This window comes from Pongo abelii, chromosome 5 (genome assembly GCF_028885655.2).
Source record: "Pongo abelii isolate AG06213 chromosome 5, NHGRI_mPonAbe1-v2.0_pri, whole genome shotgun sequence".
NCBI classification, from domain to species: Eukaryota; Metazoa; Chordata; class Mammalia; order Primates; family Hominidae; genus Pongo; species Pongo abelii.
This window is the reverse complement of record NC_071990.2, coordinates 78,255,198-78,831,913: the sequence shown is the minus strand read 5'-3', so window position 1 is coordinate 78,831,913 and position 576,716 is coordinate 78,255,198. Positions and strand designations below refer to the sequence as shown.

The window sequence follows — 576,716 nt, the reverse complement described above, 5'->3', positions numbered from 1 at the left end:
TTTTTAATTCCAGTTGATTTTAATGTATAGCCAGTGTTGAAAACTACTGTCCTAAAGCCCCCGACTGCTTTTTTTAAAAAAAAAAAAAAAAAACCCACAGTCTGTCATAAAATCCTGCATGCACATACCCATCTATTTCTTTGAAAGTTTGTTTCTTCCTGCTCTAACAGAAAACAGGCTGCTTCCCAAGAACATTTCTTACTCTTCAGCTTTCTATTCCCTCCACAAACCTGCAATACCTATCTCCTGTATCACACTCAGCTGATGACCTTGTTTATCTTATTTCTCTGCTTCAAGAAAAAGAGCAAACATAAAAAAACCCTTGTTTTTCCATCAACCAAACTTCTAATCTCCCTATGCTCGTGCCCTTCACACTGTTTTGTCTGCTAATGAAGTGCTGACCTGATCATTCTATTACAAAAGGCCAATCCTTCAATTTCTGTACTAGCTTCTCACATATTCTGGAACCGTGATGCTGCAATTAACTCCTTGATCTCTTTTAGCACTAAACTTTCTCTCTCTGTTAGATTATTCACAGTAGCAGGGGTGATACTCAAATAATATCAATGGAAGGAATAATACAAATAATACAATGGAAGTAACTGGAACAACCAGTCTTCCAGGGGAATGTTTGTCTTGCCCCTCATGAAATTAGCATGCTTTAATGTCATTCATCTTCATAAATACTTCCTCTTGATTTCACAGACCTCCTCCAATTACCATCTTCTAGCTCTACATTTTTTATTGTAAAACTCACAGTGTTGCCTCTACTGTCTAACTCTTCATCCAGCTCACTTTTGTACTACATCTGATCAGGCTTTCTCCTCACCACTTCAGTGAAGCTCCTTTTATCAGTGTTAGCAGTGTTACCAGTGTTCCCAGCTAAGCCTCAGTTCCCAGCCTTCATCTACCTTAATACCTCAGCAACATTTGAAATCACTTTCTGTTCCTTGAAGAACTTGAATAATGAAATTTTAACTAAATTGACATTTTTGCACTTACGTGAACATTTTAGTTGATATGCCATACTCACTCTTTTGTAATGATGATTGACAGTATCAGTCAAGTTTAAGATAAAGTATAAATCAAGTTTAAGAGAAAATATTGAAAATATTCATTCAAAGTTTAAAAGAAAACATTGGAAGGCTCTTGCATAAATATTAACTCATTAAATAATTTTTAAATAAAATTATGTTGAGGGAGGCACAGATATGAGATTTCCATTACTGAAACAAATAAAATACATAAAGATATATGACTATAGAGCTGAGAGTGTGTATATTACTATAAAAATTGCATCTTTATGTTTAGAGAATCATAAAATATCTGATTGTCTAGACTGGTGGAAATAAAAGTTTAAGTATTTCTCAAGTAGAACAAAATATGGACTGAAACTTCTATAATTGAACTTAAGATATATTAGACATTTTTCATGAAATTGAACTATTTTAACATTCTAAATATAGCTAAAATACATGAAATAATGGGTTTTCTGAAAGAATATATCATAGAGAACCTGAGTTGTGAAAAGCCTAAATGAATTCAAGAAATGAAAATTATTAGTAATAGATAAACACGAAAGTTATTTTTGTAAAGGTACCTCTAATTAGTTCCTATTATTGCAAATCTAGCCAGGTAGACTGCAAAGTAATAATGTTTCAAGTTTCTATTATGTCTGAAATGAAAAACCTAGTCTTCAATAACAAGGACATGAACTAGACTCTATAAGACTTACGTAACCAGTATGTGACTGGTAGGCAGCTTCTTTTCTTTCTCTACTCCACCCTTCGAAGGTAAGCTTTGCTCTTCAAAGCAGCTTCAAAACCAGATGGAATTCAATGTGTTAGAGACAGTTATTTTTCCTAGAGATTCCATAAGGATATGAGGAAAACGATTCTCATTACGTATCCCACAGTAGAAACTATAAAGTTTCTTTTTAAATATCTCTGTCATTTCCCAGAAAATGCCTCTCTCTGGTTAGACAGCTCAGTTTTTATTGCGTCTCACCCATAACCAAAGCTTTTCAAAATTGTTTCCTGATTCTGCTCTACCACTCAACTTTGTGAACAAAAACCCAGTGACAACCACACAATGGCCCCTGTGATGGTTAATATTGAGTGTCAATTTGATTGGATTGAAGGATGCAAAGTATGGTTCCCGGGTGTGTCAGTGAGGGTGTTGCCAAAGGAGATTAACATTTGAGTCAGTGGACTGGGAGAGGCAGACCCACCCTCAATCTGGGTGAGCACCATCTAATCAGCTGCCAGCATGGCTAGGATAAAAGTAGGCAGAGGAACCTGGAAGGACTAGACTGGCTGAGTCTTCTGGCCTCCATCTTTCTCCCATGCTGGATGCTTCCTGCCCTTGAATATATGACTATAAGTTCTTCAGCTTTTGGATTCTTAGACTTACACCAGTGGTTTGCCAGGGGCTCTCAGGCCTTTGGCCACAGACTAAAGGCTACACTCTTGGCTTCCCTATTCCTCAAGCTCATAATTTCAAAGCCTAATTTTCCTACCCATGTGGCTCTTCAAGTTACAAAAATGACAATCCACTGCTAAGAAAATAAAATTAATCTGTAACATTACACTGCCTTAATAGTTTGTATTGAATTGCTAACATTTTAAACACTTAATAAGAAATTGGGCTTTACTTCTACTAAAAGTCCAAATAATTTTTAAATTTAAGATTCAGAAGGCCCATGTGCAGATTTGTCATATGAGTATATTGCGTGATGCTGAGGTTTGGGCTTCTAATTATCCCATCATCCAAGTAATGAACATAATACCCAATGGTGGTTTTTCAGCCCATGCCTCTCACTCCCTCTTTTTTACTTTTAATAGAATCTCCATTGTTTATTGTTCCAGTTTTTATGTTCATGATTACCCAATATTTAGCTCCCATTTACAGTGGGAGATATCCCATTTACAGTGAGAATATTTGGTATATAGTTTTGTTTCTGCATTAATTTGCTTAAAATAAAATAGCCTCCAGCTGCATTCATATTTCTGCAAAGAACATAATTTTATTATTTTCTATGGCTGTGTAGTAATCTATTGTATATATGTACTACATTTTCTTTATCCAGTCCACTGTTGACAGAGACCTCAGTTGATTCCATGTTTTTGCTATTGTAAATAGTGTTGCAATGAACATACAAGTGCATGTGTCTTTTTAGTAGAATGATTTATTTTCTTTTGGATATATACCTTTGGATATATACCCAGTAATTGGATTATTGAGTCAAATGATATTTCTATTTTTAGGTCTTTGAGAAGTCTTTAATCTGGTTCCAAAGGGGCTGAACTAATTGCATTTCCACCAACAGTGTATAAGCATTCCCTTTTCTCTGCAACCTCACTGATAACTGTTGCTTTTGACTTTTTAATAATAATCATCTGACATGTGTGAGATGGTATCTCACTGTGGTTTTAATTTGCCTTTCTCTGAGGATTGGTGATGTTCAGCATTTTTTCATGTTTGTTGGCCCCTTGTATGTCTTCTTCTGAAAAGTGTCTGTTCAGGTCCTTTACCTTCTTTTAAATGGGCTTGTATTTTTCTTGTTGATTTAAGTTCCTTATAAATGCTGGATATTAGACCTTTGTTGGATGCATAGTTTGCTAATACTTTTTCCCATTCTGTAGGTTGTCTGTTAACTCTGTTGATAGTTTCTTTGGCTGTGCATAAACTCTTTAATTTAATTAGGTCCCAATTGTCAACTTTTGTTTTTAGTACAATTGCCTTTGATAACTTGGTCATAAATTTTTTGCCTAGGGCAATATCTAGAAGGGCATTTCCTAGTTTTTCTTGTAGGGTTTTTATATTTTGAGGTCTTATATTTAAGTCTTTTTTTTTTTTTTTTTCCTTTTATTATTATTATTATTATACTTTAGGTTTTATGGTACATGTGCACAATGTGCAGGTAAGTTACATATGTATACATGTGCCATGCTGGTGCGCTGCACCCACCAACTCGTCATCTAGCATTAGGTATATCTCCCAATGCTATCCCTCCCCCCTCCCCCCAACCCACAACAGTCCCCAGAGTGTGATGTTCCCCTTCCTGTGTCCATGTGTTCTCATTGTTCAATTCCCACCTATGAGTGAGAATATGTGGTGTTTGGTTTTTTGTTCTTGCGATAGTTTACTGAGAATGATGATTTCCAATTTCATCCATGTCCCTACAAAGGACGTGAACTCATCATTTTTTATGGCTGCATAGTATTCCATGGTGTATATGTGCCACATTTTCTTAATCCAGTCTATCATTGTTGGACATTTGGGTTGGTTCCAAGTCTTTGCTATTGTGAATAATGCGGCAATAAACATACGTGTGCATGTGTCTTTATAGCAGCATGATTTATAGTCCTTTGGGTATATACCCAGTAATGGGATGGCTGGGTCGAATGGAATTTCTAGTTCTAGATCCCTGAGGAATCGCCACACTGACTTCCACAAGGGTTGAACTAGTTTACAGTCCCACCAACAGTGTAAAAGTGTTCCTATTTCTCCACATCCTCTCCAGCACCTGTTGTTTCCTGACTTTTTAATGATTGCCATTCTAACTGGTGTGAGATGGTATCTCATTGTGGTTTTGATTTGCATTTCTCTGATAGCCAGTGATGGTGAGCATTTTTTCATGTGTCTTTTGGCTGCATCAATGTCTTCTTTTGAGAAGTGTCTGTTCATGTCCTTTGCCCACTTGTTGATGGGGTTGTTTGTTTTTTTCTTGTAAATTTGTTGGAGTTCATTGTAGATTCTGGATATTAGCCCTTTGTCAGATGAGTAGGTTGTGAAAATTTTCTCCCATTTTGTAGGTTGCCTGTTCACTCTGATGGTAGTTTCTTTTGCTGTGCAGAAGCTCTTGAGTTTAATTAGATCCCATTTGTCAATTTTGGCTTTTGTTGCCATTGCTTTTGGTGTTTTAGACATGAAGTCCTTGCCCATGCCTATGTCCTGAATGGTAATGCCTAGGTTTTCTTCTAGGGTTTTTATGGTTTTAGGTCTAACATGTAAGTCTTTAATCCATCTTGAATTGATTTTTGTATAAGGTTTAAGGAAGGGATCCAGTTTCAGCTTTCTACATATGGCTAGCCAGTTTTCCCAGCACCATTTATTAAATAGGGAATCCTTTCCCCATTTCTTGTTTTTGTCAGGTTTGTCAAAGATCAGATACTTGTAGATATGTGGCATTATTTCTGACGGCTCTGTTCTGTTCCATTGATCTATATCTCTGTTTTGGTACCAGTACCATGCTGTTTTGGTTACTGTAGCCTTGTAGTATAGTTTGAAGTCAGGTAGTGTGATGCCTCCAGCTTTGTTCTTTTGGCTTAGGATTGACTTGGCGATGCGGGCTCTTTTTTGGTTCGAATTCTACCAGAGGTACAAGGAGGAGCTGGTACCATTCCTTCTGAAACTATTCCAATCAATAGAAAAAGAGGGAATCCTCCCTAACTCATTTTATGAGGCCAGCATCATCCTGATACCAAAGCCTGGCAGAGACACAACAAAAAAAGAGAATTTTAGACCAATATCCTTGATGAACATTGATGCAAAAATCCTCAATAAAATACTGGCAAATCGAATCCAGCAGCACATCAAAAAGCTTATCCACCATGATCAAGTGGGCTTCATCCCTGGGATGCAAGGCTGGTTCAATATACGCAAATCAATAAATGTAATCCAGCATATAAACAGAACCAAAGACAAAAACCACATGATTATCTCAATAGATGCAGAAAAGGCCTTTGACAAAATTCAACAACCCTTCATGCTAAAAACTCTCAATAAATTAGGAATTGATGGGACGTATCTCAAAATAATAAGAGCTATTTATGACAAACCCACAGCCAATATCATACTGAATGGGCAAAAACTGGAAGCATTCCCTTTGAAAACTGGCACAAGACAGGGATGCCCTCTCTCACCACTTCTATTCAACATAGTGTTGGAAGTTCTGGCCAGGGCAATTAGGCAGGAGAAGGAAATCAAGGGTATTCAATTAGGAAAAGAGGAAGTCAAATTGTCCCTGTTTGCAGATGACATGATAGTATATCTAGAAAACCCCATTGTCTCAGCCCAAAATCTCCTTAAGCTGATAAGCAACTTCAGCAAAGTCTCAGGATACAAAATCAATGTGCAAAAATCACAAGTGTTCTTATACATCAATAACAGACAAACAGAGAGCCAAATCATGAGTGAACTCCCATTCACAATTGCTTCAAAGAGAATAAAATACCTAGGAATCCAACTTACAAGGGATGTGAAAGACCTCTTCAAGGAGAACTACAAACCACTGCTCAAGGAAATAAAAGAGGATACAAACAAATGGAAGAACATTCCATGCTCATGGGTAGGAAGAATCAATATCATGAAAATGGCCATCCTTCCCAAGGTAATTTACAGATTCAATGCCATCCCCATCAAACTACCAATGACTTTCTTCACAGAATTGGAAAAAACTACTTTAAAGTTTATATTTAAGTCTTTAATCCATCTTGATGTAATATTTGTATAATGTGAAAGGAAGAAGTCCAGTTTTTATTCTTCTGCATGCAGCTATGCAGTTTTCTGAGCACTATTTATTGAAGAGTGTCTCATTTCCCCGTTGTTTTCTTTTTTTTTTTTTTGTCAACTTTGTTAAAGATCAGTCAGTTGTCCATGTGAATCTTTATTTCTGGAGTCTTCATTTGTTTCCATTAAGTCTATGTGTCTATTTTTATACCATTGCCATGGTGTTTTGGCTATTGTAGCCTTGTAGTATAGTTTGAATTCCTATAATGTGATATCCCTGGCATTATTATTTTTACTTAGGATTGCCTTTGGATATTCAGGATATTTTTGGGTTCCACATGAATTTTAAAATAGCTTTTTCTAATTACATGAAAAATGATGTTAGTTATTTGATAGAAATAGCATTGAATCTGTGGATTGCTTTGGGCCATATGGACATTTTAAAGATATTGACTCATCTAATCCATAAGCATGGAATGCTTTTTCATTTGCTTGTGTCAAATATGATTTCTTTTAGCAGTGTTTTATAGTTTTCCTTGTAAAGATTTTTCACCTCCTTAATTAGATTTATTCTTAGGTATTTAATTATTTATGTGTGGCTATTTAAATGAGATTGCATTCCTGATTTTGTTCTCAGCTTAAATGTTATTGGTATTTAGAAATGCTATATATTTTTTATGTTGTTTTGTATCCTGAAATTTTGCCAAAGTTGTTTATCAGTTCCAGGAGTCTTTTGGTGGAATCTTTAGCATTTTCTAGGTATAGAATCTTATCATCCACAATGACAGATCATTTGGCTTCCTCTTTCCCTATTTTGATGCTTTTTATTTTTATCTCTTGCCTGATTACTCTGGCTAGGATTTCCAGTACTAGGTTGAATAGGAGTAGTGAAAGTAGACATCCTTGTCTTGTTTCAGTTCAGAGGGATTGTTTCTAGTTTTCGCCCATTCAGAATGATGTTGGCTGTGGGTTTGTCATAGATGGCTCTTATTATTTTGAGTTATGTTCCTTTGATGCCTAGTTTGTTGAGGGTTTTATGCTTTCTCTGCGTCTATTGAGAGGCTCATATGGTTTTTGTTTTTAATTATTTTTATGTGGTGAATTACATTTATTAATTTGCATATGTTGAACCATCCTCACATCTGAGGAATAAAATCTATTTGATTGTTGTAATTAACTTTTGATAAACTGTTGGATTTGGTTTGCTAGTATTTTGTTGAGGATTTTTATGTCTATGTTTATCAGGGATATTGGCCTGTAATTTTCTTTTTTGTTGTGTCTTTATAAGATTTTGGTATCAGGATAATTCTGATTTCATGGAATGAGTTATGGAGAAGTTCCTCTTCCTTAATTTTTTGGAAAATTTTAGTAGAATTGGTACCAGCTCTTATTTGTATGTCTGGTAGAATTCGGCTGTGAATCCATCTGGTCTGTCTGAGGCTCTTTTGTTGTTGTTGTTGGTAGGTTATTTTTTATTCCTGATTCAATTTCAGAACTCATTACTGGTCTTCTTAGGAGTTTTGTCTCTTCCTGGTTCAATATTGGGAGATTGTGTGTTTCCAGGAATTTATCAATTTCTTCTAGATTTTCTAATTCGTGGGCATAGAGATGTTGTTTGTATAGTAGTCTCTGAGTACCTTTTGTATTTCTGTGGGATCAATTATAATGTCAACTTTGTTATTTCTGATTGTGCCATTTGTATCTTCTTTCTTTTTTTCTTTGTTAATGTAGCTAGTGGTCTATGAAACTTGTTTATCCTTCCAGAAAACCAACTTTTTGTTTCATTGATCATTTGTCTGACTGGATTGATTCAAGGAACTGGTCTTCGAGCTCTGAAATACTTTCTTCTTCTTGGTCTAGTTCAAGCTTGTCCAACCCATGGCCTGTGGGCCACATGCAACCCAGGACAGCTTATAATGCAGCCCACCACAAATTCATAAACTTTCTTAACACATTATGAGTTTTTTGTAATTTTTTTTTTTTTTAGTTCATCAGCTATCGTTGGTGTTAGTGTACTTTATGTGTGGTCCAAGACAATTCATCTTCTTCCAATGTGGCCCAGGGAAGATAAAAGATTGGAGACCTCTGGTCTAGTCTGTTGTGAAGACTTTCAACTGTCTTTTTAAATTTCTGTAGTGAATTGCTCAATTCCAGAAACTCTGTTTGGTTGTTTCTTAATATAGCTATGTTGTCTTTCATGTTTTAGATCTTTTTTTGTGTGTGTGTTCTTAGTGCTGGATTTCAACTTTATCTTGGATCTCACTGAATTTCTTTGCCATCCATATTCTCAATTCTACAGCTATCATTTCAGACATTTCATTCTGGTCAGGATCTATTGTTTGGAAGTTAGTGGGATCCTCTGGAGGTGACAAAACACTCTGACTTTTCTATTGCTGGAGTTCTTGCATTGGTTTCTTCTCATTTGAGAGTCTGCTAGGGCTGACACTTTTTTAAAAAATTTACTCTGATTTGAATGGGGCTTCTTGATTTTATTCCCTTGGGGGTGTGACTATGGTACATATTGTTTGATTAGCTTCGTTTCTGGGTGTTTTCAGGTTGCCACGTCTCTGTACGGGTTTCTTGGTTGAAGGCAGGTTTGTGAAATGGCTTTCTCAGGCATTGCTTTTGTAGCAATGTAATTTTTCTTGGTGGTATAATTCAGGCTGTACTCTAGTAGGTGTTGCTTAAGAGTAGGAGCCAGCAGGTAGGGGCATGGGAAGTGGCAATGGAGAAGTATGTAAAGCACCCTTCTCCAGTGTGTGTTTGCCTTCGTTGGGGGGTGGAGCTGCTGGAGAAGCCCAAGAAGCAGTCTCTTTCTGCCCATGCTCCCTGGGCCCTTAAGGGAGTAGCTGCTGCTGAGTCCACAACAGTGCATTGAGGACACATGGCAAGGGATAAGAGATAACCTTGTCTCTACATCCATTCCTGGGCTTCAGTGGAGCTGCCATCAGTGGCTGGTGCCATGCTTTCATTTTTATTGTGCTAACAGGAGCTTTAGTGGGCTGCACTTCTCCCTCCCTTAGGGGCAAACCAAACCAAGAGTTAGATTAGAGGAGTGGGTTCCACCTTTCTCTTGCTCCTCAGAGCTGGTGGGACACTGTTCCCTAACTGACCAAGGGAACAGACTGGAGCACCCAGAAATGGTACGTGCAGACCGGGTTTCAGGTCACAAAGCTGTCTCTGGCTATAAGTCTCACCACCCAGGAGAAATTTGGCTTCAGCTACTCTCCTCCTCCAGTCCTGCAATGGTGGGGGGCATATAATTCCAATACCTACTGCTGGGGCAATCTCCACACTTTCCACTTGATTCTGGCTATTACAGCCCTTCCCCACTACAGAGCAACAGACCCAATATCTGTTTCAAGACTAAAATGCCTACTGTGACTGCTGCTACTAGATCACCAAAAAATGTCTATAAGCTCTCAAAATGATGCCATCTATGGAAATGTGACTGGAGTGGTTTGGGCCTGTGTCAGGTGGGCAGCAGGGGCAAGAAGCTGTGAGGAGTATGGTCTGCTTGATTCTTGGTCTCACAGCAGCCTGTAGAAGGGCACTGGGTATTGTCATAGGTTGTTGTAAGACAGCCTCACTTCCCTCTTGGCTGGGCAGTGGCTGCAGCCATAAGCCCAAACTCAGGGTTAGGGTGGGAAACAGCTTGGCATAAAACTCTTGAAATGGTACCTTGGGCCTGGGACCAGAGAGAATGGGCACCACCTAGGCAAGCAGTGTGAACAAGAAGCTGTGTGGAATGCAGTTCACTTGTATCTCAGTCTCAAAGGCAGCTCACAGCAAAGTATCTTCCCAGGGGTATGTGAACACCACCAGTTTCCCCTCTCCCTCTTTGGAACAGAACAGCAACTGCAGCTGTGTCTGTAAATCCTTGGTTATTGGGGCTCTCAAAATGGCTTGCATCTGAGGCTGCACTAGGCTTATATGCCTGTGGGATTCTGTGTGCGTTTCCTTTCTGGAGCAACGTCTTGTGAAGTCTATAGGCATCTCTGAATTTCAGGCATCAGGCCCTAGAGGGTCGAGTATTTCTCCCATACCCAAGATCATTAAAGCCCATTTCAGATTTCTGAGGATTTCTCTCTTACTATTTTTCAATGTCTCGTAGCCTCTCCCAGCTTTCAGTTGGTTCCCAGCTGGGCAAGCTACTGCAAACTTTCTCCTTACTTCTGGTGCTCCCCATCTCTTTTCTGATGAATCAAAGCATTCTGTTCTAGACAATCTGTTCTCAATGTATCCACTTACTATTCTGAGTCTTCTCCGTGGAGGAGACACATAGGACCTGAATGTAGTCTGCCATCTTGATTCCTTCCCAACTACAAATAAATTAATACAAACTTTTCTACTATTCAGGGTTTCCGTGAAGGAGTTCTCCACCCAAGGTGTGGAATGAGTTAGTGCAGGACCTTGTTTGTGAAGAATAATCTAGATTTAACTACCATCCTATAATTACAACAGACAAATTTTAAATTGAGAATTTTATCCATTTTCTCTCTTAGATAGTGGGGACACTTCTGAAATATATTATATGCTCACTTTCATGAGGATGACTTCACTTTAAAAATCTTATTTTTGTGTTTTACTATGAATAGATAAACATCGCTCAAGGGGACACATGATTATTTTTAAAAGAAAGAAAGATAAAATAAAATCTTTATTCAAAATGACAATGATTATATACTTAGATGTCTTTTGTCTGTTTGTTGGGCATTTCCTAATTTTAATTTTTAAACTTTGATTCTCTTTTATTTCTATTGATCTTTCTATTTTCTCCTTGGTTTCAAATAAGGAAGAAAAGGGTTCTGGAATTAAGGACTTACACCCTTTTGACAGAAACATACTGGTGAGTAATGGAAGAAGAAAATTAGAAAGTTAATCTTTAAATTTTTGTCATATGTTTTTAACTTGAAATTTTTTATTTTGTGTCTTTTATTTTTTTGTTTTCTCTTTCATTTTCCATATTTCTGACTATTTTATTATTCACCTCTGAACCTTTTAATAAAACTCCTGTTTGAAGTCTGACAATGCTATTCAGTTTCCTGTGGAACTAACATTTAAACCTGGTATCTACATAGTCTAGACTTTGCTTCCTAGACCACATCCCAAATATAGTAGTATACAGACCATGAGTTTTTTAAATAAATTTTGACTCAGAAATTTGACTTTTAATAATCTATTCTAAGGAAATTAGCATATAAATATTTATGAAAACACTATAGGCTATAGTTTTAAAGAACCTAGTGCCTGGTATGTAACCTCCTGGACTTACATCTCAAAGCTTACTAATTCTGTGATTTTGTAAAAATTACTTAAAATTCATGTGCTTCCTTTTTTTTCATTTACAAAGTGGGAATACTTTGAGACTTACCTCAAAGAATTATGGTATGGATTAAATAAAGTAATACATGCAAAGTCCTTTGCATACCAGCTGGCACATAAGATCTCTATATATGTGAGCTGTTTTGTTAGCTAGGATTACTGGTATTATTATACAATAAATATCTGTAATACATATGTATGTGTGAATATGTATGAGAGAATTCTCTCGCATTATTGATTTTAATTTAAAAATAAAAAATATCCATCAGTATAAGCTTAATCAAATGTATTATAGCACATCTATTCTAATATGCAGCCATTAATAATTGTGATCTTGAAAAACTTTTTTTCATTATTTTGATAAACATTTACTAACATGAGAAAATGTTCTTAAATATAAAATAAAAAGAACAAGATAAAAAGATATATGTTTCCCTTATAAAAGAAAAAATATGCACATAACACCAACACATAGCAAAGTGTAGCAGTTCTGTATAGGTGATTTTTATTTACTTCTTTATATTTCTATGCATTTAAAATAATGTATATTGTATAATATAAATATAATTATAGAAATATCAGACTTGTGTTTGAGAATGAAATGAGAACTCAAAAGGTAAGAAAGTGTGTGGTCTTTCCCTATCATTTACTACATGAATAACCTAAGACAAAGAGCTTCGAGTCTTGTCAAGAGTCACAGGTATTGAGCAACGGTGTAGTTGGAATAGGATTGGTAATTATCATGCTTTCGAATTCTTGGCTATTTAAGTCTTTGAGAATAAATATCCAACTATATATTGTTATAATTATAATAGATATGTTGAATTCAAGTCAATTTCAAATAATATCTAATTAACTGAGGGGATGCCACAGCCATTAAAAATATTTATTGACGATGAATGTGTACCACACACTGACAGGCAACACAGAAGAACAGCAACGCTCTGCTGTATTTTTCCTCTGCCTTTGGCAGACATGGCAGTGTGTGACCCAAGCCTAAAGGTAAGATATGTCCACAACAAATTCAGACACATGGGGATTTCTGGAACACTTATGAGAGGGCTACAGAGGGAGGATGTGTGAGAAGAGGAAGTAGGCATAAAACTCTGTCCTAAAACAAAGTCTTCCTAATCCAAATGAAGAGGCAATTTCAAACAAGGAGCCACTGCCTGTCATTTACGTTGGTTCTTACATCTAGTGCTACCCTTAGTGGCAGAACACATACATGTATGCATGCACAGATATACACATAAATATACATTCTCTCTTTTCCAAAGAATTCAGATCTGAGTTGTAGGAGGGACTGTGTTATAAGAGCTGAAAGAGTTATTTTCTCCTAAAAGACGTTCAGAGTGCAAAATGTAATTTAAAAGGGGTTGAGAGGTATTTCGTTCACTTCTGCGAGGAAAGCAGAATTAATTGCTTAGGACCTGGAGAACACCTGAGAACAAAGCATCAGTTTGGCACTTTGAAGACCTCAGCAATAGATTTCTCTAGGGTGGCGGAAAAACGCCAGGTGATATGCAAACAACAGCAAGCACAGCAATAGTTGGAAAAGTGGATCATATGCAGTGGTGCTATTAGAAGCAGCATTCTTCTCTAGCCCTGGAAATCTAGCAAAGCATTCATGTATCTTGGTTGTGTGTTAGATGCCAGGATACATCGTAAGAGCAACATTATCTCATCCCCTAGCCCTCACAGAGATCCAATGGTGTGAAGAGATTGAAATACATAATCACACAAATAATTCCTTAATTCTAATTGCAATCATGTTCAAAGGAGAAATACAGAGGTTAAATGGACATGTGTATGTGTATTATATATATTTTATATAAATGGCAGATATATATGTACATATATACATATATACATACATATATACATATATACACATATATATATACATATATATATATGGCAGAAAAAATTAATTCAGTTTGGAGGATTCGCTGTAGAGGTTTTAATAGGAGACACGTACAAGGAGACCAAAGCTAGAAGACAGAACAAAACCAGCAATCACTATATTGGTAGGTTAGTGAATTTGAATATGAATACACGTAATATCCCCACTATGAATTGAGGGTTGAGTCTTACAATAACAGGAGAGGAAAAAGGCAGTGAAGTATGATTGTCACTGCATTACTGTTCTTAAATTTAACCTCAAGTTTAGATAGCCTGACACTGTTACTTATGTGTCCTCAATTGTAAAGCATAGACGGATATTTGGGACACACAAATGGGAGATGCTTAACTAGTGTAAAATACTGATCCTGACAAGTAAAAGGTTTCTTAAAATCACTTTGGTACATCACATAACAATAAATGTGTTTTTATTTTTTCATATATTTATGTTGAGATACTCAGTTTTCCGAAATTACTATTAGTGAATGTAAATCAGCCATAGTAAGGCACTATAGTCATTTTAATTTATATCTGGACTGTTTTCTCTCAAATATGAAACCTTAAAAATAGAAGTGAACTTTGAAACTGAGTCCAACCTTGCATTCTGTTGAAAATAGACTACCAAAATTAAGTGATGTGACAGTGTCTACGGTGCAGAGTTGGGACCGCACAAGTCTTACCTGCTAGGCCTTCACCCTGCCTGGCTCTTTGCGTCCCTGTTTCTTCTTTATTTCATTCATGAGTGTCTTGGCAAGCCATTTTTAAATTTTCTGGTTTCAGTTCCCTCTTTTTCTTCGTTCTTTTCTAATTCTTTCTTTTCTTTTCTTTTTTTAGAATTCTCCTGCATCTCTTTTTCCACCTCCCAATTTCTTTCTGATTTTATCCAATTTACATTTCCCTATCATTACATTTTATCATTATATAAATGAGACATAATACAAATAAAAATGAATGGTTAGGAATGAATTCTTTAGTCAGTATAAACAGTGACACATGGTATAATAAGAGAACTTAAGGAAAATAAGAAAACTCAGGAACTGAAGAGTCCCGATAGCTAACCACATGAAGATGTTAGAGCAAAAAGGTAAATCTTTATTCCTTATGTTGTAATCAATATGTTTAAATCTTGTGATACATTGAAAGTATTAAATGAAATTGTATTCATTGTGTAAAAATGTACATTTTAATTAATAATACATTAAAGTACATGTAAAATTTCAAAAGTTAAAACTATTTTACATATGGTTTCAGAAAGTTACTTTTCTTATAATATTAAAAATTATTAACCTTAAATTGGCAAAATCAAATGTTAATAATAAACATTGTTAATAAATTGGCATTTAAAACAACAAATAATATTAAGTAAAATTAAATTAAAATATAAATTTTAATTTAGACAATTTTATTAAATATTGTTAAATATTTTTATAAAATAAAATCTGTTCTATTTTTCAGTGTTTGTTTAGTTGTCAATTACAAAAATCAGTGTCAAGATAATCGTTATGTCTAGACATATACAAATTTAAGAGAATTTAAATTGTTTAGGAGAGAGGAATATTCCCCAGGTACCACAGGTGATATTTCAAATACCATATTAATCTGTAAGTAACTCCAGAACTTCACATTGGAACAAAAAAAAAAAAAAAAAACCAAGAAAATAACTCTTAGCAAAACTAGGAAATGAAATGTTTTTGAGAGAAGCTGTCAAATTCATGCTATCAGAGTTAAATATCTTCTTCCCTTGGATCTAAACGTCCTGCTGCACAGATTATTTTGGTACTCTGAAACAGCACTACCCACAAACATTCATGAAATCTGAGACCAGTTACTTAGTGTTTTGAGGGCATAGTTCAAGAGATGCGGAGAACTGTTTTCTTGGGGTCTGAAGGGTGTTAATCAGGACAGTGAATGTTTAGGATTCCCAGGGAGAGTCTGCCATACTGAATGTAGAAAGCTGTGTATCAAAACTGTGTATATTCCTCTTTTTTTTTGAGACAGGGTCTTACTATGTTGTCCAGGTTGGCCTCAAATTCCTGGGTTCCAGCCATCCTCCTGCCTCAACCTCCCAAGCAGCTGGGACTACAGGTGCATGCCAACATGCCTGGCTATATTATTTAATGCTGCGTGTATGTGTGTGCACATGTGTATGTGCATGTGTGTGTATATTTGTGTGTGACAGAAAGTCTTGTTGAAGCCTGGAAATCCAAGAGACGGTGGTTGTTTTGTTACTATAATCTCACAATAAAGAAGGAAAGAATGAGAGATTTTCCTCATCTCTTCTTAGGAGGGCACTAGTCCAGTCATTAGGGCTCTTCGCCCTTGACCCAATCACATCCCAAAGGCCCTACCTCCTAATATCATCACATTGGGGTTTGGGATTTCAACAAATACCTTTTGGAAGAAACATGAGCATTCAGTTCACTGCAACTGGCATGTACCTGTAGGTAGAAAGATATACAAAGTAGGATAAGCATGATACAGCAAAAATAGAAAATGCATGGGACTAAGATTTCAGATATTCTTTGCAAAGAGTTTTATTGATATCCTAGAGAAGAGGAATAATGCACACTGAAATTATTTTATTATATATTATGTGTTGTTGATATGGGATGGGGGCAGGGAAATGCTAGGTAGAGAAGGCCAGGGTCCCTGACGAGGGCTCCACCCTGAAGCCCATGCCCACAGGACCTAAATGAGGACAGGCATTTCTATTTTCATGCCCAAAAAGTTGCCTTTTCGCCTGCCATGCCCCCATCCTCTGCCCATAAAAACTCGAGACCCTAGTGGGCCAGACACAAGAGGCTGAATGTTGAGAAAGCAGAAGAACAAACCAACAGACACCACCAGAAATGGGCATGCCAGCCAGCAACAGTGGAACAATGCAGACACGGAGGGGAATTCGGCCAGGGGCAGTCAGAGGAGAGAGTCTGGCTGGTGGGTGGCCCAACTCCAGAGCAAGATCACCTTCCCACTCCATCCCCCTTCTGTTTCCCCATCCATCTTGCTGAGATCTACCACCACCAGTCAATAAAATCTTCTCTTGTTTCAATATCAATTATATATATTTTTTCTTCATTCTTTTCTAATTATTTCTTTCCTCTTTTTTTTTGTTTTTTACAATTCTCCTGCATCTCTTTTTCCACCTCCCAATTTCTTTCTGATTTTAGCCAGTAGCACTGCATAGTTAGTCCATTTTGTCAAAAAGAATATTGACCACAAATGTTGATTGGATTTGCCTAGCCGAAGTATGTTTATTAATTATTATTTGCAGCATTCTTCTAACATTTAAAGTTTGACAAAAAGGTGTATTGATATGGTTTGAATTTGTGTCCCCACCCAAATTTCATATTCAATTGTAATCCTCAGTGTTGGAGATAGGGCCTGGAGGAAGGTGATTGGATCATCAGGGCAGTTTCTCATACCTTAATACCATCTTCCTGGGTGCTGTTCCCGTGATAGTGAGCAACCGAGTTATCATGAGATCTGGTTATTTAAAAGTATGTAGACCTCTCCCGCTTCTCCACCTCCTGCTCCAGTCACGTGAAGACAACTCCTCCTGCTTTGCCTTCCGCCATGTGTAAAAGCTCCCTGAGGCCTCCCCAGCCACATTTCTTGTACAGCCTGTAGAACTGTGAGCCAATTAAACCTCTTTTCATTATAAATTACCCAATCTCAGGTATTTCTTTATAGCAGCAAGAGAACAGACTCATATATTGAAAAGTAATTCACTATAGAAAGATCTATGTATACAAGTATAAATCTGTGTATAGATTCATGAATACATTTAATTAATTAGGATTATGTTTGCCTGAAAGTGAGAGAAAAGCAAAAATAATAGTGATTTAAATAAATATCAATAAATTTATCTGTCATATAAACAAAATCCAGAGGCAAGAAACGGTCCCAGGATAATTTGGTAGTTATGCTCTATGAAGCCTCCAAAAACCTGGGATCTTTCCAGCTCACCACCTTGCCATCCCTAACATATAATCCTTCACCCTATGGTCCACAAAGGTGGTATCTGTACTCCAGGGAACAGGATGAAGAAAACTCTGAAAAGGGGACAAATGGAGAGGTGCCAACTGAATCTTAAGAAATTTACCTGGCAGCTGCCATGTGACACTTCTATTTAAACCTCATTGGCCAGAATTAGTCACATGGCTAAACCTAGATATAAGTAAAACTTTTTTCTGGATGGCAAGAAACTCCACTAGCATATGAGAAATGAAAAACAACTACTGACAGATAACATCACTTTGCCATGCTTATTTTATATAGATAGCTTATTGATGGCATGTAATATATGATACTACAAAAGAATTTCAGTGTGCATAATTCTTCCTCTCTAGGATATTGATGCAACCCTTTACTAAGAATATCTGAAAGCTTAGTCTCAATGTGTTTCTCTTTGTTCTTTATCTTGTTCACCCTACTTTGTGCATTTATCTATCTCCATATCCATGCTAGTTGCAGTGGACTGAATGTTTATCCCCAACCCCAAAATGAGTATGTCGAAATCCTAAACCCCAATGTGATGATATTAGGAGGTAGGGCCTTTGTGAGGTGATCGGGTCACCTTTGTGAGGTGATTGGGTCATGAACGAAGAACCCTCATGACTGGATTAGTGCTCCCATAAGAAGAGAAAAATTCCTTATCCCTTCTTTCATGTGAGATTGCAGGGAGAAGACAGCTGGCTATGAGGCAAGCCTCACCAGACAATTTTCTGATGACTTGATCTTGGATTTCCAAGGTTTCAGAACTGTGAGAAATAAATTTCTGGCATTTTTATAAGCTACCTAATCTATGGTGTTTTGTTATAGCAGCCCAAATTTACTAAGACACAAGTTCAGCCAGTTTTGTTATTCAGTATTGACCGATATACTAATTGCAAACCATTTCTATATTTGCAATTGTGCTAGATTTGCTCTTTATATATCCCAAGTGCATTGTGTTCTGTTCCATTTCATAAAAAATAATGAAATTTTGGAGATATTACACTGTTGATAGCTTTTGCAAATAACACGCCTACAAATACTTTCTGTTGCTGTGGTGGCAGAGGTTTTAGAGGGTGTCTCGCCTTTAGGGTGCAAAACATAATGTCTGGTTTGATTATTGCCTTCCCATCACCAGAAATCCTTTACTCTGAGATTAGTTTCCATAATTCATTAATAAATACTGCTATTCCCCAAAAGCGCAGCTATAATTAGGGCTAAAAATACTACTGTTAAATTTGTTTTTGAACTTTATTACTTTTATTAACACATCACATTTATTTCACTATGTTTAATGATTATTGATGAATTTTATCTCTTCTTTCTAGATTCTAATTCCATTTGTAAGAAATGTGTGTGTATAACACAGTCCTTGACATATAGGAACTAAAATGTATAAATAACATATATAAATAACATTGATTATTGATTTACACTGCATGTACATTAGTGACAAAATAGTTATGTATGATGCCAGTTGAAAGAAGAAAAATTTTCAAAAGTCTTTGTCAGTTTTTGTCAAATCAGAGAGAATCAAGTAGAGGAATGGGAGTAAATTGGTATAGCTATTAACTATCCTTGGAAACAATAATAGAATGTCTCTTTATTCCACCCTGGGCTGAAAATGGTAAAAGAATTTAACAAAAGGGGGAAAGCATAGTTTTTGACATATATTTTGGGTGTATCACTGGAATTTAAAATAAATAGTGAACAAATAATTATAATCCCCCAAAATCTTTAATATAAATCAATCATTTTTAAGAAGCCAGTTCTGCTTTGGAGTATCTTGAGAAGTTAGAAGTCTCTTCTACTTCTATGTTTCTACTGAATGTACTCAGGAGCGTAGCTTCCTATCGAGTCCACATCAGGACTGTTGTGGTAAGTGGAAACACCACAAGTCCCAGGGCTGCGATTGGGCAGGTAATAACTCATATCAGTTACCAAGATAACACTTTATTGAGAGAGTGACATAAACATTTCCACTTAGAAATTCTATTGTCCGTTGTCTTTCTTATTCTCTCTGTTGCAGTCAAATTCCTCATTCACATTTCCTGTGAGTAAAGTTTGGCAAGAAGGAGAGGGAATAATTCCATATGCCTCCAAACCTTGAGCTTGCCATATAGTTGCCATGTTAAAGTGCATCTACACTCATGGATACATTCTGAGGTAGATCTATATTTTTGTCTCATTTACTCAGTTTGTGAAACCTGGATTTTCTACTGTTTAGGTACAAGGATTTTATGGTTATATAAATAGGTATGTATAAAATAATGCATATGTTGAATTTGGACTGTGAAATATAAAGATGACTCAAGGAATTATGACATTATCAGCTCCTGCATATACTTTTACCATGTAGAGTTAAGGAACAAATAGAATAAAGCATGGAGGTAATTCAGTTTCCTAACAGCTATAAAATTTTTCCAAAGATAAACATTAATTATTATTTTTCATTTCCTTGAGAATTTAAGATTCAGTTGATCAGATTTTCTTCCCGAATTTATCTGGAATCAGCATCTCCACCAATTTACTACTTATTCATAATTATGATATTAAAAATAAATCTTAAAGGTTTATGTTAAACATTGGTTCTATCAAAAATATCAGATTTTTCAGACATTCTGTTGTACATATTCTGTTTTATAAGTAGAAATTTGCTTTGTTTGAAATAATGAGAAAGGAGTTGTTGTTTCTTGCTTATAAAAGTCCCCCGGAAAAAAATGTTAATATTCAGCAAATGACAGAAGTAGCAGTTGCCATGAAATTAGTTTTTGACTTTAACAAGGATAATGCATAGAACTGCACAGTCTTCAAATGGTTTTCAAGACATTCGTTGATTAATATTAGTTTTTGAGGACAGCACTTATTAAAGGTAGGTGCTGATAGAGAATCTATCAGGTGCTATAGAGAATTATAGAGAATCTATAATTTATTTGTGTATATTTTTGTACTTATTAAAGGTACACACTTTTTTAAATTTTGATTTTTTAATATGGTATATATTATACAAGTATTTAAGTGCTTATCTTGACTTAAAGTCTGTCCATTGAGTGAATTTTAATGTTTTAGTTTGGAGAGGTTTTTACTTGAAGGATCTTAAAATTATGATTAATAGTCTTTCTGGGATATCTGGTATTCGATGAATAAACTAGAACAAAAGTGGGCCCAATCATCCTTAAAGTCATATGAGTATTGCTATAAAAGCAAAAGTCAATTACAAGCGTGATTGATTGATAGCAATGTAACATAAAGCAAGTTAGCTGAAAAGATTAGCATTCCACTTTTCAAGAGACTTAGAAAAGAAAGTCCCAGGCTCACAACTTATAATCAATGTCAAGATTTATTCAAATCTGTCAATTGATTTTTCTGTTATGCTCTCAGAACAGTTGAGAAATGTAATTAATTAAAAAAATGACAGAAGAGTACCACTCTCTTGCTAATTGGCAGTAACTTTGAGCAAAGGCTGCGCATGTGCAGAAGACAGGAATGTTGTTAATCACCCCCATTTGGTGACTTAGTCCCACACAATTACATTACCATCCTCACCTGCACTGAGGAGGGCCTCACAATCTTGCGTTTTATAAGTAAATGACACTGAGAAAAGGAACCATAATGAATATAAATAAACAGAAGCAGGATGTCTGGAATATGTTTAAAGAAAAGAAGTGATTTCAAAAGCCCCAGTATAGTTTTGCAAAGATGTTATTGGATTCATAGTTTCATTTAGTAAAGCTTGCTCTCTGATTAGAGGAGAGTTTATTAGATTGGTTTATCAAATATTTATTTACTCAATGTAATGGAGTTTGAATGGAGTAAAAAATGCATTATATTTTAAGATGTTATTTTATTTATTTATTTATTTTTTGAGACGGAGTCTCGCTCTGTCACCCAGGCTGGAGTGCAGTGGTACAATCTGGGCTCACTGCAAGCTCCACCTTCCGGGTTCACGCCATTCTCTTGCCTCAGCCTCCTGAGTAGCTGGGACTACCTGTGCCCACCACCACACCGGCTAACTTTTCGTATTTTTAGTACAGGCAGGGTTTCACCGTGCTAGCCAGGATGGTTTCAATCTCCTGATCTCGTGATCCGCGTGCCTCGGCATCCCAAAGTGCTGGGATTACAGGTGTGAGCCAACATGCCCAGTCAAGATGTTATTTTTAAAGAGAAAACTTTAACGAAGAAAGTAAGGTGTATAAATGTGATCAAAGCATTGTTAGAATGACATAAACCAAGCATCAAGACATACTGTCTGTAGATGTGGCTGTAAAGTAACTCTGAAATTTTAACACAAGTCAACAGTGGGGCAAACCAGGGAGAATTTCCAACTGGGAATCTACTTGAAGGTAGATTAACTCTTTTCTCTCTTCTCCGTCTTTCATATTACTCTCCCCTCTCCCTCCTTTTCTATTCCTGTTTCTATCATTTCCCTCCCACAGAAATTCTCAACTTCTGGTCAAGTAGCTACTCACTAGCTAGTCTTCAAATCAGCCACTAAATTGTCAAGTATTTACCAGGCTTATGAAAACTAGTCAGGTTCTGAGCAGGAATGGAAGACTATATGGCAATTCTCCGAAATAATATGTTTTTAAAATTTTGTTGCAACATCTAAAGTAAATATTTAATGTGCCTAACTAAATGGATTTTGAAAAAAAAAAGCTGCCCATGTGCAGAAGAGACAGGAATGTTTTAATCATCCCCATTTGATGTGGTTCCACACAATTACATTACCATCCTCACTTGCATATTTTGCTGGTTGCATAATTTTAACAATTATGATAACTGATTTAACCTCTTAGTTACTTTCAGCACACACACGTAACAAAAATGGTTTTACAGAGTATCATCTAATAAAACAGATACTCCCAAATATTTCATAGCAAAATTTAAATGTCTAGTGACAGAGGACTATTTTAACAATTATCGTATATTCATTACATGAAATGTTGTAAGAACCCTACTAAAATAATTCTGTGAAATTTGTATAGAAACTGCTTATGTTACACTGTTAAGAGAAAAAAAGAATGCAAAGTTAAACATTTACTAAAATCATTCTGTCTATAAGATTAGTGAGCTGGTATTAAATAGCTGGGTCATAAAATGCCTGGTATACTGTGACCAGAGTGTGCTTACTGTTATCACACAAAGTATATCTTATTACTCAGGTTGACAAACAGTGCCAGAATTCAGTTTTTCTTGGGATGCAGTTTGGAAGTTAGCCTTTTCATCCATGGAAAAGCAAAGTGAACTCCCTCCTGCCTCACAGTTGGAAAAGAACAGAAACAAGATAGATACTCAGGCAATGAATATCTCTAGGGCTGGACCAAGAAAGAGAAACCATTTCTGGTAATAAGCAACTAGGCGCAGGGATTTTCCAATGTAAATAAGACCTCTTTAGAAACATACCTGATGAACGAATACCTGTTCTTTAAAAGAACTTTGTGTAATTGCAGAACGAGACCGTCCTGGCTAACACAGTGAAATCCCGTCTCTACTAAAATCACAAAAAAATTAGCCGGGCGTGGTTGCAGGCGCCTGTAGTCCCAGCTACTCGGGAGGCTGAGGCAGGAGAATAGCCTGAACCCGGGAGGCGGAGCTTGCAGTGAGCCAAGATCGCGCCACTGCACTCCAGCCTGGGTAACAGAGCGAGACTCTGTCTCAATAATAATAATAATAACAATAACAATAATAATAAAGATTTTTGAAAGAAGGAAACAGTGCACACTGGAAGGGCAAAAGTGGCACACAGAAGAGGAAATTAGGCTGAAAGAAATATTTCCCTGCCACATTTGACCAAATGTTTTCACCAGCACCTTAGTGGGGAGAGGTTGAAAATTAATATAAGAAACACGCCATTATTTATTAAAAGATGTAAATTTTTATGTTTAGGTTAATTATATACTGTTGTCATTCCATCTTGGGTATTTATAATTGTAACTAATTTATTTTGATTTCTTCATAAAGAGCCAAGTTAAAGGATCTCGGAAAGTGGGGTTTTAGATAGGTATTTAGCTCAGATTCTATTTTACCTAATATGAAGTGTATAGGTTTTAATTGGTAAAACCATATACTCAATTATATTTTTACCATGTTGACTTGAACCTGTCTGGTTGTACAGCTAAGAGAATTAAAATATATAAAGTTATATATAAATATGGACATAGGCTTCTAAGAAGCAAGATCAAATCTAAAAATAATTCAATTTGTGGGATAAGGTTTGGGACTGATTTACTGTCGCTTTTATAAGATTTCAATTATTATTTTACTAATATTTATTGATATATTACTGTGTCTCAGGAAAAATAAGGAGAATTTATAACAATATTATTTGCACAATATTTATCAACTTTAGTTATGATAATATCTTACTAATAGATGTTATTAATCTATTATCAACTGACATCATTAATTTTAGCAAATCCTTTCTGTTCTTTGGTGTCAATGCCCTCTAGCCAAAGATGCCTGGAAATACACTTGTAATTGAACAAGTTTGAGTTTGTTGCTCTGTAGTGGGATTGATAAGGAATCAGAGAAATCGATGGGGTTCAGGAGGATATTTATTATTTAGGTGCACCAGCACAGTCAGATTAACATCCGAAGGACTGAGCCCTGAACAAAGAGTTAAGTTACCTTTTAAGCATTTTGTGGGGCGGGGTGGGGCGGGGGAGATCTGTACAGGGGGAAGCATATTACAGAAGCAAGAAATAAAGACAGTTATTCAATTAATTGAAACATGCATTACATCATTTCTTACTTTTTAAGGAAAAACATGTTTTATGACTTAAGTTTATCTGTCTAGTGACCTTGCAGCTGCACCGCTAGAGAAACAGGGTCTTCACAATGTCTGGAAAAGGAGGAGAGATAAGGCTCACTAGCCACAGAAAAACAGGCAGTTAATTTTTAAAGGACTCCAGCTCTTTCTTTTTCTCAGGGGGAATTGGCTTTTCTCACATACAACTGAATTTCTGCTTACACATTCTTTAATTTTTTTAAATATCCTGTTCTAGCTCACTGCAATGAGAAAGAACAGACACCGGGGGAAATCATGAAGTATATCAGTAAATGGTTAGAAAGTACCTATTACAAGATTTGGGCTTTCAATGTTGAGTAATTTTGAGGAGAATCTAAAGAAGTGCGCCTTCGTTCTGGATTGGATACTGTCAGGAAGGTAGAATAATTCTCCGATTAGGCATTGAAAGAAATATTATCAATGGGAAGAAGTGGATAACGGTATAAAGAGAAACCAACAGTCACTCACATTAATTGGAAGGGGGAACTATTTGATATTTTGCTGATTGTGCCAACAGAAATAGATCTTGTTTTTGTCCCACATTATTACCATCTCAGATCGTTTAACTTCAACCTGACAACATGGACTACCTATGAGCATCAGACCAGTTCTCAGATGTCAGGTGTTGCCTTTTTTTTGCTTTGTCCTTGGCAATGCCATATTCTAAAGCATCACCAGAATGTCTATTTTCACAAGTGTCAATGCCTGAGAGCTGTGGCTGAATCTGGCCAGAGACTAAGATCCCTGGAAAATAAGCTCTACAAAATAAATAAGCAAAGTGCATATTTTTTAGCCAGTTGTATTCCTAAAGAGCTTCTATTTGCTACTCCTGGTAATTTCTGGGAATGGTTTTCTTTCTTATTTAAGTGCTGGAGATATCCTTTGTCTGAGTATCTGTCCTGACTCATTTGCCTTCTAAGGGACACAGCCTTGTTCAGCCTGGGAGGAGTTAGTTTCTCTGGATTAGGAATATACGAAATGTTTCAGCTGACTGTACAAAGGAGAAGGAAAACACCAGTGAAATAAACTAGATAGGTGCAGGGGAAGCATCATCACTGCAAAAATGCAAAGTCAATCATGTCAAAGGCCAGTACCACAAGAAATTGAAGACAAGACCCTGTGAGGCCACACAGCCAAGAAATTGGGTGAAAGAAGGAATAAGAATGAGGTACATGGGAGTGAGGTTCAAGAAGAGACCCTCCCATGCTGAGCATGCTGCCTCTGGGGATCTGTTTGCTCCTTTCTGTCTGTTTTGCAGGTGAGCCCCATCTGCTAAAAGTGGCCATATCTTCAGCTCCCTTAACCCAAAATAAGCAAATAGAGGATCTAAAAATACACACACACACACACACACACACACACACACACACGTGTATACATCTCTATATGTACACATCTCTGTATGGACATGTGTATATATACATATGTGTGTGTGTGTAATTTTAACAGAAATCATGTGTACTTCATTAAAGGTGTTCACATAAAACTGATATGGTTGACACGTGCTGTTTTCATGGGAACATTTTCCAAAGCCTGAAAAAAAAAGAGAGGGAAAAAATACTTAACAACAAAACAGAATATTGAGAATGGAAACAATGTATGAAGTGTAGGAAATGTTTCAATGGTGATGTCTGACAAGGAGAAACAATAGCCTTGGCTCTTGACATTAAGAGTTGACCATAAGGCTTGATCTTTTCCTACTTCGATTACTCTCAAGGATCCTCTTTGCCTCATACTATCCCATCTCTACTTCTGAACGAAGATGATGTTTTTGCTAAATAAAAATTGGTTCATGTTTTGTCCCGACTCTTCAAGACTTTCTTGACTCCCTATGTCTGTGGGAGAGCACTTCCTTAATTGTTTTCCATGAACATTTCTAAGAGACATTAAAAGGTATTTTTGATATTCTTTCAGCAAATAATAGAGAAGACACTGATTCAGCAAGGTTACAGAGGCTTCTGTACCACAGAATTTTTCACAGCTGTGACTCATAGAGCTATATTTATTATACGACCTCTTTCCATACTAGATGTATTAAGAACATGGAGGACCTGGTGTACCAGAAACCACTGTAACAAGTATCTATCAGGGGCATCCAAAGGAGAGAATACAGTCATGGGTTCTTAGTTTCTGTTTCTGGTTGGGCCAGTAAAGCCTATTCCTCATCCCTCTTTTCCACTTATCACTAGAGACAGAAACTAAAGTCCATGGCTTCAGACTGCTAAAAGCCTGAAACAAAACAGAACGACAACAACAAAATAAGGTGGTTGGACAAGCTTGTGTGATGTTAGCATCTTTTTTTTTTTTTGGATTTGAGGACATTCATGATCTAGCCCCTGCCAAGCACAAAAATCACATTGTCTTCAAACATGTTCATTACAGGCATAGTTTTCTGTAACTTCTTCCTGAGATCTTGTTCACTTTGGCCATTCCCTTCATACCTCCTATATGCATTTCTAGTTTAGTACCATTAACTTAATTTGACAGCTGTTTCATTATATCCATGCTCACCTCACCCCTACCCTCCACCCCAGATGAGTGTGTTAAAGGAAGCTTTCTGTCATGTAATCCTGCATTCCTACCACAGGGCCTGCCACATAGTAGGTACCCATTTAATATTTGCTGAGTGAATTCAGTGGCAGTTTTTCTCCAAAGGCTTATAGTTAGTTTGTTAAAAATGGCCTCATGGGTACTTATGGGGCATGATAAGAGTTTTGCAACAGAACAAATACAATGCTGCCAAGAAATATAGCCACAGGAACCAAGTACTCTTTGATGTCGTGGTTATTGTTGTTTCAAGGTTAAACACTAGACTGATGAAAAACGTATAGAATTATGGAATTTCAAGAAGATTTGAAGCGACTTTAGAGGTCATTTGGCTCATCTCGTTTTTTTGAAATTCCAATATCTTTGCTGCCAAGTGGTTGGTCTACATCTTTTTTAGACACCAAAGTTCCTTTGGTAAGGCCTTTGGTAGGGCCTTAAGCTTAATCTCTCTTATCATAAACCTGCCTGGCATGTGAGGAATTTCTATTGATCTGAAAAAAGAAAAAAATATATGGGCTCTACTTATAATCCTAGGGTTGCCCTAAAGGGCTACAGCAAAAAAACAAAAAACAAAAAAAACCTGATTTCTTTGTCACATAGCAACTCTTCAAATAGTTAGCTACACTGCTCCCCCATGCATAGTCTCTTCTCTAAAATAGTGTAGTAATAAGCGCCCAAATCTTCAACACTTCTATATAAGTCCCCCTTGATTTCTTTCTTATGTGAACCATTACATTATTTTGTAACTTTCAAAGAAATAAATCCTATAGTCCATGTGTGATGTAATCAGAGTTCAAAAATAATATATTCCAATTAATATTGTTTTTGGACAATGATATTACGCTAATGACACTTTTAATTAAGACTGTACTGTCATCTAAAACCTTTCCAGCCTTTAATGTATGCAATGTGCCAGGCCATGTACTCCATTGCATAGTCATGAGTTTGGACTTTTGGAACCATATGTGGAATCGCAATTTATTTGACTAAAATCTATTTTTGCAACATTCCTTCCCCAGACTATTGTTATTTTCCATCATGACTTTGTTTTCTATTAAACATTTACTGAGCATCTGAGATGTATAAGATCCCATGATATGCAGTAAGAATGCAAAATCTGATAAAATACATTTCATCTCTTCCAGATATTAAAAGCTATGTGAGAAGACACACAATAATTTCAGGATATCATGGAGACAACTTTATCCAAATTATTGGGAAAATATATGAAACAGGTGAAAGGGATCTTGGGAGCATGCCAGTAGTAATTTTCCTCTAGTATCACCTCCACCAATATTCTTTATACACATGTTTGCAAATGTATTTTGAAGTATACTTTACTTTCTGGAATAAGTATTGAATGGCCCAAGGCTAATGGTTAACTTTGGTTGGATAATAAGGGAATGTTAACTACACCAAGGATCTAGCCTGGATAACATAGTACATGAAATTGTATGTGTAGCCACCTGGTCCAATCCCTTTTAATTAATTTGAATTCTTCTTGCCTTACAATTATTTTCCTGTCAACTAGAAACAAGTGACCCAAATCACTTTGAAAATGGCCCTCTAGGTATCATTAAATATCATGTTTTATTATTATCTTTCCAACAGACTGAACATGTCCATTTCCATGAAACTTTCCTTAAACATTTTATTTAATGAACCTTATCATTTTATTTATGACACTAAAATTGGTTTTCTATTGTAATGACAAAATGTAATCTGAATATAATACTTTTAATGAGATCTATTGAATGCCAAATGGAGTGGAATGATTATTTTGGGAGGAAAATATAGGATATTTTTCTTTTTCAACAAGTACATTCACTATATTATTTTCCAGAACTTTATCCCTGGGGTGTACACAGTTTTACAATCCCTTTTTTAAATGCTCCCATCCACTTGCCCACACCACCCTGGGAATACTGGGTAGAGATTAGGAAACAGCTTACCATTCACCTTTCATTATCTCAATTTACCAATTTTAGACCATTTCTTCAACCTATAAAGCTATTCACATTTCCATAATTTTATCTTCTTTACTGGTGATTAAATGAAAGATTTTGCTAAGTTGCATATCAACAAAAACATGGAGCATATAATTGAAATGAATTCTATTGGTTCAAAATCAAAGAATGGGGAGAGCTTGGGCTGATTTTATTCATAGTACTACACTTATCATAGTGCAATTTGGGAGGTTCTGAGACTACCCTCAGATTCAATAATTCACTAAAAGGAATCATAGAACTCAGAAAAGCTATTATATACATGGTTATGGCTTGTTGGGATGAAAAGATACAGATTATAATCAAGAAAAGGAATCAGCGAAGGGATCCAGAAAGCAGGATCCAAGACAGAACAGATGTGAAAATTCTAGTTGTTCTCTTCCAGTGGAGTAATTGAGACAATGCTTATTTCTCTCACTAATTATATTTAAAAATATGTATAAAATATTGCCAACCAGAGAAACTCACCCAAGCCTCAGTTCAAGGGCTTTTATTGGGGTTGGTCACATAGATATGTCTGACTGCCTGAATATCTGATCTTAGTCTCCAGTTCTTCTAGAAATCAAGCTCATACTATGTGGCCCAAGGCCTCTATCAGGAATTACATTGTTAGCCTAGGCTATCTGGTGTGACTCAAGACCCCCAAGAAAACAAATATAGTCTTATCAGACAAGATATTCCAAGGACTTAGAAATCCTGGGTACAAGGAACCGGTTAAGTGCCAAACCATTCTTTTGACAGGGTTGATTGTAAAAACAGATGGTGAATTTAGTTTGTAGAGCATTTTAGAGACAATAAGTTTACTTTGTTTAATAAGCAAACCTTAGAGACTATCATGGCATACTTAAACATAGCAGAAATTTATAATATCAGACATCCTTTGGAAGATATTCAAAACCTTAGGAAGATAGAACTGATAGAATAGATTTATAATGTGAGACCCAGTCATGTACTCTCTTAACAATGTTTATTGAGAGGGCTCAGAGACCTTCTCATTACTAAGAAATTGAGGTATATATTCATTCTATTCTTTCACTCATTAATTCATAGCTACTGAATGCAATCATGAGCCAGAAAATATTCCAATATGGGATTTGTCAGTAAGAAGAACAGATAAAGGTCCTTACCACTGTGAAACTTACTTATATGCCAGTGGTGGTAAGGGAACAGAGAAGAGATATACTATAAAAAATAAACAAACATAATGAATTAGTAAAGTATAATATGCCACATAATGATAAGTTCTATCTAAAAAGAGAGAAGTAGGCCAAGGTAAGTAGGATAACCAGTGCCAAGTGGATGTGGTACATTACAGTAGTATTAAATATTAAATGTACATTTTGAGATAGGCACCATAATCCTTGAAAGGAATTGTTACCAGAAAGGGGTCCTGATCCAGACTCCAAGAGAGGGTCCTTAGACCTTGCACGAGAAATAATTTCAGGGTGAGTTCATAAAGTGAAAGCAAGTTAATTAAGAAAGTAAAGGAATAAAGAATGGCTACTCCATAGGCACAGCAGCAGCTTGGGCTGCTGGACTAAGGATATGTATAGCTATTTCTTGATTATATGCTAAACAGGAGATGCGTTATTCATGAGTTTTCCAAGAAAGGGGTGGGCAATTTCTGGAACTGAGGGTTCCTCCCCTTTTAGACCATATAGGGTAACTTCCTGAGTTACCTTGGCATCTGTAAACTGTCATGGGCTGGTGAGAGTGTCTTTAAGCATGCGAATGTAATATAATTAGCATATAATGAGCAGTGAGGACAACAAGAAGTCAATTGCATTACCATCTTGGATTTGGTGGGTTTTGCCTGACTTCTTTACCACAATCTGCTTTATCAGCAAAGCCTTTGTGACCTGTATCTTTTGCTGACCTCCTATCATCCTGTGACTTAGAATGCCTAACCTCCTGGGAATGCAGCCCACTAGGTCACAGCCTCATTTTACCCAGTCCCCATTCAAAATGGAATCTCTCTTGTTCAAACACCTCTGACAGAATGACAATATGAAATGCTACCATTGAAATGGGCTCTTTGGTTTTCTAAAAAGAATGAGATACCAGAGTGGAAGGTAACAAATGGGAATAATTAACCACAAGACAGGCAATGTAAAAGGCATCAGAGCCAAAGAGATAAAAGGTTCTGACTAGGAATTATCACTAGCAGAGGGTAGTTATTCACAGGGACACCAGAACTAAAATAGACACCCTTCTGAAATGCTGCCTTATCTCTATAAGTAAAAATCTTCTAGTTCCTGCCCATAGAGCTTGATTGAGTTACATAGTCATGCCACTTTACTCATTTCCAACCCTCAGTCAATAAAAGACTCACTACCTCTTTCATAAAAGAAGAGGTGGAAAGAAGAAAGAACTTTATGACAATCTTCCTTTAAATCCTGTCCAAATATTCTTGTGCTCATCTTCCAGGGTAGCAATATAATGAAGAAAGGGAAATTCCTAGAACTCTAGGCATTTACTGAACTCCGAATCTAAAGTAAAACTAATTTCTGAAATCCAGAAACCACTGATGTTCACCTGTCCAAGTGTCTAGTTTAGAATCAGCACATCATTTTTTGTGAAGAAGCTTTACTGACATTATAGGACATTGTATATACTTTGAACAATAGTTTGGAAAGAATTACAACTCCACAATGTTGAGTTTTCTCATCCATAAATATGGTATATGTCCACATTTTTGGGGACATCTTTTTCATTACATGTTTTGATAGTTGTCAGAAAAGGTTTTCCTCATTATCCTACTATTTTAATGTCACGTAGTTAAGGCTGATACACCTGCATACTTTCAGTTAAAGTGAGCGAGCATCAGGCCGTGTCTTGAAATGAATTCTCAGATATTAGTGACCTGCTTCCCAATTCTCTCTAGTCCTGGGAGTTGCTGGCACTGCTTTTGAAGTGGCATCATTGTCTGGGTTAATAGCCGAGGTTTGTTGCCTCATGCCAAGAAAATTAAGGACACAGAAACACACAAGGCATGAGTTTAAGAGTGGAGGTTTAATAGGCAAAAGAAAGAGAATGGATATCAACTCTCTTTCCTGTGAGAGAGGGGGGCACCCCAGTGGGTCTTTGTTCACTGGATTTTATAGACAGGCTTGAGGAGGCGGTCTCTGATTTACGTAGGACCTACAGATTGGTTGGACCAGGTATGACATTTATATAGTGTGTGGGGAAGCTGGCCACCCCGTCCTAATCTTATTATGCAAATAGGCTTTTCACCTGGCCAGTGCCATGTTGTCTGCTCCCTACTGCACACGTAGTTGGAAAGGAAAAGGAAAGACCAAGCCACTATTTTGAATACGCCTAGTCCCAGGTAGCCTTTTCCTGTTGGCACAAATGTGGGCATTCACCTGTGCAAGCTTCCAACATGCTTGGCTATGAGGTGGCTCGATTTTACAGGCTGCTCTTTGTTAGAAAAGAAAATGATTTGGGGGCTGCTTTTCATTATAAGGAAAACCTTACTAAAGACTTCCTTACCCTCATTATCTGCCTAAATAATTTCTTCTTAACTCATATATCATTTTGTCTCTGTAATCCAAGCTCCCATGCTCCTGCCTCTACTTGGAGGTAGAACCCCTTTTGCTTCTACCTAACCCAAGATTGGAGCTAGATGTAAGAGTTGACTTGCTAGTGCCTGCAAAGGCGTCTCAGCTAATTATCTTTTGTGTTGTTCTTACGAGAAATAACCTACTCCCAGCATATTTTCTGCAGGTGTGTAACATTTCCTTGTGCAAAGTACTTCATCCTTTGTTAGTACTTTCTTGTTGTTTTGTGTTTTGATTATCCTTTCTTATTGAATGTTACTTAATTTTCTTCCCAAAGGGGTTTCCTGTCTCCTTTGGTTATCAAGGGGTTCCATTTTTGTTTTCCCGCATTGTTGTGGAGTTATAAAGTTAATATTATTTAAATTTTTTAAAATTTTATTTTTTATAAATTCAAGGAAGTAGAGAGAGGCCTGTACTTAGTATGCACCTTTGAAACAGAAGTCAATATCTCTTTTTCTGTGTACACTCAAAGGTTGCAACTTTCTGCAACTTAAATATTATAAAGTAAGGAAATAATGTAATTCACCTTTATGTTTTAAAATTGCAATTACTTCTCTTTAAGAAGTAATATGTGATTAATTCAAAAGATCTTGAAAGATAATGTGAAAAATCAGCAACAATCTTGACACTTAAATATGATTATTGCTGTATTAATCTATTTTCTTCATATACATATAAATATATACATATAAAACATACATGTATGTAAAAACATATATTTATGTATATATGTTAAATATTTTCACATACATGTATTTGAAAGCACATTTCAAATAAATGTGACATGAACATGTTTATGACAATATTATTTATGAGATTAGTTTAAATTATTATATAGTTGTTCTATTATACAAATACAATATATAGTTGACCTTTGAACAACATGAGGGTTAGGGGTGTCAACACCCTGCCCAGTAAAGAATCTGCATATAAATTTTGACTCCTGAAAAACTTAACTACTATTAAATAGTCTGCTATTGACCTTAGTGATAATATAAAATCAATTAACATGTATTTTGTATGTTATACGTATTATATACTGTATTCTTACAAGAAAGAAAGAAAGCCAGAGAAAGAAAATGTTATGAAGAAAATACTAAGGAAGGTAAAATATATTTACCATTTATTAAGTGAAGGTGAATAATCATAAAGGTCTTCATCCTCTTCATGTTGAGTAGACAGGAAGAGGAAGAAGAAGGGCTGTTCTTGCTGTCATAGAGGTAGCAGAGGCAGAACAAAATCCTTGTATACATAGACCCACACAGTTCAAATCAAGTACTTCCAGTTTTGTGCAATTGTAAATAATGTCACTCTGAGCTGCTTTATTCTTGCATCTTCACACAGAATTTTTGTGAATTTTCTAAGAAAGCATTATAAGTAATGGTATTACTAGGTTCAAAATAATTCACATATTCAAAGGTTTAATACATGTTGTCAATATTGTTCTCAATTGACTCTTCTGCATTGTAGACAATTAGTAGTTTCTAAATATTTCACCAACACAATATTTTATTATTCTTTATATTCATTGAAAATATTAAAGGAAAAATATGCTTTCTCATTATTGTTTAATTTGTGACTACTAGGGGGTTGGGTTGAAAACATATTTTCATCTGCTTTTGTAGTACCTTGAAAAATTGCTTGTTCATCATTTTTCTGTTTTGTAATTTTTTTGGTTGACTTTTAAAACTTTGTCATCTTTTAAGGATATCAATCATATTTTGATATGCATTATATACATTTTCCCATGATTCCATAATTTGGCTATTGCAAGGAATGTTGCAGGGAATATAGAAGTGCAGATATCTCTTCAATTTACTGATTTCTTTTTTTTTCTTTTGGATATATACCCAGAAATGCAATTGCTGGATCACATAGTAATCCTATTGTTAGTTTTTCTTTTTTTTTTTTTTTTTCTTTTATTATTATTATTATTATTATTATTATACTTTAGGTTTTATGGTACATGTGCGCAATGTGCAGGTAAGTTACATATGTATACATGTGCCATGCTGGTGCGCTGCACCCACCAACTCGTCATCTAGCATTAGGTATATCTCCCAATGCTATCCCTCCCCCCTCCCCCCACCCCACAACAGTCCCCAGAGTGTGATGTTCCCCTTCCTGTGTCCATGTGTTCTCATTGTTCAATTCCCACCTATGAGTGAGAATATGCGGTGTTTGGTTTTTTGTTCTTGCGATAGTTTACTGAGAATGATGATCTCCAATTTCATCCATGTCCCTACAAAGGACGTGAACTCATCATTTTTTATGGCTGCATAGTATTCCATGGTGTATATGTGCCACATTTTCTTAATCCAGTCTATCATTGTTGGACATTTGGGTTGGTTCCAAGTCTTTGCTATTGTGAATAATGCCGCAATAAACATACGTGTGCATGTGTCTTTATAGCAGCATGATTTATAGTCCTTTGGGTATATACCCAGTAATGGGATGGCTGGGTCGAATGGAATTTCTAGTTCTAGATCCCTGAGGAATCGCCACACTGACTTCCACAAGGGTTGAACTAGTTTACAGTCCCACCAACAGTGTAAAAGTGTTCCTATTTCTCCACATCCTCTCCAGCACCTGTTGTTTCCTGACTTTTTAATGATTGCCATTCTAACTGGTGTGAGATGGTATCTCATTGTGGTTTTGATTTGCATTTCTCTGATGGCCAGTGATGGTGAGCATTTTTTCATGTGTTTTTTGGCTGCATAAATGTCTTCTTTTGAGAAGTGTCTGTTCATGTCCTTCGCCCACTTTTTGATGGGGTTGTTTGTTTTTTTCTTGTAAATTTGTTGGAGTTCATTGTAGATTCTGGATATTAGCCCTTTGTCAGATGAGTAGGTTGCGAAAATTTTCTCCCATTTTGTAGGTTGCCTGTTCACTCTGATGGTGGTTTCTTTTGCTGTGCAGAAGCTCTTGAGTTTAATTAGATCCCAGGAACCTCCATACAGTTTTCCATAATGGCTCTACTAACTTACCTTCTCACCAACAGAGTTTCCAAGACTTGCTGTCTTCTGTTTCTTTGTTTGTTTTGTTTTGTTTTGTTTTTTTATGAAAGCTATTCTACAAATATGCGGTGATATCTCACTGTGGTTTAGGTTTGCATTTCCCTGATGATTAGTGATGAGCATATTTTTCATATACATATTGGAGATTTGTATGTCTTTTTTTGGGAAATGGCTATCAGATCCTTTTGCCCATTTTTAAATCAGGTTATTTGTTTTTTGTGTTCTTTATGTATTTTGTATATGAACCTCTTATCAGATGTATTGCTTGTAAATATTTCTCCCAAATTGTTCACTGTCTCTTCATTCTATTTTCTTTCTTTCTTGTGCAGAAGCTTTTTAGTTTGATGTTACCTCATTTGTCTACTTGTGCTTTTGTTACCTGAGCTTTTGCAATCAAATTTTAAAAATCAATGTTGGTTTCAGATTTTTCACATAAGTCTTTATTCCATTTAAAGATGATTTTTGTACATGGTATGAGGATAAGGGTCCAATGTGATTCTTCTGTATGTGGATACCAATTTTTCCCATCACTCTTTATTAAAAAGAGTATTCATTTTCCATTGTGTATTCTTGGCATCTTCAATGAAAATCAATGGACTGTAAACACATGGATTCATTTTTGGGCTTTCTATTCTATTCCATTGCTTGTATTGTTATGCCAGTATCATGCTGTTTCAATTACTATAGCTTTGTAATATAATTTGAAGTCAGGTAATGTGATGCCTACACTGTTGATTTTGCTCAAGATTGCCTTGAATATTCAGAGTGTTTTGTGGTTCCATATGAACTTTAGAGGTTTTTTTTCTATTTCTATGAAAAATGACATTGGGATTTTGATTGAGAGTGCATTGAATCTGTAGATCACTTTGGGTAGTATAGATATCTTAAAAATATTAATTCTTCTAATACATAAACATAAAATATATTTTCAATTATTTGTGTCTTCTTCAATTTCTTTGATCAGTGTTTTGTAAGTTTCAGTGTACATGTCTTTCACCTTTTTGGTTAAATTTATTTCTAAGTATTTTTTGGGAAGCTATTGTAAATGGGATTGTTGTCTTGATTTGTTGTTAGTGTATAGGAATGCTGCTAATTTTGTATGTTGATTTCATTTGTATTCTGCTCCTTTACTGTATTCATTGTTTTCTGGTGTAATTTTAGGGTTTCCATATGAACATGTCATCAGTAAACTTTGATAATTGTACATATTCCTTTCCTATGTAGATGCCTTTTATTTATTTCTCTTGTGAAATAACTCAGGCATGAACATTCAGTGCTATATTAAATAGAAATTGTGAGAGTGCACATCCTTGTCTTGTTGCTGATTGTAATGGAAAAGTTTTCACCTTTCCACTGTTGAGTACAATGTTCATTGCATGCTTGTCATATATGGCCTGCATTGTGTGGAGGTACATTCCTTCTACACCTAATTTATTGAGAGTTTTTAACATCAAAAAAATGTTGAATTTTTTAAATTTATTTTTATTTTTTTATTATTATACTTCAAGTTTTAGGGTACATGTGCACAATGTGCAGGTTAGTTACATATGTATACATGTGCCATGCTGGTGTACTGCACTCATTAACTCATCATTTAGCATTAGGTATATCTCCTAATGCTATCCCTCCCCCCTCCCCCCACCCCACAACAGTCCCCGGTGTGTGATGTTCCCCTTCCTGTGTCCATGTGTTCTCAGTGTTCAATTCCCATCTATGAGTGAGAACATGCGGTGTTTGGTTTTTTGTCCTTGCAATAGTTTACTGAGAATGATGATTTCCAGTTCCATCCATGTCCCTACAAAGGACATGAACTCATCATTTTTGATGGCTGCATAGTATTCCATGGTGTATATGTGCCACATTTTCTTAATCCAGTCTATCATTGTTGGACATTTGGGTTGGTTCCAAGTCTTTGCTATTGTGAATAGTGCCGCAATAAACATACGTGTGCATGTGTCTTTACAGCAGCATGATTTATATTCTTTTGGGTATATACCCAGCAATGGGATGGCTGGGTCAGATGGTATTTCTAGTTCTAGATCCCTGAGGAATCACCACACTGACTTCCACAATGGTTGAACTAGTTTACAGTCCCACCAACAGTGTAAAAGTGTTCCCATTTCTCCACATCCTCTCCAGCACCTGTTGTTTCCTGACATTTTAATCATCGCCATTCTAACTGGTGTGAGATGGTATCTCATTGTGGTTTTGATTTGCATTTCTCTGATGGCCAGTGATGATTCCCTATTTAATAAATGGTGCTGGGAAAACTGGCTAGCCATATGGAGAAAGCTGAAACTGGATCCCTTCCTTACACCTTATACAAAAATCAATTCAAGATGGATTAAAGACTTAAATGTTAGACCTAAAACCACAAAAACCCTAGAAGAAAACCTAGGCATTACCATTCAGGACATAGGCATGGGCAAGGACTTCATGTCTAAAACACCAAAAGCAATGGCAACAAAAGCCAAAATTGACAAATGGGATCTAATTAAACTAAAGAGCTTCTGCACAGCAAAAGAAACTGCCATCAGAGTGAACAGGCAACCTACAAAATTGGAGAAAATTTTCGAAACCTACTCATCTGACAAAGGGCTAATATCCAGAATCTACAATGAACTCCAACAAATTTACAAGAAAAAAGCAAACAACCCCATCAAAAAGTGGGCAAAGGATATGAACAGGCACTTCTCAAAAGAAGACATTTATGCAGCCAAAAGACACATGAAAAAATGCTCAGCATCACTGGCCATCAGAGAAAAATGTTGAATTTTGTCAAATGCTTTTCATGCATCTACTTATTTGATCATATAATTTTTGTTCTTCTGAATGTGATATATTGAATTTATAGATTTGCATATGCTGAAGCATTCTTGTATCTCTGGAATAAATCCCACTTGATCATGGTAAATTATTCATTTTCATGATTTACTTGATCATGATAAATGATCACTCTCCTTTAAACATGCTGTTGAATTTGATTTGCTAGTGCTTTTGTTGAGGATTTTTGCATCTATGCTAGTCAGGGATATTGGCCTGTATTTTTCTTTTATTATAATGTCCTTATCTGGCCTTGGTATCAAGGTAATGTTGGCCTCATAAAAGGGTTTGGAAATATTCCCTCCTTTTTGATGTTTTAAAGGCATTTGAGAAGGATTGGTATTAGTTTTTCTTTATTTTGTGTGTGTGTTTTTTGTTTTGTTTTGGTTTTATTTGAGACAGAGTCTCACTGTGTCGCCCAGGCTGAAGTGTAGTGGCACCATCTCAGCTCACTGAAACCTTGGCCTTCTGGGTTCAAGCGATGATCCTGCCTCAGCCTCCCGAGTAGCTGGGACTACAGGCATGCGCCACCATGCCTGGCTAATTTTTCTGTTTTCATAGAGATGGGGTTTTGCCATGTTGGCCAGGCTGATCTCGAACTCTTGACCTCAGGTGATCTGCCTGCCTTGGCCTCCCAAACTGCTGGGATTACAGGCGTCAGCCACCACACCCGGCAAGTTTTTCTTTAAATGTTTCATAGAATTCAGTGGTAAAATCTTCAAGTCTTGAGCTTTTCTTTGATGGCAGATTATTTTATTACTGCTTCAAACTCCTTACTCATTATTTATCTATTTAGACTGCATATATTTTTGAATCAGGGTTGGTAGATTTTATGTGTTTGGGAGTTTATTTATTTCCCCTAGGTTATTTAATTTTTGGCATATAAATGTTCATGATAGTGTCTTGTGATCCCTTGTATTTTGGTATATCATTTGTAATTTTCTTTTCTTTCATTTCTCATTTTATTTATTTCCATTTTTTTCTTTACTAAAATTTGTTGATTTGTTTATCTTTTCAAAAAAACAATTCTTGGTTTTGTTGATTTTTCCTATTGCTTTTCTGGTCCCTATTTCATTTATTTATGCTCTGAATTTGTTATTTCCTTCTGTGTGCTAACGTTGGGTTTAGTTTGTTCTTTTTATTTCCCAGTTACTTGAGATGTAATCTTAGATAATTTGATATCTTTTTGCTTTTTGATGTAGGCATTCACTGCTATAAAATTTCCTCTTAGAATTGTTTTTGCTGTATTCCATTCATTGTGGTATGTTTTGCTTTTATTTTTGTTTGTCTCAAGATATATATTTTTAATTTTATTTTTAAATTTCTTCTTTGACCCATTTGTTGTTTACTAGCATGTTGTTTAATTTCCTCATACTTGTGAAGTTTCCAACATTTCTCCTGTTATTGATTTCTGGTTTTATATAATCATAATTAGTAAATTTACTTGATAAGATTTTAATCTTCTTAAATATGTTCAAACTTGTTTTGTGAACTAACATACAATCTATGCTGTAGAAGGTTTCATGTGCACAAAAGAAGAATATGTCTTCATTTGCTGTTGTAATGAATGTTCTGTAGATGCTTATTAGGTTCATTTGGGTCTAAAGTTTTGTTCAAGTCTGCTGTTTCCCTACTGCATTTTTGTCTGAATGATCTATCCATTGTTAAAATTGGAGTATTAAAGTTCCCTACTCTAATTGCATTACAGTCTATATCTCTTCAGATCTACTTATCTCTGTTCAGATTATTTACTTTATAATGTAGTTGCTCTGATGTGTGCATATATATTTATAATTTTTATATCCTTTTGTTCAACCAATCCCTTTATATTTATATAATAACCTACTTTGCCTCTTTTTACAGTTTTTGACTTAAACTCTACTTTGTCTGATATACGTATAGCTATCTCTGTTCTCATTTAGTTTCCATTTGTATGAAATATCCTTTTCCATCCCTTTACTTTCAGACTATGTGTGTCATTAAAGGTGAGGGGAGTCTATCGTAGGCAGCATATAGCTGGGTCTGGTTTTCTATCTTTCAATCTATTTAGACACTTTATGTCTTCTTATTGAAGATTTAATCCATTCACATTCAAAGTAACTTTTTAAGGTTGGTGAATTTTATTTTTTAATTGTAATTTTTTAAAAATGTTTGAATTTTTGTGGGTATATAGTAGGTGTATATATTTATGGGGTACATGAGATGTTTTGATACTGACATTCAATATGAAATAAACACATCATGAGGAATGGGATACCCATTCTGTCAAACATTTGTCCTTCAAGTTACAAACAATCCAACTACACTCTTTAAGTTATTTTAAAGTGTAGGATTAAAATATGATTGACTATAGCAAAAATATGATGCTCAAATAGTAGGTCTTATTCATCCTTTCTATTTTTCTACCCATTAACCATCCCGATCTCCAACCGCCATGCCCCTGACTACCCTTTCCAACCTCTGGTAACCATTGTTCTACTGTCTGTCCATGAGTTCAATTGTTTTGATTTTTAGATTCCATAAATAAGTGTGACCATGCAGTGTTTGTCTTTCTGGGCCAGGCTTATTTCACACAACATTATTATCTCCAGTTCCATTCATGTTGTTGCAAATGACTGTATCTCATTCTTTTTTATGGCTAAATAGTACTCTATTGTGTATATGTAGTACATTTTCTTTATCCACTCATCTCTTAATGGACAGTTAGGTTGCTTCCAAACCTTAGCTATTGTAAACAGTGCTGCAACAAACATAGGAGTGCTTTGATATACTTCCTTTCTTTTGGGTATATACCCAGGAATAAGATTGTGGGATTATATAATAGCATAATTTTTAGTTATTTGAGAAACTCCAAACTCTTCTATATAGTACTTTCCAATGAAATTGGCAAGCTGGCCTTTCATTATTGATAGCTGGTATTGTAAATACAAATTTTTCTCTGTCCTGTTCTGCAAGGGGAATAGTATAAAAGCAGTCTTTTAAGTCAATAACAACTAAAGGCCAATCTTGCGGAATAACTGTGGGGGAATGGAGACCCTGTTGAAGGGGCACCATAGGTTGCAAATTAGCATTGATAGCCTGTAAGTCATGCAAAAATCTCCATTTGCCAGACCTTTTGGGAATGATGAAAATGGGCAAAGTCCAAGGGCTGCTTGATGGTTCTGTATGGCCAGCTTTTAATTTCTCCTCAACCAATTCATGCACTCATTGTAATTTCTTTCCCTTTAAAGGCCACTGTTCAACCCAAATTGGATCTTGAGAGAGCCAATCTCTCAAGATGTAGGGGAGGAATAACAACAGTGACCAAAATTAGAAAGGGGTCTGAAGAGTGACCCCACATTGGGCTAATGGGTCCTGTCCCCAAAGATTAACAAGGATGGGCATGATTAGAGGTTGTATAACTGCTTTTCTTCCTTCTGAATTGCAGCATGTTAGGGGGCGCATGCCCTGCTTGGCTCTATGCACTTCCCCGATGCCAACAATTTTTTGTTTCTGAGTGACCCAAGGCCAAGTTTCTGGCCAGTTTTGATCACTAATGATTGAAGTGTCTGCACCTGTGTCCAATAAGCCAGTAAAATTTTCATTTCCAATTTTTAAAGTAATCATGGGCCTTTGAACATTGATTAATTGGTTCCAATATACTCCTCTGGCTCCCATGCTTCCAAAGCTTCCCTTTTCCCTTTCCTTTCCCTGGTCACTGGGGACCTGGTATGGTAAGAGTAGCAACTGAGCTATCTTTGATCCAGAGGGAAGAATATGCAGACCTTTACATTCCATCATAACTAATATCTCACCTTGATAATCACTATCAATTTCCCTGATGAGCACACTGATTCCTTTACTGGATAGGCTTGATCACCCTAGGAGTAATCACACTGTTCCTGGAGGCAGTGGGCCCCAGATCCCTGTTGCAACCCTTTTAGGGTCTTCTCCTTCTTTTGGCACTAATTCATTGGGGCAGAGTAAGTCCAGTCCTGCATTCCCAGAGATGGCTGCTCTGAGAGAAAGGACCGTGGGCCTTCCATCTGACCGAGGAAAGCTGCTGGCATTGCCCCAGTTTGGAGCGGGGCTTGGGGCTGGCCCCCTCTGATTACTTAGGGGGTTGCCATTTTTATCAAATTTGAACTTGCACTGATTTGCCCAATTTTTCCTTTTTACATCGGGGTCATATAGAAGAGGGTTCTTTTCCTGAGTTACTTTGGTCTCTATTATTGGGACATTCCCTCTTCACATGACCTGGCTTTCTGCACAGAAAACAATTTGGGATTTTCTCCCTTTTCATTTTAGGAGGCCTTAATGCCATAGCCAATATTTTGGCTTTGTGTGTTTCAATCCCCACCAGTTGACGTGCTCGTACAAGTTCCCCAACTGTGGCTGCCTTTCCTCTGATTGCCTGCATTGCTTGCTGGCAGTTGACATTAGCATTTTCATAAGCTAATTACAACAAAAAGATATTAGCAGCCTGGGCGTGACTAGTTTGTCCCTTAATTTCCTGGGTTAACCAATTGATAAATTCAACAAATGGCTCCTGAGGCCCTTGTCGAACATTTATATAAGATCCCTGTTGAACTCTGCTTTCAGGAATTCAGTCCCAAGCCCTGAGAGTGCACAAAGACACTTGTGCATAGGCTTGGGGAACAAAACTTAGTTGTACATTGGCATGGGGATCCCTCACCTGGAGCATAGCAGCTTGCCCAGACAATTGATTCTGGTTGGCTTGTTCATACAACTCATCATATTCTGCCTTCCACAGGAGGTAATGACTGGGCTCTAAAGTTGTTTTAGCCAGCATTGACCAGTCCCATAGAATCATATGGACATTGTCTGCTATGGCTTCAATTACTCCTTTTGTAAATGGGCTATCGGCTCCATTTTCTGTAATACTTTTTCTTATCTCTTTATACACCTGATTGACTGGTCGATCATGCATTACCAGGCAGGCCAAGAGTTCCCCTTCTAATGCCATTGCCTAAGACATGGTCCCATAGCTGTACCATATCCCTTGTCTTTTTTCCAATTTATTGGAGGACGGGGCTCAGGGAAAGCCTCTGTTCCCTCTTTGGTATTTTTGCCCGGTAATGGCGGGGCTGAGGGAAAAGGAGGAGGCAGTAAGGTATGTGACGGTTCCTCCTCCCTTCCCTTTTTAGGCTCTTCTGTGTAGAGCGAGACCAAAGCAGCCCTAACTAAGGCCCATAACATTCAAGATATTCCTGGGACATTGGCCTTGTGCATGATGTTGTTTAAGACTTCTCCCCAATTGTTCCCAGAGCTCTCTGTCTAGTGTGCCTTCTTCTGGGAACCATGGGTTATGGGGAACAAGAGTTTGCATTAGGTCCCTTAATTGAGCCTGCAAAACTGAGGCTCCACTAGCTTTAAGCAGCTGTTTCAATAATTTTATATACTGTTGATGTTGAGCTGATAACTATTATCCCATGATGAAACCCTAGCCTCAACAATTCCCTTGAACTTGGAAATCCTGAGTGGGCACCAATTGTGTCCAGAGTTGGTTCCTTCCAATGGGTTTGTGGTCTTACTGACTTCAAGAATGAAGCCACGGACCTGTGTGGTGAGTGTTATAGCTCTTAAAGATGGCAGGGACCCAAAGAGTGAGCAGTAGCAAGGTTTATTGTGGAGAGCAAAAGAACAAAGCTTCCACAGCAACGAAGGGGACCCAAGCAGCTGGGGTGGCCAGCTTTTATTTCCTTATTTGTCCCCTCCCATGTTCCATTTCTGTCCTATCAGAATGCCCTTTCTTCAATCCTCCCTGCAATTGGCTACTTTTAGTATCCTGCTGATTGGTGGGTTTTACAGAGCGCTGACTGGTGCATTTTACAGAGCGCTGATTGGACCGTTTTACAGAGTGCTGATTGGTGCATTTTACAATCCTCTTGCTAGCTACAGAGTGCTGATTGGTGCATTTTACCATCCTCTTGTAAGACAGAAAAGTTCTCCAAGTCCCCACTCGACTCAGGAAGTCCAGCTGGCTTCACCTCTTACAATGACTTACTGACAGCACAGTCTCTTCACCTTTGTTTTCAAGAGTTCTGTCACGATCCGTTGCAGTGGTCCTCACATGGGGCACCACCTGCCAAGTCTGCACTGCAGACTCTGGCTGAGCGACGGATGAAAGAAGTACGCTGACACAGGTATTCTGCCTGACAGCACAGCTAGGAGACTGCACAGCTTAGCACTACCTAGAGTGCTGCCTCCATAAGCTGTCCCCACTTGCATTTATTTAGTACAGATTTAATGACAAAGGCTTGGAGCAAACACCATTTGTGGATAATAAACATTGTCAACCCCCTGAGTAGAGAGCAGTCCTGCACACGAATGATCAAAGGTTGGTTTCTGGAGACAGGAGTAAACAAATTTATCTAGATAAGTTCCTTTACATTCCCTTGTTATCTGCCCTTTGCTCTCAACCTCTGGATAAGAGAATTTGGCTGCCTTCAGCCATAATTCTCTCCCAAAGCTTTTGCAAATCCTCCAGGCCTTCCAAGAAGTTTTGTGTCTTTCCCTATAACTTTTTTTTTTATAACTTTTCCCACCACCCTGACCAATCTCCTACAGATGGTGGTGATGCTAGTAGATGTTCTTTGGTGTATGGGCATTGAAGAGTTAGGTATTTATTGTAGTCTTTACTGTCTGGGCTTACTTGTACCTGTTCTTCCCGGGAAGGCTTTTCAGATATTTGATAGAACTTGGAGGTTGTGATCTAAGCTGTATATGCACCCCAAGCTCAGTAATGCTGTGGTTCTTGCAGACCCATAGAGGTATCACCTTGATGGTCTTGGAAAAGATCCAGGAGAATTCTCTGGATTGCCAGGCAGAGACTTTTGATCTCTTTCTTTACTTTCTCTCAAACATACAGAGTTTTTGTCTCTCTCTTTGTCTCTCTCTGTTTTGAGACACCTAAAACTGAAGATGGAGTGACACAAACATCTCTGTGGCTTCCACTACTATGACTGTACTGGGTCAGACCTGAAGCCAGCACAACACTGACTCTTGTCCAATGCCTGCTGTAACCACTCCCTGATTACTGCCTATGTTCTCTCAAGGTCCTGGGGCTCTACAAATAGCCAGAAGTAAAGCAAGCCAGGCTTGTATCTTTCCCTTCAGGACAGTAAGGTCCCTTAGCCCCACCTAGGTCCAGAAGTGCCATCCAGTACTCAGAGATTAGAGTCAAAAACATTAGAAGTCTACCTGATGTTCTATTATATTGTGGCTGAGCTGGCGCTCAAACCACAAGACACAGTTCTTCTCACACTTCTCTCTCTTTTCCCAAGGCTGAGGAGCCTCATTCCACAGCCTCTGCCACCCCAGGCCACAAGGAGTACTGCCAGACTATCACTGATGTTCCTTAAGGTCCAAGGTCTCTTAAGTCAGTTTGTCATGAATCCTGCCTGGCCTGGGACTCACCCTTAAGGGCAGCAGACTCTTCTCTGGCCCAGCGAAGGTCCAGAAATGATGTCCAAGAGTCAAGTCTTCGAGTTAGGGACCCCCAAGTGCTCACTTGGTGCTCTAACACCTGTGGCTGTGCTGGTACCTAAGGTGCAAGACAGAGTCCTTTTTTATGTTTCCTTTTGTTTTTCTCAAGCATAAGGAGTTTTGCCTTGTAGCCACCACACCTGGTGATGTGCTAAATCTCGCCTGAAGCCAGCAAGTCACAGAGGCTCATCTAAAGCCCTTGACATAGTACCTGGGTAGCCCTGCTGGTTTTTCAGGGTCCAAGGTCTCTTCAGTTAGTAGGTGATGAATACCACCATGAGTGATCTTTCCTTCATGGCAGTGTGTTCCCATCTGTCCCAATGAATGTCTAAGAATGTCATCTGGGAGCTAGGGCCTGGCTTCCATGACTCTGACTGGTACCCTATTCTGCTGTGGCTGAGCTGGTATCCTCAATGCAAGAAAAAGTCCTCCTTACTCCTCTCTCCTCAAGCAGAATGAAGGGGTCTTTTGGAGCCTTGAGCTGTGCAGCCTGGGGTTAAGGGGATGAGAGGTGATGCCAGCATTTTCCTGGCTGCTCCAACTGGTGTCTCAGTATGTCAAGTGCCCCTCAGTCCACTGTCTCTGGACTGAACTCAGCACCAGGACTCACCTAAGACCTGAAGTCTTTATGGACTAGGCTGCCTTTCAAGATTACTTGGAGACACAGAGTGATTTAGCCCTCAGTGGCAAAGTTTGCAGGCACTCAAGTTCAACAGTTAGCATAGGCAATTCCCCTCTGGCCAGGGCTGATTTAAACACTCCATCCTTGGGCCAGTAACAGCTGAGCTGGTCCTGGTTTCCTTTCTCCTCCAACAGGACAGCACTTCACATCTGCTGTGTTTTCCCTCCCTCAGTGCCCAGAGATTCTGTATGCACCATGTTGCTGGCTGGGGTGGGAGAGGGGTGGTGTGGGTGATTTAAAACTGGTTGTTTTTGTTTTGTTTTGTTTTGTTTTGTTTGAGACATAGTCTCACTCTGTTACCCAGGCTGGAGTACAGTCGTGCAATCTCAGCTCACTTCAACCTCCACCTCCTGGGATTGAGTGATTCTCCTGCTTCAGCCTCCCGAGTAGCTAGGACTACAGGCACCTGCCACCATGCCGGGCTAATTTTTTGTATTTTTAGTAGAGGCAGGTTTTGCCATGTTGGCCAGGCTGGTCTCGAACTCCTGACCTCAGGTGATCTGCCCGCCTAAGCCTCCCAAAGTACTACGATTACAGGTGTGAGCCACCACGCCCAGCCTAAGAACTATTTTTTTGTATCTCTTCATTGCTTCTTTCAGGGATGAGAAGTTAAAACCAGGTATTCTGAGTGCTCACCTGGTTTTGGTTCTTATGAAAGTGGTTTTTTATTTTTGTTTGTTTTCCTGTGTACATAATTGTTAACTTGGTGTCCTTGCAGAAGGGGAAGTTCTGTGGAGCTTTCTATTCTGCCATTTTGTTTTGACTTCTCCCCAAGGTAACTATTGATAGCAAAAATTTACCACTGAAATTTTCTAATTCTTTCTCTTGTTGTTTTGGATATACTTTATTTCTTTTTTGCTGTCTTCCTTTGCAGTTTAATGGTTTTGTGTAGTGGTATGTTTTGGATCCTTTTTATTTACATTTTGTACATCAACTATAAATTTTTACTAATGGTTACCATGAGGGTTACATAATACATCTCATAACAGTCTGTTTTAAGCTAGTAACAACTTTGACTACATACAAGTGTATACTTTTACTCCTTCTCCACATGTTTTATGATTAGATGTGAAAGTGTACATTTTTAATACTTTGTCCTGACAATTTATTTTAGCTACAGTTTTTTAATAGTTTTGCCTTTTACTTATCAAACTAGAGTTCAAATTTTATATACACCACTATTACAGTCCTATTTTGTATACAACTCTGTGCTATTTATAGCATTGAGATTTCTATTTTTAGATGTTTTTGTGTTATTTACTAAGGCCCTTTTTTTTAAGCTTAAGGAACTCCCATTAGTATTTCCTTTAAGGTAAGACTAGTGATAATGAACTCTCTAGACTTTGTTTGTCTTGGAAATATTTTATTTTTCCTTCATTTCTGAAGAATTGTTTTGCATAGACACCAGCCTGAAAGTTACCTGAACTCATAGTCTAAGAATCTGGGTTATTTATACACCAAAGGAGCTTTCTTTACAGCCTTTAATTTAAGTGGCCCTTTTCCCCAACTTGTTATTGTCTATTGCAACATCCTATTCATTTTTTTCATAGAGATTTGCTTCACTTATATATGCTTTTTTTTTTTTTAAGTTCATTGACTGCCAGCAGTTCTCCTTCTCAGGAATATAGTCTCTGAGGGAAAAAAACTGAATCTATTTCACATATTATTGTGTAACCAGTATCTACCATAGCATCTGGCACATAACAAACCCTTAATAAAATGTGTTAAAAAAGAGAATGGAATAAAGAATGATGTCTCAGGAGAAAAATGATACTTATACAGTAATTTTCTAGAAATCCATAAAAAAATTTAATTAGCTTTTTATTCTCAATAGACAATGAATAAAAACCTTAAATAAGATTAGACTGAGGTGAAAAGATAAAATGTAATTCAAAGTTCAGCTGTTATACTTCATTTATATTTTGCAAATGATTACAATACATGCTTGTTGTAACAAATGATACAATTAACTACAAAGTCTTATAAAAGCAAAATTATTTTCTCTTCCAGACCATACCCATTCAATTAATTCCCAGCATCCCAAATAACCAATGTAATTAGCCAGTTATGTATTTTCCTACATCTTTTTTAAGTTAATACATATAACAACCACCTTTAAGAGATACAGGTGCATCTTTTTTTTAACCAAAATAGACCTATATTATACACATTATTCTTCAATTTTATTTTAAAAATTTGAAAATATATCATTCAAGTCATCAGACATGGGATATTTGTTTTTTTGTTTTCTTTTTTTTTTTTCCTTTTCTTTTTTGAGATAGAGTCTCGCTCTGTCACTCAGGCTGGAATGCAGTGGTGCGATCTCAGCTCACTGCTACCTCTGCCTCCTAGGTTCAAGTGATTCTTCTGCCTCAGCCTCCTGAGTAGCTGGGACTACAGGCACACGCCACCACACCTAGCTAATTTTTCCATTTTTAGTAGAGACGGGGTTTCACCATATTGGCCAGGCTGGTCTGGAACTCCTGACCTTGTGATCTGCCCCCCTCAGCCTCCCAAAGTGCTGGGATTACAGGCGTGAGCCACCGCACCCAGCTGGTTATTTCATTTTTCTCCTATGTGTGTGTGTTTGTGTGTGTGTGTAAAATATTTTCATAAGTGGAAGTACATCGTTTCATGACAGAATTGTTTTAGAAGCAGTATTTTCAACTTGCCTTACTCCACTTCTCCCTTTAAAAATCTCTTCTGGCCCTCACCCTTCTCTCCCAGTATAAGTAACCCACATAAACAACTTGCTCTACTTTTCACCTCACTTAATTACTAACATCAACATCAATGCACATACGCAGACACACACATATTTGCATTTACACACAAGAGTGTCATCATTATGTTACTTCTAAAAAATGCAATCATATTATATATCCTTTCATAAATTTTACTTTTGTCACTTTATAATACTGCCACGAATAACTGGCAAATGTCCAATTTATTGTATTAATAGCTATAGCCTTTCGTAAAGTAAAGACACCATAATGTATTGATCTCATTCTCTCCTTGATCTTCATTGACATCAGTGTAATGGAATCTCTCAATGTGACTTCAATTTACATTTATGTAACTACTGTAAATTTTAGTATCTCTATGTCTGTTGGTCAATTGGATTTGCTGTCCTAGAAATTGTTTATTTTGATATTTTATTCATATTTCTATTGGGTTTTTGGTTATTTTCTGATTAACTTGTGGCTAGTGTGGGCCTTCAATAAGTCATCTGCACTGAAAACATTTCAAATTTTTTTTTGCTTAACTATTTGGCTGTAATTATGTATTTTCCTATATAATTATTTTCCATTTCTATACTGTTTTAGGAAGTTCTGCCCTACTATTAGGATATACATTTTATCTTTAAAAATATTATTGTTTTATTTTTCCATTAATTCTTTAATGTAGTAGGTATATATTTGTTTATTTGCTGAGAGAAGTTTTCAACTTTATTTAATAGCTGGCACTTATTCATTAAGTTTTTTGCAATGATTTGAACTATTATTACATATTAAATTTTTACATCTATTGCAATCTCATGTTTTTCTATTCTGCTCTGCTGATCTATTTGATTATTTATTTCTAGTATATCAGTTTGAATGCATCATGTCATAGTGCTTTGTAATATAAGTATTCTTTCTCTTTTTGTTACATGTTTTACTATCTCTAAATATTCTTTTATATTAACTAATTAACTGATTAAAAATTAATAATGACTAGTTAGTCCAATTCTACCCCTTTTAAAATATTGGGAGTATTGTTATAATTTAATTCATATATTAGTTTTAGACAATTATAGATTTCTAAATTTTTAAGTAAACATTTTATATTAGTGCTTATACTAAATTAAAACATATTGTAAGATCTTCATTATTAAAATATTAAAACTCCTATTTATCAAATTGGTTTTTTATTTTCATAGCCTGAGAAACTAAGTTGTAAACTATGTAATCATGTGGGAAAAGAAGTTATCATTGAGGAAGTAGAGAAACTAGGAAATACTGGTTTGTTTCCCTTTCCAGGAAAACATTAAATAGTTGTTGCTATATGTTATCCCTTTTAACATCATCTTTCTAAAAGTGAAATAACTCTATATTGAATAAAAATTTATGAATTTACTCATAAATAGTGATAACAATTAGGAATCTACAAGTTGATTTTTTAGGTCAAAACAAGAACAACCATCCATAATGCTTTGAGGCTTTTTCTTGTATTTTGATTCAGTACAGTCACCCCTCAGTATCTGTGAGTTTTGCATTGGTGGATTGAGAATATTTCAAAAATATTTTAAAAATTTGCACCTTTGCTAAAGTACAGGCATTTCTTTTCTTGTCATTATTCCCCAACCAATACAGTATAATAACTATTTAGACAATGTTTGCATTGTATTATTATAACTAACCCAGAGATGATTTAAAGTATATTGGAGGATGTCCATAGGTTATATGTATTATGCCATTTTATATAAGAGACCTGAGCACCTGTGGATTTTGCTATCTGAGACTGGTCCTGGAACGAATATCCTACAGATACCAAGTGATGACTCTACTGTTTTGTCTTTGTCGTATTTGCTTTTTCATTTGGATTATCCTCGTAACAACAAAAAATGTGAAGAATATCCTTTGTATCTACTTTATTTTCTAACTGATAATACAGTTTATTTCTCTCAGGGATCCCACTTGCTTGTTTTATTTTCTCTTTTCACAGGAGAATTTTTTCACATAAAAGATGCACTGCATTAACTGATTTATCATATTCCCTAAGCTTGCCTCCACTAGTACCAATATAGTTAGCATATTCAGTTTCTATTTTGAAGTTTGGAGAAATATCCAATACCTTAGCAATTTTTATAACTAAAAGGAGAAAGTAAAATTAAAGTTATAACTCTTCTATGTTTGTTCATTTTCATTGTTTCATTTGTTACAACTTTAGTAATAAATTTGAAATTAGTTTTCCGTTTTCTGTTTCCAGCCCCTTTTTTTCAGATTACTTCATTCCCTATCAGCTCTCTTTCAAGTTATTTTTCCCCTTTTGTACTTTGAAGTGTTTTTCTTTTCAGGTTTCGGTCCTGGGCAAAGTTTTAATCTCATTCCAAGCCTCTTCTTTGACAATCTCATTCACTCTGTTATCTCTGGTTTGCTGAATTCTCAATTGACATCCCTGGTTCCAATTTCTGTGGTGAAATGCAGACTTCAACATCAGATTTCCTACCACACAAGTCTCTGCATGGACCAATCACCTAAGTCAGCATGTTTACAATGTGAGTAAAATCACCATATGCCTCACAAATATATCCGTTTTTTGTTGTTGTTGTTGTTGTTGTTGTTGTTTTGTAATGACACCACCATTTTCTTGGCTGTTCAAGCCGGAAACCTGAGTGTCATCTCCAACTATTTACTTTCCTTTTACTCCAATATCCAGGACACTATAAATCTTGCTTAATTGACCTTCTATTCTTTTATTATCAAACCTGGTCAGCTTTTTATTGTCACATTGACTACCATCATGTAAATCAATATTATCTCTTGCCTTGATTATTGCAATGGCATCCAAATTGATCTGGCTTCCCTCTAACCTATTGCCCATACTCTAATTATGTCATTCTGAAGCTTAAAATATGTGTGTGATTCTACGTTGCACTTACAGCAACCCCATTATCAAAACTCCAGATTCTTTTCTCTGGATGCATTTTTAGTTCTTGAACATCTTTCCTTTGATGTGCCTAGCCTTGCACGTCTTGACAAACTGGACTGAACTACTTAAAAATTTCCAGACACAAAAATTTCTAGACATGGCATGTTTTTTTCTTACCTCCAGGCTTATTTACATGCTTGTTCTTAGAATAGCCTTCTCCAGTTTGCGTTAAATGCTATACATTCTTCATTTTTTTATGTTAATTTTTTCCAAACTTACCATAAATTCCCCTGTTCAATTCAGCCTGTCTTGGTTCTATCCAAAATCTACTATTGAGTAGTCATAGCAAATTAATCTTTCAGTCCTCAGATTTCTCGTCTATAATATTTGAGATAGTGTCTCTTAAAATTGTTTCATGGATTAATTGATACAATGCATATAAAGAATGTAGTATACAACTAAGAAGTAAATGTTAATAGTTTTATTATTTTAATAAATATAATACTTACATTTTGTATATCTTGCATTAATCTTAGCAGAGACTTTATCTGATTTATTATCTGTAATTATATGCCTTCCATGTAAAAGTAGGAGTTCAAAAATAAATTTGTGTATATGAATGGAAGAGGGATGTGGGATGACAGAGGTTGGAAAATGTCTTATTTTGCTAATTTTACTTTTTACCATGAAAGCTCTTAGGTCATATAATTAACACAAATCAAAGATGAGTTTTATAACTTGAGCCAGATTTTGGATATGAAAATATTTTTAAGCATCTCTCCTTATGAATTTTGATAGTTGGAAACTTTGAGGAATAAAAATAAAACTCTAAGTCCCTCAACCAACTAAACAGGTCATCTCTTGGTCAATGAGACACCAGAGAAAACCTGGAAGCTGAGTTCTCTGCCATGACTGGATGGGAGGTCATACATGACTTGTTATACCCTTCCCCTGCTAACCACCATTAATCTTCATTCCCCAAGAGCTAAACAGAAGCCAGCCCTTTGAAAAGACTCCACCATTAGTATCAACCAACTCCTTGACATTGCCCCTCCCTTTTTGCCTCATAAAAAATTAGTGGTTCTAGCCAGTCTACAGAAAACTCACAGTAAGGGCTTTTGTGTCATCTGCTTCACCTTTTGACATGAGAGGGCTTAAAACTCCACCCAGAGATCATGCTAACACCCCCATTTTTTGAACATGGGTCTCATGGGGAGAAACAAAGCTCGATTGCACGTGTGTTTGTTTCTCCTTTCATAAATATTCATGGCCTTCTGTGGCTTATTAAATATGTATATTTGGCCACCTTGTTCAGCATAAATTCCTGTCTTATTCTTCCCAACCTCAAAGTATCTAGTTTCTTCTTCTGGCCAGAAGCTATGCTTCCTAGTTTCTCAGAATGGCCACCCTGCAGCCTGTAACCCTTTATGAGAAGTAAAGCTCTCCTTTCAAAATCGATGAACCTTCTCTTTCTTCAGCTGACACCTTTAAACTCTGCATATGGTTGTATGTCTTAGGAAATAAAGTATCTTCTGAAAATCAACCCCCTTTTTAGGGTATTGCAAAACATTTAACTCATAAATAGCTTAATTCCTTAGCAGCAAGCAATGTTCTCAACAGCAAATATTAAGGTACATGAGGCAGAATGCACTGGAGTTGAGTTTGATCCACAGTCATGAACTCTCTAGAAGTACCTAGAATCTCCTATTTTGTCTCTTTATCGAGTGTGTCTAGGTGAGAAGAAAAGAGTTATTGTCATCAGAGCATATTCAAAGGCTTTCAGAATGAAGATCCAGTACATTAAAGTCATTAGTGGCTTAGAATTCAGGGAATGACTGTCTCCTTCTGCTAGCTGTTTTCTTAATAGATACAGAGATTTGTTGCTGTTCTTCTTTTGAAGTTTTAATGATTGAAATATTTATGTCTACAGCTTTGGTAAACCCAAGTATGATCTGCAAAATTCTAGAGTTCAAAATAAAAATCATCTGATGGATTTTAAAACCAAAGAATGTAGCAACAGGAGAATTAATACTTCAAGACATGAGGTAATTTGGCTAGAGACAAAAGTGAGAACAGTGACCAAAAGATAAATAAGATAAAAACTACCAGTATTAGAAATGACAAGAAAATAAGTAAATACAACTGGAAATAAAAATCATTTTTAAAAAAATTTTAAATGCGGGGGGATACACGCACAGATTTGTTACATGGATATACTGTGTAATGCTGTGGTTTGGGCTTCTATTGAACTCATGACCCAAATAGTGAACACAGTACCTAATAGGGAGTTCTCAACCATGCCTCCTCTCTGTTCCTCCACTTTTGGAGCTTCCATTGTCCATTGTTCTAATCTTTATGTCTATGTGTACCCAGTGTTTAGCTTCAGCTTGTAAGTAAAATCATACAGTATTTGATTTTCTGTTTCTGTATTAAGTCACTGAGGATAATGGTGCATCCATGTTGCTATAAAGAATAAGATTTCATTCTTTTGCTGTCTGGATACTATTCCATGATGTATATGTACCATATTTCTTTATCCAATCCACTACTGATGGCCACCTAGGTTGATTCTATGTCTTTGCTCTTTTTTTTTTTTTTTTTTTTGAGACAGAGTCTCACCTTGTTGCATAGGCTGCAGTGTAGTGGTGCGATCTCAGCTTGCTGCAACCTCCACCTCCCAGATTCAAGCAATTCTCCTGCCTCAGCCTCCTGAGTAGCTAGGATTACAGGTGTGTGCCACCATGCCCAGCTAATTTTTGTATTTTTTAGTAGAGATAGTGTTTCATCATGTTGGCCAGGCTGGTTTCGAACTCCTGACCTCATGATTTGCCTGCCTCAGCCTCCCAAAGTGTTGGGATTACAGGCATGAGCCACCGCACCCAGCTCCATGTCTTTGCTCTTATGAATTGTGCTGTGATAAACATGCAAGTACACGTGTCTTTTTGGCAGAATGATTTATTTTCCTTTGGGTATATAGCCAGTAATGAGATTGCTGGATCAAATGGTAGTTCTACTTTTAGTTGTTTGAGAAATCTTCACACTGCTTTCAACAGGAGCTGAAATAATTTACATTTCTACCAACAGCATATAAGCTTCCCTTTTCTCTATAACTTCACCAACTTCTATTATTTTCTGACTTTTTAATAGTAGCCATTATGACTGGTATAAGAGGATAGCTTGTTGTGGTTTTAATTTGCATTTCTCTGATGATTATTAATATTGAGCATTTTTTTCATATGTTTGTTGGCAGACTACATGTCTTCTTTTGACAAGTGTCTGTTCATGTCCTTTGTCTACTTTTTGATTTTTTTTCCTATTAATTTGCTTAAGTTCTTTACAGATTCTGGATAGTAGTCATTTTAACATTACCTAGCTTCAAACTATACTACAAGGCTATAGTAATCAAAACAGAATGATACTGGTACAAAAATAGACCTATAGACCAATAGAACAAAATAAAGACCTCAAAAATAAAGCTTCACACCTACAATCAACTAATATTTGACAAAGCTGACCAAAAGAAAAACACAGGGAAAAACACCCCATTCAATAACTGATGCTAGGAAAATTGGCTAACCATATGCAGAAGAATGAAACTGGATCCTACCTCTCACCATATTAAAAAAATAACTAGAGATGGACTAAAGACTTAAATATAAGACCTCAAACTATAGAAATCCTAGAAGAAAGCCTAGAAAATACTCTTCTATACAGTAGCCTAGGTAGGGAATTCATGACTAATACCTCAAAAGCAAATCAAACAAAGACAAAAATTGACAATTGGCACCTCATTAAAATAAAGAGTTTCTAAACAGCTAAAGAAACTATAAACCGAGTAAACATGCAATCTACAGAACAAAAGAAAGTACTGTGAAAAACCAAAGTTCTTAAAATTAAAAACTCAATAGATGTTAAAGACTAAGTTAGTCTTAGATGAAAAGGTACTAATGAATTGGAATATATATCCGAGATTACTCAAAATGGAACACAGAGTGGAAAGGCAATATGAGAATTGGAAAAAAGGCACATAGATAACAGAATGAAAATGTTCAACTTAAAAAAAATAAATTAGAAGCAATGAGGAAAAGACAATGAGAATTTTCCAGAATTAATGAAAAAATTTTATATTCAAAATGAAAAAAACATATATAATTCAAACCATGTTGAATAAGAAGAAAAACCCAGCGATACATATTATGGTGAAAATGCAAAACACACACACACACACAGAAAATCTCAGAGAAGACAACTAAAAGCATTAGGTCCTCTCTCTGTATCAGATGTGTGTGTGTGTATGTGTGTGAGTGTGTGCATGTGCATTGTGGTGTATTTATGTTTGTCTATATGCTTTTGTTTGTGCCAGTCCCCTCACTGGCCATAAGCTCAAGATTGAAAAATTAACACAGCTTGAAAAACAAAAACTTTAGAAATGAACCATGGGGAGCACCCACATGTTACCACATGTATTTGTCTGTTCTCACACTGCTATAAAGATACTACCTGAGACTGAGTAATTTATAAAGGAAAGAGTTCGCAGTTCTGAATGGCTGGGGAGGCCTCTGGAAACTTATGATCATGGTGGAAGGTGAAAGGGAAGCAAGGACCTTCTTCCCATGGCAGCAGAAGAGAGGAGTGAGGAGCAAAGAGGAAAGAGCCCCTTATAAAGCCATCAGATCTCGTAAGAACTCACTCACTATCACAAGAACAGCATGGAGGAAACTGCTCCCATGATCTAATCAACCTCTCACCAGATCTCTCCATAGACGTGGGGATTATGGGATTACAATTCAAAATGAGATTTCGGTGGGGACAGAGTCAAACTATATCACCACAGTATGTTGCACACAGAAACTTTTATTGAAAGATCTCAGACATTGTGTATTTGCATATTTTAGAAAACGTGTTTAGTTTTCAGTAATTTGTATATCTGTGGACCTCTGTGAAATATATTGACTTAGATAACTTAGACATGTAACTGTTAAAAGGGAGTCTTGTTTTTCTATTTCCTTAGATCTAACCTGACAAAATATATAGACATTTTTTTGTTTTGTTTTGCTTCTCAAATGGCTCAACTCATGCTTAGTTATGAATGGCTTCTGACGTGCTGGTGCTGACTAGTTCCCATGTAAATTGGACAGATTAAATTTTATTTGTGATTGAATGTATTTTTGTTAGAGGCAAGTAAACAGTTGACATAAAGCATTACTCACTCATTCAATCCTTGAAGCTTTGTAAAACAAAAATAAATTATTTGGTACATTTTGTTTATGAGTTATTTAATTATAAATTAGTGAGCACATGAATTTAATCTCCTGAAACTCATCAAATCATTTTATCATTATAAAAGGGGGTTTATAGTCTATTAAACAGTAATTCTTTAATAGAAAAGGAATGTATGGCCCACTTTACCTATCATATAGATTAAAGGCTTCAATAATTTTGCAAACTATTCTTGAAAACAAAATTAAGAGTCCATTAGCACTTCACACCCCCAACAATAGAAACATTAACATATACAGCAATTCCAAACTGGCAGAGTAATGATCTCTATGAACACTCTCCCCAGAGAAACAGCCATTATCTGGTTAAATAACACACACACACACACACACACACACACACACACACACACACACACACACACACACACACACACCCCCACACCATACCACACAGAGTTGTCCCTTGGTATCCATGAATGACTGGTTCCAGGACCTCCTGCAGATGCCAAAATCTGAGAATGTTCAATTCCCTTATAGAAAATGGCATAATATTGGCAAATAAACTATGCCCATTCTCCTGTATACTTTTATTTATTTTTATTTTGAAACAGAGTCTTGCTCTCTGGAGAACAGTGGAGCTGTAAAAGCAGAAGGCTCTGAAACTCTCTTCAAGTGAATTGACTGTTTCAAACAAGGTGTGGGGAAGATCAAGCTAAGGGCACTCTTGATAACAATGAAATTTTTCTGATCCATTAAGAGGAGGCTGGTAACTCCATGAGAGCAACAAGCTAAACTACAGTCCAGCCACAAGTTTGCCAGAGAGAAAATCAGAGAAAGAAGCAAGTAACAGCCCTCCTGGATTGGAACAAACCTCAAAGACTGATCTTATGCAAAGGATCCTATGTTTAATTGGATCAAACTGAAATGGAATTTATGCACCAGAACATTGTTGAAAACAATGAAGAAATCATCCTGCAAATAGTGGAAGCTAACAGATGGATGTGATACTTACAGAAGCAGACGGTTTAATAGGAAAATCAGGGAAAGAGACAAAGAGTCCTCGTAGAACCACTGCCATGCCAGGGTGACTATGCAGATGAGGAAAAACATCAGAGGCTGCACACTGCAAGGGAAATACACTTCAGTAAAATATTTCAGCCTAGTCACCAACAAGCAAACAAGCAAACAAGTCCCAGAGAGGAGGTAGTGAAGGGGAAATCAGTACCCAGTTTTGCTACAAAATATTACCTGAAATGTTCAGTTTTTAGTAAAAGAAAACAAATAAGAGACATGCAAACCAGCAGAAAGTTGCCACCCATACACAGAAAAAAAAGCATAACATATTCCAGGCCCATTTATGTTGCCTCAAAGGACAGGGTTTTGTTCATTTTTAAGGCTGAATAGTATATATATCTATCTATATCTATCTATCTATCTATCTATCTATCTATATACATATATATATATCCAATTTTCTTTATCCATTCATCTGTTGATGGACACTTAGTGTAATTCCATCTTGGCTATTGTGAATAGTGCTACAACAAAAATAGATATGCAGATATCTTTCTGACATATTAATTTTATTTTCTTTGGATACAAACCCAGTAGTGAGATTGCTATATCATATGGTAGTTATATTTTTAGATTTTCAAAGAAGCTCCATACTGTTTTGCATAATGACTGGACCATGCTATTTTACAGTCCCATGAGCAATGTACAAGGGTTCTCTTTTCTCTGCATCCTTGCCAGCATCTCTTATTTTCTGTCAATTTGATAATAGCCACAGAATGGTTTTTACCTAATGTAAATATGCAGAATCTGATACAATAACATCTATTACTTTTATCATCTAATTTATGTAGTAGTCTTTGTCAGAGCAGCCTACATTTTTTAAAGCATTATATTTTCAAATATGTATTTAACATTCTAGAATGTATTGGGCAGTAAATTCTGCCTGTTTCTCCTATGAAGAACAGACACTGTGTGAAAAAATATGCAGTGATAAATATGATTATACTCACAGAATTTTTCTGCAAATGAAGAGCAGACTGAACAGGTCCTTGTCTCTTGGTCTCTGTAAGATCCTATATTTAAAGTGGAGACAGCAAAACTTTATCTTAATTATACTTTATATCCACTTCTTCCTTCACTTTTCAAAGAGCTTTTTTTCAGGTGATTATTCTAGTCAGTTTGGGGTGATTGGCATCTCTATTCTTTTAAAATCTAATAAATGATACATACTTAAAGATGTGTCACACTATGTGTAAATTTATTCAAAGCATTGACCCATTTTTATTGGTTCTTTTATTCATGCCCCAAAGAATATTGAAATGATTTTTCTTTAAAATTTTAGTAGTTAAGCACATGGACTGTGGCACTAGATTGCATGGTTTTAAATTCTGACTCTGTTCCCGATCCTCCATGCCTCAGTCTCTTTATATTTAAAATGGAGATAAGAATATTCCTTATCTCATAGATTGTGATGAGGCTTAGATGTGTTAATATTTAGAGTGTTTCAGACAATTACTTGTGCATTCCTTGCTATTTCTTTCTTAAAACAGTTTCATGTGTAATTGTCAAGTATAAAGTTTAATTTAGTATGTGCATAATTTAAATGACACATCTGACAGAATATTGAGCTCCACAAAATTGACACATGTATATCCACACATATATGTGATATTGACAAGGAAATTTGACAAGGAAATTACATCTTTTGATGTAAATGTTCTGTAATAATTTCTTATCCCATCATGGATGCAGGCTATGCTTACTGTATTACTCAGTTCTTGCATTTCTGCCAAGAAATACCCAAGATTGGATAATTTATAAAGCAGAGACGTTTAATTGGCTCATGGTTTAGCAGGCTTTATAGGAAGCATGCTGCTGGAATCTGCTTCTGCTGAGGCCTCAGGAAGCTTACAATCATGGTGGAAGGTGATGGAAAGCCGGCATATCACACAGCAAGAGAGGGGGCTACAGAGAGAGGGAGGAAGTGCAACATGCTTTCATTCAATGAGATCTTGAGAGAACTCACTCACCATTGTGAGGACAGCACGAAGACATCCATGAGGGATCTGCCCCCATGAACTAACACCTCCCCCCAGGACCCACCTCTAACATTGGGGACTGCATTTCAACATGACATTTGGAAGGGACAAACATCCAAATTATATCACTTACTAAATCACAACTTTTCATTTTTTTGAAGACTCTCTTCAAAATAATTTGGAAATGTTTAGGTTTGTTTTTATTATCTTAGTTTGTAAATCATGTAACATATTGAGTCATATAATTGAGAAGGTAGTAAAAAATATTTTGGGTTCACCCACAACATGTAGAAATATAGAGTGAAACCCAGCTGTTCACTGAACTAGCTCCCAAAGGATCACAAGGTAATCCTTTCCTAGCTTCTCCCAATGCACACACTCATACAAAGAAAGAAGGAGCATGATCCCCACACCATTTGAGAAGTGGAGCTAGGCCAGGATTGAAGTCACTCATCAGTCATACTGTAGTTGAATTTTTATTGTCATATTTTGTATTATAGTGAATTTATATTAATTACTGCTTTTAGAATTTATCTTCACTGTCCTATCAAAGTTCCGTTCCTCTTAAAAGCAGCTTATATGTCATTTTTTTGGTGATAACTATGATAGTTATGATCATGGTTATTTGTGCAATATACTGTTTATGGCTCATCCACAGGGCTGCCATACCTCAGATACTCCTGAATTCATGAAGTACTAGGATATAGGTTTGGCATTAACATCCCCAAGTCATCTTCTCTAGCTGAAAGGGAGAAAATTTCTAGGTCAAAAATCAGAGGGTCTTCTTTTTGAGTATGCCATTAAACCAAATTGAAATAATTCTCCCCCACAAAACCAAGGGGATACGATGAACACTCACTAGTATGCAAATTCAATGAAGTTATTAGGTTAAACTTGTTGCATTAGTTGGATAATCAAAGATCAATATCTTTGCAACCCAGTCTTAGTTTTAATGCTTCATATAGCCTTATCTCCAGGAAAACTGTGATCACTCATTCCTCATTCCATGAAGCTACAAAAAAATGAAATTAGATATCAACAGTTATATGTATAATCTTACAGTAAGACTATTGATAATCTTCAATGAATTATAGAAACTTCTAGATGTTATTCTTCTTAGTTTTACTTAGAAATTGACAACCCATAATCTAAATATCTCTATAGATTATATATTTAATATTTGTTCTCATATTTTAATATAAAATATTTTATACAGCAAAATTAAAATGGATGACTGTACTTAATTTTAGAAGTAAAGAGAGACCAGTCCAGGCAGTAGGAAGCTGGGGTGCAGGAGTAACTCTGAGGACCTGGCATGCCCCTTTTCCTTGAAGGGACTCTGCTTTGAGAGAGTGGCAGTCTATGTTTAAGACTTCTGGGCAGTGGCAAGGCTAAGCCTCAGGAGAAAACAGAGTTGTTACTCAGATTTTTTTCAGTGATGAGATGGGACTGGCAGAAGGGATGTAAAGAGAGAAACTCCAACCTCTGAAAGGGATATAGGGATTATTTCTCTAAGGACCTATGATGAAAATACCTGTGCACTGAAACCCTGAACTTAAATATACTAGAGAAGGGGATTGGTCCTCTTATCGAGAAAGAGGGATGGCATAAGTAGTGCCATGAAAAGGTAGCGGTTATTTGTGTGAGGAAAGATCTGTTATGTTCAGCCAGATTGGGCTCCACTGGTTTTCAATAGAAGAGCAAATTTCTTGTGGCTGGCTGGTGTGATTCACCAATTAAGCAGGAATGGACTTGGAGGGAAAGTCTCTGCCTCAGTGGCAATCTGATTCTGGAAAAAACTTCCCAAGAGATCCCCTATAAGATAATGATATTAAATATTCACTAGAAGGGAAGTTCCTTCACATATAAAAGAAGACACACTCCTCAAATGATGTATCTAGGTAGGCCAGGCCAGGATTGTACTTGGAACAAACACATTGAAAAGAACCTTGGTACCCAAAGAACCAGGAAGACTTAATTCTATAGTACAACAGAGAACACACAGCCTGCTGAAAAAAGTTCAAAAGGAAGAATCTATGAGGCTCAAATGTAGAAAAAAATTAGCTGCACATATTTTTAACTATTGTAAGCTTCAATTTTAAGATGTTATGGTTTTTAAAATTTTAGATATCAAAAACGAGCTACTCATTCAATTGCAGAGTTCTATTGTTTAAAGGTCTCAAGTGAGCATCTTTTTTTCCAGTTAATTTCATCACTGACTTGCTGACTTAATCAGTATCCACAGAAGTTTCTCAGTGCAACCTCAATAATTATATAAGACTTTTGTAATGATTATTTATCAAGCACTGTGATATTCTGTTTTAAATATTGTTTGCTAGCTTTGATAAAAATACAATATATAGCATTCCAAAAGATATGTGGCCGCAACACTGGTAACTGAAGTGTGTGTAGTAGAGATCTGGCCAAAATAACCTGAGACAAATGAATCCCCAGGCCTCACTAAATAATATGTCTTTGGTCATCTTTTGCAGATCCTATTTGAACTCTTTCTTTTGATATGCTCAGCAATGTTATGAGTCTAGTTTAATGGTTTTATTAAAATTGTAAAATTTTCCTTTAAAAAATGTATTGAATGTTTCAAAACAATACTGACTCTCATCAAAGGAAATCATGTTAGGTCAGAATCTATAGTAATTTGTTCAAATGAAAAAGCTGTCACATGTCAAACAGTGCTATGAAATTGATAACTGACATTTCAAAGCTGGAGCATAATTTTTATCATCAGCAATCTAGGGTCTATCTCTGGGAGTTATATGAAGGAAAGTTCAGTGAAAATTTGAGTTTTCCTCTTCTTGTGGAGAGTTTGTATGGATTCCATTTCTCAAAAATAGTTGGATTATGAGTAACAATCCCTCACTGCTATATACCTATAAAAACACTTGAAATGAATGGAGTAAATGCTGAATTTTTATAATTATAAAAGAACCCTCATTTTAGCAAAGTAATGCAAGAAATCGGCTGTTCATCTGTGCTAAGTCAGTTTTCAGAAAACTGGTGCTCCTCTCCTAGACTTCATTTGACAATGATAAAGATTACAGGGAAGTAATCAACAAACCAACAAATATTCATGGAACAAATACAATATTGAAGGCATTATATCAAGTGCCACAGAAAATGTAAGCACAAATAAACCTAGTTCCTTCCAAGGAATTTACCAACTGAATAAATAAGTTTAACTTTCATTGAATAACCTGAACTCCATAGAGCATAAATAAGAAAAACTTTTTCCTTCTCCTACCATGAGAAAACATGCTGCCAGATTTCCTTTGATCACATCTGATTACCCTTTAGGGTCACTTTGGAGTAACTGAAAAGTTTTATTAAAAATCTACCCAACTTGGGCCACAAAAACTCATGCATCTTTGCCCTGCAAAGCAGTGACAATATAGCTTCTTTTTTGTGTTTTTAATTTTATTTTAGGTTCTAGGATACATGTACAGAACATGCGTGTCTGATACATAGGTAAACATGTGCCATGGTGCTTTGCTGCACCATCACCTACGTATTAAGCCCAGCATGCATTAGTTATCTGTCCTGATGCTCTCCTTCCCCTTGTCCCCCCAACAGGCCCTGGTGTATATTGCTCCCCTTCCTGGTTCCATGTGTTCCCATTGTTCAGCTTCCACTTATGTGTGAGAATATGTGGTGTTTGATTTTCTGTTCCTGTGTTAATTTGCTGAGGATGATGGCTTCCAGCTTCATCCATGTCCCTGCAAAGGACATGATCTTATTCCTTTTTATGGCTGCACAGTATTCCATGGTGTATATGTACCACATTTTCCAGACTATCATTGATGGGCATTTGGGTGGATTTCCTGTCTTTGCTATTAAGAATAGTGCTGCATAAACATACATGTGCATGTATCTTTATAACAGAATGATTTATATTCCTTTAGGTATATATCCAGTAATGGAATTGCTGGGTCAAATGGTATTTCTGGTTCTAGATCTTTGAGGAATCACCACACTGTCTTCCACATGGTTGAACTAATTTACATTCTCACCAACCGTGTGAAAGCATTCCTATTTCTCCACAGCCTCACCAACATCTATTTTTTCTTGAGTTTTTAATAATTGCCATTCTGACTGGCATGAGATGGTATCTCATTGTGGTTTTGATTTGCATTTCTCTAATGATCAATGATGTTGAGCTTTTTTTCATATGGTTGTTGGCCACATACATGTCTTCTTTTGAGAAGTGTCTGTTCATGTCCTTTTGTGTCCGGAATTGGTGGGTTCTTGGTCTCACTGACTTCAAGAATGAAGCCGCGGACCCTCGCGGTGAGTGTTACAGCTCTTAAGGTGGCGCGTCTGGAGTTTGTTCCTTCTGATGTTCGGATGTGTTCGGAGTTTCTTCCTTCTGGTGGGTTTGTAGTCTCACTGGCTCAGGAGTGAAGCTGCAGACCTTCGCGGTGAGTGTTACAGCTCTTAAGGCAGTGCGTCTGGAGTTGTTTGATCCTCCCAGTGGGCTTGTGGTCTTGCTGGCTTCAGGAGTGAAGCTGCAGATCTTCACGGTGAGTGTTACAGCTCATAAAAGCAGCGTGGACTCAAAGAGTGAGCAGTAGCAAGATTTATTGCAAAGAGCGAAAGAACAAAGCTTCCACAGTGTGGAAGGGGACCTGAGCGGGTTGCCACTGCTGGCTCAGGCAGCCTGCTTTTATTCTCTTATCTGGCCCCACCCACATCCTGCTGATTGGTAGAGCCGAGTGGTCTGTTTTGACAGGGCGCTGATTGGTGCGTTTACAATCCCTGAGCTAGATACAAAGGTTCTCTATGTCCCCATCGGATTAGTTAGATACAGAGTTTCGACACACAGGTTCTCCAAGGCCCCACCAGAGCAGCTAGATACAGAGTGTTGATTCGTGCATTCACAAACCTTGAGCTAAACACAGGGTGCTGATTGGTGTGTTTACAAACCTTGAGCTAGATACAGAGTGCCAATTGGTGTGTTTACAATCCTTGAGCTAGATACAGAGTGCAGATTGGTGTGTTTACAATCCCTGAGCTAGACATAAAGGTTCTCCAAGGCCCCACCAGAGCAGCTAGATACAGAGTGTCGATTGGTGCACTCACAGACCTTGAGCTAAATACAGAGTGTGGATTGGTGTGTTTACAATCCCTGAGCTAGATATAAAGACTCTCCATGTCCTCACCAGACTCAGGAGCGCAGCTGGCTTCACCTAGTGGATCCCGCACCGGGGCTGCAGGTGGAGCTGCCTGCCAGTCCGGCGCCGGGCGCTCGCACTCCTCAGCTCTTGGGTGGTCAATGGGACTGGGCAATGTGGAGCAGGGGTCGGTGCTCGTTGGGAGGCTGGGGTTGCACAGGAACCCACAGAGGTGGGGGAAGGCTCAGGCATGGCGGGCTGCAGTCCCGAGGACTGCCCCGCGAGAAGGCAGCTAAGGCCCGACAAGAAATGGAGTGCAGCGCTGGTGGGCTGGCACTGCTAGGGGACCCACTACACCCTCCGCAGCCATTGGCCTGGGTGCAAAGTCCCTCACTGCCCAGCACCGGCAGGGCCGGCTGGCTGCTCCGAGTGTGGGGCCCACCAAGCTCACGCCCACCCGGAAATCCAGCTGGCCCGCAAGTGCCGCATGCAACCCTGGTTCCCACTGGCGCCTCTCCCTCCACACCTCCCTGCAAGCTGAGGGAGTGGGCTCCGGCCTTGGCCAACCCAGAAAGGGGCTCCCACAGTGCAGCGGTGGGCTGAAGGGCTCCTCAAGTGCCACCAAAATGGTAGCCCAGGCAGAGGAGGCGCCGAGAGTGAGCGAGGGCTGTGAGGAATGCCAGCACGCTGTCACCTCTCACTTTGACCACTTTTTGCTGGGATTGTTTTTTTTTTTTCTTGTAAATTTGTTTAAGTTTCTTGTGAATTCTGGATATTAGACCTTTGTCAGGTGTGTAAATTGCATAAATTTTCTCCCATTCTGTAGGATGCCTGTTCACTTTGGTGATAGTTTCTTTTGCTCTACAGAAGCTCTTTAATTAGATCCCATTTGTCAATTTTAGCTTTTGTTGCTGTTGCTTTTAGTGATTTCATTATAAATTCTTTGCCCATGCTTATTTCCTGAATGGTATTGCCAAGATTTTCTTCTAGGGTTTTTATGGTTTTGAGTTTTACATTTAAGTCTTTAATCCATCTTGATTTAATTTTTGTATAAGGGGATCCAGTTTCGGATTTCTGCATATGGCTAGCCAGTTTTCCCAGCGTGATTTATTGAGTAGGGAATCCTTTTCTGACATGGTTTGGTTGTGTCCACACCCAAATCTCAACTTGAATTGTATCTCCTAGAATTCCCACATGTTGTGTGAAGGATCCAGGTGGAGGTAAATTGAATCATGGGGGTCAGTCTTTCCTGTGCTATTCTTATGATGGGGAATTAACTCTCACAAAATCTAATGGGTTTATCAGGGGTTTCCACTTTTGCTTCTTTCTCATTTTTCTTTTGCTGCCCCCCATGTAAGAAGTGCCTTTCACCTCATGCCATGATTCAGAGGCCTCCCCAGCCATATGGAAATGTAAGTCTTATTAAACTTCTTTTTCTTCAGAGTCTCAGGTATGTCTTTATCAGCAGGATGAACACAGATTAATACATTTCCCCACTGCTTGTTTTTCTCAGGTTTGTGCAAGATCAGATGGTTGTAGATGTGTGGTGTTATTTCTGAGATCTCTATTCTGTTTCATTGCTCTATGCGTCTGTTTTTGTACCAGTAACATGATGTTTTGGTTACTGTAGCCTTGAAGTATAGTTTGAAGTCAGGTAGTGTGATGCCTCCAGCTTTGTTCTTTTGCTTAGGATTGTCTTGGTTATATGGGTTCTTTTTTGGTTCCAAATGAAATTTAAGTAGTTTTTCCTAGTTCTGGAAGAAAGTCAGTGGCAGCTTGATAAGAATAGCATTGAATCTATAAATTACTTTGGGCAGCAAGGCCATTTTTATGATATTGATTCTGCCTATTCGCAAGGATGGAATGTTTTTCCATTTGTTTGTGTCCTCTCTTATTTCCTTGGGCAGTAGTTTGTAGTTCTTCCTGAAGAGGTCTTTCACAAATTTTGTTAGCTCTATTCCTATGTAATTAATTCTCTTTGTAGCAACTGTGAATGGAAGTTCATTCATGATTTGTTGGTGTGTAGGAATGCTTGTGATTTTTTGCACATTGATTTTGTAACTTGAGGCTTTGCTGACGTTGCTTATCAGCTTAAGGAGCTTTGGGGCTGAGATAATGGGGTTTTCTAAACATAGAATCATGTCATCTGCAAACAGACACAGTTTGACTGCTTATCTTCCTATTTGAATACGCTTTATTTCTTTCTCTTGCCTGATTGCCCTGGCCAGAACTTCCAATACTATGTTGAATAGGAGTGGTGAGAGACGCCATCCTTGTCTTTTGCCAGTTTTCAAAGGGAATGCTTCCAGCTTTTGTTCATTCAGTATGATATTGGCTATGGGTTTGTCATAAATAGCTCTTCTTGTTTTGAGATAAGTTCCATCAATACCTAGTATATTGAGAGTTGTTAACATAAATGAATGTTGAATTTTATCAAATGTCTTTTCTGCCTCTATTGAGTTAATCATGTGGTTTTTGTCATTGATCATTTATGTGATGAATTTTGTTTATTGATTTGCTTATGTTAAACCAGCCTTGCATCCCAGAAATGAAGCTGACTTGATCGTGGTGGATAAGCTTTTTGATGTTCTCCTGGATTTGATTTGCCAGTATTTTATTAAGGATTCTCTCATCCATGTTCATCAGGGATATTGGTCTGAAGTTTTCTTTCTTTGTTTTGTCTTTGCCAGATTTTGGTATCAGGGTGACACTGCCCTCACAAAATGAGTTAGAGAGAAGTCCCTGCTTTTCAACCGTTTGGAATAGTTTCAGAAGGAATGGTACCAACTCCTCTTTGTACCTCTGGTAGAATCCATCTGGTCCTGGGCTTTCGTTGGTTGGTAGGCTATTAATTACTGCCTCAATTTCAGAACTAGTTATTGATCTATTCAAAGACTTCTTCCTGTTTTAGTCTTGGTAGAGTGTATATGTTCAAAAATTTATCCATTTCTTCTAGGTTTTCTAGTTCATTTGCATATAGGTGTTTATAGTATTTTCTGGTGGTAGTTTGTATTTCTGTGGGGTCAGTGGTAATATCCTATTTATCATTTTTTATTGTCTGTATTTGATTCTTCTCTCTTTTCATCTTTATTAGTCTAGCTAGTGGTCTATTTTATTAATTTTTTCAAAAAATTGTTGTAACTTTCTAACTTGCTAATATTGTACGCAACTTTAAGCAACTTTTGGATTCACTTTATGGCTCCAAATTATTGAGAGCACATGTGAGCTTCTCCTGAGAATTTTTTCATGCTCAATTCTTTAATAGTATAGGCCAGGCATTTGAATATCTACAGGTTAGCAAACATCCAGTCAGTATATGAAGTATCTACTCTTCTGCAGATAACCCTAATCACTCAAGCTCTCCTTTAACTTGATTTCGTTGGTGGGAAAAGCCACAGAACTGTTTAGCCCTATGAATTTCATTTAAAATTTTCTCCAGTACATCTTTATCTTTCTCTTACAGAAGAGAATAGTTGTAGAGTGTGATAGAAAGTGGTCAAAGGGTCAGTTGGACTACCTCTTAGTAAATCTATTCAAGAAATATACTCAGAATTTAGGATATTTATCATTCATTGCCCTCAGCTTTAAAGGTTTGGCTACAATTCTGGGAAAACATGGAATGTTCTCCTGCCTACTAAAATAATTTTAGGCAAATAAAGGAGTTAGCTATCTATAGATACATGACAGGGGCTGATTTACCTAAAAGTTAATAAAGCGTCAACCTAAGGACATCTCATTTGACTTCCAAGGCCCTGTACCTCATTTTGTATTTATAATTTTGTATTTTTTTCCTAAAGCTCTTCCCCAAATATATGTGCCTCAGATGTCACAAATCATAGATTTACTCCTATCAGTACATGATTAGTTGAAGACTATAAGTTCCCTAACTTAAGCAATGGTAAAGTCACCAGCTGGAGCTTTCTGGGAAGGTTTTATAGAGAAAGAATCTAAGGTTACACATTTTATCAACAGAGAGAATGAGCTGTCTTGAAAGCTTAAGAGAGACCTTATTAAAGCAGTTAATCTACTTTACAGGTCATATATTGGAGCTTGATTATTTGAGGACTCTCAGAAATAGCAGAATATCTAAATAAAAGCTTATCTTTACATTATCACCATTATAATCCTTATATGAGACTAATGCTTTGCTTTTAGAATAAAACATAATCTATTAGCATGTGTCTGGAGTAATGCAGTTCTATGTATACTATCTTTCACTGCAAATCATTCAGGCACTTTATTTGATCCTTAATCATAAATGTCATTTTAAAATCTTTTACATTATACAGATGCCAGGAGATCTTTTTTATGCTACATTTAATCTCATATGCACAAAACACTTCTGAATTTTTCTACATGTATTTTTTATAATATCTCAACTTATAATCACATTGAAACCATGGACTGTTTTTCTTTCTAATTCATTCCATTGTTTAATTTTTTTTTTGTATTTTTTTTATTATTATTATACTTTAAGTTTTAGGGTACATGTGCACAATGTGCAGGTTGGTTACATATGTATACACGTGCCATGTTGGTGTGCTGCACCCATTAACTCATCATTTAGCATAAGGTATATCTCCTAAAGCTATCCCTCCCCCCTCCCCCCACCCTACAACTGTCCCCAGAGTGTGATGTTCCCCTTCCTGTGTCCATGTGCTCTCATTGTTCAATTCCCACCTATGAGTGAGAATATGAGGTGTTTGGTTTTTTGTTCTTGCGATAGTTTACTGAGAATGATGATTTCCAATTTCATCCATGTCCCTACAAAGGACATGAACTCATCATTTTTGATGGCTGCATAGTATTCCATGGTGTATATGTGCCACATTTTCTTAATCCAGTCTATCATTGTTGGACATTTGGGTTGGTTCCAAGTCTTTGCTATTGTGAATAATGCTGCAATAAACATACGTGTGCATGTGTCTTTATAGCAGCATGATTTATAGACCTTTGGGTATATACCCAGTAATGGGATGGCTGGGTCAAATGGAATTTCTAGTTCCAGATCCCTGAGGAATTGCCACACTGACTTCCACAATGGTTGAACTAGTTTCCAGTCCCACCAACAGTGTAAAAGTGTTCCTATTTCTCCACATCCTCTCCAGCACCTGTTGTTTCCTGACTTTTTAATGATTGCCATTCTAATGGGTGTGAGATGGTATCTCATTGTGGTTTTGATTTGCATTTCTCTGATGGCCAGTGATGGTGAGCATTTTTTCATGTGCTTTTTGGCTGCATAAATGTCTTCTTTTGAGAAGTGTCTGTTCATGTACTTTGCCCACTTTTTGATGGGATTGTTTGTTTTTTTCTTGTAAATTTGTTGGAGTTCATTGTAGATTCTGGATATTAGCCCTTTGTCAGATGAGTAGGTTGTGAAAATTTTCTCCCATTTTGTAGGTTGCCTGTTCACTCTGATGGTAGTTTCTTTTGCTGTGCAGAAGCTCTTTAGTTTAATTAGATCCCATTTGTTAATTTTGGCTTTTGTTGCCATTGCTTTTGGTGTTTTCGACATGAAGTCCTTGCACATGCCTATGTCCTGAATGGTAATGCCTAGGTTTTCTTCTAGGGTTTTTATGGTTTTAGGTCTAACATTTAAGTCTTTAATCCATCTTGAATTGATTTTTGTATAAGGCGTAAGGAAGGGATCCAGTTTCAGCTTTCTACATACGGCTAGCCAGTTTTCCCAGCACCATTTATTAAACAGGGAATCCTTTCCCCATTTCTTGCTTTTATCAGGTTTGTCAAAGATCAGATAGTTGTAGATATGTGGCATTATTTCTGATGGCTCTGTTCTGTTCCATTGATCTATATCTCTGTTTTGGTACCAGTACCATGCTGTTTTGGTTACTGTAGCCTTGTAGTATAGTTTGAAGTCAGGTAGTGTGATGCCTCCAGCTTTGTTCTTTTGGCTTAGGATTGACTTGGTGATGCGGGCTCTTTTTTGGTTCCATATGAACTTTAAAGTAGTTTTTTCTAATTCTGTGAAGAAAGTCATTGGTAGCTTGATGGGGATGGCATTGAATCTGTAAATTACCTTGGGAAGGATGGCCATTTTCACGATATTGATTCTTCCTACCCATGAGCATGGAATGTTCTTCCATTTGTTTGTATCCTCTTTTATTTCCTTGAGCAGTGGTTTGTAGTTCTCCTTGAAGAGGTCCTTCACATCCCTTGTAAGTTGGATTCCTAGGTATTTTCTTCTCTTTGAAGCAATTGTGAATGGGAGTTCACTCATGATTTGGCTCTCTGTTTGTCTGTTATTGATGTATAAGAATGCTTGTGATTTTTGCACATTGATTTTGTATCCTGAGACTTTGCTGAAGTTGCTTATCAGCTTAAGATTTTGGGATGAGACAATGGGGTTTTCTAGATATACAATCATGTCATCTGCAAACAGGGACAATTTGACTTCCTCTTTTCCTAATTGAATACCCTTTATTTCCTTCTCCTGCCTAATTGCCCTGGCCAGAACTTCCAACACTATGTTGAATAGAAATGGTGAGCGAGGGCATTCCTGTCTTGTGCCAGTTTTCAAAGGGAAAACTTCCCTTTTTTTTCCATTTTTTGGAAAAGAAAAGCTTCCAGTTTTTGCCCATTCAGTATGATATTGGCTGTGGGTTTGTCATAGATAGCTCTTATTATTTTGAGATACGTCCCATCAATACCTAATTTATTGAGAGTTTTTAGCATGAAGGGTTGTTGAATTTTGTCAAAGGCCTTTTCTGCATCTATTGAGATAATCATGTGGTTTTTGTCTTTGGTTCAGTTTATATGCTGGATTAGATTTATTGATTTGCGTATATTGAACCAGCCTTGCATCCCAGGGATGAAGCCCACTTGATCATGGTGGATAAGCTTTTTGATGTGCTGCTGGATTCTGTTTGCCAGTATTTTATTGAGGATTTTTGCATCAATGTTCATCAAGGATATTGGTCTAAAATTCTCTTTTTTTGTTGTGTCTCTGCCAGGCTTTGGTATCAGGATGATGCCGGCCTCATAAAATTAGTTAGGGAGGATTCCCTCTTTTTCTATTGATTGGAATAGTTTCAGAAGGAATGGTACCAGTTCCTCCTTGTACCTCTGGTAGAATTTGGCTGTGAACCCATCTGTTCCTGGACTTTTTTTGGTTGGTAAGCTATTGATTATTGCCACAATTTCAGCTCCTGTTATTGGTCTATTCAGAGATTCAACTTCTTCCTGGTTTAGTCTTGGGAGGGTGTATGTGTTGAGGAATTTATCCATTTCTTCTAGATTTTCTAGTTTATTTGCATAGAGGTGTTTGTAATATTCTCTGATGGTAGTTTGTATTTTTGTGGGATCAATGGTGATATCCCCTTTATCATTTTTTATTGCATCTATTTGATTCTTCTCCCTTTTTTTCTTTACTAATCTTGCTAGTGGTCTATCAATTTTGTTGATCCTTTCAAAAAACCAGCTCCTGGATTCATTAATTTTTTGAAGGGTTTTTTGTGTCTCTATTTCCTTCAGTTCTGCTCTGATTTTAGTTATTTCTTGCCTTCTGCTAGCTTTTGAATGTGTTTGCTCTTGCTTTTCTAGTTCTTTTAATTGTGATGTTAGGGTGTCAATTTTGGATCTTTCCTGCTTTGTCTTGTGGGCATTTAGTGCTATAAATTTCCCTCTACACACTGCTTTGAATGCATCCCAGAGATTTTGGTATGTTGTGTCTTTGTTCTCATTGGTTTCAAAGAACATCTTTATTTCTGCCTTCATTTCGTTATGTACCCAGTAGTCATTCAGGAGCAGGTTGTTCAGTTTCCACGTAGTTGAGTGGTTTTGAGTGAGATTCTTAATCCTGAGTTCTAGCTTGATTGCACTGTGATCTGAGAGATAGTTTGTTATAATTTCTGTTCTTTTAAATTTATTGAGGAGAGCTTTACTTCCAAGTATGTGGTCAATTTTGGAATAGGTGTGGTGTGGTGCTGAAAAAAATGTATATTCTGTTGATTTGGGGTGGAGAGTTCTGTAGATGTCTATTAGGTCCGCTTGGTGCAGAGCTGAGTTCAATTCCTGGGTATCCTTGTTGACTTTCTGTCTCGTTGATCTGTCTAATGTTGACAGTGGGGTGTTAAAGTCTCCCATTATTAATGTGTGGGAGTCTAAGTCTCTTTGTAGGTCACTCAGGACTTGCTTTATGAATCTGGGTGCTCCTGTATTGGGTGCATATATATTTAGGATAGTTAGCTCTTCTTGTTGAATTAATCCCTTTACCATTATGTAATAGCCTTCTTTGTCTTTTTTGATCTTTGTTGGTTGAAAGTCTGTTTTATCAGAGACTAGGATTGCAACCCCTGCCTTTTTTTGTTTTCCATTTGCTTGGTAGATCTTCCTCCATCCTTTTATTTTGAGCCTATGTGTGTCTCTGCACGTGAGATTGGTTTCCTGAATACAGCACACTGATGGGTCTTGAGTCTTTATCCAATTTGCCAGTCTGTGTCTTTTAATTGGAGCATTTAGTCCATTTACATTTAAAGTTAATATTGTTATGTGTGAATTTGATCCTGTCATTATGATGTTAGCTGGTTATTTTGCTCATTAATTGATGCAGTCTCTTCCTAGTCTCGATGGTCTTTACATTTTGGCATGATTTTGCAGTGGCTGGTACCGGTTGTGCCTTTCCATGTTTAGTGCTTCCTTCAGGAGCTCTTTTAGGGCAGGCCTGGTGGTGACAAAATCTCTCAGCATTTGCTTGTCTGTAAAGTATTTTATTTCTCCTTCACTTATGAAGCTTAGTTTGGCTGGATATGAAATTTTGGGTTGAAAATTCTTTCTTAAAAATGTTGAATATTGGCCCCCACTCTCTTCTGGCTTGTAGGGTTTCTGCCGAGAGATCCGCTGTTGTTCTGATGGGCTTCCCTTTGATGGTAACCCAACCTTTCTCTCTGGCTGCCCTTAACGTTTTTTCCTTCATTTCAACTTTGGTGAATCTGACAATTATTTGTCTTGGAGTTGCTCTTCTCGAGGAGTATCTTTGTGGCGTTCTCTGTATTTCCTGAATCTGGATGTTGGCCTGCCTTGCTAGATTGGGGAAGTTCTCCTGGATAATATCCTGCAGAGTGTTTTCCAACTTGTTTCCATTCTCCCCATCACTTTCAGGTACACCAATCAGACATAGATTTCGTCTTTTCACATAGTCCCACATTTCTTGGAGGCTTTGCTCATTTCTTTTTATTCTTTTTTCTCTAAACTTCCCTTCTCGCTTCATTTCATTCATTTCATCTTCCAGGGCTGACACCCTTTCTTCCATTTGATCGCATCGGCTCCTGAGGCTTCTGCATTCTTCACGTAGTTCTCGAGCCTTGGTTTTCAGCTCCATCAGCTCCTTTAAGCACTTCTCTGTATTGGTTATTCTAGTTATACATTCTTCTAAATTTTTTTCAAAGTTTTCAACTTCTTTGCCTTTGGTTTGAATATCCTCCCGTAGCTCGGAGTAATTTGATCGTCTGAAGCCTTCTTCTCTCAGCTCGTCATTCTCCGTCCAGCTTTGTTCCGTTGCTGGTGAGGAACTGCGTTCCTTTGGAGGAGGAGAGGTACTCTGCTTTTTAGAGTTTCCAGTTTTTCTGCTCTGTTTTTTCCCCATCTTTGTGGTTTTATCTACTTTTGGTCTTTGATGATGGTGATGTACAGATGGGTTTTTGGTGTGGATGTCCTTTCTGTTAGTTTTCCTTCTAACAGACAGGACCTTCAGCTGCAGGTCTGTTGGAGTACCTGGCCAGCCATGTGAGGTGTCAGTCTGCCCCTGCTGGGGGGTGCCTCCCAGTTAGGCTGCTCGGGGGTCAGGGGTCAGGGACCCACTTGAGGAGGCAGTCTGCCCGTTCTCAGATCTCCAGCTGCATGCTGGGAGAACCACTGCTCTCCTCAAAACTGTCAGACAGGGACATTTAAGTCTGCAGTGGTTACTGCTGTCTTTTTGTTTGTCTGTGCCCTGCCCCCAGAGGTGGAGCCTACAGAGGCAGGCAGGCCTCCTTGAGCTGTGGTGGGCTCCACCCAGTTCAAGCTTCCCTGCTGCTTTGTTTACCTAAGCGAGCCTTGGCAATGGCGGGCGCCCCTCCCCCAGCCTCACTGCCGACTTGCTGTTTGATCTCAGACTGCTGTGCTAGCAATCAGCGAGACTCTGTGAACATAGGACCCTCTGAGCCAGGTGTGGGCTATAATCTCCTGGGGCACCGTTTCCCAAGCCCGTTGGAAAAGCACAGTATTCGGGTGGGAGTGGCCTGATTTTCCAGGTGCCGTCTGTCACCCTTGGAAAGGGAACTCCCTGACCCCTTGTGTTTCCCGCTTCCGGAGTGAGGCAATGCCTCGCCCCTGCTTCAGCTGGCACACAGTGCACTCACCCACTGACCTGCGCCCACTGTCTGGCACTCCCTAATGAGATGAACACGGTACCTCAGATGGAAATGCAGAAATCACCCGTCTTCTGCGTCGCTCACGCTGGGAGCTGTAGACCGGAGCTGTTCCTATTCGGCCATCTTGGCTCCCATTGTTTAATTTTTATTTCACTGTTCCAGCCCTCTTTCTGTAGCAGTTCAGAAACATACTACGAACTTCAAAAGCCATTTCAATTTTCATTTTACTTTTGCATTTCTTCCTTTTTGGGTTTATTTTTGTTCTACTAATATTTTTTAGGCAACTTTCAATTTGTTTTGAAATGCTTTCCTTTCATGTCACTTTTTTTTCTATTTAAAAAAAGCTGCTGTCTTTGTTTGATTCTTCTGTATTTATGCATTACTGTTGCCTTGTAGTAAAATTGGAGCCAAATGAGGCTTTTTTGTGTGTATTTTGTATTTACAAGGGATACAGGAAGCCATGCAATCATGAAATGACCCATGCTGCACTGCCAGGTTCTTAATGTGTTGTGCTCACCCTAGCACCTTACTGGAAATATGACAGGCTTGTTCATAAACACACGAACCTTGAGCTATGCAGGTTTTCACTGTCTCTTAAGAACACTAATCTCTCAATGCATCAAGGAGATTCTACTTCTGTCTGTTTTCCCTCTCCCGTTATTTTCAAAATATATTTTGGCCATTTATATCCTGAACATATGATAAACCAAGAATTTGGAGTCTGGAGAGAGCCAGGCCTATAAAAAAAAAAAAGACTGTCCTAATTATTACTAACACAGAGTATCATTCTAATTCTAATGGCATATATGGAAAACCTGAGAGACTCATGTCAATAGTTCTGTGATGGGAAGGTGGCTGTTCATTTATTAATGTGCATTGAAATGTTGAAACATATATTTTATATATATAGTAGGTATACATTTATTCATGAATATGTAATTATATGTGGTGATAGCAATTCAATAGGTAGTTATGCATAAAATGAGATTTATGTTTTCATAGATTAAAAAATACAAACAAAACTAAGTGAAAGTCCTTTTTTCTACCTTCAAGGAACAGACTCATTCAGAAGCGTTTTATTTAGTTATCTAAGAATCTGCTTTCATTATTCTCTTATGAAGATCAGAGGATATAAAATATATGCTTTATTATTCTAAAAATACATTCAGTTTTTCTAGACCCTATTTTATTGTCTAACATCTAAAATGTATGTTCAGTATTTGAAGGCTGATGCTAAATCCATATCAAAGCAAAGATAATGAAAATGATATTGTGTTCTAAAAGCACATAAGCAATAGCAAACACCTTGTGGTGAACCAGTTCTCAAACCTAGTGCAGCATTTTAATTTGTCTCTGCTCCTTCTCCAACTCATACAGTCACACTACATTTTGAAATTCTTAGAATTTTTTCATAGAAAAATAACTAAAAACTTGTCTCTTTAGAGAGCATAATAAAGTGTTTTCTAATCACAGATTTGTGGTGTATTCTCAAAATGTTGCTCCTCTAATTGAATGTCTTAAAATAGCAATTGCAGTGCTCTAAAACTAATTTGTTAAAATGACAATAATGGTATTAGAGGATGAATGCTCAGATAAAAATCTTTTCTCTAAATGAAGAATAATTATTCATGCTGGAAAATTATCAGAAACCATTTTGGGCTTCTCTAATAACATGCTAAGTAATTTGTTATTTCCAATGTAGTTGGAAATATTTACCACTTGCTAATTCCTGCAAAATTTAATACAACCTATAGATAAGATTAGTGATGGAATACAAATATTATATTACAAAATTATATTAGAGTTTACTTTAGAGTTAAAATAATGATTTTCTAAAATTTTCATTTTATTTATCAGTAAACCAAGCCCCGGAAAGGTTGAAAAAATAAGTAAAAGACTACATCAATGGTCTATGACACTGGTAAAATGAGAAGGCAGCTCACCTTACTCCATGCCCAGAGTTGCTTCCATGACTTCACTAAGGACTTATTATACAAGGAAAAATAAGAAATGTTGATCTGTTAACAAATAAAGTGCTGGTCATAACAATAGGCAACTGTCACTTGATTTTTCTCTGATCCTAGGGTGAGCTCTTTATTTCAGAAAAAAACATGTTGTTTATCATAATATATAAACTACTATAATTTGATTAACCCTCTTTTTAACATTGTCTAAATTTGTGTAAATTATGTAATTTCTGTTTAATTTAACCTTCCATTCCCCCACCAAAAAAAAAATTGAAAACAACAAAAAAATTGAAAACAATCTAAATGTTTAGTTGTTGGTATTGGGTTGTGATTTATCCATATATTGTAGACACCATAACTGCTGGTATCTAGATGCCTAACAAAATCTAGTCATTTTCATTTGTAGGTACATACCCAACAATAATGCATATATGTGTGCATGAAAATCAATGTCCAGGAACATTCATAGACATTCATAGTTTATTCATAGTTTATTCATAGCAATCATTAAATCAAAGCAATCGTAATGTCCAGTAATTTTAATATGAATAAATTAATTCTGATTTATTCATGTCATGGAATACTACATAGCAATGAAAATGAACAAACTTTAGCTGTATGCAACATTGTTGTATCTCACAAACCCAGTGTTTAGTCAAAGAAACTTGACAGCAAAAGATAAATACTCTGCATTTAATATATAATCCTCCCAGAGGGTCAACTTCCCACTCTCCTATAGGGAGTTACAAGACTATGTGTAGGGATTTTTTAGATAGATATTTTTAGTGATAAAAATAAGAGTCATGATTAAATGGTAGGAGGACCTGGAGTTCAAAGATAAGTGGTTATAGAAATAAGAAAATGACACCAAAGGAGGAATTAAAGACAATTAATATATAATTTTCCCACCTCAATATGTTCTGTAGGTTTGCTCTGGTTATGTGGATTCTAACACAATTGTGCCAAAGAGTATTATTAAATTATTAGCAAAATAATCCTATTAGCAAAATGTTCTGCATTTATTTAAATTAAAAATGAGGCACAGGAGTGACTGTTTTCCATGAAATCTCAAAGATTCCTACACATCCCAAAAATCTCAAAACTCATTTATCATAGTGGAGCTAGAGGTGAGTAGGAAGGTGTAGACAAACAAGCAAAAAAATGAATAAGATAATTTCCAATAGCAATAAGTGCAATAAAGAAAATGTAGAGCATGAAATGGATATGAATGGCCAGGGTAGAAGAAAAAGGCATAATTTAGATAGAGGCATATTTGATGACTTTTATATAGGATGTGAATGATTAGAATGCAAAAGGCATTTGGAATCCCAAAGAAAGAGCATGCTAAGCAGAAGAAACAGCAACAGGCAAAATCCCTGAAGAAGAAATGGCCTTAGTGTGATCCAGAACAGAAGAAAGGTGTCTCAGTCCATTTGGGCCTGCTATAACAGAATACCACAGACTGAGTGATCCATAAAAAACAGAAATTTATTTCTCACACTTTTGGAGGCTGGGAAGTCTCAGCTGAAAACATACGCAGGTTTGGTGAGACCTTTCTCTTCTTCCAAGATGGTGCCCTGCACACTGTGTTTTCCAGACGGGAGGAAGGCTGGATTCTCATGTGACAGAAGGCCAAAGGGCTAAGAGAGACAAAATGGGGCCAAATTTGCCCTTTTATAATGGCATTAATTCCACCCATGAGGGCAGAGCCCCTATGTCTAATCACCTCACAAAAGTCCCGCTTCTTAAAATCAATATACTGGCAATTAAACACTACATGAATTTTGGAATGGACAGATGTTCAAACCATAGCAGAAGGTTAAATTACACAAGAGGGAAACTGGTGGAGACTTAGACAGTGGCCTAATTATGTATTCTTATAGTACACAGAAATAGATAATTGCCAGGTCATAGCCAGATAATGTAAAGTCACGTCTTACATCCCCATTATTTTTAGTTTCAAGGGAATATTACAGGAAGTACTACAGGAAATTTCAAATTTCTTTTAGGGTCAGAATCTGATTCACTCCCTGAGCATTTGGATTAGTCTAGATGGGCTACTGGGCATGAGATGAATGCTGTAAGATCCATTTTAAGGACTGTCTGAAGAGAAGAGGAACAAGTCCTTTATCCAGATCGTCAAAGGACAGCTTGGCATTGGAGTGTTGAATAATCATCAGTATTTCAGGGTGAACTGAAGGTATTATTGAAACAGGTCAGGAAAAAGATAAAGAGTTTGAGGCAATTACTATATCTTTATCTATCTTTATTGAATTGAGCACATGATTTGTTGATGTATACGGATGAGTTAAAGGAAGAGAAGCTGAGAAGACTATTACAAAGTGTGATGGTTAGTTATGTGTGAATTTGGCTATGGCGTCCAGTTGTTTGGTCAAACGTTTGTCTAGATGTTGCTTCTGAAGGCATTTTGTATATGTGATTAACATTTACACTCAGCAGACTTTAAGTTAAGGGCATTATCCTTAATAATGTAGGTGAGACTCATTTCATTGGTTGAAGGCCTTGGAAGAAAAAACTGAGGTTTTCCGGAGAAGAAAAAATTATATCTCAAGACTCTAACATAAAAATCTTGCCTGAGTTTTCAGATTGCTGGGCTGCTGTACAAATTTGAGACTGGCCAGCCCCTACATGAGCATGAACCAAGTCGTCAAAATGAATTTCTTACTCTCTCTGTCTGTCTGTCTCTCTCTGTCTCTCTGTCTCTCTCTCTCTCACTCTGTGTGTGTGTGTGTGTGTGAGTGTTACATTGATTCTATTGGCTTGGAGAACATTTAGTGAAACACCTAGTAAAGACTACAATGCAAATTCCTTTCTGGTTTTCTTAGCTGTTTGAAAGAGGCAGAAACCTCCAAACTACTTTTACTTTCCCCTGTTAAGGTTAAGAGCAGAGTGAGCGTTAGTCACTCACTCCATGAGTTCCTTCTTTTAAGATTCCCCATGGACCTGATTGACCACTGAAGGATAAAGGCTCACACCTCATCCTTCTAGGTGAACTAGAACTAGCCACCTGGCCCCTGCCCAACACTAGGGAGCCAGTTTTTTGTTTTTGTTTTTTATCTTAGGAGATAAATGACATATCTGAATCTATATTATAAAACTCTGCCTACTATGAAAATCTAAATGATTGGCACTGGGAAATTCTTCCCAGGTAAATAAAGTAGGAAGTTGAACATTTATCTAACAGATCTACTTTGGAATCTTAGCAATTCAACTGATAAGATGCCAGAAATTATTACAATTATTAATAAAATATATGAACATTTTTATCTTTTCCTATTGACTTTAGATTTTGATTAATAGCAGTATTTTCTAAGTCCTGTCAACATACACTATACATTCCTCAAAAGCCAGGTCCTGCATATTCAAAGCAAAATGGGAGAGGGAGTCTTAATTATTTAAATGTACTATCTGTAGTAATTCAAATCACTTTTCTATTCTAATTTAGCTGAGCATTTCTGGCCATGTATTGATGAGGAGCAAAATGTAAACATTCCGATCAGTTTGCTAGTAGTAACTAGACCTAAAATAATTTTGTTTTTTGCATATCTAATTTTGAGACAATATGCTTAGCAGTTAGGAGCATGGGCTCTGAAGCCCAATTCCCTAGATTCACATAATGGTGTCATATTAGCTGAATGAATTTAAGTATTTTATGCAACCACTTCCTGACTCAATGTGTTCATCAGTAAAATGGGGTAATATTACTTACCTCATAGAGTGGTTATGAGGGTAAACACATAGAATAGTATCTGGAACATAGTAAGTGCTTAAAATATTAGTTTTAATAGCTATAGATATTTTCTGATACTTATAAATGCCTTTAATCAAACAATTGCTACATTAGTTTTTGTGTACAGCATTTGTATTAACTATATGATGGGAATCAATCTTAACCTAAGTTTGAGTTCTCGATCTTCGAACTAGAGGTTATGTGACATTGGCAAGCCACTATCTATGAATCTTGAACTAGAAAGTGGATCTGATACCCCCCATATCTCCATATCTATATCATTACAAAAGCAAGTGTGATTATATTTACTGAATTCAAGTTATAAAATCTTATACAGATGTGAAGGCTTGCTATCTATTCATTTAATCAATTATCTTCAAAATAGTTAAAACTACAGTGATTCTGCAGCTGGTGTTCCACAACTATGTGCCAAAGAAACATGTTTTAAAAAGTCAATATCATAATATGCATAATTATTTTTAAGTATATGAGGGCTGATTTTCTTTACTTATTAATAACTAACTTAGTAGTAAAGCATAATTTTTTAAGTGTAGCTGAATTTGCTCATAGTTCTCCCTCTATCCTCTGACTTATACATTTCATTTTGGTTATTGATGCATACAAGCTCCAGGAGCAAATTGTTTCACGTCCCCTCTCTGCTTCCATGGCCTCATTAATATCTTCTCTCTTGCATCTACCTGAGTAGTTCTGCTGTTCTTCATGTTCTCTTCTGGCTTAGTCTTCATCAGAGTAAAAGTAATGGTAATCTAACACAGAGAACAATGAATATTGGTCTTCCAATTTAGCCCCAAAACACCAAAAGTGGTGGACTGACTTAGGGAAAATTCAGGTGTAAAATAAAATCTAATAGTCATACTAAAAACAGCAGCAAGTGCTGTGTTTGGTGGAGACTTGTATTCAGCTTTTTAATTGTCTTTTTTTTTCACAGACTTTTAAAGTACAATTATATCATGACTTGACTGCTTTTAGTTCCACAGTCTTCTGAAAATAACAATGTAAACATTTTAAAGGTATAAGGGACTTATACTAAAGCACAATGGAAAAATCTGTGCTGGCAAATTGGAGCACTTTGTTATTCTCACCCACTTCGATTCTATCAAATTCACATAGGAATTTGATAGTTAAAAGACAGTAATTTGAAATATACAGACAATTTCCTTTTGTTCCTTCACTTTACCTAGTGAATTTTTTAGAACATTACTGTTAGTATCCCATGGCCTATGTGTTAAAAGTCTTCTGTAGCCCTGATAGAGCCTCTGGTGTTTAAAAATGAAGGATAGTGGGATCTTCAGAAATAAAGAGCCAGACTTGATATCAAACCATATAAGGTAATTGGGCAGTATCAGAGACTCTGTTTGCCAAGAAGGTATGTCTTTCTGTTCCTCTGGTTGATTAGCCTTTCCTTCCCACACTTTCTCAGGCATCTGTGACCCCATGTATTAAGCTCTCTCATAGTTCCTCCAATGTTGACTGTACTTTCCTGCCCAGACTTTGAATCTTGATAAAGTATAGCTATCTTGAAGAGTTGACTGTGCTTTCCTGCCCAGACTTTGAATCTTGATAAAGTATAGCTATCTTGAAGAGTTGACTGTGCTTTCCTGCCCAGACTTTGAATCTTGATAAAGTATAGCTATCTTGAAGATGCAGATCTAATGTGAATTATTCCGTAAAGACTTTCTTTCCTGATTCATAGTAGGAAATAATCTTTTCCTCCATTTAGTTTTCCAATTATTTTTTAACAATTTTAACACCAACTGCCATATACATGCATGACTATTAAAGCAGATTACAAATTCTTTTAGGCCAGGGACTTTGTTTTTATTTATCTTGAGATCTTCTATATCTCATAATACAATATCTTACGTTGTATTAGTAAGAGTTGATAATTGATTGCTATTAAACATGGGTAGGAATAATTTTAATCAAATAAATTTATTGGGCAATCATGACAATTAGATAAAATAATTGTATCAAGAGTTATATTACAAGGAATATGATGATACCTTGTTTCCAATAATAAAAACTGATTAAAAGTTCCAATGCAGTATGACCTGTAGAGACAAAGAAAAACCTGCCAAAAAACATGAAAGCATCTAAAAAGACATGGTTATACAAAAGCCTGTCTATGTTGTTCTGTTCTTTTCTTTCTTTTTTTTTTTTTTTTGAGACGGAGTCTCACTCTGTCGCCCAGGCTGGAGTGCAGTGGCACGATCTTGGCTCACTGCTAGCTCCGCCTCCTGGGTTCGCGCCATTCTCCTACCTCAGCCTCCCGAGTAGCTGGGACTACAGGCGCCCGCCACCACGCCCGGCTAATTTTTTGTATTTTTAGTGGAGACGGGGTTTCACCCTGTTAGCCAGGGTGGTCTCGATCTCCTGACCTCATGATCTGCCAGCCTCGGCCTCCCAAAGTGCTGGGATTATACCGCGCCCGGCCTATGTTATTCCTTTCTTAATCAACCTACAACTTCACCTCTTTTTAGATTCCATTCAATTGTGGACAAAATAATTACCTAAATTTATTTGTTATCTTGACATGATACATCATAGCACAGACCAGTTGCGTGTCACTTAATTGTCTAACAAGTTCCAGCCTCAAGCCTTGGAACTTACTGCATTGAGACTCTATTCTTCTCTATTTACTTTTCTATAAAAAATTTAATGAACAATAAAATGTCTTTGCCATCTTTATTGTGGCTCCTTTGAAGTCTTGCTCTTGTCATTGGGTTTTTCTTACATTGTGCCTGACTCCAAGTCTGAAGATTCTGTACTATAGATTGGTCTCAAATAGAAAAGCATTGTATGTGCTTTCAAGAAAGTAGACATTTTGAAATACCGTTTATATGGGATGAACTTTTTACAAAGTTCTTTTTGACGCCTGTTTGTCTATGTATAGAATATCTTTGAGGAACACATAAAAAATTTGTAACAATGGTTGCCTTTGTGGAGGGGGACTGAGGGACAATGTGTGGAAAGGAGAATTACCTTTCATTTTACACCTATTTAGATTCTTTGCATTTTTGCCATATTAAAAACACAATTTAGATTAAAAACAAGACACAAAAGCAAATTAACTAACACTATATTATTTCCTGTGTCTTTTTTTTCCTAAACAAATTACAACAAACTTGGAGGTATGAAACAGCAGAAATATATTCTTTCACAGTTTTCAACTCCCGAAGTCTAAAATCAGTTTCACTGGAAATCAAGGTGCTGACAGGGCTTCATTCCTGTTGGAGGCTCTAGAGAAGTCATTTTTTGGCTCTTCCAGCTTCTAGTAATTGCTGACATTCCTCAGCTAGTGGCCCCATGACTCCATTGTCTGCTTCTGTTGGTCACATTGCTGTATCCTTTGTCGATTCAAACCTCCATCTGCCTTTTTCTTAAAAGGGCACTTGTGATTGCATTTATGTCCCACCCAGGATAATCTTCCCGTTTCAAGATTCTTAATGACATCTATAAATATCTTTTTTTCATGACAGTTTTCAGGAATTTGAACCTTATGTCTTTGGGGGTCATTATTCAGCCTGCTATAAGCACCAATTAGACATGTTCCTATGCATGGATTTACTGAATCCACACAGCTAGTCTGTGAAGTAATTGTTGTTCTAATTGTGCAAGTGAGACCACTGAAGTTCAAGAGGTTAAGTGACATATACCCAAAGGCACAAGTAGCAAGTCGTGAAGAGTTGATTCAAACCTAGACCTAGTCTGGCTCCAATTCGCTTTTGTTTTTCCATTTCATCCTAGCAGCTTCTCAAGTAATAGACACACAGTAGTGTCTTAATAAATGTTTGTTGTTACAAAATTAAAATAAATAATAAAATAAAACTATTGAGATATTGAAGTTTGCCACTTTATCATTTCATTACTATTTTTAAAAGTTCATTGATTTTTAAAACTTCTTTTTTTTTTTTTGGAGACAGAGTCTTGCTCTTTCACCCAGGCTGGAGTGCAGTGGTGCTATCTCGGCTCAGTGCAAGCTCTGCCTCCCAGGTTCACACCATTCTCCTGCCTCAGCCTCCTGAGTAGCTGGGACTACAGGCACCCGCCACCGCACCCGGCTAATTTTTTGTATTTTTAGTAGAGACGGGGTTTTACGGTGTTAGCCAGGATGGTCTCGATCTGACCTCGTGATCTGCCCGCCTCGGCCTCCCAAAGTGCTGGGATTACAGGCGTGAGCCACCGCACCTGGCCAATTTTTAAAACATTTTTAAAAATCAGATGTCTCTTCAGAAAGGGTTTCCTAATGTCAGTGCAGTGCTGTTTCCAAATGGATCGCCACTGTGGATTGGAGACAGTTTTATCAATGTAACACAAAATAACACAACACATAAAGAATGTGAAGAGGCTGAGCCAGGAATAAATCGAATCCCTGTACAGACAAATAATGAGCCCCAAAGTTGAATCAGTAATAAATAGCCTATTGTGATGGTTAATACTGAGTGTCAACCTGATTGGATTAAAGGATGCAAAATATTGATCCTGGGTGTGTCGGTGAGGGTATTGCCAAAGGAGGTTAACATTTGAGTCAGTTAATCTGGGTGGGCACAATCTAATCAGCTGCCAGTGTAGCTAGAATATAAGCAGGCAGGAAAATGTAGAAAGAGAGACTGACCTAGCCTCCCAGCCTACATCTTTCTCCCATGCTGGATGCTTCCTGCCCTCAAAAATTGAACTCCAAGTTCTTCAGTTTTGGAACTCAGACTGGCTCCTTTTGCTTCCCAGCCTGATGACGGCCTATTGTGGGACCTTGCGATTGTGTGAGTTAACACTTAATAAACTCATATATATATACTTTCCATTAGTTCTGTCCCTCAAGAGAACCCTGACTAATACAGATATTTTGGTACCAGGAGTGGTTCTAGAGGAACAGAATATTAAGGATGGAGTTCTTTCATTGCTTTGGGGGTTTCTGGAGTTGGCTGCTTAATATGATTAGACCTCAAATTGCTAAGGACTCTACTTCTAATACTATGGAGAACCCTGATAGTCCTTGGCATGAACTGTTTAGAGAGTTATGTAAAACAAATGCATTTGACACCCATGATTCATCACTCGTGAGAAGCAGAGTTTACTGACTCTATACATAATACCTTTGACCCTATGTGGAGAACCAAGGAACATAATGATGCTGGTTGGTTGCTCCTAAGTTCAGTAGACAAAGTGATGAAAGAAAATGAGGAACTCAGGGATCCTATCTCCCAGCTTCAGAAGCAAATACTGAGCCCCAAATCTGCTAAGATTGAGTTGAGTGAGAGTCTTATCTCCTGTAGAGAAAGAGCTGAAATTGTGGAAAAACAGACACAAGTTCTTATCATGTGAGTGGCCGACCTGCAATGAAAGGTGCATGCCCAACCTTGCCAGATGTCTACTGTTAAAGGAGGGCATTTGTTGGAAAAGAATGGGATCCTGCAACTTGGAATGGGGACGTGTGGGAGGACCCTGATGAAGCTGAGGACACTGAGTTTGTGAACTCTGATGAAACTTTTTTTTTTGCCAGAAGAAACAGCTTCCCTGTCCCCATAGTGGCAACATCCCCTCCCCTACCCATGCTGACATCAGCCCTTCCACCTTTGAGGAGATAAACCCTGTGCTGCCTGAGGCAATGGTGATGGCCTCCCTGAGGCAGTTTCCAGGCAAGATAATGTTGATTCTCCTCAGGAAGCCAACACCCCTGTTGACTTCCAGTCCTATAGCTAGACTAAAGTCCTGGTGGGCCCACAGAGGTGAGTTTGAGAGTATGACCCATGAGGAGGTGCACTACACTCAAAACTAACTGCTTGAGTTTTCTAATTTATGTAAACAGAAATCTGGAGAACAGGCATGGGAATGGATATTAAGGGTATGGGATAATGGTGGAAGGAACACAGAGTTGGATCAAGCTGAATTTATTAATTTGGGCCCACTAAGTAGCTACTCTACATTTGATGTTGCATCTGGGGAGTTAAAAAAGGTTCTAATAGTTTATTTGCTTGGTTAGCTGAAATATGGATTAAAACAGGAATACCCATCTTGAATGGTTAGGTGAGCTAGTAATATACTTCTAGTGTGCTTAGGCCTTTATACCTTTTGTGTCTATTTTTTTCCAGCAGCTGTTTGTACATGTACCAATGCATCCTGCATTCATCCTACTCAAGTTTATAGTATAAACTTCATGCTGCGAGTTCTCCAGGTTCTGGATATTTAATTACATAAATTCTTATCACTCTTAATTTTTTTCAGGGCTATTGTTTGTGTTGTAAACATTGAAGGCATATTTTGGAACTCAGAGCCAATAATTTGAAACAAACACTAAGATTATTTTCTGTATTATTTCCACTGGAGCAAAACATTTTAACCTGTTTGTTTCTAATGAAAGAGCTGCAAGGCAAAGAGGAAAATTTTATAGTAGCAAAAGAAAATACATGGATAAAAATGCTGAAATATTATTCTCTTGTACAAGGTTAACTCAATGGAACAGAATGCTCTTGGCATACAATTAAATTTGAGATGAAAAGGCAAACACAGGTCTTCTTTTAGGTAGAGAGGGTTTGCATTTAAAGATTTATTGTAATACAGAGTTTCAACATGGTCACACTTACAATATTGTCCTTCTGGAAAAGGACCTTTTTGGTGTCCCAGTGAATCAGATAAGTGAGGGTTAGTACCTGAGGTTCATAGGTCTATGTTGATTTTATGACTAATACAGCTAGGTAATTCTTTTTTACAAATTTTTCATTTGAACACAAAGTGTTGAGTAAAATATAGCAAGTAAAAGGAGATAATTTGCAGCTGATCCACATATGGCAGAGTTACTAAAAGTAAATGATAAAAATGGGCTGATGCTTGGAAAAGAGTTACAGAGTCAATGGGATCAATGATTATTATTATTAATAATATTGATATCTCCAGTACTTATCTTTTATGCTGATAATTTATACCTTACAAATTTTTAAATAATCTCTCAACAAGCATGAATGTAATTATTAGTATATATTGTAAAAGTCTGAGAAAACAAGCTTGGAGAGATTTGTAGCAAATGAACTAATGTCGTACAGCTGCTATGCTGAAGTTTCATGTGTCCAACTTGTTCTATCATTTAAAAAATGTCTGGATTAGGAGTTTCTGGTTCACTACAATAGCCATCAACAAACAATGATTACTGATAAACTGCTGTGTCCTGAATTTTAATATTCTTTTCATTGTGCTTATTTTCTCTAGCATTTTACTAATTTTTATGTCAATATCCTTGACCTCAAATAAAAAGGTAATACTACTTCTGATGTGCCTTACAGAAGAAAGAGTTAACTCCTCTGACAAATAAAAAATTCCTATTTTTTTTTAAATCAACCATTTGGACTCATACAGAATGACATTTAAGGATAAAAGTAAATAATCAATATTTTAAGCTTTTTCAATATTAAACAATGCCATTAATAAATGCAATGTCCAGATTAAATGTCTTTCCTGATATAAAGTATTTTTAAAGCCGGCTAATATCTGGTTGCTAAATGGCCTAAACAGCGAGGATTTTAAGAAAACCAAATATTTTACAAAGAAAACAGAAAATATTTATAACCATAGTAACAGCTTAATTTAAATTTGGTATTTTATATATTATTTATAATATATATATATAATATTATATATAATATTATATTACTTCAGATTCATGATCATTTACAGAATCACATTATTGATTACTTTTAGGAGGCAATAAACAGTTATGCAAATGAAGGCAAATTGTCTCATGTTCACAGAACATTGGGTTACAGCTAACTTTAGGGAGACGGATTAAGCTGGTGGAGAACTCAGATTCAATGCTTAATCAGAATGTTCATTAGGAAAATATATGGTCTTAAGAATTTGATTATTAAATCACTTTGTTGCTAATAGCACTTATTCCATTCATTCAACACTATATATATATATATATATATATATATATAAATTTTTTTTTTTTTAACCAGAAATAGGCAATATGTTGCAGGTATAGAAGGTATGTTAGAGAAACAAGATATACTAAGTCTCTGCTCTCATTGTGCCTACTTTCTAATAAGAAGGAAAAAGAAAGGAAGTAAGGAAAAGAAGATAAATAGTGAGTAAGAATTAACAAGTACTTGTATTGAGTTTATTGAGTCTGTGGAAGGCTGATTACCTCTCCACAGCTATATCCACTGTGAATTTTTAGCTGAGCATGCAATGGTAGGCCCAAGAGATTATGGTTTAGGTGGGTCAGTGGTTAGGAAGAAGAGCAGAATTCAGAAATGAGTGAGGATAAATTGGGACCCACAAGTATCTCCAATTTGTCTTTCACTGCCTGTGTGATAATCTTTAGGGACTGATTGCTCTGTTTCACTGGTCCAAATCTCATGCAAATTTCTCTTGTGGCCAGCTACACACTGGCGTCATATAGAGAATATGATTCAAGAAATGTTGGAGCATACAGAATTTCACTGTTATTTATTCTATGTAATATTTCCTATTTATAATATTTTACTTCAAAATAAAGATATAGGCAAAAATAATTACTTCAGGAAAGTCTTCTCTTGGTGATGTTCCATGTATCTCTGCTTATTTACCTAGTGCTTTGGACTTGGCAAACGTCATTTCAAGTTCTTATATAAAATCCCCACAGAGTAGTGGCAATTTGTCAGAGCATTTTTTTCCTCACCTTTTTAAAAAACAGTAAGTGAAATGAAGAGAATTACAATGGCATATGCCACAATCATGTTAGTGTGAGTCCCCACAAGATGTTAGCCAGAAGACTGCTCTACTCACTAGCCTATAGCAATGAAGACAATGTTCTCTGATGCAGGAAGTAGGAACACATATCAAAGGATATGATCAGTTGATCTGCAAATTTAATATTTATTCTCCTACTTAAATGTATCGAACAGATCCATGCAATTCATATTAGTTTTTAAGAACTGTCAACCACATCCTTAAACTCTGGCAATCTTCATAGCATAAAAAATAACTCATTGCAACCTTTAAACTAAAAGAGAAGGCTTGTGCATGATTTAATAAGTGTGATTTTGAACGTCTAAGCATGAATTAACTTTATTTTTGTAATTCTCTGAAGCTCAGCTATGCCATTGACATTATTTTATTCTCCAATAATCAATAGCTAGAGGCAACCAATTTGATTTTTTGATATGATTCATCTCTTGTATTTACACAGTGCTTATAGAAAACAAAGTAATTTGAATTGGAAAGGTATTTGATATTGAAGACAGGGCCTTAAAATTGATTTGTAGTTAAAGCACATTGACTTTTTTTTATATTTTCAAATCTAATATTACCAGAATCCTGTAAGAGAATATTCATACCAGTGAAACACTTTAAACTGGCCACTGCTATAAAATTGAAATGGAGAAATACAGTTTTTACTTCAAAGGAATTTCTACCTTAAGGTCAGTCTAAAAGCATTTTTTCTCTACATGTATTAAGTGGATTTAGAGTGCATCATTAAAATGAAAGTAACCTCAATATATCATCTTTAGCAGTGGATGGAAAAATGCTTTAAGAGGATCTAAATTGCATATTAAAGAAACCAACTTTATTAAATTATGGGGCTTCAAATTAAAAGATATTTCAGCAAACCTGCTAGTTAGATTCTTACTGAGAAACTGTTTAGTTCACAGCTGGAAATCACTATTCATTGTGCCTGTATTAAAAAAAATTCCCCTACAGGATGTTGGCAGTGTCCCTACCTGAAGTAAAAAGAACCTATCCAATAGCTGTTTTGACATAAAATTCTTATTAAGAAAATTTATATTTGAAAAAGTTTAATATGGAAGTGATTACATCAGAGAAAACAAACTTTTCAATAAGTTTAGTCCGCTATTTTTGTAAAACTCATTTTGCCTTACAATTACAGTTACATATGACATAGTGACAATAACAATAAAGAGGGCTTCATCAATACTGAAGTAGACTGAGCTGGATTATTATTTAGACAATTTTTTAAAAGCTGTGTCAGATTTACTTTCTTCATTCATAAAATATGGACTAATTCTAACTCAATTGTAACTGTTGTGAAGATTAATTAAAATAATCCTTGAGAAAATACATAGCATCTATCGATATACAGTGTATATACACTAGATGGTTATTACATTCCGTTATTTGTTGAGGTTTATTCATTATGGCACAATTTACAAAGTTAATTTATTTATAATACTTGCTTCTAATGAATCACTCAAATATAAAAAGTGTCAATAGTAACTCTGAAAACAAATGTCAGGTTGCTTTTTATGCAACTCAGTTTTGTTTGTAATATGCCAAAATTTTTTCCTTCCAGGAGAAGAAAAGCTTCCTTCTGCAGAATAGAGAAAATATTACTTTCTAAAACCTGTATTCCTGATTGACTCCCACCAATATGGCAATACCTAAAATTATTTGACCAAATAGGAACCTGTAACCCATTTCTTCTGTTACATTCATGTCTCTCACCATCACCTCTACTGGCTTCAGACCAAGTCTTAACTATCTCCTTGGCTTGACTAAACTTTAGACAAATTTCCTCCTAACCATAGGCCAGCAACCTTCCTTTCCTTAGAGTACTTACTTTAAAAAGCTTCTAATTGCAAATTATTTATCTGCCTCTTTAAAGTGTAGACACAGCTCCAAACCTCCTGCCCATTTTATAAACCAGTAATGTCTTTCTCAAGTACCTGGGAGTCATCCCTTTGAAATGTAATCATCAAGGAAGGTAGCTTTCTTCTCTTTCAGCCTCTGTGGAAGGGTAGCAGCCTAACTTGCTAAGTGCCAATTAGCAAACACAAATAGCCTAATCACAAAGAAAAACATTTGCAAATTCAGAAGTGACTCATTCAACGTGCTAGACACACCCAATTGACCAACCTCCCCAGTAATATCCTCCAGCTCACCCTGCACTTAAAAACACTTCCACCTTTTGTTTTGGTGGAGTTGATTTCCATCTCTCTCCCTGGTACAATTGTCTTGAATAAAGTTGTCCTTGGCTGTGTAACTCTCTCAACTGCAAGCTTTCTTTGACAGATTCCTCCTTACCAAGTCTAAGTTCTATGGTTCATCATTAAAATTACACTCTTGCCAATTCCTAAATTCATTTGTCTCTATTTTGCTCAAACTTCAAATCTGGATAATCCATTTCTCTAACTGCTCTGGTTGAAGAAAAACACACAGCTAGCTGACTCACTTCACTCTAGCTGCTGACTTCAAGTCTGGGAATACTGTTTCATCCCTTTGCTTGCCTTAAATGTCCTACACCATTTTGCCCACAAGCATTCCACAGAGAAAATAGAAGCAATCAGAGAAAATGTCCACCAGCTCTGACCTCCATATCAATCTACTAATCTGCATCTGAGACCTTAAACTTTGCCCTTCCTGATGCTATTGTTAATAAGTTAGCAATGCTTATACCTCAGGCAACCCTTCACTTGTGCCCCAAATCTATTTCTACCCCATCTACTCAAGAACCTAGCTCCGGAAACTCTCCCATCTGTATGCCATGTTACCAACTTTTTCTAATCTACTCAACCAGCCCAATCACCATGCAACATGTTGTACCTATTTCCATTTTAATCCCAAATCTTCTTCCAGATACTGCAACAAATTTCAGTTCCTTTTTTCAGCAAGTATTGAGAAGGTGTTTACAGTCCCTCTCCTCCCATTCTCTTTTAAAATTACCATACTCAGGTTTTAGCTCCCACCCACCAAAATTACTGTGTAGGCCACAAATAAACTTGTAAATCCAATTCTAAATTCTAGATTTATTTGACTAACCAGCAGCATTTGGCATAACTAATAATTTCCACACTTTTTTTTTTATTATTATTATACTTTAAGTTTTAGGGTACATGTGCACAATGTGCAGGTTAGTTACATATGTATACATGTGCCATGCTGGTGTGCTGCACTCATTAACTCGTCATTTAGCATTAGGTATATCTCCTAATGCTGTCCCTCCCCTCTCCCCCTACCCCACAACAGTCTCTAGAGTGTGATGTTCCCCTTCCTGTGTCCATGTGTTCTCATTGTTCAATTCCCACCTATGAGTGAGAACATGTGGTGTTTGATTTTTTGTCCTTGCGATAGTTTACTGAGAATGATGATTTCCAGTTTCATCCATGTCCCCACAAATGACATGAACTCATCATTTTTTATGGCTGCATAGTATTCCATGGTGTATATGTGCCACATTTTCTTAATCCAGTCTATCATTGTTGGACATTTGGGTTGGTTCCAAGTCTTTGCTATTGTGAATAGTGCCGCAATAAACATACGTGTGCATGTGTCTTTATAGCAGCATGATTTATAGTCCATTGGGTATATACCCAGTAATGGGATGGCTGGGTCAAATGGTATTTCTAGTTCTAGGTCCCTGAGGAATCGCCACACTGACTTCCACAATGGTTGAACTAGTTTCCAGTCCCACCAACAGTGTAAAAGTGTTCCTATTTCTCCACATCCTCTCCAGCACCTGTTGTTTCCTGACTTTTTAATGATTGCCATTCTAACTGGTGTGAGATGGTATCTCATTGTGGTTTTGATTTGCATTTCTTTGATGGCCAGTGATGGTGAGCATTTTTTCATGTGTTGTTTGGCTGCATAAATATCTTCTTTTGAGAAGTGTCTGTTCATGTCCTTCGCCCACTTTTTGATGGGGTTGTTTGTTTTTTTCTTGTAAATTTGTTTGTGTTCATTGTAGATTCTGGATATTAGCCCTTTGTCAGATGAGTAGGTTGCGAAAATTTTCTCCCATTTTGTAAGTTGCCTGTTCACTCTGATGGTAGTTTCTTTTGCTGTGCAGAAGCTCTTTAGTTTAATTAGATCCCATTTGTCAATTTTGGCTTTTGTTGCCATTGCTTTTGGTGTTTTAGACATGAAGTCCTTGCCCATGCCTATGTCCTGAATGGTATTGCCTATGTTTTCTTCTAGGGTTTTTATGGTTTTAGGTCTAACATTTAAGTCTTTAATCCATCTTGAATTATATGTCTTAAAGAACACCAAACTATTTCATTTTCCTCTTAAATAACTGGCCCATTTTTTCTTTACTGGTTCTTTCCATCTCTCCACTTCTTAACTAGCATGACTAGGTTCAATTTTCAGACTTCTTCTCTTCTTTAATTGAACTCATTCCCTAGGTGATCTCGTCCAGTTTCATGGCACTGAATATTATCTAGATGCAAACATTGAAGCAGTGTTTTTCTCCAGCTGAGACTTCTCCTCTAACTTCAAAATATTTGTCCAACTACCTCCTAGACATTTTCATTTGGCTATTCAATGGAAATCTCAAGCATAACATGCTAAACTCCAAACTCCAGATCTTTACCTCAAACACATAACTTCCCAGTCGTCACTGTCTCTGTCAATGTCATTGTTCCAGTTGTTGGTGGAAGAGAGGTGGGGGCATGACGTTAGACTTAATCTTGATTCCTGTCTTTCCCTACTTCATAGAGTGATTCTTTGAAAATATAAGATATTATAAATTTGCACATAATACATCAATAGCTTTCTTCCCCATTTGGAGTGGAGGTCAAAAACCTCATAATGACCTAAAGGCCCTACCTGGCCTGGTCTCTCAGTTGCCACTGTGATCTCATCTAATGCTCTGTAATCTAGCCACATGTGTCCCCTACCTGATTTTTCACATATGACAGGCATGCTCCTGCTTCATTACTTTTATACTCTCATTCACTATGCATACTCTTTTTGCAGATCATCATCGATCACTCTCTCATGTCACTACCATCAACCATTTTATTTAAAATTGCAACTCTAACCCTGAATCACTCTATCTCGTTTCCTGATTTTTCTTCAGAACCCTTCTTACAACCTGATATAACACATATGAATGTATGCATGTATTTATTATCTGTTTCTTGAAGCTTAACATAAGCCTGTATGAGAACAGAGACTTTTATTTTCTTGGTCCCTAGAAAAGTACCTGGCACATAAATATTTAAGGAAGGAAGGAAGGAGAGAAGAAGGAAAGAAGGACACCATTGTTAATTCTGTATCATTATCTGTAATCTAGATGGATATTATTAGGGTGCCTATTTTCTTAGCGTTTTGAAATTTTATTGCATATTTATTAACTCTTAGAATTTGGGTAGGAAATAAGATAAAGCCATAGCTGTGTTCCTAAGATGCTAGTTTTCATGTGCATCCATGTGAAGAGACCACTAAACAGGCTTTGTGTGAGCAATAAAGCTTTTTAATCACCTGGGTGCAGGCGAGCTGAGTCCGAAAAGAGTCAGTGAGAAGAGATAGGGGTGGGGCTGTTTTATAGGATTTGGGTAGGTAGTGGAAAATTACAGTCAAAGGGGGCTGTTCTCTTGCCAGCAGGGGGTCACAAGGTGCTCAGTGGGGAAGCTTCTGAGCCAGAAGAAGGAATTTCACAAGGTTGATTGCTCAGTTAAGGTAGGGCAGAAACAAATCACAATGGTGGAATGTCATCAGTTAAGGCAGGAACCAGCCATTTTCACTTCTTTTGTGATTCTTCACTTGCTTCAGGCCATCTGGATGTATACGTGCAGGTCACAGGGGATATGATGGCTTAGCTTGGGCTCAGAGGCTTGACACTAGTAACAGTTATAAAAGTGCTGCTTCCTCTTTCTCTACTAATGCTGCTCTCGCAACTTTGATTTGTCATCCCCTTTGATTTCCCATCCCCTCATACCCTGTAGGATGGTTAAAAGGTGTTAAATTTCTAGAGCTTATATGGATGAGGAGGTTTCATTCTCTCTCAAAACTCTTTAGTTATTAAGAGAATTATGCCAGCTGGTCAGGTTGAGTTTATTGGAAGATCCATTTCTTAGCAGTGTCCCAGTGGGTAAGAATCTGATTTTCAGGGTTGATTTCTGAAACTTGAAGTTATTTTGTTAAAATAATAAGCATCCTGAGCTTGAGTTGAATTGAGATATTGATTTTTACAGTACAATACCAATTTGTTAATTTATAATAAATATTATCTACTTATCAGGGAACATGTTTTGCTATATTTCTCCTCTAATATCTTCTCCATAAGAATATTCTAATAAGAAATATGATGTTACACTTTTGCACTTAAGCTCCTATAAGAGTCCTCTGTTACTTTTCAGATTAAATACAAAGTCATTATAGATATACAATGATGTTTAAATATCCAGTATCAAGCTCAAGTTATTTTTCTGTAACTCAAGTTAATTTCTGTCTCTATTTTATCATTCTGATTTCAGTCCCTTCTAGACATTCTCCACATCCACCTTCCAGGGATTTGTTAAAATACCAAGGTCTTGTCAATGCAAAATATCTGAGACAGGTCTCAGTCAATTTATAAAATTTATTTTGCCAAGGTTAAGGATGCACCTGTGACACAGCCTCAGGAAGTCCTGAGACATGTGCTTGACAGAGCAGGAGCATCACCTTTTGGACAAGCCCCTCCTTCTAAAGTTTACCTTAACAAAAAACTGCCTAAATCCAAAGGGCATCAGCCTAATGGCTAAGGTCAGCATGACCATAAAGCACAAATAACATTTCCAACCAGAAACATTCCAAACTCCTCCCCAACTAGAGACATGCTAGCCCCAAGATAAACCCCCCTCTGGCCGGGAAGATGCTAGCCCTGAGATAATCCCTCTCTGGGCTGGAAAGACGTCTGCCCCAAGATAATCTCCCATCCTCCCAGAGAGATTCCAGCCCCGCCATAAACTTCTCCACACACATAAACATTCCAAGCTTGTGATAAGCCCCCTCACCCTAAAACTAATATATACTCTTAGTATGTAAGAGAAAGCGCTCCTGACGGAAATGGGCCAGGACCACCTCTCAGGTTTGAGCTAAAGTAAACCTGTGTTTAACTGCCAGCTGCGTTTCGTGTTTCTTTCCTCTTTCTTTAACTCTCACAGTGCTCATGTGATTGGGGGTACAGTTTGCTTTTATACATTTTAGGGAGATATGAGTCATCAATCAATATGTGTAAGGTGTACATTGGTTCAGTTCGGTAAGGCAGGGCAACTGGAAGGGGGATCTTCCAAGTTAGAAGTAGATAAGAAACAAAAGATTGCACTCTTTTGAGTCCTTGATCAGCCTTCCACTGAATACACAATTTATTCTGGCTCAGTGAATCTGCATTTTTACATAAATGATAGGGCAGAGGAAGCAATCAGATAGGCGTATGTCTCGGGTGAGCCTCAGAGGAATAACTTCTAATGGAACAGAAGGCAGGTTTTCCCTAAGCAGTTCCCAGCTTGATTTTTCCCTTTAGCTTAGTGATTTTGGAGTCTCAAGATTTATTTTCTTTTCACAGTGTCATGTAGTGTTCAGGCAAAAATTTGAGGAAGGACGACAATGTGGATCTTGGCTTAGCTCCAACAGGTTTACAGTGAGATATATGTCAGCTCGGTTGGCTTGGATACTCCAAGTTCTGTGACTCAATTGTATTCTGTGCCACACAGAACTTAAATAACTTTGGAGAAATTACCCATGCCTTTATTTTCTTAGATGCACCACAAACTTCCCTCTGGTGACTTATTAGATTCCTTGTGAGCTTCCAGGAGCTGCCAACACCTCTCTCTCTCTCTCTCAATACCTCCCTCCCTCCCTCCCTTTCTCCCTCTCTCCCCCCCTTCTCCCTCTCTCCCCCCTCCCTCTCTCCCTCCCTCCCTCCCTGTTTCTCTCTCCATCTCTTCCCTTTTTCTCTCCTCTTTCTAGCTTTCTCATTATTCCCTCCCTCCCTGCCTCTCTCTCTATTTATCTATCTTCCCTTCTCTCCACAGTTCTCTTTTTAATCTTGGAGATTATAAACAGAAGTCTCATGTTCCCTTCTATTTCTCTCAATTCATATTATGTACACCAGGAATCCTTTTCCTAATTTGTGCATCTAGTTTCTGGAAATAAAAGCTGTAAGAGCATAGGGTCTTGTCCTATATTCCTCCCTGCCACAAACTTCTCCCAAAAGAACGAGCACAGAGCCCACTAGAAATATAGGTAAAGAAGATAATAAAGTGAGGAAAAAGAATGCCTTACTATCAATATTATGACATTTATAGTTAGGTTTCCATTTCATTTCCTTACTCATCCATATTTTCCCTACTTTCTCATAGCATCAGATGTGTTGTAGCTTCCTGAATACTTTTGCTCCTCTATATTTCCTAATACTTGAAGAATCCTACTTGTCTTTTGCCTGCTTTAAATGACTCTTCATGTGTAAACAACAGTATGTGCAACATGATGAAAGAGGAGAAAAGGATGCCACCACAAACACCTTTACATTGAAGTGTATCTGGGAGACAGCTCCCCCTACAGAATGGCAGCTAACCATGGGCCAACTAAGAAGCCAATTTGAGTCTTTCATTAAATGGTACTAAAGGTAAATAATTTCTTTTTCAGACAAAATAAAGCATACTATAGATATAGATAGATAGATAAGTAGATAGATGATAGATAAATATGCACATATATGCATGTGTACGTACACAAACCCATATGTACGCTTAGAAGTGGGAATATTTGTTTACCTTTCAGATAGACCTGTCGAGCATTTTGTGGCCCCTATATGATGCACACACCTTACTTTGAAGACTGAATTTAATGTACATTAACCTCTAACATTTTGTATATTGAAGCTGCCATTTTGGTATCATGGCACCAATTTTTCAATAGTGTTATAATGTATTACTTGCCCATTTACCATTAGTTATTTTATGAGATTTGCAAGACAGATTAGTCACCTGATAGCAATTGTGATCTGCATTTGTATTTTCAGCAGAGCCTCCATAAACCATTTCTTCTTAATATGGATAAATATACACATTTTTATGAAGATGATAAATATCTTCAACATCGTAGGAGGGCATTTTCTGACCTTGCTCCTGAATTCTGAGGATAGCTCTTTCTATGCACTGATTAGAGCTCATCTGCACACACCCTTCGGTAAACCCCTTGGAAAAAGAGTTTTTAATAGTAAGGATTTAGATTATTATCATTCAAAGATGTTTTATTAACCTCCATCCACAATGTGCATATTTATACAGCTTTTTTTTCATAATTATAATAGGGAGGCCCTCAATATAGACTATAGATTTTTCTAGGTTCATTGGTCAGTTCCATCTAACTTTCCTCGTAACATCTATTTTAAATCTTGCCAAGGCCACTAATGTTATAATGCTGCTAAATTATATGATCACATTTTGGTTCTTGTCTTGACCTATCAGCAGTTAATAGGCTTGTTTCCCTAGGAATAAGAAGCCCACTGTCTCTGGGGAGTAGCTCTCTCAATAAACAGACATGGAAAAGTCAACACTCAACTGTCAAGCATTCAATAACACTCCTTGAAACAAAATAATTTTTAAAAATCAGGCTTCTACCCATACAGCGTCAACTCTCATCATTCCTTCACTTCTTACCACTTGTTCCAAGCATGCTGGATTTTCTTAAGTTTCCAAGCTTTTGCAAATGCAACTCCTTCTCTCCAGAATGTGTGTCTCATATTTCTCAACAACATATGCAGCACAGATAACTGGAAAACCAACTTTATGCAAAAACAATAATCCTGTTTCCTTTGTCTGGGTCAGTATTCTTCTTTGTGCCCCTAAGTACTTCCTTTGTGATAGCAATTTTTAAATTGTTGTATTGTCTATTTATTTACTGGCTTTTCCACAAGACAATAAGTTCTTTTGCATCGTATAGGAACTTGCATGTAGTGGCTATTTAATACAGCTTTGCAGAATAAATTAAAGAATTAATCTCCATGCCTTTCTCCCTTTTTCATTTTTTTTGTAACCTTTTCACATATAAGTATGTTGAAACTTTGAAAGTGAGATTATTTAGAAAAATAAGAATCTCATACCCCATGGTTTGCCAATATTTATAAACAAATAACAATAGAAAACATGTTTTTGCATTTAATTTTAAAACTGATGACCTTGTTGACAATAAAATTATTTAACTAAATTAAAGCTAAAAAATGATAGAATGAATAAAATAGACATCAGATCTCTTTTGATTGTTTAATGTTTTTAAATTAAATATAAGATACACAACATCTTAATAAAAATAAGACACACAAACTTTTTATTTTTCTAAAATTCTCATGATTTAGCAAAAAAGATCTTCATGGTATACCACATTTACCACAGGCTGAAATATAGTTTGCAAGGCAGGAAGTTTTACATATTAAGCTTTGCTTATTAATTCCCTGAATTAGAATGGCTCTTAGAGGAAAAACAACTAATTTGCAGTCAGCTTGAAGAAATTGAATTGGGTGATGATAGCTATCTTTAAAGCTTGTGACCTTACATTATCCTGTTATATGCCTTCAGGGCACTAAAAGTACTCTAAATTAATTTTAGAGGCTACATAATAATGTTTCCATTAATCACAAAATCCAAGACCAGTATGCCCCTTGGTGCTCTGCTATGATTTTAATCTTCCTAACATGACTTTGTCATGTGTCTTATTTCTAGAAAAATTCTGTGATTTTTTTCAGACCTAACTTTCTTAAATCTTGGCAACAATATGCACCTCTTTCTAACTTTTCCCAACACTTCTGAAATTTAGAACTTATGTATTTTTTCTGCATCATACGTTCAGTCTTCTCCAGTGTTTAATGATACATTTATGGTTGCATATAACAGATAAGCAGTGATGTTCGCATGTCACGAAGATCCTGTGTGCTTTCGAAATAGCAAAAACTAGTAGTTTAACTTGTGCCAAGCACTACAATTTTTCATAGTAATACTTTGTGTTTCATCAGTCACTTTAGGGATAAGGTAACTGACACGTAGATAAGTTTAGTAATTTGCCCAACAGCAATCAGCTGGTAAGTAGCTCAAATCTAATTTTATTGAGCCTAAGTTGCCAGAAATGTGATTGAACATAGATGATCATTCCTCCCTTTACCTTCCTCTGACAAAATAAACCTGAATAACCAAAAATTATTAAAAAGAACAGAAAATCTGAAATAACCCTTGGACACTAGGTAGAGAATGACATATTATGCCACCCATGCCAAAGAATTCCTAGACATTATGCAGATAAAACTAAAAAGAAGTCATTGAGGGTAGAATTGATATGGACAGGAGGCAGGGAAAAACTGGGTAGAAAAGGGCGGGGTCATTGGCAAGGGCTCCACCCTCAAGCCTAGACCTGCAGCCCTAAATGAGAACATGCATTCCGGTTTTCCTGCCCAAATGCTGCCTTTTCCAAAACCACCCTGGCCTTCCATGCACCCCATTCTGTACCCATAAAAACCCAAAGCTCCACTAGCAGAGGGGCAGAGTGGCACAGCAGAGAAGGAGAGAAGAGAAGCAGCATCTGAATGTTGAGAGGAGAAGAGGCGGCTGGACATCGGAGACAATGGTCAGAGAGGAGTTCAGCTGAACCCCAGGGGAAGATTATCTTTCCATCTCATTTCCAGCTCCCCATACCACTGAGAGCCACTTCCCCCACTCAATAAAATCTTTGCATTCATCATCCTTCAAGTTCATGTGACCTCATTCCTCTTGGGCACAGAAAAGAACCTGGTTGCGGATGCAAGAGGCTGTCACGCTGACTCTCTACCAAGCTGTTTTAACACTTAGTCATCCTTGGAAGACAAATGCTAAAAGAGTACTGATCGTAACACATGCCCTCTGGGGCTCCAGAGGTCACAGGCAACCCCTACACACTGCTGCACAGGCTAGTATGGGGTTTGTTCCTGCTGGTGCCCAAAGGCACTTGTCCTGGCTCCTGCACCCGTTCACCTGTGTGCTCCCTCTCCTTCAAGAGGTTTGAGTGCAGCACCCAGTAAAGGAGCTACCCCTGTTGTAAATCCCATGAGGGACTCAGGGGAACTCTCCGGTCTCAAAATCACATTATTGTTTTAGAGAAATTCATACCCTATCTCTGCAAGCAAATAAAGGGAACACTAAGAGATTTGAAAATATTGGACTGTCTCCTAGGGCAGCAGGCTATAAGAAACGTAGGAACACAGTCCACCTGGAGAAGAAGCCAACCTCAGTGGAAGGCTAATTATGGAAAACAGCTTTTGAGGGAAGAATATTCTTTACGCAGAGAGAACAATACAAGTGAAGAAGATTCTCACTATCAACTCATTCACTACTTAATCAGGCCACTGGATCACCAAAAAGCAATTGACAGTAAAAAATTTGAAGTAGAAGAAAATGCTGTCATAAGAATTGTTTGTACTTGGTGTCTCCATTTCTACTTCTTCCATTCTATCTTGACCCTACACCAATACAACTTTGCCTTCATCTCTCCACTATAATGTCTCTTGTAAAGATCGCTAATGACTTCTGTGATGCTGAATCAAATGATACCATCTCGTCCTCATCTTACTGAACCTATGAGCAGCATTTGATCCTGTTGATCATTTTTTCTTCCTAAATTGTTATTCACTTGGATTGCAGGAAGCCACAGTTCCTAATATTCTTTCTACTCGCTTCACTCCTCCTCAGTCTGTTTCCTTTACAGCATGCTCCTCACTCTCCTGAATGATTAATATTGTCGACCCTGTGGCTCAAGGCTTGGTTCTCTGTCATATATGCTCTATCTTGGTAATCAAATCTAGTTCCATAGTTTTAAACAACTTTTAATTACTTATGACTCTCAAATGCATATCTCCAGCCCAACTTTCTATGATGAACTCTAGATACATATTTCTGACTGCCAACGCAACCTATCTTCTTGGATATCTTATAGGAATATGAAACATAAATAACCCAATGCAATTTATGAATGTTTTCTACAAATCTGCTCTACCTGAAGTCCTACTCATTTCTGTTAATGGAAACCCAACCTTTTAACTAGCCAAAGAGTTAAAGTTCAATCTGTAAGCAAATATTAGATGTTTTATGTTTAAATACTAATTATAGTGTTGCACTATATGAAGGTATTACCTGTATGAAAAGTAAAGGTAAAACTGTATAGACTGAATTAAATATGGCTATTTATATTACTCTTAAGGAAAATGATACATATGATACTAAAATGTTACCCATAGAAAACATGTTGCATATTCCCATTCTTTTACAGGGAAGTATTAGAATTTTATTATCTGCATAGTAATCCATTGCATTAAAAAACAATATCTTCCCTTTAATTTGCTTTTTAAAATTTTTTTAATTTGCTACCAATAAACAGTTTACATAGAGAAATTGATGATGAAAATTAATATTTATTAATCCATTTTTGTAAATACTTATTATATCTTGAGTCACCAATCAATAGTATTTATCTGCTAAGTAACCTGTAAGATTTACTTAAGTAATAAAACCTGAGATTTAAGGGCAGCCTCAGTTCTATTTTAATCCCCTATTTTAACTCTTACGTATTTAAATCTTAGAACGTGAGAAACCACATTTTAATATTTGTATTTTAACTACAATTTCTGCATTTTAAGAAGTACTTAAGTTATATTTTAAAATATGTAATTTTAAAATCCCCCAGGGCTATTGAAACAATTTTATCAATAATTCCATGGGGTAAGGTAGAAAGAGTTAAGGAAGGCCGGGCGCAGTGGCTCACGCCTGTAATCCCAACACTTTGGGAGGCCGAGGCGGGCAGATCACGAGGTCAGGAGATCAAGACTATGCTGGCTAACATGGTGATACCCTGTATCTACTAAAAAATACAAAAAAATTAGCTGGGCGTGGTGGCACGCACCTATAGTCCCAGCTACTAGGGAGGCTGAGGCAGGAGAATGGCGTGAACTCGGGAGGCGGAGCTTGCAGAAAGCCGAGATTGCACCACTGCACTCCAGCCTGGGTGACAGAGAGAGACTCTGTCTCAAAAAAAAAAAAAGAGTTAAGGAAAAAACATAAAGAAACTATGGATTTCCCCCTTAATTGCAATCCTAAAATGTCACTGGTAGAGAAGATGTAAAGTTCTGCTTTCTTTCTAACATATAAAGTGCTTGGAATCCATCGCTCCCATGAGAAAGGGAACATAAACCACTTTTCTTGGACCTGTTAGAGAAATAAGGTCACAAGGTAAATCGATACCCAGAATCTGTAGAGAAAAGTGGAACGCAGAGAATCACAATGAAGATCAGCTTACCTGGAGCAAAGACATAGTCATAAACTGATTGGACACAAAGTAGTTTTGGCTAATTACTGGAGGCTGAGCCTGGATGAACTAGCATGAGAGTGAGAAACTCTTGGGGGCAACAGTCATAGGGAGACTACACTTTTTATGAGTTCTCCTCCAGGAAACTGACTAGTTCTTATGATGAAGATTAAAGACATATCCCCTCATGTTTCTAGTAGGGGTAGAGGAAAAGTAATCATTCTGAAATATGTTTAGAGCATGACTAAGAACTGCTCTCCAAGGGAAACAACAACCAGAACCAAACCTAATCTATCTGGGGAAAAGGCAATCAGTCAAATTCTGCTCTAGTTTTCCTGTCTTCCTTATGAGGGGAAAGATAAAATCTAAGAAACACATATGAAGGCCATAGCTCAGAAATGCAGACCCACTAAAAGACTAAAATTTAATTTACAGGATTATAGAGCACTTTCCCTTCCCTCACGAAATGCCTTACCACCACATCAAAAGGGCTCTAGAGTAATAACAGTGCATTATAACTAACAGAGCTTGAAGATGCAGATTCAATAAAAGGAGGAATTATTAGAGACATCCAAAGACAAAAGAGGAGACAAAAATAAGAACATTGGAGGATAATAAAACCTATGGCCCCTACAGCTACTGCAAACATAAACACAGTCCAACTCCTAGACAGATTCACATTAAACCTCACAATAAAGGCTTATGAACCTCAGCTTCTATTACCCAATTTCCAGCTTTTAGTGAAAAATTACAATGCATATTGTGATAGTGAAAATTATGTGTCAACTTGACAGGGCCATAAGGTTTTCATATATTTGGTCAAACATTATTATTTGTTTTTACTTTTTAACTGGCACACCAAAAAATGTACATACTTATGGGGTACAGTATGATGTTTCACTATATGTATACAATGTGTAATGATCAAATTAGAATAAGAAGCATATCCATCACATCAGACATTTATTGTTTCTTTGTGGTGGGAACAATTAAAATCCTCTTTTCTATTTATTTTGAAATATAAAATATATTATTAACTACAGTCACTCTACTGTGCAATGCAACATGATAATTCATTCTTCCTATCTAACTGTAAGTTTGTACCCATTGACCAACCTCTCTTTATGCCCCTCTTCCCTCTACCCTTTCCTGCCTCTGGTAACCACTAATCTACTCTCTACTTCTTTGAGATCAATGTTTTTGCATTCTACATATGAATGAGATCATACAATATTTGTCTTTCTGTGCCTGGCTTATCTCAATTAACATAATGTCTCCCAGGTTCATTTATTTTGCTGAAAGTGACAGGTTTTATTCTTTTATGGCTGAATTGCACTCCATAGTGTAAATATATTACATATTCTTTATCCATCTGTTTGTTGATGGACACTTAGGTTAATTTCACATCTTGGCTATTGTGAATAGTGCTGCAATAAACATGAGTGTGCAGACATCTCTTGAACCAACCAATTTAATTTCCTCTGGATATATACCCAGTTGTGGGATTGTTGGATTATATGGTAGTTCTATTGTCAATTTTTGGAGAACTTCCATAGTGTCTTCTATGGGGGCTATACTAATTTGCATTCCAACCAACAGTGTAGAAGAGTTCCCTTTTCTCCACATCCTTGCCAACTCTTGTTATCTTTTGTCTTTTTGATAATAGCTATTCTAACAGGTGTGAGGCAATCATTGTGGCTTTAATATGGATTTCCCTGATGGTTAGTGATGTTGATAATTTTTTCATATACCTGTTGTCCCTTTGTATGTCTTTTTTGGAGAAATGTCTATTTGGATTTTTTGCCCATTTAAAAAATTTACTTATATCTTTTTGCTATCGAGTTGTTTGAGTTCCTAATATATTCTGGATACTAACCCCGCTTCAGATGTGTAATTTGCAAATATTTTATCCAATTCTGTAGGTTATCTCTTTACTCTGTTGATTGTTTTCTTAGCTGTGCAGAAGCTCTTCAGTTTGAAATAATGCGTTTGTCTACTTTTGCTTTTGTTGTCTGTGCTTTTGAGGTATTGAAAAAAAAAAACAAAGAACTCTTCCCCAGATCAATGTTAAATGTTTCTCCTATGTATTCTTCTAGTACTTTTACAGTTGCATGTCTTATATTTAAATCTTTCATCCATTTTGAGTTGATTTTTGTAGGCAGTGAGAGATGAGGTTCTAGTTTTCATTCTTCTGCATGTTGATATCCAGTTTACCCAATACCATTTGTTAAAGAGACTGTCCTTTCCTCAATGTGTGTTCTTGGAGCCTTTGTCATAGATTAGTTGACTGCAAATGCATGGATTTATTTCTGGGTCATATAGATACTCTATTCCATTGGTCTGTGCATCTTTTTTATGCCAATTCCATGCTCTTTTAGTTACTATTGCCTTGTTGTGTATTTTTAAGTCAGATAGTGCAATGTCTCCAGCTTTGCTCTTTTTGCTCAAGATTGCATTGGCTCTTCAGGGTCTTTTGTAGTTCCATGCAAATTTTATGATTTTTTTTCTATTTCTGTGAATAATGTCATTGGCATTTTGATAGGGATTAAATTATATCCGTAGACTGGGAAGTATGGGCATTTTAACAATGTTAATTCTTCCAATCCTTGAACATTGGACATCTTTCCATTTATTTGTGTTTTCTTCAATTTCATTAGTCAATATTTTATAGTTTTCATTGCAGAGATCTTTCACCTCTTTGATTGTGTCTGTGAGGATGTTTCAGGATAAGGTTAACCTTTGAATTGGTAGACTGAGTAAAGAAGATTACACCCCCTTATGTCAGTGAGCTTCACTCAATCAGTTGATGCTGCCAAGAGATCAAAAAGGACGAGTACGAGAGAATTCCTCCGCCAAACAGTCTTCAGACTGGAACATTATATTTTTCTTGCTTTTGGGCTGAAATGGAAACACTGAATTCTTGCTGGTTCTCTAGCCTACAGGCTTCAGTTTTGAACTAGACCTCCACCATGACTTTAAATATAAAGCGCAGATAGGTTAAAGTAAAAGGATAAAGAAAGATATACTATGTTAACACTGATCAAAGGGAAGCTGTTTTAACTCATAAAAATAGATATATTAATTTCAGACAAGGCAAACTTCTTATCAAGAAAAATTATTTGTGACAAACAGGGGTATTAAGTGATTTTTAAAATGGGTCAATTCTCCAAGAAGATATAAAAAATCTTATTCATTTACCTGTGAAGAGAATATTAAAATACATGAAGCAAAAAAAAAAATGATAGAACTCCAAGAAGCAATAGACGAATATGCTATTATATCTGGAGACTTCAGAACAACACCTCTCTATCAAAAATTAACATAGCCAATGAGCATAAAATCACTAAAGAAAGAGTTGTACTGAACAGCACAATCAATCAATTGGATCCACTTTATACATATATATAGAACATTTCATCCAACAACAGAATGCATGTTCTTCTCAGGCTCATAGAAAACAGTAAACAATATTGACTTCATTCTGTGCCATAAAACACACTTTAACAAATTTTTAAAAATAAAAATTATATAAAGTATATGCTTAAACAATGATGGAATTAAACTAGAAATTAATAACAGTAAAACACCTGGAAAATCCAAAATATTTGAGATTAAAGAACATACTTCTAAATAATGTGAGTTAAAGAAGAACTCTCAAAATAAATTTAAAAATATTTAGAACTAAGTAAATACAAATAAAAACACAGGTTATCAAAATTTGTGGAATGCAACCACAGCAGTGGTTGGAGGAAAATTTGTAGCATAAAATATATTAGAAAAAAAGAAATATTCATAATAAATAAACTGAGCTTCCACATTAGAAAAGTAGAAAAAGAAGAGTAAAGCCTAAATCAAGTAGAAAAGTAGGAGTAATAAAAATTAGAGCTTTAACAAATGAAATTGAAAAAGAAAATCCATAAGGAAGAAAAGTTCTTTAAGAAGCTGATTTTTAAAAAAAGATCAATAAAATTGATAAATGTCTAACCAGGTTAGCAAAGCAATAAGAGAGAAGACACAAATGAACCATATCAAAAATGAAAAAAGAAACATCAGTACCAATTCTATGAGCTTTAAAAGGATAATAAAAAAATATTATGGACAACTCCATATCCACAAATTTAAGTCTTAGATGAAATGGTCAATTTCTTGAAAGATACAAAGTACCAAAACTCACTGAAGAGAAACAGATAATCTGAATATAGGATATTAAATCAATAATTTAAAACCTTCTTAAATAGAAAGCATCAGGCCTATATGATTTAACTGATGAATTTTATTAAACATTTGTGAAGAAAATAATACCAGTTTTTCCATAAATTTTGCAGAAAACAATAGAACCAGGGAACACTTTCTAGTTCATTCTGTGAGGTACACATTCCCCTAACACTAAAAACCAGGTAAATACATTAGAAGGAATGAAAACTACAGAGCACCTGTTGTTTCAAAACAACAGGTGCTGGAATAGGAACACTTTTACACTGTTGGTGGGACTGTAAACTAGCTCAACCATTGTGGAAGTCGGTGTGGCGATTCCTCAGGGATCTGGAACTAGAAATACCATTTGACCCAGCCATCCCATTACTGGGTATATACCCAAAGGATTATAAATCATGCTGCTATAAAGACACATGCACACATATGTTTATTGCGGCACTATTCACAATAGCAAAGACTTGGAACCAACCCACATGTCCAACAATGATAGACTGGATTAAGAAAATGTGGCACATATACACCATGGAATACTATGCAGCCATAAAAAATGATGAGTTCATGTCCTTTGTAGGGACATGGATGAAGCTGGAAACTATCATTCTCAGCAAACTATCGCAAGGACAAAAAACCAAACACCACATGTTCTCACTCATAGGTGGGAATTGAACAATGAGAACACATGAACACAGGAAGGGGAACATCACACTCTGGGGACTGTTGTGGGGTGGGGGGAGAGGGGAGGAATAGCATTAGGAGATATACCTAATGCTAAATGACGAGTTAATGGGTGCAGCACACCAACATGGCACATGTATACGTATGTAACAAACCTGCACGTTGTGTACATGTACCCTAAAACTTAAAGTATAATAATAATAATAATAAAAACACATAAACATGGAGTCACCATTTGACCCAGCAATTCCACTCCATGGTATACACCCAAGAGAAATGAAAACATATGTCCACACAATAACCTGTACACGAATGTTCATAGCAGCACTATTCACAATAACACAAAAGTGGAAACAACCTGCGTGTTCATCAATGGATAAGTTAAAGGAAATGTGGCAGAGTCATACAATGGAATATTATTTAGCCTTCAGAAGAATGAAGTTAAACATGCTACAACATTGATGAAGCTGGAGAACATTATGCTACATAAAAAAGCCATTCACAAAGTACTACATATTGTATGATTCTATTGACACGAAAGGCTCAGAATAGGCAAAATTACAGAGACAGGAAGTGGACTAGTGATGGCATAGGCCTGGGGGTGTGAGGCTAGTGGAAGCATAAGAAAATGGAACGTGAATACTAATGGGTACTGGGTTTCTTATTGGGATGACAGAAATATTTTAAAATCGATTGTGGTGATGGTTGCACAATCCTGTGAACACAGTAAAAACAATTGTATATTAAAAAAAAAAAACCAAACTGCAGAGCAATAGCTCTCTCAAATGTAAATGCAAAAATTCTCAACAAAATATTAGAAAAATCAAAGAAAAATGTATAGAAAGAACTACAACCCACAACCAAGTGAGATTTATCTCAGATATGCAAGGCTGGTTCAGCATTCCACAATCAATGAATGTAATCCATCTCATCAAAGGCAAAATACATAAAGTCAATAACCATGTCAATTGGCACAACAAATATTTTAAAAATTCCAGCAATTATTTAATATAAAATCTCTCAGCACTCTAGGAATAGAGGAAAACTTGCTAAGTTTAACAAAGATCATCTATAAAATACCTACAGCTAGCATGATACTTGATAGTGAGAAACTGGATGCCTTCCACCCAAGATCAGGAATAAGGCTAGAAAGTAATGTCCTCTCTCCCCACTCCTATTCAATATCATACTGGGAGTCCTAGCTTGCACAAAAGGACAATAAAAGCCATACAAATTGAAAGGGAAGAAATAAAACTTTTTTTTTCACAGATGAAATGTTTGTCTATGTATGAAATCAGAAAGAATCAACAACAACAACAACAACAAAATCAATTGCAACTAACAAGCAATTACAGAGAGGTTGCAGGATAAAATGCTAATATGCAAAAGCCAATTTATTTTCTATATACTAGCAATAAACAATTGGAATTTTACATTAAAAACACAATATCATTTATATTAGCACCAAAATAAATAAAATTATTACGTATAATAATCCAACAAAATTCACCAAGGATCTATATGCAGAAAACTACCAAACTCTGAATAAACAAATCAGAGAAGATGATACTTAGTCCAATGTGACCACACACTGTTCCTTAGACGTGTTGCAATGGACTGTACCACCTTGGTGTCCTTATTGTAAATTCTTTGTAAAGAGAAGCATCATTTTACAAGGAAAATAAATTTTAAATTATCCCTTTGATACCTCAAAATTTTATGCTCTTTTTAACATGGTTCAAAATTATTAATGGTTCAGATATCATGAAAGGAAATGGCATATACTAACATTTTATAAGTGAGTCATGGATATGTCCTACTTAGGAGTTCAACTGATCATTTAGATCATTTTTTGAGTGATACCTTGGTTCAGTGACCATGACCTGATTTTATGCTTCATCTTTTCCATTCCTACCAAGCTGTTATACTGCTTGAAGCTCAATTTACAAATCTGTAAAGTGGAACTGGAGATATGTTCCTTGCAGGGCTTAGTGAGAATCACAGATCAATTACGTATGTTGCATTGCATTTAATGAATGCTTACTAAGGATAACTTGGATTCCCTCTGTAACAACAGGTTCTCATTTTTATACAGAAGAGTGGTCACGCTGAAGATTGTGGTGTTAGAGATAGAATGGGATCCATGTGGACACAGTAGATAAGACTGAAAAGTCTGACAGATCTTGGGTCTAATGATATCTGTATGTCCAGCTTACAAGGAGGTCAGGAAAGACAGCTGGGGAATGAAGCTCAAGCTTTTTTTTTTTTTTTTTTTTTTTTAAAGAGGCAAGGAATAATGACCACAAATAGTTTATGAGACTTCTTTTACTTTGTAATTTTTTATTTTTTCATTATCCCCATGGGGTCAAAAGACAGCAACTTCTAAGGGTATATGATGCTGAATAAATGTGTATGGGATATATACAGTGGAGCAGCTGCTGTTTGATGAGCTGAGCGAAGACATTAGGAATAGGGTAAAGGGAAGCCATTGATTCACTCTAGCAAGGCAGACGAGTGAACATAGCCCTCCCCCAGATGCTTATATAAGGGCTCTTTGCTGCGCAAAGGTTTTAGAAAGCGTGGACATTCGGGAACCAGCAGCTGGTTCAATGTCACCATTGACTGGGTCTTGCCAGTAACAAGTTCATGCAAACTAATGTTACTCAACTCTTAGTAAATCTTAACACTCTGCTATTCATCTTATATGAATTCTCTAACTAAATCTTCAGAATAACTCTGTGAGGAAACTGTTTTGTTGTCATTTTAAAGATGCAGAAACTGAGCCTTAAGAAAACTCAATAACTAGATCACACAACTAGTAAGAGATAGATAGGACTTGAAACAAAGGTTGTCTGACTTAGGCCCCAAACTCTTAACAATTCTACTATATTGTTGCCTAGGATACTAGCTCTCAACAGCATAGAATGAATTCATTTCAAGAATAATAATATCTACTATCTATTGAGCACTTACTGTAACTCAGGTATACTGCTCTACTCACATTATTTTGTTTAATTCTCATCAAATCCCTTTGAGTTAGGTTTTATTTTTCCTATTTTACAAACGAAGACACTGAGGCTTATATAAGTTAGGTTATTTGCCCAAGGGCATAGGATCACAATACAAGAGCAAGGATTGAATCCAGTTGTGTCTGACTCTTAAATCTGTTTTTTTAAGTACTGCAAAAATCAAGGGTATTAAAGTCAGAAAACAAGGACAAAATTGGTCTTATATAGAAGAGCTCTATTATACCAACTGTAAAATAACAAGCAAGCCATGGCCATAAAAGACCGTGGCAACCTGTGGAACCTGCCATATTACTTTATAGTCACACTTCAAATTTATTCGATACACAATTATTGAGATTCTACTATATGCCATGCTCAACATTTTGCACACAATAAATCAGATTAATCTTATGATAGCTTTAGTTCAAAGACTGGTTCAGTCCTTTATGGTACTTTTCCTTTATGTGGCTATGTTTTCGTAAAGGTTGTTTTCTCTTCCAACACAGCTTAACTCTGCCCTTGCACCTAAAAAAACAACATTCATCTTTATGATTTTCAGTATCAGAATGACAGCAGCCTCAACATTTTGTTTCCCAGGTGAGGAATGAGCATGCTCATTCACATCACTGCAGAGGAAGCAAAAATCTTCTTCATGGCCAAAAAACTCACATCCAGCTCCCTCTTCAGTTTTTGAATATTAGCAGCTTCTTTGAATTTAACTGAAGCAGAGAATATTGTTGGAATAAAAGCAGCATTAATTAAAATTGTCTATTGAGTCCCATGACAAATTTGCTATTATAAGTTAAAGCAAAGAGAACATGATGCTGTGTTGTTTATAAGATAGAGGTAATTTCCTGGGAGTATTTGTAAATCATTATCAGGGCTTGTCCATGGTTGTCAGGACCTTCACAGATAGAGTCTCACTTTTAAAATATAATTCTTAGGGCCAAGATAATGTGTAAGCAAGGGATATAATTTGATAGATAAAGCTATTTAAATAAAACTTATGTATTCACCTGATTATAAAAAACATTACTGGCTGACTGTAGAAAGCCTGAAAAACATAGAAAACTATAAAGATAAAATTCAAATCACCTGTAATCTCTGGTTTTAGCAGCAACCACTCAATATTTATAGGATTTTGATGTTGTTCTTAACCATATGTAATTTTACATATTGAGTTGTAAGTGAAAATAGTGTTTTTAATTTAGCATCCAATTATAAGAATTTTAACTCTTCGTAGCCATCATTTACCATGACTAGATTATGAACATACTATAATTTTTTTTTACAGTTCCTTTATTGTGAATCTTTTGAAAAATGGAACTCTAATGTATTTATCTAGACAAGAGTTAAAGTATAAAAAGTTTAATTTGCTCATTTATAATAAACTATATAATTATTTTCTTTTCATAAGTATTAATTAATTATTCCAATCAATCGTTAGTCTGTCTTCTCTGCAGGAGAACCAACCACTGTTCTGATTAAAATGACCAAAATTTCCCTTTCAAATGAATGCTCAGCCACCTCATTTACCATCATATCATCTCCCAAGGTCAGCTTTACTACATCAGCTCAGCCAGTGCAACCTTGACAGTTTTGTGCATGTGTAAAATATGTGGGATGTATGTGTGCGTACTTGTAAATTCAATGAGGCTCTTTAGGGAGAAGCCTATTTGTAACTTTATCCTTTTTTCAGTATTTTTAAAAATGGCTTTAAGTTCTGTGGCAGCAGTTCACTCTCTGAGGTTCTTACAGAAACAAAACAAAAAGTTTAATGCCTACTCATAGTCATTAGGGAAATTAGAGAACACTCCTAAGAAATACTTCTAATGTCTACCTATCACACCCTTACTTTCTGCCTGTTTCAGTTTTTATCTGCAGGTTCTTGAAAAAGATGATCCATGCTAATGTAGTTTAAAATTTTCAAATAGAGAAGCAAAATAAAAGTGTGCTTTAGATAAAGCGTTAAAGAAAATTGGTATTGTGTTATTTATCTAACTTTGTACTTGCTGAAAGTGACAAGAGAAACTTTTTTATTAATTGATAAATATGAGCATAACTTTGCATAAATGTCCACTTCTTTTAGAAAAATAGCAACTGGAGTTTACTTGTAGGCTAATGAACCCAGACAAAAGAGTCAAAGGCCTTAATGGCAATTACATGTCAACCACAAAGCCCTTTGTAGCATAATCTTGCCAGTTATAAACATGTTCTTATTATTTTTATAGCTGTTTTCCATGGTGCAGAAAGTAAACTACAGTACTAATAAAATATCAGAACTATAGACATTATGTAAGCTGAGCTTCTCTTCAAATTTCCTTCTGCCTCTTTCTGTATTAGAATCCATGTTCAAATTGTATACAACATTTCTAAAACATTTGCTATTGCCTCTTTTGTATGTGTGTATTAAAAATGAGATAGGCTGGGCATGGTGGCTCACGCCTGTAATCCCAGTACTTTGGGACACCAAGGTGGGCGGATCACTTGAGGTCAGGAGTCCAAGACCAGCCTGGCCAACATGTTGAAATGCTGTCTCTACTAAAAATACAAAAATTAGCCGGGTGTGGTGGCACACACTTGTAATCCCAACCACTCAGGAGGCTGAGCAGGAGAATTGCTTGAACTAGGAAGGTGGAGGTTGCAGTGAGCCAAGATTGTGCCACTGTACTCCAACCTGGCCAACAGAGCAAAACTCTGTCTCAAAAACAAAACAAAACAAAAAAATAAATAAAACGCAGTTTTATTCTTTCACACTGTGTCTCCTCCTTTGGGAGCATTTTGCATTTTTGGCCCTTGTTCCCTTTCATAGAAATGTTGAGCTAGTAATGTCAAGATTATTACTGATAAAAGGGCAGCTTCAGGTGAGTCAGTTCAGTTTTTATCTTATAATAAACTCAGATGATTTGGGGCTACTTTGACCTAGTTCCCACAAATTACACATTTAATATAGTATTTTATTATAAATTTGATATTATGAAAAATGTGACTTTAATATGCTAGTAGACTGTGCAGTACATTTATAATGGGAAGTAGAGGTAACAGTGCATTTCAATTCCCTTCAAACACCCTTTAGGTCATAATTATTAATTATGAGACCTAAAACAGCAACTGGGAAAAAAACTAAACTTATTATGGAATCAGACACATCTTAGGTGAAAAATAAATATTTATAAAATAAATTATCTTAAAGAAAATGTCTAAGACCAAAATGAAAGTATATTTATTTCATTTATTTTCTTACACTTTTGAAATATTTAAGTTCATCCAAAATATTTAATTTCATCTAGAAAATTATTCAACAAGTAAGATTGTTTTTGCTTTCACTAGATAATTGAGAATTCAAATAAAAAGGGATGTTATATCTGATCAAGTGTTCCTCCATTCATGGTGATGGGAGTAGAGACAATTGTGCTCCCTCAAATGGTTCTTGAACTTTACTTTTGTATATGAACACAAGTGCTTAAGTATTTAAAGAATAATTTTTAAAAACCTAAATTGAAATTACAGTAGTTGCTAGGAAATTTGAAAAAGGCATTTGAAAATTTTCTACTATGAAGTTTTAAAGCATCCAGAGAATGTCTTATTTTTGAAATGCCAATTAAAAGGAATAGGTAGATATAAGAAAATATATTTTCTATTTTTTTTTTATTATACTTTAAGTGTGAGGGTACATGTGCACAACGTGCAGGTTAGTTGCATATGTATACGTGTGCCATGTTTGTGTGCTGCACCCAGTACTTCCTCATTTAACATTAGGTATATCTCCTAATGCTATCCCTCCCCCCTCGCCCAACCCCACAACAGGCCCCGGTGTATGATGTTCCCCTTCCTGTGTCCATGTGTTCTCATTGTTCAATTCCCACCTATGAGTGAGAATATGTGGTGTTTGGTTTTTTGTCCTTGTGATAGTTTGCTGAGAATGTGGTTTCCAGCTTCATCCATGTCCCTACAAAGAACATGAACTCATCATTTTTTATGGCTGCATAGTATTCCATGGTGTATATATGCCACTTTTTTTAATTCAGTCTATCGTTGTTGGACATTTGGCTTGGTTCCAAGTCTTTGCCATTGTGAATAGTGCCACAATAAACATATGTGTGCATGTGTCTTTATAGCAGCATGATTTATATTCTTTTGGGTATATACCCAGTAATGGGATGGCTGGGTCAGATGGTATTTCTAGTTCTAGATCCCTGAGGAATCACCACACTGACTTCCACAATGGTTGAGCTAGTTTACAGTCCCACCAACAGTGTAAAAGTGTTCCTATTTCTCCACATCCTCTCCAGCACCTGTTGTTTCTTGACTTTTTAATGATCACCATTCTAACTGGTGTGAGATGGTATCTCATTGTGGTTTTGATTTGCATTTCTCTGATGGCCAGTGATGATGAGCATTTTTTCATGTGTCTTTTGGCTGCATAAATGTCTTCTTTTGAGAAGTGTCTGCTCATATCCTTTGCCCACTTTTTGATGGGGTTGTTTGTTTTTTTCTTGTAAATTTGTTGGAGTTCATTGTAGATTCTGGATATTAGCCCTTTGTCAGATGAGTAGATTACAAAAATTTTCTCCCATTTTGTAGGTTGCCTGTTCACTCTGATGGTAGCTTCTTTTGCTGTGCAGAAGCTCTTTAGTTTAATTAGATCCCATTTGTCAATTTTGGCTTTTGTTGCCATTGCTTTTGGTGTTTTAGACACGAAGTCCTTGCCCATGCCTATGTCCTGAATGACATTGCCTAGGTTTTCTTCTAGGGTTTTTATGGTTTTAGATCTAACATGTAAGTATTTAATCCATCTTGAATTAATTTTTGTATAAGGTGTAAAGAAGGGATGGAGTTTCAGCTTTCTACATATGGCTAGCCAGTTTTCCCAGCACCATTTATTAAATAGGGAATCCTTTCCCCATTGCTTGTTTTTGTCAGGTTTGTCAAGATCAGATACTTGTAGATATGCAGCATTATTTCTGAGGGCTCTGTTCTGTTCCATTGATCTATATGTCTGTTTTGGTACCAGTACCATGCTGTTTTGGTTGCTGTAGCCTTGTAGTATAGTTTGAAGTCACATAGTGTGATGCCTCCAGCTTTGTTCTTTTGGCTTAGGATTGACTTGGCAATGCAGGCTCTTTTTTGGTTCCACATGAACTTTAAAGTAGTTTTTTCCAATTCTGTGAAGAAAGTCATTGGTAGCTTGATGGGGATGGCATTGAATCTATAAATTACCTTGGGCAGTATGGCCATTTTCATGATATTGATTCTTCCTACCCGTGAGCATGGAATGTTCTTCCATTTGTTTGTATCCTCTTTTATTTCATTGAGCAGTGGTTTGTAGTTCTCCTTGAAGAGGTCCTTCACATCCCTTGTAAGTTGGATTCCTAGGTATTTTATTCTCTTTATTCACAATTCCTAAGCAATTGTGAATGGGAGTTCACTCATGATTCGGCTCTCTGTTTGTCTGTTATTGGTGTATAAGAATGCTTGTGAATTTTGTACATTGATTTTGTATCCTGAGACTTTGCTGAATTTGCTTATCAGCTTAAGGAGATTTTGGGCTGAGACAATGGGGTTTTCTAGATATACAATCATGTCATCTGCAAACAGGGACAATTTGACTTCCTCTTTTCCTAATTGAATACTCTTTATTTCCTTCTCCTGCCTGATTGCCCTGGCCAGAACTTCCAACACTATGTTGAATAGGAGTGGTGAGAGAGGGCATCCCTGTCTTGTGCCAGTTTTCAAAGGGAATGCTTCCAGTTTTTGCCCATTCAGTATGATTTTGGCAGTGGGTTTGTCATAGATAGTTCATATTATTTTGAGATACGTCCCATCAATACCTAATTTATTGAGAGTTTTTAGCATGAAGGGTTGTTGAATTTTGTCAAAGGCCTTTTCTGCATCTATTGAGATAATCATGTGGTTTTTGTCTTTGGTTCTGTTTACATGCTGGATTTCATTTATTGATTTGTGTATGTTGAACCAGCCTTGCATCCCAGGGATGAAGCCCACTTGATCATTGTGGATAGGCTTTTTGATGTGCTGCTGGATTCAGTTTGCCAGTATTTTATTGAGGATTTTTGCATCTCTGTTCATCAGGGATATTGGTCTAAAATTCTCTTTTTTTGTTGTGTCTCTGCCAGGCTTTGGTATCAGGATGATGCTGGCCTCATAAAATGAGGTAGGGAGGATTCCTTCTTTTTGTATTGATTGGAATAGTTTCAGAAGGAATGGTACCAGCTCCTCCTTGAACCTCTGGTACAATTCAGCTGTGAATCCATCTGGTCCTGGACTTTTGTTGGTTGGTAAGCTATTAATTATTGCCTCAATTTCAGAGCCTGTTACTGGTCTATTCAGAGATTCAACTTCTTCCTGGTTTAGTCTTGGGAGGGTGTATGTGTTGAGGAATTTATCCATTTCTTCCAGATTTTCTAGTTTATTTGCGTAGAGGGTTTATAGTATTCTCTGATGGTAATTTGTATTTCTGTGGGATCGGTGGTGATATTCCCTTTATCATTTTTTATTGTGTCTATTTGATTCTTCTCTCTTCTCTTCTCTATTAGTCTTGCTAGTGGTCTATCAATTTTGTTGATCTTTTCAAAAAACCAGCTCCTGGATTCATTGATTTTTTGGGGTATTTTTGTGTCTCTATTTCCTTCAGTTCTGCTCTGATCTTAGTTATTTCTTGCCCTCTGCTAGCTTTTGAATGTGTTTGCTCTTGCTTCTCTAGTTCTTTTAATTGTGATGTTAGGGTGTCAATTTTAGATCTTTCCTGCTTTCCCTTGTGGGCATTTAGTGCTATAAATTTCCCTCTACACACTGCTTTAAATGTGTCCCAGAGATTCTGGTGTGTTGTGTCTGTGTTCTTGTTGGTTTCAAAGAACATCTTTATTTCTGCCTTCATTTTGTTATGTACCCACTAGTCATTCAGGAGCACGTTGTTCAGTTTCCATGTAGTTGAGTGGTTTTGAGTGAGTTTCTTAATCCTGAGTTCTAGTTTGATTGCACTGTGGTCTGAGAGACAGTTTGTTATAATTTCTGTTCTTTTACATTTGCTGAGGAGTACTTTACTTCCAACTATGTGGTCAATTTTCGAATAAGTGTGATGTGGTGCTAAGAATAATGTATATTCTGTTGATTTGGGGTGGAGAGTTCTGTAGATGTCTATTAGGTCCACTTGGTGCAGAGCTGAGTTCAATTCCTGGATATCCTTGTTAACTTTCTGTCTCATTGATCTGTCTAATGTTGACAGTGGGGTGTTAAAGTCTTCCATTATTACTGTATGGGAGTCTAAGTCTCTTTGTAGGTTTCTAAGGACTTGCTTTATGAACCTGGCTGCTCCTGTATTGGGTGCATATATATTTCGGATAGTTAGCTCTTGTTGAATTGATCCCTTTACCATTATGTAATGGCCTTCTTTGTCTCTTTTGATCTTTGTTGGTTTAATGTCTGAAGATCTACCAAGCAAATGGAAAACAAAAAAAGGCAGGTGTTGCAGTCCTAGTCTCTGATAAGGAAAATATATTTCCATTTCCCTATACAGTATGTAGCATATATTTCAATATAAATGTTCAGTGTATAATCATACATAATTATATAATAATCACACTCAAAAGACAAATATTAACATGGGGAAATATTTGTAATTCATATACTAGAGAAATGATTGACATTCTTATTTGGCACTGTACCTAAATATTTCCCCTAGACATCAAATAAAATCTCCAGTTTAAAATACATAAAACTCTGTTTGCAAAAAAAGTCTTCTTCCCTAGGGCTTTTCAGTTCAAATTAATGCCATCTTCATTCTTACCATTGATTCAAATCAAAAGTTTAACACTAAGCTTTAACTCCTTTATTCTTTCCCTTAGCTCGCTACCCATACCGAATTTATTTTCAATTCCCATTAACTCCTCTAAAGTATGTCCTGAACTATGCATTTCTTTTCTTCTCCACTCCTATCACCACAAACATTGACACTCAAATAACACTTCAGTTGTTTCCGTCCTATCATTATTGCCTCCACTTGCTCCAGAACAATTCACTCTCTGTGCAGCAGGTTGAGGGTCATTTTTATCTTCATATAAATTATTTAAAGTTGGTCCACTAATTATAATATATAATAGTTTCCATTTGAAGCTAGAATATATTCCAACAATTTTCCAAAGCCTGCTGGTCATACGGTAAGTGTGTGTCTAATTTTATAGGAAATTGCCAAGCAGTTTTTCAGTGTCTGTAACAGCTTTATATTTTCAATAAAAGTGACAAAAGTTCTTGTTTCTCCATATCTGCAGTGACAGTTCCTATTGTCATTTAAATTTTTTTTGAAATTAGAGTGGTCTCTAAATATTAATTTATTTCCATTACCCTCTGTTGTTTAATACTGTAGAACATCTTTTTTACAGGCTTATTGGCCATTTATAGATCTTAATTTGTGAAATGCCTCCTCAACTATTTTGTCCATTTTTAGTGTCTTTTTTGTCTTCTGTTTGAGTTTTTAGATGCATTAAAGCACAATGCATGAAAGAAAAAAATAAACAAATTGTACTTAAATCAATCAAGACTTCTGTGAAACACACTGTTAAAAAAATAAAAGGATAAGCCACTGAAATAAGGTATTTGCAAAAGATACATCTGATCATAGACTTATATCCAAAATATACAAGGAACTTTGAAACTCCAATGACCAAAAAAAAAAAAAAAGAACCAATTGAAGATGGACAAAAGATCTGAATAGAGATCTCACTAAAGAAAATATGCTAATAGCAAATAAACATAGGAAAAAACCTCAATATCATTTGTCATAAGGAAATGTAAACTAAGCAACAGTAAGGTACTACTATAGGCCTATTAAAATTTATAAAATTAAAAAACTGACAATGCCAATTGCTAGTGATGATAAGGAACAATCAGAACTTGCATGTGTTGTTGGTAGGAAGGCAAAATAGTCCAGTCATTTTATAAGACATTTGACAGTTTCTCATAAAGGTAAACATTGTATTACCATATAGTCCAGCATTTACACTCATATGTATTTGCTCAAATGATTTGAAAGTGTACGTATATGAAAACACCTACAGCTTCATTTATAATTGCCCAAAAACTAGAAGCAACTGAAGTGTGTTTTAATAAGTACATGCATAAATACATTGTGGTACACACACTTGGAATATATTTTAGCAATAAAAAGAACTAAGCTATCAAGTCATGAAAAGGCATGGATGAATCTTAAACATGTATTTCCAAATGAAAGAAGTCTGTCTGTAATGGGTGCATAATGTATGACTCCATTTGTATGACATCTTGGAAAAGGCAAAACTTTAGAAATATAAATAGATCAGTGTTTGCCCAGGGTTTAGAGAGGGGAAGGATCAAATAGATGAGCCACAAAGGACTTCTTAGGGCAGTTGAACAATTCTGTATACTACGGTATTGATATTATGTGTGTATCAAACCCATAGAATTCTATAGCACAAAGAGTGAGCCTTAATGCATGCAAGTTAAAAAAAAAATATTTAGGAGATCCAGGAATCCTAGGGCAGAATGTAGGTTGTGATGAAAAAAATATAACTGTATTGCAAGTATAAGAAACAACCTCACTGAAGGGGTTAAAGAGATAAAGTTACTGAAATAAGTAATTTTGGAAACCAGTGGAGACTATAAAACTAAAGACTAAAGACTAAAGAACATGTACATAACACTTTACTTGAGAAATATTTTTTTTTCCACAGGTATACAGGTTAACAATTCTGAAACCCCTAGATATATCTATACTATATACATATACTGGAGTTGATCACTTGAGTCAAGAGACAGTAGATGGTAAGAGTCAAGTTTTTTACTGTTGGAATGAAAGATTGCAAATAAATAAGCAGAGAAGGCTAGAATAATTCATGAGGTAATGGATTAGAGTTGGAGACACTAGCATCAACTCATATATAGCTTAATGTATATAGTAGATACAGATAGATACATATAGAAATATTTATAGATATGTTTATACACAGATTCGTTTAATATATATATAAAACTATATATACACATACACACACAAACAGATATATGTTCTTGCTTGCCAGCTCAGAAGGCCTATGATGATAACCCAGTAGCAACAAGCATACCCAACTCTTGGTTTCTAATAGGAGAAATCAGCATTTACTGGAGAAATGGCAGATTCAGGACTTCAGTGGGGAATCTATAAGCTTGTAATGCTAGAAAGTAAGAAAGTGGTTAAAAAGTACAAACAAAAACAAAAACACCATTTTAATAGGAGTTTATCAAAGAAACAAAGGAGCTCATTGAAAGAGCTCCGAATAGCCGAAGCTAACATACCTTGATTAAAACAATGAATAACACAGTACTGCATCATAAGTCAAAAGTATAAAATAAATTTCCATGAAGCATAATTTTAAATAATTTATACAGATACTCTACCCTTAAGGACCTGGAGTGTGATTTCCTCACTCTTTAAATGTGCCCAGCATATAGTGACATTCTTCCATATAGTGGCATTCTTCCAGACAGTACAGCATGGAAAGTTGGAGGCAGGGGGCGTGTGACTACACTGGAGAAATCTGATAATTGCTACCTTAGCAAGTGACAAACGCTAACATTAACAGTGAAAGCCAGGTTCATAGCACATACCCTTTATATGAGGTGCTCCATAAAAGGGCCATATATGCAAAGCCACCCCCAAATGCCAAAGGAGTGTAGAAACCAAAGAAGGAGGCAGAGAAATCCAGGTTGTCAGTTTTAGGTGATTTATTAGGGGAACTTACAGACAGAACTTAAAGACCATCTTAGTTGACAAGAAAATTCCTTGCTCTCTGGTGAGAAATAACCTATCTAACCTTAAGAAAGTTACCAGTCCAATTCTCATTCTGTTGTCCCCTACCCTGGCTCAAGATCTTGGGAGAGTTGCAAATAACATTTGCTGTTGACCTTTGATCAACTCCAGTAGATGTTTGTCTGGTCAGACTTTCTTTACAACTCACAGTTAATGAACCCTTCTCTATGGTGATCCTGAGTCATTGGTATGTTGCCAGCCCTGTATTTTCTCAATGAATTCAAGTTTCTAATGACTTGAAGCAAAACCTTCACCCACCCATGCAAAGTATTGGAGTATGAGAGTGCTTGAAGTTTTGCCTTCGCAATACCATGTTTCCTTTCAATTAACCTTACTGCTTGGTGATCATATGGCTCAATCTTGGACATCATGTTCACTGAAATATCGTGTCTCAGTCATTAACAATGCATCAAGAGTATCCATACGTGACACTGTTTTACTTCAGGCCATTTAATGGTGACTATTTTGTTTGCCCTTTTGCAAGGGAAGGCCTGAAAAATTCCATGGCATATGTCAGTGCACATTTTGTTCCAAGCTTACTGGCAGCAGGGGTTTAATGTAGTCTATCTGCCAGTCTCTCACAGATGCAGCTGTTCTATGCATATGTCCAGATATATGTGGATGTGGCAAGGGCATAAGTGGGGGCAAACTAAGCAGTTTGTTATTGCTGCTGCTAAATTTGCATAGTGGAGGGGCAATCTTGCTTCCTTTGCTATTTTCCAGCCCACACATGCACTGTGATGTCCACTATGTTTATTACCCAATCAACCAGCTTGAAGATTGCAAGGGAGCCAATGTTCTCATTTTTGCTAGGATATCAGACTCCATGTTACCAGTGGGAAGTGAATCTAACAAGTGTGCTGAAACATGATACACAATTACACTTTCAGTGGGTTATTGTAGCCTTTTCCAAATGTCTTTCCACATGGCAGTTCCCCACAGGGATTTGTAAAGCACACACCAGTCATCCTAGGCCCACTGGGCAAGCCAAGTTGTAAGAGCCTCAGTAATGCCTGACTATCTGTACAGACAACTATAAGCCATGGCTCGTGGGTCCAAACCAACTATGTAGATCAGAGTTCTGCCCACTGACTGCTCTGCTGCATTCCTATCTCAAACCAGATAGTATCTGTCTATGGATAGACAGCTATGCTAATACTATCTGTACACAGAGGTTACCTTGGCTCAACCCGTCTTAATCCCAAGCATATTAAGGGATAAGAGCCATGCCTTTGTGTGTCATTGGAGGCATCACCTGTGGAAGCTCCATAGCAGGGGCAGCACTAGTCTCATAGTGTGCTGGCCCTGAGCATGCAGTTTATTTTTCAAGGGACTCGTGGAAGGAGCCCTACACTATTGCAGGCATGCATGCCACTTTTGTAAAGTGAAGGCCTGAGCAATGGTTGAGACAGACCTGGAAAACAATCCCTCTAGCCAGACCTTAGTAGGGAGACCTGCTCTCTCTGTTTCCAGCAAAGCAGCACTTACGGGTTCAACTTGCTGCAGCACTTTGTATATGCCCAGGACCTGGTCAATTGGGGAACACTGGGTTTCAACATACTTTCATAGCTGTGACCAGAATCCTAGGGGAACTTCTTTCTCATGCTGGACTTGCGAGATGTGACCCTTATGGTCACATCTAAAGACACTGATATCCTGGGAAATGGGGAATCTAATGCTTGTTTTTAAACTACTAGTATTTTAGCCTTAGCAAATGCTTCTTCTTGTTATTTATCCCAGCAGCAACTAGATTTCTTCATTTATTATTCTGTATAGGGGATGCAAATATTGAGCTAAATGTGGACTAAAGCCTGCCAATATCCCAAAAGGCCTGGACAATGTTGTAATTTATTTAACTGTTTTAGGCAAGTAAAAATATATTTTGTCAATGACTGCCTGAAATAAGGCATGTGTTACCCAACCAAGCAACCCTTAGGAACTTTACAGCTGATCCTGGGCCTTATATCTTTGGCAATTGATGGCCCATCCTCTGCATTGGAAAAGGGTGCACAATGCATCAAGGTGTTGCTGTAGCAATGACAAGTCTTCAGAAGTTAGCATAATATCATCAATATAATGCCTACAAGTCAGGGTGTAAAGGGATGCTGAAGAAGTCATTAAGTAATCTAACACAGCACGATACGTGCCTATATTATTTGTTCTATCACTTGAGTTATATTAGGCACAGCACCGTGTACCTTGGATATCACTTTATTTAGTTCCTGGTTGTCTATGTGTCATCAGATTTTCTTACTGGCCATACAAGACTGTTGAAAGAACTCTAAGCTAGCTGCATAATATTAAGTTTGGCCAGTTCCTGCATGGTGGCTGTAATTTCTTCTGTACCACCAAGAAAACAATATTGTTTCACTTTAACAATATGTTGTGGGGGAAGGAGTTGTAGGATTGAAATACCTTTTACCAGCCAGAGTCATAAGTGGAATTCCCCCACAGACATTTATAAAGCACATCCTAAAAGGACATTCATACCCAAGATATTTTCTGAAATATGTGAGATAAAGACAGTAGAGTAAGCAGCAGGGGAACAGTAGAGTAAGCACCAGGGGACTCCACTCAAAACCAAGGAGGGGAGGAGTTTGTTTCACTCAGATTATTTGCTCCCCCCCCCCGCCCCCAATGACCATTTATAGCTGCGCATTTACTCAGCTGTCTTTCTGGGTTTCATGAATTAAGATGCATTATGCACCCGTGTCCACTAAAGCTAAGGTTCTCTGCTTGTTTTTGAGCTCCAATAGATTATGAGCTCCACCTAGGGCTTCCGGTCACCCCTATAGCTTTTCCATGAAGGCAAGTTTGGCCCCACCTCTAGTCTCTAGGCTGGAAAGGAGTATCACTCCTGGAACACAGAGATTGGGATTCTTTTATATAGAGTTTCTTCTTTTCCTTCTCCTTCTTTTTGGGGCACTGGGAAGGGGTCTAAACTGTTGATCAGGAGTCAGGTCTTCTCAAAGGCTCACAATATAGAGTTAAGATGCTGGTCTATGTTTGTTTGTTTGTTGTCTACCCCAGCTAAGATCAGATCATGCCACATTTACTTCTAGAAATCCTAACTGGGCCTCTTTGACCTCCCTTTTTCAATCCAGCAAACTTTATTTATCTCATTTTCCCTTTTCCTTTAGTGAGCAGTTGGGCTTTATCTCTTCCCTATTTCCTTTTTCCAAAATCAGAAATGGCTTCTCTCACCTCACATACATCTTGTCCCACAAGGGAGACATGCCTCTTCTGGGGGCCACTTTGTCTCATTTTTTTCAGCTTTACTCCTTTCCAGGGATGTGCAGTCCTTATTGGTGTCCCATAGTGGCTAAGATTTATCTTGGCTGCTGTTTAAAAGGTTTTGCTGTGTCCAGTATTCCTGCTGAGTGCTGCATGTTTTGGGATTTTGCTTTCTTGCACCATGAGCAGTTTTGCTCTTAAGGGGAGTGAATAATTATCTTCCTCCTCGGAGTAAACCTCTATGCCATCATCTCACTCACAAATTGGTTTGCTGGAATTCCAGGTATATGCTTCCTAGCTTGGTTTGGCAAGGACAGTCTTCCCTTTCAGCCTGTGCAGCTTTCTTCCTCACAAACATACAGAGTGGCAAGCTAAGGTTTCCAACTGTGCCTCCTGAGTTTCAAGCATATTCACCAAACCAGAACTAACACAGATGTGGAAGTTCTCATATCCTTTCCTCACTGCAATTCTTTCTCCAGCTTTCCTGCACTCACCTCAGTAGTTACCTGTGGCCACTCGCACGGATCATAACAGCGGCAAACTCAGGGTCACAGCTCCAAGAATTTTCTTACCACAGTGAATCATATTGCTTTTTTACTAACAAGCTTTCTAGACCTTCTCATGTTCTGGGCATGTTCTCATACACTGTAGTCCACAAGCATCTAGCAAATGGGCAACACCACCCCACATAGAGGAGGAGGAACCCCTAGGATTTCCCCCATGGATGCTTCTTTCTCCTTTCCCATACTTTAGTTACCTGACTCCTGGCTAGCTGTCCATTTGTTCAGTGAAAAGGTCCTATATGCACAGTAGCCCCCAAAAGCTGAAGGAGCCAAGAAACCAAAGGAGCCAAATGAATCCAGTTTATCAGTTTTGGGTGATTGATTAGGGGAACTTACAGAAAGAAGCCTGGTCTGGATGGCTGCAAGACAGTTTGATCTCCACACTGTTATTCGTCAGATTCTTTCTGTATGATACAGGAAAGTTCTGTGCAAGACAATTAAAGGCAAGCCTCCAGAAAAGTCAAGAATTCTGTATGCATCGTAGCCTCTAGTTTGTGCAGTAACATTAAAATTGCTTTGTTCTTAGTCTAGGAACAGTAAATGTAGTAGAAACCAGGAGGCATTCAGGGGACTGGGGCTAATCAGAAGTCAACATGGCAGATTAGCATAAAGATGGAGTTACTTTTGCTTCCATATTGTGTGATGAAAATGGCACTTTACCTCTGTGGTTCTCCTCTCAAAGCCACTAAAAACAGTCTAATTATGAGGAAAAAACCTCAGACAAATTTCAGTTAAGAAAAATTCCACAAAATATCTGAGCAATACTCTTCAAATTTGTTAAGGTCATCAAAAACAAGGAAAATCTGAGAAAGTTAACACACCCAACAGTAGCCTAAGGAGACATGATAACTTAACAAGGATCCTGGAATAAATAAAAGGACATTAGGCAAAAAAATAAAGACATCTGCATAAAATTTTGACTTTAGTTAATAATGTTTCATTATTGGTTGATTAGGAGTGACAAACACACCATACTAATGTAAGGTTTTAACAATAGGGGAAGGTGGCTGTCGGGTATGTGAAAACTCTTTGCAGTATCTTTGCAACTTTTGTATAAATTTAAAATTATCCTAAAGTAAAAAGTTTACTTAAAAAATATTACATTTAGTAAAATAAATTAGATAACAGAAGAATATATACTGCATAGACTCATTTGCATGAAAGTGTTAGAAAGATCATTCTAATCTTTAGTGATAGAGAGTAAGTAGATCAGCAATTTCTAGGTCCAGGGATGAGGACTGGATTGGGGATTGGCTGGTAATTGATACAAAGAAGTATTTTCAGAGGTGACAAAACATTCTGTAACTTATTGTCACATTGATAAGTGTGACTATATGTGTGTGTGTATATATATGTATTTGTCAAAACTCTACACTTAAAATGTGTGCATTTTATTATATGTAAATTATACCCCAATAAAGTTTTAAAAATCCCATTATAAATAAGGGTACTGTAAGTGATTGGAGCTGGAAGATTAGGGAACACTCCAACCATGAACTTTCAATATCACTTTGACTGGAAGTCTCATCAATTTATTTTACAAATTCTGCTTACAACTTTTAAGATACATCCTCCAATTCCATTTTACTAAAAATAGTTTTCAATATCTTGGGCTTAAGTCTTAGATACATCATTTAAATAAGAACATCTATTTTTAGTTAATTCAATTTATCTGAATCTAGGAGGAAAAAATATATCTTATAAAATTGGGGAGATATTTATTTATTTATCCACATATCATATACATTGGTAGAGAATAGCTGATGACTGATTTGCTTCATCTTCCTTGGAAAAAACATGTTTGTTATGATTAGAGGCATTTTCTTTTGTGATTTTACATTTGACTTTTTTTCTATCTGGCTACTTTCTTTGTAGAAAATAACCCTCTCTAAGGGCCTGGTAATAATAATTTATATAATTCATTTTGTGCTATGCAAAATGAAGATAATAGAAATAATAGTTTATGTGAACATAATATATATTTCAAATAATATAAAGATATTCATACATGTTGTTTAATCTTGAGTCTGAAAGCCTTTCCAATTTAATAAGATTTCAAGAAAGCTATTAATAACCGAGAGCTGAGCACTACAGTAAAGCGTGAATGCTGACTTCTTTAACAGGAAAAGAACTGCTTTTTAATTGGACTGGATGCTGTATTGACAGAATAACAAGAAAAAAATTAAATCATTATTCTTTGGCAGCACAATGCTTCCTGTCCATACCAATGATGAGGAATAAAATAGAATATTGTCCTTTCTTCTTTTTTATAAAATATTGAAAATCACATGTAGATACTCAGTTGAATGTGTTTATTTATATACATGAGGTGCAGAGAAGTACACTACAAGCAGACACACTTCACTATTGTACATATCTCTACCACTTGGTGAAAACCAAGTTGATGACTTAGGCAAAAACCTTTTGTTATTTTCCATTTCCTTAGATAAGCGCAAAAAGATCTAGACTTCTCTGTGGATATGCAGTTTTACATAATGAGGCAATATTTGTATTGAGAAAAGGTCATATGCAGTTTTACTTCAACTATTAACAGATTTTTTTTATTATAAAAATATTCTAGCTGCCTAACCATCTTAACTAAAAAGGTATTTGCCTAAAACAGGTGTTTGAATGACCAAATGACCTGTGTAACATTTATTTGAATGATACTTAATATTATAAAATGCCCTCTTCTTTTCTATGTCCCATTTTCTCTATCAAAAATAAATTCATACTTAATTATATACATAAACATAAAGATAAAATATTGGCTGATCTGGCACCGTTGCCTCCATGCAAGACAGATTTGCTGTGCTAGTGCTAGAGCTTCTTCTGCCCAATTCTGCTTCCATCACTTCCACCACAAGCAAGAGCTTCTGCACAGCAAAAGAAACTTTCAACAGAGTGAACAGACAACCTACAAAATGAGAGAACATTTTTGCAAACTATGCATCTGACAAAAGTCTAATACTTATCATCTATAAGGAACATAAACAAATGTGCAAGAAAAAAAACCCGTTTAAAAGTGGGCAAAGAACATGAAGTCACTTTTCAAAAAAAGACATACCATGCAGCCAAAAATCATATGGAAAAAAAAAAAAGCCTGACATCACTGATCATTAGAGAAATGCAAATCAAAACCGCAATGAGATATCATCTCACACCAGTCAGAATGGCTACTACTAAACAGTCAAAATATAATAGATGATGGTGAGGTTGCAGAGAAAAAGGAATACTGTTGGTGGGAGTGTAAATTAGTTCAACCATTGCGGAAGACAGTGTGGTGATTCCTCAAAGACCTGAAGCCAGAAATAGCATTCGACCAGAAATTGCATTACTGGCTGTATGCCCAAAGGAAAATACAGTATTCAGCCAAGAAAACACTTGTACTTGCACATTTATCACAGCACTATTCACAATAGCAAAGACATGGAATCAATATAAATGTCCATCAATGGTAGACTAGATAAAGAAAATATAGTACATATATACCATGGAATACTACGCAGACATAAAAAATAATGAGATCACATCCTTTGCAGGAATATGGATGGATCTGGAGGCCATTATCCTTAGCAAACTAAGGCGGGAACAAAAAACCAAATACCGCATGTTCCCACTTATAATTGGGAGCTATCTGATGAGAACACATGGAAACATAGAGGGAAACAACACATACTGGAGCCTATTGGAGGGTGGAGGGTGAGAGGAGGAAGAGGATCAGAAAAATAACTAATGAGTACCAGGCTTAATACCTGGGTGACAAAATAATCTGTATAACAAACCCCCATAACACAAGTTTACCTATATAACAAACTTACACACGTACCCCTGAACTTAAAAGTTAAATTAAAAAAAAACAAAACAAAACACTAACTCAACAATATACTGCAAAAAACACACAAAGAGTACCTCTGAATAAACTTCTGGTATGCAAATCTCCATCTCAGAGTCTGCTTCTCAGGAAACCTGACCTGCAACAGCTGGTACCAGAAGTGGTTGAAGGAAGCAGATTCTAGAATGTGGTCTTGAAATTAGATTGATCACCAATGAGGACCTCTTTAGAGGTGGTTTGGTGGAGCACTGACCACCCCTGACATAATTATACAATTACTAAAACTTTCAGTGTAGTGGCAAAGTGAAAAGGAATACCAGTGAAAAAAAGTGGATTACTTAAAGGTAAAAGAGAAACAGTAACTATAAGAACTCCATATGGAATTGGATGGCTATTGCTGGGGCCAGTAGATGCTTTAGAGAAAGGGAATAAAAGGTGAGCGTGATTAATTACCAGTTAAAAGCTAAGTGTGAAAGGCAGAGAGCCAATCTGGCAGCATAGCACATCTTCTGCACCCAGAAGGGAAAAAGGGTGATCAGGCCTAGAGGTTATTCATAAAATTAAGGGAAATCTAAGTGATGTTACATTTTCAACTCCATCTCGTGTGGACTTCAAGGTAAAGGCCCTGAACTGGGAAACTGGAATTTTGCCATAGAATGGAGTCATCTGGATTGATACAGTAGAAATTCTTGGAATTTCCCTGGACCTTTTGGCCTACAAAATTGGCCTACTTTTTCCTGTTAAAAGCTAGCTAGTGCTTACACAATTCTTGAATATCATGGAGAGGCTCTGCCTTTCTAGAAAACAAATTATCCTCTCAGGATCTACCCATGCTTCCTTTCTAGGATACCAGTCTAATAGTAACAGTAAATCAATACAAAACTTGGCTGAGAAAGTACTGAGACTACTAAGAGGAAAACGGCCTCTACACCAAACATATGTGGGACCTAGCCAATATATGCAACAGGAGCCAGGGAAGTATATACAGAAAAATATATGTACTTTTTTTGAGGACTCTGAATCAATGAGGATGAGACATAAGAATGAGGAAGAGAAATGTTATCACTATAAAGCCCTCTTCCGTGATATTTTAATGCCTTGCCAAGGATCCTGGGTTATGATACTAACTTACTGCCACAAAGATCCTTGGGAGTTTTGAGAAAACAATGGCTTATATTAAGTAAAGTAGAAATACATAACTGCAGTAAGAGATGCTGGAAGAAGGAACCAAAGGGTCAGAGAATTGGGCATGCTAGAGTGCACTCACTACATCAAGCCCAAAAGCCTTCCAGATGATTATATTCCCTGGGAAAGCCTGCAAGAACACTCCATTTACCAAAGCAATAGATTGTTGAGAGGGACATCACTGAAATGATCAGTGCAGCCTGTCCTCTGGGGCCTTTGGAATTCTTCCATTGCAGCTCAGGCTACAAGTGACTAAGCCAGAAACTTCTAGCCACAGTTGGAGTAGAATTTACTTTCCCATAATCTGTTGGTCAAAACAGACTTAGGCCAGCCCCAATTCAAGAGAATAATAAATGAAATTCACCTCTTAATAGGAGTAGTGTCAAATAATTTGTGAACATCATTAACGTGCCATATCCCACAGATAGAATATTTATAGATTCTTGAACCACAGTTGAAAGCTTGACTGGTTAGTCAGAGATTTGGAAAGAAAAGCATTTGAAATTCCGGGATAAGGAAGCTTGGAAAGGGGAAAAATGGGAAACTCCGAAAGTCGGCACAAAGTATTTGTATCACATATGGTGGCATTAGCCCACCAGAGAGCTTCTACCCCAGAAAAGGCATTATACAACCAAGTAGAAGAAAGACTTGGTGGGTCAACACTACCTAGCCTCTGCAATTGGTCTTCCTAGTGTTGGACCAGTTAGGATATAAATAAAGTAGAGATGAAGGCAAAGATGGATGCTTAGCAAGGGCCAAACGGTGTGTGTTACCACCAAGACTAATATATTGCCTTTCATTGCTAAATGACCTGAGAGCCACAGAAATCAATGCTGAATTTCTGATAAGGAATTACCTATTCAGTAAATCTGCCACCCATTCAATGATAAGTTGATTACATTGGAGATCTTCCATACTGGAGGGGGCAGTGATTTATCATGACTGGATCTGATACATATTCCAAGCATGGGTTTGTTTGCCTTTTCTTTTTGAATGACTTTAACCAGTACAACATCAGAAAACTGACAAAGTGTTTGAACCAGCAATACAGTATCATGCGTAATAACTCTTTGGACTAGGCAATCCACTTTACAGCAAAAGAAGTGTGATAGAGGTTACATGACCATAGAATCAATTGGTCTTACCATAAATCTCATCAACCAGTAACTTCCATCCTGAACCAATGATAGAAGAGTCTCATACAGGTTAGCTGTGTTGCCAGTTTGGAGAATATTTCCTCCAAAGATAAGATGCCATATTTTAAATGCAGAATGCCCTCCATAACATTGACAATTATATAGTAATATGCTTCCAACAGGTAAATAGGTTTGAGAACCAAGGAATGGAAGTTCTCCTTATCATCATTCTCAGTGATTCACTTGGGCAATCTGTTTTTCCTGTGTGGATTTAGAGTCTCTGGTTTTGAGAGAGGTGACATATCCACAAGTAGAAAAAATAAAAGTTCTTTAAACTTTAAGCTATGGCTGATACTTGGTCATTTCATGCTCCTTCTAACAAGAGACCTTCAAGGAAGAAATTTTCATATTAGCGGGGATAATTGATCCTCATAACCAAGAGGATGTTAGACTTATTTTACTTGATAGGATTTTCAATAAAATTTTGAATGGAAATGGTAGGAACGTATATATGTGCCTTAGGACTGGTTATGAAAGCATGGAGAACTAGAGTTGACATTCAAGTGATCCGGTTGGGTATTTCTTCTCATTTCCTTACTCAATTTTGATGGTAAATGTGTCATCAAAGCAGCTACACTCTGAGAAGCACATGGTGATTAAGGGCTCAGACCTCTTAGCAAGCAAGGTGCAAGCTGGGAGTGAGAGTATTTAGATCAGGTAAGATGTAGCGGAAAATATGAAAAACTCTACATAAAATAAAATAATTGGATTTGTTTTCCAAAACTTAGTATAAAGGAAACTGTGGGCTAAATTAATTTTCTAGTCAATTATGTTAAATATTTAAATAAGAAATGGTAGAATGCTTCTGTAAATTCTTACAGAAAATAGAAGAGGAGGGAATACTTCTCAATTCATTTAATGAGGCCAGCATTTGTCTTATACGAAAGCTAGGCAAAATCCTGGTAAGAAAAGATATTATAGATCAATATCCTTCAGGAACATAGACACAAATCTTCTTAACAAAATTATAGCAAATAAATCCAACAAAACATTAAAATAGGCATTTTGACCAAGTGATGTTTATCTAATAAATACAAGGTTAATTTAATATTCAAAGATAAATCAATGTATTTTACCACTTTAATAGAATGATCGAAATAATTATTACTTCAATGAATGCAGAGAAAGCATTTAACAAAATTCAGCTTTCATTTATAATAAAACTAAAACTATAAATTAACTAGGAAGTGAAGAAAGGTCACTAGAACTGATAAATGGTATCTTAAAAATTATCTACAACTAAAATTATAATTATTGGTACAATACTGAATGATTCACTACAAAGTTTGGGGATAAGAGAAGTATGTGGGATCCTACCAGTTTTATTTAAAAAAGAGAAAAGACAAAAAAGAGCTTAAAGTGTGTAAATTAGGGAGCAAAATTGTTTTAAGTTTATATGATTATTAACACGGAAAATGTTAAGGAATCTACAAAAAGCCTACTAAAACTAATAAGAGATTTTGCAGGAAATCGGGATATAGGGTCAATACAAACTTAGTTGTATGTATTGGCAATAATTTAAAAGTAATCTTATAGAAAAAATAGGTAAAAATATTTGTTTCTTTAGCTTATGCAAAGGTTTTTTTAGACAGAACCCTAAAAGCACAAAATATAAAACAATGCCCAAATTAACTTAATTACAGATTCAAAACTCTATGTACAAACAAAGGTTTGTATCCTTTTTATAAAAAGAACTCTTGCAACTCAATAATAAGTAGAAAACATACCTAAAAAGTGGATGAAAGATTTGAGCACTTTACAAAAGGAATAATATATAAGAATAGGCAATAAGCACATAAAAAGATGACTAGACATCAAACAAATACAAATTAAAATCAAAATGAGATAGCATTAGACACTCACTAGATGAAAGTTAAGAGACCTATGAATATCAATTGTTAGTGATGATATAGGGCATCTGAAAATGTCATACACTGCTGATGGGAAGGCAAAATGGTACAGGATGTGAGGGAAAAGTTCAGCATTTGGAAAAATTATGGCTGTATATTAAAAGGTTAAAAATATATGACCAAGTAATTTCAATCCTAGGTATTTATACAAGAGAAGTGATTACACCTCTTAACACAAAGATATTTCTGCAAATATTCATAGGAGGATTATTCATACTAACTAAAACCTGGATTCAATACAAATATCCACCATTTGATGAATAGTATACTAGTATGACATATATCCATGACGTGAAACACTATTTAGACAGAAAAAGAAACACAATATACACCACAACATAGAGTAACTTTAAAAAGTATTATTGGTAAAATAATTCAAATAAAATAGGTAATTTATAATGATTATTTTAATTTGAAATTCCAGAAAATATGAAACTTGTTGTAACAGAACAATCAATGATTTCCTGTGGCCTGAGATAGAAGAAGAAGGTGGGCACAAGTTTGCAGGATCAACAGCAGAAAAGTTAGGAGAAAATATTTTAGGATGAAGGCACTGTTTTATATCTTTACTGTGGTGGTGGGTACACAGTTATATATAATTATTAAAATTCATTCAACTATGTTCTTTTTAAAATCTCATTTTATTGTGATAAAAACAAACATGAGATATACCTCTTAACATGTTGCTAAGTGTACATTATTGTTGACTATAATGCAATGTTATTCAGCAAATGTCTAGAGTTTATTCATCTTGATTAACTGAAACTTGATTATAACCACCTATTGATTATGGGAAATCTGCCCATTGATTATAACTACCTACTTCCCCCTTCCCACAGCCCCCAGGCTCTCCTCTTAAAATAGATTAATTTAATATATATGAATAATACTTCAATAAAAAACAATGCTTCATGTATCTTGAAGCACTGTTGCTGGATGTACACACATTTTGGATTGTTTTATCTTCTTGGTGTATTTGTTCTTCCATCATTATTAAATGCTCCTTATTATCTCTGCTAATTTCCTTGTCCTGAAATTTACTCTGATATTATTATGTCCACCAATCTTTTGATTGGTTTCCCTACGGTATAACTTCTTTATCCTTTTTTCTTTAAACTTATCTTTTTTAGCATATTTTAAATGGGTTTCTGGTAGACAATAGTTCGGTTTTGCTCTTTAAACCAATTTCCAATCTATATTTTATAGTTGGTGTGTTTAGATAGAATAAACAAGAAAGATATAAATAAAATATTATAATTAGAGACTTCAACACTCTCTTCTTTCAGCTGAGGACTTTCTTCTCTCTTCTTTGACAAAAGAAATAGAACATCTTAATGTAATAAACATTTATAGAATACTCCATCCACCATTATCAGAATAACTATTCTTTACTACTACACATGAAACATTTGTGAAAACAAACCATATCCTGGGTTACAACACAAACATTAATGAGCTAAAGAGAATTGAATGAACACAAAGTGTCTTCTTTGGTCATATGACCCTAATGAAATTAAACCTGATGTCAATAACAAGAAAATGTCCAGAAAATTCCCTGAATTATTAAAAATCAAATAATGCAATTCTAAATAGTGGTTGGGTCAAAGTGGGTTCAGAATATACATTGAATTGATTTTAAACTAAAATACAAGGCATTAATACATATGCAATGCAGATATAGCCATCCTTGTAGAGAAATTTATGCCATTAAAATGCACATATTAAGAAAAAAAATTTCAGATAGATTTAAACTTTCACCTTGATAAAATAAGAGAAAACTTATTCTTTTTTATTTTTCTAGACAAAATGAGAGCAAACTAAACCCATGGAAACCAAGATGATATAATAAAGAGAAGATAAAAATAAATAAAATTGAAATTAGAAAATAGAGAAAATAAATGAAACCAAACTTCGTTTTATTTTTAAGATCAATAAAGTTGATAAAGTGTTAGCTGGTCTAAGAAAAGATGGAGAGGAAACAAATTACTTGAATGAAAACTATCACTTCAGGGATACCACTATAAATACCACAATTATTAAATAGATGATAAGGGAGTACTATAAAGAACTCTAGTCATACAAATTCAAAAACATAGATAAATGGACCAATTCACTGAGACACAAAAATTACCAATTCTTTTGCAAGAAGAAACAGAATACTTAGTAGTGTTATATCTCTTTTAAAAACTGAATTACTAGTTTAAAACCTTAAAAAAAACCTCTTGTTTCAGATGGTTCCTATTGAAAATCATACTAATTTGTGTCATCTCTCCAGAAGTGAAAAGAAGTGTTCCCAACTTATTTTGTAAAGCAAACATTACCCTGAGACCTAAAACAAATAAAGACACTACAAAGAAAGAAACTATAAACCAGTATTCCAGATGGAAATAGACACAAAATTTCTCAATAAAATATTATTGGATTGAATGCAGCAATATATGAAAGAAGATAAAGCATTATGATCAAACATGGTTTATCTAGGCTGGTCAACAACAAAAAATTGATCACTATATCATCAGATACTATTACAGACAACTATATGCTCACAAACTGAAAAATCTAGAGGAGATGGAAAAATTCCTGGAAACATATAGCATCCTGAGATTAAATTGGGGAGAAATAGAACTACTGAACAGATCAATAATCAGTAGCAAGATTATTCAGTAATACAAAATCTCCCAATCAAAAGAAAGAGCCCAGGGCCGGGTGGATTTACAGCCAAACTCTAACAAACATGCAAAGAAAACTAATTCCAATTCTTCTGAGAGCATTCTGAAAATATCAAGGAGAAGGGAATACCTCCTAACTAATTTTACAAGGCCAATAGCACACTGATACCAAAACCAGACAAGGACACCACCAAAAAAGAAAACTACAGACCAATATCCCTGATGAAAATAGACACAAGAATCCTCAATAAAATACTAGAAAATCAACTCCAACAGCACATCAAAAAGATAATATATACCATTATCAGGTGGGATTTATCTTAGGGATGCAAGTATGGTTAAACATATGCATCAATAAATGTCATGCATCATATCAGTAGAATTAAGGACAAAAATCATATGATCATATAAGTAGATGCAAAAAAAGCATTCATGAAATTTAGCATTCCTTCACGATAAAAATTCTCAACAATCTAAGCATGGAAGAAACATACCTAAAAGTATTAAAGGCCATATATGACAAATCCACAGCCAACATCATTCTTAATAGGGAAAAACTGAAATAGTCCCTCTAAAAACTGGAAAACACAAGGATGCCTTCTCTCACCACTCTTACTCAACATAGTACTGAAAGTCCTCACTAGAGAAATCAGGCAAGAAAATGCATCCAAATTAATAAAGAGGAAGTCAAATTATCCCTTTGTGCTGATGATATGATTTCATATCTAGAAAACCCTAAAGACAACACCAAACAACTCATGGATTTCATAAATGAATTGAGTAAAGATTCAGGATACAAAATAAGCATACAGAAATCAGTAGTGTTTCTATATAAAAATAATGACTTACCCAATGATCAAATCAAGAAGGCAATCCCATTTACAATGGCTACAAAATATAGCTATGATATATTTAGCCAAGGAGGTGAAAGATCTCTACAAGGGGAACTACAAAGCACTGATGAAAGAAATGGAAAACAAACAAACAAATGGAAAAACATCCCATGCTCATGGATTGGAAGAATTAAGATCATTAAAATGACCATACTGCCAAAAGCAATCTACAGATTCAGTGCAATCCCCATCAAATTGCCAATGTCTTTTTTCTATAGAATTAGAAAAAACAATTTTGAAATTCATAGGGAATTAAAAAAAAAACCCAAGTAGCTGAAGCAATCCTAAGCAAAAAGAAGAAAGCTGCAGTCCATCACATTACCTGACTCCAAATTATACTACAAGGCTATATTAACCCAAACAGCATACTACTGTTACAAACATAAACACATAGACCAATGAAACAGAATAGAGAACCAATAAATAAAGCCAGATACCTACAACTAACTGAGTTTCAACAAAGTCAACAAAAGTGTTCACTAGGGAAAAGACACCCTTTTCAATAAATGGCACTAGAAAAATTGAATGGTTATATGGAGAATGAAACTAGACCCATACGTCTCACCATATATTAACAAAAGTTAACTCAGGATGGATTAAAGACTTAAATATAAGATCTGATACTATAAAAATCCTCAAAGAAAAGCTATGAAAATCTCTCTGGACATTGGCTTAAGCAAAGAATTTGTGACCAAGTCCTCAAAAGCAAGCAGAGCAAAGCCAAAAAGTAAACAAATGAGACTCAATTAAACTAAAAAAGCTCCTATACAGCAAAATAAGCAATCAACAGAGTCAACAGACAACCTAGAGAAGTGAAAACTATGCCTCTTACAAAGGGCTAATATCTAGAATCTAGAAGAAACTGAAGCAACTCAACAAGAACCAAACAAATAATAAAAAGTGAGCAAAGGACATGAACAGGCATTTTTCAAAAGAAGACATACAAATGGTCAATGTATGGAAAAGTTCTCAATATCACTAATCATCAAAGAAGTGCAAATGCAAATTATAACCACAGTGAGATACCATCTTACACTACTCAGAATGGCCATTATGTAAAAGTCAAAAAAAAAAAAAACCAGCAGATATTGGTAAGGAGAGTAAGAAAAGGGAACCCTTATAAACTGTTGATGGGAATCTAAATTAGTACCACCTTTATGGAAAACAGTAGAATTAGTTATAGAACTACCATTTGATCCAGCAATCTCACTACTGAATATATACACAAAGGAAAAGAAATTGTTATATCAAGAAGATACCTGCCGTTATATGTTTATTGCAGCACTATTCACAATAGCAAAGATACAAAGTCAACCTAAATGACCATCAACAGAGTCTTGGATAAAGAAAATTTATGTGTGTGTTTGTGTGTGTGTGTGTGTGTGTATGTGTGTGTGTATCTCAGGGAATACTATTCAGCCATTAAAAAAATGAAATCATGTATTTTACAGTGACATGAATGGAATTGCAGGCTATTATCCTAAGTGAAATAATTCAGAAATATGAAGTCAAAACCACATGTTCTCACTTATAATTAGGATCTAAACAATGAGTACACCAGGAAATACAGAGTGGAATAACAGATATTGAAGACTACAAAGATTGGAGGGTAGGAGGGTGCTGAGAGTTGACTAAATACCTATTGGGGACAAAGTTTACTATTCAAGTGATGGGTATATCAGAAGCCTGGACTTTATCACTATGTAATATATGCATGTTAGAAATCTGCACTTGTACCCCCTAAATTTATAAAAATAAAACACAATAAATTTATCAATGTAATCAACAAATGGACTACAGAAGAAAAACTGCATCATCTTAATAGATATAGAAAACGAATTTACATATATCAACATCCATTTATGATAATTGCTCTCAGCAAATTATAAATACAAGAAAAGATATTTAATCTAAGAGTGTCTCTAAATTATTTACAAGTAATATCATATTTAATGGGAAAAACCTAAAGACTTTCCTCTCAAAACCAAAACCAAGGTGATATGGTTTGTCTCTGTGCCCTCATCCAAATTTCATCTCGATTTCTAATACCCATGTGTTGGGTGACAGACCTGTAATCCCCACGTGTCAATGGAGGGAGTTAATTGGGTCATGGGGGCAGTTTCCTCCATGTTGTTCTCTTAATGGTGAATGAGTTATCATGAGATTTGATGATTTTATAAGGGACTTTTCCCCCTTAGTTTTATCTTCTTCTCCCTCCTGCTGCCTTGTGAAGAGGTGCTTGCTTCCCATTCCGCTATGATTGTAAGTTTCCTGAGGCTTCCCCAGCCATGTGGAACTGTTAGTAAATTAAACTTCTTTCCTTAATAAATTATCCAGTCTCAGGAAGTGTGAGAATGGACTAATACAGTAAAGTGGTACTGGTAGAGTGGGGTACTGCCACAAAGATAGCCAAAAACATGGAAGTGACTTTGGAACTGAGTAATAGGCAGAGGTTAGAATGGTTTGAAGGGCACAGAAGAAGAAAAGATGTGGGAAAGTTTGGAACTTTGTAAAGACTTGTTGAATGGTTTTGACCAAAATGCTGATAGTGATATAAACAATAAAGTCCAGGCTGAAGTGGTCTCAGATGGAGATGAGGAACTTATTGGGAACTGGAGCAAAGGTTACTCTTGCTATGCTTTAGCAAAGAGGCTGTTGGCATTTTGCCTCTGCCCTAGAGATCTGTGGAACTTTGAACTTGAGAGAGATGATTTGAAACTGGAGCTTATGTTTAAGAAGGAAGCAGAGCGTAAAAGATGAGATTTGGGACTGTGCATTTTTGAGTTAATGCTGAAATGCATTAAAATTTTAGATTTGGGAAGGCATGACTGGTTTTGCAATGTGACTTCTCACCCCTGGAGGGACGAGGGGTGGAATAATATGGTTTGGCTCCATGTCCCCACCCAAATCTCATTTTGAATTGTAATACCCACAGGTCAAGGGAGGGACCTGTAGTCCCCATGTGTCAAGGGAGGGAGGTAATTGGATTATGGGCCTAGTTTCTCCCATGATAGTGAGTTCTAATGAGATCTGATGGTTTTATAAAGGGCTTTTCCTTCTTCACATTCTCTTCTTCTCTCTCCTGCCACCTTGTGATGAAGGTACCTGCTTTCCCTTCTGCCATGATTGTAAGTTTCCTGATGCCTCCCCAGCCATGTAGAACAATGAGTCAATTAACCCTCTTTCCTTCACAAATTACCCAGTCTCAGGGAAATTCTTTATAGCAGTGTGAGAATGTACTATACACTAGGCAAACATTCTTGTCTCATTGCTTATATTTAATATTATGCTACAAATCCTGGCTAATGAAAAAGGTTAAAAAAAAAGAGAAAGAATGAAAGAAAGAAAAGACATACAGATGGGAAAGGAAGATATATTACCATTAAAAAAAAAAAAGCATTATTAACAGAATGCACAAAATCTCAAATCCATAGAAATACCTCATGGAACTAATAAATGAGTTTAATAAGTTCACAAAATACAAAGTCAGTATACAAAAATAATTATTTCTGCATACTAGTTTTAAACTATTAAAAACCAAAACCCAAAACTTTTTTAAAATGCACCATTTACAAAAATCAGAACCATAAAATAGCAAAAGTATAAATCTAACAAAATACAGGCAGAACTTGAAAGACAAAACTGCAAAATGTTAATAAAAGAAATCAAAGAAGTCCAAAATATAAATATGGATATTATTAAAATGTTAATTCTTCTCAAATTGATATAGATTTCACACAACCTCAATCAAAAGCCCAACAGGATTGTATGGAAATATTTACAAGTTCACTGTAAAGTAAAGTCAGAAAGCAAACAAATAAATGAACAACAAATATTAATAATTTTGAAAAAAGCTAATTTTAAAAAAGAAGAACAAAATTGAAGGACTCATATAAAGCAACAGTAACCAAGACAATATAGTACTGACAAAATAATAAGCATATAGATCCATGGAAAACAGCAGAGACTTCAGAAATAAACACACAGATATGGTCAACTGATTTTTTTTTTTTAAATGGAAGAAGGTACACAATAGTGAAAGAACAGTCTTGTCAACAAATAGTGCTGGAGCTACTAAATATTCACATGCAAAAAGGAACAACCTCAATTCATACCTCACCCAAAATACAAAATCAATTTAAAATGACACACAGAACTATTATTCATACCTAAAATTATAAAACTTGTAGAAAAAATGTAAAAGTCCTTTTTTCAATACACATGAATTACCTTTATTAAAAGACTATTATCAGGCTGGGTGCAGTGGCTCATGCCTGTAATCTCAGCACTTAGGAGGAAGAGAAGGGAGAATTGCTTGTGTACAGGAGTTCGAGAGCAGCCAAGACAACATAGCAAGACTCTATGTCTAAAAAAATAATAGCCGGCTGTGGTGGCATGTACCTGTAATACTAGGTATTATACCTGTAACATAGGTAGTTGGCAGTCTGAGGGTGGAGGATTGCTTGAGCCCAAGACTTTGAGGTTACAGTGAGCTATGATCCTGCCACTACTCTCTACTCTCCATCCTGGGTGAGAGAGTGAGATCTTGTCTCTTAAACAAAACAAAACAATTATCAATTAATACTTTCTATTATTCTTGTTTGTAAGGTAAACAGTAATGTTTTGATATATGCACACATTGTGGAATAATTAAATCTATCTAATTAACATATCTGTAACCTCACATATTTTTCTTGTGTGTAGTATAAAAATTTAAAATCCATTCTTTTAGAATTTTTGAATATATGATACATTATTGTTAACAATAGTCACCATGCTGTGCAATAGATTTCAAAACTTATTCCACTTGTCTAACTGAAACTTTTTACCTTTTAACCAAAAATCTCCCCACCCCTAACCTTTGGTAACCACTATTTTACTCTCTGCCTCTATGAATTTTACTTTTTTTAAATTTCTAATATATGCAGTATTTTTCTTTCTCTGCCTGATTTATTTCACTTGGCATAATGTCCTCCAACTTTCTCACGTTAGACAAAGATTTCTTAAATACAACACACTAAAAATCAGTAAATTTAAAACAACAAATAAGACTTCAGAAAAATGAAAAACTTGTGTTATGTGAAAGCTACTGTTAAGAGAATGAAAAGATAAGCTACTGACTGGGAAGAAAATGGTTTCAAATCATATATGTGATAGTAGACTTGCATGTAGAATGTGTTAAGAATTATCAAAAATCAAATATAAGAAATCAGTCTAATTGCTTAAAAATGTCCATGAGCTCTCAACACTTTATCAAACTGATGACAAAAGATACGCAATACTCTTAGTCATTATAGAGATGCAAATTAAAACTTCATGAGACACCAGTACATACTTATTATGATGTCTTTTAAAAAATGACAACACCTTAAGGAGATTTTGGGCTGAGACAATGGGGTTTTCTAGATATACAATCATGTCATCTGCAAACAGGGACAATTTGACTTCCTCTTTTCCTAACTGGATAGCCTTTATTTCCTTCTCCTGCCTGATTGCCCTGGCCAGAACTTCTAAGACTATGTTGAATAGGAGTGGTGAGAGAGGGCATCCCTGTCTTGTGCCAGTTTTCAAAGGGAATGCTTCCAGTTTTTGCCCATTCAGTATGATATTGGCTGTGGGTTTGTCATAGATAGCTCTTATTATTTTGAGATATGTCCCATCAATACCTAATTTATTGAGAGTTTTTAGCATGAAGGTTGTTGAATTTTGTCAAAGGTCTTTTCTGTATCTACTGGGATAATCATGTGGTTTTTGTCTTTGGTTCTGTTTATATGCTGGATGATATCAATTTGCATATATTGAACCAGCCTGGCATCCCAGGAATGAAGCCCACTTGATCATGGTGGATAAGCTTTTCGATGTGCTGCTGGATTCGATTTGCCAGTATTTTATTGAGGATTTTTGCATCAATGTTCATCAAGGATATTGGTCTAAAATTCTTTTTTTGTTGTGTCTCTGCCCGGCTTTGGTATCAGGATGATGCTGGCCTCATAAAATGAGTTAGGGAGGATTCCCTCTTTTTCTATTGATTGGAATAGTTTCAGAAGGAATGGTACCAGTTCCTCCTTGTACCTCTGGTAGAACTCGATTGTGAATCCATCTGGTCCTGGTCTCTTTTTGGTTGGTAAGCTATTGATTATTGCCACAATTTCAGAGCCTATTATTGGTCTATTCAGAGATTCAGCTTCTTCCTGGTTTAGTCTCGGGAGGGTATATGTTGAGGAATTTATACATTTCTTCTAGATTTTCTAGTTTATTTGCGTAGAGGTGTTTGTAGTATTCTCTGATGGTAGTTTGTATTTCTGTGGGATCACTGGTGATATCCCCTTTATCATTTTTTATTGCATCTATTTGATTCTTCTCTCTTTTCTTCTTTATTAGTCTTGCTAGTGGTCTATCAATTTCGTTGATCCTTTCAAAAAACCAGCTCCAGGATTCATTAATTGTCTCAGCCCAAAATCTCCTTAAGCTGATAAGCAAATTCAGCAAAGTCTCAGGATACAAAATCAATGTACAAAAATCAGAGGCATTCTTATACACGAATAACAGACAAACAGAGAGCCAAATCATGAGTGAACTCCCATTCACAATTGCTTCAAAGAGAATAAAATACCTAGGTATCCAACTTACAAGGGACATGAAGGAACTCTTCAAGGAGAACTACAAACCACTGCTTAATGAAATAAAAGAGGATACAAAGAAATGGAAGAACATTCCATGCTCATGGGTAGGAAGAATCAATATTGTGAAAATGGCCATACTGCCCAAGGTAATTTATAGATTCAATGCCATCCCCATAAAGCTGCCAATTACTTTCTTCACAGAATTGGAAAAAACTACTTTAAAGTTAATATAGAACCCAAAAAGTGCCCGCATCACCAAGTCAATCCTAAGCCAAAAGAACAAAGCTGGAGGCATCAAGCTACCTGACTTCAAGCTATACTATAAGGCTACAGTAACCAAAACAGCATGGTACTGGAACCAAAACAGAGATATAGATCAATGGAACAGAACAGAGCCCTCAGAAATAACGCCACATATCTACAACTATCTGATCTTTGAGAAACCTGAGAAAAACAAGCAATGGGGAAAGGATTCCCTATTTAATAAATGGTGCTGGGAAAACTGGCTAGCCATATGTAGAAAGCTGAAACTGGATCCCTTCCTTACACCTTATACAAAAATTAATTCAAGATGGATTAAAGACTTAAATGTTAGACCTAAAACCATAAAAACCATAGAAGAAAACCTAGGCATTACCATTCAGGACATAGGCATGGGCAAGAACTTCATGTCTAAAACACCAAAAGCAATGGCAACAAAAGCTAAAATTGACAAATGGGATCTAATGAAACTAAAGAGCTTCTGCACAGCAAAAGAAACTACCATCAGAGTGAACAGGCAACCTACAAAATTGGAGAAAATTTTCACAACCTACTCATCTGACAAAGGGCTAATATCCAGAATCTACAATGAACACAAACAAATTTACAAGAAAAAAACAAACAACCCCATCAAAAAGTGGGCGAAGGACATGAACAGACACTTCTCAAAAGAAGACATTTATGCAGCCAAAAAACACATGAAAAAATGCTCATCATCACTGGCCATCAGAGAAATGCAAATCAAAACCACAATGAGATACCATCTCCCACCAGTTAGAATGGCAATCATTAAAAAGTCAGGAAACAACAGGTGCTGGAGAGGATGTGGAGAAATAGGAACACTTTTACCCTGTTGGTGGGACTGTAAACTAGTTCAACCCTTGTGGAAGTCAGTGTGGCAATTCCTCAGGGATCTAGAACTAGAAATACCATTTGACCCAGCCATCCCATTATTGGGTATATACCCAAAGGATTATAAATCATGCTGCTATAAAGACACATGCACACGTATGTTTATTGCGGCATTATTCACAATAGCAAAGACTTGGAACCAACCCAAATGTCCAACAATGATAGACTGGATTAAGAAAATGTGGCATATATACACCATGGAATACTATGCAGCCATAAAAAATGATGAGTTCATGTCTTTGTAGGGACATGGATGAAATTGGAAATCATCATTCTCAGTAAATTATCACAAGAACACAAAACCAAACACCACATATTCTCACTCATAGGTGGGAATTGAACAATGAGAACACATGGACACAGGAAGGGGAACATCACACTCTGGGGACTGTTGTGGGGTGGGGGGAGAGGGGAGGGATAGCATTATGAGATATACCTAATGCTAAATGATGAGTTAATGGGTGCAGCATACCAGCATGGCACATGTATATATATGTAACTAACCTGCACATTGTGCACATGTACCCTAAAACTTAAAGTATAATGATAATAAAATTAAAGAAAAAATGACAACACCAAGCACTTAGATGATGATATGATTTGGATATTTATCTCCCAAATCTCATGTTGAAATGTAATCCTCAGTGCTCGAAGGGGAGCCTGGTGGAAATGTTTGGGTCATGGGAGTGGATTCCTCATGGCTTCATGCTGTACTCAAGATAGTGAATAAGTTTCTTTGATTTCTGGTTGTTTAAAAGCATGTGGCATCTTCCCTTAACCCCTATTCTCTCTCTTGCTCCCACTCTCATCATGTGATGTGCCTGTTGTTCTCCCTTTGCCTAGCATCATAATTGTAAGCTTCTGTGGCCTCACCAGAAGCAGACGCCAGTGCGAAGCTTCCTGTACAGCCTGCAGAACCACGACCCAATTAAACCTCTTTTCTTATAAATTAGATATCTAAAAATGTGGAAATGACTTTGGAACTGGGTAATGGGCAGCAGTTGGAAGAGTTTAGAGGGCTCAGAAGGCAGAAAGATAAGAGAAAGTTTGGTACATCTTAGAGTCTGTTTACAGGATTGTGACCAAAATGCTGATAATGTTACAAGTTTTTTTCTCAGATGGAAATAAGAAGCTTATTGGTAACTGCAGCAAAGGTCGCCTGTGTTACACCTTAGCAAAGAGCTTGGTTGTATTCTGTTCCTGCCCTAGGAATCAGTGGAATTTTGAACTTCAGAGGGATGATTTAAGGTATCTAGCAGAAGAAATTTCTAAGCAGCAAAGTGTTAAAGATATGACTTGGCTGTTTCTAACAGCCTAAAATGGGATGCAGGAGCAAAGAAATGACTTAAATTTGGAAGTTACATTTAAAAGGGGGATGTAGAGTGTAAAAGTTTAGGGAATTTGCAGACTGGCCATGTGGGGTCTTCCCCATTTTCAGGGGAATAATGCAGTTTTCCTGTTTTCAGGGGAAGAATACAAGCAAGTTGTGGAGCAACCCCTTGCTAGAGAGATTTGCAAAATGAAAAAGGAGCCAATTGATAATAGCCAAAACAATGAGAAAAAGGCCTCATAGACATTTCAGAAGTCTCTAAGGAGGCAGCCACTTCCATATCAGGCCCAGTGGCCTAAGAGGGAAGAATAGCTTTTGAGCCAGGGCCAGGGCTCTGCTGCCCTGTGCAGCCTCCAGGCGCTGCTTCCTGCATATCTGCTGCTATGGCTCCAGCCTTGGCTCAAAGGGCCCCAGGTACAGCTCAGCTCGGGCTGTTGTTCTGGAAGGTGCAAGCCATAAGCCTTGGTGGATTCCATGTGATGTTAAGCCTCTGGGAGCACAGAATGAAGGAGGCTTGGCAGATTCTGCCTAGATTTCACAGGAGGTATGAGGAAGCCAGGATGTTCAGGCAGAAACCTACCACAGAGGTGGAGCCCTCACAGAGAACCTCTACTAGGGTAGTGGTGAGAAAAAATGTGGGGTTGGAACCCCCACACAGAGTCCCCACTGGGGCACTGCCTAGTGGAGCTATGAGTAGGGGGCCACCATCCTCCAGACTCAAGAATGGTAGTTCCATTGGTAGCTTGCAACCTCAGCAGGAAAAGCCACAAAGGCAAAGCTTCACAAGGCCTTGTGAGCCCACTTCTTGTACTAATATGCCCTGGAAGTGGAACATGGAGTCAATGAGATTATTTTGGAGCTTTACAATTTAATGACTGCCCTGTTGGGTTTCAAACTTACATAGGGGCATATAACCCCTTCCTTTTGGCCAATTTCTCCCTTTTGGAACAAGAATATTTACTCCATGTCTGTAAGTACATAGAATCTTGGAAGTAAAATCTTTCTTTGATTTTACAGGCCCATAGGTGGAAAGAACTTATCTCCAGATGAGACTTTGAACTTGGGATTTGGAACTTCTAAATTAGTACTATAATGAGTTAAGACTCTGGGGGATTATTGGTAAGGCATCATTGTAACTTTTACAATATGAGGACATGAGATTTGACAGGGATAGGTGCAGAATGATATGGTTTACATATTTGTCTTTCCAAATGTCATGTTGAAATATAATTTCCAATGTTAGAGGTGAAGCCTTGTGGGTGGTGTTTGGGTCATGTGGGCAGATCCCTCATGGCTTGGTGCTGCACCTCCATATAGTAAGTGAGTTCTCTCAAAATCGGGTTGTTTAGAAGTGTGTGGCACCTCCCCGCTATCCCTGCACTATCTGTTTTACTCCCTCTGCTGCCGTTTGACATGCCTGCTCCCTCTTTGCTTTCCATCATGATTTTAAGCTTCCTGAGACCTCACCAGAAGTGGATGCTGGGACTATTCTTCCTGTACAGCCTGCAGAACCACAAGCCAATTAAACCTCTTTTCTTATAAATTACCCAGTCTCAGATATTTATTTATAGCAATGCAAGAATGACCTAACAAACAAGATTTAGAGCAACTGGACTCATACATCATCAACAGAAATGCAAAATGCTCCAATCCCTATGGAAAACAGTTTGGCAGCCTCTTATGAAGTTAAACCTTACCATTTGACTGAGCAATATTCCACTTAGGAGTTTAGCTTAAAGAAAGAAAAATTTATGTTTACTCAAAAATTCAAAAACCTGTACTTGAATGTTTATAATATCATTATTCTTAATCACTCCAAACTGGAAACAATTCATATGTCCTTTGATGGGTGAATGGATAAATAAACTGTGGTACATCATGCAATAAAATACTACTCAACAATTAAAAATACCAAACTTCAGATACAGATACAACATTGATGAATTTCAGATATATTAAGTCAAAGAAGCCAGGCACAATGATGTTCAATTTCATATATTTTCATTTATATAACATTCTGGCAAATGTAAAACTATAAGAATAAAGAATTTATGAGTGGTTTACTAAGGGTTAGAGATAGAAGTAGGTTTGACTACAAAGGGAGAGTATAGGGGTCTATTTTGAAGTAAAAGAATGGTTTTTCATCCTCAGGTAGCAGCGGTTATATGACTTCATGTGTTTGTCAAAAGTCATATAATTTTACTTCCAAAAAGGTAGATGAATTTTAATGTATTCAAATTATGCCTTATTATAACTGAGGTATAGAATATCTCAATAGATTAAAAACGTAAGATCTGTTCATGTCAGTAAATGTAAATTTACCTCAATAAAAATACTATGCAGCCAATTTTCAAAGTATCTTTATGAGACGTTACTAATATATTAAAACTCTTAAGTCAGTTCCCTTTAATCCATGGTTGGCCCTGGATACATAATTGTTGAATGGATGAATGAATGAATGAATGAATCATTGATTAATAATAAAAGAAAAAATTAGGAAAATTTGAATCTCAGAAAACTTGTCTCTCAAATCAAAGTGAGAATTAATTGTATGATAAATATTTCTTTCAGAAACGTAAGCATTTCTGGTTTTATGTCTGATAATTGAAGATTGTTCTGAAAGTGACAATCTTTTTAATATGCTTTAGTGCAGTCTTTAGTTTTCCTACATTTGATCTTTTATGCAAGCCCTACATTTTCACCTTAATATAAATTTTTCTTTGCTCATTATTTATCTCTTTCATTTAAATCTACTAAAATATTGTTTATGTCTTCAATTCTTTAATGTCTTGTTCATTAAAGAGGAAATAAGAGAAAAATTATTCTTATTTCCTTCTTTAAAGTTAATATCACATATGTAATTATATACTTCTCATTAGATATAGCTTACTTGATGCCACAATTGTCATCTCATTAATGATAGCTTCCAAAATTAACTCAGTTCTGCTAATAATGTATTGTAGTTTTAACTATCATGTCTTTCTGACTTTAATATGGAAATAAAAATTAAAGTACTTTTTAATATCTGAACCGTTCCTGGAGTTATTTTCAGGAACAGAAAACATTTTCACAAAACATATTGTTTGAATCTGTTAAAAGCGAATAAAGAGACATCCAGAAACCATCATCTCTAAACTTATTTCTGAAGGAGCTGACACTTTCATTCTGTTTGATTCTCTTTCCTTTAATTACCCTACTTCCTAGGCTAATATTTCTAATTTTAAAAATTCAGATTAGTTCCACATCTTCCATCTATGCCACATTTAGATTTAAGTAGCCTTCTATGCAAAAATGACAAAAAGAGAAAGTAGTTCTCTTTTCAATAGACAAGACTGTCTCATTGAATGAATGGCATCTCCCACGATAAAAAGAAAAAAAATAAAAACAATGCTTTTATAGTAAAAAGAAAGCCCTAATCAACTTTCATTACTCAGGAGACAACAACCTAGTTTGAATTAGGACTCTGCTGCTTACTGGCTACATCACCTTGGGCATGGTATTTGACTTATTTGTGCTTCATTGTCTTCTAAAATATGAGGATTCTATCAGTATCTATTTTATAGGATGACTGTCAGGTAAAAAGGACCAATATCTGTTATGCATAGAACAGTGAATGGCACACATTCAGTGTTACAAGTTAATAACATTTATTATTATTATAACCATTATTGATTCTCACTAAAACTGTGTAAGAAAGATAGGAGAGTAGCCATACCATTTTACAACAGCATAGTCCCTTCCCTACAAACAACTTGGAAAAATAGGCAATATTATTCTTCTCTGAGAATCCAACATGAAATCACAACGTAGCAAACGATGAAGGTATATACAAAGATACTTTAAATAAATCAAAAGTCTCACAGGCTAGCTGGACTTCTCTATAACCTAACTTAGCTTTTAAAATCTATTAAAAAAGAAGTAAATTAGAATGAGATTTCTTAGTCACAGTAGCTTTTGTAAAAAAGATCCAAAGATTCTGGTCAAAAATATGAATCTACCTTGTTCTTATATATATTCCTATTGTGTAAGTATCTTTGATGCAATCATATTTAGTAAAGAGGCTGGTCTATGATAAGTGCTCTATAAATAATAGCTGTTACTTATTATTTACTACTTATTTACATTATTGTTATCATTATAATTAATATTGTCCTTTTATATTTTATCCTCAGAAAGTACATTTCAGATTCTAATTTCAAGTACTATAATATACTGTGCCTTCACAGGAAGGATGCATAAAAAGAAGGTAGGAGGAGTAGCTAACATCTCCAAGAGTTCTACGTTTCAAACACTGGCATTCTAACATTGTACAGATATGTTTAGATGAGGTGCCTGAACTAAGAGTTGGGAAATCAGGTTTCTGAGATGGCAGGGCCCAGTGCCACAGTGCTGAACTTAACAGAATCACTAAACTAATCGGGGAGCTTTGACAAATAGATGGACAGCTATTCTCAAGTTAAACCCTAATTTCAACTCTGGCCTCATGTGGAATTTCCTTTACAAAACTTCTGTACTCTAAATTCTATAGTTTCTCTAAACTTTTGGTATAATGGAGTTTGTTAATGTTTCCTTTAATTGTTTAGTAAAATATCAATCACTCAAATTTTTGATGACTGATATTTCACACACTGTATAATACTAGTTATCAAAAATAAATATACACATAGTCAAATTTTACTGTGTACTTACGTACCTACCACATGTAAAGCACCCTGCTGAGTACAGGAACCATGAAGCTGGGTAGGACAAAGGCAATCAGAACAGATCGGTAACTAGTAATAACAACACACTGTGATACTAGCAGCAACTTCAGAGATACACAGAGAGAAAAGAAACTTGAAAATGTTAAATACTAAAATTAGAAATAAGCTGATGAGATCCTAAACCATACTTACATGATTGTTCATGCTTTAGTGAAAAGATAAGAATTATTTCTAATTGCTTGGTTTTAAATGTGTACTTTTAAACTACAAAAGTGTGCTTAAATGCATTCTTTCTCCATTAAATTAAGTACCTTTGCTAATAGTCTTTAAACTGTTAAATTCATTTTTATATAGCCTTTTTTTAAAACAGTAATGTAAAGGTAAAGAAGAAATGTGAATTAATGGAAAAGCACAGCTTTTTTCATATTAACCGCTTTCAGAAAACAGAGTGTCCTCAGTATAGGGAGTTCCATATGCCTCTGAACTGAAGGCCTGCATTTTCCCCTAAATATGCAACATCTGCATGTAACATTTTAGTCATTCCTAAAACTTTTCAATTAAACTTTTATAAAGCTATTCAATATTATTTTGTTTTATGTAAGAATTTCTGAGAAAAACTGGGATAATGATGTACATTTTAAGTACATCGTAATTGTTAGAACAATATATATATATAAAATAACAATTACAATATATATTTAGTAACTAAAAATTCTGTGTTTTTAAGCCCTGAGTTTCCATTATCATCAAAGAAGATAAAGTAGAAAACCACTTATTTCATTTTAACTTCTAAGTATAATCAATTTCCTTACTTGTTAAAATTTAGCAAAAATTACTACAGTGTTCCCATAAACACCAAGACTTTTCCTTTTCCTTTTTACATTTTGAAAAGATCATATAGGAAATTCTTGCTTCTGGTAATGGTGAATTAGCTTGGAAATACTAATCCTACTGCCAATAATAATAACAATGAACTGTGAACAAAATATTAAAGGAATTACTTGAAGCAATTTAGAAACTAGAGAACACATAACTTTTAAAATATCCATATTTATTTATTTTTTGGGGGGCATTCCTCAGTCTCCACAACAACACAAAGATAATACTCAGGCACAAAGTTGTAGTCTTACTGAGTTGAAGAGTCACAATTTGGATTTCAGGGCTCTCACAGAACCTGGAAAATGAGAGTGTCAGTATCTTAGAAAAGGAACATCACAGACAGGTAAGCCTAACAATTTTCATACATTCTTGGTGGACAAATGAGCTGTGAGAGTGCAAGGAGCTGAGAGGGAAAACAAAATCCAGAAGGCCGAACATGCTGAACAAAGATATTAACAGCTTCTTTCTAGTGAAGGGAAGACAAAGTTTGGAGTTTAATCCTTCCAAGTTAGAGAGGTCTGGTTAACACCTCAGAATTTTCATGACTGCTACAGAATGGTCACAACCTAGGACTAAGGAACATGTTTCAGACATGATGGCATATCTTAAATTGATCCACCTAACAAAGCCTAAAACCAAACTTCTTATACAAGACAGAGGCCATGAAACAAATGCCTGCTTGAACAAAATTCATCATTACTCGGAGGGAAATAACAGAATCCGGAGTCTCTAGCATACAGTCACATACCACATTATGACCTTTTGATCAATGACAAACTGCATATAAGACAATGGCCCCATAAGATTATAATGAAGCTGAAAAATTTCAATCACCTGCTGGTTTTGTAGCCATCCTAACATCATAATGCAATGCATTATTCACACGTGTGTGGTGGTGCTGGTGTAAACAAACCTACTGTTGCCAGTCATGAAAATATCGCACATACAATTATGTACACTGCATAATAGTTGATAATGATAATAAATGGCTATGTTACTGGTTTATGTATTTACTATAGTATATGTTTTAGTATTATTTTGGAGTGTACTTCTACTAATTAAGAAAAGGATAGCTGTAAAACAGCCTCAGGCAGGTGCTTCAGGAGATATTCCAGAAGACAGCATTCTTATAATAGGAAATGACAGCCCATGTGTGTTATTGCCTGGAGGACCTTCCAGTAGGATAAGATATAGAGGTGGAAGACAGTGATATTGATTATTCTAACCCTGTTTTGGCTTAGGATAATGCGTGTGTTTTTGTTTTAGTTTTTAACAAAAATGTCTAAAAAGTAAAAAATAAAAAATTTTAAAAATAGAAAAATGCTTATATAATAAGGATATGAAGAAAGAAAATATTTTTGTTCACCCGTGCAATGTGGTTGTGTTTTAGGTGTTATTTCAAAGTAGTCAAAAAGTTTTAAAAATTAAAAAGTTTACGAGGTAAAAGAATTATAATAAGCTAAGATTAATTTATTGCTGAAAAAAGAAATTTAAAAAATAAATTTAGTGTGGCCTAAGAATACAGTGTTTATAAAGTCTACAGTAGTGTACAGTAATGTCCTAGGCCTGAGTGTACCATTGTTTTTCTTTTATACTGTATTTTCACTGTAGATTTTATATGTTTAGATACACAAATACTCACTATTGTGTTACAATTGTCTAGAGTACTCAGTACAGTAATATGCTGTACAGGCTGGGTGTGGTGGCTCATGCCTGTAATCCCAGCACTTTGGGAGGCTGAGGGGGGCAGATCATGAGGTCAGAAGATCGAGACCATCCTGGGTAACATGGTGAAACCCTGTCTCTACTAAAAATATGAAAAATAAGCCGGGTATGGTGGTATGCGCCTGTAGACCTAGCTACTCGGGAGGCTGAGGCAGGAGAAATCGCTTGAACCTTAGAGGTGGAGGTTGCAGTGAGCTGAGATTGTGCCATTGCACTCCAGCGTGGGTGACAGAGCAAGACTCCATCTCAAAAAAAAAAAAAAAAAAAAAAAAAAAATCCTGCACAGGTTTCAAGCCTAGAACAGTAAGCTATACCATATAACTTAGATGTGTAGTAGCCAGTACTATCTAGGCTTGTGTAAGCATACTCTGTGATATTCACCCAATGATGAAATTGCTTAACAACACATTTCTCAGAAGGTATTCCAGTTGTTAGGCAAGGCTAGTATGAGAATGAGTATGAAGTCCCTAGCAGCAGACATAGGGATGCTAGGACTCTCTTGCAGTCTTTCTCTCCGGTTATCCCATGGGCTGCCCACAGGAAAGATCAGAAAGTATTGAGAGAAAGCTTCCTCTATACTTCTGACTGGATGAGGAGAACAGTGCCCACTGTTCTTAAAGTATTTAGAAATAAATTTAATAAAAAATATGTAAGATCTCTATACTGAAAAATACTGAGAGAAATTTTAAATGGCGTAAATAAATAAAGAGACATTTCATGTTCCTTATTTGGAAGATTCAGTGTTGTTTACATGGACATTCTCCGTAAATTGATCTACAGATTCCACGCAATCCAAATCAAAATCCCAGTGGCTATTTTCATGGAAACTGAAAAGTAAATTTCGAAATTAATGTGGCCATTCAAAGGACCTATAATAGTCAAACAATTTTGAAGAACAAACAAGCAACACTTGAAAGACCTGATTTGAAAACTTACTTTAAAATAAATTTAGTTTAGCCTAAGTATTCAGTGTTTATAAAGTCTACAGTAGTGTGCAATAATGCCCTAGGCCGGAGTGTGCCATTTTTTATCATGAGGTGTACCATTTTTATCTATTACACTACATTTTCACCATATATTTTATATCTAGATACACAAATACTTACCATTGTGTTACAATTGTTTCATTCAAGACAGTGGGAATATTGGAATAAGAATAGACAATTAGTTGATTCACTTGGAATACAGATTCCAATCCATACATACACAATTAGTTTTTTACTAAAACAAGGAAGTATTAATTCTTTTATAAATATTCCTTAAACAACTGTGTATCTCAGTGGAAAAATCTGTATGGCAATTCTTACTTTATGCCATATAAAAATAATTTTGAGATGGATTATATGAATAACATCTACATTTAAAAGCTAAATCTATAAAATATCTAAAAATCAACATGAAAGAAAACCTCACCATCTTGTGGGTATGCAAAGATTTCCTGGAGAGGGCATTAAAAACATTAATAGCTTTTTAAAAAAATATAAAAACATAAATTTAGCAGTAAAAATGCCATGTATACTATATTAAAATTAAAACTTTCTGCTTTTTAAAAGACCTCCCAAAAAAGTGAAACGCAAGTCACAAGACAGGAGATGTTTGACGTACATATAATTGATAAGAACTTATATCTAGAGTACAAATATGTTCCCTTACAATTCAAAAATAACCAAATAAGCTAATTTTAAAAATATCTGGCTAAAAGCCTTAAACAGACACTTCACATAAAAAGATAAACAAGTTACAAAAAAGTAGATAAAATGCTAACCATAATTAATAGTCATACAAATTAAAGCCACAATATGATATCCCTGAAATAGCTAAAAGGAAAAGGATTGACCATACCAAATATTTGGAAAGACATAGAGCAACCAGAAGAACCAGATCTCTCAAACATTTATGGTTGGCAAGAATATGATACAATCATATTTGAAAACTGATCATTTCTTATAAAGTTAAATATATACTTCATGACCCAGCAGTTCTACTCCTAGGTATTTATCTAGGAGAAGTAAAAACACGTATTCACACAAACATTTGAACATGAATATTTATGGCAGCTTTATATATGATACCCAAAGCCAGAAACAACCCAAATGTCCACCAAGAGCTGAATGGATAAATTTTGCAGCCTTGTCACACAACAGAATGCTATTCAAAGTCAAAGAGAATGAAATACCAACATGGATCAATATGGATGAAATGGACATATCTCAAAAACATTTACATTGTATCAAAGAAGCCAGATATGAAATAGTTCATAATGTATGATTCCAATTATATGAGGTTCTATAACAGGCCAAACTAATGTGATATAAATCAGAACAATGTTCCCTCTCATGGAGGGGTGACAGGATAAGGACAGTGTTTACTCTCATGGAAGGGTGATTGGATAGGGACACAAGAGAATTTTCTGGGGTGAGGGAAATGTTGCATATATTTATTGAAGTGACAGTAATACACACACACACACAAATGTATATACAGTCAAAATCCACTGAATTATATATTTAAAATGTATGCATTTATTTTATGTAGCATATACTTTAATGAAAATAACAATTAGGGAAAGTAAATTAAAGGTCAGTGCCAATGGAAGCATAACCAAGGTTAAATATTGTGATGGTTAATACAGTGTGTCAACTTGATTGGATTGAAGGATGCAAAGTATTGTTCCTGAGTGTATCTGTGAAAGTGTTGCCACAGGAGATTAGCATTTGAGTCAGTGGATTAGGTGAGGCCGACCCACCCTCAGTCTGGGTGGGCACCATCTAATCAGCTGCCAGTTCGGCTAGAATAAAGCAGGCAGAAGAGGCTGATGTGCTGAGTCTTCCAGCCTTCATCTTTCTCCCATGCTGGGTGCTTCCTGCCATTGAACATCAGACTCCAGGTTCTTCAGCTTTTGGACTCTTGGACTTATGCCAGTAGTTTGCCAGGGGCTCTCAGGCCTTTGGCCATAGACTGAAGGCTGCACTGTTGGCTTTTGGACTCATGCTGCCTTCCTTGCTCCTCAGCTTGCAGAGGGCCTATTGTTACACTTCACCCTGTGATTGTGTGAGTCAGTTCTCCTTAGTAAACTCCCTTTCATATATCCATATATCCTGTTAGTTCTGTCTCTTTAGAGAACCCTGACTAATACAAATATAAAAGAGAGGATGTAGATTTAAGAAAGGGAGAGACCAACGCTAAGATTTCTTGGTTTGCTGTAATTAAATGAAATGAAAAGATATTTGCTAAAATTTAAAAGACCACATAAGAGTGGGGCTTATTATGAAGTAGGGATCAATCCAGTATGTGGGAAAACAAGGTTAGCTGATTATAGACAAAAAAGGATAGTCAGCATATTTGTTTCCATAATCACCCTTAAGAACATTGAATTTGGGAGTTGAAAGAAAAGTGTATAGGAAGAGAAGAGAGAATGGAAATGGAAGCTGGGAAAGTGTAGTGTGTAGTTTTCCAATTTTTCTTAAAACATTTTAAGACGTTTCTATAAGCTGTGATTGATGTTTTTTATCTCAAATCAAGAAAAATATTCTAGAATGAACTACTTAATCTGTCATTAAATTGATGTCATACAGTACAGGGGAACATAGTCTATAATCCCACCAACCCTCACACAGTGTTATTGTAAATACAAATTTAAAATTTTATGACAAATTTGGCAATATCTAAAAAAATTCAGATAGGTGCCCATAAATTCCTCTTCTAGAATATGCTTCTACAGAAATAGTCTCCTAAGTTTTGCAAGATATTTGTACAAGGATGTTTACTAAAATATTTTTGGAAGAAGGGAAATCTTATAAATGATTTTAAAAATCATCAATAAGTATATTCATCAGAATTTTTGCCAGAAACAGATTGCCCACTTAAATTATGAAATTTTAGGAAGATTTAAGTGGAACAATTTGAAGATGTGTTGGCAATGTGTTAGGAAGGTATAGGGAAAGTGATGCCTCTAATAGAGGAACCAGCTTCTACCTCTGTACCTAAAGAGGAAAGGGGAGAGCCGTCACCAGAGCAGAAAAGGAAAGGGTTACCTTCACTGGAGCTAGGACCTGTGGTCAAATGATATAGCCAGCCCAAGACAATCCTCTAGAGTGGGAAGAACAACTCTCCTACCCTCTCCAATCTGTTGCTGGTGCTTTATTTTGGCTTAACCAAGTTGTAAGTCAAATGGTAAGGGAGCCTGTTGATGTACTCCATGCAAGCTGGCCTCCCAGGACACAAAAAAGGATGGAAAAGGGTGGCAAATAAATATGGAATGGCATAAGAAAATATCTACGCTTGATACAATGTTCAAAGTAATTTGCATTTATCCACTAAAACAAATTGGGGTATTTAAATTAAAAAGGCAAGTAGCTGAACAGGTTAAATACATTGGTGGCTATGTTAATAAATAGTAGACCTATGATAGAATGGTGGTATAAAATATCTATATTTCTACCTATATTCATACCCATAGGTACAGGATATAACTAGCTTTCTATCTGTACATTTGAATATCAATATAAAATAAAAATATATTTGAAAATATATATGCCAAAATACTGTGTTTACTTTTAAGGAATTATGGATGTCATTGGTGACAATGGAAGAATTACTTTTCATAGTTGTGTGACTTTTATTATGATGATGTATTACTTTTATGAATTTTTTAAATGTTAAAAAACTGGGGCATGAAGAGGGGGAAAAAAGGCCATGGATCATTAGGACCCTGCGTAACTTCAATAAGAACATTTTGTCACCCCGTTTAACTTTTATAGAGACTTTCTAATCATGTATTTTAGAGACATATGGAGAAGGATGATATTTGATATTTTATCAGGAAGTCACTGAGGACAAGTTGGATAAATTTATTTTAGTTGATCATATACATAGGAATCTTTGGATGCCAAATTTGCATACTGTCTATAGTGTCATGCTTTGTGCTCTGTTCTTTGCCCTGTTTTGATCATTTTTATATTAGTGACTTACATCAAGTAATTAAACGACATGAGGAAGACATACACATTGAGCAAAATGTATAATCTAGCAACCAAATGGACAGCTAAAAGAAATTCTGACAGTCAGAACAAATCAATAAAATAAGACATCATTAGATGTAAACATAAGGACCACAAGTTAGGAGAAAAACAAAATTATTTACATATCTCTGTGTACAGGATCAAGTAAATATGGCTTAACAAAATCGTGTGTTTAACTTGAACTGATTGAGTATTAACATTATCATATGGCTCAATACAAAACTCAATTGGTTTACACTACAGTAACGAAATATAATTTCAAGAAGGCTAATCAGATTATAGAAGGACTTACATTAAGTGGAGCATGCACAGAGAAGAGCATTCCTGTTGGTGACAGAGTTTTAAAACCATATATTTTGAGCACTGGTCAGAAGACAAGCTTTGGGGAGATGATTTGTAGATGAGATTCAAGCAGCTAATGCCCTTCACATGCTTTCACATCTGGGATTCTATGGTTCCTTGTATTTTCCATCTTTTTTGTAGAGACAAATATTACTTCCTCTGGTCTCCCAATCAGCACCTCAATGCTGAATTGATATGATTCTGTTTTTTTTTTATCCTATGTGATAAAGAGAACTGTTACTAATAGGGCCAGTTTACTGAGCTGCTGAATTCCTGCTAACCTGCAGTAACATCATTTCCCATTTTCAAAGTTCTTCATGGTCTCTTTTTTCTATACATACATAACATTTTATCTGTGCATATTCCCGCTTCTGCTTGCTTTTTGTGCTCCTCTTATCTTTTTCTCCTTAGATGACTTATTGCTGAAGCCTTATCTTTCTAGAACTATTTGCCTCCTATGATTGGCTACGTTTTACTTTCCAGCTTTTCTTTGACTAAGCTGTGATTGACACTTCACTCTGCTGAACTTTCATCTATTATTAGCAATGCCTTTTATTTTATTTTCATTATAAAACATCTGAAAGAATATGAAGTTCAGTCTTTTCAACTTTGTAACCTCTTATAATACTATATTTATAATTTAAAATTTATTCCCCCTTAAAAACATTTTAATGTATATATTTACCACCATTTTAGCTATAAAATGAGTGTTAAGTATATAAGCATTAATTTTATAAATGCACAGTATTTTATTATATCTGTGACATGTAGCTAATTTATTTCTTCAATCATGCAAGATAATTTTTCTGTATTTCTTTCTTTCCTGACAACCATTATTTCTCCTCATGGAAAAGAGATATTCAGATTATTGATATTTAGTAACTACTAGAAAAGATGCACTTCAAAATTCATTGTTTTTACTTCAGTTATTCACACATAATCATTCAAGGGAAGATGGTACAATCCATTAAAAACTAATCTTATTCTTCTTCAGTCAAGCATATGGATATTCCAAAAGAATTTACAATAAGACTCAATATTTGAGCAAGGTTTAAATATTTTAAAAACCATACAATGTTCATAGAATTGGGTTTTCATATGGTGATCTGAAGTAGCTTTTCAAGTTTATATAATTTACCCTGAGCTCCTAAATAGATATCAAGTTATTCTAGATTCAGGATACCTCATATATTCACTCTTCTTATGGTTGTAGGGAAAACTTTCTCTTTTGCAGGGATTACTTCCCCTACTCCAGGTCACTAAATGCTTGTGAACCCAGACTTTTATAGATATTAGCTTTAACAAGACTGTCAGTAGTGTCAACTAAAGATTAACTTCTTGATGTATTTTGTAACAGATACAGAAAAAAAGTCATCCTCTCAAAACCGAGTTGTGATATGAAATGAGTTAAGTATATTTAGTATGTGTTTGAGACCCAGACGGGCAGGAAGTGGGTTGAGAAAGGAAATAAAACAGGTTCTACACATCAGTAAGACATTGTGATTTTTATACATTCCTGAAATTGACTACTTGGAGAGCAGTTTGATATGTACATTTGATATTCCACTGAAATCAAACCTTGAATATATAATAAGACTACTTTTAAAAGTCGAGTTTGAAAGTTTTAAAAGATGAAATGCATCAGAATACAGCTGAATAGAACAAGGCTGGGAGACAGACTTGGCCGTGTTGACGGATAACTTGTGATGAGAAAAGGGGATTATGGCCAGGAAGGGGACCATTCCAGTGCTCAGAGGTTGGTGGGCTCGTAAGTATCCACAAAAGATGCTTCTACCCTTTCCTTTTTGCCTCATGACTCAGATTGCTTTGTCTAAAGTCTTTTCATTATTCTGTATCTACCAAAAAGGTAAATTTTAACTTACGGATTGCCTTACAAATTATTGAAAAGCTGAACATTTCTACTTCAGAAAAGTAACAAGTACTATAAACTGAAACTTTCCTGAGTTTATGTGTAGATTTTTGTACTAGTTTTGTTTGTGTTTAGGGTTGTTTGTGACAATTATACACCATAGGATTTTACAGCACATTAGTTTATAATAATCAGCTTGGCAAAACTTTTAATGGAAGTTTTGCTGACTAAGGGCCTTCAAACAAAATCCACTGAGGACTTAATAATAAAATGAATATTCATAACATCTTTATGTTCTCCAAAGACTTTCTCTCTGCATGCTTTTTAAGTAAGCAAGTATTAAAAGGAGATTTTTCCAAGAAATGTAACTAGAGACCATAATTTCAGTACTTAGAAACTGATAATTTAAAATATTTTAAAGTTAATTATATTAAAAGTGACAATTTTACTCAGAAATTATTATAAATGGGACCAAAATATAGGGAAGTGTCTCCAGCACATACTGAGACGCTAATATAAATCTGGAGGAAAGTCATGCTAAATTTGAAATTATATCTACATGTATTACTCCTCTGATCACAAGTATTTAGTAGTACCTCTAGATTGTGGACAATTTTAAAATCTTAATTTCCACCACTTCTCTTCAGTTCATTTTGCTCTTAACAGACTGTTTTTGTATTCATTATCTTCTCTCCTATGTGGATTTGCACATCCCTGCCCTGGATGTGCCTAATAGGCATTTTCTTGTCTAGATTGTCTTCACGTTCTGCCCCCACCATAAATGTATAACTTTCCTGCGCGTCCCAATTCAAGCCCGGTTTTTTGCTTGAAGCTTTCCTAGACCCCAGCTAAGCATAAGTGATATCCACTTTTTGGAATTAGCTTGTTTATTGCCTATATAACTGATTTGACACCTTTACACATATCATTTTCAACCTGACCACACTTTCTTTTTAATTTACTTTTCCATGTGCTGTGTCATATCTTCCAAGCCAGTCCATGGGTTTCTCGAGGACATATGTCTGGTTCTACATAAATTAATCTGCTTTTAAATTCTTGAGGAGAAATCATACTATTATTACATAGGAGATACTTAATAAATATCAGCATTAAGCCAATGAATGAATGGATTTCTCTGAGAAAAAATAAAGAGTACTGTCAAATTTTATAGAAGTAAATTTAAATATATACCAAAGTATAAAAATAAATGAAGACTACTCAAATAAGAACAAACAGAGGCAATTTATGCACAGCTTGCTCTAACAAAGGAGTCAGTCACCATCACTTGCATTTAGCAGAGACTCAGGGGCAGACAGAGGAGTTGAAAAGCTTTGTAGTAAATAAAACAGAAGGAGAGAGAACCCTTTAGGAATGCTCAGATTGAAGGTTGCTGGCATGGAGAAGTTGGAGGCAGGCTAACTAGAAGGGGGACAGCCTATGTGATTGGCTTAGGAGCCATATTTGGGTTTCTCCAGTTGGTTCTGCTTTTGATGTGGGTATGAAGCTTTGCAAAAATCAGGGAATCTGTCAGTTATTGACTAAATTGTGTTTGGGGGCCAATAGCTGAAGACGTTATAGTTTGGCTTCCTGGGCTGGTTGCTGCAGAGGTTGTGGGTCATAATGGTCTGGCCACATTTATCTGTTGGTATACCCGGTATCTCAGTATAATAATGGTATATATGTTTCTAGTAGCTTACAGGATGCCTAGCTCTATATAGACTCTATTTCACATGATCTTTATGACAATTCTGTGGCCCTGGTAAGTATTAATATTTAATGTAACCAAGGAGAGGACTAAGGCTTGAAGAAGCAAGCTGTCTTGCCCAATATATCAAACCTAGTAAAAGGTATTCATATTTGGACTTACAGCTTCTGGATTTAAGTTCAGACTTAAGATGAAATGATTGTGAATGTGTAGAATCAGGCTATAGCTGGTACATATGAGAATAAAAGCTTAGGAAAATTCCATACAATTGCTGAAAGTTAACAAAAGAGTATCTTGAGATTCCGAAGGGTATCTCGAGAAGTGGAACCCTCATTTAGAATATAGGTAAAAGATTCTGAGAGTATTTGAAAGTAAGAATGTAATTGTAGTTGAAGCTTAAATATTTCTAGAACGGATAAAGAAAAGGCAAGAAAGCATCAACCTTTCCAGTTGGAATTTCAGCATTTCTTTGGAAATGGCTGCACCATCTACTGTGGGCAATTCTGTGCCCTCTGGGTGTTTGCAGTCTAACAGAAGAGAAAGGCTTGAAAACAGTGGTGTTAGTTCATTTTCAGAAGCTTCCAACTGGATGTAAGAAGTTTATTAGAGGAAGTGTTTAAGGGATATGCAGAGTTGAAATGGAGAAGGGGTTTATTATTCATCAAAGCACTGCATACTAAAATACATTTAGAAGAAATATTAGTTGAGAAAATAGTGCTGAAAGTAGGAAGAGCTCCAAAGAGGTACCAATAATTTAATCATGAGATAATCCTGTTACTAGGAATTGCTGCCTTAAAGCTAGACAGAAAGTGAGAAGGATATAAAAGCATACGAAAAGGAAAATTCATGCTTTTACACAGGTCTGGATGAGAATATAAAGAACAATGGGCTAGAAAATTTATTTAAGGATCTGTCAAAAGCTTAGTGGTTTTGCTACCTTTAATCATGGGTCAATTTTCACCTCCTCTGTGAAATACTCCCTGACTTCTCCCTCCCTCTCCAACCCCACAAGATGTTATTCCTGTCTTTCCTTGAATTTGACCATGACTATTTACTACTACCAGCAAATATTATTATGATGAGGATGTCACTACCGTCGACACTGTGTTCATTCTTGCATTAATACATCCTATTCATCATCTTATCATGTAGCAAATCTGTCACACACCAAAATTCAGTCATTACTATAATTTATGGAAATAACAGAAGTCAGGAAGCTTCTTGTAAATGTTAATTCATTTCCCCTCCTTTTGAATTCTACTTTCTTAACTATAAGGAAATTATCTTACAGTCCCATTAGCACTTTCTGTATGCCACAGTGAATCACCTTTCCAACGAATCCCCAACCTGAAGCTCTAGATGACGTGTCCCTCCCGACACCATAAATTCAAGGAAGAGCCAACCTTTCTTGGTAGATGTCTGGATAATAATAACCTAAAAATGGCTGCTGTGAGATAGATATGCTGTATGTGGCCTGTGTCTGAACTGCAGTCTCTGTGTGGCACAGTGACTCTTCAGTGTTACCATATTGCCTTCTTTACAATTCCTATTGTATTCCTTGCCCAGAATACTATAAGTAATGTGGGTATTTGGGGAGTCTGTAGCTTCATTTCATCAATATGAAAGTAAAACTGAAGATATTTGACTAGTAGAATATATAATATCATGTAGAAATATTCCAGCTTAACTACCACTCACATTCCTACTCGATTTACACAGTCATCAGAGGGGATATTTTTTTAGCTACCCAGGTCAATATTTAAGAGTGGAAAGCCCAAGACATGAGTCAGCTGTTGGAAGTCTCTAACTGCTTTGTAAATGCACTCTTTGGTCATGTTCTTATTTAGTTAAGCAGCCAGAGTACAACAGGGAAGATCGTTCATTTCTGGTGATGAACTATCTGGATACATTGACACGTGGTTAGGTTTAGTCATGACCATCAGGATAAATGGAATGGCATGGCTTTAAGAAATTGAACTTTTTAGTGTCAACATGTGCCAATTCTGTTATATTTCCTTCACAGATGCCAGATTACTTACAGCTTTGTGAAACATGAGTTTTGTTTCCTAATGTGTTTCTGTACAATAACAGAATATTATCTGTCCTAACCACTAGTAGGTTCAATTTCCTATGATTAATGACATCTGCCACTTTGAACAGCAGAAATCTTTTGTTCTATTACTATTATTGCAACTACTATCACAAGATCAACTACCCTCTACATTATCTTATTTAATTCTTTTTTTTTATTTTTAGTTTCTATTTTACTTTAAGTTCTGTGATATATGTGCTGAACGTGCAGGTTTGTTACATAGGTATACATGTGACATGGTGGTTTCCTGCACCTATCAATCCATCATCTAGTTTTTAAGCCCTGCATGCATTAGGTATTTGTCCTAATGCTATCCCTCCCCTTGCCCCCCACCCCCTGACAGGCCCCAGTGTGTAATGTTCCCCTCCCTGTGTCCATCTGTTCTCACTGTTCAACTCCTACTTATGGGTGAGAACATGCGGTGTTTGGCTTTTAGTTCCTGTGTTAGTTTGCTGAGGATGACAGTGTCAGCTTCATCCAAGTCTCTGCAAAGTACATGGATTCATTCTTTTTTATGGCTGCATAGTATTCCATGGTATATATGTGCCACATTTTCTTTATCCAGTCTATCATTGATGGGCATTTGGGTTGGTTCCAGGTCTTTGCTATTGTAAATAGTGCTGCAATAAACATACGTGTGCATGTGTCTTCATAGCAGAATGATTTATAATCCTTTGGGTATATACCCAGTAATGGGATTGCTGGGTCAAATAGTATTTCTGGTTTTAGATCCTTGAGGAATCACAACACTGTCTTCCACAATGGTTGAACTAATTTACACTTTCACCAACAGTGTAAAAGCATTCCCATTTCTTTGCATCTTTGCCAGCATCTGTTTCCTGACTTTTTAATGATCGCCATTCTAACTGGCATAAGATGCTGTCTCATTGTGGTTTTGATTTGCATTTCTCTAATGACCAGTGATGATGAGCTTTTTACATATGTTTGTTGGCCGCATAAATGTCTTCTTTTGAGAAAGGTCTGTTTATATTCTTTGCCCACTTTTTTTTTTATTTCTTATCTGAATCTTGAAAGTGAAGAGTTATCATTCCCATTTTGCAGATAGGGAAGCTGAGGTAGCTTCACAGAGTTAAGTAAACTGCCCCAAGTTTCCCAATGTCTGTAGTAGAGTACAGACGCTCTCTGATAAGCCCTATGCTTATGCTCCTATGTCAGGCTGCCACCTATGAAAACTTAATTACACCAAAATACTCATATTTTACAAAGAAATATGGTTAACAATTAAGGTAAAGATGTGCTTTAAAAGGTTGTTCCTTGTTCTTCAGACTGATGCAGGCCAGGCAAAGCTCCAAACTGGAGCTTAGCCCAGGAGGGTTCTTGGCTTTACCTAGGAAAGAATTCAAGGGCAAGCCAGTGCTGTTAGACAGCAATCTTTTATTGAATGGTATTGCTCCTTGCAGAGCAGGACTAACTCATTGGTAGTGCATGCAGAGTCGGCAAAGTATGGGTTCTTGATTACTCTACTTATACCCACTTATTCTCACTTTCAATTACATGCAAATTAAGGGGCAGGTTAATATGAATTGAGGGGGCATTATCTGGAATTTCCTAGGAAAGCAGTGGTATCTTCCAGGTCATTGTCATGGAAAGCGGCTGTAACTTCCATGCCATTACCATAGCATCTGTAAACTGTCATGGTGCTGGTGGGAGTGTCTTATGCTAATAAGCAATGAGGGTAGGTGGGGATTACTTTCCTAGTTATCTGTTGGTTCCTGCCAGTTTATTTTATCATGTCTGGACCAGATCCTGTTTTGGTCAGCAGGGTTGTGACCAGAAAATAAGTCCTGCCAGCCTCTGACTTCAAAACTATAGAAGCATTAAATGCAGAATTCTTAGGAAAGAGAGAACCTTCTAATAATCCTAGTAATTCCTTTCCCCCAAGTTTGCTGTGGTATAACACACCTTATGGATTTCTTTAAGTTAAAGAGCTTTGTGTCACCAACTAGCTTCCTCAGGTGTATTTTATTAGGTTTGTGTCATAGAAAAAAATCAGTCAAATTATTGGCAATTATATTTTTATGGCATCATTGTGAACAAGGGTTTAAACCAAAATTCTGTAAAAAAGACTTTCATATGAAAATCTATGCAGCTTTTCATGTTAAACCGACAGTATTGGAAATGATATGTGTGGCTGAAAAATCATTCAAATATCTGGGAATTTCTTTTTTTTAAGGTATCATTATATACAAGTCTTTAAACAAAAAAAAAATTGGAATATAAAGATTAGTCTTGCATGAAAATATTAACAACTTTTAGTGTTAAAAACACGGGGGAGATTCTGCAGTTCAATTCATTAAGCTGATAGTTCATTAAACTGATTCCGTAGTTCATTAAACTGATTTATGGAAAATATTTGAAGAAAAATTTATATTTTAAAACTTTGGTATTTGCTCTGCATATCCATGAATCAGGATGGATCAAATTCTTTAGTTTTATCTTTTTAAAAATCAATATTTTAAAAATCTATTTGAATTAGCTTTTATCTTTATACCAATTTGCAGAATCATTAATATAAACTCACACAGAAATTTCTAAGACATCTGATGTTTCATTTCTCTATTCATAGCAGTTAAAATTGTAGGTATGTTACCTTGCAGAGACAGGACTTTTTAACATTCATAAAACACATTTACACATTGTAAACATGATTAAATTGAAAATAGAGTCTGAAAATGGACTGTTGAATTAGTGTAAAATAAGTTAAACAACTGAGAAAAAGGCTATTCCAGGTCAAAGAAACATGATTAAATCCACATCTTGGAAAGGGCAGTCATTCATTTTAAATAATTATACTACCTGGCAAAATATAAAGCCCCTCCCTCCCCAATATGAACTTGTTTCAAAATGAACAAAAGGATATCTCACACACAGTAAATGTTTCCTGTTAAGAGGTAATATTTGTGACATGCCTTGAATAATGAGCAGAAATTAAGACATAGGGATGATGTAAATGCTATATTAAATATTACACTAAAGTTCTAGGAGAAGGAAGCAGATTAGTATTATATCAGTGAATCATTTTTACCAAGAAATATAGTAATGAGGGTGGATCAATCTGGAAGCATGGCTAAGCCAGTCCAGTGAAAACAAAAGGTAGAAAAAACTGTTTCTTAGTAAAGGAATTGGCCGCTAGTTCAAGCAAGAAGAAATGAAGCCGAGAAAGATAATGGAGATAATCAAAACAAAATGGGAGAGGCTGTTACAAGTATATTGTAGGCGGTAGGAAGCATAACTGGTTTGGTCACCTCTACAGAGGCTACAGCTCAGAACCTAATTTAGTGCTTGGAACTTAATAGTAACTGAATATTTATTGAAGGAGTTCATAAATGAGTGATTGAATAAGATTTTACATCTTATTAAAGGACTGTAACTAAGTGAGAGTATGAATTTAAAATGAGCCAAGCTTAGCCTGAAACTAACAAAAGTATTAATTTAGGAGAAGGGTCCAATTTCAAGGGAAGGTATATATTCATTTTAAATTTATTGGTTTAAAAAACTCAACAGGATACCCAGGTGGAGATATCTCTAGCAGATAGTTGAAAATATGAGTGTGGCTCTCAGAAAGGAGGATGTTTGTTGAAATAAATAAATGAGCCCTATTCTTAGCAATGCTAAATTTTTATTATTTATTTAAATAATTTTATTAGATTCTATTTTTTCTTTCTCTTGGTTAATTATAAAATAAACTTCTTACTTTATTTTTTCTATTTGTTCCACTCCCCCTCTGTTCCAGTTATCTATTGTTGAATAGAAAACCACCCCAAAACTTAATGGCTTAAAACATGAATTTATTAATACTATCTCTCACAGTATTTTGGTGGGGGTAGCTGGATTCAGCTGGATGATTAGTGCTCAGAATCTCTCATGCAACTGTCGTCAGATCATTTCAGGGCTATAGTTACATGAAGTCCTTTTTATTCACATATCTAGATCTTTGTTTGGGATGATTGGAATAGTTGCAGCTGCTCCAGCAGCTACTCCACTTGACTAGTTTGTCCTCATGGCATGGAGGCCTCAGAGTAGTCAGACTACTTCCATGAGTTGGCTTTTCCCAGAGTCAGCATTCAAAGAGAAGAAATTAAAAGTCACATCGATGAGAAGTCAAGCAGTATCACTTTCACTATATTGTGTGGGTCAAAGGCAGTCTAGACTACCTTTGCAGAGGGGACTCCCTAAATTACCCAAGTGATTATTCTTTGGAAGGTCATCTTTGGAGGCCAGTTATCATATTTCTCTTTCAACCCCTATTACTTGTTATTTTTAATTGTGAGAAATTTAAATAATAACTATAAAGCAAATATCTACTCATGCAGTACCACTTAGATCAACAAATAGGCCAACACAGTAGAAACTCCCTCACCCCCAATCCCACCCTCTGTGCAACCCTCTTGAACACAATGACCTTCCTCCCCACTAGAGGTAACCACAGTCTTGACTTTTATGAGAATCATTTCTTTGCTTCTCCTTAGAGCTTTACCATCTTTGGACATATCCCAAGGAAATATAGTTTAGTTTTGTTTGCGAATTTTATATAAATGAAATTATACTGTATGCATTTTTGAGACTTGTTCAACTTTATGTTGTAACCGTGAATGTTATTGTATGCATACTTTTTTTTTCCTTTACATTTCTGTGCAAATTCCATTATATGAATACATTGGGTTTTACATATCCATTTTAGTTTAGATTGATGTTGGGTTGTTTCCATGTGTCTATTACACATGATATGGCTATAAACACTCTTGGACATGACTTCTTATGCAGATTTGTAATATTTTCTCTTTATACCTGGAAGTGGAATTAATAGGCATTAGAAATTAAAATATTTGACTTAATCAGATAAGTCAAACTGCTTTTTGAAGTGGCTAAACCCAACACTCCCACATGCAAGCTCTGTGAGTTCTCATAGCACCATATCCTACCAACACTTGGTATATTAAATATTTTAATGTTTACTAATCTGGCAGATGAGTAGTGATATTTTGAAATCATTTTAATTTTAATACATCTGATAATTAATGAGGTGTAATAACTTTTCTTGTGTTTACTGGCCATTAGTATATCATCCTTTTGAAGAGCCTGTTAAGATATTTTCCTGTTTTTCTAAAGAATTATCAATTTTCATCTTACCGATTTGTAGGAATTTTAATATTTCATGGATAGTAGTTCCACTTTGTGGTTTATCTTTTCATTTTCTTTTGTGGCATCATTTGATAAATGATGATAGTTCTTTGTTTAATGTATTCAAGTTTATCAATGTTGTCATTTATTTACTTATTAAAATGACATGATAATATGTTGTTCCTGTGAAATAGCTCACTCAAAATGGGAATGCTAATATATTAAAAAACAAAAAGGCATTAAATACATTGTTTTAGCTTTTAAAAACATTATATGAAAGCACCATAATGAATGATGCATTTGTAAGAGAGAAAGCAAGGTCAGAAAGAAAACAAGAGAATCAGGGGCTGAAAAGAAAATAGAAATAATGTACAGAAGGAGTAGTCCAAGAAGTTAGGACAACAGTTGAGGTTGTGCAGTGTCTCAAAAGAGAGAGGAGCATTGCAAGAATAAGGAATATTTTTAAGAGTATTAAATGCTACTGATATTTCAACGATCATGGAATTTCAACTGCCTATCCTTGTCTTTCCTTGTCTAATTCTTATTTTTCAGCAAGATGCTGCTTTCTAGTGTCAGGTGGTCAGTTCTTTCCTCCGATAGCCCCTTGGCTCCCTTTGCCTTTCTGCTTTTCTCACCAGTACAATTCTGTTTTGAGAGCCCAAGCTACATTGGGGATCCAGTACCAGGAAGGCTGTCACTCCTGTGCTAAAGAAAAATGAAAGTGAGTTGGACATGAGTGTGTATGGTGTGCCTTTCATGAGATACTTCTTTTAGCTGGAGGATGTTCTACTACCTGGTTTTGCAACCAGGGTCCCTCACACAGGGACCTTATTTACAGTGGACGATGACCTTGTGGCTCTTGTATGACCCATGACTACATTATGCCTACCTGACCATTTCTCTGGTGATGAAAGCCAAATGTTGTGTCCTCTCCAGGACACTGGGGAAAACCTGGGCTGGGACAGCCCATTGTTCTTCAGATGGAAGTTGAACATTCAATACAATACACTACCACAGGATGAAACAAGGCCAAAGATTTTTTTTATTTACTGTATTTTTTTTATTTTTAGATGGAATCTTGCTCTGTTGCCCAGACTAGAGTGCAGTGGTGTGATCTCGGCTCACTGCAACCTCCACCTCCTGGGTTCAAGCGATTCTCCTGCCTCAGCCTCCCGTGTAGCTGGGACTACAGGTGCGTGTCACCAAGCCTGGCTAATTTTTGTATTTTTTTTTTAGTAGAGACAGGGTTTCACCATGTTGGCCAGGACGGTCTTGGTCTTTTGACCTCGTGATCCACCTGCCGTGGCCTCCCAAAGTGCTGGGATTACAGGCGTGAGCCACCGTGCCTGGCCCAAAGATTTTTACTTACGTATTTTGGGCAAGGAGGGCATAATTAATGGAGAGGAAAGTATGGGTCACACGAGGCAGAAGTGGAGGGTCAGGCAGAGAGAGAGAGGCAGCAAGTAACCACCAGCAGTATATATATGGGAATAAGATGTGGGTCACTTCAAGTCCATGGGCAAATGTCTGAATGGTCCATTTGAAGAAAATAGCTGGAAAGCAGGGAGCATAGTCTGTTGGGCATGAGAGATGTTTCTCAATTCTTGTCTCTGGCCATCAGCTTGAGCCACTGGGGTGTGGTGTAGAACTGAAAGCTGTGTTAAGGGTGACTGAACCTTGCTTCTAGTATAAGAAACTTAAACTTGTATTCAAAATAGGTTCCGAGGCAATGTAAAACGATAAGAATTCACTAAACACCCATGTTGTGGTGAGAGTCTTAAGACCTTGCTATGAAGTGACCCTGTCACTATGTACAGATGGGGACACTGGGTCACATGCTACTTTCATTGTTGAAAACTACCTATATATACAGACAGCTGGGTATTAGGTAGATTTTACTGATTGTTTTAATGTGTCATACAAGCCTGCAATGTTCTTTCTCCAATCATAACCAGGACTCAGCTTCCAGCCTCTACCCTTCTGTCATTTATTCTCTGGGGAAATTAAAAAAAAAAAAGCCAAAGACAAACAGCCCCAATATTCCACTGAGAGATCCTTAAAGTGCCAGTATATTTTAGAGTGGAATGAAAATAGATTTTCAAATTTGACTTTATCAAATCTCTTGGTATCAGTTTCTTCATTTGGGGATAATTTTGTCCTACCACCAAACCCTTCGATTTTGCACATAGCTGAAACCCGATATGGACTTTACACTCCCCAAAAATAATGCTGATAGAATAGATGAATAATAAACATCATACATTACATCATACATTACAATGAATTTTCTGCACTACTGTGGGACAGATGTCTTACATAACTAATGGTACATGATTTGTCTTTCACTATAACTTTGAATAATTTTAATGGGATTTTTGGAGCTTTTAAAATAATATATGTATTAAAATAAGTGGTTTATATATATATTAACCATTATATATTACGTTAAATATAGCCATTTATTTGATCTAAGAAAGGATGAAAAGGTAACTTTATAATAAAATGTTTTGTAGGTAAGTTATTTTTTCTTTTGAAACTTTTAATGGAGTTAACTTCTGATGTTTTATTTTAAAATACTTTAAATGTTTTTTAAGCTATTAGCTAACAATACTATACTCTCTGTGTGAAAAATATGGGTTTATTATTGTACCGGGGAGTAATATAGTTCTTTATTGCTTTTTAGTTGTATCTTCTCGCAAATAGCAGGCTGTCAAGAACCTTTCTGATATAATTGTAGTTGTAAGTAATGGCACCTCCTACCACCTGTTAGTTTGCTGCTTCTTATATGCTATGTGTTCTGAAAACACATAAGAAAAGCTTCTTTGAAACTTCATGATAAACAAGAATCTAGAAAGTTCTGAGAGAGCTTGAATCTAATGGCTACAAATAAGAGCTAAGTATTTCAAGCTCTAATTTTGTGCCAGTACATGTCTCATGTTATTTTATTCCTTTCTTAATCCTATAAAATAGGATTTTTTATTCCTTTCTTAATCCTATAAAATAGGATTTTTTATTCCTTTCTTAATCCTATAAAATGGATACTATTATTACCCATATTTTACAGATGAGTTGAACAAGGAGACTCAGATAAACAAGAATTCTGAGTGGAGTTTTTTAATCTTTCTGACTTCTCCCCTTCCAAAATTGATAGAGCAACTATATAGGTAAACAAATAAGCAAGCAAACAAAAAGCCCAGAGAAAACATCTACTCTAAAACAAGATAATAAGAAATTCTCATGGACCCCAAAATATGATGGAGGGAGGACAAACTGGATCCATATGATATTAGTGACTATTAGAATGCAGAGAAAAAGCAAGATACAAAAAAAGTCAGTAAGACCCACTACCAGAAAGTTAGATTAGCAATCTAAGGACAGAAGTGGAAACTGGGACGGGCTTTTGCAGGCTCCAATTCTCAGAAGAGCGGAAAAGGACTGCAGGAAGATCTGCTGATATTGGCAAGTCTGGACCAAATGAACCTTCCACACTAACCAACTGGCACTCCTTCCAGTTCAAAGTCCTGTGCTGAAGAGAAACTAATGGGAGGAGAATTGAAATTAAGTTTACTAATATAAATATATATTCAAAATAGGTAAATATAAGGTCTGTGACCTCACATTTTGATTACTTTGGCCCTTGCAAATGTTACCGGTGGGCCTCATTCTGAAATTTGGGAGGTGGCTGCTCTCTCTCTACATTTGAGCCCTCGGGGCCACCACAGGGGTTTCAGGAAATTGCAGTGGAGCTACTCCTCCAAGCAATCGTGGTACAGGGAACATAGGCTGCACTGATAACCCATTCTACTTAGCTGATCTGAGTTTGGAAACATGGACTCTCAATTTTCTTAACCGTTTAAGTATGGGTTCTATTTTTGTTGTTGCCTTTTTTTTTCAAAAAGTGGGAAAGGAACTTGAAGTTCATAGCGTATCCCTTCTCATATTTTTAAAATATTTAAAAAATGTAATGATATTTCCAAAATGTGAAGAATTTTCTTGGGTTTTTTTTGTTTTGTTTCGTTTTTTTGAGACAGTTTCACTCTTGTCGCCCAGGCTGGAGTGCAATGGTGCAATCTCAGCTCACTGCAACCTCTGCCTCCCGGGTTCAAGTGATTCTCCCACCTCAGCCTCCCCAATAGCTAAGATTACAGGTGCACACAACCACGCCCAGCTAATTTTTGTATTTTTAGTAGAGACAGGGTTTTACCATGTTGGTCAGGCTGGTCTCGAACTCCTGACCTCAGCTGATCCTCCCACCTCAGCCTCCCAAAGTGCTGGGATTACAGGTGTGAGCCAACACGCCTGGTCAGAATTTTCTTGTTTAATTTCCCATCACATGCCATCATGTGGGCCTCAAATCATGAGGAAAGAGTGATTACTGGCAATACTCTGTTTTTTGTTTCTTGTTTTTTTTTTGGCACACATCCATGCCCAATGCTGGATTTTTGAATCTTCTCATTTATAAATTATAAATCTCATTCATTTTGGAACCACTGTTGAGAAAGAACCTTTTTTTAAAAAAAATTCATTTTCCCAAAGATAACTAACTCATCTGGTCAATAAAGAGGATGAAAGGATTCTTCTTTGAGATTTTTTTAAAAATATCATCACTTTTAATTAAAAAAATAAATGACAAAGACATTTAAATATCATCTAGCAGGTAAGCTAGGAGCTTGTGTTACTTAATTTCTACACTCTGAGCAAGACTCTCAAAATGTGTGATTCTAACACAGGACAGCTTTTCTTACACACCCAGCTTCAAAGATTTGTCCTGGAGTACAGAACTATTAAGATGCTCTATTACTTTCCTAGAATTGTCATAACAAATTACCATAAACTTCATGGATTAAAACAACAAAAATCTATTCTCTAATTTAGTACTGGAAGCCAGAAGTCGGAACTCAATGTGTTGGCAGGGCTCCACTGCCTCCAAAGACTCCAGAGGAGAACTTTACCTTGCTTCCTCTAACTTCTGGAGGCTTCAATCATTTCTTGTCTTGTGGCAGCAAAACCCAACTCCCTACAGAAAGGCTCTTTTCATGCCGTTTTCCTCTGTGCTAGTCTCCACACCCACTCTTCTTCTTATAAAGACACTTGCCATTGGATATAGGGACTACTCTAATCCAGGATGATCTCATCTAGAGAACTTTAATTACATCTTCAAAGACCTTTTCCTAAATAAGGTCACTTTCACATATTTCTGGTGAATTTACTTTTTGGGGCCCTATTCAATCTACTATAGAGACTGATCTATGGATAGTAGAAAAGAACTTTTCATATAGTACTTGAAAATCTATCAGGGGTATTATATACCCCTTCAATATCATAATTAAAGTACAAAAATTTATCAACCTATAATAGTTAATGAAAAAAAGACATTTATATCTTGAGTTGATTCCTAGTCACAGCAAAAGTAAATACAACTTTATTAGCATTAAACAGATTTTGTTTTAGAGAAAATTGCTACTTCACTATTAAGTCTCTCAGAATTATGGATTATACATCAAAATCAGGTTCATGTGCCAGGATATTAAAAGGATAATTTTGTACCCTAGAAATGAAAGCAAACAGAAAATGCCAGAGGTACTTTTACATAATAGTTTCATGCTTTCCTACTGGGCTGCAGCTATCTTATTATTATCATTATCATAAAATGTTGTTACATTTTTCTCATTTGGTTTCAAGCAGTTGTGTTTCTTGTGAGATCAGTGACCTGTGAATATAAAACACAGAGAAATCTAAAACAACTGGAATTTCTAATAATATAAAGTAAAAAATGTTCGCTTCAATTTGAGGGTTCTTTTTTTTTGTATTTCCCAAATAAGAGGCAGCAGCAAATTTTAAATCAAGAGCAATGGAATGAAAAAAAATCACTTCATGGGTTATTTTTAAGAGAAGACGGAGTCTTTAGTTGAGAAGATAGCAGGGAGAGTGGTGAGTCGGGGAGAGGGAGAGAAAGGAAGAAGAACAGGGAGTACAAAGGAATAAAGGAAGAGACAAAGGAGATAAAGATGAGAGAGGGAGAGAAAGAAGGAGAGAGGGAGAGAGGGGAAGAGGGAAAGAGGAGAGAGAGAGAGAGAGAGATTGCTACTTCTCTGGGGGTCTAGAAGGAAATGCTTGTGTTTTCTCTCACCCAGGAGGAAGAATTAGCTAATAAGGAGGAGGGCAGCAAGGACTAGAACACAACATTTGTGAGCCTAAATCAGTAAGTCTGATTAAGCTCTTTTGTTTCTATTTCTCCACCAAATTTAAAAAACCCATACAATGAAAATCTTATCCTACCTTACAGAAATTTTTGCATGTGAAATCTGGGAAATTTGGGAAAGAGAATATTAAAAACCTTAAACTCTTTATCAGAGCTAGTTTTAAAAAAATGTTTAATAATATGACTGATCAAAGACAGTGATGCTTACCATACATTTAATCCGTTCCCTGAGCCCCCATACTTTCCCATCTTTTTGCAGTGAGAAGGGAACATGTGGTATGTGACGTTCTGGCCAATAAAATGTGAGCTGAAGCAGTCAATATTACTTCACACTGGAGGCAGAGAAAATCCCCTCATGATTCTCCCGTTCAGCTCTTACCCCTAAGAATGAGAGTGAAGGTCACATGTTGTTATTGGAAACGCTAAAATTTGAAACTGCCTGAAATGCTGAGCCATCACACTGAGTTCAGCACCATGGAGAGCCCAACATCTACAGTAAACTTTATAAGTGGGAAAGCTTAAAAACTATTTTTTAAGCCACTGAGATTTTGCAAATGGAGTATTAATCATAGTTTATACCTACCCTAATATGTTTAATATATCTAGGTTGTTTGAGGTTAGCTGAGGTAATCTCTTAATAGATATGAAACAAAATTAAATACTATGAAGTGGGGAGGCATTACATTTGCTTTTTAAAAATTGTATTCTCTTTGATACTTTCTGATACTTTTGTTGCTGTTAAAAAAAAGCATAACTTTTTATTATCAGCTATATGAGTAATCATTATTTTCAACTTTACTAACAGAAAGATCTATGATTCCAAATTTCTCTTAAACATTTCTTAACCCCTGTTAACTTAGTTGATTTCTTTTCACACAGTTAAAGTTGTATTAGAAAGACTGGAAATCATTAATCTCTTGATACAGAATAATTTCTTTCAGATATTAGTAAATGACATACAGTAAATGCCATTTTCTTATATGTCTGGATTTTATACTTTTGCAAAAGGAAAATTCAAACTCAAATGAATTATTTTTATTTTTTGAACATATTTTTGCAAAATGGGATGAATTTGAAAAAATTACCAAAACCTTGCTGGGTCATATAAATCATCTCCTTTTTATATGATTATATGTGGCCTATAGAATATAACCATTTTCCTTAAGTCCTCTGGGCCACCTAAGTAACTGAGCCCCTTCTTAATAAACTTGCATATCTGCATTGAAACATCATTAGTTAGTGATCTTGATGAAAGGGACATGTGACCCAAACCTACCTACCTCTAATCAGTGGTAATTACTGATATTTATTAAAAGAACTGGCCATTTCATGACACTTTTGGGCATCAAATAACACATATGCATCAAGGCTATGATAACTACTTGCTGTAGTTTCTTTTAGTAAATATTGGTAACCACCACTGGTTAGAGAAAGGTAGTTGGGATCTGCATGTTCTTTTCTGTCAAGATCACTAACAGGTAATATGTTTCAACAAGTACATAACTCAGAATAAATTCTCTCGACCAGGAAAAAAAAAACAGCTTATTATATGAGTCAGGAATTTCCTTACGTCTATACACCAAAGTAACAGTGTTAAAATTAATTACCATACAGGCAACTTATCACTGCTTCAATTTATATTATGTATAGGAATATGCCTTTTTTTTTTTTTTTTTTTGAGGTGGAGTCTCGCTCTGTCGCCAGGCTGGAGTACAGTGGTGCTATCTCGGCTCACTGCAACCTCCACCTCCTGAGTTCAAGTGATTCTCCTGCCTCAGCCTCCCGATTAGCTGGGACTAAAGTCACACACCACTATGCCCAGGTAATTTTTGTATTTTTAGTAGAGATGGGGTTTTACCATGTTGGCCAGGATGGTCTGAATCTCTTGACCTCATGATCCACCACCCTCAGCCTCCCAAAGTGCTGGGATTACAGGCGTGAGCCACCACACCCAGCTGGGATATGCCATTTTTAAGATTATCTCCAGCTGCTTCATGTGGGCATTTTGAATAGGAATTGGTGGGGTGGGGGTGGGGAGACTCACTCTTTGCTTCCAGCATTCTTTTGGTACCCTCTAACAGTTTTTTTTTCTACTGATGACATATTACAAGGACTTAAATAATGTGGATGTGCATTATAATCCCAACAATTAACGTCTGTTACTGGATTTTCTTTTTCCTGTATCATGAAACAGTAATCATTTTCTTGAGCCATTTAGACTAAGCCATGAATTAAACATGGGAGTGAACAGTTAACAGTATTTTTTTGCATATTTCAGTGTGTTCAATTGTACAAATAAGTGTCATTCTACAAAAGGTTTTATATATTTAAATGATGAGTTAGTAGAACAATTGGGAGACATAGGACTTCATTCCAAGAAAAAACAATACTTCTGAAAGGTAATAGAAAAATACACTAGTAAATCTGTGGTGTGTACTCTAAAAGTCATTAAAAAGAATCCAGAAACAAACCCAAATATATATAATCAACTGATTTTTGACAAGCATACCAAGAAGACACAATGAGGAAAGAATAGTTTCTTCAATAGATGGTGTTAAGAAAGCTAGTTATCCACATGCAAACAAACAAATAAATACACTTATTTTACACCACACACAAATTCAACTCAAAATGGATTAAAAACCTAAATATAAAACCTAATACCACAAAACTCCAGGAAGAAAATATGGGAAAAGCTCCTGGAAATTGTACTTAGGAATTAGTTTTTGAATGTCACAACTAAATCTTGGCAACAAAAGCAAAATAAACAATTGAGACTACATCAAACTCAGGAGCTTCTGCACAGCAATGAAAACAGTTAACAAAATAAAAAAGCAGCCTATGGACTGGAAGAAAATATTTGTGAGCTGTATATCTGATAAGGGGTTAATATCCAAAATATATAAAAACCTCATACAGCTTAATAGCAATGAATAATAATAATTAACAATAACCTGATTAAAAATGGGCAAATGACATGAGTAGACATTTCACAAAGAAGGCATAAAAATGGCCAATAGGTATATGAAAATGCGCTAATCACTAATCATCAGAAAAATTCACATCAAAATCTCAAATTATCATCTCACACCTGTTAGAATGGCTACCATCAAAGAGACAAGACACAATACATGTTGCTGAAGGTGTGGCGAAAAGAGAACCATTTCACAATGTTTCAATGGTCTTTACATTTTGTTTTGTTTTGTTTTTGCAGTGGCTGGTACCAGTTTTTCCTTTTCATATTTAGTGCTTCCTTCAGGAGCTCTTCTAAGGCAGGCTTGGTGTTGACCAAATCTCTCAGCATTTGCTTGTCTGTAAAGGATCATATTTTTCCTTCAATTATGAAGCTTAGCTCAGCTGGATATGAAATTCTGGGTTGAAAATTCTTTTCTTTAAGAATGTTGAATATTCGTTCCTACCCTCTTCTGGTTTGTAGAGTTTCTGCCGAGAGATCTGCTGTTAGTCTGATGGGCTTCCCTTTGTGGGTAACCCCACCTTTGTCTCTGGCTGCCCTTAGCATTTTTTCCTTCATTTTAACCTTGGTGAATCTGATGATTATGTGTGTCTCAGGGTTGCTCTTCTTGAGGAGTACCCTTATGGTGTTCTCTGTATTTCCTGAATTTAAATGTTGGCCTGTCTTTCTAGTTTGGGGAAGTTCTCCTGCATAATATCCTGAAGTGTGTTTTCCAACTTCGTTCCATTCTCCCCGTGACTTTCAGGTACACCAATCAAATGTCGGTTTGGTCTTTTCACATAGTTTGATATTTCTTAGAGGCTTTGTTTGTTCCTTTTCATTATTTTTTCTCTAATCTTTTCTTCACGCTTTATTTCATTAAGTTGATCTTCAATTTCTGATATCCTTTCTTCTACTTCATGAGTTTGGCTATTGATACTTGCGTATGCTTCACGAAGTTCTTGTGCTGCATATTTCAGCTCCATTGGGTCATTTATGTTCTTCTCTAAAATGGTTATTCTAGTTAGCAATTCCTCTAACCTTTTTTCAAGGTTCTTAGCTTCCTTGCATTGGGTCTAGTTAGCAATTCCTCTAACCTTTTTTCAAAGTTCTTAGCTTCCTTGCATTGGGTTAGAACGTGCTCCTTTAGCTCAGAGAAGTTTATTATTACCCACCTTCTGAAGCCTACTTCTGTCAATCCATCAAACTCATTCTCTGTCTAGTTTTGTTCCCTTGCTGGTGAGGAGTTGTGATCCTTGAAAGGAGAAGAGGCATTCTGTTTTTTGGAATTTTCAGCATTTTTGCACTGGTTTTTCTTCATCTTCATGGATTTATTTACCTTTGGTCTCTGATGTTGGTGACTTTCGGATGGGGTTTCTCTGTGGACGTCCTTTTTGTTGATGTTGATGCTATTGCTTTTTGTTTTTTAGTTTTCCTTCCAACAGTCAGGCCCCTCTTCTTCAGGTCTGCTGGAGTTTGCTGGGGGTCCACTCCAGACCCTGTTTGCCTTGGTATTACCAGCAGAGGCTGCAGAACAACAAAGATTGCTGCCTGCTCCTTCCTCTGGAAACTTTGTCCTAGAGGGGCACCTGCCAGATGCCATCTGGAGCTCTCTTGTATGAGGTGTCTGTTGACCCCTCCTGGGAGGTGTCTCCCAGTCAGGAGGTATAGGGGTCAGGGACCCACTTGAGGAGGCAGTCTGTCCTTTAGCAGAGCTCAAGTGCTGTGCTGGGAGATCTGCTGCTCTCTTCAGAGCTGGCAGGCAGAAACGTTTTAAGTCTACTGAAGTTGCACCCACAGCTGCCCCTTCACCCAGGTGCTCTGTCCCAGGGAGATGGCTGTTTTATCTATAAGCCCCTGACTGGTGCTGCTGCCTTTCTTTCAAAGATGCCCTGCCCAGAGAGGAGGAATCTAGAGAGGCAGTCTGGCTACAGTGGCTTTGTGGTGTTGCAGTGAGCTCCACCCAGTCTGAACTTCCCGGCAGCTTTGTTTACACTGTGAGGGGAAAAATGCCTACTGAAGTCTCAGTAATGGCAGACATCTCTCCCCTCACCAAGCTCAAGCATCCCAGGTCAACTTCAGACTGCTGTACTGGTAGTGAGAATTTCAAGCCAGTGGATCTTAGCTTGTTGGGCTCCATGGGGGTGGGATCCACTGAACAAGACCACTTGGCTCCCTGGCTTTAGCCCCCTTTCCAGGGCAGTGAACAGTTCTATCTTGCTAGTGTTCCAGGTGTCACTGGGGTTCGAACAAAAACTCCTACAGCTAGCTCGGTGTCTGCCCAAATGGCTGCCCAGTTTTGTGCTTGAAACCCAGGGCCCTTGCAGTGTAGGTACCCAAGGGAATCTCCTGGTCTGTGGGTTGCAAAGGCCATGGGAAAAGTGTAGTATCTGGGCTGGATTGCACTGCCCCTTATGGCATGGTCCCTCATGGCTTCCCTTGGCTAGGGGAGGGAGTTCCCTGACCCCTTGTGCTTCTCAGGTGAGGTGAAGCCCCACCCTGCTTCTGCTTGCCCTCTGTGGGCTGCACCCACTGTCTAACCAGTCCCAGTGAGATGAACCAGGTACCTCAGTTGGAAATGAAGAAATCACCAGCCTTCTGCATTGGTCTTGCTGGGAGCTGCAGATAGGAGCTGTTCCTATTCGGCTGTCTTGCCCAGGAAAACCCATGTCAGTTTTTAAAGAAAGAATAAATTCTATAGGCTTTACTGTCCTGCTGTCTCCATGTGTAAATTACTCCCACCCACAACCCCAATCCTATACACAGAGTACTAATAGCGCCATTTCACTATTACCTGAGCTTCCCTTTACCACTAAGTTTTCATTCCTTGAGAAATGAAAAATGATCAAAGCCACTGAGAAACTGGCAAAATGCCACTTATAGCAGCATATGTTTGGCAGCAGGACTTAGTCCTCCTATTAGAAAGGAAATTCTTGGTAAATGCAAGTATATATAAAAAAGGATCCATCCTCTGATGTATTCTCTTGCAGGGAAATGGATTTTACTCCCTTTGAGCAGGCTCTACATGAATACTCTTTGAAGGAAAAATCATATTGCTTTTAATAAAAGTCCTTTCTTTTCATTTCTTTTCCATATCGTGCATCTGTTTCTTTTTTCATACCTTGGTGGATCTCAGTTTACTGAAAGTATTCTGTCAACAAAATAGGAGGGAATTATTATCCCATGCTAGTATGCTTCTTTTGTTTTAACTTGATTCCACACTTCAACTTTAGTTTACTTCAATTAATAGTAATAAAATAAACAGACCTTTCTGCATTCTGAAGAAGATCATTCTAGTTAAGTTCTTCAGAAGGTGAATTGAATGGTAGGTATAATATATTTGTAATGCAAAAAGTATTTTATATGTAACAAGGCAATTTATATGTATCTATCTAAGTAGACATGTGTGATAGTAATTATAAATGAACTATTAACAATTGTAAAATAAGTAGTTACATAATAAAATATAAACACTAGCATAATAATAGAATAATGTACTAACATGTTTTGGACTGACATGTAAACCAACTACAATTTGTTGTGCTTTACCTGCACTGTCTCATTTAAACTTCATAATAATTCAATTAGTGAATACTCTTATTGTCTTAGTATGAGAAGTGAGGGAACTAAGGCACAGTGAGACTATTTTTAATAGAAATTAATGAGTACTTACTTTTGTGTTGAATGAATTAGCTATTTACCAACCAAATATTTACCTTAAATATATATTTAATATAGAACATAAATACATAATAAATATAAAATAGAATATAAGCATATATTAATATATTAAATATAAATTATAAATATACCTAATATATTAGAATATAAATAGTTACATGTAAATATATACATGCACAATTGATAATATATAATAAAATATGCACATACAAACACATACACCAAAAGAAAGACAAAGAGAAACAATTTTCGCTCCCATGTGTCTTTTTGCATTTCTGCACATCTTGTGAGTGAGACCCTGTTTGTCCTCTTTTATTCTGAACTATTTTCATTTCAAGGATGTCTGTATGGTAAATAGCCTTGGAAGACAGAAATGGTGTCTTTGTCCAGAACCAACAGAGGCTTGCTTATAGCCTTGGGAGATAGAGACAGTGCTACCCTGCACAGCAAAAGGTTGTCATGCTAGCCATTCATCAGAAAAGATTCAGGTTCCCTAAGCTCAGGGTTCCTGTCCTGTTATGCAGTCCATTGTATGTGCCAGTGGTATCCTATCCTCTTCGTATCTCTGTGGAAATTAGGATTGAGAAAGAAGAATGATAAATGCTGATAATGTGGCTACTGTTAATGTCTAATAAGCTTCTTTGCTCCTGACCCAAGCATCTTGTGTTTTCTGCAGGCATTTATGAAACTGTGACAGGCTGGCTTGTTAGCTTACAAAGAAGATAAAAATCTCAGAGCCTTCATAGACTCTTTTTCTGCATTCTGATAAAAAAATTGTCTCTTTTCTGATGTTTCTCAATGTTTAAGAAGTAACAAAATGTACTTACTGACACACTTATCTTTTTTTTTTATTCCTGTCAAATAGTGGTATGGGAAAATGGTGGAGGGGCAAAACAAAGAGATCAAGAAAAGAAAATTTGGTCAAACTGTCACACAAGCATAAACCTTGTGTGACTGTGTATTTGCTGTTTTACTCTATATCACATGCTTTTTGAACATTTGGGGTTAACGAACCTGCTAATGAGACCCGTCTTCCTCTGAAGAGTCAATCTATCCCACATTCTTTCTGTGCTGGGGGATGAATATTTCTCCCATAAAACATAAGTTAACAGCATAAATATAATTTGGTGATAGAAAAATAATTCTTTATAAGAGCTATTGTATTGAAAGTTAGTAGTTCCTCTGAAACCAGGTAATAAATGTTGACTCCCTTTTAGTGAAAAGTGAAATAGTTATTTATCTTAAACTTTTCTTAGCATAATTCTAGATATGTTAGAAAATGATACTACCAACAGCCAGCGCATCTTTTAGGTTTATAGCTATAAGAACAAACGTGTTATATGATCATGTAAACATTATTTTACTGGTCAAGCATGGTGGCTCACACTTGTAATCCCAGCACATTGGGAGGCCGATGTGGACCAATTGCTTGAACCCAGGAGTTTGAGACCAGCCTGGGCAATACAGCAAGACTCTATATCTTTTTCTCTCTCTCTCTCTTCAGCAAAAAGAAAAAAAAGTATTATTTTGCTAGCAGCAAATTATCACTATGATTTTTAAGGGTAATACCAATATTTAAAGTTAATGCTTAATATACATCGATATATTTAGCTTTAGGAAATAAATATTTAGGGAAATTCCTTAGTAACTCTCATTTTTAAAAATTTATACCCAAGACAACTGGTTCATTTTGGATTTGGTTGTATGAGTTGATACATAATATTTTATTATTTATTTATTTACTTTTTAAGACAAGGTCTCCCTTTGCCACCCAGTCTGGAGGGCAGTGGCACAATCATGGCTCACTGCAGCCTTAAACTCCTGCACTCAAGTGATTCAACCTACCCAGTAGCTGGGATCACAGGCATGCACCAAAATATCAGGCTAAATTTTTCATTTTTCATAGAAACAGGGTCTCCCTATGTTGCCCAGGCTGGGTTTGAACTCCTGGGCCCAAGCAATCCTCCCACATCAGCCTTCCAAATGGTTGGAATTACAGGCATGATCCACTGTACCCAGCTTGATTTAACTGTTTTAAGGCCAAAGCTCAAGTTTCCCATATTCTTTACACACTTAGATTATTCTCTGATTTGTGAAATAGTCTCTTCCTTCTTTAGCTCCTTGAGTCAGATGTATCCTTCTATGTTAGGTACGGCAATGCTTGCTGTTTTAACAAACCAGCTCCCAAATAAGCTAAGGCAGTCATGTTCTTGTTCATGCTTATACAAGCTATGGGCAAATAAAAACTGAAACTCAGTACCCTAAGACAATGAATGTTTATTTTTTCATTGATGTATAGTCCTATGCAGATGCTCTTGGCTGTTGAAGTATAGGGTTCTACTTCATAGTCATTTAGGGAACCAGGATGATGAGGGTTGTGCCATTGCCAACACATATCTTCCTGGGTGATTATTCAGCTGGTGGAGACAGACAGCAAGTTGCCCTGGGTGGAGAGTCAGTGGGTAAAGAGAGAAAAAAAATATAAAAGTATTCCCACTTCAAGCCACCTTGGCAGAAAAGTGACCCACATAAATTTGTCCCATGTTTTACAGATACGAATTAGTCATGCGACCCCACTGAGATGCAAGAATGATGGGCAAGTGTAGTCCATTACTGGGCAGTCACTTCTTAAAAATAAACTCCCATCTACTGAAGGAAGTCATAACTTTTTGGTGGGCAGCTATTTTTCCCCACCTCATTCCCCACTCTTAGCAATTATTCTTCAAGTCCATGTAAAGGCCTATCTGTATGAATAATGCATTCATTTTATTATTACTAAATATTATAAATGAGCCTGAAAAACATTCTGTAGCCACATAGAAACACTGATTTGTTCTGCTATACGTACTGTAGAGTTACACGAACTTATACTAGATAAGATCAGTGTAGTCACTAGGGAGCCATCTGCACAAGATATTATAATATATAATACTACTTTTATGTAACCCTACCTGTTGTAAGTATGATGTGAGGCCTATAAAGTAAATATGTATCACCAAACTTGTTTACATAATGTACCCTTCTCTAAAAAATAACAATGCTAAAAAATATCCTTTCTAATTAGCAGGTTTTTCTCAGAACAATAAGATAATGTACACATTCAGAACCAAAAGGAAATGAATTGAGTATATATGGAGAAGAGAAACATAATTTAGTCCCCAAAACAGGTAGTTATTAATGCCAACATAGATCCATTACATTTTACACATGGATAAACCAAAAGTTATGGCAGTCAAGTTCTTACCCATGATTGTGCAAGCTATGGACAAATAAAAACTAAAACTCAGATCTTCCAGTCTTGTGCTATTTCTTAATCAAGCTGTGACACACTTTAGATATTTGCTTTCTCCAAATCTCATGTTGAAATTTTATTCGCAGTGTTGGAGGTGGGGCCTACTGGGAAGTGGATCCTTCACGAGTAGCTTGCTCCCTTCCTTGAGGTAATGAGTAAGTTCTCACTATATGAGTTTACAGGAGGGCTGGTTGTTTAAAAGAGCATAACACCCATCCTTTCTTGCTTACTGCCTCACCATGTGACACACCTGCTTCCCCTTTCCCTTCTGCCGTGACTTATAGCTTCCTGAGGCCCTTACCAGAAGCAGATGCTGGAGCCATGCTTCTTGTACACCCTGCAGAACCGTGAGCAAAATAATCCTCTTGTCTTTATAAGTTACTCAGCCTCAGATATTTCTTTATGGTTACGCAAACAGACTAACACAAGCTGACATTCTAGCAAGATGAAGGATGACTGGAACTGTGGTGGTGGAATACCATGGGTTTATTCTGTGGCTTCTTCTGAGTCTGTATTTTAGGCTGTGATGAATTAGAGTACCATTGGCTATAGGGACTAACAGTAGTAGTAATTTTTTTGAAAGTAATTTTGTTCACCTATCTTCTTGTTATTTAATAAAACCTATCAAAAACAGGAGGAGTGTCAAACTCACAAGAGAATTGAAAAAAAGATTTCAGGTAGCCATTGCCATATGTAATCTAGCACAATAGTAGTGGTTTCTGTCATTTGAAGTCAGCTACCAGAAGGTGCTTTATATAATGTTATCCCACTGGATCTTCAAATAATCCTTTGCAGCACTTATTATCAGCACGTATTTACCAATTTTACAGTGGAGAAAATAAGTAACTGAGTAAATAAGAGACAGAGTTGGTATTAATGTTGAAGAATGTCTTATCCTAGGCCATTCCCTTTCTCCATGTTTATACTTTATTTTAATGTGTTTCAGAACAAAAACATATGGTTAATCTAGTATACGATATTATTAGAGAGTGTATTAGTATTCTCCAGAGAGAGTCAATAGGAGATAGATAGAAAGATAGATAGATAGATGGGTAGATAGATAAGACAGATAGACAGGTGACGGAATTTATTAGGGTGATTGGCTCATGTCATTATGGAGACTGAGAAATCTTGAGATGGCCATCTGCAAGCTGAAGGCGCTGGGATGCTGGTAGCATGGCTCAGCCCAAGCTCCCAGGTCTAAGAATCAGGGAAGTGAATAATGTAAATCTCAGTCTGAGACCAAAGGCCTGAGAACTCAGGAGGCTGCTGCTTTAAGTCCTGGAGTCCAGAGGCTGTGAAACTGGAGTTTTCATCCAGGAACAGGAGAGAAAGAATGTTACACAGTTGCAGCAGATGGATGGACACATTAGCCTTTTCCTGTTTTTGTTTTCTCTGAACTCCCAGAAGATTGGATGGTGCCCACCCATTGCATTTGTAAGCTAGTACAATAGTAACAATTTCTGTCATTTGAAGTCAGATACCAGAAAGTGCTTTATATAATGTGATCCCACTGGATCTTCAAATAATCCTTTACAGTACATATTATGAGCACATATTACCAGTTCTGCAGCTGAGAAGATAAGTGACTAAATAAAGAAGTAAGAAGTAAGAGTAAGAAGCCACACTGAGGACAAATCTTCCTCACCTAGTCCTCTTAGACTCACATGCTAATCTTTGGAAACAACCTTAAAGACACACCCAAAACCAATACTTTCCCAAGCTTCTAGGTGTTCCTTAATTCTGTCAAGATGACACCTAAAATAAACCATCACAGTAAGCATTCTTAGGCACATTGTAACAATGGCTCCTTGCTGCATATACAATTAAATTTTTGGTGCTGAGACTCGAACTGACCATAAAAATGACTCAAACACTTAAGGGGTTGTGTCTTAGAAGGTGCCTTATTATTGCTCATATATGGTAATTCAGATTCAAGGTTATTCAAGGAAATTCAATTTTTAGGATAAACCAGTTTGAGAAGATAGAAATGAGGTTCAATAAATATGCTCATTATAGGTAAGTGAGCTTTCCTGTAAACACAGCAAAATTTCAAAAAATAATTTTAGAAAAGAATTTAGAGCAATGTATACAAGAAAATGACATAAGACACAATTCAATTTTTGAAAACTAAGATATGTCACCTTACTCTTGAGAATAACTCCCACTGGCCACACTTATATTTCCCATTTGTGCTAGCTATTGAACTTATAAACATGTGTCTAATGTCTGCTTGCCCAGATATGCTGTAAGCTGCATGAGATGGGGCTCAAGTCAGTGTCATTCACCATCACTTCTGCCTCCTGCACAGTTTCTTCTTCATAATGTTAGCTCTTAAAAATACTGATTAAATTAATTGATGGACAAGGTACTAGAGTTCATTAAAATTTCAAATAAATTAATGTACACTAATAGTAACGAGCGGTGACAGCGTGCTGGCAATCCTCACAGCCCTCGTTTGCTCTCGGCGCCTCCTCTGCCTGGGCTCCCACTTTGGCGGCACTTGAGGAGCCCTTCAGCCCACCACTGCACTCTGGGAGCCCCTTTCTGGGGCTGGCCAAGGCTGGAGCCGGCTCCCTCAGCTTGCAGGGAGGTGTGGAGGGAGAGGCGCGAGTGGGACCGGGGGCTGCGCGCTGCGCGCAGCGCTTGCGGGCCAGCTGGAGTTCCGGGTGGGCGTGGGCTTGGCGGGTCCACACTAGTAGCAGTCAGCTGGCCCTGCCGGCTGGCAACGAGGGGCTTAGCACCTGGGCCAGTGGCTGCTGAGGGTGTACTGGGTCCTCCAGCAGTGCCAGCCCAACGGCGCTGTGCTCAATTTCTCGCCAGGCCTTAGCTGCCTTCCCGCGGGGCAGGGCTCGGGACCTGCAGCCCACCATGCCTGAGCTTCCCACCCCCTCCGTGGGCTCCTGTGCAGCCCGACCCTTCCCGATGAGCGCTGTCCCTTGCTCCACAGCGCCCAGTCCCATCGACCACCCAAGGGCTGAGGAGTGTGGGCGCACAGTGCAGGACTGGCAGGCAGCTCCACCTGTAGCCCCAGTGTGGGATCCACTGGGTGAAGCCAGCTGGGCTCCTGAGTCTGGTGGGGACATGGAGAACCTTTATGTCTAGCTCAGGGATTGTAAATACACCAATCGCACTCTGTATCTAGCTCAAGGTTTGTAAACACACCAATCAGCACCCTGTGTCTAGCTCAGGGTTTGTGAATGCACCAATGGATGCTCTGTATCTAGCTACTCTGCTGGGGACGTGGAGAACCTTTATGTCTAGCTCAGGGATTGTAAGCTCACCCATCAGCGCCCTGCCAAAACAGACCACTGGGCTCTACCAATCAGCAGGATGTAGGTGGGGCCAGATAAGAGAATAAAAGCAGGCTGCCGGAGCCAGCAGTGGCAACCCGCTCAGGTCCCCTTCCACACTGTGGAAGCTTTGTTCTTTCACTCTTTGCAGTAAATCTTGCTACTGCTCACTCTTTGGGTCCACACTGCCTTTAAGAGCTGTAACACCACGAAGGTCTGCAGCTTCACTCCTGAAGCCAGCGAGACCATGAGCCCACTGGGAGGAACAAACAACTCCAGATGCTTGCCGCCTTAAGAGCTGTAACACTCACAGTGAAGGTCTGCAGCTTCACTCCTGAGCCAGCGAGACCACGAACTCACCAGAAGGAAGAAACTCCGAACACATCTGAACATCAGAAGGAACAAACTCCGGACACGCCGCCTTTAAGAACTGTAACACTCACCGCGAGGGTCCGCGGCTTCATTCTTGAAGTCAGTGAGACCAAGAACCCACTAATTCTGGACACAGTAAGATGCAAACAACACCCACAAAAACATAAATTCTTCCTACTAGCCCTCCACCACCCAGGTTCATTCTCCAGAGGAAGTAATTGTTCATTATTTCCTATAAGTTTTCTGAACATTAATGCTTCTTTAAGCATGTCTCCACTTTTTTATACATTCATTTCTCACATCAAAATATGTACTTGAAATGCAAATATGTTTATTTATATAGCATCAAATCAGTTTAATAATCCAGACAAAATATTAATTGAATTGGTTGAATTATCCCAGTCCCTAATAGGTCATATTCTACATATTCCTAAAAACAAATTCCTTACATTGACTCATTTACTTGTGATTTCTTTCTTATAAATGTAGTAAGCTGAATGTAGACCATAACAATTGCATTTCAACACTAGTTGAATTTTCAGGTAGTTTGAAATCAGAAAAAAATAACATGGACTTAAGATTTCACTTACAACATAGGTTTTTTCTGTTTTTTATTGCAGTTCTTTGACTGTTTTGACAATTACTGAAAAATTCATTGTATCTGATCATGTGCTTATCTACTTACTGGGTTCATTTGACTAGCAAGCAACCCGGGAGATGTAAATGTAGGCAAAATAGTCACAGGGTGCCTCTCTGACATCCATAGACCCAGACCTTGGCACCCCTTCTGCTTACTAATTCTCAGTCATTGGTAGTAAGCTATTTAAATTTTGTTGTGTACAAGAATACTTCCATGAACTTTGATTTAAAATAATAGGATAGTCAGTTGTGACCTAGAATTTTTTTTTCTGTATTTGTATACAGTGGTGTGGAATTATTTCAGCAGAAATTGAGCTATATAGTATACATATTATTGAATAATATGTAAAAATATATGTAAATGAAAGCTATATTTTTAAGATGAAAATATATTTGCAACCATAGAATTTATCATGTAGTTTAGCAGAGGGTATTTCATAATCTATTGTATTTATATAAATAACATAGTCGTCTGTGCAAACCCAGACTTAAATCATGCTATTCATTCTTTATGTAACTCTTTTTAAGATTTCCTTTGGTATATGTGGAATCATGAAGGGCTGCTTTGGTTCTAATTCAAAATTTAAATTTTTATCAAGTATATGTGTCTAAAATTATAATTATGAAATCCATCTAAACCTATTTGGATGGTTTAATTTCTATCTCTCTTCTGTTGCTTTTGGCTATCTTGTATCCTTTTACCAACTAGCCATGGTTTTCAAACTGTGCCTCCCAAACCAGCAGCATAAAATCACCTGAGAGTTTCTTGAAGTTTAGAATTTCTGGTCTCACACCTCATTTACTGAATATGCATTTGTTAAAAATGCATTTTTATATGCATATAAATGAAGCATATAAAAATGCATTTTTAGAGGAACAGCTCCAGTCTACAGCTTCCAGTGTGAACGACCCAGAAGACGGGTGATTTCTGCATTTCCAACTGAGGTACCGGGTTCATCTCACTAGGGAGTGTTGGAAAGTGGGTGCAGGACCGTGGGTGCAGTGCAACCAGCATGAGCCAAAGCAGGGTGAGGCATCGCCTCACCCAGGAAGTGCAAGGGGCCAGGGAATTCCCTTTCCTAGTCAAAGAAAGGGGTGACAGACGGCAACTGGAAAATCAGGTCATTCCCACCTTAATGGTCTTAGCAAACGGCACACCAGGAGATTATATTCCGCGCCTGGCTCAGAGGGTCCTACGCCCACGCAGCCTCACTCATTGCTAGCACAGCAGTCTGAGATCAAACTGCAAGGCAGCAGCGAGGCTGGGGGAGGGGCGCCTGCCATTGCTGAGGCTTGAGTAGGTAAATAAAGTGGCTGGGAAGCTCGAACTGGGTGGAGCCCACCGCAGCTCAAGGAGGCCTGCCTGCCTCTGTAGACTCCACTCTGGGGGCAGGGCATAGCCAAACAAAAGGCAGCAGAATCCTCTGCAGACTTAAATGTCCCCGTCTGACAGCTTTGAAGAGAGTAGTGGTTCTCCCAGCACACAGCTGGAGATCTGACAACAGACAGACTGCTTCCTCAAGTGAGTGACCCCCAAGTAGCCTAACTGGGAGGCACCCCCCATTAGGGGCAGACTGACACCTCACATGGCCAGGTACTCCTCTGAGACAAAACTTCCAGAGGAAAGCAGCAATATTTGCTGTTCACGAATATCTGCTGTTCTGCAGCCTCCAATGCTGATACCCCGGCAAACAGGGTCTGGAGTGGACCTCAAGCAAACTCCAACAGACCTGCAGCTGAGGGTCCTGACTGTTAGAAGGAAACTAACAAACAGAAAGGACATCCACACCAAAATCCCATCTGTACGTCACCATCATCAAAGACCAAAGGTGGATAAAACCACAAAGATGGGGAAAAAACAGAGCAGAAAAACTGGAAACTCTAAAAATCAGAGTGCCTCTCCTCCTCCAAAGGAACGCGGCTCCTCACCAGCAATGGAACAAAGCTGGATGGAGAATGACAAGTTGAGAGAAGAAGGCTTCAGATGATCAAATTATTCTGAGCTAAAGGAGGAAGTTCGAACCCATGGCAAAGAAGTTAAAAACCTTGAAAAAAAAATTAGATGAATGGCTAACTAGACTAACCAATGCAGAGAAGTCTTTAAAGGAGCTGATGGAGCGGAAAACCATGGCAGGAGAACTACGTGATGAATGCATAAGCCTCAGTAGTCAAATCGATCAACTGGAAGAAAGGGTATCAGTGATGGAAGATCAAATGAATGAAATGAAGTGAGAAGAGAAGTTTAGAGAAAAAAGAATAAAAAGAAATGAACAAAGCCTCCAAGGAATATGGGACTATGTGAAAAGACCAAATCTATGTCTGATTAGTGTACCTGAAAGTGACGGGGAGAATGGAACCAAGTTGGAAAACACTCTGCAGGATATTATCCAGGAGAACTTCCCCAACCTAGCAAGGCAGGCCAACATTCAAATGCAGGAAATACAGAGAATGCCACAAAGATACTCCTCAAGAAGAGCAACTCCAAGACACGTAATTGTCAGATTCACCAAAGTTGAAATGAAGGAAAAAATGTTAAGGGCAGCCAGAGAGAAAGGCCGGGTTACCCAAAAATGGAAGCCCATCAGCCTAACAGCTGATCTCTTGGCAGAAACTCTACAAGCCAGAAGAGAGTGGGGGCCAATATTCAACATTCTTAAAGAAAAGAATTTTCAACCCAGAATTTCATATCCAGCGAAACTAAGCTTCATAAGTGAAGGAGAAATAAAATCCTTTGCAGACAAGCAAATGCTGAGAGATTTTGTCATCACCAGGCCTGCCCTAAAAGAGCTCCCGAAGGAAGCACTAAACATGGAAAGGAACAACTGGTACCAGGCACGGCAAAAACATGCCAAATTGTAAAGACCATTGAGGCTAGGAAGAAACTGCCTCAACTAACAAGCAAAATAACCAGCTAACATCATAATGACAGGATCAAATTCACACATAACAATATTAACCTTAAATGTAAATGGGCTGAATGCTCCAACTAAAAGACACAGACTGGCAAATGGGATAAAGAGTCAAGACACATCAGTGTGCTGTATTCAGGAAACCCATCTCAAGTGCAGAGACACACATAGGCTCAAAATAAAGGGATGGAGGAAGACCTACCAAGCAAATGGAAAACAAAAAAAAGGCAGGGGTTGCAATCCTAGTCTCTGATAAAACAGACTTTAAACCAACAAAGATCAAAAGAGACAAAGAAGGCCATTACATAATGGAAAGGGAACAATTCAACAAGAAGAGCTAACTATCATAAATATATATGCACCCAATACAGGAGCACCCAGATTCGGGAAGCAAGTCCTTAGAGACCTATAAAGAGATTAGACTCCCACACAATAATAATGCATTTATGTAGCCGAAAGAGACATGAAAAAATGCTCATCATCACTGGCCATCAGAGAAATGCAAATCAAAACCACAATGAGATACGATCTCACACCTGTTAGAATGGCTATCATTAAAAAGTCAGGGAACAACAGGTGCTGGACAGGATGTGGAGAAATAGGAACTCTTTTATACTGTTGGTGGGACTGTAAACTAGTTCAAGCATTTTGGAAGTCAGTGTGGCAATTCCTCAGGGATCTGGAAGTAGAAATACTATTTGACCCAATCCCATTACTGGGTATATACCGAAAGGATTATAAATCATGCTGCTATAAAGACACATGCACATGTATGTTTATTGTGGCACTATTCACAATAGCAAAGACTTAGAACCAACTCAAAAGTCCAACAATGATAGACTGGATTAAGAAAATGTGGCACATATACACCATGGAATACTATGCAGCCATAAAAAATGATGAGTTCATGTCCTTTGTAGGGACATGGATGAAGCTGGAAACCATCATTCTCAGCAAACTATTGCAAGAACAAAAAACCAAACACTGCATATTCTCCCTCATAGGTGGGAATTGAACAATGAGAACACATGGACACAGGAAGGGGAACAGCACACACTGGGGCCTGTTGTGGGGTGGGGGGAGGGGGGAGGGATAGCATTAGGAGATATACCTAATGTTAAATGACAAGTTAATGGGTGCAGCACACCAACATGGCACATGTATACATATGTAACTAACCTGCACATTGTGCACATGTACCCTAAAACTTAAAGTATAATAAAAAAATGCATTTTTAACAAATGCATATTAATTTGAATCAATACACATAAAAGTTTCAGAAGCACTGCTATCATGTACCACTACTTACTTGTACCTAAACAGACCCAAAGTTTGAAATGAGTTGATTCTCTTTTCTCCTAGCATCATATGGGGTTATGCACCCTACCCTTGGCCAGTCAGAATACCACAAATTTAAGACTTCCTTGATTGGTTCGGAGATGATTAAGTGGCCCAGCCATGCAAGCCAGCATTTCCTATGAGACTTTTGCCAGGGCTATCGAAAGCAGTTCTCTTTCTTATTAAGATTGCTTAGCTTTTAGAATTAAGTTCTATATTCTTGATGGCCAACTTTTTCACTACATAGAGGGTGCTTGCCTAAGAATAAAGCAGACACAGAGGAATAAAATAAAGTTGAGATGGGAAGAGCAATGGACAGATTGAAAGAAGAGAGAGGAGAGGAGAGGGGAGGAGCGGAGAAGAGAGGAAAGCAGAGGAGGGGAGACAAGGGGAAGGGATGGGAGAGGAGGGGAGGGGAGGGACAGGAAGGGAGAACAGGGGAAGAGAGAGGAGAGGAGAGGAGAGCTGGAAAGGGGAGGGGAGGGGAGGAGGGGAAGAAGAAAAGAAAAAAGGAGGAAAGAGAGAGAAAGAAAGGGAAATAAAGGGAGAGGAAGGGGAAAAATATCTTTAAGTGCCTAATAACAGCTGTGCCTTAAACCACCATCACCTGTGGGATTTCTCAATTACATAAGTCATTAAATTCCATTTCTTAAGTTGGAGTTGGGTTTCTAACACTTGCAAATGAAAGTATCCTAATTGTACAGATGATGAGAGTGTTTCCATGAGGAATTTAATTACTAATATCAGACAACAGCCTCTTGGTGTGCCTTACATTTAGAAACATGCTTTAATTTTCAGCCTGAGCCAAATTTACTCTCTAATGTATTCAACAAAACAAGTTCATGTTTTACATTCCTGAATCTCAAAACATGTGCTTTCTCTTGAATAATTAAAAATGTGACTGCTAGTGATCTTGTTATAATGGCTGTCTTGGTATGAATTGATCAAAATACAGATTAGTAAAAACACTTGGTTTGAACTTCTTGTTACATTAGTGATTTTAAATCTGAACACTTTCTGAAAACCTGTTTCATGTTTTGGACACAACACAAGTAAACAGATTCAATGTAGATGGAATAAAAGCAAACTTTCCTTTCCTTCTCACCCTTCCTACTGCTCCCTGCCATCTTTCAAATTTCTTATCTCTTCTTTTTTTTTTTTTTTTGAGACAGAGTTTCACTCTTGTTCCCCAGGCTTGAGTGCAATGGCATGATCTCAGCTCACTGCAACCTCCGCCTCCTGGGTTCAAGTGATTCTCCTACCTCAGCCTTCTGAGTAGCTGGGATTACAGGCATGTGCCACCATGCCCAGCTAATTTTTTATTTTTTTATTTTTTTATTTTTAGTAGAGACAGGGATTCTCCGTGTTGGTCAGGCTGGTCTTGAATTCCTGACCTCAGGTGATTGCCTGCCTCGGCCCTGCAATGTTCTAGGATTACAGGCGTGAGCCACCGCGACCAGCACCTCCTCTTTCTTTTAACTGTTATTCTTGAACCAAATAGTGGACACCATTTAAACCAAAACCTGTTTTTTGAATCAACTTGGAATTCAGCAGTTTGTCATATTTTCTTCACACTGTGAAAATCCAGTTATCAAATTATCCAGTAGATATTACATGCCATCTTCATGGGAATTTTTAAACATATAAAACATTGCAAAGGAGATATCGGGGTTAAAATATATTGAATCATTGGGCTAATATAATAATTTAAAAATGATGGTATGTATTCTTAAACTGTTTTATTTCCTGATAACATTTTCATAAAATTTCAGGCAAGCCATCACAAAATTGAATGTTTCAATGTGCAGCATTATTTCTGTATCAATATCTTTACATATCTATATATTTTCTTATGATAAATAAGAGTATTCAGTGTTGAGTAAGGCTGATGGTGATAACAGTTCCTAAATCTAAAATGGTAAGCTCCACTTACCTACCTCATGCAAATCCATTTTTTCTTATTTTGATTTTTTTTAATTGTACAAAATTATAGGGTACATGTGAAGTTTTATTACACATATCTAGTGCATAGTAAACAAGTCAGTTATTTAGAGTTTCCATCGCCTGAGTACAATACATTTTTGTTAACTGTAGTCACCTTACTCAACTGTAAAACATTTAATTTGCTCCTTCTTTCTAACTGTATGCTCATACCCTTTAACACACTTCTCTTAAGCCTTCCCTATATCCCCCACTCACCCTTCCCAGTCTCTGTATTCCCACTCTTTATCTCTACATGATCAAATGTGTTCACTCCCACATATAAGTGAGAAAACACGTTATATTTGTCTTTTGGTGCCTAGCTTATTTCACTTAACATAATGATTTCCTCTATCCATGTTTCTGCAATCCATACACAATGCAATAGTACATGACCATAAAAAATAATGAAATATATATGTAAGTGATATATATATACACATATGTGTAATAATATATGTACATATTCATATTTATAAGTATATATTATACTTACATAAATATATAAATATATATTTATAAATGCATTTATACATAAATATATTTCATTATATAGAAGTCATATATATTTAATTTCACAATGGAATATATATATATTTTTTATCCACTCATCCATTGATGGACATGGGTTGAATTCACATATTTTCTACTGTCATTAAAGCTGCAATAAGCTTGTGAATGCAAATATCCCTTTGATACACTGATTTCTTTTCCTTTGGGTAGACACCTAGTACTGGGATTTCTAAATCAAATGGTAACTCAGTTTTTAGAGAAATCACAAGTTTTCAATAATGGCTGTGCTAATTTATATCCACACCAATAACATACTGTATATAAGAGTTTATTTTCCTCCACATGTTTGACAAAATCTGCAACTTTTTGTTGAAGTTATAATGAACCAGTTTTCATTTTGTTGGCCCTGTGCATTTTTTTAAAAATTCTGTTTCATTTAGTACTGCTCCGTACTTATTTCTTTTCATCTGCTATTTGGGGTTTGGTTTGTTCTTGATTTTCTAGTTCCTTCAAGATCATTGTTAGATTGTTATCTTTCTACTTTTTTGATGTAGGCATTTATTCCTACAAACTGTTTTTATGGTATCTCACAGGTTTTGGCATGTTGTGTTGCCACTTTCATTCATTTCAAGAAATTTTTAAAACTTCCATCTTAATTTCTTCATTAACACAATAGTGATTCAGGAGAATGTTGTTTAATTTGTATGTGTTTGTAGTTTCCAAAGTTCCTCTTTGTATTGATTTCTACTTTTATTTTGCACTCTACAAAGATAGTTGGTGTGATATTATGTGTGTGTGTGTGTTTTTTTTTTTTTAGATTTGTTGAGGCTTCTTCTAACATATAGTGTATCCTAAAGAATGTTCCATACACTGATTAGAAAAATGTGAATTCTGTAGCTGTTGAAAAAATGTTCTGTAAATGTTAGTTAGGTCCATTTGGTCTAAAGTCCAGTTGAAATCTCAAGTGTTTTTGTTTATTTTTTGCTTAGATGTTCTGTTTAATGCCGGGAGTGGGGTGTTGAAGCCCCCCACTATTATTGTATTGTAGTGCACCTCTCTTTTTAGATCTAGTAATATTTGTTTTATAATTCCGGTTCCTCTAGTGTTGGCTGCATATATATTTAGAATTGTTTTATCCTTTTCCTGGATTGATGCCTTTAGCATTATAATGAGACACATACAAGGCATCAATTCAGCAAAAGGATATGCTTTGTCTTTTTAAAAATGTTTTTGACTTAAAGTTTGTTTCATCTAATATAAATAAAGCTACTTCTTTTCACTTTTGGTTTCTTTTCATGGAACATCTTTCCATGCCTTTGCTAGCAGTCTATATAAGTTTTTCTGATAAGGTGAACTCCTTGTAAGCAGCAGATAGTTAGATCAATTTTTTAAATTCACTAAACTTTTGTATATCTTTTATATAGAGAATTTAATCCATTTTGTCTAAGGTTAACATTGATATATATAAGGCTTTGTTTCTGTCACATTGCTAATTGTTTTCTAGCTGCTTTACATATTTTCTGTTTCTTTCTTTTTATCTTAGTATTTGTCATTGTGGTTTGGTGGATTTCTGTAGTGATACCACTTGAGTCTTTTCTCTTCCTCCTTTGTGTGATTGCTTAACCAGGAGTTTTATACTTTTCTGTGTTTTCATAATGGTAAATATCATCCTTTGCTTCCAGGCATAGGACTCCTTTGAGCATTTCTTGCAGAATCAGTTTAGTGGTAACAAATTCCCTCAACATTTGCTTCTCTGGGAAATACTTTATCTCCTGTTTATTTATAAAGGATAATTTTGCTGAATAATATTCTTGTCTGTCATGATTTTCTTTCTGTTCTTTGAATGTAGTATCCAATTTTCTTCTGCCCTGTAAGGTTTCTGCTATGAAATCTGATGGGGATTCCTTTATAGGTGACTAAAAACTTTTCTCTTGCTGCTTTTAGGATTTGCTCTTTGAGTTTAGACATCTAGCTATAATGTGCCAGGAAGAAGACCTTTTGAATTGTATGTGCTTGAAGATCACTGAGTCTCCTGTCTCTGGATGTCTAAATCTCTTCGTAGGCCTAGCAAGCATTCATCTATTATTTTGTTAAATAGGTTTTCTAATTCTTTAATTCTCTATTTGCTCTCAGGGTTACAAAGAATTTAATATTTGGTGACTTTTTGTTGTCCCAAACATCATGGAGGCTTTGCTCATTCTTTTTTATTGTTTTTTCTTTATTTTTGTCTGACTGAATTATTTCAAAAGACCAGTCTTCATTTTCTATGATTCTTTCTTCTGCTTGGTCTGGTCTATTGTTGAAACTTTCTAATGCATTTTGTATTTCTTTCATTGAATTCCTCAGTTTCTGAGTTTCTATTTGTTTCTTTTTAAAAATATCTATCTCTTTGGAAAATTTCTCATTTATATACTGAATTGATTTCCTGATTTATGTGTATTATTTTTCAGAATTATCTTGTATCTCACTGAGTTTCTTTAAAATTAATATTTTGAATTCTTTATCTGAGATTTTGAGAATTTCTGTTTGATTAAAAATCTATTGCTGGAAAATCATTGTGTTCCTCTGCAGGTGTCAAATGTTCTTGCTTTTGCATTTTTCCTGTGTCCTTATGTTGATATCTGTGTATCTGGTGTAATAGCCATGTTTTCATATTCTTGAATGGACTTTTGTAGAGGATGACTTTTTCCCAAATATGTATCTGTGGTGTTGATTGGGTAGGGCACTTTGGATTTGATTCTGTATACATGCAATAGTGTAGTGTCTGTATGATTTATTTCACTGTAAACAGCATTAGAGATGCCAGTGATTTCCTTAGTGGGTTAGGGTGCAGTTATTAGTGGAGGTTGTAGTAAAGTCATACTGGGGATAGGGATGTCAGGTAGCCAGTCTTCAGGCCCTAGTGATGGCAGCAGTGGGCTGAGCATTCTGATCCTTATGCCTTAGGGTGGCATATACTGGCACCAGTGGTAGTGGTTACTGGAGGGCCAATTCTTGGGCCTCCACATGGCTAGCTTGAATGCTGATAGTTGCAGAGATGGACCAGGCAGGTTTTCAATTTACTGGGTGCCTGGACAGCTTGTTTGTATAGGCAATGCCAGTAGCATTAGCAGGATGATTCTTGAGTCCCAAATCATGTACACTGATGTTAATAGTGGCTGCAATGGGCTGGGTAGGCCAGTCTCGGGGCCCTCAGGTAGTGCTTGTAGGTAGGTGCCAGATAAGGTGGTAAGGGCCAGCAGTTTAAGCTGAACATTAGGCCCCCAAGAGGAGTGCTCAGGTGCCCAGGGTGGTGAATTGCTTTGGGCAATCTCTAGGACCTCGAACCATGTGCTCTGTCTTAGAGATGGGGGCAAAGCTGGGTTTGGCAGGCTTGTGCTCAAGCCTCCCAAATGTGAGAACAGCCACTAGCCAAGGTTGGTGGGTTGAGGGTGATCCTCAGCACCCAGGTGGAATGCTGCGTGAGCAGTGGTGTTAGCCCCACTGAGGAAGGTGAGGCCAGACTCAGTGGCCACAGTCTAAGCTAGCTGGTGGGGAACACATGTCCCTCTCATGCCCTAGTCACAGTGGGTCTCATCTCTGAACTCTGGTAGTGGTAGCCCACACCTAGCTCACGCCTCAGGCCCAGCTACAGGAGCCCCACCATAAGTCCCAGTGGTAACTCATGTCCCACTTGTGTCCCCTTCTCAGTCCTGGCAGCACTTGCTTCTCAACACCAGTAGCTGAAGCCCATGCCTCACTGGCTTCTCAGTCTTGGCTGCAGCAGCCTATTCCCAAGTCATGGCCCAGTCCCAACAGCAACTGCCCAAGTTTTCCTAGCACTTCAGTGTAAGGGCTGCTGAGCCCAAGGACAATATGCAGTCTAGTAAAGTCTGGGATTGAAGATGGTGTTTTGCTGTAGCCACCTATGACTCAGAAAGGGTGCGGGAACAAGTGCAAGTTCTCTCCCTAAAGCGGTTCCATCTCATTGTCTCCTGGCACCTCCTTATGTTAGTTTCAGGTCTTGAAAGGGTTGAGGGGCTCTGCTGTTGCCAGGATTTCATGATTCCATGCTGGGGATGTGAGATGCTGGGAATCTCTCATTTATTCTTTCCCTACATTGAGCAGTTCCTCCTGGCTTCCAGCTCATACCAGCCAAGCAGGCTCTTTTTTTTTTTCCCTTGCTTTTGTTGTTTCCTGTAATTTTTCAGTTGAATTCCAGTGTTATCTCCTGGATAATGTATTTGAAGTATGATTACACACTATTTTGGATCTTTTAAGTGGAGGAGCTGAGCATGAAATGCTTCTAGTCAACCAATTTGAAGTCCACAATAGACAACTTCCATTTTCTTTAAGTTAGAACTGTTTAACACAGAGAAGAACAAAAGCTATTTTTCATTTAGTCAGTCAACATACTTATAATGTGTTAGACTCTGTGGTAAGAGGTAAAAATTGGAAATTGATAAGTCATTGTGTGGTATTCTAATACAGTGAAATACATTGTATTCTAATATAATGAAATACATTAGTAGATTTGTAGGAAGTCTGGGAGAAGGAGGTCTTATATGTACTCCTGGGGATATTTATCAAAGCATCCAATGCCCCAATTTTTTCTTCCCCAATGCTCGTTTGCAGATCTATCAAAATTAGGAGTTATTCACATGAAAAAGCTTTCCAGGGCTTGATTTACTACAAATTTTCCAAACTCCTCACCAATTTATAACCACTATATGGTGTTTCCAACAAGGTGTTCCATGAGAGCAGTGATATACAAATAGTTTTGTGTAACGTAGAGTTGGAGAAGTAAGGGAAATTTCTAGTTGCTATTGTGATTATTGTTTCTGTATTTGAGGTGAGCCTTGAAGGACTAAGAGGGTAAAAACAGATGGGAAAGGGAGAAAAGAGCATTTCGGCTTATGGAAATATAAGCATAATAATTACTAACATTTATGAAGCTTTTACCATGTGCCGTACACATCTCTCAGGTCGTTGACATGGAGATAAAGGACAGTGGTTACATGAATTTCCTCTGGTTTCCTAGGTAATGAATGATGGAGCTTGGATGTGGCTTCCAGCTTTCTGAAAGGATACTCCAAAAAGAATATTCTAACCTCCAAAGTTGGTTTCCATAAGGGTAAGCACTTAGGGAATAATGATCAGTTTAAATGCACCAGTGTCACTACTCATTTTGGTTTATATGGTAAGATGCATAATGTATATAACATACATACATAAAATGTATATATGAAAATATGTATGTATAATATATCTCTCTCCATATATATGCATAGAATCTCCACAACCTGGGGACCATATATATATATATGCATATATATATATATATATATATATGCATAGAATCTCCACAACCTGGGGACCAAAATTTCTAGTTGCTTATCTTCATGGGCCAATGCATGCATGCACAGGTGCTTAGCAGTTGTGAATTAATGAACACCACTGATGAAATGATTCTTTAGGATGAAAATTTCTTCCAAAAATAAGATAGGTTTATTTTTTGACAGATTGTGATGTGCAATATCTACTTTATAAGGAGAATAAAAAATCTAGTTTCAAAATGTTGTTTTACATGTAAATGTGATGTCAAAAATATGCTTTTGCTCTGACTCTTCATAGGCCATTCTATTCAGTCCCAAAGTCATTATCAAAATCCTTTGACTTTTTGTTATGTACTCCTCAATGTTATTTCATGCATCTTGAAGACATTTCAAATATAAATAGAGAATGAAAGTCTAGTTGTTGCATATAGGCCAGGCACCTTATCTAGGTCTCTGTGTGAATTTCCACCTCACTGCTTGCTGAGACTCTGCAAGAGGCAGGCTTCATCGGTTTGAAAATACCACACTCTGCTTTGATAGCTCGTCCTCCTCTCTGTTTGTCACAGACGTTTCCAAGTGCAATGAGATGTGATTTAAAGAAAAGCGCTAATTTTTAAAAAGGTAAAAATTCCAAATTGAGTAATCTGTATATGCATTGCTGCCAAGTATTGGTTTGAGCTGATTCAAAAGAATTCAATCTGTGGAAATATATATCTTACTATATTTAAGGTCAATAAGGCACATAAAAAATTCTCAGTAAAAGTCATGTAAAGGGAAACTGTTACGTTTGCACAGAGTTCATATATTTGCAATTTGGTTCCCATGATAAAAACATGATAATATCATAAGTAAGTGTAACTTTTCCATTTTAATAAGGTTTTGCTTGAAAGTCAGGGTCATCTTGTATATTCACTTCCTGATTGGATATTCTGCTATCTTTACAGAGCTCACATGGGAGAAAGGATTAATTTTTCTAAATTGAATTTTAAAAGATATTTTATGCTTCTTTTCCATTCAAATATGGTTAAAAGCTAACCTAATTCAAGGGAAAAGGCAGGAAAGTGTACAGCCTCAAATCCCAATTGAAGGAAAGACACTTTTTCAGTGGAAGAAGTTCATCAGTATTCTTCATAAATACTATCTTCATAAATATTATCAAGTGAGATTAAAACTATTATGCATTTTAAAACTTCTTCAGGGGCTGCTTTTTCCATTTGGTTCCACATGATAGCTTTTCTTTGGAAGTAGATTTGTGGCCCAGTGAGTAGCATTTGTTTTTGTAGAATTTTATTTTCTCATTAAGTGGCTTGCCCATAAAAAACAAGGCAGCTCTACTACTACACAGTAGTGAAATATGAGAACATTTCTAGTAAGAAGACTAGCAAGAGGGCATGGTGGAAGTGTGGAGAGAGAGAGAGAGACAGATGTTCAATCAGTCATTGTAATTGTACCTAATCATCACAGCATCACATAAATGGAGAAGCTACTACAAAGGAAGAGAAGTCCTACTGCACTGTTGGGATAAGACATTCCATTTTTTGACAGAATTTTCAGAGTACAGAAATAGTGTTTATATTTGTTGGGAAGTCAGAGTTGACAAAGTATTGTTTGGGGCATATCTAGATTTGTCAAGTTGGTGCTCATAATTTTTCATTTATTCTTGATGTGATTATTTCTTAGCTTTGAGAACTGAGGAGTTACTAGTTAGTCAATCATTTCAGCTAGTATCCTCTTAGTAGACTAATAAAGTTCTATTTTTTTCCTTCAACTTTTAAGTTCTGGGGTACATGTGCAGGATGTGCAAGTTTGTTACATAGGTAACACCTAGGTATTAAGCTCATAATCCATTAGCTATTCTTCCTGATGCTCTCCCTCCCCCTGTCCCAAGACAGGCCCCAGTGTGTGTTGTTTCCCACCATGTGTCAATGTGTTCTCATCATTCAGCTCCCACTTATTAGTGAGAACATGAGGTGTTTGGTTTTCTGTTCCTGCATTAGTTTGCTGAGGGTAACGGCTTCCAACTCCATTCATGACCCTGCAAAGGACTTGATCTTGTTCCGTTTTATGGCTGCATAGAATTCCATAGTGTATATGCACCATCTTTTCTTTATCCAGTCTATCATTGGTGGGCATTTGGGTTGATTCTATGTCTTTGCTATTGTGAATAGCACTGCAATGAACATACATGAGCATATATCTTTATAATAGAATGATTTATATTCCTCTGGGTATATACCCAGTAATGGGGTTGCTGGCCAAATGGTATTTCTGCTTCTAGATCTTTGAGGAATTGCCTCACTGTCTTCCACAATGGTTGAACTAATTAACATTTCCAACAACCATGTAAAAGCATTCCTTTTTCCCCACAACCTCACCAGCATCTGTTGTTTCTTGACTTCTTAATAATTGCCATTCTTACTGGTTTTCGATTGTATCTCTTGTGGTTTTTATTTGCATTTCTCTAATGATCAGTGTTGTTGGGCTTTTTTTCATATGTTTGTTGGCCACATAAATGTCTTCTTTTGAGAAGGGTCTGTTCATGTCTTTGCCCACTTCTTAGTGGGGTTGTTTGTTTTTTTCTTGTAAATTTGTTTAAGTTTGTTGTAGACTCTGGATATTACACATTTGTCAAATGGATATATTGCAAAAATGTTAAGGGCAGCCAGAGTAAAAGGCCAGACCACCTACAAAATGAAGCCCATCAGGCTAACAGCAGATCTCTCAGTGGAAATGCTACAAGTTAAAAGAGATTGGGGTCCAAAATTCAACATTCTTAAAGAAAAGAATTTCCAACCCAAAATTTCATATCCAGCCAAACTAAGCTTCGTAAGTGAAGGAGAAATAAGATCCTTTTCAGACAAGCAAATGCTGAGGGAATTCACCACCACCAGGCCTGCCTTGCAGGAGATCCTGCAGGAAGCACTAAATATGGAAAGAAAAAACTGTTACCAGCCACTACAAAAACACACTGAAGTACCCAGACCAGTGACACGATGAAGCAGTTACATAAACAAGTCTGCAAAATAACCAGCTAGCATCATGACAGGATCAAGTTCACATATTAAAATATTAACTGTAAATGTAATTGGGCTAAATGCTCCAATTAAAAGACAGAGAATGGCAAGCTGAGTAAAGAGCCAAGACCCATCAGTATGTTGTATCCAAGAGACCCATCTGATGTGCAAAGACACACATAGGCTCAAAATAAAGGGATGGAGAAAAATTTATCAAGCAAATGGAAAACAGAAAAGAGCAAGGGTTGCAATCCTAGTTTTGGACAAAACAGACTTTAAACCAACAAAGATCAAAAAAGACAAAGAACGGCATTACATAATGCTAAAGGGCTCAATTCAACAAGAAGAGTTAACTATCCTAAATATGTATGCACCCAATACAGGAGCACCCAGATTTATAAAGCAATTTCTTAGAGACCTACAATGAGATTTAGACTCCCACACAATAAAGTTCTCTTTATACTGCTTTTCATGCAGCTGTCACTACGTTTCTGGCTATTTAACTATTCTCTTAATGTGTTGAGCATTTAAAAGGTGTAGAGATAAATTAAATGATTACACCCAGTCCATACATGTAATATTTATTACAATATTATGAATTATGCCATTTACCTTTTATTTGGCTGTAGAATGCCTGCCTTTTGCAAATTGAAGATTTGAGTGAAATCTCAATAAATAACATCAATATGGAAAGTTAAAATTTAAAATAGAAGCTATAGGCTTCATAATATGCTACCTCAGCTTTTTTATTTTTATTTTTTAGTTCACTGTTCAAGTTTAGAATAGTATTAGATTTACAGATAAGTTAGGAAGAGAGTACAGAGAATTCCTATATACCCTCCACACAGGTTTCCCTATTGCTAACATCCTACATTAATATAAGTTTTAATTTGTCACAATTAATGAATCAATATTGTTATATTATTATTACTTAAGTTCATACTTTATTTCTGTAGTTTTTACCAAATGTCCTTTTTCTATTCAAGGATCTCAATCAGTATATCACACTACATTTCACTGTGATGACTCCTCACATGCCATGCCAGTTTCTTTTTTTTTCATCTCATAATTAGACTGAAATTATATTTTTTGGGGGACAAAATCCACAGAAGTAAAACACCATTCTCATCACAACATATCAATAATCCTACAAGCTATGAACATGGCTTATCCCTGTCAATATTATCTTTGAACACCTGGCTATGGTAGTGTTGTCAGATTTCTTCATTGTAAAGTTACTCCCCATCTTCCATGCTGTACTTTGGAAGGTGGTCACTATGTACAGCCCATATATAAGGAATGAAGAAGTATGTTGCACCTTCTTGAGTAGAGATTAGCTATATGAATTATTTGGAATTCTTCTAGATGAGAGAATTATCTATTACTCTTATTTATTTATTCAATCATTTATTTATGTCTGTATGGACTTATACAATTTTATTTTATATTTTAGATAATTATTTAATACAAGTTTATCCATTTTGTTGTTCAAATTGTTTTAGCTTTGGTCATGGGTATCCTTTTGTTTAGCTACTTTATCCCTTTGACATAGTACCATCATCGAAGGTTTGTTTGTTTTGTTTTTAGCACTACAAAATGCTCTGAATACATCTTGTTTATCTTCTGACTCAATCCTAGAATCAAGTATTTCTCTATGGAGCCCACTGTCTTTTATTGGAGTGTGGTATTAGAATCCGAGATTTGTGTGCTAGTTATATTCATTATGACTGAAGTGTCAGTACTTCTAAGCCTTTTCAGCTGACAGGGGAAGTATATACTGATAAGCTAAACGTGAGTTTATACTGATGTTTTCAACTTAAATCTAATACCACATGAATCATTTTAGACTTATCCCCTTGCTGGTCCATAATCTTCCAATCCAACAGTGAGAAAGTCTGGCCCTTAACATCTGCCATCCTTTTAAATTCTCTTGATTAATGTGGCTTCATAATTAGCCTTAAAATTGGATACTGTGAGTCCTGCAGTTTTTTTTTTAGCATTTCGTTGGCTCACTTCCATTTTAATATTAGTTTGGAATTAGTTTGTTTATATAAAATAACTTGCTCAGATTGTGATTGTGATTATCAAATAAATAGATCAAATTGGGAGGAAATTGTGTTTTAAGAATATTGAGTCTTCCAATCTAAGAACATAAAATATCTCTCCATTTGTTTAGACACTTTTTTGATCAGTATTTTGTAATTTTCTGCATACAAATTCTGTATGTGATTTTATACTTAAGTACTCCATTAATTTGGTGGTATTGTAAATAGTATAGCTTTAATTTCAAACGTCAATGATTCATTGTTCTTATAAAGGAAAGTAATTGAGATTAATATTGATATTGTATCTTGTGACTTGGCTATACTTGCTTATTAGTTCCAGGAACTGAATTTTGTTGTTGCTGCTGCTGTTGTTATTTACATTCTTTGGGGAGTTTTGTTCTGGCAATTATGTCATTTGCAAATAAAAAAGTTTACTTCTTCCCTCCAATCTGTGCACATTTGTGCTCTTATCATTGAGCATGATATTAGATGTGGTTTACATGGGTGAATGTTCCATGTAGCCTTGAGAAAAATGTGTCTTCTGCTGTTGCTAAATGGGATACTCTCTACATGTCAATTAGAACAAATTGATGGATTGTGCTATTCTGGTCATCTATGACTTTACTGATTTTCCACCTGCTTGATCTAGCAAATACTAAAAGAGGTACTGATGTCCTCAAATAGGAATGGATTTGTCTATTTCTCCAATCAGTTGTATCAGCATTTTCTGCATGTATTTTCACATTCTTTTGTGAGTTACATATGCATTTATGATTATTATGCTTTCTTCAAGAATTGATTATTTATCATTATGGAATACTTTTGTTTACTTCTGAAGCTTTTCTTTGTTCTGAAGTCCTTTTTGTCTAAATGTACCTATTGCTACCCCAGCTTTTTGTTTGTTTGTTTGTTTGTTTGAGGGTGTCTTGCTCTGTCACTCAGGCTGGAGGGCAGTGGTGCAATCTCAGCTCACTGCAACCTCTGCCTCCCGGGTTCAAGCAATTCTCCCTGCCTCATCCTCCCAAGTAGCTGGGATTACAGGCCCTTGCCACCACGCCTGGCTAATTTTTGTATTTTTAGTAGAGATGGGGTTTTGCCATGTTGGCCAGGCTAGTCTCAAACTCCTGACTCAGGTGATCTGCCTGCCTCAGCCTCCCAAAGTGCTGGAATTACAGGCGGGAGCCAACACACCCATCCTACCCCAGCTTTTTAAAATTAGTGTTACTATGATGTATCTTTCTCCAACTCTTTGCTTTTAAATTATTAGTAAATTTATATATAAAGTAGGTTTTTGCAGACAATATATGGTTTGGAAACATTGTTTTTAATCTACACTGACCAAATTTTTCTTTCAATTAGTTTATTTAAACCATTTATACATTAAGTGATTATTAATGTGGACTAATATTTATGATATCTCAAAGTCTTTTTAAAATTTATTGGCTTATTTCTTTCCCTACCTTCTGATTTTTCTTTATTTAATTGAGCATTTTACATGATTTCACTTTATCTTCTATCTTAGCATACAAATTATATTTCTTTAAAAAATGTATTGGTTGTCCTAGAATTTACAATTTACATTTTTATCTGTTTTGTCCACCTTCAAATAACACTATAGTGATTAACATGTAGTGCAAGTACTTTATAAGAAATTATTCCCAGTTTCTCCCCGCTTTCCCCCGATATTGCTGTCACTCATTTTGCCCATTCATAATCACCCAATACATTGTTACAATTATTGCTTTAAAAACTATCTTTTACATCAATTAAAAATTAGAAAAAAAGATTGTAATTTACCTTCATATATTCCTTCTTCAATGCTTTCTTTTCTTTATGTAAAATCCAAATTTCTGACCTTTATCATTTTCATTTTCTTTCGTTCTGAAGAACTTTTTTTTTTTAACCATTTTTTGGCAAGTCTGCTGGTCGTATAGGTTTTTTTTTCTTTGTTTACCCTTCACTTTTGATGGATAATTTTGCTAGATAAATTCTAGGTTGATGTATTTATTTTACTTTGTTTTCAAAACTTCATTTCCACTCTCTTTTTGCTGTCATGGTCTCTGATGAGAAGTCTATGGTAATTCTTATTCCTCTATAAATTAGTGTTTTTCCCCTCTACATTCTTTTTAGATTTTTTTCTTTGTGTTTGGTTTCCTGCTGTTTAAATATGGCATGACAAAATCTATTTGTTTGGTATTTATTACGCTTCACTTTATCTGAACTTTCTGGACCTGTGATGTGTCTGTCACTAATTTTGGAAAGGTCTTAAGTATTTCAATTAAGTATATGTTACACTTTTATATATTGTCCCACAGTCCTTTGATGTTTGGTCCTCATTTGTTTGTTTGTTTTAACATTTTTTTTCTTTTTGCATTATAATTTGAAAAGTTTTTATTGACCTATCTTCAAATTTACTGATTCTTTCTTCAGTCATTTCAAGTCTACTGATAAGCTCACCGAATGTATTCTTCATTTCAGTTACTGTGGTTTTTAATTTTAAAGTTTCCCTTTGATTATTCCTTAGAGTTTTTATCTCTCTGCTTACATTACGTATCTGTTCTTCCATGCTGTTTACTCTTGCTATTAGGGTTCTTAACATGTTAATCATAGTTATTTTAAAATTCCTATCATATAATTCCAACATGTATGTGATATCATGAGTCTGGTTCTGATGATTGCCTTTTTCTCAGAGTGTTTTTTTTTTTTTCCTTGCATTTTGACATACCTGGCAATCTTTTTGTTTAAAGCCAGATACAATGAATTAGGTAATAGGAAGTGAGATAAATAGGTCTTTACTATGGGGATTTATGCTCATCTGGCTAGTAGTTGGACTGTGTTTAATATTTGTCATAGCTGCAGGCACCAGACAATTTAACTTCATTTCTTGTCCTTGTTTTTCTCCCCACACTTAACTTTGGGCTTTCCTATGTGCTCTTTGTCTGGGAGGACCTGTGTCTTGCATCTCTTTCAGCTGTGATTTACTCTTATGCTACCAGCTATTTTTGTGTGATGGTAAATTGTGGGCAAGGCGATATGTTCCACAATTGTCCAATTAAATTGCCTGCAAAGTTTTTCTCTCATCGTTTTAGTAATCCTAATTGCATCTGTAGAATATTTAAAAAATGGTTTAGATATTGCTGACTCATACTAACTAAACTGTCACTAGTTTTTCCACAAAAATAAATTGTCATATGAGTAAATAGTTCACACCAATTTACTTGCCTCTAAAGAATGGAAATAAGTTCTTAAAAAAACAAAAAATAAGTTGATCATTTTTGCAACATTTTAAAGCAAGAAGATATTATAAAATTCCTAAAAACAATCATTTGGAATTATTTATTTTTAATTTAAACTCATTTTAGATACAGAGGGTACATATGTAGGTGTATTACATGGAGATATTGCATCTGCTGATGTTTGGGGTATGGATCTCGTCAATCAGGTAGTGAGCATAGTACCTGATAGGTAGTTTTTCAACCCATGCCCCCACTACCTCTTTTTGCCCCAGTAGTCCATAATATCTATTTTTTCTCATAGTATCTATATTTATGCCAATGAATGCTCAATGTTTAGCTCCCACTGATAAGTGAGACATGTGGTATTTGGTTTTCTGTTGCTTCATTAATTCATTTAGGATTGCTCCACCACGTTGCTGCAAAGGACCTGATTTCACTATTGTTATGGCTACAATGTATTCCATGGTATATATGTACCATAATTTCTTTATCCAATACACTGTTGTTGGGCACCTGTTATTTCCATGTCTATTCTATTATGAATAGTGCAGCAATGAGCATACGAGTGCATGTGTCTTTTTGGTAGAATGATTTATTTTCCTTTGGGTATATACCTTGTAATGGGATTGCTGGTTTGAATGGTGGTTCTGTTTTAGGTTCTTTAAGAAATCTCCAAACTGCTTTCCACAGGGGCTGGACTAATTTACATTCTCACCAGCAGTGTATAAGCATTCCTTTTCTCTGCAGCCTTATGGGCATCTATTGTTTTTTGACTTTGTAACAATTGCCATTTTGACTGGTGTGAGATGGTATCTCATTATGGTTTTCATTTGCAATTCTCCGATGGTTAGTACAGTTGAACATTTTTTCATATGATTGTTGCCACTTTTATGTCTTCTTTTAAGACGTGTCTGTTTTGTCCATTTTCAATGAGGTTATTTGCTTTTTACTTGTTGATTTCTTTAAGTTCTCTATAGATTCTGGATAGTAAGCCTTTGTCAGATGCATGGATTGCAGATATCTTATTCCATTCTGCAGGTTGTCAGTTTACTCTGTTGATAAGTTCTTTTGCTATGCAGAAGATGTTTAGTAAAATAAGGCCCCATTTGTCTATTTTTGGTTTGGCTGCAATTGCTTTTGGGGACTTAGCCATAACTTATTTGCCAAGGCTGACGTTGAAAAGAGTATTGCCTAGGTTGTCTTCTAAGATTTTTATATTTTGAGGGCTTATATTTAAGCCTTTTATCCATTTTGAGTTAATTTTGTATATGGTGAAAGGCACGGGTCCAGCATCAATTCAGCACATGGCTAGTCAGTTATCCTAGCACCGTTTATTGAATAGGGAGTCCTTTCCCTGCTGCTTGTTTTTATCAGCATTGTCAAAGATTAAATGGATGTAGGTGTGTGGCTTTATTTCTGACTTTTCTATTCAGTTCCATTGGTCTATGTGTCTCTTTGTATCAGTACCACGCTGTTTTGGTTACTGTAGTCTCTTAATATAGTTTGTGTGATGCCTCCAGGTTTGTTCTTTTTGCTTAGGATTGTCTTGGATATTCAGGCTCTCTTTTTGGTTCTATATGAATTTTAAAATAGTTTCTTCTAATTCTGTAAAGAATGTCAATGGTAGTTTAATGGGAATAGCATTGAATCTATAAATTACTTTGGGTAGTATGGCCATTTTAATGATATTGATTCTTCCAATCCATGATCATGGAATCTTTTTTCATTTATTTGTGTTGTCTAATTTCTTTCAGCAGAGTTTTTTAGTTCTCCTTGAGGAGATCTTTTACCTTGTTGGTTAACTGTATTCTTAGGTATTTCATTTTCTTTGTAGCCATTGTGAATGGGATTGTGTTCTTGACTTCACTCTTGGCCTGGATGTTGTTTGTGTATGGAAATGCTATTCATTTTTGTATACTGATTTTGTATCCTGAAACTTTACCAAGGTCATTTATGAGTTCTAGGAGCCTTTTGGCAGGGTCTTTAGGATTTTCTAGGTATAGAATCATATTGTTCATAAAGGAAGATAGCTTGACTTTTCCTACTTGAATGCCTTTTATTTCTTTCCCTTGCCTGACCACTTCTATTCAACAGAGTACTGGAAGTCCTAGCCAGAGAAATCAAATAAGAGAAAGAAATAGAATTTTTTTAAATTAACTTATTTTTCTCCTTCTTGTCCCATGATCCCCTCCCCTTCCTGTCAAATCATGATAATTTACTTATCTTAAGGATATTTCCTCCTACTTTGTCTTTTATTCTCTAATTTCATAAAATTGCTTGATACTACTTGGATATTTGTAGATACTCAGACACATATAAAGTTTACAGTTTCAGTGTTGTCAATGACTAATGAAACCCAGAGTTTATGTAGTGAACTAGAAAATTGAAACACAAGTTTCCATGAGAAGAGTAATAGGCAGGATGAGAATTAATTCAAAGGGTAATATTAAAAGGTATTTTCTATTCAAAATATCCTGGAAGTACTCTACTTATAATATTTTATTTGTAGAATCCTAATACTGGGAAAAAATTACCTTATTTTAAAAAATATTTTAAGCCTTCCGGCAGGTTTCTTCAACCCTCTGAGAATAGTTTGTCCTCTAACTAAATATCCATTTTCAAAATTGGAAGGAAAGAATGGTCCAGTCTGGCTTTACCATATTAAACACAAAACCAACTGTTCAGTTTAAGTTATGCCTAAGAGAAATTATAATCTCAGCTGCCATTTCTCATATCCTGTTAAAATATATCAAAATATTTACTGTACTCTAGTATTTACTTGTCCACGTCTCTTACATTTCAAGTTTATTTCCAAGCCTGTCTCTTAAAACTTCAAGATAATTCTATCTTTACCTCTAATCATCTAGATCATTCCTTTCACAGTTAGGCAGATGACAAGTATGAGGAGACAGCTTTGGCTGACATATATAATTCTTATTGCACTAATGTTATTGTTATCTTGTTGAATTATAATTGTTGTTGTCTAGGTTTAAATTCCTGTTCCATAAATTGCCAGTTATGTGACCTTTAACAAGTTCTGTCTCAGTTTCCTCATCTGTAGAATGAACGCAGTTATATTACTTAACTGATAGAATGTTGTAAAGATCAAATTTGTTAATCCACAAAATATGTTTCAGAAAAGTGTCTAGCTCATAATAATTGCACAATGTATATTCGCTGCAATTACTGTTAGTATTATAACTATTACAACTGGTTTGGAGGGGATGTAGTGTCTCATCTGAATAGTAGACCATTTATACTAAATCCTTGAGGAGAGACAGGCCTATGAAAGCATTGCACAATTATGTCAGGTGTCGTTCACATGGACTACTTAAGATTGGGATACCTTGGACTTTGGGCAACTCTAGGCACATGTGACTCCTTTTTCCCAGAAATAGGACTTAGAAAGGAAAGAAAGTGGAAAGATGATGAATCTCAGCCTAGTTTTTATATCTGCACATCCCTAGTAGAGTTATTTTACCTCCCTGAGCTGTGGTTTCATCATTTGGAAAACAATACTCAAAAGTCATGGTGGTTGTGAAGATCAGTATATATAGACATGCTTTATATAAAGAACATAGCATTAATAAAAATTTTTTTAAATTATAAAGTATTCTTTATTTTTTTAACAAAATTTTATACTACATATAAAACACATAGTATTAATTATTTTAAAAATCAGATTTCCTTCTCCCTCTCCTATTATTTCTTTTTCTATTAACTAAAGGGCAGAATCTTCTTATCTAAAATTAACCCAGAGAGATATAAAGCAGAACAGGAAAAAATACCTGCGTGGCAAAACCATGCAGTTGTCACATGGGGATGGATCGAGTGAAAGCAAATGAAAAAAACTAGCCATGTGCTTGTACCTTGTTCCTGTATTGGAGGGCTAGAATATAGATGTCTCAAGGCAGAGAGTGAATTGGAACAGGTCTCACAAATAAGGTGACTAAGACATAAACAGAACTTTGAATTTTATCGACATGTATGAGCTTACATTCCTTTAACTATCTCTTACTATCCTGTTCTTACTTTTGAGAGTTCCAGTTCACTTTCAAAGAGAAAGGACACAGATTTGAGTCAAAGTGCTAGAGGTGGGGGTCAAGGCACTGTCCTCTGGTCCCAGCCAGAGGACCAGTGAAATGACTTGAAGGAACAGGGTAATGGCAAAGTCAGAGCCACTTAGAAACCTAAAGATTTTTATTTTTCTGTTAATTTTAGGAGGCTAGGTTTGGTTTTACAATTAATAACCCCTTATAGGAAGCAGGAAACACTACCTCAACTCCATGTTTACATTCTTGACACAAATAGCACTTTTATTCTTCTAAAATCACAAATATATAAAAAAAATGTGAGGGCTTCCCAAAGGGATAAGGACTTGGAAAGAAGCATCTTTCAACAAAAGCAGGCATATTTTCCATGTTCATAACTTTTTTACTCAAGCCTTAATATGCTCCAATGAAGTATATGTCATAGAATCTTCTTGCTTCACACCAGTGATTTTTCAGCCTTGGCTTGATACTAGCAGCACCATGAGAACATTTAAAATACAACAATGCTCAAGCTGATTTAATTGTTCTGGGAATTGGTATTTTTTAAAGTTCCCAGGTGAATCAATATAAACCTAGGTCTCTGAACTACTGCTTTATGCCCTTAGACCTGTGTTCTCAGGTTTTAACTGGAAATTTAGCCCATTGTCTCTAGGTCTGCCCTTTGTAACAATGAAGGAAGGAATGCCCTGGGTATTCTAGAACAGTTCTTTAAAAGTTTGAAAATAAATCAACCCTTCAGTCTCTTTTCTCAGATGACTCAAACTAGTGCCTCACACTTTGCATCTTAGAAGCCTTTCCATTCTTCTTATTATTTTTGTAATTCTTACGAGGAATTCTTATAATGTTAAATATGTTGAAAGGTGAAAGACAGAAGTTTGAATAAAAAGCTTTACATTAATTATAATGGCAACATTTATCAACAATTACCTATTATTCCTTTGTAAACACATTCTTACAGTGTATTAACATTTCACTGTTCTTTGAAGCAGTGATTGCCTATTGGTCTTGTTTACATTCTGTTATAATTCCACATTTCCCCAAAACTTATTCTGGAGATTTTCTTAGTTTTTTAAAGTCTTTTGTTGAGAAGAGCCTACTTAAACTTTTTATTAAACTTATTGTGATAAGAGAGGGCACTATTGAGGTATAAGTTTCATGGAAAGATTTTGTGGAAAACTCATATAGATCTTATTACTGTAACATTTAGGTATATTGGATTCCTGGTTTAAATTCTGCCTGAAGCTTGTCAAGTGGAAGTAAAGCAAGGGAAGAAAAGTATCTTAAATTTAAACCATCAAAGAAAGAGTAAATTTTTTCCCAAAAGCAATGAACCATTTGATTTCCACTAATGTTACCTGGGAAAAAATATCCGGTACTACCAATCAAAGAAACTTAGAAATGAGAATAAGCACTTAGTCTTCAGAGACTCCAAAAATTTTGGTTCAGGGGAATCAGAGTTGAAACATTCCTCTCAAAATAGCCTTGCATAATATTTTTGTTTTAACAAATTAAATTTAATTTGGCAGAAGATTGGAAAGAATGCTCTTTGGGAATTTAAGATTTGCTCCAAAGTCAACAAAGAACTATGTAAGCTGGGCAAGCTCAGTATTTATGAAGGGGTAAAGAAGCTGATCCTAAAATAAAGAGTAGATAATATTTTAAGATGTCAAATAAATGACATTTGCAACTTACTATATTTGCAGTTACAACCTACTTACACTTAGAGTTGCAACCTACTACACTTACGCTAAGTTTTAGGTAAGAAGGCACATAAGCATTCATACAGTGAGCATGCATATATACACACTTAGAAATAAATTTTAATTATTTTTTAAGCTAGCCCTACAATTAAACTTTTAGAATGATGAGGCAAAGGGGACTGAAGAATCACAATATTGGTCTCACAATTAATCTTAAGATAACTAGTCACAAAGAAATATTTTCACATAACAACTAAAAACACTAAAGTAAGTAAAAATCTATTTGTTATGTCTAGAAAATTTTATCCTGCTTGGTTCATGAGAAATTGATGAAGTTGAAAAGGATTCTGCTTAATGTAGGGTCCGGCTTGTATGTGGGAATACAGAAAGCATATAAACTTATTTTTATGATTTATAAAATTAGGTTGTAAAAGTTACTGTGATCATTATTGACTAGACAGATGGTTTTTTAAAGTTCATCTACAATTAATTATCATGTCAGTAGCAAATCTGCCACTTAAATTCAAGCAAAAATTATTGATCTCAATATTGATGGTTTAAAAGTTAGAAATGTATCATCTGACTGGAATGATCTCCATTGTAAAATATCAGAACTTGTCTTCAGGTAAAAATCCTGCGTTTTAGACACACTAGGATTTAGAATTTTCGCAGTCCCTTTAGAAAAGTCTTCCTTGGTCTCTTTCTCTGTAAATAGTCAGTCCATCTATAATGGTGGGTCCAAAAGAACCATAATTCTACCAAATTACCCTGGTTCTCTAGCAATATTGGAGGACTATGGTAAGCAGTTGACTTATACTTGGTCTAATATATTTTCCTTCAAGAATGTGAACTGAGGGATGCAGAGGATGGGACTTGCGTGCTGAGTCATTTTAATGGTGGACTCTAATGAAAGATCCACAAACTGCTGATACCAAGATCCTTACTCCCCATAGCATCCTTTCTCAAGAGTTGTAGTTTATTATTTTAAAAATGTTATAAAATATAAAATGTTATAAAATTTACTGTAGTAAATTTTCTTTTAATGTTGAAACTTCCTTATGTTGATTCTATTATTGTACACCAAAGACTTTACTACAGGATTCATGACAGTAGAAGTTAGAAAAAGATTTTAAAGAGACAACTAGTTCAACTCCTTCACTTTAAATGAAGAAATTGACACTCATAGAGCTTGAGTCAATTGTTTAATATCTAGAAGAACTAGACATGTGGTGTGGACATTAGTTCTTACTTTTGCTGAGTGTGCCATTCACATTCCTGACTTTCACATTCACCTGACTTTCACCTCAAGAGCTTATGAAGACAGGCCTCTTGGTTTAGTAATCTGTGTAGATATTATGTTTCTTTTTCCCAGTGCTAAATTTTTCACCTTTCATATTCTGATTATCTAACTATTTTCACTTTATAACTAAAGCAAAAGGGCCACCGATTTTTACAAATGCTCTATCTGGCCAAAGCCCCAAATTAAGCTGTTTCAGATTGCTACAAAGAAGAACTGATACCAATCCTACTGAAACTGTTCCAAGAAATCAAGGAGGAGGAGTTTCTCTCCAAATCATTCTACAAAGCCAGCATCATTGTAATACGAAAATCAGGCAGAGATATAATGAAAAAAGAAAACTTCATGCCAATATCCCTAATGAAGATTGATGCAAAAGTCTTCAACAAAATACCAGAAAAATGAGCCCAGCAGCTCCTCAAAAAGCTAATCTATCCCAATAAAGTAGGTTTTATTTCTAGGATGCAAGATTGGTTCAACATACACAAATCAGTAAATGTGATTCACCAAATAAAAAGAAAGAATCAAAAACAAAAAACATATGATCATCTCAACAGATGCAGAAAAAAGCCTTCAATAGACCAGGCATTGAGGGAATACACCTCAGAATAATAAAAGCCATCTACCACAAACCCATATTCAACATCATACTGAATGGGCAAAAGATGGAAGCATTTTCCCTTGAGAAGCTAAACAAGACACTCTCACCATTTTTATTCAACATAGCACTGGAAGTCCTAGCCAGAGCAATCAGGCAAGAGAAAGAAAAAAAGGCAAATAGAAAAAGAAGTTAACTATCTATCTTTGCTGACAATATAATTCTTCTATACAAAGAAAACCCCAAAGACTCCATGAAAAGGTTCCTGGAATTGACAAACACATTTAGTAAAGTTTCAGGATACAAAACCAATGGAAAAAATCAGGAGTATTTCTATATACCAAGAATGGTTTAGTTATGAACTAAATCAAGAACACAATCCCACCTATATTAGCCATAAAGAAAATAAAATACCTAGTGTATTAGTCCATTTTCATGCTGCTTATAAAGACAAACCTGAGACTGGAGAAAAAAAGACGTTTAATTGGACTTACAGTTTCGCATGGCTGAGGAGGCCTCAGAATCATGGTGGGAGGTGAAAGGCACTTCTTACATGGTGGTGGCAAGAGAGAATGAGGATGATTTAAAAGTGGAGACCTCTGATAAAACCATCAGATCTTGTGAGACCTTATTCACTACCACAAGAACAGTAAGGGGGAACCGATCCCATGATTCAAATTATCTCCCACTGTTTCCCTCTTAAAACGTGGGAAATATGGGAGAACAATTCAAGATGAGGTTTGGGTGAGGACACAGCCAAACCATATCATTCCACCCTGGCCCCTCCATATCTCATGTCCTCACATTTCAAAACCAATCATGCCTTCCCAACAGTCCCTAAACTCTTAACTCATTTCAGCATTAACCCAAAAGTCTACAGTCCAAAGACTCATCTAAGACAAGGCAAGTCCCTTCCACCTACGATCCTGTAAAATCAAAAGCAAGCTTGTTACATCCTAGATACAGTGGGGGTATAGGTATTGGGTAAATACAGCCATTCCAAGGGGGAGAAATTGGCCAAGACAAAGGGGTTACAGGGCCCGTGCAAGTCCCAAATCCAGTGGGGCAGTCAAATTTTAAAGTTCCAAAATGATCTCCATTGACTCCAGGTCTCACATCCTGGTCATGTGGATGCAAGAGGTGGGTTCCCATAGCCTTGGGCAGCTCCACTCCTGTGGCTTTTCCAGGGTACAGTTTCCCTCCCAACTGCTTTAATGGTCTGGCATTGAGTGTCTGTGGCTTTTCCAGGTGAACAGTGCAAGCTGTCGATGGATCTACTACTCTGGGGTCTGGAGGACGATGGTCCTCTTCTCATAGCTCCATTAGGCAGTGCCCCACTGGGGACTCTGTGTGGAGATCTGACCCCACATTTCCCCTCCACACTGCCCTGGCAGAGGCCTTCCATGAGCACCCCACCCCTGCAGCAAACTTCTGTCTGGACATCCAGGTATTTCCATACATCTTCTGAAACCTAAGCGGAGGTTCCCAACCCCAATTCTTGACTTCTGTGCACTCACAGGCTCAACACCACATGAAAGTTGCCAAGGCCTGGGGCTTGAAGCCTCTGAAACCATGGCCCTAGCTCTACACTGGCCCCTTTCAGCCACAGCTGGAGCAGCTGGGATGCAGGGCACCAAGTTCCTAGGCTGCACACAGCACAAGGACCCTGGGCCCAACCCATGAAACCATATTCTCCTAGGCCTCCAGGCCTGTGATGGGAGGGGCTGCCATGAAGACCTCTGACATGCCCTGGAGAAATTTTCCCCATTGCCTTGGGGAGTAACATTCGGCTTCTCATTACTTATGCAAATTTCTGCAGTCAGCTTGAATTTCTCCTCAGAAAATGGGTTTTTCTTTTCTATCACATTGTCAAGCTGCAAATTTTATGAACTTTTATACTCTGCTTCCTTTATAAAACTGAATGCCTTTAACAGCACCCAAGTCACCTCTTGAATGTTTTGCAGCTTAGAAATTTCTTCTGCCAGATACCCTAAATCATCTCTCTCAAGTTCAAAGTTCCAAAAACCTCTAGGGCAGGGGCAAAATGCCACCAGTCTCTTTGCCAAAACATAACAAGAGTCACTTTCCTTCCAGTTCCCAACAAGTTCCTTATCTCCATCTGAAACCAACTTAGTCTGGACCTTATTGTCCATATTGCTATCAGGCTTTTGGTCAAAGCCATTCAAAAATCTCTAGGAAGTTCCCAAATTTCCCACATTTTTCTGACTTTTTCTGAGCCCTCCAAACTGTTCCAACTTCTGCCTGTTACCTAGTTCCACAGTCGCTTCCACATTTTTGGGTATGTTTTTAGCAACACCCCACTCCTGGTACCAATTTACTGTATTAATCTGTTTGCATACTGCTGGTAAAGACAAACCTGAGACTGGAAAGAAAAAGAGGTTTAATTGGAGTTACAGTTCTGCATGGCTGGGGAGGCCTCATAATCATGACGGGAGGCAAAAGGCACTTCTTAAAAGGAGGCAGCAAGAGAAGATGACGAAGATGCAAAAGTGGAAACCACTGATAAAATCATCAGATCTCGTGAGACTTATTCACTATCATGGGAACAGTATGGGGGAAACCACCCCCATGATTCAAATTATCTGCCACTGGGTACTTCTCACAACACATGGATATAATGGGAGTAAAATTCAAGATGAGATTTGGGTGGGGACATAGCCAAACTATATCACCTAGCAATTCATCTAAGCAAAAAGGAGAAAGATCTAGACAAGGAAAACTATAAAATACTGCCGAAAGGTATTGGAGATAACACAAATAAAGAAAAAAAAATTCATAGTCATGAATTGGAAGAATCAATAGTGTTAAAAGGGCCATACTGCCAAAAGCAATGTACAGATTCAATGCTATCTTTATCAAAATACCAACATCATTTTTCACAAACTCAGAAAAATCTATTCTAAAATTCATATGGAATGAAAGGATAGCTTGAATAACCAAAGTAATTTTAATCAAAAAGAACAAAAATGGAAGCATCACATAGCCCAGCTTTATAATATAAGGCCACGGTAACAAAAACAGCATGATACTGGTAGAAAAATAGACATATCAACCAGTGGAACAGAATAGAGAAGCCACACACCTACAACTTCTGATCTTCGACAAAATTGACAAAAATAAGCAATAAGGAAAGGACTCCCTATTCAACAATGGTGCTGGGATAACTGGCTAGCCTTTGCAGGAGAAGAAAACTAGACCCCTGCCTTTCACCATATACAATAATTAATTCAAGTTGAATTAAAGATTTAGATGTAAGACCTCAAGCTATAAAAACCCTAGAAGAAAACCTAGGAAATACTCTTTTCCACATCAGCCTTGGCAAATTTATGGCTAAGAAACCAAAGCAATTCAAGATAAATGAAAATTGAGAAATAGGACCTAATTAAGCTAAAGAGCTTCTGCACAGCAAAAGAAATTACCAATAGAATAAACAGCCTAAAGAATGGAGGAGATATTTGCAAACTATGCATCTAATAAGGGTCTAATACCCAAAATATGCAAGGAACCTAAACAAATCAACAAACAAAAGACAAAACATTTAATTTAAAAAACTGGGTGAATGACATGAACAGACACTTCTCAAAAGAGAGCATACAAGTGGCAACAAACATATGAAAATACACAACATCTGTAATTATCAGAGAAATACAAATGGAAACCATAATGAGATTACCATCTCATAAAGATCTGAATGGAGATTGTTAAAAAGTCAAAAATTAACAGATGCTCGTAAAGCTGTGGGGAGAAAGGAACAGTTATACTCTGTTGGTAGAAATGTAAACTAGTTCAGCCACTGTGGAAAGCAGTTTGGAGATTTCTCAAAGATCTTAAGATGGAATTAGCATTCAATCCAGCAATCCCACTACTGTATATACCCAAAAGAAAATAATTCATTATATCAAAAAGACACATGCACTTATATGCTCATTGCTGCACTACTCACATTACAAAGATCTGGAATTAGCCTAGGTGCCAATCAACAGTGTGTTGGCTAAAGAAAATGTGGTACATATATACCATGGAACACTATAAATTCATTAAAAATAATATAATCATGCCATTTGCAGCAACATGCATGGAGCTGGAGGCTATAACCTTAAGTGAACTAATGAAAGAACAGATAAACAAATACTGCATGTTCTCACTTATAAGTGGGAACTAAACATTAGGTACACCTGATCGTAAATATGGGAACAATAGGTGCTGTGGATACTAGATGGGGGAGGCATGAAAGTGGACATGGGCTGCAGAAACACCTGTTAGGTACTATGCTTACTGCCTGGGTGAAGGGATCATTGGGAGCTCAAGCCTCAGTGTCATGCAATATACCCATGTAACAAACCTGCATTTCTTTAATCCATAAAATTTTAAATTATAAAATAAAATAAAATAAAATGTATGTAGGTAGGGAAAATTTAGAATGATAAATAGATTAACAAATATTTATTAGAATCTTACTGATTCTTTGGTATGTGCCAGAGACTGTTCTAGATGTGGGGGGATATAGCAGTGAACATAGATAAAATCATTAGGGGAAAAGACAATAAAGATATGTATGTAAAATATACAGTCTATTTTGTTGGAGTAAGTTTTAGGAAGAAAAATACAGGGAAAGGAAATAGATTTGTGTGGGTATGGTATTGTAATTTTAGAGAGGGTGGCTTCACTAAGAAGAGGGTTGCATTGCATTGCAATAAAATCCTGAAATAAATAATAAGTGAGCTGTGTAAATGCCTGGAGACAAGCACTCCAAAAAGAATAAACAGCAAGTGCAAAGGCCCTGAGGCAAGAGTATATCTGTGCTAGAGACAGCAAATAGGCCAGTATGCCTGGTGCAGAGTGAATAAAAGGGAAAATCATAGGAGATGAAGTCAGAAAGATAATTGGAGAGAGAGGACATAGATTACATAAGGCTTATATTCTGTTGACTTTGTCTTCATTTTCATGAAAAACCATTGTGGGAATTTGAGGAGAGGAGAGGTATAGTTGGACTTAATGTTTTAATATAAGATATCCCTGTGGCTGTGGAGTGGCCTTTAGGGTAGAAGCAGGAAGACAGGAAGTATTTGCAGTAATTCAGGAGCAAGATAATGAAGCAATAGTGGGTAAGAAGCAGGAAGACTTTGGATATATCTTTTCAAATGAAGCTGACAGGATGTATTGATAAATTGGATATGCAGTATGTGAAATAAATAGAAATCAAGGAGCAGCCCATTTTTTTTAAATCCGAACAACTTGAAAATTAAATTGCCACTTGCCAATGAATATCTTAAGATTAAGACAGATGCCACAGGCTCTGTAAAAATCAAACTGATATGGGATGACAAGAGGTAACGATAGTCCAAGCAGAAGTTTTCCTCATGTCCGTCACACATTCAGACAACTCTGAGTGTTCACTGTAAGCCCAGCCCCCAGCTGGATATTTTTCACCCCAACTTCTGAAAGACATTGCAGCCATCTGGAATTGCTCATCAGAAAATCTTTGCTATCTTTATAGGCAAGGTGCATGGTTCAACTGTTCTATAATTTTACAGTGTAGTCAAATGAATGACATATTGACATGACCATTTTTCCTTATTTTCCTACCAAAAGCATTGATTTGTGAATGAAATTCATCATTTAAATGTTAAATTTCTTGTAGTAGGGCCTGAATTGGGGTTAATTGAAGTTCCAAATACAATCTTGTTGCAAATGTTTCTTATATAATTAATACTTGTATTTAGGATTCAAGTTTATTATTTATTGTTATTTTGTCAATGACAGCAGAAGAGCATTAGATTATCACTTAATAGAAAATGTAAGGAATCAGAGCAATTGATTCAAATTCAACATGTTCTCATTTTTGTGCCAACTTTATCTGTGAAAGTGAAAATTTTATTTCCAAATAAAACTGATTTTAGATGAAAGATTTATTTTGTTTTACTCTACCCCAATAATAAACCATCTGCTCTATGACCTTGAGTTTCTGTAAGCCCAAGAGAACACAGTGCCACCCGCTAAGAAAGAAGGAAGGGAGAGAGAATGCAGGGATAATTACTTCTATCCTCTTTAAAGACATTGCCTACTTCTCATAAATATGAGCCACTCTTCCTTTCCTGTTTCCTATAAACCTTAAAAACAACTGGTCACTTTTTGCAGAAGTCTCCTCCATGATTGCACATTCATTTAGTGCTGGTACATGAGTGGATTCCAACATTTTCAGTTTTTAAATAGAAAAACATGTGTGTGCCTTCACCAGAAAAAATAATGAAGGCTTCTTTTTTAAAAAATTTAAAAAATTATATTGTTTGGGAAGAGATGCTTTCCCATGTGAGTTTCTTTCTACTAGATTCAAGAATATTAAAACTCATCCATTTATTCCTCCCTTCCCTCTATAAGTGTTTATCGAACAGACATTTGTTTATTGTGCAAGGCATTTCCTGCATATTGACAATAAAAGTGAATAAATCAAGGTCTGCCTTTAAACAACGTACAGTAAAAAAACACAAATGACTATATAGAAAAATAAATGCCACCACTATTGTTCAATAGAACTAATATAATACCCCTCTAACTCATCTTCCTGCTTCAGCTCTGGACCCCTACAGTCTATTTTCCACAGAACAGCCAAATTAATTGTGAATGTAGATTAACTCACATCATTCTTCCCTCCAAAACCCTCAAATGGCTTCCAATCCCCCTTGAAATAAATTTCAAGGTCCTTACCATAGAAAGGTCACAACCTACAATTTCCTATGTATTTTTCTTTTATTTTTTTGGAGATTGAGTCTCGCTCTCTTGCCTAGGCTGGAGTGCAGTTGCGTAGTATTGGCTCACTGCAGCCTCCATCTCCCAGGCTCAAGTGATTCTCATTCCTCAGCCTCCCAAGGAGTTTGGATTACAGGAATGTGCCACAAAACCCAGCTAATATTTGTATTTTTAATAGACAGAGTTTCACCATGTAGGCCAAGCCAGTCTTGAACTCCTGGCCTCAAGTGATCCGCCTGCCTCAGCCTCCCAAAGTGCTGGGATTGAGCCACTGTGCCCTGCCAAATCCTACATGATTTGACTCAGATGTCTCTAACTGCTTTCCCTACCATCACTGTGTTCGTGACACTTTGACCTTCTTGCTCTTCTTACAGTTCCCAAACATGTTCTTGCTTCAAGAACTATGCAACTGCCTTCATTCTGCCTGAAATGATTTTCCACCATATTTTCTTATGATCCACTCCCTTCAAGTCTCTTCTCAAATGTCATCACCTTAAAGTCCTTCCCTGACTGCCCCACTCCTTTCTAAAGTAATGAGGAATTAGTGAAGGATTCTATTACATTGCACTGCTTTATTTGTTATACAATTTTGCACTAATTGACAACATATTTTTTATTTATTTATTATACACAAACACTCCTCAGGTTGTAAATTTCATGAAGCAAGAAATTTTTTACTTTTGTTTTGTTTACTTTTTTAGAGTAGTAACAAAGTTTTTAAACATATATTTTAAATTTATGGGCACTTGGTGTATATATTTATGGGGTACATGAGATGTTTTGATACAGGCATGCAATGTGTAATAATCACATCATGTAAAATGAAGTATGCATCCCCTCAAGTATTTAACCTTCATGTTAAAAACAATCCAATTATATTATTTTAATTCTTTTTAAGTGTACAATTAAATTATTATTGACAATAGTCACCCTGTTGTGCTGTTAAACACTAGGTCTTACTCATTCTTTCTTACTACTGTTTTTGTACCCATCAACTATCCCCACCCCATAACAACTATCCCACTACCCTCCCTAGCCTCTGATAAGCATCCTTCTGCTCTCTATGTCCATGAGTTCAACTGTTTTGATTTTTAAATCCCACAAATAAGTGAGAATATGTGATATTTGTCTTTCTGTGCCTGGGTTATTTCCATTAACATAATGACCTCCAGTTTCATTCATGTTGTTGCAGATGACAGAATCTCATTCTTTTTTTATGGCTGAATTGTACTGTATTATGTATAAGTATCTCGTTTTCTCTATCCATTCATCTGTTTGATGAACATTTAGGTTGCTTCCAAATTGTGGCTATTGTGAACAGTGCTGCAACAGATATAGAAGTGCAGATATGTCTTTGATATACTGATTTCCTTTCTTTGGGGTATATACCCAGCACTGGAATTGCTCAATCATATGCCAGCTATATTTTTGGTTTTTTTTGAGGAACCTCCAAACAGTTCTCCATAGTAGTTGTACTAATTTACATTCCCATCAAAAGTGTACGAGGGTTCCCTTTTCTCTACATCCTTGCTAGAATTTGGTATTGCCTGTCTTTTGGATATATCATTTTAAGTGGGGTGAGATGATATCTAATTGTAGTATTGATCTGCATTTCTCTAATGATCAATGATGTTGAGCACCTTTTAATATTCATGTTTGCCATTTGTATGTCTTCTTTTGAGAAATGTCTATTCATATACTTTGCCCATTTTTAATTGAATTGTTAGATTTTTTCTTATAGAATTGTTTGAGCTACTTATATTCTGGCTAATAATCTCTTGTCAGATGGGTTATTTGCATATATATTCCATTCTGTGGGTTGTTTCTTCACTTTGTTGATTATTTCCTTTGCTGTGCAGAAGCTTTTTAACTTGATGGGATCCCGTTTGTCCATGTTTGCTTTGGTTGCCTGTGCTTGTGGGATATTACTCAAGAAACCTTTGCTGAAACCAATTTTGTGGAGAGTTTTCCTGATATTTTCTTGTAGTATTTTTATAGTTCGAAGGCTTAGATTTAAGTCTTTAATCTATTTGATTTGATCTTTGTTTATGGTAAGAGACAGGGGTCTAGTTTCATTCTTATGCATATAGATATCCAGTTTTTCCAGCAACATTTATTGAACTGACTGTCTTTTCCACAATATATGTTCCTGGCAACTTTGTCAAAATGAGTTCACTGTAGGTGTATGGACTTGTTTCTCGGTTTTCTATTCTGTTCCACTGGTCTATGTGTCTGTTTTTATGCCAGTACCATGCTGTTTTGGTTACTATAGCTCTGTAGGATACTTTGAAGTCAGGTAATGTCATTCTTCTCATTTTTTTCTTTTTGCTTAGGATAGTTGTGGCTTTTTGGGCTCTTTCTTAGTTCCTTATGCATTTTAGATTTTTTTTGTATTTTTGTGAAGAATGTCATTGGTATTTTAATAAGGATTGCATTAAATTGGTAGATTGCTTTGGGTAGTAAGAACATTTTAACAATATTGTTTCTTCTAATCCATGAACATGGAATGTCTTTCCATCTTTTGGTGTCCTCTTCAATTTCTTTCATTAGTGTTTTATCATTTTTATTGTAGTGATCTTTAACTTCTTTGGTTAATTCCTAGGTATTTAATTTTATTCATGGCAATTAAAAATGGGAATGCTTTTTAAATTTATTTATCAGATTGTTCACTATTAGCATACAGAACTGCTGCTAATTTTTGTATGTGATTTGGTACCCTGCAACTGTCCTGAATCTACTTATCAGTTCTAATAGTTTTTTTGTGGAGTCTTTAGGGTTTTCCACATATAAGATCATGTCATCTGCAAACAAGGTGTATTAGTCTATTCTCACATGGCTATGAAGAACTACCTGAGACTCGGTAATTTACAAATAAAGAAGTTTAATTGACTCACAGTTCCAAACGCTGTCCAGGAAGCATGGCTGGGAGGCCTCAGGAAACTTACAATCATGGTGGAAGGTGAAGGGGAAGCAAGCACATTTTATCATGGCAGAGCAGGAGAGAGAGTGAAAGGGGAAGTGCTACACAGTTTTAAACAATCAGATCTCTTGAGAATTCACTCCCCACCATGAGAACAGCAAGGAGGAAATCTGTCCCTATGATTCAATCACCTCCCACCAGGTCCCTCCCCAGCACTGGAAGTTACAATTTAACATGAGATTTGAATGGTGACACAGAGCCAAACCATATCATTCTGCCCCTGCACTCTCCCAAACATCAAGTCCTCACATTTCAAAACACAGTCATGCCTTCCCAACAGTCCCTCAATATCTTAACTCATTCCAACATTTACTCAAAAGTCCAAACCCAAAATGTCATCTGAAACAAGGCAAGTCCCTTCTACCTGTGAGCCAGTAAAATAAACAGTAAGTTAGTTACTTCCAAGATACAACTGGTAAATAGACCCATTCCAAGAGGGAGAAATTCATTAAAACAAAGGGGCTACAGGCCCCATGTAAGTCTGAAAACCAGGAGGGAAGTCGTTAAATCTTAATGTTCTCAAATAGTCTCCTTTGGCTTCATGTCTCACATCCAAGCACGCTGATGCAAGGAGTGGGCTCCCAAGGCCTTGGGCAGCTCCAACTCTGTGTCTCTGCAGGGTACAGACACTGTGGCTGCTTTCATGGGCTGGCATTGAGGCCTGTGGCTTTTCCAGGTGCATGGTGCAAGCTGTTGGTGGATCTATTATTCTGTCGTCTGGAGAGCAGTGACCCTCTTCTCATTAGGCAGTGCCCCATTGGGGACTCTGTGTGGGGGCTCCAAACACACATTTCTTGTCTGCTGTGCCCAAGCAGAGGTTCTCTGTGAGGGCTCTACCCCCGCAGCAGGCTTCTTCCTGAACATCCAGGCATTTTCATGCATTATATGAAATCTAGGCAAAAGCTACCAAACCTGAACTCTTGCCTTCTTTGCACCCATAGACCCAACACCTCGTGTAAGCCACCGAGGGTTGGGGCTTGCACCCTCTGAAACAAGAGCCTGAACTGTACCCTGGCCCCTTATAGCCATGGCTAGAGCTGGAGTGGCTGGGGAACAGGGAACTATGTCCCAAGGCTGCACAGAGCAATGGGGCCCTGGGCCTGGCCCACAAAACCATTTTTCCCTCCTGGACCTGCAGGCCTGTGATGGGCGGAGCTGCTGTGAAGGCCTCTGCAATGCTCTGGAGGCATTTTCCCCCATTGAATTGGCTATTAACATTTGGATGCTTTTTACATGTGTAAATTTCTGCAGCCCTGAATTCCTCCCCAGAAAATTCCTCCCTCCTCATGGTCAAGCTGCAATTATTTTTAACTTTTATATGCCGCTTCCTTTTTAAATATACATTCTAGTTTCAGGGAATTTCTTTCTTTATGCAAATGATTATAGGCACTTATACGCAGCCAGGCCACATCTTGAACAATGCTGCTTAGATGTTTCTTCTGCCAGACACTCTAAATCATCTCTCTCAAGTTCAAAGTTTCACAAGTCTCTAGAGCAGGGTCACAATGCCACCAGTCTCCTTGCTAAAGCATAGCAAGAGTGACCTTTACTCCAGTTGTGAATAAGTTCCTTATCTCCATTTGAGACCACTTCAGCTTGGACTTCATTGTCCACATCACTATCAGCATTTTAATCACAACAATTTAACAAGTTCCTAGGAAGTTACAAACTTTCCCTCATCTTGCTATCTTTTTCTTAGCCCTCCAAACTGTTCCAACATCTGCCCATTACCTAGTTCCAATGTCAATTCCACATTTTTAGGTATCTTTATAGCAATGCCCCACTTCTTATGTACCAATTTTCTGTATTAGTCCATTCTCTTACTACTCTAACGAACTACCTGAGACTGGGTAATTTATAAAGAAAAGAGGTTAAATTGAATCGCAGTTCCACAGGCTGTACAGGAATCATGGCTAGGAGGCCTCAGGAAACTTACAGTCATGGATGGAAGTGAAGGGGCAGCAAGCATGTCTTACCGTGGTGGAGCAGGAAAGAGAAAGAAGGGTAAAGGCTACACACTTTTAAACAACAAGATCTCATGAGAACTCCCTCACTATCATGAAACAGCAATGGAGAAATCTGTCCCCATGATCCAATCACCTCCCACCATGTTCCTGCCCCAACATGGAAATTACAATTCAACATGCTGTTTGGGTGGGGACACAGAGCCAAAACATATCACAAGGCTAATTTGACACATTTCTTTTCAATTTGGATACCCTTTATTTCTTTTATCTGATTGCTCTTACTGGGATTTCCAGTACTATGGAAAATGCTTTTTCAACATCAATTGAAACAAAATACTAGCAAATAGAATTCAATAATACTTTAAAAAGGTCATTTATTGTGACCAAGTGGTATGTATCGCAGGGATGCAGGCATGGTTCAACATATGCAAATCAATAGTGTGATACATCATTTGTTTAGATTTGCATTTCCAGTCTCTAGAAGTGGGCCTGGCACAGAGGATGTATTAGTCTGTTCCCACACTGATACAAGAGGTGGGCTACCATGGCCTTGAGCAGCTGCATCCCTGTGGCTTTGCAGGGTGTATCCCCCTTCATGGCTGCCTCCACAGCTGGCGTTATCTGTGGCTTTTCCAGGCACACAGTGCAAACTGTCATAGGATCTGCCATTCTGGGGTCTAGAGCACGGTAGCCCTCTTCTGACAGCTCCACAAGTGGGAGCAGTGCCCTAGTGGGGACTCTTTGTGAGGGCTCCAACCCTGTAGTTCGCTGCTGCACTGCCCTAGCAGAGGTTCTCCATGAGGGCTCTGCCCCAGCAGCAAAGTTCTGTCTGGACATCCAGAGTTTCCATACATCCTCTGAAATCTAGATAGAGGTTCCCAAACCTAAATTCTTGACTTCTGTGAACCTGCAGGCCCAATACCATGTGTAAGCCACCAAGGCTTGGGGCTTGCCCCCTCTGTACAGTCATGGGACTTGGTGCCCTGAATGACAGCTGTAAAGGGGCCTGAGTTGTATGTTGGCCCCTTTTAGCCACAGCTATCATGCAGGGCACCAACTCCCATGACTGTACAGAGCAGGGGGCACTGGGCCCAGCCCATGAAGCCATTTTTCCCTTCTAGACCTCCAGGGTGCCATGCAGGTCTCTGACATGCCCTGGAGGCATTTTCCCCATTGTCTTGGTGATTAACATTCAGGTCCTGGTTACTTATGCAAATTTCTGCAGTCTGTGGCTTGAATTTCTCCCAAGAAAATGGGTTTTTAGTTTCCGTCACAACAGCAGGATGCAAATTTTCTAAACTTTTATGTTCTGCTTCCTCTTGAATGCTTTGCCACTTAGAAATTTCTTCCACCAGATACCCTCAATCATCTCTCTCAAATTCAAAGTTCCACAGATCTGTAGGGCAGTGGCAAAATGCCACCAGTCTCTTTGTTAAAGCAAAGGAAGATCACCTTTGCTCCAGTTCCCAACAAGTTCCTCATGTCCATCTGAGACCATCTCAGTCTGAACTTCATTGTCCATATCCCTATCAGCATTTTGGTCAAAGCCATTCAACAAGTCTCCAGGAAGTTCCAAACTTTCCCACATCTTCCTGTCTTCTGAACCTTCCAGTCTCTAGGAAGTTCCACACTTTCTCACATCTTCCTGTCTTCTTTTAAGCCCTTCAAGCTATTCTAATCTGTCTGTTACCTAGTTCCAAACTTGCTTCCACATTTTCCATATCCTTATAGCAGGACTGCACCCCAGTACCAATTTACTGTATTAGTCTGTTCTCATGCTGCTATAAGGAAATATCTGAGAATATGTAATTTATAAAGAAAAGAGGCTTAATTGATTCACAGTTCCACATGTCTAGAGAAGCCTCAGGAAACTTGTAATTATGGTGGAAGGCACCTCTTCACAGGGCGACAGCAGAGAGAATAAGTGTCAAGCAAATGGGGAAAAGCCTCTTATAAAGCCATCAGATCATGTGAGAACTCACTCACTATCATGAGAATAGCACTGGGGTAACTGTCCCCACGATGTAATTACCTCCCACCGGGTCCCTCCCACAACATGTGCGGATTATGGGAACTACAATTCAAGATGAGATTTGAGTGGGGACACAGCCAAATCATATCAGAGGGTGTACTCAAAAAATACTAAATGATTTTACAAAGTGGGAAAGCACAAATGGGCAAGCCTATTTAAATTTTAAATCCAAACATTTTAAATGAATAGGGAGCAGTATTTAGAGAATCTCTTCAGAATTTTCATAAAATTAACCCTTTTAAGTTTATTCATCTGAATTTTTAATGGCTGTATTTAAAATGGCATGATAACTAACTGATCAGAATACCCATTTTCCATGTTGGTAACTCCTATACTTCTTTGCCATCCCTTCAGTGATGAGGAGAGAACTGTGCACACAGTTCTGGAAAATAGGAAATCCAAGGGATCAAGATGCCAATGGATTTGGTGTCTGGTGAGAGCCTTTTCTCATATATGGTGCCTTCTATACATCTTCACATGGCTGAAGGAATGAACAAGATCCCATGGGCCTCTTTTATGGGGGCATTAATTGTATTCATGAGAAACGAGTCCTCGTGACCTCATCATTTCCTAAAGGGCCCATCTCTTAATACTATCATATTGGATATTAGGTTTCAACCTATGAATTTGGAGAGTCATATATATTCATACCATGGCAGTGGGTTAGGTAGGACACAGAATATGAAGTGCTCATGGAAAACTGATCAAGGCAGGATATTTTCAAGAAAGATTTAAAAAAGGAGTACACATTAGATTAGTATTTGGTGTTGGCTCCTGAGTACCAGAGCTCACGAGTTTGGTTTTCTGGACACTATGTTTTCTGCTTCTTTCAAATCACCAGAGTGCTCAATCTATCTTGAGAACTTAATTTTTGCAAGTTTTACCTCATGTGGTTAACACATTTTGACTTTACCCCTTTTTTCTTTAAATGGTGACAAAGCACACTAGATTAGCAAAACAAAATGTACTAATTGTAAAATATTTCTTCTAATAAAAATAGACGGTTATGCTACTAAAAAGAACAATTTTAGAAAAATATCAAATTATGAATTAAGACATTCCTCACTCTTATGTGAATTAAGAAATTCTTCACTCTTACACAAGCTTTCATGTTACGACCCATTTTTCTCTACATCTTGCATTCAGCTAGGTATCTAAGAGTTTAGATGATTTTATGAGATGTGGCTAAGGGGAAGATCACTATATTAGTGATATCAAATAATGTCTTCCTTTAATCTAGTGAAAATGTCTGGTATAAATTTGAGGGGATAGGGCACAGGTATTTTTGATTTTTACAACCTGTTGATCTGTGAAGAGAGATAGTTCACAGATCTGGAAGAGAGAAGACTTCCTCTTTCTATTTATATACCTTTTATTTCTTTTTCTTGCCTGATTGCTCTGGCTAGGACTTCTAGTACTATGATGAATAGCAGTGGTGAGAGAGGATATCCTTGTCTTGTTCTAGTTCTGAAGATAAATAGGTTCAAGCTTTTGCCCATTTAGTGTGATGTTGGCTCTGGGTTTGTCACAGACGGCTATTATTTTGAGGTATATTCCTTCAAACTTATGTTACCTAGTCTGTTGAGAGTGTTTAACAAAAAACAATGTTATATTTTATCAAAATCCTTTTATGCATCTATTCAGATGACCATGTGGTTTTTGTTTTTAGTTATATTTGTGTGATGAATCACATTTATTGATTTGCATCTGTTGAACAAACCTACTTCTGTTGAAGTAGGCATCCCAGAAATAAAGCCTACTTCATCATGGTGGATTAGCTTTTTGATGTGCTGCTAGATTTGGTTTGCTAGTATTTTGTTGAAGATTTTTGCATCGTGTTCATCAGGAGTATTGGTTTATCGGTCTGAAGTTTTCTTTTTCATTGTGTCTCTGCCAAGTTTAGGTACTAGAATAATGCTGGCTTCATAGAGTGAATTAGGGAAGAGTCCCCTCTTCCTAGATTTTTTGGCATAATTTCAGTGGGATTGGTACCAGCTCTTCTTTGTATGTCTGGTGTAATTTGGCCATGAATTCATCTGGTACAGGGCTTTTTTCTGATTGATATTGGTAGGCTTTTTGTTCCTGATTCAATTTTGAAATTAATTATTGGTCTATTAAGGATTTCAATTTCTTCCTGGTTCACTCTTGGGAGGTTGAATGTTTCCAGGAATTTACCCAATTTTCTAGGTTTTTAGTTTGTGTGTATAGAGGTGTTCATAGTAGTCTCAGAGTTTTTTTGCATTTCTGTGAAGTCAATGGTAATGTCCCTTTTGTCATTTCTGATTGGGTTTACTTGGATTTTCTGTTTTGATTTTATACCTAGTAAACCCCATAATTTCTGTTCACAGGGTGCTAGAACTGATGAACCACTTCGGTAAAGCTTCAGGATACAAAATCAATGTAAAAAAATTAGTAGCATTTCTATACACAAATGGTATCCAAGAATGCAATCCCATTACAAGAGCCACAAAAGTAATAAAATACATAAAAATTCAGCTAGCCAGAGAGGTAAAAGATCCCTACAATGAGAATTACAAAACACTGCTGAAAGAAATCAGAGATGACAGAAACAAATAGAAAAAAATTTCATGGTCATGGATAGGAGAAATCAACATTGTTAAAATGGTCATACCACTCAAAGCAACTAACAGACTTAATGCAATTCCTATCAAATTACCAATGCCATTTTTCACAGAATTAGGAAAATATATTCAAAATTCACAAAGAATCAAACGAGAGCCCCCAAAACCAAAGAAATCCTAATCTAAAAGAACAAAGCTGGAGGTATCATCCTATCTGACTTCAAACTATACTTCAAGGCAACAGTAACCAAAACAGCATGGTACTGGTACAAAAACAGACACATAGATCAATGGAAAAGGTTAGCGAACCCAAAAATAAAGCAACACACCTACAATCATTTGATCTTCAACAAAGTTGACAATAATATATCATGGGAAAAGGACTCCCTATTCAATAAATGATGCTTGGATAACTGGCTAGCCATATGTAAAAGATTGAAGCTGAACCCTTTTATTATATTAAAAAATTAACTCAAAATAGACAAAGACTTAAATGTAAAACCTAAAACTATAAAATCTCTAGAAGAAAACCTAGGGAATACCTTTCTCTACATATGCTTTGGCAAATATTTCATGACCAAGTCTCCAAATGCAATTGCAACAAACACAAAAATAGATAAATGGGACCTAACTAAACTAAAGAATCTATCTACAGAGTAAACAGATAATCTACAGAATGGGAAAAAATATTCATAAACTATGCACCCAACGATAGACTACCATCCAAAATCTATAAGGAAGTTAAATCAACATGCAAAAATACACAATCCAATTAAAAAATGGGCAAAAGACATGAACAGACACTTCTTAAAGGAAGACATATCCCTGGCACCTCCACCAAAAACAAAACAAAACAACAACTAAAACACCAACAGCAAGAAAGAAGACATACACATGGCCAACAAGCATATGAAAAAATGCTCAATGTCACTAATAGAGAAATGCAAATAAAAGCCACAATGAGATACCATCCCATACCAGTCAGAAAGGCTATTATTAAAAAGTCAAAAAATAACAGATGTTGATGAGGTTGAAGAGAAAAAGAAACACTTATACACTCCTAGTGGAAATGTAAATTAGTTCAGCCACTGTGGAAAGGAGGATGGAGGTTTCTTAAAGAACTTAAAACAAAACTACCATTAGAATGAGCAATCCCATTATTGGGTATATACCCAAAGGAAATATATCATTATATTCATTTGTTATATAAAAAAGACACATGCACCCATATGTTAATCACAGCACTATTCACAATAGCAAAGACATGGAGTCAACCTGGCTGCCCATCAGTGGTAAACTGGATAAAGAACATGTGGTACTTATACATCATGGAATACTACACAGCCATAAAAAATAAAATCATGTCATCTGCAGCAACATGAATGGAGCTGGAGGCCATTATCCGAAGCAAATTAATGCAGGAACAGAAAACTTAATACCACATGTTCTCATTTATAAGTGGAAGCTCAACTTTGAGTTCTCATGGATGCAAAGATGAGAACAACAGACATTGGAACCTACTTGAAGGATAAGGCTAGGAGTAGGGTGGATTTTGAAAAACTACCTGTGGAGTACTAAGCTCACTACCTGGGTAAGAAAATAGTTTGTATATTAAACCCCAGCAACACACAATTTATCCATGTAACAAACATACATATATGTATCCCCCATACCTAAAATAAAAGTTGGAAAACACAAAGCAAAATAAAACTTGTTGGCATCTTTTAAATCACCTAGAAAGGAAATGACTACTCTGACGAAAAGAATAACCCGTAGTATTCCTCGAATATCGTCTCACTTTGGATATTGTTTTAAAAAGTAGGTATTAATGTTATTAAGGTATGGTGAGGCCAACACTTCAGGAGACAATTGCCAATCAAAAGGTGGCTGATTTAAGCTCACAGACCCCCCAGAAATGAGAGGGCATGACACACCATGAGGCAGGGAGTGGCACATATGGAAGCACCAGGGTCAGTGCGGAGGCAAAGGCAGCAGGGGAAAACATGGGCAATAGCCTTTATTGTGGTTTCTCCCAGAAGAAATGGGCAAGACAGGGTAATCAATATAATGATTGGCTAGTTTGTGTAATTTCAGGGGGCTCTGAGATATAGGATCTGTCTCTAGTTTTCTGGTATCTGGTCAGTGTAGGTGGATAGTGGTCCATAGTGTAAGCCCTGCGAAAGCTCTAGAAACGGGATGTTTGGGGTATGGCCTCTGGATTGATTGGTTTACGTGTGAAAGTTACGCTTGCAGCCCATCACTTACTACCTCTAGGAATTGGTAAACTCTAGGAGGGGCAGTCTCTTCAGAGTCAACAAGGCCACAGATGTCAAAACATCAGAGACAAATGGTTAATACAGATATTGAAGCTTATATCCATGTCTAGAGGAGCTTGTGTCTCCTTAGACATAGTAATATATACCTAATAACTCCCAAAAGAAATATAAAATGGATTTTCCTTGGGTATGAACTACAATAAGCAAAGCAGATGTACTGAGGAGATTTTACATTTCTTTCACTAGAAGAGAGAATTTAAAAGAGCTTTCAGATTATAGTTAGAATACCCTGGAGCCTACCAGATTGCAAATCTCTCTTCTTGGAGAAAATTGTTAAAAGGATCTTTAACCTAGGCATGATAGTAAACATATTGTGATGTCCTCAAAAAAGATCCAAGTAATTTCTGACTTATATATTTGCCCCTAAAAGTTATGTCTTTTCTCTTCATGTAGAAAAAAGTGTTCATTGCAGATCTTATTTTATTATACCAAAGTTGCTTCTTAAAAATATACCATAACACCACACTGCAACTGCTTTTTAAGTTACCTTTCTTGCTGTTTACCAAATATGTTTTTTTTTTCTCTGAATGATATGCAGGCAGCTTCAAGGGAAAATCTGCTAATGTCCCCCAAATTTTCATTTTTTACCAGTTTCCCCAATTCTTCAACATGGTATGGGAAAATATATTATGACAGCTCCCATGCACCCTTCAGAGAAACACCTTGATGAAGTTAGGAGAGATCTATGAAGAATGTGGATTCACTATTAAGAATTACCTGTGGGACCTGCCAAGTTGCTGCTTTCTATCCCACACATGGTGCTCATTAAAAATCCCCTCAGTGCATGATTTATTGATTAGAGGCCAAATATCCTGGAAAAGTCAAAAATTACTCTTTGGATGGGATTTTAAACATCCTCTCTTATATCCCACCAGTGTATTTTGCTTTAGACACATTTGAACCAAAAAAAATATAAAAAATTCTATTCTACTTCTAGTTCATTACTAGGGTTATTTTATTACAAGATTACATAGCTGGAAAAGATTTAAACAATGGAATTTTTGTTAATCATATATTATCAGTCATATTAAACACTAAAAACAATTTTCAAAGATGTTATTTAAAATCTAGTATTAAATTAAATACTCAAGTATTAAAATGCACTGAAATGCTTTCTAGATGTAAGAGTTAGAATGAATCAAGCCATATTTTTATTCCAAAACAGAATTTCTTTCAATTTAGAGGAAAAATATCAAAATATCAAAGTTTTTTCTTTTCTTCTCTACCTTCTCAGATTGTGGAGGATATTTCCTGAAAATACTTTAATCCAAAAAAATGTGTCATTATTCTGTGCCAGCATGGGGTATGAGAAATAAACTCTTGTTTTCCAAATAGTAAAGAATATTGACATTAAAATAATTTCATGCAAACAGTAGGCGTATATAAGTAGAACAAATGAAACAAAATGTAGAACAGATGGGCAGATAACATGGTGTATGCACTGAACAGGATACTTTTAAAATCTACCCTTTTAAAAGAAAACAGTCTGAACAAGGACCTAAGTTGAGCAGAGCAAAAAACTAGAAGTAAGATAAGTATGTGAAAGTATCTTCTAGGAGCCATTTTAGTCATTCATTCATTTTCTTTTTCTTTCTTTCTTTCTTTCTTTTTTTTTTTTTCCTTTTTTGCTTTTTTGAGAAGAAATCTTGCTGTGTTGCCAGGCTGGAGTGCAGTGGTGCAATCTCAGCTCACTGCAACCTCTGCTTCCTGAGTTCAAGCAATTCTCCTGTCTCAGCCTCCCAAGCAGCTGGGATTACAGGCGTGCACCACCACACCCGGCTAATTTTTGTATTTTTAGTAGAGTTGGGGTTCCACCATGTTGGACAAGATGGTCTTAATCTCTTGACCTTGTGTTCCACCCGCCTTGGCCTCCCAAAGTGCTAGAATTACGGGCGTGAGCCACTGTGATTGGCCCATTTATTTTCTTAATTTCAAACCTTCATTAAAAAAAGTACTGATGACCTATTATATGCTGGAATTGAAGAAACTATGGTAAAGAAGTCACTGTTTTTTCATCATAGAATTTAAAGATTGTCCTGGGACGATGGACCCCATACAAGTTATAACAAGAAGAGGACAAGAGTGACCATTAAGTATGAACTTCTTTAGGGGAATATAACAGCTTTGGAAGATCAAGGAATGAAGGTATGTTTCCTGGGGCAATAATATTAAGCAGAGATGTAAAAAACATGCCTGAGCAGTAGAAAGGAGAGGTGGTGGAAACTGGAAGAGAATCAGGAAAGATACCTAAGTTTTTAGATTAAATAGACACATGGCTGTTGGCTAATGCACTGAAGCAGAAAACACTGCAGGAAGAATAGTTTAGGAAAAGTTCATGAGTTCATTTTTGGACATGTTGAGTTTGGAGTGCTTGTGTGACAGCCCAGCATCCTGCCTTGCAAACTATTAGGTATATACAGTATAAAATGTATAGTGAGAAGACAGCTCTGGGTTTTGTCAGTCAGCATGAGCTAGATATGTCACAAAAACATTTCCATGAGTTAGAACAACAAGGTTTATGTCTTGCTTTTGCTGTATGTCCATTGCAGGTAAGGAAGGGAGCTTTTTCACTCGTTATTATTCAGGCACCTGGACTGACTGATGCCTTCCCATGTTGTGATGCTTTCGTCTCTATTTGAGGCTTCACTGTTTACCACAGCAGGCCAAGAGAATGTGTGCAAAGGCTTATAAGCTCAAAAATGTTTCTGTCCTGAAGTGACACTTCTCACTTCCATTTACATTCCATCAGCCAAGGTAAATTATATGACCTCTACTGATTTCTACAGGGAATGAGTAGTTTCTCATTATTATTTAGGTAGAAGAAAAGATGCAGAAATTTTGGTGAGTGCTAGTAATATCTATCACAGGATTGATGGTATTAATTGAGGTGTCTTTAAGATATGTCCTATGCAGTGGACATTCATCATTTAGTCAGTCTTCCCAAGGCAAAGGCCAGGATAGTAATATACCAGACTCCCTTAAAGTTTTAGGAGAAGGCATGTATCTTAGATTTCCATAGTCAGTTGAATCCACTTGAAATTCACATTAAAAAGTTAGCACTATGAATAGGTGACCACTTAAAGGCGAATACACATGTCCAATACATGTAATGACAGAGGTATTTTTTTTTCTGTGTAGGTTTGTGGGTGGGGGAGGTAGGGAGCAGAAGATCAGGCATCCAATCCCAAGAGCAATCTGTTCCAAGTGGCATGGCCATGGTATCTTTTCCAGAGTAGCCCATGTGGTGTATTGTATTGTCATTGATTTTGGGAGGGTAGCTTCAAAATCTTGCCCTCCAGTTCTTCCTTAAATGTGTATAAGTTATATAATACCGCTTTAAAATTCCATTTTCTCCTTAAATAAGCCAGAATGTTCTCCCATGTTTGCAACTAAGAACCCTGACCAATATAATATTTGGCCTCAAGAGAGGCAATAGGCTCTCAAATAAATAGAAATCACTGAATAGTTTATTTAAACAGGTTGTGATTGAAGGCATTGAAGATCTAGTTAGTACAGAACTGGAAACTCTGGTGGTTAATGACTTTGCATGTTAAACAGTTACTTAAATTATCCTGTAAAATAGAATGGCTATTGAAGTCAAGAGTTAAAAAAAAATAAACAAACCTTGTAGCTATTGATACAGAATGAGAGGAAGTACTAAGGATTACAAAGAGGAGGAAGGCTGGCTGCTTCCAGCTGTACCGGAGAGCTTAATGACAGAAAATGGTAAGGTTAGAATTTAAAGTCTTGGCTCAAGGTGTAGTAAGAGAATTGGGATCTTACTATGTCTGTGCGAAAAGTATATTTTGTTGCAACAACAGTATTAACATAACCAAGCATCCTATCTGATGCTCTGGGTTGCTGAATTTCAACTTAAGTTGAATTCATATCTTTGTCCGATTCTTAAATAACAGCCTGTTGAATGAAAAAGAATGAGACACCAGAATCAAAAGGGGGAAAATCTGACAGAACCCCAAACACTCATGGAGTGTCTTGCCAGCAAAACAGCACCTATTTTCCAGTCCGTTTAGGCTAGTAATGCCTTGCCTCGATATCCCTAAGATAAGTACTTTGCAAGAAAAGCAAATTTCTTGTATGTCCCTTCTCGTTACCTCTTATTGCCTATAATTTAATAGCCAGAATCAGTCAGATATTTTAATTGGTTGCTCAGTTAGTTGACTGAAACTTATGCACAAAGGTGACCTATGCTGAATGAATGAAAGGTGCCATAAAATCTTTTGAATTAAAGAAGATAAATTAATGAATTATTGCAAAGTTGGAGTGACTCTATTCCCTAAATGGTTCCCTGAAGTGACCCAGAAGATTAGAATGTAGATGTTAATAGATATAGCTATATTCAAGTGCAGTCAAGACTCCATCTGCCCTGGGCAACTTTCTGAGACTTGGGGATTGGCTTTCAATGAATCCTAGGCTTCTGTTGTCACTTTTTGCCTATCTGTAAGTAACATATCCACTTCATGTAACTTGCTGAGTATGAATATGTTCTGTTTCACCAGACTCAGACACGTTGGTGACCAGAAAATAATGAGATTGCTTCACACAGGGCCCTGCCATTTTGAAGTTTCAGAATATCCTGTAATATAGAACAATATAGAATATACTATTGAAAGTGAAAGGCCAAGTTGCTGTACTTTGCTCCATAAGTCACAAAGAAAGAGGTACAGTGGATTTCTTTGGATATTGGAGAAAATTATCACTACAGTTCAGTTGCATACTCTGATTGATTTGGCTAGTGATGCAAAAGCATGACTTTTTTTTTTTTTTTTTTGAATGGAGTCTCGCTCTGTCACCTAGGCTGGAGTGGAGTGGCACAATCTCAGCTTACTGCAACCTCTGCCTCTCAGGTTCCAGCGATTCTCCTGCCTCAGCTTCCCAAGTAGCTGGGACTACAGGCGCATGCCACCACGCCTGGCTAATTTTTCACATTTTTAGTAGAGACGGGGTTTCACCATGTTAGCCAGGCTGGTCTTGATCTCCTCACCTCATGATCCCCCTACCTCAGCCTCCCAAGGTGCTGGGATTACAGGTGTGAGCCACCGCGCCCGGCCAAAAGCATGACATTTTTAAATGTCTGCTTAGCAAGAGAAAATCTTTAGGCTGGACAACACTCCGTGAAAGCAACTCTGCAATGTGCTTTATAACAGTAAATCCAATCATTTCCAAAGTATCTGTCTCAGAAGACAATACTGTATAAAGTCCGTGTCGAGGCTTAATAGGAGAGTCATGCTTTAGGTACCTAATGTTTTAAGGCAAAGTTCATGGCAAGTAACTATTGTTTTGATTAAAAGTTGTTTTTTATTTTTTATTTTATTTTTATTTTATTTTATTTTTTTCGGCAGAAATGATGTGCCGGGAGTCACTAAACAACTGATGATAGAGCACCAAATGACCTGAGCTTATGCTCATGGACTTGGTGTTACCTAATACTCCAAGCTATACAATTGGTTGGGTCCAGAAATGATCCATCAATTAGAAATCTTATAAATACAGGTTTGACCTCAAGCAGGTCCTGAAGTACAAGTAAGTTGCATAAGCAGATATTTCTGTCAAGGATAACAAAACCAGACACTAAAGTGTTAAGGACAAATTTTAATTAGTGATAACTTATTGCAATAGGGAAGAGGGTCCAGCATGAACAGAATTCAATTTCAACTGTCATGAAATTCACTGGTCCTACCACAGATACTGCGATTGATGAAACTCCCCCTTTTTGAGAACATGAAGATATACTTGTTTATGGATAGTCACATTAGGATAGGTGTGAGCATTTTGCTATTTGGAGGATTAAATTTAGCAGAAGAATATACATTAATGTCAGGCAGCTAACATTAGCTGTAGAGGTGGACCTGTGCCATTTCTTGTCACCTAATATTTTGGAGAATTCTATTTTCTGTAATCTTTCAAACTATGAGTCCTGTTTTTCCTGACTAGAATTCAGAAAACTCACATTTGTGGGTTGCTTACAGTTTTAATAAGAACAGCTATATGACCTAAGTTCCAACAATCAGATATGACTTTAAGAGACATGAATGCATAAACAAGACAAGCAAGAAATCTGTTCTATATGGGGGGAAGAATAGTGGTAGAAGCCTCTCGTTCTTCAGAGGTGGCAGTAATATTTTCACTAGCACATTTTCCCAGCATAGGCACTGTTTCTGTAATTAGCCTTTAGCCTGGCTCTGAGTCTCCTTGAGATTTTGTAAGCTTTCTGATAGTCTGAATAACTTCATTTTCTGGGTAAGTTGGTCTGTATACAGTTGTTTGCACCTGGGTACTGTGACCCGTACGGTAAAATTATGGTCACCGAAACCACAAGAATAAATCATTTCACATTGGAATAGAGCATGTAAAGCTAAAGAAGGCCTGAGAACACACTCCTGAGAAACTTCACATTGAATCATGTGAAGTAGGTGAAGTTAACAAGAGATAAGGATAAAGAGATGTCAGAGAGGTAGGGAAACAATACAGGGTGCATGGATCATGGTATCCAAAATTCAGAGTGTTTCAAGAGGAGAGTGATCAAACTGTTGAATGCTCCCAAATGAGCAATAAGTGAGTAACAGTAATCTTTATGATATTTACCTGATTATCTAATTTCATCATCACAAGAACCCTATCAGAAAGCTAATAATTGTTGCCATGAATTAAGAAGAATTGGGATGGCAGGGAAATAATAGTAGACATTGTAGATAACTATTTAATTGTGATGAGAAAAAGAATGTTAGTTGGAGAAAGATAAGGGATTCAGGAAGGTTTGTTTGTGGTATGGAAAGTCAGGGAAATTTAAAGATAAAGAACAGAGGCATATCAGCCATGTTTCTTGTGAACATAAGAGAATACATGATCCAAAACACAGATACTTCAACGAGTCTTTTTTTATTGTAAACTTGGTAAAGAAGAGAAAATGATGGCAGATGGGAAGGTTTATGTTTGCTAGCAGGAAGTTAAGAGAATTCCTGTTTGTCCTAATTTCTATGTAAAGTACAGGACAAGGTTATCTACCAAGAGAGGAAATGAGAGGTTATAGGTCTGAGGAAATAAATGGTTTGAGAGAGATCTTATAGAAATGAGAGTACAGTAATTAGAAGAACAGAAGAGGTTCAGTGTTATGGCTAAATTAGGTCTTCCTATGTGATTTTCTCAAGGAAAGCTCATCAAATGTGTTTAGGGTACAAATGACACATCACTGCAATCACTACCCTTATCCTGAGTTGGGGAACTGGAAACATAAGATAAAAATACTTGCCATTGTCTTTGTCAGTGGAAGGTAGACATACAGACACTATGATAAAAACCAGAGAGAATAATGTGGTCAAGGAGAAGGGGGTGATTGACCTTAATGTGGGACTGTTTCATACAGATGGTGCCCCTTAATTGAGTAAATGGAAGACTTGGGGACTGGGTGTATGTGAGGTGCAGAAGTACTCAGGACAAAAGCAATGCCTTCTGAAAATGTCTTGGTTTTGATAATCTACTGTCTATGTATTCTAAAGAATGTAGGGATATGATTCTATATCTAGAAAACCCCATTGTCTCAGCCCAAAATCTCCTTAAGCTGATAAGCAACTTCAGCAAAGTCTCAGGATACAAAATCAATGTACAAAAATCACAAGCATTCTTATACACCAATAATAGACAAACAGAGAGCCAAATCATGAGTGAACTCCCATTCACAATTGCTTCAAAGAGAATAAAATACTTAGGATCCAACTTACAAGGGACGTGAAGGACTTCTTCAAGGAGAACTACAAACCACTGCTCAATAAAATAAAAGAGGATACAAACAAATGGATACAAAAAAAAGAGGATACAAAAAAAAGAGGATACAAACAAATGGAAGAACATTCCATGCTAATGGAATCAACATCGTGAAAATGGCCATACTGCCCAAGGTAATTTATAGATTCAATGCCATCCCCATCAAGCTACCAATGACTTTCTTCACAGAATTGGAAAAAACTACTTTAAAGTTCATATGGAAGCAAAAAAGAGCCCGCATCGCCAAGTCAATCCTAAGCCAAAAGAACAAAGCTGGAGGCATCACACTACCTGACTTCAAACTATACTACAAGCCTACAGTAACCAAAACAGCATGGTACTGGTACCAAAACAGAGATATAGATCAATGGAACAGAACAGAGCCCTCAGAAATAATGCCACATATCTACAACTATCTGATCTTTGACAAACCTGAGAAAAACAAGCAATGGGGAAAGGATTCCCTATTTAATAAATGGTGCTGGGAAAACTGGCTAGCCATATGTAGAAAGCTGAATCTGGATCCCTTCCTTACACCTTATACAAAAATTAATTCAAGATGGATTAAAGACTTAAATGTTAGACCTAAAACCATAAAAACCCTAGAAGAAAACCTAGGCATTACCATTCAGGACATAGGCATGGGCAAGGACTTCATGTCTAAAACACCAAGAGCAATGGCAACAAAAGCCAAAATTGACAAATGGGATCTAATTAAACTCAAGAGCTTCTGCACAGCAAAAGAAACTACCATCAGAGTGAACAGGCAACCTACAAAATGGGAGAAAATTTTCACAACCTACTCATCTGACAAAGGGCTAATATCCAGAATCTACAATGCATTCAAACAGATTTACAAGAAAAAAACAAACAACCCCATCAACAAGTGGGCGAAGGATATGAACAGACACTTCTCAAAAGAAGACATTTATGCAGCCAAAAGACACATGAAAAAATGGTCATCATCACTGGCCATCAGAGAAATGCAAATCAAAACCACAATGAGATACCATCTCACACCAGTTAGAATGGCAATCATTAAAAAGTCAGGAAACAACAGGTGCTGGAGAGGACGTGGAGAAATAGGAACACTTTTACACTGTTGGTGGGACTGTAAACTAGTTCAACCATTGTGGAAGTCAGTGTGGCGATTCCTCAGGGATCTAGAACTAGAAATACCATTTGACCCAGCCATCCCATTACTGAGTATATACCCAAAGGACTATAAATCATGATGCTGTAAAGACACATGCACACGTATGTTTATAGTGGCACTATTCACAATAGCAAAGACTTGGAACCAACCCGCATGTCCAACAATGATAGACTGGATTAAGAAAATGTGGCATATATACACCATGGAATACTATGCAGCCATAAAAAATGATGAGTTCCTGTCCTTTGTAGGGACGTGGATGAAATTGGAAATCATCATTCTCAGTAAACTATCACAAGGATAAAAAACCAAACACCGCATGTTCTCACTCATAGATGGGAATTGAACAATGAGAACGCATGGACACAGGAAGGGGCACATCACACTCTGGGGCCTGTTGTGGGGTGGGGGGAGCGGGGAGGGACAGCATTAGGAGATATACCTAATGCTAAATGACGAATTAATGGGTGCAGCACACCAGCATGGCACATGTATACACATGTAACTAACCTGCACATTGTGCACATGTGCCCTAAAACTTAAAGTATAATAATAATTAAAAAAAAAAAGAACGTAGGGAAACAGCTCATACATGTTTCTCACGAAATATTAACCTTGGTTTGTAAACTCAATTCAATTCATTTAGGTATCTTGTATTACCATCTTGTCAGTAATACCTGGATCACCCGGAGAGTCTAGGCAGAATTAATCAAGACATTGCAGATACATTCAGGTATCTAGTAATATCAAGCAATAACTAGCACCTTGATATAATTAACAATAACATTTTACTGTGCTGGTAGGGCCTTAGGCAGATATAGCCATCAATTGAATAGACAAATCAGTAAACCAGTATTTACATTTAGATGGTTGAAAACAAGACAAAAAAAGAAACAAACAAACAAAGACATTTCTCAGAACATTCTGGGATTGTACTTTCCAATACTAGGATAGTGCTGAGCTTATCAGTTACTTTTATATGATGTTTTTTATGATCTAAAAACAGTACAACAACGGGTATCAGTTATTGTGTCTGGAAAGTAGTCTCTAAGGTGACTGAGGTAACACAGGAAAAGTAAAATAATCTTCTATAGATAGAAAGTTAAATTTGCTAAACTGGAGGCTGAGAATTTAAGTTTGAGTATTTCTATCTTGTTTCTTATATATCCTATGTTTTCCCACTTTTTTGAACAGCAAGAATAGATCACTTTCATTGTTACTGTTTACAGAATACTTATGAGTGTTTTATCAGAAAGTTAACACACTTTAAATGTAAAATGTTAGAAGATTTGTAGGCTTTCCAAGTATCTGATTGCATGTTGATTAATATTTCTTCCCAAGGAGAAATACCTAATTTAAAATAGAAGTTATAACAGAATTAGTGTTTGCTTTATAAAACTGCTTCAAAGCTATTCTGTATTAACTGAAGGATATATTTATTTATCCCGAATTAGCTCCCATGTGAGGTTCTGATGGAAGGTAGTTTTGCCTATGCATGCTTAAACAAATTATTTGCTCACTTATTTCAGATTACATAGGGTAATAATGGCTATGACCACTTCAAAGGTCAGCTAGTGGCCCTGAACTGTGGCCAAAGTATCTGAGTTACCCATTTCTTAATATAAATTATTGAATAAGACAATTATACTTAATGCAAATCAGGCTTAGCCTAATGCACAATTGCAAATGGTAAAGAATTGAGTCCAGTATCTTTTCACAAAAAATAGCCTTGTATGTTGCTTTTTAGGTTTTGTTTTTGTTCTGCAGATGCAGAATTGGATTAATCATGATTCTTGGGTCACGATACACTTTCATTGTTGGTCCATTCATAGTATTCTCTCCTCCCTCTCTCCCTTCTTTCTCTCCTTCCTTCCAGTCTTTATTACGTGTATTAGTTTTCTTTTTATAGTGAAACAATCATGTACAAATCCAAAACAAAACTTAGGAAATCTTACACAATAACTTACACCTAATATATGGTTGATCTTGGCTAATCTGTTCCCCTGCCTTCTGCTAACTTGTTAACATTATCTTGAGATGTCTCATGGCTTCCTACATGTCTCTTTTATAGAGCTTATCACATGTATATGCATCCACAGACATATATTTTCATTTTTATTATTTTTAATTCTATAAAATGGGTTGCATGTTGTATGTAATCTTTTTTTTTTCACTTTTGAACTATATTGCTATATATCGCTGTAATTTAACTACTGGATAGTATTTCATATGATAAAGGTAATACAGTTTACTCATCCCTCTAATTCATGAGCATTAAAGAGTTTGCTGTTACAAACAGTGATGGAATATTCTTTAATTAATAAATGTTCCCTCTTGTACTTATGGAAGAGATTCTTCTGGGTATATACTTAGGAAGGCAATTACTATACTATAGGACATATTTATATTTGCTATGGATATTTATCCAGCTTTAGTAGTCATTATTTAAAACTAAATTAAGAAAGGAAAATGAATAGGAAGTCTTTTTTCTTTAGCGACATTTCAAAAGTAACATGATCTATTTTTGACTTGAAAGAGTTCAACAGTAAATAATGTAGAAAAATTACTTATAAATGGGTGTGCTTGTACCTTGAGAAGCTCATTTTGTCATAATGTCTTTCATTTCCTTATACTTATTGAGATTAATTGTAAATAAAATGTCATACTGACACAGTTATAACCCAATATTTGGCAGGTATATGATACCACAAGGTGATGAATAAAGGTCAATTTTATATGGAAATATTGAAAATGTTTTCTCCATTATAAAGAACAACTTTCAGGGAAGATGATGTCTATATTCATAAATCTATCACTTCTTGCCTTATTAACTTCTATTAAATTGTTAGATTTCAATATTTCCTATAATGTGACATACTGCTTTTGTATTATCTCTATCCACTTTAACACATTCACAATTACTACGATGCCAGTAATTTTATTTCCAGAACTGAAATTGGTGAAAGTCAAATCATGTTGCATCCCCTGGCAGCAGGGATCAAGTCTAACTCTTTATTATGTAATTGTCTATTCGGTGTATTCTGCTTGTAAACACTGCGACTACAATATATGTTTTGTGACATTCTAATGAATTTTTCATATTTTCTCTGAATAGCAGGTTGACTTGATGATAGTTCTCAGACTATTAATAAATTCTGCCATCATTCTGCCATAATTGATCCCATTTACTGCTATGTTTCCTTTGCCCCATTTTGAGGAGAAAATATAGATAAATTTGCATATAATCCCTTTGAATACACAAAATTTGCTATGAATTACTCTCTGTATTGTTCAGCAAAAGCATCCATGAGCAGATAAAGGCTTATCTGTTTTTTGAGTGATTAAAGGTTTGAAGCAGACACAGTAAACAGTAACTGTTTAAAGTGAAGCAAAAGTAAACTAAGCTCTCATTTCTTATCCTTATGTTCATATGCTGAGGCTCTTCTCCATTTTCATAACTTCCCTTTCTCTTGAGTTGGAAAAAAAGATGGGGGCCTAATAGAGTTCCAGATTTGTAGAAAAGTGGAGCAATCACTATTGGACTGCATCAGCTGTCTGGTCCTTCTTTCTTACTACGAAATGCACCTCATAGGAAATGATAATTAGAAGCACAGCATCATTCATTCATTCATTTATCCAATAGTCAATCAAAACTGTACATAAATATATAAAACCAAAATCCTTCTTTCCACTGTGTCTGAGCAATACACATAACCTCAAGACATTCTTTTCTCTAAACATTATTTTATTTTAGATACTAAAGGAAAAGACATACATGACAACTTTGTCACCTACAGGCTGTGCAACACTTGATGCAGTTCTTCAGTAACCTAGTTAAAAACTATAACAAGTGATGGTTGTCAAGGGTGGAAAAGGTTTGAAATTTCTATTATCAGTCTACATATTACAAATGAGTTGAGACACCCAAGTTCATCTGTAAGGAGTATAACTAAAAATGGAATATATTTTTTTCACAAAAATAATTTTATACATAGTAATGAGGTTTTTCATCAGGACATAAAGTCAGCTTAATTCATGATGAACTTAATGTACCTTGTAGTGTTATTTGATTTATAACTACCCACAACTGGCAACATTTTTTTCCTAAAGAAAAAATATTTTCTAAATTCCAATTCATTCTTCACCTAGGCAACAGCATCTAGAAATAAGATAACTACAAGAGAGAATACATCTGCCTATATGACTAGATTTGCAGATTTGTATTCAGTTATGGTCCCTGTGAAGGAAAGGAAAGGAGAGTCGCCTGGACTGGAAGTCATCAAGGGTGCTTCAAACTTATATTCACTCACCTACTTGGGTGCAAATCTTTCACAATTTGGAAAATTGTTCCCCATTGCAAAATATGCTTCATCTTTTCTAACTCCCATGTGTGACAGAGAATGAGGAAACTAATAGTAAGTTTAGAAATTAATACGGCAATGCAGTCAACAACTATTGATCATTTACTATGTTCCAGAAACAGCACAAACCTATGCTAAACATCAAGATTTAAGTTTTGAAATACTCTTCCAATGGCGGGTGCGGTGGCTCACACCTGTAATCCCAGCACTTTGGGAGTCCGAGGTGGGCGGATCACGAGGTCGAGATAGAGACCATCCTGGCTAACAAGGGGAAACCATGTCTCTATTTGTAAAAATACAAAAAATTAGCCATGCATGTTGGCACATGCCTGTAATCCCAGCTACCCTGAAGGCTGAGGCAGGAGAATTGCTTGAACCTGGGAGGCAGAGGTGCAGTGAGCCTAGATCACACCACTGCACTCCAGTCTGGGTAACAGAGCGAGACTCCGTCTCAAAAAAAAAAAAAAAAAAGAAATACTTTTCCAAAATGTTCAAAGTGTAGTGGCCAATATCAAGTTTACACACATTAATTTTATTAAAAATTAGTTGTAGTTCAACCAATCAACTGTGTGAGTCAAGCTTACTGTTTCATCTTTCCGACATTGTTTTATCATCTATAAAATGAGGATAAATGAACTTGAAGAGTTTTTCAGTTGAAAAATTGAGTGGACTGCCAATGAAATTGTCAATAAATGAAATCATATGGTCCAAGGGGTGTGCAGAACTCAAATTCAGTTCAGGCAGGTCAGATTGGGAGATGGCGGGTGTGTGGTAGCTTATGCTTCAAAGAACAGTGGACTTTAGTGCAAAGTAACTAAAAAAGTTATAGTTCACATGAGGCCTATGTTGACTGATGCAGTATTAGCTAGTGGCTGGAGTATCATTGGATGCTGAGAGAACTGAAGAATAAAATACTGCAAGTATGTTCTAGCTATGTTATGGAAGGCACTCATAGGAACAAAGAAGGTTAATAGGACAGTAGTTCTATAGGTATATTAGTTAGGGATCAGTGTGTCTAAGCTACAGAAACTGTCTTTGGTTAACATAAGCAGACAAGTTATAGCTTTGCTTAAAGAACAACTGTGGTAGCTCATAGATTCAACTGGAAAGCTGGAAGATCATATTTGGAAAAAGGCAAGAAGAGGTAGCTCTGAGGGCTTAGCAGCAAGAACTACTCAACAATTTCATCAGTGTGTTGCCATCATAAAGGATGACCTACAACTGATTTCAGTGATTCTGCACAGGATTGACATTCCAGAGAAGGAGTTTCCAAATGGCCTAGCAAATATGTGAACACTTCTCAACTAGAAAAAAACAGCATCTTGATTTTTCAGCTTTAAAGAAGACAGACGGTGCATAATGGGCAAGAAAATTCACAAAAGGAAATTAGGATGTTATTTCCAAATCCACTATACTTGGCCAGAGCAAGGGCCAGGATCCATATTCATGGAGAATTGGAATGGTAACAAGGAGTTAGGGCAGGAAGCCTGGGCATATAAACCTTGCACAAAGAATTGTCACCTAGGCTATAGGCACCTGAATTCTATTCCATGGCTCCCTCACTGGTAGGAAAGAGGTCTCCTAAATATACCACTGGTTCCAGATCTCGCCAACTGAAAACCTCTGAAGGACTGATTCATCTCTGGCATACTAACAAGTTAAGTGTATAATTAAGCACTTTCCACAGTTTCAAGCACATAGAAATTATGAGTAACATTGACATTAATGTTGATATAACATTATTATAATGTAATCATCGTAGTTGCCATTAAACATAGGTTGAATGAGAAGAGATTCAGGGAGAGAAACTATTTCAGTATGGTTTGGCTTTAAGTCCACTTACAATTCAGGCGGAATACTTGGAATAGGAGAAGATATGAATACATAAAATTTAATACTGTCTCTGACACTATCTCTGTGACTCTGGACAAGTCACTGAACCTCTCTCTCTGCACCTGCTTCTTCCTATGTAAAATGGAATTAATAGGAATAGTAATACAACCTATTGTATAGGGTCCTTATGAGAACTGAATGAGATAACACATGAAAAGTGCTTGGGACAGTGCCTGATACATAATAAACATTATATAAGTGTTATCTCCTTTTCTTAGTATCATTATTATTACTTTAGAGTTCACAAAGTGCTTTTCACATATATTAATTTCATTAATGCAAACAGTTCTGTGGTGAAGGTATTCTTCTTTAAAATTTTAACAATAAAAAATAGATATTTTATTTTTATGATATGGATAGTGATACTCTCATCTTTTAACTGTGAGTCTATTCTACTAGACCTTATAGATATATACAAAATTATATCACTGAAGGACCTCCATGGAGACAGAAAAAAGACAAAACTCCCCAATTCTGGGTAATAACATTTAATAATAATTGATAGTTACATTTAACATTTAATAATAATTGGTAGTTATATTTCACAATTTTAGTGATGTATACATAAATGATTCTAGCAGAAATAGAGATAGTCTTTGTTCTTTAACTTTATGAATAAAAAAACAGATGCTCTCTTTTATAATGAGAAAATAAGAATATTAAATGATTTGTCCTAAGTCACAAGATTACTTGGCCAACGATGGTCCTCTACCCTCTTTCCTCCCATCTCCACCCACAACCCCACACTTCCCCACTTCTATTTGTGTCTTCTTCAAAGTGGTCTCTCTGGGCTTCATTGCTGTTTTAATATGGTAATAAACAGAAAGGCCCATTTTCAAATGAAACTTTAATATAGTGCTGATTGACAAGGCACAGAGCAAGTAAAAGCCCTTACATCTTTTCCCCAAACCTAAGAAAAATTAGTAAACAATATTTGTCCAAATAAAGTTTTTTTGAGGGAAAATATCACAGAGATGTTTCTAATTATTTAAATTTTATATATTTTCTCTTGTGATGTAAAAAGTTATAAAGACATTTTCTTTCTAACTTCATGAGATGGTTCAGAAATGTCAAACACTGTCAACAGGATCATACTGATTAATGCTTATCCTGAAATAGAGATTTTTTTTCTTCTCCTTTATGACAAAAAGTATAATTTTGAAGCTAGTGTAAACTATGCTTCAAATGTATTATTTATTTTCACTTCTAAGTCTTAGGAATTAACTCTAATCCATGTATGGATGTCTGATCTTGATCCTTGTGTTTTGAAAGATTTAACTCACTTTATCCTCAGAAAGTGTTACTCAGACTGACTTACAAAGCAATCAGATAGCAAAGTAGAATTTGCGTCTATTTCTTTTAAATAAATGCCACCAATCTGGCCATCTCTAGCATCTTACTGCACTTCTCTTATTCTTCCAAATATAAAGGAATATTTCAATTATCAAATTTTACTTAATATAATGTAAATTTCCCACCACTATAATTATCATAAGCACATGCTGCATATGTCTAAAAAGAACACTTTAAGAAGTGTGCAAACTGGAGTTCTGCTGTCAGGATAACTTTATGCTCTACACTCAGTTTCTACTTCTGCAGTTAGGAACATGACAGCTGTTTATATCTGAGTGCCAAGAATGTGGAGTACATGTTGACTCAGTTGCTTGCTGCCTATCTAAATCCTGGCTTTGATTTTTTTTTTTTTCTAGCTGTCACCGTGGGCAAATTACTTAAATGCCATGTGCTTGCTTTTCACCTAATTGGAGATAATCAGTATACTTACCTCATAGGGTTGTTAGAAGGATTAAACAAAATAATAAAGAACAAGTAGGGAGTGCCTAGCTCATATCAAAAAGGCTAAATAAATGCTGGGTACTATCTGCCTTACTAAAGTGATGGTGCAAAGCCATATGGATTATGGTATGTGATTTTCTTTTAAATAGAATCTCTGGAATAGAATTCTATTTAAAAGGGATTCACCACATGGGCCATGATTATACAAGCCTTAGAAATTATTTTTTGAAGTCTTCACTTGGGAATAGTATCAGCATATTAATTTGGAGTTGGAGACATCTTCACATTTCTATAACATTTCTTCTAGCTTTTTTTTTGTTTTACACTTGGAATGACTGTGTCTGCTTCGCCCAGTCACTTATGTTCTCTTCTATTAATAGATTTTATCAAGTTGCGAGATAAAATGCCGAGTCAGCTATGGCAAACTCCACTTCTTAGTCCTGAGCCATGGTGGAAGCGGACGTGCTACTATTTTTTCTTCTTCTTCTTCTTTTATTTTTTTTAACAGACAAGGTTTTTCTCTGTCACCTAGGCTCACCTCAAACTCCTGGCCTCAAGCGAGCATACTGCCTCAGCTTCCCAAAGTGCTAGGATTAGAGGTGTGAGCTACCGTGCCTGGCTACCCTCCTCATTTTAAAGGTTCGTGTCACTCTTTGCAGTGGACTGGCTCTGGAACTATCCTAAAGAGAAATGCCATGCCAGGGAGATAGCAGGGTGTGTTCCATGTCCTCAAGGCCAGATAGAACAAAAAGGCACCAACGGTCGTGTTACTGCTTGTGGTGGCTCCCCTTAAAAACTCCAGGTAAAATATAGGAAATATTTTCTTTTTCAAACTTCAGAATTCGTTTCAAGAGGTTTGGATCTCTTTTTAGAAAATGTGGAATTTGAGTGTGTGCTTGAGAGAGAAATAAGAACAAATGCTGGTTTAAGTGTCTGGCATTTCCAGTGTTCCTGAAATGATTACTTATTCATGAAAATATCTTCTTAGTTAAGTCGTTAAAGCTAACAGCAGAGATTGTTCTGTTCCCTCCTCATGTGTCAGGGGTGCTGTCCTTAGGCAACTCTGGAGCTCACAGTAACATAGTAAAGGCCCAAAGTGGTAGAATCAAATTAAGCAGCAAAGTTGAACCAAATTAAGCACTGTTTATTAATTATTTATAGCTCACCATATTCTAGAAGGATTTATGGCAGCTAGAATTCCATCTCTAGGGTTGAGAAATACAATAATATGTTTATAATTCAGTTATATTTACTATATGTATTAAACAGATCTCCTGGAATAAAAGGAATATTCTGATATTACTTGGGGCAGCTAATAAGAGGAAAGTAACACCATGTGTGCATTTCTCTGCACATTCATTGCTCTATCCCAGGACAAATGCAAAAAGCTATAGTTAATTTGATCTAAACCCAGATTATAATAATTTTTAAAGTACTACTATGGGGAATAAAGATATATTTTAGTAAGAGAGCTAAAAGCTAAGTATTAAAATGCTATTTTTTAAGTGCTATTAAGGTTGATCTGTTTATAAATATGCTACTTCAGTGAACCTGGAATAATTTGGTTTCCAAAAAATCCTCCTTCGGAATTTTAAGGCACATACAAGGAAACTTAAAAAAAATCAATACTATAGGATGACTAAATTTCTACTTTCTGAATAATTTTATAAGTATTAAAACTTCCTAATCAGTAAAAACAATATTAGTGCTTCTCAAACATTGGTGGACACCAGAATCACCTGGAAGACTTGATAAAACACAGATTACTGAACCACAACCCCGGTGTTTCTGATCCTGTAGTAGGTCTGGGGTGAAGGCTTAAATTTTTATTTCTTTTTTTTTCTTTTTTTTATTATACTTTAAGTTTCAGGGTACATGTGCACAATGTGCAGGTTTGTTTCGTATGTATATATGTGCCATTTTTGTGTGCTGCACACATTAACTCATCATTTAACATTAGGTATATCTCCTAATGCTATCCCTGCCCCTCCCCCCACCCCACAACAGGCCCCAGTGTGTGATGTTCCCCTTCCTGTGTCCATGTGTTCTCATTGTTCAATTCCCACCTATGAGTGAGAACATGCAGTGTTTGGTTTTTTGTCCTTGTGATAGTTGGCTGAGAATGATGGTTTCCAGCTTCATCCATGTCCCTACAAAAGACATGAACTCATCATTTTTTATGGCTGCATAGTATTCCATGGTGTATATGTGCCACATTTTCTTAATCCAGTCTATCATTGTTGGACATTTGGCTTGGTTCCAAGTCTTTGCTATTGTGAATAGTGCCACAATAAACACACGTGTGCATGTGTCTTTATAGCAGCATGATTTATAATCCTTTGGGTATATACCCAGTAATGGGATTGCTAGGTCAAATGGTATTTCTACTTCTAGATCCCTGAGGAATCGCCACACTGACTTCCACAATGCTTGAACTAGTTTACAGTCCCACCAGCAGTGTAAGAGTGTTCCTATTTCTCCACATCCTCTCCAGCACCTGTTGTTTCCTGACTTTTTAATGATTGCCATTCTAACTGGTGTGAGATGGTATCTCATTGTGGTTTTGATTTGCATTTCTCTGATGGCCAGTGATGATGAGCATTTTTTCATGTGTCTTTTGGCTGCATAAATGTCTTCTTTTCAGAAGTGTCTGTTCATATCCTTCGCCCACTGGTTGATGGGGTTGTTTTTTTCTAGTAAATTTGTTTGAGTTCATTGTAGATTCTGGATATTAGACCTTTGTCAGATGAGTAGATTGCAAAAATTTTCTCCCATTCTGTAGGTTGCCTGTTCACTCTGATGGTAGTTTCTTTTGCTGTGCAGAAGCTCTTTAGTTTAATTAGATCCCATTTGTCAATTTTGGCTTTTGTTGCCATTGCTTTTGGTGTTTTAGCCATGAAGTCCTTGTCCATGCCTATGTCCTGAATGATATTGCCTAGGTTTTCTTCTAGGGTTTTTATGGTTTTAGGTCTAACATGTAAGTCTTTAATCCATCTTGAATTAATTTTTGTATGAGGTGTAAGGAAGGGATCCAGTTTCAGCTTTCTACATGTGGCTAGCCAGTTTTCCCAGCACCATTTATTAAATAGGGAATCCTTTCCGCATTTCTTGTTTTTGTCAGGTTTTTCAAAGATCAGATGGTTGTAGATATGTGGCATTATTTCTGAGGGCTCTGTTCTGTTCCATTGGTCTATATCTCTGTTTTGGTACCAGTACCATGCTGTTTTGGTTACTGTAGGCTTGTAGTATAGTTTGAATTCAGGTAGCGTGATGACTCCAGCTTTGTTCTTTTGGCTTACGATTGACTTGGCAATGTGGGCTCTTTTTTGGTTCCATATGAATTTTAAAGTAGTTTTTTTCCAATTCTGTGAAGAAAGTCATTGGTAGCTTGATGGGGATGGCATTGAATCTATAAATTACCTCAGGGAGAACTACAAACCACTGCTCAATGAAATAAAAGAGGATACAAACAAATGGAAGAACATTCCATGCTCATGGGTAGGAAGAATCAATATCGTGAAAATGGCCATACTGCCTAAAATTTTTATTTCTTACAAGTTTCCAAGTGATGCTAATATGGCTGGGTTGGGGACCGCATTTGAGGACCACTGCTTTATATATGGTCAGAGACAGCGAAGGTTAATTAATGTTATCACCTGGAAATCTTGCTGCTCCAGTGGAGTGACTAAACACTTCCATAAACACAGCTACTGACAGAAACACAACAAAAGTTCACCAACAATTTAAGCAGCTAGAGCAAAATTTAGATTAAAATGTCAGAAGAAAATACTACAAATACAGGGGAAATGCCTATGAAATATATAATTGAATTATTTAAATGTCTTAAATGTTAGAACATTATTTTATTTTCAGAAGCTTTGCTTCCTATTAGGAATAGATCCTTAAAATTCCTTTCATATTAAATAAAAACAGAGGACTTTCATATGAAGTAAAAAACAAAAAAAGAGGCTGAGTTCATTTTTTATGTGTTTGTAATACTCTGTAATATTTAGAAAGTTCTTACAAGACCAGTATATTTATTAACCAGCTAAATTTTATATTGTACAATTCTATAAGTAATTCAGAAAGAATAAATTAACTTTTAACAATAATAAAATCCTACATATTATTTCAACATTAGATAAACATTAACAAGTTAATTATCTCCTTCAGCAAATATTGATGTAGTTGGGTCATTACATTGACTGCTAAGAGAAAGCTTGGTTTCATAAATCTGACAAAAGTTAAAGCTTAGTATGTTTTATTTTTGCAAATAATTTGTTTGTAGACAATTGGTGCTTCATATTTGATGAATAAATGAAATTAGGTTATAATAAAGCAGAGCTGTCAATATTTTCCCCACAATATTGCGTTCAGAAAATCTGTAAATGTACATAAAATTTCGGAAATGCAAATGACTTGTTTCCCTGCCTCTCTTGAAATATGCTGACCTTGGCTAAGACAACAAATACCATTAAAAAGTACAAGGCATGTGAGATAATTGTATATATTTTTCCAAGAACAAACCAATCAGATTTGTTTTCTCTCCCCATTTTGCTTATCATTACAGCCTCACAGTCTACCTAAACACCTCTGGAGGGAGCTCTGTACCTTTTAGGACATTATTGTTTGAAGACAATCTGTAACTTGGCTACAGTCTTGAGTAGCAAGATGCTACAACCTTGAAAAGGTCAAAGATGCTGTTCCTCTGGTTTGCTTATAGATAGGACAACTTGTTTACAGCAGTTAAAAAATCCAAAATAAGCTAATCATAAGGTAGTAATTTCCACTGTTGTGCCTTAAGGTTCATAGTTAAGCATGTATAAAGCTTTGATGACAATTGCAAAGAAGCTGTGTTTGTGAAAGTTTCCTGAAGTGCCAGGAGAGCTGCACATAACAGGCAGTGCAGTAAAGTAGGAGTGTGGAATTGGAAGATGGACTTCCTCAGGATGAAACCTAACTGCCACTTCCTGGTGTTGTGAACTTGGGCAAGTTCTGAGTTCTTCATCTCTAAAATACAGATTCAGGAAATAATCGTACCTTTCTCATACAGGTGCTGGGAGAATCAAAAAGATTAATATATGTAAAATGCTTAGGTAAGTACCTGGCTATTTGGTATTATACATATCGTATATACATGTATAATATTACTTATTCATGTATTTTATTATATAAATGTATATAAAATATTTAATATATATTTACTCTCATAAAATATATTATCATATATTTATTATAACTTATAATAAATAGTATGAGTTATAGCAATTATCATCACTTTTTATTTCCTTCATTTTTATGATCATTCTGTGGTTCTCTTTATTTCCTATCCTATCTTATATCCAGTTTCAATGCTGCCCAATTAATACTGACTCCATTACTCTTATCCCTAAAACCTTAATTCTAAAGTTAGACATTACCTAAATATAAACTGTTATAATATTATTAAACATTGTAATACCAGTTTAAATCATTCATTCATTCAGTGCTTTACTGAAACACAGATAAAAAGTCTCATTTTATCATTTTATCTTCTTTTTGACCAGTAGATTTGGACTTTAATACTAATTTACTACACCATTCACTCTGATATAGAGTGCAACACAGAATAATGAAAGTTTAAGTTTCATATACTTGGTGGAAGTTAAATGTTTATATAAAATGAATACCAAATGGAAATAAAATGTTTCTCCATTTTGTGCATTCACAGTGATCCCAACATCTTGCATCTTCTTTTATAATAAATACATTTCATAGGCTAATTTTCAGACCTTGAAGCCTTGGAGACCACTGAAATTAATAAATTTGTTGTAGCTCCAAAAGCTTCTTAGCTGATCATTACATTGGCTGGCTGCAATGGGGAAAGGGCCATTGCTGATACTTGTGTATTTACCAATCTTGTTTAATCACAATGAAAGAAGATGAAAGTGTCATGGAAAGTGGATTTTGTGTAATGCCATCAACTGAAGTGATTTCCATAAGCCTTTACAGGTGTTCACAGGAATCAGACATTAGAAAAATCCCTCCTAATCCAAGATTTGGAATATACTTCTTGTATTCAACTGGTACTTGTTGTGAAGTAAATTATTGGCCCTAATTACCTACCTACATCCATGCTCATTGCCACGTAACTGCAAGTTCTCCCACTCAAGGTGAAGTCTACTACCCTGTCACTTTTCTTTGGGCTTGACCATTTGATGTACTTTGACAATGCATGTGGATGGAAGTGCTAATGTGACATTTCTCAGCCTAGCCTTTCGTCTTGCTCAACTGCCACTGCCATGAAAGGAGCTTCCACTGAGAAGCCACTTCCCCTCAAGTCTGGTTCTCAGAATATGCACATGTGGAAGAGAAGAAAGCCTGACTTTTAGCAAGAAACCTACTCCTGTGGTATGTGCAATCTGAGCAGAGCTTTTCATTAAAGTCCAGTCCAAATCAGCTGATCCTTGAGTGACCTGCATATATCTGAGAAATATTATTGTTGTATGCCACTGATATTTTATGGTTATCTGTTACATAACAAAAGCTGACTGACATACATGTAGTTTCAGGATTATCAAAAAGGCATTATCTTTTCAAAAATGCTAGAAATAATTCCAAAGATAATTGTGCCAGATGACATAATTGTGTATACATTGTAGATGGAATTAGCAAGATTACTTTTAATGCCAATGACATTTAGGAATGCTAATTAACTTATGAGAATGCTAATTAACTTATGAAACACTATCACATATCATTAATAAAGGAAATTTATATTTTGTGTTCCCTAAATGGCACTATAGGAAACGTAACATATGTTCATTAAGTTTGTGGTTATGATTTTAATCATTGAAATGAAGTCAATGAAATTGTATAACCGAAAAATTCAACCAAATAACTATAAATTTCATTTTTAGATGGATATTAGAATTTATAAAGTATCTCTAGTGACTTAACTGTATACTATTTAACAATTACAAGACTATTATAACATATTGAATTAACAGAATTGAGACAAGTATTTGTTGAAAAACAAAGAACATTTTAAACAACTAATAGTATTTTCAAAAGAGCTCGACAAATGTATTAGCCATATGAAATTGAAATAAAAAGCAATTAAGTTTCCAAATGTTAAAAAAGTTCTACTTCTATATGATTCTCGTCTAAGATGAAAGCAATGATATAAGTTCAACTGTGTAAGAAAAAAAGTTTTAAAAATTGCATTTATGACCACTTATATTCCAACACTTTGTGTTGATAATGCAACTAAACTTTAAAAATCTCTTTGATTACCATTTAGCATCAATTACATGGAAATCTTTTACAACTTCAATATCATCTTTTAAGAGACAGACAGACAATTAATGGTCCATTTGACAGAATAATAGAGCTAAACTATTTTGAGTGAAATAAGATACAGTTACATGGGAATAAGGATGGCATTACCAACTGAAACTGGCTGATTTTAGTATAGAAATATGACTCATAAAATTTCATACAATTTAAGACTAACCATTAAGTTGAATTGACAATTATATTTAGAGATCAATTCTAAAATGCTAATTAAAATACTGTTGAAAATCTTTTCAGTATGAGATTTTTCATATATTCTACTTTATTATGCTTCAAACGTGGTAAATTGCTAAGGAATGGAGTTATTTTTAAGAGTTTCTATCTGTGCTGAGTTCAAAAGAATGCCCACTCTCCATAAATAAAAAGTAAACAAAGGAAATGCATCAGAAAGTTGGAAAATAGTTTCATCATGCTTCTGAAGAAATTTCTTGATTTCTTGGTCATCATGACCTATACTTGAAGTGTTGCCGCCTTCGGTTTCCTTTTGAAGAAGCTGCTCCAGAACCCAGAACAGGTAGAAAATGTTTTCATAGCGTGACACATCATAACTGGCTTGCTCCTACAAATAAACAACAAACTCCTTTAAAAAATTGACTATAAATTACCTAAGAAAAATGTCATATAAAGATATCAGAGTGAGTTTCAGGCAAAAGAAATATATTTGATATATTTAACACCTTCTGTCATCCTGTCACTGGTGAACAAGGGGGAAATAAAAAACATTTCCTTTTTTCAAAGACTTTATAATCATGGTGAATGACTTTTCTTTCTTGCTGGTTCACGAAGCTCCAAATCCTTTCCCTGCATTCTTGCAGAGAATACTCACATGAATCTGAGAATACTTGGCAAGGAGTCTTAACAATGACTTGGCAAGGGTCATACCAGTGTTAAATTCAACCTTTAGCCAAAACTTTTGAATCCATGGTACCTATTTTGATATAAAACAATCCTAGAGTAGGTAGAGTCATCATCTGTAGGGGAACAGATGTGATATCATACTGAATCTTCTTGATACAACTCAGGGAGGGGTAGCATTGAATCATATACATAGTCATGAGAAGAAATGTAGATGCATCTTGTAGAACTTTTAATTTGGACTAGATGGTTGAATGTGAGATAGATAGTCACAGAAAGGCCTAAAAACTAGACAATAGCAAGCATAAGATGAGAGAATGGCAGAATCAGTATAAAAATGAAAACTGGCTTTATCATTAGCTAATTAATTAAGAAATGTGTCAGAAGCCCAATGAGGTGAGCAGATAGCTTATCACTATTCTACAGTCAAGGAAATGGATCCCCTGAAAAGCAGACTAATTAGAACTCAAATCTGCAGAACTTTTTTTATTTTCCTGATACATTTTTGTTGTTCAAGTTCATTAAGAAAGTATTAACATTGGGAAAAAAAGAAAACTCCTTTGGAAACATTTATGAAATATATTCACTGTATTAATACAAAAATGAAAGAACATTCTTTTAGAGTTGAGACAAATATATTCTTCAACAAGGTGACCCAATAAGCAGAGTAAGATATATACAGGCATACCTCATTTTAGTGTGCTTTACATTATTGTACCTCCCAGATATTGCAATTTTTTCAAATTGAAGGTTTGTGGCAACCCTGCATCAAACTAGTCTATCATCAGAGTCATTTTTCCAACATGTGCTCACTTTGCATCTGTGTCACACACTGGTAATTATCACAATATTTAAAATTTTTCATTGTTACTTTATCTGTTACAGTGATCTGCAATCAGTAATCCATGATGTTACTACTTTAATTGTTTTGAGATACCACAAACCATGCCCATATCAGATGGTAAACTTAACTGATAAGTGTGTGTGTTCTGACTACTTCACCAACTGGCCATTACCCATCTCCCTTACTCTCCTTAGGCCTCCTTATTCTCTGAGACAAAACAATATTGAAATCAGGCCAATTAATAACCCTACAAATGGCCTCTAAGTGGTCAAGTGAAAGAAAGAGTTGCCTATCTCCAATTTTAAATCAAAATCTAGAAATCACTAAGCATAGTGAAGAAAGCATGTCAAAAGCTGAGACAGGCCAAAAGCTAGGACTTGTGCCAAAGTTAACCAAGTTGTAAATTCAAAGAAAGAGTTCTTGAAGGAAATTAAAAGTAAAGTGCTCTTCCACTGAACACACAAATAATAAGAAGGGGAAACAAACAGCCCGATTGGTAACATGGAAAAAAATTGTAGTGGCCTGAATACAAGATCAAACCAATCACAATATTCACTTAAGCCAATACCTGAACCAGAGAAAAGGCCTAACTCTTCAATTTTATGAAGGCTGAGCAAAGTGAGGAAGCTACAGAAGAAAACTATGAAGATAGCAGAGGCTGGTTCAGGAGGCTTAGGGAAGAAGCCACCTTTATAACAAAATTACAAGATGAAGCAACAAACGCTGATATAGAAGCTGCAGAACGTTATCAAGAAGTTATAGGTAAGATAATAAATGAAGGTGGCTACACTAAATAACAGTTGTTCAATGTGGATGAAAAAGCCTTCTATCGAAAGAAGATGCCATCTAGGAATTTTGTAGCTACAGAGGAGTAATAAATGCTGAGCTTCAAAGGATTGGCTGACTTTACTGTTAAAGATTAATGCAGTTGGTGGCTTGAAGTTGAAGCCAGTGCACATTTACCATTTCAACAATTCTGGAACCCTTAAGTATTATGCTAAATCTACTCTAGCCGCAATCTATCAATAAAACAACAAGCCTGGATGAAAGCATTGTTTACTGAATATTTTAAGCCTACTGTTGAGACTTACTGCTCAGAAGAAAAGATTCCTTTCAAAAGATTACTGCTCATTGACAACACACCTGATCATCCAAAAGCTCTGATGGATGCATAAAGAGATTAATGTTTTAATGTCTACAAACACATCTATTTTGCAGCCCATGGCTCAAGAAGTAATTTTTGTTTATAAGTCTTATTTAAGAAACTTATTTTATAAGGCTATAGCTAACACGGATATTGATTCCTCTGATGAATATGGGCAAAGTAAATTGGAAACCTTCTGGAAGGGATTCACCATTCTAGATGTCATTAAGAAAATGTGTAATTCATGAAAAATACAAAATATCAATACTAACAGGAGTTTGGAAGAATTATTGAATGACTTTGATGGCTTCAAGACTTCAGTGGAGGAGGTCACTGCAGATGCGGTGAAAATAGCAAGTGAATAGAATTAGAGGTGGAGCCTGAAAATGTGACTGAATTGCTGCAATCTCATAATAAAACTTAAATGGATACATACTGGTTTCTAATGGATAAGCAAAGAAAGTGGGTTCTTGATATGGAATCTTCTTTTGGTTAAGATGCTATAAACATTGTTGACAACAAAGATTTAGAATACTATGTAAAAAGGAAATAAGAAACAATACTAATTCTTCTTAGAGCTGAGGAAATCATAAGAAGACCACACAATGCATGCTCCCAGAATCTGATCAACATCAACCAAACTAACCAACACCGTGTGCCTAATACAACCAAAATAATGGAATTATCTTTAGGAAAAAGTCATCTACTAAAAAAACAAATTTCAAAAATGGGAAAAGCAACTCATATACCAGATGTTCAGATATCAAAGTAAGGACACAAGAAACATGATAAAAGGAAAGATTATGCCTCTAAACACAGTAATTCTCCAGCAACAAATTATTATGGAAAATAAATTTATGAAATCCTGGAAAAAGAATTCAAAATATCAATTTTAAAAAAGCTCAGTGAGATAGAACACAGGTAGACAATACAAAGAAATCAGAAAAAGTAATTCATGATATGAATAAGAAATGTATCAATGAGATAGATATCATTAAAAAGAACTTAAATTTTAGAACCGAATAATTCATTGAATAAAACATAAAATATATTTGAAAGCTTCAATCAACTATATCCAGCAGAATTAAAAAATCCAGAACTTGAAAATAGGTTTTTTGAAACAACCCAGTCAGACAAAAATAAAGATGACAGAAAGAAAAAGAATGAATAAAGAATATGTGACATATGGCACATGATAAAGGAAACAAATATTTGAATTTCCGGTGACCCCCAAACGCAAAGAGAGAACAAAAGGGAGAGAAGAGCAATTTAACAAAATAATAGCCGAAAACTTCTCAAGTCTAAAAAGATATTTAGACAGCCAAACACAGGAAGCTCAGAGATCCCCAAAGAGACAGAATTCAAAAAGATCTTCCCTACGGTACATTACATTGCAGTAAAAAGGAACAAAGAAGGTCATTATATAATTATAAAGGGACCAATTAGAAAGAAGATATAACAATTGTAAACACATATGCACCCAACACTAGATCACCCAGATATATGTAGTAATACTTATATCCGATAAAACTGTCAAAAGTCAAAGGCAAAGAGAGCAATAGCAAGAGAAAAGCCCATGGTCACTTTTAATGAACACTCATCATATGAACAGTGGATTTCTTAGCAGAAACCTTACAGAACAGGAGAGAAGAGGATGATTTATTCAAAGTCTAAAAAAAGAGGAAAAAAATCTGCCAGTCAAGAATAACGTACCCAATAAAGGAAGTCTTCATAAAGAGAAATTAAGTATTTCCCAGACAAGCAAAATCTGATGAGATTCATCACCATTAGACGGGCCCTACAAGAAATGCTGAAAGGAGTCCTACAACCAGAAGTGAAATGATGATATCTACCATTATGAAAATACACAAAAGTTTATTATGAACTAGTAGAGCAAACAAATAAGGAAGACAAAGGACTTAAATGTTACCAATATAGAAAACTGCCAAATCACAATAAAAAGCAAATAGATAAAAGGAAAGGAAAAAAAGACACATAAACAGCCAGAAACCAATTAGTAAAATGGCAGGAATAAGCCATCACATATTAATAACAACCTTGAATATAAACAGATTAAACTTTCCACTCAAATGATATAGATTGGCTGAATGGATTTAAAAACATAACCTAACTATATGCTGCTCACAAGAAACTCATCTCACCTGTAAAGACACATATAGACTGAAAATAAAGGTATAGAAAAAATATTCAATGCAAATAGAAGTAAAAAGTAGCAGGAGAAGCGATACTTAGATAAAATAGACTTTAAGTCAAAAAAAGTGAAAAGAAGTCAATCTATATGATAAAAGTGCAATACACCAAGAAGATAGGACAATTTTAAGCATATACGTACCCAACACCATTGTCTACAGATATACAAAGCAAATATTATTAGATCTAAGGGGAGAGATAGGTTACAATACTCTAATAGTTGGGAACTTCAACAACCCACTCTAAGCATTAGACGGGTTATCTAGACAGAAAATCAACAAAGAAACATTGGATTGAAACTGAACATTAGACCAAATGGACCTAACAGACACTTACAGAACATTTCTTCCATGAATATAGGTTATTCTTATCAGCACATGAAATATTCCCCAGCATTGACCATGTTAGAACACAAAAGTCTTAAAAAATCTAAAAAAAAATAGTATTAAGTATCTTCTGTGACCACAGTGGAATAAAATACAAAATCAGTAAAAAGAGGAACTTTAGAAACTGTACAAATATATTCAAATTAAATAATATGTGTCTGAATGAGCATTAGGTCAAGAAAATATTAAGGAGAAAATTAAAAAATGTCTTGAAACAAATCAATACACAACATATCAAAACATATGGGATATAGCAAAAGCAGTGCTGAAAGGAAAGTTTATAGTAATAAAAGTCTACATAAAAAGGTAGAAAGATTTCAAACAATCTAATGATATAGCTCAATAAACTAGGAAAACAAGAACAAACCAAATTCACCCTTAACAGAAAAAAAAACACTAATAAAGATCAAGCAGAACTGATGAAACAGAAACTCATACAAACAATATAAAACATCAACAAAAGTTTTTTTTTTTTTTTTTTCTTGAGACAGTTTCACTCTGTTGGCCAGGCTGGAGTGCAGTGGCATGATCTTGGCTCACTGCAAGCTCCACCTCCCGGATTCACGCCATTCTCCTGCCTCAGCCTCTGGAGTAGCTGGGACTACAGGTGCCCGCCACCATGCTCAGCTAATTTTTTTGTATTTTTAGTAAAGACAGGGTTTCACTGTGTTAGCCAGGATGGTCTCGATCTTCTGACCTCGTGATCCACCTGCCTTGCCTCCCAAAATGCTAGGATTACAGGAGTGAGCCACCGTGCGTGGCATCAACGAAAGTTTTTCTGAAAAAAAAAACTAAACAAAATCGATAATCTGTTATCTAGACTAACCAAGGAAAAAAAGGTAGAATATCCAAATAAATACAATCAGAAATGAAAAGGGAGACATTGCAACAGATACCATGGAAATACAAAAGATCATCACAGACAATTATGAACAACTATACATTAACAAAATGGATAATCTCGAGGAGATAAATAAATTCCTGAACACAAACAACTTGCCAAAAATGATTCAGGAAGAAATAGAAAACTTTAACAGATCAACCACAAGTAATGAAATTGTATCAGTAATAAAAACATCTAACAACACACAAAAAAAGTTCAGAACTGGATGGCTTCACTGTTGAACTCTACCAAACTTATAAAGAATAACACAAATTATCCTCAAACTATTCCAAACAACTGAAGAGGAGTGAATTCTCCCTAATTCGTTCTAAGAGACCAGTATTACCCTGCTACCAAATTCAGCAAAGAAGTAGCAAATAAATAAAACTACAGGTCAATAAACCTAATGAACAGAGTTGCAAAAATAATAAATAATATGCTAGAAAACCAAATACACAGCACATCAAAAGGAAAATACACCATGATCAAGTAGAATTCATCCCAGAAATGCAAGTATAGTTCAATACATTACACCAATGGAATAAAAGACAAAACCCATGTGATCATCTCAATAGATGCAGATAAAACATTTGACTACATTCAACACCTTTTCATAATGGGAAAGTTCAATAAACTAGTCATAGAAGGAACATACTTCAACATAATAAAGGCCATATATGATACTCCCACAGCTGCTAACATCGGACTGAATGGAGAAATTCTGAAAGCTTTTCCTCTTGGTACTGGAACAAGACAAAGATGCCTAGTTTAACTATAATATTTTTATTCCACATAGTACTAGAAGTCCTAATCAGAGCAATTAGGCAAGAGAAATAAATAAAATGCATCCAAATTGGAAAAGAGGAAGTCAAACTGTTCCTTTAGGCAAATGATATCTTTTATCTAGAAAAACCTAATGCCCACCAAAAACTCTTAGATCTAATAAACTCAGTAAAGTTGGAGAAAACTGAAACAACATACAAATCCCTATAGAATTTCTAGACACTAATAACCAACTTATTGAGAAAGATATCAAGATGGTAATCCCATTTAAAATACTACAAAAATTACCCAGAAATACATGTAACCACAGTGGTTAAAGACCTTTACAAGGACAACTACAGACTACTGATAACAAAAATGGAAGAGAACACAGATAAATGGACAGGCATCTCACACTCATGGATAGGAATAATTAACATTGAAAATGATCATATTACTCTAATCTACAGATTCAATACAATCCTTTTTAAAATACCAATATCATTTTTCATATAAATAGTAACAATCCTAAAATTCACATGGAAATAAAAGGGAGCCCAAATATCCAAAGCAATCTTGAGGAAAAAGAGCAAAGCTAGAGGGACCACACTACCTGACTTCAAAATATATTACAATGATTAAGTAATCAAAACAACATAGTATTGGTATAAAAGCAAACATAGACTAATTGAACAGAATAACAAATGCAGAAATAATTCCATATATTTACAGCCAAGTGATGTTCAACAATGATATCAAGAACATCCACTGGGAAAAGGACACCCACATTAGTAAATGATGTTAAATAAGTTGTATATCCATATGTGGAAGAATGAAAATGGACCCCACTACCTCTCCATATACAAAATTCAACTCAAGATCAATTAAAGACTTAAATATAAGCCATGAAACTATGAAACAACTAGAAGAAAGCAGAGAAAACACTTCAGGACATTTGTCTAGGCAAAGATTTTAAGGCAAAGACCTCAAAAACACAGGCAACAACACCAAAAAGATAATTGCACTCACATAATAAATGTATTATATACATAATATATACATTATATATAGCATGGAATACTATTGCAGCTATAAAAAGAGAACAAAATCATGTCTTTTGCAGCAGTTCAAATGCAGCTAGAGGCCATTACCTACGCAAATTAATTAATGCAGGAACAGAAAACCAAATACCACACATTTTCACACATAAGTGGAAGCTAAACATTGAGTACACATGAACAGCAAGATGGGAACGATAAACACCAGGGACTGCTATAGCAGGTAGGGTCAGAAGGAGGGGGTAATAACTGAACAACTACCTATTGGGTACTGTGCTCACTACCTCAGTGAAAAGATCATTTGTATACCAAACTGCAGTGACACAGAAATTATCCATGTAATAAACTTGCACGTGTACCCCGTGAAGCTAAAGTAAAAGTTAGAAAACAAAAAACAAAAAAATAGTTGAATTGGACTATATTGAACTAAGAAGCTTCTGCATAGCAAAGGAAACGATGAAGAGGGCAGAGGTAACTTACAGAATGAGAGAATATATTTGCAAACTACTTATCTAAATAAATGGAATAATATCCAGAGTATGCAAGAAACTCAAGCAATGCAACAATAAAAAATAAGTAATCCAAGTAATAAGTAGGCAAAGGACATGAACCAACATTCCTTAGGAGACATACAAATGGGTAACAGTTATACAAAAAAATGCTCAACATAATCATCAGGGAAATGCAAATAAAAACTACAATGTGATCCGTCTCATTCCAGTTAGAATGGCTATTATTAAGAAGACAAAAAAAAAAAAAAACAAAAAAAACAGAAGCTGGTGAGAATGTGGATAAAATGGAATGTTTATGTACTGTTAGTAGGAATACAAATTACTGTAGCCATGGAAAGCAGTATGGTGATTTCTCAAAAAAACAAAAAATAGAATTACAATATAATCCAGCAATCCCACTACTATTTGTCCAAAGGAAATTAAATCAGTATTTCAAAAGGATACCTGCATCACCATGTTTACTGGAACCCTATTCACAATAGCCAAGATCCAATTCTGTGAAGAAAGTCATTGGTAGCTTGATGGGGATGGCATTGAATCTATAAATTGGACAGTATGGCCATTTTCACGATATTGATTCTTCCTACCCATGAGCATGGAACGTTCTTCCACTTGTTTGTATCCTCTTTTATTTCATTGAGCAGTTGTTTGTAGTTCTCCTTGAAGAGGTCCTTCATGTCCCTTGTAAGTTGGATTCCTAGGTATTTTATTCTCTTTGAAGCAATTGTGAATGGGAGTTCACTCATGATTTGGCTCTCTGTCTGTTATTGGTGTATAAGAATGCTTGTGATTTATGCACACTGATTTTGTATCCTGAGACTTTGCTGAAGTTGCCTATCAGCTTAAGGAGATTTTGGGCTGAGACAATGGGGTTTTCTACATATACAATCATGTCATCTGCAAACAGGGACAACTTGACTTCCTCTTTTCCTAATTGAATACCCTTTATTTCCTTCTCTTGCCTGATTGCGCTTGCCAGAACTTCCAACACTATGTTGAATAGGAGTGGTGACAGAGGGCGTCCCTATCTTGTGCCAGTTTTCAAAGGGAATGCTTCTAGTTTTTGCCCATTCAGTATGATACTGGTTGTGGGTTTGTCATAGATAGCTCTTATTATTTTGAGATACGTCCCATCAATACCTAATTTATTGAGAGTTTTTAGCATGAATTTTGTCAAAGGCCTTTTCTGCATCTATTGAGATTATCATGTGGTTTTTGTCATTGGTTCTGTTTATATGCTGGATTACGTTTGTTGATTTGCATATGTTAAACCAGCCTTGCATGACAGGGATGAAGCCAACTTGATCATGGTGGATAAGCTTTTTGATGTGCTGCTGGATTCAGCTTGCCAGTATTTTATTGAGGATTTTTGCATTGATGTTCATCAGGGATATGTCTAAAATTGTCTTTTTTTGTTGTGTCTCTGCCAGGCTTTGGTATCAGGATGATGCTGGCCTCATGAAATGAGTTAGGGAGGATTCCCTCTTTTTCTATTGATTGGAATAGTTTCAGAAAGAATGGTACCAGTTCCTCCTTGTGCCTCTGGTAGAATTTGGCTGTGAATCCATCTGGTCCTGGACTTTTGTCGGTTGGTAAGCTATTAATTATTGCCTCAATTTCAGAGCCTGTTACTTGTCTATTCAGAGATTCAACTTCTTCCTGGTTTAGTCTTGGGAGGGTGTATGTGTCAAGGAATTTATCCATTTCTTCTAGATTTTCTAGTTTATTTGCATGGAGGTGTTTATAGTATTCTCTGATGGTAGTTTGTATTTCTGTGGGAACAGTGGTGATATCCCCTTTATCATTTTTTATTGCGTCTATTTACTTCTTCTCTCTTTTCTTCTTTATTAGTCTTGCTAGTGGTCTATCAATTTTGTTGATCTTTGCAAAAAACCAGCTCCTGGATTCACTGATTTTTTGAAGGATGTTTTGTGTCTCTATCCATGTAGTTGAGCGGTTTTGAGTGAGTTTCTTAATCCTGAGTTCTAGTTTGATTGCATTGTGGTCTGAGAGACAGTTTGTTATAATTTCTGTTCTTTTACATTTGCTGAGGAGTGCTTTACTTCCAACTATGTGGTCAATTTTGAAATAGGTGTGGTGTGGTGCTGAAAAGAATGTATATGCTGTTGATTTGGGGTGGAGAGTTCTGTAGATGTCTATTAGGTCTGCTTGGTGCAGAGCTGAGTTCAGTTCTGGATATCCTTGTTAACTTTCTGTCTCGTTGTTCTGTCTAATGTTGACAGTGGGGTGTTAAAGTCTCCCATTATTATTGTGTGGGAGTCTAAGTCTCTCTCTTTGTAGATCTCTAAGGACTTGCTTTATGAATCTGGGTGCTCCTGTATTGCGTGCATATATATTTAGGACAGTTAGCTCTTCTTGTTGAATTGATCCCTTTCCCATTATGTAATGGCCTTCTTTGTCTCTTTTGATCTTTGTTGGTTTAAAGTCTGTTTTATCAGAGACTAAGATTGCAACCCCTGCCTTTTTTTCTTTTCCATTTGCTACTTTAAAGTTCATATGGAACCAAAAAAGAGCCCACATTGCCAAGTCAATCCTAAGCCAAAAGAACAAAGCTGCAGGCATCACGCTACCTGACTTCAAACTATACTACAAGCCTACGGTAACCAAAACAGCATGATACTGGTACCAAAACAGAGATATAGACCAATGGAACAGAACAGAGCCCTCAGAAATAATGCCATATATCTACAGCCATCTGATCTTTGAAAAACCTGACAAAAACAAGAAATGGGGAAAGGATTCCCTATTTAATAAATGGTGCTGGGAAAACTGGCTAGCCACATGTAGAAAGCTGAAACTGGATCCCTTCCTTACACCTTATACAAAAATTAATTTAAGATGGATTAAAGACTTACATGTTAGACCTAAAACCATAAAACCCTAGAAGAAAACCTAGGCAATATCATTCAGGACATAGGCATGGGCAAGGACTTCATGGCTAAAACACCAAAAGTAATGGCAATAAAAGCCAAAACTGACAAACGGGATCTAATTAATCTAAAGAGCTTCTGCAGAGCAAAAGAAACTACCATCAGAGTGAACAGGAAACCTACAGAATGGGAGAAAATTTTTGCAATCTACTCATCTGACAAAGGGCTAATATCCAGAATCTACAATGAACTCAAACAAATTTACTAGAAAAAAACAACCCCATCAACAAGTGGGCGAAGGATATGAACAGACACTTCTCAAAAGAAGACATTTATGCAGCCAAAAGACACATGAAAAAATGCTCATCATCACTGGCCATCAGAGAAATGCAAATCAAAACCACAATGAGATACCATCTCACACCAATTAGAATGGCAATCATTAAAGAGTCAGGAAGCAACAGGTGCTGGAGAGGATGTGGATAAATAGGAACACTTTTACACTGTTGGAGGGACTGTAAACTAGTTCAACCATTGTGGAAGTCAGTGTGGTGATTTCTCAGGGATCTAGAACTAGAAATACCATTTGACCCAGCCATCCCATTACTGGGTATATACCCAAAGGATTATAAAACATGCTGCTATAAGGACACATGCACACGTATGTTTATTGTGGCACTATTCACAATAGCAAAGACTTGGAACCAATCCAAATGTCCAACAATGATAGACTGGATTAAGAAAATGTGGCACACATACATCATGGAATACTATGCAGCTGTAAAAAATGATGAGTTCATGTTCTTTGTAGGGACATGGATGAAGCTGGAAACCATCAATCTCAGCAAACTATTGCAAGGACAAAAAACCAAACACCGCATGTTCTCACTCATAGGTGGGAAATGAACAATGAGAACACATGGACACAGGAAGGGGAACATCACACACCAGGTCCTGTTGTGGAGTGCGGGCAGGGGGAAGGGATAGCATTTGGAGATATACCTAATGTTAAATGAAGAGTTAATGGGTACAGAATGGCACATGTATTCATATGTAACATGGCACATGTATTCATATGTAACAAACCTGCACGTTGTGCACATGTACCCTAAAACTTAAAGTATAATAAAAAAAAGTAAAAAGAAATTGGCTAGTGATTCAACATTGTCCCATGTTTTATTTTGCCTGAGTGAAAAAAATCTCGCTATTTCAAAATAGTTTTCAGTTTAACCATACCTTAAAAAAAAAAACAATAGCCAAGATCTAGAATCTATCTAAGCATCTATCAACATAAGAATGTATAAATGTCTCAGACGGTGTAGTGCACACTCATACAGAGCTATTTAAGATGTTTCTCTTTGAAGCCATGGTGTCTTCAGCATGCCCATGCTCTGGGTGTAAGCATAGCAGCCATAGAGAGCTATATCCACAATGAACTCTAAGCCTGCCTGTCCTCTCTTTCTTGGCTTCCCAGGTGTTTCATAATCACCCATGCCTTGCATACAGTTACCAATGTGGCAATGGGATGCACCTGTGCCCTGAGCCCAGTGCCATTACTGCCCCAGACTCCAGAGTCAGTATTCCCTCCCTGCAAGCCTGTATTTTAGGCCTCAGCCCTATGCTTGACCAACTCATCAGACTCCAGTGCCACCATGGATATAAAAGGGCTAGCAAACTTAACCCAATGCCAAAATGGATTTATTCAATTACAACTTCTCCAGCAGGAAAATAAAAGACTGAAAGGACCCTAGTAGTGATTGTTATTAAAGGTCCCAGCAATTCTCATCACAACTGCAGATATCCACACTGTTTGCTGCTAAGGATGCCTGCAATCTTCATCAACCTTGACATCAGCTGATAGAATTATACAGAGATTATGCAACTTCACCCTTGGTGCTGCAACCTCTGAACTCCAACCAGCAAGCACCGCTGTACACACCCACCCCATAAGGCATGATCTTTCAACACCAAAACTAGTATGCAGAGTCTGAATAAATGACTTCTCCACCAAATGTGCAGACATCAGCATAAAGCAACAAGAAACATTAAAAAGCAAAGAGGCATATCACCACAAAGACCACGATAATTTAGTAGTTGCCCCAAAGAAATGGAGATGTGCAAACTTTCTGAGAAATAATTAAAAATAATTATTTTAAGGAAGCTCAGCAGAGTATAAGAAAATACACAGAATTAGTTTATTGAAATCAGGATAACAATTAAAAAATGATAAATTTTACAGAGATATTAAAATTGTATTAAAAAAGAAAAATTCTGGGGCTGAAAATACAATAAATAAAAAATAATATTTTCAATAGCAGAATGCATCAAGTAGAAAAAAAGATTTAGAGACAGCCAAGTTATTTGAAAATATGCGAAGAAGAGAAGAAAACTGAATTTATGGAACAGAATCAAAAGATCAAGTATCGCAAATTATGAGTTAAAGAAGAGAAAAAATATAAAGGGACAGAAATTTTATATTATTAAAGAAAAAGCTGGCCCGGCTCAGTGGCTCACGCCTGTAATCCCAGCACTCTGGGAGGCCGAGGTGGGCAGATCACGAGGTCAGGAGATCAAGACCATCCTGGCTAACACAGTGAAACCCAATCTCTACTAAACATACAAAAAATTAGCCAGGCATGGTGGCACACATCTGTAGTCCCAGCTACTTGGGAGGCTGAGGCAGGAGATTCACTTGAACCTGGGAGGCGGAGGTTGCAGTGAGCTGAGATCGTGCCACTGCACTCCAGCCTGGGAGACAGAGTGAGACTCTGCCACAAAAAAAAAAAAAAAAAGCTGAAAATTTCTACAATCTATAGAAAGATATAAATTTTCTGATATATAAAGAGCAAAGGTGTCTAATTACATTCAATCCAAACAAAACTGTACAAAGACATATTATAGCCATGGATTCAAAAATCAAAGTCAGAGAGGATCATGAGAGTATCAAGAAAAAGAAGCATATCACATACTGAAAAAGGAGTTTTCAGTAAGGCTATGAACAGAATTTTTAGAGGTCAGAAGAGAGAGATGATGTATACAAAATGCCCAGAAAAAACAAACAATCCCTCCAAAACAACAACAACAACAACAACTGCCAACCGAGACTAATTTATCTGGCAAAGCTGTCTTTCAGAAATGAATAAGAGATAAAGACTTTCCCAGACAAACGTGAGAGAGTTTATCAACCCCCAGAACTGTCTTAAAAATTGTGAAAAGGAATTATTTAAGGTAAGAAAATGATGCTATTAGCAACCTAAAACACGAAAGTATAAAACTCACTGGTAAAAAGTAAGTACAAAGTAAAATTAGAATATTCTAATACTGTAAAAGTGGCATGTAAATCACTTAAATCTTAGTATGAAGCTTAAAAGAAAAAATACTAAAAATAATAATAGCTAAAATAATCTGTTAAAGGATACACAATATAAAAAGATGCAAATTGTGACACTGAAAACATAAAATGCGGGGAGATAGTAGAAGTGCAGATTTCTTTACGCAATGAAAGTTAAATTGGATTTACAATAGCAAAGACATGGAATCAACCTAACTGCTCATCAACTGTGGACTGGATAAAGAAAATGTGGTGCATATACATCATGGAATATTATGCAGTCATAAAAATGAATGAGTTCATGTCCTTTGCAGTAACATGGATGGAGCTGAAGGCCATTGTTCTAAGTGAATTAAAATAGAAACAGAAAACCAAAGCCTGTATGTTCTCATTTATAAGTGAGAGCTAAATATTGAGTACACATGCACAAAAAGAGAAGAGCAATACATACTGGCGCCTACTTGAGAGTGGGGGGGGATGGGAGTAGAATGAGGACTGCAAAACTACCTGTTGAGTACTATGCTTATTACCTATGTGAAAAAATATTCTGTACACCAAATCCCTGTGACACCCAATTTACCGATGTAATAAACTGCACATGTACTCCCTGAACCTAAAACAAAAAAAAGTTGGAAAGAAAATTCAAGCTAGATTGTTATCAGCTTAAAACATACTGTTAAAACTATAAGATGCTTTACGTGAGTCTTATGGTAACCACAAAGCAAAAAGCTTTGTAGATACACAAAAGATAAAAAGTAAAAATTCAAAGCATAACAAACACTAGGGAAAAATATGTAATTGCAAAGAATGTAAGAGAAGAAGGAAAAAAATGTACAAAATAACCAGAAAACAACAAAAACACAGTACTAAGTTCTTACTTTTCTACAATTACTTGAAAGTAAATGGATTAAGTTCTCCAATCCAAAAATATTGAGTGGCTGAATGGATAAAAAATATATTACCCAATTAAATGCTGCCTACAAGTGACTGACTTGACCTTTAAGTAAGTACACAAATACACTGAAAGTGGAGGGATAGGAATAGATATTCCAAGTAAATGAAAACCAAATATAGAAAGGGTAGCTATACTATATATAACATAAATGTTCCTATAAATGTAATGCACCACATTATCATAATGAAGAATAAAAGCCATATGATAATCTGAACAGATACAGAAAAGGCATTTGACAAAATTAAACATCATTTCATGCTAAAAACTTTCAATGAATTAGATAGATGGGATGTACCTCCACAAAAGAAAAGCTATATATGACAAGTCCATAGTTAACATCATAATCAATGGTAAAAAGTTGAAAGTCTTTCCTCTAAGACCAAGTACAAGACAAGGATACCCACTCTTTCCACTTGCATTCAACATAGTACAGATGTTCCTCAACTTACAATGGGATTACATTTGAATAAACCCATTGTAAGTTGAAAATATTGTAAGTTCAAAATGTGTTTAATAGATCTAACCTATCAAACATCACGGTTTAGCCTAGTTTACCTTAAATATGCTCAGAACACTTACATTAGATTACATTACATTTGGAAAGAAAACATCTAAAATAAAGCCTATTTTATAATAAAGTGTTGACTATCACACATAATTAACTGAACAGTCCTCAAAGTGAAAAATAGAATGGTTATATGAGTACTTGAAGTGTGTTTGTGCTGATTGTGCATTGCTTTGATACTACTTTAAATTGAAATTTTGTAAGTTAACCATCACAAGTCAGGGACTCTCTGTACTGAAAGCCCTTGCCAGAGCAGTTGGTCAAAAAAGAAAAAAAAAAAAAGGAAATAAAAGGCATTCAAGTTAGAAAGAAAGAAGTTAAACCATCTCTGTTTGTAGACAATATAATCTTATATATAGAAAACTCTGAAGACTCCATAAAAAAATGCCAGAATAAATAAGTAAAGTGGAAGGTGTGAGCCCCCAAAATCTGAGACAGGTCTCAGTTAATTTAGAAAGTTTATTTGCCAAAGGTGAGCACATGCATCCATGACACAGCCTCAGGAGCTCCTGGTGACATATGCCCAAAGTGGTCAGAACACAGTTCGGTTTTATACATTCTAGGGAGACATGAGATATCAATCAACATATGCAAGATGAACACTGATTCAGTCTGGAGAGGTGGGACAACTTGAAGCAAAGGTGAGACTTGAAGCCAGGAGGGGGCTTCCAGGTCATAGGTAGATAACAGAAAAATGGCTGCATTCTTCTGAGTTTCTGATTAGCCTCTCTAAAGGAGGCAATCAGATATCCATTTATCTCAGTGAGCAGAGGGGTGACTTTGGATAGAATGGGAGACAGGTTGGCCCTAATCACTTCCCAGCCTGAATTTTCCCTATAGCTTAGTGATTTGGAGGCCCCAAGATTTATTTTCCTTTCACAAAGGATAAAAAATCAATATACAAAAATCAGTAGTGCCTCTATACATTAACAATGAACTAGCCACACAATCAAGATTATAATTCCATTCACAATAGCTACAAAAATCCAAAATACTTAAGAATACATTTGACCAAGGAGGTGAAAAAACTATACATTAAAAACTATAAAATTCTGATCAAAGATATTGAAGAATACACAACTAAACAGAAAGATGCCCGTGGTTCATGGACTGGAAGAATTAAATTGTTAAAATGCCTATAGTATCTCAAAATAATATACAGATTCAATACAATTTCTATCAAAATTCCAACGAATTTTGTCACAGAAAAAGAGAGATAAAAAATTTTAATAATTGTAAAGAGCTATAAAATACCTCAAATAGCCAAAGCAATCTTAAACAAATAGAGAAAAGCTGAATGCATCATACTACCTGATTTCAAAATCTGCTACAAGGCTATAATAATCAAAACAGTATGGTATTGGACTAACAACAGACATAGTCCAGTGGATCAGAATAGTGAACCAGAAATAAATCCACAAATTTATGGTCAATTGCTTTCCCCCCCAAAAAACCCAAAAACATACAGTAGAAAAAGGACAATCTCTTCAATGAATGATGCTGGGAAAACTGAATATTCACATGTAGAATGAAATTAGACACTCATCTCACACCATATATAAAAATCAACTAAAAATGGATAAAACATTTAAACTTAAGTTCTGAAACTGTAAAACTGCTACATAAAAAAGGAGAAACCTCTATGACATTGGTCTTGGCAATTATTTTTTGGATATGGTCCCAAAGTACAGACCAGAAAAGAAAAGCTAGTCAAATGGAATTATACTAAGCTAAAAAGTTTCTGAACAGCCAAGTAAACAATAAACAGAATGAAGAAATAACTTGCATAATGGGAGAATATATATTCAAATCATATACCTGATAAAGGGCTAATATTAAAAATATATAAGAAAGTCAAACAATTCAATAGTAAAAAAATAAACAGCCTGATTAAAAATGGGCAAAGGACCTGAACAGACATTTCTCAAAAGAAGACATACAAACAGCCAATAGGTATATGAAACAATGCATTAACATTACCAATCATCAGGGAAATGTAAATTAAAACCACAATGAGGTATCACCTCATACCTATTAGGATGACTATCATCAAGAAGATAAGACATAACTGTTGGTGAGGGTATGGAGAAAAGGGAACCCTTCTAAACTGTTGGTTGGAATGTAGATTGGTGAGTCATTACAGAAAACAGAGATGCCTCTAAAAAATTCAAAAAAATGTTACTAGCCTATGATCCAGTAATTCTACTACTGAGTATATAGCTAAAGAAAATAAAAATCATTATGTCAGAGAAATATCTGTACTACTACATTCATTGCAGCATTATTCACAATAACCAACATAGGGAATCAACTTATGTGTCCATCAACAGATGAACAGGTGAAGAAAATGCACTATATATATATACAATGAACTATTATTCAGCCTTAAAAAAGAAAAGAAAATCCTGTCATTTGGGATAACATGGATGAACCCAAGGACATTATGTTAAGTTAAATTATCCAGGCACAAAAAGACAAATACCACATGACCTCACTTATATATAGATACTAAAAAAGTTGAACTCATAGTAACAGAGACTAAAATGTCGGTTACCAGAGACTGAGGAATAAGGGTACTGGGGAGATGTCAATGGACATAAAATTCCTGTTAGATACAAGGAATAAGTTCAAGACACCTGTTGTGCATCATGGTAAAGTTAATAACAATAAGTATATACCCGAAAATTGTTTTAAGAAGTATATTTTAAGTGTTCTTATCACAAAAATATATGTATATATAAAATATATATTTCCTTGATTTGAAATGACTTTTATCATCAGTCTCCAATTACCAGCATCCTGATCAGCCTTCAGTACCTATCACAGATGCCATGTATTCATTGAGCCTTTCTTGATCCCTACAATTTTACAGATTTTTAAATATTGTGCCTTATATTCTGGTTAGTTATATATTTGTTTTATTGCCTGTCTAGACTCTAAACATACTGAAGGGAGCACATATGTTCTTGTCACTATAATTCCTATAGAGTCTAGAGCTATGTCTTTCTTTCCCATAATAGATCCTCAGTACACATTCATTGTTTTGAATTCAACAGGAATCCAAGTACTTTAAAAAGTTACAACTATATTTCCTTTCTACATATACCCAGTAATGAGATTGTTGGAACATATGGTAGAAATATTTTAATATTTTGAGGAATCTCCCTACTGTTTTCCATAATGTACTAATTTGAAATTTGGATGTACTAATTTGGATATATGAATTTGGATGTACTAATTTCATTTCTACAAACAGTGTATAAGAGTTCCCTTTACTCTGCATCCTTGCCAATAATTTTTTTTTGGCTTTTTGATAATAGCCATTCTAACTGAGATGCAGTGATATCTTATTGTGGATTTCTTCATTTTTTTCCCTTTGCTGTTCAGAAGCTTTTCCATTTGACATGATTCCATGTGTCTATTTTGGTTTTCATTACCTGTATTTTGAGGTCTTATTTAAAAATTCTTGATCAGTCCAATTTCATGAAGCATTTCCTGTTTTTTTTTTTCTGGTAGTTTCATAATTTCAGGTTTTACATTTAAGTCAAAGAGACATCTACACACCCATGTTTACTACGGCAGTATTCACAAATAGCCAAGATATGGAATCAATTTAAATGCATATCTAATAATGAATGAATAAAGAAAATGTGTGTCTGTGTGTGGAATACTATTCAGTCATAAAACAGAATAAAACACTGTCATTTGCAACAACATTTACGGCAACATGGATGAAGTGATGGCTGATACTCTTCCACTAGTTTTAGAGTAATTTTTACATACTAGCAGTCAAGCTGGACTTATCTACACCAGCATTGGAAAACATCCAATGTAGGTGTAACCTGCCCATCTAGAAAGCATCAAGGTGTTTTGCTTGAACATTGCCAGAACATTTGCTGCCTCAGGCAGCTGAATGAGCCTCAATACTGAAGCAGGATGGCTGTGTATATCTGATACAATGCTAACAGTTTCTGTTTCCATCTAGGTCTTTTAGTTGGAAAAGAGCCGGACAGGAAAATTCTACAATCCCATGATTACTTATCATTAATTATCTAATCACATTTTATATAATGGGGAGCTTTCAGAAAATGAGATAATTTTCTGTTAAAAAAAATCACCAGATAGTAAGCCATATCCATTTCTCCTTCTTCCTCATCAACAGACTCCAGTTTTGTTCCAGGTGACAATGGATCAGTTAAATATTTACATTATTGAGTGTCTTTTTATCTAATGTTGGTTAAAGAGATCTAAGTATAAGTAGCTGAGTTAGGCATTTGGGAGAGCTCATTAATGACTGGCAAAATATGTTCATATGCACGTTTCACATTCCCCTTTATCAATGTTCCTGTTTGAAAATATAGATGCAGTGCTTGGAAGTAGAATAGCTTCTTGTAAGCTTGAGAATGAGGTCACCCATGGATCAATAGAAAGGGTCGTATTCCCAGTGGCAATGTGCAGCCCAGTATACTCACACAGGATGGTTGTTCCTTTCCTGCACTATGCCAGGGTTCCCTTCCTCCATTTCTGTCCTTTAAAATTGAAACCTTGAGACTTCATCTAGGCAGGGAAAGAAATCTTCAGGTCCCTTACTCTTTAAAAGGTGTTTCATTCTGCTATTTCTGATACAGAAAAGACAGAGAGATCTAAAGGGACAAAAGGAAAGTCACATTCTTTGGATGAAAAAAAATGTAACAAAGAGGACTGTACATTTGAGGTTCGGCTTGTAGTTTGGATGTTTATATTTAATGCTGTAAAATATAAAAATGTAACAGTTCATTAAATCAATTTGATAATGAGCACTAGCCAAGGACATACAGAGATGTAGTCTGACATGTTCAGAAATAAGCATGCTCCTCTGGAAGGGGTAAAAGCACAATGCAACATTTTCTTACTACTACAAAGGCAATAAGTGAAAGAAAATATTTAGAATATTACAGAGCAGAAAATTAAGTCAAGGAGCATAGCCATATAACACAAATGTTAAACTAAATGTTCACTGAATATAATATACCATTCGGTCAGTTTCCTATGTGCCAGATTTTATAGGACAGAAGTAATAACAACTAAAATGAGTTGTCTCTAAAAGAATGTATTCAACATTGTACTTTAAAGGAAAAGGTCAGTTGTCACCATGATAATTCAGTAGGAAACTTACCCCAACTTTTAATAAATTATCCTTTTTTATTTAGTAGAAAGTAAAGAAGGCAGTCAATTTAAGTCCTGAATTCTAAGGGGATGAAGTTAACTCTCTATGAGCCATTTACTAACTAGCTTGAAACTTCTGAAGCATAGGAGAAAGCACCAAAGCAGCTAACAAATAAGCAGGGGCTTAGCTAGGGGCCCAGTGCAGTAGAGCATCTGACCATGCTTGCAACAATGCTCAAATGCTCAAGAACAGTGTCAAAAAATCACATGCAAGTTATATACATACTTACATACATAAAATCAATGAGCTCATGATTACAACAGAAGCACATACTTGTTGAAAGTATGTTTCTTCCAAAGGTTGTGTTATATTCTTTCTCTCTCCCCATAACCTATGTGTTGGGCCTATACTGAGGGAGTATAAAGCTCTGGTTACAGCAGAGTACAGTTAATTAGCAGAAATTTCCTAGAGATGAATTGTGAGGCAGGGCACAAAGGGAGTGAGGGGTATAGATTGGTGAATCATCTTTTGATCCAAGTGCCCAAAAAACAAGGATGAAAACACTCAGTAAGTATTAATCCATTTTGCTTTATACAGATAATGGTCATTATCTGCCTAAAATGTTGAATCCAGGAGACTAGTTCTAAAGGGTTTATGTCTAATACGTGTGATAACTTTGATGAAAAGTGCTAAAACTGTTAGTATTTTGGATCTTGACATTTTACCCTTTTTTCCTACGGGAAACAGTTCAACAAGTATGCACGTTGTGTACATAAGTATTTGTGAAAGAAATATATATAATAACACAATTTAAAAAATGTCATTATATGACTTATTTAAAAATAATGATTTTCTCATTAATCTATTTTACTTTTCACAAGTCTGTTTCTTGAAGCTGAATTTATGTAACAAGGTAATAGCAAAATGAGTAAACTGAAAAAAAGGCCTACAAAGAGGAGTTTGTACAAGGATCACAAAAAGAAAAGGATGATTTGTATTTGTCTGACACAAACATCTACTGAAACTCCCAATAAGGATGTATGTGGCAGACGCCCTTGTTGGTTGAGATCTTTGAGAAACTAGAATATTACTTTGTAAGTAACATTCTTTTGGGGAATTCCTTCTTTGTAAAGGAATGCTATCAAATTAACATATATTAATTGCTTTATTAAATCCCAGTTCAGTCATTTACTAGCTATATGATCTGAGAAAGTTATTTAATCTTTCTAAACTTCATTTTCCTCATCTAAAACTTGGAAATAATAACAATAACTCCTCTATTGGGATGCTGGGAGAATAAGATTATATATTTAAACCACAACATAGGAGTATACACATTCAAGTAAGTGTTATCTACTGTCTGTTATTATTGTTACTGTCATATTTTTACCCAAAGTGAAAAAATACAGTCTCAACTCTTTAGCTACTTTGTATCTAGAGAAAAATTACTAGTATTATTCAAGTACTACACTGTGGTGAATTACTGAAGGCATTTCAAGCTCATTGTGAATTGCTCATCTAGAGATGTGTAAAGAACCGTATCTACGTTTCCCTATCAAGAAAATCCTTCATAGACAGTAGTAATCTAGAAGATAATTCCTTTTTGCATAGAAGGATGTACTAAGGAATCTAAATATGGATTGATTATTTTAAAGTTTTTCTAATATCACAAGGCCCTGAAGAAGGTGTAAGTGTGTGTTAAACAGTCTTATGAGACATGAACTGAAAAAAGGTCCAATCAACAAATTCCCTATCTCCAACACCCTAATGTAACACAGTATTTACAAAACTAGCTTGATTTATTTGTTTAAACATATTCTCTGGTTATCTGAATAATGTCAGATGGATAAACTTGTTCAAGTCTATTCTAGAGGAAAGTTGATGTGATTTTCTGATCCCTAAGTAATGTGCTCTTTTAGTGTCTAACCCAATATCATCATAGATTAAATCCCAAGTGCTTTAAAAATTTATCTTCACACATTTCTTTGGTGAAACATCCTGTGATTTGACTCACATTTATCACTTTGTTGGTCATTGGATTGAGCAGACTGGTGATATGGTGATAAAATAGATGCCACATTGATATAAATTCTTGATCTCTTCACAAAGAGAGTTCATAATATATAGAGTTTGCATTTCTCTGTTCTCACAGATCTCTTCAGTCAATGTTCAAAAACTGTACCTTGCAGCTGCACTACTTTCTCAGTACCACTGTCATAATTACGGGGCTGTCAACCCCACTTATAGGAAAATTTCCCTATTTTATACTACAATATTACAATCTAAAGCTGGAAATCTTTTTCAAGGTACATATGAAAAGTAAATAGATCATTTGTTAGTCTGGACTTCCATCATCACAGTAGTTCTTAACAAAACAATACTGATCAGACAATCTGTTTATTAATACAGGGTTTATTATGTGAAAGAACAAGGTTCAGGAACTGGAATAAAAGCAGCTAAATTCTCTAAGGACTAACTCGGCTGGCGGTACTTAGAAATTTAAAACTTTACGTGTCTGTCTGCATTGCTCTAGTCCCTTCCTCCCTTCTGTCCTATTACAAATATTTATTGGGTACTTTCATGTGCCTAACTCAAGGGTAGGTGCTGGGGATACAGGGATGAATAGGACATGATCTCCACCTACAAGAGTCCCTGGTGTACATCTAAGGAGACAAAGAAATAAATAAATAATGGCAATGCAGAGTGCATGCTGTATAAAAGAACTCTAAAGGGAATAGTCATAGGGTGGGAGAAGATGCTGAAGGGCAGGAAATGAGCTGAACCATGAATGATGATCCTGCAGACTCAATTCCTTCTAGAAAGTATGGCAGCATTCTTCAGGAGAGGTGACTTGAAAATTGTTGTCAGTATAGGAAAAAAGGTCTGTTTGGCTGCTGCCAAAGAGTATCTGCTCTGCTTAGTGATGATGCATTGAGACAAGGAGGAGGCAGAGAACTTAAAGGATGAGCAGGGAGAGGTGTCGTTAATCTCTGAAACAACTCAGAATAATCCTTACAATTTACCCTTCTGTAGGACAATGGAACCAGATTTCCCTGATGTGGGCAGTCAAGGGCCAAATCAATTTGTGTTAACAAAATCTCAAAGAGTGTGTTGGGATCCATGACGACTGTAATCACTTACATTTATACTTATATCTCTGAAGGAAGATATATGTAGACATGAGGAAGCATAAAAGCAGTATTCTTGGGAGAGAATGCAATATTTCACTGCGTTAGGCTAGTAATTAAGACAGGGCTTGAGAAAAGAAATCAAAGCTGGTGAAACATATGGTATATAAATTGAAGATAGTCACCTCTTACCACAATCACTCATACTATTTTAATGAAATTGGTTTTTTAAATATATAATTAATATTGAAATTATAATTTTGCAAAAGAATAATGTTCTCATATTCCATAACCCTAACACAATTATTAACATGTTGAATTTTCTAGCAATCATTTTTTCCTGGTCATCTCTTTCTCATTTAACCTTAACCAGTCTATACACAATTTATATCACACTTTTCTCTTTTTTTTTCCTAATCCTTACCATGATGCCACATTATCCTCATAACCTTAATTTTAATTAGTACATAATATGCCAAGAAAAGATGGCACCATGACTATTGTAAACAATTTTCTTGTTGGGTAATTAGATTGTTCTCAGTTTTCACTCAATTACATAATACTATAATAAAAATCTGTATCTATAAAAAAAAAAAGAAAAGTAGAGATCTATATGTCCATTATTGATGGCAAACAAATGTTTAAATATCCAGTGAGGGAAAAATCAACAGAAAATATTCTTCCTAGGACTCTAAGGATTTTCTATAACAGCATCAAACTCTGCCCAACCAGGCAAAATACAGGAGCCAGATTTGTTGGGGAAGCATCAGTGACTGCCCAGCCAGGCAAAAGCCACAGGCTAAAATCATTTCCTAGGTAGTGCTTAAACTTTGAAAAATTTACCAAAGTGAGCAGGTATACTTTTTAGGAGCAGTGGATACAAAACCCATGATTAGGGACAACAAGATTGTCTCACAAGAAAACAGAACCTTTCCACTAATTTTGTTTAGAAATTGAAAGTAAATTTTATCGGTCTCAGATTATTACATTACAAAAGACAACTGAACCGAGCTGACTCAAAGAAATTAAAAGGCATCATATTTCTCCCTTTTTATTCCTATTTTTACTATGTATCATCACTAATTCAATACAATCAGTTTATCAGAATATGACATGAAAGACTTAGTGAACTGCACAACAAATGAAAAGAAGAAAAAAAGCTGTATGTATTCCGTATTCTTATAGACACTTGTATTATGTTTCTTTTTTCTTTTTTTTAAAAAAAATACAATCAATCACCATTCACCACACCTGCCTTTCTTAATCAAGTTTTTTGCGGTATAATTTAGGTACAGTGTAATTCACCCTTGTCAGGTCTTTATGTACTAATTTTGATAAATTACTTTTTAGAACAAAGAAATATAATATTAAAAATTTCTCCATAAAGAAAAAGTAATCGTACTTCAAGTATATGATATTATTTAATATTTCAAACACTTTGTCACATTCTACATAATTTTTATTAAAAAATATATAAACCATTCAGTAAGTCTATTTCTAACTGCAATTCATAAAATACTTCACATTTAACTATAATTTTGGTGCCTGAAAATAATCTAGAGAAATTTTTTTCCACTTAATAAACAGTAAACATTTTCTCTTAGTTATGATTTTCCTTCTTAAAAATAATTTCAACTTTTCTTTTAGATTCAGGGGGTAAATGAGCAGGTTTGTTATATGGGAAAAAGTTTTTTAAAGAAGGTTCATATGTAATACAAAAAGCTTAGGAGAAGGAACTAGACTTCAAACTATGAGATAGTTTTCCTAATTTAACTATTTTCATAATCTTCATGTTAAGAAACAGCTGGGGCAATTTATCTGTCACAGAAAAAGCCAAATGGTCCCAGAAAAAGCTTTCTTGTGTTAGTGGCTGGCAAGAGTTCTTACCTGATGATAAATGTTTTTAAAAAAGGAGTATAGAACAAGAAAGGGACTTTGGCTTATTAATGCTTTTATAAATTCTCTTCAAATAACACTTCTTTAGCGGCTAAGTCAAGCACAGTGCTAAGACAGAAATTACACAACAATCAACAAAGAGGACGGATTTGTATCCTTTAGGCCTTACCATTCATGGTAGCGTTACATATGTAAATAATTATAGAACAATATGAGATGTCTATAACATGGTTATGTCCAATGTGTTACTGTAGTAGTGTTGCTACTGAATGAGTTATAGTCGACCGACAGGAAGTCAACACTCAGCAAATCACTGTTTAGAAAATCAAACTAGCAAGATCTTCAAAGTACGACTAAATACATTCTGGGAAATTTACGTTAGCTTAAATGTACGGAAAATAATGCAAATGGGAGAACAACTTAGGATGCATATGTTAATACACATGTTAAAAAAAGTGGTTCTTGTAGCCTTTTAAGATAGCTGTCGAGCGGCACTTGGCACTCACTTTCTCTACAAAGCAGGAGCAAAAACAGTCAGTAGATAATCAAACATCAAATAGAGTGTCTAAGAGAGAACACTGGGATGCAGCAGGGCAATGACAGAGTACCTCTAAAACATAGAAAGAGAAAGAAGCCAAGAAGACAGCCTGGCCAGGATTGGCTTGGAGCCAGGAGGCACTCTCCATTGTGGGAAAAATATCTTTTTCCACAGACATCCCCACTGCAGGCTCCTGCAGTCCCAGCCATGGGAGAGTTGCTAAGCCCTTGTGGGCCCTGAGACTAGCATGTAAAGTCTCCTGGAATCTATGCAATTCCATTGTTACAGAGAGGGAGTTTGTACGGGGTCCCACGCCCTCCCCAAGATCCAAGCAGATGCAGCATGGAGCCATTTGGAGAGTCCAGCCCCCACCAAACTACATACTGTTTGGGGCCCAACAGCACCTCTATCTCCACATCACTGAAGTCCTACTGACATCATCCTACATTTATCCAGAGAGCTGCAGTGACATAAGGCCAGCTGGACTGAGCGGAGGGGCTAGTTCTCAAGCATTCTCACCCATGCAGTGTCCTATAGCCTAGGAAATGGGCTGCCTCCAGGACAGAGAGAGTAATAGAATGCACTCACTAGAGCCTGAGAGCCACCTGCTTGAGACTGATGCCACTGACAGTAACTCTGCCCCCTCCAGCAGTAGGGCCAGAGAACACCTGCATGCACCCTAAGGGTGTTCTGGGACAAGCTTGTACTACCAACTGTCACCACTTCCAAGGTCTGAGCATGCCATCTGGAGATCCAGGGGTAAGTCTGCCCTACCCAAGTCAGCCCATGCCCATGTGCACCACTGGGGGATAGGATCACCCTGCCTACAGCCTCTTGCAGTGGCACCTATGCATAATGTCTAGGAGCCTAGAGATCAACCTGACCTTACCACCACCGGCAGCGCTCAACAGGGAAGCCTGAAGAAAGGTTGCCTTTACCACCACTGCTGCTGGCAATGACATGCAAGCACCATCATGGGGAGTAGGGGGTGGCTTGCACAGACTACCACTACCACCACACCCACTATGTACACCACTCAAAGGCCTGAGGACATGCCTGTCCACCAAGCCCACCACTGCTACTGACAACACACAAGCAATATGCCTGGAAGTCCAAGGACCGGCTCACCCAGACATATTACCACTGGTGTCAGTGGACACTGCCTGGGGACCAGAGAACTGGCAAACCTGTGCCCAAGGACGTGCCCTCTTGATGCTCCTGTCCCCAGCAAGGTCTCACCACAGCATCCACTAACAACTGCAGCCCAGGCAAGTGAGGAAGACACAGACAAACTTGACATTGATTACAGCTGCCTCAAATCATACAAAATCTAACCTACTGTGCATATCCACATTCAAAGCAAAATAATCTTATTGAATCAACATTATAGATACATCAATAAAAAAGTCTTTCCCTATGAAAATCAATCCATAAAACTTGAAAAAGCAACTGTTGTACCATATGCACAAATTTCAATGTAAGAACATGAAAATATGAAAAAGCAAGGAAACATGACAATTTCAAAGGAACACAATAATTCTTCATTAAAAGATCCCAACAAAAAGGAAATTCATGACATGACTGAAAAAAAATTCAAAATAATAATATTGAAGAAACAGTGAGATACAAGTGAGCAAAGGTTAAACAACACAAAAAAGTCAGGAAAACAATACATGATCTAAAAGAGAAATTCACAAGAGACAGATGTCATCAGAACAGAAATCAAACTGAAATACTGGAACTAGAGATTTCAATAAATAAAATCAAATCACAAAAGACATCTTCAACAATAGACTTCATAAGCAAAATAATCACTGAACTTGAAAATAACCTGTCTGACAAAAAAAGGAGAAAGAAAAAGAATGAAGAAAGCATATATGATATATGAGACACCAGAAAGTGAAGAAACACATGAATTTTCAGTGCTGTAGAAGGTGAAAAGGTGGGCAAAATAATAGAAAACATATTTAACAAATTAATAGCAGAAAACTTCCCAAGTCTTGAAAGAGACACAGACATCCAAATACAAGGAGCTCAAAGAATCCCAAAAAGATTCAACTCAGTTCATTTCCAATGCATGTTAGGGTAAAACTGTCAAAAGTAAAAGACAAAGAGAGAATTCTAAAAACAGCAAGAAAGAAGTATCTGTATTAGTTCATTTTCACGTGCTATAAAGAAAGGCTTGAGCTTGGATAATTTTTAAAGGAAAGAAGTTTAATTGACTCACAGTTCTCCAGGGCAGAGGAGGCCTCAGAAAACTTACAATCATGGTGGAAGGGGAAGTGAACATGTCTTTCTTCACATGGCAGCAGGAAGAAGATGTGCCAAATAAAGGAGGAAAAGCCCCTTATAAAGCCACCAGATCTTGTGAGAACTCATTCACTATCACGAGAACAACATGAGGGTAACCACCACCATGATTCAATTACCTCCCACTGGGTCCCTCCCAAAACATGTGGGAATTGTGGGAACTATAATTCAGTATTAGATTTGGGTGGGGACATAGCCAAACCATATCATTCCACCCCAGCCCCTCATAATCTCATGCCCTCACATTTCAAAACAAAATCATGCCCTTCCAATAGTCCCCCAAAGTCTTAACTCATTCTAGCATTAACCCTAAAGTCCAAGTCCAAAGTCTCACCTGAGACAAGACAAGTCACTTCTCTCTATGAGCCTGTAAAATCAAAAGTAAGTTAGTAACTCCCTGTAAGCAATAGAGGTACAGGCATTGGGTAAATATGCCTGTTCCAAATGGAAGAAATTGGCCAAAACAAAGGCGCTGCAGGCCCCATGCAAATCTGAAATCCAATACATCAGCCATTAAAGTTTCAAAATGATCTCTTTTGACTCCATGTCTCATATTCAGGTCACACTGATGCTAGAGGTGGGCTCCCACGGCCTTGGGCAGCTCTGCCCCTGTGGCTTTGCAGGGTATAGCCCCCCTCCCAGTTGCTTTCATGGGCTGGCGTTGAGTGTCTGCAGCTTTTCCAAGCACACAGTGCAAGCTGTCTGTGGATCTATGATTCTGGGGTCTGGACGATGGTGGCCCTCTTCTGACAGTTCCACTAGGTAGTGCCCCAGTGGAGACTGTATATGGGGACTGCAACCCCACATTTCCCTTCCACACTGTGCTAGCATAGGTTCTCCATGAGGGCTCTGCCCCTGCAGCAAACTTCTTCCTGGACATCCAAGCATTTCCATACATGCTCTGAAATGTAGACAGAGGTTCCCAAACTTCAATTCTTGACTTCTGTGTACCCACAGGCCCAACCCCACGTGTAAGCCTCCAAGTCTTGGGGCTGACACCCTCTGAAGCAATGGCCTGAGCTGTACCTTGGCCCCTTTTAGCCACAGCTAGAGCTAAAGAAGCAGGGACACAGAGTACTATGTTCCAAGGCTGCATAAAGCAGGGAGGGCCCTGGGCCTGGCCCACAAAACCATTTTTCTCTTCTAGGACTCCAGGCCTGTGATGGGAGTGGCTGCCATGATGGTCTTGACATGCTCTGGAGACATTTTCTCCATTGTCTTGGCAATTAGCATCTGGCTCCTTGCTACTTATGCAAGCTTCCGTAGCCAGCTTGAATTTCTCCCTAGAAAATGTTTTTTACTTTTTCCACTGCATTTTCAGGCTGCAAGTTTTCTAAACTTTCATGCTCTGTCACCTCTTGAATGATTTGCTGCTTAGAAATATCTTTCACCAGATACCCTAAATCATCTCTCTGAAATTCAAAGTTCCACAGATCTCTAGGACAGGGGCAAAATGCTGCCAGTCTCTTTGCTAAAGTATAGCAAGAGTCACCTTTGCTCCAGCTCCCAAGAAGTTCCTCATCTCCATATGAGACCACTTCAGCCTGGACTTCACGTCCATATTATTATCAGCATTTTGGTCAAAGCCATTCAACAAATCTCTAGGAAATTCCAAACTTTCCCACATCTTCCTGTCTTCTCAGCTCTCCAAACTGTTCCAACCTCTGCCTGTTACCCAGTTCCAAAGTTGCTTCCACATTTTCAGGTGGGGACAATGGCAAATACCACAGAGAGTGGGGTGATTTACAACAGCATCCCACTCTCTGTGGTATCAATTTATGTTTTAATGCTGCTATGAAGAAATACCTGAGACTGAGTAATTTATAAAGGAAAGAGGTTTAATGGACTCACCATTCTACAGGGCTGAGGAGGCCTCAGGAAACTTATAATCATGGAGGAAGGGGAAGCACATATGTACTTCTTTACACGACAGCTGGAAGTAGAAGTGCTGAGCAAAGGAGGAAAAGCCCCTTATAATGCCATCAGATCTCATGAAAATTCACTCACTATCATGAGAACAGCATAAGGGTAACTGCCCCCATGATTCAATTATTTCCCACTGGGTCCCTCCCACAACACACTGCAATTGGGGGAACTACAATTCAAGATGAGATTTGGGTGGGAACACAGCCAAGCCATATTAGTATCAAATCTCATATAAGGTTATTCCCAGTAGACTAAGAATGGATTTATCAGCAGAAACCTTAAAGGCCAGAAGAGAATGGGATAATATATTCAACGCATTGAAAAAAGAAAATCTGTCAGCCAAGAATATTATGCCCATTAGTTATCCTTCCAAAGTGAAGGAGAAATAGTCTTTCCCAGACAAATACTGAGGGAATTCATCACCCGTAGACTAGCTCTGCAATAAACACTTAAGGCAGTCCTGCATCTGGAAGCAAAAGGACAATATACATCACACGGAAACAGGAAGGTATTAAACTCAAGGTAGAGCAAATGCAAAAATAAGTAAAACAAAGGAGTCAAATGTTGCCATTAAGAAAGTCAGGTAACCATAATGACAAACAGTAAGAGAAAAAAAAAAAAGAAAAAGGATATACAAAACAATTAGAAAACAATTAACAAAGTGACAGGAGTAAGTCCTCACCTATCAATAATATTCTAAATGTCAACAGAATAATTTATCCACTGAGGAGATATAGCCTGGCTGAATTGATTTTAAAAAAATGACCAAACTATAGGCCGCATACAAAAAGTTCACTTCCCCTTCAAAGATGCATACAAAGTAAAGGAATGAAAAACATATTCCATGCAAATGGAAACCAAAGCAAACAGAAGTAGTTATACATGTATCAGACAAAATAAACTTTAAATCAAAAAGTATAAAAGGAGATGAAGACAGTAATTATATAATGATAAAGGAATGAATTCAGGAAGATAATAAAATAATTCTAAATACACATGCACCCAACACTGAAGCATCCAGATATATAAAGCAATACCAATAGATCTAAAGAGAGAGAAGACTCCAATGCAATAACAGTTGGCAATTCCAACATCCCCTCCCTAGCATTAGATCATTTAGAGAGACAATCAACTAAGAAAAACAATCTGAGCAATAGACCAAATGAACCTAACAGATATTTGCAGAATATTTTATCCAACAGCTGCAGATACACATTATACTTACCAGCACATAGAACATTCTCTAGGATGGACTATACATTAGGTCACCAAACAAGTCTCAACAAAATTTTAAACATCAATATTATATTTAATACTTTTCAGACCACAATGTAATAAAACTAGAAATAAATAATAAGAGGCTGGACACGGTGGCTGTCGCCTGTAATCCCAGCACTTTGGGAGGCTGAGGGGGGCGGATCATCTGAGGTCAGGAGTCCGAGACCAGCCTGGCCAACATGGTGAAACCCCGTCCCTACTAAAAGTACAAAAATTAGCCAGGCATGGTGGGGGGTGCCTGTAATCCCAATCACTCAGGAGGCTAAGGCAGGAAAATCACTTGAACCTGGGAGGTGGAGGTTGCAGTGAGCCGAGATCGGGCCACTGCACTCCACTCCAGCCTGGGCGACAAAAGTGAGACTCTGTCTCAAAAAAGAAAAAAAAGAAAAGAAATAAATACTAAGAGGATATTTGGAAATTGTACAAATAAATATAAATTAAACAAAATGACCATGAATGACCACTGGGTCAATGAAAAAATTAAGAAGGAAAAAAAATACCTCTTGAAACAAAATAAAATGGAAACACAACATACTATGAGATACCAATAAGATTCTGCAAAGGCAGTGCTCGGAGGGAAGCTTACAGCAATAAATGTTTACCTCAAAAAGTAGAAAAATTTCAAATAAACAACATAACAATAAACCCCACGGAACTAAAAAAGAAAGAACAAACCAAATCCAAAATTAGCTGACAAAAAGAAGTAATAAGGAATAGAGCAGAACTAAATGAAATGGAGACTAAAAAAATACAAAGGATAAATTAATCAAAAACTTAGATTTGTGAGAAGATAAACAAAACAGATAAACCATTAGCTGGGCAACCAAAAAAGAAAAAAAGAGAGAAGACCCAAATAAATAAAATCAATATGAAAATAGAGACATTAAAACCAATATCACAGAAATACAAAGCCCCATTAAATATTAATATAAACAATTATACTCTAACAGGGCCAGGTGTGGTGGCTCATATCTGTAATTCCAGCACTTTGGGAGGCCGAAGTGGGCAGATCACTTGAGGTTGGGAGTTCAAGACCAGCCTGGCCAACATAGTGAAACCCCATCTTTACTAAAAACACAAAATTAGCCAGCCATGGTGGTGGGTGCCTGTAATTCCAGCTACTTGGGAGGCTGAGGCAGGAGAATCGCTTGAACCTGAAAGGCAGAGGTTGCAGTAAGCTGAGCTTGCACCACTGCACTCCAGCTTGGGCAACAGAGTGAGACTCCATCTCACAAACAAAACAAAACAAAACAAAACAAAACTGGAAAATCTAAAAGAAATGGGTCAATTCTTGGACACATACAACCTACCAAGATTGACTTGGGAAGACACAGAAAACATGAGCAAAGCAATAATGAATAACAAGATTGAATCAGGAAAGCCTCTCAACAAAGAAAAGTGCAGGACTGATGGCATTACTGATGAATTCTGTCAAACTTATTAAGAAGAACTAACATGAATTCTTCTCAACCATTCCAAAAAAGTTGAGGAGGAGGGAATTCTTGCTAACTCATTGTATTATGCCAGTATTACTATCATAGAAAATAACAGATAAGGAAACAATTTAAAAAAGGAAACTACAGGCCAATATCCCTGATGAACATAAATGCAAAATTTTTCAACAAAATACTAGCAGACCAAATCTAACAGCACATCAAAGTGATAATACACTATAATCAGGTGGGATTTATCCTAGAGATGTAAGAATTATGCAACATACACAAATCAATAAACAAGATACACTATATCAACAGAATAAGGAAAAAAATGATAATCTTAGATTCAGAAAAAGCATTTGGTAAAATTTAACATCTTCTCCTGATAAAAATTCTCAAGAAAGTAGGCACAGAAGGAACATACCTCAATATAATAAGGGCCATATACAAAAACCCACAGCTAACAACATACCGGACTGGGAGAAGCTGAAAACCTTTCCTCTAATAACTGGAACAAGACAAAGATGCCCACTTTAACTGTACCTATTCAACATAGTACTGGAAGTCCTAGACAGAGCAATCAGACAAGGAAGAAATAAAATGCATCCAAATTGGAAGAGAGAAAGTTAAATTATCCCTCTTTGCAGATGATGTGATCTTACATTTTAAAAAAACCTAACAACTCCACCAAGAAACTCTTAGACATGATAAACAAATTCAGTATAGTTGCAGGATAAAAATCAATGTACAAAAGTCACTATCTTGGCCAGATGCAATAGCTCATACCTGCAATCTCAGCACTTTGGGAGGCTGATGAAAGTGGATTGCTTGAGCCGAGCAGTTTGAGATCAGCCTGGGCAACATGGCAAAACCTCACCTCTACAAAAAACACAAAAATAAAAATTAGCTGGGCATGGTGGTGCATGCCTGTAGTCCCAACTACCTGGGAGGCCAAAGTGAGAGAACTGCTTGAGCCTGGAAGGTTGAGGCTGCAGTGGGCTATGACTGTACCACTGCACTCTAGCCTGGGTGACAGAGTTAGCCCCTGTCCCAAAATTAAAAAAAAAAAAAGTCACTAGCATTTCTATACAGTAAAAACAAACTATTTGAAAAAGAAATCAAGAAAGCAATCTCATTTAAATAGCCACACAAAAAACACCTAGGAATAAATCTAACCATAGAGGTGAAAAAAACTATAAGGAAAATTACAAACTTCTGATGAAAGCAATTGAAGAGGGATACAAACACATGGAAAAACATTCCATGCTCGGGGACTGGAAGAGTCAATCTTGTTAAAATGACCATACTACTCAAAGTAATATAAAGATACAATGCAACACTTATAAAAATACCAAAGACACTCTCCAAATAGAATAAACAATCCTAATATTTATATACAGCCACAAATGAACCCAAATAATCAATTCAGTCCTTAGCAAAAAGTACAAAGCTGGAAGCATCACACTACCTGGCTTCAAAATATACTACATGGCTATAGTAACCAAACCAGCATGGTATTGGTATAAAAACAGGCCCATGCACCGAAGTAAAAGAATAGAGAACCTAGAAACGAATGCATGTATTTACAGCCAACTGATCTTCAACAAAGGTATCAGAAACACACATTGGGGAAAAGACACCCTCTTCAATAAATGGTGCTGAGACAACTGGATATCCAAAGGAAAAAATAATGAACCAAACCCCTATCTCTCATGATATATAAAAATCAACTCAAAACAGATTGAAGATTTACATGTAAGAGCCCAAATTATAGAACTACTAGAAGAAAATAGGGGAAATGCTTCAGGATGTTGGTGTAGACAACGATTTTATTGCTATAAATTCAAAATCACAAGCAACAAAAACAAAAATAGACACATATTACTATTACATTAAACTAAAAAGCTTCTGTAGAACAAAGGAAAAATCAACAGAGTGAAGGAACAATTTGTTAAATGGGGGAAAATATCTGCTAACTTTTCATCTGAAAAGGAACTAATATCCAGAATATACACAGAATTCCATGAAGTCAGCACCAAAAACAAATAATCTCATTAAAAAGTGGGAAAGGAATCTGAATAATTTCTCTAGAGAAGACATACAAATGGGCAACAGGTATAAGGAAAAATACTCAACATCATTAGTCATAAGGGAAGTGAATATAAAAACAAAATGAGATATCATCTTACTTACTATTACAATGGCTATTATCCAAAAGACAAAAAATAACAACTGTTGGTGAGGATGCAGAGGAAAATAACTGTTGGAGGGAATGTAAATCTGGATAGTCATTATGGATAACAGTATGGAGGTTTCTAAAAAAAACCCGAAAGTACAACTACCAAGAAATCCTGCAATACCAAGTATTTATCCAAAGAAAGGAAGTCAGTATATCAAATGTACACATGCACCCCCACTGTTCATTGTAGCACTATTCACCTTAGCCAACATATGGAAAAAAAAAACTGTCCATCAACAAATGAATAAACAAAGACAAAGTGATATATATGTCACATAATAGCATTTCATTGCATATATATGTATATAAACATACATACACACAATAGTATTGTGCCATAAAAAAGAATAAAATCCTGTCATTTGCAGCAAAGTGTCATCTGCAGATGGAACTGAAGGTCATTATGCCATGTCAAGTAAGCCAGGCAGAGAAGACCAACATTACAGATTGTCACTCATATGTGCGAGCTAAAAAAGTTGCTCTCATGAAGGTAGAGATTAGAATGGTATTTAGCAGAGGCTCATGGGGGGAGGCGGGGTGGGGTTGGAGATGAAGAGAGGTTTGTTAATGTTTACATGCAGTTAGAAAACATAAGTTCTTGTGTTCAATAGCACTGTAGGGTGACTATAATTAACAATAATTTATTATATATTTCAAAATGGCTAGAAGATGAGAAATGTTCCCCACACAAAGAAATGATAAATGTTTGAGATGAGGCATATCCTAAATACCTTGATTTGATCATTACACATCATATGCAAAATATCACACATACTCCATAAATATGTGCAATTATATATACATTAAAAACACTACTAAAAAAGCTCTTCTCATCTTTTTTTCAGATACATATGGTAAAACTAATACCATGTATTCTGAGAAACTACCTACATTTGTGAGATGGATCAATTAATTTACTTAACTGATGCTTGTATGAACCTGGACATATGCTTTATAAGCAATTATTTTCTGGAAAAAAAATGTCCATAGTAAGTTCACTATCATTAGCTAATATCAACGATACATCTAAAACAAAAACTGAGCACATTTTAAAAGTACTTGTATTTTTTCTTAATTTTAGTCTGAGATTTTAATAAATTTTACATTTTTGGGGAACTAAATTAGAAGAATGTTACATTCTTTCTTCAAATTAACGTCCCAATATATTGTCTGGATTTGATATAAAAATGATATTAAGAACTTTACATAAGATAATATATTTAATACTACAACGAAAATGTCAAGCATCTGGTAATTTGCAGGCCCTGAAAAGGCTTCCACAAAACCCTTCCTGGTAGACTACACAAAGTAGCCTATGCAGGAAAGTCACTGATACCTCTCAACTCACATCAGAGCTAATTCATATCCTCTCAACCCACATCATAGGTAATTCTGATGGTAAGAATGTCAGAAGACAAAACGCTAAGAAAGGAGATTCCTAAAAGTGAAAACTGAGAGCAAAGGGTAAGATAGGAAAAAACCATACAACTCCAGCATTAAACTTTCTAGGCCTTTAGAGTGGGAAAGAAACTCAACATGCTTGCATTGCCTCCAAGAATATAACTATGACACAATTTAAAAACAGATGATTATTCTGAAAAATGTGGAAATGATGGAGATTGAGTATAATCATGTGCTTGATGATTCAATCAATCATGGCTATTTAAAATACCAATAATTCTGTGAACCACTAGGTTTGGTGTAGTTTTCTGGTTAGTGAACACACTGATACACTGGGAGGGTCATGTACTCTGATTCCATGGGAAGATGAGTTCAGGACTCTTCCAGACCACACTTTATGTGTTTCTTGTGTGGCAGATCTTGATTTATGCATGTGCTTTCCTGAGTTCTGTAGGTCACTCTAGCAAATTATTGACTTAAAGGAAATTGCAGGAACTCTCCCATATTTGAATCCATTTGTTTTGAAATGTAGGTGGCTTGGAAACCTAGGAACTTGCAGTTGGCATCTTAAGTGAGGGCAATCTCACTGGTAACTGCGCCTGTAACCTGCAGTGCCTGCACTAATTCCAGGTGGTTACCACCATAATTGAATTGAATTGGAATACACTAATGTGTCTTGAAATTGAATTAAAGAAGTATGGGAATGTACGCAAATGACCTAAGGAAGTCACAAAAAATTTAAAATAAATTTCACAAGACTTTCCCCTTATATTTCACACTTTCATTACCTCATATAATACTGTTTAATTAGCTACCCCTTGATGTCTAAGACACTTTCACTTTTTCCAGCTGAAAATCAGTCAGTTAATACAGAAGATGGCATAGGCCATCCAAAAAAATAGATGCTCATAAGCATCAAAGGTGTGAGGAAGGGAGAGACATAACCAACAGATGAGGAGCACATTTAAATAGATCTACCCGTGTTTTCCATTAAAACCCAGATGCAAGAGCAGCAGCATATAGCTAACCATGTGGAAAATGTAACTAGCTATGTGTTTGTATGTATGGTTTCTACAAATTTGACCTAGGCAGTTATTCAAAATATAGAATGAGTCAGAAGTCATTAGAAACACTTAAATGTTCTTTTGCGACACTTCTATATAATAAAATGAAATTTTGAAAATGGTATACTTTGTCCAGAATGTTTTGGGTTTTTTTGCTAAACATTAGACCCAGGAGGCTCTTCCTGAAAAAAGGGTTCTGTAGTTGAAGAAGATTAAAATGATGGAATAGTATAATTCTCTTGTTGGAGACCCATAATTTAAATAGGAACGTTCAGATGCTTTCAGCAAATTAGTCTGTTTACCACAACATTTTGAACACAGAAGGCTTTTTTGTTTATTCACAGAGAATCAGCGTCCTGCAGAACACAATGTTGAGACTAAAGTGATTTTAAAAAGGCCAACATAGGCTTTAAAAAAAAAAAAGGGACAGTAAGTAGTCCTTACTTTCTGATACTTTCAGATGTCAAAAAAAAGAAGAGGTCATGTTTACTAACATCAATAAACATATGTACTCCAGAAAAATACACTAATCATTATTGCAGGCTGATTTTTAATTTTAATTTAAAACCACATAAAATATATCTGATTTTCTATATGTAGAACCTAATTTTTTTTTTTAGATCCAGAGCTAAAAGACTACTTCACTAAGGTGAATAACTCAGAAAGGAAAATTTCTATCCACTTTCCTAAAATTGTTTTGTTGAAGAGAAATCCATTAGTAAGCTTGCAAGAATTTTTCTGTTTCAAAGAGTCATTTACATTCCTCCACAGGCAGTCTGTTTTTGAAGTGTGCAGCAGGAGGATGGGTGGTGTCTTCTTTCATAACTAGCGTCACTCAAGAGGTCAAGAACGCTTGGGTATGTTCTTTGCAGATTCTTTCAGAGTAAAGCAAAAAAGTGACTTTCTGTTCTTTCTGTTCATACTTTTTTGTTTAACTTAAGACTTTGGGAAAGATGAAATATTTTCCTTATTAATATTCTCCCAAAATTTATCATTAAAAATAACATATTCTTTATACAAAATGGCATAAATACAAAGTGGTATCAGTGATTTAAAAAATACCCACAATACACGGTGAAACCCTGTCTCTACTAAAAATACAAAAAAATTAGCCAGGCGTGGTGGTGGGCGCCTGTAGTCCCAGCTACGCGGGAGGCTGAGACAGGAGAATGGCGTGAGCCTGGGAGGCGGAGCTTGCAGTGAGCCAAGATCGTGCCACTGCACTCCAGCCTGGGCGACACAGCAAGACTCTGTTTCAAAAAAAAAAAAAAAATACCCACAATAATACATTCAAGAGAGACAAATACAGTTTTGCTATCATAAGGCTTCTTCTACTCTGGCAATGTGGACAGACACTAAATGAGTAATTGTGTAAATAATCATTAAGTTCTATGATGGAAAAATGCAGAATTCTCTGATAGAACTCCACTGATTATCACAGTTATTTCTGTCTGCATATAATACTGCTTCTCAGTGACTTTTCTGTTTTTCATCAATAATAAAAGCTATCTTATTCTAAAGCACAGGTGCCCAAACAATAGCATTTTTTGAGATAGTTTATTTAAGTATATGTAACAGTCTCTCTATTCTCCCTTGTTTTGGGTTTGCTTCATACATGTGGGGGATCAGATATGGATTCTGAGGGTGGAATGTGAAGCCCCAAATACTCTGGGAAGTGCGTTTTTGAAAGCAGATCCTGTAAGGCCACTGGTCTTGTGTACATTAACAGGTTATTCCTAACATGGCATGTTCTCCTTGTACAGATCCCATCTCAGACAACTTCTAAAGCTGCAGAAGTATATACCACAGATGGCCACAAAGGTCACTGCTCTCAGGGGCACTTTTATCTCTTCAACTCCAATAGGCTTCGAGTAGCATGGAGAAAGGGATTTTTCAACTTTAATGTTGAGAAAAGTATGCTGTTTGCCATACCATAGTTATGAAATAAAAATGTAAGTATGTGTGACCTAAGAGTTCTAAATTCAGTATTTTTCATAGTCTCACAGAACATTTAAAAACTAGATTTGAAGGGGAGAATAAGCCACTTATAATTAATCTCTAATTTGGTTTAACTCCATCCATGTGGTTTATCATTTTAAGTGTGGTTGATGTGCATGGTGTTTATTCTATGCATAATACAAGAGAATTCCAAAACATACTTTTCATGTCATCATTTTATAATTCTCAATGCTTGACTCAGTTTTAGAAATGAAGAAACAGGCAGTTAATACTCAAACTTTCACAATGTTCATAGCATATAAACAGAAAACATTGTCATATTTTATTTAATATATTTAATTACTTAATATGAGAAAATAATATTTACATGATTTTTATTTTAAATTCAAAGGAAAATAACTATACACATACATTTTAGTTAATTTGTTTTCTCAGGTTACTCATGTTTAGGCAGATATAATAATACTCTTTTCATGCTGAAGGAATAAATATCTGGTCTCCTTAATGATTCTATTTCTCAGCAACATAGAAAAAAATTGGATTCTGATTGCTTTTAAAAGGTTAGTAGTTTAGGTCACTGAGTATGCAAACCTCATGAAATTTCAAATGCTTTCCACCTTCGGTAAGTGTCTATATGTTGCCATACTATATGCATTTTCATGTAGAAGCCTGGATTACAGATTAAATTTTAAAATGCTCAGTCCTAGACCCAGACCTATGTTATTTTAAGTTAAACCACGAGATTTTTTGACTTGACAGTTTTGACCCACAAAATATCAATTTCACATGATTTAATGTAATAAAAATATATTTCCATAGCAATAAATAAAATTCACTTGAGTGGTTTGTGTTATCTGTTAATTAAAAAAATAAACAAAACAAAAGGAAACAGAACAAATACTACAGCAAATCTCTGAACAAGTATCTACAGGTCTTTGAAATTAAAACATCCATTATAAAATAAAGTGGTTATTTATGATTTAGGATGTTAACATTCTTTAAGCCCAGATTGTTAATGGCCGACTATTCATGTCATGAAATTAACTTTTAAATGATCACTGTCTAAAGTTTGCACAATGTCTCCATAATTTCTCTCTTATTATGTTCATTTTTTCTGAAGACGTAAAAGCTCGTTTGTTATTAATTGCAAATTTTACCTAAAAAACTATTTAAAATCATTTATGGTAGGCATCAGGAAAAGTCCTATGATTTATTTAACACTTCATGTTTGGAGTATCAATAACCAGTGGTATTTAATTTACTAATTCATTTGTATTTGCCATCTAAAAGTAGTGAGGCCTTAATATCAAGAGGTTTTTTTAGGTATTTACTTATTACTTATTTTATCTGATCCAAATAGAAAAATGTATGTAGAAACCCAAGGAAATCAGCTTTTCCCTAGTAACACAATGCCACCTCTGATGACTACTTAGTACCTGAATCAAACCAATCTTTCAAAACTTGTTACTGCAAGTGAATTGTTTGGCACATTATATTACTAATTGGATGAATTATATTTTAATTATTAAAGACTGAGAATCATTAAATACTCCCTGCCCATCTATTTTCATCAGGTTCAACTTATTATGACTTGGTCATCTGTATTCCCTTGTGAAAAGTACCAATGCAGTTTTCAGAATAGTCATACCATGGATTATCTTTTACGAGCAATCTTTTTTTTTTTTGTTCTCACTTAAATTGTTTTTTATTTTCTTATTGTGTCTCAATAAGAATAAAACTTTTTGAAGGGAGGGAGAATCATTCTCACATCTTCTAGCGCCTTTTCTTGGGCTTCTTATCCAATAAGTTTTCCAAAAAAAAAAATGGCTGATTGCTTGGTTTCTGGAGCACACCATTTTCCCCCCTCCAAAACAAAACTATTAGGGAGACAGACACAACAATTTCAAAGTATTCATTTTGTAAAGGGCCAGAGCTGACATTTCTGAATATCACAATTTAAGATTGTTATTCAAGTTTGAACCATGAGCCATCTACATAGATATGTATGTGAGTCAAAAAGGCTAGAAAATCTAAGTGTCAGAAAATCTTCTGTTGTCAGCAACCATCAGCTAGATGATGCTTGAGGGAAATGGCTTAATTTTCCTTCTTTCTGAAAACTGGCATTTCAACTGCCAAAAGATTGTTTTCTGAATATTTGGCCTTAAAAAGCTGAGCAATGACATGTTTCAACACAACTTTGAAGGGTTATAAGAGATTTAGAAAAAAAATATAAACAATTCATATGTAAACACACATATATATAAAATATATATATAGTTTCACACACACCCACAAACACACACACATCCTGTTGGTAGCTAGTGACACTTTCACTAGTAAGAGTGAAATGTGATTACATTCATTTGCTTCAGCTAAAAATTAGTTTTTTATATCTTTGTGAAATAATTAAATTCAAAGTGGGTATTTCTAGGATTTCTATCAATATGAATTTTAAACTCCATTTTTTCTTAAATGTTGCACATTATACTTCTAGCTTTAAATTGGTAGCTGCCTCACAAGAGGCAAGTATCTATTCTGCAAGAGATTAATAGAAGACTTGTATTAATGGGCGTGACCCTAACATTTAAAATTTCACTCTGTATTTTTTTCTCTTCCTTTTTTCCCTCCTTTTCCTTCATATCTTCTACATCTTTTCTATTTGTCTTTCTAATTTGAGAGGTACTGCCTGAGACATTTTGTCATTGGAGTTACTATGGTACTTTGCCTCATATTTTTGTAAGTCATTATGATTAACATTTTTAATGGGTTTAATTAATAAACAGATTGATTTGGCAGAAACATGGTGGGTTCCTGTTATTAGACATTATATAAGGAGAGGTGGCATTTAAGGGAAGGCAGAGGAAACTAATATTTACAGAATACCAAGTGTGGACAGGCACTGTGCTAGATACTTGATACATAAATTCTTATTTAAACCACAATGGGTTAGGTAGTTGCCTTAGTCTATTTCCTGCTACTATAACAGAAAATTACAGACTGAGTAATTTATAAAGAACAGAAGTTCTTTTGACTCATGATTCTGGAGGCTGGGAAGTCCAGGAGCATGGTGCCAGCATCTTGTGAGGGCCATCCCATGGCTAAGGGTATCACATGGTAAATGAACACAGGACACAGGGAGAAAATGGAGCTGAACTTATTCTTTAATCAAGAACTCACTCCTATGATAATTAACCTATTCCTGTGATAACAGCATGAATCCATTCATTAGGGCAGAGCCCTCAAGGCCTAGTCACCTCTTAAAGGCCCCGCCTCTTAAGACTGTTACAAAGCCAATTAAGTTTTTAACACGTGAACATTTGGGGGATACATTCAAACCATAGCATTAGTATAATTATCACAATCATATAGATAAAGAAGCAGTGAAGCTGACCTGGGTCATGATAGAGCTGAGGTTCTCACAAAGTGTCTATGGCTCTGAAGCACGTGCTCTTTCTTATTTTAAATTCCACTACCTGCTGGTGTGACCTTGGAGAAGTCAGTTATGTATTGACTTATATCATCACATTCCAGAAAAAGGACTTGAAATAGTTGAATCACCTAATCTCTCTGGATTACAATTTCTTTGTCAAAAAAATAAAGACTTCAACTCAGTAATCCTGTGAAGAGTATCATTTGATAAATTCCTTGTGTCCTAGAGTTCCCCCAAAGTGCCAAGATTAAAGGGTATATGCATCTCTCATGCTACATGATATGCATTTTACCATGTAATATTTCATTGAAACTCTTACAATTTTCACATTTTCAAAATCTGTTAAATTATGTTGTCATAAAACTTTATTAAGACATTTATTTAGTATAAAACAATCTGTAACAGTATTCAGTGTTTGTTATTAACGATAAAAATCCCTTTCCAAGATCCTGGATTTCTGATTTTTTGAACACTGACAAATCACTAGCAACAGCTAAAACTACTTTCTGTCTAGTTTACATACCCATTTCAAGGTTTCAGAGATTTAAAACGTGCTTTGAAGGGTCCTATATCTTTTACAATCATGTCAAATATAGCAAAAAGCTAAAACCATTGTTAAACAACACTGATCATACGTATCACATAGTGACTTATTCATGCAGTCATTCATTCACATAACATTACCTAATGGGCTACTATATGCTATATAAAATACAGAAGTTCTATGGTAGTGAAACCAGAAGATGTAGTATGTGCTTTGTAAGAGTTTACATTCTAGCAGAGGAGATAGGAAATAAATGGCTAAACATACATATGCATGCATATACACACAGAATGATGAGTAAAATGAATAAAACAAATAGAATACTGAGACAGAAAAAAACAAGATATGGAGACATATCCGTGATGGGACCCTCAAGGAAGCTGAAGGCCTAGAGAGTAACCACCTTTTTGTGTAGGGAAGCAGGAAGAGCACTCCAGGTAGAAAAATTAGCATGAGGTGGGTTAGATGACCAGGTCCATGTACACATACAAAAAAGCTAAGGGTTCCTTCAGCTATGACTACTTAGTTTTAAAAGTAAGGAAACTAAAAGCAGGTGAAGCTTTTAAACTGCCTGCCTTTTTCAGGGGTCACAAAAAACAACTCTGCCACCTTACATAAACATTTCTCCAGAAAGCAACTTTTTATTCATTCATTTATTTATTTTTAGAGGCTGGGTTTTGTTATGTTGCTCAGGTTGGGTTAAAGTGGCTATACACAGGCATGATCATGGCACACTACACCTCGGAACTCCAGGGCTCCAGCAGTCCTCCTGCCCTGGACTCCTGAGTAGCTGGGACTGCAGGTGCATGCCACTGTGCCTGGACACAGTAGGCAAGGCCAAGATTCAGGAGTGAACATGAGAAAAGACCAGCAGTAACATACATGGCTTCAATAAGAGTCACGTTTCTTCCAGCAAAAATTCCCCAAAAACAAAAAATCCTATTCTGGTAAAAATACAAAGCTATTAAAAGGCTCTATATGGTGGCCTGGGAACACTGCACACCATTTAAGGGAGATGAAGAAATATTGGTAACATGTTTTTCCCGTTTCCTTATATTACTGTAATTTAATGTTAAGATCAAAATGATCCAAGGAAACTTGGACTCTTGGGGAAATCTAGATAAAATCACATTTGAAAACAAATAATTATCTTAGAGGGAAACTTTCCCATGACAATTTTAATTAAGCCAATAATATTCTAGAAATGTAGATGTCCTAATGGTATCTATGACTGTTATTCAATTATGTTCACTAGTGTTTTGTGTCCTTGTACATCTATGTCCTTCTACACTTTAAAATCTTGAGGAAGAAATGTGACTCCCCCTTTCTGTGTAGTTCCAACTTGAATAAAGTTGACATGTCACCTTTAACAGAATAATAAAAATAAAAATTTAAAAATGTTTTTTTAAAATAATTTCAACTTTTATTTTAGATTCAGTGGTACATGTGTAGGTTTGTTACATGTGTATATTGCCTGGTGCTGAGGTTTGGAGTACAAATGATCTTGTCACCCAAGTACTGAGCACAGTACTCAATAGATAGTTTTTCAGACCTTGCCCTCCTCCCCCTCTCCCCGCTAGTAGTCTCCAGTGTCTGTTATTCCCATCTGTATGTCCAGGTGTACCCAATGTTTAGCTCCCACTTATAAGTGAGAACATGTGGTATTTGGTTTTCTGTTCCTGTGTTTATTCAAAGAAAACAACTTTTTATGATATGTTATGATATCTGTATTTAGATCTACGAAATAAAACTCAATTTAAAATAAATTTACTCTACAGCATGATTATACTTTCTCAAATATCTTTTTTAGGATTGGGAGCTGTGGTTCCCTGTCTCTGCTCAGCATCATGGTGAGAGAGTATTCTAAAACATCACTAGCCTGGGAAAAGATCAAAATTCAAAGTACATTTTCTATTGCATGTGTATCGCTTTCATACTATCTTAAATTTGAAAAATCATAAGCTGAATTGTTGCAAGTTGGGGACCACCTGTATTGTATGTAGTACTTGCCCCCTTTCATCTCTTTAGTGGGTGATAGGATAGCCCTGAGAAGCCTCCCTATAAGACAGTGACATGTCTGTGCCCAGCCAGAGCTCTGACAAGAGGGAATGTCCAGGAGTTGTGGGGAGCTGATAGGCACTCAGTACATCTCTACACTTCCCAATTAAACAGGTAAGTATTGAGTACCCACTTTTACCCATCCAATCAGCCACCCACGTATTCACCAAATATCCCAAGCATGCAACATTCTCAAGACTTCTGCATTTGCTTCCCCTTCTTCCTGATATTCTCTTCATCAAATATTCACAATCCACTCCTTTACTTCATCTTGGCTAGTGTTCAAATGTCAACTCTGCCAACCCAACAGAGACGTCCATCCTAACTGTAGTCATTTGCTGGGACCACTATAACAAAATATCACAACCTGGGTAGCTTAAACAACAGACACTTATTTTCTCACAGTTCTAGAGACTGGAAGCCCAAGACCAAGATGCTGGCAGGGTTTATTTCCTCTGAGCCCTCTCTCCTTGACTTGCAGATGACTGCCCTTCTGTTGCTCCTTCACATGGCTATCCCTCTCTGTACATGCACCCTTAGTGTTTCTTCCTGTGTCCAAATTTCCCCATCTAATAAGGACATCAGAAAGATTGGATTAGGGCACATCCTAAAGGATCCACTTTAACTTAATTTGTTCTTCAAAGGCTTTGTTTCTAAATGTGATCACATTCTATAGTATTGGTGATTAGGGCTTCAACATATGAATATGTGAGAACACAGGTTAATCCAAATGTCATAACTGATTATTCTATCTAATGACACAGCTTCATAACGTTCCCTCTCCCCACTGTAACTTAGTTTCCTTTGTAGCACTTATTATTTGACATAATTTATATGTATTTGCTTTTTCCCTGGCTCCCTCCCCTGGAATGTAAAGTCCAGGAAGCACTTTGTTTTGCTCACTGCAATATTCCCATCACCTAAATCAGTCTCTGGCACAGAGCTGATATTCAGTATATAAATATTGAATGAGTGAGTAACTTTTCTGAGGACTCCTTCTGCATTAGGCATCCGGCTGGACCAAGTAAGAGATGGATCCAGATGAAAGACAAGGGAGCAGATCTCAAACAAGGAGTGCCGTATGAACCATGGGTGCTGTTCTTCTAGTTGCCAATCTCTTCTTTTCCACCTCAGTGACCAGGCTGTGCTGCACGTGAGCACTGCTGGTGGGGACCTCAGGGATGATCACAGGATCAGGAGTAAAGGTGAATTAATACCTACTCTATAGGTAGATTAGATTATCTATCCTAGGTTCATTCTTGGGAGAGTGTTGCTTAATAGCTTTGTCTTTCTTTTGACTTAAAGACTGAGGACAATAACTTTAGATATGGCTTCTTATCTTCCTTTATTTTTGATCACTTTCAACATCTAGACTTCTACTCTAAAAACACAGATTTATAAAACAGTTATTTGGAAAAAGAAGGGAGAATCAAGAGGGGAGTTTATTGCAGAGTGCTCTAGACTCTTCTCTCTTTAAGAGATTTTACATGAAATCTGCATATATATCTATATATATATATAGTTATATATATAGTTTTTTTTTACATGGAAGTTTTTTCCTTTCATTAAGTATTGATACTGTTGATCTGTTCACAGAAGCTCTGCAGTCAAACTAACAAATATTCTGTATCTTAGATTTTCTTAAATAATTTGAGATATTAAAACTACCATATTTACTTGTATAATTTTTCATTGAGTGAAACTGATAAAATCAGTATCAGATTTACAACCAGAATAATGCTACCTCTACTCATCAATTCCTTATCTTTCTTGCTGTTGTTTCTTTGCTTTTAATTTCTTTTAATTCTTTTTATATTATTATGCTTTACGTATTAGGGTACATGTGCACAACGTGCAGGTTAGTTACATATGTACACATGTGCCATGTTGGTGTGCTGCACCCATTAACTGGTCATTAAACATTAGGTATATCTCCTAATGCTATCCCTCCCCCCTCCGCCCACCCCGCAGCAGGCCCCAGTGTGTGATGTTCCCCTTCCTGTGTCCAAGTGTTCTCATTTTTCAATTCCCACCTATGAGTGAGAACATGCGGTGTTTGGTTTTTTGTCCTTGCGATAGTTTGCTGAGAATGATGGTTTCCAGCTTCATCCATGTCCCTACAAAGGACATGAACTCATCATTTTTTATGGCTGCATAGTATTCCATGGTACATATGTGTCACATTTGTTTAATCCAGTCTATCATTGTTGGACATTTGGCTTGGTTCCAAGTCTTTGCTATTGTGAATAGTGCCGCAATAAACATACGTGTGCATGTGTCTTTATAGCAGCATGATTCTTAATCCTTTGGGTATATACCCAGTAATGGGATGGCTGGGTCAAATGGTATTTCTACTTCTAGATCCCTGAGGAATCGCCACGCTGACTTCCACAATGGTTGAACTAGTTTACAGTCCCACCAACAGTGTAAAAGTGTTCCTATTTCTCCACATCCTCTCCAGCACCTGTTGTTTCCTGACTTTTTAATGATCGCCATTCTAACTGGTGTGAGATGGTCTCTCATTGTGGTTTTGATTTGCATTTCTCTGATGGCCAGTGATGATGACCATTTTTTCATGTGTCTTTTGGCTGCATAAATGTCTTCTTTTGAGAAGTGCCTGTTCATATCCTTCGCCCACTTGTTGATGGGGTTGTTTTTTTCTTGTAAATTTGTTTGAGTTCATTGTAGATTCTGGATATTAGCCCTTTGTCAGATGAGTAGGTTGTGAAAATTTTCTCCCATTCTGTAGGTTGCCTGTTCACTCTGATGGTAGTTTGTTTTGCTGTGCAGAAGCTCTTTAGTTTAATTAGATCCCATTTGTCAATTTTGGCTTTTGTTGCCATTGCTTTTGGTGTTTTAGACATGAAGTCCTTCCCATGTCTATGTCCTGAATGGTATTGCCTAGGTTTTCTTCTAGGGTTTTTATGGTTTTAGGTCTAACATGTAAGTGTTTAATCCATCTTGAATTAATTTTTGTATAAGGTGTAAGGAAAGGATTCAGTTTCAGCTTTCTACATATAGCTAGCCAGTTTTCCCAGCACCATATATTAAATAGGGAATCCTTCCCCCATTGCTTGTTTTTGTCAGGTTTGTCAAAGATCAGATGGTTGTAGATACGTGGCATTATTTCTGAGGGCTCTGTTCTGGTTCCATTGGTCTATATCTCTGTTTTGGTACCAATACCAGGCTGTATTGGTTACTGTAGCCTTGTAGTATAGTTTGAAGTCAGGTAGCATGATGCCTCCAGCTTTGTTCTTTTGGCTTAGGATTGACTCGGCGATGCAGGCTCTTTTTTGGTTCCATATGATCTTTGAAGTAGTTTTTTCCAATTCTGTGAAGAAAGTCATTGGTAGCTTGATGGGGATGGCATTCAATCTATAAATTACCTTGGGCAGTATGGCCATTTTCACGATATTGATTCTTCCTACCCATGAGCATGGAATGTTCTTCCATTTGTTTGTATCCTCTTTTATTTCATTGAGCAGTGGTTTGTAGTTCTCCTTGAAGAGGTCCTTCACGTCCCTTGTAAGTTGGATTCCTAGGTATTTTATTCTCTTTGAAGCAATTGTGAATGGGAGTTCACTCATGATTTCGCTCTCTGTTTGTCTGTTATTGGTGTATAAGAATGCTTGTGAATTTTGTACATTGATTTTGTATCCTGAGACTTTGCTGAAGTTGCTTATCAGCTAAAGGAGATTTTGGGCTGAGACGATGGGGTTTTCTAGATATACAATCATGTCATCTGCAAACAGGGACAATTTGACTTCCTCTTTTCCTAACTGGATAGCCTTTATTTCCTTCTCCTGCCTGATTGTCCTGGCCAGAACTTCCAACACTATGTTGAATAGGAGTGGTGAGGGAGGGCATCCCTGTCTTGTGCCAGTTTTTAAAGGGAATGCTTCCAGTTTTTGTCCATTCAGTATGATATTGGCTGTGGGTTTCTCATAGATAGCTCTTATTATTTTGAGATACGTCCCATCAATACCTACTTTATTGAGAGTTTTTAGCATGAAGGGTTGTTGAATTTTGTCAAAGGCCTTTTCAGCATCTATTGAGATAATCATATGGTTTTTGTCTTCAGTTCTGGTTATATGCTGGATTACGTTTATTGATTTTTGTATGTTGAACCAGCCTTGTATCCCAGGGATGAAGCTCACTTGATTAGGGTAGATAAGCTTTTTGATGTGCTGCTGGATTCAGTTTGCCAGTATTTTATTGAGGATTTTTGCATCGATGTTCATTGAGGATATTAGTCTAAAATTATCTTTTTTTTGTTGTGTCTCTGCCAGGCTTTGGTATCAAGACGATGCTGGCCTCATAAAATGAGTTAGGGAGGATTCCCTCTTTTTCTATTGATTGGAATAGTTTCAGAAGAAATGGTACCAGCTCCTCCTTGTACTGCTGGTAGAATTCGGCTGTGAATCCACCTGATCCTGGACTTTTTTTGGTTGGTAAGCTATTAATTATTGCCTCAATTTCAGAGCCTGTTACTGGTCTATTCAGAGATTCAACTTCTTCCTGGTTTAGTCTTGGGAGGGTGTATGTGTCCAGGAATTTATCCATTTCTCCTAGATTTTCTAGTTTATTTTCGTAGAAGTGTTTATAGTATTCTCTGATGGTAGTTTGTATTTCTGTGGGATTGCTGGTGATATCCCCTTTATCATTTTTTATTGCATCTATTTGATTCTTCTCTCTTTTCTTCTTTATTAGTCTTGCTAGTGGTCTATCAATCTTGTTGATCTCTTCAAAAAACCAGCCCCTGGATTCATTGATTTTTTGAAGGGTTTTTTGTGTCTCTATCTCCTTCAGTTCTCCTCTGATCTTAGTTATTTCTTGCCGTCTGCTAGCTTTTGAATGTGTTTGCTCTTGCTTCTCTAGTTCTTTTAATTGTGATGTTAGGGTGTCAATTTTAGATCGTTCCTGCTTTCCCTTGTGGGCATTTAGTGCTATAAATTTCCCTCTACACACTGCTTTGAATGTGTCCCAGAGATTCTGGTATGTTGTGTCTCGGTTCTCGTTGGTTTCAATGAACATCTTTATTTTTGCCTTCATTTCGTTATGTACCCAGTAGTCATTCAGGAGCAGGTGTTCCGTTTCCATGTAGTTGAGCGGTTTTGAGTGAGTTTCTTAATCCTGAGTTCTGGTTTGATTGCACTGTGGTCTGAGAGACAGTTTGTTATAATTTCTGTTCTTTTACATTTGCTGAGGAGTGCTTTACTTCCAACTATGTGGTCAATTTTGGAATAAGTGCGATGTGGTGCTGAAAAGAATGTATATTCTGTTGATTTGGGGTGGAGCATTCTGTAGATGTCTATTAGGTCTACTTGGTGCAGAGCTGAGTTGAATTCCTGGATATCCTTGTTAACTTTCTGTCTCGTTGATCTGTCTAATGTAGACAGTGGGGTGTTAAAGTCTCCCATTAATATTGTGTGGGAGTCTAAATCTCTTTGTAGGTCTCTAAGGACTTGCTTTATGAATATGGGTGCTCCTGTATTGGGTGCATATAGATTTAGGATAGTTAGCTCTTCTTGTTGAATTGATCCCTTTACCATTATGTAATGGCCTTCTTTGTCTCTTTTGATCTTTGTCGGTTTAAAGTCTGTTTTATCAGAGACTAGGATTGCAACCCCTGCCTTTTTTTGTTTTCCATTTGCTTGGTAGGTCTTCCTCCATCCCTTTATTTTGAGCCTATGTGTGTCTCTGCACTTGAGATGGGTTTCCTGAATACAGCACACTGATGGGTCTTGACTCTTTATCCAATTTGCCAGTCTGTGTCTTTTAATTGGAGCATTTAGTCCATTTACATTTAAGGTTAATATCGTTATGTGTGAATTTGATCCTGTCATTATGATGTTAGCTGGTTATTTTGCTCATTAGTTGATGCAGTTTCTTCCTAGCCTTGATGGTCTTTACAATTTGGCATGTTTTTGCAGTGGCTGGTACCGGTTGTTCCTTTCCATGTTTAGTGCTTCCTTCAGGAGCTCTTTTAGGGCAGGCCTGGTGGTGACAAAATCTCTCAGCATTTGCTTCTCTGTAAAGGATTTTATTTCTTCACTTATGAAGCTTAGTTTGGCTGGATATGAAATTCTGGGTTGAAAATTCCTTTCTTGAAGAATTTTGAATATTGGCAACCACTCTCTTCTGGCTTGTAGAGTTTCCGCTGATAGATCAGCTGCTAGTCTGATGGGCTTCCCTTTGTGGGTAACTTGACCTTTCTCTCTGGCTGCCCTTAACATTTTTTCCTTCATTTCAACTTTGGTGAATCTGACAATTATGTGTCTTGGAGTTGCTGTTCTCGAGGAGTATCTTTGTGGCATCATCTGTATTTCCTGCATTTGAATGTTGGCCCGCCTTGCTAGATTGGGGAAGTTCTCCTGGATAATATCCTGCAGAGTGTTTTCCAACTTGGTTCCATTGTCCTCGTCACTTTCAGGTACACCAATCAGACTTAGATTTGGTCTTTTCATATAGTCCCATACTTCTTGAAGGCTTTGTTCATTTCTTTTTTTCTCTAAACTTCTCTTCTCACTTCATTTCATTCATTTGATCTTCCATCACTGATACCCTTTCTTCCAGTTGATCGAATCGGCTACTGAGGCTTGTGCATTCGTCACATAGTTCTCATGCCTTGGTTTTCAGTTCCATCAGGTCCTTTAAGGACTTCTCTGCATTGGTTATTCTAGTTAGCCATTCGTCTAATTTTTTTTCAAGGTTTTTAACTTCCTTGCCATGGGTTCAAACTTCCTCCTTTAGCTTGGAGTAGTTTGATTGTCTGAAGCCTTCTTCTCTCAACTTGTCAAAATCATTCTCCATCCAGCTTTATTCCATTGCTGGTGAGGAGCAGCGTTACTTTGGAGGAAGAGACGCGCTCTGATTTTTAGAGTTTCCAGTTTTTCTGCTCTGTTTTTTCCCCATCTTTGTGGTTTTATCTACCTGTGGTCTTTGATGATGGTGACATACAGATGGGGTTTTGGTGTGGATGTCCTTTCTGTTTGCTAGTTTTTCTTCTAACAGTCAGGACCTTCAGCTGCAGGTCTGTCAGAGTTTGCTGGAGGTCCACTACAGACCCTGTTTGCCTGGGTATCAGCAGCAGAGGCTGCAGGACAGCAGATATTGGTGAACAGCAAATGTTGCTGCCTGATCATTCCTCTGGAACTTTTGTCTCAGAGGAGCACCCGGCTGCTTGAGGTGTCATTCTGCTCCTACTGGGGGGTGCCTCCCAGTTAGGCTACTCGGGCGTCAGGGACCCAGTTGAGGATGCCATCTGTCCATTCTCAGATCTCCAGCTGCGTGCTGGGAGAACCACTATTCCCTTCAAAGCTTTCAGACAGGGACATTAAATCTGCAGAGGATTCTGCTGCCTTTTCTTTGGCTATGCCCTGCCCCCAAGAGGTGGAGTCTACAGAGGCAGGCAGGCCTCCTTGAGCTGCAGTGGGCTCCCTGAATTCGAGCTTCCCTTCCCGGCCGCTTTGTTTACCTACTCAAGCCTAGGGGCAATGGTGGGCACCCCTCCCCCAGCCTTGCTGCCACCTTGCAGTTTGATCTCAGACTCCTGTGCTAGCAATGAGGGAGGCTCCGTGGGTGTAGGACCCTCTGAGCCAGGCGTGGGATATAATATCCTGTTGTGCCGTTTGCTAAAACCATTGGAAAACCACAGTATTAGGGTGGGAGTGACCCGATTTTCCAGGTGCCATCTGTCACCCCTTTCTTTGACTAGGAAAGGGAATTCCCTGACCCCTTGCACTTCCTGGGTGAGGCGATGCCTCGCCCGGCTTCGGCTCATGCTTGGTGCACTGCACCCACTGTCCTGCATCCACTTTCCAACACTCCCCAGTGCGGTGAACCCGGTACCTCAGTTGGAAATGCAGAAATCACCCATCTTCTGCGTCGCTGACGCTGGGAGCTATAGACTGGAGCTGTTCCTATTCAGCCATCTTGGCTCCACCCTCCATTTTTTTTTTTAATTCTTTGCTGTGGATCTACCAAGGCTTTTGGTACTCACTGGCTACAAAACATGTCCTAGAATGATGTTTCCCAAAATGTGTTTGGTTAAAAGATGTTTCATCTAGTTATGTTTGAAGTATGCATGATGATAATAATAACAAACAACCATGGTCTAATTATAAAAAAAAATCATCAGAAATATTTTGTCTACCAGTAAGAATAATAACACTACAAGAACTATCATGAAGTATTTACTGTGTTTCAGATACTGGACTAAGCACTTCATATGTACTATATCATTAATCCTCACAATAATTTCACAAATGATAAAACTGAGTCTTAGAGTAATTTAACTTGCTTAAGTTCATCCAAGTACTCCATGCCTGAAGCAGATTTTGAACTCATATTTGCTTAACTCCAGAACTCAAACTTGTATGAATATACATGTAGCCTTTCAGAGAATGCACTTGCAACATTTAGAATGAGAAAGCAAATGTAAGAAAGACATGAAAAATATTAAAATTTATAAAAGAATAAAAATTTCTGTGGCATGGAAGTTTAAATCTTATTTAATCTATGTTGACATAAATAGTTGATCTATGTTGAGATAAATAGTTTAAGAATCCAAAAACCAAAATTAAAAAAGTGGAAGCTGTTGTCTAAAAACAAAACAAAAACAAAGCCTTTCAATGAAAGAACCAGGCCTAGACAATTTTATACACAAACTTTATCAAGCTTTAAGAGGTAGATATTAGGTTGGTGCAAAAGTAATTGTCGTTTTGCAATTAAAGCAATGGCAAAAATCAAAAGTACTTTTGTACCAACCTATAATTCCCTTCCAATCTAAGCCTCTGCAACCAATCAAAAGAGCACTGTGGAACAAAACATACAAATGGAGATTGTGCTATAGCGAAGAGAGGCAGACAATGAAGTGACCATTATTGGATGGGAAGGATCAATTCAGATAACTTCTATGAGGGTGATGGGGTTGGGAGAAATTCTACATCAGACACTGCCAAGATAATCCTCTCTGAGAAGGTGATATTGTTATTAGATTAATGATGCTCTGAGAGACAAGAAGTGGCTGAACATGATATGAGAAAGCTACATTTCAAGGACAAAGAATAACAAGTGAAATACTCTGAGCCAGAAATGTGAGTACACATTCAAGAAATAGAAGAACAGATAAAATGTTCATATGAAGAGGAAGAGAGATATGAGATCATTTTGGAGAGGCAATTTCAGTGATTCAAGCGATAGATGGTGGCATTAGTTATGGTGGTTACAGAGGAGACCGTGAAAAGTGGAGAGCTTTGAGTTGCATTTTGGAGACACTGATATTCAATATATATGTACTATATATACATAATATATATGTCTATATATCCATTTTGCTCTTAATATGGCCAGGGAGACATAAATACAAAGTAAAAACTCTCATTTCATCAGTGGTTTGATATAAAATACTTTGAAATGTCATAAAGGCACTATCAGAAAGTGTGAGGTTGGAATAAGAAATGTAGTTTATTAATAATAAAAAGATGTTTCTTAATGAAATAAAATCATTTTATAGCATTTCAATCCATCTTTCTTATCCCTGTTAACACTTATCTGAATGTGAATAGGTTTTCTATTAAAGTACACTGACCAGAATGCTTAATGAATCTTTCTAGACTACATTATGGCTCCACTTTCCACTGGAATCCTAAATAAGCTAAGTAACAGATTTAGGTGCACATAGCAGCTGCTATCAACTCCCCGCTTCTGACATCGTTCAAATTTTATTTCACAGATTTTTCACAATCACTTTTAGAAAATCATATAGTACAGTAGAGAGAGAAGTGGAACAAGGCCAGAAAAATCCACATTCTGCTGCTAATTAATAAGGGATACTGAGTCTCAGTTTATTCATCTGCAAAATGAGAATGCTCAATGCCCATCATGCTTCTTGTAGCATTATTCTAAGAAGCAAATAAGTGATGTGAAATGAATTTTGGAAATCATAAGCTGTAAGATTTGGTTATTCTGTAATAATTTATAATTCTTGGAAGCACATGAATTTAATAATATCCTGAGATCAAATGCAATAAAAGCTAATAAAATCAGTTCAGAATAATTATAAAATTTGCATCTGCCTTTTGATCAATGGCAGATTTATGATGTAATGATCACTGTGGATCAAAAGTACTCTGCTACTGGTGCCCAGGTGGGCAGAGCTTCATCTCTAAAATGAAAGTGTGGGAATCACCAAATATTGCATTTCAAATGCATCTGTGAGTACATGAGATCAGTAAGCAAACATCAAGAGACTCTTCTTCCATGATTTAATATGCACGAGTAGCCCCAATAAGAATCCTTTCTGATATGAACAGACACTTCTCAAAAGGAGACATTTATGCGGCCAAAAAACATACGAAAAAAAGCTCAACATCACTGCTCATCAGAGAAAATGCAAATGAAAACCACAATGAGATACCATCTCATGACATTCAGAATGGCGATTATTAAAAAGTCAGGACACAATAGATGTTGGCAAGGCTGAGGAGAAATAGGAATGCTTTTGTTGGTGGGAATGTAAATTAGTTCAACCATCATGGTAGACAGTATGGTGATTCCTCAAGGATCTAGAACCAGAAATACCATTTGACCCAGCAGTCTGTTACTGGGTATTCACTCAAAGGGATATAAATCATTCTACTCTAAAGACACATGCACACGTATGTTTACTGCAGCACTATTTACAATAGCAAAGATATGGAACCAACCCAAATGCACATCAATGATAGACTGGATAAACAAAATGTGGTACATATACACCACGGAATACTATGCAGCCATAAAAAGGGATGAGATCATGTCCTTTGCAGGAACATGGATGAAGCTGGAAGCCATCATCCTCAGCAAACTAACACAGAAACACAAAACCAAACACCACATGTTCTCACTCATAAGTGGGACTTGAACAATGAGGACACATGGTCACAGACAGGGGAACAACACACATCAGGGCCTGTTTCAGGGTGGGGGCTGATGGGAAGGAACTTAGAGGAGAGGTCACTAGGTGCAGCAAACCACCATGGCACATGTATACCTATGTAACAAACCTGCACGTTTTACACATGTATCCTGTTTTTTTTTTTTTTTTTAGAAGAAATTAAAGAATCCTTTCCTTACAAATTTTTTATTTTTTTCCATTAAAGGTGCCTAAGATTCAGAATGCCAGATTAAAGGGAATTACCAAAAAAAAAAAAAAAAACAAACTTATAGTATATCCTGCTTAAACTGTATAGAAACTCATTAAAATAATTTGTGGTGGAAATATACAGAAGAGAATTTAAGGGAAATAACTATTCCAACAAATCCTACTAGCTGGTGAAAGGTCTAAATCAGGCTTTTAAAAATATTCTAATATTCAGTAAACAGGCCTTCCTAACTGCAGTCCTTGAAAGACCACCTTAAATTTTATTAAAAGGCACAAGATGTTTTTTGGACACCATTATTACCCAACAAATATTTATGGAAATCTGATATAACAGGATCATGAATTATAATTAAATGAAAAAGAAAAAAAAACTCCAATTGCTATATGCATAGATAATGTATTGTACCATGTAAGTTAAATCTTATTTAACAAAATAACTCAAATAATTTAATGCATAATCCTTTTTGGCATTGCAATTATTTTTTGAATAATATTATTATTTATTTTAAATGTTCTGATCAGTTGTATATGCCTTTGAGCATTAACGCATTAACTAGACTAGGTACATCTATCAGGTGACACACTTAATATGCCATGATGCTAAAATAAAAATAAAAGTCCAACTCTTTTGTTCACAAACAACATAGCAATGGAAAACAAAGTCAAATTATTTCTTTATTCAAGGGTACTTCTTTACAGCCAATATAATAAAGATTCCTAAACAAATTACGCTCTGTTAGATAACTGAAACTATTGTGTAATTTTAGATGGAAGACTTCATTCATTGTAGATATGACAGATAAAACTTATACCTAAATATGATTCCTTTTATAGTTTTAGGCATTATAAACACAAAAATATGTCATCACTTTATCACACAAATTACTAAAAAGTACACACCCATACAAAAGCTGATGTTTCTTATGTACTTAGAATGAACTGTGATGCAGACTACATCTGATCAGCAGTGACTTGAACATCACTATGCACAGTATTCCCACAATACATAGGGTTAAAAACATGGCTTCAATAGAAGAAATTCTGCATTTCAAAAAGAAACAAATGTATTCACCAACTGTTGGATTTCAGTTACTGAGGGAGGTAACTTCATGTAGCAACATTGTTTTACCGAGAGAAAAATTCTGATTCTACACTCTGTTAAAGGAATTCATGCAACTCAGCCTAACAAAATTTGCAACTGGCATGGATAACGTGGTCAAAGTGGCCCCAGTGATTTAAAGTGACAAGGTCAGAGGGGCCAGATGGACAGATACAATTAGGTAACGCATGAGTAGGAGAGTATTCCAACACAATTCATATACTTGTGGCTTTGCTTTAATGGGGTGAGGGACAACAGGTGACAAATTGTGGCACTGGAGGTTTCTAGTTATCACAGGGGATAATCAGAAATACCTTTAAATTATTGGCTGTGTGAATGGTAAATTTTTATCAAAGCAACAGAAATCATTCTTTGTGATGAAGCCAATGTCCCACTCCTTTGAACAATGCTCTTTCTCCAGTGAATTCATCAGTAAAAACTTCCCACTGCTTCAACTATTTGCTTAATAGCAAACAAAATTAAATTAGATCCATATTTTTAAAACATTCTCCTCTCTAGGTCTTTTAAGTAATCAGTAATTACCAAAATGAGAAATTTTGTCCTGGATATGACTCTGAAATACAACTATCCAGGCTGTGTGAAATATACATTAGTTCAAAGTTGCCAACACAATGTAAAACTTCACTCTAAACCCTCTCTAAAAAAACTGCTGGGAGATGTACTCCAGAAAATAGAAAAATAATAGATTCTAGAAAGAAAAATTTGTGGCTATAAAAATGGAATACACATAGACATACAAACTGATATTAATGTACAAAGCCAACCAATCAAATCAAAATTGTGATAAGGAGATTAGCATAATACAGAGTTTAGTCCAAATAATTGTTAATATATAATACAAAAAGTACTCAAAATATGGAACTGAAATCTCAAGTGGGCACAAAATGTAAAGAGGTGTGCCTTGCTCAGTGTATAGGTAGGTGGATAAGATGAGAGTGCTTAGGTCTTTTTTTTTTGGTCTTGGTAAAATACTGATTATCTCTAGGCAGTGACTCAAAATATATACATTTCAATTTATGAATAACTAGAATACATTACTTCAAACCAATAGAAGGGAAACACCATAAAAAAGACAGGAAAGGGAAAACAAAAATAAACAAGTTATCATAGTAAACAAACAAAAAAGATGGTAGGAATAAGTATTAAATGTGAGACAGAAGAAAAGAACACATCACTAATTACTGTATTTAACTTGATCTCAACATAGGGCCCCACTTTCTTCCTTCATAAAAATTATCAAAATCTGCAATTATTTTATTCTTCTTGTTCAGGGTCTCCCCTACCAGCTCTACCCCAGTAAAAAGTATGTGCCACAAGGGAATAGGTTATCACCTTATTATTAACTAATATGTTTTTAGTAACTTGCATAGTGCCATATGATGTTTGCCTTCGACAAATATAAAATAAATTAACAAAGCACTAAATAAATGAATAGATCACAGATACAATAGAGAAATGCTAAAAAACCCAAGTAAGCATGGATATGTAATAGATAGAACTCAAGGTGAAACCACTGAATAAGATAAAGTTATTTCATATTGAGAAAAGTTATGATCCCCCACAAAGATATACTAGTCAACTTACAACTGAGATGCAAAAAGTGAATAAACAAATAAAACAAAAAACTGTCAAAAACAGAGGCAGCAGAAATATCTACAATAATATTAGAAAAAAACTAACATTTCTAAGATAAGATGAAGACGACAAAAATATAACTAGGTAATGAACATACACAGAAATTGTTATGCAAGAAACAGAATATTTTATTTTGAAATAATCATGGAATATTAAGAAAAATACAATAGCCATGTATTCGGTCACAAAGAAAATTTCAAAACACAACAAAAAGTATAAGTCAAAGGCCATTTTTTAACCATAATGCAATTAAATTTGAATTAAAAAATAGAATAGCAAGAGTGCCTACAATAAATTCAAAACACCTGGAAATAAAAAGGCAAAACTCAATATTGTAAAAATGTGAAATTTTCTGATACTAAAAAATAATTGCAATCTCAGTGAAAATTCTAAAAAAATACTTTAATGATATCACCAAGCTGATTGTAAAGTTAACTAGGTAAATAATATCAAAATTATCAAAATTTAATAAGTATATTTTTAAAACCCCAGGATCTGACTCATATAATTGAGAAGTACGACAAAGCCTCATGCTGCCTATCAGATGAATGGCAAATCAGCTGTACTCAGAGGCTGCATTCTACTTGGAATTCAGCTTGAGAAATCTGTTATCACCTCTATAAAAGCAGTAATAGTGATCAGCCAATAGATTGTTAAGATTTAAACTTTTCAAAATTTCAAAACATTAAAATTAGTGGATTTTGTTCAAAGTCTGCATATCCCAATTGTTAAGTAATGCATTCATTCACATGCTGTGCTTTATTTGCCAGATATTTTCTGTCTTATACCTAATGACACTTGAATTGCACTGTAGGGTTTCCAATGTTACTTCACATACCTGACTGTAGCATCCGTGAGACAGGTGCATTGATATTCTTCTAATATATATATAGATGTGTTATATATATTAGATATGTATATCTCTCTATATATTTTATATATCTTACATATTTTATATATATCCATATTTTATATATATAATTTATATCTATATATCTAATATATATATTTCTATATTTATTTTGTATTTATATATTTATTATATTTATTTTATATCTATAATTTTATATTTATATAACATATATTTATATTACATATAAATATAATATATTTAATAAATATATATGTATATACAATTGTTTTATATTTATATATTTATTATAAATATTATATATATATATTAAAAAAATAACAGCCTCAAAGCTGTTTGCCAAAAATCTGTGTAGCTGTGAGTGATGAGCTGGGTCTGGATGCCGGGCCTTAGCCATGCTCTTGCAATTTACACTCTGTAGCCCTGAGAGGACCAACATTGGAAACCTAGACTCACAGCTGGAGATGACAGGGCATTCCCAAAATCATGCAGCATGCTCATGACCCATGTCACTAAATAGGTTTTCATTACTCCATTTTCCTTCCTCATTTCTCAGTTCATCAAACTGTTAACAATACTAATTTCATGAAGCCTGTCCTTCCTGATAAATTCAGGCAACCTTTTGTGTATACAATGGCATAGGTAGGGCTTTATGAGAACATAGGACTGGGATACCAGATTCTGAGATTAGGTAGGCACCTGAGTTTAGTCTGAAGGAAGGGAAAGAGTCAGAAAAGAGAAGGAAGGGTAGGTTCAGGAATGGTATTCCAGGTAGAGGAGCAGTGTCAGCTACAGCAAAGATATAAGAAAGACAATAATGTACTTAAGTGTACACTGTGAGAGATGAGGCTGAAAAGGCAGACAGGGGCCGGTTCATTAGAGCTTGTTCACTGTGCAAAGGAACTTGCACTAAAGAGACAGGATAAAATTCTTGCCAGAGAAAGGATGTAAGTAGGAAATAGTTTTTGATAGAGCATTCTGGAAATTGTCTGAAGAACTGATTTCCAGGGCAAGATACCAGAAGAAGAAAATTTTATTAGGAGAAAATCAGCATTTTTTTAATGTATTGACAGATTACTCTTGTATATATTTATGAGGTATAAAGTGATGTTATGATTTTTAAATTCAATATGGAATGATTAAACTCACATATCATGACCTCAAATACTTAACATTTTTGTGATAAGAAGATTAGAATATTCCAATTGAGTACTATTCTAGCAATATTGAAATGGATAGTTCATAAGAATGCACAGTACATATTTTAAATTCTCCTTGTAAAGAACTTTGTTAAAGTTCTATTTAATCCACTGTTTCAATTATCATTTCCAGATTCTACTCATTCCACATTGCATTAAACACAGATGTGTTTTCTTAATAATGTGACAGTTGTGTTTCCAATAGAGAAGGGGTGAGACTTTTCTGGAATCACCTTTTCAATAGTAGTACAGTTATTCCCCATTTAATCTTTACTTTCTAAAACCAATCCCATTAGTAAAGCATGGAAATCTTTTTACTTTGTCTATTTTAATCATCTTCCAAGCATACTCATTAAGGAACTAGGGTTTAGAGTAAGATAGACCTCAGCCTTACTAACCATAAGCAGTTTTTACATCTTCTTTGAACCTCAGTTCCTGAACTAAAATAATAGATCTTCCACAGGGAGGTTTGTAATGTTTAAATGCAGTAATTGTCTTTTATTTTTTTTTTAGATGGAGTCTTGCTCTGTTGCCCAGGCTGGAGTGCAGTGGCACGATCTCGGCTCACAACAACCTCCGCCTCCCAGGTTGAAGCGATTCTCCTGCTTCAGCCTCCCGAATATCTGGGATTACAGGCAACCACCACCATGCCTGACTAATTTTTGTATTTTTTTAGTAGAGACAGGGTTTCACCATGTTGGTTAGGCTGGTCTCAAACTCCTGACCTCAGGTGATCTGCCCGCCTCGGCCTCCCAACATGCTGGCTGGGATTACAGGTATGAGCCACCACACCCGGACCTAAATGCAGTAATTTTCTTAAGTATCTAGCACAGTTTCTACATACAGGAAGGGCTAACCGCCCCACCGCCGCCACAATATCTATTATTATTTTGGGGATAGCATAAGTTGATCCTTAAATTAGTGGCTTTGAAACCAGTGAGGTTTTCATTTTAGCTCAGGTACCAGTTTCTGACCTTAGAAAAGTTATCACCTCATCTATAAAACAGAGGAAATGATACCTATACCAGATGGTTGCTTTGAGGATTAAATGAGATAATGTAAATCAAGTGTGTAGCTTGGTGCCTACAGCAAGCACTCAGGACATGTTTATCAGTAATATGACCACCCCACTACCATAACCACCTGTTATTATTACTACCTTTTCTGTGCTCTGTCATAAGTGTCACAAGCCAGACACAAAGGTGTCTACATATAGCTCTGTAGATCAGCTACTGTTACGTGGCTATTATTACTAGGGTAAATTACACATTGGCCACATTTTTTTCCTCCTTCCCATCTTTATCTCCAACCATGTGTTTTAATTTTTAAATAAAAATAATATATTTTATCTTACTAAAAAAGATGTACATAGTACCATGGAAATTTAGATAATCTAGATTAGAAAAAAAAAGGCATCTATAATCTACCACTCTATAATTACTGTTGACATTAACACTGCATTGTACATTATTCATTTTTTCTATTCATTTCAGGTTTTGGTTTTGATTTTAAGAAAAACGTTTTAAAAGAAAAGTATATAAGATATTGAGCATATTGGTCAACTATTTAATTTCAAATATTGAGGGGAAAAATTGTTGGGGTAAATAATACTATCTCTTATTTAGATATAAGGGGTAAAATTAATAGCGAGTCATGAATAGAGTAAATTTCTCAACTAAAAATCTTAACCAGAATTCAAGTGACTTAGAACACTCAGTATGGTACTTTTGGAGAAACATAAAAATAATAATTCAAAAACCATATGGCTTATTTTTAAAAAAGAAGCTCATGGTCATATAGAATTAACACTGTCTCTTTAGTTCAGCTAATCTCCAACAAGAACTGACATTTACAAGTATCATACTCTCCAAGATTCATAACTGTCAAGAAAATGTTGAATTATGTTGAACTTTTTGTTAAACAAAACACAATTAACTAGAGTAGCCCATTAGTTGACTATTCTAGTGGAATGTTGTAAAGTCTTTGAAGAATGAATAATCAAAAACAGATCTCTAACGTTGTTATTTTTTAGATTGTACTTTCTAGATCTCTCATTATCTCATTCCCTATTCTTCTAACAGAACCTAATTTATGTCCTGATATAGAACTATTCATGAAACATACATGTGAGGGGATACAGGCCATATTTTAGATGTAACTCTTCTGAAATACTAAACCTCAACATTTTCACAGAAAGCAATACTTCTCCAGACCTTGGTCTACCACAAGATTTCATTGCAGTTTTCAAAGCACCCTGATGCACATTGCCTCATGCTTTTCATAGGCCTTTAAGTTATGTAGTGCAGACATTGTGATCTTTGACTTATAACAAAAGAACTGAGAGTTAAAGATATTAAATGCCATTTTTTCCTAAGGCCACAAATCCCTGAAATTGTAGAGATAGCACAGCACTTTTGTTTTTGCTATTATTAAAATGAACAACCTTGGACAAGTCACTGGAACTTCTTAAAAGTCTTTTATCTTACATTAGTAAAATGCAAGGATTGGTCTAGATTATCTTTTATTTTCTCTTGATGTTCTGTAAATCTGTGAGCTATAATGCACTAGGGCACAATGCTCTAGGCATTAGAAAACCATGTTTTGCTGGCATTAACCTGTCCTTTTTTTTTTTTTTGAGGTGGAGTTTCACTCTTGTTGCCCAGGCTGGAGTGCAATAGTGCAATCTTGGCTCACTGCAACCTCCACCTCCCGGGTTGAAGCGATTCTCCTGCTTCAGCCTCCCAAGTAGGTGGGATTACAGGCATGTGCCACCACGTCTGGCTAGTTTGGCATTTATAGTAGAGACGGGGTTTCTCTATGTTGGTTAGGCTGGTCTCAAACTCCCAACCTCAGGTGATCCGCCTGCCTCGGCCTCCCAAAGTGCTGGGATTACACAGGTGTGAGCCACCACACCCAGCCTAATCTGTTTTATTGGCTTTATTGATTTCTTTTCCTATACATAGTTTTATGGTCTGAATGTTTGTGACCCCCTAAACTTCATATGTTGAAACTTAATAATGTGATGGAATTAGGACATGGGGCCTTTTTGGAGATGATTAGATTCATGAGGGAGAGGCCTCAAGAATGGGCCATTATAAAATAGGCCCTAAGGAACTCATTCTCCCTTCTACCACTTGAGGATGCAGCTAGGAGGTACCATTTACGAATAAGGAAACAGCTGCCAATGCCTTAATCTTGGACTTTCCTGTCTCTAAAACTGTGAGACAAAAAAAACAAACAACAACAACAAAAAACAAAAACAAAAACAAATTTAAAAAGAAAAAAATAAAAGTTAGTTATTTATAAGCAACCCAGTTTATGGTATTTTGTTATAGTAGCGTGTACAGAATAAGACACATGGGAAATTCCCGAAGTATGGTTCACAGTCTAATGTGAGGTAAAAACTATCAGAATAAAACTAATATTAATACATTATATGTCTCTTTCACTGTGTCAGCATTTGCACTGATTATGTATAAGCCATGGTGAATAAAACTGTGGGCATCTTAGCCCTTCTGATGACTGCAGCATCACTTGAAGAAAGTTATTTTATTCATGCATTTTTATTTTCAAAGTTTTTTATTGCTGTTGTTTGCTTTGTCCGTTTTTAACCATGTGCCACGTCCCATGACCCTCTAAGGTTTTCTGATACAGGGAGGCTGAGGCTCAGCTAAGAGAGGGACATTTAAATTCTTAGAGCAAAGCTACCAGGCTTAGATGGCATTTTTATTTCTACAGAAAGGAAACAAAATAGTTTAATTATATTTAAGTTAAATAAGATAATTTGATTAAAACTGCAAGAATAAAACTTTGTTACAAATTTGAATCCCTAATTTGGTCCACTTATGTGTAGAACTTAGACGTCCAATTCATTTTTAAATGATTTCCCAGACCCATTTACAAATAAGCAAGTTAAGTTATATTCCAATAGGAATGTATGGCTAGGTCATTAAAGACTAACCAGATACCATGTAGTAAAAGTTAACTCTTTTAGAAGCTATCACCATCTCCCCTTTCAAATCCCTGCCTTCTTTTTTTTTTTTTAATTATACTTTAAGTTTTAGGGTACATGTGCACAACGTGCAGATTTGTTACATATGTATACATGTACCATGTTGGTGTGCTGCACCCATTAACTTGTCATTTACATTAGGTATATCTCCTAATGCTACCCCTCCCCCCTCCCCCCACCCCACAACAGTCCCCAGTATGTGATGTTCCCCTTCCTGTGTCCAAGTGTTCTCATTGTTCAATTCCCACCTATGAGTGAGAACATGCGGTGTTTGGTTTTTTGTTCTTGTGATAGTTTGCTGAGAGTGATGGTTTCCAGCTTCATCCATGTCCCTACAAAGGACAGGAACTCATCCTTTTTTATGGCAGCATAGTATTCCATGGTGTATATGTGCCACATTTTCTTAATCCAGTCTATCATTGTTGGACATTTGGCTTGGTTCCAAGTCTTTGCTATTGTGAATAGTGCTGCAATAAACATACGTGTGCATGTGTCCTTATAGCAGCAGGTTTTATAATCCTTTGGGTATATACCCAGTAACGGGATGGCTGGGTCAAATGGTATTTCTACTTCTAGATCCCTGAGGAATCGCCACACTGTCTTCCACAATGGTTGAACTAGTTTACAGTCCCACCAACAGTGTAAAAGTGTTCCTGTTTCTCCACATCTTCTCCAGCACCTTGTTGTTTCCTGACTTTTTAATGATTGCCATTCTAACTGGTGTGAGATGGTATCTCATTGTGGTTTTGATTTGCATTTCTCTGATGGCCAGTGATGATGAACATTTTTTCATGTGTCTTTTGGCTGCATAAATGTCTTCTTTTGAGAAGTGTCTGTTCATATCCTTCACCCACTTGTTGATGGGGTTGTTTGTTTTTTTCTTGTAAATGTGTTTAAGTTCTTTGTAGATTCTGGATATTAGCCCTTTGTTGGATGAGTGGACTGCAAAAATTTTCTCCCATTCTGTAGGTTGCCTGTTCACTCTGATGGTAGTTTCTTTTGCTCTGCAGAAGCTCTTTAGTTTCATTAGATCCCATTTGTCAATTTTGCCTTTGTTGCCATTGCTTTTGTTGTTTCAGACATGAAGTCCTTGCCCATGCCTATGTCCTGAATGGTAATGCCTAGGTTTTCTTCTAGGGTTTTTATGGTTTTAGGTCTAACATGTAAGTCTTTAATCCATCTTGAAATAATTTTTGTATAAGGTGTAAGGAAGGGATCCAGTTTCAGCTTTCTACATATGGCTAGCCAGTTTTCCCAGCACCATTTTTTAAATAGGGAATCATTTCCCCATTTCTTGTTTTTGTCAGGTTTGTCAAAGATCAGATGGTTGTAGATGTGCGGTATTATTTCTGAGGGTTCTGTTCTGTTCCATTGGTCTATATCTCTGTTTTGGTACCAGTACCATGCTGTTTTGGTTATTGTAGCCTTGTAGTGTAGTTTGAAGTCAAGTAGCATGATGCCTCCAGCTTTGTTCTTTTGGCTTAGGATTGTCTTGGCAATGCGGGCTCTTTTTTGGTTCCATATGAACTTTAAAGTAGTTTTTTCCAATTCTGTGAAGAAAGTCATTGATGGGGATGGCATTGAATCTATAAATTACCTTGGGCAGTATGGCCATTTTCACGATATTCAACTCACAAGGGATGTGAAGGACCTCTTCAAGGAGAACTACAAACCACTGCTTAACGAAATAAAAATCCCTGCTTTCAACTCTGTAGGTGCTTTTCAATAAACCAGTTAAAGGACAAATGAAATAGAATATACAATATAGTTATCCTCTCACGTGCCTAACTAATTTGAACATGTTTAACATAAAAGACATAAAATTGCTATTAATTTGTACCGCGTTCTGCCACTGCTTTTATACTTTAATATTAGATGTGCTCTTCAGTATGGGTTTAAAACCAATATGCCACATGGGATAAATATTTCTGGATAATGCTGCCTCAAATGTTAACATAATATTGTATAAAGTAGCAATTCCACCAAAAAGTGACATATTGACATCAACTAACTGAATCAAAAAAGTTTTCCATTACCATTACAGAGAATCACACTAAGTTGCTACTTTGGCATTCCAGGCACCATTAAATATCTGTTCTACTTTACAGTATGCACTACAGCTCTATAATCACCCAGACTGGAAAGAAGAGGTTTTTCTTCAAAAAAATTATTTGGAATTCTCATTTTCCCTTATTTGCATTCTTTGAGTATCTAAGCACCATCAGGAAAATATACCAAAAAGAAACTAATGCTTATATAAAATGCCATGAACCATAACTTATAGTTAAAATTGTTATCTCCAAGGAAAGTGTTAGCAAAAAGATGAAATGCGCTTTTGCTCAGAGCGAACAGAAATGCAGTTATGCTCCTGTCAGTTCACCCCCTCACACACGCAGGCACCTTATTGTGCCATCACTACTTTCAGCTGACCTGAAATGCTTTCTTTCAGTCCGACTCTCACTCCTATGAGGCTTAAATCCTTTATTTTCTGTGAGGTTGTCAGGGAATGCCCAGCCACCACACAAACTTCTTTTATCTTAAATGTTTTTGACTTGTTCTCTACATTAAAACATTAACATTTTTCTCTATTTATAAATCTGAATATATTAAATAATATTCATAGCTGTTTCTTCAACAGTTATTTTTAGGTTAATATATAAATGGTTTATTATTATTTTTCACAGAAATAACTCTTTCCTGATTTTTATTTTTGTTTATTTCATTTGTGTTTCCCTAATGCTAATGATGCCATTAAAAAAACCCCCAGCAATTATATGTGTGTTCATTCAAAATAATTATTGATGACCTACTTTGGTTTGGACAGTGCAGCTGCATTTCTCTTCCCAATTAAACTCTAAGTATCCCTGTGGCTTACCCCAGGACATTCAGCATCACACTTCCCCCATAGTAAGAACTCAATAAATATCACAATATTGATAATAATATACAACAACATAGTTTTGAAAGAAGCTACAGTTCATATTCAAAATAAATTGGTTAATAAATGAGAACACAAGTATGAGAGCATTCTAGTTAGTACTAAAATCATAATTAGAGTTGAGACTACCTTTTGTCTCCTTGACCTGGCTCTGCACTTGGTGTGACAACTTCAGAGTTTCCTTGAGAGAGGAGTTTAGAGGTTGGCAATCTAGGTGGGAAGACCTAGATGTGCTGCATCACAACCACCAAGTGCACTTTCCCCGAGGTCCTGGCAGAGTCCAGCTCATGGCCCTCAACAGGGACTCTAATGATACATCCTCATACTGCTCTTTTTTCTCTAGTTTTCAATCAAATAACTTTCATTCTTTAGTTTTTATTTACTTATTAAGACATAATGTGCCTGTCACTCTTGTGGGCACTGATCAAAATGTCAGGGAACTGTCTCCCAGGCCCTCTTTCCTTCTGCTTCCCATGCTGCCATCATCAGAAATGATTCCCTTGCCCTGTGGAAGAACTTTCTAAGGCTTTCCAGTGAAGAAATGGCTGGCGTGGTCAATTGCAATGAACTTCATACCTACTCTACACTAACAACTAGAAGTGTTCCAGTTCTAAAACCTGAAACTCCCAACTTTCACACTCAAACGCAGCTTCAATTTTCCTGTTTCTTTCTTTTAATCCCAGGACACCAGTAGGCCATCCAGAACCCTCTCTTTATCATTATACCTTATAGTTGCTTTCTATTCTTCAATAAGTACTTCTAAAGTACCAAATATGTGCCATGCATATCTCATATACTCTCAGAAAAACATAGCCTCAAATTAGTTTGTACCCGAAATCATTCTTTTTAAGAACTCAAAGGATTCCTGCATAAAGATACATAAAGTGAAGAGGAGATACATATTCCAATGTTCTTTCCTTTCCTCTTTTCCTTTCTAATTCTGAGTGAATTACAGCTTGGAAAACAAGTAATGTGAGTTTCAGGGTCAGTGAAAGTTATTGATTACAGATTACTACATTTTATTTAAAGTGAAAATCCTCATTCAATCAACACATTCTTTCATAGGTGAGTAATATAAATAGAAAAATAAGAAATTTTCACTAACCTCAGTACATACAAAAAACAGACATGTAAATAACACTGGATTATAATTGGTTCCATTAAAATGTGTTAATGTCTATAATACAAAGATCGGAGTAGGAAAGAAATGGCTGCTCCTTTCCATGCTGATTAGAGAAGTCTTCATAGAAGGCATTAGGTTTCGATTGCATCAGAAAATTATTCTGAACAAATATATTTTACTTGCCACAGGAAACAAAATAAAAACAATCAGTAAAGGTATGTTATTGAAATGCATTTGATATTTTCTGACGACACTGAAATGATTCTGCTGACTTCTTTTCAGTGACTGATAGACCTCATCATGGCAGCCATTAAAACTGCAGCAATACATTCTCATGCTTATGGAAAAAAGGAAGAATTAATCATACTTAATTGACATTTTACTGCTAGCACAGACAAATACAGAGGAAATAATTGGCGTTATTTCCTGTATTTACTCAACATTTCTCTTGAATTAATTATAATCTAAGGCACAGAATTATTTTGACCGTGACCGTACACCTGGATCTTCCACAACTATTTGTTCTGTATATACTGGCTCCATACACACCATTTCAGAACATTGAGAGAAAGTACCACTGAATCTTTTATTTAAACTCATTTTCCATTTTTCATTAACTCGCCAAAAAAAAATAATATTCCCTCACTCCTTTCAACTCCTAGTAAAAGCACAGAACCCTTTAAGATGACAGTCATTGTTGTTAAATATTATTTCCCCAACACAAAATCTTTCAGTTTCTCAATGAAAGAATCTATGAAGGAAAAATAAACTCTAAGTGAGAGGCCGATTGAGCTGCATTGAGAAATGTAATGCATGGCCTAAAAAATTTCTCCTAGACTCACCAAACAACAGGGTGGGGGATTGAGGGGCACTAATGCTCTGTATACTGTAAGATGTAACAAAGGCTCTTGAACTGTCAATGCTTAGACTCCAGTTTCTCTGTATCCCATAAATTAATCAAAAAGTACTATAGCTAATGGTACATCATTCCATGTCAAGGTCAAGTAAAAAGCACTGAACACAAGTGCCACAACCTGCTCTGCAGCAGAGGAGTGAAGATGGGTTTTACTGGTGCCTTAGTACACAATGACCAGGGACACGGAAAATCCACATGGACTTCTTTAGATAAATTTTATTAAGTTCCAATGATGATTTTCTCATTAGATATAAGTAAAAGGAAAAAGCCAAGTAAACAAACAACAATACAGATCCTATGAGAAACAGTAAATGATACAAGGAATAATGCCCTAAATTCAATAAAGCAGAGCAAAACTCTGAAAATAACTTACTAAAGAAATGAGAATAACCAGAGAAGATAATTTGACATGTTCAGTGGCATGAAATGATACATGTCCATTATAAAAAGCTGAAATCCAATAAGATAAACACATTGAATGACAAAAAAAGCATATATAAGGAGTGAAATCAAAATGGAATGTGATGAACTGAGGACAGAATTAAAAAAGAATTAAAATTCCAATAAGAAAATTGAAATTCAGGCAGGAGAATGGCGTGAACCCAGGAGGCGGAGCTTGCAGTGAGCCAAGATTGCACCACTGCACTCCAGCCTGGGTGACAGAGCGAGACTCCGTCTCAAAAAAAGAAAAAAGAAAATTGAAATTCATATTGAAGATAAACTCAAGAATTATTACAGAAAATTGAGTAAATGATGAAAAATTTTGAGAAATTCACTTAATATGTAATAGAAAAGAACAAAGAAATGAAAATAATGAGAAAAGATCATAAATATAAATAATTGGAGCTCTATAAACCCCACAATGACTGGTCTTTTCAAAGACATAATTTTAAAAATGTTTCCTCAGCTTAAAAGAAAAAAAAAAAAAACAAGACTGCTGTTTTAAGGATTCAGTGCACTCAACAAATATCTGAATGAAAATCTACACAGTTTTACCTTTGAACTTGAAAAAATTATTCTCAAGGCCACTTAGATATATAAACAGGAAGAACATCTAATAAAAAGCAGTTAAAATAATTAGGTATTAAAATACATAAAAGTAGACTAACTAAATTAGTGCCACAGCAGTGTACAAACTGGCAGGCAGATCAATAAACAAACACAATATATGTGAAAATGAAGTACATAATAAAAGAAATATCCCAAACAAAAAGAAAAAGTTAGTGTTACTAAACAAATAACTGATAAGCTGAATGTTTTCCCACTTAGTGTCCCACCTCACTCCATGGATTAATACACTTTCCAAATATATTAAATAACTGAATGTAGAAAATTAAGATATAAAATTGCATAGAGATCCAGTCATACAGTGAATAAGGTGACCAAATTAACCCTCTTGCTAGAGAGTATTTGAAAGTAATAAACACACTCCCCCTCACAGACACATGTAGACACATAGATATAAAATTATTGAAAGAGAACTCTCTGAAAAATAAGGATTATCTTTGGAAGTTGGAAACAATAAGAAAGACTTAATACAAAAAGATAATCTATCAGATAGTACTGAAGGTAACCCATTAGGAGAATTTGCCAATTCCTCCTGCCCAGCATCTTGGGTTTTACCTGACCACCTCAACACAAAGTAGAAGACAAAAGCTGTTAGCTGTACAATGTGAAATTTTAAAGCTGAGGCACCCACATAAAGCTGAAGACATCAAAAGGCACCACCAGTAGGCAAGCTAGGGGGAAAAAGACTCACAGGGCAAGGTAGTGTGAATTCTTGCTAGGTTTCATTGGTTCCTAGTGAATGGGAGAAAGTGAAAAAATGTCTCCGAAAATTTGAAGTCATTAACCTACACCCCTCACACAAGCTGAGAATGTAGTTCACAACTAGCTTAAAATTTATAGAGATTGTCTTTTCCCTTACAGGTTAACGAGTCCTAGTTCCTATAGCCATCTCTACTTCATCATTTTTCTGGGAGGAAAGGGATGTGAAGATATTGGACTCTTTTCCTTTTCCAATATTATTAATATAATCATTGCCTTTAACTGCTTTCCTCAACATGTGACAAGGATTACAGGATGGATTCAGGTATGGCCAGTCACTGTTATAAATACAACATTAAATATACTCTGATATATTCCCTGCATAATTTAAATTTTAGAATAAAAAACACTTATAAAATTACCAATTTCCGAATATTCATTTAATGTTTTGTATTATCCTCATTCTTTAACAAAAAAGATTTCAATTTGCAATAAAAACTTTTGAATTGATATGCAGAAATTTCAAGAGCTGAGAAGGATATTTGCAGTTCACTGAGAGATTGCTCTAGATCTTCAGAAGATTGTTGAAATTAACCACAATGTATTCATATATTGATGGAAGCCTTCTGTTATGTTCTTAAGGCTTGGAAAGAAGTTTTACTATGACCCTCCAATGTAGATGGAGAGATTTTGTTTACAGCAATAAAAGTAATCAGAAATTCCAAATCTACGTTTTAGGACCGGCTTTGTGACCAGGAACTCTATTCTTAAAGAATTATTAATACCATGAGGCATAAAACTGTGTATGGTGATTGTGACCAGAGAAAGACAAATGCAAACAGATTCATGAGTCATTATAATAAGCATCAGTAGGGACATTAGGCCTATGTCAGCATCTGCTCTACATGATCCTTGAGACACTCTCCAGAAAAGTCATTATGATGTAATCTGTTTGAAGACTACTCATAAACTTCATGTTGGATTGATTGCCCTGTAAAGTCTTTGATTTAACTCCTTAGGGATAAAAATACTTATACTTAACCACCATACTTGATTATAGAATTAGGCTCAGAGAAGTGGATTTTTCAAACCCATTAAACTCATTAGCAACAGAGCTAGAATTGGAACTCAGGGATTCCAACTAGCACTCTGTTCTCTGTCCTCACATTTTACCCACTCTATTACATGTCTGTCTTAATGTCTATGATCATGTCATGATCATACCTTGAGTAAATAAATGATTATTTTTAAATGTCAGCCCATCCTTTTTAAATAAGGACATATAGCTTATTTTCATATTTTGAGTTGCATTTTCACAGCATCTTCAGAAATGTCTTCTGAAATTAGAAAGTAGAGGCCATTACAACACAAGTATATCATGATTTATGGCTTTTAGTGATAATCATCCTGGTCTTTATCTGTGATATACTGATTATACCCTCTAGCATGAACTAGCCAGAGGTTCAGATGGTTGTTTTGAACAACTTGTTCTGTAATAGTTTTTTTTTTTTTTAATATGTCTGCCTACATTTTGACATCTTTCCCCTTGGTCGGTTTTTCTCAAATGGCCTATGGCTTTGAATTAAAACAGTGAAAGAGTAATTTAAAATACTAAATATTTAATATTTTAATAGAGAATATTTTGCCAAAATCACTGGGATTTTCTGCCAAACTGCTCCTTTAGTTTAGGAGTCTTTGAGTCTTAGATTGATTGATTCAGCATCCTTTCTGGCTTTTCTGATGAAGTGTCAAAAATATTCAATAATAAATGCAATTAAAATTATATGAAATTTTATATAATTTGCCTGGCTCTAAAGTATTCCATGAGCTGCTTCTCTAAACTAAGTCTTTCCCAGGGTTTCCCAGGGAACTAAGGCATAGCATAATTTAGAGAATGCTTCTTGATTAAAACCAACATTTCACTGTACTCTACATTTTGAGACATCAGTCTTCACCTGTTTTTTTTTTTTTTTTTTTTTAATAATAGTAATCCTGGCCTCATAAAATGAGTTGTCAAGTGCTCTGTCTTCCAATTTTTGGAACAGATTATATATAAATGGTAATATTTCTTTCTTAAATTTTGGTAGAATTTGATAGTGAAACCCTCGAAGTCTAGAGTTTTCTTTGTTGGGATATTTTAAACTTTGAAATCAATTTCTTTAATTGGGTAAGACTATCAAGGTTACCTATTTCTTCCTGAAGGAGTTTTGGTAGCTTATATCTTCCAAATAATTGGTCCATTTTTGTTGTATTTATGGACTACAGATGTTTATAGTAGTCCCTTATTATCCTCTTAACACCTGTAATGATGTCCACTTCCATTATAGGCATTGGCAAGTTGTACCTTTTCTTTCTTCCCTCAAATGCTTGTACTTTGGGGAAAGAATGCTTATAATTTGCAGGAAGAAAGAAAAGATACAAATTACCAATGGCTGTAATGGAAGTGGACATCATTACAGATATTAAAAGGATAACACCAGCAGTTTCTACTGTTTTCATCTTTTCAGCATCATTCATTTATGCTCTTATGTTTATTATTTTCTTCCTTTTATGTGGTCTGGGCTCGATTTTTCCTTGCTATTCTAGTTTCTTATATTATTAATTTAAAACCTCCCTTCAATGACAAGCATAAATCCATATATTTCTCAAATTATTAGTGCCTTACAAAGTGCATCTCATAAATTATCATGTCATACTTTCACTTACTTCAATTTTTTTCTAGTTTCTCTTGGGACTTTATGTTTGATCCATAGGTTATTTAGAAATGTACTGTTTATTTCCAAATTGTTGAAGGGTTTTCTACATGTCCTCCTCTTATTAATTACTAGCAAAATTATATTACGTTTGGAGAACATCGCATGTATGATTCTTTAAATCTTGTTAAAGCTTGTTTCGTGGTCTAGAATGGTATCTCAATCCCCCTTGAAAAGACTATGAATTTGGCTGTTATTGGGTGAAGTGTTCTAGAAATGACACAAGTCAAACTAGTTGATGGCTTTGTTATGGTTTTCTATGATATTGTCAATTTTATGCCTGATTTTATTATTACTGAGAGAGGAGTAATGAAACCTTCAAGTATAACATATTTATCCAGTCTTCCCTACAGTGTTATCAATTTTTGCTTCACATGTTTTGGAAGTTTCAAGCATTTGGTAGGCTCACACACATTTATCATTATATTTTCTTGGTGAATGGACACTTTTGTCATTATGTAATATCTCTCTTTACCCTGCTGATGTTCTTTGTTTAGAAATATATTTTTGCTAATATTAACACAGTCAATCTAACTTTCTTCGGATTAATGTTTGCAAAGTATAGAACTACATTATTTTAAATTATTTAAATGCTTATTAGCTTCCACTTTAATTATTTTTTGTTAAAGGTCTTTATATTTATTATTTTGTTCTAGAGGATAAAATATACATTTATAGGGTTGGGTGTGGTGGCTCACACCTGTAATCCCTGCACTTTGGGAGGCCCAGGTGGGTGGATCACCCAAGGTCAGGAGTTTGAGACAAGCCTTGCCAACATGGTGAAACTCCATCTCTACTAAAAATACAGAAAAATTAGCCAGGAGTAGTGGCACACTCTTGTATTCCTAGCTACTCTGGAGGCTGAGTCAGAAGAATCGCTTGAACCCTGGAGGCAGAGGGTGCCATGAGCTGAGATCACACCATTGCACTCCAGCCTGAGCGACAAGCGCAAAACTCCATCTCAAAAAAAAAAAAACAATATATATATATGCACACACTTGTAACCTTTCTCAGTATATTTAGAGTTAACATTTTCCACTTCAGTTAGAAGCCATATAACTGAAAGTTCCTGATATCCTAATAACTTTATATTTTAGTTATCATATACATTGCATCCATATACACCAAGTAATGTTTAAGCTTTGCTTCATCAGCATATACGTTTTTAAAGAATGTAACAAAAGCAACATGGTCTATTATATTTACCCCCTTAAGCATTACTTTTGCTCTGCCTTTATTCCTGAAATTACAAGTTTCTCTGTTATATCACAACTCCTTGTAGTCTTAAGCACTGCTTTTAGCATTTCTTTCACAGGTTCTACTGACAATGAATTATGTTAATTTTCCTACATGTGAAGCACAGTTTATTATTCTGAAGGATATTTTTACTAGATGTAGAATTCTAGGTTGACAGTTTATTGCTTTTAGCTACTTGATGTTGTTCCACAATCTTGAAGCCACCATGGGTTCTGATGTGAAAAGTGAAGTCACTTGAAATGTTGTTCCCCTGAATGTAATATGCCATTTTCCTCTGGCATCTATAAAAAGAAATAGATGGGTAATTACAATGTTCATTTTTTTGGTAATGGGTACACTACAAGCCCAATCACCATCAATATGCAATATACCCATGTGACAAACATGCACATGTACCCCATGAATCTAAAATAAAATACAATTTAAAAGATCATTAAAAATTTTAAAAATTAAATATAAAAGGAGAAACAATTATCTTTAGTCTTCAAGAAGTTTATGATGATGTGTTTGGGTGAGGTTTCCTTTGAGTTTATTATGTTCATGGCTTACAGAAAATTAATACATTTATCGTTTTCTCCAAATTTGTAAAGCCTTTGACCATTATTTTCAAATATACTTTTGTCACAAATTTCTTTCCCTTTTCCTTTAGGGACCACAATACTATATATGCTATACCTTTTGGTATTGTTTCACAGATTCCTGAGACTTTGTTCAATTTTCTGCAGTAGAATTTTTTTCTTAAGATTAGATCATTTCAACTGACCTGTCTTCATGTACACTGACTTCTTTGTTATCTCTATTCTGCTCTTGGGCCCACCCAGGGAATATTTTATTTCAGATAGTATATTTTTCAGTTCTAACGTTTACTTTTTAAAACATGTATATGTTAAAATTATGCACACATGTATGCATGTATGTATGTATACATGTACAAACACACAAAATACACACACGACACATATATATTTCCTAATTCTCTGGTTAGAATTTCTACCATTTCATTCATTTCAGGATTACTGATGTTTACCTCAAGGAGCATAGTTATAATACTTGCGTTAAGGTCCTTGGTCATTTTAATATCTGGGTTACCTCAGGGATTACCTCTGATGATTGTCACTTGCCTTGAGAACTGGGTCAACATTTTTCTGATTCTTTGTAATTGTGTATATTGAGTAGTTTTAGATTGTATCCTAGAAATACTAAGCATTATATTGTGACACACTGACTACTAAGTTGTTTTGTTTTTATAGAATATTGATTTTCTTTTTTGTAGTATAAAAGCAGCTACGGAAAAGCTGTATTCCAATAAAACTTTATTTACAGAAGCAGGTGGCACACCGACAACCAAAATAATTAGGTTCAGAGTACAAATTCTGCCCTACCTTCTGTTAGTGGTAGTTTCACTGTCAGTTTTCAATGTCTTTACTCTGAAGTTTGGGTTTATTCCATTATATGTACCACTTGGGAGTTTGCCTGAGTTATATACAGTGGTTTACATCATAATTCTGTTATCAAAGCCTCTGCTATGTTGTTTGGAGTCTGTCTCACACAGGTCAGGGGTGAGTCTGGAAATTATATCCTTCCTACATAGAATTAAGGATGCCCTTCTCCAACTCTCTCTACTCCAGAGAGTTGTCCAGAGATAGCAAAGGGCTGGAGAAGGATATACTCAATTCTGTGTAGGAAGATTCACCTTAATTCACCACCACCTCCTTCTGTTCCCAGAAGTCTCTTTACCTACTTTTTCTTGCCAGAGAAACTGAGTTTTTCTGAGTTTTCACCATTCATGCTACTTGTACGTAATTATATAACCATTACAAAACCCATTGCAGGGACTAGATAAAAAAACAAATACAAAAAGAAAAACAAAAGTCCCGAGGATTCCTTCCATACTCTCCAGCTCATAATGTCCCCATTACCAGTCCTCTTGCTCAAAAGTTGTTTCTGTTAAAGATTTTGCTACTGTCAAGTACAACAGAGTTCCTTGACTGGGGCTGCTCTTAAATCAAAGCTTGGACATTGAAAAAAAGGAAAAAATGAGAAACGTATTCCGTAGGTTTTTTTCCCTTCATTTTGACTTCTTTAACAATTCACATGCTACTTTTTTATATTTCATGGTTCTCAGGTAGTTGACTTTTTTTTTTTTTGAGATAGAGTTTCGCTCTTGTCGCCCCGGTTGGAGTGCAATGGCACGATCTCAGCTCACGGCAACCTCTGCCTCCTGGGTTCAAGTGATTCTCCCGCCTCACCCTCCTGAGTAGCTGAGATTAAAGGCACCACCACCACACCCAGCTAATTTTTTTGTATTTTTAGTAGAGACGGGGTTTCACTATGTTGGCCAGGCTGGTCTCAAACTCCTGACCTCAGGTGATCCACTCGCCTCGCCCTCCCAAAGTGCTGGGATTACAGGAGTGAGCCACCGCGCCCAGCCAGGTAGTTGACTTTTATATTTATTTTTGAATTATTTTAGTTTTAATCAGTGAGAATGATAGATTGTAGTGGCTTTATTATATCTCATCTGGTACCGTAAGTCACATTTTAGATTTGAGTTTACAGAGTTTAAAGCTTTATTCATTATGCAAAGGCAAAATTATAAATCAGGCAACCTTTATTTTCTGGCCTCCCATAACACATCTTTCAGTCCCCTTCAGATGCTCAGTGCCATGGTCACACAATGAAATTCAGAAAATACAATGAGACTAATTTGGTACCTCTCCAAAATATTTCTTAAATATTTGTCCAATATTTATGTTGAGAGGATGATGAACATCATAAGTTTACATACCTACAGTAAAAAAAAAAAATATTTCTGGTTACCCAGACCTGTCTTCCACAGCAGATGGTTTAAAAAACATCCATTGTCAAACATAATACCTGAAAACTTGCTCCTGAAGATGGTTCTAACAACATTCATTTTTATAAATGTGTATTAATGTCAGCGGGGTTTTATATTTTAAGCTTTATATGTTGTTGAATAGTAATAATAATATCAGCTAACAGCAATGGTGCACTTATGACGACAAGTTTGCTAAATGCAAATATGGATTACCTCATGAGACCCCAAAAAACTGTATGAGATAGGTGGCACTGTTGTCAATATTTTAAGAAGAGATAAATTGAGGCCTAAAACGATTAAGTATTATTTTAATTTTCATTTAATCATTTAAATATGTAGTTATAAAAGATAATAAGCACATTTTAAAAAAATCACTAAAATAATATTATTGAAGGTTTAAAAATTAACAATTCCTTAAAATCATAATACACACTTGTGCAGATTTTCCCCAATTATCCAATTATGTATTCTATTTTTTGGTTTGTTTAAATCTGGATACAAATAAGATTTATATATACCAGGAATTGGCAAATATTTTATGTAAAGATCAAGATAGTAAATATTGAATGCTTTGGAGATTGTTATATGCTTCACTGTTTCAAGTATTTGTGTTCCAGTAAAACTTTATTTACAAAAGCAAGTGGCAAGCCAGATTTGGCTCATGGACCACAGTTAATCCACTCCTGATACATGACTATAAGTTAATAAAGTCTCTTTGGTCTCATTTAAAATACAGGCACATTCTTTGTCTGGGTCTGTCTCCTTCTTTTCATTATAAACTATCTATTTGTTGAGGAAAATGAGTTGTTTTTCCTGCACAAACTAGGTTTTACTGATTGCATCCTCCTGGTTAATTTAACGTGTTCTTCTATTTGTTTTACCTGCAAGTTAGCAATTCATTCTAGAACCTTTAGGTTTGATTCGTTGATAAGACTACTTCAAAGGTCACACTACAATTTAACTAGACATCTGATTCTAAAGTTCATGCACTTTATCATTTGATTTAGTTTATCCTTGGAGAGTCTCTTAAAATGTTCTAGCCTATAAGTGGCAAATGCCCTAACTTTTATCTTTGTTGCCAGCTGGGCTCAGGAATGGAAGTTTTTCTTAATAAGTAGCAGTTTCAAAAAGGCATCCAGTGATGTGGAAATTTTTAGGCCAACAGGGTATTTTGGGGGAATGTTCAGCCTTGTTTCATTTATACCTCATAGTTATTTGAATTACAAACACCAGTAATGAAGAAAACTGCACAAATCTGATAAAACAGGGCTCATTATCCAGAATTTCTCTTAAGTTCTTGTTAAACGAAACAAAATTAAATAAAAAAAGTTCATGCCCAGGGTCCCTAATCTCTATTTTGTCTACTTGAGCACAGTTTGATGCAAATTATAATTCTGTTCTCTCTGATGGATTGATTGCTGACTGAGCCAGGCTTTGTAGATCTTAGATATGATCAAGACATGTATAATTTCAGAAAAGAATATGGTTCCTCTCTCAACTGAAATAGGTCAGCTGTTTCATGCTCAGAGCTATGATTACTTTTCTTTATCTTATTAAAAATGCTTATTTTGTTGCTATATTTTGCCTTGATATAGAAAATTTGTTTGTTTTAGAGAAGTAAATGTATAAACTCATTCCAGATTCAGAATATTTAATTTGTATGTTCTATTTTTATTAACGAATTGCTTAGCTTTTATTTTACTTTACAAGGGAAACAGAGAAAAGTAAAAATGCTTCCTGATGTAGGCTGCAGAACTTTTGAGATTTCTCCTGCTAACATGCTTTCTTCCAAATTTTAAAATCTATTTTAATGTAGAATTTTAATCTACTTTGTAAACATTAGGTCTCTGAAGTATTTAATATAAGTATGCATGTAATACTCTAAATTCAGATTTCACCCATGCTTATCAATATTCCAACAGCATTATTCATTTTTAATAGCTTGGCTACTGTACCCAGAAACATGCTGATTAGATAGAGGTATGAACTGCATCTCGGAGAAAAACATTTCTGTGAAAAATCACTTAAAAATTAAGGATTCATTTTAAATCAATATATGTCTGACACCTAAAGAGATGTTTTCTTTCCTATATAAAAGTATTTACAATGCAAAAAACATGCATCTTGAGGACATGCAATACATAAATTAAAAACATTACGGATTCTGTATTTTTTAAATAAATTTTTAAAAGTATACACTCAGTGAAAGTGTCATGTGTTTTGTATTTATAACTTGTTTTCTATTTATATTTTGTAAAAATTATTTTTCATTTACAATTTGTAAAAAATGGTATATTTGGGTATCTCTCCTTCTCAGATACTTCATCCTTCCTTTTAGATCAACATTATTTTTTTCAAAATCTATGAATGTTAATACAGAAATAATTTATTCATTTTAACCATTATCAAATAGTCATTTTAGATATACCACATCAAGCCATATTTTAAAATAGAAATTTATGTTATATCCAAATTTAAGCTCTTATAAACATGCTGAAATGAACATCCTTGTACAGATCTCCTTAGTACAGTGAATTTGCTATATTTTACAGGATATGCATCTTTAATTTTCCCAGGTAATAGATAAATTCTATTTCCCCACATAATCATAGTATCTGATAGTGTTTTCAAGGTAATTTTTAAAAAGATATTGTGTCAATATAATCAGTATGAAACATTTTATTGTTTTTGTCATTTGCATTTACTTGGTACCATGAGATTGAGTATCATTCATGTTAAATCACCTTTTAGGTTTCTCCCCACTTTTTCCTTTTTTTCTTTTTGGGAGCTTTTTGCTTTTCTTTTGTGTGTGTGTGTGTGTGTGTGTGTGTGTGTGTGTGTGTGTTTTGTTTTGTTTTGTTTTCATACGGAGTTTCACTCTTGTTGCCCAGGCTGGAGTGCAATGGCGCAGTCTCGGCTCACCACAACCTCCTCCACCTGGGTTCAAGTGATTCTCCTGCCTCAGCCTCCCAAGTAGCTGGGATTACAGGCATGCACCATCACGCCTGGCTAATTTTGTATTTTTAGTAGAGATGGGGTTTCTCCATGTTGGTGAGGCTGGTCTCGAACTCCCGACTTCAGGTGATCCGCCCACTTCAGCCTCCCAAAGTGCTGGGATTACAGGCATGAGCCACCATGCCCGGCCTTTTCTCTTCCATTAAACTACCTTTTCATATCCTTAAGCCCATTTTTCTCTTGTTTCTGATTGATTCCTAGTTCATTTTATATATAATATAAAAAGTATATTATAAAATTATAATATAAAATTATAATTATGTCAGGGTTTGATCAGGCTGGTGGGAAAAATATAAAAGATAATTATAGTAATAGTCAAAAACTCTCTTAGAAGGTCTGAAAGTTTGCATAGCTTCAGATTGCTTGGCTGAAGGCAGCCAGGGTTTCTGTAGGAGCCAGAAAGATTAGGGTGCAAGTACAAAGGAATGTGGGAAGTGTATCTTACTAACCTGTTTACTTATATGGGCTTAAGACTAACCTTTGTCCTACTGGGTACTTTACTGCTTCCTATTTGGGAGAGCAGGGGAAAGGGGTCAGCAGAAGTTTATTACCGGCAAATGCTGTTTGCTTCAGGCCTTGGAACCTGGACTTTAATCTTTACCCTCTAGTGGTGTTTACTCACAACTTTTGTTAATCAGTCTTACTGAATAAATGTGAGCCTCACTATCTGATCGGGGCCCAGTGGCAACTGTTTACAGAACTCAGCTTGGAGACTGTAAGTGGCTTGGACCCTCAGCTGGACTGCCAAAGCAGAATATCTGTGTGTCAGTGTACTTCATTCATCTGTTGCCGAATCAGGGGTCTGCAGGAACAGACCCCCCACAGCTAGTGCCCCCACGAAAGGAGTGCTGCCTCATAATTATATTATAAAATATTATAAATTTATATTATGAAAGTATTTCATAATACATATAATTTATAAATATATAATATAAAAGTATTTTATATTACATATAATTCATAAATATATAATATGAAATGAACTAGAAACCAGTCAAAAACAGAGAAAACTATACTAATCTTTGATTTATTATAAATTTTGAAAATTTTTAACAGAAATACCTTAAACTTATTTACCATGTCAACGACAAAATATCTTCATAAAAACATTTTCTTTTTCCATAGAAAGAAATAAATGTTCCATAAATAACTCTTTTTGCATATTGAGGCCCCAGGAACTTGAAAGCAAGTTAGAAGAAGGAAGATAAAACAGCTGCTGGTACTTATTTTTTTGGTTTAGTTGTTTTAATGGGGCCCAGGTTGTAGCTAAGTTGGTATTCTTTAAAACATCCACCCAAATGCCCATCAATGATAGACTAAAGAAAATGTGGCACATATACACCATGGAATACTATGCAGCCATAAAAAATGAATTCATGACCTTTGCAGGGACATGGATGAATCTGGAAACCATCATCCTCAGCAAACCAACACAGGAACAGAAAACCAAACACCACATGTTCCCACTCATAAGTGGGAGTTGAACAATGAGAGAACACATGGACCCAGGGAGGGAAACATCATACACCTGGGCCTGTTGGGGGGTCAGGGGAAAGGGGAGGGAGAGCATTAGACAAATACCTAATGCATGCGGGGCTTAAAACCTAGATGACGGGTTGATAGGTGCAGCAAACCACCATGGCGCATGTATACCTATGTAACAAACCTGTATGTTCAGCACATGTATCCCAGAATTTAAAGTAAAATCAAATAAAATAAATACAAAAAAATCCACATATGTAAAATCAACACGTATACCTCTTTTTCAATGTCACTTTTCTAGAATAAACAAAACACATTACTTCGTAAAATATTAAGAGATAACATATATTGATGAGAGCTTTCAGTAGCAAAAACTTCTAGTAATAGCTGATCAGAAAGCTGATCCTGTGAAAATCACATACTATCTAGATGTCTAAAGAAACATATAAGCTATTAATAAAATTCATATAAAAATTTTAAAAACTTACTAAAACCATGGATATTGCTTTTTAGAGAGATATTCTGCCCACAGATACTCTAGCTGTTGGCTGACTGCTCTTCCTAGATATTAGCAACTTGGATTCTATTTGAAAAGAGGAAGAAAGTCTTTCAGAAAAACAGCTTCTCATAAAACTTTCCAACACAAGGTCCTAGTGGCATAAAGCCTAATAATTAAAGACAATAGCTTGACTTTTGTTCTCATTTTTGAATAACTAAACAATGTAGGCCCTTAGAAAATCAAATACAACAGTCCCCGGTGTCTGATGTTCCCCTTCCTGTGTCCACGTGTTCTCATTGTTCAGTTCCCACCTATGAGTGAGAACATGCGGTGTTGTGGGGTGGGTGGGGGGAGGGATAGCATTAGGAGATATACCTAATGCTAAATGACAAGTTAATGGGTGCAGCATACCAGCATGGCACATGTATACATATGTAACAAACCTGCACGCCGTGCACATGTACTCTAAAACTTAAAGTATAATAATAATAAAATTAAAAATAAATAAATAAATAAAAAATACTTCAAGCAAAAAAAAAAAAAGAAAATCTAATAGGTCACCAGTCTATGATAACATAAAGAAGCCACTTTTTCAAACTTATTATTAAAATAAATAGAAAACCATGGTGATTATGTCATAAGATGGTGAATATACAATAATCACGGTAAGAAAATGCTGTCACTAAAAAAAAAAAGGCAGATACATTTTCTTAATGTTAACCTATTGATAAAGAAAAGACAATAAAGGGGGAAATGCAAAATACATGTTTGATAAGATATTAGGAAACTTTTATCCTCAACACTGCATAAATAATTTCAACAAGACCCATTCAAATGAACACAGCTAGAGAAAGGATACTAGGATAAGAGTTCACAAAACCACCTTTCAAAAATCTGATTCAATGGTCACAGAATACACATAAAAAATGTGTTAAACTTGACACAAATATCTACTTTACTTACCCTGCTAAAAAGTAGGTGAGACAACACACATACCAGTTGCATGAGACAAATATAAAATGGTGTTAGTGAAATACAAATAACTGACATGGTTAGTCAATAACAGAAATTATTCCATACTTTATCTCCTAGATTATAGAGTCAGACTTTGTGGGTTGGACAAACTGGTGCTGTACTTCCTATGACTGTGGGCAGGCTATTTAAATTCTCTAATCCTAATTGCCCTCTTTTGTAAAATGGGAATAATACGAATTACTAGTGTAGTTAGGAGAATTAAATGACATAACAAATTAAAATTAATCGCTATTTCAAACAAAAATATATGCAAAATATTTGGAGGACTATGAAATGTTTGGAATAATGTTTGACACATAAGGCTTCTCAGTAAATATTTATGATAATAATTATTATTGAATCCTCCATTAATCTTTATTAAACAGATCTATCCTCTGCCATCAAATACCTTAGAAATTCAACCAGACTTATATAGAGTACAATATGATATACATATATATATATATATATATATACCATCATTATTTGAATTAGTGACTACTTAGAAAAGTTTATATCATTAAAAATAAAACTATTCTTCAGACAGCTCTTGGTAAGATCTTAGCATTCATTATATCGACAGAGAAATAAAGTCTTTAAAGTGAGCTAAAACACTGAGTATAAAAGCACTGAGAAAAATTATATTGACTTTAGGTTGAAAAATTTGTTAGGATTTCAAAAACTATATTTTAGCTGAGGTACAGTTTACACACAGTAGAATGCACAGAATTTAAATGGATATTTTGATGCATTTTTAATTGATAAGTCAGAGTTGTACATATACTGGGGATAAATGGGATATTTTCATATACGTATACAATGTGTAATGATCAAATCAGGGTTATTGGGATATCTATCACCGCAAACATTTATCTTTTCTTTATGTTGGAAACATTACAATTCTTCACTTCTAGCTGTTTTGAAATATAAAAAAAGTTATAATTTCTACAATTTAGTTATAATTAACTATATCTAAAATTCACTAACTGTACTATTGAATACTAGAACTTATTCCTTCTATCTAACTGTATTTTTGTACTCATTAACAAACTTCTCTTCCCTTCCCTGCCTCTGGTAACCATCATTCTACTGTCTGCCTCAATATGATCCATGTCTTTAGTTCCCACCACATATGAGTGACAACATACACTATTTGTTTTTCTATGCCTGGCCTGTTTCACTTAACATAATCACTACAGTTCTATCCATGCTCTACAAATGATGAGATTTCATTCTTTTTATGGTTTAATAATATTCCATTATATATATAGAGAGAGGAATATTATTATTTGGTGTATATATAATATATATATATACACACACATATACCAAATATATATATATATATATATATATATATATATATATATATATATATACACACACACACATATACCAAATTCTCTTTATTCATTCATTTAGTGATGGACAGTTAGGTTGATTTCATATCTTGGCTACTGTGAGCATGTGAGTGCCGGTATCTCTCCTTTCTTTTGGATACATAGCCAGCAGTGGGATTCTTGGATCATATGGTAGTTCTATTTTTAGATTTTTGAGGAACGTCCACACGGTTTTCCATATTGGTTATACTACTTTACATTCCTACCAACAGTCTATGAGCATTTGCCTTTCTCCAAATCCTCACTAACATCTGTTACTATTTGTCTTTTTAATTCTAGTTGGAGTGAGATTCTATCTCATTGTGGTTTTGATTTGCATTTCCCTGATGATTAGTACTGTTGAGCTTTTTTTTTTTTTTCATATGCCTGTTAGCCATTTGTATGTCTTTTTTTGAGAAATGTCTATCAGGTATTTTGCCCATTTTTAATTCAGACTGTTTGTTTTCTTGGTATTGAGTTGTTTGAGTGCTTTATATATTCTGGTAATTAATCCTTTGTCAGATAGCTAGTTTGCAAATATTTTCTTCCATTTTGTGGGTTGTCTCTTCACTTTGCTAATTGTTTCCTTTGCTGTGCAGAAGCATTTTGCCTTGATATATTCTCATTTGTCTATTTTTGCTTTTATTGCTTGTCTTTTTAAGGTCTTACCCAAAAAAATCTTTGTCCAGACCAATGTCCTACAGCACTTCCCAGTGTTTTCTTCTAGTAGTTGCAAAGTTTCAGATCTTACATTTAAGACTTTAATCCAGTTTAATTTGATTTTTGTATATGATAAAAAATGAAATACAGTTTTGTTCTTTTGCATATGGATATCCAGTTTTCCTGGCACCAATTATTAAATACTGCCCCTTGGCCAATGCAAAACTCCTTAGCAAAATACAAGCAAACAGAATTCAACGACATAAACCTGCCAAACACTAGTTATTGTTATTGTGTTATTGCTATTTTTCTTCTTATTATTTTAAAGTATCTTAACTGTCAGAACATCTGGGTTTGAATTATAGCTTTAGGATATGCTCTTTCTGCGTCTTGGTCAAGCTATTTCACCACTCTAATATTTTGTATTCTTATCCATAAAGTTTGTGAAAATTATAACTGCTTCATGGAGCTATTGCGAAAATTAAACGAGAACATAGACATCATTTTTTCTGCACTTACTGATATCCTCCAAACAATCGAATTCAATTAAACTCACTTTCCACATTGCTTCCTATTGTTAAACTCTAAGACTTCACCTAGAATCTTCGGCATCTCTTGTTAAATAATATCCTAATGCCTCTACATTCAGTTATCCTCTGCTTATTCAATTCAAATGCATTTTTCAAGTACTTCCTTTTCCGTAAATTATGTTCAGGGACTTGCAACCTACCAAGGTCTGTTCCTTGATCTTGGAACTCCTATGAAAACATCATACATTTTAACACTTTGCTCCTTTTCAATTAGTAAATATAGCTTACTTTTTTCTCCTTGACAACAGTGAAAACGAGTTTTTTAAAAAAATCTAACAGAGCTCTTAAGAGAGTTTGTCACTTTGTAGTCAATTGAAAATTTGCTGACTAGATACACCATGTCAAACATCAAATTCATTAGATTGTATAATATTTTTAGACTATGTCATTAGATGTCAGTACTTTGTTAAAAGCCATTTAAATTATATACATATACAATATTTTATTACAGTTCTTTCTCTTTACCAAGACATTTCTACCTATCTCTAATTTCCTTTAATTGTGACTTTGACTATAGAAATGATAAGAATATTAAGTGAGCTATCAAATGGAATACATGTAATAAACCAGTGTCAACATTAAAATATGGGAATGACTTATGTTCCTTCTACACCTGTGTCACCAGTGATATAGAAGACTTTCTACAGATAAAAGGGCTTGGAGCAGTGGTCTTCAAGCTTGGTTGCATACTGAAATCACCTGAAGTGCTCTAACAATACCAATACCAGAATTCCAAATTCAGAGACCCTTATGTAATAGGATTGGCATATGACTTGGCAACACGATATTTAAAAGTTAGCCAGATCATTTTCATGAGCAATAAGGAATGAAAAATACTGGTTAAGGACTACTCTCCATTTAGAATCCTCTCCAGTTCACTTTTCTCTCATTTTGCTTTAGAAACATGCTGCCTGCCTGGAGGGATTTAAAGCCGTTCATCTAAGCACTCTTTTGCTGTCACCAATGGCATCTTTGGCACATATATGCAAGTAAGGATTATAAAGTGGTTTTATTTTCAAAACTGTTTTCTGAAAGTATCTTTCTGTAATTTTGGTAGGCAGTAATATTACTCACATATATTAGACATAAGGTAATAACTAAAACATCAGCCTGGAAAGAAGAGAGGAAAGAAGGGAAAAGAAAAGAAAAACATATAGTTACATTAACTATAAATGAGAGCTACAGTTTCAAGTTATGTGTACCTGATTGATGGCTCCCAGATCATCGGCAAAGCCATTTACTTCTGATAGAAGCAGAGATATAATAGATTTTCTCAACAAGCTGCAACTACCCAGGGTTACCAGACTCTGAGAGGCATAATGCTGCACCTGAAACTAAAGATAAAAATGAGTAGGTTTCTATATTCCATCAAGTCAAATCAAAATGTATTTTCTAAGACCTTACTACTGAGCTAAATGCTGTGAGGAGTATAAAAAGTATCAATGTAATTCTGGGTCAGTCTCAAGCACAATCACAAAATACACAAATTATAATATTCTAGGCTCTAGGATTTTCTATAGCAGTTAATATTTTGAAACATGAAACAGGGTGCTAAAATGGAAGTTTTAGTTGAAATAGCAAAAGATAATAGTTTAGATAATAGGCTATATACAGAATGAATAAACGAGATGATAAATCAAGATACTTAAGTTCTTACCTTTTAGATAGATTAGCCAGATAGATGATAGATAGGTCATCTATCATCCTTTTTGGCACCAGGGACCAGTTTTGTGGAAGACAATTTTTCCATGGGAGGGGGGCAGGGTGGATCATTTTGAGATGAAACTGTTCCATGTCAGATCATCACTCATAAGATTCTCATAAGGAGTGTGCAACCTAGATCCCTTGCATGCACAGTTCACAATAGGGTTTGCACTCCTATGAGAATCTAATGCCACAACTGATCTGACAGGAGGGGAAGCTCAGGAGGTAATGCTAGCTCCCCTGCTGCTCACTTCCTGCTGTGTGGCCTGGTTTCTAACAGGCCATGGACCAGTACTGGTCCGTGGCCTGGTGGCTAGGGACCCCTGGATTATAGAGTTGAAGAAAAATGTCTATAAGTTAGATTGTGAAAATGCTTACCATAGTGATAGGCACCTAGTAAGTGCTCAATAAGTGAAATGTTATAATTTAGGATGACAATACAAAAGCATTCACAGCTATATAACATGAATTTAGTTCACTGAACCTTGAAAAGTTAAATACTATAAATAAAATATATTTTTCTAGAGTTAAATCCTATTGGAGAACATTGATGAGAAGAGAATTTCATCATAAACAGCTATTCCATAGTATATCTATAAACTGTTTCTCCCCGACATGACTGAAGTTCATACAAAGACAATATAACCATTAATGTGGTTCAAAATTATATGAATATTATTAAAATAATCTCTATTCTTCCTCACATTTTAATTGACATTTGCCCTTTTGTAAACACAGTGGAATTTTTTTGAAAGGCTGACATGGAAACCAAGACTGACAACAATATTATATGTGAGGCTACTGTGGTCCAAACCACGGGAGGACACACTCAACACACAGGATAATCTTTTTCTTTCACATCTTCCTGTATTTCAGAAGCTGGAGAACTAGAAGTAATTCTTCCCAGATTACTCTGCAGTTAGCACTTTGGATGTGAGTTCTGCGAATCAAAAGTACTCATTTGAGCCCTTGATTTAGAAATGCATCACCAAGGAAAAGAAGTAGGTACAGGGCATGCATTTTGTTGCTACAGATAGCAGCTGAGGTGTCAGAGTGCTGGCTCATCCCACAGCTGTTTCAGAGTTACCTAACTATGTACGTTCTTTTTTTTTTTTTTTTTTTTTTTTTTTAGATGGAGTCTCCCTCTGTCACCCAGGCTGGAGTGCAGTGGCGGGATCTCCACTCACTGCAAGTTCTGCCTCCTGGGTTCATGCCATTCTCCTGCCTCAGCCTCCCAATGTAGCTGGGACTACAGGCGCCCGCCACCACACCCAGCTAATTTTTTGTATTTTTAGTAGAGACGGGGTTTCACCGTGTTAGCCAGGATGGTCTTGATCTCCTAACCTCGTGATCCGCCCGCCTCGGCCTCCCAAAGTGCTGGGATTACAGGTGTGAGCCACTGCGCCCGGCCTATGTAGGTTCTTTTAACCACAATAGAATTAGCAGCTACCTTGGTTGCCCAGTGGTTTAGGGAATTATTCCTGTAAATGTAGCATTCCCAAAGGTATTTTGACTTATATGTTTATCTAGAGGATTCACAAAGCTTAGTGCCACTAGTCTTGAAATATGAATGAAATGGGTAGAAATTCTTATCACTTTCCCAATTAATTTTCCTATATTAACTGTGCAGAAGATAGGAGGAACTTGGAGAAGAGCCGTGAATTATTGTAAAGTTAATTAGGTAGTGTTTCCAATTACACAGTGCTGTTGTTCCAGAAGTAGTTATTTTCTGGAAGGATCAACACTGCCCCTGACACTTATTAGGTAGAGCCCTGGATTCTTCAGAAGTTTGTGGGTCTAATGCACGTAGGAATACTCCCTCTAAAGTGAAAAACAAGTTGCTATAGTATGTATTTATTATCACTAAGAAAATGATACAATGCTTGACAGGCCTTTGTGAATTCTGGAGACAACATATTACCATTTGGTTTACCACTTGGAAGCATATTTCAAGTAAATCATAAGGCTGTACACTTTGAGAAGGGGCCAGAGTAGTATATAAAGATCTCCAGCTGGTCTAAGTTGGGAAATAAGAAGCTCTGTCCTTTAGATATCATGATCAGTAAGATTCAATGTGCTTGGAGTTGATCAGTATATTATATGGAGTCTGTAGCCTGCTGTAATTAGAAAATCACAAAGGAGGGACCCTGGGTGTAGAACAAAGTCACATCTTTCTTGTCAAATAAACATTACTCTCTATAGAAAATACAAATTTACATATGTTATTTAGCCCTGCCATAAACTGTGTCTGCCTGATTGTAGAACACCAAGTAAGTGTATATCCAGAACTACTCATTTGAAAGAGGTGCTATATAAATTTAGGTATGCACAACAATACTCCATCAAGTAGCCATAGTATAAACAAAAAAACTGGGATCAAGTGAAAACTAAAAGCAGAAGTGAGTGTTGTTTGATCACTCAGTACTTATAGTTCCAACTGGTAGACCTCCTCTTATAAGGTTGAGGTACTGTTCAATAGTAGGGAATTTATATTCCCAGCCAGTGGCCAATATATGATGCTCTTCCTCCCACATGAGTTTCAGGATGGATGAATAAACTGCATGCACAGAGTACAGATTGTAACTGAAGACACTCCTCTAACAGCATACCACAGCACTTAACCCTACTATAATGTTTTCTAAATAATTAATTTGAACAAAAGCTTAAAAATCAAATTTTAGATTATGCAATAGCCGGAGAGACAGATACTATGAGTAGAAGATCAAGATGATTCAAATAAACTCTCTAAGCTGTAACAGTGAGTCCCAAATAAGTAAAATGCAATAGAGACATATATATGTTGTATCTATTTAAATTCCTATAACCTGTTGAAAACAAGAATCAAAATTATAGATATTTAAAACATTTGCTACCTGCTAAGCACTTATCCGGATTTAAGCTAAAGATAATTAATATCCAGAAGAATCCAAAAGCCACAAGAAGGGACGGTGGGCACCTTCATAAAGGTCCTTGTATTTCCTAAAAAAATGTCTCCTGTGGGCTTGGAGATGGGGCAGGCAGTGATTTCTGTTAGACTTTGTGATTTGGGAAATGACTTGTTCGCACTAATGTGATTCTTTTGAGAATCTGGAAAGCTCTGGGGCCCTCCCTAACAACCTTTAATAACAGCCATCTGTCAGTATGTAGAGCGAATTGTGCCTATTTATGACCAACTTCTCAAAGGCAACTGCTTAAAAAACAGAATTTCACTTCCTTATCATTGGGGAGTGGATGACATTTGAATAGATGTCAAAAATAAATAATAAGAAGAACATAATATTTTGTGAGGTCAAAAGAATGTGGGGGGCTGTAGAAACCATATGCCTTCTGATTTTATAAAAATCATTTTTATCCTTGAGTCACTGACATTTGTTTAAAGATGTATACACATTGCTAATATCAGATACATCAAATTATAAGAGAATAATGAAAAAAGATGAGTGCCACAAGCTCACAACTGAATTCTGTAAAATAAAATTTAACAAAAAAAGTTGAGATCAGAGGTACATAATTATCACTGAACAAGTGAACAAGTGATAGCGATTGGTTATATGGAAGGACTGTCTATGGGTGCATGTTAGAATGAAGAACGATTCTTTTTCTATATCTATTTGTATAGCCCTACTAATGAAGGAAATAAACTTAAACCAACTAATTATGTCTATTGGAACAATGTGAACTAAGAATTTAGGCAAAAGAGTTGGATACTACATCAAGTATCCCAATAACAATGATAATAACATTCCCTTTCTTTTCTTAATGTGAAGAAACTGAGAATCAGGAACATTAAAGTCACTTGAAAGGGGTAGAGTCCAAAGTCAAAGGGGTAGAGTCCAAAAAGTAGATCTTTTTTTTTTTAACTTGAATGTCTAACATATTTGATGCTTATAAAGTAAAACATAAAGAACTTACAGGATAAAACAGCAAGAAATGAGAATATAATAATATCAATATAAGACAATTTATTAAGCATTTACTTTGCATTATGTACAGTACTTACTGCTTACATATACTGTATCATTTAATCCTAACCATGAGACTATGAGAAAGTTTAATCTCAAACTAAATACTAGGAACCCACATTTTAAAGAGAGTAAGTTAACTTGTTCAAAGTCAGATTAAAAATATACATAAGAATATATGTAGTGACTTTGGGAGGCCAGGCAGATGGATCACCTGGGGTCAGAAGTTTGAGACCAGCCTGGCCAACATGGTGAAACCCCATCTCTACTAAAAATACAAAAATTAGCTGGGCATGGTGGCACGCACCTGTAATCCCAGCTACTTGGGAGGCCGAGACAGGAGAATCGCTTGAACCCAGGAGGTGGAGGTTGCAGTGAGCCGAGCTCTTTCCACTTCACTCCAGCCTGGGCAACAGTGTAAAACTCCATCAAAAAAAAATGTAGTGACTTGTGCTGTTTATCAACCCATTGCACACCCAAATGTATCATATCTCAATTTCTCTTAAGGCATAGAAACTTTGATAGTCCATAGGGGATCCATAAAAAGTGTTCAACCACTTGCCAGATTTAAAAAATTACTAATTACTACTCTGAATTAAGGAAACATAACTATTACACTGCACCATCAACCTCTGTAACAGGCCAGCACTGTAAGCAAGCTAGACAGTAGGATAAAGAGACACAGAGACCCAGGGACAGATGGTATCACGCATAAATGTTGATGGCTGATGCAGTAATGCCACTAATGTGTTTCCTACTTTCTGAAGCATCCAGAATTATATCTCAACCTCTTTATTTTCCTATTATTCTATAATAAATATGTATTGTCTAAACCAAGAAATAACTCTCTGCTTAAAGCAAGAATAAAACCAACCAACCAACCCTAGATGTTACTTGTGGGAAGTTTGGAAAATAAGAAAGTACAAAAACCTTCTTCTCAGAAATGCTACAGGCATGTCTATAAAACTTTAGAAATAACCAAAACATCTAGCAGTATCAACCATAGCTATTAACATATATCTAGCTTCTCACAGTAGAGATGACACAATAGGCAAGCAATTAGTGGCTGAAATATCCAGAGAAATGACCACTGGAATTAACCCACATCTTAACTAAACAAGAATGAGAGACCCTGCTATCCCACTGTCCCTCTAAGAACAGAGCAGCTCCAATCTGTGATGTAGAACAAAAGCTGTTTTAAAAAATTCTTAAAATTTCAGTGTACTTAGAGTGAAGGTAAATGCTTCAATCTCAATTGAAAGTCAAAAGAAACAACGTTCAAAGGCTCTCACTCACATAGAAAATATATATACATACTATAAAAATACATAGTTTAGAGTAAGTTTCTGCTGTAATTAATTACATAAAATGTTGTTTTAAAAATAATTAGATGTGTTAAGATTCCCTATAAGGGAGATTATTCCTGAAGATGCCATAATTCTAAAGAATAGGACAAAACAAAATTAAAGCTATAATAGTTGAAACTAGTTATGTATTCATTCATTCATTACAGCAAATATTGAATGTAATCTATGTGCCAGTGACTCAGCTAGTCCCTATAATCACTTAGAATTCAATAAAAAATACAATAACATTATTTTTGCTTCAGTAGTTACTTCTGCTTATGTTGGGGCTCACGCCTGTAATACCAGCACTTTGGGAGGCCAAGGCAGGCAGATCATGAGGTCAGGAGATCAAGAAGACCATCCTGGCTAACAAGGTGAAACCCCGTTTCTACTAAAAATACAAAAAAATTAGCCAGGAGTGGTGGCGGGTGCCTGTATTCCCAGCTACTCCGGACGCTGAGACAGGAGAATAGCTTGAACCCAGGAGGCAGAGGTTGCAGTGAGCCGAGATCCTGCCACTGGACTCTAGCCAGGGTGACATAGTGAGACTCTGTCTCAAGAAAAAAAAAAAAAAGGTATCAAAATGCAATCCAGCTTATCATGATCTGAAAGGATACTTTTCAAAAAGTTAAAAACATTTACTCTCATACAAATTTAGAATTAACACATGTCAATGTATTTATAGCATCAATGAGGGTAAAAAGCATTTGAGGAACTGAATCTTGAATTTGAAAAAAAGTAGAATTAGACCATTACGTTAGACAAAAAACTGGTTAATACCTTACATGATAAACCCTTACCATAACTTCAGGACTTATTTTCTACTGTACAAGAATCATTTATATCTATATTATAGAGGGATCTATAGGTTAATATGAAACTTCACAGGGTCAGGGCCCTGCCAAATTACATTCCTCTAGAAATTTAAGCAATAATTAGGTTGTCCTGTAGATGAAGCCCCAGTATGTCACTGATGGGACAATCAACCAACCTTTGCCTTATTTCCAGAATTTGATAGTATATCTTAACATGAAGTAAATCAGCAAATTTTAATGTATTGCAGAAGTCATAAGAAAGAAAGAGAGGTCCTTAATGGTCAAAAGAAAAATATAAACGGATATAACATTAAATCAGACAAAAAACTTTCAGAAAAAGAGTAAGCTGGGGTTGCTCTGCTGGCAAAAAGCATCACCAGCACAAAATTTTCAAATAAGACTTTGGCCTTTATTAAGTAGGAGACAGACTAACATTTCTAAGATGAAGCCTAAATTAGTGAAATGTAGACTGGTAAAGATCTAATGTGCCAGCACAAATCACCCCCAATAATTAATAATAATAATACCAGTAAGCAGCACGATTTTTTTTTTTTTGGAGCAATGTCATTTCACTCTTGTTGCCCAGGCTGGAGTGCAATGGTGTGATCTCAGCTCACCACAACCTCTGCTTCCTGGGATTCAAGCGATTCTCCTGCCTCAGCCTCCCAAGTAGCTGGGATTACAGGCATGTACCACCATGCCTGGCTAATTTTGTATTTTTAGTAGACAGAGGGTTTCTCCATGTTGGTCAGGCAGGTCTTGAACTCCTGACCTCAGGTGATCCACCTGCCTTGGCCTCCCAAAGTGCTGGGATTACGGGCATGAGCCACCGTGCCCGGCCAGTAGCACTATTAATAGTCACCTTTAAGAATCTGCAAATCCAGCCATATCTACATTGGGTCTGCCACAAAGAAACCACATGCTGATAGATGAAGCTAATTCTTTTTTTCTGGCAACTGCAAGATGCAAATACAAAACCACTCGAGGAAAACATTCTCAGTTCAGTTTTTCAGAACTCTTATAGACTAAGTTCAGGCAAATATCGGTTAATAATAAAAGTTGACCAAGTAAACTTGAAATCTGTTAAATAATAAAAAAATTTAAAAAAATGGACCTTCAAAGACTTCAGACATTAATTACACTTATCTGATACGGAATATAGAATAACTATAAATGGAATGACAGGAAGTCTTTGAGAAAAATAAAAATACCAAAAAAGAAAGAAAAACATTAAAATTTAAAACTCAGTGAATGAAATAATAAACAAATTAGTTACAAGTAAAGAGAAGGCAATAAACTGGAAAATGTACATAGAGAAATCATCCATAATATAGGAAAGAGAAATGATGTGCATGCAATATATGAGTAGAGGTTAAGAGACAGAGAGAATAGAATAAGAAGATACAGTATCTTTAAATAGAATTCAAAAAAAGAAAAAGAAAAAACTAAAAGAGACTACTGGAGAAGAAACAATATGGGAAAAAATAAAGCAAGAAAGTTTTTTAGGCCTAAGAAATAACAAGAATTCACAGAGGAAAGAAGTATAATGTATACTAACAGAACAATTAGACTGACAACATAATTAATAGCAACAATAAAAGCCATACATCTTTGATCTAGTATCTTCAAACTACTGTGACAAAATATGTATTAACTTATAATTGTGTACCCACTAGAACTACCCTTCAAGAGCAAAGAGAAAATAAGACATTTTCAATGTATAAATATGAGTCATTTTAACACTGATAGAACCATACTAAAGGGATTTAAAAAAGAAAACTGGCTGGGTGCAGTGGCTCATGCCTGTAATCTCAGCAATTTGGGAGGCCTAGGCAGGCGAATTGCCTGAGGTCAGGGGTTCCAGACCAGCCTGGGCAACATGGTGAAACCCTGTCTCTACTAAAATACACAAAATTAGCCAGGCAGGCATGGTGGCGTGTGCCTGTAGTCCCAGCTACTCAGGAGGCTGAGGCAGGAGAACTGCTTGAACCCGGGAGGTGGAAGTTGCAGTGAGCCAAAGTGAGCCAAGATCGCGCCATTGCCCTCCAGCCTGGGCAACAGAGTGACTCCATCTCAAAAAAAACAAAACAAAACAAAACAAAAAAACAAAAAACCAGTCCCAGGAGTATCTTTGTGTTTGATATTCTGAAGAGGTCTGTTTCCCTTTTCTTATGTCTATTGATTTTAAAGTTTTAAAATACTTACTTTTATATTTTAGTTTAGTTTCTATCAAAACAACTCATATCCTGATACTGACACTGCCAAGTATACAGTGATAAAAGGAAAACCATTCAGAAAAAAATAAGATTTAGGCCCTCAGAAAGCTTATAATAAAAAGCAAACTCATAGTTAATCAGCAAATGAAAAAATAAATGAAGAAAAGAAAGAAAAGCAGGTACATGTAAAAGTAAGATATTGTAAAAGCTAAAAGTTCTTGAAGAAGAAAACAGAAATAGATTAGAACCAATTCCTCAAAGCTGCTCCAAGTAAAGGACTCTTCCTTGGAACCAACAAAAGATCAGATAGATGAAATAGAAGGAATTCTTTAGGTTCCAAATAAAACTGACATACTAAATCCAACACTAAGATATATATCTAGGTGATATTAAATCACAAATAAAAAGAAAGGCCTTTATTACTTCCTAAGAAATTAGCTGTTGGGCCTCTTTAATAAAGGAAAAGTATCTGCCAAATTCCAGTCCTAAAGTATTTTCTACATCATAGATTAATGTTTTCACTGAGTGAAAGAAACGACAGAGTAAAGAAAACTTTGGGTGAAAAGAAAGAGCTTAGGGCATCACTTAGGGATGTTAGTTATAACATCCTAATCAGATTAAAGTAAATTAGGGGTATTTTTTAAATCCTAGGAATATTCCCCTAAAATAATACCAATTATCATTGGGTTTCTGGTCCAATAATGATTTCTCTAAGTTTTGAGCACTAAAATGAATAAAACAAAATATTATCTCTATAAAAATGTTAAACTAGTAGCACAAGTAATAACTAAAGTGAAAAAAATCATTCAGAAAAAAATCCATAAAGTATGACAAAAAAGAGTTAATGGTGCTAGTCAAAAAATATTTACATCAGTTAAAACAATACTGAGTTAAATATAGATTAATAGCAAAACATATGAATAAGTAATTGACATAGAAATGGTAAATACACATCAAAAGTTCTCTACCCCAAAATACCAAATTAAAATTAACATATCACTTTATACCTATTCAATTAAAAAAAAAGAATAAAAGTATGGTATGTCTACATTTAAATTTTATTTTCTTATAAAAGCTAAATATCAGGCTGGGTGTGGTGGCTTACACCTATAATCCCGGAACTTTGGGAAGCCAAGAGGATTACTCGAAGCTAGGGTCAAGACCAGCCAGAGCAACATAGTGAGACCCTACATCTACAAAACATACAAATAAAAATAAAATAGCTGGGTGTGATGGTGCACACCTATGGTCTCAGTTACTCGGTAACTGAGGCTTGAAGATTGTTTGAGCCCAGGAGTTCCAAGCTGCAGTAAGTGAGCTATGATTGTGCCACTGCACATCAGCCTAGGTGACAGAGCAAGACCCTGTCACTATTAAAAACAAAATACCTAAATATCCAACAATGTAACAATGTACGAATAGGTAAAATTAGGTTAAATCTACTAAATAATCACAACTCACAACATTAAAATTATGTAATAATACAGAATACTTACAATATAATATGGAAAAAAATGTGAACTATAATGGTATAAGAAAAGCAAGTGGTGGTTTTAAAATAGGTTTAAAAATTTGTGTATATTTACAAAGACCAGGAAAAGAAACTTTTAAAGTTTCCAGAGAAGCAAGATTGTGAAAATCAATTCAATTTAATTTTAGACTTCTACTGGTGTTGATGTTTCTGTTTTAAAAAACTAGAAAAGGTAAATTTCAGAAATCAATTGGACTGATATAAATATAGATCATATACCATTATACTTCTAATGGGACACACTTTTTTTACCTTATAAAAAGATATGCAAAATAGGGCTTCTATTTTGAAAGATTCTCTACTACTTTTCAGATATAATCTAAAAGAAAATTAGATATAATTTTCCAGAGATGTTCATTTTAAACACTGATTGTCAAATAAAAACTTATAGTAATTACCAAAACGGGATATGCAGCAATGTAAATTTTTCAGACTAATAGTGTAGATGATAACAACAAAAACAAAACAAAAAAATGCAGAAAACACAAAACTAGCTCTAATTTAATGCCACATTGAAAAACTGTTCAATGGCTTGTTTTATAGATTCTAATTGGTAGGTTTGCACACACTGGCTAAAATCTCTGCAGTATATGAGCAATGCAGTTCAAGTTTCTGCCAAAAAAACAAATAATGGACAGTGAGCAGAAAGAAGTAAGACACTGCCTAAGTGAGTGACACAAGGACTGGGAGATGTCGGATGTAAAATATGAGAGGCCACAGGAAATATGAAATCTCTCGCCTCATGTTGCCTAACACCTGGGACCTAAAAGCCACTTTGCTTTCATTACTCAGTCCTGTATATAGAAGAAAAGAAAGAGTATAGAAAAGTAAAATAAACACTAAAACAAGATTTTTTAAATGACATTTTATTAAAAAATATAATATCACATTGTATCCCATAAATATACGCAATTATAATTTTTAATATATAGTAAAAATAAAAAATACAAATTGAGAGTAGGATTAGAGAAATAATAATAGGTTTTAAAGTCTATAAAGGCTAAATTAATTATCACTTTGTGGCACATGGCAAACTTCATTTGAGATGACACAGATTTATGGGGAATGAAAAGGGCACAAAGTTCAGAGACGACCCAACTAATCATCAATGATAATCAAAACTCAGGTCAGCAAAAGTTTAAACACAAAGATCTCCTTAAGACTCACTATCAGGCAACAAAGGTCACCCTGGATATTACAGATGAAATCCAGATGATCCTGAACTCAAGGATGCTCCTCCCAACTCAAGAAACTTCACCATCTCTATCCTACAGTACCATGCATGCTTGTGAAACAGCAAGTATGCACGTACTGTGAAGAACAAGTTCTACCAAGTTTCTGCTTTCCAGGGGCTTATTTGAACCTAACCTATAAAGTAGAAAAAAATTCTGCCCTTAATACCTATTATATATTCTCTTTTTGCAGCACCTCAGAGATACCAAGAATAATATGTGTATAATAAGAATATAATTGAGCTACAGGTAAAATGCTGACAAGTGTGAATATTTAGGAAACTAAAAACGAAAACAACACACACACACACACACACAAATAGTGTCATCCAACAATGAATGCAAGCTGAATTACAGCTTCAGTAATAATATGACTAGATCTTAACAGATATATGTCTTAACGGATACAACATTGCGCAAAGCCCTGCAACTTACTAAAGAATATTTATATGCCAATTCAATTTACAAAAAGTTCAAAAAAAGACAAAGCTGAATTATGTTCTTTAGAAACACATACATAGGTAATATTACTTTAAAAAGCAAAAGTAGTAACATACAAGTCAGGCATTCAGTATGTTCAACAATGGGTTTTCCAATAAGGAAGTCAGTGTGGTGATTCCTCAGGGATCTAGAACTAGAAATACCATTTGACCCAGCAATCCCATTACTGGGTATATACCCAAAGGATTATAAATCATGCTGCTATAAAGACACATGCACACGTATGTTTATTGCAGCACTATTCACAATAGCAGTCTTGGAACCAAGCCAAATGTCCAACAATGATAGACTGGATTAAGAAAATGTGGCACATATACACCATGGAATACTATGCAGCCATAAAAAAGGATGAGTTCATGTCCTTTGTAGGGATATGGATGAAGCTGGAAATCATCATTCTCAGCAAACTATTGCAAGGACAAAAAACCAAACACTGCATGTTCTCACTCATAGGTGGGAATTGAACAATGAGAACACGTGGACACAGGAAGGGGAACATCACACACTGTGGCCTGTTGTGGGGTGGGGGGAGGGGGGAGGGATAGCATTAGGAGATATACCTAATGTTAAATGATGAGTTAATGGGTGCAGCACACCAACATGGCACATGTATACATATGTTAACTAACCTGCACGTTGTGCACATGTACCATAATAAAAAAAAAGAAAAGAAAAAAAGAAGATACTGCTTTAATTAGCTAAATAAACATAGAAATCCTTTTTAGTAGTAAAATCAAGTAGGAAATAATATGGGAAAGACATGTATAGGAACAGATTTGAAGTTTAGGGGCACATTCTTTTGGATGTTTCTAACAAATTTTGTCCTTGATCTGAATCTAGAATTTTAATAGGCATAGTGTAGTTTCACTTAGAAATTCCATTGCTCCTACCCCACCCCATGGAGAAAGGTAGCAATTAGGAATTTGTTTAGAGCTAACTGAAGGTCTGTCTATTTCTGAGCGTCCACCTATCTTTTAATCAGCACTCCCTGTTTATGCTTCCTTGTCCTTCTACAAATGAAGAGAAGTAAAAGAAAAAATAATAGTGATTATAGGAAGAGATAGTTTTCTTGTCTGAAGTGTCAATATACTTATGTATCTAGCATGCAGCAAAGTCAGTTGAGTTTAGAGTCAGGGGCTTCCATGATACGCAAAGATAACCAGCAGAAGAATGGACTGGGGAGGCTGTGTCAAGAGGATGGTATGGAAATGCCTAGGGATGAGTTCCTCCAATTCCTAGGGCTTTACTGCATTTTGTTTTACCTCATCTCGGTTTCACTTTCCTTTGTCTATGGGTTGATTACTATTGAGCTGAGGCAGATTTATTGTCCACTGGAGGCCAAAACTAATTTCTGAACATGCCCTCACTATACAGAGCACTGGTACAGAACCCTTTAGGACATCTCCATAATACCTTTAATGTCACTTTGTTGAGCACTGGAAGTATGGAGCTAATATTTTATGACCACGATAATATTATTAACAAAAATGGTTACTGCTTATTTTGTTACTGACATCAGAAACTATGCAGTTCTCTTTTTTGATCATCACAAAAGGTTTCTTTGTTTTTACTTAGATTTCTACGTATTCTAGAGTAACAACTGACCACTTATGCCTTCTCATTCTTAACATTTCTGTAAGCAATCTTGTTGTCTTTATCTCAGTTGCTTCAGTTTGACTTTTTCCTCTTTAGCCATGAATAAATATCAGTGTGTGTTGTTAGTCCCTCTTCTATAGTCACATAACTATAAAAACAATGTAACTTCAACACAACATAAGCAGCTGAATTAAGCTAAAACACTTACTATCTTGCTTCTATTCATCCTCATTTGAATGCAGATTTTAAACTATCAGTAGTACATATTTAAAGTATTGTTAGCAACTTTTGAGCTTAAAATGTACTTTTTCAGTATATTTGACTCATATCAACTCCAATACAATCCAATTTGATTCTGTTCTGAAAAACATTAAGTCAAAGCTTCAGAACAAACAAGTGTCAAAGATGGATTGCCAATGTAAATAGTATAACTTGACTTCAAGTAAATCTTTTAAAAAATACTCCCTAAATGATGCTTTGAGCTGTAAACTTACTGTAATTGTGAATACCACTATTTGGAACAACCCATTGCTAAATATCCAATTCCATCTTTTCCTGATGAAATTCTTGCCATTATCTGAATGTTTTTTGTCTCAAGGATTTCATTTTGTATTTGCTTAGCCCTTCAGGCTATATTTGATGCCATATCCCTTTTTCACATAAACTCAGACTCTACTTGTTACTTGGCTAGAGAATACAGAAGATAAAAAATACATATTAATTCTGTTATTCAATGTAAACTCCCAGGCACCATTAAAATTCTGTGCATTATATGAACACAAAAGAATGTAACACTAATTATGTTTGGGGGAATATTTTAGTTCATTAGGACATAAGCTTCTTTGAAAAAGACAGTTGAAAATTTTGTGGCAGAGACTGCCTGCCTGCTCACCAGCAGATCCCTTTTCTTTCCCTCCAAACGCATTTGCCAGCTTCCCTTGCACTTGGAGAAGGCATGTGACTGGGTTCTGGCCAATGGACAATGGCCAGGACTGGAAGCACACCACTTCCAGTCCTGGTCCATTAAACACTCCCACATGATTCTTCAGATCTTATCTCCACCTGTCTTTCAGCTGGATGCAGAAAATCCGGTAGAGAATTCCAAGGCCTTAGGGAGTTGTGAAGCCACAGCAAGAAAAAAGCCAGGATTCCTGAAGAAACACTTGTAAAGCTTCTCAAAAACACCTGCTTAGAATGTATACAGAAGGAATAACCTTGCACTGCACTAAACCACTGAGATTTGGGGATTGATTATTACAGCAGTCAACCTACCCTGACTAACATGAATCAGATATATATTTTTCCCTATCTGCTGTGAAAAACTATCATCAGATTTCCATTCCTGTTTTTATTGTTTTAAGTTACTAAGGATTGCATTCTAATTTCATTTTTCCCAGATTTATTAAAGTATAATTGACAAAAATTATATATTTAAGGTGCACAATATGATGTTTGATATACAAATACATTGTGATGACAACACTTAATATATCCTTCACCTCATATAGTTACAATGTGTGTGTATGTGTGCGTGTTCTGTATGTGGTGAGAACACAATGCATTCTAAATTTAATTATATGACCATTAATTGTTTAACTTCTGAACTCAGTCTTCTTAGTTTTTTATATGTTTCCATTTTTATTTACTTATTTTTATTTTATTTTTTTTGAGATGGAGTCTCACTCTATCACCCAGGCTGGAGTGCAGTGGCATGATCTCGGCTCACTGCAAGCTCCTTGGTTCATGCCATTCTCCTGCCTCAGCCTCCCAAGTAGCTGGGACCACAGGTGCCCACCACCACCCCTGGCTAATTTTTTGTATTTTTTTTTTTAGTAGAAATGGGGTTTCACCGTGTTAGCCAGGATGGTCTCTTTCTCCTGACCTCGTGATCTGCCTGCCTTGGCCTCCCAAACTGCTGGGATTACAGGCGTGAGCCACTGTGCCCGGCCATATGTTTCCATTTTAAATATAGATTATAACACAAGTCAAGACTAGGAATCCTGTAGGTGCTCAAGTATCTAATTGCTGACAAGAATCTTTATCACATTGAAAGGCTGAGGTGCCCTACCTTTATCTTTTAACACTTTATCAGTGTTTTGACTCGCAATCACTTTTGCCATAAAGCCAGTAGCTAAGCAGAGAAAATCAAAACAGACATTAATCCATCAACTGTTTTAGACTCATATAGATGTGCCAGAACAATGTATAAGATTAGTAGTCAACTACTAGCATTTATAAGTAAAGTTTAGCAAAGACTAAACAGAAGTTTTTGGTAAAAATTCTATTTTCTAAGAAGAACATAAAGGAATATGTTAACCTACCTCACTGTTATAAATAAGTTAAGAGTTCAGGGCCAGGTGCGGTGGCTCACGCATGTAATCCCAGCACTTTGGGAGGCCAAGGTGGGCAGATCACCAGGTTAGGAGTTCAAGACCAGCCTGAACAACATGGTGAAACCCCATCTCTACTAAAGATATAAAAAATTAGCCAGGTGTGGTGGCATGCACCTGTAATCCCAGCTACTGGGGAGGCTGAAGCAAGAGAATCATTTGAACCCTGGAGGGGGAGGTTGCAGTGAGCCAAAATCGCACCACTGCATTCCAGCCCGGGCAACAGGGCGACACTCCATCTTAAAAAAAAAAAAAAAGAGTTCAAATGAGAGGATAAGGGAGAAAACAAGAAGACTGCCGGTGACTGCTGCTGAAATCCCTTTATTCTCTCAACACATCTACAGTTGGGAAGATCCTAAGCGTGAGTCTCTCAATTTCCAAAGAATTAACCTATGTTAAACATTATACTCTAATCCATTCCCCAAACTTCCCTTAACAATCTCTGCGTAGAATTTTGGTGCTTTAAAAATTATGGCCTCCAAATTCTCTGGTACTCTTCCCATTGAAAGGCAGTCTCTGTGCCATTTCCTCTTGAAACTGGGTGGGTTGTAACTGGTTAACCATCAGTGCACAGTGTGAGTGATGCTATGTTACCTATCCCAAGGATAGGTCGTAAAAGGCCATGCAGCTTCTGCCTTGCCCATAGAATGCTCCCCCTTGAAAGCTTCAGCTACTGCATAAGTGACAATCCTGAGGCCACCATTCTGTAAGGAAGCCAAACTAGGCCACATGTAGAATTCACATGGAGAGGCCCAAGAATGCATGAAGAAAGAGTCCTCAAGATTACATGGAGATCCAGTACCCAGCTGCTCCAGCTCCTGCTCTTCCAGATCCACATCACTCTCTGGCTGAAACTTCATTGAAAACCTCAAGCCATAATGACCCAGCAGAGTCCTTCCCAAATGTTTTACCTACAGAACCTGTGAGAGATCATAAAATGATGATTCCTGTTTTAAGCCACAAAGTTTTGGAGTGATTTGTTAAGCAGCAACAGTAACAGGAACAAGAACGTCTAATCATTGAGCAAAATAACCATGTACGTCTACTGAATGTCATATATCATTCTGTTGAGAATCTCTTTAATTTTGATACTACCTTTTTGACACAGGCTAGTTTTAGGTACCTCAATATAATATTTTATAAGGAACTAGCTAGTTTAAAACAACCGCTATACCAATAATCACTAAACATGGTTTCATCTCACCAGAAAACAGCTAAAAACAGAAAAAAAGAGTATCTTCTAAATGCTCAAGGATTTATCATCTCTCTTGACTTCATATGCAGGGATTATATAAGAATCAAGATGATGATGTTATAATGTATAAGAATCAAGCCAGGAAACTACTGTCATAGTAAAATAAATAAATTTTTGAAATGTATTTTATTTTTTTTTTAATACTTTAAGTTCTAGGGTACATCTGCACAACATGCAGGTTTGTTACATATGTATACATGTGCCATATTGGTGTGCTGCACCCATTAACTCGTCATTTACATTAGGTATATTTTCTAATGTTATCCCTCCCCCCTCCCCCCACCCCACAACAAGACCCGGTGTGTGATGTTCCCCTTCCTGTCTCCACGTGTTCTCATTGTTCAATTCCCACCTATGAGTGAGAACACGTGGTGTTTGGGTTTTTGTCCTTGTGATAGTTTGCTGAGAATGATGGTTTCCAGCTTCATCCATATCCCTACAAAGGACATGAACTCATCCTTTTTTTTTTAGATTCAATGCCATCTCCATCAAACTACCAATGACTTTCTTCACAGAATTGGAAAAAACTACTTTAAAGTTCATATGGAACCAAAAAAGCACCCGTATTGCCAAGTCAATCCTAAGCCAAAAGAACAAAGCTGGAGGCATCATACTACCTGACTTCAAACTACACTATAAGGCTACAGTAACCAAAACAGCATGGTACTGGTACCAAAACAGAGATACAGACCAATGGAACAGAACAGAGCCCTCAGAAATAATACTACACATCTACAACCATCTGATCTTTGACAAACCTGACAAAAATAAGAAACGGGGAAAGGATTCCCTATTTAATAAATGGTGCTGGGAAAACTGGCTAGCCATATGTAGAAAGCTGAAACTGGATCCCTTCCTTACACCTTATACAAAAATTAATTCAAGATGGATTAAAGACTTAAATGTAAGACCTAACACCATAAAAACCCTAGAAGAAAACCTAGGCAATACCATTCAGGACATAGGCATGGGCAAGGACTTCATGTCTAAAACACCAAAAGCAATGGCAACAAAAGCCAAAATTGACAAATGGGATCTAATTAAACTAAAGAGCTTCTGCCCAGCATAAGAAACTACCATCAGAGTGAACAGGAAACCTACAGAATGGGAGAAAATTTTTGCAATCTACTCTTCTAACAAAGGGCTAATATGCAGAATCTACAAAGAACTCAAACAAATTTACAACAAAAAAAAAACCATCAAAAAGTGAACAGACACTTCTCAAAAGAAGACATTTACGCAGCCAACAGACACATGAAAAAATGGTCATCATCACTGGCCATCAGAGAAATGCAAATCAAAACCACAATGAGATACCATCTCACACCAGTTAGAATGGTGATCATTAAAAAGTCAGGAAACAACAGGTGCTGGAGAGGATGTGGAGAAACCGGAACACTTTTACACTGTTGGTGGGACTGTAAACTAGTTCAACCATTGTGGAAGACAGTGTGGCGATTCCTCAGGGATCTAGAACTAGAAATACCATTTGACCCAGCAATCTCATTACTGGGTATATACCCAAAGGATTATAAATCATGCTGCTATAAAGACACATGCACACGTATGTTTATTGTGGCACTATTCACAATAGCAAAAACTTGGAACCAACCCAAATGTCCATCAATGATAGACTGGATTAAGAAAATGTGGCACATATACACTATGGAATACTATGCAGCCATAAAAAATGATGAAATGTATTTTAAAAATAAAAGTAAAGTTTCAACATGACTAAATCCCAGTCCTCCTACTAATTTATATTGATTAACTTGATCAACTTTTTAAAAAGAACTATGCCCGTGTACTACAGATTAAATTAATATAAGGACCTCCTTCTTACTGATGACACACTTTGACAAATAAGTAGTTTAAAAAACAATGAAATCTACTAATTAATGATGTTTTAAATAGAAAATCATAATTAACTATGTTAAAATTAAAATTATAATTTGAGTAGACAGTATCTAGAATACAAACATATCATAGGCAATTACCTCACAAAAAGACAGCTGATTAAGTAACCCAGAGGTACATTTTATAGTGCTTTCCTTCTGGACAGCTCATAAGGATAGAGATTTCCTGAATATTATATGTTAAATAGGGACTATGTAATACCTTTTCATGGATGCATGAGTGTTCGTTCTGAAATTTTTCTCAGAAAGAATTTTACATTCGTTTTTTGAGAAAAAATTGGCTCTGCTATAAGTACTCATATAACCCTCTGCCTATAAGCACCCTGCAAAGAAGTTTTTGTTGTTGTTGTTTTGGGTTTTTTTTTTTTTTTTGGTCTAAAGATTCAAGTCATGTTCTTAATTTTCACAATTGTCAGTTTTTCTGCTTAGTTACCAGATGGCCAAAATGTGTGATCCTCTGCTATTACTACATAATATAAACACTTTAGATATTTGCCAGAGAGTTCGATATTCCCTAAAGTTCCAACCCAGCAGTACCAGTTACTAGTGACCCTAACATTCCAGCACATGCCTTCATTATTGCAGTTCTCAGACTTTACTTAGTGTCTAAGTTCTCATACTTAGCAAGGTCAGATATGTCTGTGGCAAATGAACAAGTGAATGAATATCATCCAACACCTTATCAAAAACAGGCAGAGACAACCAATATTTAACAAAAAAGAAAAAGTCAACTCATCATTCTTCTGACATCTCTAATTTCAGCCAAATATCACCTTAGACCACTACTAAAAAGTGTATCTGACCTATATTGACTAGTTTGCCTTCAGAAATGCCTCTATTAAGTTATGATTTAATGTTATGGCCTTTAATGACCAGGAACCAACAGAACAGATAAACAACTGAATAATATTATTATTGCTCACATGCCATGGCTACAGATATTATCCTTTAATAACATGGATCTCGGATATTAGTTATAATTTGCCTAAGTCTGTTAACATCTGGCTCCTCACAGTGATAAGCAATATAACCCTCAGAAGAAAGAAAGCCTGTCTGTGTGACTGATGGCCTTGGTTGCTGGAGGAGAGGGCAACTTTGGAGATAGTGCACTCTACTCAGCACCCTTTTTTGTGGGGGTTAGAGGATGTGGTGGAATTTTGTCAAAGAGCTTAAAAAGTAACACCAAGGGGCCATTCAATCCTACACAGTAGTCACAGTAATCCTCTTAAGGAGGCTTAAAACGAAGAAATGAGCTCGCACTAAGTGGTACAGCGGGCACAGAACACAATCCATATGATATATGTACGTAAACCAAAAAGTATCTGAGACAAGTCTTAATCAACTTAGAAGTTTATTTTGCCAAGGTTAAGGACAATGGCCAGAAGAAAAGAAATACGGAATCACAGAAAGTCTGTGGTCTGTGCCTTTCTCCAAAGATGACTTTAAGAGTTTGAATATTTAAAGGGGAAAAGTGGGATGGAGGGGGAAAAGGGAAGGTATAGTAATCCACATGTTACAAGAGAAAAGGAGCAGGTAGGGGGAACATTCAATTATGTATTATTCTTGTTCTCAGTAAATTGGCACTTTACATAAGGTAAGGTGAACATAGAGTAGCTACTGTGGAAATGTTTAACATTTTAGGAACAAAAGGAAAAGGCAGTTGTTTGCATGACTCAGCTTTCAGCTTAATGCTTTCCTTTTGGCTTAGTGAATTGGGATCCTGAGTTTTTATTCCTTCCAAGTGTTTACATAGACAGGATTATACTTTGAGAAAGTGAAAATAAACCCAGCTACCACTTGGCCCATGGTGTTCCCAAACAATTTTCTAACAGGATTTAGCTGAGCCATAGCATAGCTGCAAAAAATGGTTAACAATTCTTCCTTTTGCATGATTGCTGCTTTCTTATCAATGAACCTTGAGCCCTGTTTTATTTCTATGGACTCCTGAAGAAAGATTACTGAGATACTCATTTGCTAAACTGTTGCCTGCTTTGTAACAGTAACCAAATCTAGAGCCAGTTCACACTTCCTAAACTATGCTTAGAGTCATGCAGCATAAGCCCAAACCCTGTATCAAAATCTCCTAACTCTCCCTTATTGAGATGCCCCTATGTTAGATGTACTTAGTTTGTTGAACCCCAGACGATGACTCCTCTGGGGTGATATTCAATGAGCTAAGTACATCTAACTTTGATTGGAGGTGTATACTGATGGTTTTTGGATAATAGGTTTCAATGAACTAAACTGAAGGTCTTGTGAAAAATCTTCCCATATTTAAAAATCCCAAAGGAAAGAGATTCTCTTGTCCTACTTACAATGAATTTTAAAATGTTATTATTGAAAATCATCATTGATGTACATTAAAAATGAAATATGCAGATAGGTCCAATGACATTTTAAAACAATCAGACATAAGTAAATGGAAACAGGCCTCTTCTAAAACCATAAGTGGACAAGTTTAATACCAACTATCTTTAAAAAATAAATGGCAGAAAGAAAAAATAATATTTTAAATGTAGTTTTGATCAGAGAAAAATGATCAAATGACTTGCAATACTCAAAATCAACCACCATTAGGTCTAGTCCAAAGGAAATAATGCTCAGGGAACAAAGGTTACCTTCATCATCAAAGCTTCTGCATATTAGGATGACATGATGGTGGAAAGAATCAGGATCAAGTCCCCAGTATGGTTTCAGAGTAGTGTTCTCACATGTACCCTAGAACTTAAAGTATAATAAAAATGAAAAAAAAAAAAGAATGTCCTGAAGAAGAGATTGGCCTAGAATCTGGGGACAGTCAAGAGACAAAAGAAAGGAAGACAGGAAAAAATATAGTTGTTTTTTGTTTGTTTGCTTTTCTTAGGGGTAGGTTTGTATATATGTGTTTATGCTTGCATATTGGAAAACTTCTGAGGTACTGTAGAGCTGTTGTCTCTCTCACAGATACTGTTCAGGCAAATGAAAGGAAACTCATTCAGAGCTGCAGTCACTAAGAACTGAAACAAACTACTAAGCAATAAAGCAAAAATGGGACCATGCATAATTTACTGACCCTATGTTAAGCAATAATGACACAAAGATATCTTTTCCAGCTCTGTGTTAAAAAATACTGGGATCAGGCACCAAAAACTTAGCTGTTGCTCCAGGATATATTTACTCATGTAAGATAAGATCTTTATCCAACCAAAATAACCTACTCATCAAGACTTGCTTCAGGATACTCACTTACCTATGCCCATCAATCCAAAAATATAATGTTACAAATTCTTTCCAATCCCAACTGTGTCCCTGCTTGGCAAGACTCACCTGAAAACTATTCATTTCAGGCCCTAAAATTATTTAAATAACCTTTCCCTAATTTTCCCCTTTGGAGATACTTCTACATCTCTGTCAAAGGGGTGCTCTACAAACTTAGGTTTGCTTGATCAACACATTTTATTTTCTGGTGGTCTTTTGGGGTGCTCAGAATCAACAGCCCACATGGTTTCACCTGCTCACATAATGAATAGGCATTACTGCATAGAAATATCCACAGACTATGAAACACAAAGGCTCACTTTTGTGGTGTTCTGGGGAAATTACCAGAGACCTGATCAGTCTAAGCATCCTGATATTTACCTAGCTTTCCAGCCCTCCACCATCAAGGAGTCAAACTTTGTATCACCCATGATCACTTACTTCATATGGGGTAATTTCCTCTTCTAACTACAGGTGACATCAAGGACAGAGAGTTAGAAATAATCCCTACAGAACACTCTAAGCATATAGTTTAGTCTATCTTTCTAGTTTCTCTTTCAAAACATTCTACCCTCTTAACCTTTTCCTCAAACCAATAATCATCATCATCATCATCATCTCTAAGCAATATGAGTTATATACTTAAATATTTAGAATTTTGCATATTTAAACTTTTTGTCTTTCTTGCTTTTCTTTATTTGTATTTTTTATTTTTGTGGGTATTCAAATTTTTGATCATTAACAATTATAGGAAATTTTTTTGTGTGGACTGTCCAAGGAATAATTATTCATATGAGTTTACAACAACTACTTGTATATGTTCTAGTGTTTAACTTTTCAAGAATCATTCCAAATATTAATCCCAAACATAAAAGCAACTGTTTAGGAAAAAATAAAATAAAACCAAAGAAAAGTTACAAGCCATATATTTTAGCTATAACTTCACAGAATATGGTTGTTCACTGTTATTATCTAAATAACCTCCTTTTGAACAGAAATAAGGTTTATTTCCACACACATCTCTCAGGATCCTAAAACACATCACTTTATATACTATAAGTTTATTAATTGCCTACAAAAGATTTTAGAAATCACGTACACATATCAAATATAGTTCTTGTGAATGTCCAAAATTAAGAAAATAAAATAGCTAATTATAGCATCTTTATCTGCATATAAACACTATTTTAAAAACATTACATAGTAAGTCCTGCCAAATATAACTTTTTAATACGTATCAAAAGTGTCAATTTTTTTTTTTTTTTTGAGATGGAGTTTTGCTGTGTCACCAGTCTGGAGTACAGCGGTGTGATTTCGGCTCACTGCAACCTCCACCTCCCAGGTTCAAGCGATTCCCCTGCCTCAGCTTCCTTAGTAGCTGGGATTACAGGTGTCCACCACCACACCCAGCTAATTTTTGTATTTTTAGTAGAGATGGGGTTTCACCATGTTGGCCAGGATGTCTTGATCTCTTGACCTTGTGATCCACCCGCCTCGGCCTCCCAAAGTGCTGGGATCAAAATGTTAAAATACATTAAGATTTACTTCTAACATGGCTTATTTCAAGTGCTCTTTTATGGAATATTTTGAAATTATCTCATCCTCTATATATGAACTCTGATAAAATTTGTTCTATGAACACATATTAAAACACACTTTACACAGTTCATTATGCTAGATAGTATTTTAAGCATTCTCTCTAGATTGGACTTTCTATCCTCAGAATCACCTTATGATTATTCACCTTTTACAAAATTATTGGCGTTCAGAGAGGTGAACTACTTTCCCAAGGTCACACAGCAAATAAATGATGAAGTCAGGACTCAAACCAAGACCTTTGACAATCTGATACCAGTCTATGCTTGTTAACTACATGCCAAACTAGTAAACACGTGTGTCCTTAAATATATTTGTTTTCTAATACTGGAGATCATCTATAAACAATGGAATGATGTCTCTTATATCTATTTATACAGCTTTAATCAAATGTTAAAAGAAAATTAGATTGCAATTGAGTTTTAATTAAATACTCTTGAATATCCAATCATGCAATCAAGTTCAATATAAGCAGTTCTGATTTAAGGTAGATAGATTTTTTTTTCTTTTCCTCCTGCTCACAGCAAAAGATCTAATCAAGAAGATATATTCAAACACATTAATTTGGAGACAGACCATGGATTCCACAATATAAAACAGAATCATTTATAACATCCAAAATACAAACAAGAATAAATACTGCTGTTTTATGCCTGAAAAATGCATGTTATTTTTGAATACTTCCTTGTATATTTTCTGGCTATTTATGTATTAACCTTTGATTGTTATAAATTCAAGGAGTCTATAACACGTATTTTTCCTTTAATAGCAAGATTCTAGCCAAATGCTAAAAAGCCTCATGAAGTCTGAGTTTGAATTACTTTTCATGTTATAAAAATGACAGCCTAGGAATTCTAAGTTTAACATCAATGTTCAAACAAGTGCATGTGAAATTTATTGACTAAATTGCCTTTACTTTTTGTTTTCTGGCACCTGGCAGATGTCTTCTTCACCCCTTATCAGGCTCATAGTTTCACTTGTATGATCATACTCTTAAATGTGCTTTTTCCGGACAGCAGCTGGCCTAGAGATCAGTGTCTAATCATGAGAGACTGTGACAAACTGCTCCTATTCCTTTTTGTCCACAACATTTACTATCCCAAGGCCAGAGCTAATCTTACAGAATCCCCAACAGGTGGCCTGGAGGAAGATTTGCAGATCCATTCAAGTGTTAACTACAGATTTTTCCTACTTGGCACCAGAAAATGCTGAACCATCTGCTAGATATACCTCAACACTCATTAAAACTATCTTGTCATGTCTCTTCTCACCTGGGAAGACTGGGTGGACATCAATGAGATTCCACATCTGATGGTGGGCAACACATAGGAGCCAGACTTGCTCAGCATGCATTGATTTAGCTTACTTCAACTTACATTCATTTAGGTATGCCCAACAACATAGGTCTCATACTTGACAGGTCTTACATTTCTAGTGTTGCCAACTGCACATGATATTAGAAAATTATTTTTTTTCGTAGCATGGACTGTAAAGAAATCTGAAAATCTCACTGAGCCACACAACTAGAGCTGCCAGACTTAGCAAATTAAAATACAAGAAACACAAATAATTTAAATTTCAAATAAACAATGATTTTTTTTCAGCATAAGCATGTCTCAGATATTCTATTTCATCTGATAATTTCACATGCAATATTATGATTATTTAAATCTGGTAAAAGATACTTAAACCCTCCCTAATATTAACCAGTTAGTAGGTTAGTTTGACTTGATAGAAAGACTACTGGAGAATATGTCAAAAGACAGAATTCTCAGCCTCATTCTATTTTCCACCAGACTCTGTAACTCTAGATATACTCCCTGGCCTCTATGAGCTCCATTATCATTACTTACAAAACGCATAATATACCTTTCCTGTAAACCATGCAAGATTGAGAATCAACTAAGTGAACAGAAGTGAAAGAATTCTAAAATCTAAATATAAGATAAATCTATATATGGGTCATCAATAATTAGTAAGTTTTTAATATAAGAAGCTCACATTATCTTTTCACATATAAAGAAATTACAACCCATCTGTTTGAAAATAAAACTACTGCATTCATTTCTCCTACTACTCCAATCTGTTTCTACCCAAACCACTCCACTAAACTATTTTTGTTAAGGTCACAATGACTTCCTTAAATAAACTAAGTAAATCCTGACCCTGTATTCTCTATTACTTAACCCTGTTCATTTATTTCACTACATTTACTACAATATGCAATAGTTGTTTTACATATTTTTCCACCAGCACTTAGTCCACTGTAGGCACAATGTAGATGTTCAATAATTATGTTAAGTAAGTAAATAAACAAATGTCACTTAAATATACTCCTCTAACTTGTCCTCTGGTAGACACTGTGATATGACACCCAGATCACATTTCAATGAAGCACTTGTTGCCCCAACTGTATGAAGCACTTTCTACAGACAGCCTTCAGCTGCCAGCTCCTTCAGACATTGCCTCATTTGCAGAGAGCCACGTCACCCAAAGTCATGCCCCTTCATAGAATGGCCCACATTCCAGAATTGATCAGTGCAGGAGTATAATGACCTGGTGTCCCGGCCCAACTTAGGACAGCCTTGAAAAACCATTCTAGCTCCAGGAATCCCCAGGGTGTCAGTGAGCCTGCTGACGCTCCACTTCTTCTTATCCTGTTTCTGTCCTTTCTTTTCCTAAGGGCTTGATCCCAAAGGCCTTCTAAATAAATATCCTTCACATTACACATCTCAGAATCTGCTTCCCAGGGAATTCAACCTGTGACACCCTCAAAACAGCTTTTAATAGTGATGAAACTCTCTCGGAAACAACCTCCTCTCAAGGTTTTCATCTTTTCATCTGTTGCCTGACCTCCTTTTTCCTTTTGCAAACATTAAAATACCAGACTAACCCAGGACCAATCCTGGTCCTCTCCTATTTTCATTTTTTGTACACTGTCTCTTAATTGATCTCAGCCATTTCTATACTTCTTGACATTGAGGGTCTCCACACTGATCTCTAGTCTATACCTCTGTTCTGAGTTTCACACTTCTAGAGCCAAAAGTTCATTTGAATAGCATCTTTTTTTAGTGCCATCATCTGGAATTAGGGATACCCTTGCTGCCCTTAATCAATTTGCCAATACTGACCACTGATCTTTTCGAAACAAAACTGGAATTACATTATTCTTTTGTTCAGTGGGTTTCCATTTTATTTCAGACATAAATTCAAATCATTTTCTATGATCTAAAAGTAGGCTGAATACTTACATTAGTGAATATTGACATTTCATATTCCATCATATTTGTAACTGGGACCCTTTTCAGAGTGAAATGGAGTGCTATTAACAATTACTCTAGGACAACAGGCAATAACAGAACTGGCCCAGGCAATCACAGAAACAGGTTTACTCTATGTATAAGGTGTCCACTGCACTGTTTTCAAACTTTCTGAATTTAAAAATGCTTAGACATAGTATTGCTGTTATAGTATTCACAGCCTTGGTATTGATTTAGGCCTCAAAAAGATGCAATGGTCGAAAATTTAGCATCTGTTTTTTGTGTGTACAACCCATAAAGATATGCAGCCAAGGTGTTTAACTAATCCAGTACTCTGCAGCCTTTGGTGTTCACTGGAATAACTTCTGGGATATTTTCAAAATGCATGACCATAATACTTCTCAAGAACCATAAAATCAGAATGTCTGTGGATAGTCCCAGGCATGTGCATTTTGGAAAACCTTCCTAGGTAAGAGCCATTACACTACTCTATGACAAGCACTGTTCAAACTACCTTTTAAGTTAAACTAGGAAATATACTAACATTGATTGTGTACCCATATCTGCAGTGAGATTATTAGCAGGCTTAGCAGTATTGATCACCCTTAGACTAGTTCTTGGTTTTACTTGAAATACTCCAGCAACAGTGTCATGTTTTTAAGGAGCAAGGGCAGATAAAAACATGATTGGCAAATGTCTATTGTTGAGACTGGGGGTGAATTACATAGTTGTTCATCCCTACTTTTGTAAATGTTTAAAAATTCCCATAATGAAGAGCTTTAAAATAAGGGCCACTGGTAAAACAAACAAACATACGATTTTGACTAAAATGACATGAAGTCCAGCTAATTCTATTTCTCAAATAACTTTTAAATTATATTCTCTCTGCTCTTTCCTGCCACCACCCTATTTCAGGCCTTTATTAGATTTTAACTGAAATCTAAAATTACTTCTTAACTCACAGAAGTACTTCCTAATAAATTTGTAATTCATTGATTCACACATCCATTCTTAAGAAAAAAAAAAAAAAAACTTATGAAGCACACCTATTTCCCAAGAACTAGCATATGTCAAGAAGCTGATATCCTCTCAGGGCTGCCAAAGCTAGTTTTCTAAGTCATAAATCTGATCAGACCATTTTACAGGGAAAACAAAACAAAGCAAAATAGCAAAATGATCATCTATGGCGGTGGTTATCTTAAAAGGTCAGATACTAAATATATTAGGCTTTGCAGACCTTACATTTCTGTTGGAACTACCCAACTCTGCCATTGTGGTACAAAAGCAGCCATAGACAACACATAAACACGTGGGTGTAGATGTGTTCCAGTAAAACCTGATTTACAAAAACAAGTGGTAGGCTGGATTTGACCCAATAGCATAGTTTGCCAATCTCTGATCTCTTAATAAACAAATTCCATAAAAGAGTAATTGAAGCTCTGTGACAACCAAATTCCTTTAAAATAATGATCTAAGACATTCAGTAAATATGACCTCAAAGCACCCATATACCTGTATTTCCTGCACAACTCCATGCTCTAGAAGTTCCTCCATTTTTAGTTTTTACATCACCATGGCCTTGATAAATCATTGGTTCAATACTTATTAATACTCCAATAACCAGAACAAGTATCCCTTTATATATAAAGCTTTCCCTATATTCTATACATACCCTGAATTTTGGCAGGGTGAGAATCACCCCATGGAAATACCTGTTATATAAGTTTCTATGAAGGCAATCATATATTATAGATTCCTTAAATTCTCTGTTTACCACTACTGCATCTGCTAATCTGTAACCAAAGGGTTTATCAAGGGCATTTCTATATGCTCCAAAACACCAATAAGTATACTATTATAGACACTGAGAGACACTTCAGCCTCCAGAGTAGATATTATATTGTTTCTAAGAAAAGACAACTGAACAACACTGATTAAATTGAAACTTATTTATTTTTCGTAAAGCCCAAAGCAATAAATATGCAGAAGTAGGACTTCATGGAAAATTAACAGCGTGTTTTCTATGCACTTTATGTACATGCTCTGTTCTAAAGTTATTCCTTAGTCCTCTTTTCTTTTGGCCAAGACCATAATGAGATTTTGGACATATATTTTCCTCAAGCAAAGCAATATGAAACAGGCCAGATGAAAGGGATTGTGAGAGGTCAGGTTATTTTCATCCCTCTTCTCTTAGGAAGAAATATTCTTTACATCCTAAGAAAAGGAGCTATGATTCTATTTTTAGAAACATCAAGAGAAAGAGATTTTATAACTTTCTCTAATAATCCATTCTAATGCTTAACAAATTTCGTTGTTAGAAAAAAAATCTTCATGTAAGTCCTTGTGCTACAGAATGAAATGATTATTTTTCTGTTCTTAGAGAAAGAGAAAACGGCAAAAATTATCTATGTAAGAGACTTGTATATATTTTTAAACAATAAATTATCCTTAATCTATTTGCCATTATCCTTTTAGAATTTTCTTTCCTTGAAGCAATAATCCGGATTTTTAAACTGTAAGATGTTTGAAGCTTGTTTACAAATATTTTCCTGGTCTAAGACACTAATACTAAGTAACTGATTATACTGTCATTATTTCTCTACAACTTATAAAAATGTAAAGTTCTAATTACTATTTAAATTGAATAGAAAGTAGAATTTAAAATTCAACTCCTATTCTTTTTAGACCTTGAGCAATAATGTTCCCCCAACACAGTTTTCTTAAGTTGATCTTACATAAAAGATTTTTCAAATACATATTTTATATGGTACAATATCTAACTGAAAATAAAATGAACACAGTGTTATCAAAGTGGGAGGCTGGAAAGCTCATGAAATTTTAATGAGTCACCTGGAATAAGAAAAACATAGGGAATGGTGATAGGTCACAGAATACTATTCATTCATATTCAAAGCACTACTGTACAGAAGTATAGTATCTAATAAGAAGGCTGAAGGGGTGACATGGTGGGAAGGAATTCTTACTTGTATCTAAGTTTTATCATATTTTTACATATTATTTACCTTTCCAACCTAAAGGTATTTTTTCTCTTCAATAAAATAATCTTTATCATCCAATATAAAAATATCTTCTATTACTTGATTGTATTTTATTTTATAATAATAAAAGTTCCAAACAACACACTTCTCAATATAATTTCAAAATGTTTTACAGTTAAAATGGCATATGCCAAACGATGCCAAAAGTACAGATAAAACCTGCTGACCAAAATCCAGTGCCCCATAAAATATATTTGTCATATTATACCAAAATCATGACATTTATAAGCATACATGTGACTAAAACTCTATTAAATAAGATTGACAGACAGTGCTTGTCTTAGAACACTAGATAGCTATCATGTACAGATGAGTGCCTCTCAAACCTGGATATACTTCAGAATCACCTGGAAAGGTTTTAAAATGGTAATGATATCTGAACTCCATCACGTAGATATTTTAATTTTTCTGGGATAGGTCCTGGACATCAGTATACTCAGAAACTGGTCAAATGATTCTAGAACAGAGAAAGGGATGTGAACTACTAATACAGCAAAAAGAAAGAAAAAAGAGATGGGGAGGGTGGAGCCAAGATGGCCAAATAGGAACAGCTCCAGTCTACAGATCCCAGTGTGAGTGACACAGAAGACAGGTGATTCCTGCATTTCCAACTGAGGTACCAGGTTCATCTCACTGGGGAGTGTCGGAAAGTGGGTGCAGGACAGCGGGTGCAGCGCACCAAGTGTGACCCAAAGCACAGTGAGGCATCGCCTCACCCGAGAAGCGCAAGGGGTCAGGGAATTCCCTTTCCTAGTCAAAGAAAGGGGTGACAGACGGCACCTGGAAAATCGGGTCACTCCCACCCTAATACTGCGCTCTTCCAACGGTCTTAGCAAATGGCACACCAGGAGATTATATCCTGTGCCTGGCTTGGAGGGTCCTACGCCCACGGAGCCTTGCTCATTGCTAGCACAGCAGTCTGAGATCAAACTGCAGGGCAGCAGCGAGGCTGGGGGAGGGGCGTCTGCCATTGCTGAGGCTTGAGTAGGTAAACAAAGCCACCTGGAAGCCCGAACTGGGTGGAGCCCACCGCAGCTCAAGGAGGCCTGCCTGCCTCTGTAGACTCCACCTCTGGGGGCAAGGCATAGCCAAACAAAAGGCAGCAGAAACCTCTGCAGACTTAAACGCCCCTGTCTGACAGCTTTGAAGAGAATAGTGGTTCTCCCAGCACGCAACTGGAGATCTGAGAACGGACAGACTGCCTCCTCAAGTGGGTCTCTGACCCCTGAGTATCCTAACTGGGAGACAACCCCCAGTAGGGACAGACTGACAAGTCACACAGATGGGTACTCCTCTGAGACAAAACTTCCAGAGGAACGATCGGGCAGCAACATTTGCTGTTCACCAATATCCACTGTTCTGCAGACTCTGCTGCTGATACCCAGGAAAACAGGGTCTGGAGTGGACCTCCAGCAAACCCCAACAGACCTGCAGCAAAGGGTCCTGACTGTTAGAAGGAAAACTAACAAACAGAAAGGACATACACATCAAAACCCCAGCTGTACGTCAACATCATTAAAGACCAAAGGTAGATAAAACCACAAAGATGGGGAAAAAACAGAGCAGAAAAACTGGAAACTCTAAAAATCAGAGTGCCTCTTCTCCTCCAAAGGAACGAAGCTCCTCACCAGCAACAGAATAAAGCTGGACGGAGAATGACTTTGTCGAGTTAAGAGAAGAAGGCTTCAGACGATCAAACTACGCTGAGCTAAAGGAGGAAGTTCAAACCCACGGCAAAGAAGTTAAAAACCTTGAAAAAAAATTAGACGAATGGCTACCTAGAATAACCAATGCAGAGAAGTCCTTAAAGGACCTGATGGAGCTGAAAACCACAGCACGAGAACTACGTGACGAATGCACAAGCCTCGTAGCCAATGCGATCAACTGGTAGAAAGGGTATCAGTGATGGAAGATCAAATGAATGAAATGAAGTCAGAAGTTTAGAGAAAAAAATATAAAAAGAAACGAACAAAGCCTCCAAGAAATATGGGACTATGTAAAAAGACCAAATCTATGTCTGATTGGTGTACCTGAAAGTGACGGGGAGAATGGAACCAAGTTAGAAAACACTCTGCAGGTTATTATCCAGGAGAACTTCCCCAATCTAGCAAGGCAGGCCAACATTCAAATTCAGGAAATACAGAGAACGTCACAAAGATACTCCTCGAGAAGAGCAACTCCAGGACACATAATGGTCAGATTCACCAAAGTTGAAATGAAGGAAAAAATGTAAAGGGCAGCCAGAGAGAAAGGTCGGGTTACCCACAAAGGGAAGCCCATCAGACCAACAGCTGATCTCTCAGCAGAAACTCTACAAGCCAGAAGAGAGTGGAGGCCAATATTCAACATTCTTCAAGAAAAGAATTTTCAACCCAGAATTTCATATCCAGCCAAACTAAGCTTCATAAATGACGAAGAAATAAAATCCTTTACAGACAAGCAAATGCTGAGAGATTTTTGTCACCACCAGGCCTGTCCTAAAAGAGCTCCTGAAGGAAGCACTAAACATGGAAAGGAACAACTGGTACCAGCCACTGCAAAAACATGCCAAGATGTAAAGACCATTGAGGCTTTCTAGATATACAATCATGTCATCTGCAAACAGGGACAATTTGACTTCCTCTTTTCCTAATTGAATACCCTTTATTTCCTTCTCCTGCTTAACTGCCCTGGCCAGAACTTCCAACGTTATGTTGAATAGGAGTGGTGAGAGAGGGCATCCCTGTCGTATGCCAGTTTTCAAAGGGAAGGCTTCCAGTTTTTGCCCATTCAGTATGATATTAGCTGTGGGTTTGTCATAGATAGCTCTTATTATTTTGAGATACGTCTCATCAATACCTAATTTATTGAGAGTTTTTAGCATGAAGGGTTGTTGAATTTCGTCAAAGGCCTTTTCTGCATCTATTGAGATACTCATGTGGTTTTTGTCTTTGGTTCTGTTTATATGCTGGATTACATTTATTGATTTGCATATATTGAACCAGCCTTGCATCCCAGGGATGAAGCACACTTGATCATGGTGGATAAGCTTTTTGATGTGCTGCTGGATTTGGTTTACCAGTATTTTATTGAGGATTTTTGCATCAATGTTCATCAAGGATATTGGTCTAAAATTCCCTTTTTTTGGTTGTGTCTCTGCCTGGCTTTGGTATTAGGATGACGCGGGCTTCATAAAATGAGTTAGGGAGGATTCCCTCTTTTTCTATTGATTGAAAACCCCATTTTCTCAGCCCAAAATCTCCTTAAGCTGATAAGCAACTTCAGCAAAGTCTCAGGATACAAAATCAATGTGCAAAAATCACAAGCATTCTTATACACCAATAACAGACAAACATAGAGAGCCAAATCATGAGTGAACTCTCATTCACAATTGCTTCAAAGGGAATAAAATACCTAGGAATCCAAATTACAAGGGACGTGAAGGACCTCTTCAAGGAGAACTACAAACCACTGCTCAATGAAATAAAAGAGGATACAAACAAATGGAAGAACATTCCATGCTCATGGGTAGGAAGAATCAATATTGTGAAAATGGCCATACTGCCCAAGGTAATTTATATATTCAATGCCATCCCATCAAGCTACTAATGACTTTCTTCACAGAATTGGAAAAAACTACTTTAAAGTTCATATGGAACCAAAAAGAGCCCGCATTGCCAAGTCAATCCTAAGCCAAAAGAACAAAGCTGGAGGCATCACGCTACCTGACTTCAAACTATACTACAAGGCTACAGTAACCAAAACAGCATGGTACTGGTACCAAAACAGAGATATAGATGAATGGAACAGAACAGAGCCCTCAGAAATAACGCAGCATATCTACAACTATCTGATCTTTGACAAACCAGAGAAAAACAAGCAATGGGGAAAGGATTCCCTATTTAATAAATGGTGCTGGGAAAACTGGCTAGCCATATGCAGAAAGCTGAAACTGGATCCCTTCCTTACACCTTATACAAAAATTAATTCAAGATGGATTAAAGACTTAAACATTAGACCTAAAACCATAAAAACCCTAGAAGAAAACCTAGGCATCCAGGCCATAGGCATGGGTAAGGACTTCATGTCTAAAACACCAAAAGCAATGGCAACAAAAGCCAAAATTGACAAATGGGATCTAATTAAACTCAAGAGCTTCTGCACAGCCAAAGAAACTACCATCAGAGTGAACAGGCACCCTACAAAATGGGAGAAAATTTTCACAACCTACTCATCTGACAAAGGGCTATTATCCAGAATCTACAATGAACTCCAACAAATTTACAAGAAAAAAACAAACAACCCCATCAAAAAGTAGGCAAAGGATATGAACAGACACTTCTCAAAAGAAGACATTTATGCAGCCAAAAGACACAAGAAAAAATGCTCATCATCACTGGCCATCAGAGAAATGCAAATCAAAACCACGTCTCACACCAGTTAGAATGGCAATCATTAAAAAGTCAGGAAACAACAGGTGCTGGAGAGGGTGTGGAGAAATAGGAACACTGTTACACTGTTGGTGGGACTGTAAACTAGTTCAACCACTGTGGAAGTCAGTGTGGTGATTCCTCAGGGATCTAGAACTAGAAATGCCATTTGACCCAGCCATCCGATTACTGGATATATACCCAAAGGACTATAAATCATGCTGCTATAAAGACACATGCACACATATGTTTATTGTGGCACTATTCACAATAGGAAAGACTTGGAACCAACCCGCATGTCCAACAATGATAGACTGGATTAAGAAAATGTGGCATATATACACCACGGAATACTATGCAGCCATAAAAAATGATGAGTTCATGTCCTTTGTAGGGACATGGATGAAATTGGAAATCATCATTCTCAGTAAACTATCCCAAGGACAAAAAACCAAACACCGCATATTCTCATTCATAGATGGGAACTGAACAATGAGAACACATGGACACAGGAAGGGCAACATCACACTCTGGGGACTGTTGTGGGGTGGGGGGAGCGGGGAGGGATAGCATTAGGAGATATACCTAATGCTAAATGACAAGTTAATGGGTGTAGCACACCAGCATGGCACATGTATACATATGTAACTAACCTGCACATTGTGCACATGTACCCTAAAACTTAAAGTATAATAATAATTAAAAAATTTTTAAAAAATGACCATCGAGGCTAGGAAGAAACTGCATCAACTAACGAGCAAAATAACCAGCTAACATCATAATGACAGGATCAAATTCACACATAACAATATTAACCTTAAATGTAAATAGGCTAAATGCTCCAATTAAAAGACACAGACTGGCAAATTGGATAAAGAGTCAAGACCCATCAGTGTGCTGTATTCAGGAAACCCATTTCACCTGCAGAGACACACATAGGCTCAAAATAAAGGGATGGAGGAAGATTTACCAAGCAAATGGAAAACAAAAAAAGGCAGGGGTTGCAATCCTAGTCTCGAATAAAACAGACTTTAAACCAACAAAGATCAAAAGAGACAAAGAAGGCCATTACATAAGGGTAAAGGGATCAATTCAACAAGAAGAGCTAACTATCCTAAATATATATGCACCCAATACAGGAGCACCAGATTCATAAAGCATGTCCTTAGAGACCTACAAAGAGACTTAGACTCCCATACAATAATAATGGGAGACATTAACACCCCACTGTCAACATTAGACAGATCAATGAGACAGAAAGTTAACAAGGATATCCAGGAACTGAACTCAGCTCTTCACCAAGCAGACCTAATAGACATCTACAGAACTCTCCACCACAAATCAACAGAATATACATTCTTTTCAGCACCACACCTATTCCAAAACTGACCACATAGTTGGAAGCAAAGCACTCCTCAGCAAATGTAAAAGAACAGAAATTATACCAAACTGTCTCTCAGACCACAGTGCAATCAAACTAGAACTCAGGATTAAGAAACTCACTCAAAACCGCTCAACTACATGGAAATTGAACAACCTGCTCCTGAATAACTACTGGGTACACAACAAAATGAAGGCAGAAACAAAGATGATGAGAACAAAGACACAACATACCAGAATCTCTGGGACACATTCAAAGCGGTGTGTAGAAGGAAATTTATAGCACTAAATGCCCACAAGAGAAAGCAGGAAAGATCTAAAATTGACACCCTAACATTACAATTAAAAGAACTAGAGAAGCAAGAGCAAACACATTCAAAAGCCAGCAGTAGGCAAGAAATAACTCAGATCAGAGCAGAACTGAAGGAAATAGAGACATAAAAAACCCTTCAAAAAATCAATGAATCCAGGAGATGGGGTTTTGAAAAGAGCAACAAAATTGATAGACTGCTAGCAAGACTAACAAAGAAGAAAAGAGAGAAGAATTAAATAGACGCAGTAAAAAATGATAAAGGGGATATCACCACCGATCCTACAGAAATACAAACTACCATCAGAGAATACTATAAACACCTCTATGCAAATAAACTGGAAAATCTAGAAGAAATGGATAAATTCCTTGACACATACACCCTCCCAAGACTAAACCAGGAAGAAGTTGAAACTCTGAATAGACCAATAAGAGGCTCTGAAATTGAGGCAATAATTAATCGCTTACCAACCAAAAAAAGTCCAGGACCAGATGGATTCACAGCCGAATTCTACCAGAGATACAAGGAGGAGCTGGTACCATTCCTTCTGAAATTATTCCAATCAATAGAAAAAAAGGGAATCCTCCCTAACTCATTTTATGAGGTCAGCATCATCCTGATACCAAAGCCTGGCAGAGACACAACCAAAAAAGAGAATTTTAGACCAATATCCCTGATGAACATCGATGCAAAAATCCTCAATAAAATACTGACAAACTGAATCCAGCAGCACATCAAAAAGCCTATCCACCATAATCAAGTGGGCTTCATCCCTGGGATACAAGGCTGGTTCGACATATGCAAATCAATAAACGTAATTCGGCATATACACAGAACCAACGAAAGAAACCACATGATTATCTCAATAAATGCAGAAAAGGCCTTTGACAAAATTCAACAGCCCTTCATGCTAAAAATTCTCAATAAATTAGGTATTGATGGGATGTATCTCAAAATAATAAGAGCTATCTATGAGAAACGCACAGCCAATATCATATTGAATGGGCAAAAACTGGAAGCATTCCCTTTGAAAACTGGCACAAGACAGGGATGCCCTCTCTCACCACTCCTATTCAACATAGTGTTGGAAGTTCTGCCATGGCAATCAGGCAGGAGAAGGAAATAAAGGGTATTCAATTAGGAAAAGAGGAAGTCAAATTGTCCCTGTTTGCAGATGACATGATTGTACATCTAGAAAACCCGATCGTCTCAGCCCAAAATCTCCTTAAGCTGATAAACAACTTCAGCAAAGTCTGAGGATACAAAATCAATGTGCAAAAATCAAAAGCATTCTTATACACCAATAACAGACAGAGAGCTGAATCATGAGTGAACTCCCATTCACAATTGCTTCAAAGAGAATAAAATACCTAGGAATCCAACTTACAAGGGACGTGAAGGACCTCTTCAAGGAGAACTACAAACCACTGCTCAATGAAATAAAAGAGGATACAAACAAATGGAAGAACATTCCATGCTCATGGGTAGGAAGAATCAATATCGTGAAAATGGCCATACTGCCCAAGGTAATTTATACATTCAATGCCATTCCCATCAAGCTACCAATGACTTTCTTCACAGAATTGGAAAAAACTACTTTAAAGTTCATATGGAACCAAAAAAGTGCCCACATTGCCAAGTCAATCCTAAGCCAAAAGAACAAAGCTGGAGGCATCACGCTACCTGACTTCAAACCATACTACAAGGCTACAGTAACCAAAACAGCATGGCAATGGTACCAAAGCAGAGATATAGACCAATGGAACCAGAACAGAGCCCTCAGAAATAATGCCACATATCTACAACTATCTGATCTTTGACAAACCTGACAAAAACAAGCAATGGGGAAAGGATTCCCTATTTAATAAATGGTGCTGGGAAAACTGACTAGCCATATGTAGGAAGCTGAAACTGGGTCCCTTCCTTACACCTTATACAAAAATTAATTCAAGATGGATTAAAGATTTAAATGTTAGACCTAAAACCAGAAAAACCCTAGAAGAAAACCTAGGCAATACCATTCGGGACATAGGCATGGACAAGGACTTCATGTCTAAAACACCAAAAGCAATGGCAACAAAAGCCAAAATTGACAAATGGGATCTAATTAAACTCAAGAGCTTCTGCACAGCCAAAGAAACTACCTTCAGAGTGAACAGACAACCTACAGAATGGGAGAAAATTTTTTCAATCTACTCATCTGACAAATGGCTAAAATCCAGAATCTACAATGAACTCAAACAAATTTACAAGGAAAAAACAACCAACCTCATCAAAAAGTGGGCAAAGGATATGAACAGACACTTCTCAAAAGAAGACATTTATGCAGCCAGAAGACACATGAAAAAATGCTCATCATCACTGGCCATCAGAGAAATGCAAATCGAAACCACAATGAGATACCATCTCACACCAGTTAGAATGGCAATCATTAAAAAGTCAGGAAACAACAGGTGCTGGAGAGGATGTGGAGAAATAGGAACACTTTTACACTGTTGGTGGGACTGTAAACTAGTTCAACCATTGTGGAAGTCAGTGTGGCGATTCCTCAGGGATCTGGAACTAGAAATACCATTTGACCCAGCCATCCCATTACTGGGTATATACCCAAAGGATTATAAAACATGCCGTTATAAAGACACATGCACAAGTATGTTTATTGCGGCACTATTCACAATAGCAAAGATTTGGAACCAACTCAAATGTCCAACAATGATAGACTGGATTAAGAAAATGTGGCACATATACACCATGGAATAATATGCAGCTATAAAAATGATTAGTTCAGGTCCTTTGTAGGGACATGGATGAAGCTGGAAACCATCATTCTCAGCAAACTATCGCAAGGATAAAAAACCAAACACCGCATGTTCTCCCTCATAGGTGGGAAGTGAACAATGAGAACACATGGACACAGGAAGGGGAACATCACACACTGTGGCCTGTTGTGGGGTGGGGGGAGGGGGAAGGGATGGCATTAGGAGATATACCTAATGTTAAATGACGAATTAATGGGTGCTGCACAGCAACATGGCACATGTATACATATGAAACAATCCTGCACATTGTGCACATGTACCCTAAAACTTAAAGTATAATACAAAAATTATAAATAAAAATAAAAAAAAGAAATGATTTTTATATTCAGCATACACTGGAACTGACAAGTCCTTCCCATCTAAGGGCAAGGTGAGGTTAAAGAAAGAGAAACCCACTTAGCCAGCTGAAGTAAAACTGTAATTTTATCGGCAGGAAAGGGGCAAATGTGTAGAAAGGGACCAAATGTGTAGAAAGAACAGACAGACTCATGAGAAATAAGTTGTCAATTTGCTAGTTTTACTGTCTCATCCGTGAGTTTCTCTGTCTCTCTTGGAAACCACATGACTTACTTATTGTTTCCACTCTTCTGTTCCTCCATTCTCTATAAAGCCTGGATTCTACTATTTTCCCACAACCAAACATTTTGTTCAACCCTTGTACAACCCAAAAGCTCTAGAGTTCACCAGCAGTTGTCTCAGGCTCTTGTTCCAATTCTAAATTCTGAGGAAAGTAAATTCTTGCTTGAATTAAGCATGCTCCTCTAGAAAATAAGTTACAACCAAAGAGCAAACAAGTGTACAAGGTTGGGGGGAATATGTGATCATAACAACTGAATTCATTTCCAATGAGTTTGTTTCTAAGTTCTCTATTTTGTTCCACTGGTCTCTGTTTCTGTTTTTACACCAGTACCACTGCTGCACAACAGAGGACGTGTGTGATCCTAACAACTGAACTCATTTTTGATGAGTTTGTTTCTGGGTTCCCTGTTCTGTTCCATTGGTCTATGTGCTTTTATGCCAGTACTGTGCTGTTGTAGTTACTATAGCTCTGTAGTATAATTTGAAGTCAGGTAATGGGATGCCTTCAAATCTGTTCTTTTTCATTAGGATAACACTGTTTTTCTCATTTTTGTGGCTGCATATAAATTATTCCATGTTCATGGATAGGAAAATCAATATTGTTAAAATGTCCATACTACCCAAAGCAATCTACAGATTCAATGAAATCCCTATCAAAATACCAACGAAGCAGAAAACAGAAACAGGAACAGAAAAAAAAAAACTTCACAGAAACAGAAAAAAAAATATGCCAACTAACATTATTCTAAAAGATGAAGAAAATCTTTCCTTGCAAGTATCCACTAAGTTGTTGTTGTTTTTTTTTTTCCTTTTGGTCTTAGTTGTTATTTTCTGTCACTACTCTCATCAGCTGTTGCCCACGAATGAAACCTATAATGGGCCCAAGACTATGATGATGGCTTACAGAAAAACACCTTTTGGGTATGCAGTCTCATACCATTCTCTGATGATTCTGGCCTGCCATGGTGGGTATCTCCCTTCCAAGGGCAGGACTGGATAGAATATGAGGAATATATCATCACTTCCCAAAATTACATAATGGCATTAAGTTCAAGTATGACTAGAGATAAAATCACTGAATGGCCCATTAATATTAATACCACCCTTTCTGAAAATGGACATGGGAAGAGTTTTTCTGACATTGAAACTAACTCACTCACTCTCCACTGGTAATACCCCAATTAAAGAACAAAATGACCAGATACCACAATGATATAACCCAAATATGGAATGAGTTTCTTTGGCTAACTCCATCTTTTGGTCAGCTTAGTCACTTGCCCTGCACTATACTGTGAACCAAAGAATCATTTTAAAGATAATTGGCCAAATTAAACAAGGATAGGAGATGGATACCAAGATACAGATGTTTACATAATATTACAAAGTACTGATTAGTACTTGCTACAGAATGGGCACTACATCCAGGAATCTATTCGCTGGTCCCAAATGAAACACTTTGGATATGTGGCACCAACTTATGGCCTTGGTTACCCTCTTTACCACCACCCCTCACCCCAATTGTGAGGAAGATGTTCTTTGGGTTATACATGGGCACAAGGCCAGATAGTTCAAAGCCTTACAAAGCCTGTGTATCTCCCTCATTTGAAATCCTGCTGAGTCCTATCTGTTTTCCATTGGTATAGTCATGCTTTTCTTCCTCAACGGGGCACTGAAGATGTTATTTGGCATATGGAAGCTCTAACAAATTATACAAAGAAAAATTTGAACGATCGCTTCATGAAAATCTCTCTTTTAAATACACAAGTTACTCCATGAGAAACGCTGTCCAAAATTGCATGGTTTTGACATATTCACTGTTGCACAAGGGGGGACTTGCGTGATCCTAACGAATGAATGAATGCTATGTTAATATCCTTGATGCATCAGAAAATGTCACTAAATTAATGACTGATATGAAATCCCAAATACCAAATAACCAATCTCTCAGACCAAACTCCCACCATGAATGATCAGCTTCATGGATTTTTTGGGTCCTGGGGTATCTGCGGGCAGAAGCTGCTTCTTGGTTTAGGTGTTATGTGTTGTTTACTATCCTGTTTCTGCCTTTTCTGTTGCTGCAACATTTGCCTTCAGTGGAGCCAATGCACTGCTGCTAAAGCTATAAAATATCAAGCACCCTCCCTCTAAGCCCAGGGACTATCATGAGAAAGGTAGGCATGTGAGATTGTAAGTGCTGTATATACATATACACTTTAAGTTCTGGGGTACATGTGCAAAACGGGCAGGTTTGTTACACAGGTATTCACGTGCCATGGTGGTTTGCTGTACCCATCAATCCGTCATTTACATTAGGTATTTCTCTTAATGCTCGCCCTCCCCTAGCTCCCCACCCCGTGACAGGCAGTGGTGTATGATGTTCCCCTTCCTGTGTCATGTGTTCTCATTGTTCAACTACTACTTATGAGTGAGAAGATGTGGTATTTGGTTTTCTGTTCCTGTGTTAGTTTGCTGAGAAAAATGGTTTCCAGCATCATCCACGTCCCTGCAAAGGACATGAACTTATCCTTTTTTATGGCTGCCTAGTATTCCATGGTGTATAAAGAAAATGTAAGTGCTGGTTTTAAAGTGTGGAGCATAGGAAAATAGCCTGCTGCATTGCAAGAATGATGCCATCTGGAAGCAAAACTACCATGATGACTGATATTTGACTCCTGCATACCAATGTGTTCTGCAGCAAGGTCTTGAGACAACGCCTCATAAAGATGCTTATCTAACCTCCCCAGTGATCACAAGTGTTGGCAAGAAAGTCTGAAGTGTGACCATCTGTACCTGTTTCACACTAAAAGCTTGATACATAAAGGATGTTTTTCAGAGAGTAGATGCAAGGATCCACCATCTCACAGCCTCTCCGAGCAATGCTTCTGTTCATAAGTCCCTATTAAATATTTCTTTTCTGAGAAATTGGATTTGTATTTTTTTTTTTTTTTTTTTTTTGCCTCTCAGCTCACTTAGCCCTTGAGGGTAGGTTTACACATACCTGCTCACCAGAGAACAAGCAAGTACTTTCACAGTCTAACATATGGACTATTTTCATGTATATTTTAAAAGAATGTGCACACTGCTATTGTTGACCAGGATTTTCTATATAAGTTAGGTCGATTTGGTTGGTAGTGTTTAACATCCTTACAGATTTTTCCACCTACTTTTTTCTATAATTTATTGCAGAATGAGTATGAAGTTATCTATCAGGCCTTTCAATTTTGCCAGTTCTGTGGCTCTGTTTTTAGGTAAAAATACATTATGTTATTTCTTCCAGATGTATTGACACTTTTATCCTTATGACTTGTCTTTCTTTGCATTATTCCTTTCTTAGTCTATTTTGCCTGATGTTGATGTACTTATTCCAGCTCTCTTACGCTTACTGTTTGCATGTTGTAACTTTTCCCAACTTTTTACTTTAAACTTATATTTGTCTTTGAATTTAAAGTGCCTCATCTATAAATAGCATATAGTTGGAATCTATTTTTTTTACCAATTTGACAATCTCTATCTTTTAATTAGAATGTCTACTCCTTCATATTTATTTTAATTATTAATATTAATACATTGTATTTATTAAACAAATAATATTTGATAAGTATTTAATTGTTTGAATAATAATCAATATGTTAGGATTTAGACCTGCCATTTTGCTTTTTGATTTAATTTTTCTCATTTATTTTTTATTCCACTCTTCCTTCTTTACTACCTTCTTTGCATCAAATGTATACATTTTATATTTACCTCTTGATTTTTTAGTTATATTTATAAGTTAGATTTTAATGGCTGCATTGAGTATTATAATATGAATCTTAAACTGAAAATAATATCCTTCAAGTAAGTACTGACTTATTGTCAGTAAAATAAAGCAAAATTATTCTAGTTTAGTTTTATTTCCTATCTTTTGCTATTATGATTTATATTATAAACCCAACGATGTAGTCATTCAGACATACATATGCTTGTGTGTGTGAGACTCTTACTTTACTAAGTGTGATGGTTAATACTAGGTGTCAACTTAATTGGATTGAAGGATGCCTGGATAGCTGGTAAAGTTTTGTTTCTGGGTGTGTCTGTGAGGGTGTTGCCAGAGAAGATTAACATTTGAGTCAGTGGACTGGGAGATGAAGACCCACCCTCAATGTGGGTGGGCACCATCCAATCAGCCACCAGTGTGGCTAGAACAAAGCAGGTGTAAGAAGATGGGATAAGCTGGCTTGCTGAGTCTTCTGGCTTTCAACTTTCTCCTGTGCTAGATGCTTCCATCCATTGTTCCACCTACCCTTGGACATCAGACTCCCAAGTTCTTCAACCTTTGGACTCCTACATCAGTGGTGTGCCGGGGGATCTCGGGCCTTTGACTACAGACTGAAGGCTGTTGGATTCCCTACTTTTGAGGCTTTTAGACTCACACTGAGTCACTACTGGCTTCTTTCTTCCTCAGCTTGCAGATGGCCCATCATGGGACTTTGCCTTATGATCATGTAAGCCAATTCTGCTTAACAAATTTGCAAATTTATTCCCATTTCATAAGGTGGCTTTTCACTCTATTGATTGTTTCCCTGGCTGTGCAAAACATTTTAGGTTGATGCAGTCCCACTTGTTTCTGTTTTTATAGTCTGTGCTTTGGTGTCATATCCAAAAAATCACTGCCAAAGCCAATGTCAAAAAACCTTTTTCCTATGCTTTCTTATAAGAGTTTTATAGTTTCAGGTCTTATATTTAAGTCTTTAAAACATTCAGACTTAATTTATGAGTATGGTGTAAGGATCCAATTTCATTATTTTACATGTGGATATTCAATTTTCCCAACATCATTTATTAAAGAGACTGTCCTTTAACCATTTTTTATTCTTGGCATCCTTGTCAAAAATCAGTTAATCATATACATGTGTGTTTATTTTTGAGGTATCTATTCTGTTCCCTTGGTCTACATGTCTGCTTTTATGCCAGTATCACCCTGTTTATATTACTATCACTTTTTATGATACAGTTTCAAAACAGGGAGTGTAAATGTGTAAGCTTTGATCTTCATTCTCAAGATTGCTTCTGCTACTTGGGGTCTTTTGAGGTTCCACAGGAATTTTAGCATTTCTTTTATATTTCAGTGAAAGGCACCTTTGGAACTTTAATGGGGATGGCACTAAATCTGTAGCTCAGTTTGGGTGGTATGGACAATACAAATCGTTGCAATTCATAAACTAGGGATATGTTTAAATTCTTGTCTTTCAGTTTCTTTCACAAACGTCTTATAGTATTCATTGTACAGATTTTACACCTCCTTGGTTAAACTTATTCCTGTTTTTGATGCCATTATAAATGGGATTGCTTCCTTGATTTATTTTTCAGATTGTTGTTAGTGTATAGAAGCACACCTGATTTTTTAAAATGTTTATTTTGCAGTCTGCAACTTTACTGAACTCATTTACTAGTTCTAACAGTTTTTTGATGGCATTTTTAGGGTGTTCTATATACAATTATGTCATCTGTGAACAGAAATAAAGTAACTTCTTCCTTTCAAATTTGAATATTTTATTTATTTTTCTTGCCTAATTGCTCTGGCTAGGACCTCCACTTATATGCTGAATAGAAGTGTTCTGAGTGGGCACCCTGTTCTGTTCCTGAGGTAGAGAGAAACTTTTCAACTTTTCACCACTGAGTATGATGTTAGCTGTGGATTTATCATACATGGTCTTTATAATGTTGAAGCGCATTCCTTCTATAACTAATTTGTTGAGAGATGGTATTGTAACAGGATATTGAATTTTCTCAAATGGTTTTCTGTGTGTGATCAATCATGATTTTTAAACCTTCATTCTGTTAATGTGGTTATAATGAAATCATACTTTCACCCCTGTGATAAATCCTACCCTATCATAGCATAGGATCTTTTTAATGTGCTGCTGAAATTGGTTTGCTATTATTTTGTTGTGCAATTTGCATATATGTATCAAGGATATTGACCAGTACTTCATTTTCTTGTACTGTCCTTGTCTAGCTTTGGTATCAAGGTAACACTGTCCTCATAAAATGAGTTTGGAAGTGTTCACTTCTCTTCAAATTTTGGAAAAATGACTGGCATTAATTCTACTTTAAATGTTTGGTAAAATTCACTATAAAGCCATCTGGTCCTGGGTTTTTATTTGTTGGGAGTTTTTTCTTTTTTTTCTCATGCAATCTCTTTATTCATTATTGCCATGTTAAGATTTTCTATTTATTCAGGATTCAGTCTTAGTGGGTTGTGTATTTCTAAGAATTTATCAATTTCTTCTAGGTTATCCAATATGTTGGCATATAATGTTCACAGTAGTCTCTCATGATTTTTTGCATTTTTGTGGTGTCATTGGTAATGCCTCCTCGTTCATTTGTAATACTATTTGAATCTTCTCTCTTTTTTCACTACTTCTAGCTGAAGATTTGTCAATTTTGTTTACCTTTTCAAAAAATCGACTGTTAGTTTTGTTTACCTTTTCTATTGTCATGTGCGTGTGTGTATGTGTGTGTGATTTAAGCTAGGTCTAGGGTAGATAGGACAAAAGGCTTGTATTTTGATGTGAGTGCATGCATGACTGTAGGAGGGCTGCCTCTAACAGAAGGAAAAGCATGTCTTTTTTAATCAATTTGTATCTCTAAACTCCACAAAGCATGAGCGAGGAGTAAAATTGTTGGTGAGAGTGAAGTCAGAGATTTGTTGTTTTTAGGTCTATCATCTTTCTAATTTCATTTATTTCTGTGCTAATCATTATTATTTCCTTCATTATGCTAGCTTTGGGCTTAGTTTATTCTTCTTTTTCTAGTTATTAAGTTAGTCATTTACCACAATGAACTTCACCCTTAGAGCTGCTTTTACTACAACCCATAAGATAGGCTATGTTGTGTTTCTATTTTTCTTCATCTTAATATATTTTTGCTTTCCATTTTTATTTCTTCTTTTATCCACTGGTTGTTCAAAATGCACATACTTGTGAATTTTACAAGATTCCTCCAGGAACTGATTTCTAACTTTATACTACTGTTGTCAAAGTATATACATATGAGATGATATCAACGTTCTTAAAGTTCAGACTTCTTTTGTTGACCAGCATATAACCTATCCTGAAGAAAAATTTTTATAGACTTGAAAAAATGTGTATTCTGCTGCTGTTAGATGAAATATGTCTGTTTGGGCCATTTGAACTACAATGTTATTCAAGTCCTATATTTTTTTTCTGTCTGGATGGTCTATCTATTGTTGAAAGTGGGGTTCTGATGTCCCTTACTATTATTGAGTGGTCATATCTTTCTCGTCAGTTTTGTTAATATTTGTACCTAAAATATATTTAGGTGCTTTGATATTATGTTCGTTTTTTTTTTTTTTTTTTGAGACGGAGTCTCGCTCTGTTGCCCAGGCTGGAGGGCAGTGGTGCAATCTCGGCTCACTGCAAGCTCTGCCTCCAGGGTTCACGCCATTCTCCTGCCTCAGCCTCCCGAGTAGCTGGGACTACAGGCACCCACCACCACGCCCGGCTAATTTTTTGTATTTTTAGTAGAGACGGGGTTTCACCGTGTTAGCCAGGATGGTCTCGATCTCCTGACCTCGTGATCCACCCACCTCGGCCTCCCAAAGTGCTGGGATTACAGGCGTCAGCCACTGCACCTGGTCCGATGCTAAATTCTTAAATGTTAACAACTGTCATATCCTCTTGAAGGAACTGATCCCTTTAACATTATACAGTGAATTTTTGTGTGTGTGTCAGTTTTAGAATAAAAGATTCTTTTGTCTGATATAAGTATAGCCACTCCTGCATTCCTTTATTTACTATCTGAATGGAATATATTTTTCCATCCCTTCACTTTCATCCCAGCTGTGTTGTTAAAACTGAAGTGAGTTCCTTGTAGGCAGCCATGTGGTAGAATCTTCTTGCTTTTTGTTTTTTTAATCTATTCATCCAGTCTGTGTCTTTTGATTGCAGAATTTAAACCATTTACTTTTAAAGTAATTATTGACAGGTAAGGACTTACTACTTCCATTTTGTTAATTACTTTCTGACTGTTTTGTAATTCCTTTGTACCTTTCTTCTTCTCTTGCTGTGTTCCTTTTTGATTTATTGATCTCTTCTTGTGGTATGCTTTCATTTTCTTCTCTTAATCTTTTCTGTATCAATTAGAGGCTTTTTCTTTGTGATGTCACAAGCTCGCATAAAGCATCTTATTTATAACATTCTAGTTGAAGCTGATAATAACTTTAATCATATACAAAAATTACACTTTGACTTCTCCTCTAACCTCTTCTTTCCTTTCTTCCATCAATAACATGCTATTGATATCACACTTTACATTATTTCAGATTGTGTATCCATTAACAGATTATTATAGCTATAATTATATTTGACAATTTTCTCTTTTAATTTTTATACTAGAGTTAAAATGACTTATACACACCATTACAATATTAGAGTTTTCTGCTCTTCACTACATATTTACCTTTTCCAGTGAGTTTTATCATTTCATGTATTTTCATCTTTTTAGTGTCCTTTCATTTCAACCCAAAGAACTCCCTATAGCATTTCTTGTAAGACAGGACTAGTTATGAACTACCTCAGCTTTTCTTTGGGACTCTCTTTATCTCTCATTCAGCTTTGCTGGGATGAGAGCTGGGACAGCTTTGCTGGAATGAGTATTCTTGGTTGCCTTTTTTCTTTCAGCACTTAGAATATATAATCCTACTCCTTTGTGGCTTGTAAAATTTCTATTGAGAAATCTACTGATAACCTTATGGAGGTTTACTTGTATGTGATTAGTCTCCCTTTTCTTACCACTTTCAAGAGTCTCTCTTTAATAGCAAGCTCAGAAAAAAAAAATCCATGTAGTATGGTCAAACGATTTTCAATAAAGTTGCTATTAACACACACTGGGAGAAAAACATTCTCTTCAATAAATAGTGTTGGGAAGGCCAGGCGCAGTGGCTCACACCTGTAATCCCAGCACTTTGGGAGGCTGAGGCAGGTGGATCACAAGGTCAGGAGATCAAGACCATCGTGGCTAACACAGTGAAACCCTATCTCTACTGAAAATACAAAAAATTAGCCGGCCATGGTGGCATGCACCTGTAGTCCCAGCTACTCAGGAGGCTGAGGCAGGAGAATGGTGTGAACCCAGGAGTTGGTGCTTGCAGTGAGCCAAGATCATGCCACTGCACTCCAGCCTGGGCAACAGAGTGAGACTCCGTCTAAAAAAAAAAAAAAATAGTGTTGGGAAAACTGGATATCCACATGCAAAACCATAAAATTAGATCCTTATCTCACACCATATACAAAGATCAACTCAAAATTGCTTAAAGACTTAAACATAAGACAAAAAATGTAAAATTACTAGAAGAAAACATAAGAGAAATGTTCCATAGCATTAGTCCAAGCAATTTTTTTTGTATATGATCCAAAAGGACAGGCAATAAAAGCAAAAATAAACAAGTAGAATTACATTAAACTGAAAAGGTTATGCATAGCCAAGGAAATTATGAAAAGAGTTAAAAGACAACCTATGGAATGGGAAAAAAGTATTTGCAAACCCCATATAAGATAAGAGGTTAATATCCAAAATATGTAAGTACTTAAAATATAAAAAGAAAACAAATAATATGATTTACAAATGAGCAAAGAACCAGAATAGACATTTCTCAAAAGATGACATACAAATGGCCACCAGGCATACAAAAAATCTACTCAAAATCACTAATCATTAGAGAAATGCAAATCAAAACCACAATGAGATGTGACTTCACACCTTTTAGAATGATTACCATCAAAAAGACAAAAGATAACAAGTACTGGCAAGAATTTGCAGAAGATGAAACCCTTGTACACAGTTGGTGTGAGTGTAAATCAGTACTGTCATTATGGAAAACATTATAAAGGTTCCCCAAAAAAGTTCCCCTGAAAAACTACAACTGTCATATGATCCAGACATCCCACACCTGGGAATATATCCAAAATAAATAAATGAGTATTTTGAAAAAACATATATTCTCCCATGTTCCTTGCTGCCTTCCTCACAATAATTAAGAGATGGAATCAACTTAATTGTCCATCAATACTTTCTTTATCTGAATAAAGAAAATGTGGTATATATACACAATGGAATACTATTCATCCTTAAAAAAAGAACAAAATCCTGTCAACTACAATAATATGGATGAACCTGGAGGACATTACATTAGGTGAAATAAGCAAGGCACAAAAAGACAAATACCCTATAATCTCTCTTACATCAGAAAGCTAAAAGGGTTGAATTCATAGCAGTAAAGAGTGCTATGGTGGTTATCAGTGCAGGGTTAAGGTAGTGAGGAGGTGTGGGAGGTGTTGGTCAAAGAATGATCAGAGATGCTGGTCCAAATTTCAGTTAGACAGGAGAAATAAGTTCAATAGATCTATTGTAAAAATGGTTATACTACATAATTAGTTAATAATAATGTATTCTTGAAAATTACTAGAGATTAGATTTTAAGTTCTCTCACCAAAAAAGGTATGGTACATATGTGAAGTAATAACAATGTCAGTTAGCTTGATTTAGCCACTCCACAATGTACAGATATTTCAAAACACCATGTTCTATAAGATAGATACAATTTTTTTGTTAACTTAAAAATTAAATATATTTGAGAAAAGATACTCTCTTTATCCTTCACTTTTCACAGTATGATCATGAGTCTCAAAATAATTTTCTTTGGGTTGATCTTGCTTTCAGTTCTCTAAACATAATGAATCTGGATGCCCATATCTCTCCCAAGATTTGGGAAGATTTCAATAAGTATTTTGTTAATTTTTAGTTTTTCTATTTCTATAAATTAAGGAAGTACATGTGCAGGTTTGCTACATAAATATATTGCATAGTGGTGGGGTTTAGACATCTAGTGTGGCCATCACCCAAATAGTAAATGCTGTACCCAGTAGGTAATTTTTCTTTTTTCTTTTTTATCATTGAATGTTATTATTTTTTTAATTATACTTTAAGTTTTAGGGTACATGTGCACAATGTGTAGGTTTGTTACATATGTATACATGTGCCATGTTGTTGTGCTGCACCCATTAACTCGTCATTTAACATTAGGTATATCTCCTAATGCTATCCCTCCCCCCTCCCCCCACCCCACAACAGGCCCTAGTGTGTGATGTTCCCCTTCCCTTGTCCATGTGTTCTCATTGTTCAATTCCCACCTATGAGTGAGAACATGCGGTGTTTGGTTTTTTGTCCCTGCGATAGTTTGCTGAGAATGATGGTCTCCAGCTTCATCCATGTCCCTACAAAGGACATGAACTCATCCTTTTTTATGGCTGCATAGTATTCCATGGTGTATATGTGCCGCATTTTCTTAATCCAGTCTATCATTGTTGGACATTTGGGTTGGTTCCAAGTCTTTGCTATTGTGAATAGTGCCACAATAAACATACATGTGCATGTGTCTTTATAGCAGCATGATTTATATTCCTTTGGGTATATACCCAGTAATGGGATGGCTAGGTCAAATGGTATTTCTAGTTCTAGATCCCTGAGGAATCGCCACACTGACTTCCACAATGGTTGAACTAGTTTACAGTCCCATCAACAGTGTAAAAGTGTTCCTATTTCTCCACATCCTCTCCAGCACCTGTTGTTTCCTGACTTTTTAATGATTGCCATTCTAACTGGTGTGAGATGGTATCTCATTGTGGTTTCAATTTGCATTTCTCTGATGGCCAGTGATGATGAGCATTTTTTCATGTGTCTTTTGGCTGCATGTGTCTTTTTTTGAGAAGTGTCTGTTCATATCCTTCATCCACTTTTTGATGGGGTTGTTTGGTTTTTCCTTGTAAATTTGTTTGAGTTCATTGTAGATTCTGGATATTAGCCCTTTGTCAGATGAGTAGATTGCAAAAATTTTCTCCCATTCTGTAGGTTGCCTGTTCACTCTGATGGTAGTGTCTTTTGCTGTGCAGAAGCACTTTAGTTTAATTAGATCCCATTTGTCAATTTTGGCTTTTGTTGCCATTGCTTTTGGTGTTTTAGACATGAAGTCCTTGCCCATGCCTATCTCCCGAATGGTATTGCCTAGGTTTTCTTCTAGGGTTTTTATGGTTTTAGGTCTAACATTTAAGTCTTTAATCCATCTTGAATTAATTGTTGTATAAGGTGTAAGGAAGGGACCCAGTTTCAGCTTTCTACATATGGCTAGTCAGTTTTCCCAGCACCATTTATTAAATAGGGAATCCTTTCCCCATTTCTTGTTTTTGTCAGGTTTGTCAAAGATCAGATAGTTGTAGATATGTGGCATTATTTCTGAGGGCTCTGTTCTGGTTCCATTGGTCTATATCTGTGTTTTGGTACCAGTACCATGCTATTTTAGTTAATGTGGCCTTGTAGTATAGTTTGAAGTCAGGTAGCGTGATGCTTCCACCTTTGTTCTTTTGGCTTAGGATTGACTTGGCAATGTGGGCTCTTTTTTGGTTCCATATGAACTTTAAAGTAGTTTTTTCCAATTCTGTGAAGAAAGTCACTGGTAGCCAGATGGGGATGGCATTGAATCTATAAATTACTTTGGGAAGTATGGCCATTTTCATGATATTGATTCTTCCTACCCATGAGCATGGAATGTTCTTCCATTTGTTGTATCCTCTTTTATTTCATTGAGCAGTGGTTTGTAGTTCTCCTTGAAGTGGTCCTTCATGTCCCTTGTAAGTTGGATTCCTAGGTATTTTATTCTCTTTGAAGCAATTGTGAATGGGAGTTCACTCATGATTTGGCTCTCTGTTTGTCTGTTATTGGTGTATAAGAATGCTTGTGATTTTTGCACATTGATTTTGTATCCTGAGACTTTGCTGAAGTTGCCTATCAGCTAAAGGAGATTTTGGGCTGAGACGATCGGGTTTTCTAGATATACAATCATGTCATCTGCAAACAGGGACAATTTGACTTCCTCTTTTCCTAATTGAATACCCTTTATTTCCTTCTCCTGCCTGATGGCCCTGGCCAGAACTTCCAACACTATGCTCAATAGGAGTGGTGAGAGAGGGCATCCCTGTCTTGTGCCAGTTTTCAAAGGGAATGCTTCCAGTTCTTGCCCATTCAGTATGATATTGGCTGTGGGTTTCTCATAGATAGCTCTTATTATTTTGAGGTATGTCCCATAAATACCTAATTTATTGAGAGTTTTTAGCATGAAAAAACTTTTAGCTGTTGAATTTTGTCAAAGGCCTTTTCTGCATCTATTGAGATAATCATGTGGTTTTTGTCTTTGGTTCTGTTTATATGCTGGATTACATTTGTTCATTTGTGTATGTTGAACCAGCCCTGCTGGTACCATTCCTTCTGAAACTATTCCAATCAATAGAAAAAGAGGGAATCCTCCCTAATTCGTTTTATGAGGCCAGCATCATCCTGATACCAAAGCCTGGCAGAGACACAACCAAAAAAGAGAATTTTAGACCAATATCCCTGATGAACATCGATGCAAAAATCCTCAATAAAATACTGGCAAACCGAATCCAGCAGCACATCAAAAAGCTTATCCACCATGATCAAGTGGTTTCTATTTCTTTATTTGACTTCTAATTTTGTTCACGTATTATTTTTCTAATTTCATGTGGTTATATGTCTGTGCTGTCTTGCATCTTATTGATCTTGTTAATATGATTATTTTGAAATATTTTTCAGGTAATTTTTAGATCTCCATTTCTTTATGGTTGGTTATTAGAGCTTTGTTAGTTTCTTTTGTTGGTGTCATGTTTGCTTAATTCTTTGTCACCTGTGTAGCCTTGCATGGTTGTCTGTGCATTTGAAGGAGCAAACACCTCTTCCAGTCTTTTTAGACTGATTTATGCCAATAAAAGCTTTCTCTTGTTGGATCCCTGGGCTGACAGAATTGCACCTGGGATTGCAGTCTAGTGGTGTTGGAGCCAGATCACATGGCTGTTTCTGGATCTGCAGTGAGGTCCAAGGCTGTTGGGATGGCCCACCCCACCAACCACCAGGGGCTTAAGCAGGTAAGGATAATGCGTAGTTCCTAAGTGAACTATACTGGCTTCAGGACCTTGGTCAGTAGGGCTGGAAATAAACTGAGGGTCAGCTTCTTGGTCTGCAGATGGAAGGCCCATTAGCAGGTGCACAGATGAATGCGGCCTTCCTGCAGGTCTCTGGGAGGGCTCCTCCTAGGTCTTTGGCTGTTTCTCTAGTAGGAAATCCTGGCTAAAGAACATGGCTTACAGGAACTGGATCACCTGGCTGCTTCAGTGTACAACAGTCCAGATCAAAGTCTGCATATCTGCCTCTGGGAACACAGACAGTGTGTCTACCTCCAAGTCCCTGGGTAAGCAGAACTTCTCTCAGAGTACATCTGAGAAGGGCTGGAGCCAAAATACAGTACCATTTCAGAATCTGCTGTGGGTCCAGTGTTGTCAAGCTTGCTGGGCAGCACAGATAGGCATGTCTCCCAACTGTGCAGGCAGGACTGCTTTCATATTGTTTTTTAATACATATATTCATCAACATGATGTAGTTATCCATTTAATTATTTTACTTCCTTTGTTAATATTCTTAAGTGTTTTCCACAGAGATATTACTTTTATTTTTAGTCTTATTCTTATACATTTTTTGTTGCTATTGTCAATGAAATTTTTTTCTTAACCAACTTTCTAACACATCACTAATGGCATAAAGAAGCTTTAAATTTGAGTAATACTTCCCATTTATAACTTTGTTAAGTTCTGTTATTTCTAATCATTAGTAGATTCTCTTGGATTTACTATATGCATTAATTATATTAACTACAAATATAAACAGTTTTACTTCTCCCCTTCTAAGCCTTATTACTTATTTCTTTCTCCTGTCTTATTACATTTCCTAGCACCTCCTGTAAAATGTTGTATAGAAGGAATAACGATTGACATCCTTGTAATATTATTTACTATAAAATGGGAATGTTTACAATTGTTTATATAGTATCTTTATTTGTAGCAATGTTAGTTTGTGTTGGCATACATGATCCCCACTTAGATTCCTTTAAAGAAAATTATTAATGATTTATTCAATATATATTACTCTATTTATTCTAAATTCAAGGTTAACATGTTTACAATTTTACCTTAGTGAGAGACTGCTCATAATTAAGAAATCACACATAAAATCACTCAATATCAGCTGTTACCATGACAGTCACTCAAAATTTGAGATATATATATATATATATATATATAATTTCCCCAACAAAAACCTCTTCACTCCACTATATTTTTCCTTAGTGAATCTTCCCCATAGATATACTTTTCATAAGAACATTAAGAAAATAGTTTAATCAAATAATTCCCATTCCATAATTATTTTTATTTTTATTTTTTTAAACAGGAATAGTGGATACCTGAAAGGCATTTGGGAATGTGAACTCAGAGACTGTAAAAGGCAAAAACAAGGTAAAACTCTGGTTGCACTTCAGATGTTTCTGTGGCATTCATTCAAAACTAAATATGTGACAGGTACCATCCAAGACTATAATACTGTAAATCTGATGGGAGCAATCTAGGTAATTTTAATATCCAGTGAGGATTAGGGACTCTGGTTAAGCCAACAAAGCTGATGACTATTTATATCCACATACAGTTGCAAAAAAATGGCAGTGCCTTCCTCAATTTCCTGTTATCTGGCTGTAAAAGTAAGAGCCTGGCACCAAAAGCTCTCTAACAAAGAAAAGCAAACTGAAATCTCTACTCACCTCCACTCTTTCCAAATTAAATACTAGTAATTTCTCTCACCTTCTCACAAAAATAAACCTTCTCATAAAAATAAGCAAATATGCAGTGACATATACATACACAATATCCTTGCTTTGCTTTTTCATTCTTGGTAACTGCTTGGCAGAATCATGTACTAGAGTCAGATAAAATTGAAGGGAAAAGTAGTGAGATATGAGAAATGTCTAGTCTGTGCCCTACCATTGCCTTCACTCAAGGCCCTCCCTCTTATTCTTTCTGCTATGACTTTCTCCATTCCAAAGAGTTTACTGCAAATATGGAAAAGATGATGTTTCTAGATACCAAATTAGGCCTGTTATCTCCAAGTGGTAATATATACTTGAGAAGTGCTTGAAACAAATCTTCACAAGGATGTTAATGCTAAATGTGGCCTTTATGGATCATCTACTCCAGAGAGCTGCGTTTAAGAATAAAATAATAGTATTTGCATAAAGTTTTACAAATTTACAAAGTGCCTCCAAAAACATCATTTTATCCTCCTCCAATCCATTTTCAAAAGATAAAATGCAGTCTCAGAGAAGGCATATAGATTTCCAATAAGTGAAAAACTGATTTCCCTATCCAAATCCCCAATGATTTCCTGAATTCTATACTATCTTAGTTCAAATGATTAGCTGACGGAGAAATTTCAGCGTATTATGTCATAAAGGTAAGTAGAATGGGAGTAGGGCATACAGGCAAACTTCTAATAAGCCTCAGTGCTTGAATATCCTTTGTGCTTTCCAACTGAGTTCTTGGGAACTTTGGACAAGTAGTTCTTTATAAAGTGAGAATGAGAAATAGAAGGACTAATACGAGTTGCCTAGGATGGCAAGTGAACAGGACTTAGATGGCCAATTATATTTTTTCTTCCATTTATCATGGGATATAAAAGGAGAAACTATTCCATCAAATACGGTATTCTAAAAAACCAACTGGGGGCAAGTCAATTTAATTTGACATTTACATTTAACACTGCTCAGCATCCAGTCATTTGCTATTACTTACCAGACTGTAAATTTTAAAAGTGCTTCGTAATAACCCCTGTGATTGAATTGTTGTTCTGCCAGCTTTAATTGACACTCTTGCACCTAAGGATGTACAGTTTCTTCACTATTAATTCCCTTGGTATTTAATTAATTTTCAAGGAATGAAGCCTCATGTTCATAGATTTGAAATGCATCAAAGAGATACATCAATCTATTTTTTATATAGCATTTGTTGATGGGCAGAAAGTCTCTCCCAGTTGCTGAGTCAGGTTATGTCAACCCAACATTTGCCAAAACAGCTAGCATGTGATGCCTGCTCGACACAGTGTCTCCTCAGTAACAGCTTAAATTAGAAAACACATAGCATCACATTAAGAGACTGGTGATCACTACATCATCTGAAAACTTCAGTAGTACCCACATTAAATCATCAAAAAAATATATATTTTGTTCTTTCAGTTACTTATTGGTGTGTGTATATATTCTGAAATCAGTTGCCTCTATAGCACAGTGGTTCTCCATGAACACTAAGCATTAGAATTGCCTGTGAAACTTAGAAACTTCACATTCCCAGAGATTCAATGGGTCTGGCTGGGATTCATGCATCACTATTTAAAAAATAGGCTAAAGATTACTGCCAATTTTATGTCAGTTAGCAGAAAAATTGGAAGAAGAAATGCACACTGGAGTTCTCTGTAGCTGTTTAACTTGATTTCTCTTAATTCAATTACTTAAGATTAGATTGCTATAAAAAGTTTCAGTATTCTCTAAGGAACATATCTTCTGGCAAAATATAAAAACTAAACAACAGTAAACATATATTGATAAGTGGACATACACAAATTTTGTTTAAATGCAGCATGAATTACTGTTCAAATGTTCTGATTTGAGTTGATTTGATTTTATTTGAAATCATGAAAAGAATATCCTACTGGCAACATTAAATTCCTAACATTTTGTTCAACTTGATGTTCTTTCTCATAAAAAATACCATAAAGAAACAGAGATATTCATGAAAATTAATAAAATAAAAAAGAGGCCTCTTACTTTGGACTAAAATTGATCTTATATTTTAGAAAAACTTGCTTCCACAACACAAAACTTTTGATGAAGTAAACTAAGACAGCTTTCTGAGCCTGTTCTGGTTTCAAGTACGTACAAAGCCAAGAAAAAAAATACATACTTCTGTTATATTTTCTATAGTTTCTAGCATCTGAAGTTATTACAGTCATGTAGAGCTATCAGCTTCATCTGATTTTTCATGGTTTTTTATTAAGATCCATGGAAATAAAATTGAACACATCTGTGAAGTAAAACAAGCTTTTTATCATGAAGGAAGGTATATTTTTAAGTTATTTTGCCATTTGTCTTTTCTATATCCTGAGGTATATGCCTATCACAGGGTAAGCAGATATTGCTATATATATGCTCACTTGCATCCCAGGATTCATCCAATTGACTTGTTTCTCTTAGATAAACCTAAAGTCATTGGCTTTGTGATTGCCAGGAAATAGAAAGGCAGAAAGGCTCCATCTTTCGAATACTGATCACTGCAAAATGTAGGAAAAAAGTCAATTCTTCTGTTTCCCAGATAAAAATGTCACCATGATTTCCCTTGAGCATGCAGAAGGTTAAACAAAGCTGCAGTTGACCACAAACATAAACAGTGGAAAAAACCAATAGATTTTCAAAAAAATATAATAACCCCTTCATATTTTCACGCAAAAGCTCTAAGGAGAAATAAAGTTAATTTAAATGGTTGCCAATTACTATAGTGCTATATTTACTCAGTCATAGGCTACTCTAAATTTGAAGTTGGTAGGTCTTTGATTGAAAATAAATAATTTTACATGTATCTATTAAGTTATTCATTCAAAACTTACATTTAAAATCTTACTCTTATGTCAAAACAGGTATCAGCAATGGCTATGTTTCCAGCTCAATCAAAGCTACATATAAGAACTTATAGATAACAATAAAAAGATTAAACTGTGAAATTAGAGAAGTGGCCCCAATCTTCTCATTGCTTTCTAAGTTGCATCCTCTTTCCCCTTAAAAGCAACATGTGACTTGCATCCTCTTTCCCCTTAAAAGCAACATGTGACTTCCCTCTTTCAGACCTTCCCCCTTATGAAAAAATAAAAAGGCTCAATGTCATCTGGCCAATATCTCAACCATACTGGAATAAAGTCTCCAAAATCCTTTCATTTTTGTATTTTGTGGTGTAAAATGGAAAAGAATTTCAGACAAAACTGAGTAAATGAAAATTTGTTGAATGCTGTATCTTAAGTATGTGTAATTTTTTATATAACAATAACTCAGTAAAGTCACTTTAAAAGCTGTGAGTACATGAAGAAGATATCTTTTGGAGACAGAAGTCCTTTTCCTTAGGTATAAAATCACATAATGTCTTATAGGCTGATAATGAAGATTCATCTACTTTCATTGTTTTAGGGTGCCTAGTCAAAATGGACTCAAGTTCTCCCCTTCTCTCATCCCTCCCTTAATCCTAACTAACAGTTTAACTTTTATTTCCTACAGAAATTCTAAATGCCAGAATTCAAGCTGCATTCACAACATTCCACAACATTCCCCTCTCTCCATTCTGAGTCCCAGTGACCTGTGACTTCTCAGAGCAGAAGATACAGGAAAAGGTCAATTCTTCTGTTTCCCAGACAAAAATGTCACCATGATTTCTCTTGAGAGTGCAGAGGGTTAAAAAAAAAAAGCACACAATCCATGCATTTGGCCCTGAAACCCTGTGGGTAACCATTGCAGGGATGGTTCTCATCAAAGATTTATTTACAGACTAAAAGGAAGAAGAGTTCTCTGAGCTTAGAGGAAAGACAACAGCAGAGTACAGGGCCCTGGGCTATCAGGAGCTGAAAGTAAGGAAACCATAGCTTTGACAAGGCAGCAACTGTCCTGTTTAAGAAGAGAGCTCTTAAGTAGGCCTGCCTGGGCCTCTTTATGCCTCAGTTTCCTCATCTGTAAAATAGAGATAATAAAATACCTTTCCTGGATTGTTATAAAGATTAAATGAAATAATTGTAAAACACATAGAAAGAACTTAATAATGTAGACCATAATGAGTGAGAAATTAGAATCAAAATATTTTGAAAATTTAATGTTTATGTGAATTACCTGGGGATATTATTAAAAATGAGAATTGAATTCCATAGATCTGGGATGGGGCTTGAGATTCTGCATTTCCAATAAACTCCCAGGTAATACCAACATGGCTCGTTTATGGACCACATTTTGAGTAGCAAGTTTTTAATGTATATTAACATGCTGTGGAGGAAAATAATGCACAATTTCTGGGAAATCTAACTGCACTGATATAGACAGGTCGTAAGCATTAGAAAAATAAAAGAAAAAGAGATGTCCATTTAGCTATACAAAAGCAATCCCTAATTATCATGTGATACAGTATCAGTAAATATAGTAGTGTCAGATTAATTTTATCATACTTTATTTTAAAAGTAAATCTGGCCAGATATGGTAGCTTAAACCTATGATTCCAGCACATTGGGAGGCTAAGGAAGGAGGATTACTTGAAGCCAGGAGTTCAAGAACAGTCTGGGCAGCAAAGCAAGACCCTGTCTCTACAAAAAACAAAAATGTTTTAAAAATTAGCTGAGCATGGTTCTGTGTGCATGCAGTCTCGGCTACTAGAGAGGCTGAGGTCAGAGGATCACTTGAGCCCAGAAGTTCAAGGCTGCAATGAGCTATGATCACACCACTGCACTTCCCCATCTTTTTCTAAAAAGAGTAAATTCTATATTTAAATATTAATATTCACATATATGGCTTATTGGAGCATACTTGATGATTTTGGCATGATGATCCTGACATACACTTTTAATAGAAGAGACATTAGATACTCATCAATTCAACTATTCAATTCAATAAGATAATATTAGAATTTGAATTACTTAATTCAATTGGACTATAATATGTTAAGGACTGTGCTAGGTCCTTAGTTTAGTTTCAAATATGGGGGAACCAAAAGGTCATGATATAGAGAAGAGATGAACAGTAGATTAATTAATAGATTAGCACATATATAATTTAAAAAGAGAAACCACGAGAAGGTCAAAGAAAGAAGCCTGTGCCCACAGCTGCATTGCCAGGGTCTGACCTGCAGACCCAGGCTGCATGATGGATGAATGACGTACTCAGACTCCTATATTCAGTGAAAGAGCTGCTACGGGGCTGGGCCACTCACAGAAACAGTTGTGGCAGCCGTGCCCTGACTAGCTGGCCCTGCGGACATTTATTCAGCATAGATTTAATGACAAAGGCTTTGAGTCAACACACCTGTAGGTAATTAATCTGGTCACCCTCCCCCAGAGAGATCAGTTCTGCCTGCAAAAGGTCAGTCTTAGGATCACATGAGTAAACAAGCTCTTTAGATAAACTCCCTTATATTCCTTTGTACCTACTCTAAGCTATTAACTCAAGGTAAGAGGATTAGGCCGCCTTCAGCCAAATCTTTTACTGAAGCTATGCAAACCTCCCAGCCTTCCAAGAAGGTTTGTGTCTATTTCCTATAACTTTATAATTTTTCCCACTACTCAGACCGGACTCCAATACTGCATGTAGTCAGCCTGCAAGCCGGTCTGCAGTGATCCTTGAAATACTCTGCTTTTTCTTAAGTTGACCTGAAGAAGTCTCCATTCTTTGCAAACTCTTTAGAATACTTGTTATTTTCCAATACCCATCCATTTTAGTTAACTACTGACTAAAATTCTGGCTTTCAGACATTCCTAATAATTTCAAATGCCTATCATGTTATGTTAAGAGAGTCACAGATATTTTCTCATCAGGAAAAATAGTGCTTGTTTTAAAGTGTTAATTCTCTAAATGGACATGAACAACCACAGCCATCTGCGTGCCATGTTCCTCTGCTGTCTGTTTCTAAGAGTTTCCAAACTAAAGCATAGAAGCAAGGGGGATAAAGCATAGAAGTAAGGGGGAATTTTGTATTTTGACAGAGATAACGGGAGATGAAAACCAGGGAAAGGGGCAAATTATTAACAACAAAAAAAACAGCTATGCTAAAATGGCATAACATATTCACAGTCACTAGTAACAGAAACAGCAATTAAAAGGTACATGTGTCTTAAGCTCAGCAAAAATCATATGCAAATATGATAACTTTTATACACATACAAAATTATTATTTTGGATTATTTATACTATTCTTCCCCAGCATTCGCTCAGAAAATTAAGCCGTTTATATGCAAGTAATAATAAGACTGCCAGCATATTAAGATTTTAGAATATCTTCAGCAAATTTGTGACAAGAGTACTAAATTATCTGGTTATCACAGTTACATATTAATCATATGAAAAGCTTATGACTTGGAACACTTTTCAGTTCTTACCTTATTAAGCCTCTGAGTAGCATGCAGCAAAGCTGACTATACTTTTCTTCGTGAAATACTCTCTTCTATTGGTTTCCATGACAATACTTTCCTAATTTTCCTCCTATTGCTTTAATCCTCCAATTCTTTAACTTCTTTGCAGGCTTCTTCATCTCTACATGACCACTAAATGTTGGCACTCCTCTGGGCTCAGTACTAGGTCCTCCTCTTTCTAATCCTGATTTGTTTTCCCACAGCCTTAAAAAACCTCTATATTCTGACAAAAACTAAATTTATTTCCAGGCCAGTACTTTCCTTTAAGCTCCAGATTGATAAGGCCACTGATTTGCTTTGCTTTGCCAATCTGTCTTACTGTCATCTTACAATTATCATTAAACTCAATACGTCTGAAAGGGAACTTGGGCTCCCCTCTCTTTCCCAAGACTGTTCTCCTTCTAGGCCTTCTTATGTCTCTAAATAGCACCTCTATGCACCCAGTTGTTAATCATCAGAAACTAGGAATACTGTTGATGTCTATTTCTCCATATCAAATCCTTACATTCTCCCCCTAATACTTACTGGATTTTGGTATTTATTTATTTATTTATTTATTTATTTATTTATTTGAGACAGGATCTCACTCTGTCACTCAGGCTGGAGTGCAGTGTTGCAATCACAGCTTGCAGTAGCCTTGACCTCCTGGGTCAAGGATTCTCCCATCTCAGCCTCCCAGGTAGCTGAGACTACAGGCGCTTGCCACACCGCCCAGCTATTTTTTTGTATTTTTAGTAGAGACAGGGCTTCTCCATGTTGTCCAGACTGGTCTTCAACTCCTGGGCTCAGGCAATTCACCTGCCTCAGCCTCCCAGAGTGCTGGAATTACAGGCATGAGCCACCACACCTAGCCTGGATTTTTACTTGTATTAAAGTTGTTCAGACATATGCCATAGGATAGTTTTATAACATTTATTCTGTAGCAAGTAACACCCTACTCCTTTCCACCATCACTTCTATTTGCAACTCTTATAGCTGATTGTTTTCGTATTTACCTGTATTATTCTCAATAACATAAAAAATACTGATTTTCTACTATGGATGCCTATAATTTGACTTTCTTTGCCCTTTACTAATCTCGCTTTTCTCCCTCTCTCCCTCCTTCCCTTCCTTCCCACCCCACCATCCCCCTCCCCGCACTCTCTTGCCTGCTCTCTCACATATACACACACTTTTCTTCAATAATTTCGCTATATCATTACTCAATGTTTAAATTACACACAGCCAAGCCATGTAAAATACTATGTATCTTTTCCATTTTGGTACATTTTTCCTATTGTTAGTAATTACCTTGTTTTATTCATTGGCATAATTTTTATGTACCAAACCTTCCAAACTGTTATTAATTTATGCGTTTTCATAACCATATTTTTTAAATTTAGAGGTTTTTTTAATTCCCTGAAAATTTTAAAACACGATTTTTTTTTCCTGGTTGTAAAACATGATTTTACCTTTCTGAGAATATATGCATTTTAAATGTAAGTTTTGCATTTCTGCCTGCTCTTTGGTTCCCCCATGTTGTCTTCAGGATCTAAGTTTTGTCATTAGATTATTTCCTTAGATATCCGCTAATCCTGATTATATGGGTATACTTAAAAGCAAGGACTGAAAGCTAACTAGAAGCTCTTGGTTCGTGGGTGAGGCTTGTGCACTGTAAGCTTTAGTGTAGGATAATTTGGCTGCTCTTTTTCCTTTAGGGAACTTTGGTAGCAATACATTCATATCTTTCCTCTTGAGATGGTCAATTTTATTCTACTTTTTATTTCCAATGAAAAAATATCCAGTCTTTTACTGATTGTGGGAGGACAATTCCCCTTTCTTGAGGCAGAAGAGGGGCTCCAGGATTGTAAGTGCTTTCAAAGCACATTTCTGACCAATCTTCCTTATTTTATATTCTAGCACCTGGCTTCCATTCTGTCTTCCAGAGGTAACTAGTAGAGCTAATTTATGAGTCTTTTGCAGATTCTACTGTGTTAAGTTAGTTAATAGCTTTCTCAAATTCTCCTTTAGGGTTCTGTTTTCTTGGGTCTGCTAAGGGATTTATCAATTGTCTATTTCCTTTCTAACTTCTAATTTTTTTTGCTGTTGCACCGTCTCATGTTCTCCATATGCTTGTGCCTTTTTAAAAAAGTTCTTTACTATCATTTTCATCAGGATAGGGGCTAGTTTAGATTTGTGTCCTCAATCTACCAACTTTAATGCAAAAGCTTCCAGTGTATACTTTACCCCCAGTATATATTTTAGGTGCATACATATCTCCATTTCTACTTACAGCACCAAAATAAGCCACTATCCACTCTCACCTGGACTACTACATAGCATAAGTTGTTTCTCTTGCTACCTCTTATCTCTTGCTAATCAATTATCCTAACGCTATTTAAAGTAAGGTTTTAAAATCTAAAACAATCAATGACTTGCCATCAAATATCAAATAAAACCCAAACTCATTGCCATGACCTAGCTAGTTAAGATGTTTTGTTTTGGCAAGCTGCAGAAAACCCAATTCCAACTACCTTAAATGGTACCAAAATGCACTGACTCGTATCATTGGAAATCCAGAAACTGCAGAGGCTTCAGGGTTGACTTAACATGGCTCTGGCTTGGATTTACTTTGATTCTCTAGGTTTTATCCTTCTTTATGTGGCTGCTTATCCTTTCAGATGGCAGCAAGATAACTGTAAGAGTTCCAGTTTTACATTCTTCACAAGAGAGTAGCCAGAGAAAGAAATAAAAGTTGCCTCTCATAATCTTCCAGAGAATGAGGAGAAAAGTTCCCGGAAGCCACTTCTGGGGCCTCACCAGACTGAAATGCACCAAGTTTCTATACCTGGTAAAGGAGATTAAATTAGAATTATCCTTAGACCAAGGAGCTCTGTGGATAGCAGCATGGCCTATTTGGAAGAAGGCATAGATATTTTATTAAAATCAAAGGGTAAGAGTCAAAATTAATACTGGTTAGGTATGGTAAGCAGAAAAAAAAAGCCCCCAAAAGATACCCACATAAAGTCCCTAGAATCTGTGACTGTTACCACTTTATTTAGAAAAAGAGTCTTTGCTTCTGAACAGCAAAAAAAAAAAAACAACAATCAGCAGAGTAAACAGACAACCCAGAGAGTGGGAGAAAATCCTTGCAATCTATACATCTAACAAAGGACTAATAGCCAGAATCTACAATGAACTCAAACAAACCGGCAAGAAAAAAAAAATCCCATCAAAAAGTGGGCTAAAGACATGAATAGACAATTCTCAAAAGAAGATATACAAATGGTCAACAAACATGAAAAAATGCTCAACATCACTAATGATCAGGGAAGTGCAAATCAAAACCACAATGCAATACCACCTTGCTCCTGCAAGAATGGCCAAAAAATAGAAAAATAATAGATGTTGGCATGGATGCAGTTAAAAGAGAACAGTTTTACGCTTCTGGTGGGAATGGAAACTAGTACAACTGCTATGGAAAACAGTTTGGAGATTCTTTAAAGAACTAAAAGTAGAACTACCATTTGATCCAGCAATCCTACTACTGGGTAACTACCCAGAGGAAAAGAAGTCACAATAAAAGTCACACACACAAAAAATACTTACACATGCATGTTTATAGCAGCACAACTTGCAATTGCAAATATATGAAACTGGCCCAAATGCCCATCAATCCACAAGTAAATAAAGAAATTGTGGTATATAAATATACCATGAAATACCACACAGCCACAAAAAGGAATGAAATAATGGCATTCACATCAACCTGGATGGTATTGGAGACCATTATTCTAAGTGAAGTCACTCAGGAATGGAAAACCAGACATTGTATGTTCTCACTCATAAGTGGGAGCTATGCTATGAAGACGAAAAGGCATAAAAATGATACAATGGACTTTGGGGACTCAGGGGAAAGGGTGGGAGGGGAATGAGAGATAAAAGACCACACACTGGGTACAGTGTACACTGCTTGAGTAATGGGTAAACCAAAATCTCAGAAATGACCACTAAAGAACTTATTCATGTAACCAAACACCACCTGTTCCCCCAAATCCTATAGAATGATAGAAGAAAGAAAAAGGGTCTTTGCAGAGGTGATTAAATTAAGAATATGAGATGAAGAGGTAATCCTGAATTGTCCAGGAGGTCCCTAAATGCCATCGCAAATATTCTTGTAAGAGAGAGGCAGAGAGATATTAGACAAATGGTGGAGATTATGTGAAGATGGAGCAGAGATGCAGCCACAAGTCATGAAATGCTGGCTGACCCTAAAAGATGTTAAGAGGCAAGGAAAGATTCTCCTTTCATGCTACAGAAGATATGTGGCCCTGTATACACTATTATTTAAGAATCCTGGCCTCAGCACTATTCACAATAGCAAAGACTTGGAACCAACCCAAATGTCCAACAATGATAGACTGGATTAAGAACATGTGGCATATATACACCATGGAATACTATGCAGCCATAAAAAATGATGAGTTCATGTCCTTTGTAGGGACATGGATGAAATTGGAAATCATCATTCTCAGTAAACTATTGCAAGGACGAAAAACCAAACACCGCATGTTCTCACTCATAGATGGGAATTGAACGATGAGAACACATGGACACAGGAAGGGGAACATCACACTCTGGGTACTGTTGTGGGGTTGGGGGAGGGGGGAGGGATAGCATTAGGAGATATACCTAATGCTAAATGACGAGTTAATGGGTGCAGCACACCAGCATGGCACATGTATACATATGTAACTAACCTGCACATTGTGCACATGTACCCTAAAACTTAGAGTATAATAATAATTTAAAAAAAAGAGAATAGTACTATAGACACACTAGGCACTGTGATGCATCAGTTAAAAAGAATAAAGTATGGCACATGTATACATATGTAACTAACCTGCACATTGTGCACATGTACCCTAAAACTTAGAGTATAATAATAATTAAAAAAAAGATAATAGTACTATAGACACACTAGGCACTGTGATGCATCAGTTAAAAAGAATAAAGTAACTTTGTATGAGTTGTTGGAAAAAAAAAAAAAATCCTGGCCTCAGAACTGTGAGAGAACATATTTCTGTTGTTTTAAGGCACTAGTTTGTGGTAATTTGTTACAGCAGCCACAGAAAACTAATACAGTAGGCAACATACCAATCCTTTCCAGTCTATATTTTTCTAAACTCATTATGAGTAGAGAGTAGACAGCTGCAGCTCTCTAACATTCTCTTTATCAACTGAAAACACTGCTTCCTTTCAAATATTCAAATAACATCCTGGCTCAGGCATATATGCTATGGTAACTGTCTTAGAACGACATGTTAGACCACAAAAATTCTTACTCCAACGCCTACTTAACTTCCTGTCATCCTGCTTAAAAGCTACTTCCTGCATTAGGCCTTCTATGTCCCAACAATCTAATTAGGTGCTTGCTTACCAGCCTTTGGTAAACATCATTTTACTATCTCCATGGATTCAACTGTTTTAATTTTTAAATGCCACAAATAAGTAAGAACATGTGAAGTTTGTCTTTCTGGGCCTTGCTTATTTCATTTCAAATAATGGCCTCCAGTTCCATCAATGTTGTTGCAAATGACAGGATCTCATTCTTTTTTTACGACTGACTACTACTTCATTCTGTGTATGTACCACATTTTATTTATCCATTCATCTGATGATGGACACTTAGATTTCTCCCCAATTTTAGCTACTGTGAATAATGCTGCAATATACATGAGAGTGCAGATATCTCTTTGATGTACTGATTTCCTTTCTTCTGGGTATACACCTAGCAGTGGGGTTCCTGGATCATTTGAAGTTCTATTTTTATTCTTCTGAGAAACCTTCAAACTGTTCTCCATAGTGGTTGTACTAATTTACATTTACAACAACAGTGTACAAGGGTCTTTTTTTCTCCACATCCTCACCAGTAGTTGTTATTATCTGTCTTTTTAATAAAAGCCATTTTAATTGGGGTAAGATTATATCTCATTATCGTTTTAATTTGCATTTTCCTGATGATCAATGACATTGAGGACTTTTTCATATACCTGTTTGCCATTTGTGTTTCTTTGGAGAAATGTTTATTCAGATATTTGCCCATTTAAAAATCAGATTATTAGATGTTTTTCCTATATAGTTGTTTGAGCTGCTGATATAGTCTAGTTATTAGTCCCTTGTCAAATGAGCAGTTTACAGATATTTCCTCCCATTCTGTGGGTCATCTCCTCACTTTGTTAATTGTTTTCTTTGCTAGGCAAAAGCTTTTTAACTTGATATAATCCAATCTGTCCATTTTTGCTTTGATTGCCTTTGCTTGTGAGGTATTACTCAAGAAACCTTTGCCCAGACCAACGTGCTGGAAAGTTTCCCCAATGTTGCTTCATAGTTTGAGATCTTAAATTTAATTTTTAATCCACTTTGATTTGATTTTTGTATATGTTGACAGATAGGGGTCTAGTATCACTCCTTCACACATAGACATCCAGCTTTCCCAGTACCATTCACGGAAGAGACTGTTCTTTCTCCAACGTATGTTCTTGGCACCTTTGTCAAAAATGAGTTCACTGTAGATGGGTAGATTTATTTCTGGGTGCTCTATTTTGTTCCATTGATTTGTATGTCTGCTTCTATGTCAGTACAACACTATTTTGATGACTACAGCTCTCCAGTATAGTGGTAATGTGATTCCTCCATCTTTGTTCTTTTTGCCCCAGATACCTTTGGCTATTCTGGGTCTTTTGTGGTTCTATATAAATTTTAGGACTATTTTTTCTATTCTGGTGAAAAATGTCATTGGTATTTTGATAGAGATTACAATGAATCTATAGATTGCTTGGGGTAGTATGAACATTTTAGCAATATTGATTATTCCAATCCATGAACATGAAATATATTTTGTTTTTTGTGTGTTTCCTCTCCTATTTCTTTCATCAGTGTTTTACAGTTTTCATTGAAGACATCCTTCTCTTCTTTAGTTAAGTTTATTCATAGGTCTTTTATTATATTTGTAGCTATTGTAAATGGCATTACTTTCTTGATTTCTTTTTAACATTTTTCACTGTTGGCATATAGAAAAGCTAGTGATTTCTCTTTGTTGATCTTGAATCCAGCAAATTTACTAAATTTGTTTTCAGTTCTTACAGTTTTCTTGTGGAGTCTTTAGATATTTCCAAATAAATGATCGTATCATCTACAAACAAAAATAATTTGAATTATTCCTTCCCAATCTGAATGCACTTTATTTCTCTTGTCTGATTGTTCTAGCTAGAATTTCCAATACTATGTTGAAAGTGCATATCCTTGTTGTCTTCCAGATCTTAGAGGAAAGGCTTTCAGTTTTTTCCCATTCAGTATGATACTGGCTGTGGCTCTGTCAAATATGGCTTTTATTCTGTTGAGGTATGTTCCCTCTATTAATATACCCAGTTTTTTGACAGTTTTAATCCTGGAGGGATATTGAAGTTTATCATATGCTTTTTCCACATCAATTGAAATAATCATGTTTTTTGTCATTCATTCTGATAATATGATGTATCACATTGATTGATTTGTGTATGCTGAACCATCCTTGCATCCTGGGTTAAATCACACTTGGTCATGATGAATGACCTTTTTAATGTGTTGTGGAATTTGGTTTGCTAGATTTTTGTTGAGGATTTTGTAACAATGTTCATGAGGGGATACTGGCCTGTAGTTTTCTTTTTTTTGATGTGTCTTTGCCTGGTTTTGCTTTCAGGGTAATATTGGCCATTTAGAATGAGTTTGGAAGTATCCTCTTCTCCTCTATTTTTCAGAAGAGTTTGAACAGGATTGGTATTAGTTCAAAATTAAATGTCTGATAAAATTCAGAAGTGAAGCCACTGATTCCGGGATTTTTATGGGGAGACTTTAATTTTACCATTAATTATCTTTTTATTTCACTTTAATGTTATTTTATGATAGTCACAAAAAGAATGATGTATAAAATAATAATGTAAATTTCTATAATTAGAATTTCAGGTGTATAATTTTCTCTTAACTTTTATTTTAGGTTTAGGGGTACAGGTGCAAGTTTGTTATATAAGTAAACTCATGTCATGGAGGTTTGGTGTACAGATTATTTTATCACCCAGGTTCTAAGCACAGTGCTCAACAGGTATTTTTTCTAGTCCTCTCCCTCCTCCTACCAACCACCATACAGTAGGATCCAGTGTCTATTGTTACCCTCCTTGTGTCCATGTGTGCTTGTTATTTAGCTCCCATTTATAAGTGAGAACATGTAATATTTCATTTCTGTTGCTTTGTTAGTTTCCCAAGGATAATGGTCTCCAGTTCCATCCATGTTGCTGCAATGAACATGATCTCATTATTTTTATGACTGCATAGTATTCCACAGTGTATATGTACAATATTTTCCTTATCCAGTTTACTGTTAATGGGCATTTAGGTTGATTACATGTCTTTGCTACTGTGAATAGTGCTACAATGAACATATGCATGCATCTGTCTTTATAGTAAAATAATTCATACTTCTTTGGGTATATACCCAATAATGAAATTTCCAGGTAAAACAGTAATTCCTTTTTAGTTCTTTAGAAAATCACCAGAATACTTTCCACAATGGCTGAATTAATTTACACTCCCACCAACAATGTATAAGTGTTTCCTTTTCTCCACAACCTTGCCAGCATCTGCTTTTTTCTGATTTTTTAATAACAGCCATTCAGACTGGTTGAGATGGCATCTCATTGTGGTTTTGATTTGCATTTCTCTAATCATTAATAATGTTGAGCATTTTTTCATATGCTTGTTAGCCACATGTATGTCTTCTTTTGAAAAGTGTCTATTCATGTCCTTTTCCAACTCATAATAGTGTTGTTTGTTTTTTGTTTGTAAATTTGTTTCAGTTCCTTATAGGCTCTGGATATTAGGACTTTGTCAGAGCAGTTTGAAAATATTTTCTCCCTTCCTGTAGGGTGCTTATTTACTCTGTTGATAGTTTACTTTACTGTGCAAAAGCTCTAAAGTTTAATTTGATCCCATATGTCAATTTTTTCTTTTGTTGCAATTGTTTTTGGTGTCTTCAGCATGAAATTTTCACCAGGTACTGTCCAGAATGGTATTTCCTAGGTTATCTCCCAGGGTTTTAGTAGTTATTTTGTTTGTTTGTTTGTTTAAATTTAAGTTTTTGGTCCATCTTGAGTTGATTTAATGAGTAGGGAGTCCTCTCCCCATTGCTTGTTTTTGTCTAATTTGTCAAACATCGGATGGCTGGAGGTGTGGAGCATTATTTCTAAGCTCTTTATTCTATTCCATTGGTTTATGTGTCTGTTTGTATACCAGCACCTTGCTGTTTTGTTTACTGTAGCCCTGCAGTGTGGTTCACAGGTAATGTGATGCCTCCAGCTTTGTTGATTTTGCTTAAAATTGCCTTGGGTATTTGGGCTCTTTTTTGGTTCTGTGTAACTTTTAAAATATTTTTTTGTGAAGAATGTGATTGGTATTTTGACAGGAATAGCATTGAATGTATAAACTGCTTTGGGCAGTATAGAAATTTAAGTATTTTTTCCTGTCCATGAGCATGGGATGTTTTCCATTTGTTTGTGTCATCTATGATTTGTTTGAGCAACGTTTCTCATTGTAAACTTTGTATTAGGGCTCCAATCTCAATCCTTGTTATTGGCCTATTCAGGCTTTAAATTTCTTCATGGTTGAATCTTGGTAGGTTGTATATGTTAGGAATTTATATAATTCTTCTAGGTTTTCCAATTTATTGGCATATAGTTGTTCACAGTAGCTGCTAATGATACTTTGAATTTCTGAGGTATTGGTTGTAATGTCTCTCCTTTTTTGTCTTTGATTATATTTACTTGGGTCTTCTCTCTTTACTCTTAGTCTAGCTAAAGGTTTGTTGATTTTGTTTATCCCAGGTGCTCTCTTGGTGCTCTACCCCATTGTGGCCAAGCTGGTACCCAGGCTGCAAGATAAAGACCCCTTTACTCTTCTGTCTCCTTTTCTCAAGCAGAAGTAGTCTCTCCCCAAAGTTACCACAGCTGGGAATGTGCTGGGTCACACCTGAAGCCAACATGGCTCTGGGTCTCACCCAAGGCCTGTGGTAAATACTGCCTGGCTACCAATACTAATTATTCAGGGCCCAAAGGCTGTTTATTCAGCACATGATAAATTCTGCCAGGACTGGGCCCTTCCCTTCAAGGCAATGGGTTCCCTTCTGGCCCATGGTGTGTTTAGAAATGCCATCCAGGAGCTAGGGTCTGGGGGATGGGGGCCTTAGGAGTCTGCCTGTTGCCTTATTCTACTGTGGATGGGCTGGAATCCAAGTTGCAAAACAAAGTCCTCTTCCCCTCCACCTTCCTCAAGCAGATGGAAGGGGTCTTGGAGGTACAATCTGTACTGCCTGGGGTTGGTGGAGGGGTGACACAAGCACTTCCTTGGTTTTCTCAGTCGGTTCTCACTAGGTTCCATGCACTCCAAGTTCCCTGGCTCGAAGCCCAACACAGCACCAGGACTTGTGCAGGAATTGCAGTCCTTGTGGTCTAGGTTGCCTTTCATGTTTATTTAGAACCCCAGAACACTTTAGCCCATGGTGGCAGGACTTGCCAAAACTCAGGTTCCAATTGCTAGGATGGATGATTTGCCTCTGGACAGGCCTAGTATAAATGTTCCCTCTATGGGCACAAGCTGAGTTCTGCCCCCTGTTGCTTCCCACTGACAGGACAGCACTAAGCTGCAAAGCAAAGTCCCACAATCAGTACGTTCTCTCTACCCCAAACACACAGATCATCTTTGTGTGCCATACGGCCGCTGCCAGGGAATAGGGAAGGGGTGGTGTAGGCAATTCAAGACAGATTTTCTTGCCCTCTTCCATGCCTCTTTCCTTAATGTAATGTTAAAATCAGGTACTATTATAGCTCACCTGATTTTTTATTCTTATGAAGGTCCTTTCCTGTGTGGACTGTTGTTCAATTTAGTGTTCCTGTGGAGGCAAAGGGGGTACAGCAATTGCTAGAGGCTTGTATTCGGGTATCTTGCTCTGCCTCCTTTGATAGTTTTATTTTTATGTACACACAAGCAAAACCATAGAACTTATATTTAATTAGAAACTAAGATGACAAGGCTGTATATGCAATTATAAAGTTTCCAAGACTGTTGTTTATAGCCAATAAAAAAGAACAAGAAACAGGTGATCCTATATTGTACCGCAGAACAGGACTTTTCTTTCTCCTTTTGCTGTCTGTAATTTTTTTTTTTTTTTTTTTTTTTTTTTTGAGATGGAGTCTTGCTCTGTCACCCAGGCGGGAGTGCAGTGGCACGATCTCAACTCACTGCAACCTCTACCTCCCAGGTTCAAGCGATTCTCCTGCCTCATTCTCCCAAGTAGCTGGGACTACAGGTGCGTGCCACCATGTCTGGCTAATTTTTGCATTTTCAGTAGAGACGGGGATTTGCCATGTTGGCCAGGCTGGTCTCGAACTCCTGACCTCAGGTGATCTACCCGCCTCAGCCTCCCAAAGTGCTGAGGTTACAGGCGTGAGCCACCGTGCCCAGCCCTATAAACATACATTTTTACACATAATATAATTCAGCAATTTAACCAAACCAATGTAAATATTGTCTTTATGAAATTTAGAGAAATGGCACTAAGGTCTTTCATTACCAATGAATATTTTCTTTAACCCATTAACAAAAGTCAGTTTATTTCTTTTGCACTTAGGAAAAAAAAATCTAGAAAACTGTAAAAATTAGTGATGGAAATATGACATAATATCAAGAGGAAAATATTCGGCATCATATACCTGAACATGAGACCTAGGTCTTCTACTACTGGTTAAGTACTTCCAGTGAGTCCATTAACCTGCCTGAACTCAATTTTCTCATCTATAAACTGAAGATAGTAATAACAACCATGACACAGAGTTGTTGTCTGAACAGATAATAAGTTCCACGTGAAAGTACTTTATAAACTATAAAGCATAATAGGAAGACTGCTATTATTTTAATAAGGGGTATTTAAATGTATGGTATACTTTGAAAGTAAATTGAAAAAAGTTCTGTTCTTTCTCTTCCTCCTTCCTCTGCATGAGCAATGAAAGTTAAACACTGCTTTGAAAATTCAGAAAATGTTTGATTTATATACTGATGCAGTGATCAAAAGAAGTATTAAGATTTTAGTTTATGATACAACTGTTTCAGTAAGTGCTTATCTAATTAAAGTAAAATTGCAGGAACATTAACCCAGATTTTTCCGTGTGTGTGTGTGTGTGTGTGTGTGTGTGTGTGTGTGTGACAGTTTCTTGCTCTGTGGCCCAAGCTAGAGTGCTCCTCATGTGATCTGTTCTCACTGCAATCTCTGCCTCCTGTGCTCAAGCAATCCTCCCACCTCAGACTCATGAGTAGCTGGGACTACAGGTGTGCAAGACCACGCCTGGCTAATTTTTTTTTGTACTTTTTGTAGAGACAGGGTCTCACCATGTTGCCCCGGATGGTCTCAAACTCCTGGGCTCAAGTGATCTGCCTGCCTCGGCCTCCCAAAGTACTGGGAATACAGGGGTGAGCCACCATGCCTGACTTATTTATTTATTTATTTATTTATTTATTTATTATTTATTTATTTATTCATTCATTTATTGAGCGAGTCTCGCTCAGTCACCAGGCTGGAGTGCAGTGGTGCAATCTCGGCTCACTGTCACCTCTGCTTCCCGAGTTCAAGCGATTCTCCTGCCTCAGCTTCCCAAGTGGCTGGGACTACAGGTGCACACCACCATGCCCAGCTAATTTTTGTATTTTTAGTAGAGACGGGGTTTCACAATGTTGGCCAGGATAATCTCTGTCTCTTGACCTCATGATCCGCCTGCCTAGGCCTCCCAAAGTGCTGGGATTACAGGTGTGAGCCACCGCGCCCAGCCGTTTGTTTAATATAGCTATGCGCAAGGATGAAATGACCCTTAACCTTAGACTTCCTTTATATTTCCCAAGGAATATTCTCAAAGCAGACTGGTTAAGTAATTTAAGTAACTGGTTAATAGACATGAACATAAAAAATCTCAAACCAGAGGATAATGCTGTTGGAAAGTTAGCACAGGAAGAAAAGCCTGTGTTATTACTAAAACAATGTCCTAACTTGCAGCAGAGAAACATACAACAAATACTGCTACCTGAGTAGAATTAAATTAAAAAGCCAACATATTTTACTGGTCAATACAATTACAGCATGAATAAGTTTCAAGATACAACTAAGGGATACATACTAGAAAAAAAAACTGATTTCGACCTGGCACGGTGGCTCACGCCTGTAATCCCAGCACCTCGGGAGGCTGAGGTGGGAGGATCACGAGGTCAGGAGATGGAGATCATCCTGGCTAACACAGTGAAACCCTGTCACTACTAAAAATACAAAAAAATTAGCCGGGCGTGGTGGCGGGCACCTGTAGTCCCAGCTACTCAGGAGGCTGAGGCAGAAGAATGGCGTGAACCCAGGAGGCAGAGCTTGCAGTGAGCCGAGATTGCACCACTGCACTAAAGCCTGGGCAACAGAGAGAGACTCTGTCTCAAAAAAAAAAAAAAAATCTGATTTCATGATCCATCATCTTCAGATTTATCCATAAACTGACTGAAATGATCTAAGCAAAAATTACTGTGATTGAAGCAAAAATGACAGTATTAGAGGGAATCACCGACTTCAAAATTCTATATCAGAGATGCAACATAGCACAGCTTTATAGGAAGGGACCAGTGGAAAGAGTAATTAAAACCACGACATTCAAATAGTTAAATTTAAAAGGACTTTCCATAATTGAAACAGAAAGAAAAATATCCACCATGCCCTACTAAGCTCATTGGTTAACTGGAAGCTGTAGCTGTGGAAAATAGTGACACAAAGAGATAATATACAACTTCCTAATATATATGGAGGTGTTTCAGGAATGTCATGGTGTTAATAAGAGCTGCTGCTTAGAAAATCAGCTGATGGTCCCCTTCCTGTGTCCATGTGTTCTCATTGTTCAATTCCCACCTATGAGTGAGAACATGTGGTGTTTGGTTTTTTGGTCCTTGCAATACTTTGCTGAGAATGATGGTTTCCAGCTTCATCCATGTCCCTACAAAGGACATGAACTCATCATTTTTTATGGCTGCATAATATTCCATGGTGTATATGTGCCACATTTTCTTAATCCAGTCTATCATTGTTGGACATTTGGGTTGGTTCCAAGTCTTTGCTATTGTGAATAGTGCTGCAATAAACATACGTGTGCATGTGTCTTTATAGCAGCATGATTTATAATCCTTTGGGTATATACCCAGTAATGGGATGGCTGGGTCAAATGGAATTTCTAGTTCTAGATCCCTGAGGAATCGCCACACTGACTTCAATGGTTGAACTAGTTCACACCGGGGACTGTTGTGGGGTGGAGGGAGGGGAGAGGGACAGCATTAGGAGATATACCTAATGCTAAATGACCAGTTAATAGGTGCAGCACACCAACATGGCACATGTATACATATGTAACAAACCTGCACATTGTGCACATGTACCCTAAAACTTAAAGTATAATAATAATAAAATTTTTTAAAAAAGAAAATCAGCTGATAGTATTTAAGTTTATGAGGGTATATGAAATATAAGTTGTCACTTCTTCTCATTATCTTATTTTCAATTCAAAAAAATACCTCACGTTGCTGCTACAACGAACTCAACATTGTCTTGGGCACAGTGGAGAAAATAAGATATAATCACTTCCTCAAGAGAAAAGTAACAAAAAGAAACATTTATTAAGTTTTTATATGATGTCAGATATTATGCTAAGTATTTAGCCCTATGAAGTGGTCACATTTATTACCTACATTTTACAGATGTAGAACCTGGAGGTTAGTTAACTTGTCTAAGGTCATAGCTATTGAGTAAAAACTTCAGAATTCTAATTCAAGCTATTGATCTCTGTGCTAAAAATAATTGAAAACTTGTTCATTTAAGATTCTTATTTTTTGATGTAGACATTTATCCTTATAAATGTCCTTATTACTACTTTTGCTGCATCTCATAGGTTTTGGTAAATTGTGTTTTCATTTTTGTTTGTCTTGAGATACTTTTGAATTTCCCTTTGATTTCTTCTTTGACACAAAGTTTGTTCAAAATTGTATTGTTTAGTTTCTACATACTTGTAAATTTTACCATCTTACATATTGTTGTTGAATTCTAATTTCATTATATTGTGGTCAGAAAGAAACATCTAGAAAGCTTTTGAACTTCTAAAATGGTTAAGACACGTTTTGTGACCTAAAATTTGATTTATCCTGGAGAACATTCTGTGTGCACTTGAGAAGAATGTGTATTCTTTTGCTGTTAAGTGGAAAGTTCTGTATATGTCAATTAAATCCATTTACTCTACAGTGTTGTTCAAGTCAGCTGTTTCTTTGTTGATTTTTCTGTCTGGATGTTCCATCCAGTATTGTAATTGAGGTATTAAAGTCCACTATAAAGAATAAACTAAGCCCAAAATAAGCAAAAAAAAGAGAATAATAAAGACTGGAGCAAAAAAAATAAACACTGGACAACGAAACAGTTTAAAAATTAAAAAAAAAAGCGTTTGCTTTTTGCAAAGATAATTGACAAACCCTTAGCTAGAGTAAGAAAAGAAAAAGAAGACAAAATCAGAAATCAAAAAGGAGATATTATAATGGATGTTTTAGACATAAAATGGATCATAAGGGAAATATTATGAACAATTATATGCGAAAAATCTGGATGACTTATAAGAAATGGATAAATTCCTAAAAACATGTAACTTACGAAAACTGAATCAGAAAGAAACAGAAAGCCTGAAAAGACCAGTAACAAATAAGGGGATTGAATCAGCAATCAAAAGTCTCCCAGCAGGCCGGGTGCGGTGGCTCACACCTGTAATCCCAGCACTTTGGGAGGCCGAGGTGGGCAGATCACGAGGTCAAGAAATCGAGATCACCCTGGCCAACATGATTAAACCCCATCTCTACTAAAAATACAAAAATTAGCTGGGCATGGTGGCATGCACCTGTAGTCCCAGTTACTAGGGAGGCTGAGGCAGGAGAATCGCCTGAACCCAGGAAGTGGAGGTTGCAGTGAGCCGAGATTGTGCCACTGCACTCCAGCCTGGTGACAGAGTGAGACTCCATCTAAAAAAAAAAAAAAAAAAAGTCTCCCAACAAATAATCTGATGACTACACAGGTGAATCCTACCAAACATTCAAAGAGGAATTAAGAACAATCTTTCTTAAACTGTTCCTGAAAATAAAAATGGCCACTTCCAAACACATTTTATGAGGTCAGGATTACCTTGACACCAAAACCAGGAAGACTCTACAAGAAATGAAAACTAGAGTTTTCATTTCAAACTTGTGATGGTATAGGTGGATGTATAGATGAAGTATATATTTCCTATGTCACTTGCCATCGTGCCAGCCATTGCTGAACAGTTGGTCAACAGTAGAAGAACAAGTGAATGAACGGCTTTCTTGCAGGGGTAATTGCTGCAGTTGGAACCTGAGTTTTGGCAAGTCCTGCCACCATGGACTAAACTATTCTGGGGTTCTAAATAAACATGAAGGGCAACCTAGACCACAAGGACTACAATTTCTGCACAAGTCCTGGTGCTGTGCTGGGCTCAGAGCCAGGGAACTTGGTGTGCATGGAACATAGTGAGATACCAGCTGAGGCAACCAAGGAAGTGTTTATGTCACCCCTCCACAAACCCCAGGCAGCACAGCTTGCACCTCCAAGACTCTGTCCATCTGCTTGAGGAAGGTGGAGGAAAGAGAAAAGAGGACTTTCATTCACAAGTTTATGTGTAGTTTATTCTACACATTATCCTCCTTCCACACAATTCCCAAGGCTACTCTTGTGTAGGTTTGAGTTATATCAACCTCCAATACATATATGAAGGCAAAGACTAGACTGGAAAAATATTTGCATCATTCAGTACCTCTGATATGGAATATAAATGCCAGTATCTTCAAGGTTCCAAGTTACATATAGACTGCTTAAAGTAGTTTTTAAAAAGAAAGCAAAAGTATAAAAAGAAGTTTAAAAAATATGAAGTATTTAAGATATTTTCATGGTTTAGAAATGGATTTTATATCTCAGATACAACTATGGCAAATCTGATATTTAATTCCTGATTGACCATGTCCAAAAGAAAAAGATTTCCATTTTCCAGACAGAAAATTCAATATCTTCCACAAATGCCAAAAGCTTACTCATAAAGTTTTTAAAATATCGATCAAATCATACCTTAATAGAGAAGGAAAGAACAGCTGTACATGAAACAAATTGGTTTATCAGTGCAAATTTTATAAAAATTTTGAAAACTCAGATAAAGCCTCCACTGTATAAAAACTCTAAATGTTAGATCATAGCACTGAGGCAAATATTTAACAATGATGTATCCAAAGAAACAAGGTCCAATAACCTTTTTCCTACAATGAAATATAGTAAATAAGTTAGACACACCTTTTAGTTTCTTCTATTATATTTTTGGTAGTCAATTAAAGAGGATTAAAATGTGAAGCCATTTGAAATTTCCCAGAAAAAGGATCAGATATTAAAGAAGGCAGAAATAATATGAAAAAGAAATTCTCTACCATGTCTCAAGAGCCAAACAACAAAACAACTAAACAACTTCAGGTTATCTCAATGTCACTTGTTAAAAAAGAATCCCTGAGTAAATCTTTCTAAGCCATGTTAAATAAATAAATCAGGAAAAAAACATAATAAAGCTTTATATTATGTGCTCCTTAGCCAATTTATTCAATTCACCTACATCTGCAGAGTGTCCATGGGGCATTTGCCACTTACAAGGGAAAGGCCAAAAGAAGAGAAAAATATTCTTCAACCCCAAGGCATTTGCTAGTCAATGCCAGAAAAAGAGCAAATTCAATACAGTACAGATAATCCATCATGAGGAATTTAACACTCACAGATGTTAAGTTTGGAAAACCTTATTTGTTGGTGGTTTTCTCAAAAGTTTTGAGACTTTTTGAACAATAGGAAATAGAAACAGAAAAGGGAAAACATAAGAAGAAAAGAATCCAAGGGTGCTGATAATAAAACAGAGAAAGTAATTCGAGAAGAACAAGCTTGAAGCAAAGGCATCTATGCAGAAAACTATGCTGTAGCAATCAGAGGCTAGAGGTGGAGACATCATGACAGATAAGAGCTGCAGACAGCTGCAGAAAAAGACCCAATAAGGGACTCTTTGAGCCACAAGGCTAAGGGACAACAACAGACATTACCCAAAGAGATGTTCACTAAAATTACTAGCATTTTAGGAATAAAAGAAGGATTTATTACTCACCTGATTTATATGATTATTTCCTAAAATAGCATGTAGTAGGGTTTTCTCAAATTCTTCCAACTTCTTGGAACACTTTTTAAGAATATGACTAGATAAGTTATAGTCACTGATCAGACTAGCTAAAGTACCAACAGCTTCTGTCCAAAATCTTGAAAAAGGAAGTTTGGGATTACGGTAAAAAGTGATCAGGCCATCCAGCAATTGAAAAACAGAATCAGAGACTGTGGAAGAGTCTTTTTCAAAGTGGGTTAAGTCTCTTTTAAGATTACCTGATTCTGTCAAGTTCTTTAATTCAAGTAGATATTGCAAGAATTGCATGTGAGAAGACAAAGGATTTTGCAGGATAGCACAAGGTCTTTTCACAAGAGGCAGTGGTGGAAAGTGAGTGGGGGTACAGCTTTCCACAAAGTGCTGGGACAGGTCTGAGGATTCAGTTCTCTGCTCATTTGACAAATCACATCCAGAATCTTCCATCGAAGTTAATGTACTTTCAGAACTCTTAGGTTCCTGAGCCTCCAACTGGGAGGAAACATATCCTGAAAAATAAAGGAATAGAAGGATTATCTTCATGCAGCTGAAATTTCTTCATGTAAAACTAGCCATTGATACTTATCTTAAAATAAGAAATGAAGTATATAAATACACATTAAGCATTTAACAAGCAGTAGTGTAAAAACTGAATAAAGAAAAAACTGTGAAAGAAATTGTAGAGATTGTAAAAAAAAAAGGTCTTTATCTTCATGGGTAGAAAGGTGATTCATTCATGTATTTTCAGGTCATTATCTCTCATTCAATTACAATGCCATGAATGAAAGACGCAGAAGAGAAAGCCACAAGACCCGAAGGAGGTCACAGTCTGGTAGTGAATCCAATAGGTAACTACAAAGCAATAAGGTGTACCCAGACATAGAGATATACTGAGGGAACTATACAATCAGGAGGGCCATTGAACAGCCTACCTTGTTAGATTAGTGTATCCTGGAAGAGGTCATGATGTAGGAGTTCAAAGTTAAAGTTAGGAGAAGACAGAAGGCAAGAGAATTCCATACACCTAAGGGGTAAGTGTAAATGCACAAATACAACAGGAAAAATAACAGCATTTGTGTATATAAGGACTCTCAAGTAATTTGATGTTGCTTCCACAGAAAGTATAAGGTAAGAGACTAAGATAAATAATGTAGAGGCCAGATCATAAAAGATAATACAAGACATGTTAAGAACCTTACAATTCATCCTGTAAAGTGTAGAGTGAATTTCCAACTTGAATAATATAAGACTCCTTTGGAAAAATTATGCACAAACACACAAAAAATATCTGATATACAAATATAAATATATACAGATATCTACATATCTCTGTATATGTATATCATATATATGTGTGTATATATATGTGTATATATATGTATATACATGTGTATGTACCTGTGTATGTACATATGTGTGTGTATGTGGTATAGATCCATGAAACTATGTCTATAACTTCTAGAATTTCCTCATCTTGGCTGAAAAATACTGCACTTAAAGCTAAATCTAATTACTCTTGGTCACTCTTTGACAGACATGCCATCATAAACACAAACAAAGTTGTGGTTGTTTTTAAAATGATTATCAGTAAAATGCATAAACCAAATTGAAAAGTTCTCATTGAATATTCTAAAGCACATACATATCCATGAAACTAAGTATGAGAAATATAGCTGTCAGCAGTGGGAACAGGAATGAGGCACTGAAAGTTGTAAGGCAGAAAAATGAAATGGTCTTATTTTAATTTCATCATTCTGTTGGCTACAGGAAGGCCTTATTTGAAGAGAACATGATAAAACATTGAGAGATCAACTGAAAAGCACCTCTATTAATCCCAACATTGGGTGAAGAGTGAAATGAACTAAACAGCTGCAGTGGAAGAGAAAGAAAAGGACTGACTGGGAAAATAAACACAAAATATCAACATGTAATCTGGAGACCAGCTTACTGACTGAATATGGGCAATGAAATGGAAGTACGAATAAATGCATTCCACGGTTCTGACTTAGGTGACAAGGTAGATTATGGTGTTACCAACTGAAATAGTAAAAATATAGAAGAAATGGCTTAGAAGAGACTATAAAAAGTTCAGGTTTAGTCATATAAATTCTGAGGCAACTGGAGAAAATCTAGTCAGAGATGATCCTTTAGAAACTGGTCACATAAGCCTAAGACTAGGGAGAAGGTCTAGACTGAAAATGCGTTTTAGGAGTTATCAGTGTGTAGACAGTAGAAACTATAAAAATGGTTACAATCATTCAGAGAGAGTATGGGCAGTGAGTAAACAAAGGAACAAAAAAGGTACCCTGAATAGGATCAGTATTTGAAGGCTGGATAGAGATATAACAGTCATTAAGAACATAGAGAAGGAACAATTTAAAAGGTACAAGAAAAAATGATTGTGTCATAAAAGTAAAGGAAACAGTTTCAAGAAGAGTTACATACACAAAGCAAAAAAGTCCACCAAAACAACAGGTTGAAAAAATATCTGTTGGAATTGCTAATTTAAAAAAACAAACAAACAAAAAAACACCAGTTACCTCATTCATAGCAGCTTTATCCAGAGCAGTTTTGATCGATTAGACAGGGTGGCAGACAGAGAACTTATTGCAATGGACTAAAGAGTGAGCGAGAATAAAGTAAGTGAAGACTGGAAGTGAAGAAAGTAAGTGAAGACTGGAAGTAAGTGAAGAAAGTAAGTGAAGGACACTTCTGAGGACTTAGATCAGGAAAGCATAAAATGGATAGCAACCGTAGACAAATGTGGCATGACAAATTGAGTGAAATGAGCAATTAAAAACAAAGAAAAAAACACAATGGATAAGCAGAGGTTGGAAATATGAGAAAAGAATGGCAGGTGAGACATGGCCCTGGAGAAGATAGGAGACTGAGTCAAGCACCCAGTGGATGGGCTGGGGTCTGTAATGCCAAAGTGAACACTTTTCTCTAAGCTGAAGGAAAGAGAATGAAAAAGTATAGGGTTGTACAGAACTACTACTGGCATACAGAAAGTTAAAGGAGATTTCACCTGACAGTAATATTTTCTTAAAGTTTGAGAAAGGAGGACAGTGGTTGAACAGTGCACAAAAAGAATGGTAAATGTGACATCTTCTACATTCTCCACCATATGGTTCGTAAATCTAATTTGCTGCTCTTGTCCTTCAGGAAAAACGGAAGCTGATGAAGTAGAATTGGAGGATTGAGCTTTAACTCAGAATTCATTCATTTAACAAGTGTCTACTATAACCATCAAAAATGTGCAGATATGTGCTTGCTAATCATCACTTCAACTTCTATATGCCATGCTTAAAAGGAGATAATTAAAAGGAGACAATGATAATGCAGGAAGTTCAAAAAGTAGTGGTAACCAGAAAAATGATCTATCAGCAAACGTTAAACTGCATGTGGCTATTTCTTTTTTTTTTTTTTGTGAGACGGAGTCTTGCTCTGTTGCCAAGCTGGAGTGCACTGGCACGATCTTGGCTCACGGAACCTCTACCTCCTGGGTTCAAGTGATTCTCCTGCCTCAGCCTCCCAAGTAGCTGGGACTACAGGCACACGCCACCACACCCAGCTAATTTTTGTATTTTTAGTACAGACAGGGTTTCACCATGTTGGCCAGGATGATCTCGATCTCTTGACCCTGTGATCCGCCCGCCTTGGACTCCCAAAGTGCTGGGATTACAGGCATGAGCCACGATGCCTGTCCTATTTCTATATTAACACAGTCAGACGGAGTGATCATTTTAAGTGAATAGACACTGAAAATGACTTCTCAAGACATCGACTTCATTCTTCACATAAATAAAGGGGAAATACGGACTGCAGTAATCTAGAAAATTATACTTCTATTTCATGGAAGTTAAAGTAATTTAAAAAACAGAACAATTGCATTAATCTTAAAGGTAAGCTTAACTTCATGTGTAATTATTTCAAGAAAAACTCAGAAAATGAATTCTATCAATGGATAAATTGGGAAGAAAAAAGGTGATTGCTAGTTTTTCTCTTTACTTCTCACTGCCATGCCTTTTGGCAAGCCACATCCATTCCATCTCATCCCCTTCAGGCATGACAAGTACAAATTTGACAGAATACCTCTACCAATGTATGCTATGGGGACAGGAATACACAAAATTGACCACCTTTCTTACGGGCTGCTTTATTTCTATACCATCAGAAAAATGTCATGAGAGCATATGTTAGAAATGCTAATATGGAAAACCACAAAGAAGAATCTCCTTTCAGTGCTCTAAAGGAATGCTTTAATGTCACAACAGAGAACTATGCTGGGATTTTACACAATATGGCTCCCAGTGTTAAAGTCAAAGTATCAAGCTGAATAAAAGAACCTTATATTCATATTTTATTATACAAACTAGCTTCATCAAATAATTCAACTGATATTCACAAAAACCCTGGAAAGATATGTTATTTTGATCTCTAATTTGCCAATTAGGAAACAAAGCTCAGCTTGATTAAGAGAACTGAGAAAAAGCCACACAGTGAACAAGTGAAATCATTACATTCCAAGTCCAATCACCTTCCAATGACAGCAAAGAGGCTGTGTGCTCTATTCCAGCTTCTGTACATTTCTATTATAGTGTTCATTGATTTCTAAATGTTATCCACTTGTTTATGAGTTCCTTAAGGCCAGAGGCCCTGTCTCTTGTCATCCTTATGATCTTTTCACTAAACAATAGAATCATCTGTAACAGACACCTCATCAGGGGAAATGCTTAGAGCTGCAACTTACTGTGGGCTATAACAGATCTTCTCTCATCTTTAATATTTATAATGAACCATGATCAACTCCTTGGAAAATTGTATCAAACAACAACAATTACATAGATAACCTAGAAAGATGAGATAGAAGGACAGAAATAGAAACAGAGAGAAGGAGAAGGCGGGGGGTGGGGGCGGAGAGAGAGGAATACAAAGAGGGAGAGAAAGAGAGAGAGGGAGGGAGGGAGGGAGAGACAGAGAGAGAGAGAGAGAGAAACCAAAAGAATATGGCTATTGCAATAATTATTTAAAGTCAGCCAAAAAAAAGCCAATAATATGCTTTTCCATAGCATCTACCATTAATAACTTTTGTAACTCATAACCAATTTAGTTCTGCTCCTATCTGTCCTCAACAATGAAAACTCTGACAACTACAAACAGCATTTACACTGGAAACAAATGCTTCCATATTGGAAACCACTCACTCCCTAATAAGGTAAATAATAGTGGGCAGCTGTGACTATAGTATGTGTCCTTAGAAGAGAAAAAACATAAATAGGAAAAAAAGTTTTCTTAGAAAAGATTAAACATTTTCAATATTAGTATTAATGGGTTATAATATCTGATAATAGTCATAAATATTTATTCATAAAGATAAGATTTTTAAGTATCCATTCTTGTTTGAGTAATATACAGCATGGACATAGACTAATATATCCTTGTCCCTTTAAATGGGTCTTTCATAACTACAACCAGATTCTATTCTTTGCTTGTTTCTTTTGTTGAGTTAGACCTCAAAGCATGGCTCACAAAGCATCGTGCCCAAAGGAGAGAAAAGATAATGAAGCCATGCTGGTGCCGCTTTCTGTAATTCCTGTTTTTCCAGGAGACACTAAGGTAAAGCAAAAGTCAAATAAGGTTTCTTCCTTCATTTATTATTGTGCAGATGAGCTTGGGGTAATGTCTGTCCAATTTATTGCACCTATCTGTTTGTCATTAGATTTAATAGAGGTAAAATACACACACACACACACACACACACACACACACAATTCCAGCATAGTTTGACACATATTGTTTCATGTTTATTATTACATAATTATGGAGATCAGAAATCTAAATTATGCTAAAGTATGCAATCATAACCAAAAGTACATGAAATATCAATTGAACGTTATAATAAACACCCAGCATATGGGAGTCCGAGGTGGGCAGACCACGAGGTCAAGAGTTCAAGACCAGCCTGGCCAACATGGTAAAACCCTGTCTCTACTAAAAACACAAAAGTTAGCTGGGTATGGTGATGTGTGCCTGTAATCTCAGCTACTCGGGAGGCTGAGGCAGAAGAACTGATTGAACATGGGAGGTGGAGGTTTCAGTAAACTGAGATCGTGCCACTGCACTCCAGCCTGGGCGACAGAGTGAGACTTTGTCTTAGAAAAAAAAAGTATGAATAAACAAAACCTACAGAGTCCATCTACAATATTTTAAGTTCCTCTCACACATTGGATCCCATAGACTTTCTATTTCATTTTGCTGAACCATTAACCCTTACATTTTCTTTCTGTTTTTTTTTTTTATGTTATAAATTCAAGTCTCTCTTTTTTTATTATTATTATTACACTTTAGGTTTTATGGTACATGTGCACAATGTGCAGGTTAGTTACATATGTATACATGTGCCATGCTGGTGCGCTGCACCCACTAACTCGTCATCTAGCATTAGGTATATCTCCCAATGCTATCCCTCCCCCCTCCCCCCACCCCACAACAGTCCCCGGAGTGTGATGTTCCCCTTTCTGTGTCCATGTGTTCTCATTGTTCAATTCCCACCTATGAGTGAGGATATGCGGTGTTTGGTTTTTTGTTCTTGCGATAGTTTACTGAGAATGATGATTTCCAATTTCATCCATGTCCCTACAAAGGACATGAACTCATCATTTTTTATGGCTGCATAGTATTCCATGGTGTATATGTGCCACATTTTCTTAATCCAGTCTATCATTGTTGGACATTTGGGTTGGTTCCAAGTCTTTGCTATTGTGAATAATGCCGCAATAAACATACGTGTGCATGTGTCTTTATAGCAGCATGATTTATAGTCCTTTGGGTATATACCCAGTAATGGGATGGCTGGGTCAAATGGAATTTCTAGTTCTAGATCCCTGAGGAATCGCCACACTGATTTCCACAAGGGTTGAACTAGTTTACAGTCCCACCAACAGTGTAAAAGTGTTCCCATTTCTCCACATCCTCTCCAGCACTTGTTGTTTCCTGACTTTTTAATGATTGCCATTCCAACTGGTGTGAGATGGTATCTCATTGTGGTTTTGATTTGCATTTCTCTGATGGCCAGTGATAGTGAGCATTTTTTCATGTGTTTTTTGGCTGCATAAATGTCTTCTTTTGAGAAGTGTCTGTTCATGTCCTTTGCCCACTTTTTGATGGGGTTGTTTTTTTTTTTCTTGTAAATTTGTTGGAGCTCATAGTCTCAGGATACAAAATCAATGTACAAAAATCACAAGCATTCTTATACACCAATAACAGACAAACAGAGAGCCAAATCATGAGTGAACTGCCATTCACAATTGCTTCAAAGAGAATAAAATACCTAGGAATCCAACTTACAAGGGATGTGAAGGACCTCTTCAAGGAGAACTACAAACCACTGCTCAAGGAAATAAAAGAGGATACAAACAAATGGAAGAACATTCCATGCTCATGGGTAGGAAGAATCAATATCGTGAAAATGGCCATACTGCCCAAGGTAATTTACAGATTCAATGCCATCCCATCAAGCTACCAATGACTTTCTTCACAGAATTGGAAAAAACTACTTTAAAGTTCATATGGAACCAAAAAAGAGCCCGCATTGCCAAGACAATCCTAAGCCAAAAGAACAAAGCTGGAGGCATCACGCTACCTGACTTCAAACTATACTACAAGGCTACAGTAACCAAAACAGCATGGTACTGGTACCAAAACAGAGATATAGATCAATGGAACAGAACAGAGCCGTCAGAAATAATGCCACATATCTACAACTATCTGATCTTTGACAAACCTGAGAAAAACAAGAAATGGGGAAAGGATTCCCTACTTAATAAATGGTGCTGGGAAAACTGGCTAGCCATATGGAGAAAGCTGAAACTGGATCCCTTCCTTACACCTTTTACAAAAATCAATTCAAGATGGATTAAAGACTTAAACATTAGACCTAAAACCATAAAAACCCTAGAAGAAAACCTAGGCATTACCATTCAGGACATAGGCATGGGCAAGAACTTCATGTCTAAAACACCAAAAGCAAATGGCAACAAAAGCCAAAACTGACAAATGGGATCTAATTAAACTAAAGAGCTTCTGCACACCAAAAGAAACTACCATCAGGGTGAACAGGCAACCTACAAAATGTGAGAAAATTTTCACGACCTACTCATCTGACAAAGGGCTAATATCCAGAATCTACATTTTCTTTCTGTTTTTAAGGTCCATCTTGAACTCATTTACCATTTTAGAGTGGATCTCAAGTATACTTAACAATACTTAAGTGTACTTAATTATACTCTATTTATTCACAATCACACCATCTCTTTGTTTTTCTTTTTTTTTCAGGACACTGTGTACCACTTGTTGCCCAGGTTGGTCTCAAATCCTGATTCCTGCTCTCAAGGGATCCTTCCACTTCAGCCCCCCAAATCACTGGAATTACAGGTGCCACCCACTGTGCCCAGTCACATGAATTCTTGATACCTTTCTTACTTATTTCTACATTCTCTAACTTATCCATAAAATTAAACCCATTGATATGGCTTGGTTCTGTGTCCCCATTTAAATCTCATCTCAAACTGTAACACCCACATGTCAAGGGAGAGGCCTGGTGGGAGGTGATTGGATCATGGGGGTGGTTACCGCCATGTCGTTCTCATGACAGTGAGTGAGTTGTCACAAGATCTGATGGTTTTATAAGGGGCTCTTTCCCCCTTCACTCTCTCTCTCCGCATGTAAGACGTGCCTGCTTTCCCTTCCACCATGATTGTGGGTTCCCTGAGGCCGCCCCAGCCATGTGGAAATGTGAGTCAACAGAAACTCTTTTCTTTGTAAATTACCCAGTTTGGGGAAGTTCTTTATAGTAGAGTGAAAATGAACTAATACAGGAAATTGGTACTGCAGAGAGTGGGGTACTGCTATAAAGATAACCTGAAAATGTGGAAGCAGCTTTGAAACTGGGTAACAGGCAGAGATTGTAACCATTTTGAGGGCACAGAAGAAGACAGGAAAATGCCAGAAAGTTTGGAACTTCCTAAAGACCTGTTAAATGATTTTGACCAAAATGCTGATAGTGATGTAAACAGTAAAGCCTAGGCTGAGGTGGTCTCAGGTGCAGATGAGGAACTTATTGGGAACTGGAGTAAAAGTAACTCATGCTATGCTTTAGCAAAGAGACTGGCAGCATTTTGCCTCTGCCCTAGAGATCTGTGGAGCCTTGTTTGTGTGTTTGTTTTGAGCTTCACTTATTTTTATTTACTTATTTCTATTATACCTTAAGTTCTGGGGTACATGTGCAGAACACGCAGGTTTGTTACATAGGTATTCACGTGCCATGGTGGTTTGCTGCACCCATCAACCCATCATCTACATTAGGTATTTCTCCTAATGCTATCCCTCCCCAGCCCTGCCCCACCCAACCCCTTACAGGACATGGTGTGTGATGTTCCCCTCCTTGTGTCCATGTGCTTTCATTGTTCAACTCCCACTTATGAGTGAGACATGCGGTGTTTGGTTTTCTGCTGATGTGTTAGTTTGCTGAGAAAGATGGTTTCCAGCTTCATCCATGTCCCTGCAAAGGACATGAACTCATACTTTTTCATGGCTGCACAGTATTCCATGGTGTCTATGTGCCACATTTTCTTTGTCCAGTCTATTATTGATGGGTATTTGGGTTGGTTCCAAGTCTTTGCTATTGTGAACAGTGCCGCAATAAACATACATGTGCATGTGTCTTTATAGCAGAATGGTTTATAATCCTTTGGGTATATACCCAGTAATGGGATTTCTGGGTCAAATGGTATTTCTGGTTTTAGATCCTTGAGGAATCGACCTACTGTCTTCCACAATGGTTGAACACATTTACACTCCCACCAACAGTGTAAAAGCATTCCTATTTCTCCACATCCTCTCCAGCATCTGCTGTTTCCTGACTTTTTAATGATTGCCATTCTAACTGGCATGAAGTGATATCTCATTGTGGTTTTGATTTGCATTTATCTAATGATCAGCAATGCTGAGCTATTTTTCATACATTTGTTGACTGCATAAATGTCTTCTTTTGAGAAGTGTCTGTTGAAATCCTTCACCTACTTTTTGATGGAGTTGTTTTTTTTTCTTGTAAATTTGTTTAAGTTCTTTGTAGATTCTGGATATTAGCCCTTTGTCAGATGGATAGATTAAAAAATTTTCTCCTATTCTGTAGGTTGCCTGTTCACTCTGATGGTAGTTTCTTTTGCTGTGCAGAAGCTCTTTAATTAGATCTCATTTGTCTATTTTGGCTTTTGTTGCCATTGCTTTGGGTGTTTTGGTCATGAAGTCTTTGCCCATGCCTATGTCCTGAATGGTATTACCTAGGTTTTCTTCTAAGGTTTTTATGGTTTTAGGTCTAATGTTTAATTCTTTAATCCATCTTGAGTTAATTTTTGTGTAAGTTGTAAGGAAGAGATCCAGTTTCAGCTTTCTGCATATGGCTAGCCAGTTTTCCCAAAACAATTTATTAAATAGAGAATCCTTTCCCCATTGCATGTTTTTGTCAGGTTTGTCAAAGATCCAATGGTTATAGATGTGTGGCATTATTTCTGAGGACTCCGTTCTGTTCCACTGGTCTATATATCTGTTTTGGTACTGGTACCATGCTGTTTTGTTTACTGTAGCCTTGTAGTATAGTTGTAGTAGTGTGACACCTCCAGCTTCGATCTTTTTGCTTAGGATTGTCTTGGCTATGTGGGCTCTTTTTTTGGTTCCATATGAAATTTAAATTAGTTTTTTTCCAATTCTGTGAAGAAAGTCAATGGTAGCTTACTGGGGAAACACTGAATCTAAAAATTACTTTGGGCATTATGGTTATTTTTGCAATATGATTCTTCCTATCAATGAGCATGGAAAGTTTTTCTATTTGTTTGTGTCTTCCCTTATTTCCTTGAGCAGTGGTTTGTAGTTCTCCTTGAAGAGATCCTTCACATCCCTTGTAAGTTGTATTCCTAGGTATTTTATTCTCGTAGTAGCAATTGTGAAAGGGAGTTCAGTCATGATTTGGCTCTCTGTCTGTTCTTGGTGTATAAGAATGCTTGTGATTTTTGCACATTGATTTTGTATCCTGAGACTTTGCTGAAGTTGCTTATCAGCTTAAGAGATGTGGGGCTGAGACAATGGGGTTGTCTAAATATACAATCACATCATCTGCAAACAGAGACAATTTGACTTCCTCTTTTCCTAACTGAATACCCTTTATTTCTTTCTCCTGCCTGATTGCCCTGGCCAGAACTTCCAATACTATCTTGAATGGGAGTAGTGAGAGAGGGCATCCTTGTCTTGTGTGGATTTTCAAAGGGAACCCCTCCAGTTTTTGCCCATTCAGTATGATATTGGCTGTGGGTTTGTCATAAATAGCTCTTATTATTTTGAGATACGTTCCATCAATATCTAGTTTATTGAGAGTTTTTAGCATGAAGGCTGTTGAATTTTGTCAAAGGCCTTTTCTGGATCTACTGAGATAATCATGTGCGTTTTGTCATTGGTTCTGTTTATGTGATGGATTATGTTTACTGATTTGTGTATGTTGAACTAGCCTTGCATCCCAAGGATGAAGCCAACTTGATCATAGTGGATAAGCTTTTTGATGATGTGCTGCTGGATTCGGTTTGCCAGTATTTTATTGAGGATTTTCGTGTCGATGTTCATCAGGGATATTGGCCTGAAACTTTCTTTTTTTGTTGTGTCTCTGCCAGGTTTTGGTATCAGGATGATGCTGCCCTCATAAAATGAGTTAGGAAGGATTCCCTGTTTTTCTATTGTTTGAAATAATTTCAGAACGAATGGTACCAGCTCCTATTTGTACCTCTGGTAGAATTTGGCTGTTAATCCATCTGGTCCTGGACTTTTTTTGGTTAGTAGGCTATTAATTGCTGCCTCAATTTTAGAACTTGTTATTGGTCATTTCAGGGCTTTGATTTTTTTCCTGGTTTAGTCTTGGGAGGGTGTATGTGTTCAGGAACTTATCCATTTCTTCTAGATTTTCTATTTGTTATTATGTGCGTAGAGGTTGCAAATTTTTATTTTTATTATTATTATTATTATATTTATTATTATTTGCATAGAGGTTGCAAATTCTCTGCTGGTAGTTTGTATTTCTGTGGGATACGTGGTGATATCCCCTTTATCATTTTTTTATTGCATATACTTGATTCTTCTCTCTTTTCTTCTTTACTAGTCTGGCTAGTGGTCTATTTGTTTTCTTGATCTTTTCAAACCAGCTCCTGGATTCACTGATTTTTTTCAAGGGTTTTTTTTTGTGTTTCTATCTTCTTCAGTTCTGCTCCGATTTTAGTTATTTCTTGTCTTCTGATAGCTCTTGAATTTGTTTGCCCTTGTTTCTCAGTTCTTTTAATTGTGATGTTAGGGTATCGATTTTAGATCTTTCCTGCTTTCTCTTGTGGGCATTTAGTGCTATACATTTCTCTCTACACACTGTTTTAAATGTGTCCTAGAAATTCTGGTACATTGTGTCTTTGTTCTTATTGGTTTCAAAGAACATCTTTATTTTTGCCTTCATTTCATTATTTACCCAGTAGTCATTCAGGAGCAGGTTGTTCAGTTTCCATGCAGTTGTGCAGTTTTGAGTGAGTTTCTTAATTCTGAGTTCTAATTTGATTGCGCTGTGGTCTGACAGACTGTTTGTTATGATTTCCCTTCTTTTTCATTTGCTAAGAATCGTTTTACTTCCAATTATGTGGTCAATTTTAGAGTAAGTATGATGTGGTGCTGAGAAGAATGTATATTCTGTTGATTTGGGGTGGAGAGTCCTGTAGATGTCTGTTAGGTCTGCTTAGTCCAGAGCTAAGTTCAAGTCCTGGATATCCTTGTTAATTTTCTGTCCCGTTGATCTGTCCAATATTGACAGTGGGGTGTTGAAGCCTCCCACTATTATTGTGTGGGAGTCTAAGTCTCTTTGTAGGTCGCTAAGAACTTGCTTTATGAATCTGGGTGCTCCTGTATTGGGTGCATATATATTTAGGATAATTAGCTCTTCTTGTTGTATTGATCCCTTTACCATTATGTAATGTCCTTCTTTGTCTCTTTTTATTTTTGTTGGTTTAAAGTCTGTTTTATCAGAGACTCGGATTGCAATACCTGCTTTTTTTGGTTTCCATTTGCATGGTAAATATTCCTCCATCCCTTTACTTTGAGCCTATGTGTGTCTCTGCATGTGGGATGGGTCTCCTGAATACAGCACACCAATGGGTCTTGACTCTTTATCCAGTTTGCCAGTCTGTGTCTTTTAACTGGGGCATTTAGCCCTTTTACATTTAAGGTTAATATTGTTATGTGTGAATTTGATCCTGCCACTATGATGCTAGCTGTTACTTTTGCCCATTAGTTGATGCAGTTTCTTCATAGCATCGATGGTCTTTAAAATTTGGTATGTTTTTGCAGTGACTGGTACTGGTTGTTCCTTTCCATGTTTAGTGCTTCCTTCAGGAGCTCTCGTAAGGTAGGCTTGGTGATGACCAAAATCTCTCAGCATTTGCTTGTCCGTAAAGAATTTTATTTCTCCTTCGGTTATTAAGCTCAGTGTGGCTGGATATGAAATTCTGGGTTGAAAATTCTTTTCTTTAAGAATGTTGCATATTGGCCCCCACTCTCTTCTGGCTTGTAGGATTTCTGCAGAGAGATCTGCTGTTAGTCTGGTGGGCTTCCCTTTGTGGGTAACCCAACCTGTCTCTCAGGCTGCCCTTAACATTTTTTCCTTCGTCTCAACCTTGGTGAATCTGATGATTATATGTCTTCGGGTTGCTTTTCTTGAGGAGTATCTTTGTGGCATTCTCTGTATTTCCTGAATTTGAATGTTGGCCTGCCTTGCTAGTTTGGGGAAGTTCTCCTGGCTAATAGCCTGAAGAGTGTTCTCCAACTTGGATCCATTCTCCCAGTCTCTTTCAGGTACACCAATCAAGCATAGATTTGTTCTTTTCACATAGTCCCATATTTGTTGGAGGCTTTGTTTGTTTCTTTTCATTCTTTTTTCTCTAATCTTGCTTTCTCACTTTATTTCATTGAGTTGATCTTCAATCTCTGATATCCTTTCTTCTGCTTGATTGATTCAGCTATTGATACTTGTGTATGCTTCATGAGGTTCTCATGCTGTGTTTTTCAGCTCCATCAGGTCATTTATGTTCTTCTTTAAACTGGTTGTTCTAGTAAGCAATGCATCTAACCTTTTATCAAGGTTCTCAGCTTCCTTGCATAGGGTTAGAACATGCTCCTTTAGCTTGGAGGAGTTTATTACCCACCTTCTGAAGCCTACTTCTGTCAATCTCACACTGTCATTCTCTGTCCAGTTTTCTTCTCTTGCTGTTGAGGAGTTCTGATCCTTTGGAGGAGAAGAGGCATTCTGGTTTTTGGAGTCTTCAGCTTTTTTGTGCTGGTTTCTCCCAGTCTTCATGGATTTATCTACCTTTGGTCTTTGAAGTCACTGACCTTCAGGTGGGGGTCTCTGAGTGGGCATCTTTTTATTTGATGTTGATACTATTCCTTTCCGTTTGTTAGTTTTCCTTCTAACAGTCAGGACTCTCTGCTGCAGGTCTGTTGGAGTTTGCTGGAGGTGCACTCCAGACCCTGTTTTCCTGGGTATCACCGGCACAGGCTGGAGAACAGCAAAGATTGCTGCCTGTTCCTTTCTGTGGAAGCTTCATCCCAGAGGGGCACCTGCCAGATGCTAGCCAGAGCTCTCCTGTATGACATGTCTGTCGGCCCCTACTGCGAACTTTGAACTTGAAAGAGATGACTTACAGAATCTAGATGAAGAGATTTCAAAGCAGCAAAGCATTCAAGAGGTGACAGAGCATAAAAGTTTAGAAAATTTGCAGCCTGACCATGTCTTAGAAAAGAAAAACCTATTTTCTTGGGAGAAATTCAAGCCAGCTACAGAAATTTACATAAATAATGAGGAGTCTAATGTTAATCTCCAAGACAATGGGGAAAATGTCTCCATGGATGTCAGAGACCTTTAATGCAGCCCCTCCCTATCACAGGCCCCCAGGCCTAGTAGGATAAAATGGCTTCCTCAGCTGGGCCCAGGACCACACTCCTGCTCTGTGCAGCCTAGGGACTTGGTGCCCTGTATCCCAGCTGCACCAGCTCCAGTTTTAGCTGAAAGGGGCCAAGGTAAAGCTTGGGCTATTTCTTCAGGGGGTGTAAACCCCAAGCAGCTTCCACATGGTGTTGGGCCTGCAGTTGCACAGAATTCAACAATTAAGGTTTGGAAACCACTGACTAGATTTCAGAGGATGTAAGGAAATGCCTGGATGTCCAGGCAGAAGTCTGCTGCAGGGGGAGAGCCCTCATGGAGAGCCACTGCTATGGCAGTGTGGAAGGCAAACGTGGGGTTGGAGCCACAGCACAGTCCCCACTGGGGCACTGCCTAGTGAAGCTGAGAGAAGAGGGCTACTGTCCCCCAGACCCCAGAATAGTAGATCTACCAACAGCTTGCACTGTGTGCCTGGAAAAGCTGTGGGCACTCAATGCTAGCCTATGACAGAGCTGCCAAAGGCCATGGGCAACCCTTGCATCAGCAGATGCGAGACATGGAGTCAAAGGAGATCATTTCAGCCCTTTAGGATTTGACCGCCCCACTGGATTCTGCACTTGCATGGGGCCTGTAGCCCCCTTTGTTTTGGGCCAATTTCTCCCATTTGGAACAGGAGCATTTACCCAATGCCTGTACCCCCAATGTATCTTGGAAGTAACTAAGCAGCTTTTGATTTTACAGGTTCATAGGTAAAAGGGACTTGCCTTGTCTCAGATGGGACTTTGGACTGTGAATTTTTGAGTAATGCTGAAATGGGTTAAGACTTTGGGGGACTGTTAGAAAGGGATGATTGTGTTTTAAAATGTGAGAAGGATATGAGTTTTGAGAGGGACCAGTGGTGGAATAATATGGTTTGGCTCTGTGTCCCCACCCAAATCTCATCTTGAACTGTAATCCCCATGTGTCAAGGGAGGGACCTGGCAAAAGATGACTGGATCATAGGGGTGGTTTCCCCTAAGCTGTTCTCATGATAGTAAGTGGGTTCTCATGAGATCTGATGGTTTTATAAGGGGCTCTTCCCCCTTCGCTCTCTCTCTCACCTGCTGCCATGTAACACATGCCTGTGTCCCCTTCCACCATGACTGTGGGTTTCCTGAGGGCTCCCTAGCCATTTGGAACTGTGAGCCAATTAAACCTCTTTTCTTTGTAAATTATCCAGTCTCCAGGCAGTCCTTTCTTTCTTTCTTTCTATTTTATTTTATTTTATTTTTTTTTGAGATGGAGTCTTGAGTCTTGCTCTGTTGCCTAGGCTGAAGTGCAGTGGCATGATCTCAGCTCACTACAATCTCTGCCTCCTGGGTTCAAGTGCTTCTCCTGCCTCAACCTCCCTAGTAGCTGGGATTACAGGTGTGTGCCACCATGCCCAGTTAATTTTTGCATTTTTAGTAAAGATGAGGTTTCACCATGTTAGTCAGGCTGGTCTTGAACTCCTGATATCAGGTGATCCGCCTGCCTCAGCCTCTCAAAGTGCTGGGATTACAGGCATGAGCCACTGCACCCAGCCTCAGGCAGTTCTTTATAGCAGTGTGAAAATGAAATAATACCCTCATAGAATCAAATGTCAAAAGGGTAATTTTTTTCTGAACTCTCTACAAGCTCATAAACTTTATAGAACTGAACAAATCATCTTCATGCATCGCACATAAAAACACACAATTTATGTTTGCCCTACATGTCGTCCATTTCAGCTAATATTGTGGCTATCCCTCCTGTCACTAGGCCCAGAGTAAAAAACCATCCTTGGCTCCTTTCTCTCTTTTACCCTCCACATACAGTGAAAGCACTATGTTATGCTGATTCTAACTTTTACACATGTATTAGGGTTTTTCAGAGAAACCAAAATATATATATATATATATATATATATATATATATATATATATATTCATACACACACACACACGTCATATATTTTAAGAAACTGACTTAAGCAATTGGCTGAAGCAATCATGGAGGCTGAGAAGTACCAAGATCTGCAGTCAGCAAGCTGGATACCCAGGATACTGTAAGTTGTAGTCCAAAAACCGGCAGACTTAAGACCCAAGAGCTGATGTTGCAGTTTGAGTGTGAAAGCAGGATAAAACCCATGTCCCAGCTCAAGGCATTCGAGCAAGAGGAGTCACCCCTTACTTAAGGAAGGGTTAACTTTTTTGTTTCAACTCAGGGCTTCCACTTATTGGATGAGACCAACCTACATTTGGGAGGTAATCTGCTTTATTCAGCCTACCAGTTCAAATAATCTTATCCGAAAACACACTTAAAAACACACAGAATGATGTTTGATCAAACATCTGGATACTCCATGACCCATCAAGTGGACATATAAAATTAACTGTCATAACATATGAATCTGAATCTGTCCTTCCCTAGTCCCTTCCACCACTTTAATCCACACCATTATGATCTCTTGAACTGATTACCACAATTACCTCACCTAGCTGATTACTGCCTTCTGGTTCTGTTCTCCTCTAGGCCACACTCTAGACCAATCAGAGAGTCATCCTTCTAAAATACTACTTTGATAACAGAAATTCTCTCCTTAAAATCTCCCACAGGCTACCCATACCTTACAGGACAGAGTTCTCCATGTTGCTCAGTTTTGCCCAGAAAGCCTTTCACTGTGTGGCCCCTTCGTCCTTCTTCAGCCTTCCCTCTACTCTTATCCTTATTAACATGTAAGCAACTTTAAATTCCTTACAGTTCACCAAAACATGCTATGCTAATTAACATAACTGCACAAGTTTTTTCCCATCTGGTGTGTTTCTTATACCATAATCCAGATGTGTACTGATTCTTCAAACCCTGCTTCAAATTTTCTGTGAAACCATCCCTGATCTCTGCAGACAAAGAAAGTATCTCCCTTGTCTATGCTATCTTGTACCTTACACATAATTATATTACTATACTCATTAACCTGTTTTAAGGGCTTTAGTGACCCCCTATTGTAAAGAGGAGGTTCTTCAGGGCAGACACAGAGTTTATTTTGTGGGTATTTCTGTTGTTTGATGCCTGCTCTCCTACATAATTGGTGGTCTGAATACATATTATATATATTTTTTTCAAAATATGTATGTTCAACATTATTTATAAATATATAAATATATGTGTGTGTCTATACAGATAAACAAAGGTTGAGATCAAATAAAATATCTTCAAATGCACTGAAATAACATCACAGGTATACACAATTTGTTAGTACCATCTATGATTTCCTAGCATTAATAATAATCACTCACATACACAGATGCCTTAAATTCGACTACTTAAAAGCAATGTTTATGCCACCTGGTGGTCAAACAGGAAATGCTCTTTTAAAATATTTCATAATTCATATTGTGATATGAGTGTTTCAGTTTAAAGCAATTGACTTCTGCCTCTAGAAGGATATATTTTAGCACATTGCAAAGCATTTTTGAGAAATGGTGACAAAGGCTTCAATTGCAGTAATAGTGGGAGACTTCAACACCCCACTGACAGTATTAGACAGATCATTGAAGCAAAAATTAACAAAGATATTGAGGACCCAAACTCATCACTGGATCAAATGGACCTGATAGACATCTACAGAACTCTCTACCTCAAAACAACAGAATATACATTCTTCTTATCCTCATGTGCCACCACATGGCACATACTCTAAAATTGATCACATAATCAAACATAAAAAACTCCTCGGCAAATGCAAAATAACTGAAATCATAACAGCCACTCTCTCAGACCACAGTACAATTAAAATAGAATTCAAGAATAAGAAAATAACTCAAAACCATACAATTACATAAAAAGTGAATAACCTACTCCTGAATGACTTTGGGGTAAATAATGCAATTAAGGTAGAAATCAATAAATTGTTTGAAACTAATGAGAACAAAGATACAACATAACAGGATCTCTGGGACACAGCTAAGGCAGTGTTAGGAGGAAAAATTATAGCACTAAACATCCACATCAAAAAGTTAGAAAGATCTCAATTTAATAACCTAACATCAAAACTAACAGAATTAGAGAACCAAGAGCCAAGCAATCCCAAAGCTAGCGGAAGACAAGAAATAATCAAAATCAAAGCTGAACTAAAAGAGATTGAGACACAAAATTTCAAAAGATCAACAAATCCAGGAGTTGGCTTTTTGTATTTTTTTTTTTAATTCTAAGTTCTGGGATACATGTGCAGAACGTGCAAGTTTGTTACATAGGTATACATGTGCCATAGTGGTTTGCTGTACCTATCAACCCGTCATCTAGGTTTCAAGCATGCATTAAGTATTTGTCCTAATGGTGTCCCTCCCCTTGCTCCCCACCCCCTGACAGGCCCAGTGTGTGATGTTCCCCTCCCTGTGTCCACGGGTTCTCATTGTTCAACTTCCACTTATGAGTGAGAACATGCAGTGCTTGGTTTTCTGTTCTGTATTAGTCTGCTGAGAATGACAGCTTCCAGGTTCATCCATGTCCCTGCAAAGGACATGAACTCATTCTATTCTATGGCTGCATAGTATTCCATGGTATATATGTGCCAACAAGCAATGGGGACAGGATTCCTTATTTAATAAATAGTGCTGGGAAAACTGACTAGCCACATGCAGAAAACTGAAACTGGACCTCTTCCTTACACCTAACACAAAAAATTAACTCAAGATGGGTTAAAGACTTAAATGTAAAACTCAAAACCAAAAAAACCCTAGAAGAAAATTTAGGAAATACCATTCAGGACATGGGCATGGGCAAAGACTTCATGACCAAAACACCAAAAGCTATTGCAACAAAAGCCAAAATTGATGAACGGGATCTAATTAAACTAAAGAGCTGGACGGCAAAAGAAATTATCATCATAGTGAACAGGCAACCAACAGAACGGGAGAAAATTTTTGCAATCTACCCATCTGACAAAGATCTAATATCCAGAGTCTACAAGGAATTTAAATTTACAAGAAAAAAACAACCCCATCAAAAACTGGGCAAAGGATACGAACAGACACTTTTCAAAAGAAGACATTTATGCGGCCAAGAAACATATGAAAAAAAAGCTCATCATCACTGCTCATTAGAGAAATGCAAATCAAAACCACAATGAGCTACCATCTCACACCAGTTAGAATGGAGATCGTTAAAGTCAGGAAACAACAGATGCTGGAGAGGATATGGAGAAATAGGAATGCTTTTACAGTGTTGGTGGAAGTGTAAATTAGGTTGAACAATTGTAGAAGACAGTGCGGCAATTCCTGAAGGATCTAGAACCAAAAATACCATTTGACCCAGAAATCCCATTACTGAATATATACCCAAAGGATTATAAATCATTCTACTATAAAGACACATGCACATGTATGTTTATTGCAGCACTACTTACAATATTAAATACTTGGAACCAACCCAAATGCCCCTCAATGATAGACTGGATAAAGAAAATACTGATAAAATAGATACAGCACTAGCTAGACTAATAAAGAATGAAAAGAGAGAAGAGCCAAATAAAATTCAGTTAATTTATCCCATTCTAGCAATTTGCATCACTCTTCTAACTTTGAATATAGCAAAAGAGATATCACTCTCAAATGCGTGAAATTATAAACTAATGAGAAGATTCGTTTTAGCTGAATTGTCTTCACTACCTGAGCTTCAAAAAACAACACAACAGATTTGTGGGTCAGCTTGGCTCTAAACTATTTGACAGTACAATTCCCTTTGCCTTTAGGTGCTCAAATTCTGGACTTCCCTGGTTGTCACTTTCTCTCTGAAACCATCCTTTAACTCTCAAACACAAACCTTCCTCCTTGCTGTGCTTTTGATACCACCCCTCATTCCAGTTTCGTGGATGTCCCCATCTTTCTCACTGCCTCAAAGAATTTTTTTAGGCAGACGACTTTCTTATTTGTATTTCTAATCCTGACACTTCTCTCAAGTTCAAGTCACCAGGCTTCCTTGCTTGCTACTATCTCAATATGACTTGACTTCAGAAGCTGAAACCTCTTTCGTCCAAAAAAATTCATCATTTCCACTTACTCTTGGTACAACTTCCTGCTAGTACTGCTACTACCCTCCAGTCTCCAAGGTTTGAAACCTGAGAGTCAACCTTGACTTCTTCCTTGACCTCCATATACATTCCACTGACAGATGATATTGATCCTATCTCTCCCTTCTTTCCTTGTTCCCATTTGGGGGCTTTGCATTAAACCTTCCCTCTGCCTGCGATGCTCTCCTCACTCCAACTCCCAATAGTCTCAAGGCTTATTTATTGCTTGTTATCATTCAAGCTTCTCTTTAAATGTCCCTTCTTCAGAAAGGTCTCCCTGATCTCCTAATTTCTATCACATCATCCAGTTTTAATTCTCTAAATATTACTACCACTTCCTGATCATTTCCTAATGGCATATTCTGTCCATGCCCTTAGGAACATGCACTCCTTAAGTGTCCTGGACTCCCTGATTTATTGCTATATCTCGAGCCTTTATTGTTGAGTAAGAGCTCAATATCTCTCAACAACTAAAAACCTTTTAAAAATACCAGCACCTCTTTTATTTCCATGCCAAAGTAATTACATATAAGACCTGAGCTATGACAGTGATATCCCTGTTTCCAATCTCCTCCCTCTCCCAAATAATTCTAAACACTGATGCCTAATTACTCTGTCTAAATAGCCTTATCTGTCAGATAACCTAAATAAATAACTTATGGAAAGTATACTGTCTTAGAAATGCATAGCATACACTCAATAAATGTTAAGTTTCCCCTTTATTTTCCTGCTGGAAAATCCTTAAAATGCCACTTACTGCCTACAGAATGCAGCATGTATTCCACTGGCTGTCACACCTTTTCTTAATAGGCTTCAACCTAGTTTGTCATCTTATTTTCTAGAACACCTCTTCATGCTCTGTATGCCACAGTCATATTACATCATTTGCCAGTATATTCCTCTAGCTATACTTTATATTGTTCCCACTTGTTTGAAACAGCCTAGTACCCACAGCTCTCTAAATCCTATCCATCCTTAAAGGTAAGCAACTTCCTTCAAAAATACTTTTAAAAGTCCTATTCTCTAAGACAAAATAATCACTTTCTCTCCTCTGAACATTAGTATCTTTCTCTGGACTACAGGGTCTCACTGGGTACAATTAATGATGTGATCTTACTCTCACTAGACTGATGCTATGGGCAGGGCTTAAACTTCATCTTTCTGTATTTTCCACATTGTTTTGTACCTTACAAATACTGAATTAAAAGGGACTGAATAAATGAGCAAAATAATTGCTCTGAAAGAAAAGAGTTAGTAGGGAAAAACTGGGAGCTGATAAGAGGAAACCATCTCTCTTTGGATTCCATTATTTAAGAGTCAAAAACTTGCAGCATAGTAAAAAGCATAGTCCTAATTCCATTTCCTAACAAACAGGAAGTGTCAGGATGAGAGAAGGCGAACACTTATATTGTGATGTCAATATCACACACAGCCCTATAGAATAAGGTCAAAGTCATGATGATACAATCTGCTACAAAGTGAAACAGTGAATCCACCTGCATAATTTCCATTCATCAATGCGTGAATGCTACCATGAGGAACTGGTAAAAACAATTAAATTACTGAAGTCAGCAATACACCCAATTCAGTGCCCTCTATACACTATACACGCCAAACACACAGCTCTCTCCACCGTCTAGCCCCAATTACCTTTCCTGTTGAGATCTCACGGATCTTCTCTCTCTCCTTGAACAAGCCTTTCTCCAAGAGAATTTGACTGACTTTGTTTGCCACCAAGCCACTGAAGACACTGCTTTGACCTCAGCTCTTGGCCACAGAGTTCCAACTGCTCACATCTATGCTGCTGGGATGTTACTTTAGACTGAGTTGGTCTCCCGAGCCTCCCTTGCTAGGCAACTCAGGTTGATATTCATTTCTACCACGTATCTACTTCACTCTCTTTATTGAAAATCAGATGCACTGATACCTTTTACCCAATGCAATGTTTCCTTAACTTATATTATCATAAGAAAATACTAAAATTAATTATTCCTAAGCATAGACATTCAGTGTTTCCTAAGGAAGGTTCCAGAAAACTGTCTTTTAAGTAAATATTCAGGGGATTCTCATATCTCTGTTCTCTACATTGTTTGTACCCTATAAATGCTGAATAAAAAGGGGGTGATTAATTGAAGAAGTCTGTAAAGTACTGCTTTGCTCTTTTCCCAAACTCCTGCACTCAGCCTGCATTACCTGTTTCTTGCTGGACTTGTGGCCACTAAGTCATCATAATGAAAGATCTTACATCCCTGGTTTTCAATCTTGCCTGCACATTAGAGTGACTTACTTTTTGGAAAACACCAATACTAACCCACATCCTATGCCAAACACATCAGAATCACTGGGTGTAAAACCTAGATACTACTATCTTTTAAAGCTCCTAGGTTATTCCAGTGCGAGAAACAATATCTTATAATAACCCATTTATGCCTAAGGTTGCAACTTTTTGGATTTTGAAATCAGACCTTGGTGATGACCTTGAGCAGTAGGATATAATTAACTCCCACATGCTTAGAGTTCCAATAATGGGACACTAGGCATAAATGGGTTACTGTCTGTTTACACTACTATTCTTTGGATAGCAGAGAAGTAGGATATGCCCCATTTATCCCATCTCCACTCTCACCTTTGTGACTCCAAGAATGTCTTCCTACTTCCTCTCTATGAGTTCATGTTAATTTGTTTAATCTTTCAAAGTTCAGCTGGAGCTCTGCTCCCTTTCCGGGGCTTCTCTTCACTTACTTTCTATGTTGTGAAAGTAGAGCCTTACATATTCTAACTGTCCCATCCCACCTTATGCTAAACCATTATCACCTCCCTTATGGGCACAGTTCTGTTATATCCCCTCTCAGTTACAGCCCATTCTCCATACAGCAGCCAGAGCAAGAAGTTTAAAACTCCTCGTTAAAGTTCACCAAAGAATTCCCACTGTATTGAAAGTCCTACTCACTGGAACAGGTGTTTCCTCTGTCTCCTCTTTGGCCTCATCACTCACCCTCTATTCCTTACTCACTCTGCTCCACAGCCACACTGGCTGTTTCTGCTCACTGAACTTTCTGCCTCAAACCAATCTGGACGGCTCCACTCCTTCAGGAGTCAACTCAAACATTCCCTTCTGAATAAAGGCTTCCTGACGATCCAATCTAAATTAGTGACCCTGCTCTATCTCCAGGTACTCCATCACTTCAACCTGGCTTATTTTGTTCACAGCTTTTAACACTCAGTTTTCTTGCTTACAGGCTTACTTTTTAATGTCTACATCCTCCATGCTAATATAAATTGTATTACTTTTGTCTTGTTCCTGGTAGACTTCCAGAAATCAAAGTGTTTCGGTTGAATAAAGAAATGAATCAATCAATGAACAAATGAACATGCATATAACCCAAGACAAAACTATATGCATCATGTGTAGTACCTTTACACGCGACTACTTTAGGAGCTCATACCTTTCTAACCATATCATAAGCTCCTAATGAGTAGTAAGCAGACTTTCTTCTTTTCCAATCTTTAGAACTAAGCTAGTATAATACATTTAAGTACCTATTAATTATTTTGGCTATTTTAGAACATCTTCATTATTGTATTGAAAGATATTTTTTAACTTTCAGTTACCTATATAATCATCCAACCAATAAACATCTATCTAAATTGAATGGTTACTATATCACACCTGAACAAGCACAACAAGTCTGCAATTTTAATTCACCTTCCAATTCTTTCACCTTTCACCTTCACTCTCTCAACCACATTCGTCTTACTAGGTACTGTGCAACTTATAAATCTTACAATTACAGTCTCCACCTGTATGTGGCATTGATTAGTCTGATAGGGAGTCAAGCATATTTTTCTCTAACTAATGTACATCTGTTGCGATCAAAGAGACAGAGCGAGGCTGCTCCAAGTCTGAGCTGCTTCTCCAGGGGTAAGGCCTTACTGCGACCAGAACATTTTTAAAGTGGGCCTTATATAGGCTTATGGTTTATGGATTCTGGTTTCAAGATTTCATTTTATTTTTTTACATCTGACACATCAAAACCCGTCCATGAAATGTAGGCTTTGTTTAAAAGCTATCAAAAACTTCACTGTGAAAGACCAGAATCAAATAATCTATTTTCTAAAACCTTACTGACAATCACAGATACCAAAGAAATTGCTTTCTACGAAACAGAGGACAAGAAAGCACAAACTTCAGAAAATCATGGTAATTACTATATTTTGCTAGTATTACATGAAATACGATCACAGTGGGCAATACTGTCTTCCAACACCTTCTTCTTATTTATTTTGGAATCAATAGTTCAGACTGTCCCTGGTAAATGCTAAACATGTATCTTCAAATAACTTAGCCTTCTCCAAGGAAATAATCTCATAGTCCTAGGATACATAAAACATTCATAAAATCCCCTTTAATCTTCACTTCTGAGGGCTAACGACAGTGTTTCTCCAAAGCGCTGAAGATTATAATATAGGCCATAATATGCATCAGTCATCCTATTAGTGCCTTTCAAGGTCTTGATGCATTTACCTCCTTTTCCCCCAGGGTGCCAGGAATCCCCATAAATTCTGTTGATCCAAGTAGGGGGACTCTGTTCTGACCTTCACTAACCCTGGAGGGTCCAGAATCACCACTCACATCTGAGAGACGCTCTCCCTTTTTTGTGGAGGTGTCACCCCAAGAGAAATCTAACAATGGATCTTGCAGGTACCAAAAAAATTTGTAATTGTTGGCTTATTAAACACATGTCCCCCTTCCCTTCCAAGAGTATCTTTAGTCCTTATAAACAACAAAGTAATTAAATAGCATATACATACATCATTGTTGGATAAAACGTTATTTCTTTAAAGCACCAATTTCAAAATCTTGAATCCCTTTTGAGCACTCCTTTTTATTCTCTCCTACAGCTAGTCAGTTATTAAATAAGCTTCATTATTTTTGTCTGTTACAAAATGCACCACACTGAAACCTTTACCCTTTAGCCTTGCTAGCATCTTAGTCCATTCTCTTCTCATGCTTAGAATACACCTATCTTCTCCTACCAGATTTTCCTGTTTCAGTTCCTTCCTCTCTCCTACAACCCACACATAACTGGTGTAGATTTTACACCAGGCCTATTACACGGGCCTTTAATGTTTACCCTCTGTTTAATGTCTTAGGGCAAACCTCATAAGAACAATCATATTTTCTGCCCCGGACATACTAAATCCAAACCTCAGGATGTTCTTCCCTTCTCGGGTTGTAGAAACCGCTGCTTATTGATGCTCTATGCTTCCTTGTTCACATGCTGTCTCTTCTCTGAAAATTCCTAACCACATGCCCGCAGTTTTCTTTCCATTAATATTCTATGACGCTCACTGCCAGTCTCAGGTGTTTGGATCTTCCACATATATATGCTACTTCTTTCAACAAAGCTGTGAGTAAGCAAGTGACCTCCTGGTCACTTCAATAGACAGTCATCAGTTTCTACCTTGCTTGACATCTCTTCTATTTCCTCATTCTGAAAATATTCTCCTTGTTCAACTCCCACATGACAACATGTGGTGTATGGTTTTCTGTTCCAGAAAAATAAAGTAAAATAAAATTTAAAAAATATATATTCTCTTCACTTGGTTTATATGATACTACCTTTCCCAAAATTATCCTACCTAATTCACCTTTTCTACTTACCTTTTGCCAACTTTTATTCTCACCATTGTTCACCATCCCAACTGATACTACCCTTGCCCAAGTTACTCCCCTTTTTTGCCAACCCCAGGGCAATGAATTCTTAACTGGTCTCCGCACATTCAGCCTCACCCCTTGCCAATGCCTCTCATGATGGAGCCCAGTGGGTGGTCTTTTCAATTGCAAATCTTATTTTGTCACTCATCTGCTGACAATACCTCAATAAAAACTGCATTTTTTTCAAGCACACAGGTAATTCTAACGTGCAGCCAAGTTTGAGAATAACTCCTCTAACCATATTCACTTCCACACCTTGTGGTATTTCTTTTATCCAGAATATTCTCTTACCTCTCAAAACTCAGCTATCCTGATTGACTAATGTTCAATCTTCAGATTTTAATTTAAATGCTTCTCTTCAAGAAGGCCATCTCTGATATTCTATATCTGATCTGATTCCCCTGTAATTGGCTCCCATGGAACCTGTTAATATATGTTAACCATCTGTCTTCTGCCTTTGACTGTAAACTCCAAAGAGAAAGTGCCATATATGTTTTACCAGTGTATTGCAAGCACTTAGCATGGTGCCAAGCACAAGGTGAGTGCTCAGAAATTTCTGCTAAACGAATCTTTTAACAATATTCTTTAAAAACGTATTACAAAAGTTCAGAGGTGAAAAGATTATGTCACTGTGGAATCACATAAATTACTCTTTTCTTAAAAGCTCACAAAACTGTGTGAAAATATATCACACCAGACAGCCAAGAAATAGAAAAAAAAACTGTAACAGGCCAATTTTCAACCAAGAAATTAAATGCCTTTCATTTCACCATTGAATGAAATATTTGAAGCATGACATAATAACTCATCACATGACGTTAAGTATATGAACTAACTATAGGCTTGTTATGAAGACAACAATTATTCACACACTGAAGTTTGGAGACATACGTGATTCCATAGCTAACACTCTTTTTAAGTATAGTCTATCTGCCAGTAAAGCCCAACTGAGAACTCTGTAAGTACATTAGGGATATCGCCAAAAGCCATATGCTTGATTCTGCAGAGTCAATTCTCTAGCATAGGAAAACAAAACAAAAATATGCCTAATTCTGAAAAAGAAGCACAGCCAAAAAAAGCTCACTGGTCAATCATTACCCTGTCAAATATGATTAAAAGGGTAAAACTATAATTACTTTGGCACCAACCTAATATATTCTTATGATTAGTAAAAAGGAGAGCTCAAAGCCAATTTTCTGTAGATACCTTAATCAAGCAGAACTCATTTCCACTGATTTTTACTATTGTGTTGGTCCTGAAAATAAAGTCCAGTCTCAGGGGTTTTCTGGTTTTTATAACTAGTTAAAAACTAGTAAAACATCATAGCTTTAGTATTATGGTTCATCCATCCATCACTCACTACAAAATCAGTGGTCTAGGAAATTAAATACACTTGACCAAGAGAGCAGAATAATCTCTTACCATTAAAACATAAAATTAACACACTTTTTTTTCCAGAAGAGAATAAACCAAACTAAATAGATTCGCCTCACCAGAATAAATGATTTCACACAACTCATACCGTATTCTGTTTAATTCATCAAATCCATGTTAGGTGTTACAATGGAAGGGCACTGAAATAAGACTAAAAGGACTCAAGTGATAAATAAGGCATGGCTTCCTCCCATCAGAGAACTCAGAAAACGCAGGGCAACAACTGACTCTACTTCAAGGCAAAAAGGCATTTCTGTCAAACACAGGTCCAGGTGATATGCTAGAGGGTCACAGACAAATTAATTCAAACTAGGGAAGGACCAAAAATACGTGATATTGTATGAGTGCTGAGAGATCATGGAGCATTTATTGGGATGGGGGGCAGTCTTTCACACCAGGAAGAAGCACAGATGAGGGCACAGAGGCAGGGGCACAAGCAATGGTGCAGAGAAAGTAGAGCTGGAGCAGAGGTAATGCACAGATAGGGATATGGGGCTGAAAAGAGATTCTGGGTGCACAATAGAGAAGGCCTTGAATGGAATCAGCTCCTAAATCACGTAAATCCATTCACTGTTTAAAATGTGGTCTTCACTGTTTAAGATATGATTTTAATTCATTGAAGCTCCTTTTTATTTTATAGACTAGATGCTACCTAGTTTATGAACTGCAAATAAAAAGCCAATTAGATCTTTGAAACTAAATTTGTGGAAATGTTGTTTTTCACAGTGACAATCATAAATTGTTAAAGAAAGAAGTAAATGATATTACAATGTGTGAAATTTATGGAAAACCTCCCAAATGAGATAGTATTGTTTCAGACATTCATGTTATAAAGAAATAATAAAAACAGTTCAGAGTCAATTCTCAAAGTATAATAAAAAGTTCAAGTGTTACATAGGTAAACTTGTGTCATGGAGTGTGTTGTACAGACAATTTCATCACAATAGCAAAGACATGGAATCAATCTAAATGCCCCTCAATTATAAACTAGATAAAGAAAATGTGGTACATATACAACATGGACTACTATGTAGCCATACAAAAGAATGAGATCATGTCTTTTGTAGGGACATAGATAGAGCTGGAGGCCATTATCCTTAGCAAACTAACACAGAAACAGAAAACCAAATACCACATATTCTTACCTATAAGTAGGAGCTAAATGATGCGAACACATAAGACATGATCTTAACTGTGACAGAAAAAAAAACTGTAGAGGCAAGAAGCGTGGCAGACAACCTATTACGGGGGCTCCTGAAATAGGCAAGTAGAGATGATGTTTAACAGATGACAGAAATCACAAAGCTCATTGTGAAAGGGGAAGAACACTGAAAATTATATAACTGAGAAATCAGAACAAAAGAATAGCAATCAGATTAGACCATTTTATAACAATACAGAAATGGAATCCAGAATGAAAATCAAGTTCCATTAATGTAACTCACAAAATCACTGAACACAGTAACACCTGAATTCTTACATTTTCTGAACAATTTATTCCTAAGAGAAGCAGACCTGTAACACACTGAGGATCTTTCACTTTTGATTCTGGACTGAAACTGGAGAATGCGGCCATGATGCCCATCATTCAACTTTACTGGAAGAAAAAAACTCACACAACACTCTTAAATATTTGCCCTACCCTTTTCCACAACATAATCTACTTAACAGCTAGATTCAGTTGTTTGTAAGACAGAATTAAACAATAAAATTCTCAATTCCTAAAAAAAAAAAAAAAAACATTCTTAGGTTCTTCTGCTGCTAAGGAATTAATGAACTTACAGATTATCAAGGCCAAGGGAGAACTAGTATTTATTTGTTGCCTATGTGACAGGAAGCAGTGAGTGAAGCATTCCTCATTAATCCTTAACCATAAGTTCCTCAATATCCAAACCATTGTCATCCTCATTTTTCAGAATAGGAGAGTGTGTATCATGGAGGTAAGCAACTTGCTCAAAAGAAGTTAGCTAATGTTGACAGAGCTAATATTCAAATTCAGATTCTTCTGACTCTAAAAGTCACTTTTTCTTATTGGAAAGAGTGCTCTGTCCAATAAGCACTGTGTCTCCAAGAATTTATCTTTGGCAACCCTAATGCTCCATCAATAATGCTTCTTCTTTTTCTTTTTCTTTTTTTTTTTTTTTTGAGATGGAGTCTCGCTCTTTTGCCCAGGCTGGAGTGCAGTGGCGTTATCTCGGCTCACTGCAAGCTCTGCCTCCCGGGTTTACGCCATTCTCCTGCCTCAGCCTCCCGAGTAGCTGGGACTACAGGCGCCCACCACCACACCCGGCTAGTTTTTTGTATTTTTAGTAGAGACGGGGTTTCACCGTGTTAGCTAGGATGGTCTCGATCTCCTGACCTCGTGATCCACCTGCCTCGGCCTCCCAAAGTGCTGGGATTACAGGCGTGAGCCACCGCGCCCAGACTCCTTTTGTTATTTCTTTCTTCATTAATTTATACATGCTCATTCCTAAATTAATCACGGAGCACCTACTGGATGCTAAATGTTGATTATGATCGTTCATTAGTATCTATAAGTCTTTTATATTAAGCATGGCATTCTAAGCCTTGCCCTTTTCCTTATTCAAATCTATTGTCAGAATGGTTGTTAACATCACACCACTTCTATTTATTTCCAAGATGTGTTCTAGTAAACATATAAATTCATGATATTCATGCCATAAAGTTATGTGTCTACTACTTTCTTTAAATATAAAAATCCTCATTAGTTGGGGGAAAAAAGCATGTACCACAGAACTACCTAAAATATAATATCCCAATTATTTAAGTAAATTTAACAACTTGGAACTGTTCAAAAAGTTGTTTATTAACAGTATTAATATTAAAATGTGTGAATTAAGACAAATGATGCCACAAGATTTTAGTGTAATTTTAACTAAAAACCATGTAGCTATGTGTATGTGTGTGTATATACAAACAAACAAAGTACCCTCTTAAACATTTACTTGTAAATCATGCAATAAAAAGCACCTCTGCATCAATTGATACAGGGTTTCTTGCAAATGTTCAGCGTACTGCCAATAATATTTCATAGCCAACTTATATAAGAAGTCATCTACAAGGTGAATCAACGGAAGGAAAGATATTTACCCCTTTCTGAAAAGGCATTTTAACTAATCATGGGCTTCTGAGTATTACTACTAATTTAAGGACTCTTAACACCATAGAAATCATGGTACTATCATAAGGAGTTCTGTTTCAAAAGTATACCCCAAATGTTCAGTAAGCTACATATGATAACAAAAGGTAATACTGAAGAAGAGCAGAAATACAACTATTTCTAATTTTTTAAAGATGTACCTTATAATACTACTTTTGAGAGTAGAAGAAACGGTCTACTTCTACTAGTTACCTTTACAAGAGAAAAAAAGGGGGTTGGAATCAATGGTAGCTCTCATTTTACAGTTGCTCAGTATTCACTCAAGGGAGTTTGAGATTACCTCAAAGAGCCCAAGTCCAAACCCAGCCGTGCCAGCAGCACTTCCCAATATGCACAGAGACACCTCCAGCTGCCCACAGAACCACTACCCCCTCACCATTATCATTCATGCTCTCAAATCTCTGAGATTCATGTAGGAAAATATAGTCAAATGCATCCCCAAAAAGGTCCATGTCAGAAAGGCCCACATCAGTTCCTTCCATTCTTTCTTTCTCTTTTCTGCTTTATAAAGTACAAGTGACAAATAAAAATTATATATTTTCAGTGTACAAGGTAATGTTGTGTTATATATACATATATATACATGCACATATATACACATATATACGTATATATACATATATACACATATATATCTTGTGAAATAATTAAATCAAGCTAATTAACATATATATCACCTCACATACTTAGCATTTTCTGTGGTAAGACCATTCAGTATCTACTCTTGGCAATTTTCGTGGATATGGAACATTATTACTAACTACAGTCACTATACTGTACAACAGATCACCAGAATTTATTCATCCTAACTGAAACCCTTTGACCCTTTGAACAACATCTCTCTATTCTCCCCCAACTGTCAGCTCCTGAAAGAAAATATGGCATCATCTCACTTATATGTGGAATCTAAAAAAGCTGATCTCATAGAAGTGGAAAATAGAATTATGGTTCCATTCTTTCTAATAGATAACTGTCGTGTACTTCAGAGAATATCCCAGTAAAATAAAAAGATTAAAATTAAGTGAGATGAATAATGAAAACTGCCAATGAGGGCATTTGGGTTGACTATAGAAAAAATAATAGTTCACCCTAAACCAGTGGTTCTCAATCTCAGTTGTATGTTGGAATAACCTAAGGACTATGAAAGAATCATGTCTCAGTCCAGACCCTAGATATTCTGATGTAATTGGTCTGGGGTACAACCCAGGCATCAAGACTTTTAACAGCTCCCCAGATGACTGTAATGCAGAGCTAGGGTTGAGAGTCACTGCCTAGAACTCTAGACTTAAGTCTACCAACACAAAAGAGGCAAAGACTTTCAGAAAGTCTTTTAAAAAAGAAAAATAAATTTTTAAAACTAATAAAACTAATGTTGTAAATCTAATTAATGACACTTTATTTTACCTTTTCTTTCTTTCTTTCTTTTTTTTTTTTTTTGAGACGGAGTCTTGCTCTGTCACCAGGCTAGAGTGCAGTGGCACAATCTCGGCTCACTGCAACCTCCGCCTCCCAGGTTCAAGCAATTCTCCTGCCTCAGCCTCCCAAGTAGCTGGGACTACAGGTGCGCACCACCACACCCAGCTAATTTTTGTATTCTTAGTAGAGACGGGGTTTCACCATGTTGGCCAGGATGGTCTTGACCTCGTGATCTGCCTGCCTCGGCCTCCCAAAGTGCTGGGATTACAGGCAATACTTTATTTTTCATACCTATGGAAGCTCCTCAGCACTACTACAGGCCTGCAGGAATCCAGGTACAAAAGGCCTGGATTCATATGGTATTTACTGTTAAAAAGGTTAAATGAACAACTAAGTTTGCTGTCACTGTGTTCACCATCACAGACAACTGTGCATGGGCAAGGCACTTCTTTAAAGTGGGACTAGAAAAGTATAAATCACTGAGGCACACATGCCTCCAGGTCCAGCCCCCACTGTATCTCTCACCCTAGCAGACAACAGAGAGCTGCACAGCCACATAAAGCAGCCCACAGGCATGGCCTTGGCCTACTTTGGACTGATTTCTGCTCGGAAGACAAATAGGAGAAGACGCGTTGTGGTTCACAGAATAAAAAATAAACACATGAGAATAAACACTCCCTAAAAATACACAGGTAGAAGTAACTTTGGAGTTATTAAAAACACAGTTATTAACACATTTAGGTTTTAAATTTGCAAAATGCCATATAATTTGTATGAACTGGGTGTCAATGTCATTCTGTCAAAAATACTGTTTTACAGAAAGAAATGAATTATACTAATTCCAGGAAAGAAGGTATTTTTTATTAGAATATCAAAGGATGAGAGAAAGGTGCCTAAATTCTGCATATCCTGTTTTATTAATAAGTTAGATAATTTCAAGTACTATATAAAGTATGTATAAGGATCAGAAGCATTATTTTTACCAGTTACCTTTTCACCAACTAGTATTTGTGAAATTGATGTAAAATGTTAACATTTTACATGTATTATAATTTACATAGAAAAACTTACCTTACTCCATGAAAATAATTTCTGCTGCTTTATATTTACAAGCCTAGTCAGAGATGATCATTTTAAATACCAAGCCCAGAAACATATTTGAGAAACCACTGGGTTCAAGATCTCATGGAATCCAGCACCACAAGAGGACACAAAGGCGACCTAATCTTTGTTCTTCATGTGATGTATTAATTTTTAAAAGTAATGAGGAATTTTTAGAGCTCAGCTTTTTGAAACGTAAGAAATAGCTTCCTCTGGATGCAATCTTTTTCTTGTGTACTTTGAAGCACAAAAAATAGCTGACATAGTCTGAATGTATTAAAGATATATAAGCAATATTTCTCTCCTAATATAAGAAAATTGAGAAAAACCAAAAACAAGAAATATTATCCCACATTTATTACAAAATAATTAATAATGCCATAGAGGCAGAAAAGGTATGATATCTTTCCTCACCCTTTATAGGGGTCACGGTCAATATTACTGTAACAAAAGACAGATGTGTTAGTCTGTTTACGTTGCTATAAAGAAATTCCTGAAACAGGATAATTTATAAAGAAAATAAGTTTATTTGGCTCATGTTTCTGCAGGTTACACAAGAAACAAGTGCTGGCATCTGCTTCTGTTGAGGGCCTCAGGAACTTTATAATCATGATAACAGGTGAAGGAGAGTCAGAGTGTCATGTGCCAAGAACAGTGGCAAGAGAGAGGGGAGATGTCACACTCTTTTAAACAACCAAATCTCACATGAACTCAGAGCAACCACTCATTCTTTACTGAGAGAAGGACATGATGTAATTCATGAGGGATCTGCTACCATGACCCAAACACCTCCCACTAGACCCCACCTTCAACACTGGGGATCACATTTCAACATGAGATTTGAAGGGAACAAATATCCAAACCATATAATTCTGTCTCTGGCACCCCAAATTTCATGTCCTTTCATTCCATAATACAATCATCTCTTCCCAATAGTCTCCAAAAGTCCCAACTTGTTTCAGCATCAACTTAAAGTCCAAAGTCTCATCTGAGACTCAAGACAAGTTCCTTCTACCTATGAGCCTGTAAAATCAAAAGTAAGTTATTTACTTCCAAGATACAATGTTGGTACAGGTTCCCATTTCAGAGAAATCAGCCCAAATAACGGGGCAACAGATCCCATGCAAATCTAAAACCCTGCAGGCAGATATTAAATCTTAAAGTTTCAAAATAATCCTTGATTCAGTGTCCCACATCCATGGCATACTGGTGTAAGAGGTGGGCTCCCAAAGCCTTGGGCAGCTCCACCCCTGTGACTGCTCTCACTGGTTAGAGGTGAGTGCCTGAAGCTTTTCCAGGCTCAGGGTGCACGTTGCCAATGGCTCTAACATTCTCAAATCTGGAGGATGGCAGTCCCATTCTCACAGCTCCACTAGACATTGCCCCAGTGGGAACTCTTGTGTGGGAGCTCCAATCCCAAATGTCCCTTCAATGCTGCCCTAGTAGAAGCTCTCTACAAGGGTTCCACCCCTGTAGCAGGCTTTTGGCTGGGTACCCAAGCTTTCCCACACATCCTTTGAAATCTAGGTGAAGGCTGCCAAGCCTCCTTCACTCTTCCATTGTGTGCAACTGCAGCCTTAACACCAAGTGGAAGCTGCCAAGGCTTATGGCTTGCACCCTCTAGAGCAGCAGCCTGAGCTGTATCTGGGGCCCTTTGAGCCACAGCTGGAGCTGTAGTAGCAGGCATGCAGTGAGTAGCTTCCCAAGGTGATGCACAGCAGCAGAGCCCTGGGTCTGACTCTGAAAACCACTCCTTCCTTCTAGGACTCCGGGCCTGTGATGGAAGGGGCTGTCTCCTCAGAGACTTCCAAAATGCTTTTGAGGCCCTTTTTCCCATTGTCTTGGATAGTAGCACTTGACTCCCTTTTAGTCAAGCAAATCTCTCTAGAAAGTGATTGCTCCACTTGAATTCCTCCCATGAAAACGCTCTTTCCTTGTCTAACTCATGGTCAGGATGAGAATTTTCCAAATTTGTATGCTCTGCTTCCCCTTTAAATGTAACTTCCAACTTTACGTTATTACTTTGCTCTGACATCTGATAATAGGCCGTTAGAAGCAGCCATAGCACATCTTGAATGCTAAGCATTACTGCTTAGGATTTCTTCTACCAGATGCTGTACATTATGACTCTTAAGCTCAAACTTCCACAGATCCGTAGGGCATGAACACAATGCCGTCAAGTTCTTTGCTAGGGTATAAAGTGGGTGACCTTTATCCAATTCTCAATAAATTCCTCATTTCCATCTGAGGCATCAGTCTGGCTTTCACTGTCCATATTTCTATCACCATTTTGGTCAGAACCATTTAGTCTTAAGAAGTTCCAAACTTTCCCTCAGCTTCCTGTCTTCTTCTTAGCTCTCCAAACTCTCCCAAACTCTGCCCATTGCCCACTTTCAAAATCACACCCACATTTTCAGGTATCTTTATAGCAACGTCACATTGTTTAGTACCAATTTTCTGTGTTAGTCTGTTTTGTATCGCTATAAAGGAATATCTGACACTGTGAACTTTATAAAGTGGTTTATTTGGTTCGTGGTTCCATAGGCTGTATAAGCAAGGTGCCAGCATCCGCTTGGCTCCTGGTGAGGCCTCAGGAAGCTTATAATCATGGCAGAAAACAGGGAGCTGGTGTATCACATGGTGAGTCAGGAAGCAAGAGAGAGGGAGAGAAGTGCCAGGCTCTTTTACACAACCAGAGCTCACATGAACTCATAGGGAACTCACTCATTACTGTGAGGACAGCACCAAATTATTCTTGAGGGATCCATCCTCATGACCCAAATATCTACCACTAGGCCCACCTCCAACACTGAACGTCACATTTTACAATGAGATTTGAAGGTGACAAAACATCTAAACCATATCAACAGGTTAACAGGAGAAAAAGATAACAGATGTATTTAATCAAAATTTTACTTGATACGGGAGCCTTTGGAATTGACAACCCAAAGATTCATAGAAAATTGTCTGTTTTATGCTTAGGTTTGATGCAGAATGGACAGTCATATAGAAATGTAATTGAACAAAAATGATATGACCTAATGGTAATAGTCAAAGGGGAAACCCAGCAAGGCCTGTCTGTTTGGATTCTTCCTGGCCTCTCTGTGTGGCATTCATTCCTTGTGGGCACAGGGAAGGACCCCTTCTGAAATGAGTGTCTTATGATCTACTTTCAGATAAGGTAGGTCAGAGAATTTCCCTATGGTCAGCTCTTACACAGAAAGGCAGAAGAAGGTTAGAGTAATGTTTCTAGGTTTTATGTCTAGCTTTTTTCATAAAGGGGTTCGTTCTAGTTTCAATGACTTGCCTTGGAGAAAAATAACTCTAGTTTCTATGGCCTGCCTTGGGGAGAAAGAGGAGTGGGAGAATGAAGGGGAGAAGGTCAGAAAGAGACTTTGCTTCTGAGACCCTTCGTGTTCCTCAGTTCGAAGTACTCAGCATGCCAAAGCACCACACTTTAGGGTGTCATTTTCTGAGTCCACAAAAGTGTGAAACAATGGATCTGCTCAATGACTGAAAGCAGCTCACAACACCTCAATGTCTCCTTCACAGTACACACATCTCTCAACAGTGGTATTCTCTCATGTATTTAATTACTACACCAGTGCTAACAAATGCCCACACACACTTAAATTTAAAATTCATGTAAACAGTGTTTTTGTAACAGGAAATTCATGTGAAAAAACCACCATTGACTTGTAATATAAGAAATGTAATAATTCCCCTTCCTGTGATGGGTGGGCGCCACCACCCAAATCACCGTAAAGCCGATGTGGATCCCACATACACATCAGACCTCCCTCTACAGATACTCATTTCCAATCATTATACTTCTCTGCTGGTTTTGTACCACTTTTATTGATACATGTGCTTTGTCTGCATATTCTATTTAGGAATTCACTCAAATTCACGTTATATCAAGATTACTATTTTAGCTTTCAGTGTGACTCAGAATATAATGCAAGTATGTGTGTTTATAGTTCCACATGTGTGATATTACTTGTAAACTTTATTTACAAGTAAATTTGTTTTGTCTTATTGCCTACAACATGTTAGCATTCATTTATGCAATACATTTCTTTTTAGCTATGTCACTTTATGTACTTTTCTATGGATTGATATAATAGTATAGTTTAATTAGAATTTAAGGTTTCCTACTGGTTTCCAGTGTACAATACACTGAATTTCCTACCCAAAATGTTTCCTCACATATGGGTACTTATTAGGAACAAAGGAAGGCAGTAAGATGGAGGGGAAAAGGGAGAGAGTTCCCCTAGAACAAGAATCAACAACACCCAATTGTTAGATCCCTATTATGTTTATCTACATATTGCACTAAACAGTATGAAACAGTATCAAACATAGTTGTTAGGGTCATTGTAGCACTATTATTTTTGTTGTTGTTGTTGTTGTTAGGGTCACTGTAGCACTACTATTTTGTTGCTGTTGTTGGTTCATTTTCTCTCATTTCTGCCACTCAGCTCAATCAGGCTCCTAATAAACACTTATTCTTTGGTGACCAGGTGCCAAATGTCACTTGGTACTGAGAAATCTTTCAGAAGCTGGTCTACAAATCCCTCTTAATTTACAGCACTTGGGTGTTTTGAATTTACTATATTTGGGTGTTTGAATCATTCAAAACACTCAGGTGTTTTGAACGATTACGTTTCCTTTGACTCTTTTCTGGTAAAAATTTTTTATTATGCTCCCTGAACATATGTTTCACTTTTGTTTAAACCAGTGATTCTCAAACTCCAGTATTCATCAGAATCACTTGGGGGGCCTGTTAAGCCACAAACTGCTGAGCCCCACTTAGAATTTCTGATTCTTAACAGAATCAGGAATGGTGGGATCTGAGAATCTGCATTTCTAACAACTTCCCACCTGATGCTCATGCAGCTTGTGGGGAACTCACTGATCTAAGGAACCACCTTAAAGTACTAAAAGTCATTGTTCTAGAATTCTATAGGAACCCCATTCCATTTACTATATATTTAACCTTTTAGATAACTTATTTTCCTCATTTCCTTATCTATAATCAAGGCAAGAGGTGAGGACGACTTCTTAGACAAGAGTTGAAGCAGCAAGGAAAGAAATTCAAGAATGAAAACCCAAAGGCAGTTGAAAAAAGAAACAATGGGGCCAGGAGACAGATTTCTGAATAAAGGGCACTGGGGGAGCAGTGGGAGAAGAAAATAAACTTTAAAGAATAGCTTGTAGAAAAACTGTCAGAAATGAACTCAGCAAAAACAAAGACAAAGGGGCACCTTCTCCTACCTTCAAAAGAGTCTCAGAAAAAGAGACGCTGACATATTCTTGAGATCTAGGACAAGTCTTTCCACTTGCACTCTGTATTTCTTCTACATTAAAGAACCTGAGCCAGTAATGATTCTTTTGTTATCCTCTTCCTTCTGTATCTTCTACTTTTCTCTCTCTGCTGGTTCCTTCCCAAAGTACCAGCATGCTGTCCTTCCATTTGCACTCTCTTCAACTACCAACCCCTGCCCTCACACACACATAGTCCCTTGCTAGTCAAATAGTGGTTCTCAGACCAGCAGCATCAATATGACCTGGAAGCGTATCAGAAATGCAGAATCTCAGGCTCATCCCATTTACCCCGTTTATCTAATTTCCTTTTCAATTTGATAATGGGATTGATATTATACTATACATTTTTCCAGCCTAAAGTCTAGAACTATCTACCTGGATTTATTCACTGCATATGAAAGTTATCCTAAAAAATAAATTTCAGGATTTCTAGGATCCATACTAAATCCAGAATCCTCATGGTACGTTTGGATTTCTAGTAGAAACTTGACATTCAAAAACAGATAAATAGGACATTTAAAAGACAAATAAAACCTGTCAAAAAATAAATGTAATCCTAAACATAAAGATGATTGCAATTTGTTATAGCATTAAGCTATTCCAAAAAAATCACACTAAGCAAAGACCTAGGAATGCAAAAGTACTATGAATGGTTTTAGCCTTTTGTTGCACTGATAAGAAGCTAACTTTGTCATTCTTCATTTGTCCCATTCTGATTCAATTACTTATAAACATGTGTGGCTCTCTTAAAGTCAGGAGCTCTAATACTCACCCTACTTTACTGGGTCTCGTTCCTGGATTCAGGATCTTGCTCTCTGTATTCTACTTCCACTGTTACAGGGGCTTGGCAGATATCTAGAAACTACAGATTAGCAAGGCCATTTTGTTCCAAGTATGAACCCTCACATAGACCATTTCTAAACTTATTTATTCACCAAATAACCACCGAGCATGTCCCTCCATGACAGGAACTGTGCTAGCTATAGAAATACAGTGGGATGAAAATAGTCTCTGAAAGCATAGAGTTTGGGTCTCACAGGGAAGACAGACTGCTTAAACAATTATAATTTAGCTCACATATAATAAAGTACAGAATATAATGGGGATCCACATCAGGAGAACCTAATCTAGTCTAGGGAGGTAGTTAGTGAAGACAAAAGTGGTATTGAAACTGCATGACAAAAGAAAGAATAGTATACAGCCAGACCAAAAGGAGGGGGAGAACATACCCTACAGAGAGAATATGTATTAAAAACTGGAGCTGAGCAAGAAGGTCCATTCAAATAAGTGAAAGAAATTTGGTATGTCTCAGTGCAGAATGTGAAGGACATGGTGGTGACAGGTTGGGCTGGAGAAGTAACTAAGCACCAAATTCTAGAAAAGTCTGTAGTCCAGTTTAAGGCCTTTGGGTTATATCTGAAATTAAATAAGATGACTTGAGACTGGGCTGCAATTTAGACTAGAAAGGGGCAAAGGCTACAGTTAAAGACATACCAGTCTCATTGGGATAAATTAAGTATGACCAAGGAAATGACATCAGGAATGGAGAGAAATGCAGAGATTCCAGAGATATGCAGAAAGAAATTATTATAAAGCCTCTCAGAATCTCTGTCAAATTAAGGATACATCTTTTTATGTTTATGTGTATTATTAAAGTATGTTTTAAATCAATTACAATTTTAAACAAACTTCCATCATTATTGTATTAGACAATTTATATTATGAAAGCTTATATGGAAACTGAGAGAGAAATGCTTACGCATTGAATTTTCACACTCTTTCAGCATCTGTAAAACAGTGAATGCCCCAACTTATAAATGCTGAGCTCCACAGTTTTGTCGGTAAGTCAGTTATTTGCAATGTTTCCTCAGTATGTCGTCTGGAACAGGGTGAGAAGAACGAAGAGGTGAAACAGAGGCTGAGTGGGCTGGGACCAGGAAAACAGTCATCAGAAGACTAAGGCAAGCTCCACCCTGGATCTGTCAGGCCCCTGTTCTGTTCTCTTGTCACCACTAGTCTAGCTAAAAACTGTTTCCTGAATCCATGCTTATACAAGATGAGAAAGCAAGAACTGGGGAGGCAATGGAACAGTGAGAATTCAGTCCTCAGGCTATCAGGCAGAAAAGAAGGGTGAGGGGACCAACCTGAGCAACATGAGCTAGAGGATCAGGAAGCTCCCAAAGCCATCTGGCTGGGTTGGTTGTTTCTCGGGACCCAAAAGTTAAAACTCAGTTCAACCATAACTACTTATACTGCTCTGCATACTGCCCTCCACCTCCACTACCCTAAGCACTCTATACAAGTGCCTTGTAATTAATAAACATTTACTAAATAAACATATACATCAATGAATTAATTTAGTTTGATTTTTTCTTACTTTCTTTTCACTCTGGCCAATTGCTCATCCTTTTTACTATAGCCAGTTGCTCATCCTGTAGCCTATGATTTATGAATGTATTTATAATATATTCACAAATATATTATGTTACAGTTATATATAATATATCTATGTATATTATATTACACATAGATGTGTAATACTATCTATGATTTATGAATATATTCACTACTTAAAGTCGTAGGCGAAAATAACTGGCACTTCATCCATCCACTTCCCTCCTGTGAATATCAAATGACTGTCTAACATAATAGCAACTGTCCAGATTCCCCCTGCCCCACCCGCACACACACTCAAATTTTAATCCTAAATCTGCCTATGGAAGTTCTATGCCATTTTTCCCATTAACAAAGCCCTGCTCTTGTCACCATAAACCCTTCAATCCTTAGTCCAGTTTAGAAACAGCCACTAACATCTTCCTGGCTAGTCTCTGTGATGTCAGTCTTTCTCATCCACCTTCTCAGACCTAGACTAAATCCTTGCCAACATTAAGAGTCCCTCTTTAACAGGAGGCTGTTGCAGTGTCCATGAAATTTAAAAGAAATTAATAAAAATAAATTTAAAAAGAGATTCTATAAAATAAAATGTAAGTAATCTTTTATAAAGAAAAAGAGCATAGCTTTTCACTCATATTTTCTCTCCCATAGATCAGGAAGATGATTAACCGTACCTGCCACACATCACAAAAAAGGTTTTGAGAAATGTGTCACTGGGTATGTAGACTTCTTTTTCTTCCTTCCTTTCTTCCTTCCTTTTGTTTTTCATTCTTTCATTCCATAAATTAGTAAAGAGCATTTAAGTAAGATAAAAATGTGACATAATTCTATAATCAAGTTCTATTTATCCCTCCTCTATACAGTCTAGTCCCCTACTAAATATAATAGAGGTATATTCATTAAGAAGCTGTAGAAAAACAAGAATAAAGAAATAGCAGAGTTCCTGAAATGCTGCAGAAAAAGCATATCATACTTTCTTACTTGTTTATTTTGCCATTTTGGCTTTGCTTTATTTAATTTTGGGTTGCTCAGTTGCTTCAATGAATAGTTGATGCTGTAAACTGAATTCCCCAGCCTCTCAATCTGTCAAGAATCATTCAATTCAACATTTATTGAGTACTTTCTGTCTCTAAACACTCAACAACAGTTGCACATATAAAACAACACTGAAAATTCTAGAAAAAATATTTAATAATATAAATACACTTGTAATATAGTTTTGATTTTCAGGTATGGAGTTTTCTTAGAGCAAGGCATATTGCTATTTCATGTCATCCTTACATAACTGCCATGTTCTTCCTTTATTTTCCTGTCAGTGTATGCTCCCCTTTTGTATATTTTTTCTCTCCCCTTTAACAGTTGCTCCATTTATCTAAATCTATTCATTTATTCCTCATTTTTGAAGTTTAAGGTAACAGGTAGAGAACCAGATTACTTCCAAACATCTGTGCAGAAACATTGTATCTGCAACTCCTGCTGTGAGTAAAACTGACTTTAATTATATGATTTTTTGAAAATTTTTCTCAAAGGCACTGTAACTGAAAGTGTTCAGCATAAAAACAAGCTATCACCTAGGTTCCTCCTATTAGGCACATTCTTGTTACAAAAAAATAACACGCACATTTTATCAGTATTATGAATAGACCCTTGGATAGTAAACAAGAGTTTTGATTTCATGGATGCTTATGACAGCCATAGTTTAAGAGTCCTGGAAATTTTAACATTTGAGACATTATATTAATTGTATAACTACACAGGAAAAAATAAAGAAAAATTGACTGTGTTTGCCATTCATTCACTGGGTATACTCAAAGAGCCTATTATCAAAAAGGACTCTAGAGAAACTAAAATGTGGCTATAAATTGTGTAACACTATTTTTGCTCATGCAATAGTAAGATTTTAGTAACATCTGGGTATTAACTTACTGGGTTTTCATGATAATTCCCAAAACTAAAGTCTCCTATTACCCACAGCATATATGTGCGCCTCATACCTGCTGCACGCTCTTAATGTGATCATGCCTCATCTTCCTCTGACATCCCTGGAATATTGGAATCTGCAGGCTTCCCACCTACACTCACGGTTCTATTCTCTTTGAGTCTCATCTACAGCTATAACTTCACTATTCCTTAAATCCAACAGATCCTAAGTCTGTGTCTGTAGTTCTAGCCTGCTCATCCTCTCTGACCATACTTCCACCTTCCTTCTAGGTAATCCATATTCCAGGGATTAGCCTACACTCAGAGAAACTTGGGCTCAACCTTTTGTCCTATTAGCTTATTTCTATGCTCACCATCTGAATTGAAACTATCACAATCCATTTAGTAGGCTAGGAGAGAAACCTTATTTAGGTATTTAGGTGTTACCCTAAATACTGCTATGTCCCTTAACCACTCTCTGAAACCATTCATAAATGTCTAAAGTGTCTACTCTGAATTTATTCCTACATGTCTATCCTTGTATTTCTCACTATCACAGATCTAATTCAACTCACTATTCCTTATGTAGGCTTTAGTCAAAGCTTTAAAAATTGGTATCTCTGCCTCGAATCACCTCTATAGCCAAAACATCCGCTATGTTCCTCTTTCATTGGACAGATATTTGCTGATCACCTTCTATGTGTCAGGCTTTGAGCTGGGCAACAAGTAAAGAGACCTGAGAAAATCAAAGGTCTCTCCTCAGTGAACATAAGCTCAAGTTCAGGAGATAAACCTGCAACCAAGTAAATAAACAAATAAGTAAATACTACACAGGAGGTGCTTGTGTAGGGAATAACTAGTGGGGGTCCACTAGAGGGGTCAGGGAATACCTCACTGAGGAGGTGTCACTTAAAATAAGACCTAAGGAAGAGAAGAAACCAGCCTCAAAGAGTCAAAGAGAAGAAGAACCTAGGACAGGTCCATGGCAATAAAGAGATTTCAAGGGCTGGAATGAAGGCCATGTTGACTAGGGCCTAGCTGATAATGGGGAGAGTGTATGAGATGAGGTGGGAGAGGTGAGTAGAGGTGAAATCACCCACAGCCTTTTGGGCCACTATCAGAAGCCTGAATCTAATGCGAAGCCTAATTAGAAGCCAGGGAAGAGTTTTATGCAAAGAAATAACACTGCCTGATTTATGTTTTTTTTTTTTTTTTAACTTGCCAGAATTATGTTTCCCAATCATGAGTGTCAATATTCTGCTTCAAAAAAGCCCAGTGGCTCCTGATTAATAGGGTGACCACATGTTCTAGTTTGCTCAAGTAAACCCAGGTTTGCCCGTGTTCTCAGTGTAATTATTAATAGGCACTTCCTTTCACCCTCACAAGGGTACTAGTAGAAACCATAAATTATATGGTCAACTTACTGATAAGCAATACAGTAAAATATTCCTTAGGTTGACATTCAAGACCCTTCTGAATCCGGTCCCAACTTCCCTCTGTACCTTGTACCTTTTTCCCCATCACTTCTTTGCCTTACAAGTGTTTTGGTTACTCTTAAATGCAATGATGGCAGTATTCTGAATGCAGTATGTATTCTCCACTCCAGTGCCTTTGCACACGCTCCTGCATCTTACTGGATGTTCTGTAACCATTTCACTGACAAGTGGACAGAACTTTGAGGGCCAGAGGGTAAGAAGCCTTCCCAGAAACTAGGCAGAAGGAATAACTTCCTCCTCTGTATTTTGTCAGTCTCTATTATGGTATGTATCACAACTAGGTTAATTATTTATACGTCTGTTTTCTCTGCTAGAATGGTAGACACTTAGTAGCAAGGACAGCACCTCTTTTTATGTGTTTTGGAGTCCTCACCACCCACACATGCCTGGCCGATAGCTGGTATCTCACATTGGATTGCTAGATTAACTACTGAATATAAAAGGAAAATAAAATGTATAGTAAAATAATAAAGTTGAACAATGAGATTTTAAAAGACCTTATTGCCTTCACATCTATACTATTTTCATTCTCTAACTTCACTCCAAAGTCAAATGTAGGAAAGTGACAATAAAATTTTAATGAATGACCAGAAGTAAAAAAATGTATAAGGCTAGAAGATGTCGAGCTTTCATGGAAACTAAAAATTTTCATGTTTTGGGAATACATTTCTAAATAATTGTGCAGCTGAAATAAAACAAGTTTGACATACTACCAAAAGGCAATTTTATATACTCACCACTCTTAAAGGATCCTGAACAAAGCCTGCTCACAAGAAGTTTTTGACGTAATTGCATAACTTCAGCTTCCAAGACTTCAATTTTTGATCTCCATTTTGACTCCTCCTCAGACAGCAACATAGCAAGGTGCTCTGTGTATTCTCTGCTGCTTTTGTCTGCTGGTTTTGAGCGGATAATTGCCAAGGCCAGAGCCAGCTTTGAAGTTCTCAAATACCATTTTTGAACATCCATCCTGGCTTTTGTCCCTATCATTTAATAAGAAAAAAGTTATAGAAATTCTTTTTAACTTGTGAAGTGCATTTCATTTGCTTAAAGTTGATTTTGCAGAGTAACATTAATTAATAAGTTTATAAGACTTGGCACCAAGTAACAGAAAAAAAAAAATCAGGGACTGAAAACAGTATGAGAAAGTTATGCAGAAGAAAAATACACACACATGCATATTAAATATATTAAGATTCAATAGTAGGTTTAGACAATTTGACAACTTCTTGGGATGGAAAAAACACATATTAATTCATTTAGTTGTTTCTAACCAGAGAAACATATCAGAATCTCTGAGGGAGCTTTTAAAATATATTCCCTCAAAATTCTGATTTAGCAAATTTTGAGTAGGACTGAGGCTTTTATATTTTGAAAAAGAGTCCACTGAATAACCAGAACCATTAAATTAAATCATCTATTTATAAATTTAAGTCCTTCCTTTCCTCCAACCCATCTGTTAAATCTTGCATTCCTTAATGAACCTTTTACCTGCTATTCCTGCCTCTAACCAGCCCCCTCCAATCTATATGGAGAACAATCTTTTAAATATTTGCATCATTTAAATTGAGAGTCTACTCTGATTCTTCACTTCCAAAGATTTCCAATAGTCATTCTGAGCATACTTTCCCAAACCAACAGTGTGTCACAGTCTTAAAATATAAACATACTTATGGAGACCACATGACAGACCATTGCATACACTGGTTTCATATCATCCCTACTCAAGTATAAGACCTTGTGGTCTCCTCCAGGCTTTATTAGATTATCATAAGAGTTGTGCACATAAAATGTGCTAAATAAAAATGCTTAATGAAGAGTGAAAAGTAAGATGACCCAGAATATTCAGGACTTTCAGTTGCCCCACCTATCCTACTAACACATTTTCAAATTCTTCACCTTACATTTCAAACTTTATTTCCTTCCATTTCCCCAGCCTATTCTTCCATATTGGTTGGATCACACTCAACCAGATACAGCCCAAGTGTACTCCTGTACACATCTCTGCTCATAAATTTTCCACTGCCGTGATGCCCTGACTTTCTTATATAGCTGCCCAAGCCCTGACTGTGCACCCTTTAAAGAACAATTCATATACCACCATATAAAATTTTCTCAGGTCTATTCCCACCCACAGCGATGTGTAACTAACTATCTGATATCCTGTAATTTGGCACTGAAAATGTACAATCTAACAAATGGCTTAATGCTGTTTTATTATAATTAGTAATGAACACAAAAATCTGTATAAAATATGTTCATCACAGCATTATTGATAATATTGAAAATGGACTGACAAATAGTTAAATTAATAAAAGTATGACTATACAAATGAATATTACTTAGCCATTAAAAATTAGATTTTCAGAAATTTTGTATTAGCCTGAGAAAGTGTTAAGTACAACAAATGAGGACATGAAATTATATGGATAGTAGGATCCCAGTTACATGAAAAATGGGGAGCATAAAAAAAGTAAATAGAAAGTATAACTGTAGAATTATTGGTGATTTTTATCCTCTTATCTTCATTTCTTTGTTATTTTTCTAATTTTATTCAATTAACATATATCGAATTATAATTAAAAATGTAAAGAAACTACATATCCAAAATCAAAGTATACAGCTTTGTATTTTCACAGCTGTTGACTACACCAAGGACCAGATATTGTCAAGATGAACAAACTAATTAGAATTATAGCTCCACTTATTTTAGCTTTCTCAACAACCATTTCACTCCCTGGATCTCCCTCCATCTGTCATCAGCGATGGGAGCAGTGGACTCTGACACTCATTACTCTCAGAAAAACACCCTATGTACACAGGACAAACATATGGTTTTTGAGACCCTCCTTCAAGAAGTAAGTTTGCTAATATACATAATATACATAATGACACTGATTTTTTAAAAGGTGCCTATTCAAAGTTGTTTCAGTTAGAAAAGAATCTCACATTCAATTATAAATAGTGGGATTCCAGCCTAAAAGAAAAAACTATAGAAACAGTTTATTAGCACAAGAGGACAAAGTTCTCTGGATAATAAAAACACAGAAAATTCCCTGTCATCCTGCAGAGATATTTAATTAATTGATTTAAGCAACCTGATTAACTAAATGTTCTGATTTTTAAGTTGTTGCATATGATTTGTTAATAGTCTTAAAATCATGCTGAATATCAGCTATCAGAAAGAAAGATCAAATTATAAAATTCTTATGGATTGTAACTATATTAAGGTCAGGGTCATCTGTCTGAACATTTAGATTTGTACTACAAATGAAAAGAAATAATTGCTAAAAAAGAGGTTTAGCACAGGCTTGCAGGATATAAATCACACTTAAAATACACACAGAACAACAACATACAACCAAACAAAACCAGGTTTTTAAAACTGCTTCCTCACGCTTGTGTGTGTAAATGTGTGTGTTTATAAATGTATGCCTTCTTAATTGCAGAACAGCATTCCTATCCTCAAAGTATCATTTGCAAAATAAAGATAATTCTGTTTCCCCTAATATTTCCCCTAATATTTCATGGAAGAAAAATGAACTTCTATGGCATCATAAGAAAGATATATTTGGCCTTCGTCCCCAGTTCCTGACACAAAGCTCTTAAATCCCTTAGAATTTCCTGAGGTAGCTTGTGGCAGGCCCCTAGAAAGCTTCAGGATAGGAATTAGTTGCCAGAAAGAATGAACTATAATTAAAAGCTTGGAACTTTCAGTCCCACCCCAAGCCTCCAGGGAGATGAGAGGGACTGAAGACTGAATTAATGATGGATCATGTTTTTTTGATGAAATCTCCATAAAATCCCCTAATCAATGGGATTCAGAGAGCTTTCAGGTTGGTGAACACATCAGGATGCTAAGAGGGTGGCACACCTAGAAAGGATGTGGAAGCTCTGTGCAATCCCTCCATACGTGGCCCTATGCATCTCTTCCATTTGGCTGTTCCAGTGCTGTATTTTTTTATAATAAACTGGTAATTATAGAGTGCCTTACTGAGTTCTGTGAGTTATTCTAGCAAGTTATCAAGCCTGACTAGAAGGGTTGTGGGAACCTCTGAATAAGTCAGACAGAGTGCAAGTAACCTACAGGCCCAATACTTGCAACTGGCATTTAAACTGAGTGCAGTCTGATGGAACTGAGCCCTTAAACCTGTGAAGTCTGAAGCTAACTTCAGGTAGTTAGTGTCAGAATTGAGTTGAACTGTTGAATACCTAGTTCATGCCCAGAGAATCAGAACTGGTTGTTGCTACTGGAAAACACCCCAGCTTCCTAAATATATTCTCTGTTTCACTGAGGAAAGATCACCAGTAACTTTCAGAAAGCCTTTTTAAATTCAATTTATGCTCAAATAATTAGAGTAAATAATGAAAATGAACATTTAATATCTCCCATGAAGGTATGTAGTGTCTCTTAAATCTTAATAGTTTAAAGTATAAAATCAGTCTTTTTAGAACACAGCATCAATTCCAGCATGGCTTACTTGTATTCTTTTTTATTTGAGAGCAGTTCTTACCATAGTAATATTCCCCATGGGGCTGTGAAAAAATGTAGTCATATTCCATATGACCTTGGATTTTCCTTCAGGCAATGCATGTAGAAACAGCTACTCCACACATTATTTTGGCCATTTGTATCATTTATTTCTCCTGCCCTAATTTTTCCTTATTGAACTTTAATTTGCTATCAACTCGCTAATTTTCTGAATCATCAAGTATTTTATATTTATTTTATATTATAACTCCAAATTCTAAAGTTACTTCATCACCAAAATCATTGATGAAACATCTACAAAAAAAAAAAGAGCCACAGACCATTCCTATTCAAGACTGGAGGGAATTTTGAATTACACAGCCATTCAGGAGGATATTTTCCTAATATGTATCAAACATCTTCAAAGTATGTATTCCCCTTTGTCCCAGCAATACAAGTTCTAAGATTTCACCTTCAATAAATGATCAGAGCTGCATACAAAACTTTATGCCCATACATGATTTATAGAATTATAACTACCAATATAAAAAAAAACCTGTCACCAGTCTGAATATCTAATAATAGAGATCAAATTGTGATATATCATATAACTCAACTAAAAATGTTTTTGAAAATATGTGAAGTTATGGAAAAATATTTCCAACATGACATTAAATGTACAGTAAAACATAAAACAGTAAATGCAGTAAAACTGCAAATTAAAAAAATCTACAGACATATAGACATTAATATAGTGATAGATTTAGAGACAAAAGGGGAAACGGAAAAAGAGAGGGAAGGAACAAAAGAAAAAGAGAAAGATAAAAAGAGGGAAAGAAGAGAAAAGACAGACTTACTGACCAAAATAAAAGCAACCCTTCACCATGAGTTGAGGAAGTCTGAACGATATTATTTTCTTACTTATACTTTTCTATATGCACTAGTCCATTTTGCACTGCAATAAAGGAATACCTAAGGCTGAGTAATTTATAAAGAATATAGGTTTATTTGGCTCATGGTTCTGCAGATTGTAGAGAGGCACGGTGCCAGCTTCTGCTTCTAGTGAGGCCTCAGGAGGCTTTCACTCATGGTAGAAGGCACAGGGAGCTAGTGTGTCACATGATAAGAAAAAGCAAGAAAAGGAGGGAGGTCCCAGACTCTTTTTCACAACCAGATCTCAAGTGAAATGGTTACCACAGGGAGGCCCCAAGGCATTCCTGAGAAAGCTGTCCCCACGACCCAAACACCTCCCACTAGGCCCCACCTGTAATCTTGAAGATCACATTCCAACACGAGATTTGCAGGAGACAAATATCAAAACCATATCACTATAGTTCCCAAATTGTCACAATAAACATTAAAAGACATATAAGACAGAAAACTATCTTCATACTGATCCTACAGAAATTGTCCCTATTCTATATTTTTCTAAGTGGGAATTATAGAATATGCAGAAGACTGAAACTGGACCCTTATCCCATACCATATACAAAAATCAACTTAAAATGCAATAAAGACTTAAACATAACATGAAACCATAAAACTACTAGAAGAAAACACAGGGAAAGAGCTGCATAACATGGGTCTTGACAAATATACTTTGAATGTGACAGAAGGACAGGCAACAACAAAAAAATAAGACAAAAGGGATTGCATTAAACTTAAGTGCTTCTGCACAGCAACGGAAACAATCAACAGAATGAAGGAACAACCTGAAAAATAGGAGAAAATACTTGCAAACCATATATCTTATAAGGGGTTAATATCCAAAATATACAAAGGACTCCAAAAACTCAATAGCAAGTCCCCATATGCACAGGCAACCAAAGCAAACATAGACAAATGGTATCACACTAAGTTAAAAACCTTCTGTGCAGCAAAAAAAATCAATAAAGTGAAGGGACAACCCAGAGAATGCAAATAAATATTTGCAAACTATCCCCAACAAGGAATTGATAGCCAGAATATATAAGGAGCTCAAACAACCCTATAGGAAAAAATATAATAACCCGATGAAAACACGGGCAAAAGATTTGAATAGACATTTCTCAAAAGAAGACATAGAAATGGCAAACAGACATATGAAAGTGTTCACAGCATCACTGATTATCAGAGAAACGCAAATCAAAACTACAATTAGATTATCGTCTCATCCCAGTTAAAAGGGCTTATATCCAAAAGACAGGCAATAACAACTACTGGTGAGGATGTGGAGAAAAGGGAACCTTTGTACACTGTTGGTGGGAATGTAAATTAGTACAATCACTACGGAGAACCGTTTGGAGGGTCCTCAAGAAAACTAAAAATTGAGCTACCATATGTGCAGCAATCTCACTTTGGGTGTATACTCAAAGGAAATCAGTATATTAAAGAGATATTTGCACTCTATGTGTTGTAGCACTATTTACAATAACTAAGATTTGGAAGCAACCTAATTGTGTATCAACAGATTAATGGAAAAAGAAAATGTGGTACATATACACAATGGAGTACTATATTCAGCCACAAACAACAATGAGATACAGTCATTTGCAACCACATGGATGGAACCGGAGATAATTATATTAAGTAAAATAAGCCAGGGACAGAAAGACAAACATTGCATGTTCTCACTTATTTGTGGGACCTAAAAGTCAAAATAATTGAACTCTTGGACATAGAGAGTAGAAGGATGGTTACCAGAAGCTGCGAACAGTAGTGGGGGACCTGGGGAAAGGTGGGGATAGGTAATGGGTACCAAAAAAAAAAAATAGAATGAATAAGACCTACTATTCAATAGCACAATAGGGTAACTATGGTCAATAATGTGTTCCTAACTCAAAAGATAAATGTTTGAGGGGACAGAAACTGCATTCTCCATAATGTGGTTATTTCACATTGCATTCCTGTATCAAAGTATCTCATGTACCCCATAAATATATACACCTACTATGTACCCACAAAATTTTTAAAAAACATAAAATAAGAGTTTTAAAATTCAATAGCCAGAAAAACTAAAAATGTGCAAAATACATGAATAAAAAATACTCCAAAGAAGACATATGAATAACAAACAGGTGTACTTTTTAAAAAGCTCAACATCAGTAATCATTAGGGAAATGCAAATTAAAACCACAATGAGATATCATCTTACCCAAGTTAAAATGGCTTTTATCAAAAAGACGAAAGAAAGCAAGTGTTGGTGAGGATGTGGAGAAAAGGAAATCTTTGTACACTGTTGGTGAGAATATAAATTAGTACAACATCTATGGAAAACAGTATGGAGATTTCTCAAAGAACTCAAAATACAACTACCATATGATTCAGCAATCTTACTTCTGTGTATACATCCAAAGGAAATGAAATCAGTATGTCAAAAAGATATCTGTACTCCAATGTTTGCTGCAGCATTATTCGCAATAGAAAAGATGTGAAATCAACCTGTGTCCATCAATGGATTAACAGATAAAGAAAAATATGTAATAATGAAATGCTATTCAGTCTTTAGAAACAAGTTTTGTCATTTCAGCATTAATGAACCTGAAAAACATGCTGAGTGAAATGAGCCAGGCACAGAGAGACAACTTCTGCATGATTTCACTATATGTGAAATCTAAAAAAGTCAAACCTATAGAGACAGAGATAGAATGGTGGTTTCCAAGGGTGGGGGCCAGAGAGAAAAGGGGAGATGTTAGCTAAAGGGCACAAAGTTTCACTTAGACAAGAGGAATAACTTCTGGAGATCCATGGTACAACATGGTGACACAGTTAATAATGTTTTGTACACTTGAAAATTCCTAAAACAATATATCTTAAGTGTTCTCACCACACACAAAAAATAAGTATATGAGGTGACTGCTATGTTAATTGGCTTGACTTAATCATTTCTCAATGTCTATATATTGAAAATACCATACTGTATACTTTAAATTTATAAAATTTTTATTTGTTGATACCTTAATAAAGCTGGAAAAATTAATTAATAAACGAAAGATTTTAGCTAATTAAAAAAAGAAAAATGAAGAAGCATTTTGTATGAAGTCTCAGAGCTCTGCACCAATCAATTTTTGATTGTGAAAAGAAGCTTAGCCTGTAGCGCTTACCTCCGCAATTCTGAGACATCTTCAACTGTAAAATACACCATTGATTCAACAACAGCTTAGGTGTAGACAAGGGGAATCAGAATGAAAGAACAGAACTTTCACATTGAACATAACTTCAACCGAAATTTTAAAGGGCTTTCAGAATTGAGGAAACATCGTCCATGAAATGAGAATTCTGCCTCCTAGCTTCTCTGATCTATCTTCCTGATCAGCTTTCCCAAATTCCACTGAGCCCATTGACTTCAGCCATTTCCACAGTCCATTTCCATATCCCTTCCTCTGAATGCCTTTTCTGTTTTTTTCACGAATTCAAAGGACACACGGATTTTGGAAGTGTGGCAGAAAACTTTCCAGTATGACCAAGCAGCAAGCGACTATCCCCTGTATCCCCAATGCCGTGAATACTGGCTCACAGTAGGCACACTACTAAATACTAGTGAGTAAATGAATGAATGAATGAATACATCAATATAGGTCTTACAATCACAGGGCTACTTGGCCAACTCTTAACCCTGGCTGTCATCAGTAAGCCTTTGTCAATTACATACTAGGAGAATAGCCTTGGAGTGAGAATAGGTTCGGAAGGGAACTTAATTAGTTAAACAAAAGGTCACATCTGTCTCTCTTCACTCAATAAGACATCCTCTCTTCACTATTTCCACTGAGTCTACTCTCTCCAAACTATGCCCTTCTACAGTATAACCTTAAACTTTCACCAAAATAATTATTGAGTAAAGAAAATATAGTAGGAAAGGTAAAATCTAATTCACATACAGTTTTAGGTCAGAGGGTAAGCTATAAGGAAGAAAATCAGATTTTACCTTTTGTGAGACCTACTCTAAATACTTGCCAAGAAAGCAAGAAACTGAAGGACACTGGCTAAACACTCCTTAAATCACTGAGATGAATGTAATAAGGCAACATGTGAGTGCAGGAGGAAGTCCTCATGTATCATGATGGTGAAATACGCATTTATCAAATCCCAGTGTGGGGTGCAGCAGAGCTGGCAATGCTAGAACAGTAAGAAATTACAAGACTTTTGAGATAATTAGTTTAATAGTTTCAGTAAAGTTTGGACAAGGTCTAACATGTAATTTTTGGATTAGATCCATCTGACAAATTTCCTAATTATTGTTATAGTTTCAGCACATACTGTACTGTAAAGTGTTCCATAGATTAATGTCATATGAAATTTTACATAAAAGAATGAGGATTTACTCAAGATTTCAAATTTTTCTACTTTAATTATTAAGGGCCCCTGTGGAAGCCTTTCCAGCAGAGAGTCTGTGCGTGACAGAAGGCTTGCAAAGATAAAAGGATACAGGCTTCTTTTTTTCCTTCTGTTCCCATCAAAACAAATCAACTATCTATCATTTTTCTCGTGTTGAAAAAAGAGTTAGCTAAGCGTGGATTTTAATTGTCTATGGTCTCTTAACACTATTTTTTTTAATTCCATCCCACACCTTTTGATTTCAAATTGCTTCTTTGTTTTGTCACAGGAATGATCTCTGGATTCTGGCAGAATTTCACATGGGAACATGTATCACATATATTTTATAAGATAACAGAAAGGACAGTGATTCAGAGATTTAGAAACATGTACACATGGCACAACCAGTAATCACATTCCACTATGTAAATCCATAAAAGGAAATAGGGAGCAGATATGTACTATTCACATGGTTTTTTAAAAAATATTTTGGAAGAACTATAGGTGTTTCGTGGTTACACCGGTATTTTACACACTGAAATTGACACAATCCTCATCACAAAGATAACATATTGTTCGTAGAGTACATTTTAAAAGTCTGATGAATTACATAACTCAAATTCATAAACTTCACAAATTTGGAATCTTTATAAGGCTATATATACCCTGGCAGTGAAAAAAAGTTCCATATCATAAAATAAGAATGAACATAGGATGAATCCAGAAAGCAAAGAAATAACCAGAAGAGACAACTGAGAGAGGTTGTGACAACCCCAGGGAAGACACCAGGCTTTTCAGGACCAGCTGATCCAGGGCCTTAGCTTCAAGGGAAAGAGGAGATTAAAGAGGGGAGATGATGAGGTACAGAGTCCTGTGGAAAAGGTAAATGGCCCTATCCAAAAAAGTCATTTTGTAAATGACAAATTAGGAAACTGATTTTTTTTCTAACTTCTATTATGTAAAGCCTTCTGAGTATACTGAAGATACAGACTTAAGAAAGTGCAGTACCACAGGCAGATTTTCTTTAGGGCTCATTATTAATTCTGATAAAGGATCCTACTTCTCATCAGTCTCACTCATTTAAATTTCATTGAGGAGAACACCACAAATTTCAGACAGCTACTGACAGTGTGTCATGGCTTCTTCTCTCAGGGCTCCATTTTACAAGTAAATCGAATACTTCCTTTATTATAGTCTACATGGATTTGCATGCCTAAAAACAAAATAGAGCTCTACTTTCACTAGCCTAAAATAACTTATTAAGAGAGAGGGACTGTTTCACAAATATGGAGCCCTTCCATTCTATACATCTTCTGGCACATGATGCCCTTTGCATTTTTGGCCCTTTAAACTCATTCCTTAACTTGTTCCAGATATCAAACACACAAAGGTAATATAGCTCTTGTTGCAGGTTAGCCAGAACTCAGGACTGGTCCTCTAGTTTACAGGTTCTGTGAATAAGTATCCCCTGAAATCAGAGAATAACAGATTCAATCTACTTTCATACCACAGAAGTTGCTCTTCTCCACTGAAAACCCATCAATTCATAGGATCCATGCTACTTACCCCACTACCCCACTAAGTACCACTACAACCCCAAACAAGCTAAATACTAGAAGACCGTTTTTTGTTTTTGTTTTTGTTTTTGTTTTTGAGACGGAGTCTCGCTCGCCCAGGCTAGAGTACGGTGGCGCGATCTCGGCTCACTGCAAGCTCCGCCTCCCAGGTTCACGCCATTCTGCTGCCTCAGCCTCCCGAGTAGCTGGGACTACAGGCGCCCACCACCACGCCCGGCTAATTTTTTCTTTTCTTTTCTTTTTTTTTTTTTTTTTTGTATTTTTAGTAGGGACGGGGTTTCACCATGTTAGCCAGGATGTAGAAGAATATTTTTTTAAAAATACAACACTCATGGCTGGGCACGGTCGCTCACGCCTGCAATCCGAGCACTTTGGGAGGCCAAGGTGGGCGGATCACGAGGTCAGGAGTTGCGGACCAGCCTGACCCAACATGGTGAAACCCCCTCTCTACTAAAAATACAAAAATTAGCCAGCCATGGTGGCACGTACCTGTAATCCCAGCTACTCGGGAGGTTGAGGCAGGGGAATCGCTTGAACCCAGGAGGCGGAGGTTGCAGTGAACCGAGATCACACCACTGCACTCCAGCCTGGGAGACACAGCGAGACTGTCTTGGGGACTAGGGCAGAGGGAAACACCAATAAATAGCATAAAGCATATGTCCATGGGCACTAGGGGAGGACACACAAAACAGAAATTCGTCTCTAGGTCTCCTCCTTGTAGCACGCACCATTCAAGTGAAAAGAGTCAAAAATCCTGCAGTCTAACAACTGCTGTCTTCTCATCCTAGACAAGTATAATCATGCATCCCATAATAATGAGGATACCTTCCAAGAAATCCATCCTTAGGCAATTTCATAACTGTGTGAACACCATAGAGTGCACTTACACAAATCTACATGATATAGCCTACTACACACCTAGGCTATAGAGTATAGCCTATTGCTCCTATGCTGCAAACCTGTACAGCACATTATTCTACTAAATACTGTAGGCAACTGTAACACAATCATAAATATTTGTGTATCTAAATATATCTAAACATAGAAAAAGTACAGTAAAAATACGATATAAAAGATTTTAAAATGGTATACCTGTATAGGGCACTTAAGATGAATTGTTCTTACATGACTGGAAGTTGTTGTGGGTGAGTCCATGAGGGAGTGGTGAGTGAATGTGAAGGCCTAGCACATTACTGTATACTACTGTCAACTTTATAAATACTGTACACTTAGGCTACACTAAATATATTTAAAAATTTTTCTTTCTTCAATAATAAATTAGCCTTAGCTTACTAAAGCTTTTTACCTTATAAACATTTGAGATTTTTTTTAACTTTTTGACTCTTTTTTAATTACACTTAGCTTAGAAACACATATACATTGTACAGCCATATCCAATACATTTTTTCTTTATGTCCTTATTCAATAAGCTTTTCCTATTTTAAACTTTTGTATTTTTTTTTACTTCTTAAACATTTTTGCTAAAAACTAAGACATAATCACATACATTAGCTAGACATACACAGGGTCAAGAACATCAATATCAATGTCTTCGACCTCCACATCTTGTCCCACCGGAAGGTCTTCAGGGGCAATAAAATGCATGGACCTGTACTTTGATAACGCCTTCTTGCAGATTGTGTCCTGTATGACGTGCCTGAGACTGTTTTGCAATTATCTTTTTTTTTAATAAGTGGAAAGAGTGCACTCCAAGATAATGATAAAACGTATAGTAAACACATAATCAAATAACATATTTGCTCATTATCATTATCAAGTATTTATGTATCATGCATAATCGTGTCATACTTGTACATGACTGGAAGTGCAGGTGTGTTTACACCAGCATCACCACAAACATGTACGCAATGTACTGGGCTATAACATTGTGATGGCTCCTAAGTCACCAGGAGACAAGGATTTTTCAGCTTCATTATAATCTTATGAGACCACCCTTGTAAATGCACTCTGTCATTGACTGAAACATTGTTATGCAGGGCATGACTGTATACCAAACATTCCAAATTCCATGCTTCACCTACCAATCAGAACTTGCCTTCCTCAAAATTTGTGATCTAACCAATTAGAGATCACGAATCCAAACAAATTCATGACAGTCAAAAACTGGCCTCAAGCTGACATCACAGCCAGGCCTTGGTTCCCATGAGAGATACAGGCAGAACAGTAGCAGAAGGGACATCTGTTTTTTATTTTTAGTAATGCCATTTGTATTACGCAATTTTTAGAGTCTTTTTTGTCATGCTATCTTGTGATAATGAAAGGGGTGTTTTACTGATAATAGCATAAATCTATTTCATCTAATAAATGGAACACTCAAGCAATAAAAACTAGCCTTGGCTGTATCAGCGTGTTAAGTTCAGCTCCAGGGTAATCAATTAAAATCAATTGTTTAAAACCATAAAAATTTTTCAAAGTAGCTCCTGCTGTAAAAGATACTCAGATTTTTACCTTAACGTGGTTTCTGAGTCTAATTGTCCTTTCAGTTACTACAAGAAAATTGTAAAAGTATCCCCTCCTTACAAATATTACTGAAATACAGAAAATAAAAGAAAATAATTAATTTATACATATAGTATATGTGACAATTTATCTTAAAATAAAACTTTTGAGATATTCTTATAATAAAAACATGTACTTTGCTGGATGAAAGGATTTTTCTGCTAAATTTACTTTCCTATGTCATTATAGATTACAGATACGTAGGCTCACGGCCCAGATCTGGACTTCTGAAAGACAACTGTTACTGAGGCTGAGGTGAGGACATGTGGAGAGATGAAGAGGCCAAAACTGAGAGGCCATTTAACAGAATACTGCCATAATCCTACTTCTGTCTGAGAAATGAAAGGTCCAAACAGGGCAATAGGAGAAAAAGTGTCAGGACAGAAAAGACATAACTGAAGTAAAATCAAAAGTACTTTGGGATCCATTAGCTACACTATACTAGGGAAGAAAAGATATCAAGAATGACCCCCAAGTTCCAGCTTGCACAACTATCTAGACAGTGATAATATAAACTGAGAAAAGAAGGCAGAAACAAAAGAGACGTGCAGGAAGGGCCAGCTAGTGCCACATGTTTCTTACCTAACTGCAAGGTAGAGCTGTGGTAGGCCATTGGGAAAATGAAACTGGAGCTCAGGAAAGAGATGGATATTGAGAAACCATGCAGGTGGCAGCTGAAGCCATGAAATAGACTGAGGCAAAAAATCCAAATTTACTTTTGCAGTAGGAAAGGTTGTTTTAAATATTTTAAAACAATTCTGTTTCTATCAACTGTTATCTTAATTCAAAGGTAATAATAAACCTTATATTTCTCACAGAACTTTTCTAGCATAAAATGACTGAAGTAATATAAACATCTTAACCATAAGCCCACATAATTTGCCTCTCTATAGACCATTAACATTGTATTTTTACCTACAATGACTAAGCCTATGCTCATCATTCTGATAACCATTCTGTGTAGTGTGTGACAACTCAATGACAGAAATTCAGTTCCACAAATATGTTGTGACAGCATACCACACTTGAGGCCCAAACTGTGCTAGAATCCAAACATAAAAAGATGAATTAGATATATTTCTTGCTTTTTTACAGTCCATAGTGATGGGGGAAATGGTGGAAAGAGAAAAGAAAAATTTAAGAACAATTCAATCTGATAAAAGAATAAAGAAAGTCAGAGAACAGAGGATGACACTCATAGGATCATCCTAACCGCCGGGCTTCCCCACCCAAAAGTTCTTAAACTCACACTCAGTGAGTCTCTAAGAAAAAGAATGGCTGGATTGCCTGAAGTCACCATCCACCCATATCATTTCTTTTCTACAAAGCACGCAAATACCACAGGAATCTTATTGAAGGCTTCAGTGGTTATTTAACATTTATTATTATTATTATTGAAACAGGTTTTGCTCCATTGCCCAAGCTGGAGTGCAGTGGCATGATCACGGTTCACTGTAGCCTCAAACTCCTGGGCTCAAGCGATCCTTCTACCTCAGCCTTCCCAGTAGCTAGAACTACAGGCATGCACCACCATACCTGGTTAATTTTTTTTTTATTTGTTGTACAGATGGGGATCACCCTATGTTGCCCAGGCTTATCTTTTATTATTATTATTAATTACAATAATTATAACTATTTCATAGTAAAGTACAACTACAATTTATGAATTATTATTATAAAAATGGAGATTAAACAAATAATTGAGGCCATGATGATGGATAAATTAAGAGGCACCAAGAAATAAACCAATAATTTTCATGAGGATCTTTCCTTGTAAGTCCTTGTACTTCATGTAAACGGTTGTAGAAAGTGGAACAAAATTTCAGGAAATCTGGACACTGACCACCCAAACCCAAGGCAGTTCAACTTCCAAACTTCGTGGTTGACAAGTTCTATCTGGCCTGGTTAGACTATGATTGTATAACTGAGGCCATTAAATTGCTTTGTAACTAAGATCAAACTTATCAATGAAAGATGACGAGTAAGCAGAGAAACTTGAAATGGCCATGAGAACAGCCATAGCAATGAAACACCTCGGGGACACTTGGCTGAAATTGTATCCAAAGCCTAGGCTTCTTCTTCCTTCATTATAGTTTTTAGTGGCCCGTTTGAGTTACTTATGGTTACCATGAGCTTTCTGTCCAGGAAGGAATGTGCACGTGTAAATCTACAGAATTCTGTGAAAATTGATGTTGTATCTATAGTTTTCCCTCCCTAAACTCTCATATTTACAAATGATAGTATTGAGATTGAGCAGAAAATTTATACATACAGCAATTAAGGTATGACAGTGGGCTCTGCTTTGAGTAAACTGGTATTGATAAGAGATATTTTAACTGGGTGTCAGCCAATTTTGAAGCAACCTTTTTTTAAAAAAAAAAGCAGCAATATTTCCTGTTTCATCTTAACCATCTAAAATGCCTTAAGGGGCACTTTTAAATTAAATTTTATTCACTCAGTATAAAAGACTTCTTAAACTAGACACATATAGCACATTAAACCTATTTAAGTGGTAAGGGGGAAATTATCACAGTTTTACTGCATTAAAATTTAAAACTTGTGTTCATTGAAGACATCATGAAAAAGTAAAGAGGTAAGCCACAGCCTAGGCAAGACATTTTTAATACAACTCTTCAATAAAAGGTGACTATTCCTAGTATCTAAAGAGTACCTATAAATTAATAAAGAAAAGATAATCCATTAAAAATGGGCAAAATATATAACAAGCAATGCACAGAAAAAGAAAATACTATGCAAACATAAAAAGACAGTGACATATATACAAAAAGAGACATGTTAAAAACTGTTCATGCCTTCACTGTCTGTAATAAAAATGATAAATTACGTATCTGTTGATAAAACAACTAAATAAATTGAGGTATATTAATACAAACAAATACTATTAAGCAATGAAAAATAAATGAACTAGAGTTACATCCATCAAAATGAATAAATTTCACAGTTAAAAGAAAAAAGCAAGGTATTAAAATGCATATAATTTAGGTAATTAATATAAATAATGCAATATATATTGCTTAAAAACATATCCATATGTAGACAAAGTATAAAGAAATGTATGGAGTGGTATATCCCAAGCACTATGATTACTTCTGCAGGTGAAGGAGGAGTTGCAGTCAGAAAAAGGAGAAATTTGTTCTGTCTTGTAAAGATCTATTTTTTTTTTAACCTGGGAGGTGGGTACACTCATATTTGTTGTATTACTGTCATTTGTTGCTTAATGACAGAGATGCGTCCTGAGAAATACATTATTAGGTAGTTCTGTCATTATGCCAACATCATAGAAAGTACTTAACAGGAACCTGGATGGTACAACCTACTACAAACACAGGCCCTATATGATATTGCCTGTTGCTTTAGGCTATGAACCTGTGCAGCACGTTACTGCATTGAATACTTTAGGCAACTGCAAAACAATGCTAAGTATTTGTGGATCTGAACATACATAAATATAGAAAAAGTACAGTAAAAATGCGGTATTATAATCTTATGGAATTACCATAGTATATGCAGACCACTGTTTACTGAAATGACATCATGTGGTACATGACTGCATTTTGTTGTGCTTTTTTATAATACACATATTTTAAAACTCTTATTTTCCCTTAGAATAATTGAATAATCTTAGATGTGACTTAAAAACAAGGGCCTAAACATAGAATTTGAATAAAGAATTCATGTCGTTAATATAGTCAAGCCCAACCCCACTGCTGAAGGAAGTATTTACTGTGAATGTTACCAAAAAATGCAGAAAGTTGTCTTTGTAAAGCATTGCTCTACCTTTTGCAGCAGAACATTACATTTCAGTTCTACCTGAAACACCTCTCTGAACTCTCTTTCTTCCACATATATAGAAGACCTTTTAAATAATCAAACATTAAATGCTTCCACATTTTAGAAGGGATAAGCAATAAATTATGTTTTCAGATATAAACTACATCAAAAATATATGCACATTTACATTATTTTTTAAGTGCCCAAAGCCCCTTTAAACCTAAGCAAGGCACCATATCAGGATACCATTCATACAATTCTTGTCAGAACCTGAATACTAAAGGACACAATTTGTTGTGGCAAGTTTACTCAGCAGGTAAGGAAAGCCTAAGCCAAAGTTCACCTCTTCCAGGAGGTCTTCTTCCCTAACAATTTCATCCCATAGTGATTGTCCCTTCTCTTAACTCTTGTTGGAGTACTCATCACCTAAACCAATCACCATCTGCTTTTGTCCTTTCTCTCCTCTATTAAAGTTCCTTGAGGGTCAGGGGCTATGTCATCTTCCCCTTCTTCACTCCTCCACCAACACCCCCAAGAGGGTCTGCATAAGTCGATATGTTCTCAATTGAATTGGGGAACAGAAAAACTAAGCCCTAGCCTTCAGAAGAGAGGGCCTGCAGGCTGAATCTAGCTCTACACTTTGCCAGCTGAATGACTCACAGCAATCTCTGCATCTCATTTCATCCATAAAGCAAGAAATATGTTAGTAACAATTGTTTTAAATTGTTTCAAAGATGAAAGCAAATCATTGTTGAAAAGCATTTATGATAGTACCTGGCACACAGTAGGCACTTAAGAATTATTAGTTATTATCATTACTAGTACTAGTACTACTACTACTATTACAGCCATACTATTATGCTATTTATTTGGAGGGAAGAAATGAGTCTTGGAAACCACTTAATGCTTCATTTTAAGGTCTCCTTCCTTTTATTAATTTAACCATTATATTGATCAATGTCTTCCTTGACACCCAATCAGTAATCTTGAATCCAAAATGCAGATCCTGTGTAACTAGAAGAACAATTGGTCAATTCTGTGCCCAAATGTTCACTCTTCTAGCAATGGTAATTGGTGACTTAACAAAAGCATCTATCATAATTGCTGTTATTAAAGTTTGCACTGACCTTGTATCCCTGTCTTACCTGCTAAAATAATTTAATTCCAATATATTTGCAAAATCATAGATACTTTCATAAATTCATTACAAATATTGATTCTTCCAAAACATATATATCCCTTCTCATTTAAAACAGAATGTAGGATGGGCGTGGTGGCTCATGCCTGTAATCCCAGCACTTTGGGAGACTGAGGCAGGTGGATCACAAGGTCAGGAGTTCGAGACCAGTCTGGCCAACAAGGTGAAACCCTGTCTCTACTAAAAATACAAAAATTAGCCAGGCGTAGTGGCGCACACCTGTAATCTCAGCAACTCAGGAGGCTGAAGTAGGAGAATTGCTTGAACCTAGGAGGCGGAGCTTTCAATGAGTGGAGATTGAGACACTGCACTCCAGCCTGGGCAACAAAGTGAGATTCCATCTCAAAAAAAAAAAAAAAAAAAAAAAAAAAACCAGAATGTAAATGTATAATGCATTAATCTGGTCATTATTCTACCACACAAAGTATATTTGCAATGCTTTGGTATTTAGCAATGATAGATTTATAGCATTCTTCTGAAAGCACCCTGGTGATTAAAATACATTTTAAAGCAAATTAAAAATAATTTTAAATAAGCAGCTCTAGGATAGTTCAGGTATTCTGAGGAAGCATGATTCTGCAGATTTAAATTCAGGAAAGTTTGACACAGCGCTAACTGCTAACAGCATTATTTGATCTGGATAGATGTGCAAACATTGAACACCAAAAAGCATGTGTCAATAATTCATAGGTCTAAAGTCAACTCTCTTGAGCAAGGAAAATGTATCTTTCTATTTCTTTTCCTATATCCCAAGACACTTTTTTACTGTGAGAAAATTCTTTCCTCTTCGCCTGCCAGTAGAAAGATCACCTGTTACAATCAGATGTTCTGCTGACTTCGGTTGTTTTCTTCCATTAAGACTAGGCAGAGAGCTAGCTCTATATGCATGTCACTAAACAACAAAAGATAGGAATCAGTCTGGAAATTCGGCACTCCCTACATGCCCAGTAATCTTAACTTCACAACCCACTTTAGGCAGATTTATGAGATTTTCCTGAGAACTCTATCTAGGCAGGTAGCATGTTTCCTAGACTTTGTTCATGCTGAGAGCCAAGCTGAGATCCCAGCATCCCTCTGGGCATACCTAATCTCCTATGTATAGGTCCTAAACACATCTGAATTTCTGCCTCCCCTGCCCTGTTCATTCCCCTTCATCTACCAGCTCCCAAAACCATAATAACATGGGAATAGTCAACTAGCTTGGGCTATGACCACTTTGAGACAAAGGCCTTATAGATACACTGTCAATCAGAAACCAGATATCAAGATAATGATGGGCTACAATGAGTTAATAAAAAGAAAATGCAATGATTTGTTGCTACTTCAAAATAAAAATTTGTATGCATTTATCCATCAAACTGTGACCTTGAGACATAAGAAAATGAAACCAGTAATAAACTTCATTTTTTTTTCATTTTAACTAACATTTTAGAATTTTATAATCATATTTCACTCTTGGGAGTCCAGCTCAGATAACCACTTTGTCAGCAAACAACCTTGCAGTACAAGGAAATTAACAGACTAATAAACATATGGAATTGAAATATTAAAAGAACAGGCTGGGTGCCATGGCTCATGCCTGTAATCCTAACACTTTGGGAGGCCAGGGAAGGCAGATCACCTGAGGTCAGGAGTTCGAGACCAGCCTGGCCAACATGAAACCCCATCTCTACTAAAGTAAGTACAAAAATTAGCTGAGCACAGTAGTGCACACCTGTAGTCCCAGCTACTCAGGAGGCTGAGGCATGAGAATTGCTTGAACCAGGAAGTGAAGGTTGCAGTGAGCTGAGATTGAACCACTGCACTCCAGCCTGGGTGACAGAGCAAGACTCCATCTCAAAAAAAAAAAAAGAACAATTCACAAATTTGCCAACTGTACCTTTCTACTGCTAAAAAAGGAAAAGCATTTTATTGTGCTTTTTGATGATCAGACCACATCAGAAACATAAATGTGACTAATTTTTTTTTATTTATTTAAAATCACCTGCTACATCCTGAGAACATAGCAGTGATAGAAAGGGATAAACTATTGAGCTTATATTGTTTTCATTCCAGTTGCAGGGGTCACAAAATAAGTAAAATGTATATATTTCAGATTGTGATAAACACGGCTGAGAATACAAACTCAGGTAAGATGAAGAGAGAAGGTAAGGGATTGTTTGCAATTTTAAATACAGTAACAGAAAAGGCTTCAGTTAGTTGACTTTTTGAGCAAAGATGCAAAGGGAAACAAAGGAACAAGCAACGCTGAGGTGAAAAAACATGAAAAGGCAGGGAAGAGAGGGAAGTTGAAAGGCCTGAGTCAGGGGCTGTGATACATACAGCACTTTCCCAAGCAAATCTTATGTGGTCACACCATAATCCTGTGTATTAGGGTTGCCATTATGTCCCTATTACAGATGAAGATCAGAGACTAGGCCATGTTGCCACTTGCCCAATGTCACATAGTAGGCATCAGTGCTAAGATTTTAACCTAGGTGCTATGGTTCAGTCCAGAAATTTTTCTGCCTCAATGACTGCCTCCTAGCTGTGTTCAGTTCTGTGTATTAAATCTTGTCATAAATAACCATACTATACTATACTGTCAGAACTATGCTGTCAGAACTATACTGTCAGAAAGAGTGACAATATTAGTGATGAGTCTACAAACCACAGAGAGCTGCTAAAAAAAGAGAAGACTTAGAGGAATACAACATTTGAAAGATTCCCAAGGAGAAGAGAGAAGAGAGATGTTCAATATTTCTCCGAAAGCAGAACTCAAACCAGTATGTGCAAATTGCAGGGAGACAAATTTCCCATAAATAGTTGAATAAATTATCTAGTGATGGGAGCTGTCCAACAATGAAATGGTCTGTCTTGTGAAGGTATTAAATGCCAATTACCAAGTTACTCAAGCTTAAGCTGCATGGATCTGTCTGAGATGAGAACAAACTTAACATCCACTGATATGAAGACTACAAGGATTGACCAATTTTCCAATTCTGATTCTGTGACTACACAAGCCCCTGGACAGAGTTGTGTGGCAGTTAAAAGTTCCAGTTGTGGAGTCAGACAGCTTGGTTAAAATGCAGGCTCCACCACTTACAGACTTTACCTTTGTAAGCCTCAGTTTCCGTACCTGAAATGAGGGTAATAACAAAAGCTACATCATAGAGTTGTTGTCACGATTAAATGAGATAATCCAGGTAAAGGATTTAACACAGTGCCTGGTACATAGTAAGAACTTGCAAAGTTTAGCTGTTATGATACAGACATGTATATTTAGGAGGATGTGTATAAAATGTATATATAATATGTAAAACATGTGAAAATTTGTTTCCCTCTCTCTGCTTTTACTCTTTTACTCAGCAGTAAGACTAGTTCATTATCCAAAACTGAAGTCTTACAGCATAGTCAATTACATGAGGACACTAATAATAACAGTAATAATAAACCCTTAAAAAGTCAGCTTCTTAGCCTAATCATTTCATATTACATCTCTGTTTATTATCTGCATTATTCTGCAAAAGATGGTGCAGAAAAGTTCATCTTTTAAACATTTTAGGCACTAATTTAAAACTTATGAAAGAAAAATCATAATTTTCTTAATTGAAACAACTATTAAAAATCCAGTTTTTCAGTATGAAAAAGAATATTTAACAATCTTCATCTGTGTTTTTGATGTGTGTGTGTGCAAGAACTCAAGTGTACATGTGTATGTACACACACAGACACACACACATGCTTCCTCTTTCAAAATAAGGGTGCTAAACTAGAAAGCCAATGAATATTTTTATTTAAATCTTAATAAATAAAAGGATTATAGACATTTATTAATGGGGGCAAGTATTTTATGCACCCATGTCTATATTAACAGAAAATGAAGGATAAATAAATATAGAAAGTTGCATCTGTATTCTGAAGTCTGGAGATGCTTCTAGATGATGGAAAGTGAGTTCACAATTTTAGATTAATTCATCATCATTCTTTTGTCACTCTGGAAAAAGTAACATTTATTATTCATAAAGAAGACATTCAGAAATGGACTTGAATGATCAAAGAAAGCCTTCACTTTAGAAAAAACACAGAAAATACCACTATGCTTTACTTCTGCCGTGGGATGCTCATTGCTTTTAGAAAGTTACGGTATGATAGATTATAGAAAAGAAAATGATTACTTTCAAAACAATAGCATTTTATGATATAATAGTGTATGTATGGATTTATATCCATCATCTTATTTAATCCTCCTCATAATCCTGTGATGTACCTTTTATCATCTCTGCTTTATCAATAGAGGCTCAGACAGTAAAAGACGAAGATATAGTTTGACTCCAAAACTTTTAATCTCTCTTCATTGACTGCCAAGTGAACACACTAAATTAGCATAGTTAGACACAGATAATCTATTTCAATATATTTCAATTACAATAAAATACACTTAACATCAATACTGTACTGAATATACTGAATATCATGGACACTAAGGAGCTTTCCACTAGAAGAAATGATACAGTCTGTTGCCCAAGGATAGGGTCAGGACTCCTATCCAGCCTCCACGGACATGAACAGTACTGAAAATTTAATACCTAACGATCAGGTCTTAGAAATTCCTTCCAGACACTCTGTAACTTCTGCTCATTAATCTCAGGTTTGCCCTAGAAAGTAAAAGAGTATAATGTTCACTTTCCCAAATCACCCTCCAACGATCTAAAGCAAACCATCATGCTCTCCCCTGCAAAATTCCTCATTTCTCATAACATCATAATATTGAGTTTCCTTTTCATTCTGGCAGCCCCTCTAATGAGTCCTTGATTTGTCAAAATCCCTCTGCAGTAACACCCAGTATTAAACATTCAATTTGGTGGTGGACATAATCAGTGACAAATTCAACCTTTTTCTAAATTTCACCCAAGATGCTACTAGGTTATTGAACTGTCAGGTCTCAGTGGTGATTCAGACTGTCACAATGGAGAAACAAATTATAAGCCTTTTTTTTTTTAAGCTAGATCTATAGTCATGCAACTGATTCTGCTGAGGACCAAAAACACTGCTACTCTTCCAGCTTGACTTTTCTCCACTGCCTGTGGACAGTCTAGCTACACAGGATTCTTGCTGCCTCCCTAACAAACCACTTGCTCTCATGATTCTGAATCTTTGTCACTGACACTTTCTGAGGAATACATCCTTCCCCCATTTTCCTGCCTACAGGTTCTCTTTCACCCTTCATGGTCCAGTTCAACTGCCTCTTTCTGAAATTAACTGCTCTCTTGTCTGCATTTCCACAGCACTCTGGGATGCTTTTTATCACAAGGTAGTATTTACAGCCATTTGGGGATCTTTCTCCCCTGAGAGCGAGTGAGCCCATCAGAGCCAAGTACTATGTCTTCTTTGTATTATTTCTAACACACAGCTCAGTGGGAAAGATTTAGCCATATTATATATGAATGCCAAATGATAAAGGGTTGTGAGTGAAATCGTTTACAGAAAGGAGTGATTAATTCCAGGTAAGGAATCACAGAAAGTTTCATGAAGTAGATGGTACTTAAGGGAAGACAGGATAAATTAGGGAAATTTATTGATATGGAAATGAGATAATATGGGCAATGGAAAAGGCATCAACAGAGATGAGAAAAGCCATGAGCCTAGCTGGAGTATGGGGCATGGTGAGCCTCAAAGGGAAATGTAACTAATGTCTATTGGACACCTCTGAAAATTGGATACTCTGAATTCACTTTATATTCATTTACTCATTTAATTACTTCATTTTACTACCTCATTTAGAATTATGTAATGTGAAATTTAGTATCACTGTTTAGAGCTAAGGAAATTAAAATTCAGAGAAGGTGGCTTTCTCAAGATTATGCAGTTTACAAGTGGTAAAACTGTGTTTATAATATTCATCTTTCTGTACATATTATTTCCATATTACAATGTCTAGGCTTGGGCGTAGGAAATAAATGTGACCTTGATAGGAATGCACTTCCCTGAACTACCATGTGGTTATCTTGTGCCTGCCCTGATGACCACCATCTCAGCCAACTACCACAGCAACACATGCATGCACGCACGTACACACACACACACACACACACACACACACAGCATGTAGAAACATTAACTCCAAAAGCACTTACAGATAAAGGAGTTGTGTTTTTTTCTAAAGACTTCCCCAGTGAGACAGGAGGAAGTAATACTGCATATCAATCAATTCTAAAAATCACCATAAAAAATCATTTCAAATATATCGTAAAGAGGCAAGACTAACATAAAGGCTAGAAGAGCAGGAGAACTTGACTGCCTAGCTTTGCCCCTTACCAGCTATGTGATCTCAGACAGAGATTACACAACCTCTCTGTGCCTCAGTTTACTCATCTGTAAAATGGGAATCAAAATAGCACCTAACTTATAAAGTTGCTGAGGAGACAAAATTAGTTCATTGACATGTGATCCCTATGAACTCTTATCAATCACACTGTAAACACTCATTGCAATGCTTGATCCACTTGAGACTACTATACAGCCATGATTCAATCCCAGGCTCATGCCTCCAAATCCTGTGTCTCCACATGGACCTGACTATACATTTATGAAGGACTCAAAGAAATAAACTAGTGTGGGTTAGTGTGAACAGGAGGAGGAGGGACTTCTGAAGTGTACCTGGAATGTCTGAAGATGGGAACTCAGAGAGGCAAAAGCAGGGCAAAAGAGCACTTCAAATGCGGTGAACAGAGCAGAGAGCATATAATGGCGTAGGTGTTCATGGAAGAATGCATGAGCTCCTTGACTAAAGAATATGGTATTAGGGAATAAAAGAAAATAGCGTAGGGAAGTTGGGGTCTTGAAAGTCAGTCAGAGGGGTCTTGACGTCTTAAAGTAGACAGCTTGAAAACAATGCAGCCTTCAGAGTGGATGAGTAAAAAAAAAAAAATCCAAGTGGTGTTTTAAGAGGATTAAGCAAGGAAGAAAGGAGTTGAGGGATTGTTGACACCACATAGTAAAGAAGGGCTGGAAGAACTAAGCCAGGATGCTGACAGTGTGCACAAAGAATACAGGAAGTTCTAAAAGATGTTTGTGAAATTGAAGGGCTTGCTTCCAGATTGTTAAAAGAGAGAGCAGGTGATGGAAGACTGGAATATGATTCCAATCCTAGGTCAATGAAGTGATGGATCCCAGTTGGAAAACCTACTAAAATTACTGGAAAGTACAACATGTACAAAATAATACTGATATAATATTTACTCAGCCCACTTGAACTATTCTCTGAAGTTGTTTCTTTCTTTACTGAACTTCAGCTTTTTAATCAATGAGTAATGAAAATGAGGTAAGCACATTAATAATTAAGGAATCCAGTTCCCAGCCATGTAGTTTGAATCAGTAACTTTCTCAGTGATCTCGTGCAGTAGCCATATTTTTGAAAAAAGATGAGAAACTGGGAATTTGTCTATTATTTGCCACTAAAGATTTTTACAGCAGCAGTTTAGCATGAAACATACTGCCAAAGTCTTTGAGCTGAAACAGTTGCTTCATTTGCTGTCTGCAATTATGCTGTAGTTACTTGTATTCACACAGCAATAAGGTAACACAATTTTGGTTTTGGGAAACTCATTTTGATGAAGAGGGTTTACTAGAAATACTTTAAAATACTTTAAAATCTATTTGTTACATAGTTTAAATACTGTCTAGTAATCATCAAATAAATGATGGATGATGGATAGTGAGTGGATTTTTTTAATTAAAAGATAATCTTTATAAGAATAGGAAACTAAATTATTAAGAGTGGATTATTAATTAAGAGTAAATTATGTAGAGACATATCTATAAGAGAAATAATTATTTAGGAAACAACAAGCTCTCGAGAACTATCTAAGTGTTTTATGCACCGTTATGAAAAGGCAGATTATCATAAGAAACTAATGTTCTTTCAGTAAATGTTCAGCACCACTTATTGGTTGTGCCAGGCACTAGAGTTAAGGATATCCTTCCCCCTTAGGAATATTTAATCTACTGTGAAGATAGAAAAATAAATAAATACATAAAATACAAACTAATGCATGAATAACAGAACATAAAGTACACAACAGTTCAGACAAGAAAGAAAGTAGCTTTCTCCTACCAGGAAATAAAAAGGAATGGATCATAAACAATCAGTTATTGTAAAACCTATTTTTGAGAATTTTTAAAATATGCTCCATTTTGTTTTTTTTTTGAATCTTGCAAGAGACAGACATTCATGAAAATAGGAAGTCATAAGAAAAGAAGCAAGCAATCAATAAGCAGCCTCTGAAACATATTTGCTAATAATTATTGTAAAGATTAAGAAAGCCATATCTCTCTCTCCAACAATCAAAATTACTTCCTAATGTGTTGTTTTCATTCTTCTACTCATTCAGATTAAACTAAAGCACATGTTAAACACAAGAGGATTTATTTTCCAGAGTTCTGCCATGGTGAAAGCAATCTAATCAAAAATGAAATGAAGAATGAGCTCACTGAATAAATCAGAAGGAAGAATTAAAGAGCTGACATATTTTGAAAGCCTGTTAAAAAGTAAATTGGACTTTCATTATAAAAATTGACTTAAATGAAGGCTATACTTAAGAACCTACTTTAGAACATTTCCTTAAAGACAATTTGATTATCAACTGAAAATATTGCATTTTAATATATTTTACTATATTTCCAAAATCTAAGGAGTATAATAATGGACATAAGAACAGAACGAAATGTCCAAACAACAAATCTCAGAACAAGATACGAAAAATCTGAGTCTACTGATGTCTGTCATTTAAATCTGAAACCTAAAAGAAAAGTTCAACAAATTACTTTAAATAGTGCCCCCAAAAGTAATAAAAGAATGATTCCTCTACTTTTGTTATTTTAAGGAAAACCTAAAGAAAATGGGATAGTATATATACAGCCCTCTAAATATCTAAAATTTGTAAACTATTTTACCTCCTTGATAGAAAGCCTTGAAATATATATAAGTCTAATAACAGAAAGAAAAAAGCCCTCATCCAAGACAACTGTTCATATTTTAAACAGCAGAGGAGGAAGTATAAAAAGGGTTAAGATTATATTCTCCCTTAAATTTGCAAATAAGGGAAGAGGAGATGTTGGTTCTTCTCAAAGTTATTGGAGGGCTCATGCTTAACTAAGCTCCATCAGACAACACATAGAAAAAGAGCTTATTGCAGCATTGTTTACAATAGCAAAGGCTTGGAACCAAGCCAAATGTCCATCAATGATAAACTGGATAAAGAAAATGTGGCACATATACACCATGGAATACTATGCAGCCATAAAAAGGATGAGTTCATGTCCTTTGGAGGGACATGGATGAAGCTGGAAACCATCATTCTCAGCAAACTATCACAGGCACAGAAAACCAAACACTGCATGTCCTCACTCATAAGTGGGAGCTGAACAATGAGAACACATGGACACAGGGAGGGGAACATCACACACCGGGGCCTATCAGAGGGTGGGGAGGGATAGCACTAGGAGAAATACCTAATGTAGATGATGGGTTGATGTAACAAACCTGCACATTCTGCACATGTATACCAGAACTTAAAATATAATAAAAAATAAAACAAAACAAACAAAAAAAATAAAAAGAAAAAGAGCTTCTTTTCTAGCCACCCTGTTTTAAATACATAGAGATGGTAAGGTACTCAAAAACTTACTGTCTGAAGAACAGAGGATTAAAATGTGAATTTGACTCATTCTACAAAATCCCAATGTAAAGGACAAGGACAGCAGAGAGAAGTTGTATATACAATATTCCATCAACCAGATGCATCTAAATTCAATTTGATTGTCGATGAAAAAATACTGCATTTCAATATATCTTGCTGTATTTCCAAAATGCAAGGGTTATAATAATGAACATAAAAAATAAATAGTAGTAGTACTATTTTTTTATTCATATTGTTTTTTAGTGTTGTATTATTGTTTTCAATTTTTTAAACATATTCAATCTGTGGTTGGTTTGAATCTATGGATAAAGAACCCACAGATAAGGGAGATCTACTGAATTTGCTCTACCCAAAATGGCAGTACCATACAGTTCATGTCAGAGAACCTGAAAATCTGAATATAGAACCATTTAGCCTAACTTAGGTAATTTTCCATCAAATATTCTGTTCCTTACTCTTTTATTCAACAGATATATTTAATTATCCCCAACCTGTCAGGCACTGTGGTAGACACAGGGATATAACAGTCAACAAAACAAGTCTATCTCTGCCTTCATGGAGCTTTTAGCTATCAATCATTCCTATCTATAACACTCCCTGTTCAGTAAGAAATCTCAGAGATGCTGTAAATCAGAGATTTACATGTGTCCCACAGGCTAAATCTGGCTGGCCTGCTTCTATAAACCACATTTCATTGCAACAGACATGCCCATTCATTCATGTATCATTGCTTTTGCACTACAGCTTTGCAGTTTAGTAGTTGCAACAGAAACAGTATGGCCTGCAAAGCCTGAACTATTTACTCTATTGAATAAATATTTATTTTTTTCTGGCACTGTTCAGAAATAGTTTGCCAAGCCTTGCTCCAAATAAAACCTAATGCTTTAAGGATGTATATTAAAAGATACATACTGTCACTTATACTGAATTCCTTAGTTACAAACCATATGATGGGGGGTTGACTTCCTACAGGGATGTATTTCTACCACTATAATATTTATTTTCACTTTCTTTCCTGGTAAAGGCAGGTAACAAAAAAAAATTCTGTGGCTACTATCTTCTATTAACAGCTTACTCTCTTTAGATGATGTTAACGTTGTCTTATATCTAATCTTTTGGTAGATCAGAGTTCTTCCACATCATAGAAGGCCCATTTTTCAGAAAAGATCCTTTTCTCTGAATCAAATCAAATAAATTTTGACACGAGTGATTTTAGGCTCTTTTAAACTGAACAATAAAATTGATTGTAAAAGCACTTAGCCAACATTCAGGTGCTATATAAATGCAAAATCATAGCAGCAATAGTACCTTCATTTCCCTGAAGATACATGAGTGGATGCTTATTTCCCAATCACTTGACCCAGAGAGCATCAAAATTTTAAATGAAAGAAAAGAAGAATAACCTCCATTGGCTGTTACCAAAATTCCTAATGAGAAGTGACAGGCCCTGTGCTTACTGTGGTTCCTCCAAAGGATGTTAAGAGGCTAATGCTGTGGCTGAACATCAATTTGCCATACCCAAAACCCTTTTCTTTCCCTAATGGTAATCAAGGTAGCATGAATAAAATTAAATGTCTACTTACCTCATATTTAGCCACCATAATGCAGAAATAACTGGCTTGAGAAAGATCCTTGCAAAGCCTTGGTTTTTGAAAGTTTTCCCACTTTATCATCCTACTGGCGAAATACATTTCAAGTGCTCAAGAGTGGAGAACCAGCTCACCAGTAAACAGAGAAGCGGAAATGAGATGATAACAGGGCAAGAGAAGGCCGCATTAGGGGTGGGAGGGCTGACTTGGTAACAAGAGAGATATCTCTTAGGAACCAGCTTAAACATTCTATTCTTGAAAATTCCTTCCTTGATACCCTCAGGCCATGTCAATGCCTTCTGATTACAGGTGCTCTTAACATTCTATACTCTTTGTTTCTATCAGTTATCACAATTGCAGTTGGATAACCCGTATGTAGTCAGTTGTTTGATGTCTATGGGCCTTAGTCGTAAGTGAGCTCCACTGAGCCCATTTCCTGTCTGTTCAGAGCAGAAATCTCTGTGGCTAACACATGATGAGCTCAGAAAATCTTAGCTGAATAACTTAACATGAATGGATAGATAAGCCAGCTGGATTCTAGGCACTCTGCTGGCACTCTGCATAAGAAAGCTATCATTACTGGATAACAGTCTCCTCAAAAATAGCCAATATCTTCCTTCCTATCCTTTAAAATTAAGTTATATTCTAAGAAAGTGCACTAACTGCATACCAAACCCTTGTACCTTTTCCATCAATCCTCTCCTCTCAGCTCTTTCAATGTCGTTCCCTGAATTGACTTCTACCTTTCAATACGTAGTCATGTTCAGGTTGCTCCCAGCTTTAAAAAAAGAAAAAATATATATACAATCACCCCCACCTGACCTAGGTCGCAAATGACATCATAACTGCCAAACCTTAAGACCACTTGCAAACCCCCATTCTATTTATCTGCAGTATTTGACCCTGACGAGCACTCCTCTACTCTTAAAACACTTTGCTCTCTGACTTCAGCAGCCTTACTCCCATGATTATTGTCCTATATTTTAAAATGTGTCTACATTTTCCTCAAATCATTAGTATCTCGTCATTACGACTGTATCATCCTTCTAACTGATCTCTAACTCCCTCCAATCTATTCTCCACAATGTAGTCATATGTATGTTTGCCTCAACAATGCTCCTAAGTGACCTAGCCTAATTTAGCTAGCTTTGTTATAATAAATTGTCACTCTGACCTTCAGCATCAAGCACCTTGATATGACAGAGTTTAATGTACACATGCCTTATGAAACAATTAAAATATTCTCTTTGATCTTCACCACAATATCCAATGGACTGCTAACACCCTCACACACACTAAAGACATGGTGTAATGTAACATTTTCTAAGCTTTAACAAGGCCTACAAAACACTGTTTTTGCAAAGCTGATTCCAAATACTGGCATTCAGACCAACATTCACAAAAAAAGAATAAAAAACATACTCATGGTTATCAATTTTTGTTGTGACCATTTTCAAATTTTACATCTGAATTTATGATCCATTACCATGTCCTGAAAGTCATCCATACATGTTTCAAATTACACATGCTCTTTATTGCATTTGATCTGAAACGCTTCTGAAGTACTAAGTCCTCATATATAAAAATAAATAGAATAATGGATAGCAACTCACAAATCCCCGTCAAGTGACTGAGTCTCTTTGTAGTCATATAATACGCTGTAAATCTCTTGATTTTAAATAGACAACAAAAATACAAACAAGTCCCCCAAAAGTGATCAATGTGTGTAATCAATTTGACACAAATGTTGCTATTGAACAATATATTCTATTCATATTTTTCTACATTATGTGCATTTTATGAATATTAAACAACTGCACATTGCCTTATCTATGGTTCCTGATGGTATTCAAGTCCAAATGTGTCTGCAATTCCAGACTTTAAAACCATTCAAAGCTTTTCAGTCCAAGATATTTCTCCAGACTTAATTCCTGCCTCTTCAAACAATCTAGACATACCAAGACATTCTGTTTTCTCCATACATATGTGGCTTCCTGCCTTTATTCTTAACAAGCCCTTCATTTGTACTGTATTCCTCACTCCTGCCTTTATTTTTCAAATGTTTCTTATCCCTCCTTAAAGGGACACCTCCTCCGTGAAGCTTCTCCCTCAAGCCCCCATGTCCCACAGTACTTTATCAAATCCTTCTTACGCAAGTTCACCATTTACCCTCAATGCTTCCTATGGATCTATAAATCCCTTGCTAACTGAAGCCTGTGAGGTCGTTGAGACAAAAGACCACGTCTGTCCCACCTTTGACACCTACAGCACTTCACCTATTTCGTCCAACAGAATGGGTGCTTAATAAAAAGATCTGCTCAGTGAATAAATTTGACAACTCCACCAAAGACCTCAAAACACAGGCCTCTCTTCCAAGCTCAGGAACCATTTTGGTGGTCAAGCCAGGCTAGAACATGCTCAGACTCTGGCATATACCACAGAAATCCACACAGGTGTGGGCCGATGCTTCAGCAGCTCCACAGCAGATACTGTCTATAATCAATTAGGTAAAGAGAAACGTCCAAACGTGTGCGGAGCTCCATACACACCTGCGAATATTGCGAGCTCAGGTCCAAACCCAGGGCACGTGAAAGGGACGAGTGGTCCACAGGCACAGAAAGCCAGGCCTCGCGCGGCGGGAGGGCGTCCTGGAAAGCTGTGCAGGGCCCGCCCCGCCTACCTTCTGGGTTCCTGTAGCGGGGGAGGGCGCCCTCAAGCGGGCACGGGAGCCCTGGAGCAGGCGCTCTGCGCCATCCCCAGGGGCGGGGTTCCACGTGCTGCCCCGCAGGTGGTCACCAGAGCCAGCGGGGAAACGCTGGCCAGCGTCCAGGGCCCTCCACTCGTGGGGGAAGTGAGGGAGCAGGTCCCGGAGACCACAAGCCCCAGAAGCCCCTGCGGCCGACTCGACCCCTTCTGCCCCTCTTGGCGGCCTGTTCCAAGGAGGAGCCGAGGGCTCCACAACCACTCCAGAGAAAATAACTCCAGCTCTGAGCAGGAGCCTAGTCAACGAGGGCACTCAGCTCTACGGACCCGGCGTTCTTTAATATGGGCTTTGGGAAGGAAATGGCGCAGGCCAAGTGTCTTTCCTCCGGAGAGCGCCCCCTCGAGCTTGCTCGCCTGAAAGTGAGATTAAGGCCTTGAAGAAAAAGAAAAAAAAAATCGCTAGAGAGACATCTCACGGAAATAAATGCATTGATTCTAATGAGGGAGCAGGATGGGAAAGGGGGACTTCGAGAACTGATGAAAAGATGAATTATAAAACGATTTTTCTTTTTCCAAAAGGAAAATTAAGTTTTTATTTCTTGCAAGAAATTGTGATTGTAGAGTGATTTTTCTCGCTTTCCTATTTTTCACATTGCATTTTCGCTTTTATTCTTAATCATATTTTTTTGCCTTATGTTATACTAGAATCTCAGCTGGATTCTAAACATCCTGAAGGCAGATTCTCTGTAATATGTAGTATTACACACAATGCTTAGTTGCTGTTAAGTAGAAGTCTCAATATGTTATTTATAGAATGAAATATCAAGCATTTTTAAATAGAGGTTTGTTAAACTTATTTTACTAAATGGATTTTATTTTATTAAGACATTCATTTGCATCTAATCAGTTATTGTAAATTTCTGTACAATGTTAAGCATGATTGTTTTAGCCATGTGCCCATTAAAGAAATTCAAGGATTTTAAGTCTACTGTAATTTGTTTAATATACCATTCATCTTTAAATCCTGCAGAGGTAAATTTAAGATAAACCAAGATTGAATTATCTTGAACCCCAAATTAATGAACACTAAATTAATGGCTTACTGTATTTGCTTTTCTTATTGACAAATGTAAAATCCAATCATCACAGTTGATTTCTCACAGAGATAAACAAGGGTCAAGTAGGGGAAATGTAAAAAAGTTGCCTGTGTCGCTGCATGTGTGAAATTCTGTTTCAATTCCACTCATTCATTCATTTAAACATATTGGATTGAACTCCTGTTATGCCAGCACATCCAGGAGGCCAGTTCAGTCTCTCTTCAGCTGCCTCCCTTTAATTTGTCTTACAAGCTTCCTGTTCAGTGTTCCATCCACTAATGTCTCAACATTCTCCATGGTATCTGAGGCAGCTACCTTCACAACTCTTTCATATATTTTAACTGTTTCTTAGCCTTTTGGCTAATCTTTACCTGATACCTGATAACTTTCATACCTACTTTTGTCTCATATTCCTATTGGTCGTCACTTACGGACTGTACTTTCTTCAAATTCATTGCCAGCACATAATAGGAGTTCAATCCTGTTGAACTCACAGGATGAGTCATGATTATTGCCCTATACAAGTGCACAGTCTGATAATTAAAACAAATGGGTAAACAATCAAACTACATTGCAATCACTGAAATCCAATGGGAAAACTGCAAACTGAATTTTAATGAAAACATACCCTTTCATATTAAGCCTTAGGTAGGTGTCTCTTAATCTAAGTAAAATTTATAATTTTCTTTGAGCTTCTGAAAATAACATGGTTATGAATTTTCCAAAAGTGTACAACAGAGAATAACTTTCAGGAAAATTGTACAAGTTTTTTTACTGATTTTGGCCTCCCTCATTTTTAGTGAGAATACATAATAGGTAATAAGTACATTTTTGTTGTATAAAGAAATGAATGGATTCCAGGTACTTGAAGTATTTAATTCTGTGCCTTTTAGGAACTACTTTTCTAAAAACATCATTTGCTTTGACCCAAGCCACTTTTCTAAAGGAGTTTATAAATAACAGAAGGTGAAAATGTGCAAAGATACATATAAGGTCTTTTACCTCTTCCTGTTATTCACTGCATTTAAATACAGAGGATCTGAATGGGGCTTGAGCAGATAGTCAGAATAGAATGTTTTCAACAATCATGCTTCTCACATGTAACAGTTTCAAGACAGCAAGGTTATTAAAAGCCAGTCTATAAATTAGCAAAGGAAATCATTAATGGTAATGATGTATGAATTCTCAGAGTTTGAATAAAAACAAAAAAGAAAATGGTTTCTCTGTTTGCAAAATATAAAACCTTAGATGAAAAGAACACTAAATTATTATTAGCCGGTTTACTATAAAACAAAATTATTAAAATGGATAAAATGAGTACAAAAATGTAATCAAATAACACACAGTAAAACAAATAACACCTTAGTTGCTGTTGTGTGTTATGTGAATATTAATTCTAAGATGGTTACTTTAATCAAAAACAGCAGAATATCTAATAAAATGTCAAATAAAGATGTGAGTTATTTTAAAAATACCTATTGTTTAAAAACTTTAAAAAATAGACATTTTACATTATTTTATTATATAAAATTATAAAAATGGTATAAACTGTTCTATCATAAAATAGAAACATCATCAATAATTCCTAGGCCAATATGCCTTACACAGAAAAAAATTAGTTTTGTGTTCAGTTTAGCAGTTCAGGAAACATTTATTATCTTAGGTACTACTTAGAAATAAGAAAATCTCTGTTTGCAATGTTCTAGCAACCTAGTAAGAGAACCAAATTTTAAAATCAAGTATAATGATTAATAATAACTAGCAAATATTGCACATACTATACCAGGTAATCATGGACTCTCTGATTTAATTAATCCTCACAATATCCTTATGGGGCAAGTAATGTTTTTAATCCTTATTTTACAATAAGGAAACTCTGATTGATTAATTCATCCAAGGACATTCAGCTTGTAGGTGGTAGAGCTAAGACCTCCACACCACCCTATCTTACTTAAAAGTGTATAAACTTAAAGTGCATAAACTTAACCCTTCACTCTAGCACATCTAGGAGGCCAGCTCAGTCTCTCTTTAGCTGCCTCCCTTTAATTTGTCTTCCAAGCTTCCTGTTTAGAGTGTTCCATCCACTACTGTCTTAACATTCTCCCTAGTATCTGAGGCAGCCACCTTCACAACTCTTTTGTGTCTTTTAACTGTTTCTCAGAATTTTGACTAATATTTTACCTGATAACTTTCACACCTGCTTTTGCTTCATATTTTTATTGGTCATCACTTACTATTGGCTGTACTTTCTTCAAATTGGTCTAACAGCCTAATGTAATCTTCAATAGATAATGAACCTATGGTTATTTGATTTAACATTATTCCACAGAATCCCACACATCATTATCTTTAATAATTCAATGGCTATTAACATAAAATTAGTAATTTATGTCTTTTACATAATTATTAGCATATTACAGATGCCCTCTTGCAATTTTTTCCCAATCTTTGTCAATATGGTTGCTATCTTTGCTTTAAAAGAGCAAAGTCCATAAAAGTTTGCAGTGTTTAAATCTATTAAACTATGCTAAATATATGAAAGAAATAAGAAAAAATGTGTTTTAAAAATACTTAACTTTGAAGCATAAAGTGTAGAATTGTAGAAAAGTGGAAAGATTGAGAATAGGGCTGAGCAGAGGCAGTGTTTACAGCTATGAATAATATCTCATTTTAATATACCTAAAATCACACATTGTAAAAAGAACTATTTCCCAAATTAGAGTATTTTACTTTATCTGCTTATAATTGTGAAGAATTTTCAAAGGTGTTTTAAATGAAATTTCTATTTTGAATGTACAGAGAATGTTTAGGCTTTGAAAAGAAACACTGAAAACAAAAATCTGTTTCTAAAGTAAATAAGTCTTTGTTGTATGAATATTGCATCCTAATTTATGTGTTTATGAGCTCAGTTTCTTGTGTTATTTTGTTTTCTCGGAACACCATATAGTGACTTTTGTGCTTTTTTGAATGAAAAGTTTCACAGTTTTACCAACTAAATTCATGAAAGGACATACAAAACAAATGAGACTAAACTACTAAAATTATAAGCACCATAGAAGCCATTTTAGGTCTACTAGGAAACAAGAAAGGCACTCTATTAAGATATCAAGTAAGAAAGCAAATCACTGAGGCATGCTAACAGTTTGGAAAAGGGACTTTAGAGGCACATATGGCGAAACCTTACATGGAGACAAAACAGCTTTTTCAGTTACTGTTGGAGCCAATGTGACTTTCTGAAAGAACAGATAACAAAGAAAGGTAAGGCAAAAGAGGTGCTCTGCAGAAGATGTACTTTTAAAGCATTCCACTTGCATTAAAGAAATATGAGAATTAGGCAGAAATATCAAGAAATATTCAGAACTAAATGCTGCCAAGATCAACATTAAGAAAAGTAAAAGTTTATTTAATGATGGGGAGTTTTTAAAGTCACAATTGTTAGGCCTTTTTTCAGAATGGAAATATTAATCAGTAAACATTCAGGGTAAAATATAATGTTAAACAAAGGACTATTAAGATTAGTTGGGGAAAAAAACTCACCAATTATTTTCAGGAGAGGAAGAAAAAGCAGAGTACTGGAAAATCCATTAGTGGAAGTGTGGTTCTGACTGTGTAGACTCTACAGCCTGTGGCTCAGTAGGACATGCAAACTGTCAAAAATAGAAAGGTTAGTACTAAAAACGCTTAGGGATACAGAAAAACCCAACTCTCATCATCTTCTTTTATCTAGCAATATATCTGTTTTATCCTCAGTTGAGATGAGTTTGTTGCTTTACTTGTTTTGTTTTTGACCTTGACAGAAGGCATATAGTATAGTAAATATGAGCATGAGCTCTGAATAGGAGACATATAATATAGTAAATATGAGCATAAGCTCTGAATAAAGACTGCCTGGATTATACTCCTAGTTTTACTTCTTACCAGTCAGTTGACCCAGTGTAAATTGCTTTGCTTTTATAACTTCAATTTCCTAATCTATGAAATGGAGAAGATAAGAATTGCACTTACATCAAGTGATATAATTCATATATATAGCACCCTAGAGAGTGTCTGGATCATACTAAATTTTAAATAAATATTTGCTATTATTACTGCCTGAATTCCTACCTCCCTTTGCCTAGTGATTTTTTTTTAGCAAACCCAAATATATAAGTAAATAGATTGCTGTAGTAGACATTGCTGTTTTCTTTGTCCATTAGCAAATGAGTATGGGTGATGTTTTTCGTAATGAAACCCTCAATTATTATGAATCTTAGTAATGAGAATTTATGAGTGAATTTGGATCTCCCAAAGGAACACAACCTCCTCAGTAAACCTTTCCCAATTCCTTTGTCATGCACTGCAACCAAAAATTACATAGAAAACCATTGCCTTTGAGCACAACCTTTTCCAAACCAAAGATATTGTATTTGGTGTAATATAGATAGATAACTTATCACAAGCATCCAAAATAACCTTCTTAATTCATTGTGTTCTCAAAATATAAATTTTAAAGAGCTGTTTTAAGATAATCTAAAAGCCAATTTTTATTCAGAGAGAAGATTGAACTAGCAACAGTGGTATCATTTTTTTTTCTGTATATGACATACAACCTGAGGGAAGAGAAAAAAAAGAATCAATTAATTTAATACAATTTTAACTTTAACAGTCACTTTGTCATTGACAGTTATGATGTTCTAAACAGTTTCATACATTTTTCTCTGCTTCATCTTCCATTTGTTAGGTATTTTTATCTGGGTACAATAATTAACCTAGACACTGTTTAAGATACAAACCTGATATGTCAAGGTAATCACAAGTAACAACAATGTCTATTGTTTATTGATGCCTCACCCCTTGCCTAGAACTTTGCAGACCTCATAGCATACAAACCTCACAAATCTATAAAGTATTCTTATTTTATATTCCCCTCCATTAACAATTTACAACAGTTAACACTTCCAAAGTCATTCAGACATTTTAAGTAGCAAAGTCAAGTCTCTGACACCCCTTAAACCTAAGTAGTGACTTCCTGGCCTCAGTGTTATTTTCTCCGACTAAAGCAAAATCCCTCCCTCCCTTCAACCCTTCAACCCCCACCACTCCCTTGACACACACTGAAAATAGGTGGCTTTGATCTGGGTCAGAAAACCTAATATAGGTGAGACTTTCTGATGATTCACCTTCAGGGCTAAGTGAAACACAGTTGTATATCATGACAAACTGTGGGGACTAATTGTACACTAAAACCATATTGCTGTGTATTCTGCTGGTTAGCCAGCATTCATTTACATACCCTCTTCCAGATGATATTATGCAAAGAATTATTACTTTGATGCTAGTGGTACTGCCCTATTATAGTGGAAGAAATTTGCATCACAAATGGTAACATTTTCTTCCCCATTTATGTTATACTAACAAGAAACATATCTTTCTCCCATTTCTAACTTAAAGCCAGAAACATGCCCTTTCTACTTGCACTGTTGAAGGGGCTGTGATATCCTGAAAAAGATTGGATTTAGAGTCAGAGCACCTGGGATTTAATCTGTATTCTGCCATTTATTGCACTGTGACACGGAGAAAATCAGCTTCCCTCTGTGTCAAGGAAATTATTTGAGCAAGATGACTTTGGAAATACCTTTCTACTCTTAAATTCTATTAAATAATTGTGCCCAGGACTCTATTATTAATTTTCAACTTGCTTCAAATTACTGAAGTTGTCCCTTTATCCTTCTGCATAACCCCTACATTCCTATTATTATTCAAGGGAAAAAAAAAGCATTTTGTAAACCAAAAATAAAATTGTAACCCACCCCCAACCAAATGAATGGAACCCTCCTGTCAGCCAAGGGCATTCTACAGTAAGCCTGAAATGCTAGTTCAGGCCACGATGGGAATGGGTGGTTGGAAATACGTCAGCTGCTCTCCCTACGGAGTAGCCATTCTTTATTCCTTTACTTTCCTAATAAACCTGCTTTCACTTAAAAAAACAAAACAAAACAAAAGGCTCATGCCTGTAATCCCAACAATTTGGGAAGCCAAGGCGGGCAGATCACCTGAGGTCAGGAGTTCAAGACCATCCTGGCCAATATGGCGAAAACCTGTCTCTACTAAATACAAAATACAAAACTTAGCCTGGCGTGGTGATGGACACCTGTAATCCCAGCTGCTCGGGAGGCTGAGGCAGGGAGAATTGCTTGAACCTGGGAGGCAGAGGTTGTAGTGAGCCAAGATCATGCCACTGCACTCCAGCCTGGGAGACAGAGCAAGACTCTGTCTCAAAAAAAAAAAAAAAAAAAAAAAAAGGAAATGCCTCATTATACCTTCGTCCCGTTGGAATTCGGGCACAGCTGACCAGTATTAACACTAAAACTGAGACCTTAAGACTAACAGAACAGACCACTCTATAAGCCTAATCAGAAACATTTGGTTTATTCTCTCTGCAGCTCACTACCTGGAGGCTTCATCTGAACAATAAGAACCTTGCTCTCCACAGCCCCTTATCTTAACCCAGACATTCCATTCTGTTAATTCCAGGTCTTCAGAAGAACTCTTTCAACCAACTGACAATCAGAAAACCTTTCAATCTGTCTATGACTTGGAACCCACCCTTGCCCGCCTCCCTTTGAGTTGCCTCATCTTTCCAGACCAAACCAATGTACATCTTACATGTATTGATTGATATCTTATGTCTCCCTAAAATGTGAAAAAACAAGCTGTAGCCAGATCACCTTGGGCACATGTTGTCAGAACCTCCTGAGGCTATGTCAGGGGCATGCCCTTAATGTTGGCCAAATAAACTTCTAAATTGAGACTTGTCTCAGGTACTTTTTGGTCTACAATTTCCACACTCCCTATTTTTTAAAAATGACAGATGTAGCAATATTAAGAAAAAAATTGATAAATGTATAATACTGGTTGTATGTGTAATTTAAGTGCATTCAGTTACTGATCTTTAAGTGTCTGGGTTTATGGATGGCAAAAATCATGCTGCCTTAGTTTCTTCTAGAATCGCACCATGAAAATGTTGCACCATTGGGTCTTGAGGACTCTGAAAATACTGTATTCATTTATTGATGGCCCATATTGGAATGCTGGTTGGACACCTGTGAGGTGCTATTCAGAACACTGAGTAAACATTTTAGGGATTGCCACTAAGGACCTCAGAGTCTCTTGGGGAATGCAGAACAGTTAAAAAATATCATAGCTGTGTTTCAATGAGAGCCAACACTGAGTGCCATGGGAAACAGAGTAATGGATACCAGATTTGGGGGAGAAGGTAGGTAGGAGTGGCTTTTTGAAGAGATAATGAGAAGGTGAATTCTAATAAGACAAGTAACAGTGTTTTGGGGAGAAAGTGCCTAGCCTAGATTGTAGGCCAAAGGAGCCTGGAGTACCAGTGATAAGGACAGGTGGCAGAGAAATTCTAGGCAGAAAAGGGTGGGTCCCCGATAGAAACCCCACCTTTAAGCTGAAAAACCTGATACCCATGGCCCATAGTGAGAATTTCTATCCCTGTTTTCCTGTTTGAATGCTGCCTTTTCCTAAACTACTCATGGCCCGCCCCACCTGCCAGCCTGTGCCTATAAACACCCCAGACTGAGCCAGCAGAAGGGAGAAGCATCTGGATGTCAGGGACTACAGCTGGACCTTAGAGAGAGAAGTGGCTTGAATTCAGAGAAACAATTTGATGGGATAACTTCAGAGAAGAATCCAGCCAGAGACAGCCGAACTTCAGGAAGAGATTACCTACCCACCCCACCCCCTTTCCAGCACTCCTTCCCACTAAAAGCCACTTTCACTTGCCATAAAATCCCCCACATTTACCATCCTTCGATTCGTTCGTGTGACCTCATTTTTCCTGGGCACTGGACAAGAGCTTGGGAGCCACCAGTGCGGATAAAAAAGGCTGTCACACTGGCCCTTTGCCCTTGCTGGGTAGAGGGCAGCCGCCTTGCGTGAAAAGGCAAAGGGCTTTTCACTGAAAAACCATCCGTGGACAGCAGAGCTAAAAGAGTACTGTAAGATGCCCTCTGGGGCTTCCAGAGTTGCAGGCACCTCACCTGGATGCTGCTGCTGGGCCTGCACAGAGTTCACTCCTGCTGGCACCCAGAAGCATTCACTCTGGCTCTTGTACCCACTCACCTGAGCGTTCCCTCCCACAAGAGGTGGAATGCAGGGGGTCCAAGTGAGTGGAGTTTGATCCTGCCAGTGCTGAAATGGTTTGAGCGCGCATGCACTCCAGTTCCCACCTTGCTCGGTTGCACACTCCCTCCCACGAGGAGTTGAGAGTGGTGGACTGAGTAAACAAGACACTCCTGTCACAGGGGTCAGGGAAATATCCTACTTCACCAGGATGAGTATCAAAGTACATCTATGGGTAATTGCAAATTGTTATCTCTTTGAAAAAAATTTTTTTTAATTCATGTTCCTCATATATGTTATCAAAATAAGCTTGGCTGTGCTGATAAATTAATGATACCTAAATTCTCATTTCCTTACATTCTACTCAACTCTCTGCTGGAAAAGTTATTTCCAGTTATTTATTGTGAAAAAATCTTTGGCACCTGTGTGCTCATCAGAAGTTATAGTATTCTTACCTATTCTAACTCTTACCTGTTCTTTCAAAGTATTTTCCTTAGGCTGAAAATCAGTAGCTTTTGTTCATGAATAATACATTTTAAGAGTTAAAACTGAATGTCTGATACTGTATCTTCAGATAACTAAGCTCTTTGTCCTCAATGATTTCACTATTTGATTATCTTTTAGAAATGCTACTCTATTGAGGACTGCTTTTGTACTATCTAATGCCTCCTCTAGATAAACAAATTTCAAAATCTCAGCTGGAGGTGAATGTTTGCCTTCATGGTAAACTCATCAGAAGCTTATTGTCTTCATTCTTTTCTTGCTCTTGCTTTTGAATCCATCCTCAAGCAAATCCTTTCCTTTTGTTTGTTTCTTGGTTTAATAGGGCATATTAATGAGACAGATGCGGCAACAGCCGTCAATGTATTTGGAAGAGCTAAAACTTCATTTATAAATTGTTCCTGTCCTAACACGTCATATAGTTCTATGTTTCCATGCATTACCAAAAGAAGCCTCTGACATCCATAATGATCATTTCCAGCTTTGAGAGACATGGTGTACCACCCTTAGCTGTGATCCCTGTTACACAGCTTTCCTTCAGCCTCCATGTAGATGAAAGGAGTTAAAAACAGGAAAATGTTAATTGAAATATTTATGCATGTGTTTTAGAATTAATATTAGATAATATTCTAATATTCTTAGAGTAATAATATTCTGGAAGCTACTTTTCAAATCAAACCTGTGAAGATACTAATATTTGAATATATTGCTCCAAATAAGCTTTCTCTGTTTTAAAGCATATAATTTCTATTTGAAATATTTTGATGAAGTAAAATGCAATGATTTCTTATATAAAGTTAAGAAAACCAATCAAGTTTTTTATTAAAACAATAATACAAAATAGCAGTGAAGGTTAAGAAAGCTGGTAGGAGAAAGCTGTGATATTAAGGACTAGTTTATCCATTTGTTGATCATATTAATTCTTGTCCAAATGTCTTTCAAACATGAGTGATAAGCCAGAAATGTTTTATGAGAATGGTAAGGGAAGTATAAAAAAATCCTTTCTGAAATTCCATCCTGTTGTAAGCTTGAGGCACACATGTCAGCATTGTGGCTAAAACTGCAAATTCTAGAATCAGATTTCTTCAACTCAAATGCTAGCTCAGAAAAGTTACTTAACCTCTCCAAGCCTCAGTTTTCATATCTATAAAATGAAGATTATAATAGGATTGTGAAAATTAAATGAGAGTATTTCAAGTGCATAGCAGAGTATGACACATGGAAAATGTCCAATATGTTAATTATTGTTAAAAGATAAATAAGACATACTAATTTCCTTACTATACTCAAGACTTTCTACAAAATGACCGTGGTGCTTGCCCATTAAAGCCAACAGCATTGTATGAGTATGTGTCAGGGTGAGAGTTTGTGTATTAGAGGAGAAAGTAGACAGCATCATCCCTATTTTTAAATCATTTCTGTGATTCTATAATCAACTTTTTTTCTGAGAAATACATTCAATTGTGGTTTTTGTTTATGACGTTTATGTCTACAAGCCCAAACTTAATTTAGAAATTTAGAGTTGAGATATTATTTCCAAATTTAGAACAGAACAACAGAAGAGAAAATTAGGTACAAATGTTTTGTACTTCACAAATTATTGCCAGGAGCATATTATAACTATGAAAAGAAAAATTCCATATTAAAAATTTATAACTCAACACAGTAAGGTTCTATATTGCCTAAGTAGCTAATTAATTTATTGAATCAATCTAAAGATACCAAAATTGTTAAATATAAAATATGATTAGTCATTAATTTATTAATATTAAATTTGAAAAGTTACAATTTTCTCATTTGTTTTAATCTGTATGTTTTAGGTAATGCCTTGCACAAATAAGATTCAGAATAGAGTAGATGGAATAACAAAGCAAAGAATAATGCTAGCCTTCTGTATAAGATTGAGAGGCTGCTTAGGGAAGGTTTAAAACTGAACTCATATCAGTCCCTGTCTTGTCAAGAGATGTGAATTTTTTTTTTTTTTTTTTTTTTTTTTAGACAGAGTCTCGCTCTGTTGCACAGGCTGGAGTGCAGTGGCACCACCTCGGCTCACTGCAAGTTCTGGGCCGCCAGGATTCAGGTGATTCTTGTGTCTCAGCCTACCAAGTAGCTGAAACTACAGGTGTGCGCCACCACGACTGGATAATTTTTTTGTATTTTTAGTAGAGACAGGTTTTTGCCATGTTAACCAGGCTGGTCTCCAACTCCTGAACTCAGTAATCCACCCACCTCAGCCTCCCAAAGTGCTGTGATTACAGGCATGAGCCACCATCCCTGGCTGGAGCCACCGCACCCAGCTGACTAGTGAATTTCTAATTAAATGTCTAATTTTGCAACCAAAGCTAGCTGTATTCATCATGCCTATTTTAGCTTTTAAACAATTAGCTGTGTGCCTTTGATCATGTAATTTAACCTTTCCTGGTTTCCACATTGCCTCATCTTTAAAAGGATGACAATAACGTCCTGTGTTGTTGGAAACAGCCCAAATCAGGAATATTTGACAAGGCTTGCCAAACTAGCATATTCCAGGGCTCATTTTTAGCCTTTTGATTAAAAATCTCAGTGACCAGGCTTGGGAAGCTACACTGAAAGAAACCCCTATGTGGTTCTTATGTAACCAACCTTTGAGAACCGCTGGTCCTCAAAGTTCCCATGTATGACTGTTTGAAGGAAAGGAGCTACTACTTAGCATCAATGAATATGAGTTGAGCTGACATATTGTCTCCTCTGGGAACAGAATTTACATATCTAACAATTTTCTAAAAATTATAAAACAGAATAATAAAAATATTTATTTACATAGAAGTAAAAATAAATAATATCATATACTAAATTGTTATTTACTGCCTCCAGAATCAAGTGAACAATAATGAAAAACAATATTTTTTATGTGAATAATATATCATGGGCTTAGAAATTACAGTTTTTCTTAGAACTTAGGCTAGCCTTACCATACATGTATAACTTTGCTATTATGTTTATATTTTTAGTTTTCAAATCCATACAGAGCACAAAATCTGTGGCTAGGCATTGTTATAAGCACTTTACACATTCTAATACATTTAATAATCATGCAGATATGCAGCTTTTTTGGTATTATATGAGTTTCCATTTCCAGCGCACATTCATACTGGCTTATCAAAAGAATAATTAATAGGAAATGTACTTTCTTCACACAGATTCCTTCTTGAAAATTGGAATGTGAGCAAAAGAGTGCTATTCTGTTTGAATTGATTCTATTTGGCTATTTGGCTGCCTTTTTATGGTAAAATTGAAAAGGCTCACACAGAATTTATCCATTATATGCAGAAAAGGAAGCCAAAGATACCAGGGAAAAGTAATTCAGACAGTATTCATCTCACAATGCATTTTCTAGCAGAAATAAAAAAAAATTGCTGGAAACTTTCAATGTTTCTGTATTTTCAATAGTAAATGATTTGAATAATGTCTCTATCCAATATTTTTACATTTTTTTCTTTGCAACACAGAATATATTGTTACCACTGACTCAGCTCCAGAAAAGATAAAGGAGAATCACCTTTGCTCAATGTAGCAAAGGCCCTGGACATAGCTACCGAAAACACTGTACACTTTGTAGGGAGTCTGACTACTTTTAAGCAAAGCATGAAAACTTGAAAATGGAAAAAAAATACATTAAAGTTTTAAAATAGGTCAAATGATTTTTCTACTGGCAAGTGTTTCCTAAGTCTCATTGTAATCAAAATATATTTGATTTTTCACAATTTCAGTGTATATGTCTATAATCATTTTACCAAACATGCTTGCATGTAAGCAGCTCCTAATGTTCAAATTGACATGACACTAAACCAGAGTCTGCAAACCAGCCCCCACACTTTTCTTCCAGTTCTACTGTCTCACAAGTGTATTGGCTCTTTGATCATCACTTTATAATTCTCTTTATTCACTGATTTAACAAATGATTGCAAACTTAATATATGTTACTATGTTAGACTTAGTAGGTAAAAGAAAAAAAAAGGGACATGCTCCACCCCTTCAAAATATTGGACTCTCAATACCCCCAAATTTCAGAGTTTTTTTAATCTAAAGCCAAGTACCAATCAAGTTGAGGGAAGATACTATCAAATTCTAGTGCCTGTTGATTTTATTCCTAGCACTTATCTCATATATAACTCTACCCTATGTGTACGTATCTCACATGCATTGAAATTAATTGCTTTATCCAAATATTGCCCTTATTTTGTGGTGAGAAAATGTCTCTCAAAAGCAGTCAGTGCTCCTTACTTGCAATTTCTGAACTGCTATTAGTAAAATAAACTATAACCCAATGCCTATTTCTTTGCAGTTTTTACATGTAATTAATATAACCAAATATTTTTAGTGATTTATAAAAGGTTATTATATATATGCTATCAGCCTCTTGCTTGGGCTAATATTTCATCAATTAAAATATTGCTATTTTAAAGTTAATGATAATAAAAATTAAAGGTTAGTTATAGGAGCTTAGGATTTTAACCAAATTTTGGAAACAATTATGCTTAAAGAATAAAGGGAAAATATAGATTTCCTGACTATAGCAGGTTATGGCCAACATAAAGGCCTGAATGGGCTTAAGCCACCTGGAGGACCTACCTGATTATACCAGGAACCAGAAATGCTAAGAGGCTCTTGTGAACACAAGTCCTTCTACTCAAAGTAAGGGTCACAGCCATGGAGCATCAGTGGCTAAAAGCAGGAGGGGGTCTTGACAAGGAGATGGAGCAGAGGATAAGGAGCCAGGGAAAGCCAAGAAAAACAGAGCAGCTCAAAAATTAAGCTGAACCAGTGTTCATAACTGCCCAAGTTTTTTCTTGATTGGACATGAGGTGGGAATATTGTCTGAAAGGTAAAATACAGGGGTAAACAATTTGGTTCACAGCTCTGTGACAACAGAGTAAGCACTGACTCTGTTAATAATCCCAATAATAAAGGATATTGTCTTATAAAGCTTATATAATCATTTATTTCCTCTCACAATTTTTTTAATTCTTAGAATGATACAATATCTAGTTTTCTGGACATTATTCAGAATAATCCACCTTATTTACTCATGCCACCAATAGTCATATTCAAACTCATGCTTTGAGATGAAAAGGTTGTGAAAAGCTACTAAACTCCAAAGATACAAACCTTCAAGCTAACAGGTGATGAAAGAATTATAATGTTCACATTCTCTGAAAGCTATGTTATTTAGCAGATATTTAATAAATTTGTAAAGGTCTACGGATTTTAAACTGCATATTTTGTAAAAGTTATTTTGTCAAAGATCTTGCAAAAAATGTCTTCAAGTGTTTATCCTCCTATTCCCTAGTATAAAGATGAATAGCCAATTATTTTAAAATTAAGGAACATTTGTTCTTTGAAAATGATGTCCATTTCTCTGTGGCTTATTGATAAAAGCTAAAATGCAGAGCTTCATGCACATATTAAAACTATAATAAGTCTCTCTCGATATATATGCCCCAAATCCTCTATTCATTTTTCTGCCAATTCATAACTCTAGCAACAAAGTTTTCTCATTTCTAAGAATAAGGAGAAACCAGTCCCCAGACTCTTCTTCCCCAGCCCCATCATCTCACAGAACCATACAGTGCATTAGGTTTAGATTACTTTTGGTAAAATAATGTATTCTTATATTACTGTTACCAGAAAGGTGTCCTGAGCCAGACCCCAAGACAGGGTTCTCGGATCTCACGCAAGAAAGAATTCCAGACAAATCCATAGAGTAAAGTGAAAGCAAGTTTATTAAGAAAGTAAAGGAATAAAAGAATGGCTACTCCATAGGCAGAGCAGTGATGTGAGCTCCTCAGCTACTTATTTTTATGGTTATTTCTTGATTATATGCTAAACAAATGGTGGATTATTGATGAGTTTTCCAGGAAAGGGGTGGGCAATTCAAGGAACTGAGGGGTCCTCTCTTTTTAGACCATATGGAGTAACTTCTGGACTTTGTCATGGCATTTGTAAACTTTCATGGCACTGGTGGGAGTGTCTTTTATCATGCTAATGCATTATAATTAGCGAATAATGAGCAGTGAGGAAGACCAGAGGTCACTTTCATTGCCATCTTGGTTTTGGTGGGTTTTGGCCAGCTTTTTTTTTTTTATTTTACTACAATCTGTTTTATCAGGAAGGTCTTTGTGACCTGTATTTTGTGCCGACTTTTTATATAATCCTGTGACTAAGAATGCCTAACCTCCTGTGAATACAACCCAGGAGGTCTTTGCCTTATTTTGCCCAGCCCCTATTCAATATGGAGTCACTCTGGTTTAAACACCTCTGACATTACTACATTCTTTTTTTAATTTTTTAAGTATTTCGTTATACCCCCCCTTAGAATCACACAGCCAGATCCAGAGGTGAGGCTGACTGCACTGGCCTCCAGGGATCCACATACTTGGCAGGAATGTAGGTATCAGTGAGTCTTGCATTTGACTTGGGCTTTCTTAGACTCCTGCATTTGTAGCCTGTGGCACTTCTGCTCCTCAGAACTTCTACAACTCACCAAATTCTCTATTAGTGTTCATTTGAAATAAACAGAAACCTCAATTCAAACTGGGTGAAATATATAAATCTGCATAACAAGATGCCCACAACTAGGTTGGATTTCAGGTTTGATTCAGCAGCTGAACAATGTCTTCAGGAACCCAAGTTCTTTTCATCTTTCCATTCTCTTATCTCCAGAGTCGAATTCCAACAGTTTGTGGTTAGAAGTTGGCTGTGACTAACCTGCACATTGTGCACATATACCCTAAAACTTAAAGTATAATAATAATAAAAAAAAGAAAAAGAAAAAGAAAAAATAGAAAATAATATAACAGTGAAAAAAATATATATATAGTAACAGGGAGAGAGACTTAGAACATATTATTAAGTAAACAAAAAAAGCAAGGAGGAATTGGAGGTGATACTAGTCAAAGTGTACAAAGTTTCAGTTAGGATGAATAAATTCTGGATATCTATTGTGCTGTATGGTAACTATAGTTCATAATATATTATATACTTGGAAATTACTAAGAAAGTAGATATTAAATGTTCTCAACACACACAAAAAAATGTGAAGTGATGAATATACTAATTTGCTAGATTTAATCATTTCACAATGTATACCTGTATCAAAACATCACATTGTAAACTATAAATATATACTTTTTTTTGTCAATTATACCTTAATAAAGCTGGAGAAAAAAACAGGTAAAAAAAAAAAAAGAAGTTGGCTGTGAGCAGCAACCACTACATAGTTTCTTATTCAAGTCCAGTGAGGGAAAAGTAGACTTCCTTCCTCTTAAGAATGATGAAGAATTTTCCCAGATGCCTCCAGAAAACTTCTTGCATCTGTGCTTAGCCCTTTACATGAATTCCCTCATTTATTTCCACAACTAGCCTATTAAATAGGTACTATTTGTATTCTTCATCTTGCAAATGAGGACACTGAGGCTAAAGAGGTTAAGTATCTTGTTTAAGGTCGCCTAGCCAGTACCGGAAAGGAAGTCCCATCACCAAAATATGACAAGTGGAGATGGATTCTTGCATACAGATTGAAACTAAAACATGTAGATTTTTACTGAATAACTGACATTATTTTCTGAAAAATAATGTCATAAACAGATACAGTAGTTATAGTAGTACTATTGCTTAGCTGCATTACATATGCAATAAGGAGTTTTTTTGAATCCACCTCATGGAAGCTAAACATTCTTTCAAAAAATCATTTCTATGAGAAAGCACATTCTTATGTTCAAAAAGAGAGAACATAGCATAAAGTGTGATGTCAGAAGTTTAAAAACCACACACTAGGTTGAAAAAAATTGAAATTGCTTAAAGGTAACTAAAAAATACACGGACTTAAAAAATTATCTGGTTCATTGTTGTTCACATTTAGGTAAATTATTGGTTATTTGGTAACAAAAATTGGTGGAGAAACTTTATCCACCTTCTTTAATTTTAGAATGTACTTGAAAACAAGTAGATATAAAGATAGTAAGTGGGATACACACTGAGTGAAAAACAAAACCAATAAAGAAATTAATTATGAAAAAAATGAATGGCAGGAGTACAATTAAAAAGAAATGTAATAGTGACGCAGTCTGAAAGACTTATTGACAAATGAATTAAATAATTATTTTAATGGAAAAAATATTTTTACAGATATTTTGTCCACACTGAATTTTGATAGGATAGTATGAGAAAGGAATTTGCAAGAACCAAAATGGTAACATTAAAATATGGGTGAAATTTTTCTAATAGCTTCAGGGAAAAAGAGATAAATTACAGAAGTTTCCTGAAGGGAAAAGTAAATTTTTAGCCAAATAAGATGAAAGAAAAATGATCAAAGGTCGCCCCTGATTTGCTTGCTTGAAGGGAGTAACAGTAATGGGTGGGAAAGATGAGAAGAGAAACTGAGTGGAATTTTTTTTTTCCATTCATGGACATTCAGAAATACCACCTTGTTCATATGATAGCTGAGGAAAAACAGGTCAAATCTATAAGGAGAAAATTAATGTGGGCCATGTACAATTGTGATTAAAGCAAATCAAATGATGGAAAATTACAAGCTTCAGTTTAAAAGATTCAGTTTAAAAACTTCAGAGTGAAAAATCAGCTGTCAAAAATTAGAAACCAGATTAAAGAGTATCAGAGAAAGAAGACAATGGGAAAATAGTAGAGATGACAAAAACTACAGAAGTTTTTTATTTTTATTTTTAAGAAAAAACACAAAGGTACTAAAAAATAACTTCAAAATTGTGTCAGAATTTAGTCCAAATATTTTAAATCAGAATAGTTGGGGTTATTATTTATTAAATTTGTTTCTAAAGCCCCTTCTATAATGACACAGAACTTGTGGAGAGTAGCATCTTTAAAAGTACTAGAAATATAATAGTTACTATTAAAATAAAAAAACTTCTTTCTGGTTCAATAAAATTTTGCTTTGAAGAGAGAAGACATTATACCTGTGTACTAGTGTATAGATTCTTTACATTTAAGTCAATCAAGTTGTGTCAGTTAAAATTTTCATTGAAAGCTATTGCTTATGGCATCTAGTTTGTGTTAAATCTTGTCATCTTAAATAAAATTTTCAAAGATTAGATAAATATTACATCACTTCAGATTGAAAACATAGCACTAAAATTGTCTAAAATATATTTTTACAGGGAAATGGAAACTCAAGTCTATGGTATTTTATGAATTTAGCCTTTAATGGTCAACTTTATTAGATTGATAGGAAAATATATTCTGACAAACCTTCCAGAAATGATTATGGATTTGATATGTCATGTTGGTTGAATATTCCAATATTCCACACAAGTTATTAACAGAAGTCTAGAATGTAATATCGCCATAGTACTGCTTCAGTGATTTTTTATATGATTTTATGAACTCTAAAGTAAAAATGATATTTTATTGGCTCTTTCTCAACATTAATGTAGGAATTTGGGGAGGGGAATATCAGTAAACACAATTTAGAATGTAGTATTACAGTAGCTAAAATTTGCAAGAACTGGAGATACTAAATATTTAATTGGTTAGAATCAGTTATTTGTTTATAATGGTAGTAATTATAACTATTTTTAAAATATGTATACATAGAGAGAGAGCTCTCATATATATAGATCTGATATAATAGTACTCATATTAATATATATATGAGATCTCTCTTTCACTAGATAGATGATAGATAGAAAGATAGATAGATAGATAGATAGATAGATAGATAGATAGATAGATGAATAGATCTCAATTTTAGAAATGAGATCTTGCTGTGTTGCCCAGGCTGGTCTCCAACTCCTGGACTCAGGCAATCTTCCCACTTCAGCCATCTAAAATATTGGAATTACAAGCATGAGCCATTGATGATAACTTTTATAAAATAAATCTGTACTTTCCATTTTTCATATTGGCTCTCTTTCCCCCAAATTATTGCCTTACTTGTTTTACACATAGGAAATTAACTGTGAAGTGATTTGCCCAAGGTCATTCATTCATGTTCAAATTGAACAACCAATATGGGTTTGCAAAACAATCTGCTCAGGGAATAAATTAAAAACGTACCTCAATAGACATGAAAGTTCACAGTTTAATTATATCCACATATCCATAGCTTCTTCTACACAAATTATTTAGTCATCTCACCAGAGTGTTTACTCTGAAAGTAAGAAAACTGAGAGCCATTTTCAATTGTCATTTTAACGGCATGCTCCTGAGAAATTCCATTTTTAATAGCATTTTCTAAATTTCTAATTTAACGCACAGTATCTCATCAGGATACTGTGACCTTCCACTAATTTAGGAAATGCAAAATGCCATGGATCCGAGTGCACTTTGTTGCCATTCTGACTGGGTTTAGGAGAGGCCATAGTCAGCTGTTTGTGCAGAAATTTTTTAATTAGAGATAATGGTCAATATTGAATTTTGCAAGTCTTTAGGACTCATGCATTTGCTTTTTAAATTAAAATTCTAGTTATTCATTCATATCTTTGTTTTTCGTTTTTAATGATGGAATACTTGTCTTTCAACTCATCATTATTACAGGTGCAATAATTCCATATCTAAAAAAAGCAAATATGTGAGCACCAATATATCTATGTATGCTTATAATGGCATTTTTAAGAATGTATAAAAATTTGAAAGTGCTACAATAGAGAATGTTTACGGCCACACGTGGTGGCTCACGCCTGCAATCCCAGCACTTTAGGAGGCCGAGGCGGGTGGATCTCTTGAAGTCAGGAGTTCGAGACCAGCCTGGCCAACATGGCAAAACACTGTGTCTACTAAAAATACTAAAAAATAGCCAGGGGTGATGGTTTATGTCTGTAATCCCAGCTACTCGGAAGGCTGAGGCAGGAAAATTGCTTGAATCTAGGAGGCAGAGGTTGCACTGAGCCGAGATTGCACCACTGCACTCCAGCCTGGGCGACAGAGGGAGACGCTGTCTCAAAAAAAAAAAAAAAAAAAAAGAGAGAGAGAATGGTCAAATAAATTATGAGATCTCCTAAACCATAGCTTATTATTGTACAATTTAAGACAATTTAAACATCTTTTTTTCATGAAAAAAATATTAGAATGAAATATTTTAAGTGAAAAATAGGACTACAAAGTAGACATACAGCATGACATGACCTAAATCATGTTAAAATTTACATGCGTAGATAATACTAGAAACACACTCCAATGTTAATGGTAGCTTATTTCATCAGTGGAAATTATGGATAGTCATCACTTTCTTCTCTGTATTTGTCTTAATTTCCCAATTGCATCTAATGGGCACACATTTGATTTATAATTAAAAATACATACTACTTTTAAAAATGGCTGTTGCTCTTGATGTAAATTTTTAAAATGTAAATCATATATTCAGAACAAGTCATTTCTGTGACTATACATACTTTCAGTCCCTCCTAACGTGGAAATTGACAGGTGATATCAAAGAAAGCCATAATTATTGTTATTTTCTATAAAATCATGTTATACTTTAATGCTTCTTGGGTACTTTCAAAAAGCATGGGTCTTTATAAAGTCCGTGAAACATGGCATGAATGATGTGCAAACGGAAACTAAAGTGCGTTTAGTATCCAGAGAATACAGAAATTGTTCATGCTCTCATTACCTGGGGTTTCTTCCATGGTATACCTTGAAATATCAGTCTTGTTTCAAGAGAACAAGGCAGGAATTTCTGCTTCAAAGTTAGACCAGTGGAACAGAACAGAGGGCTCAGAAATAACACCACACATCTACAACCATCTGATCTTTGACAAACCTGACACAAACAAGAACTGGGGAAAAGATTCCCTATTTAATAAGTGGTATTGGGAAAACTGGCTAGCCATATGCAGAAAACTGAAACTGGATACCTTCCTTACACCTTATACAAAAATTAACTCGAGATGGATCAAAGACTTAAACAAGACCTAGTACCACAATAACCCTAGAAGAAAACCTGGGCAATACCTTTCAGGACATAAGCATGGGCAAAGACTTCATGTCTAAAACACCAAAAGCAATGGCAACAAAAGCCAAAATTGACACATGGGATCTAATTAAACTAAAGAGCTTCTGCACAGCAGAAGAAACCATCATCAGAGTGAACAGGCAACCTACAGAAAGGGAGAAAATTTTTGCAATCTATCCATCTGACAAAGGGCTAATATCCAGAATCTACAAAGAACTTAAACATATTTACAAGAAAAAACAAACAACCCCATCAAAAAGTGGGCAAAGTATATGAACAGAGACTTCTCAAAAGAAGACATTTATGAAGCCAACAGATGTATGAAAAAATGCTCATCACCACTGGTCATTAGAAAAATGCAAATCAAAACCACAATGAGATACCATCTCACGTCAGTTAGAATGGCAATCGTTAAAAAGTCAGGAAACAACAGATGCTGGAGAGGATGTGGAGAAATAGGAACGCTTTTACGCTGTTGGTGGGACTGTAAACTAGTTCAACCATTGTGGAAGACAGTGTGGTGATTCCTCAAGGATCTGGAACTAGAAATACTGTTTGATCCAGCAATCCCATTACTAGGTATATACAAAGGATTATAAATCATTCTACTATAAAGACACACGCACACGTATGTTTACTGAAGCACTATTCACAATAGCAAATACTTGGAACCAACCCAAATGTCCATCAATAATAGACTGGATAAAGAAAATGTGGCACATATACACCATGGAATACTATGCAGCCATAAAAAAGGATGAGTTCATGTCCTTTGCAGGGACATGGATGAAGCTGGAAACCATCATTCTCAGCAAACTATCAAAAGAACAGAAAACCAAACACCGCATGTTCTCACTCATAAGTGGGAACTGAACAATGAGAACACATAGACATAGGAAGGGGAACATCACACACTGGGGCCTGTTGGGGGCGTAGGGGGCTAGGGAGGGATAACATTAGGAGAAATACCTAATGTAGGTGATGGGTTGATGAGTGCAGCAAACCACCATGCCACGTGTATATCTATATAACAAAACTGCACGTTCTGCACATGTACTCCAGAACTTAAAGTATAATAAAAAAATTCACACATTGTAAGAGATTTCAAAGTCTTTGGGAAAATGTCAATGATTAGAAAACATAGGATACCTAATTGTACACAAGAAATTGAATTAAAAAATTGCAATTCTCTATTATAAAATAGAGAAATTTTATAATATTGTGGATTAATTATGAATGTCAACTTGAGAATCTCTTAATTATATCTCAAGATTCCTCACTTCCTATATTAGTTTTGTAATGCTGACACAAGAATTACCACAAACGTGATCGATTAAAAGAACAGAAATTTATTTTCTCACAGTTCTGGGAGGCTAGAAGTTTAATCAAGTTGTTGGCAGCACCAGGATCCCTCTTTAGGCTCTAGGGAAGAATCTTACCTTGCCTCTTACAAGTTTCCGATGGTTACTAGCAACACCTTCATCACTTTAATTTCTGCCTTCTTTTTCACGTGGCTATCTTCCGTCTGTGACTGTCTGTCTATATTTATTTCTTCTTACAAGGACATCTCTTGTAAGAACATCATTGGATTTGTTCCCACTCTACCAGGGATTTTTAACTTCAACATATTTTTTGAGGAGAGACACAAATCAAAGCACAACACACTCTCTTCTGTCTTTTCTTCCTTCTTTTTCTCTTACTTCCCTTTCTTCTTTCTTTCCTTCTGTCAGCAAATGAAACACTTTCTTCTCTTGTCCTTGAAGCTATGATCTCAAGATGTATTTACACAGCATTGGCCACTCCCTGTTAGTCTCCTTGCTGGTTCCTCCCTTTTTGTTCAACCTTTAAAGTTTACTGAGCCCAGTACCTGATCCTGGGATTCCATGCCTTTATAATCTTTACATTTCCCCTAGGATTGTATCAATTTCCAGGCTCTAAATACCACGTACAAACTCTTGTATTTTAGAATTCCTTGGGCCTTGGTACCAGGCCATCTTACTACACACTCCAGTGTACTTACTATGCATCTGTTTACTATGCGCTCATTCCTTGGGTGGTATTATTCACTTTAGGCTTTCAAACATTATTTACAAGTAGAAAATGTTTATACTTGGCAATCTCCTTCCTATTTTCTGAACTCTAATCCTTTTTCCCACTTGCCTATTGATCCTCTCCATTTGGTATCTCACAGGCATCTCAAAATAAACATGCCCAGAACTCATTGAAAAGAGCTCTCCCCCCAAATCCTAAGAGAATTCCTCCTTTCGTGTTTCTTATCTCAGGAATGGCCCTAACTTCCATTCAGTTGCTGATGGTAATGATTTATCTCAAATAATTCAGATTTTAAGCCCAGTTCCCTTGATTTGCTTCCAAATATTAGTGGAAAAGTAAAAACTCCCAAAGGAGACTGAAAACAGAGGCCAAGGAGTAAGAGGATGGAGAATCATAGGAGCAAAGGGAAAAATGTCTTAAGAAGAGATTTGCCAGTGGTTTAAAAGGTGATGTATTTCTTACAATGAAAAATACAGTTTCCATTAAACAGAACAACATCAAATTCAGTGATGAGTTTAGGACAGGGGTGTCCAATCTTTTACCTTCCCTGGGCCACACTGGAAGAAGAAGAATTGTTTTGGGCCACACATAAAATAAACTAACACAAGCGATACCCGATGAGCTAAAAAAAAAAAAAAGAAAAAGGCAAAAAAATCTTATAATGGTTTAAGAACATCTACAAATTTGTATTGGGCCTTATTTGAAGCCATCCTGGGCTGCATGTGGCCCGTGGGCTGTGGGTTGGACTAGCTTGCTTTATAAAATGGTCCTTTAATGGAGATGTTGCCAAAGAAAGCATTGAGGCATACATGGAGGATGAGAAAGCAGAAAGGAATGGTGAATTAGGTCAACTCTTTGGAAAGAAGCATGGCTGTGAAGGCAATAAAAGAAATAGGATGGTGGCTTGACAGTGTTATGAGGTGCAAAGATAGATTTGCTGCTTAATTCATTTGTTTATTAGTTTGTATTATTTTTAAATTGAAAGAGAGCATATTTTAATGTTAATAGGAGAGTCCCATTACAGCTATCAGATGGGGAGACAGGACACTTGATGAAACAAAATCTCTAAGAATATAAATTGGGATGAAATCTCTAAGAATATAAATTGGGATCATATATTCCAAGAATATATGATAAACCTGATTCCTGGTAGAAAGACTTTCACCTCTGAGATTAAAATAGGTATCTTCCCCTGAAATACTTTCTAGTACAAATAAATTTGTGGGTTAAGTGATGAGAAAATAAAAGAGTAAATTGTTGATGTCTTCTGTTTTTGCTGGAAATAAATGGGAAGATCTTCACTGAAAGTGAATTAATGACGGTGGGGCATGATTTTTCTGGGGAGTGAAGAGGATGGGAAATATTTTCCATAGAGATTAGGAGAATGAGCTGACTAGAGAAGCATGGAAGATAATCTGGCAGTCTTGGGGGCCAAACTGCAATTGATAATAAAAAATTTAGGGTAATAATAATATGCCTGCTGGTTTAATAAATTGCTCTTATGTAGATTGCCAATATACTGATGAAGAAGTTGGAGATGTGGTTGTCTTCTAGGGCAGCCAGCTGGTGGCTGCTGGGGACATTACAAAATGGCATTGGCCTTGGTGAATCCACCACAAATTAGAGGCTGGATCACTGCTAAACAGAATTAGAACTTTGATCTATCAGACTCTGAAAGGTCATCTTTTAGGGGCAAATCTATGTCACTTAGACTCAAAAGATATACAATGTGTATAAAAATTTATTAATGACTGAAAATTTATTATTTTATAATTATTGACAACCAGTAACTTAAAATCACAATGGCAATTTATTAATTTATAATTCTTTGTAGAATTAAAATTCCCATACTAGCATGATTCTCACTTTTTTCTCAATGCCCCAAATACTAGATTATAATGAAATAGTGGTTTTATAAACATGAAATTAAAGTGAAGGGAATTAGTAAAGAAAGTATGCACTCGATTACACAGAATATACCATAGCCTTAAAAACAGCTTTTAGCTAGGAGGACAGAGATGTCAGATAAATTGGGCCCAGACACCTTATCTTTGGGCAGTGATAGGCTGTGTACAGCCAATGCAGGGACTCTACCTCATCTCTTTTTTAGCTTTCTTCACCTCTTTTTTCACTCTCCTAACACATGACTTGTTTTTTTCTATAGGCTTATGTTGGCCTGGGACCCATTAAGTAACATTCAGTGACTTCACATATCTCTGCTTTATTTCATTACACACAAATTCATAATTAATTTCCTCATGACAATCGTTAAGTTTTCTTTCCATGTTCTTGAAACAGATTGCCAAATCATATCAATCTTATCTACGCTTTAACAAAATTAGTTTATATTCAGATACTTCATTAACACAATAGAGTTAAGAAATACCATAATTTCTTAGTTTTCCCCTGATTTTATAAGTTTGTTATTTTTAGTTTGTGACCAATTTATGAAAAGAAAGCTAATAAAGATAATCTTAAAATTTACAAGTGATATATGAAGATTAAGTTAAATGGTTTTCTTTAACATTTATCAGCATCTTCTAGAGAAAATTTGCAAGTCGCTTACTGCTTATTAGCTGAGTTTACACAAAGTAAACACATAGTACTTTTAACTAGAGAACAAATCATGTCCTGTTAATTAGTTTGGCTTACGCAAAGTAAACACGCAGTGCTTTTAACTATAGCTGTAATCATTTTTAAATGAAGTGTGACTATTTATACGTTTATCATTTGAGTTTTACAAACTGTAGAACTAAAATGCCGAGTCAAGAAAAACTGATTTTTTTCTCAGTTTCTCAAGCAAGTCCTATCCAAAATATTTTCAAAAATCCACTTTAAGACATTTAGTTGCCATAGGAATATGCAAAAAATGAAGTCACCAATCTTATCTGAGTACATGTATTTTTAAAGTCTTTTGAAAAAGTTTAAAGGACTTTTCTGTTAGCCTTAATCTTACTCTGATACTTAAATCTATCCAGATTTTCATATACTCCAACTATTTCTTTCCTAGAGAGATGCTAAAAGACTGTTAAAGAGAAATAATATATTGCATATACTCATTTAGAGGCAACCAGGAGTCCTAATTTCTGATCTTCTATAAACCCATTGCTATAAGTAAAGCTAAAAGTCAGTTGGGCTCCATTTCTACCAGTGTCCTCAATATTAAGTGTTTACACTGTGCTACCTTAAGAATAGCAATATAATTGTGACAGTAATGATGCTAATAACAATGTTTGAATATTTGTCCCCTCCAAAACTCATGCTGAAATTTAATCTCTAATGTGGCAGTATTGAAAGGTTGGCGCATTTAGGGGTGGTTAGATCATGAGGGTTCTGCCTTCATCAATTGATTAATCCATTCAATTCATGAATGAATGGATTCATGGATTAATGAATTAAAGGATTATAATGGGAGGTAAACTTGTGGCTTTAAAGGAGGACAAAGAGAGACCTGGGGTAGTGTGTTAGCATATAGGCCTCCTTACCAAGTGATACCCTGCACCACCTCAGGACTCTTCTGAGAATCCCCACCAGCAAGAAGGCTCTCACCAGATGCAAACCCTTGACATGGGACTTCTCAACCTGCATCACTGCAAGAAATAAATTTCTTTTATTTATAAATTACCAAGTTTTAGATATCCTGTTATAAGCAAAAGAAAATTGACTAAAACACTACTTTTTCAATGAGTCCCTGTGTATCAGTAATTTTCCTTATATTGCTTCTCTTAATTCCATTTAATCTTCCAAGTAAACCTCTCAGCAATAAAATTGCGGATAGGCCCTACACTGGTCTAAGGCCTGTTAGCAGGACTCTTAGAGACTTCTGGGTACATTTTCATCATTCTGGATTCACACCTAGCGGTTTTTGAATCTACCTTCACCTGGCTTTGTTAGTCTAGGGAGGCTGACAATAAATCCTAAGAATTTCACTTAACCTTAACTGTATATCATAAATTAAATAATTCCGTGATCAACAGGGAGCACCTGGTTCAAGTAAAAGGGTTGCCAGCGTGTTTTTAGGCAAGGCTACTTGAAGGGTGAACTAGTCTTATATACATAAAGCTGCATATCTTAGGTAACATTTAGGCCTCATGAATTTTTGATGCTAACTCACTTCCTCACTGTATGATCAACCATAAATATGCACCCTACCACCAATTCCACCAACTCCACTTTGTCTCCCACCCTACCTTTTGGGTGAAGCTCTTCCTCTACCCTGGATGATGTTTATCTGCCTTGTATCCCCACCATACTGACTTCCTTCTATATCCTTTAGATAAGAACATCCTATATGATTTGCTCAAATATTTTCTCTAGGTCTTTCCATTGATTGGAACTTACTTTCACCATGTGTTTATAGAGTGGTCACAGACCATTACTATTCCCTTTTTCATTAATTAAAGGAAAAAGACACTGGAGGGGAACATGGTTGAGTAAAGTTACAGTGCCATCTAGCATCCAAACACAAGTCTGTGTGATTTAAATACAATATACCCTGCATTTCATTATGACCCCGATGAGATATGATATTGGCCATGGAAACCAAGGGATCATTCTAAGTAATATATCACATTCTAAACTAACACTCACAGCACTGAAGCAATAGTTGAATAAGACAAAATTTTAATCCCTGGGGCACAATGGCAATATCTAGAGACATTATTTGATTGTTATGACTTGCAGGGGTGAGGGTGCTACTGGAAACTAGTGGATCAAGACTAGAGATGTTGCTAAACCTCCTACAATACACAGAATAGCCCCTCACAACAAAGATATATTAATAAACCAAAATATCAATAATATCAAGGTTGATGAACCCTACCTTAAGCTCATTAGTTCTCTGTGAAATAGTACAATACTTTGACTATTTGGGAGACAGGTGTGCTTTATCTCTGACCACTCCCCACCTGTCCATCTGGACATCTCTGCTAGATGCATTATGCTGTCTCATTTACTGATTTCTCTGAAACTATTAGAGGATGCTCATTTAAAAGTATTCACCTTCATGTATTGAATGTTTATTCCTTTGGTCTTTAGTTATGCAAATATTTTTAAAAGTGAGCACCCTAAATAATTATATGATTACAAATTTATTTCCCAAAGCCCTCAAGAAGTGTATGTGGGGGGAAAAAAGGGAACTCTGATTCAACTCATTTTTGTCAGTATATAATCTGAAGCTGTTCATCTACTTTAAATATGTAACAATAATTTGTAACATATGAAAGAAATCACAAAAGTGCATTTCTGTGTTTAACATAAGAAAACTACTTTTAGAGATGAAAAATGAGAAGAAGCATACAGAAGTATATGGACAGCTTTCTCGTGGGTGCTGTATTAGTTGGTTTTCATGCTGCCGATAAAGACATACTCGAGACTGGGTAATTTATAAAGAAAAAGAGGTTTAAAGGACTCGCAGTTCCACATGACTGAGGAAGCCTCACAATCATGGGGGAAGGCAAAGGAGGAGAAAAGTCACATCTTACATGGCAGCAGACAAGAGAGAGAGAGCACGTGCAGCGGAACTGCCCTTTATAAAATCATCAGACCTCTGAGACTTATTCACTATTATAAGAACAGCACAGGAAAGACCCGCCTTCATGATTCAATTACCTGCCACTGGGTCCCTCCCACAACACGTGGGAATTATGGGGGCTACAATTTGAGATTTGGGTGGGGATACAGCCAAACCATATCAAGTACAAAAACAAGCAAAGGTAAAGAAGAATTCTACCCTTGCAGAAAAACAGACGTAAAAAGTTTCCAGCCTCAACAACAACAACAACAACAAACAAACAACCCAATGAAAATATTGGCAAAAGACCTGAGGAGATATTTCTTCAAAGAAGATATAGGAATGGCCAATAAACACATGAAAAGATGCTCAACATCAGAGGTAATTAGGGTAATGCAAATTAAAACTATAATAAGATACCACCTCACACCCATTAAGATGGCCATTTTATGTATATATATATGTATGTATATGTATATCAACAACAAATAAACAAAAAATTACAAATGTCAAGGATGTGAAGAAATCAGAATCTTTTTGCATTGCTGGTGGGACTGTAAAATAGTATACCCACTATGGAAAACAGTAGTGTAGTTCCTCAAAAATTAAACATAAAATTACTATATTACCTTTATGGGTGTATGCACAAAATAATTGAAAGTGGGTACTCCAACAGATAGTTGTACAACCATATTCATAGCAGCATTATTCAGAATAGCCAAAAGGTAGGAGCAACCCAAGTGTCCATCAATAAATAGATAAACAAAATGCGGTATATACATATGTATTGAGTATTATTCATGCTTAAAAATAGGAAAATTCTAATATATGTTACAATGTGAATGAACCTTGAAGACATGGTGCTAAGTTAAATAAGCCAGTCACAAAAAGGCAAATATTGCATGATTCCTCTTATATAAGCTACGTAGAATAAACAAATTCATGTAGATAAAGTGAAATGGCAGTTGCCAGGGCCTAGTGGGAAGGGGAAACAGGGAATTGTTGCCTAATGTGTATAGAATTTCAGTTTGTGAGGATGAAAAAGTTCTGGGGATGGATAGTGGTGATGGTTTAACTACAATGTAAATGTACTTAATGCCACTGAACTGTACTTAAAGTAGTTAAAGTGGCACATTATATGGTACACATATTTTATCACAAAAACTTTCCAGTCCAACTGGAAGCAACCAAAATATCTATCAACACTCAAATGGATCAATAAATTGTAGTATATTCATACAATGGAATACCATACAGCTACAAAGCAACAGCCTGAAGAGATTTCAGAAATAATGTTGAATTAAAGAAGCCAAAGAGTAGGATTCCATTTACGTGAAGCAGATCAGGCAAAACTAACCTGCAGTTGTAGTAGAAATTAGAATAATGCTTACCTTTGTGGCAGCTATTGACTGAGAAGGGATATGAGGGAGCCTCCTAGTGGCTGGAAATGAGTGACAGCTAGATCTGGGTAGTGGTCACAGGGTATTAACATATGTAAATATGTATTGAGCTGTAGGCTTGAAACCTGTGCATTTTATGGTGCGTTTATACCTAAATTTAAATTTTTTAAATTCCCATGCAAAGCTGAGGGCCTAAGTCAGTTTTACTTCCTGAAAAACAGGTTGATTGGTATTCTTATATTCTTGAAGTCAGAAAAAGACTACAGTTGACTTTGCCTGCTGCTGTAATTAAAATAAAGCTGCTGATCTGTGGAGGCAGGAGTAAAGCCAAGATGTGGTGGTGCAGGAAGAAGTAGACACTACTTGAGGCATGCACTGGGTTGTTATTCCACCAGCTTGGTGATTGATTGGCAGTAACCCCAATGTCATTACAGGGTGGCTGCTCTGGCCCAACAATATAAGTCCTGTGGAAGGAGAGATATAATTTAAAACTTTAATGTGTTTTTCTCTTTCTGAGTAATGACCTCCTGTCAGTTTATCCCAGGAATCATTTTGTTCGAGCTGGGGAAGTGGTGATGGAAGTGGTTAGAGATTAGAATTTGTTCGGGAGGATTGCTGTGAAAAAGATGTAATAGCTTCTGTAACTCAAAGTAGTTTTATCCAATAAAAAAGTAGCCTTGCAGGCCAGCTTATTATCTTGAGAAAGAATGTTCCAAATTATACAATTCTTCCATATCCCAATTTTCCATCTCCAAGTATTTGGTACATGAAGGGAGATGGGGGGAGGATATACACTGTGTAAGGAGGAGGAGAATGAAGGCAATTCCAGATATGACATGCCAAAGGAACAGCATCACAGCAGTGGCAACCTTTCACCCTAAAAGCTACAAGACACTTAGGCCACATAATTATCATGTCCCTCCATTTAACCCTATGCTATCTATTCTGGTTATCTCTCACTGCAAAATAAACCACATCAATTAAGCCATAACAATTATTTGCTTTCCTCAAGAATCTGGACGGAGGGAGTTCTCACTTGGAGTATTTCATGCAGTTATAATCAGGAGTGGCCGAAGTCATCTTGAAGTCTTCCTCTTAATGTGGTCTCTTTCCATGATGGCCTCAGGGTAACTGCATTTGTCACATGGCAGCTAAAAGTAAATGTGCTTAGGTAAACAGGAAAATTGCCTGACCTTTTAAAACCTAGCCCCAAAAGTCACATAGCATTGCTTTGACCTGAATTGTATTTGTCTATTTATTTAGCCACAATAGTTGAGCCAGGTTCAAGTAGAGGTAATATAAACTTTATCTCAATGATGGGAAGAATATTTCAGAATTTGCGTAATTATTTTAAAAACACCACATGATATTATTATGAGAAGAAAGAGGGAAGAAGCTGTCTGAAAAACAAAAACAAAATCTTTATTTAACAGAGACTAAACACTGCCTGAAGAGACTGTTTACAATTTTTTAATCTAAAAAAGCTACAATTAGATTAGATATTTAATTAATGCCTTTTTCCATCTGGATTCCCAATTAGCCAGTATTGGTGGGAGTGGGAGATGGGATGGAGGGAGAACAGGAATAAGCTAAATTAATTACACATTAAGTTAAAGAAAACCCTGCAATTTTGATAGAGTTTCCTGTGTACATGGTAAGAAAGATGATAATGTATCAAACATAAACTGGGATATAGCTTTGAGTTTGATAATATTAGCTGTTCCTCTGGTTAAAAACTATTTCTAATACAAGACTTAATGAGTTTAAGAGCCCTTTATGGGAACCTCACCTAGATAGCTATTAATATAAAGAGGAGTCATTTTCTCCATTCTAGCTACAAGCATTGTAATCTTTGAACAGACATTCTATTTTGTTTTTGATCCAGCCTAACAATGATTTTCACTACAATTTTTTCATATAAAATGTAAAATTTATATGTAAAATTTATTCATATAATTTTTTATATAAAGTTCACTTATAAATACCTAATTAATGAGAAAATTATAGAGAAAATTATGAACACTCATACCTGAATAACATAGTAAAACTTATTAGATGTACATTAAGTAATACTTGAAAGTAAAATTTGATCTTAAGAACAATTAATTAAAAACTTATTAAACAACTAAAAATAATAAAAATAAATTTATGCTATTACCCTAGCTTACACTGTGAATCCTGAAACCAAGGTCTTTCCTTATGTCTCAGTCCATTTCTGCAGCTACAACAACATAACATAGACTGGATAATTTCTACAGAATATGATTTTTTTTCATAGTTCTAGGAGGTGGAAAGTCCAAAATCATGGCGTTGGCATCTTGTGTGGGCCTTCTTGCTGTATCCTCCCATGGCAGAATGTGGAAAGACAAAAAGAGTGAGCTGATCCTCATAAGCCCTTTTAATAGTGGCCTTAATTCATTTATGAAAGCAAGGCCCTCATGACCTATATACTTCCCAAAAAGTCCCACCTACCAACACTCTTGCATTGAGAAATAAGTTCTTAGGGCATGAATTTTGAGGGACACATTCAGACCACATAACGTATAGGGGCCTGAATTTCAGTCACCAGCTGAGCTGTTGTAGAGAGCTAGGCCCTACACCCTGAATCCAGAGTCACTGTAGCTCTGCACATGCTCCTGTTCCCAACTCCAGCTCCCTGGATGCTTCACAAGCACTAAATCTTACACACCATTAACAACCCAAAAGCAGGAATGCCTGCACCCCAGGCGCAAGTGCCATCACCACTCCACACTACAGAGCTATAGTCCCTAAGTACATGCCCATGTTTTAGACCTCAGCTCTGTGGCTGCCCCATGGGTGCAACTCGTAAGACATTTTTACCACCACTACCACAAGTGGACCCACAAACCAAACCTAGTGACAATAGGGATTCCCTCAGACACAACTTCTTCCAGTGGGATAAAAAGAGATCAGGAAAATCTTAGCAACCATCACCACCAAAGGCCTTAACAGAACTCACTGCCACTGTGACACCCACCGAAGTGTTCATTGAGGATCCCTGAAATCTTTAATGTCAAACTAGGTGTATAGAGCTGCACAGAAACTACAGTTCTGTACCCTAACTGGTGCCAGAACCAATGCTCTCCACCCAGGCAACACCAACTCAGCCTCCTACAGGGCAAGGTTTTTCACCACCATACCAGCCTATAAAGTTTGGAAAAGGAGTCTGCTCCACCATATGTGCCAACACCAACATGAGGCAACAAGAAACACAAAAAACCAACAACACATTTCAGCATTCACAGAACATAATAACTTCCTGGTAGCTGAGACCAAAGAAATGGAGATCTCTAGACTGCCTGACAAATAATTAAAAATAATTGTTTAAAGGAAGCCCAACAAACATCAATAAAATATAGAGAAACAATTTGATTAAATCAGTAAAATAATAAATGAACAAAATTAGAAATTTGACAGAGATTGAAATAATAAAAAACAAAAATATTTACAGCTGAAGAATACAATGAATACAATGAAAAATGCAACAGAAAATATCAACATCAGAATTGTTCAAGTACTAAAGAGAATATGTGAACTCAAAAAAAGTGTTATTTGAAAATATACCTCCTAATGCTATTCCTCCCCCCTCTCCCCACCCCACACAATCCCTGGTGTGTGATGTTCCCCTTCCTGTGTCCATGTGCTCTCATTGTTCAATTCCCACCTATGAGTGAGAACATGCAGTGTTTGGTTTTTGTCCTTGCAATAACATTAGGAGATATACCTAATGTAAATGATGAGTTAATGGGTGCAGCACACCAACATGGCACATGTATACATATATAACAAACCTGCACGTTGTGCACATGTACCCTAAAACTTAAAGTATAATAAAATAAAATAAAATAAAATATACAAAGAAGAAAAAGGAAACAAATGCAAGAAAAAAAACACAGAATTTATGGAACTTCATCAGGAGAGCTAACTTTTGCATTATAGGAGTTAAATAAAGAAAAGAGAAACAAAAAGGAGAAGTAAGATAAGTTAAAGAAATAATAGCTAAAAATTACCAAAATCTGAGGATAGATATAAATATTTAGATACAGGAAGGTCAAAGGTCTCCCATCAGATTCAAAGCAAATAGGACTACAACAAGGCATATATCAAACTGTCAAAAATTAAAGACAAAAATAGGCTCCTGAAATAGTAAGAGAAAAGAATATCCCACACGAGGAATTGTAATATCATCTCATTTATCAGCAGAAACCACACAGGCCAGGAGACAGTAGGATGGTATATTCAAAGTCCTTTAGGAAAAAACAAAACCAGAAAACTGTTAACCAAGAATACTTTAGCTGAAATAGCTGTGTTTCAGAAATGAAGAGATAAAGACTTTCCCAGAAAAACAAAAACTGAAGGAATTAGGTAAAGAACAAACTAAGCTCAAAGCCCAGGACCCGATGGCTTCTCTGCTGAGTTCTACTAAACACTTAAAAAAGAATTAATACCAATTCTTCTCAAACTCTTACAGGAGGGAATAGTATAGCCATTATGAAAAACAGTTTGGAGGCTCCCCCAAAAATCAAAAATAGACTTACCATATGATTCACCAAGCCCACTACTGAGTATATATCCAAATGAATGAATTTGGTATGTCAAAAAGATCTCTGTGCTTCCCTGTTCACTGCAGCATTATTCACAACAACCAAGATATGGCATCCAAGGCTCGTTCAACATACGAAAATCAATAAATGTAATCCAGCATATAAACAGAACCAAAGTCAAAAACCACATGATTATCTCAACAGATGCAGAAAAGGCCTTTGACAAAATTCAACAACCCTCATGCTAAAAACTCTCAATAAATTAGCTATTGATGGGACGTATCTCAAAATAATAAGAGCTATCTATGACAAACACACAGCCAATATCATACCGAATGGACAAAAACTGGAAGCATTCCCTTTGAAAACGGGCACAAGACAGGGATGCCCTCTCTCATCACTCCTATTCAACATAGTGTTGGAAGTTCTGGCCAGGTCAATCAGGCAGGAGAAGGAAATAAAGGGCATTCAATTAGGAAAAAAAGAAGTCAAATTGTCCCTGTTTGCAGATGACATGATTGTATATTTAGAAAACCCTATCGTCTCAGCCCAAAATCTCCTTAAGCTGATAAGCAACTTCAGCCAAGTCTCAGGATACAAAATCAATGTAGAAAAATCACAGGCATTCTTATACACCAATAACAGACAAACAGCCGAATCATGAGTGAACTCCCATTCACAATTGCTTCAAAGAGAATAAAATACCTAGGAATCCAACTTACAAGGGATGTGAAGGACCTCTTCAAGGAGAACTACAAACCACTGCTCAATGAAATAAAAGAGGATACAAACAAATGGAAGAACATTCCATGCTCATGGGTAGGAAGAATCAATATCATGAAAATGGCCATACTGCCAAAGGTAATTTATAGATTGAATGCCATCCCCATCAAGCTACCAATGACTTTCTTCACAGAATTGGAAAAAACTACTTTAAAGTTCATATGGAACCAAAAAAGAGCCCACATTGCCAAGTCAATCCTAAGCCAAAAGAACAAAGCTGGAGGCATCACACTACCTGACTTCAAACTATATTACAAGGCTACAGTAACCAAAACAGCATGGTACTGGTACCAAAACAGAGATATAGATCAATGGAACAGAACAGAGCCCCCAAAATAATGCCACGTATCTACAACTATCTGATCTTTGACAAACCTGAGAAAGACAAGCAATGGGGAAAGGATTCCCTATTTAATAAATGGTGCTGGGAAAACTGGCTAGCCATATGTAGAAAGCTGAAACTGGATCCCTTCCTTCCACCTTATACAAAAATTAATTCAAGATGGATTAAAGACTTAAATGTTAGACCTAAAACCATAAAAACCCTAGAAGAAAACATAGGCAATACCATTCAGGACATAGGCATGAGCAAGGACTTCATGTCTAAAATGCCAAAAGCAATGGCAACAAAAGCCAAAATTGACAAATGGGATCTAATTAAACTAAAGAGCTTCTGCACAGCAAAAGAAACTACCATCAGAGTGAACAGGCAACCTACAGAATGGGAGAAAATTTTTGCAATCTACTCATCTGACAAAGGGCTAATTTCCAGAATCTACAATGAACTCCAACAAATTTACAAGAAAAAAACAAATAACCCCATCAACAAGTGGGCGAAGAACATGAACAGACACTTCTCAAAAGAAGACATTTATGCAGCCAAAAAACACATGAAAAAATGCTCATCATCACTGGCCATCAGAGAAATGCAAATCAAAACCACAATGAGATACCATCTCACACCAGTTAGAATGGCTATCATTAAAAAGTCAGGAAATGACAGGTGCTGGAGAGGATGTGGAAAAATAGGAACACTTTTACACTGTTGGTGGGACTGTAAACTAGTTCGACCATTGTGGAAGTCAGTGTGGCGATTCCTCAGGGATCTAGAACTAGAAATACCATTTGACCCAGCCATCCCATTACTGGGTATATACCCAAAGGATTATAAATCATGCTGCTATAAAGACACATGCACACGTATGTTTATAGCAGCACTATTCAAAATAGCAAAGACTTGGAATCAACCCAAATGTCCAGCAATGATAGACTGGATTAAGAAAATGTGGCACATAAACACCATGGAATACTATGCAGCCATAAAAAAGGAAGAGTTCCTGTCCTTTGTAGGGACATGGATGAAGCTAGAAACCATCATTCTCAGCAAACTATCGCAAGGACAAAAAACCAAACACCACATGTTCTCACTCATAGGTGGGAATTGAACAATGAGAACACATGGACACAGGAAGGGGAACATCACGACTGTTGTGGGGTGGGGGGATGGGGGAGGGATAACTTTAGGAGATATGCCTAATGCTAAATGACGAGTTAATGGGTGCAGCACACCAACATGGCACATGTATGTATATGTAACAAACTTGCACGTTGTGCTCATGTACCCTAAAACTTAAAGTATAATAATAATAAAATTAAAAAAATATGGCATCCATTAGTGAACGAATAAGGAAAACTTGGTATATATACACAATGGAATAATATTCAGCATTAAAAAAGAAGGAAGTCTTATCATTTGTGACAACATGGATGAACCTGGAGGATATATTAAGTGAAAAAAGTCGGACAGAGAAAGACAAATACCTCATGATCTCATTTATTTGTGGAATCTAAAAACAGAGGAACTCATAGAAGCAGAGGTGGTGGTTGCCAGTGGCTGCTTTGGGGTTGGAGGGAATTGTGGAGATGTCAAAAGAATGGAAAGTTTAAATTAGATAGGAGGAATAGGTTTAAAAAATCAATTTACCACATGGCGAATCTAGTTAATAACAATGTGTTATATACTTGAAAATTGCTAAGAGATTAAACTTTAGGTATTCTCAACACACACAAAAGTAATGTATTTGTGAGGTAACGCATGTTAATTTTCTTGATTTAGCCATTTCACGATATATATATCCATCAACACATCATGTTTTATATTATAAATATATAGAATTTTTATCATTTAAAGTAAATTAAAAATTATGTGAATTAAAAATTAAATTATAGAAGAATCTCTATTGTATTTTCATATTCCCATGAAGTTTAAAACCATCTCAAATTGAATATTTTGAAAAGATATATATGAATATTTGAGGGGATGGAAGTAAATAAGATTACAGTGCCTTAGAAAGATCTTTGATTCTATGTATAAGTATTTATTTATTTACAAAGACAAAATATAAAATATTTGAAATGTATATGAAGAAAATCTACAACTTAAAAAATGGCTATGTTATGGTAACAGAACCAAAGTCCTTTATTAAAAATTCCAGTATTACTTTTATATGTTCTATTCATTTTTATAATAATTTCTTCAACATAATTATTCCTCTAATGGTGGTATTTCACCAATTTGAACACTTCTATATAGAAGACACTTGTTCAGTGGAGCCCTATTTATCAAGCCCTGTAGATCATTGTCCGTCTTACCCTGCAGCTAACCTATGCTATTGTGATGGTTAATTTTATGTGTCAACCTGGGGGGGTCATGGTGCTCAGATATTTGGTCAAACATTATTTTGGATGTTTCTGTGATGACATTTTTGGATAAGATTTAAATTGGTGAATGCTGGATAAAGCAGATAGCCCTCTCTAATGTGGGTGGGCCTCATTCAATCAGCTAAAGGCCTGAATTGAGCAAAAGATTGACTTGCCTAAACCGAAAGTAATTCTGTTGCAGATAGCCTTCAGACTTGACCTGCAGAATGCAGGATTCATTCTCTTACCTCCAGCGTGATTGCCCAGCCTGCGTATTTTGAACTTGCAAAATCACATGAACCAATTCCTTTAAATAAATAGTTTTCTCTCTATGTATATACTTGCCCTATTTGGTCTGTTTCTCTGGAGAACCCTGACTAGAACAGCAACTTTTTTCTTAGATTGAGTATTTTTATTTTTATCAAAAATGATGTTGCATTTTATAACAAATATATGGTAATGGCTCCAAATTTTCACTCTAAAATTTAGCTTATAGATAATATAACCTACCAAATAATTAATAAAAGTCACTATAATGCTGTCACTGTAATGTATAGGAAAATAAAGTATACATCTACAAAAATAATACATACTTTATTATGCAAATGCGCAGCCTTGACTATGCTAAAATACATAATGAAACTTTCAATAATTTATAAGAACTTTAGCTATAAGATGAGAAAAAAGACCAGAAATTATTCTCTACCAGAAGTACCAGCAAATAAAGGTTTTTGGTGTACATTAAAGTAAAAACTACACTTAGAAGACTATTATAAAGACCAGTATTGTTCTCTGATAAGAAGAGAGAAAAATAACTTTGACTGAAGTAAGAATAATGTTCCAAGTCAAACTGTAGACTACTGAAATGATTGATAGAAATGATAAAATACAAAACTCTGATACTATAGCAAATGGGCTGCTGTATATTTACATGCATTGTCTCAAAGGCCTGATGGCTCACACCTGTAATCCCAGCATTTTGGGAGGCAGGTGAATCACTTGAGGTCAGGAGTTTGAGACCAGCCTGGCCAACATGGTGAAACCCTCTCTCTACTAAAAATACAAAAATTAGCAGGGTGTGGTGGTGTGAGCCTGTAGTCCCAGCTACTCGGGAGGCTGAGGCAGGAGTATCGCTTGAACCTGGGAGGCAGATGTTGCAGTGAGCTGAGATTGTGCCAACTGCACTCCAGCCTGGGTGATAGAGCAAGACTCCATCTTAAAAAAGCAAAAAATTCTCTATGCTATGTATATGTTATCACATAAAATACATCTTTACCTAGAATTCTATTAAATATCTCTAAAATTTAATGACATTCTTTGATAGACAACTGAGAATACCACATAAATTGAAAAAAGAAGCAGAAATTTAAAAAAGTTTCAACAAGTAATTTCACAACATGATTTCTTAGTATGGTGCTATAAGATTAGAAAATAGAAAGACTGGCAGCACGATGAAATATTTTAAGATTTACTAATAATATTTAATAAGATTCTTGAATTTCATGTATCTTCATTCATTTAATAGTATTTGTTTCTAAGTATGTTTAAAAAAGAGTCTCAGCTATCTCTGCTATGCAATTGAATAGGACAATTGTAAAGACAGACTAGTATTTAGGAACTAGTATGTTGTTATCTCAAATATCATCAGCAGTGATAATGCTGTTGGTCATATGATTTTATGAAACTAAAGCTCCGAAAATTCAGAACCAAACAAGTGCAAAGGAATGTTGATTTGCACAGCAGTCACATTCCTGAAAATTTTACAATATATCAGAAAACAAATTGTTAACCTTACTGGAATTAACTCCAGTAGGACAGTCGAGGATAATGTAAAATTCAGGGAAGTTCAGTTGTACAGGACTACCCTGTGCATTGTGAGAATCCCAGAATCCTTGGCCTTTGCTCCTTAAATGCCAGCTAACTCTCTCCAGTCATTATGACAACCAAAATGCCCTCATAATTTTTCAAAATACCCTCTAAGGGGTAGTAACACTCAGGTTTAGAATTAAAGTTTCTAAGCAAATTATTCACAAACTATTATCCCCCAAGCCAGACAGCCTCTAGCTGCCTGCTCCACACAGCGCCTTCGATGAGAAATCAGCATCGAAAACTTGAACATGACCAAAGAAATCGTGGATCTCTCCACTCATGCTTACTTTTCTTCCCCCAATGTTACTCGTCTCAGTCAGTAGCCAATCCACTATTCCTACTCCATTATTCAGCTCAGAAACTTTGACGTCTTTCTCTTACATGCTACATCTTTTACAGAATTTATCCAGAAACTAATACCTGTCACCACCTCCACTAATACCATCCAAATGCAATACAACATTATCTCTTACCGGATTTAGTGCAATTGTCTCCTAGATTCTACCTTCACCATGTGGTCAGATTAATTCTTTAATCACAGAAGTCAGACCATGTTACCTCTCTGCTGAAAAACCCCACTAGCAACTTACTATTTTCTTCAAAATAAAAGCCATTATATTTTAAGACCTGTAGAATTGGCCCCTTCCCTCACCACTCTGACCTCATCTTACACCATTCTCTCTACCTAATTTATTCCTCTTCGGCTACACTGGCTACTTTGCTGTTCCTTCATCGTGCTGAATATGCTCCTGCCTCAAGGCCTGTGCACTAGCTGTTCCCATTTTTTGGACTGATTCCTTCAGATGACTTTGTGGCTAGCTCTCTCATTTCCTGCAGGCCTTTACTCAAATACAAGCTCATCGATTTTTTTCACTACCTTATGTAAGATAGCAATCTCTTCCTCACCATTGCCTTTACCATCCTTCTTGTATTATTAGTCAGCATTCTCTGGAGAAACAGAACCAACAGGATTACCCCCGCCTCAACCCCCACCTCTGTTGTCTTGGGAAAGATTTTAATGAATCAGCTCATGTGATTATAGCGGTGGGCAAGTCTGAGTCTGGAAGGTAGGCTGGCAGTCTGCAAGATCCAGAGCAGAACTGTTGCAGTGATTAATCCAAACGCAGTCTAGAGGCAAGATTAATTCTTTTGAGGATCTCAGTTTTGTCTCTTATGGCCATCAATTGATTGGATAAGGCACACCCATATTATGAAGGATCATCTGCTTTACTCAAAATCTACTGACTTACATGTTAATCTCATCTAAAAAAATACCTTCACAGCCTCATCTAGACTGGTGTTTCACCAAAAATTATGTAACTTGGCATAAGCAAGTTAACATGTAAAATTAACCATCACATCTCTTATTTAGCTTTATGTTTCTCCATAGCACTTATTATCTGATTTTATATAATTGCCATTTCCTTCTTAGAAAGAAGCTAACACATAAGCTTCTTTAGGATAGGGAGTTAGTTAATTGTTCACTGCTGTGTATACATAGTATAGAACAGTGTCTGGGATATAGTAGGTTCTCTATAAATATTTGCTGAGTGCATAACAGAATGCTATGCATTCTATTACACGCCACTGAAACTACTTGACCACAGTCATCAATGACTGTCATGTGCACAACAGAGAAACAAATCCAGTTGAGGGCAATACAATTTCTCAGTTCCCAGGAGGTGAAGATTATAAAAAATATATATTATATAAAACATATTATAAAAAATATATTATACAATAATATATATTATATAAAATATATATTATAATATTTTATGTAAGTTTCTATATATATAAAGCATGTTTAATTTTTATCCCAGAGTACATATTCAACAAATAAATCTTCCTGTTGGCTTGAGAGAGAGAAAGAGAAAGAGAGAGAGGAGAGAGAGAGACAGAGAGAGAGAGAGCTCCCTTAAAGTGATAGAGAATCATGAATCCTGTGGTCTTTGTTATAGACGTTCGTTTTTAAAACGCTCGTACCTAAAAAAGATAAACAACATCTCTAACAAAACAAAACTTTATTTTTTCTAGGTACACTATGTATCACATTGCTCTTAAATATATCTTTTATAAATTTCTTTTGTAAAAAATAATAAGAAAATCAGGTTTTCATTTTCAGAGAAATAAAAAATTTATTAAAATTTCAATTTCTATTGCATGAATAAGTTTTTTTTTCATTTTTTCCAAGCAAACACAAAATAACTATGTATTTACATTGTGGGTATATTCAACATTTTTTGTACCCTTTATTTTCCTAAGCAGAATAGTCTAGGGCATAAATTTTTCTCAGATTTTTCAAGTCACAAAATCTTCTCCTAGCACTGAATATGGAAATGAATAAATAGTATAACTATAATAACTGAACTTATAATATCTTTCATCCTCTTTATCTTCAGCAATTTCTAGAATACTATATGGAAAACCTATGTGCCATACTAATGGCATACATTTGACTAGATTTATATACCCACTTCATCTCAGGTCTTTGTCAGCCTAAATTAGGGTTTTGTTAGGTGACTGATTTGTAGGTTCATATTTAGATGATATCAATATACAGACCAAATAATGATATAACATGTTTAGACTAGGAAAATCATTAATCATGTATCATTTGCTACTCAGTGATTAGACATGTTCTTTTCCAGAATACTTTGGTACAAAACACTGTTGCCCTCACAAGATTTAGAATAAGATGTGTTTTAAGTTAGATACCCTTGACCAACTAATTCCTACCTGAAGAGTGGCTATGACATGGCTCTGAATTTTCTATCAACAGAACTAAATTGCTTTTAAGGTGGAGTCCAGAGAAGGAAAGGGTAGTTCTCAAACCTTACTTTTTTTCAAATAACAGAGACCCAATTCAAATAAGTTAAAGCAAAACCAACTTCTATTTTCTGACATAACTGAAATAAATGCAGGGTTCCAAGTGCTCAAATTATGTCACTGGTATTCTTCTCCCCTCTCTTAATTATGATTTCCTGCATGTAGCTTCATTCTCATGAAGAAAAGCTGTTCCATTATTGTGACATGTCTACTAGCAACTCCATGCTGACATTTCCACAATTCCACCCCACCAAAACAAAATGTGGGCCCCTTTCACTCAATAATTTCAGCAGAGGTAAGCCACATATGTATCAGTGACCACTTCATTGTTTCCAGACAGAGAAAATATGCTGACTGGTGAATTTGTGCCACATGTCCATTCCTGTAGTCAGGGCTGGAGAAGATACTTTAGAAAGAATGGGGCATAGCGTCATGACAACCTAAATGATAAGGACTAAGTGTGGAAAAGAGATAGTTTGCAAAGAAGACCAAGGAGAAATGGGTAGGTGAAAACCATCATATGTCCACTACATTCCTTTAACATTGCTTCACATTTAGAAAGAGCAGAGATTTTTTTCAAAAAAGGATTGGAAAGAGAATAGTAAAAGAAAAATGATGAGAGAAAAAACCTAGACTTTCTAGTACAATGGGCAGGAGTTGTCAGGGAAAATAGGGTGATATTAGTTCAGCAACAAGAAGAGAGGGAGAGAAGTTCTCATAGGAATGACTTTCAACATCATTTAGTATACTTTTAATGTGGAGTTAAACATGGATTTCACCTCTTCCAATGATTACCAGCACTACAGGAGAGAAAAATGAATGTGAGCCCAGTTATTTGAGCTTCCTTCACTCTGAAACTTTCTAGATTACGTAAGTCATAGCTTTCAATTTTATGGTCTAGAGAGTATTTCTATATTTTTTATTTTGTGCTGTTTAGGTAAAAAGCAATCTTCATCTTTATGTCTCCCATATTGTCCTGAGAAGAAAGTCTGATTTGATTGGCCACCTACAAACTGCCAGAACCTATGTTAAACACCTTTACATATATAATCTCAAAGAATACTAGGCATTCACTGGGAGAGCAAAACAGAGTCATGTAGGAAGTAAACATGGTTGGTTGGTTGGTTGCATTATATAGTGATTACAAGCATGCAGCGGTCTTCTACAGGCTGACTAAATGAAATTTACAGAGACCGCTGGCTTTAGGTTGCTTGCAGCAGTAAGTTATCTTCTTTTAAGTAAATTTTTATATTCTTTTTAAAAAAAAAAATAGCCCTTTTTCTTTTTCTGAGATTGAAGTCCACCACTCTACTAGTCTTTACATGTCTGTGTAGATTTCTCACATATATAACAAAGTACTACTTTAATTTGACCGAAAACATTACAATGAGAGGGAAATTAGGAGTTCTAACAAAGCCAGAAGTTCATCCCTCCAGATCATGGACATTTTCTACTACCCTGTTTTGAAAGTCTTGAAAGCCATAGAGAAAAAGAAAAAGCAATACCCTTTTCTTTACATTTTATCAGGCTCTTGTTTCATTTTGCTAGGATGTATGAAGGGTAAATACGTATATTTTTAAGTAAATTTTAAAGTTATTTTTATTGTACTTAGGAAACAAAATCAAATATTTATGTCATATGTTGTATTATTGATACAGAACTTTCTGAGAGACTTTTTATAGAGGTTAATTATTTTTATAATCAACAAAGTTTTAAGAGTCCACAAATTTTAGTGATTACTCAGACATATATCATATTAGAATATCAGATCATTTAAAATCGAAAATGATTTTATTTTATATATGCATATTTATTAAGACAAAAGCTAAGTAATTACTTTGGTTACATATTCATAGTAGATATTCATTTTTACAAAAGAAAAAGGAAGTTGATGATATAATAATTTGTTCCTACAAGATTGAAGTATTTTAGTCTGACTTTGCTACCAGTCAGCTATATGACCTTGGGCAAGCCACTTAACTTCTAGGGACCTCATTTTCCAATCAGAGCATTGGATCATATAATTTCTGTGGATCTCTGGAGCTCTAAAATTCTAATATCCTAAAAGTAAAAACGTTTGTTATATTTAATCTGTCTCTAAATAAAATGGGATTTAAATAGTCCTTGACACACAGATATCAGTAATATTTCGAAACAAAGCAAGTGTATAAAATGAAAATTTTTTTCCTAAATATGTGGTAATTTTTGTCACATTGAAGTTTTATTCAATATGAGGAAGTACTGAAAAAAATTTGTACTGCAAAAAAATACATCTTGAAGTTGTATAATACAACCAACTGACTATATTTACTTCCTACATGACTGTTTTGCTTTCCCAGCGAATGCCTAGTATTATTTGAGATTACATATGTAAAGGTGTTTAACATAGGTTCTGGCAATTTGTAGGTGGCCACTTAAATCAGACTTTCTTCTCAGGACAATATGGGAGACATAGGGATGAAGATTGTTTTTTACCGAAACAATACAGTATAAAATTCATGCATGAGGGATCAGCTATAGAATTGGTAGCTTGTAGACAATTTTTTTGCAGTACTTCCTCATCTTGGTACCCCAAATATAAACTGTATGGTTTATGACTATAGTTTGAGTTCTTTTTAGGTCCAGCTGAAAACAAACCAATACCTGAAAAATTAATGGCATTCTTCATTTTGCATATTTCAGCCAAGGTTTTTATAATTTCTTAAAATATATAGTCCTAAACCACATACAAAACTCGAGTCTTTCTTCTTTCCTAAAGACTGTTCAAACTTAGACTGACAATATCTAGACTTCCCTGTAACAAAGCGACCCTCTTCTTTGTCCCCATGTAAGGTAATGCCTCATTTCTCAATCATCTCCACAGGCTCATGTTGGGCAAAAACATAGCTCAACTAAAAAAGTCAATGTATGTGATATGTCATTTTTGGTGCTCACGTATCTTCAAAGTATAGGTAAAACTTGTGAGACTAATCAAGGTGATAAGTAGAATGGCCATCTTTTCCTCCTACTCTGGACCTCAAACAGTTCTCAGTTTAAGTTCTAATTCCGTTGTAAGTATTGTTCTATAGAAGGCTAAAGCCAAGTGATAATTTATTTCATAAGAACCTCATAGGAATAAAGACTTTATAGAGCAATAGTGTATGCTAATATTTTTTTCTGGAATTTTTCACATTCTGATACAAAGCAAGTATTAAGGAGAGTTGCTACACAGTTTGTTGATTTAAAACTAATCTATACTTTTTATTCAATTTCCCAAGGATTAGATCACGTTTTTTTTTTTTTTTTTGTCTTTGTTTTTTTTTTTTTCTTTTATTTTTTTTCTTTTATTATTATTATTATTATTATCATTATTATACTTTAGGTTTTATGGTACATGTGCGCAATGTGCAGGTAAGTTACATATGTATACATGTGCCATGCTGGTGCGCTGCACCCACCAACTTGTCATCTAGCATTAGGTATATCTCCCAATGCTATCCCTCCCCCCTCCCCCCACCCCACAACAGTCCCCGAAGTGTGATGTTCCCCTTCCTGTGTCCATGTGTTCTCATTGTTCAATTCCCACCTATGAGTGAGAATATGCGGTGTTTGGTTTTTTGTTCTTGCGATAGTTTACTGAGAATGATGATTTCCAGTTTCATCCATGTCCCTACAAAGGACGTGAACTCATCATTTTTTATGGCTGCATAGTATTCCATGGTGTATATGTGCCACATTTTCTTAATCCAGTCTATCATTGTTGGACATTTGGGTTGGTTCCAAGTCTTTGCTATTGTGAATAATGCCGCAATAAACATACGTGTGCATGTGTCTTTATAGCAGCATGATTTATAGTCCTTTGGGTATATACCCAGTAATGGGATGGCTGGGTCGAATGGAATTTCTAGTTCTAGATCCCTGAGGAATCGCCACACTGACTTCCACAAGGGTTGAACTAGTTTACAGTCCCACCAACAGTGTAAAAGTGTTCCTATTTCTCCACATCCTCTCCAGCACCTGTTGTTTCCTGACTTTTTAATGATAGCCATTCTAACTGGTGTGAGATGGTATCTCATTGTGGTTTTGATTTGCATTTCTCTGATGGCCAGTGATGGTGAGCATTTTTTCATGTGTTGTTTGGCTGCATAAATGTCTTCTTTTGAGAAGTGTCTGTTCATGTCCTTCGCCCACTTTTTGATGTGGTTGTTTGTTTTTTTCTTGTAAATTTGTTGGAGTTCATTGTAGATTCTGGATATTAGCCCTTTGTCAGATGAGTTGGTTGCGAAAATGTTCTCCCATTTTGTAGGTTGCCTGTTCACTCTGATGGTAGTTTCCTTTGCTGTGCAGAAGCTCTTGAGTTTAATTAGATCCCATTTGTCAATTTTGGCTTTTGTTGCCATTGCTTTTGGTGTTTTAGACATGAAGTCCTTGCCCATGCCTATGTCCTGAATGGTAATGCCTAGGTTTTCTTCTAGTGTTTTTATGGTTTTAGGTCTAACATTTAAGTCTTTAATCCATCTTGAATTAATTTTTGTAGAAGGTGTAAGGAAGGGATCCAGTTTCAGCTTTCTACATATGGCTAGCCAGTTTTCCCAGCACCATTTATTAAATAGGGAATCCTTTCCCCATTTCTTGTTTTTCTCAGGTTTGTCAAAGATCAGATACTTGTAGATATGTGGCATTATTTCTGACGGCTCTGTTCTGTTCCATTGATCTATATCTCTGTTTTATTACCAGTACCATGCTGTTTTGGTTACTGTAGCCTTGTAGTATAGTTTGAAGTCAGGTAGTGTGATGCCTCCAGCTTTGTTCTTTTGGCTTAGGATTGACTTGGTGATGCGGGCTCTTTTTTGGTTCCATATGAACTTTAAAGTAGTTTTTTCCAATTCTGTGAAGAAAGTCATTGGTAGCTTGATGGGGATGGCATTGAATCTATAAATTACCTTTGGCAGTATGGCCATTTTCATGATATTGATTCTTCCTACCCATGAGCATGGAATGTTCTTCCATTTGTTTGTATCCTCTTTTATTTCATTGAGCAGTGGTTTGTAGTTCTCCTTGAAGAGGTCTTTCACATCCCTTGTAAGTTGGATTCCTAGGTATTTTATTCTCTTTGAAGCAATTGTGAAGGGGAGTTCACTCATGATTTGGCTCTCTGTTTGTCTGTTATTGATGTATAAGAATGCTTGTGATTTTTGCACATTGATTTTGTATCCTGAGACTTTGCTGAAGTTGCTTATCAGCTTAAGGAGATTTTGGGCTGAGACAATGGGGTTTTCTAGATATACTATCATGTCATCTGCAAACAAGGACAATTTGACTTCCTCTTTTCCTAATTGAATACCCTTGATTTCCTTCTCCTGCCTAATTGCCCTGGCCAGAACTTCCAACACTATGTTGAATAGAAGTGGCGAGAGAGGGCATCCCTGTCTTGTGCCAGTTTTCAAAGGGAATGCTTCCAGTTTTTGCCCATTCAGTACGATATTGGCTGTGGGTTTGTCATAAATAGCTCTTATTATTTTGAGATACGTCCCATCAATTCCTAATTTATTGAGAGTTTTTAGCATGAAGCGTTGTTGAATTTTGTCAAAGGCCTTTTCTGCATCTATTGAGATAATCATGTGGTTTTTGTCTTTGGTTCTGTTTATATGCTGGATTACATTTATTGATTTGCGTATATTGAACCAGCCTTGCATCCCAGGGATGAAGCCCACTTGATCATGGTGGATAAGCTTTTTGATGTGCTGCTGGATTCTGTTTGCCAGTATCTTATTGAGGATTTTTGCATCAATGTTCATCAAGGATATTGGTCTAAAATTCTCTTTTTTTGTTGTGTCTCTGCCAGGCTTTGGTATCAGGATGACGCTGGCCTCATAAAATGAGTTAGGGAGGATTCCCTCTTTTTCTGTTGATTGGAATAGTTTCAGAAGGAATGGTACCAGCTCCTCCTTGTACCTCTGGTAGAATTTGGCTGTGAACCCATCTGGTCCTGGACTTTTTTTGGTTGGTAAGCTATTGATTATTGCCACAATTTCAGCTCCTGTTATTGGTCTATTCAGAGATTCAACTTCTTCCTGGTTTAGTCTTGGGAGGGTGTATGTGTTGAGGAATTTATCCATTTCTTCTAGATTTTCTAGTTTATTTGCATAGAGGTGCTTGTAATATTCTCTGAAGGTAGTTTGTATTTCTGTGGGATCGGTGGAGATATCCCCTTTATCATTTTTTATTGCATCTATTTGATTCTTCTCTCTTTTTTTCTTTATTAATCTTGCTAGCGGTCTATCAATTTTGTTGATCCTTTCAAAAAACCAGCTCCTGGATTCATTTATTTTTTGAAGGGTTTTTTGTGTCTCTATTTCCTTCAGTTCTGCTCTGATTTTAGTTATTTCTTGCCTTCTGCTAGCTTTTGAATGTGTTTGCTCTTGCTTTTCTAGTTCTTTTAATTGTGATGTTAGGGTGTCAATTTTGGATCTTTCCTGCTTTCTCTTGTGGGCATTTAGTGCTATAAATTTCCCTCTACACACTGCTTTGAATGCATCCCAGAGATTCTGGTATGTTGTGTCTTGGTTCTCGTTGGTTTCAAAGAACATCTTTATTTCTGCCTTCATTTCGTTATGTACCCAGTAGTCATTCAGGAGCAGGTTGTTCAGTTTCCACATAGTTGAGCGGTTTTGAGTGAGATTCTTAATCCTGAGTTCTAGCTTGATTGCACTGTGATCTGAGAGACAGTTTGTTACAATTTCTGTTCTTTTACATTTATTGAGGAGAGCTTTACTTCCAAGTATATGGTCAATTTTGGAATAGGTGTGGTGTGGTGCTGAAAAAAATGTATATTCTGTTGATTTGGGGTGGAGAGTTCTGTAGATGTCTATTAGGTCTGCTTGGTGCAGAGCTGAGTTCAATTCCTGGGTATCCTTGTTGACTTTCTGTCTCATTGATCTGTCTAATGTTGACAGTGGGGTGTTAAAGTCTCCCATTATTAATGTGTGGGAGTCTAAGTCTCTTTGCAGGTCACTCAGGACTTGCTTTATGAATCTGGGTGCTCCTGTATTGGGTGCATATATATTTAGGATAGTTAGCTCTTCTTGTTGAATTAATCCCTTTACCATTATGTAATGGCCTTCTTTGTCTCTTTTGATCTTTGTTGGTTTAAAGTCTGTTTTATCAGAGACTAGGATTGCAACCCCTGCCTTTTTTTGTTTTCCATTTGCTTGGTAGATCTTCCTCCATCCTTTTATTTTGAGCCTATGTGTGTCTCTGCACGTTAGATGGGTTTCCTGAATACAGCACACTGATGGGTCTTGAGTCTTTATCCAATTTGCCAGTCTGTGTCTTTTAATTGGAGCATTTAGTCCATTTACATTTAAAGTTAATATTGTTATGTGTGAATCTGATCCTGTCATTATGATGTTAGCTGGATATTTTTCTCGTTAGTTGATGCAGACTCTTCCTAGTCTCGATGGTCTTTACATTTCGGTATGATTTTGCAGTGGCTGGTACCGGTTGTGGCTTTCCATGTTTAGCGCTTCCTTCAGGAGCTCTTTTAGGGCAGGCCTGGTGGTGACAAAATCTCTCAGCATTTGCTTGTCTGTAAAGTATTTTATTTCTCCTTCACTTATGAAGCTTAGTTTGGCAGGATATGAAATTCTGGGTTGAAAATTCTTTTCTTGAAGAATGTTGAATATTGGCCCCCACTCTCTTCTGGCTTGTAGGGTTTCTGCCAAGAGATCTGCTGTTAGTCTGATGGGCTTCCCTTTGATGGTAACCCGACCTTTCTCTCTGGCTGCCCTTAACATTTTTTCCTTCATTTCAACTTTGGTGAATCTGACAATTATGTGTCTTGGAGTTGCTCTTCTCGAAGAGTATCTTTGTGGCGTTCTCTGTATTTCCTGAATCTGAATGTTGGCCTGCCCTGCTAGATTAGGGAAGTTCTCCTGGATAATATCCTGCAGAGTGTTTTCCAACTTGTTTCCATTCTCCCCGTCACTTTCAGGTACACCAATCAGACGTAGATTTGGTCTTTTCACATAGTCCCACATTTCTTGGAGGCTTTGCTCGTTTCTTTTTATTCTTTTTTCTCTAAACTTCCCTTCTCGCTTCATTTCATTCATTTCATCTTCCAGGGCTGATACCCTTTCTTCCATTTGATCGCATCGGCTCCTGAGGCTTCTGCATTCTTCACGTAGTTCTTGAGCCTTGGTTTTCAGCTCCATCAGCTCCTTTAAGCACTTCTCTGTATTGGTTATTCTAGTTATACATTCTTCTAAATTTTTTTCAAAGTTTTCAACTTCTTTGCCTTTGGTTTGAATATCCTCCCGTAGCTCGGAGTAATTTGATCGTCTGAAGCCTCCTTCTCTCAGCTCGTCAAAGTCATTCTCCGTCCAGCTTTGTTCCGTTGCTGGTGAGGAACTGCGTTCCTTTGGAGGAGGAGAGGTACTCTGGTTTTTAGAGTTTCCAGTTTTTCTGCTCTGTTTTTTCCCCATCTTTGTGGTTTTATCTACTTTTGGTCTTTGATGATGGTGATGTACAGATGGGTTTTTGGTGTGGATGTCCTTTCTGTTAGTTTTCCTTCTAACAGACAGAACCCTCAGCTGCAGGTCTGTTGGAGTACCTGGCCGGCCGTGTGAGGTGTCAATCTGCCCCTGCTGGGGGATGCCTCCCAGTTAGGCTGCTCAGGGGTCAGGGGTCAGGAACCCACTTGAGGAGGCAGTCAGCCGGTTCTCAGATCTCCAGCTGCGTGCTGGGAGAACCACTGCTCTCCTCACAGCTGTCAGACAGGGACATTTAAGTCTGCAGAGGCTACTGCTGTCTTTTTGTTTGTCTGTGCCCTGCCCCCAGAGGTGGAGCCTACAGAGGCAGGCAGGCCTCCTTGAGCTGTGGTGGGCTCCACCCAGTTCAAGCTTCCAGGCTGCTTTGTTTACCTAAGCGAGCCTGGACAATGGCGGGCGCCCCTCCCCCAGCCTCGCTGCCGACTTGCTGTTTGATCTCAGACTGCTGTGCTAGCAATCTGCGAAACTCCGTGGGTGTAGGACCCTCTGAGCCAGGTGCGGGCTATACTCTCCTGGGGCACCGGTTCCTAAGCCCGTCGGAAAAGCACAGTATTTGGGTGGGAGTGGCCCGATTTTCCAGGTGCCGTTTGTCACCCCTGGAAGGGGAACTCCCTGACCCCTTGTGCTTCCCGAGTGAGGCAATGCCTCGCCCCTGCTTCGGCTGGCGCATGGTGCGCTCACCCACTGACCTGCGCCCACTGTCTGGCACTCCCTAGTGAGATGAACACGGTACCTCAGATGGAAATGCAGAAATCACCCGTCTTCTGCGTCGCTCGCGCTGGGAGCTGTAGACCGGAGCTGTTCCTATTCGGCCATCTTGGCTCCTCCCCCTAGATCACGTTTTAAGCTACATTTCAGGGCAGGAAATACATACATACAAGTTTATATATTTTATATTTTAGTAATTTATAAATTTCAGAGTCTATTTGAGTCAAATTTAATACATTCAGTAAATAATTTTGTGACTGTTTTTCCTCTTATTTTAGATAACTCAAGGGATGAACTGTGATATTTTGCTTTTTATACCTGTCCTATTATGAAATATGAAAATTCATATTTGTTCATGTAGACTTATCAGGAGAATAAGGATTGAAATTTGATTTTCAATAATTATGTTACTCATTAAATTTGCCTTTCAGTTGTCACTGTCACTTAAAGCTTTTTGACTGTTGTATTAATATGAAAATAAAAATAATATAACGCTAACCATAACCTTTGTAATATTGTCATAAATTTAAAAACTCAGATAATATTAATGATGTAAAGTGACATCAATTTTAGGAAGGTTCCTCCCATTGTCCCTTTTCTTGACATCAGCACCATCCTGGTCTAGGCCCTTATTTTCTCACGTTTGGCTCTTTACAGAAACGTTCCCAACTCTTCCCCCTACCTCCAACATCTCCTCCTCCATGTCCTTCTGCATTTTAATGCCAGATTAATTTTTACAACCAATTTTATTATGTAAAATTACTACATAATAAAATTATGTATCATTTTTAATAATACATAATTGGGAGCCTTCCTTACTGCCCACCACTGAAGTTTAAGCAGCTCAGTCCAGCATCCAGTGCTGTCTACTATGCATCCTCTCTCCTCTTACTCTTTTATTTTGTTAGGATTTTAATGCCATATTTACTTAGTCCTATAATTGTATTATTAATTTTTCTCTTATTTATTTTTATTTTTTTTTATTATACTTTAAGTTCTAAGGTACATGTGCACAATGTGCGGGTTTGTTACATATGTATACATGTGCTGTGTTGATGTGCTGCACCCATTAACCCGGCTACATTACTTAAAAAGTCACTCTTGATCACATTACAGCCCCTAAATTCTCGTCATAGCACTTAGTCTGTCTGGTATCTTCTTTTTTCACTCCCTATTTCTCTCCTTTCTTTTTAAAATGTCTCCAATTACCATAATATAATTGTAGGAGTGTGGAGACTTTCTCCAACTTGTTCACTTACATATGCCTAGAAATTTGAACAATGCCTGAAACTAATAAGTGCCCTACAAATATTTGTTGAATAAACAAATAAATCAGTTCCTCCATCTTGAGTAAACTATAATAAGCATTTCAGTGTGGATCCTTTCAGTCTTCTTTCTCTATACTTACTATGGTCATTTAAAAATTTTGAATCCATTGTTTTTACTTTATTGATTCATCTCAAAATCTGCTAATTACGTAGCTGGAACCTCAGGGGAGATAATTCTACATCCTCTCTTTCAAGAAGCTTAACATTGTTATGTGTGAATTTGATCCTGTCATTATAATGTTAGCTGGTTATTTTGCTTGTTAGTTGATGCAGTTTCTTCCTAGCATCGATGGTCTTTACAATTTGGCATGTTTTTTCAGTGGCTGGTACCAGTTGTTCCTTTCCATGTTTAGTGCTTCCTTCAGGAGCTCTTGCAGGACAGGCCTGGTGGTGACAAAATCTCTCAGCATATGCTTGTCTGTAAAGGATTTTATTTCTCCTTCACTTATGAAGCTTAGTTTGGCTGGATATGAAATTCTGGGTTGAAAATTCTTTTCTAGCCTCTAGCTAGATTGGTTTGAAAGCCAGGGCTTTAATTTCAATTTTATGAGTAATGATTGCTTTTAAGGAAGGTATGTGAGTGATGTCATTGGACTATTATTTTTAAAATATTTTTCTGACTTCTCTTTGTGAAGAAGACTGTAGCAGGGAGGAAAACTATTGTGGTGGTCTAGAGAGCAGATCATGGAGAACTGGACCATGATGGTAGCAATAAAGAGGGAGAGATGGAAACATTCAGAAAATGTTTTGGAGAGTGAAGTGACAGCATTTGGTTAGAGATTAAATATGAGTATTGAGAAAGATTGAGTAATCAGGGATCAGGTTGGAACAGGAATGGAGGGTTGAGGAAGGGTGGTATCCCTTCACGAAATGGAAGATTAAGGTAGAGTAGGTTGAATGCCGGGGAAAAATCACTGTTTCTGTTTGGTCCTGTTAAATTTGTGATGCAGACTAAGCATCCAATTAGAGATGTAGAACAGGCACTTGTTTTTAATTTTGGAGTTCTGGGGAGATTAGCAGATGCAGAGCTGGAGAGAAACATTTTGGAGTTGTTGATATGTAGATTCTATTTATAGCCATGAGACTAAATAAGATCACCTTGGAAGACAGTATAGCAAAGAAAAACAAAGAGAGAGAGAAGAGGAAAGAGAATTTTATTAGATACCTCAAAGGAGAAGAGCTACAAAAATTTTATAGATAACATCACAGGCAAACAAAAAAAGAAGAAAGAAGGAGAAGGAGAAGGAGAAGAAGGAGAAGGCAAAGGCAAAGGTGAAGAAGAAGAAGAAGAAGAAGAAGAAGAAGAAGAAGAAGACGGAGAAGAAGACGGAGAAGAAGAAGGAGGAGGAGAACAAATAAATTGTGATGTGATGTGTCTTGGTCTGTTCAGGCTGCTATAACAAAATGCCATAAGGTAGGTAGCTTATAAATAACAAAAATTTAATTTTCACAGACCTAGAGCCTGGAAAGTCCAAGATCAAGGTACTAGCAGATTTGTTGTCTGGTGAGGGCTTACTTTCTGGTTCCTCAACATTTCAACATTGCCTTTTTGCCATGTACTCTCATGGTGAAAAAGGGGAAGCTAGCTCTCTGGACTCTACTTTATAAGGCACTAATTCCATTCAGGAAGGATGACAATTTTTTTTTTATTCCCCAGTACAAAGTAGTGTCTGTCCATAGCTTCATTATTCAAACTATTTATTACTAAATAGCAACAATCCAATTTCTACTAGAACTTAGATAAGTTCCCTGAGAGAATTAAATTTTATTTATTTTCTATTCCCAATGTACTACCTAGAAAGTGTTTGATCAATAGAAGACATTTAATAAATATTATGTTTAAAATTATATTATGAATGTCTAACAAGATGGGATCATATTTTATTCATCTCTATATCTCTGAAATCTAGAACAATGTCTGGTTTAGATTATCCATTCTTTCATTTCCAGGGTATTTATTGAGCAACTACTATGTGGCTCACATAGTTCAAAGTGCCTGTAACTAAATAGCAAACAAGATGTCAGAGCTAACAGTCACATGGATACTGAATAAATGTCAGTTGTATTTATCTGTTTTTATATAAGTCAGTTAGAGCTCTGTCTTCCTATAAGCTTGGCATTATGGAAAGTTGTATCTCTCTTGATTCTATCCTTGCTTGCTACATTCCCTTGTCTGGGCACAGTAATTCTGATTTTGAAATTGGAATAACCACTGCTGCTCTTGTCATTCAGAGAGTATTTTTAGAAACAACATAAACCCCTTGTCTAAAATAATTCTAACCAAAGAAACAATTTCATTCACCAAGGTGGTATTGGCAATTATACCATATAATTGCCAGTACTTAGATAGTATGCTACAATAAGGATGGTGATTTTTATTGTTTTGTTAACTTCTATATTTTCAGAACTTAGAGTAGTGCTTGGCATAGAAAAGTTGCCCCCCAAAATTTGTTGATCACATTTGTGAATAAAGATAAGTCTTGTATCAACATTAAATACAAGTTTTATGGATGAAATATTATATAAAATCATTTTTGTGGAAATAATAGTAGTCATGGGAGCCAAAATATGCAATACAAAATGTAAAACAAACAGAAAATTTAGGATAATTTTATAATTAAAATATTTCTTGAGTTAAAAGGTAGAGGAGTTGGGTTCTGGGTGCTTTGCCACTAACTTGCAATATGACCTATGTCTCATCTTTTTAAACTTTATGAGCCTCAGGTTTTTCATCTGTGAATTAAGATGTTAAAATCGATTTTAAACTTTCTTCCAACATCAGTTTGAAATCTAAATGATTGTTTAATCTAAAAGGAATGGTACCTGGTGGGATTTATATAAAGCCTCATTGAACTATTCTATAGGCTATCTCAATAAGTTATGAGCCGTTTCCCCACGTTCTAATTTGATTACTGTCTCATACGGAATGAGGGTGGTAGATGAGCAAGCAGTAAGACAAACAGCAATGTTACCTTACAGGAAAAACTGTTTCCACATGAGACTAACTAAAAATGAAAATAAAACAAATAGCTAAGGGGTGGGGAAGTAGGAACGAAATAAACTGATGCATTTTTGTCTCCATCTTATATGGTGCAATTGAATTTAGGTTATCAATATCAGGAAAAGGTTAGATGAACATAGATTGATTCAGGAAAGCTGACTTTCTTTTCTGAGAAATCTCTCTTAGAATTTCACATTTCTAACATACCAGCTCTATTACTTATATTTTAATAGTGGTAAATCTTAGTAGATATATTACTTATATTTAATATATAATGATTTCAGATAAATTTCCATAAATGGGTAGAACAATGCCTTTGAAGCCATAAAATAAATAACAGTGATATTTAGTTTCTTTCTGTGCTTAGTTCTCTTGAGAATTAACACTTGCAAAACACATAGCTCACGTTATTGAGGATTGCATTGGGGAAGTCTGCAATTGCCATTTATCAAATATATAGCTATTAGAAGCTTTCATTTGGAATGAGAAAGCTTGGACAAAAACAAAGATTTACTCTGGAGTCTGAAATAGACAGACAAGAAGTGTAAACAGTAAGCAATCTTTTCAGATTGATTTTATTTTGGCTCATGTCCACAGTCAGTGTCACTGATGTATGGTTTCCCCAGGATTCATGACATGAAATCTCTATATTAAGAAATCTTTGTAAAAATAAACAAACAGAAAGTACTTAATGTGTGTTCTTCTCATGTGATTCTGGCAATGTGACACTAGGCATATTTTTATATATTTCATAGTTATATATCTGACTGTAACTTTTTTAAAGGATCTGATTCTGTAAATACATTTTAAGGGTATATAAAGTTAACTTAAATTCAAAATATATTCTGCTTGAATTATTTCAATTTTAGATGGTTACCAAAATACAAAACCGCAAAAAATTATAAATATTTATGTTTGGATTTTCAGTAGAAACTTTTAAGAAGCAAATGACTTTGATTCATTATACTTTGGGCTGGTTAAGGAAATTAGGTGATTTGTATAATTCTTCTAAATCCCTTTTTAAGGGATGAAATAAAAAGTTTATGACTAAAAAAAAAATGACCTCTCAAAAAATTCAAGATACTTATTTTTAAAGAAAAAGCCTATGATTAGTAAGTGACATAACTACAGTGAAACTAACTTTAAAATAAAATTTTAAATAAATTTCAAGTGCATCATATGCTTCTTGAAGCTAATTCTAGTTAATTTTCCAACTTTGTATCTGAACCTAGCCTCTGTTGTCTAAATGATTGATTTTGATGTGAGTTTCAACACTCGTATTGCATGTTGATTTCTTTAGACATCTCCCTGATTTTTTATTCACGTCATTTCAAGGAAATTATAGGAAATTATTTTATTAGAGTTTATATTTTATATTTCTTCAATTCAAATGCTTCAACTATAGTTGTCTTGCTTAAAAAGGGCACCTTATTCAATAGCAAAATTATCCTTTCTATTTATACAGTTAGTTCTTCAAAGAATACACCCAGTCCTTAGATCGTCAACTTTAAATTCTCACCTAGTTATCACCAAATTCATTCAGCTATTAATTTCATCTATAGATTTTTTTTAGTGTCTTATTATGTGTTGGGCACTGTGATGGTTAATACTGAGTGCTGACTTGATTGGATTGAAGGATGCAAAGTATCGATCCTGGATATATCTGTGAAGATGTTGCCAAAGCAGATTAACATTTGAATCAGTGGACTGGGAAAGCAGACCCACCCTTAATCTGGGTGGGCACAATCTAATTGATTGTCAGTATGGCCAGGATATAAAGCAGGCAGAAAAACATGAAAAGGATAGATTGGCTTAGCTTCCCAGCCTACATTCTTCTCCCATGCTGGAAGCTTCCTACCCTGAAACATCAGACTCTAAGTTCTTCAGCTTTGGAACTTGGACTGGCTTCTTTGCTCCACAGCTTGCAGATGGCCTATTATGGGATCTTGTGATCATGCAAGTTTAATACTCCTTAATAAATCCCTTTATATCTATTTATATATCCTATTAGCTCTGTCCTTCTAGAGAACGCTGACATACAGATTTTGGTACCAGGAGTGGTTCTAGAGGAACAGAATATTAAGGATAGAGATTTTTCATTGGTTTTGGGGTTTCTGGAGTTGGCTGCTTAATATAATTAGGCCCCAAAATGCTAAGGACTGTACTTCTAATGGTATGGAGAACACTTATAGTCTTTGGTATGAACTGTTTATAGAGTTATGCAAAATATATCCATTTGTCACTCCTGATTCACCGCTCATGAGAGGCATGGAGTTTAGTGACTCTTATACATAATACCTTTGACAATATCTGGAGAACAAAGGAATACAATGAAATTGGTTGGTTGCTCCCAAGTTCACTGGACAAAGCAATGAAGGAAAATGATAGGCTGAGGAATTCTATCTCTCGGCTTCAGAAGCAGATACTGAGCCTCAAATCTGCTAAAATTGCCCTGAGTGAGAGTCTTCTTTCCTGCAGAGAAAGAGCTGAAATTGTAGAAAAACAGACACAAGCTCTTATCATGCAAGTAGCTGACCTTCAATGAAAGGTGCATGCAAAGTCTCTCCAGGTGTCTACTGCTAAAATGAGGGCATTGATTGGAAAAGAATGGGACCCTACAACTTGGAATATGGATTTGTAGGAGGACCCTGATGAAGCTGGGGACACTGAGCTTGTAAACTCTGATGAATCTTTTTACCAGAAGAAACAGCTTCCCCATCCCCACTAGTGAAAACATCCCCTTCCCAACCCATGCTGACATCAACCTTTCCACCTTGTCTGAGCAGATAAACCCTGCACTGCCTGAGGCAACAGTTATGGCCTCCCCTGAGGCAGTTGCCAGGCATGAAAATGTTGATTCTACTCAGGAGCCATAACCAACACCCCTGTTTGCTTCTAAACCTATAACTAGACTAAAGTCCCAGCAGGCCCCTAGAAGTGAGATTGAAAGTGTGACCCATGAGGTGGTGTACTACACTCGAAAAGAACTGCTTGAGTTTTCTAATTTATATAAGCAGAAATCTGGAGAGCAGGCATGGGAATGGATATTAATGATGTGAGATAATGGTGGAAAGAACATAGATTTGAATCAGGCAGAATTTATTGATTTGGGTCCCCTAAATAGGGATTCTGCATTTAATGTTGCAGCTTGGGGAATTAAAAAAGGTTCTAATAATTTATTTGCTTGGTTAGCTGAAATATGGATTAAAAGATGGCACACTGTGAGGAAGCTGGAAATACCTAATTTTCCTTGGTGTAATGTAGAGGAAGGAATCTAAAGGCTTAGGGAGATTGGGATGGTGGAATGGATTAGTCACTTTAGAACTACTTATCCCAGCTGTGAGAGTCCAGAAGATATATCCTTGAGCAATGCCTTGCAAAATAGATTTGTGAGGACAGCACCTGCATCTTTGAAGAGCCCTTTAACTGCTCTTCTCTGTATGTCAGATCTCACAGTGGAAACCACAGTAGCTGAACTACAAAATTTTAATACAATAGGAATAATTGTAGCCCTAGGTGGTAGGGGCCAAGTGGTGACACTCAACCATCAAAGGCAAGGTGGGCCTAGCTACCTTAATGGACCAGCAGAGGCAAAGCAGCAATCAGAATAGTCTGACTAGTGTAGAACTCTGGCATTGGTTAATTAATCACAGTGTTCCTAGAAGTGAAATTGATAGGAAGCCTACTGCATTCCTGCTTAATTTATATAAGCAGAAAACTTCAAGGTTGAATGGACAAAAGACTAATTTGAATTTTAAAAACAGAGAATCCTTCCCCCTCAATCAATTTCCAGAGGTGAGCCAGTTTACAGACTCAAAACACCTTCAATGAAGGTGAGGCCAGGTCCCCTTGAGGAAGGACCCTACTATACTACCAACAATTTATGCTCTTAATCTTTCTCCCATCCTTCCCTAAGGAGACCTCTGGCCTTTTACCAGGGTAAGTGTGTACTGGAGAAAAGGAAATGATCAGACATTTTGGGGACTACTGGACACTGGCTCTGAGCTGACATTGACATCCTTAGCAGCTGGCAGAACCCCCACATTGACTCCCTGACTAGCAGGGTGAGGGCTATTATGGTGGAAAAGGCCAAATGTAAGTCATTAGAGCTGCATCTACCTAGAAAAATTGTGAATCAAAAACAATATCGCATTCCTGGAGGGATTACAGAGATTAGTGCCACCATCAATGTCTTGAAAGACACAGGGGTGGTGATTCCTGCCACATCCCTGTTCAATTCTCCCATTTGGCCTGTGCAGAAGACAGATAGATCTTGGAAAATGACAGTGGATTATCATAAGCTTAATCAAGTAGTGACTCCAATTGCAGCTGCTGTACCAGATGTGATCTCATCACTTGAGCAAACTAACACATCTCCTGGTATCTGGTAGGCAGCCATTGATTTGGCAAATGCCTTTTTCTCCATTCCTGTCCATTAGGCCCACCAGAAGCAATTTGCCTTCAACTCACAAGGCCGACCTTTACTGTCCTACGATGGGGTATATCAACTTCCCAGCTTTGTGTCATAATCTTATTTGAGAGACCTTGATTGCTTTTTGCTTTCACAAAATATCACACTGGTCCATTACATTGATGACGTCATGCTAATTGGATCCAATGAGCAAGCAGTAGCAAACACATTGCACTTACTGGGGAGACATTTGCATGTCAGAGGATGGGAAATAAATCTGACTAAAATTCAGGGACCTTCTACTTCAGTAAAATTTGTAGAGGTCCAAAGGTGTGGTGGCCTGTTGAGATGTTCCTTTTAAGGTGAAGGATAAGTTGCTGCATTTAGCCCCTCCCACAACTAAGAAAAAGGCCCAATGCCTGGTGGGCCTATTTGGATTTTGGAGGCAACACATTCCTCATTTGGGTGTATTATTCTGGCCCGTTTATTGAGTAACTCAAAAAGCTGCCAATTTTGAGTGGGGTCCAGAACAGGAGAAGGCTCTGCAACAGGTCCAGACTGCTGTGCAAGCTGCTCTGCCACTTGGGCCATAAGACCCAGCAGATCCAATGGTGCTTGAGGTTTCAGTGGCATATAGGGATGCTGTTTGGAAACTTTGGCAGGCCCTCATAGGTGAATCACAGTAGAGGCCTCTAGGATTTTGAAGCAAGACCATGCCATTCTTCTGTAGATAACTACTCCCCTTTTGAGAGACAGCTCTTGGCCTGTTACTGGACTTTGGCATAAGCTGAATGTTTGTCATCAAGTCACCATGTGACCTGAACTGACTATCATGAACTGAGTGCTTTCTAACCCTTCTAGCCATAAAGTGGGTCATGCATAGCAGCAATCCATCATCAAATGGAAGTGGTATATTTGGCTTGAGCAGGTCCTGAAGGCACAAGTAAGTTATATGAGGAAGTGGCTCAAATGCCCAAGGTCTCCACTCCTGCCACCCTGCCTTCTCCTCAGGCTGCACTGATGGCCTCATGGGGAGTTCCCTATAATCAGTCAACAGAGGCAGAGAATACTAGGACCTGGTTGACAGATGGTTCTGCACGACACCCAGGCACCACCCAAAAGTGGACAGCTGTTTCACTAAGAGCCCGTTTTTAGGAAATCCCTGAGGGACAGCGGTAAAGGGAAATCTTCCCAGTGGACAGAACTTTGAGTAGTGCACCTGATTATGCACTTCTCATGGAAGAAGAAATGGCCAGATGTGCAATTATATACTGATTCATGGGCTGTAGACAATGGTTTGGCTGATGGTCAGGAACTTGGAAGAAGCATGATTGGAAAATTAGTGACAAAAAAATTTGGGGAAGAGGTATGTTGGATGGACCTCTCTGAGTTGTCAAAAACTGTGAAGGTATTTGTATCCCAAGTGAATGCTCACCAAGAGATGACATCAGCAGAGGTCTCTCCTCACTGGAATAGACATTCCAGATATCGGTTTGCCCATCTTGCACAAAATGCTTCTGCCAAAACTACCATTTGTGGACTCATGGAATGCCTTATTTACTGTCATTGTATTCCAACAGCATTGCCTCTGATCAAGGAACTCACTTTATGGCTAAAGAAGTGTGGCAGTGGGCTCATGCCCATGGAATTCACTGGTCTTACCATGTTCTCCATCATCCTGAAGCAGCTGGATTGATAGAATGGTGGAATGGCCTTTTAAAGTCACAATTACAATGCCAACTAGGTGTCAATACATTGCAGGGCTGGGGCAAATTCTCCAGAAGGCCATGTACACTCTGAATCAGCATCCAATATATGGTACCATTTCTCCCATAGCCAGGATCCATGGGTCCAGGAATCAAGGGGTGGAAGTGGAAGTGGCACCACTCACCATCACCCCTAGTGATCCACTAGCAATTTTTTTGCTTTCTCTTCCTGTGACATTACATTCTGCTGGCCTAGAGGTCTTAGTTCCAGAGGGAGGAATGCAGCCACCAGGAGACACAACAATGATTCCATTAAACTGGAAGTTAATATTGCCACCTGGACACTTTGGGCTTCTCCTGCCTTTAAGTCAACAGGCTAAGAAGTGAGTTACAGCGTTGACTGGGGTGACTGACCCAGACTATCAAAAATTAATCTACTTCACAATGGAGGTAAGGAAGAGTATGAATGGAATACAGGAGATCCATTAGGGCATCTTTTAGTATTACCATGCCCTGTGATTAAGGTCAATGGGAAACTACAACAGCCCAATCCAGACAGGACTACAAATGGCCCACACCCCTCAGGAATGAAGGTTTGGGTCACTCCACAGGAAAAAAAACAACCTGCTGAGGTGCTCGCTGAAAGCAAAGGGAATACAGAATGGGTAGTAGAAGAAGGTAGTCATCAATACCAGCTATGACTACATGACCAGCTGCAGAAATGAGGACTGTAATTGTCATGAGTATTTCCTTCTCCTTTTGTTAAAAACATATTTGTGCATGTATACACTTGTATTAAGAAATTATCTTAATTTTATTTCCTTTTTCCTTTATCATGTGACAGAAGATTTATTGACTTTATATCAGCATTTAAGTATTGTTAACTTTATGGAATAGTATTTGGGTTAGGGATTGGTGTGTTTCTGGTTGTACAAAGTATAGTTGTATTATGTTAGGTGTAATTATGACCTTGGCTTTATTTGAAAAGTGTGTATGATCTCAAGAGATGTGTATGGGTTCAAGCTGACAAGGGCATATTTGTGATGGTTAATACTGAGTGTCAATTTGATTGGATTGAAGGACACAAAGTATTGATCCTGAGTGTGTCTGTGAGGGTGTTGAGAAAGGAGATTAACATTTGAGTCAGTGGGCTTGGAAAGGCAGACCCACCCTTAATCTGGGTGGGCACCATCTAGTCAGCTGCCAGTGAGGCCAGGATATAAAGCAGGCAGAAAAACATGAAAAGGATAGACTGGATTAGCCTCCCAGCCTACATCTTTCTCCCATGCTGGATGCTTCCTGCCCTCAAACATCAGACTTTAAGTTCTTCAGCTTTGGGACTCAGACTGGCTTCCTTGCGCCTCAGCTTACAGATGGCCTATTGTGGGACCTTGTGATCATGTGAGTTTAATACTCCTTAATGACAACTATAGTTGTCATGAGTATATATATATTATATATATATAATATATAATATAGATTATATAATATATAATATATAATATAGATTATATAATATATAATATATAATATAGATTATATAATATATAATATATAATATATATAATATATAATATATTATATATTATATATATACTATACAATATAGATTATATGATATATATAATCTATATAATATAATATATATATATAATCTGTCCCTCTAGAGAACCCTGACTAATACAGGCATTCTGCTGAGAATACAGTGTTGAGAACCTTTCCTCTGTCATAATTTATTTCTTCTTGTTCTTCATTCATTCTTTTGTTCAACAAATATTTATTGAACTGCTACTTTGTGTCAGGTGAGTACCAAGTGCTGAGGTTTACATAGGAGGCTCTGGAAGACGAACAGGCATGAATATTCAGGGAAACTTTCTGCATTATTTAGAGTCTTGCCTGCAATAACAAACCCAAGCCAGTTGTCTTGGTTTGCATTTACCTAGAAATTGACCCTGAGACAAGGATGCAAGTGAAAGTAGTTTATTTGATAAACTAGTAGATGAGTGTGGAAGTAAGACGGGGAGAAGCAGAAAGTCAATATAAAGTGTATATCATTAAGCCAATTACTGTGGGTGGTTACAATGTATACACTCTAGGGAACTTTGAGAAAAGTGGTATACAACTAAGTTACCTACCTTACCCCTATCCC

At 36.4% G+C, this 576,716-nt stretch overlaps 1 protein-coding gene across 4 annotated transcripts; it reads right to left on the bottom strand.

Annotated features, from left to right (window-relative positions):
- Nucleotides 1-259,747: 259,747 nt before the first annotated feature.
- On the bottom strand, nucleotides 259,748-511,824 carry MEI4 (meiotic double-stranded break formation protein 4). 4 transcript variants are annotated; one of them, XM_002817080.6, is made up of 5 exons: nucleotides 511,338-511,824; nucleotides 479,407-479,652; nucleotides 433,571-434,106; nucleotides 353,202-353,333; nucleotides 259,748-263,596 (listed from the first exon to the last, which is right to left on the bottom strand). In XM_002817080.6, exons 2-5 carry the CDS (start codon nucleotides 479,636-479,638, stop codon nucleotides 263,327-263,329), a joined length of 1,170 nt encoding a protein of 389 aa, XP_002817126.3. In that variant the 5' UTR covers nucleotides 479,639-479,652; nucleotides 511,338-511,824; the 3' UTR covers nucleotides 259,748-263,326. The 4 variants fall into 4 exon arrangements, with proteins under 4 accessions (XP_002817126.3, XP_054413750.1, XP_054413753.1 ...); XM_054557775.2 differs by lacking the exon at nucleotides 511,338-511,824 and adding an exon at nucleotides 508,783-511,326 and having other exon boundaries at nucleotides 262,662-263,596; XM_054557778.2 differs by lacking the exon at nucleotides 259,748-263,596 and adding an exon at nucleotides 340,270-340,805.
- Nucleotides 511,825-576,716: the final 64,892 nt, after the last annotated feature.

What these genes read in the sequence shown, in the direction of transcription:
- MEI4 (XM_002817080.6), bottom strand. Translation starts at nt 479,638, where the DNA reads ATGGATGTTCAAAAATGGTATTTGAGAACTTCAAAGCTGGCTCTGGCC. An exon ending in GAAATAATCATATAAATCAG is followed by an intron (nt 353,334 to 433,570) that starts GTGAGTAATAAA and finishes TTTTATCTTTAG; the next exon opens with TTTCAGGTGCAGCATTATGC. An exon ending in ATCTGGGAGCCATCAATCAG is followed by an intron (nt 263,597 to 353,201) that starts GTACACATAACT and finishes GTTTATTTGTAG; the next exon opens with GAGCAAGCCAGTTATGATGT.